Source organism: Equus przewalskii, chromosome 14 (assembly GCF_037783145.1).
Source record: "Equus przewalskii isolate Varuska chromosome 14, EquPr2, whole genome shotgun sequence".
Classification (NCBI taxonomy): domain Eukaryota; kingdom Metazoa; phylum Chordata; class Mammalia; order Perissodactyla; family Equidae; genus Equus; species Equus przewalskii.
Window position 1 is genome coordinate 59827335 of NC_091844.1, and position 497726 is coordinate 60325060.

General features: G+C 37.6%; 11 protein-coding genes across 46 annotated transcripts; 6 read left to right on the forward strand and 5 right to left on the reverse strand.

The window, feature by feature from the left end:
- Window positions 1–14479: 14479 nt before the first annotated feature.
- QPCT (glutaminyl-peptide cyclotransferase) lies at window positions 14480–41842 on the reverse strand. Its single transcript, XM_008516169.2, has 7 exons — window positions 41537–41842; window positions 32806–32952; window positions 26160–26438; window positions 21090–21266; window positions 18841–18940; window positions 16302–16418; window positions 14480–15057 (listed from the first exon to the last, which is right to left on the reverse strand). The coding sequence occupies exons 1-7, from the start codon at window positions 41654–41656 to the stop codon at window positions 14888–14890; spliced, it is 1110 nt and encodes a 369-aa protein (XP_008514391.2). The 5' UTR covers window positions 41657–41842; the 3' UTR covers window positions 14480–14887.
- A 20604-nt stretch (window positions 41843–62446) lies between these two features.
- Window positions 62447–144984, forward strand: PRKD3 (protein kinase D3). 3 transcript variants are annotated; one of them, XM_070574055.1, is made up of 19 exons: window positions 62447–62651; window positions 69697–70639; window positions 99948–100086; window positions 101640–101771; window positions 102778–102935; window positions 107833–108025; window positions 111097–111174; window positions 114227–114410; window positions 116059–116182; window positions 118678–118755; window positions 119831–120107; window positions 123179–123231; window positions 127190–127262; window positions 128329–128435; window positions 134784–134945; window positions 135182–135280; window positions 138133–138400; window positions 140892–140977; window positions 142090–144984. In XM_070574055.1, exons 2-19 carry the CDS (start codon window positions 70352–70354, stop codon window positions 142261–142263), a joined length of 2673 nt encoding a protein of 890 aa, XP_070430156.1. In that variant the 5' UTR covers window positions 62447–62651; window positions 69697–70351; the 3' UTR covers window positions 142264–144984. The 3 variants fall into 3 exon arrangements, with proteins under 3 accessions (XP_070430156.1, XP_070430157.1, XP_008514388.1); XM_008516166.2 differs by lacking the exon at window positions 62447–62651 and adding an exon at window positions 62844–63344; XM_070574056.1 differs by lacking the exons at window positions 99948–100086; window positions 101640–101771; window positions 102778–102935 and having other exon boundaries at window positions 62478–62651.
- Window positions 140208–161185, reverse strand: NDUFAF7 (NADH:ubiquinone oxidoreductase complex assembly factor 7). 2 transcript variants are annotated; one of them, XR_011526586.1, is made up of 11 exons: window positions 161056–161185; window positions 160631–160794; window positions 157005–157085; window positions 155941–156051; window positions 152625–152838; window positions 151711–151769; window positions 150877–150987; window positions 148604–148747; window positions 147461–147634; window positions 146650–146938; window positions 140208–142351 (listed from the first exon to the last, which is right to left on the reverse strand). XR_011526586.1 is itself a non-coding variant. In XM_070574057.1 (10 exons), exons 1-10 carry the CDS (start codon window positions 161108–161110, stop codon window positions 146723–146725), a joined length of 1329 nt encoding a protein of 442 aa, XP_070430158.1. In that variant the 5' UTR covers window positions 161111–161185; the 3' UTR covers window positions 146098–146722. The 2 variants fall into 2 exon arrangements, 1 of the variants encoding a protein (XP_070430158.1); XM_070574057.1 differs by lacking the exon at window positions 140208–142351 and having other exon boundaries at window positions 146098–146938.
- Window positions 161179–186170, forward strand: CEBPZ (CCAAT enhancer binding protein zeta). Of its 2 annotated transcripts, none has more exons than XM_008516161.2 (16): window positions 161179–161424; window positions 163512–165010; window positions 170197–170428; window positions 171007–171193; window positions 172850–172953; window positions 175133–175186; window positions 175779–175881; window positions 175980–176048; window positions 177353–177419; window positions 178567–178667; window positions 179665–179722; window positions 180062–180255; window positions 180685–180771; window positions 185071–185132; window positions 185215–185296; window positions 185879–186170. In XM_008516161.2, the coding sequence occupies exons 1-16, from the start codon at window positions 161269–161271 to the stop codon at window positions 186016–186018; spliced, it is 3195 nt and encodes a 1064-aa protein (XP_008514383.2). In that variant the 5' UTR covers window positions 161179–161268; the 3' UTR covers window positions 186019–186170. The 2 variants fall into 2 exon arrangements, with proteins under 2 accessions (XP_008514383.2, XP_008514384.2); XM_008516162.2 differs by having other exon boundaries at window positions 172865–172953.
- Window positions 179529–191766, reverse strand: CEBPZOS (CEBPZ opposite strand). 16 transcript variants are annotated; one of them, XM_070574077.1, is made up of 8 exons: window positions 191707–191766; window positions 188156–188271; window positions 186766–186810; window positions 186058–186142; window positions 184657–184814; window positions 184144–184255; window positions 182318–182508; window positions 179529–179832 (listed from the first exon to the last, which is right to left on the reverse strand). In XM_070574077.1, the coding sequence occupies exons 1-4, from the start codon at window positions 191733–191735 to the stop codon at window positions 186060–186062; spliced, it is 273 nt and encodes a 90-aa protein (XP_070430178.1). In that variant the 5' UTR covers window positions 191736–191766; the 3' UTR covers window positions 179529–179832; window positions 182318–182508; window positions 184144–184255; window positions 184657–184814; window positions 186058–186059. The 16 variants fall into 16 exon arrangements, with proteins under 16 accessions (XP_070430178.1, XP_070430176.1, XP_070430170.1 ...); XM_070574075.1 differs by having other exon boundaries at window positions 182318–182564; XM_070574069.1 differs by having other exon boundaries at window positions 191233–191713.
- A 1034-nt stretch (window positions 191767–192800) lies between these two features.
- LOC139075487 (SH3 domain-binding protein 1-like) lies at window positions 192801–230754 on the reverse strand. Its single transcript, XM_070571907.1, has 5 exons — window positions 230682–230754; window positions 224953–225975; window positions 221823–221973; window positions 200459–200502; window positions 192801–194259 (listed from the first exon to the last, which is right to left on the reverse strand). Exons 1-2 carry the CDS (start codon window positions 230752–230754, stop codon window positions 225344–225346), a joined length of 705 nt encoding a protein of 234 aa, XP_070428008.1. The 3' UTR covers window positions 192801–194259; window positions 200459–200502; window positions 221823–221973; window positions 224953–225343.
- Window positions 198400–216887, forward strand: SULT6B1 (sulfotransferase family 6B member 1). The gene is made up of 7 exons (XM_008516176.2): window positions 198400–198598; window positions 200065–200177; window positions 204321–204410; window positions 207582–207708; window positions 211377–211471; window positions 214180–214336; window positions 216672–216887. The coding sequence occupies exons 1-7, from the start codon at window positions 198400–198402 to the stop codon at window positions 216800–216802; spliced, it is 912 nt and encodes a 303-aa protein (XP_008514398.2). The 3' UTR covers window positions 216803–216887.
- On the forward strand, window positions 225573–264645 carry EIF2AK2 (eukaryotic translation initiation factor 2 alpha kinase 2). Its single transcript, XM_008516159.2, has 16 exons — window positions 225573–225793; window positions 233067–233201; window positions 233560–233677; window positions 235994–236139; window positions 238411–238537; window positions 238828–238907; window positions 239076–239172; window positions 240764–240786; window positions 242210–242272; window positions 243774–243896; window positions 246687–246806; window positions 248513–248693; window positions 252166–252294; window positions 255619–255720; window positions 257338–257391; window positions 257470–264645. Exons 2-16 carry the CDS (start codon window positions 233083–233085, stop codon window positions 257608–257610), a joined length of 1623 nt encoding a protein of 540 aa, XP_008514381.2. The 5' UTR covers window positions 225573–225793; window positions 233067–233082; the 3' UTR covers window positions 257611–264645.
- A 2448-nt stretch (window positions 264646–267093) lies between these two features.
- On the reverse strand, window positions 267094–276660 carry GPATCH11 (G-patch domain containing 11). 12 transcript variants are annotated; one of them, XM_070574061.1, is made up of 10 exons: window positions 276143–276618; window positions 274602–274844; window positions 272833–272904; window positions 272051–272277; window positions 271199–271240; window positions 270432–270552; window positions 270237–270327; window positions 268979–269092; window positions 267976–268057; window positions 267094–267263 (listed from the first exon to the last, which is right to left on the reverse strand). In XM_070574061.1, exons 3-10 carry the CDS (start codon window positions 272889–272891, stop codon window positions 267208–267210), a joined length of 792 nt encoding a protein of 263 aa, XP_070430162.1. In that variant the 5' UTR covers window positions 272892–272904; window positions 274602–274844; window positions 276143–276618; the 3' UTR covers window positions 267094–267207. The 12 variants fall into 12 exon arrangements, with proteins under 12 accessions (XP_070430162.1, XP_008514374.1, XP_070430167.1 ...); XM_008516152.2 differs by having other exon boundaries at window positions 274493–274646; window positions 276143–276243; XM_070574066.1 differs by having other exon boundaries at window positions 271610–272277; window positions 276143–276227.
- Window positions 276265–383975, forward strand: HEATR5B (HEAT repeat containing 5B). Of its 5 annotated transcripts, none has more exons than XM_070574053.1 (37): window positions 276270–276382; window positions 277201–277348; window positions 280574–280785; window positions 283437–283545; window positions 285090–285239; window positions 294833–295004; window positions 296393–296550; window positions 297772–298021; window positions 300176–300331; window positions 300839–301089; window positions 302695–302806; window positions 303973–304125; window positions 305180–305279; window positions 305574–305683; window positions 306565–306728; window positions 307448–307623; window positions 310141–310246; window positions 311898–312088; window positions 321633–321792; window positions 327503–327692; window positions 329631–329800; window positions 335621–335765; window positions 338619–338858; window positions 339616–339867; window positions 345617–345798; window positions 348301–348369; window positions 351587–351766; window positions 356397–356634; window positions 357751–358005; window positions 359955–360082; window positions 362195–362339; window positions 363103–363369; window positions 364541–364765; window positions 376830–376981; window positions 378174–378387; window positions 380893–381045; window positions 382830–383583. In XM_070574053.1, the coding sequence occupies exons 2-36, from the start codon at window positions 277223–277225 to the stop codon at window positions 381018–381020; spliced, it is 6036 nt and encodes a 2011-aa protein (XP_070430154.1). In that variant the 5' UTR covers window positions 276270–276382; window positions 277201–277222; the 3' UTR covers window positions 381021–381045; window positions 382830–383583. The 5 variants fall into 5 exon arrangements, with proteins under 5 accessions (XP_070430151.1, XP_070430154.1, XP_070430152.1 ...); XM_070574054.1 differs by having other exon boundaries at window positions 276336–276487; XM_070574050.1 differs by lacking the exon at window positions 380893–381045 and having other exon boundaries at window positions 276265–276382; window positions 382830–383975.
- Window positions 383976–394908: 10933 nt separating this feature from the next.
- On the forward strand, window positions 394909–493271 carry STRN (striatin). Of its 2 annotated transcripts, XM_070574084.1 has the most exons (18): window positions 394909–395345; window positions 436304–436407; window positions 443790–443863; window positions 451812–451890; window positions 454425–454592; window positions 456555–456690; window positions 461314–461449; window positions 465158–465268; window positions 468244–468387; window positions 473614–473750; window positions 479571–479746; window positions 481679–481726; window positions 482507–482628; window positions 485985–486152; window positions 487622–487762; window positions 490355–490462; window positions 491784–491870; window positions 491961–493271. In XM_070574084.1, the coding sequence occupies exons 1-18, from the start codon at window positions 395112–395114 to the stop codon at window positions 492128–492130; spliced, it is 2343 nt and encodes a 780-aa protein (XP_070430185.1). In that variant the 5' UTR covers window positions 394909–395111; the 3' UTR covers window positions 492131–493271. The 2 variants fall into 2 exon arrangements, with proteins under 2 accessions (XP_070430185.1, XP_070430184.1); XM_070574083.1 differs by lacking the exon at window positions 443790–443863 and having other exon boundaries at window positions 394965–395345.
- Window positions 493272–497726: the final 4455 nt, after the last annotated feature.

Below are 497726 nucleotides of genomic sequence, written 5' to 3' on the forward strand. Positions count from 1 at the left end.
AAAAGTATTTTTTAAAAAAAGAAAAAGAATCTCAGTGTCACTTTAAGAGACAACAGAGCCCCAGAATAGATACTGACGGAATAGTGGTGAAGATCAGAGGTGGCTAGTTGAGACTCAGATCTCAGCAACTATGATCAGGGAGGCTGATGAGAGACAGTCTGATCCCCAGATGACGTCAGCAGCATCTGATACTGCAAGGTCTCAGGACAGTGGAACAAGAGAACGAAAGAACGAGGCTACTTCATTGTCTGAGAACTAGAAGGTGTTTTATTCTCCCTGGCCAAATTATCGGACTCTTGCAAGTGGCTCTCCTTTTGTATTATCTCTAGAGAATTTTCTTCTTTAAATGACTACAGTTAAAGGTCTGCCCCGTTGGGGAGGTGAGTACAGCTATCTCTCCTCAATGAATGTCTGACTGTGCACCTCTTGCTTCCCCCACTGTATCTGGCAAGGCCCTGGCTCTATCACACACCAGCTCTGTGAAATCATGTGACTTCTCTGAGCTTCACTCTTCTCATTGGCAAAATAAAGATGATAACAGCCACCCAACTGACTTCCCACAGTTGTGAGATTCAGCGGAGACGTGATGCAAATCACACGCAAGGTCATAGTAGCCAACATCCTTCATTGAGTGATTATATGCTGGACACTTCACAAGGTATTTCTTACATCTTATTTCTTTTAATCATCATAAAAAACCTACGTGTAAGTATAATTTCTGTCTTACCAATGAGAAAACTGAGTTAATAACCTGCTCAAAAATCAAACATCTTTTACATTACAGAGCCAGGATTTCAACTCAGTTCTGTCTCAAAAGGCCAGGCTCTTAAACACTATGCTCCAATACTGCATAGAATCTCATCACTCAAAGGAATCCAACAGATCATTAGGTTGAATTCCTGTAGTTTGTAGATGAGGACACCAAGGCCTAGAGAGGGGACACGATTTGCTCATACAATCAACAAGAAACGCCACAAACTACACTTCACAGGACACTAAGATCCTCTGCACAATCTGTCAGCCAATGTGGTTCCTGGTCACTCAAACCCACAGAGTGGGCTGGGGTTTCTGCTCTCATTTAGCACCACTTCTCTATTGCTGGTAACCAGAAACTTTCAGATCCACCCTGTTATTCAATGGCCAAATTACATACTCTGTGAACTTTGAACTTCTGGGGAAAGTGAACTTCCACACAATCAAGTCTTCACCACAACCAAGGCCAGTGGGAAGGAAGGAGGTTGGGGCAGGAAGGCCACCAGTAGGAGGGCTCCAAGGTCATCAGCCAAGGTGAGCCCTACTTGTAGGAAGCCCCCTAAAATTTATCATCTTAACTAGGACTGTTGAGAGTGAAAGGGGATGCTACTAATGATTATAGTCACCGTATCCATAAGGTAAAGCCATTGTCAGTAGCACCAAGTTGACAGAGAAGCTAGTCAAATGATTTGCTCTTCATCAGTACCTAAGGGTCACTTCCCTGGTGCTGTGCCTTAGCCCATAGGCAGTGATAGAAGTGGCTGGAGTATATGCAGAGATCACAAGAAATTAAAAGTCAGCTTATACACCAAATACGTCTGAGCATAGAAGCCACTGCAAAAAAATTCCCCATTTAACTCACTCCAGCTCCAATTCTATGATTATAGCATTTCCCCCCGAAACTTTCACTTTCCCTTCCATTTTGTATGTCTGCATGAAAGAGGAGAAACATAATCAAGTATCCCTTTCCATATCTTAATCAAGAACCATGTTAGGTTCTTTTGCATCATGAAGTATGATGTAGCCTCCCAAAAACCAAAGTGAAGAAAAAGAGATTGATCCAGAAGTCATGCCTCTACATGGGGTCTAACTAGTAGCATGACTGATTTTTCTTTAATCAGATTCGCTTATTATCAATAATAATCAGCTCCAGAAGGCTACTGAATTAACCATTCTGGTTCACAGTATTGGCTCCTATTGTAACCTCAAATCTCTCTGGTCCTCGATCATACATGGTCACAACTTAGACTCCTGTGCTCTGTGGCTTCTCCTGCCCACCTTTCATTTGGCTGCCTTGTAAGACTGTCCTTGATCCCATTGCTATTCATTCATTCATTCATTCAACAATCTCACCATATGCCGGTCACTGTTTAAATGAACAAAACAAAGATCCCTGCCTAGTCAGAGCTTACATTTTAAAAGAGGAAAGCAGATTAATAAAAAGCAAATATATTAAATAAGTAAATTGTACAGTATGCTAGAGGGTGATGAAAGAAAAAGTAGAACCAAGTAAGAGATCAAGATTAAAATTTTAAATGGGGGGGGGGGAGGTGTCAAGGAAGACTTCTTTGAAAAGTTACATTTTAGCAAGAATTGGAGAAGATAAAGAAATTAATTGGCCATAAAGGTATCTGGGGGAAAGTACTCCAGGCAGAAGGACAGCCTGTCTAAAGGTCCTAAGGTAGGATCCACTCTCCAGCAGCAGCAAGGAGGCCAGTGTTGCTGGAACAGATTGAGTGAAATGGGGGAGATTGGTCAGAGATGAGGTCAGAGTGGTGTTAGGGGACAGATCACAGGCGGTCAAGCAGGTCACCATAAGGGTGTTGGCATTTGCTGAGTGAAATTAAAAAACCATTGTAGGGTTTTGAGCAGAAGAGTGACATGATCTGACCTACTTTCTTAAAGGGTCACTCTTGCTGCTGCATTAAGAGTAGACTGAAGGGGCTAGGACAGAAGCAGGAAGACTTGATAAGAGGATAAGAGGCTCTCACAGTAATCGAGGCAGGGGCTAATAATGGCTTGGACCAGTTTGGTGGCAATGGAAGTGATAAGAAGTGATTGGATTATGGATGTATTGTGAAAACAGACTTGATCTGGCTGTTTTCTGACCAATTGGATGTGGGATGTGAAAGAAGGTGAGGAGTCAAGAGTGACTCCAGTGTTTTCGGCTGAGCTACAGGAAGAATGAAGCAACCATCAACTGAGATGAGGACCTTAGATGAGCAGCTGTGTGAGGAGAAGATCTGAATTTCACCGGGGACATGTTGAGTGTGACCTCCAAGTGGAGCTGTTCAGTAGGCAGTTGGATACACAAGACTGGAGGGCAGTTGAGAGCCCTGAGATTCATCATTATATAGGTGGTATTTAAAGGCTTGAAGCTGGATGGGGTCAACAATGGACTAAGTGAGACAGAGAAGAGAAGAGGACCAACGACTGAGCCCTGGGGCTCTTCAACATTAACCAACCTGAAGACGAAGAGAAATTGGCAAAAAATAACACCTGAGAAAGAGGCACCAGTGAGTTGAAGGAGAACTGGGAAAGTGCAGTAAGATAGACTTGAATTTCAGTGGGCACACCGGCCAGGAATATTCTATTCCCCAATGTTTTTCTTTGGTTTCTTGAATCAATGCAAACAAATTCCACGTGTCTGAGTGCTTTTTCCTTTGGACTTTATGCCCAACCATTTCAAGCCTTCTCCCCATGATTACCGTGTAGTTCTGGTAGCAGCTAGACCAGTAGCCCTTATATCAGGAAAATGGCTCAGACAGTCAGGCTGTCTCCTGCTTAGATCAACTCCGTGCCCAGACAGGAAACTGCCAATCCAAACAGATCCCACACAGATTGTGCCCTACCCAACACTGTCAAAACACAAAAGGAGAGAATGCTCAAGCTAGCTGTCTAGGGCAAACCGACAGGCTGTCATGCAGCTTGTGGGAGCTCAGCAGCATATAGAAGATGATGCACTGAACCCTAAGAAAAAGACAGATAGAGACAGGGGCCCAGAGTATTCTATAACTTGAGACTTGTAGCCTATTGCGCCTGCAAGGGTCCTGCCCTACATCCTTGTAGGCAACTTTCTGAAGTTGCCCTAAGAGGAAACGTCTAAGAATTAATTTCTGCGGTTCTGAGAACAGGGAAATATCTTCAAAGCTTCAACTCTACAATCTGATTTGTATACTGACTTGTATGAAATTCCACTGTTATCAGAGTTTAATCTCTTAATTAAAAAATGTTTTTAATAAGCTCTACTATCCATCACTCTCAGCTCAAAATGGAAATATAGAGTTTGATAGAGAGGAACAAGAAGAGAGAAGGCATGGAAACATGAAGATAGAGAATTCCACCCCACCCCACCTGCAAGGAGCAAAATGGTCCAGAATAGGGAGATAGGAAACGGAACCTCACCACCTGGAGTTTCCCCTGTTGACAGATGTAGGAGGGAGTCATGGGGATGAGTCAGAAACTCTTCAGTTGATGCTTTAGAGCTGCCTATGCAAATTTTCTTGGGTCTTCTTTGCCACCACAAAGGAAACAGCCTAAACCCAAAGGCCCTGCTGGTACACAGAAGCCTAGAGGAGATCCAGTGTGACTCTTCTGAGGGTCTGAGGGCATGTTCTCACAGCCTAAAGAAGCCTCAACTCTCCCTCCCTTCTTCTCCCTCCTTTGTCAACTTCTTCTGGCCTTTTGCTCTCCACCAAAGTCTACATCTCACCCCAAAACTTTACCCAATGCTGAAAAATACTCAGTACTGTGACTCTTCATTCTGCTTTATTTATACCCCATATTGTTACTGAACCCAAATGAGTTCACTTCCTGGCAAGTTTAAATCAGATTTTCCACCAGAAGTAGTTGTCAAGCAAACTAAAATACATAGCAGCAAATCGGAGGCCACGTGGAATCATTTCCAAAGTCATGGCACTCCCCGAACAAAGCGAAGCAAGTCCTTTTATTTCAGATGGGGAACGAATATTTAAAAAAAAGTTTTGTCATCACATGGAGAGGCAGGGATTAGCTGGAGCAGGTGCAGTCTGAAAACATGCTCTCACATACATCACACGTTAGGCTAGTAAGATCTAGGCTCCCTCTAGGGTACAGGTTATAGTATTAACATGAGGAAAAGGACATCTTCTGGTCATCTTCAGGTCATCTGCCAGGTGTTGCCCTTGCAGTGGGGCTTGATCTGGTTCAGGCTGGTCGACACTGGTATCTCTTCCAGACATAGCTCTGAAAAACAACCTTGAGGGAGGGTTAAGCACCTTTAGACTTCCTTTGAGCTTCTTAGGGAATGCACCGGTGAGAATATTTCTCATCTCTCTTCCTTGGGTTTTCCTAAAAATGTCCTTCTTTTAAGGAAGAGAGATGAGAGGAGGCAAGAGGCAGACCTAAGGAGTCCTCTGGACCCATTGAACCTTTTTGCAACTCTGCTTCTAAGTCAGTTCAGGGCAGCACTCTCAGAATCTGCTGGAAACTTATGGCCAGAACCCTAGCCTTGAGTCCAGAGCCTCTCTTTACCTGGCCCTGGGAAATAAGGCCAGACGCAGACAGCTCACAACCCAGCATCAGGCTCCTGGCTCATAAGCTTTGATCTATAGCTGCATCTGCTCCCCAGGTGATTGAGGAATACACTCAGCTTGTTTGGGAAAAACCAGGAGCTCATTGTGTCTGGGATGAAGTGAGTGAGGAAGAGAATGGTAGAGAGAGAGTGATAGTGGGGAAGAGAGTGGTAGTGAGATCAGAAAGATAAAGAGGCCAGATCATGGGGGGCCTGGACAGCCATGGTGAAGGCACTGGATTCTATTTCAAGTGAAATGAGAAGACACTGGAGAGTTTTGAGCAGAGCAGTAATATGACCTGATTGAAATTTAAAAGGATAGGTCTGGCTCCTGTGTGGAGAGGAGACTAAGGAAGGAAGGATGGAACAGGGAGGCCAAGTAAGAGAGAGATGATGGGGCTTGACCCAGAGCGGGAGCAGTGCTTAAACGTGGACAGATTCGAGACATAGTACAAAGGAGAGTTAACAGAATTTGCTATGTCCTGAACTGAGAGAGAGGAGTCAGTAACTGTGTCAAAAAATTTCCGTTAACTAAGATGGGAAGGAGGAGATTTGGCAGAACGCATGGAACCATCAGTTCAGTTTTGCACATCTTCATTTGAGGTGCCTTTGGGACATCCCAGTGGAGATGTCTGGAGTTCAAGGGGAGATTGGGACTGGAGATACAAATTTGAAAGTCTGCACATAATTTTAGAGCTGTGAGGCTGGATGAGATCGTCTTGGAAGTAAGTATAGCTGGAGAAGAGGTCCAAGAACTAAGATCCAGAATATTCTGATTTTTAGGAGTCAGGAAAATGAGGAGGATGCAGCAAAGAAGACACAAGAGACTGGAGAGGTAGGACAACCAAGAAAAAGTGGTGACCTAGAAGCCAATGAGTGAATGTGGTATTGTGATTTATAAGAAATACTTATTTGGTCATTCAGATGACCAAAATATACCTCTTATATATGTAGTCTTCATCCACAGTTCTTGGCTCACAGCTCCCAAAACCCTTGGAATTTCCTGAGCAATAAGAACAATGGGAGCATCTTTTGTCATAATGTTTGGTCTCTTGTCCTCAGTTCCCGAAATAGCTTCAGAGCCAGAAAGGTGAAAGGAGTGTCTTGTTATTCATAACAAACCCCTTTCTACCACAACTGGATTTACGTTAATGTTGTGACTTTTGGAAAGACCTAGCTGACCAAAGGATCGGGGATGGTTGCCAGAGTACTCAACCACGTGATTAGAGGGTTAGAAATTTCAGTCCTATCCATATACCTCCAGAGAGGGAAGAAGGGCTGGAGGTTGAATCAATTGCCAATGCCCAATAATTTAATTAATCATGCCTATGTACTGAAACCTCCATAAAAAAACAAAAGGACAGGGTCCTGAAAGCTTCCGGGTTGGTAAACACGTTGAGGTTGTGAGGACAATGGCGCACCTGGAGAGGGCACGGAAGCTCTGTGTCCCTTCCCACATACCTTGCTCTATGCATCTCTTCCATCTGGCTGTTCTTGAGTTATATCCTTTAATAGTAAACCAGTAACCTAATAAGTGAAATGTTTCTCTGAGTTCTATGAGCCACTTTAGCAAATTGATCAAACCCAAGGAGGGGGTCATGGAAACCATGTGATTTATAACCAGTTGGTCAGAAGTACAGGCAACAATCTGGACTTGTGATTGACATCCTGAGTCGGAGGAGGTTGTTGGAACCTCCCATGTACAGCTGGTGGGTCAGAAGTACAGGCGATAACCTGGGCTTGTGACTGGTGCCTGAAGTGGGGGAAGGAAGACAATCTTGTGAGACTGAACACATTTTCCTGTGGGATCTGACGCTACCTCCAAACAGATAGTGTCAGAATTGAGTTGAGTTGTAGGACACCCAGCTGGTGTCCAAAGCATTGCTTGGATATTTGGGAAAACCTCTGCCACGCTGAAAGTGGGTCCAGAACCCCAAATAGTGAGTGATCGACAATGACTCAACTATAGAGTCTCTACAGTTGAGTCATTGTCTCTGCTGAGAACTGAGTAAAAGGAGACTGAAAATTAAATCAGAGTTCCAGGCTACGTTCTGCAGAGCCCTGGGTTTCCTGGAGTCCTTATGGGGGTGGATAAGGGCAGATAAGGGGATGGGTAGTTTGAATAAGGCTTAGCCGACAAGGTTCCAGGCCTCTCTCCCTGCTTCAACCAGGTCTGTCCTCTTTTAGCTTTGGGGTTCCATGTGAGATTTCCTCCAAAGAAAGGGCTCTACTACTTAAAACACAAAATTTTGAAAACTGTTGGAACACATTCTACCACTGGGAAAGGGGGCAAGAATGCAGAGAGGATCTTTCTCTGCAGCACCACCTCCAGGAAAAATCTAAAGCTGAGGGCAAAAACCACAGAGTAGATGATTTCTAAGGGCTTTTCAGCTCTAAAACACTTGGATTCTAGTCTCTTGGTCTCAGCCCCTTAACAACAATCTCAGTTCAGACTCCACCCATGCTCTGGTCTGATAATGACCTTTTTGGAGACTATGACCTGGCTGGGCTTCATTCATGGGCTTGATAACACTTATGGGCCTTTGAGGAGTGGTAGAAGAAACATCTACTTAATCAATGTGCTGCCTTGAACACTTTGATTTTGAGAGCTGTTGAACTGAAATGTTTTGTGAGTCAACAAACCCTTCCTTCTCCTGCCACCCTATCCTCATCAGCTTCACAGGCTGTCTGGGCTCAGGTGGTGTCTGGACAAGGTCTCATCCATGACTCCCGGCTCCTGTAACGGAGCCATTTACCTTTCCCAGTCAATTTCTAAGTATCTTCAACATTTTTTGGTTCCTCAGATGCTGTAATCTCTCTGCCTTCTGCCAAAAGGAAATGTTAACAAGTGTAGGTATTTGAATGTAATATTCTAAGCTCTATCAACTTGCAATGTAGGTCCAGGGAATCACAATGATCCTGAAGAAAATCTGAGCTTGGGGGAAGCAACTTTGTTTTCCTTTGACAAACTCTCATTTCCAACACCAGGATCCAACTGCAGGGAGTTGAAGCATGAGCAGCTAGATTTAGGAATCTCCTAATCCAAGTTTGTAAAGCCTGAGGCATAATCTACTCTTATAACTCCTGTGCTCCCCTTCCAAGATTTGGACCCTCTATTTTAAGACCTTGACGGAAGATCAAATAGGTCTCCATTCTAAGAGGACATTACAATGCCACATTCTGTGTAAGATAAGAATGAAGGCAGCATGGCACCATGCATTAGGATTGTGCATAAGCCACATAACTCACTTAGTCGCTGTGGTGGACATTTATTGCTCTTGTCTGTATAGCATCCTTTCCCTAGGCCTTCCTCTGGAGAACCACCCCTGCTTCTGTGGTTTGGTGGGGCTAACCCTCCTCCAAGTTATAGGAGTGGGCATGAGCCAGAGGACAAAGTTAATTAATGCATTCCATCCCTAGCCCAGAGACTGAGTCAGGAATGGATCCAGAACTCCACTTGGGTCAATAGCAATCAGGCCTAGGACTTCATGGAACTGTTGGACAGGAAATGGATACCCTCCTTTCACCAAAATCAGAGTTATGGGGATATGAGCCTGGAGTTACTAGCATCCATCCTGCTCCCAAGACGAAAAGCTTACCTAAGTTTGAGACCTACTCAGAGGATGGCAGAGCAGAGGGATTAAGAAGAGACACAGTTCAGGACTCAGCTGTGCCTGAAACCATAAACAGGAAATAAATTTCCTTTTTCGCTTGGGTAAGTTTGAATTGGGTTTTCAGTCACTTGCAACCAAAAGAATCTTAAATGATCCATTCTCTCTGGATCTTGATATCTGAACCTTTAGAATGAGGATGTGGAAAACTAGCCAGAGTTTGTCAGGGAGGCACTAATGGCACTTGGTGGGACAATTCTTTACAGTGCAAGCTGTTCTGAAGATGTGTTTTGGCTCCTGTCCACAAAATGCCAGAAGCACTCCTCAGTTATTATGACAACAAAAAACCCACCACCTATCTCACTAGACACATGTACACACGCGCGCGCGCACACACACACATTTCCAAATGACCCCTGGGGCATGAGGGATACCCAGTTTAAAACAAATAAACTAGAAAATCTCTAAGACCTCTCCTAACCAATCTGAAATTAGCCATGTCATGTACCAGAAGTCAAGCTCCCTAGAGTCTAGTCTTACTATCAACTGTGTTCACTTATTTTTAAAATTAAGACACTAAGACACAGCTATATGGGTAAACCTATCAAAGGATTATCGCAGTAAATTACTCATATGAAATAACTGTAGCATAACCTAAAATCGATCCTTAACATTCTCAAGGGAAATATCCTAAAAACTTCTGAATACCATTATGGTTTATCATTTGTCTCATAAAAAGCAATTTAAAAAACCCTTAAATTTTAAACTGATCTTTTCATTCTTTTAATTCTATTATCAATAAAGATTTAAAACCGTTTCTAAAGCTACTCTGTGTCACCATCATTTTTCTAGACATCTTTAATTACATCTCCAGTAAGAGCAATTGGCTTAGGAGATGGGAAGCAGGGGGGATTCATTTTTTACAAACAAATGGGTTTTATTACTTTCCAAGAGTTACTGCAAGGATGACTGGAGAACAACAGTGAAATTGATGGCTGGCAGTCAGCTAGCTCTTTCACTTCTCCACGCCAATCTCTTCACTCAAATAATTTACTACGTCATTCTTTGTTAGCCAAAACCACAAATGTTAAATCCTTGAATGCCAAAGACCTCTTCTACCCCAGAGTGCTCTGTAAATGTAAGAGAATAAAGTTTTTAGTGCAGTTTATAATTTATCAGTTTTGAAATCTATTTTGTATGTTGCTTTGTGATTTCTTTTTTTTTTTTCCTTTGCTTTAAACCATGCCTTTTTCTCTTCTTGGGAATTTTGTGCTCTTAATATTAATTCTAAAGTAAATGGTCTAAACTCTCCACTGGCAAATTTGGATATGTCAGGAGAGTGGGCTACATTCCATGTGTTGCCTTTGAAATATGAGCACAATAACATGACTTCACATTGCGTGAGCACACCAACCAAATTCAGGCCGAAGGCTACAGCCACGACACAGACAGTCCTTTCATCCTAGCTTTCCTCAAAGCTGCCATAAATTATTGCTGCTGGATGTAGTGCCAGGATACTTAAGCCAATTTTCATGTTCAGGAGGACTTGAGGGGTATCCTATACCAGCATACCAGCTCAACCAGCTAATGACTCCCCTCTCCACCTCAGCCCTTCTGTGAAACATGGTGGTTTCTGCCCCTTTCAACAAAGAAGTAGTTTAGCTATTTGAAGGCTGAGAGAGCTGTATCATAGAAGTCAGAGAAGTGAGATAGAAGGAAGAAGTAAGGGGAGGCAGTTAAACCACTTCAAAACTACTTTTAGAATTTCAGACTGCGTAGAAAGTGGCCTTAAAACTCAGAGTGAAACCTCAATCTTTCGTACATTCATCTTAGAAGCCAAAAGTTGGTAGGAAGGCTGACTGTGAAAGCCCAACCCCATACATTCATGAAGAGCAAATTTAAGTAATTTCCCCAAATTTCCTACGTTCGCTTCACTTTAAATTACTGCAGCTGCCATAAATAGTCTTTCTCATCTTCTCTTAATGTCCTCTATCCTCCTGCACTCTTCATTTCTCAGATTTAGGACTTGCAAAGAAACTGAGATTTCCTTTCCAACAGAATATACCATGCCCAAGCCTCACGTGGGGCTGTCTGTACATTAGAGACATGGAAGTGTCTTGTTCATCCTTCCTTTATAAGAAGTAATCACCTTCAGCTGGGCCAAGTTGATGGAGCAAATGTTCGGTTTTCACGTGATTTTGCTGCAGCGCCATAATGAACGTATCTCTTTGATAGAAGGAAGAAGATCCATGAAGTAAATAATTTAAAGATTTGGAGTCGGAGCTAGAAACCTGGGCTGCTTTGCTCTTACAACAACGGCTTCACCATCTAAAACATTTCTCCATTTTGAAGGATCTGTCTGTTCTCTTCCAGCCACAACCCTCAAGCTACAATAACAGACTCATGAGTTTTTTAGGTGCCAGGGTTATGAGTACACTTTTATGAATATTTTCCTTTGAACTCATTTCTCTTGGAGAAGAAAAATAGCCCTATGCCTTGCAGGGTTGATAGTAATAGACAAAACATACCAATTGTTCTCTTAGGGGCAGTAAAATGCTCCAAAATGCGCAATTCCAAATACAGCATAATGTTTATGGAGCACTGCCTTTGCAGCTATAATTTTTGAAAAGCAATATTTCTGACTGGCATGTATTATATAGAACATATTTCAGAGATTAGTATCAAGATTAATACCTTAAAATGTCTCCCTTTACAGCATTATGATTGCTTTTCTCATATTAGTGCAAACTCTTAGTGAATAGAATTTTAGGATGTGCCATTTGGAAGGAAGGAAAATTTCATTGGATTAAGCTGCTTATGTTTTTATTTTTCCTCTCATCTCATTTTAACATATCCTCCGACTTCTTCCTCTAAAAGTAGTTCAACTAATGCCAACTCAACAGATTATAGCAGCCCTCCTATTAATTTCATTCTGCCTCAAAAGAAATTTATATAGGTTTATAATTATATACTAGTACTGTCAACTAATGTTTAGGATCCTTCTTAAAACTTCTTTCCATTCTCTTTTAATATCATCAGTTAAATGATTTCTTTTCGGATGTTAAAAAAAAAGAATGTATTTTCTCTGAACCCCTTTCAAATGTTTTCTCTCATGCAAAAGTGAATCCAGAAAACTCAACTTCCTTTAATCCTGCTTTGTGGCTTAGATTCTTTAGCCCTGGACCTTCTCGTGTTGATTTATGTTATACCCACGCTGATGCAAAAACAGCCTTTGCTATGCCAAAGAAATAGTTCTGCATGCAAATGCTGTGCCTCTGAAACCTAACATTGTCGGGTGAATCACAGCCATAGTGATTAAAGAATGCTCTCCCAGACTGGGTGAAGGACCTATGAAAGTTTCAAGATTTGCTCTTTGCATTCGGGATTAAGAATATCCTGTGAAGTTCTTTTCTTGTAAAGAAGTAGTACTCTACGGTGGTTCAGAGCATAAGCTTTAGAGCCACAATCCTTGGGTTCAAATCCATCATTGCCATTTACTAGCTGCGTGATCTTGAAGAAGGCACTTAGCCACTCTGAGCATCATAAAATGAGGTTAAGAACACCATCTACCCCTTAAGATTGTCGTGAGCATTAAGTTGATAAAAACATAAAAACACTTGTGACACTGACACAGAGTTAGTACTCAACAATTGTTAGCTCTTATTATTTAACTCACAAAGGCACAACATCTCTTTATATAATTTTAGAAGTGGATTTGTAAAATAAAAAGAAACCCCAGAAAAATTTAATTCTGTAAGATTTACCAACATGAAATTACAGACAATGTATGTCTGTATGTATTTACATGTACATACATATTATATGTAGTTCTGGCTATTCTTTTATATAATCATATATAGTCATACAGACAAAATCATATTTTTTTTACCTGGAAAGCATGTTTTAGTAAGTAAATTCCTTTCCCAATGACTTCCTTTGTCACTGAACTTAAAGCTGTCATTCCTCACTCAGCTTGTGTGTCTCATGCCCTACCCAGCTCACACATTAATTCAGTGATTATTTGTTAGATCTCTGCTCAGAACAGGGAGCACATGAAGTACAGTGGCTTCGACTAATTTCGTCTATATGGCAGGATCTATTTCCTAATTGTTTAATTGATCAAGTTTGTATTTCTAGATAACTGTTCTTATAGCTAAAGAAAAATCCATGGATTCCTATGTATTTCCAGCCCAAACAATTTTGCTCCCATGAATCTTCTGAAAGAAATACACTACAAGTAATTAACTAAACTTGAATACCATATAATTTACCTACACAAAATTATCATAACCACTGTGCTACTACTGTGTTATCTTAATATTAACCCTAGAGGACACACTCAACCGTTTCTTCCTTTCTTCATCTCAACCCAAGATCAAAACAGCTAACAAATGTCTGATAATTATAGACTTTACCAGAAAAAAAAACCCAAAAAATTGTAGATACAGTTTGATTACAACTACACAAAAAAATCTTCATTGAAAATTTGTGAGGAGGGGCCAGCCCTGTGGCACAGTGGTTAAGTTCAGCGCATTCCACTTCAGCGGCCTGGGTTTGCAAGTTCAGATCCCAGGCATGGACCTACATCACTTGTCAGCCACGCTGTGGCAGCAACCCACAGACAAAATAGAGGAAGACTGGCAACAGATGTTAGCTTAGGGCTAATCTTCCCCAAGCAAAAAAAGAGGAAGATTGGCAAGAGATATTAGCTCAGGGAGAATCTTCCTCACCAAAAAAATAAATAAATAATAAAAATAAAGAAAAAAGAAAAAAGATACTAAGTGAGGAAACACTGAAGAGTGAATGGTGATTCTGTTAATATAATGGGATTATAGCTTTCTAATTTTCTGCTTTTTTTTGTTACCGGCTATATTATTTTAACAAGAAAAATGTTAAATTTGCAAAACTACAAAAATTGAACTATCAAGGGCCAGCCCCATGGCCAAGTGGTTAAGTTCACGTGCTCTGCTGCTGCAGCCCAGTGTTTCACGGGTTCAGATCCCAGGTGCGGACATGGCACTACTCCTCAGGCCACATTGAGGTGGCATCCCACATGCCACAACTAGAAGGACCTGCAACTAAGATATACAACTATGTACCAGACGGATTTGGGGAGATAAAGCAGGAAAAAAAAAAAAAGAAAGATTGGCAACGGTTGTTAGCTCAGGTGCCAATCTTTGAAAACAAAAAATTGAACTATCAATTATACAATTTTCTATTTATATAAAAAAGAAATTCACAACATGGCATTTAATTCTGATTTAATTTCCAAGAAATAAACCCTACAAAGATTTCTCAAAGAAATTGGAGAGCCTTCAAACTCCATCTCTATTTCGTATTATATGCAACGATTCCCAAGTGTAAAAAGTCTTGAAACTTGGTCTACATATTGCACACCATCCTCACACTTAAGCACTATTTAGAAGACCATGATACCAGCTAGATGAATCTGATTTAGATTCACAGTTTCTTACCCAAAGGAGTTTTTAAAAGATACTTATTTTCTGTTTTCCTGACATTTCTCTTTCTTTATCTCTAGATGAAAATAATGAGCAATTTAGGACATGATGCAAATCTAGGATTTATTGATCACATATTCAACGACATATACAGAATGAATCTATAGGATAGAAGTTTCCACATAGCATTTGTCTAGAGTCAGATTAGTTTAAATCGTGCCTTGACTTTTGAATGAAATACTAGATGCAATTATCATAAACTAAATCAGAATATTACAAATAAAGATATTCCTTTTTTTGTTTTTTTGAGGAAGATTAGCCCTGAGCTAACTACCTCCAATCCTCCTCTTTTTGCTGAAGAAGACCGGCCCTGAACTAACACACATGCCCATCTTCCTCTACTTTGTACGTGGGATGCCTACCACAGCATGGTGTTTGCCAAGCGGTGCCATGTCCACACCCGGGATCTGAACTGGCGAACCACGGGCCACAGAGAAGCGGAACATGTGAACTTAACCTCTGCGCCACCGGGCTGGCACCAAATGAAGATATTCTAACACAAAGACTTGTATGATCTTGTTTAGATTGTCGATGGTGGTTTCATCCAAATTTTCTTCATTGTCATCCATGGTGTGCCAGACTTCAGGGAAAGGAGACGATATCAGATGCAAAACTGGAACGCCTAACAAGAAAGAATCAACTTGTAATCAAATGCACATTTCTGGTGAGTAAACTAGCAACTGTCATTCTTCAAGTAGAATTCTGGGAGCTCTGTACCTTATAAAAACAGCTGATAATTCATCATATTCTGTGTACCTCTTTGTATCTCACCCTTATACTCCTAAGTCATTCATTCATTAACAAATCTTAATTAATTCAGTAAATAAGTATAAGGCAGCTTCTATGTATCAGTCCCTATTCTAGGAGTTGAGGTTTCATCAGTGAAAAGGCCAAGCCCTGCTCAGATGGGGCTTACATTCCAGTAGAGAAAGAAGCAAGTAAACAAATATAAAAGATAATTTTGGAAAATGATGAGGCTTATGAAGAATAATAAAGCAAGGTAAGGGAATAGAGAATGAGAGGCAGACAGTAGGGCCAAGAAAGGGGTATTTAAAGTCATGGAAGGCCTCTTTGAGAAGCTAACATTTAAATAGAGACATGCAATAAGGAGAAAGCAAGCTGTGTAAGATGTGGAGATGAGCATTCCAGGCAGCACTGGTAGCAAGTACAAAGGTCCTGAGGTAGGAGTATGCTTGGCCTGCTTGAGGAACAGCAAGGAACCAATGTGGCTGCATCAGAGCAATCATTGGAGAAAGAGGTAGGAGGTGACATTTGAGAGGGAGAGCAGAGTCAGAAAATAGAGGTGCTTGTAGGTCATGGTAAAGACTCTGGGTCTTATTCCACATGACGGCAAGCCAACGGAGCTTTAAAGCAGGGAAGTAACATAATTTGATTTACATTTTTAGAAGATAGCTCTTACTCCTATGTAAAGCATAGGGAAGCAAGAACAAAAGCTGGAGACCAATTGAGAGGTTACTGCAAGAGTCCTTGGGTTGATTTAGATTTCCACCAGGAACATCAAGGATATTGCTTCCTTATTAATTAGAAAACACCAGAGTTACACAAAGTGTAAGAATACAATCAAACTCCATGAAAGGGAAGGCACGGACAGTGGAATATGAGCTTTCATAAATATTCTAGGTGTGGGAAAAAATATAAAGGTGTCCTCAAGGATTTGAAATGACTTTCATGAAAAAATGGAAGCCATGAGATGATTAGTGAATGATTTAATTAATTAATTAAATGTAATGGTTCTTCACACTTCTGGATTGCTGCAAATGCACATAAAACATAATAAATACAATAGGTAAAAAATGCACATGTGCATGCACACATACATACACTATACATACACACACACGTTACCTTTGTTTAAAAATGGAATATGGTCGTCCTGGATCACATTTCCATAACCATTGCTGTGGAAATACGGCCTCTCATAAGAGTGATCCTTAAGCAAACCTAATTCATGAAGTTCATGTTCTGTAGATGACAATTAGACAACAGATGTGTATCTATTTTTATCTGATCAATACTCAGAATGCATAAGCAGTTTGAAAGCCTAGCAAACCTGGCAATGGTTCTTAAAACATTATGCAGCAGGGAGCACAGCCACACCTGTGACAAGACATCTGGGCTGAAATGGGGTGTGTACATTTTGGAGCAGTTCTGAAGAGAGCAGAGTCTCACGCGGCTCTAGCTTTGCAGGTGAGAATCTCCTTAGAGGTAGAAACTCAGTAGAACAATGGAGGGATGGAATGAGGAAAATGGGGGAAAAAACACAGGCGTAGATACTTACAGCTCCTAGATCCTGGATGAAGAACGCCTTAAGAGAAGACGTGGGGCTTGAAAGGGGAATAGTCAAACAGAACAGGGCTGAAGTATACTGAGTGGCCACTCTATGGGAAAGGATACCTATCATGACCTGCACTAGTGGGTCTCAAATTGTGGTCTCTGACCAGGGCATCAGCATCACCTGGGAACTTGTTAGAAATACAAATCTGGTCCCACCTCAAATTTACTGAATCACAAATCCTGGGGATGCAGCCCACTGACCTGTGGCGTAACAAGCCCTCCAGGTAATTTTGATGCACACTACAGTTTGAGAACCATGGGCCTGCATTCCATCACTCTTGGTTTTTTTTCCCCCTGCTTTTTTCTCCCCAAATCCCCCCAGTACATAGTTGTATATTATTTTAGTTGTGGGTCCTTCTAGTTGTGGCACATGAGACGCCACCTCAACATGGCCTTATGAGCAGTGCCATGTCCATGCCCAGGATCCAAGCCCTGGGCTGGCGAAGCGGAGCATGCAAACTTAACCACTCGGCCACAGGGCCAGCTCCTCCATCACTCTTGTCATCTTGTAACAGAACCCGTGTGTTACGTATAACATGAGTTCTATGTTATAAGATGATAAGAGATCACAAGAAGAGGATTAAGAAAACGGAATGAAACTTCATAGGATAGCTGTGGGTTTTTTTGATTGCTAAATTTAAAGGGTAAAACTAGACCAAGCGGTAAGCACGCATATGTAATACAATTTGGGGAACATCGAGAAAGCCCTTGCCACCACCATAACAATATTCCTATCTGTTTATTGATATTTATAATTCCTTTACCTTAGGATACAATTTTTCCTTGTATAATTAGAGATATGGTTTGAAGCATAAATACCACTAGGAAGGACGGCACAATGGGTTAAAATTGCATTAAAGTGTAAGTTACTGATATAAGTTCATTCTGGTAGAGAAAATAAGAAAAGTGCACAAAATCCTTGAAAGAAGGCCAAACCCAATTTCTTGAGGCTACCATCAAAGTAAGGAAAATATGACGCGAGAAAGAGGCCCAAAAAGTTTATATTAGTATTAACGCCATGATAGGAATTCTTCCAAACCCGGAATTGAAATTTGCTAAAGATAAGCATCTGAGGTTCAGGTAGAAGCTTCTCTTGTATATTCTAGATCTGGATATTGGCAAATTCTGAACTCATGGCAAAAGCATGTGTTGAGATGGCAGTGCTTTCCCACTGCTTACAAGTAATACAATTCTATCCTGCTCCAAGAAGTTTATGTGGCTAGTAAGGAATTCCTAGCCTGCAAGTTCTTGCCTCAGAAGCAGGCTTCCTGGCCTGAATTCTATAATAAAAGTCTATCTCATTTTCATCTCTCCCAGATGATGCCAATTGGTTTTTTGGGGGGAGGGGGGATGTTTAGGGGGTGGAGAAGTAGAGGTATGAAGGAAAGAAGTTATTCTCCTTTTCTTTCTCCATGCCCCAATCCTCTCTCTTGAGTCACAGATATCCTTGTTTCTTTGCCTGGCCTGGCCTGGCCTGACTCGCTCATTTATCTGACACTAAACCTTCTCTTAAATGACTCTTGAAGGATCTTGGCTTTCTCTTGCATCCCAATCTCTTCCTCCTTCGGAAAATAGGCAGAGTTTATATTAGATTAAAAGGAAAATCATGCCTGGATAATGCAGAAAATAGAAGATGACGAAGACAGAGATGGAAAAGAAAGAAAAATTAAAGAATATCTCTTGGTGTCATTATAAGAACACAGCGTTGATCACTAGCCAACATGCTTGGCTGAGTAAAGGTTTCCCTGGAAATGCATTCCATATGCTTCAAACGGGACTCTGGAAAAATACTTTCAAACCATTTCTTAGGATATGCAAATATTAAATGTAGTGTTTTATGTTTCCATTTCAAAATGCAGTTTCATGTAGGCAAATAAAGTGGGCCTACTAAAAGAGATAAATAAGAATAATAATCAATAAAGCAAGAAAAAAGACAGTAAAGTATATTATATATTCAAATCCTAATTTAAATCAAATTTTGAATTTCAAAGTGTAGTGTTTGTCAGCAGGAAGAAACCAGGTTTGACTTTTTAATGACAATGGTGCTTACCAATTGCTCGAAGTCTATCAAACCATCTGGCAGTATTTGGAAAAAAATTGGGAAATGTTGGGTTTGGAGCTCCAATTAAATCCAGCAAGACCAACAAATCCTAAAGGAGAAAAAAGATTGTTTAATCGCTGTCACCAAAACACATTTTACATTCATCAATAGAAAAAAACAATCAGGGGCCAGCCTGGTGGCACAGCGGTTAAGTGTGCACATTCCGCTTCAGCGGCCCAGGGTTCGCAGGTTCAGATCCCAGGTGCAGACATGGCAGCGCTTGCCAAGCCACGCTGTGGTAGGCATCCCACATATAAAGTAGAGGAAGATGGGCTCAGATGTTAGCTCAGGGCCAATCTTCCTCAGAAAAAAAAGAAAAAAACAATCAGTCCAAACTAACTTCATTTTCATAATTGAGAGTAATACAGGGAGCTGTATAAATGAACAGAAAGTTTAATAACATTGTAAGCTAATGCTTTGAGGAACTTTTTAAATCTTGCTTACGCAATGTGGACAAATGGCAGTGGATGTCCTCTGTGTCTGTAACCTCAGAAGAATAGCCACAGTTAGATAAATATTTTATATATTAAAAAAGAATATATTTACTTTATTTTCGGGTGGGAGTACACGCCTGTCTGATCTTCTATTCCACTCTAATTAGCCATTTTATCCTTAGTCTGTAATGATACAACTGCCTATAGGAGAGCACTGGATAATAACTACTTATTCCTCAAAGCAGCATGTAAGAAAAATTCCCTGACAAGGAGCACTATGACCTTACATCTCTGGCTCTCCATTTCCTTTTCTATCAAACAAGAAGTTCAAACTTGCTAATCTCTAACGGTCCACTCTGGCTATAAGCCTCTATAATTAAACCAGTGTTTCTTAACTTGTTTGAGCCAATAAAACATTAGTAAGCTTGAGGACTCCCTGAAGAATACCCCCCCCCCCAGATTAAGAATTCCTCATTTATATAAGTGAGATAATGTGTGGGTAAATACCTAACAGATCCTGACACACAGTAGATAAATATTTGCAGAGTTTATGATTCTAAAGACATAGTATCTATTAACCCATGAATGATGATTAAATATATTTCCTGGGGAAAAATAGGCTTGTTTGAAAGAGGAGTATTGGATAGGCTACTAAGAGTTTGTTCCTGGGGGAAAAAATGGTCTTAATCATCACTATGGATTCATGTATTTGGATGGACTGATAAATAAATAAATAACATTGTTCCTCCTACTGATCAACAAGATCTCTCCTCTTCTGAACCCTGTTTACCCACTTGGGCACAAGTGACTGGATGAGGTGTCAACCATACTCTCCTGATCCCATAAGACTTCCCAATGGACAATGGGAAGAAGAGAATGTCAATATGAGACGTGTTAGAGTCACAGAGGACATTTAACATGGCCATTTGGACTCACAGGGTAAAGGCTAGTGATAGGACAAAGGACAGGGAAGAGTGGAGGCAGTTAGGAATAGGTTTTCAGGTCACAGAGAGGGTGAAGGCAGATTGGATGAAGGCACAGGGAAGAATGAGGTCTCAAGGGTAGCGTGGGGTTCCAAGCTGGGGTTAGTGAGGATTCAAGTACCGAGTCAAGGTCAAATATGAGAAGACAGTCAGAATAGGGAGAGAATTCAAGGGCAGGGTGAGGAACTAGGGAAGGAGTATGGGCCCAGGAATGAGGATGAAAATGGGGCCATGTGTTGCACCCATTGCTTGGTAATAAGAACAGGGTTTTAAGGCAGCATCAAAATGTCTCCACCTCCATGTCAAAAACACCACATCAAAACCGACACGACAAAATGTCATACACACACTTGGAGGTATGATGATGCTTTGAAGCCATTGAGGAAATTCTTCACGCACATCCCCACACTGTGTCCCACTCTTACTCCATTTCCCAAGACCCCAGCCTCCTCAGGCTTTCTAGAGGCCTCAAAGAAGGGATTTGCTCTCTGTACAGTCCCCGGGGAATGTGCTCCCACTGTACTGAACTGAATTTGATGTTTCCTTTATCTGATTCTTTACACCATTTTAATTAAGCTCCATCAAACATAACTTCTAACCCAGAATCATTCTTTTTAGCTCTGGGATTCCTCAAAAACCCAATGCCTGCCAAGGAATGCTCTATCATAAACACTCTGTTCCAAAGACGCCATGGCATTTTTAGGTCTTTAATTGGCTTTAGCTTTAGCTCCTTTGAGGCAGAGCCTGCAGCTGCAGCACCATGGAAATTACCAGGACTCACCATGCCATGCAACTGGTTGGTGTCTGTTGCTCCAGGTGGGTGTGGGGTCGATGCCATCTTCCGAGCTAAGTGCTGAGACCCGTACAGAGAATCTTGAGGAGACCAGTGAAGAAAAGCCTCTTCCCCATCAAAGAAAATCAGCTGGAGTGAAAGATCTGGCTGGGAGTTTGGAATCCTCTGGTAAAAAGAACAGTAAGAAGATAGCAAAAACGCTGTGAGGATTAAAAAACAGCATGCTTTCCCATTAATGGGGAAAAAAAAGATAAATATGCCATGAAGAAAAGGAAAATACCAAAGCAAATGAAAATATTGCCAAAGCTTATTTCATACCACTTCCTCTCTGAAAATCATCACACCTCCCACAGTCTTCGCCCATATAAAGAGAAGTGTGAAACTGTGGAACTGCTATGACGGACATCGTGACACATCACCTAGTTCCCTTTCAGAAGAATGTGTTGCCCCTGCTGCCGGGACAGCTGTCAGCAGAAGGCCTTCAACTGTTAGCCCCTTTAGGAACTGCCTCAGCCATATGGGTGTTCTTCACCCAATGACTGACCGAAGCTGGTCCCAAGGGCTTTCTAAAGGGCCATTCTACCTCCAGAGCCCCCAGGGGTTGGCTGAGGCTGTTGTGGAACCTGCATGGCAGCTCGATTTCTCCCTCTGCCTAATCCCATTTTTCTTCCCTCCCTGCCACTGGTGTTGAGCCAAGCCCACTCCCTAATAAATGACCCAAATGCTAAACTCCACAACAGTGTACATCCCAGGGAACAACCTGAAAGCACTGCAAATCTTTCTTGCTTCTCACCTTATTTAAGTCTGCAATTTTTTTATTGAGTCTAAGTTCAAAGATCTGTCCTAGGAATGCAACAGGGACACAAGGAATGATAATTATAGCCTCTCCCTTGAAGGAACCTACACCTTAGTTGGGTGAGAGAAAGATAAACTGAATATAGGAGCATGACCAAACATGCCAAGGTCACAAATGTAACACAACATCCCTCTGGGAATTGGATAGAGTGAGAGGTTGAATCCGCCAGACCTCAAGGAAGACTTTATGACGGTGACAGTATTTGAGTGGAACTTAGAAGGGTCAGTAGGATTCTGATCGATTTTATACTTTCCACAGTCAAACTCTCACCTTTCAGATTAGTCCTTCTGGTACTCTGACTCCCACAATCCTTCACTCCTACAGGAATCCCTAATCTATTGAATCATTCATCTTTTCAGTCCTTCATCCCCATGATGTCCTCACTTCACTCCATATTCTGCTTCAATTCCAGAGTCAATCATTCTAAATGCTCCCTTGCATACACACTCAACTCCCTTGCCTCTTCCTGCCCTGCTCAAACTCACATGGCAAAAACATAACCTTACGTCCAACTCTCTGCCTACTTTGTGCCTACACTCATGCAGCTGAACCCGGCTGAGAAAAATATACAACCATTTGCTCTCTCTGCCACAGTACAGTACAGGGAGAACGTGCTCCCATTGGACCAAACTGAATCTGATGTTTCTTTAATCTGTTATGGATATAACTTCTCTATCTTCCCAAGGATGTTAACAATAGTGTCCTTTAAGTTATCTTCTGCTCCTGTACTCTATTTCCTCTGGGTTCATTTTTCAATTTCTATTACTTGTTTTGCTTGCTTGCTTTCATGCTGGAGACTGTCCTCAAATGTCTGGTCGTCCTTTGTGTTCAGTCACATTAAAGAATAAGGTACTGAAACACTGATTAGACACACAGATTGGTTGGCTTCACGGCAGGGCAATCTCGTGCGCAGTTGGTGTTTTCACTGAGGATCCCCAACTGTCACTGTCTATGGGTCTTTTCTCTGAGATGGCTCATGCTCTCTGGAGAAGGATCCTCAAGTTTCCTGGCTACTGGGCATAAGCTGGCTGCTCGCTTTCTCAGGCTGGAACTGGGGAAAAGGCTGGGGAATTTCACTGTTCAATGTGTAGACTTTCACCTATCTTGATTTCCATGAGGCAGCTTATTACTGCCTTTCTCTATATCCAGTGTCCCCATATCCAGAACCTCCCTGATTCAATTTCTCCAGAAAAATGTTCTATCATCTCCTCCAAGAGTACAGGTGAGGTACTCACATATCTGCTAGATGCGGGGTGGGAATCTATTTACCTAAGTGGTCCTTTTACAGATTAATAAACACTCCTTCCCAGCCCCCTGCCTCACTTTTGCCTTCTTCATTCCTCCCTCCAGTTTCTGAGCCATTCCAAGATTTTGCCAGAAAACCACCAGCTTCTTCCATTTCCTCCTCTCCCAGGGGGAATGTGACCTCTCTATTCTGCTATGTCATTTGCCCTATGTCCATTCACCTTCTGTCTTCATATCATGGTTCCCATTAACAGATGTTCCCTAGTTCCTTCAAAGATGGAGTTTTCCTGATTGTTTTAGGGTGATTTCACAAGAAGGAGAAAAATGTTTTTATCATCTAAAAACTAAGTTATTTTGTATGCTGATCATTTCAATTGTCCTAATATTGCTCCTTTATTAGACCACAGGAAAAGGACAGTTTACCATTATACTTTGAATCTCTCATAACTACTGACAGCATTAGGTACAGGAGGTGTTTGTCTGTATAATACATATGCACTCAGGGTTTAATAAGAACTAAGTAATTAAACAGATTTTTCCAATGGCAAAAGGTTCAAGGTGCATACTTCAGTGAGACATTCTGAGTTTCCAGTTGTTTCAAGGGCCTTTACTGGCCCCAAGTTCCAGCTCTAAATCAAACAGCATAATCATGGAACACCAAGGCAGAATGAGACTGCTTGGGACCACAGACTTTCTGCTCATGCCAAGAGCAGAAGCAAAAGGAGGTAGTTTCCACATTCTGCAGGCTTGAAGGTTCATGTGCCTCACTGAAACTTCAGCTGAGGGACTCCATTGATCATGCAATAATTTACCTTCATGCTGTTCTCTTAGCATCAGTTCATTTAGACAGGCGAGACTGTTGTGGACAATGATCCTGAGATCTATGACGCAACTTGCTCTTTTTACTTCTTTTCAGGACTGGCAGGAAAATAAGTGTGGCCCTCAATTTCTAGTAACTCAGCCTAGTACCTTGGAGTGAGGAAAATCTGTGTAGCCTGATTTGTGAAGGTCTTCCGATCCTTCTTCATTGTAATACAATAAATGCCTAGTTACCAGTGTTAACATAGTCAGTGAATTATCTTCAGTCGCTCCTCAGCCAAGGTTGTTATCAGCTAATGCCACAATAATAAGGTGTGTAAAACCACCCCAAACTCAATGGCTTAAAACAACAATCATGTGTCTTCCTGGGTCTGTAGATCAGCTGAGGGACAGGGTTTGGCTAGAGGATCTCTGCGTCACCCTGCAGTTATCAAGGTTGGTTCTGCTCCACACATCTCTTCTCCTTCTCAGACTGACAGGCAAGCCAAGGCATGCCCTTCTCATCATGATGGCAAAGCATGAGAGAGCACGCCCTATTGCATAAGCACATTTCCAGCCTCTGCCTGTGTCACGTCTACTAGCATCCATTAGCCAAGACAAGTCAAACAACAAGTCCAGAGTCAAAGAATGAGAAAGTACAACCTGCTACTGTGGGAGGCCACAGCAAAGTTACAAGGCAAAAGATGTAAACGTATAAGTCTAATCTTATTACTGGAAGGTGAAGGGCCACAAAGAGTTGGAACGATAATCCAGCCTACCATCCAGTGCTTTCCCAGGTCACATTCCACCACCACCTACCTTCCCAATCCATGACAGCTGAAGAACTTGAAATAACTCCTTAATACAAATACAGTTAAAGTACAACTGAAAGAATAAATCCAATACTCTCAAAGTTTGCATTCTAAACCAGTTTTTTTAATATGGATCAACACCCAGAAATGGGATTGCTGGATAATATGGTGGTTCCATTTTAAATTTTGTGAGGAACCTCCATACTATTCTCCATAGTAGCTGCACCAACTTGCATTCCCACCAATAGTGTACGAGGGTCATTTCATTTCATGTCCTTACACTAGAATGCAAATAGGAAAAATTAAACTTTTATATCAGCTTCTGAACTGCATCACCCAATTGCTGGGGAAGGGTGCTAGTTAAAAGCAGGGAAGAGCATGGGACAAAGATATTACAGAAGGTTCAGAAAACAAAACCAAACGAGAAAACAGTGAAAAGGATACCAAGAGGTTATAAATAATTCTTGTTTTCTTCAAGTATACCATATCCGGCAAAAACAGAACCAAATCTCCCTATTGCTTCCATTACAAGATAAACATTTTACTTCTTTACCCTCATTGTATCAAAGGCTAGCCCCTTCATAAAGCTCTGAGGGAAAAAAAAGACATGTGTTGCCTGTGAACAAAGTTTCTTGTCTTTGCTTTGTTATGTCTACTTGGTTATGAGTGATATCCGAACAAAACGTCCTCATCTCGTTTAGCCCTTTTTTCCAATATACCTTTAAGAACACAGAGACTGAAATAACATCTGAGAATCCCAGAAGTATTTTGAGCTGAAACGTAACAAAAGCTCTGTTATGCTACATAAAATTGAGCCGAGATTGACAGATAATAACAATAATGCATTTCTACTTCATGCTTTTCATCTCGCTATATCTGAATTACCCACCCTCTACTTTGGAACCACTTTGCAGCAACTCCCTCCCCTCCACTCAAGAGCTACCACGTCTCAGATTAGAAGGCTGTGATGTTTCATGGCTATATAAACAAGAAGAAATAAACACAGTTCCCATACATATGCCTGCGCCAACCTTCCACCTTCTTTGTTTTTCGCAAAGAAATGTTGTATTTAACTTAATGTGTATTCAAAACTAAGAAATTAGGTGCCAATTAACGAATTCATTGTCGTGTATCTTAGGTTTATTGCCCACGGTTGACATTCCAAATAATGTAATCTTCCAATTAATACTCATTCAACCTCATCTCATTTTGCAACAAATTAGTGCAAAACGTGCTGAAAGTCTACCTTTCTAAACAGCCTTCTCACTCCCCCAAGGATTCTAGACTTCTCTCTGAGTTACTGCTAATGTGTTTTATCCCAGGAATCTACAAGAATGAAACAGATACCTTCAAGGAAAGGAGTTGCTTGTCTAAGGCACGGGCAAGTTCCAACATCATGGCACATGGCACGGCTGAATCAGTAGCTCCCACAAACACCCTGTTGTTCCATTCGGGAAAATATTTGGAGTCATAGTGACAGGCGAGGACCAGGTGACGTTTAGCAGTGGGGTTGAGGGTGCTGATGATATTTGAGAAAGACCGGTATCCATAGGGTGTCCAACTCAAGAAGGTGTCCACTTCCAAGACCCAGTCAGCTTGAAGTCTCTGAATTCTCTGCATGATGTGCTGGTCAAAACAAAAACCGAAAGTCCAGATCTAGACACTTTTCATTTAAGTATATTTTTAAAATTGTATGTGATGCCTTTCAAGTTAAAAATGCAATACACACTTATTGTATTAATAGTAAGGATGTTTAAAGGAAAAACTAATCCTCTCCCTCTCCCCTAACCTTCCCGCTGCCAGTCAATCCCAACCAATTGTGATTATTACCAACGTTAACAGTCTGATGTGTATCTTTCCACACCCTTCTTGTTTATACGAATATATACTAGCACACAAACACATATATTTGGCCACGTATGTTTTTATATAAATAGAATCCTACTTTACACATTACTCTGCCCCCTTGTTCTTCTTACTTAACAATATTTCATGGACATTTCTACATGTCAGGAGATAGAGATCCAGTTCAATACTTACTAAAGTCCGTTCTCAATATCTCTAGGAGGCTAGGAAGGCATGTTTGAGAAATCAGATATACCAAGGTCCTACAGGTCTCAGCTTCCACTCTTAGAGTGGAAGCCCCACTCTTTGAAGGCAAGAGCTGCAAACAGTAGCTCTTTTTGTCCCAAGTTCATAACATGTGCCCCAAGTCCAGCAAATATTTCAGAACGTAACAAACACTAACAAAATATACTGATGCTCACCTGCTAAGGATAATGTAGAGAGAGTCCAATAACAAGGGGGTGGTTGGGGGATATTTGAGGTCCTGTCCACTCTAAAAATCGATAAGGAATTATGAACCATAATGACATATCAAGTAGCTTTCCTTCTGCACCCAAGGCAAGTCTAGAGCCACTGCAAATGCTGGTAAAAAAATAAAAAAGAATTGATTTTTCCATCTCTCCTGGTCACCTTAGCCCATATGAGCAATATGGTGATTGATAGGAGAAAGCAGCAGATGGAAAAGAAACAGATGGAAAAGGGACTGAAAGTGTCTTCTTTAAGAATCTAGAATTTGTGGTGTGAGAAGTTATGAGTAAATTCATTGCTGTTCCATTTATCTTTTATATTTATTTTCCCTTTGCCTCATTTTCTCTCTAGGTTCCATTTATTTTATTTTGAAATATTATAAACGTTTTTGTAAGTTGCCTTGAAGAATTTTTTTTTAATCAAACAATGAACTAACCATCAACATAACCGGCAATTTGTTCCAGAATTAACATCCAGGGGTGATGGACCTTGAGATGATAAACCTGTAACTTATAATAACTGGAAAAAATGGGAGAGTTTTCTCCTTAAGGAAATACAAGACTTACTAGCCCAGCCAAGTCTCATGCAGCTTGCCCTAACTAACATGACATGACACGTAGGCTGGGGCTTTGGGAAAACTGTGGCAGGAAGCTTCCAGGAAGAACAGAACTAAACCAGAGAGGAGGACAGTGATTCCACAGTCAATCCTGCAAAAGCCAAATAAACGCGTGATTCGCCAGCTAGTCACCCCTTGCTTTCTGTAGAGAGGTGGACTTTGGCCTAAATAGCCTATGGCCCAATACCTTGCCTTTCCTATTACAAGTTTACAAGTTGTCTTTTCATATAATAAAAAAAAATGTTTATAAACTTTTTGAAATCATCATCCCTCTCTCACTTACTTTGTTAACCTCCACAATTCTTAGTACTAGGCATTGCTCACAGTAGGCTATCAATAAATATGGGCTGATTGTAACTAAGAAGTTATTCTCAGTGAGAATATATAAAATTACATAATGTAGAACATTAGCAGTTTGAACAGAGAGAAATCACTGTGCATCTAAGATAAGCTTTCCACAGAATATGAAAATAAGTTATCCCCAGACTTTGGGGAATAGAAGTTTTTCCATAAAAGGGGTCATCTAAAAAAAAACAACCATATACTCCAGAACATCTGGTATCCAGATGATGAACAGCTCCATAAAATGTCTTCAGCACCAATAGCCTGCGTGCTTACAAAGTGAATTGGGATTTTAAAAACATATCTGTTAGCTTTACTCGGCTGAAACCTCACACACAAACTCATTTCCCAACTACTAAACAGGTCTTGGCCATAATTTCTGATGTCTATGTTGACACTAAATTCCACAAAAGCATCAATATATGCCCTCAAAAGAGTTCTCCCTGAAGTAACCTTTTTTATTCAGTATAAATGTTTTTTATTTATCTTAGCAACTAATTTCTTTATAAACAATCAAACTGGCTGCATAATCTAATTAGATTGCCAATATCCCTTGTTGATGTGCTTTTGGCTCTCGGGCTTAGTCTGCAAGTTCCCACCACAATTCTCTAGAGTAGGCGTCAAAAACTACTGCCCTTCTCACTAGAACGCCCCTAGGCAGGAAGTGCTTGGCTGTGGGAGGGAGTCTAAAGCAGCTGCACTTCCCTACACCGGTAGCAAAAGCCTGGGTCCACCAGGGATGCTAAAGTGCAATTTAGAAGACAGGCTGCATTTTGGATCACTATACATCTATTTTTTAAAGTGGGGAAGGGAGAAAGAGAGATGGAGACAGAGAGAGATGAAGACAGAGATAGATGGAGATTGAGTACAGAAAAAAAGAAAAGAATACAGAGATAGAGGTGGAGACAAGGAGGGACAGAGAGTGAGCGAGGAAGAGAGAGAAAGATAAAGGTAAATATAACATTCTACTTCCAGAGGGGGAAGGCCCAGGGGATTTTAGGTTAACATTAGTGAATGATCCTGGGTCTAATTTAATTAAACTTAAATTCTCATCTCCAGGTTCTGAGAATCAATGACATTAGTAGACCAGATTTGTTTGAAGGAAGCAGATTCTGCAGTATTTGCACCAATCTGCACAGACCATTGTCAGGATGCTGAATCTCGCCGCTAGAGATGTCAAGGACCTCTTCCTTCTTGGATGTACCACATACTAGTCTCCTGGGCTCCGAGCTGAGGCTCTCCGTCTGGGCCCTCCACTCAGGGATATACACGCCTTTTGCTGAAGTGGGCCAGCTTCAGCTTCTCAGATGCTCTGTGCAGCTATAGGGGATTTTAACCATGAAGTTTCCAGGTTGCTTCTTTTAGACAAAGTTTCTGGCTTGCACCTTAGTGAGACTTTATCATCTTAATTTTTTAATCTATTTTTTATTCCTATATCAGATAGAAGTCACTGAAATACCTCAAAATTTCATGGCTTCAAATTATTTATTTTACAAATAAATTATCTCTTCAAATAAAGATATTCTAAAAATCCAATAGGCACCTCTAGGCTCATTGATCAGAGACAGTAAAAACGCAGACCAATGGATATTGTTCCTATAATATTCTCTGAAAGAGAATCCATAGCAATGCGCATCTTTATTGACAACTGCAAAACTTAATTCAACAATCAACTTTATATCAAGTCCACTTTTTTTAGATTTGAGAGTTTTCTCTAGTTACAACCCTGGAACTCTATAAATTATAAAACATCTGATCTAGTGCTCAAAAAGGGCTCAGGAAAAAGTTTTTCCACCAATCTTTTTTAAACTTAGTTCTGAGTGAAAGGTACTAATCTTACTCACTTAAGGCCGTTAGTCTAGCACCCTCATAAGAACTCAAGTGTCATCCATGTCATCTTCAAGAGCAGAAACTCTTGAAGTTTCTTCCACAGCTCAGGGGACAGCTCTCTAAAAATTCATGGTGATTTTCTTCTCAAAAAATTATAAAGTTGAATCTCTTAAGTGAGATTTCTAACATCCTGTAAGGATTACTGCCACGTCAGGTAGACCATGCATAGGCAACCCAGGAGCAGTTCTCAACACGTCCCAAAATACTGTCAATAAATTTCTCATTTGCCTCCACCCGCCTATGACATGGAAAATGTTTTTATGGGTTCAGTAACACTTTTCAATGAATACGTATTTTTTAATCACAACAGTGTCTATGTATATTATTTATGATATATATTCTGTTAAAGCTAAATAAAGATCAAAATAGCAATACTGTGTTTATGGACTTCTAGAGGCCCATAGGCAAGGAACCTCAGGTCTGAAGTACACATATGTTTCTGGGTATATACGGCCTTCCGATCAAATGGTATGGGGAAATGAAAAAGGTTCAGTTGAGTGAGTATTATACACCTAGATCTTTTTCTAATGAGGAACTGAGGATTTTGGAAAGCCCCAGTAAGTGCCCTACACTTCTATTAAGAACATGCTTAGGATGGGGCCGGCCCCGTGGCCGACCCCGTGACCCAGTAGTTAAGCTCACACGCTCTGCTTCGGCGGCTCAGGATTTCACTGGTTTGGATTCTGGGCGTGGACATGGCACCGCTCGTCAGGCCACGCTGAGGCGGCGTCCCACATACCACAACTAGAAGGACCCACAACTAAAAAACGTACAACTATGTACTGGGGCGTTGGGGGCTTTGGGGAGAAGAATAAAAAAAAAAGAAGAAGATTGGCAACAGTTGTCAGCCCAAGCGCCAATCTTTAGAAAAAAAAAAAAAGGGGAGAAGAAAATGCTTAGGAGATGAGGCCCAGGGAATATCGTTGAACCGAATGGCACGTGTCTCACTCTCCAACTTGGGCACGAGAAGATCCAGAGCTGGAGACTTTTATGAGCATACACTATACAGCTGGTTCCGCCCAGCCACCACTTTCCAATGATGGGATGGAGAGGTCAAGCAGATTTGGGTCCAAGTTCTGGCCTCATCACTACCACATGTACAACCTTGAACAAGATAATTCATACACCTAAATCTCAGGTCTTTTTAAATCTGTAGCACTGGGATAAAAATAGTACCTACATGGTAGCATTGCTGCGAGGTCTGAATGAGATGATCCATGCAAGGAACTCCATAAAGTCCCTGACCTAAAAACAGTGCTCAGTGAAAGCCAGCCATCATCGTTATTATTCAGTACTCTGCCTAAAGGTTGGTAAGAAGTAAGGTGCTCCTTGGATCTCCCCCATTTAATTCCTTAGGAGAAGCAGGAGCTGTTTGGATGGAAGACAAGAGGCTGATGGGGAGACAGACAGTGGCTGTCTGTTAGCCTTGAGGGGCAGAAGCCATATACCTGACAGAAAAGAAGAGCCCAACAGCTGTGCCACTGCGCCTTGCAGGTGTCACTCTGTCACAGCAGTGGAGTGCCAAGGTCTTTGCCTGAAGAGTTAGGCAGATGGAGTACTCTCAGAGTTAGATATGAGGGGCCAGTCTCTCCCCACTCCTTCTCAAGTTGCCCCATGAAATGGGGCTAGTTTTACAAAAAACAGTCATTCAGAGGCAAAGTTTCAGATTGCATAAGAAGACTGACACTAAGGAGGCAGATAGACATTCAAAATCTGACCCAGCTTATGGCCTAATCACCCCTCAATGGCAGTGTCTTTCAAACTGCAGTGGTAAAATCAGTGGGTCTTGAAATCAGTTTAGTGGGTCATGATTAGCATTTTTTTAAACTAGTAGAATAGAATTAATATCAGAGTAATATTAACATATTAATATGATATTAATAACAGTGTCAGAGTAAACTGTAGGTAATAAGAGTATTTTTTCATGAAATTTTTGCGTCAGTTAAATGTTTTTTTACATATCACTCAATCTTTTATTTTTTTACATTTATGTAAATTTAACTAACATAAAATGGACACACTCAAACTTATTCATAACTGAATAAGGAAGAAATACAGCAATCAAATCCATGTTTTTGCAGCTGGTCAGCCTTTTATAGCTGGTCTTTATAACTACATTCTTCCATTATCCATTTCATATTTCTTTTGTTCTCAGCAAACTTATCTGGTTGTGGTTCTTCACCTGGTTGAACAACCCTAACCTCCATTTGTGAAGAGTCAGGACCCTTGGTAGTCATGCCTGGGTTGGTTTCTTGTGATTTTCCATTGATTTTATTATTTTTCTTCATCTTTATGTTTGTGTGGATAAAATTTAAAATGTATTTTTTTACCATGGATCAGAAGTTTGAAAAGCACTGCACTGGAGAAAGTAGCTTATTACTGATCTTGACTCTCCCTCCAGGATGAGTACAATTTCCCAATGGAGAATGAAGGCCTCACAGGACAATACCTCACTCTCGGCCCAGAACCTCCAAGCAAGGACTGTAAAAGGCTGTTAATGTTGGGTGTTTAAGAGTCCAAGAAAACTTGGTTGGGTGCCCCGGGGGTGTGTTATAGAAATGATCAAGAGTTGAGTGCTTAGTACCCTGTCTGCTGTTGTACCCCGGGGAGAGATTTCACACAGAAATTGAGTTAGATTAATACGCATCACTTAATTCAGAACAGATGTTTCCTCCCAGTTGTTTGCTTTTCTGGGTTGCTTATTTTGGTGAATAATAAGATGACATGACATATCTGAATGTTAGACAACTCAGCACTTTGGACATAATATTATCTCTCATGTGAAAGCGAATACTATTTAACAAGCTTTAGGTTTGTGTGCTGTGTTCTCACCTGGCGAGCAGCGTAGCTTCCTCGGGATCCCGGGTAGCGCTCTATCAGCAAGGGTCGTAAGTCATTTTGCCACATTTCAGAAATATTGGTGCCTTCTGCCACGCGCCGAAGAGATGACGAATTCAAAGTGGCTGGTCGGTGATAATTCTGAGGATTGAATCACATTATTGAACTGGCTATCATTTCATAACATGTTTAAGACTCACCCTGAGACATGTGCAATTAAAAAACATTTGCTTTGAATCTCAAAATAAAGGGATAGCTCTTATGTCACGCAAGGTACTTTAAACTACTCAACTTTAAAACTGGTCTCTTAGACCTAGAAAGTTAAACTAATTGTTTTGGTAGTTTATTTTAAAAATAAAATTAACATAATTCTTAGAACTTGAAAATTAATATTTATCACATTTCCTGTGTAACGTTTAATGATTTTTGGTACAATTGCTTTGTAAAACTAAGGTTTAAAGATATCAATTATTGGGGCCGGCCCGGTAGTGCAGTGGTTAAGTGTGCACGTTCCGCTTCGGCAGACCGGGGTTCGCTGGTTTGGATCCCGGGTGGGGACATGGCACCACTTGGCAAGCCATGCTGGGGTAGGCGTCCCACATAGAAAGTAGAGGAGGATGGGCACGGATGTTAGCTCAGGGCCAGTCTTCCTCAAAAACAAAAACAAAAAAACCAACTATTGATCTCTTGTTCTTAAGAAAACCCACTATTTAAAAAAAGAACGGGCAACAAAACAATATATTTTGTTCGCATAACTGTTTTATAAAAGGCAGTGTGGTGTTACAGAATAAGCACTGTCTTGAGGTCGGACAAGGTGGATTCAAAGCTGCTGGCTGCCATTTATAGGTTGCATAAGCGTGGACAGTTCCCTTAACTTCTCATTTCTCTCAAAAAACTAATAAAGGAGTTTGAGCTAGATCTGCACTGTCCGATATGGTAGCCGTTAGCCACATGTGACTATTAAGCTCTTAAAATATAGCTAGCCAAATTGAGATGTGCTTTAAGTGTAATATACACAGCAGATTAATAATTTTTATAGTGATTACATGTCGAAACGATAATTTTTGATATGTTACATAAAATAGATTGTTAAAATTAATTTCACCTATTGCTTTTCACTTTTTTTAACGTGGCTACAGGAAAATTTAAAGTTACATATGTGCTTCTCAATATATATTTCTATTGAACAGCTCTAACCTACACGATTGTTGCAATTCCTTTCACCCAGAGTTTAATGCTTCTATAACCCATTAAATAGTACACTTTTTATCTTCAGTTAAAATTATTTTAATATTCTATTAATGCTCCAACTCTTAGGTACACTTATATAATATTAAGTAAACCTTAACTTAAACAGCTAAGTAAATATAATATTCAAATATACATTTTGGATACTACTTCACACATGCTGTATTTTCTTATGATACTAGTAATGATGAATTATTCACTGATTACAGGTTTATCAGGCACTCAGTGACAAATGCGTTACTCCTCTCCACAAGGAAGTGAGTGGTTGGTGAGATGATTTCTTCCCTAAGGGGAACGATGAAGGTAACTTAAGGGTTTTAAGTTCCTTGGAAGCCAAAACAGAAATTGGAGGAAGCTTGTCTATTTTACAGTTCTTTCAAGAACCAGTGTCTGTTGAGTATGTCTAAGTAATCACATAGGTATTTTCACTCCATAAGAAACACTCCGTGAGGCTGGTGAGAAACTGTGGAATTAGAGAACACTTACCACCTAATTACTTATATTTATCTACACTTTGATATGCCTCATCATTACTCTCCGGTATTACCAAGCAGAGAGCATGAGCTGTGGGTTCAGACAGACCCTCTCAGTTCAGCCCTCATCACTTACTGGCTGTAACTCTGGCAAGGTTACTTAACCTCATTAAGGCTCAATTTCCTCATCTCTAAAATGGAGGTAATAACACCTACTTCCTAGGATAATTGTAAGAAGGGAGGTAATCTATGTAAACTCCCATGGTAAATATTCAATAAGTTTTAGTTCTATTATCTTCTATCAAACACTAAAGAGATATAGAATTGAGAGCTGGAAAGGCCACTTAGAGATGACCTAGTCCACCCTTTTTGATGTATATCAGTGGAAACTGAGGTTCATAGAAATCAGCTGATTTTCCCGAGGGCGTAGGAGAGTTTACGGGTAGGTCCACAAAAAGACGCCGGTTCTGTGCATTCCCAATCCCATGCCAGTCCTGCTCTGCCTCCCTGCTTCCTCTAGACACACTTCCAGTTTACTCCCGAATGTTGATGCCATGCCTGAACATCTTCACATTTGTGTTTATTTACTGGTAATACATTTTTAAATATATTTCCTTAATAAATTTGCCACTGCAGCCTTTAAATTCCTTGGTACCTCCAGGATCTCAGTCCTCACGTTAACTCTCAAACAGCACTTTGAGAAGAAAGCTGAAGCGAAAAGACAAAACAACAGAAATATAGGAAGGGAAAAGAAGAACATGGAGGCAAGAAGTCAGAAGACTTACATGGTTAATTATTATTTAACCCAGCCAACAGGAGCTTGTCTGGTCTCTCCTGCCTCAGGAGCTCCAAGCAGGGCCACTTGTCCCAGCTCACCATGCTTCAGTCACCCTGGTGTCCTTCCAGGCCCTGAAGCAACGTGAGGCTCTGCCTTGTTGGGCCTTTGCATCTGCAATGCCTTCCAGCTTGAAGGCTTTCCTCTTCCTCTTCACCCAGCTAACTCCTATTCATTTCATGTTGCAACTTGGAGGCCACTTCCCGTGTGTTTACTTGTTGAACATCTGATTTCATACAGGATGTCAGCTCCATGAGGGTAGGAACTCTCTTTCTTATTTTCCACTTTCTCCCCAGAGCCACACAGTGTCCAGCTTATATTGAACACTCGAAAAATATTGGGTGAATTAATCAAATAAGGAATCAACAGATGAACTATCCTTCTAAAACTATCTTTACATAATAATAAAGTGAAATGGGTATTTTAGTCATCATAGATATCAAATCAGTTGACTGTACCAGCAATTATAAAGACAGGAGAGAGAGGGAACTACGTGCTGCAAAGGGCCAGGAAGGGCTGCGGCTCGGTGTTGGTGCTCTTTGCTCTTTTTGAATTTCTGACAGTTGATGCTTGTGATGATTTAGAGTTGCACTGGCCCAGGGCAGTCACTGTGACAATCAAGAACTGTTGTGTTGGGGCCGGCCCGGTGGTGCAGTGGTTAAGTGTGCACATTCTGCTTTGGTGGCCCGGGGCCTGCCAGTTCAGATCCCGGGTACAGACATGGCACGGCTTGGCAAACCACGCTGTGGTAGGCGTGCCACATATGAAGTAGAGGAAGATGGGCATGGATGTTAGCTCAGGGCCCGTCTTCCTCAGCAAAAAGAGGAGGGTTGGCGGCAGATGTTGGCTCAGGGCTAATCTTCCTCAAAAAAAAAAAGAACTGTTGTGTCAGGAAGGCTGTTTGACCAGTGACTCCTTTTCTATTTACTGTCCATTCCTCCTTCCCAGAGCCTGGCTGATCACTGTGGATGAGATGCTTCACTTCATGTCCACAGTGAAAGGAAATCAAGCTCACGTTTAAATGTGCGATTTATGGAGGCTTGAAAGAGTTCTTAAGCGATTTAAGAGAAAACAGGGACAAAATAAATAACTTTCCAGTATCTCTAGCTGTAACAGTTATTGTGGATGAAACATAGTTGACAAACAGCACCAAAAAACGTTGAATGGATGGATAAAGGGTAAGCTCAGCAGACAGGCCACTGATGCTCCTGAATACAGAGACTTACACATGTTGCTCCTCAATCTCCTGGGCTCAACCATTTAATTAACTTACTTCAGCAAAGAGCCCTCCCTCTCCTCACCTTCCTGGGAGTAAAGATGCTCCTGTGAAATGGCGGAGAGAAAAGCTTCCCAGTCAGTGAAGAACAGAGAGGGAGAAACGACCACACTCAGTTAATTACTTAAGCCTTTCTATTCATTAAAGCCCTGTATGCAAAAGCATTTGACTTTTCCAATCTAAATGGCATCCGTTCGATTTTTATGGAGACTCACTCTCAGAGATCAATAAACATAAAAATCTATATGAAGGGGGGAGGAAAGAGTAAGAGGAGAAACCTAGAAAGAAGGTGTGGACTGGGATAAGGAAAATAAATGAGGCAAAAATGTGTTGGGCCTGATGTTAGATGCAAACCTCAAATTATTCTAGGTTCATTTCAGTTAAAAGGCACGTAGACAACTTTCCATTGGTACAAGCATTCTCAGAGGAATGAGTCTCTGTTACAGCCCCTGCCTTGTCTTTTCATCCAGGCAGAAAGGACAAAAAGTCTGCTTTGGGTGACAAGAATCTTTCAGCTAAAAAAGTGTGAACCAGATATCCTGAAGCATCTCCTCTAGGTTAAGCACACGGTGCCTGGCCAAAGAGGAGTTTAATTACATAATTTGTAGAGCTGGCTCAGCGTGTGGAGGGGTTTGAGATCCCAAACCACGGAATTAAAGGGGGATCATTACAGAAGTGCAGCCAGTGCAATTCCAGTTTCCATCCTATATGAACATCTCCCAGACAGCATTCAGATTAACACCTGTGTCTATCTACAAATCCAACACAGCCAGCATTTACTGAATTCCTTCTGTGTATCAGATGCCGCTGACATTACAAATGCAGTTATGGAAGAGCTGAGAACTGAATAAGATAAAGTTCTGTCTTCTTTCAAAGCAACCAGCCCTCTATCTAAAAGCAAAACAGTACGGGCTTTGAACACTACATTGTAGGGTCAGGTCCCAGCTCCCTCACTTACTAGTTGGGACTAGGAAAAGCTTCCTTATCTGTAAAATGGATGTCACAGTACTTACCTGCCGATGTAGAAGCTCAAAGACGGCACATTTTTGTCTTTCTTCCCCTGCCAACACCCAGCCTACCACTGACCTCCCTGTCCCTGCCTTGGAGTCTCCATTGCTGCTTCCATAAGAATCATGGTGGGTGGAGGGGTGGATGGCTAAGGACTTTTAGAACCATGGAAGAGGGGAACACTAAGGACTTTTAGAATACCTACGGCTCCGGGGGCAGAAGAATGTGAAATGCTGAAGACAGCAGTAATTGTTTGCCAGAGCTGACCCTGGAGGAGGATTCCCAGGTGAGACCAGCTCTCCTATATGTGGTTCCTCTGTTCAAAAAATCTGCCCCTGTATCCCCAATATGACTTAAATGTTTCTACTTCACCTTTGTTACAATAAACAAAAATTCTACCATTAAAATACATTGGGTCCCAGCTTTATGATAGAGAAAGTTTGGAAATAACCTAAATATCAACAATAAAGGGACAGTTAAATTATGGAATGAAGATGATTTTGCAATCATCAAATGACGCTTTCAATGACTGTTATTGGCTCAAGGAAATACTCATACTGTCAATCAACATAGCAAGATATAAAACTGTATATACAGCACAATCTCTAGTATGAAATAAATATTCATGTGTTTATTTTAAAAATAAACAATTAACCTTTATGGAGCACTTACTATATGCCAGCCACTGTGCCGAGGTCTGTACAGGGACAGCTCATTCAATTCTCACAAAAACCTGTGAGATTGGTATAATTATTATCCATCTCTATTAATGCAAATATACACATACACATATATATGGAGAGAGAGACAGAACTAAAACATCAAATTTATTTATTTATTTTTGCTTGAGGAGGATTGGCCCTGAGCTAACATCTCTTGCCAATCTTCCTCTTTTTGCTTGAGGAAGATCACCCCTGAGCTAACACCTGTGCCAAACTTCCTCTATTTTGTATGTGGGATGCCACCACAGCGTCGCTTGGCGAGCAGTGGGTAGGTCTGTGCCTGGCATCTGAACCCTTGAACTCCGGGCTGACAAAGCAGAGCACGTGAACTTAACTACTATGTCACCGGGCCAGCCCCAACATCAAATTTATTTAGAAATAAAAACAACAAAATGGTTAACAGCAATTATCTCTGAATGTGGAATTATGGGAGAACGATAGTTTTCTTTTTAGTATACTTTTCTGTATTTTCCCAGTTTTCTAAAATGAGCACATGTTAACTTCATAATTGAAGGGCTTCAATAGAAGCCATACTTTAATGTACTGGAGCTAATAGCTTCCTTTTTAAAAACATATGTAGCCCTCTTAACAGCCATCAGTCACTCCACCTAAGGGAGGACTGACTTAATGATATTCCTTTTAACAGCTGGTTGACAATGCTGTACTAAAGGAATGAGTTTGTACTAAAGGAACAGGATTAGGAGTCAAGGAGGCAGGGGGCAGGATTCAGAGAAGTAATTTCGGAATATGGATGAACCCCCAGAATAACAACCTTTAAGCTCTATGAGGGAGATGAGAGAAAGGGGAAATAGGGAGTGAGAGAAGAGAAGTTTCCAAAAACAAACTACCTATTTTGGAATTCCATTTAAGATCCACCCTGACCTAGAAAGGGGAAGCGATCCCTTCCTCTGGCCCTCCAACCCTCCAACCCTCCCCCACAGCCCCACACTCCTTCACTACCTGGACACTGTTCCCTGTGCCATCAGCCAAGACTCATCTATCTACCTTGAAGAAGAGAGTGGAGGAAGAAAGGAAAGATGAGGGCTCTTCAGTTCCCTAGTGTAATCGTGGTTAAGTTTCCTCATCTATAAATTGGGGGAAAACATACCCTCCTCACAGGGGCACTGTGAGATTCCTGTGAGATGGTTATCTGGTACCCAGATGCCAATGCTCCTTAATATACACCTGTGGGCCCACCCACAAATCTAACAATTTATACTGTTGCTTCCATGGAAAAGTTGGTTGCAGGTTTCAAATAACCAACTCACAATCTTCTGAACACAACCATAAATTAAGGTTGAACTGTTTTTACATACTAAATGCCACTAGAAGAGACACACTGTTTTTTCAAAGCAAAGAAAATGGATTTCAAAATCAATGCTTTCTTTACCACACCTCACCTCTCGCCAGACCAGTGCACCAAGGGCACACCTCACATGATTAAAATGTTAAATGCCATATAGAACAGGAAGGCCTTTATTTTAGAGTGGACTTATTCATTTCCCAGGCTGCAAACTTGTACTGGCCACCTGGAAATTTTATGAAGTCCTACAGAATAAGGGAGGAGAGGACCAGAAATCGGGAAGTGTCGTGGCTGATTGTGTCATTTGATTACACCATTTGAAAGCATCATTTCCCAAGACAATAGCGAATAGAAGCCTCTTAAAATAAAAGGGATTTGTGCTTTAAAAGACATTTCTCAAAAGTTAAATTCTCATTAGTTTAAAACATTTTAAGAATCCATTACCTTCTCCAACCCACAAATTCATCTTGCCTACAAATGATCCCTTCAGAGCCGTTCTTTCAAACAGGTCTCATCTCACTCATTCCCATCCATTTAGATGTATCGTAAAGACAGATTTGGCGTGGCTCCCATTCTGGTTCTTAAGGCCCCATTCCCAATTTCTGACCAGGAAGGTACCCACCGCCAAGTGAAGGAGAGGATTTAAGTAGTATGTAACTCAATGTTCCTCAATGAATGTTACTCCTACTGAACCCCCATAAGAAGTTGTTTTCCTTATAATGAAGTTATTCTTGAGTCTACCTCCCTCATCCTCACCAGGTTGCCTGTGGCTGGCGGTCTCCGTGTGTAAGTGGGGGCATGCTGTGGCCCCTGAACGGTGAAGCTAATTAAGCATAACCCAGAGAACTGAAGCTGGCTATTCATAAACGTGTGTGGCTGGGTGAGAGTGGGCTTGTGAGCCAACACAAGGCCCCTGCATTTACTAGCATGCTGTGTATTTGAAACGTGAGTAAATAGAGGCATACTGCAAGCATTCAAAAGATCTGCTCAACATTATCAGAGTTTATATCCGTTTACTGTGCTGCTTTTCTTAGTACCTTTAAAAGCACACCATTTTACTCCAATAACATTAAATTTGCATATGTCCCTAGCAATGTCACGATTTCAAAACTGTTACGCAAGAAAGGGAAATAATCGTGAACCTCTTTCCTTCATACACAGGGAACTTGCAAATCACTTTTATCCTAAGTTCCTTATATGAAATTTTCACCTACAACTAGATACATTGCTCTGACAACTTCATTTTACTCCTTTTTAAGAAAAAAATATATATATTTTAAAGTAAAGCGGGCCTCCAGTTAAGTTCCTTCGTTCTGAGCTGCTCCGCTTAAAAATCTAAAATAGACAAACAATTACATGTCCATCCAGAGACTGCATGGAAACTTCAACGTCTCAAGGGCGTCCTTGGATGCAGCGGTGGGGGAGCCGTGGGCACATCCCCGCCCCCCGCCCCCCCGGTGCGCCCCGCACCCTGGCGGCCGCGGAGCGCTGAGACCGCTGGCCTCGCGGGTCCCGAGTGGGCGGCTGCGCGGCGATGCGCCCTAGCCTCCCTGCTGGGCGGCCGCCAGCAAGGCACACTTCCTGCGCCTATCAGTACCCGCATCAGACCACAGTGAGGGGAGGCCGGTGACATCACCCAGCTCCCGTGGCGTCTCCAAAGCAGCCCCGAGGCCAAGGAGGCACGCTGGCGAGGACGCAGAGCCGAATTCCTCCGGGCTCCTGATGCGGGCACGGCTGCCTGGACCAGGGATCGCGGCTCTGCCCCGCCTCCCATCCTGCCTAGGTGGGGCTCTCCCGGCCCGCCGTCCCCGCACCCGGCAAGAGCCGCCCAGGTACAACCACGCAGCAGCAGCCCCTCACCTTCTCCTGGGTCCAGGCTACGGCGCCTGGACTGACCCCCCAGGCCGCCCGGGGAAGGGCAGCCACCAGCAGCAGCAGGTGTAGGGTGCCCACGACGCACCGGTCCCCGCCGCCTGCCATCTCTCCGAAGCTGTCTGGGAACTGGTTCCCCCGGCCGCTGGCGGTCACGAGCCCGGGAACGCGCGTCCTTCGCCTTCCCCCTTCTCCACCCTTGGGTCGACTGCGCCCGCCTCCCCATCGCCTCCCGGTCGCCTCCCCGCTGCGCTGCGCAGGCAGAAGCCACTGCTCTCCTCCCCTGGGCTGTCCTGGGAGGCACAGCTTCTGAATCCAAGGGAACAGAGACGACCACTTCCTTGTCTTGGAGAGGAAGAAAGGAAAGAAGGAAGAGACATGGAAGAGACATTTTTATGATCTCCAAAGCTGTAACCACGGATAGAGAGGGGCGGGAGGGTTCATCAGACCCAGTGGGGTTATGAAGTGTTTTCCCACAGCTCTGTGAGAAGGGATGGACAGGGAATCGACATTTACTCAATACTTCTGCACCAGCCACTGTCCTAGGTGCTTTTCTGATACTCCTTTATTTAATCTTCATAACCGCTTGAGGTAGACATTAATCCCATTTTACAGATAAGGAAACTGAGACTTTGCTTGCACAAAGCCTGAACTGGAACTCCCAGAATATTTCCTTTCTAACAGCCCATCATATCTTTCCTCTTTTTTCTGACCTTGCCCTATAGGAGACAGACTTTCACACTCCCAAACTGAGAAGTATGGTTGAAGTAATTATCTGAAAGAAATCAATCTAAAATGTTCACAGTGGCTCCTTAGGTGATCATCTTCTCCAGTGCAGGTCCCTAAAATGAAAAGCTAAACACAACTGTATTTACTTTGTACGGCATCAAAGATCGCTGTTAGAGAGATAATCCTAGAAAAAGATAAAAGAATATCTCAATTTTGTCTGTTAGTTTCTAGTCTAAATTGTCAGGACAATTATTTCCACCATCCTCTTCTTCTTCCCCGGTGAGGATCAGGGCGTGGCAGAGAGCAAAGGTCTGAAGGTAATGGAGTCAACCAGAAGGCTCACCCACTCTATCTTCTTAGGCTTGGCTGTAAGAATGAATTTAAAAAGAGAGAGGGCTAGCCTGGGAATACACTGTTCTGCCCTCCTCTGGAGCTACCCAGGAAGACAGGATGGAAATATCTACTTTCCTGATGTTCAAAATCACTAATCCTATTCATGTCTGAGAGTTTTGAATGACAATTTAAATCTTCAGACTTAACCAAAATTAAATAGCTTCTTTATTACGTTCATGGACAGTTCTTCTGATAATTGGACCACTGCAAAACTTTCTATTGGTACAATATTCAGAACAAAACCGCTATCACATCTCCCAATATATTTTCTCTCTTGCTGTTTAGGCCAACCTTAAAATAGTGGGTCTCCTGAGTGGCCAGGTAAGAAACAACCTAATTGTTTTTCTTACCCTATTATCTTTTTTTCTTTCCACAGTATGATTTCTATAAGAAAGGGAAGGTGAAAATAGCAAACCTATATGAAACAAAATGGTAAAGATAATATCATGCTAAGTATAAGCAATTCAAAATAAGAAATAAGGAAACGCTTCAGTTAAAATGTTAACACATCATTTGAGGATGATTTTCTATTCCCTGGGTTTCTCCCATTTGGGTTATATTTAATTCAATAAGATGCCGTTGCAGTTTGGGATCTACAGGAAGCAGACCCTGAGAGAGTTTAGCATGCAGGATGTGTATTAGGGAGTGAGTGCCCTTGGGACCAACCCGGGAGGGGAGGAGATGGAGGAACAGGACCAGGCAGAAGGAAAAGTCAGCAGGGAAGTCCACTCCCCGACAACAGCCTCACCCAACCGCATGGGGAGCCCCGGAGCTGAAATCGCCTGTCAGAGTTGTCCCACAGTGAGCCAAAATGGCTGAGGCCCCCACCTCATGGGGTGACTTCCTGCAAGCAACTCTCTGCAGCCAAAGGAGCTAACAGCTAGAGCTGTCTGCCAACAGCACTCCAACAGCTGGAGCAAAAGTCCTTCCCTGAAGGATCTGATCAGGGCGTCTCTTTATCCACGACAAATGCATCCGTGTGATGTATCTCGTACAAATCTAAAACATTTTACATAGTAAGTGAAGCTGATTTTAGTAAATTGGTTTTTTTACAAGTGTTGGCTTTTCTGACAATTTTCCATAAATCTACAATTCCAACACTACTTTCTATTGATGTATCCCTCCCTTCTTTATTTGTATCTGTTCTCACGCCGCATTCACTAAATATCCTTCTTCCTCTTTCCTCCGCTCATTCTTCTTTTCTCCCCTCCTTCATTCTGGAAACTTTCAGAAATCCCTTATAACTGCTATTTTTTTCCTTAGTGCGACTTTTCCTTTCTTCTGACTATTCCTATGGAAGATAATCTATGACTAAACTCATAAGTAAGCAATTCCAGTCTCTGTTTTTCATCATGGAAAAAAAATTAGTTGCGTATCCACTGATAGTACTAGTTATAAGTGGAGCGGTTTTCATCTTTACTATAGTACACGTACCATACTGCGATTTGAAGCGTGTCAAGGACCCAACTGCTAAAAAAGATCTTCCCCGTGCAGTTGCCATGGCAGGATCTTCATACACCTAGTCCTATCTTTAAAGTGACACCATTGACTGAAGCAATAATAACCAGAAAGTTCTATTAAAACAGTAGTTCTCAAAATGTGATCCATAGACCCCTGGGGATTCCCCAAGACCCTTTTGGAGGTCTGCAAGTTCAAATCAATTTTTATAAGCAAGATTTGCTTTTTTAGTCTATTAACTTTGCGCTGGTGTGGCAAAAGCAGTGGTAAGTAAAACCGCTGACACCTTAGCACTTACTGAGACAGGTCACAAAACCGCACTATCAAAAAACATAAAACTGTACTCGTAGTCATTGAATTCTTCATTGTGTGCACAGTAAAAGAAAAGAAAAAAGACAAAAAGAAAAGAAAAAGAGTCAGTCTCACTTAAGATCACCATTGACGAAGCAATAAAAATTGTGGTTATTATTAAATCTCAACCCCTGAGTACATGTCTTAATCTAACAGCTTTATTGAGATATAATTAAAACATTTTAAATTGAATATATTTAAAGTATACATTTGGATGCCTTTTAACATATGTTCACACCCTTAAAACCATCACCACAATCAAGAGAATGAACATATCCATCTTTCACTCGTGGGTTATTTAGATTGTGCTGGTTTCCAAATGGGTGAGGATTTCCCTGACATCTTTTTGTTACTAATTTCAAATTTAATTCCATCAGGATCAGGAAAGGGACTTGGTATGGATGAATCCTTTAAAAATTTTTGCAAATTGTTTTATAGCCGGGAATATGATCCATCTTGGTAAATATTCCTTCTGCTCTGAAAAGAATGTGTATTCTGCTGTTATTGGGTAGAGTGTTCTATAAATGTCAATTAGGTCAAGGCAGTTCATAGTGTTCCCAAAATCTCCCGTCTAATAACTGATTTTCTACTTGTTCTATTGATTACTAAGAGAATGGTGTTGAAATCTCTGTGTGGATTTTCCTACTTTTGGTTCTATTAATATCATGTATTTCCAAGCTTTCTTATTAAGTACATAAATGTTTAGGATTGCAATATTCTTTTGACAAATTGATCCCTTTATCATTATGAAATGACCCTTTTTATACTTGGTAATATTCTTTGCTCTGAAATCTACTTTTCTCCTAATATTAATATAGCCACTCCAACTTCCTTTTGATTACTCTTAGCATGGTATAGATTTTTCCATCCTTTTTACTTTTAAACTATTTTCTTATTTACATATAAAATGGGTTTCTTATAAGCAACATATAGTTAGGTCTTGCTTTTTTGTCCAATTGGACAATCTCTGGCTTTTAAATAAGGTGTTTCGATTATTTATATTTAATATGATTATCGATATGGTCAAATTTGAATGTACCACTCTGCTATTTGTTTTTTATTTGTTCCATCTGTTCTTTGTTCATTTTTACCACTTTTTCTGATTTATCTTGAATTAATTGATTATTTATTATTATTTCACTTGTCTTCCTTGTTAGCTGTCAGCTATAGCTCTGGTTTATTTTTAGTGGTTGTTTTAGGATTTACAGTATACATCTTTAATGGATCATCATCTCCCATCGAGAATTATTATATTACTTAATGTATAGTTACATTAGAAACTTACGATACTGTACTTCTTCTCCCCCCTTAGTCTTTGTGCTGTTGTTGTCAGATATTTTAATTCTAAATATGTTATTAACCCCACAATACATTGTTATTATCTTTGCATTAAGCAATTATCTTTCAAAGAGATGGTTAAAATAAGATTTTCTAAAATCAGTTTCATTGACCCACGTTTACCATTTCTGATACTCTTCCTTCCTTTGTGTAGATACATACGTCCATCTGGTATCATTTCCCTTCTGCCTGAAGGATGTCTTTTAACTTTTCTTGTAGTGCATGTAGGGTGGCAATTTCTGTATGCTGAAAAAAAATTTCTTTTGTGTTCATTTTTGAAAGATATTTTCTCTGAGTATAGAATTCTATATTGACAGACATTTTTCTTTCAGGACTTTAAAGATGTTTCTCCAATATTTTCTTGCTTCATCTCTGATGAAATTGGCTATCATCTGAATCTTTGTTCCTCTGCAAGTAACTTGTCTCAGTTTGTCTTAAGATTTTCTCTTTATCATAGTTTTTAATAAGCAATTTGATTATCATATGCCTTGGGAATTTCTTTTTTTATTTTTTAAACTAATTGAGAGGAAATTTCTTTATGTTCTTGTGCTAAGTTTTCATAGAGTTTCTTAGATCAGTGGGTTTTAAGTTTTCATCAAATTTGGAAAATTTTTAGCCATTATTTCTTCAAGTATTTTTATCCCTCCTCCTCCTTTGGGGATTCCAATTACACGCATATTAAGTTGTGAAGTTTTCCCACAGTTCATCAATGCTCTGTTTATTTTTATGTTTCTTTCTTTGTCTATTTCATTTGCATATTTTCTATCTCTGTGTCTTCGAGTTCACTGATCTTTTCTTTTGCAGTGCTTAAATCTGTTGTTAGTTCCATCCAGCATACTTTTCATCCTAGACATTGCTTTTTTCCTTCTCTAGAAGTTTTATTTAGATTTTCTTTAAACCATCCATGTCTTTCCTTAACATGCTCAACCTTTCCTCTACCTACTTAAACAGATGTAATATAGTTATGATAACTGTTTTAATATCCTTATCTGCTAATTTATCATCTGTGTCATTTCTGCGTCTGTTTCTATTGGTTGATTTTTCTCCTCATTATGGGTTTTATGTTCCCACTTCTTTGCATATCTGATAATTTTTTTATTAAATAACAAATGTTGGACCAGCCTGGTGGCGTAGTGGTTAAGTTTGTGCACTCCACTTTGGCAGCCTGGGGTTCACCAGTTCGGATCACAGGGGCTGACCTATGCACTGCTTATCTAGCCATTGTGTGGTGGGTGTTCTACATATACAGTAGAGGAAGATGGGCATGGATGTTAGCTCAGGGCCAATCTTACTGAGCAAAAAGAGGAAGATTGGTGGTGGACATTGGCTCAGGGCTAAACTTCCTCACAAAAAGAAAAAAACACCAAATGTTGTGAATTTTACTTTTTTTGGGTGCTGGGCATATTTGCATTCCTTTAAATATTCTTGAACTTTACTCTGAGACACAGGTTGAAAATAGTTTGAGCCTTTGGAGGCTTGCTTTTAAGTTTTGTTAGGCTGGAGCAGAGCAGCCTGTAATCCAAGTGTAATTTGACCTTCTACTGAATCAGTACTCTCTGGGTATTCTACTTTTTTGTCCCTTGTATTTTGAGGTTTTTCCACTCTTACTGGTGGAAACATAAAATATTCCTGATCCTATCTGTTCCCTGGAGCTTGTTATGCCTCCTCCTTTTCGGAAGTTCTCTCCCTCACTTGGGTAGTTTCCTCACATGTAAATGCTGATTGCACTCAGCTGAAGATATCTGGAAAAACCTTTACTGATCTCTGAAGTGCTCTCTCCATGAAGCTCCCTCTCTTTCCTCCCATATTCTGTCCTGCAAATTCAAGCCACCTGACCTTCCCATGTTCTCAACTCTGTTTTTTCATCTCACAGAGACCACCTGGCTCTGTTTGGATTCCTCCTACCTGTTCTGTATCCTGGAAACTCTCTCAAGCTGAGAAAGTGTCTAGCTCATCTCATTTGTTTCCCTTTCATCACTCTCCTGTAATGCTTATTTTCCAATATTTGAACATCATTGTTTGATATATTTTTTCCAAGATGGGATGATAAATCTAGTCCCTATTACTCCACCTTGACTGAAAGCAGAAGTTGAGAGTATGAATCTTTTTATATTCTGCATGACAATATGGGAGATACAAATAAAGTACTTGTGCTGCATACTGAAGGACAATTGTGTCAAGGAAAAGCGCTTGTACAATTGTTTGAGATGCATGGTGAACCATCTGCTTTTTTCATAAAATCCTAGTTTTATTTGAAAGAGTAATTGACTGATAACCTATGATTATTCAGACTTGGATATTTGGCAGACATTTGTTTGAAAACGAATAAAGTGTGCCCATGCCTTCAAAGAAAATAACTGACAGTATTTGTTGCCAGTGATGAAACTGGATCTTTCAAGTGAAAATTGGAATTTTGGAAAACTTGTATCTGTTACCATAAGCTTGAAAGTTTCCTGATATGTAACAACTTTTCTGACAAGGTCAGTTATTTTAACAAATGTGAGTTTTTTATAATATATAATGAAATGGTTAACATTTGGAATATCTGCATAACTCAGTGAACCCATATTTCTAAATGCTCAATGCCCAATGCCCAATCACAGAGAAAAGATTCATTCAAAATATGAGAGACCATTGGATTTTAATGTAATGGAATAAAAAATTTTATTTATATGGTTTCAGATTCTGCATTGCAACTAACTTTTATGACATTACCATTTGTCATGTTTTGGTTTTTTTGAGGAAGATTAGCCCTGAGCTAACATCTGCCACCAATCCTCCTCTTTTTGCTGGGGAAGACTGGCTCTGAGCTAACATCCATACTCATCTTCCTTTCCTCTATATGTGGGATGCCTACCACAGCATGGCTTGCCAAGCAGTGCCATGTCCACACCTGGGATCCGGGCCGGTGAATCCCGGGCCACCAAAGCGGAACGTGTGCACTTAACAGCTGTGCCACCGGGCCAGCACCTGCCATGTTTTGATTTAACAACAAATAGGATTATTCATAATTATCTGAAGAAGCTATTAAAATACTCCTTCTTTTTCCTACTACATGTCAGTGTGAGGCTGAATTTTCTTCATACACTTCAACCAAAATAACACGTCACGTGGGGCCAGCCCCATGGCTGAGTGGTTAAGTTTGTGCCCTCCACTTTGGCAGCCCAGGGTTTCACCGGTTCAGATCCTGGACGCAGACCTAGCATCACTCATCAAGCCGTACTGCGGCAGCATCCCACATAGCAGAACTGGAAGGACCTACAACTAGAATATACAACTACGTACTGGGGGGCTTTGGGGAGAAGAAGAAAATAAATAAATAAAAAATAAAAATAAAAGAAGATTGGCAACGACGTTAGTTCAGGTGCCAATCTAAAAAAAAATAACACATCACAGCAGATTGCATAAACAAATCCAGTTGTTTTCTAATAAGTCAGACATTAAAGAGTTTTTTGTAAATGTTCAAAAATGCTAATCTTTTCACAAAATTCTTTTTGTTTTGGAAAATGTAGCAATTTTTTTCATAAAAATGTATTATTTAACGTGATGCTTTTGTGATTTTTAAATAAATCCATAATTAAATATTTATGAAATACTTGTTTTAATTTTCAATACAATAAATATTAATAGATCTACTCCACATAAACAAAAGCCATTTGTGGTATTCAATAATTGTTACTAACATAAAGGAATCCTGAGACCAAAACATTTGAGAATGGCCGTGTTAAAGCTTGGAAGATTAGCCCTGAGCTAACATCTGCTGCCAATATTCCTCTTTTTGCTGAGGAGGACTGGCCCTGAGCTAACATCTACTTTATATATGAGACACCTACCACAGCACAACTTGCCAGCCAGTGCCATGTCCGCACCAGGGATCCGAACCAGCGAACCCTGGGCCGCTGAAGCAGAACGTGTGAACTTAACTGCTGCACCACCAGGCCAGCCCAGCTTTTTTTTTTTTTTTTTAATAATGATGCCTGGGTACCACCCCTAGAGGTTCTGATATGATTAGTCTGGTATGTGGCCTAGACATCAGTTTTCTTTAAAACTCCCCAGGTGATTCTAGCAGGGCCGAGAGCTACTGCATTAATCACACACCCTCAGAAATACATCAGCCAAAACCATACAATCAGATTAATGATAACATTAGCAACCATGTTGTTATTTTGTAAGGCCCTGTGGGTCGTGGTAAAAAAAAGATTGGTAAAGTAGGCCAGGCCTAGACAAACCATGAAGTAGGCAGCTTGGATTCCAAACTCCCATCTTTCCCGTGACTTTTTGCCCCTGCACAAGCCTCAGACTGAAACACCTTACCCCTTGTTCCTTTAACAGCCACGGAGAACGTCAAGAGGCCCACCTTATATCCCTGCCCAGATCTGCCCGCCACCACTCTCAATAACAAGGAAAAAGTGAAACGTTTGCTTCTGCAGTACAGACTTTCGCTATTCCCTAGACATCGCAGGAATCCAGATTTCCTGTAAATCTTCCCAACTCCTTTCACCAGATCAGAGGTCAAGTCAAGGTGGAGAAGTTAGGAGAAAATCTTTCCTCTGGTTTTCTGGCCCTCTCCCTTCCCAGCTTTGGAATAACAGTTCACTCTCCTCTCAGAGGAGGGGAAGGGAGGAGAACATTCCCCATAAACCCCAATTCCTTTTACCAACCCTAATCTTGCCTCCAAACAAAATTCCTTTCACTCCTTTACTAATTTTGTCCTGCTTTTTTATCAGTTTTTCTCTGCAGGCTCCGAAGACCAAAAGCCTTTAAGATCCAAAGAAATGAATCTGTAGTAAGGAATTTTAATCCTCTCAAGGAGATGAGGGCAGAGAGAATCAAGAGATGAAGACCCAAAGAGAAACTTCTTCTCTCTACAGCTCACAGAACAGACAGCTCTGATCTACACTATACCAAAACGGACTGTAATGTGAAGTTTCAATTAACCCATTGTTACGGAGAGTATATATATATACAGTGGATGTATGTATATTTATAGATATATACATTTTGATTTTTTACTCAACAAATGCTGTCTATATTAATTTTTTTTGCATCTTATAAGATCAGATAAGGTGACAAAGCACCAATTTCTGGACTATATTAATGACAATATGTGAAAGCTGAAAAGCTGTTAGCTCAAGAACTATTTCCATTCAAAGTTACCAGCTAAATTTTTGTGGTGTAAGTTAAAAATATGATCAAGGAGGTTAAGTGTGTCAATAATATGTTTTTTAAGACTCTCTAATTCTATATACTAGTATGATGAGAGCTATTATCATTATCCTTATTGTTAATGATAAGAAAATTGAAGCACAGGGAGGTTAAGTAACCTGTCCAGGGGCATGGAAAACCAAGTCAACTGCAGGCAATGTACTTTGACTCCAACCTACAGGCTTTTCCAGTTTCAAAGGAGAAAATATAAGTAGCTAGTTAAATCTAATTTTTAATATTCTGAGGTAAGCTTTGACTGAAGGTAAAACCAAATACCTTTGAAGTTATTTTATTTTCAAGTTTTAAGCAGAATATTCCTTTTGTGTTGCTTTCTCTCCTTTAATCAGATGTTTAATACCATATCGATTAGAAGGGGAAAAAGTGATTTTTTTTCCAAAAAATTTAAATGCTAAAATGTAAATTAATATACTCCAAAGTCAAGAATGAGGTGCTTGGTTGTCTTTTGTTTTGAGGGTCATTTATGGATTTTCCGAGATATTAGATTCTATTTATCTATGTTTTAATGATATGAACTTGTGATGTTTTCCTACTGATGAGGCTACACAGACTGTAATCAGACGTAACTGTAAAAGCACTCTTTCTTTGGATTTTGTAATCTTGAAGCAGTATTAATCGTGACTGTTAATTAAGCCCTTTCTGACTTTTCATAAAAGAACAATCATTGCAAGAGTAATTTTCAAGTCATACCAAAAAAAATTCTTGTTTTTAAGATTCAGGTTAGGCCCAGCAGTCTCAAATGAAAGAGGAAGAAAGACTCTAATATCTCTTTCCACAGGATTCAAAAATAGAACCTTAAGAAAGCAAACAAAAATGACACAAATTCACAGAAAATAGCAACGGTCATTAAAAAAACAAGTTGACTATGCCACATATAGCTACTAATAATAATAATACAAAGTTGCAACTTAATACCATAACCTGAATTCTGCCTTAAACCACATATGTTCCTATATATACCTCTTTATTTTTGCTTAAATTTAGGTTTAAATTTAGGATGAATTTATGCTGTTTGTTTTATTTATATGCCTAAAAACATTAGCAAAGCATTTCAAATGTTTTAGTAATTCTAAGACAGTGCAGATTGTGGTCATAAAAAATCCTTTCAACCCTATGGTTTATCTATACTCCATTGTTCAGAGCATAATAAAATAGATGAACTAATCCACCTTCAATTTTAGAATTTGAAAAAGCGTTTCAACAGAGCTCATCATTAGCGGCAGGCCAAGAGTATACCCAAATTTCCTTTTGAAAGAAGCTTAAATTACTCGGCATACAATTTTAGTAAGATTAATCCCCTTCTGTCACTGGCCAAAACTTGATCTTCTGTGGTTCTCACTCAGTAAATCACATACCTATTATGGGGAACACTCAAGTTTGAATTTAGAGATCTGTAAGAACGCAAAAGGGATAGAATAATTGCCTTTCCTAATATATTTGTTTAATCCTCCAAGAACATCCTTCTAATAGGCTAGGGTTAGATCCATACTTCAAATTAGGAAGAAGCAAAGCTGAAATTTTAGAATGTGGGGCAGGAGGAAATTTGATGAGCAAAAGGAAGCGACCATAGAAGAAGTGCGCATCATCATTCCACTCTGAGGGAAAATGGTCCCCTTCTTTCAATTCTACTCTCAGATTAGAGAAAATGAACAGCAGTCAGAAAATAAGCTAATGGCTCAGACAGGAACCAAATGACACTCAGGAGTGTGCCATTTATATAGGATAAAAATTGTTACTCAAGGTTTTTAGACAGCAAATATGAGGGAAACATGGTATAGTAGCTAGTTAACAACCTGATTAAACACATCTCTAAGTGCTAGTATTTCATATGTTTATCTTTATTAAATTATGCAGCGCATTACATAATACTATTATTTTATAGTACACACACACCACTTTTAGCATATACTTCACATTTGTAGAAAACTTTGATAACATGATCCTTACAAGAGCAGGGACCTAGCAGTATACTAAGTTCTCAATAAAATATTAAATGTCTGAAAACAAATACCTTATGATTATTCAAAGCAGTGCCTACCAGAAATATGAAGAAATGTTTGACTCATCATAGTCTGTCATAGTGCAGCCTAACCAATAACAACAGGCATGGGCTGGCAGGTGGCATAGTGCTTAAGTTCGCACACTCTGATTCAGCAGCCTGGGATTCGCAGGTGCTGATCTCAGGTGCAAACCTACACCTTGCTCATCAAGCCACGCTGTGGTGGCATCCCACATACAAAAAATAGAGGACGATTGGCATAGATGTTAGTTCAGGGACAATCTTCCATGCCACAAAATAAAAAATAAATAACAACAGGCAGACAATGATGTTCCCTTGTCCCTGCTACTTTCTTTAGTTATTGCCCTCTTTCCCTTTGCTTCCACTTTTTTAATATAATTAACATCATTAGTTTCCAAATGCCAGTTTCATATTAATGCCTATCCATGACTATGCTTATTCAGTTTGTTGCAAATTTTTTCTTAATGAAAAATATTTTTTGTTAAAAAGGTAATTGTATTTAATCAAAAGGCTCATCTTTATTCTTATACCCTTCCTTCATATTTGATGTTACATTTTTCTTTTAATTAACATAATAGTTGATGTAGGTTCCTGAGTTTACTTTTTATTTTCTTGGTCTGTTGTTGTTGTTCACTGTGGTAAAACACACATAACATAAAATTTACCACCTTAACCATTTTTAAGAGTGCAGTTCAGTGGCATTAAGTATATTCACATTGTTGTGCAACCATAACCACCATCTATCTCCAGGACTCTTTCATCTGGTAAAACTGAAACCCTGCACCTATTAAACAGTAACTCCCCATTCTCTCCTCCCTTCATCCCCTGGCAACCACCATTCTACTTCCTGTCTTTATATTGACTACTTTAGGCACCTCATGAGAGTGGAATCATACTGTATTTGTCTTTTTGTGACTGGCTTATTTCGCTTAGCATTATGTCCTCAAGGTTCATCCATGTAGTTGCCTGTGTCAGAATTTCTTTCCTTTTCAAGATTGAATAGTATTCCATTATGCCACATTTTGTTTATCCATTCATCCATTGATGGACATTTGGGTGGCTTATGATGCTACAAACATGGGTGTACAAATATCTCTTCAAGACTCTGTTTTCAATTCTTTTGGATATATACCCAGAAGTGGAATTGCTGGATCATATTCTATTTTCAGTTTTTTTGAGGAACTGCTGTATTCTTTTCCAGAGCCGCTGCACCATTTTACATTCCCATCAACAGTGTATAAGGTTTGCAATTTCTCCACACCTTGGTCGACACTTGTTATTTCCTGTTTTTTGACAGTAACCATCCTGATGGGCGTGAGGTAGTATCTCACTATAGTTTTGATTTGCATTTCCCTAATGATTAGTGATTTTGAGATCTTGCCTTATTTTAATGTTCTTAGTTGGTAAAACAAGAAGTAGGCAACTCAGTTAGTCTCCAGTGTTTTGTCAATTTATTGGTTCTTGAAGCCTGAAATTCTGAGGACAACCAGGGCACTCTCTACGTCCTCTTCTCGTCTTCCATTTACCTCCTCAAGTCATTGCAGTCTGGCTTTGGCCCTCAGTCTTCTCCTGACACCTCTCTCACCAGAGTCAACAAATTATTAACTTATTATTGCCAAATAGAATGGATCTCCTTCAGTCTTTACATGATTAGTGAAAAGTGCAGAGGCTCTGGAGTCAAATGTAGAATTCTGCCTCCTTCAGCACAGTAGGACCTCAATAAATCTAATTCCTGGCCCCAGTCTTCCCTCAGGGTAATGTCTTCCCTTCCCATTGTTTCATTCTCTACCCTATGCAATGATTCCAAAATCTTAGTGGAGCACTAAGAATGTGCAAGGCACTCTGCATGGATATAGGGATGAATTAGATATGGCCCTGCTCTCAAGGAGTTTACAGTTTTGTAAGAGAGAGAGTGGTGCGATAAAGTGTCGTGGGTGCTATGGAAAGAGCATGTCTGGCACACAAAGAAGGGAATGGTTATTTCCATCTGGCCTGAAGAGGACAGGAAAGGCCTCATAGAGGAGAACTTGACTGAACTAGTCTTGAAATTGTTTACCAGGTGGGAAACAGGGAGATGGGTATTATATGAGCAAAAGCACAGTGGGAAACTGCCAGCAGTCCACCACTGCTTGAGGTGTTAGATATGTGAGGAATAAAGGGTAGCAGTAAGAGAAAGTAGGAGGGGGCACATTACACACTATGCTAATAAGTTTGCACAGTGAAGGCACTGGTTTGCTCTTGAAGGATTTTTGGCTCAAGGAATCATTGGATCAATTCTGCATTTTGGAATTATCATTCTGGTGGCAGAGTGGAGAGTGAATCAAAGAGAAGATTCAAGGTAGGGAAATCTCTTAGACCATCTCGTCAGTAGATCAGGTAGAGCTAATGAAGGCCTGAACTAAGACAGTAGTAGTGAAAAAGACGAAAGCACATACAACACAGGAAATATGATGGTATGAAATTGATAAGATTTGATCACCAATTGGATTTGGAGAACAAGGGAAAAGGAGTTTAGGCTGAACAAGAAGTTTCCCTTGGATTACTAAGTAGATGAAGGTACCATGTACAAGATTGGAAACAAAGGAAGAGGAAGAGTTTTCAGGGAAAAGATGAGTTCAGTTAGGAATGCTTTGAATTTGTGATCTTTCTGTGGGACAGAAAGAGATCAAGGCTAGAGATACAGATTTATAAGATGGGAGTTGAAGCCACAGGTAGCAGATGCAGCAGGTGCCCTGACAGTATCCCCGCCACTCACCATTTCCGTGCCTGCCCACCTGAGAGCTTCCAACTGCAAGCACCTATGACTCTGTTGGGAGCCCACTGGGTGGGCCAGCCACCTCTGGGGATACAGGGAGTGACTACTAACTGGTACAGAGTTTCTTTTGGCAGTGATGAAAATATTCTGAAATTAGATAGTTGTGATGTTGTGTAACTATGTGAATATACTAAAACCCAGTAAATTGTACACTTTAAAAAGGTGAATTTGGGGTCAGCCTTGGTGGCCTAGTGGTTAAGTTTGGCACACTCCGCTTTGGCGACCTGGGTTCAGTTTCTGGGCATGGGCCTGCACAGGTCTGTTAGCAGCCAGGATGTGCTAGTGGCCCATATACTAAAAAATAGAGGAAGATTGGCATGGTTATTAGCTCAAGGTGAATCTTCCTCTGCGCACACACAAAAAAAGGTGAATTTTATAGCTTGTGAGTTATATCTCAATTTTTAAAAATCGCGTGAGAAAAAAAAAAAATCCTATGGCTCAACCTAACTGAACTATTTGGTCCGCAAATGCGACCCATGTTTTCACACCTGTATTTCTTTGCTCACTGTTGCTTCTCCTTAAAATTTTCCTTTTTCTCCCATTCCTCTCTCCTATATTTCCAAGTCCTATTCTTTCTTCAAAGCCCAGCTAAAAGCCTCTTTTCCCACACATTTAGCTTTCCCCAGGTCAGGGGTATATCTTGTATTTCTCTGACATTTTCTAACCAGTTGTTTTGCCTCCTACTTATTTTTTCACTCCCTTCTCTGTGCTGTAGATTTCCACATATCTTAGCTAATAAACTTCCCACAGATTCTATCAAATGCCTTGCGCATAGTAGCCTCTCAAAAATGTTTACTGAAACAATACATCAAGGACTCAAGGGAAATCTAGGGAAAAAGACGAATAAGCTAAATTATCATCACTGAGCCTTCAGCTAAACAGCCCACCATCATTTAAAGAACTGCGAGACAGTTTAAAGTCTGGGGTTATATAGTCAGAATTCTTTCTGGAGATACTTGAGATTTTGAAATTTGAGGTGTACGATCAGAGTACAAGTTGTAGTAAAGTGTTCAGGTCATTCTAGTCTGATTAACTATATTAAAAATAAAACCAACAAACATAAAACCATTCAGCGATTTTATCCTGCGCTGCAAGACTTGAAGCTATTAGTCTAGAAAATGTCACAGTGACGACTTCTGGTCAACTGAGGACCTGTGCAGTAGGAGCTTCCTTTGATGAAGTGAAAAAGAATTCATTAAATGGCCATAGGGATTCTTGTTCCTTTTAACTTCTTTGTTATTACTTTAAATTTTCCTCAGTAGAATCAAGCATGGTAACTTTTCTTTCTCTGTGCCGCCAGGATAGGAGGAAATGTGGAGACCTAAAAAGCTCTACATCTTTAACCTGAATAAATAGCTAACATTTATTGAGCACTTACCCATGCATGCCAGGCATTTAAAAAAGCGTTTTCCATATTTTATCTCATTTAGTCCTTATACAACTCATGGGGTAAGGACTGCTATCATCTAAGCTAACTGATGATGAGATGGAAGCACATACAGGTTAACTTGCCCGTGGTCACACAGCTTGTTAAATGGTAGAATCATGATGCATACCCAGGCAGACTACCTTTAATGCCTATTACATGTGCAATGCACTAGGTCCATGTGTTTTTCATCTAATTCTCACAACAACCCTATGGCATAATTATCTCCCTCAGTTTACAGGTAAGGAAATCGATTCTTAGTGAGATGAAGTAGCATGCAGCTATAAAATGGCAGAGTCTAGGTTGGACTCTATCTTCAAAGTTCCATCCCAACCCCTTCCTTCCAGTTGACTCCTGAGGGCTGGGGCTTTTTCCAGACTGGGAGTGAGGGAGCCCCCTTCCGTAACTCCTCCGCTCTGCTCAGTGCTGGTGCAATAACTAATTTTAATAACGGCTCCCTATCCAGGTCTGTAGCACCCTTGTTCTTCTCTCAGTTGGCTTTTTAAATATATTACAATATTACAACCAGTTTACAGTATTTCAAAGGAGAGGTTTTTAACTAATATTCAATTAAAATGAAATCCAGACACACCTTTATGTATTACTTCCTCTTTCCTGAAGAAACATATTTTGCAACCACAAAAACAAACAAGAATTATCAGGGGTGAGCAAGGTAATTGAAGTGTTTTTTTTATTTGCGGTTATGATAGTTTACAACCTTGTCAAATTTCAGTTGCACATTATTATTCGTCAGTCATATTATAGGTGCACCACTTCATTGTTTGTGCCCCTTACCCCCTCTTTCCCCTGGTAACCACTAATCTGTTGTCTTTGCCCACATGTTTGTTTATCTTCCACATATGAGTGGAGCCATACAGAAATCGTCTTTCTCTATCTGGCTTATTTCACTTAACATAATACCCTCAAGGTTCATCCATGTTATTGTGAATGGGATGATTTTTATCCCTTTTTATGGCTGAGTAGTATTCCATTGTATATATATACCATATCTTCTTTATTCAAGCATCAGTTGATGGGCACTTAGGTTGCTTCCACATCTTGGCTATTGTGAAAAATGCTACAATGAACATAGGGGTGCATGGGTCTCTGAATTGCTGATTTCAAGTTCTTTGGATAGATACCCAGTAGTGGGATGGCTGGGTCATATGGTATTCCTATTTTTAATTTTTTGAGAAATCTCCATACTGTTTCCCATATTGGTGGCACCAGTTTGCATTCCCACCAGCAGTGTATGAGGGTTCCTTTTTCTCCACGACTTCTTCAACATTTGTTATTTTTCATTTTGATTATTTTATCCATTCTAATAGGTATAAGGTGATATCTTAGTGTAGTTTTGATTTGCATTTTCCTGATGATCAGTGATGATGAGCATCTTTTCATGTGCCTATTGGCCATCCATATATCTTCTATGTCTGTTCTTAACCCCTGCCCATCTTTTGATCGGGTTATTTGATTTTTTTGTTGTTGAGTTGTGGGAGTTCTTTATATATGATGGAGATTAAGCCTTTGTGGGATAAACAATTTTCAAATATTTTTTTCCAGTTGGTGCATTGCGTTTTTGTTTCAATCCTGTTTTCCCTTGCCTTGTAGAGCTCTTTAGTTTGATGAAGTCCCATTTGTTTATTCTTTCTATTGTTTCCCTTGTTCGAGAAGACATGGTGTCTGAAAAGATCCTTTTAAGACTGATGTCAAAGAGTGTACTGTAGACCTAGTCATTTTGGGGCCAGCCTGGTGGCACAGCAGTTAAGTTCGCTCATTCCAATTCAGCGGCCCGGGGTTCACCAGTTCGGATCCTGGGTGCGGATATGGCACTGCTTGGCAAGCCATGCTGTGGTAGGCATCGCACATAGAAAGTAGAGGAAGATGGTCACAGATGTTAGCTCAGGGCCAGTCTTCCTCAGCAAAAAGAGGAGTATTGGCAGCAGATGTTAGCTCAGGGCTAATCTTCCTCAAATAAAAAAAAAAGAGTGTACTGCCTATATTTTCTTCTAGAAGTCTTATGGTTTCAGGTCTTACCTTTAAGCCTTTGATCATTTTGAGTTTATTTTTGTGAATGACGTAAAAGTATGGTCTATTTTCCTTCTTTTACATGTGGCTGTCTAGTTTTCCCAACACCATTTGTTGAAGAGACTTTCTTTACTCCATGATATGTTCTCAGCTCCTTTGTGGAAGATTAGCTGTCCATAGATGTGGGTAATTGGTTTTTTATTGCCAATTACCTGAATACTAACTTTTAAGGACATCATATTAAATCCTAGGTAGAGCATATGCAGTAACCACTTCCTTTAGTTACCAGATTTTTCTAATCCTCCTATCAGTCGAACCATCCTTACCACACCTCTTTTTGATTATACACTGTTACAAATATAGCTGCATATATATTTTATATATAAATATATCTGCAAATATGTTTATATTTATATCTGCGTATATAATTGTAGCATAGTATATAATCAAATGGTAAATTATATAAAGCTAAATATAAATGCAAATAAGAAAAGGAAACTCTTATGTGGAATAAACAGAGAAAGCTGTATAAAAATAGGTGAATGTGCTTAGCTCAGAGCTGTTGTTCAGTAAATGACAGACATTATCAATGGCCTCTATATTCAAGCTGAAGACCACGGTCTTCTACAAGTTCAGTAGAGGGATGTTCAGTAGGCAGATAGGAGCCCAAGGGCAATTGATATGCACTCAATCCACAATAAAATGTGATAAGTGACATGAGAATTCTATCTATCAAATGCTATCAGAGCAGAGAACAATTGCTGACAGCCTGCAAATCAGAGAAGACATTCCAAGGATGTAACAGTTTGAGCTCGTCTAGACCGAGACCAACTAAAGTTTCTGGCAGTAATCCAGATGTGAGATATGGAGGGTCTGGACTAGGGTAGTGGCAGTGGAAACTGAGGAAGGACATTTTGAAGAATATATCAAGTTCATGTCTGCTGACTAAAAATAATACATCGTAAAGCACTTTTTCCCATAACTATTTTACTAACTCTATGTTGACACTCAAATGCTTTCTGAATTTTTCACTTGTGTTTCAAGGTCGTGGAGAAAGGCACAAAAACAAAATAATTTTCCAGTAATCACAGTCTATAAATTAAACCCAGCTGAAGTTTTAAAATAATGATTATTTCCTCTAATGGGGCCTTAGCAAATCATGGTTTACTGCATCTAGGATTCTGAATTAAGTAACTCTGCTATCTTAAGTCACTACAGTGTTGACTCTCTTTTCTTGTATTAGGTAACACACCTGAATGGTTATGTTGTGTGTCATTAAGTACAAGGAGGGGGGCAGTAAATGTGGGACAAGAAGATGTGCAACTACAGCCACAGAAAAGGAAGATTCTAAACTCCTAGTTTTTATAAAACACCATCAAAAAGAACAATCTTTTCCATCTTGGTCATTCTGATTACGTTTTCACTCAAGGATAAAAATCTCACATGGTAATACATTTACTTATTAGATTTAATCTTTATCCCTGTAATGCTCTTGGAATGAGAATGGAACGTCTTAAGGAAATAGTAGTTCATGTCAAGCAACTAATTACAGGTACAAAGATAGTCTTCCGCTGAAATGTACTGTTGAACTATTCATGTAAAGTAGAGGAGACGTTTTTATTTTTAAAAAGAAGCAGAACAGTGGAAATGAAATGAATATACATACATATTCTCATGCTCACACAAATCCTTAAACCTCTATATAATAGCAGCTTGATTCGTTTAGAAAAGTTACTTCTAGGAAGAGTAACTTCTGTCTCTTTAAGGACCACAAGAGAAAATGGAAGTCACTAGTGAGATGGGACTGGCTGTAAACTGCTCCAATGAGGTCCTGGGAATCACGCTGAGAGAGGATATTTGGGGCTGGACTAAAATGTCTGTTGGGAAGTGGAAGGAAGAAAAAGGCAAAGTTAGGTAAGAGTGTTCTCTATAAAGAACGCAAACTTGAGTGAATTTACTTTCAATTTTAAAGTAAAGGAATGGCAGAGTAAGACCATAAAATAAAATTAGATTGAATTAGATACTACTGCATGTGAGACATTTAGTAGCTTCCAATTCCCAAGAATGTTTCAGAAATGTCTTTTTAAAAAAATAGCTTCGGAGTAGATCAGGGTTATACACAATTTTACTTGCCCCCTCTTTAATATAAATTATTTTACAATTCCCCCTTCTTAACTTTAAATTCAAGGACATCCATTAAGATTGATGACTTGGTATAAAAAGTAGGGACCCACTTAACTTTCTTTTCTTTCTATTCACTCAAAAACTGCCCTCGACCTGTGTATGGGGCTGGATAGATTGTTGACTGTAGCCCATCCCCTTGTTTACATATATTTTACGTAAGTTCATTCGGAATGAAATTTTGACATAAGAGGAACTAGGTCGTTTCTGGGACATTGGCTGCCAGCTGCTCAGGCTTTTCTTTCACATAAAACATCTATAATTTAATACATAGTGTATTTTCCCTCCAGATCCTCATCCCGACTTCCACCCCCTCACTCGGCATTGTCACCCTTGTTTCCGTGCGTGTGGAAGCATGAGCTCGGTGATTCTTGGCTGCATTTCACTTTGCTGATGGGGACACACTGGAGTTTAAAGACAGACAAGTAGGAAACACATTGAAAGTAACCACTTCAGTTTCCTCTGCTTTAGGTAAAGGGCTGTGGATGTGTCTACCTAGCTTCGGAATGCCCGGGGCTGCTGTGCCAGGCGGCCACCTGGAGGGCAGGCACGAGGGAGGGAAATACGGGGAGCAAGGAGAAGATATCTCAGAGAGGAAACTGCTCTCTGCTGTAGACTCCTTACAAGTTCCGCGTGCAACTACCACCTCTTGCCACCATCGCCTCCATCAGAGCGGACGACAAAAGAGAACAAGGCAGTTCAATAGCAATAACGGGGATCAAGTACAGAGTGTAACTGGAATAAACACACAGTCGCGCCCCCCTCCCCCGCCCTCACGGAGACGCCGGGGCCTCGGAGGCGGCAGAGCGAGCCCGAAGGCACCCGGAGCTCCTGTTGCCCCCGCGCGGTGTGAAGACAGCGAGTGACATCCCCGCGCCGCTACCACCGGCTCGGGCCCGCGCGGAGACTACAGCTCCCGGCAGCCCCCGCGCCGGCCGCGCCCCCGCCCCTCGCGCGCCCCCGCCCCGCACGCCCCGGCCCCCCGCCCTCAGGCCTCAGGACGGGACGGGGAGGAGGAGAGAGGAAGGGGCGCCAGCGGCGGGCGGGATTCTGCGAGGCGCGTGAAGCCTCGCTGGCGCCTCGTCCGCGATCCAGACGCTGGCGGGCGCGGAGTTTCTCACGACCGGCCGAGCCCGCCTCTGTAAGTAGTCGCCTCAGGGAGCGCGGAACCGACACCGAAAAAGTTAGCGCCGTCGCGGCCGCCGCTTTGTTCTCCCGGCCGTCGGATGAGGCGGCGGCGCCCCTCCCCCACCCGCACGCGGCGGCGGCGGCGGCGGGACTCGGACCCGCGCCGGGCTGGGCGGTGGCCTCAGGGGCTGGGCGGGAAGTTGGCGGAGCGCGCGGCGGGCGGAGCGGGCGGTGGGCGCCGTGGCGAGCGGGGGCGCCGGCGCGGCCGCCAGGTGGGGCCAAGTTCCGGCGTGGGCGCCGAGGCCAAGTTGGGATGGCGCTCCGCGGGCGACCCCCGCGCCCGGGCCCCGGGTCCCCCGAAAGAGCTCCCGACGCCAGAGCCGCGGTGCTCACTGCCGAATTTCGGATGAGCCTTTTTCTTTTCTCTTCATCCCTTTACGTTGTCCCCATCTTCAAGGGCTGGGTAAATGGCGCTTAGAGAACGTAAGCCCCCGCCCCAATTTCCTGACTGGGTTTAGTTTTGCAAGTTGCAGCCTCGCTCGGAGTTGTTCTCACCCCCACCCCCGGGAGCTCGCTCTTAAGATGAAACACTGAGGAGTGCGACTGTTTCTTTGAGCAATACAAATAACCACATACTACTCGGTTGCCTGTTGGATATTTTATTTGAAGTCATCGCGATCAGAAGCATGGGCCTTGCACTCTGCAGGTACGGATGTAAATCAAGCGACAGGCGTGTGTGAGACCTGCACCCTTTTCCATACACTGATTGATGGCTTGGAAGTAACTGTCTCTTCAACCACACCCATCCCCACAGGAAATAAGACTATCGGTGGCATCTTTGATTAGGAAGGATAAGTTACACCCTGAACTACTATTTGGTACGACACAGCCTTAAATGAGTTGTAGCTGCAGATGAAACAAGAACTTCTAAAATGCGTTAATTTGTACCCTAGAAAATGTTACCGTGTTACTGTTACACTGCTTCTACTTTGTACTTAGTGATGTAGTTCTTTCTCACATTTTTAGCGACTAGATCCAGCTTACGCAGTGAGGGCTGGGAATACTTACGGATTTGCTGCTGAAGACATCCCATCAAGGTCCCCGACCGAGATCTAGGCCAGTTTTACTTTTTCAAGGAACCCTTTCCTCCTCCCCTGCTAGGATCTGGATTGAGAGCAAGCCTGGAAGTTCAGCCAAAAAGAAGTTACAAGTTTTGATAAAAGTGTTTAAAACGTGTTACCGAAGCCTTCATGTTAGGTTTTGCTTTAGTGGGTAATACAGGTCTGGTAGGCTTGATCACATGAGCTCGGGGTATTTGACAAGCCACTTTCCATCCTAGGGTGTATAAATTAGTATATAACATTTAACTTTTTAGGATGACTCAGATTCAAGACCATTCACTGGTTCATATCTTGAAACTAATTTTTTAAGCATTCCAGATAGCAATGAGTGTTTTAAATATACAAATTTCATAAGCTTTTAGTTTCATCAGATGACCTCTTTAAAATAGAAATTTCTCTCAGTGGATTGTTTGTCATTTAAACACTACCACAGGCGAAAAAAAGAGCTTAATCAAGTTTTTAGACATTATATAAGAACTGAAAAAACTTCATAGAGGAGAAAAATGAATGGTTATTTAAATGTATTTTTCTTGGGGACATTTCTCATTTTTAAAAAGACATTCTGACGTTGATGAAAATATTACCATATTGGAGTTAATTGCTCGTTTTTAAAAGAAATTGCTTTTACAGAACTTGATACATGTGGAAAATATTTGCTAGAACAAGTTTTAATTTGATTTAATAATAATCACACTTATGAGTCACAATCTTCTGTACTGATAGTACTTTGAGTTTCTCTGATTCCGTAATTCATATTGAACTTGTATGTCTGCCTCTTTGGAGCAGTTGTCTTGTTAGTGAAGAAACTTGAGATGATGTACTTAGGAGATGTTTTAATTTTTATTTCAGTGTAGAAAAAAGTTTTCCTCCTTGTGTGTGGTTAGTTTATAGTGGCAGTATGTGAGAAATTGCTCACTGCCTGTTGGCCAGTCTGATTTCTCAGATACCACTGGTGCAAAGAGAGGTGATGAAGATACACCCAGCCCAACATAGATTCATACAGCATTGCCAGACTGGCAGTCTGTAATCTTATTACCGGATAAACTTTTCAGTGCCTGAGCAGAGAGTAGACATGCTATGCTCCCCCTGTATTCTCTCTGACACTGGAAAGTCTAAGATTCAAATAACCCTGGTCTAGAGGAGCAGAATTCTAGCAGCAACAATTTAGTTAAATGCTGAGCTCTTAAGAGGAAAGTATTATATTAATCCAAGGTAATAGTTATATTTTTGAAAATATATAAACAGATGTAGGGATTGCTACAAACTGATTTTTAAAAACTAATGACAAAATTATTTGAATCTTTTATGCAATATACAGTATAAAAGCAACATGAGTATTATTAAGCAAAGTCAAGTCTGCATCAAGACAAAACGCGGATATTGACTTCAGGACACTGGTCTGTATTGCATTGAAAAAGGCCACAAGCTTTTTTACATGCTAAAGGAAGGGAATACGTGTACATGTCAACAGGAGAAAAAAAGACCCTTTATCAGCGTTGTTAGCACACAAAACTAAATTGAGCCAGGAAAACCCATTCCTGATAGGGAGTCATGGTAGATGTTGTGCTATTCTGAATAGGAAAAGCATTTTACTTCTTTACTGTAGCCTTTACTGAGTACAGAAAAGACACTGGCTACACTAAATAATGAGCCTCCTTTTGAAGTATTTAATAACTGAATTTGTTTTGTCTTCCTGGGATCCTCTACCCTTCTCTCTCTGCTTCCCTGACTCTAATTTATTCTTTAGGTCTTAGCTTACATACTGCTTCCTTAAAGGCTCCTTACCTGAGACCCCAGTTGAAATTAGATCCTCTTAGTGTACTCTTTCATATCACTTTTCATCATTTGTAATTACCTTGTTATTTATGTGGATATTTGTTTAATGTGTGGTACCCACATCACACCAGAGGCTCCAGAGAGAGCAGTAGCCATGTCTGTTTTGGTGGCTGCTGTATAACCCCAGTGTCTGTCATAATAGTCTGGCAAATAATAAGCACTCAGTAAATATTTGTTGAATGAAAATGCTGCTATTAGAGCTGCTTCTAATTAGAGGCTTTGCTAAGATATGAAATAATGTATGTGTAAGAGACAGCTGAGGGACAGGGAGAGAAAGGTAGAATTACTAGTGATGTTACCCTGAAGTATCTCAGTTAAGTACCCTGACCTCCAGGCCCTTTATTTTACCTTGTCTGTATTAATTGGGCAAGTTAGGTTCAAGATTTCTTTAATGTCCTATCTTTTGATTCCATTCAACAATGGTGATATTATATAAGCTCATTTGAATGGGATATGTGACAGATAACTCCCCCAAAGAATGTTTGAGATGTTCCAAATAAACATATTAGAAATGCTTGCCAACTCATAGCTGTTAGAAACAAACATCTAATTGATACACAGTTTAGAAATTAGTAAGTTGTACTACTGTCTCAGTTTTCTAATTGAAGCATAAAGACAAAATAAATTAGTTATTAGATTTTTTTGATATTTAGTCTTAATATTTTGCACCCTACATCTTGTTGCATGTTACAAAACAAATCAGGGTTCCGTAAAACAAAACAAGAAGAGGGAAAACAGATGGGATGAGTGGGCAGAAGCTAATATGATCACTCACTTAGTTTTTTCTGTTTGTATTCATGCTGAAACTTTAAAAAAAATTGTTTATAGTTTATTAATAGTTACCAGTGGTTCTGATAAATTAGTCAATTGTATTATTAGTTACTGTTATTTGGCTAATATTAACCGATCTAATAAAATGGAAATTTAGTCTGAAGACAGCCGTCAAAAATAAATTGTTGAACACAATAGAATGTTGTATTTTGAATTATTTAACCTGCAAACAATATTTTCATAGATATTTTACTACTTTTTTAGTGACCATTGTTCAGCTTTTGAAACTACTCAAGTCAGATGTTAAGGAGCTCATTACCTCGTGAGAAAACCTATTCCATTGTTAGCTTGTTGGAGGTGGAATGAAACAGTGGAAAGAACGTGGGCTTTGGAATCAGGGAAACTTTTGTTTGAATCCCAAATCACTTAGCCATGTAGTCTAGGCAAGCAGCAACTTCTCTGAAACTCTGGTTCCTTTTTTGTGAAATAGAGTTAAATCTAGAGTTGTTGCAAGGATTTAATGAAGAATAATATCTAAACTGCAGTATTTACCCCAACACAGGAGCTTCAATGTTAATTCCTTCATCTAATTACTGTGAAAATTGCTAAAACTTATGAGCAGTTGCTGTAAGACAGGTACGGTGGTAGGTACTTTACCTGCTGTAGATCAGTCTGCACGATAGCCTGTGGTGTAAGGAAGTAGTGCTCTTATCTCTACAGTGATACTGAATGAAACCAATTATTCTCTTAACACCTTTTCAAATATTTGGGGACCGTTATTGTATTTGGTTTTGTTAAGCCTATATTTGGCACATGACATCGTTTTCACTTTTATCTGGATGCATGCTCTTGTTATTTTTTTACATCAGTATAGCTCTTAAAAATGTGGACTGTAGAAATGAATACAATAATAATGTGTCCTAGGGGTTTTGGTTTGCATTAATTCTTTTAGTCACCCATTATATTAACAGCTTTTATTAAACTGCCGGGTCGATAACTCCTCTTATGAACAGCTTCGAAGTCAGCGTTTCTCCATTTCTGTGTTGCACGTTTAACTTTTTGAACCTAAATGCAAAGCTGTACACTCATCCTTGTTAGATCTCACTTTAATTTTAGCTTATTTCTCCCAGATTGTAAAATCTGAGGATTTTATAAACGTCTTGCATGTCTTTATTATATTAAAAATAATCAAAAACAATATAGAGCCAAGAACAGAGTTCTGAAGCACTCCCCTAAAGACTTCTCTCATCTGAGTCGACAGAAAGCAGCAAACCTACCCAGCGTCACTAACATCCACCTCACACTCAAGCAGCCACTGTACACAAATAGCATAGAAAGCCACCTTGAATACTGTTTTGGCCAGAATCCACTATTTTTGTCTGGCTTTGCTGATTGTGTGAGCTTGGGTGAGTACTTTAATCTCTAAGCCTCTGTTTTCTCAGCCATAAAGTGTGCTCTTATGAGGAATAAATGAGATAATACATATAAAGTGCTTAGAACAGTGTCTGGCAGATAGTTAGAGCTCAATAACTGTGAGCTGCTATTAGTAGTATTTCTTCCATCTAAGAAGTCTAACAATCATTCCTTTCCAAGATGTAAATACAGTTAATTTGGCATTATTCGTTCTGTTTGAATTCATGCTGACATCTCGTGATTATTGTATTCTTTTCTAGGTTCAAAAGCCATTTGCTTTCATAATCTGTTCTCAGATTTGCCTAAGGATTAATAGGTTTGTATGTCTATAGTTCCTGAAAACTGCTTCAGTTCAGCTCACAAGACTTGAAGCAACTCTGACCCATCTCTAGGCCATGATTATTTCTCTCTTTCTGAGCTCTTTATCCAACTGCGTAGGAGTCAGCTTTGTGATTACACTTGCTAATTGTTGAGCAGTATGGAATGGGTTGCATCTGGACCCCAAGACTTGCACTCATAAAGTTGTTTTAGTCTCTCTTATTCATCAGGCTCGAGTTTCAGTTCTCAATGCTCTTCTACAGCTTTAGTTTAAAAACTAAGAGAAGATAAGCAAAACACAAGTTGAGCAATTCTGCCTTCTCTGTGTGCTCTCTCAACCTTAACAACATCCTCTCTAAGCAGTGATTCTCTCAGTTCCTTGTTCTCTCTGAGAAATAGTCTGTTATTGTGGAGACAACTCTTGGTAAGAAAGTATGAAACTTGAGTCCTAATTCCCTCTCTACCTCTTAATAGCCATCTGGTGCTGGACAAGTTGCTTTATCTGCTTGTGCTTCAGTTTTCTCATTTGCACAAATGTTAATATGAATTTCCAAAGAGGCATCATGAGATAAAGTGTGTGAAACATTTCTGAGTGCTATACAATATAAGGTGGGATAATAATCATTTATTTGAATGTAGTTATAAAAGCTTTTATCTTTAAATAATTTTTTCTAAGCCTTAATTTTTCCTCAGCTTTCTCATTCCTGATACTATATCTGTAAGTTTTTGTTGTTTTGTTATGTTCATCCTAATTTACTCAGCCACATTACTCTCCAGAGAGTCATTCTGCAGCCACTCTGGATGCTTCACTCTTTCTCATCTTTGGAATTGTTGATGAGTATATAGATGGAATTTAGAAGGAGCCATCTCCTGTGAGCCATTTCTCTTAGTTGTGGGGGGGGTCATACCTTTTTTTTTTTTTTAACTTTTTTGAACTGTCCTTTCGTTAAACTGTGATACATATGCAACTGTGCCCACTGTTCTCTTTTTTACTTTTAGAAATTCTTTATGATGAAATCATTATCTCCTATGTTCATAAGTATGTCTTTTACACTTCTTTGTTAGCCACATAACTGGGTATAGCATATCCCTCCTGCTTCCTTAGCTTTTTGAAAGAAATCTGTCAACAGAGTAAGTCAGAAATCATATTTTGGCAGAGTTAGACTTTTAATATAAAAAAGAATACTTTTAACTTGTCTGTCTTAGGACAGTATTTTACATCTTTTATATGGCTGAGTGGTACATATTTTATTTCTTTCACTCTGTCAGTTTTATTTTCCTTTTTTGTCCCTTCTATTTTTGCCATAACTCAGTTGTGTATTTGTGGAATAAAAGTGTTTGATCTTCAATTTTCAGGTATTAGAAAGGAGTGCTGGGGGTTTTTTTTGAGCAGGAAGCTCCCCCTGAAATTATACCTATAGTAAAAAAAATGGGTGTAACAACTAGACCAAAAGAAATGGCTGCCCATTAGGATTTACTGGTGAATTGTAGACATAGAAGCAAAAATTTTCATTTAAAAAAGTTGTAGGGATTCTTGCATTTTTAAAATAATGTCAAATGAGTATAAAATAGTAAAAGTTTTTAAAAAATTTCTTCCAGGCTGACTACATTTCAAAAAGCATCAACTTTTCTCGATGGACCCATTCATCAAATGAAATATGCCTGTTCTATTTTCAAAGCTTTGTACTTCATCATGGAAAAATTTATCCCCCCCCCAAAATGAAAATGAGGACATTTGAGAACGTGATTTAAAGTGTAGATGTTTGAGAAAGTGTCCCGTCAAATCAGTGAACCAAAGGATAAATACTGAATAGATTAATCCTAAACATTTACCAGGAGGATTTCATCTTGACAGAAAACTTCTATTCAGTATGTATTTTCTGAAATTAAAAGAGACAAGAATAGACTTAGAAGAAAATAGATGAAGTTGTTTAGTAAATAAGCAATGTCATCTCCTTTCCGATGAGGCTAATCAGTGACGTTAAATTCTTTCCAAATCCCTAGTTGTGGACCTAAAAGACAAGACTCTTTTTTTGGTGGGACTGATGATAAGGGAAGTAGGACCTTTTGTGTATTCAGCTCACAGTTGTGGAACTTCACATCGTCGGCATGAGTGGCTTAAAAGAGGAAATAAAGAAGCTTTCAACTAAATCCAAAAGTACAGTCATTTTTTTACTGCTGTCATTTTAGAAAAGCCTCTTCATAACCATTGAAATAGAATTGACGACTATTTTCAAAGCTTAAAGAAAGGCAGATGTCTGCAAACAGTTCCCCTCCATCAGCCCAGAAGTCTGTATTACCTGTAACTCTTCCTGCTGTGCTTCCAACTCCTTCTCCGTGTTCAAGTCCTAAGACAGGACTCTCTGCCCGACTTTCTAATGGAAGCTTCAGTGCACCGTCACTCACCAACTCCAGAGGCTCAGTGCATACAATTTCATTTCTGCTGCAAATTGGTCTTACACGGGAGAGTGTTACCATTGAAGCCCAGGAACTATCTTTATCTACTGTCAAGGATCTTGTGTGTTCCATTGTCTACCAGAAGGTACTGTGCATGCTGTTTATGTCAATAGTTTTTCTGATTAATATTGTTGCTATAAATTGTACATGCAGCAGTGAGTTAACACATAGGGATCAATTGTTTATATCCTAATTCTGAGCATTTTTGGAAGAGACCTACTAGACTATAAGCCTAAAGTCTGAAATTTCAGAGTCTAACAACTGGAGCCTATATCCCAACTTAAAATACTACTTATTCGATTTGTCTTATTAAGAGCAGGAAGATCAGTATAAAGTTAAGGTGACTTAAGAAATCTCATTTGTTTGCAGAGAAAACAGGAGTTAGAGGGCACAGAGCCTCAAGGTGGATTACCAAAAGAATGGGACACAAGCAGTGGCTGAGTCCCAGGTCCACACCTTGTTCTTCCTAGGTACTTTGTGTTCTGCCCTGCTTTTTGTACTCTCTTCCTTCCCTTTATATCCTGATTTCACCTAAACTGCCATTTAATGTGAGAGGAGCACACTCTGTCTCTTAAAAAATAGGTAAATGAGTTTTGAATATATGACACAATATATGAAGATTTGAAAATTAAGGATGGTTTTATTTTGTTTCCTGTCTACCCAACCCTTGCTCTGTACCATACCGTTTTTTAAGGAACCTTAGCTAAATGTGTTTAATAATCTTGATTTGATGGATGAGCTAGTATGTTCTCTATTTTATTTTATTGTAAAACTATATATATGGGTAGTGTGAATTGGTTAATTTTATGTTTCAAATTTGTTTCAAACAGTATACTTTGTGTTTTAAAAATCATATCAGTGAAATTAATGTATTTAGATTCAGGCTCCTTATTTTTTTAATTTCAATTCCTTATACTTTATATGGTTGTCATTATCTTCTGATGTAGAAGTCATTAACAGTCAAAAAAATGTTATGTGGTTTGTGAAAATGACCTATGCTTCCTGTGTTTTAACAGTGACTTTTCTATTTAAATGTAGCCTAAATTAAATTTCCTTTTGTAGATCTGTAGATCCAGCTACTCTCTTTAAGTATCTTTGCTTTTAATTTCCCTTTCCTTAAATGTTATAGAGGTTTTTCACAAATATTTTTGCAAGTAGGTTATATTTTCTAAGTTAAAGGTAAGAGTTTAACTTAAATACAATTTGTAACTTTAATGTTTCCTTTTTATTTGCGCCTGTGGAAACTCATAACCAGTGTTTTGGTGGAATCTGTATTATTGTTTTCAATCTTTAGAAATTTCATTTAGTTCTTTTTATACAGAGGCATACTGATTTTCTACAGGATTATTTTAGAATTAATGTTACTTCATCATTAATGTAGATGTGAGAAGTGGGTTAGATGGGTTAAATTCTTGGCAACCAGATTAAAAATCATAATCCATGAAAAATTAGACTGATGCCAAGGAAATAAACAGGATAGCTCAAAAGAAGATAGTCCAGGGTAAACTCTACAGAAATATAAAATAGAACTATTGATTATGGATATAGTCAGCATAAAATGAATATCATAGTGAACTGAATTTGATGCAATATTATAGTGATATGGGGATGTATTTGGCAAAAATATATAGCATATATATGACATAAGCACATTACACATTCCTTTTGATGTGTTCTAGAATGCTTTTTGTTTGTTGTTTTTTTGAGGAAGATTAGCCCTGAGCTAACATCTGCTGCCAAGCCTCCTCTTTTTGCTGAGGAAGACTGGCCCTCAGCTAACATCTGTGCCCATCTTCCTCTCCTTTCTATGTGGGATGCCTACCACAGCATGGCTTGCCAAGCAGTGCCATGTCCGCACCTGGGATCCGAACCAGCAAACCCCAGGCACTAAAGCGGAACATGCGAGCTTAACCCCTGCACCACCGGGCCGGCCCCTGGAATGTGTAGTGAAGAAGAGTGTTGAGCTTGGGACTATGTCAGCTCTATTATTTATTTACTGTATAACTTGGGGCAAGTGATTTCACTTCCCTGGATCACAGTTTCCAGATCTGTCAAATGATTGAGTTGGGATGATTTCTAGTGTGTAACTCCAGCTGTGAGCTTCTGAATCCTTTAATCAAAATTTGGGTCCTCATTGCTACAGACAGATAAAGGAGAAGGGAGTTTCAAGGGGTGACCTGCTCCAAGTCCTAACTAGAAAGGAGTCTTAAGGGAACCAGCTCAGATCCTGGGGTTTTGTAGAGAGGTTTCATGGATCCCTAACTCATCTTGAAGATGGAAAAACCGTGTCAGAAGTGCTGTTCTTTTTGCCTTCTCTCTTGTCTTGGACACTTGCTCACCAGCCATCCACTTTCATTACCTGTATGTGTACAGCTGCAGGTTAACTCCCAGGACTCTCTTTTCTTGTTTCTATTTTTAGTCTATTTTATTTTACATAAAATGCATTTATCTAAACCTTCTAAAGATAGGGCACTGGTTAAATTTTAGGTAATAGAAAGATTAACCAGATGTCATCCCTTCCTTCAAGAAGCTTATGGTCTATGAGGGAAAGGTTCACTAGTAGAAACATGAAAAAGTAGAAAGTGGAGTTAAAAACTGCTTTTCTCAGGTTGATAAAGGATGTGGAAGGCTTCATACAGAAAGTAAGATTTAATCTGATACTTAAAGAATGAGCACGATTTCAGTAATTTGGGAGGTGAAGAATACATTCCAGGCAGAAGAATCAGGATGAGCAAAGATATGGAAGGGGGAAAGGGGAAGATTATAATTGGTAACATATATTGAGTGCCTGCTCTATGTCAGGAGCTTTGTACACGCTTTCTGCCTAATCCTCATGACAATTTGTGGTACGTCTCAAACTTTAATGTACATGCCAGTCATTTTATAATTCCACTGAAATGTAGATTTTGAATCAGTAGGTCTGGGGTCTGTTATGTTTTCAGGTGATACTGATGCTCCTCCAAGGACCACACTGAGTTGGAAGTGTGTAGGTGATATAATCCCTGTCAAATAAATAAAGGAGGAAATGGAATTTCAGAGACATTTAAATTACTTGCTAAGTCAGAATTCAAACAGGTTTGTTTTACTCAAAAACCGGTGCACTCTCACTGTGCCACCCTGTCTTCCTCATGCCAATGATAGTTTCATGCTTGCTTCTTCTAAGAGTGGAGATTTAACTAAGGCCTTTGCTCAGCAAAGCAACATGATCAGGTCTGTGTTTTGGAAAACTTAAACATGGCAACTAAGTGTGAGATAAAGTAGGGAGATCAGGTAGGAAGCCACTGTAATGAAGACCTGAACTGAGGCAGTTGGAAAGTGATGATGTATTTGAGGGGTTTGAGGAAAGTACAGTTGGCAAAACTTGATACCCTCTTGAGTATAGGGGAAGAGCAAAGGGTGAAAGACACGCAGCCTGGTTGGGTGATAATGCTGGTAACCAAGATAGAAAATCCAGAAAGAAAAGTAAGGGTTTCTTGGGGGAGATAATGGGACTGATTTTTTAATCAAACTTTATCTAATAAGATAGTATTCCTGTGTTCTGGAAATTTTTAAGAGGGTCAAAGAAGTGTTCTTTCACTTAAAGATTTCGCACAAGGATATACATTGGGGTCCTATTGTTCTGCTGTGACCCTTGAAATGGAATTGTTGCTCCTCAAGAGGAACCTAACTCTTTGTATAGAGAAACTAACAAGACTAAAAGTGATGGAAAAAATCTCTTAGTTTGGAGGACCTGAGGAGAGACCCCTAAAAGTTAATGAAATAAGCCAGAGGGCAACTCTACTTTTAAATTAGAAGAGGAGTGCTAACTGAACTGTAATTTTATTTTAACAATACTTTGGATTTTTAGAATATATATTTTTAATCTACTAGGCATAATGTCAAATGTAGATTTCGTCTGTTTTACATTTTTGCTTTCCAGTATTGCTATAATCACCATTATGTACATTGCATTGCCAGAGCTTATTTATATTATAGCTGAAAGTTTGTACTTTTTGACCACCTACACTCGTTTCCTCCACCTCTGGTAATCACCAGTCTGTTCCATTTCTGTGAGTTCAGTTTTTTTTAGATTCCACATGTAAGTGAGATCATACAATGTTTGTCTTTCTCTGTCTGACTTCTTTCATTGAGCATAATGCCCTCAAGGCCCATCCATGTTGTCGCAAATGTCAGGATTTCCTTCTTCTGGCTGAATGATATTCCATGGTATATATGTACACACCACATTTTCTTAGCCATCTATCTATTGATGGACACTTAAACTGTTTCCATGTCTTGGCTATCGTAAGTAATGCTGCAGTGAATGTGGTGAGATAATGGTTTCGTTTCCTTCAGATATATACGCAGAAGTAGAATTGCTAGATAATATGGTAATTCTATTTTTAATTTTTTGAGGGACCTCCATACTGTTTTCCATACTGCCTGTACCAATTTACATTCCTCCCAACAGTGCACATGGGTTCCCTTTTCTCCATATTCTTGCCAACATTTGTTTTCTCTTGTCTTTTTGATTATAGCCCTCTGACAGGTGTGAAGTGATATCTCATTGTGGTTTCAATTTGCATTTCCCTGATGATTTTGAGCACCTTTTCATGTACTTGTTGGCCATTTGTATATTGCCTTTAGAAAAATGTCTATTCAGTTCCTCTGCACATTTTTTAATCTGGTTGTTTGGGGGTTTTTTGTTATTGAGTTGTATGAGGTCTTTATACATTTTGGATATTAGCCATTTATCAGATAAATCATTTGCAAATATTTTCTACCATTCCGTAGGTTTGACTTTTCATTTTGTTGGTGGTTTCTTTTGCTATATAGAAGCTTTTTAGTTTGATGTAGTTCTGCTTGTTGCTTTTTGCTTTTGTTGTCTTTGCTTTTGGTGTCAAATCCAAAAAATCGTCACCAAGACCGATGTCAAGGAGCATATCTCCTGTGTTTTCTTCTAGGAGTTTTATGGTTTTGAGTCTTACATCCCAGTCTAATCCATTTTGAGTTGATTTTTGTGTGTGGTGTAAAGTAGGGGTCTGGTTTCATTCTTTTGCATGTGGCTGTCCAGTTTTCCCAAAACCATTTATTGAAGAAACTATCCTTTCCCCATGGTATATTCTCCCGCACTCTCTCTCTCTCTTTTTTTTTTTTTTGGTGAGGAAGATTGGCCCTGAGCTAACATCTGTTGCCAGTCTTCCTGTTTTTTGGCTTGAGGAAGATTGTTGCTGACCTAACACCTGTGCTGGCCTTCCTCTACTCTGTATGTGGGATGCTGCCACAGCATGGCTTAATGAGTGCTGTGCAGGTCTGTGCCTGGGATCCAAACTGGTGAACCCTGGGCCGCCGAAGTGGACTGGGTGAACTTAACCACTATGCCACTGGGCTGGCCCCTCCCCATGGTATATTCTTGGCTCCTTTGTTATAAATCAATTGACTGTATGTGCATGGGTTTGTTTCTGGGCTCTCTGTTCTGTTCCATTGGTCTGTATGTTCATTTTTATGCCAAAACCATACTGTTTTGTTTACTATCAAACATTATCAATATTAGTATCAATATCAAATGAAATATTGCTAGTTTTGTAATATAGTTTGAAATCAGGAAGTGTGATGCCTCCAGCTTTGTTCTTCTTTCTCAAGATTTCTTTGACTCTTCAGGATCTTTTGTGGTTCCATACAAAGTTAAGGATTGTTTTTTCTATTTCTGTGAAAACTCCCATTGGAATTTTTATAAGGATTGCATTGAATCTGCAGATCGCTTTGAGTAATATGGACATTTTAACAATATTAATTCTTCTAATCAGTGAACACAAGATATCTTTCCATTTATTTGGGTCGTCTTCACTTTCTTTCATCAGTGTCTTATAATTTTCAGTGTACAGACCTTTCACCTCCTTGGTTAAATTTATTCCTAAGTATTTTATTACAGTGATGCTATTGTAAATGGGATTGTTTTTTTAATTTCTCTTTCCGATATCTTGTTGTTAGTGTATAGAAATGCAACTGACTTTTGTGTGTTAATTTTGCATCCTGAAACTTTACTGTATTTGTTGATTAGTTATAACAGTTTTTTGGTAGCGTCTTTAGGGTTTTCTACCGTATGTCATCTGCAGGTAGAAGACAGTTTTAATTCTTCCTTTCTGAATTGGGTGTTTTTAATTTCTTCTTCTTGTTTTAATTGCTCTGGCTAGGACTTGAAGCACTATGTTGAATATAACTAGAGAGTGGGTATCCTTGTCTTGTTCCTGATCTTTGCAGAAAAGCTTTCAGCTTTTCATTGTGGAGTATGATGTTAGCTGTGGGCTTGTCATACATGGCCATTACTATGTTGAGGTATGTATGCTACCTCTATTTTTTTTTTTTTTTTGAGGAAGGTTAGCCCTGAGCTAACATCTGCTGCAAAGCCTCCTCTTTTTGCAGAGGAAGAGTGGCCCTGAGCTAACATCCATGCCCATCTTCCCCTACTTTATATGTGGGACACCTACCACAGCATGGCTTGCCAAGCAGTGCGATGTCTGCATCTGGGATCCGAACTGGCAAACCCTGGGCCGCTGAAGCAGAACGTGTGAGCTTAACCACTGCATCACCAGGCCGACCCCCATATGCTCCCTCTATACCCACTTTCTTGAGAGTTTTTATCATGAATGGATGTTGAATTTTGTCAAATGCTTTTTCTGCATCTATTGAGATCATATGATTTTTATTCTTCATTTTGTTAATGTGGTGTGTCATATTGATTTGTGGAACTTGAACCATCCTTGTATCTCTGGAATAAATCCCACTTGATCATGGTGTATGATCTTTCCAGTATATTGTTGAATTCAGTTTGCTAATATTTTGTTGAGGATTTTTGCATCTATGTTTATCAGGGATATTGGCCTGTAATTTTCTTTTCTTGTATGTACTTGTCTGGTTTTGATATCAGGGTAGTGCTGGCCTTGTAAAATGAGTTCGTAAGTGTTTCCTCCTCTTCTATTTTTTGGAAAATTTTGAGACAGATTGGTATTAATTCTTTCATAAGCACTTGGTAGAATTTGCCAGTGAAGCTATTTGGTCCTGGACTTTTTGTTTGTTGGGAGGTTTTTGATTACTGATTCATTCTCCTTACTAGTAATTTGTCTGTTCGGATTTTCTGTTTCTTCATGTTTCAGTTTTGATAGGTTGTATGTTTCTAGGAATTTATCCATTTCTTCTCAGTGTCAGTTTTGACATATAGTCATTTATTAGTAGTCTCATAAGACTACTAATCGTTAGTATTTCTGTGTTATCAGTTGTAATGTCTCTTTCATTTGTGATTTTATTTGAGTCTTCTCTCTTTTTCTCTTGATAAGTCTAGCTAAAAGTTTGTCTATTTTATCTTTTTAAAAAACCCAGCTCTTAGTTTTATTGATCTTTTTTATTGTCTTTTTAGTCTCTTATTTCAATTTTTTCTGCTGTAATCTTCATTGTTTCCTTCCTTCTACTAACTTTGGGCTTAGTTTGTTCTTTTTCTAGTTCCTTGAGGTGTAAAGTTAGGTTGTTTATGTGAGATCTTTCTTGTTTCTTAATGTAGGCATTTATTGCTATGGATTTACCTGTTAGAACTGCTTTTTCAGCATCTCATAAGTTTTAGTATTTTATATTTCCATTTTATTTGTCTCAGGATATTTTTTTATTTCTCTTTTGACTAGTTAGTTGTTCAGTAGCGTGTTGTTTAATCTCCACATATTTGTGAATTTTCCAGTGTTTTTTTTGTACTTGATTTCTAGTTTCATACCATTGTGGTCAGACAAGATGTGTGACATGATTTCAATCTTCTTAAATTTATTGTCCTGTCTTGTGGCCTAACATATGGTCTGTCCTGGAGAATGTTCCATGTGCACTTGAGAAGAATGTGTTCTTCTGCTTTTGGATGGAATGTTCTGTAAATGTCTGTTAAGTCTCTGGTCTAATGTGTAGTTTAAGCCCAATGTTTCTGTATTGATTTTCTGTTTGGATGATCTAGCCATTGTTGAAAAGGGCTTTTGAAGTCCCCTGCTATTATTGTATTGCTATCTATTTTTCACTTCAAGTTTTTTAATATTTGCTTTATATATTTAGGTGCCCCATGTTGGATGCATACATATTTACAAATGTTATACTCTCTTGTTGACTCCTTTATCATTATATAATGACTTTTGTCTCTTATTCCAGTCATTGGCTTAAAGTCTATTTTATTTAAGCTAGCTTATAAATTTTTCATTATTCTATTACTATTTTAATTCTCTTAACAGTGTCATTTGGAGAGCCAAAGTTTCTAATTTTGATGAAGTACAATTAATTTTTTCCTTTATGGATAGTGCTTTGTTTCATATCTAAAAAAGTATTTGCCTAAATGAAGAATAACACAGAATTTGTCCCACGTTTTCTTGTGTAAGTTTCATAGTTTTAGCTCTTACCTCTATGTCTGTGATCCATGTGTTAGTTTCGTAGAGCTGCCATAGCAAAGTACCACAGCTGCGTGGCTTAAACACCGGAAATTTACTTTTTGACAGTTCTTAAAGCTAAAAGTCTGTAATCGAGGTATCAGCAAGGTTGCTTTCTTCTGAGGGCTGTGACCAAGAATCTGTTCCATGCTTCTCTTCCAGCTTCTGGTGGCCTCAGGCGTTCCTTGGCTTGTAGATGGTAATCTCCCTGTGTCTTCACAATGTCTGCCTCTGTGTACAAATTTCCCCTTTTTATAAAGACACAGTCATATTGGGTTAGGGAAACCTTAATGACCTCATCCTAACTTGATCATCTATGAAGACCCTACTTCCAAAGATCACATTCACAGATACTGGGAGTTAGGACTTTGACATTTTTGGGGGTAATGCAATTCAACTCATAACAATCCATTTTAAAGATTTTATTTTTCCTTTTTCTCCCCAAAGCCCCCCAGTACATAGTTGTATATTTTTAGTTGTGGGTCCTTCTAGTTGTGGCATGTGGTGTGCTGCCTCAGCATGGCTTGATGAGCGGTGCTATGTCCGCACCCAGGATCCGAACCAGCGAAACCCTGGGCCGCCAAAGTGGAACACGCGAACTTAACCACTTGGCCACTGGGCGGGCACCAACAATTCATTTTAAAATAATATTTGTATATGATGTGGGGTAAGGGTCAATGTTCATTTCGTTACATGTGGACATCAAATTTTTCTCTCATTGAATTAGTTTAGTACTTTTGTTTTAAATCACTTAACCACATATATTTTGGTCTGTTTCTGAACACTGTTCTGCTTTATTGATTTATATGTGTATCCTTAAACTAGTTCCACATTATCTTGAATTCTTTAGTTTTATAAAGACATGAAGTCAGCTGCATAAGTACTCCAGCTTTGTTCTTTTTTTCAAAATTGTTTTGACCAGTCTGCATCCTTTGCATTTCCATGTTAATATTAAAATGAGATTGCCAATTTCTACGAAAAAGCCTGCTGAAATTTAATGAGCTATTCAGGTCATGAATTTCTTTGTGAGTGAACTTTGGTAATTTGTGTCTTTAAAGGAGGATTTTCATTTCATCCAAGTTGGCAAATCCGTTGACAAAAGTTGAGCATTATCTTCTATAATTTTCCTTTAAAATCTGTAGTATGGTATGGCTTTCATCCCTGACACTGACAATTTCTCCCTCTCTGCCCCTCTTGATCTTTCTGGCTACAGGTTTCTCGATTTTATTTTCAATAAACCAGCTCTTGGTTTTATTGATTTTCTGTACTGTTACTGTTTCCTATTTGGTTTGTTTTTTTAATTTCCTTTTCCTACCTCCTTTGGGTTTAACTTGCTTTATTTTGTCAGTTCCTTAAGGTGGAAGCTTAGGTCATTGATTTGTGTCTTTTCTGGTATATGTCTAGTGCCGTAACTTTCCTTCCAAGCACTACTTTCGTTGCATATGACAAATTTTGATGTGTTTTCACTTTCATTCTTTTCAAATTATTTCCTAAATTCTCTTGTGATTTCTTCCTTGATTCATGGATTGTTTGATTACGAAGCATTGGAAGTTTTTCAGCTATTTTCTATTATTGATTTCTACTTTTAATTCAATTTTAGCCCAAGAATATACTTCATGTAATTTTAATCTGTATAACTTTGTGAGATTTGTTTTAGAGTACAGATCTTCCTCAGTTTACAATGGGATTATGTCCTGATAAAACCGCCATAAGTTGAAAATATCCTAAATCAAAAATGCATTTAATACACCTAACCTACCAGACATCATAGCTTACCCTAGTCTACCGTTAACATGCTCGGAACATTTACATTAGCCTATAGTTGGGCAAAATCATCTAACACAAAGCCTATTTTATAATAAAGTGTTGAATGTGTCATGTAATTTATTGAATACTGTACTTGAAAGTGAAAAACAGAATGTTTCTGTATGGGTACATAATGGTTGTAAGCGTATGGTTTACCTTCATGATTGTGTGGCTGACGGGGAGCTGCGGCTTGCTGCCACTGCCCAGCATTACAAGAAAGTATCATACTACGTATTGCTAGCCTGAGAAAAGATCACAATTCAAAGTACAGTTTCTACTACCGAACGCATTTTGCTTTTGCACCATCATGAAGTTAAAAAATCGTAGGTTGAACCATCATAAGCAGGGACTGTGTAGGATTCTGTCCTATACTACATTCTGAATGTTACATATGCAATTATAGAAATGTGTATTTTGCTCTTCTTGAGTGACCTATAAATGTCAGATCAAGTTGGTTGATAGTGTTCAAATTTTCTATATCTTTATGGATTTCCTTTTACTTGTATAATTTATTGAGAAAAGAGTATTGAAATCTCTCAACTATTACTTTAGATTTGTCTGTTTCTCCTTTGAGTTTTAATCAATTTTTGCTTCACGTTTTTTGAAACTTTATTATCTCCAAGCACATTTAGGATTTTTACAGCCTTTAATATATTGGCCGCTTTTTTAATACAGGCATATCTCATTTTGTTGCGTTTTGCTTTATTGTGCTTCGTAGATATTGGATTTTTTACACAATTCTCCACCAGCAAAAATGGTGTCTTGCTGAAGGCTCAGATGATGGTTAGCATTTTTGAGCAATAAAGTATTTTTTAATTAAAGTATCTACATTGTTTTTTTAAAACATAATGCTGTTGCACACTTAATGGACTACAGTAAAGTGTAAACATAACTTTTATATGTACTGGGAAACCACAAAATTTGACTCGCTTTATTGCTATATTAGCTTTATTGAGGTAGTTTGGAACCAAACCTGCAGTATCTTGGAGGTATGCTGAATAACTTTCTTCTTTATGATTGGTAATGTACCTTGTTCTGAAGTCAGCTTTGTTTGATATTAATATAACCATTCCTGCTTTTTTGTTTTTTAACTAGTGTCTGCATTGTGGTATCTTTTTACATGTTTTTACTTATAATCTCTCTATGTCTGCATATGTAAAGTGGGATTCATGTAGACTGCATATAGTTGGGTCATGCTCTTTAAATATAATCTGTCAACTTCTGTTTTTTAAGTGTTTAGACCATTTATGTTTAATACAGTTTTAATATAGATGTATTTAAATATGTTGTTTCACTGTTTGTTTGTCTCTTCTGGTCTTGGGTCATTTTCTCCGTTTTCTGCCTTCTTTTGAATTGAATATGTTATAGAATTCCATTTTATCTCCACTCTCAGTTTATTATGCTCTTTAAAAATTTCTTTAGCAATTGCTTTAGTGCAGGGGTCAGCAAACTACATCTGTAGGCCAAATGTGACCCACCACCTCTTTTTGTAAATAGAGCTTTATTGGAACACAGCGTGCTGATTCATTTATATCTTGCCTATGATTGCTTTCATGCTACCACAGCAGAGTTACATAGCTGTGACAGAGACCATATATATATATGGCCAACGAAGCCTGCAATATTACTGCCTGGCCTTTTAGAGAAAATATTTGCCACCTCTTGCTTTAGTTTATATAATGTGTATCTTTAACTTGTAGACTATCTTCAAACAGTATTATCCTACTCTATGTATAATGTAAAGTATACCTCAGAATAGTATATTTCTATTTTCTTCCTATTGTCATTTATGCTGCTGTTGTCTTACGTTTTCTTTCTACATACAGTCGATTCTCATTATTTGTGATAGTTATGTTCTGTAAAGTCATCTTGATCCCTGAATGAGTGAATACTGAACCATTATTCCTAGGGGAAATAGAGGCTTGGGTTCCTGTGAGCCTTTGGTCATAACGTTTTTGTCAACCAATAAATACATAACCTTCTTTTATATGTGTTTCTGTTTCAAGACACCTTATTTAATATATATTATTGATTCATTAAGATTAATTTTATAGCCAATAGCACTATCACTCATGACTAAATGAGGCTTACGTAAATATTTTCTCCATAAGGCACATTGTAGCCTTCTTGCACTTAGGAACACTAGACAGCACTTCAGCACTATGCTTGGTATCCATTTTAAACAGAGAAATCACCATTAAAAAGTCTCAAAATGCAGAATATAAGGCACTAAATAGACTGTGGAAAGGACATCCATTTTACAGTATGAGAGTTGAAACAGGAAGGCAGGGGGCTGGCCCCACGGCTGAGTGGTTAAGTTTATGTGCTCTGCTTCAGTGGCCCAGGGGTTCACTGGTTTGGATCCTGGGCACAGACATGGCACTGCTCATCAGGCCATGCTGAGGCAGCGTCCCACATAGCACAACCAGAAGAACCTACAACTAGAGTATACAACTATGTACTGGAGGGCTTTGGGGAGAAGAAGAGGGAAAAAAAAAGATTGGAAACAGATGTTAGCTCAGGTGTCCATCTTTTGTTTTTTTTGAGGAAGATTAGCCCTAAGCTAACATCTGCAACCAGTCCTCCTGTTTTTGCTGAGGAAGACTGGCCCTGAGCCAATATCCGTGTCCATCTTCCTCTATTTTATGTGGGACGCTTGCCACAGCATGGCTTGACAAGTGGTGCATAGGTCCGCACACAGGATCCAAACCAGCAAATCCCAGGCCACCGAAGCAGAATGTGCGCCCTTAACTGCTGCACCACCAGGCTGGCCCCCAGATGTCAATCTTTAAAAAAAAAAGAAGGCAGAGCATCACCTTGTTCAACTTCAGCTGGGAACATGCACAGATTTTTCACCTTTTTTGCATATCTGTGAATGACTGCAAAAGCACAGAAAGTATTGATCTGAGGGTTATGGATAAATTTTAGCAAGTAGAGAATCTGCAAATGAGGATCAACTGTTACAGATCTCACAACGCATTATTTTTCTTCTTGCTTTTCTTTTTTCTTATCTTTCTCCCCAAATTCCCCCAGTACATAGTTGTATGTTTTTTTAGTTGTGGGTCCTTCTAGTTCTGGCATGTGGGAAGCCACCTCAGCATGGCCTAACAAGCTGTGCCATGGCCGCACCCTTGATCTGATCCAGCGAAACCATGGGCTGCCAAAGCAGAACGTGCGAACTTAACCACTCAGCCTTGGGGCTGGCCCCTCTTCTTGCTTTCAACAGTAAATTATATTTTAAAGAAATTAAAAACGAGGAAATGATCTTTATGTTTATCTACATATTTAACATTTTCATTACTCTTCGTTACTTTGTGTAAGATCCAAACTGTATGCAGCATGTCCTTTTCTCTGACTTCATTTATGACTTTTCTCTTCTTGGTTTTCAGCAATACGAATATGATATATGCCTTGTTGTGGGTTTTTTTCTGTTTATGTTCCTGGGGTTTGTTGAGTTTGGTCTTGAGATTATAGTTTCCTCAACTTTGGAGACTTTGTATTCATCGAAGCTTCTTTTAGTCTTTTCCTGTGTGCTGTTTTTACCACCCTTACAAAATTCTCCTGAATGTGTTCTTGTTTGCTTTCCTCTTCATCTTCCTTCTATCTAATCTAGACTCTGACTTGAAATACTATGAGAAAGCTGTATTTCAGTTGCCTCCAGGTTGTGCTGTGGCCACATCTGAGCCTAATGCATTATTTTATTATTTATTTATTTATTTTGAGGAAGATTAGCCCTGAGCTAACTCCTGCCAATCCTCCTCTTTTGCTGAGGAAGACTGGCCCTAAGCTAACATTCGTACCTATCTTCCTCTACTTTATATGTGGGACGCCTACAACAGCATGGCTTGTCAAGCGGTGCCATGTCTGCACCCAGGATCCGAACCGGAGAACCCCAGGCTGCCGAACCAGAATGTGTGCACTTAACCACTGTGCCACTGGCCTGGCCTGGCCCCCTAATGCATTATTTTTAAACCTTTTTCGGGGGCCGGCCCGGTGGCTGAGTGGTTAAGTTTGCACACTCCACTTCGGCTGCCCGGGATTTTGCTGGTTCACATCCAAGGCAGGGACATGACACCACTCATCAGGCCACGCTGAGGTGGTGTCCCACATGGCACAACCAGAGGAATTCACAACTAAAATATACAACTATATACCAGCAGCCTGTGGGGAAAAGAATGAAAAAAGAAGAAGAAGATGGGCAACAGGTTGTTAGCTCAGGTGCCAATCTTTAAGAAAAAACAGAAACAAGAACAAACAAACAAAAATAAAACCTTTTTACATCCTAGTCTACTGTTGAAAGTAGGTTGAAGGAGTGTGAACCAAGCTTCTTGTCAGATTTTTTCCCATGATTTAGTAATTTTTTATAAGGTAGTAAATTAGGTTACAAGCAAATGAAGAAGCTAATACGCACACTTTGACAAATGCAGACTTTACTTCAATGTTTGTGTCTGTTTTTTCACCTAGAAAATCTCACACAATCTACTTTTAAACAGCCCACAAGAACATTTTCTGATTATCAGTGAGCATTTCCTGATGACCTGCTTTTTTTTATTAGCAAAATTTTCAAAGTTGTTTTGTCATATTTTAACAAAAATGGCCACATTTTCAAAACTCTGTTGCCACAAGGCCACATGCTGTAAAGGATCAAGATTCTTGAATGTTTATAAACTCCATCTGTATGGTTGTAAGGTAACATGACTTAGTTTGTGACAGTGGTTTCCACCTCTGCACCTAGAATAACCTGGGAGCCTTAGCAGACCCTTTCCCAGGTCGATTAAAGCAGGCTCTTGGGGAGTGGAAATTCTGTTGAAGAGCTCTATCTGTCATTCCAGTGAGGAGACAGAGTTGAGAACCTGTAGTTTAATGGAAATCGACAATCTTAAGGACCAGATAAGTAGTAATCTGAAGATATTTTATTTCCAGATATTTAAATTGTATCTTTTGTTGTATGAGCTTGCCATCATTTTCTACATACTGAAAATATATTTTTTAAAAATCTTGTAATTCAAAAATTCAGTGAAGTCTATATCTGATTATAGGTTAATAGCATAGTTGAACATTTTAGGTAGAAAAACAAGTGCTAATGATTTCATTTCTTCTGCTTGGCAGTTTGCAGAGAGCTAAATAGTGTGATACAATTACCCCTTACCTAGGTGCCATTATCTATTATGGCTTCATGCAATTAAACAAATCTTTTGGTGCACTTACTCTGTTCAGTCACAGTGCTAGATACTGTGGAGTCTACCAAGGTGAAAGACAAATTCCCTGCCTCTGACGATTTATGCTCTAGAAAAAGAGAAGATGAGTGAATGTCAAATTACTGTCGTATTAGGTACATCTTGATAAGTTCTGAAGTAAAGGTACAAAATGGTAAATGACTCAGAGGAGGAACTACCATCTTGTTGGGGAGTTATGAAAGCCTGTTTTAAATCCGACTGTTTACGTTACCAACTGCAGTCCTTCACCTGGGGAAGTAAACTTCAGCTGCTAGCACAATGCCCTGCTACTACATTGATAGGTTATAGCATGGAGAAACTAAGGTGCCTTTGACATCCTCAGTAACAGGAAGAGAGCAGAAACCTGTCTATGCACATAGAGAGTCTTTCTGTGTTTTTTCATGGTCAAACGAGGAAAGGTTTATGAATCTGCTTCCTAGTAGTGCTCTAAATTTTGTGAGCTAGACCTAGTTATTCAAGAAATTCGTGGTGATTTCTGTTCTCCTCAATAGTATGTGTGTGTATATTAAATGATAGGTTTATAAAATGCTTGTTAGCCCAGCACCTAACACACAGTAATCACAGAATAAATGTAAGCTTATCAATAATATTACTTATTACTGATCTTAGTGGTTTCTAAACTAAAAACCAAACACCAAAACATTAACCGCTGTACTTTAGGGTCCCTTCTCTGTGGAGAGTTTACTGGAAATTAGCGTTGATCCAGAAATGACTGAAAGGTCCTAACAGTCAAGTTTATGTTAACTTTTGGTTTTGTGCTTTATGGAATATACACATATGTCATAATCTGTTTTCTACTTTGTGGAAGACAACTGCTTCCTTCCATGATCCCTATGGGTAAATTATTCACAATTTTCTATTAGCTCTACAGTGCACCTTTTATTGGTATGCAAAATCAGAGGTTAAAAGTATGTCACTTCTGTGGTTTATTTAATCTTTTGTTCTTGAGCTGCATGTATCTATTTCATGTATAATATTTAGCTCCTGAAAACTTGTGATTTCTGTATTAGAATATTATAGTATGTTATATTTCTCAGCACATAAGGTAGTCATATGGTTCTTTAGATTAATGGTGATTATAGTTGTGACTTCAGAATCATATAATTTTGAGTTCAACTGATTTAGCTAGTTAGTTAAATAGTATTGTTGAGCAGTAAGGGAATAGACATGCTTTTCTGTATTTGTATACTCTAAGGCTGTTTTACCTAATATAATGGAATTGAGATATTCCTGCATTGTATGCACATTCCTGAGGACTAAACTGCCAGAAAGAGCCTATAGTGCAACTATAAAGGTTTAAGGATTGTTAATTGAAACTACATAAGATCTTTTGATACTGCAAGAGGGACCCAAAAGCTAACGAGTGGACACAAATATCTCTAACAGGAAAAAAATGATTAAAAATATTTATTGATAATTATCTTAAGAAATGGATGCATCCAAGTATAAAGTTAAAAATTTTTGTGAAATATTTTTTAAAAGACTGAAATAAGTGTATGTTCCTGTAAAAGGAAGACTGATAATGTATAATTTTTTATTTCCCAAATGAAGTTATTTTTTCCATTCAAGATTTTATTGGGATTCTTTTTACCCTGACAGTGTTTTTCTAAACTTTATCTGGAAGAAAAAGTAGTCTAAAGCATTAAGTAAAAAATCGGAAAAATAAGCGGAGAGAAAAAAACTACAAGAATTGAAACTATATACTACTGAACAGTAATAGACAGATCCTTGATACATTTTAGATATATGCCAAAGAAGGCATGAGAAATAAAAGGAAGTCATTTTTTCAGAAATGGAGTTTAGAAAACTAGTTAAGCACTTGAAGGGGCATTAACATAGACCTTCACTTAATACCCAACACCAAGATAAATTTCATAGCAATTAAAGGTTAAATATGAGAATTCAAATCAAAGGAAGATTAGTATGAAATGGAATTGAATATTTATCAAACTTAGCGTGAGAGAACTCAGTTTCAGATCAGTAAAAGGAAACACAAGGGAAGAGAACAGTTTACAGGTTAGAATATTCAAAATTGTAATATTTGCTTATGTAAAAATAAAAATAAGATTGGGAAAATATTACAGCACGTATTATAGAAGGTTAATGTCTTTATAAAGAGCTCATGTATTGGTAAGAAAAACATTGATCTCTTTAGATGATACAAAAATATATTTCACACAGATATTAAATTAGTAAACAAGCATGTGGGAAAATGGTCAAAATATGGTAATAAACGCAGATTAGGTATCATGTGTTCAATTAGGGGGAAAATGAAACTGGTATTTTTAGTATAGGTGAAGGTATGGTAAAACCTCATAGAAATGAAGAACAATCAGTGATTCAAGTCTTACAAGTTAAAAACTGGATGAAATTCTAACACAGATAATACACAACATATACGCTGAGTTTTTTTTCCCCAAGAAAATATCTCTGTAACCAACAGATCATTCATAGTTGAGCTTGGCTTAAAACTTGAATGTGACCAGAAGTGGTCACTCTTTGAATTCAGTCCAATTTCATAACACATCCCGAGGGTGGAGTGGGTGGAGTTTTCTTTTGTTGTTGTTGTTGTTGTTAGCATAAGCCAAAAAGTTGAGCTTCCTTTTTTTGAATATTTGAAATGCTTCCAACATTTATGTTGCTTTGAGATTGGTGCTGTCTTATTCATCTTTCCCCAGAAATGCCTTATACTCAGTAGACGTTTGTTACAGGACACATTCTGCTTGGTTTTACTGCTAAAAATATGATACTTACTGCAAATGATCTTTGGTGTAATTACTTCCATTGATGAAATGATTTATAGTTCTCAGAGCTACAAAGAGAAAGAAATGAAGAGAAAAGCACTAGTATTCTTTCTATCCTGTTTCATGTATCAGTGCCTTAGTTGTGCCCAACCCACTCCTACTAGTTTAGATTGTCAGATATTTACTTCGTAGAGCTCTTAATTTCTGGGATTGTGCAAAACACCTGGTTCTTCTAAAATACTCTGAAATTCTCAAAGTTATTCACTCTGTAAGGACACCAGTGAACTTTTTCCTTATTCCTTGTAAGGATGGAAATTAGGTCTTCTGACTGTTTTATTGGCATACATTACAGCTCCGGTATCTGATTTTAATGTATAAGATTAAATTAGACTAGTGGTTCTCAACCGGTGTGATTTTGACCCCGTGGGAATATTTGGCAATGTCTGGAGACGTTTTTGGTTGTCACAGCTGGAGGTGAGGGACTACTACTGGCATCTAGTGGGTAGAGGGCAAGGATGCTGCTACAATGCACAAGGGAGCCCTCCACAGCAAGAATTACCTGGCTCAAAAGTCAGTAGTGCTGAAGTTGAAAAACCCTCAATTAAACTGATGTGGAAATAGAATTTCTGGTTTGGAGAAATCAAAAACTTCCGTTAGTACTGTGGTAGGGTTTTATTAAATTATTGAATATGAATATCTTCTAGCTATGAATTTTAGCTTGAGAGCTTTAAAATAGAATTTCTAGCTTGGCTTGGATGTGTTTGTTTTAAGAATAGTACAGTTTCTCTTATGAATATGGATATAGTTAAACAATGAAGTAGATTTTTAACCTATGTATATTAGATTCCTATATCTTCATATTGGTTTATAAACCAAACTTAACAACAAACAGGATCTCTGCTTTCTAGGAGTTTATAAGCTGAAGGGAGTCCTTTTTTTTCATGATAAAACCCAAAAAACTAGTGGGACTAGCAATCTGGAGAACCAGGGAAGGCAGATTTGATCAGCGGGTAGAGCTGGAATTGAGCCAGGCAGAAACTGGCTGATCAGATCTCTGCTGGGAGGCCAGTACCAGAGAGTCAGATTACAAATGTGCAAATCACAACTCAGGGAATAGGTCAGAAGCCTTGCCTGTTTTACAGTGATTATTCATGCCTGGATTCCTAGTGTCCAAATTATATTAGTGTTTAAGTCTGTACAATTTTTTGTTATTGGTGTATGTTAAAAAAAAAAAAGAGAATCCAAGAAAGAGGTAGCAGTGTTTTCAAATCAGAGACACACCCAGGAGGAGATTTTGATTCTGCCACTTTCTCGTTTTGTAACTATAGACCCTTTTCAAGTCACTTAACTTCTGATCCTCATCTATGAAACTAGGATCCAAATATCTACCTCCATTAAAAAATTATGATTAAATGCAAAGACCTTATATGATAAGTATCTGGCACATAGTTAGTGACCCCAAAATAGTTATGGTTTTTAAATCTCTTTAAATCTGGAAAGATCATTGTTCCTGTAGTGTTCTTAAAATTTTAGTAAATACCAAAGCACTTATAGCATTCTTCCAACACGCTGACATTGCTTTACTCTTGTCTTTTGATTTTAGTATTTAGCGTATGACAAACTATAAAAAATAGTGATCAAGTGTTGATTTTATTAGAGGACTGGGATTACTTGTTTTAGGAGATTTGAGGAAAATAAGTGTCATAGCCTGTGTCAAGTGCTTTACACAATACCTACCTGATGCATAGTAACTACGCTCAGTGAATGTTAGTTCCCCACCTTCTTGCTTTCATATTGCCAGGAGGCTTAGAAAATACCTCTCTGATATAACTGCTACTGCTTAATTTGTTGAATGAACATAGTAGATGTAATTGGAGTGAGAAAAGAAATTGGCAGACAGCAGTTCACTTTAAACTATAATGATGTTTACTGAAAATGAAATGATTCTAACTAAAACTGACTGTCTGCTTTTAACTGATTTAAAACATTTGTTTTTAGTTTTGACCATTTATATGACACTAGACCTGAAGGCTCTTTGCTTATGTATCCTATTAGGAGTGGTTTTGGTCTGTTCTTTGACTGAGTGCATTGTCTCTGCAGACATGGGTTGGGTGTAATTTTCAGGTCCTGCCAAAATAGAGCGAAAACCCCAGCTGTATCTTTTGTTTTCTAAAAGCCAGTTCATTCTGTGTTGTTTTTTCCTGCCCCATTCTTTCTACTACAGCTGTGTTGCAGCAACTAGGTGACATCCTACTCTTTACTCTATACCCTGTCCCTACATTTTTTTGCCTTGGCAAAACAGTGTTAGGGAACCATTACTAATCTGGAGGCTCGAACTGAAAGAATTTTTTTTTTTAATTTTGCTGCATATTCAGATTAAGACCTTGGCTAGAATAGGAAGTTCCAGAAAGTTTGAATTAAAGATAATCAGAATAACAAAACAAAGAAAAAGGAAAATGAAAAAAGATCGCTCTGATTTGTGTCAAAGAGAAATGACAAGTGTTAAATGAAGTGGCTCCTCTGGTATACCATATCCGGAAAATTCTGAGTTGGAGATTAATGATGGAAGTTCAGAATAAATTGAGAGTCCACACTGAATAATTTTTTCATTGACTCATTTAGACTCTACTGCCTTCCCTCTATATGTAGAAACAGTCATTGAAATTCTTCTGTTCAGTTAAGTACTTTGCTAAAAAAATTATGTGAATGTTATATTCGTTTCTGGGATAGTGTTAAGTTAGTTACCTTTGCTCAATAGTCAACATTTTTTTAAGTAGGTACCTTTTAAATACTAAGTTCTAGGTGTTGGGGATTTAGTTTGTTAGTGCTCTCAAGTCGATTCCAACTCCTAGTGGCCCTGTGCACAGCAGAGCAGAACCCTCCCTGGTCTTTTTGCACCATCCTCTCACCGGGTGCTGTATCAGCCGGTGCTCCACGGCCCTTCATAGGATTTTCATGGCCAGTTGTTTTTTCCAGAAGTTGGTGGCCAGGTCCTTCTTCATAGTCTGTCTTAGTCTGGAAGGTCTGCTGAAATCTGTCCACCCTGGGTGACCCTTCTGGTATTTGAAATACTGGTGACATAGCTTTCAGCATCATGACAACATGCAGCCACTGCAGTATGACAACTGGCAGTTGGATGGTGTGGTTGCCTGACTGGGAAACAAGCCCTGGTTGTGGTGGTGACATTGCCACGTCTTAACTATTAGACCACCAGGGTGGCTTGGGGATTCAGTAGGGAACATGAAAAGAGAATGTCCTTGCCCTTCTGGAGCTTATTTACTATCATCTGGTTTATTATTAGAAAGATGTACTGTGAAGATTTATTTGGCATCAAATTTAAAAATGACTTTAGTATTCAACTTAAAAAATTAAGTGAATATAAAGAAACCTGTGGTGCTGAGAATGTTCTGTATTTTGACCTGGGTAGTGATTACACGGGCTGGGGTGTGTGTGGGTGTGTGTGTGTGTGGTTATCCATCTTGTAATTAAGATTAGTGCACTTTACTCATTATACTTCATTTAGAAACATTTTTTGAAAACTAAACTAAATGTACCTTAAAATTCTTCAAAGTTTTCCCATTGCCCTTAGAATAAAACCTATGTTCCTTTTAAAAACGTGTATCGTGATAAATTATTTGTTCAGGTAATGTTAAATTCTGAAGCTATTTTGTTAACATGTAAAAATTGTTTGACCAAGTAGAATCAAAAACTTGAAAACTTCTTACCTCATCTAACATTTTACTCGCCATTTCAATGACATGAACTTTAAACTGTTACGTTAAAGAACTCTCAAAATATAGTGTTTCTTGAAAGAATTTTATTTGCAAGTATTGGAACCTTTTACTTACAACGAGTCTAAGTTAATACCATAAAAAGTAACTTCTATAAAATAGTTCCAGAAAGATAAGCTGATGTGGTTTTTATTCTTGAAGCCATCAATAGTGCAAAAGCAAAGAAAGAATCTAGAGTGGGCAAAGAGAGCATGTAAAGGGTAAGAATTTGATAGCTTTATGATGAAATTCTGTTACTTTCCCATATGGACTGGGAAAAGACTTCATTTTGCACAGTCAAGAGGAGTCATTGGCACAGTCTATAGAAAGCAAATCCAGAAAAGCCTGGGGGAATTTGGAAAGAGGCCAAATTAAAGGCCTATTTTTCTTCTTCCCTGCTAGTTCTTTTGCTGTTACTTTCATTTCCTCTTTCTTCTTTTAATCAAGGCTGAGGTAGGCTAGGGAAGGAAATATGGGCATGTCCAGTTTTCAGAAGGTTGTTAACTTCCTTCCACATTTTCCAGTCTCTCTATACTCTTGACTCCTTTATTCCCTAGAGCAGAGTGTTCTTAACTTCAGCATTGTTGACATTTTGGGACAGATGATTCTTTGTTCTGGGGGCTGTGCTGTGCATTGTAGGATGTTCAGCAGTATCCCTGCTCTCTACCTACTAGATGCCAGTACCTCAAGTTGTAACAACCAAAAGTGTCTCAAGACATCACCATTTATCTTCTGGGGCCAAAATCACCCGATTGAGAACCACTGCCTTAGCAGAATAAACTAAATAAATAGCCAGTGACAATTATTTGCAGTTACTGAGCACATTACCACCTCTGCAGCTCTTTTAATCTTGTTCCCTATCACAAAAGTAGTGCTTTTTTTCCCCCCAAGAGAATAAAATGCTTGGAAGACATACCATTGTTAGGTAAGATTTCTGGAACGATAAATAGAAAAGAGCCCAGTGAAAATAGCAGACTCAGAAAAGTAATCAAGAATTGATTTTCATTAGTTTACTAGAATATTTCTTCTTAAAATTCTACAACTGAAAGGGGGGAAAAAGTTCTCCCTTGTTCTTTATTCTACTGAAGTCTGGCTTAGGAAAATAAGCCATTATCTTGGAAAAGCTCCCTTTTTCTGTACAGGATGTGTTACTGGCATCACATCATTTTGAGAAACATATCAAGTATTAAATATATAGGGTTTTTGTTTGTTTTTTGGTATGTTGTTCAGGACTTATTAAAGATCTCTCACATAATGAAAAACATTCTAAGAAATGATTGGATTTGGAATTTTAAAGATCACCAATCCATTAAAAGTGGGAAAAGAATGTGAATAATTTACAGAAGAGGAAATACAGGTATCTCTTAAGCATGTGAAAAAAATGTTCAACTTCACTTCTTATAAAACTATTCTGAAATACCATTCTTTGTGTAAGATCAGTGTTTGCTAATACACTTGCTATGAACTGAATTGTGTTTTTCCTCCCCCCCAGTTCATATGTTGAATTCCTAACCCCTAGTGTGACTGTATTTAGAGATAGGACTTTTAGGAGATAATTAAGGTTAAATGAGATCATAAGGGTGGGGTCCTAATTCGATAGGATTAGTGGCTTTATAAGAAGAGGAAGAGAGAAGGAAATCCCCCCCACTACGTGGATACTTGGAGGAAAGGTCATCTAAGCACACAGCAAGAAGGCTGCTGTCTGTGAGCCAGGAAGAGGGCTCTCACTAGAACTTGACCATGCTGGTACCCTTATCTCGGACTGTAGCCTCCAGCAGTGTGAGAAAGTAAATTTCTGTTGTTTAGGCTATTCAGTCTATGGTATTTTGTTATGCAGCCTGAGCTGACTAATACAACACTATAAAATAGAGTGTGGGAAAAACAAGCACTCTTATTAATACATTACTGTGGAAGTATAAATTAGTATAGCCTCTATAAAGAGCATTTTGGCAATATCTAAAAATGTCAAATGTGCATGTTCTTTGACCTAGCAAATATACTTCTAGGAAGTTATCCTATTCATATACTCAGAAAATGGAAAAAGATGTAAGTTTATACACTGGGTATTGTTTGTAGTAAAGGTCTCGAAACAGTAGCTAAGATTCATATAGCACTCCAAACATACCAGGAGTTCTAAGCTCTTTACATATATTTACTTAAGTGTCATGACGACCTTGTGAAGCAGGTACTATTTTACAGTTGGAGAAACTGAGGTTAAGTAATTTAGCCATGGTTATACAGTTAGTAAGTGAAGTGGATCAGGATTTGAACTTGAGTCAGTTTGGATTTGTTTTACTCCTTAACCCGTATCCCATCAGTAGGGAACTGGTAAAAATAAAACTATACAGCTGTAAAAAAAGGAGAATGTTCTTTGTACACTGTTATGGAATGATCTCTAAAAGATATTGCTAAGTGAAAAAGAACAAGATGCAGAACACTGTTTATAGTGTGCCACCGTTTGTATAAAATAGGGGAAAGATATCCATGTGTACTTGGTGATGTTTAAATATATTCAGAACAGTACTGAGAAAACTGGCATTGACTATGGTGGGGAAACTGGGCAACTAGAGCATAGATTTTGCACTCACCTCTTTTGTACTTTAAAAATTTTGAACCATGTGAATAAATTGCCTATTCAAAAATAAATTACATTTTAAAAGAGTATATATTCTATTCCAATGTGTAAATTAAATATCCATGCATTCATACTGATATATGTGATTGGATGAATAAATAAATGAATGGGGGAAATAGATAAATTGCCAGTGCAGAAGAATTCCAAATAATTTATGTAGGTACTCTGTCTTCAAGGAGCGGGAACATAACTTGCTATTACTTAAATGTGGGCTAAGCATAGTGACTTGCTTCCAAAGAGTGTGGTATTGCGGGGAGAGGAGGGTAGCTTTGCAGTGAAGAAACTTGACAAACACTCCCTCGGCCAGATGATCAAGGTCTACATCAACAGTGATAAATCATGTTGATGGTAGGTACATTTGATAATGATGTGATGAGAATGGCACTTTAGCTCTGTGGTCTTCTTCCCCAAAATCCATAACTCCAGTCTGATCATGAGAAAAATACCAGACAGATTTCAGTAGTGGGACATCCTACAAAATACCTGAACAGTATTCCTCAAAACAGTCAAGGTTATGAAAACCCAGCAAAGTCTCAGAAACTCACAGCCAAAAGGGACCCAAGGAAACATGACAGTTAAAGGCAATGTGGTATCCTGGATGGGATCCTGGGACAGAAAAAGGACATTGGGAAAAACTAAGGAAATCTGAGTAAAATGTGGACTCTAGTTAATAATAATGTACCAATATTAGTTCATTAATTGCAATAAATGTACCATAGTAATGTAAGATGTTAATAATAGGGGAAACTGGGTATGGGGTGTATGAGAACTCTGTACTATTGTCTCAGTTTTTCTGTAACTCTAAAACTATTCTTAAAACTTTTTTTTTTTTTTTTTTGAGGAAGATTAGCTCTGAGCTAACTACTGCCAGTCCTCCTCTTTTTTGCTGAGGAAGCTTGGCCCTGAGCTAACATCCGTGCCCGTCTTCCTCTACTTTATATGTGGGACGCCTACAACAGCATGGCTTGCCAAGCGGTGCCATGTCTGCACCCAGGATCCTAACCGGCGAATCCCGGGTTGCCAAGAAGCAGAACGTGTGCACTTAACCACTGCACCACCGGGCTGGCCCTAAAGTCTATTTGTTAAGAAGAGCATATATAATGAATACATTGAATAATATAAAAGTAAATTTGAAATTCAGGTGTTCATGTCCTATTCCCCACAGCTTAACCATAAATTTGGGAAGAGAGCCTTAGCATCTTTTGTTCTAAGCTCCACAGGTGATTCTAGTTTGTGGCCAGAGTTGAAACATTAACTTAGAATTCATTCCTGCTTGAAAATCTAATTTCTGAATTTTAAAAATCATAAACAATCAATCCCTGTGTATTCAAATCATTATTAACAGGATTTTGTTTTGTGTTTCTTTTTGGATTTTTTTTCTCAGTAATTGTTTAGATCTTTTAAAGTATGTGCTCATGATTTGTTTCCTTGTTTGTTCTTTTTAGATGTTTAATATACCCATGCCCCAAGACTTCATAATGTCTTAAGGCTCGGTCACAGTGTTTCCCTGATGTTCAGTGGCAATGTTTAATACTCTCTCTTGCTTTTTTTAGGCCGTATTGTCTGTTACTTCGTTTTGTGCTGAATCTCGCTTTCAGATAGTTCCTACATATTCTACCAAACACACCTATAAATCATAATCATGAAGAGCAGAAATCTTTTTTTCACAGCCTAGTTATTACATTTATCCCTCCCTTGGAGCTCTGTAATTCCTCAACCATATAGGTAAATCTAGTCTGTAAACCTTTGTTAGTCAAGAAAATTACTTTGTCATCATCACTGAAGGCTTTCCAGCCTGGTACACAAATGCTTATTTTAAATAAATATTCTTGATACTCCCTATAATTCTTTTTACTAGCTCTTTAGTCTCTTAATAATGTCAGTATGAATTCATTAGGTCATGTGTTTATCAAGAAGATTATTTTATATGTATTTTTTCTAAGCCATAATTATTTTAATGTTTTTCTTTTCTCATTGATGTGTTCATTTAGTTCTTTAGTTATTGGGACTTCTTGTTTGGTCAAAACAGTATTAATGATCCATATAATTCATCAAAGATAGTTCCTTGTTGTCTTGCTTCCATCTTACTGCGTAATCCAGACCCTCATACCTCTTTCCTGATGAATTCCTTCAGCCTCCCTCAGGAGGTTGCTCTGGTGTCTTCCAGTCCTTGCTACACAGTGCCATTAGCATTAGCTTTTTAAAATACAGATTTGTTCGTGTTACTGCCTTGCTCTGGGACCCTTTATCTCTCCCCTTTGGATGCAGAATAATATAAACCACTAGTATTTATCAATCACAGTGTAGAGTGTTTTATAGCCATCAAGTAATTTAATTTTCACAAGAACCCTCTAAAGCCAATGTTCCTATTATTCCTAATTTGTAGACAAGAAAGTGAGTGCAGAGGTTAAGGAGCCTCTCTAAGGTGTTATGGTTAGTAGGTGGCAAAGCTTGAACCCAGCTCAACTGATGTCAAGTTTGTCTGTTTTTGTCTCTTTCTACCCAGCCCTCCTCCACTTCCTTCTTCAGTCACCGGGGTCTACTTACCTTCTCCCGTTTACTTTGTATTTTCTCAACGATGCCCTTTACACTTTCTCTTTCACTTTCTGCCTATGAAAACCTTGCTTCTCTTTTTAGGATTCTGCTTGAATATCACTTTATTCAGGAATATAACAGGAAACTGCCTTCCCAGTTAAAGTTTTTTATTCTCTCTTCTAAAATTTTATTTTTTATTTTTGGCATTTCCCTTATCATGTTCAATAATATTTGTTTTATTTCCATCTTCCTGCTAGATTTAAGCTCCTGGAAGGCAAGGACCGTTTTACCTTTACAAACCTTGGGGCCAATGCTCTGCAGTTAGAAGACATGCAAAAAATGCAAATTTTTAAAATGAATTTTGTTCATAAAAATATTTTGTTAGAGATTTTATTTTTATAAGGATGGAATGTGGAATCCATTTTTATTAATCATTAAGAATTGTTGCAGCTAAGTTATGGGGATGTTTTACTCCTCATTTGATGTATTTGAATTCAGTAATAACTTAATAAAATTTAATAAAATTTAAAAATTCAAATTAAAATTTGATAAAAATAATTTTTCGATTATGTTTTTACTTGTCTTTTCGATTGAAAATTCTGTTACCGTTGGATATATTTTTAAAGCATATTGTGAAGTTTTAGAAACATTATTGGTAACTCAAGTAATTGAAAGGAGAATGAGTATTATAAAAATTCTAAATATTTCTACTTTCCCATCATTTACTCAGGTTAAAAAAAATACAAATAAACTCTTAAATTTCTAAGTCGTTTACCATTTTAAAAAATTTAACCTTTTCAAAAAACATTTGAGACCTTTTAGAGATTTACAGTATATACAAGAATTTTTAATGGGAAAATTAAGGTCAGAAAATAAGATAAAGCTAGGTTGGTATCTGCGCCTAAAACACCTGCCTTAAGACCCTAGACTTATGCTAGAAGTGGGTTACATATTTGGCTTTGGTTTTTCCAGTGGGCAGAGTAAACAAGAAAACATGATTAGTTACATGATCAAATCATTCGTATTATAAAAACCAACCAGAGAAATCTCTTTTATGAGTCCTCACAAAGAAGTGCTACCCTATGAAATGGGTGCACCCTGTCCTCAGCAACATGCCGGTAACAAATGCCATTACAGTTTAGTTTTACTGGTACATATCAGGCCATTCAGTGCAGGTCAGTGACATGCTATATAGTTCATTACAGGATATTCTATAATGAGCCAAAATAAGTCAGTGAAAGTATACAATTATGAGATTACCTAAACAAATTTGAAATTTCTAGAGCGGCATTTCCCAAGGCACTGGTAGTTTAGAAGATGGTCTTATTTTTTGATTGATTTTAAAATTAAATAGTTATTTTGTAAGGCAAGTCCTTAAAATTTTCTCTTAAATAACTTTATTATAACTATAAAAAATTTTAGAACTCATACCTTTCATATTTTAGTCCTTGGTGTACTAATCCCCAAAGTGTCTCAGCACTGTAATCACAAAATGTGGAAGCCCTGAAATAATGTGCATGGGGTATATGTGAACAGATCTCCAAGTCTCCTACTCTGGTCAAAGGGTTTTTAAAAAGAAAGGTACCGTAAAGAATCATCTGTTTGTAATTACAGTGAGTAGGTTAAAGAAAATATTAGATAGATGCTAGAGGCTGTAGGTGCATTGGGCAAAAATGTTGAAATTGGTACTCTTGTGACTGTAGCTTAGGAATTGATCTTCTACCAGCACTAGTCAATAGAATTTACTGTGATGATGGAAGTGTTCTATATCTGCACTGTCCAGAATGGTAGCCAGAAGCTGAGTTGGCGATTGAGCACATGTAATGTGGTTAGTGTGACTGAGGAACTAAGCTTTTAATTTCATTTAAATTAACTTAAATTTAAATAACTGCATGTGGCTAGTAGCTAACCATATAGGAAGCTCTGTTCTAGAGGACAGGAAAGACTGCTTCCCTCTCAGGCTATATGTAAGATAGAGTAACGTGAGTTCAAGATTATTTTCTCCGTCAATAACTGAATAAAGAAATCTTATATTTCCAAGAGACGTGTTTTAAGATAATCAGTGATTATTTATATTTGTTTACTTCTCTATTTTTGAACTTGAAAGTTAACCAGAATGCTTGAGTATGTGGTAGATCTTTTAGATTATTACTACACTTACATTTTTTTCATAAGATTTAGCATTTACTTATAAAAATAGAAAGCTAAGGGTATACTGATAAAGGACTGTTTTCCTGCAGTTTCCAGAGTGTGGATTCTTTGGCATGTATGACAAAATTCTTCTCTTTCGCCATGATATGAGCTCAGAAAATATTTTGCAGCTGATTACCTCAGCAGATGAAATACATGAAGGAGACCTAGTAGAAGTTGTTCTTTCAGGTAAGTAAATAGCTTTTTAAAATTTTGTTGCCTTTTTTTTCACCGAGACTTAGTTTTTGTACTAAATGCCAAGTTCACTTATGCTTAGGTTTTGTATTATAGTTGCTCACTTCTTTCATCTATAATATTGGTTACTATGTGATTTTTACTTTCAGGCAGGTTATATCACAGATGAGAAAGTAGGAAAATAAGCCCTGCATTCCTTGTTTGAATATTACTAAGCTAAGGGAATTATCAGTTGAACTGGAAGAGGAATATACTCTTCTTTGAGTCAAGAGATAAAACAGTTACACTGAAATTCTGCTCCCTTTTCCCTGTTTCTGTGAAGAGCATAGAAGAGAATTGGGGTTCAGAAAAGAAAATCAGAGAAGAAGAAGTAATGAAGATGTGGAAGAGGAAACTGCAGTACTGTTTATTTCCATGACCTCAATAATGCTCCCTCCCTTTCTGTACTCAGTGGGCATTTTCTTACCTCTCGCCTTTCCCCTCCTCACCCAGTCTTGCCATTCATTGTTCCTTAGCTCCTGCTGTTTCTGATCTCATCCAGCAGCAGGTGGGCAGGATTGTTAGTGAGGAGTATAAAGGAACAAAGAATGCATATAGTAGGCCTGCAAAACTTCTTGTTTGGCAGGAAGTAAAGGAGGAGGAGAGGGTAAGGGGGAGAGGGTAGGAAGAGAAGGAAAGCTAGCCAAGAGTCCAGTTCTGCCATCATTTTTTCCCCTTCCAGATTCTTCTTTGGAGCGTATTGATATCCTCTCTGACCATCACCTTTTCTTGTTAGTCCCTGATCTTTCTCATTCATCTAGCCCTTACACTGATCACTCATCTTCTACACCACAACCCCAAACGTCTATACACGTCCCAATCCTTAACTTCCTCTTCACTCAGAGGCTTCACTCCCTGTCCTCCCTGGAGATCATGCTCATATCCATTCCTTCTTTGATACGGACCCTTTGTCAGCCACAGGAATATCCACTAATGACTTGCAGGTTAGGTGAGAGGATGTCTGCTGATGGATGTGTCTTCTGTTCAGTTTCTCACAGAGGGAGGGGTCTCTTTTTCCTAACCACTAGGACTATAGAGAACAGACAGAGTGCATATGCTGGGATCTTAAGTTAGAACTCAGTGCATTTACCACAGAAACATTGCTATAAATTGAGGGTAAGTTCCAAGTTTTATGGGGTGTTTTTTGTTTTTGTCTTTAGTGTTCTGTTTTCCAGTGTATTGTAAGTTAAATAGTTTTTAATTTAAAACAGACCCAACAACTGTATGCAATCTTATCACTTTGAGAAAATGCTTTTGGAGGTTGAAATATGTACCTACAGACCTACTTTTGTAGCTCAAATTATTTGAAGCTGATGAACTTCCTAAAATAGAGTTTAAAAACCATAGTATTAAATGCTGAAAATAATTTATTTTTATGGTCAGATGAAACTTTCAGAGAAAAAACGATACTCTGTATTTTGACATAAGCAAACATGGTCACCGTTCTTAATCTCATCACAATTACAAATATAAGGGTTTTTTTAAAAAAAACTTTTCTTTTTTAAAAGCTTTGGCCACAGTAGAAGACTTCCAGATTCGTCCACATACTCTCTATGTACATTCTTACAAAGCTCCTACCTTTTGTGATTATTGTGGTGAGATGCTCTGGGGATTGGTACGTCAGGGACTGAAATGTGAAGGTATGTGTTCTAAATTTTTGTATCATTTGAAATAGAATTTCATATTTCCATTCTCTAATCATCAATGAAAGAATAAGGTCAACTTAAACTAGGCCTCTCTGAGGATCATTTTCTCTGTCTGTAAAATGTACTCTACCTCACTGGTTTCATGAAGAGTAAATAGTTAAATGAAGTTATATGGGTAAAATACCTGGCACAAAGTAGTGGCTCAATAAATATTAACTTTTTATCTTATTATCTTTTTAAATTATCTTTTTAAAACGTTAGTCTTTTACATGCCGCAGTAAAGTTGTCCTGAATTAGAATTACTGGGGGTAGAATGCAGGTGCATGTTTCTGATGAAGAAACCATCCTTTAAGGTGGAGGGTTAATAAATTTTTTCCTTAAAGGGCCAGAGAGTAAATTTTTTTAAGTTTTGCTGGTCATATTATAGTCTCTGTCCCAACTAAACTCTGCTGTTGTGGTGTGAAAGTAGCCGTAGAAAAGATGTAAACAAGTGAGCATGCTGTCTTCCAATAAAATTATTTATGAACACTAAAATTTGAATTCCATATAGTTTTCACATCATGGGAGGGATTTGGTACATAGTCCACAGTTTGCTGAAGTGCCTCAAAGCCAGTGTTTTTCACACTTTACCATGTATCAGAATTACCTTGAGGACCTGTTAAAACATACTTTGCTTGCCTTCATCCCCAGAGTTTCTGATTCAGTAGGTCTAGGGTGAAGCCCGATACTTTACATTTCTAACAAATTCTCTGATGATGCCTTTGGGACCACACTTCAAGAACCACCACTCTAGCTAACTTTAAACCTTTCTATATATTTCCTCTTTTTCTTGAATTTGTTAGTTTGCACTTAGCCTGTCATCTGGGTTCTCAATTAGGGTATCAGTTGCTGCTAGAGAAAATAGATTAAATAAAAGAAGCTCCTGTTTTTTATGTAACACACTTATATAGTAAAGTTTTTTTAAATCTACTTATTGTTTTATGTTTTAAAATATATTTAGGCTGTGGATTAAATTATCATAAACGATGTGCCTTCAAGATTCCCAATAACTGTAGTGGAGTAAGAAAGAGACGTCTGTCAAATGTATCTCTGCCAGGACCTGGCCTTTCAGTTCCAAGACCCCTACAGACTGAATATGTACCCCTTCCCAATGAAGAGGTATGTGTTCTAAGGTAATAGAAGGGCATTTTACTTCGTATTCCCTGTGTTTCTACAGGATATATGATATCATCCTAGAACATAAGTTATATACTAAAGAATGGTAACACTCCTACGCTTAAGTAAGTTAGAATGTATTAGTGGGAACAGGGCTTACCAATAGTAATGAATTGCATTTTGTATACCATGAGGTCACATCATCACTTCCCCACTGCATTAGCCTCCTAACCAGTATCCCAACTCCTGGTCTCCGTACCACATTTTATACACTACAGCCAGATTATCTTATTCCACTACAGCTTAATTAACTCTGATTATATCACTCCCCAGATGGAAACCTTTGTATATTCTATGTTTCTGACAATCTACTATTCAACATTCCTTGAACACACCCTCGTTCCCCAATCTTTGTTCTTGTTGGTGTTCTCCCTACATGCCTTTTCCAGATCTCGCTTAACAACTACCTTTCCTGATTTTTCCCCTTACCTGGAAGTTATTTTATCTTTTGAATGCCATAGTGCTTTTCAGTCCTCCCTAGTGGTGTGTATAGCATCCTACCTAATATCACAGTGTTTGTCTGCTAGGTTGTCCTCCAGGAGTTTATGATCTGTTTAGTGAAGAGAGTGCTCTTGTCTTTGTGTGCCCCACCCTGCCCAGCACAATACCTGGTGAGATCTATCAGTAGATCTGTATACAGTGAGACAGTTGAGACTCAGAATGCTCTAGTGACTTGACTCAAGTCACAAAGAAAATCAGTAAGCGATATTAGAATGAAATCCAGATCTGATTATTTTTAGATCATTGACTTTTCCTAATATATTGTACCCTTCAAGGGTAAAGGTAATAGATCAAGGAAGAAATAACTCCCTTGTTCATGTAATAGTATTTAAGATTGCAGTCTGTGGATGGAAGTCGTTTTGCCAGTTAATTGTTTCTGTAACCTCTCTGGTCTTCTGTAAATTAATGGCAAAATCAAGCCTTTGGGCTGTTGTCTTGACACTCTAGTCACAAGATTTTGCTAATCTGATGCAGCAGAGTAAAAACTTCTGAAATTCTTTCACAGAAATCCCGTATTTCCATATTGCTTAGCCCTAGTGTGAGATTTTTGAAGTAGGAGAAGAGTGCTATGGTATAAGGAATTGAGTGCTAAGAGTTATTAGAAACATATACAAGAGTTTGAGGAAAGACTGGTAATAGAAAAATTAGTGCATTTTATACACTGAACTGCACAGGGAACTTAGCTGGGCATGGAGACTATAGGATAGAGATATATTGCTGTAGGAGCTGCACAAATGATGTTCGTATGCCAGCTATCCCCAACTGAGTAATACTAGATTAGGAAGTAGCAGGACAGAGCAGATGACTGAGGCGTTATGTTTTAATTCCTAAGTTTATATTTAATCCTGAAGATGAAAGTTCCTTAGGGAAGTATAAGACGTAGAGTGACATGTTTGAATTGGTTAGACTGTGCAGTGTTTTAGAACAAGTAGAAATTGTGGAGTGGAATGTCTCTCAAGAAGGTTACTTTTGTCAGTCCAAGCATGCAGTTTCAGAAAGGAAGGAAGTACAGTAAGAGGTGAGCTCATGGAAGAAAATCAGAGGGAAAGAAGAGTGGGAAAAGAGGACACTCTAAAAGCATGGAGGAGATAGCAATTAGGAGATGAGAGCAACCTCTAATCTGAGCCAAGGTTAGAGGACAACTAACTTCAAGTGGCTGCACAGTAAGAACCTCTTAGGTTCTCATGTACCAGGCTTCATGCTGGGGGCTTTACTTGCCTTTTCCCATGGAATCCTCACCTCAGTCCTGGAAGGTATAGATATTATCCTGATTTCATAGATAAGGAATGAGGAAGCAAAGTTTCTAAGGAGTCAAGATATTAAACTTCAATGATAACTGAGATAAGCTGGAAAAAAGGCCAGTTGGGAATAGAAACCTTTGAATCTGACTCTGAGATTGTCGTCATTTACAGGTGACAGTAAGAAGGCAGTTTCTGTTACAGTGTATGAAGTCAATAAAGGGAATCAAGTAAAGAGATGGAGGGGCAGAAGAAAATAGACTGCTCATTGAATTTTGTTTTAAATGGGACCACTGAGATTAGTGAAACCAGAATTGAATGATGGCTATTTGGAGATGAGAGAGAAAAATGATCCTTGCAGTACATTTCCGGAGGGGCCAAGACAGGACAGAATCAAGGTAGAAAGAAATTGTTGGGTCTAAGTTTACATTTAGAAAAAGTGGAGCTATTTCTTTCACCGAATGATATTCCAAAGTCAGATATGTATGTATAATTAGGGAATTGCCCCCTTTAAATGCCTTTATTATTATATATAATTGAGAGTTGGCAATGTTGTTACAAAGTTTTTGTGAGCAATTACTTCAACAAATGTTAGTTTAACCATGCTGTAGAAATAATCAGATTACTTTTAGAAAAGTTTTGGTTACGGGTTAATAAGAAAGAAATAAGAACTTAAGCTAAGCAGTAATTTGTAAATAGGGGTCATTAAAGCAAGGTAAGAGAAGCACTTTGACTCAGTTCTAGTTACTCTAATCTCAGTGGTCCCATTTTAACCAAATGCTCTAGGTAATTCTACCAACAGCCTCCTTCCTCCAAATTCTGATTGAGTCTGCTGCACCTTTCTTGCCTTCCTCACTCCATGTAGTGGCAAACCACTGTCACTGGTGAGATGGAAGCGTCTGCCCAGGTGTGTTGAGATGGGAAAAAGGTTAAGAATCTCTGGACTGCCGTGTAGAAGACCTAGGTCTAAGTCTTGATTTAATACTAGCTCTTGGTAATATTAATCCCTTTGAGCTTGCTGTTTCATATTCAAAAATAGGAATAATAACATAAATAACTACTTGTACTGGACATAAAAAATTAGGTGGCTCCTACAACCACAGTCCTGAGTATTTCCTTGCACACATGCTCTGTACCATGTTCCTAATACCCCAGTCTCATCAGGACCTCACAAAAGGCAGTCACTGACTGGCCATTGACATATGGAGAGATCTGTTAGGAAAGTTCTTCCTTACAGGGATATCCTATGTATTTGACGATGACTGACTAAATCAGTCTTAGTCCATTTTGTATGTGTTGAACTTGAGACAAACCAAAAGTGGTAGAAGTAGAAGCAGGAGAAGCAGTGCGTTGAGTCACCACTAAAATAGGGAGCCAGGGATGAACAAAGGCCTAAAACATCTGTTTCTAGTTCCCACTGGCTTCTTTATTAGCTTTGCAGAAGCACTGTGTTGTTCCTTTTGCTGAAGGTGCCCTGTACATGGCAGCATGGAGGAAGGGTGCGCCAGACTAGGACACCTTGCATAGCTGAAGCATGCAAGTTTGGTTTGGGTTTTAACATTCTTTTTGTACTTTTCTTAAATGACTGCTTCATAATTTGTTTTAGAAAATTTCAGGCTAGACATTAGTGAAAAACTGTTCTTTTTATAGTGCTCTCCTCCATTCGTCTGTTCTTCTCTTTTTTCTTCTTTTCCTTCTTTCTACTTTCTTCAAAAAAAGTCTTTTTTTCCCCTCCTCCCCTCACAACTCCGTTACAGTTCTCTGTCTCCTGGTTTCTTCTGGCTTCTTTTGCTTCTATTGGTTGAACATGTCAATGTAGAATGACAGCTTCTCTGAGTTACAGACATTACTAATTATAGAAGGCACGTGAAAGGTCTCAGGACCTCAGTTCTGGCAGTGAAGATGCAAGCAGCTACAACAAGATCTGTAATACATCTAGATGGTAGTTATGTATTTGAATTTTGTGCTGGAGAACATGGACTATACTTTATTAATTTTTGTATCTTCAATACGTAGTATAAGTCTGGCCTATAATAATCAGTGAATGTTAAATGAATGGGATGGGCCACATTGAACTGGCTTATAATTTGATATGTTTATTTCCCTCATATATATGGAAAGGGCCATAGTTAGAAAAATCCAGGGGCTGGCCTGGTGGAGTAGTCGTTGCGTTTGCATGCCTCACTTCGGCGGCCTGGCATTCACATATCCGTATCCTGGGCGCAGACCTGCGCACCACTCATCAAACCAAGCTCTGGCTGCGTCCCACATACAAAATAGAGGAGGATTGGTACAGATGTTGGCTCAGGGACATTCTTCCTCAAGCAAAAAGAGGAAGATTGGCAACAGATGTTGGTTCAGGGCCAATCTTCCTCATCAAAAGAAAAGAAAAGAAAAATCCACTCATCCATCAGGTTACGCAAAATTTTTTAATTAAGGCTATCTTTAATTTTTCTTTTTGTTCACTTGTGGGGAAAAGCCCAAATAAGTAGCAATTACTTAAAATATCAGGGAACTTCTTAAAGCATAATTACTGGGGCTGAAGTTGTTTTAGTTAGTTTTCTATCTGCCATTATTTTATATTATCATCATTAATTAGATTTAAATTTTTACATACATATTTTAGTATTAAAATAAATTTGAAAAACTAATGAGACTTGTTTCGAAATATATTCAGACATTGTGTTCAGTAATTCAACCTGAGCAGCAATAACACTTTCTGATTTATTTACTTTTCCTGTGATTAATTCCTTGGTAAAGTTTTTGAAGGGATTTGGACATCTGTTATGAATTCCTTTTAAGGCTTCTGTTTTTTATTTGTAAAATGCCTTATGTGCCTGGCGAATAATAGTTAATCAGTGAATACGTATGTGAGGATGAAACTATCTTCTGCCTTTTTAAAGCATAAATAATAGCAAAAAATTCTGCACTTTTCTCATTCAAGAGTTGGTAAGTTAATCTTCCAGAGGAAACTGCTGAGATCCACATTTTTAAATTTTTGGCTTTAGTGTTTGAAGTAAGTGACTTTTGTGGTCAAGCCTTGCTTTTAATACTTTGTTTTTAATATTGACTTCTACTTATGGAAATTACTTCTGTTTTAGTCACATGTTCACCAAGAACCAAGTAAGAGAATTCCTTCTTGGAGTGGTCGCCCAATCTGGATGGAAAAGATGGTAATGTGCAGAGTAAAAGTTCCACACACGTTTGCTGTTCACTCTTACACTCGTCCCACAATATGTCAGTACTGCAAGCGGTTACTGAAAGGCCTCTTTCGCCAAGGAATGCAGTGTAAAGGTAGGATTCCAGTAGGGTGTTTTCTTATGTAAAATTCATTTCTGTCTTTGTTAGCAAATATAAGTTTAAAATATTTATGTTTTGGAAGTGTTAAGCAAAGAAATTGATCTCTTAGGTGTTCATTTAAAAAAGAAAGAAAATATACATGGGTATTTATTAACAACTTCTGCTACTGTCTGCAATATGTGTACTAGGTACTAGGAACTATGCTACAGAAAAATTAGAATATAAACATGTGAAAACTTAGAATTTAGATCTGTGAGGTATGGCTGCCTAACACTTGCCAATATGGAATAGTTAGTAGGCAGGTAAGCTGATATTTGAGCTCAACTATTTCTGATTCCAGGGCCAGATACTATCAAAATAGAAAATAATGCTTTTCTCTTTCTATTAAATATTCATTCACACACACGTAAACATATTATGATAGTTTTGATGTTTTTATTTTTAATTATGTAGCTAAGAGAGCTGTACAGTAACTGTCATTCTGGAGAATAATCACACTGAAATAGGTAGTCTATAGTAGAAGCCACTGGAATTATAATGGGGACCACTCATATTTGGATACTAACTCAGAACACTATCATGGTGTTCCAAAAACATCTCTTAATGAACCAGGTTTTTAATAGAGTGATGAAATATTTTTTTTCTTACAGTCATATAATGTTATTATGCTTTTATCGTTTTGTCTCTTATCTTCTCATCTTCTCTACATCACAATGCTATACAACAGAGTAAAAACCAAAATAAAGAGTTTAAATGTTATTAGTCATTGAGCCAGGATAAGGTATAAGTAGTCTGTCGGTAATCTTATGTACTTATTTTTCATGTAATTTTTTTAACAGTTCTTGGTACCATACTTTTTTATATAGTAGAAGTATTTATGGAGTTGAGTTATCCAGTTTTATCTAAATAAAACATTAGAGTTGAGGTCTTTGCAACAATAAATGCTGTTTACAATACAGAGTCAAATAATTGTGTATAAATTTAACTTGAATATGTTAGAAGAAAAAGCTTTCCTTTGCAATATATGGCAACATGGGAGAACATCAAATAGAAGACAGGTTGTTGTCAGGTATTGAATAACCATCAGACAAGCATAATTAAATGTCGAAATTTTATTTCAACAGCTTACTTTTGAATATGAGTTAATATATAAATTAATACTTTAAAATATCAACACTAAAATGTATTGGCAAGAAGCCAGTAAGGAATGTTTGGGGAAAGAACATTAATAACAGATGTACAAATTCTAGCCAACATGTAATCTTAGTAAAGATAGTAAATAATGCTCCTCTGCTGAACAGAACGGAACGTTCCAAAACCATATGCATACAATATTTTGTAGAGGAACTAAAATAAATATGTAGATTAATGAATTTTGAAATAAAACCACTTAACTCTGCCACTGGGTTATTAGTTTAACTTCTTAGAACTCTAAAAGAATAATGTTTTGTGCTTATATTGGTTCAGAGAGTAGCAGGTTATATTTCTTTATAGCTAAGCTATTTTAGTTATCAGTCAAAAAGTCATAATTTACTTCAGTGAGTCCTGTATTTTTGTCATATGAATTAACATACTTAAAAAGTAAAGTAGCCATGATTCTCATTCTTTTGTCAAGCTAAGGAAGAAAGAAAAAAATAATTAGTTAAGGTGAAACAGTTATGCTGGATCATTTGAGAAAACATACAATTCCAAAAAGAGCTATTCATCCATTCATTCATCTGTTTATTTTCTACTTTGTTATATTAAAAGCTCAACGCAGCTTGAAAGCAAATATAAAATATAAGAAGCCATAAACAAATTAATAAAAACGTGGGTAGGAATAAAACGAAATAAAAATGCCTGCCATTAGAATCTACATACCTGCTGCAGGTGGGCCACAAATTTGGCTCTACATTTTCAAAGGGAAAATGGAAACCTTGTTATTTTCACAGTTCGCAAACCTCATGAGATAAAAAACCAAATCAGTTTTTTAAGATATATGCAAGATAGTAATATCATATATGAATTTTTCTAGGGCCTATCATTTAAAAAAACAGTGTTAATATAATGTAAGTTTTATCATGCACCAAATTATTAATGTCATGGGGCTTTTTCTTATAAGGACCGTTTCCCTATTCTATTGGCATAATACCCAGAATTTTCTTGAATCACAAGGGTTACAAAATCATTCTGAATCAGGACTTGAAATGATTTTTACCCAGTTATTGCCAGTAGATGTATTTCAGACTGCTGTTAGACAGTAGTTATGGCAGTGGGTCTCAATTTTACTGTCACCTAAAGAAGTTACTAAAACACACATTTCACAGCCCCCCTCTCAGAGCTGCTGATGTAGTAGGTCTGGGGTGGGACTCAAGAATTTGCATTTCCAACTGGTTCTCAAATGATGCTGATGCTGCTGGTCTGGAAACCACAGTTCGAGAACCACTGAGTTACTTAGTAGTAGTGAACAGCTTGTAACTGACACTGATCAGCTTTACTATCAACTCTGAGGTTCTCGTAAGCTGCAGAGAACCATTATGTGCAAGTGGGAGACCTTGTGCATGAGAAGCTCAGTCCTTCCTCACAAGGTTGTATGGGAAAGCCCTTACTAATTTCTAATAAATGGTTGTGGAATCTCAGTCTCTTTTCTGCATATGCCACCAGGTCCTAATAATTAGGAATTGAAAGTAAGTGCTTGACATATATTGGAAGGGAATTTAATCAGCCTGAGAAACTCTTAAGGGGGATGAGAAAGATGAATGTGAGGTAAGGAAAGGAAACCGAGCTGCCAGCAACATTTTGGCAAAATATTATACAAATAGTATTAAGTTTTCTTTACAGATAAAGAAACTGAGCCCTGAGGGGTTAAACAACTATTAAGAGGTGGCATCAGAATTTGAAACCAGAACTTTAGTGCAAGACCTGAGTTCTTAGTAGAGGAAAACTTTATTATTTTATCATCATCATCATTGGTATCCTCATTACTAATAATACTCTATTTGTGGGTGATTTAAAGAAAGTCTTTAACCAGGTCTGTTACTGCCTGACTTTTTACATAAATTAATAATCTGAATGTTTTATTTTAGATTGTAAATTTAACTGCCATAAGCGCTGTGCATCAAAAGTACCAAGAGACTGCCTTGGAGAGGTGACATTCAATGGAGGTAAAATTCTTTTTCTTAATTTCCATAAAAGATCAGAAAAGGTCACAATTCTTTTGTGTATTATCTTTGTATGAGGTTACATTTGCATACTTTATTTTGTTTACTTTGTTTCTTTGACTTTTTTGTCTGATTTAATAATCAAGCAAAATACAGAAATAAGTAATGGTACACTTTTGTTAGTAATTATGCCTTCTCATCTTTCCTTTATCCACCTATCACCTGGTAGTCTAAAACAGCTGGTAGTGCTGCTTATCCTCTTTCATCTTTAGACATAAAAGGAGTTATATTAAAACCCTGCTGTTGTCTCTAGAACTATTTCATAGTTCAAATATTTATTGACTGCTTACTGTATAGTAGGCACGTTCTAAACTCTTTACATTTATTGGCATTTAAGCCTAAGAACAACCCTTTGAAATAAGTACTTACAGATGAATAAACTTAGGAACAAAGACAATAAATAACTTGCCCAAGAAATAGAGCCGGTAAGTGGTAGAGCTGGGATTTGAACCCGTGTTGTCTGGCTTCGTAGTCCATAGTCGTCAGAACACATTGTACTGCCTCACTGTCTCTTTCTCCGTCAAATAATCATTAAACATTTTCCCTTTTTTGCCATTTTTTTTTCTCTTTTCAAGATTATATTAATAGAAGTCATTACCTTTTTTGGAAGAAAGGAGTAATGACTAAACTTTTCAGCATTATTTTTTTTTTAATAGGGTCTTTTTTTTTTAAAGATTGGCACCTGAGCTAACAACTGTTGCCAATCTTTTTTTTTCTGCTTTATCTCCCCAAACCCCCCCGTACATGGTTGTATATCTTAGTTGTGGATCCTTCTAGTTGTGGCATGTGGGACGCCGCCTCAGCGTGACCTGATGAGCAGTGCCATGTCTGTGCCCAGGATCCAAACCCTGGGCTGCCGCAGCGGAGCGCGCGAACTTAACCACTCAGCCACGGGGCTGGCCCCCCTCAGCATAATTTTTCTTTAACATTTACATAACTGATAAAAATTGAATGTAAGTAGTTCCGTAGGAAGAAAAGCACAGGAATGGAAATTAAACTCTTTAACAGTTTAACATTTTATTTTCTGTAGTTGCTGTTTAACACCATTGACAGAGCATGATTGCTTTTCTCGTTTCAGTTAATCTGAATTAATGCAGTGTTTCTCTGTGATTGAAGTCTTTTGTAGATTTATAGTTCGTGTATTGTGCTTTTCTACCTTTTGATAAATGGGTATGAAGTACTATTTATTTTAATATGCACGGATCTGTATACTAATGAGTTTGATGAGCATCTTTCACATGTTTATTGGTTATTTAGGTTTTTTGCCCCTGTAAATTGCTTATGCACATGTCTGTCCATTTTTCTGTTTATTTGTTGTTACTGATTAGCAGGAGTTGTAGATAAATCTACCTACTAATTCTTTGTCAGTTACTTGTGATACAAATACCTTCTCTCAGTTGGTGGCTTATCATTTTTTAAGCAGCTTTACTGAGATGTAATTTGCATACCTTACAATTCACCCATTAATTTATTCAAAGTTATGCAGCCATCACTACAATCTAATGTTGGAACATTTTCATTACCCTGAAAAGAAACTCCATACCCATTAGTAGTCACTCCCCACCCATTCTTGCCCACTAGCCCCTGGCAACTACTAAGCAACTTTCTATCTCTATGGGTTTCTCTATTCTAGACATTTCATATAAATGGGATCTTATAATATGTAGTCTTTCGTGACTGGTTTCTTTCACATAGCATAATATTTCTTTCACATAGCATCATATTTTCAGGGTTCATCCATGTTGTAACATGTATCAATACTTTATTCTTTATTATTGACAAATAATATTCCATTACCTGACTATATCACATTTTATTTATCCAATCACTCAATGGACATTTGAGTTCTATCCACTTTGGAGCTGTTATGAATAACGCTGCTCTGAACACTTGAGTACAGCTTCTGTGGATGTGTGTTTTCATTTCACTTGGTAGATACCTGGTAGTGGAATTGTTGAGTCATATAGTAACCTTGTGTTTAACATTTTGAAGACTGCCAAACTGTTTTCCAAAGCAGCTGTACCATTTTACATTCCCACCAGCAGTGTGTGAGGATTCTAATTTCTCTACATCGTCGCCACCACTTGTTAGTGTCTGTCTTTGGATTGTTGCCATTCTAGTGAGTATGAAGTGATACCTCATTGTGGTTTTGATTTGCATTTCCCTGATGGCTAATTGATATTGCACATCTTTTCATGTACTTATTAGCCGTTTTTACATCTGCTTTGGAGAAATATCTATTCTGGTTCTTCACCCATTTAACTGAGTTATCTTTTTATTATTGAATTGTAAGAGTTCTTTAAATATTCTGGACACAAGTCCTTTATTTGATATATGATTTGCAGAATACTTTCTCCCATTTTGTGGGTTGTCTTTTCACTTTCTTGAGTTATTGTTTGCAGCACAGAAGTATTTAATTTTGATGAAGTCCAAATTATTTATTTTTTCTTTTGTCACTTACTTTTTTGGTGGTGTATCTCAGAAGGGTTTGCCTAATCCAAGGTCACAAAGGTTTACTCCTATGTTTTCTTCTAAGAGTTTTATAGGTTTAGCCCTTACATTTAGGTTTGTGATCCACTTTAAGTTAATTTTTGTATTTGATTTAAGAAGGGGTCCAATTTCACTTTTTTTGGATGTAGATATCCAGTTGTCCAGCACCATTTGTTGAAAAGACTATTCTTTCCCCATTGAATTTTCTTGTGGAAAATCGGTCAAAGTATAATAGTGGTGGCTAATCTTTTACTTTGCTTCTAGTATGTTTTGCCATATAGAAACTTAAAATTCTAATGTAATAAACTTAATTATGCCTTATGGTTTTTGCATTTTTTTATCTTCCTTAAGAAATTTCTTTATCCTGAATCATAAGGATATTTTCCTGTATTTTCGTTTTAAGAGTTTTAGAACTTTTTTTCACATTTAATATACTGTCTCTAAGTTTAGATGTATTGGTATCCCAGTAATATAAAACTCTGAAATTCATTTAAAACTTTGCCAGAACCTTCCAGTCTGGGAACAGATACAGATATACCAATGGATATTGACAGTAGTGACATGAACAGTGATGGTAGTCGGGGCTTGGATGACATAGAAGAACCATCTCCCCCAGAAGATAAAATGTTCTTCCTGGATCCGTCTGATCTTGATGTGGAAAGAGATGAAGAAGCTGTTAAAACAATCAGGTAACACACGTGTATGTATTGCAAGCTACTTCCAAATGCAGGGTTAGTCCAGGGGCTCCATTAGGAAAGAAAAAGCCACATCTCTCTAAGTGCAACCTAAAGTTCAATTTAAACTCTAAATTGTGGCTAACTCTTTTACATGCACCACAGTATTTATACCTGAAATAAATTATATCACTCTTGCCATCCATTCAAGATGGGAAATATGAGAATCTTTGTTTTCTTAAAGAGAAAAATGCTTTATTTAAAGTAATTTAGATATAATATCTAGCAGTGGAGCAGCCACCACAAGGTGCCAGAATTGAACTATCAGTTAAAACAACCACTTTCTTTACACAGGCAGATTACTTGGTGTTAGAAATACCAGTAGGAATATATGACTGAAGTTGTTGCACAAAGATAATGGTAACGAATTTAGGGCAATTTTCATATTACCACAATTAATCTATTAGTACTTTGTAAAAATGCTATTGGATTATAGAACTGAAATATCCCTCTGTGTTTATAGAAATTCAGTTTTTGTATATACAGTCCTATGGTATGTACTACCTTGTAATAAAATGTTAATGTATTGGCAGGTTTTGTTTTTCACAAGAGGCATTTAGAGAAAATGGATCATTTATCAATCTCACATGGCTAAATCATCATTTATTCAGTTTGACTTATCATTAAATTACAGCTATTATTACTATTGTCATTATTAATTAAAACTTAATGTTTACCCTAGTTGGAGAATAACAAAACTTAGCTAGTTTCCTAATCATAAATGCTTCATAATTTAAGGGAAAGTATTTAACTCATTGTAAAACAATGTATTTTTTGCAACTCCCACCCCAAATTGCTCTTCTTTTCCAGCTGCACTGTTACTGACCCATGTTTCAATATTATCTGATTTGAATAATTACATTATTTTTTGTATCTTCTTAATATCTGTAAATCATTTTTCTTTCAACATTTTATTCTAGAAGTACTTTTTGCTAACACTACGAACAATGGAATTTGACATTTGAGCATGTGAATTTGGGTATGGGTGTACAGTCATACATCACATCTTAATGACACATCTTAATGACAGGGATGCATTCTGGGAAATGCATTATTAAGCAGCTTCAACATTGTGCGAACATCATAGAGTGTGGTATATAGCCTACTACACACCTAGGCTATACAGCACTAATCTTATGGGACCACTTTCATATACGCTGTCTATTATTGATTGAAACGTCACTTTGCAGCACATGACTGTTCTTGCCTTTTGCTTTGATATGAATTTACTAATTTATCATGCTGCCTAGGGCGGGAAGATTCTCAACAACAATTCCAAATGAGACCCTCTCCCAGCCTCCAGATCTTCCAGTTGGGGAGGATGCTTTCTGCTCTGTTGCTTGCTTATGTTTTGTGACCCTCCAGAAAATATTCATGACAAATAATGTGGACTTAGAGTATTATCCTGATCTTTCATAAATCAACTTGTGTCATCATAACCAGAATAATTTATTTTCTTCTTGAGCCATTGTTTGTGTTCCTAAGATATTTTAAAGATTTTAGCTCAGTTGTGTTAAAAATGGCTTGAAGAGCTTACAGTATTTGTATGATTTTTAAAAATTGAAACTACCAATATTTATCATAAATTTTAAATATCTTTTAGTCCATCAACAAGCAATAATATTCCGCTAATGAGGGTCGTACAGTCCATCAAGCACACAAAGAGGAAGAGCAGTACGATGGTGAAGGAAGGGTGGATGGTCCATTACACCAGCAGAGACACCCTGGTCAGTAATTACAGACATTTTAATGTGATAGTGAAACTCTCTTTCTTTGTTTTGTGCATTTTTTAAATCAAAATGAGATATGTACTAAGACTAACAATTATAGTACACTGAAACTGTAGTCACATTTGTAAGAATTTTTAAAAGGCAGAATATTTAATGTATTGTCTTTACAAACTGGTAGAGCAGTATAGATTCAAAAAGGATCTGGGGATATAACACCAAATGCACTATCCATGAAAGAAATAATTGATAAGCTGGACTTGATTACAATTAAAAACTTATGCTCTACAAAAGACAGTGTCAAGAGAATGAGAAGAAAAGCCACAGACTGTGAGAAAATATTTGCAAAAGAGACATCTGATAAAAGACTATTATTCACTATATACAAAGAACTCTTAAAACTGAACAGTAAGAAAACAAACAACCGAATTAAAAAATGGACCGAAGATCTTAATACATACCTCACCAAAGAAGATACACAGAGGGCAAATAAGCATTTGAAAAGATGCTCCATATTATATTTCATCAGGGAAATGCAAATTAAAACAAGAATAAGATACCACCACAGACCTATTAAAATGGCCAAAATTCAGAATGCTGACAACATCAAATGCTGATGAGGATGTAGAGCAATAGGAATTTTCATTCATTGCTGGTAGGAATGCAAAATGGTACAGCCACTTTGGAAGACAGTTTGGTGGTTTCTTAAAAAACTAAACCTGATCTTACAGTAATATGATCCAGCACTTACACTCCTTGATATTTACCCAAAGGAGATGAAAACTTACATCCACACAAACCTGCATATGGAGGTTTGTAGCATCTTTATTCATAATTGCCAAAACTTGGAAGCAACCAAGATGTCCTTCAGTAGGCGAATGGATAAATAAACTATGGCACGTCCAGATAATGACATATTACTTTGCGCTAAAAAGCAGTGAGCTATCAAGCCATGAAAAAACATAGAGGCATTTTAAAATTACTAAGTGAAAGAAGCTAATCTGAAAAGACTACATGCTGTGTGATTCCAACTATATGATATTCTGGAAAATGCAAAACTTATGGAGACAGTAAAAAGATCAGTGGTTAGGGGACGGGGACAGGTAGGGATGAATAGATGGAATACAGGATTTTTAGGGCAGTGAAAATACTCTATATGATACCATAATGATGGAAAGATGTCACTGTGCATTTGTGCAAATATGTAGAATGTACAGCACAAGAGTGAACCGTAATGTAAACTGCAGACTTTTGTGATTATGATGTGTCAATATAGGTTCATCAGTTGTACCAAATGTACCACTCTGATGGAGGATATTGATAATGGGATAGGCTATGCATGTACAGGGTCAGGGGGTATGTAGGAAATCTGTACCTTCTCCTCAGTTTTGCTGTGAACCTAAAACTGCTCTAAAAAAGTAAAGTCTTAATTTTAAAAAATAATTTAAAGACATGAAAAAAAATTCTACATGGCAAAAAACAAAAGCAAAGACAAATGATAAACTGGATCAACTCATTCTAAACAAGGATTAATTCAATTGTGTGTAAAGAGTGTCAATAAATTGATAAGAAAATGACAACATAATAGAAAAATGGGCAAAAAAAGAGTGAAGACTGTTCACAGACTAGGAAATACAAATGACTCTTAAACATGCGAGCTTGATCTTGTTTTTAATAAAAAGTACAATTTAGGGGGCTGGCCCCATGGCTGAATGGTTAAAGTTCTGTGCACTCTGCTTTGGTGGCTGGGTTGGCGAGTTTGGATCCTGGACGTGGAACTACTCCACTCATCTGCCATGCTGTGGAGGCATCCCACATACAGAATGGAGGAAGATGGGCACAGATGTTAGCTCAGGGCTAATCATCTTCAAGCCAAAAAGGAGGAGGATTGGCATTGGATGCTAGCTCAGGGTGAATCTCCTCACCAAAAAAAAATAAATAAAAAATAATTTAAAATTTCACTGAAATACCAGTTTTTATTTATTAGTGTAGCAAAGGTCAAAAAGTTTAACAACATACTGCATTAGTAAAGGTGTGAGTGAATAGGCATTCTCGTGTTGCTGATAAGACTATAGATTGGCTCAAATCTTGTGTAGGATAATTTAACACAGTCAAGCAAAATTACTTGTGCACATATCTTTTGACCTAGCGAGCCAACCTTTAGAAATTTAGTCCAAAGGTAAATCATATATCGATGTGTGTGTGTGAGATGCATATGTATTTTGCATGTGCATGCATTAAATTCTCTAAAATGATTCCCCAAAATCTAATAACATTGCTTGCCTAGCATAAGAGTAGGAGTAGGATGAGTGATGATGGGAGTCTACTTTTCATTATATATCCTTTTTATATTTTCAGAGTTTTGAACCTCATGAATTTTAAGCTTATTCAAAAGTACAGATTTATGAATAAAAATGATAGGAAAACGAAAGTACAGATACTTTAAAGGAGTCATTATTTTTGAAACTTACAGTTTTATGCTCTTTGTTTTATAGAGAAAAAGGCATTATTGGAGACTTGACAGCAAATGTCTAACATTGTTTCAAAACGAATCTGGATCAAAGTATTATAAGGTACAGATTTCACATTTTAAAAAACATGTATATTAAAATATTGTATGTTTTCTGAATGTATCTAAATAATATCCATTGGTTGTTATATTGGAATATACCTACTACAACTCTGCCTGATATGGTTTATAGAAGTACTAAGTTCTTTGTTGAAGCAACTGTCCCCCACCCCTCCTTTTCACCCTCTGTAACAGCCCTCCCACCAAAGGTAGTTTTTCATTGTATGTTTCTTTGTTTTTAACCGGCCTGTCTGGTTGCTGCTGCATTCTTTCTGGGCACTGTGATTTAGATTAGACCGTTAAGAAAGTCCCATAATTATTGCCTGTCCAGAAGAGGCCAACGTGGTATTTGCTGTTTCTCTCACCTTCCATTGTAACTCAGGCCCCAGTTCCCAAATGCTTCTTTTGGCTCTGTCTCCTTTGTATAGCATTCTTTGCTTGGCATTGCTCTACATCTCACCACGTCATAGACTGATACCAAATAAGATTGTAAATGTAGCAATTGTATGAGTAAGAAAGAGAAAAGAAACTAATGACTTGCTTTGAGCTTTGAGTTGGGTTTTTTAAAATAGGTTTTTGCCTTAGAAAGTGGACTAAACATAAATGACTGTTACAGTTTACCCCAATGGACGGAACCAGAATAGAGTGCTTAAACAACCTATACTGCCATTCTACTTTTGTTGCTGTTATTTCTGCTTCATACTTTTGGGGTTCTATCTTGCAGACAGCAGCCGGTAGAGAAGTAGCTGTTGAGTTGATTTAATGACAGTTGGAAAGTGACAAGTGTTGGATATAGTGGCAGTTGCCCTCCTAAATCCTCTCCTTCTTTGCATTCTAATAACCTGCTTCAGACTTTAATCACTGGCTTAGTTATTAGACTCTATGCTCTGCCTCTGGCATTGCTGGACATGCACATCATTCAAGGCGGATACTATCATAAGACTTGACTGTGTGTTCCCTGTGCCACATACTTGTGTTCATCTTAATGGCATTGATTAGAAATGCATGTATTTGATTTAGTGAATTTGAAAATAACAAAGATGTATTCATATTTTCCAATGCTTAATTTTTTACTTCAGGAAATTCCACTTTCAGAAATTCTCCGCATATCTTCGCCACAAGATTTCACAAACATTTCACAAGGCAGCAACCCACACTGTTTTGAAATCATCACTGATACTATGGTATACTTTGTTGGTGAGAACAATGGGGACAGCTCTCACAATCCTGTTCTTGCTGCCTCTGGAGTTGGACTCGATGTAGCACAGAGCTGGGAAAAAGCAATTCGCCAAGCTCTCATGCCTGTGACCCCTCAAGCAAGTGTTTGCACTTCTCCCGGGCAAGGGAAAGATCACAGTAAGCAATGAGCTTGGTGGTGGTTTCTTTTCCCCGTTGGTTCTTAGGCATTTTGTGGGTGTGATTGTGATTCTGTATGTATTTTTAATGCTCATTTTAAGCTTCATCTTTAGTAAGCAGTAACATTAGTTAATTCCTTTATGAAATTATGTTGGTTATAGTGTATCTATACAATCCCTAGAGCCAGGCTCCAGAGTCAGTCTCTCTATATTTAAATCCTGCTTCTGCCAACCTGCTATGTGACGTTACGTAAGTACTTTACTTCTCTGTAATAATACCTACTTTATAGGGTTGTATCTCTCTGTAATAGTACCTACTTTAAGGGTTGTCACCATTAAATGAAAGAGAACCGATAAAGTGTAGAACAGTGTTTGGCATCCATGAACTCTCATCGGATTACATAAACTATCAGTATTAATATTTTGCTTCATGGTGGGATATAAATAGGCTGTAAAGTGCTGTGGTTCACATCATACTCATAAAATCTGTGAAGTCAGAAATGCTGTATTTCTTTTAATTGAATTTAAGCATTCAGAAATACTAAAAATTTATTGAAAAACATGGTCTTTGCACCAAGAAAATTTATAAAATAAAACCTAAATTTGATAAAGGTTCAAGTGAACACTTAATCAGAAAGCTGTAGTAAAATGTTACTTTCCCCCTATTGGCATTGTGTTATTTATTGGGAAACATAATTCATTCATTAGACAGACATATTTAAATTGAAATAGGTATCAGCCAGTTTCTAAATGTATTTTATTTCAGTTCAGATATATTATTTTGTGCAGCTCTTCTTGGCATTATGCATAGGCTCTGAGCTAGAATACAAAAGAAATACAGAAAATTTAAAAGCTATTAAGAGAGATAGGAATACATACATAGGAAGTGTTACATGGTATCATAAAGCAGTAGCGTGCAAAAATCAGTAATGCATTACGCAGGAACTCAGATATGGATAGGAGGAGTAAGCAGAGACTTCGTGATTGAAAAACCTGATTTGGACCCTGACCTTGGCTCTCAAGTATGTCAGGACAGGCAGAGCTGAATGGGAGTGGGGGAGGCGTAGTGTTACTCTAGTGGAGGAGACTGGTGTGATCAAAGGGACAAAGATAATGACCATGAACATGTTTGGTGTTTAATATTGATTCTTAGAGGGAGAATGTTCTTAGAGGATATTCACAGTGCTTCTTAAGTTTTGGAGGATTTTATACAGAACTCTTGATATTCTAATTAAAACCACTGACCGTTTCCTCCATAAAATAGTCTAAGCACATACACAAATTTTATGTATAATTAGGGACCCTTCCCAAGCACATCCATGGACCTCCTCCCGATTGTTGAGAGTCCCTAAAGGCTGAATTGCAGAAGGGTGAAGAGTGAGGATTCTGGAGAATGAAAGCCCAGCTCTGCTGCTTACTGGCTCTGTGATCTAGGTCTCTACAGTTCTCTAGTCTAAAGCAGGAATAATAATAAATGGGCGTAATGCACTTAGCACACTTCCTAACATGTAAGTGATACTGTTGTGTTGTTGCTGCTGCTGTTGTGGTTCGCTGTTCACGTAACAGCCTATCTGGAGCAGAGTTCTAGGAAGCAATAGAAATTAAAACTGGATGGAGCTAGATAGTTGCAGCCTTTGAAACCAAATATTGACTTAAATTAGGAAACTGGAACTACCAAAAAGCAGAGTTTTAGACACATTAATTTTGTTGATGCTGTGCCTTTTTTGTTTCATTAATTTTTAATATTTGGATTATTTAAGATATTTTAAAATTGACTTAATATTTTTAAATGGAATTTTTCACTGTCATTTTACTTATTTTTGATGCATAGTTTTCTTACATTTCATTGTTAATGAAGTTTTATATTTTTACATTTGGGATTATAAAGGAAATTTCGTATCTTGTTTCTCTGCGTTGTCTCTGAGATTCTACCTGATTGATACCTAGTCTCTTGCTCACTTTCCGTGTTTCCCTTTTCTTTTTCTTGTCAGTTATTTCTTTTTTTTGATTTTTTTGAGGAAGATTAGCCCAGAGCTAACTACTGCCAGTCCTCCTCTTTTTGCTGAGGAAGCCTGGCCCTGAGCTAACATCTGTGCCCATCTTCCTCTACTTTATATGTGGGACGCCTGCCACAGCATGGCGTGCCAAGCGGTGCCATGTCCGCACCCAGAATCCGAACCTCCGAACCCCAGGCCGCCGAGAAGCAGAATGTGCGAACTTAACCGCTGTGCCACCGGGCCGGCCCCTCTTGTCAGTTATTTCTTTTGCTTACCAAAATAACACAGACATTTAAACATTATAGAAATAAGTAATCTAAAATGAGAAAGCCCTCCCTATACACGCATAATACCCGCCCCCCTTCCCAGTCCTTTATCACTCCCCTCAGAAAACCATTATTAACATTTGCTTTATATTTCTGGATTTGGGAAGGGCTTGAGGGAAGAGAGGGAGCCTATACTATCTGTACTGTATTGTTATTTTTATTTTCACCAAAAACATGGTCATACTCTGTGTGTTCCTTTTTGCAACTCTGTGCTATTTTATAAATATATCAGATATATTTCAATGTCAGTATATAGATTTTACCTAGTTTTAAATTTTTTTATCATGAAAGTAATGTATGCTTTTTATTTTTTAAAAAAATGCAAGTAGTATAGAAGTATATAAAGACTAAAATCTTTGTTCTCCAACCCCACCTCTCTCACTCACCAGAAGTAATCATATTTTTTGTTTGTTTTTAATTCAAATGCCGCTAATCTGCAATTTCCTTTTTGACTTAATATTATGTCATGTGCAGCTTTCTGACTCAGTACTTAAAGTTCTACACCATTAAATGTTTAAATAGTGTTCCTTTGTATGGATGTATCATATTTTATTTAACCAGTTTCTTGTTGATGGATTAATAATTGTGTATGGATGAATTTTTTTATGAATGCAATTATATTAACTACGTTAGCCAGTTTTTAAAATTTAATATGCTGTGGGCATTCACATGTCAGTAAACCTTAATATTATTAAGTCATATACTAACAATTTTGTTCTTTTCTCATGCATCATTCTTGTATTTTACAGAAGATTTGTCTACGAGTATTTCTGTATCTAACTGTCAGATCCAGGAGAATGTGGTAAGTAAAAACTACAGCTAAAATATGACAACTGGGTGATCAAAATAAGGAAAATAAGATGTGACAATCTTACTAGAGAAATAGGTTCATTGCCAAAGTATTGATCAGTTTGCCTAAAGACACTAGGCGAGATTGTGTGAGTGATAACTTCCCTGAGGAGTTCTGCTTTATGAAGGAAACTGAGATTTCTTAAATTAGGAAAGGAAAGTTAACCTTTCATAAGGGTATTAGAATATTGCAAAGTGACAGTGTAGTTCAAAGAGAATACGTCTTGTTGGGTCAGCAGGGAAAGCTTGCCAGAGGAAGTGGAACTTGAGCTATGCCCAAAAAGATGCAAAGGAGTTCTGACAGGAGTACTGAGAGGGTGAGGGTGGGGGAGCAACATTTCATGCAAACACAGGGAACAAGAGGAGCGAACAGAGGGGAGCAGGAAATGTAGGACTTGAAAGGAATTGTGACTAGATTCAGTTTAGCTGGTGCGTGTTAGGTACATGTAAGGGATTCTAACAGGGGTACTTTCTATAAAGGGCTAGATAGTATTTTAGGCTTTGCAAACCATATACAACTACTTAACTCTGCCATTGTAGTGAGAAAGCAGTCGTAGGCAGTACATAAAGGAATGAGCGTGACTGTGTTCCAATTAAAACTATTTGTGGACACTTAAATTTGAATTTCATATAATTTTCGTGTCACAAAATATTATCTTGATTATTTTCAATCATTTAAAATTTTAAAGTCTCTTCTTAGATTAGGGGCCATACAAAAAGAGGCAGCAAGCTGGATTTGGCCCACAAGCCATATTTTGCCAACCCCTGCAGTAGAAAGACATAGAAGTTAGAAAATTGTTCATTCGCCATGCATAAATTTCTCTGATAAAAATCTCTCTTCCTTTTCCACCTGGGGCATCCAGCTGTTACAGCTCTGTAATATATAACAGTCATTGGGTTTTCTAAGATTGCAGTGAAGACTAGATATCCAGTAGTGTTGTAAGAGATAGAGAATTTCAAGGACGTAGAATCTGTGTGTCTGTTGTCCTAGTGGTAGGTAGAATAGATACCAGATCCTTGGGAGAGAAAGGGGGATAACAAAAATATAAGATCACAAAGTTTGAAGAATCCTTCAGGAACTTGACATATCCATTCATAGCCGAGGAGGGAGAAGGTTCAAAATTAGTCTTTGTGAAAGAACCTTTTCTAGCATTTTTTATTTAAATAATGGATGTTCCCTTATCTAACTTAATTACAATCAGAATTTGGTTGATTAAACAAAAAATTGATTAAAGTTGGGAAGCATATAAAAATGATTCTCACAGACCTTAAAAATTTTTTATTGTAACTTAAAAACATATATATGCACATTCATTTGCTTTTGTCACAGGGCTAAGATTTTTTCTGTAAGTATGGGTCTGCTAAGTACAGTTCCAGTTTGTCTTTCTTGCATCAGCCACACCTGTAACATAGTAATGTAGTTCTGATGCTAACCACCCTGATTTTTTGCAGGCTCCATAGGTTAAGGGTGCAGTTCCCAAGAAGACTGCCTTCACTTGAGACACCAAACACAAGTTCAGGGGTCCCCAGGTTACCCACACTTCTGACCAACTGGCTACAAATTCAGAGGATTCCCATGATCCCACACTGAGGTTCAATAATTTGCTAGAATGACTCAGAACTCAGGAAAGTGCTGTCCTTACAGTTATAGCTTTATTGTAGAGGATACAAATCAGGACCAGCCAACTAAAGACACATAGGGTATAGTCTGGGAGGGTTCTCATTGTAGAGCTTCTGGGTCCTCTCCCTGGAATCAGGACATGCCACCCTCCTAGCACATTGATGTGTTCACCAGCCAGGAAGGTTTCCTGAGCCTCAGTGTCCAAAGTTTTTATTAGGGCTTCGTTATATAGGTGTGATTGATTGAATCATTGGCCCCATGATTAAACTCAATCTCCTACCCCCTTTTCCTCCCCTGAGTTTGGACTGGCTCAAAAATAATCACATGGTTGGTCTTTCTGGTGACCCTCTGCCATCCTGAGTCATCTCATTAGCATAAGCTCAGGTGTAATCCAAAGGTTTCCTGAATAACAGAGATACTCCTGTTACTTGGGAAATTCCAGGGCTTTAGAGTCTCCCTTTCAGGAACTAGGGACAAATTCTTCATTATGCAACTCCACCCATAATGCATTGTCTGTAATTTCCAATTTTCATTTCTTTAAAGTGCAACCAAGGATACTTGTAAAACATTCTGAGAACAGAATCCTCACTCCCGCAATCTGTGGTGTTTATTTTGCTCACAAGTAAATTGACAGCAATTGTTTTAGTACCTCATCTTTACAGACTTGCCAAAACTACTTAGTATTCCTAGAAATCTCTCATGTTTTGTTGACTTATATATTTATTTATATTTAATTTTTTGTAATACTTACTTAAACCATGTAATCTTTATAATAAGTATCTTTGGCATAATGTTTGGGAACAAATTCACTTTTAAGAGTTACTCATGTGGGGACTAGCCACAGCATTTGTTACAATCCTGTAGACATCAGGACATGTATGCTTTTCAGAGAGCATGGAGGGTAGAGGTTATTCTGGTGAGTGAGTAAGAAAAGGTGTTAGGATAGCCTCTGCTATAGAACTTATTTGACCCTGATATGATGCCCTGAATTATTTATCTTTTAAATGTATTTTTCTGTTTCCCCTGCCATATCATAAGCCCCTTAAGTACTAAGTCTCTTTTACAAATTAGCTACCTATCACAGAGCCCTAGTTAGAGCTCAGTAAATGTTGGTGATAATCATAAAATCAGGCATTTTTTAAATTAGAAGGGACTTAAGAGAGATAGATCAATGCCTTTTTACAGGTGAGAAAACCAAGTCCCGGGGAATTCGGTAGCTTACTTAAGATTACCTAACTTAAACAGAAATTAGGATTTGTGGAATTGCTGATTTTTATATGCCAGGCATTGGACTTGACACTTTGTATGTATTCTCATTTAATTCACTTAAAGATCCAGTGAGATAGATATTAGTATATCTACTTTGCCAGTGAGCAAATTGAGGTCTAGGAGACTCAGTTTATTCAACTGAGTGACTACCATGAGACAGACACTGGCTGGGAATGTAACACTGAATAAGACAGACATAGTCCCTGGCTTCATGGAGACTGTAGTACATATCCAAACAGAAGGGAGACCTTGACTGAAGAGCTGTGGAGGGGGTTGGAGAATGCCCTCCAAGAATATTCTGACAGCAACAACCACTACCCCCCCTCCCCAAAAAAAACAGAAGAGGTGGGAGGAAAGAAGATGGAGGAGTAGATTTGAGCTACAGACTTTCTCACACATACCCTTTTCATCAGTCTTTCAAAATTAGTCCAATCTCAGTAATATGAATCTTTGAGTTTTTCTTTCAAATCAAAGATAGCAAATCTCTTTAATAGTAAAATAGATAATACTTTATTCTCTTCTTCTTCTTCTTCTTCTTTTTTTTGGTGAGGAAGATGGGCCCTGAGCTAACATCTGTGCCAGTCTTCCTCTATTTTGTATGTGGGATGCTGCCACAGCATGGCTTGGTGAAAGGTGTGTAGGTCCACACCCCGGATCTGAATCCAAAGCGGAGTGCATGAACTTAACCACTATGCAGCCAGGCCAGCCCCTATTCTCAATTTTTTTATATTACTTTATTTTTTATAGAACACTACTTAATAAATGTTATTTTTTATTCAAAGCATTTTTTCCCCCGAAGGTCTTCTTAGAGAGTATATTATACTTGCACATTGAGAGTCATAGTATTAAAATTGGGCTTTTCTAGGACATAGAAAGCCTATGTTTCATAAAATATTTTGTTATGAAAATTACTTGCCTCTATCATAAAAATGTATTTAAGTATTTGAATGAAAAGAATCAGAGATATTGACATGTTTTTGCAGAGGTAAATAACACTTACTGCTCACTCTTTCCTAAATAGGACATCAGTACTGTTTACCAGATCTTTGCAGATGAGGTGCTTGGTTCAGGCCAATTTGGTATCGTTTATGGAGGTAAGTGACTACAGCCTTTTGCATATTATGCATACTATAGAAGATTTATGAAATTTAAAAACATCTGCCAGCTTTATGTCTTGTCACAATTTTGTCAGGTGGCTTTTTTCTCAAAGGTTGAGTTGCATCCTTTTAGCTAAGCCCTTTTCAGTATAACTGAGTATTCATTCCTTAATTTCAACTGCAAACTTCAAAAAGAGAGAAAGAATCAGAAAATGAGTTTCACAGTAGTCTTTATCTGTTGTAGCTCACACACAAAGATGTGTGTGTGGGAAAAATAAGTGGTTTGAAGTTTATGTTGGGTTGTGTGGGCTTATTTATTGAAGTGTACGCCCTACTGTTTTCCAACACAAATGGCACCATTTGTCTACTCTTGGTGTGAATGTTGTATCGTGTCTGAACACCTGAAATCTTTTCCACCTCTGTGACTTACGATACTGGCAAAGTCATTTAACTTCACTGTGCCTTAGTATCTTCATCAGTTTAATGGAGCTAATAAAACTTGACCTGCATAGCTCACAGGGTTAATATTAATTAAACCTAATATACATAAAAGTACTTTATAAGCTATGATCTAAGGTACAAAAGAAAAGTAATGTTAAACCCTTGTCCTCCCTTGATAGGACTGTTGAGTAATCTCCTAGTTGGCCTTTCTGCCTCAAGGCTTGTGGTAATATGTGGTTAAATCACTGTGCTGACTGAGTGCACCTCGAATAAAATGAATTCATTTGTACAATGCTTCTGTCCTGAAAGTGTGAAGACTAGGTCAGGGTGGTTAACTATTATTTATTTAATAAGGTAGATTATTTTTCAGCAAACAAGTTCAAATTTCCTGCCATTTCAGATAATGAAACAATCTTTATTAGGGGCAACTACTATAAAGGAAAACAATTTATTTCTTACAGGTGAGTGAAAGAGAAAGAACAAAATAAGCCAAAGAAAAGAAATGAGAGTAAATACATACCAATTTCAGTCTGTGGATAACTTAACCTCCTGGTAAAGCTTTTGTGTTGTATTGAGCTGTCAGTTGCTTCTTCTTTCTTTTCTATTCTTTTTTGAAAAATAGGAAAACATAGAAAGACTGGACGGGATGTGGCTATTAAAGTAATTGATAAGATGAGATTCCCCACAAAACAGGAAAGTCAACTCCGTAATGAAGTGGCTATTTTACAGGTAAGAAAAAGAAAAGTTGCTTTGTATTGGTTTTAATTTTTGATTTATGAATTTTTAAATTTAAGTCTATTTAGTGTGCTCATAAGAATAAAATTTGGTTCTTCTTTTGTTTTGTTTTTATCCTATGACCATTTGGCTCAGTGAGAGGCTGGTGAGCTTCTGAATTAACTCATCTTTTTTTAGAAAAGGCAAAATTAGGTTACAGTAATCTAGGAGTTACAAGGACTGCCATTATAGTAGTAGTTTGCTTAGGACACGTTTTCATAAGTAAAATCTTAACCAAAAAAACGTAAAATTTCATTCTCAATTCATCACTCTAGGAGCTCAAAATACTTTGATACTTCTCTTACCATATTTCATTAGGAGGTCATTGTACCCATCCAATTCCCACAACTGATGCGCTTGATTATTATAGCAATTACTATAAAAGTAAAGACTGCTTAAAAACGGTGTGCTTCCTAACAGTAGCATTTGTTATTTTATTAATTCAAAACTAAAGATTTAATTTTATAATGATTTAGTCCATTAAGGTATATTTTTAAAGATATATTGGTAATGACTTATAAAATAAATTACTGTGTTTTTATTTTCATCTGACATTTTTATCTCTTTAGTTTTTGGGGCATGTTATCTAGAAGATTAAAATTTAGCTTTTCTGAATATCATGAGTAATTTATAATATGAAAGTGTCTATTAATTCACTGTGTAGCTTTTGTGTAATATTTAAGAAATCATGATGATGTAATAGTTAATGCTGTCAGAGCCCCATATGCTTGTGGGTGAAGTTCAAGAAGACACAATCTAATGAACTTATGCTTCCTGGAAGAAGAAGGTAAGAAACTTACACACACATAATTCATTTTATATTTATTACATTACTGATTACGTGTAGTAACATTTGCCTCACTTTTTCAGGAGAGTGATAATCAAAAGATTGTGGTCTACAAGCTACCTGTGGTCACTTCAAGGCTGCCCTCTCCTATAAAGCTGCCTTTAAAGAGAATATTAATAGCATTCAGACTCTGTATTAGGGTTTGAATATATTGTTGAAGATCTTTTTTCATATGTAATTTTGGAATCTTTCTCATTGTCCAACTAATATGCAAAAAATAAATATTAAGGATATATTCCTAAGGCTTGATTTCTCCTTGTCACTTTGATCACAAAAACAGCTGTGAACTAAACACTGAAGCTTTTTTCATGTTATCAACTGTGGGTCATAATAACTAAATTTAGGAATTTCCAGATAATGCATAATGTAAAAACTTTATTATTATATCCTTCTGGTTATTTTCATTGATATTGCTCAACTAGAAATAGAATTAAGTGATTGTAGTATGTCTCCAAATATACTGTTTTCATCTTAAGTATAATACAATACTTTGTTGTAAATTCTCTTCAAATTGTTTATATACAATATTTACATTTTTATATTTAGTGAATAGCTTACTTTGTGTCAGAAACTATACTTAAGTACTTTTTCTCAACATTACCCAACAGGAAGATGACAGGTTCAGAGTCTGAATCTAAGTCTGTCTCCAAACCACATGCTCTTTCTACTCTATCACATTGGACCTACTGTGTGTGTGTACATGTGTACACATATATGTAAAATTTTGACTTCAGTTCCTTTGCAGTGTGTAAACTCAACAAATTTTTCTATTTATGTAAAGATCAACTTTAGCCTACTTTGTATATGAATTACAATTCTGTTTTTTCTGTTTTGCTTTAGCTTTTATTACAGTAACATTGGTTTAAAACAATATTAATTTCAGATGTACATCATTGTATTTCCAATTCTTGAATTACAGTTCTGTTAGTACAATCTGAATTAATGAATTAATGTTGGTAAATACATTTTTTAAAAGGAAACTTTCAAATAGTAACTCTTTTACTAAAATTAGTGCCACAAGATTTAGTTATATGAGTATTTCAGCTAGACTCTTTCAGATTGGTTGCAAGGAACTTACTATGCCCATACGCTCAATCACAGCACCCTTGTTCCCCTCTTCTCCCTCCACCTCTATCACCTTTATTTTCCCATCTTTGCCCTGGATTCTTCTTGTATGTAGTCCTCATCAAACAAACCTACAAACCACAAAGGCTGGCTGAACTCAGCCTAGTATTTGATGCTGGTACTGGAATCTTCATCTGCAGCTCCACTGACGTCCCTGGTTTTACTTCGCTACGTCTGCATCTTTATAAAGAAAGGACAGGGTAGAGACTAAGCATATTATTGAGACCACAGCTTTAGCCTTTCTGGTGGCAAGAAGGAAAAATTATAGAATCAATGATTTAGAAGTGGCCTCACAGTTTACCCAGGAAAGTCCAGCCTCTCTCTTGAGCACTTGGTGATAGGCTCTGTATTTCTGTCAGTTTAATAGAAATGAGGACATGACACTTTTGGACATCTGTGACTATTCTTTATTAGGCTAAACCAAAATCTCTTGAAAAAGGTTCCACTGCAGACACCACACTCAACAAATTGGATCTCTTTCCCAAATGATGGCCACAATAACTTTCTTGCTGTTCCTCAGACACACCAGACATGGTCTGAAGGATTTAGCATTGGCTCTTACCTCTGCCTAGAATGCTTTCCCCCTCCAGTATCTTCATGGCGCACTCCCCTGTCTCCTTCAAGATTTTGCCCAAATGTCGTTTCCTCAGTGAGACCTTCACATTCTATTCAGCATTAAGCCCACCTGCCCCCACTGCATCCCTTACCCTAACTTTATTTTTCCTTTCTTCATAGCACTGATCACCTCCATACTTACGTAACTGACTCATTTATTACCTATTGTCTATCTCACGTTGCTAGAATTAATAAGCTCCGTGAGATGAGAGAGATTCGTCAGTTTTGCTTACTGATGAATCCAGACTACCTATACATAGTACTAGGCACACAGCAAATACTCATTTAATATTTATTCAATAAATATACTTACGTGGGGAATTATCTATGACATATTGCTAAATCTTTAAAAAGGAAGTATGGAGTGATTCCATTTGTGTAATTTCTTAAGGTAATGTGTACTTTACATATGTTTACATACAGTTATTTATAGAGAGGATTCATACCTACCTAAACGGTCAACATGGCCACATCTGGGGAGTGCCTTGTGGGGCAGGGAAGAAATGGGGATTTTTACCATCGTTTCTTAGAGATAGAGTAATGTAAAATGTTTCTTTTGCTATTGCCTGAAGAGGGTAGTAGAGTAATGGAAGAAAAGGTGTGGCACCCTCATGGCTACCTGTCTAAGTGGAAAAACATCAGAAACTTAAGAGGGAAATTTCTAGTTTGAACATTGTGGTATAAATTCAGTATTTTCCCTTTCTCTTCTTGGAAATCACCCAAAAGCTGCAAGAAAAATGATAAACAGAAAAGCATACTATATCTTTAATAAAAATAGAAGAGAGTTCAGACCTACAAAATAGGTAGCAGTTTTTCCAAAAACAGGAGATGGAGCAGGGGCACATGCAGGAAGAGGTACCACAATAAGAACTGTTTTTCCTGGCTCTTTCTGAGATCTGCAAGTGTGCTTTCCTCTCTAGGCGCCTTCTCAGATAGAAGAAAGCCAAGGGGTCATAATCTGATAAGATTTAATTCAAGGGAAATAGATTAAATGAATTGAAGAAAGGCATTTTAACAGTGGAAGAGTGTAAACCATGCTACACAAAATAACAGCATCAACAATTTATAAAGGAAAACTAGAGACAATACAAGGAGAAACAGACACGCACATTGGTAGTCTATGACAGATGAAGTGGGCAAAAATAAGCAAAAGCATAGAAGGCCTAAACAGTATAAAGTAGATCTAACCACTTTATATTGAACTCTGTACCCTAAAAAAAAAAAAAAAAAATTGCATTAATTTAGAAAAAGCAGTAGTATGAACAGTATTTTTTGATCTTAATGCAATAAAGCTAGAAATAAATTACAGAAATCAAAAAACAAAAAGCTCCCACCACTTGAAAAATTTTAATATCTTAATTCTTGAATCAAAGAGCAAAATCAAGATTTCAGAGTATTTAGAAAATAATTATGAAAGTACCACATATCAGAGCTTTTGGACTACAGCTCAGAGAACACTTTATAACCTCAATATTAAGAGAGAATGAAAATAAATGAATTAAGAATCCACCTCAAGAAATTAAAGAATGAATGATAAACCTAAGGAAAGCAGAAGGGATTAACATAGATAAAAATGGAAATTAATAAATCCAAAAGCTGGTTCTCTGGAGTGTAGGATAACAATAAAGTAGCCAAGCTAATCAAAAAAATAAGAAAATATTAAAAAATCTTGGGGAGATGACTACAAATACTGAAAAAAATTAAGAAAGGGAATCTTAAGATACTCCCTTGTGCAAGTCTCTCAGATAAATTTGAAAACCTAGAGAAAATGATTAATTCTCTATGAAAGTATAACTTACCAAAACAGATTCCAGAGGAAATAGGACATTTAAACAAATTGAAGTTAAGAGTTTTATAGCATACTTCTGTTTTTGTGTGTGTATGAGTGTGTTTTTAAAGATGAGTGGGGAAAAAAGAAACTTGAGAGATAAGACAACTACATAGGGGACTGCAGCCACACTTCCAATCCTAAATTGATAAAAGTTATGAAATGCTGAATCTCACTGCTCACTGCCATTATTACACTCTACCACTGGGGGGTATTTCAGTCTTTTTATCTGCTATAAAATTGTGTCACTTGTTTTGCTACTTGGAACACTATGCCATAAAATTGTTTTAAATTGGTTGGTAAACAATATTTATTTTGCCCTTACTGTTCATTTTGTAAACATTTTTTAAAACACCAACCATGATTCAGACATTGAGCTAAAATGACCAAGACCTTACAGTCTGTGCCGTCAGGTAATTTTTTAGGCTAAAAAGTAAGATACGTACACACATAATACAGTACCATGGAATAAGTACTGCTGCATATATAGTGTAGTGACTGCAGTAGTCCGAAAGAGAGAATGGGGGCTAAAATTGAGGCAGTTATAGTGGGAATTGAGAGAGGATGGTGGATTCAGAAAACCTTTTAGAGATGGAATTCAACCTCACATAGGCCAAAAATACGTTTGCCCTCTTAGTATAATTAGGTACCCATAATAAGGGAAAAACCCTAAGAAAAATTTTTTTATTAATAAGGAATAAAAGGTTTAAACCACTTGGGCCAATAGAGCATATTTAAGATTGAATAGGGAGGGCCGGCCCCGTGGCAGAATGGTTAAGTTTACGCTCCACTTCGGCGGCCTGGGGTTTCGCCAGTTTGCATCCTGGGCACAGACATGGCACCGCTCATCAAGCCGTGTTGAGGTAGCATCCCACATGCAACAACTGGAGGAACCAACAACTAAAAATACACAACTATGTACCACGGGTCTTTGGGGAGAAAAAAAACATTAAAAAGATTGAATAGGGAGATTATTGAAATTACTAAAATCCAAACAGAAGAATTTAGATATATATCCAGAAATAAAGAGCCATTGAATGTTTTTGCACATGGTTGACTTCTCAAATTTGGTTTTGAGGAAGGTTTTCTTACCAGTAAAATAGATTGTTTTTTATTAGCAGAAATAGTATCACATTCATCTTCCTATTTCTCCAACCCTGGTAACACAGTAGTGCTCAGGAAATATGGGATGGTGGAGGTAAAGAGATGTGGAGGCTAAAAGAGGGAAGACCAAATTGAGATATAATGTAACGAGAATCAAGACTAGATAAGTAACTACCTTCAAAACGAAACCATCTTGAGGCCGGCCCAGTGGCGCAGCGATTAAGTTCGCATGTTCCACTTTGGTGGCCTGGGGTTCAGCGGTTCGGATCCCAGGTGTGGACCTACACACCACTTGTCAAGCCATAGCTTTGGTGGGCATCCCACATATAAAGTAGAGAAAGATGGGCACCGATGTTAGCTCAGGGATAGTCTTCCTCAAAAAAAGAAAACCATCTCTTGAGTAAAGACCTTCACACATACAGCCCCAAAGAGCTCTGTGAAATGAGCTAAAATTTGATCAACCGTTGTTGCCTATTCACAGACAGCATAAAATTAGAGTAATGTCAGAAGATTAAAAAGATGAGAAAGAAGAAAAAGTAGCAATGGATGAGGGCAATGATATAATCAAATTGCGAAGACATTCTTTCCCCCCAGTGCATCTACTCTCCAGTACAGAACTTGGAAAATCAGGATCTATGATCCTTTTATTTTATTTGCTTTTATTGTTTATTTTTCTGAGCTGTTTTTCCTTCTATGTCATGTATTCCATACAATTGCAGCACGTTGTTAGATACTTGCATAGTAAAACGATTTCTCTGGTCATATATATCCTGCAACTCTTCAGAATTTGCACCATCCTGGGATTGTAAACCTGGAATGTATGTTTGAAACCCCAGAACGAGTTTTTGTGGTAATGGAAAAGCTGCATGGAGATATGTTGGAAATGATTCTGTCCAGTGAGAAAAGTCGACTCCCAGAACGAATTACTAAATTCATGGTCACACAGGTATTTTAACTCTTTTTTGAAACTAGAGAATAATTAAAAACTAAGAGAATTAAAGAGCAGTGCTTATACATATCAGGATATTGTGGGAATTGTTAACCTTGAAGAACAGAATAACACTTTTAGTTAAATCTTACTCAAATATAGTGGACTTTTCAAATTACACATTCAAGGGGGTCAGAAAGGGGTTACCTATGATTTTTCCAGGCTTTGAAAAAAGTCTATTTCTTCAATAACAGATACTTGTTGCTTTGAGGAATCTACATTTTAAGAATATCGTGCACTGTGATTTAAAGCCAGAAAACGTGCTCCTCGCATCAGCCGAGCCATTTCCTCAGGTGAGATCCTCTCTAGAACCTTTTTAAGGGTCGTTTTAAGTGTCTGGACAATATTACAAAGTACCCACATAATGAAAGGCAGTGCTGTAAGGTCACACATAACCATCTTACAGAAATGAACTTTTAGCCTGTAACTGCCAGTGAAGATTAATATCTGAATAAGTTGAATTCAGATTTCACTAATTATATTATTTTCATTAAGGCTTTGTAGACTTAACTAGATCTCAAGGAATAACTTCTTGCACATAAATTGCTTACAGTTCACTTCTCCCTGAGGGTTGCGAATGAAATGGGGAGAATCAATCAGTTGGTGCTTGGTGCCCAGGACAAATTCCCTATAAAACAAAACAAATTACGGGGTTTCTCCCTGAAATGGGAGGTACTAGATTTTGGTTGAGGCAGGCAGCCAACTCCTCTTCCTTTTTAGAATACTCTATTTCAAACATTTTCACCAAAGCCTACATAAGAATTACATTTCCCATCACCACCAGTGCTCAGACATTTATGACAATATCATGTATGTAATGTGTCTTATGTGTAATGCACTGATTCTGTCTTTTACTTGGTTAAATATCATTTCATTTAAAAGTGTTGATCGTGATCCAAAACTTAAAAATGGATCATAACCCAAAGTTTGAAACAGTTGTCCTGAGAAATATATGTTAGTGGTACCTATGAATGTGTTTCATGATTGTCATTGATGATTGCTCCAATCAGCTAGAATATCTTTTGCCAAACTATTCTTTATGTACATTTAACACATGCACAACTAGACAAATGGCTAAAATAAGGACCACAGATGGCTATTTCACTTGGTAAATACAACTCAAATTATCCTTCAAAGAAAGCTACAATCGTGCGCCACATAATGATGTTTCTGTCAATGGTGGACCTTAGTAGTCCTGTAAGATTAGTACCATATAGCCTAGGTGTGTACTAGGCTATACCATCTAGATTTGTGTAAGAACACTATGATGTTCGCACAATGAGGAAATTGCCTAACAACGCATTTCTCAGAATGTATCCCTGTTGTTAAGTGATGTGTAGTTGTATTTTTTAAAATATTCAACCTTTAAAAAAGTAATCAAATTCTTTCTTTTATAATGCTTGTGTGGTTAAAAGTGAATCGCTATCATTGTGAGATCAAAAAGGGTTCCCTAATAGTTGGTGCAATGTTCTAAATAAAGTGCTTCCATGTATTATCTCATTTGTTCTTCCAAATAGTATGGGCAAAGGATGCACACCCCTACACCTAAGGCTACGACTCCAACTTTCTGACCTCTGTGTTAGTGATCCACCTTGTTCCCGTTAGGAGCAAAGGGAAAATAACATCATTTACTTGATACTCTTTTTTGCTCAAGTGCTGGCCACAGCCACACTTCTTCATTCAGTTGCCAAACTGCCAAGTCATCTTTACTTTATCAAGACGTTAGCTGAAGTAGGGCATTTAACAAAAAAAGAGAGTTCATCTTTCTTCAAGGCAAATAATGTTATTCTTCAAAGGCTCAAATAGAGAAACAGCCAAATTCAATGCCACAGAATAAATATTATCATAAAAACGTGTGAGGATCCATATCCCAGAAACAGCAGGCAGCATTAGAATACACCTTCATCTGCTTTCAAGTCACTATCTGTACCACTTGTTTGTAGAGGCGAAATATCCTTTTCTCTCAATTTATCTTAATGCTGCTTCTGAAGACATTTTGTGAGTTGGCATTTCCTCTGCAAAGTACTTGTCATTTGCTTGTTCAGCATGGACGCATCATTAGATATCGCCCAAATCTGAAACTCTACTAGAAGACAGGCAGCAAGATAGTGTTCTGCCAAGCTCACACAGTTCCAGAACTCTCTTCCCAAAAGGACATGGTAGTGACTGTGGCTACTTCAGATATAACTTTTTTCAAATCTAAACATCTAACTAGCAATTTGTTCCATAGTCATAGAAAAGTCTGTTACTCTTATTCTTTTAGGCAATCTCTAGCATTACTCTTCTACTGGCCACATTAATAGTTACCTTTAATATACTTCAATTTTATTTACTTGCCAATTTATAGTATCCTTGGGAAGAGAGATTCTAGGATTAAGCAAAATAAAGGGTAAGTTTCTAAATATCGTGTCTTACTTTTCATTCAGCAAATGTTTATTGGGTACGTTTATGTCCAAGCACTATGAGGCCACTGAGTACTCAAAAGTGAAACACACAGTTCCTGCTCACAGATAACAGAAAGTGATCTTAAAAGCCAAATGAGGGGCCGGCCTGGTGGCGCAGTGGTGATGTTCTCGTGTTCTGCTTTGGCAGCCCGGGGTTCGCCGGTTCAGATCCCAGGTGTGGACATGGCACCGCTTGGCAAGCCATGCATGCTGTGGTAGGCGTCCCACGTATAAAGTAGAGGAAGATGGGCATGGATGTTAGCTCAGGGCCAGTCTTCCTCAGCAAAAAGAGGAGGATTTGTGGCAGATGTTAGCTCAGGGCTAATCTTCCTCAAAAAAAAAAAAAAGCCAAATGATAAAAAATCAGCACCCTCCATTTCATTAAAAAACTGAACACTTACAACATCAGTCTGGTATCTGGCATTCTGCAAGCTAGATTTCAAAAGTGGCTTTTTGAAATAAGCAATAGGAAAGCTTTTCACACTATGTTAGTAATGGATCACAGGATTATAAATGTATTTGCCTTTCGGGAAAAGGGTATTTTATAATTTCCCTATCTGCAATCATTTATTTGACATTCATAATCAATATAGTTGGCAAGTGTGTTGAAATAATACAGTATCATATTTAGGGACAGGTATGTATATAGAAATTGATATATATATATATATATAAAATTAACATCATCCTTTGATTTCTAGGTGAAGCTGTGTGACTTTGGTTTTGCTCGCATCATTGGTGAAAAGTCATTCAGGAGATCGGTGGTAGGAACTCCAGCGTACTTAGCTCCTGAAGTTCTCAGGAGCAAAGGTTACAACCGTTCTCTAGATATGTGGTCAGTGGGAGTTATCGTCTATGTGAGCCTCAGTGGCACGTTTCCTTTCAATGAAGATGAAGATATAAATGACCAAATCCAAAATGCTGCATTTATGTACCCACCAAATCCATGGAGAGAAATTTCTGGTGAAGGTAAAAAAAAGTTTCAGCTTTGTGCCCTTTAGTCTCAAAATCTTTGTGATCCCAAATCAGCCTGTCTCTTCTGACTTGTCTTTTTAATATCTCCTGTTCAATCTTCCAAATTCAACTGGGTACCAATTTTTGAGTACTCTTGCTTTTACATTGTCTACAGTTCCCAGGCATAGCACTAATCCAGGCCCCGATCACCTCACTCTGAAACTACTAAAATATCTTTTTCACCGTCCTACCCGTTAGACTCTCTTTTCCGGTAGTTCCCAGTCACCACTGCCAAGTCCATCTTCAGGAAACACGACTTTCATCTTATTCTGCTCCCAAACACTCTGGCCTCCCTTTAACCACATTGCAGACAGTAAGCTGGTGCTGCGGCCCGAGCTTACCCTCTTGCCTCGTCTCCCACTATTTCCCTACAGAAACCTAATTGCGTACTTGCTTCTAACTTTTCTGTGTTTTACTTAAGCCTTTCCCCTGCCTACAGTCCCTCCTCCTTGCTATTGAAATCCTTCCAGTCCTTCAAGGACCCCTTAGCTTGTGGCTCATCTGTGAATTCTTCCCCGAACCCCTGCTTTAAACTCTAAGATCTTCTTAGGCTACTAGCTGGGCGTATTCTTCCTTAAGTAATCTATCTTTTCAGTTACTTTCCTTATCCTCAGAACCAGATTGTAAGCACTTTGAATGGAGACTTGTAGCTCAGGTTCTTTATACCTAGAAGGAGCTTTATATTCACTAGACACTCACCAGTTTGTTTTCAGCTCTCCTATGGACTAATGCTGGGAAGCTTTGTAGATATTTTTTTCCTGCCTGGTGAAGGCTTTTGAGTGTGCAACCCCTGGTTCTGTACCCATCAAGAATGACTTGCTTGGCCCTCTTTAGTGTACTGATACTGACAGGAAGAGCACACCACTTAAAACCTTATCTAACAGTCCCAGAGAACTTAATAGAACCACTTCTGGGCAATACCCCCACCTGGATTTAGTCAGCCATTGGGACAGGGGAGTTCTTCTTGTTTTTCCAAAAAGCAAATCATAGGGATTAATAATCCATTTAACTAGGAAAAATTTGAAGAACAACATGTACATTAGCAGGCTCACATGGTAATGAATGCAGCCACCTGAAGAAGTACATATGAAGGTTTCTGGATGTTACCAAAGTCATCTTAGCATTTCTGGAGCAGCGTGCTCTGCAGACCTCTTAAATCAGAATCACTTGGTGAGTTTATTAACAGGAAAACCCTTGGTTATACCCTACAGATTCAGATTCACCAGTTGGAATGATACGCAGGAATACATTTTAATAAATACCCCAAATGATTCTGATGCACATGGTGGACCACCATTTAGGGAAGAATGGATGAAGGTTTGAAGTATTTGGAACACAGATAATTAAAATACTTAGGGAAAATCTTTGCTAGTTTTGTAGTATATAGAAGAGAAATACAACTAGTATAAGTCTTTCATCTGTGTCATCCTTGGGTCCAGGCCTTAGTCTCAGTATTTCAAACATATCATTCCTTGGGGCTATAAGCAGTATGTAGTTAGGTGGTTGCTTTGGTTTTGCAGTTGGTCTGTTTCTCCAAATAATTGGATAAAATATGTATACCAAGGTCTCACCACAAACACCACAACACCATGAACTTATTTGTTAAAGCCTGCTGAGCAGGAACTTCTGGTAATGAGGGATCACCCCAGTCTAACCATGTCTGTAGAGAAAAGGCAGTAGCTTTGGCTGCTTTTCCAGACCAAGCCAGGGACTGGAGAGCAACATGGTGTCATGGGAGGGGGGAAAAAAAAGAAAAATCAGCTTTTGTAATCAGAGTCTGTTTTATTCATCTTGAAATAATTTTTTTTCCTTCTCCCCAAAACCCCCCAGTACATATTGTATATTCTAGTTGTGAGTGCCTCTGGTTATGCTGTGTGGGATGCTGCCTCAGCACGGCCTGACAAGCGGTGTCATGTCCATGCCTGGGATCCGAACCGGTGAACCCTGGGCCGCTGCAGTGGAACATATGAACTTAAAACCACTCGGCTATGGGGCCGGCCCCGAAATAACAATATTTAATACTTAGCATTTATGTGCTAAGCAGTGTTCTAAACCTTTACATATATTAAAAGAATTTCACCTCAAAACCTCGTTTTACAGATGAGGAGCTGAGGCACAGGTTAGTAACTGTTTAGTTTAACATAGTTTAGTAACTGACCCCATATCGTCACATAATAAGTGGCAGAACAACTTCAGCCCAGGCAGGTTGGCTCCAGAGTCTGTCCTTTTTAACCTGTCCTCTACTGCCTACTTAATAAACAAGGGCACTGTAAGTTCAGTAAACATTTGTGGATCTCTAACATGTTAGCTTAAAGCCCATGTCCTTGAGAAGCAAGAATCCTCAACCCTGTATTTGTGTGGATTGAACTGCCTTCCAGGGAGAGTCACAAGTTTGGGGTGCTCTGTGGACCCAAATTCATGTATCTAATTTTGTCTTTTCCCTTAGCAATTGATCTGATAAACAACCTGCTTCAAGTGAAGATGAGAAAACGTTACAGTGTGGACAAATCTCTTAGTCATCCCTGGCTACAGGTAAAAAAAAAGTCTCTCTCTCTTTGTTGATCCTCAGTTGAGCAGTTCATTGTGATTTGTCCTATCCCATGAAACCACTCTAAGATCAACAGCTTCTCCACGTCTTAGGATAATGTAAGTGTTCTTCAGTGCTTAGTCTGTCCTGCGGCTGAATCTCTGGAGGTTTTGCAGTATACCATTCCTGTGCAGAAGTGACAGGCAATTAAACTTCCATGATCTAAAAGCAATGGTTTTAGCCTTTTATAGGGCCTTATGTGTTCATTTCACATTTTTGTAAGGTAAACATGAGATATTTTGTCAAATATATTTTACTTTTAAAATGTCTGTGAGGGCCCAGCCCGGTGGCGCAGCAGTTAAGTGCGCACGTTCCGCTTCGGTGGCCGGGGGTTCACCAGTTCGGATCTCGGGTGTGGACATGGCACCACTTGGCAAGCCATGCTGTGGTAGGCGTCCCACATATAAAGTAGAGGAAGATGGGCATGGATGTCAGCTCAGGGCTGGTCTTCCTCAGCAAAAAGAGGAGGATTTGTGGCAGATGTTAGCTCAGGGCTAATCTTCCTTAAAAAAATAAAATAAATAAAATGTCTCTGAAGGGTTTATATTTGAATTGAAGAGATTAGAAATGCCATTTAAAATGTTTGGCTTAATTCCCCCAAAAGCCATTGCATAGACTTGTCAAAAGATACCTCCCAAACTTCAGAGTAAAGCTTTAGAACTATTTTAAAGGAAATGAGGGGTAGAATTAACTGCAAAATGAGTGCAGTCATAGTAGTCTCCATGATTAGCTTCTAAGCACTTTCCCCTAGTTTGAGGAGTAAGGTATAGGCCTCTCATAGCATAGAACAAAATGTTCTAATGATTGCTATTACCCACCTCAGAACCCTGAGGCAATTTTTTTTTTTCAAAAACTAGTTCCTTTCTTAATTAGAGATTCTGAATTTGAAAAAGTATTATCTTTAACGTTGTTAATTTAAAATACTACAAATGGAATTATGGAATAACAAGTACTAATGAGCAGGAGTTATCAATTATATGACTAGGGTGCTAAGCAAAAAAACGGTTGACAGTATTTTCTTTCTTTTATAGTTCATAATTACTTCTTTTTTTTCTAGGACTATCAGACGTGGCTTGACCTTAGAGAATTTGAAACTCGCATTGGAGAACGTTACATTACACACGAAAGTGATGATGCCCGCTGGGAAATACATGCATACACACACAACCTTGTATACCCCAAACACTTCATTATGGCTCCCAATCCAGATGATATGGAAGAAGATCCTTAATTATCAATGAGCTAACTTCAGTAAGGAAGGATTTCACATTATGGACTGATATTTTGCTGCACAACTGTTGTTCTTTGTCAGTTGTCATCTGCAAGGATGCAAAGATATAAGGAAATATAAGGAATCGGTGACACCAATACTATAGTTCATAATGAGTAGGTACAGGAGGGGAAACTGAGTAATAAAAACACATAATGGAACCAAGATGAAGCTTTTCACAAATTTTTATAGCATAAGCAATAACTGGTTTTTGTATCTTTTCCTAATCCTTCACTTTAGTACAATAGTGGCACTTAATTTATCTTCCCTTATGTGTTCTTACATTATTTTTAAAACGGGAGAAAAAGGCAGGCTAGAGTCCAGTTAGTACATAGCTTGACCAAATCATACAGGAGTTCTAAGGTTGATGACTCAACAGGTTTGTATTTGAGAGAGAACTGAGAGGCCGCCAGCACGCAATTTCCTGTAAGGACTTGGAAACACTGTGTAACTGACCATTGAGGGCTTTTTCCTAGACCCTAGAGCAGGAGTGCTGGACTGTTTTACTTTTCTTTTTTGAGGTCAGTCAAGACTCCAAAACAGTGCTCTCTAATCTTTTTGGAGTTGAAACTCTGAATTAAGTTGTCACCTTTTCTGAGTGTGCTGCAACAGCCTCTAAGAGAATTTGGGGCAGCTGATGTTACAAAACCAGTAGTAGGAACTACTGATCTAAGTGCTGAGTTGCTATGTATGTCTCCTCATAACTCACCTCTGCTCCCCTTCCCACTGATGCCACTGTGCTGCCACAACTGAATTCCAGCATTCGAGGAGGATAGATCTCAACTTTACACAATTTATCTTTACACAGGGTTGAATAATTTGAGGAAGAAAATTAAATATATACTAAAACTAGGCCAGTGCACAGTCAGTTAATGCTAAGGAAAGAAGAGCAACAGTATCCATTTTTTCTTCCCTTACTTTATTGGAAGGCTTTACAGATAGCTGGAATATTTTAAAATCTATTATTTTAAGCAGTTTGGGGTGTGGGGGTGGGGTGGAGCATAAAACACTTAGTTTATAAGGGTAGGGCTATATTATTAGCAGAGCAAATGGAAAAATGAAATAACTTTTTTTTTTAACGTTTCAGCTCCAGCAGCTAGCTAAAGACATTTTTTTCCGCTCAAACATAGTATTTAAGAGGTTAGATTTTTTTTCATAGCTTTTAAAAAGTTACAAATAGTTTTCCCCCAAAAAATTTTAACATCTTAGACCATCCACTTATAAAAAAATCTAGTGGCTTTTTGTTTCTTGATTCCTCAGTAATCAGTTTAAACTTTTTTTTTCTCTCCAAAAAGAGCAAAAGATTTGGAGTCAGAAAATCTGGGTTTAAGTCTTGGCTCCATTCTTTATGGAGATATGCTGGCCTGGGCAGGTGACAATCTGTCTGAGCTTCGAGTTCCTCAGTGTATAAAATGAAGATCAGAATTCTTGCTTCTACCTTCCTCATAGTGTTGCTGTTAAGATCAGATATGTATGAACCTATTCAATAAACTGAAAACTGTAAAAGTGTTACCTGTCACACTGCCCGCTGAATTTGAGGTAGCAAAGGAAAAGAATGTTCTTGTATATGAACAGACTAAGACTGAGAGGGCCTTTAGAGATCCCTGACACTACTCCTTAACTAGGACTAGAAATATCCTCGAGAGAGTGGCAGCAGACATGCGGTGCTCCTACATCCTGAGCTCTTTACATATTGTAACCTAGCCTCGCAACAGTCATGAGGTAAAAGCATTATGAACTCTGTCTCATGGATAAGGAAATTGAGGCACAGGGAGATTAAGTAACTAGCTGCCAAAGACCACACAGTATGTGGATAGGAACCCAGGCATTGTGGCTCAAGTCCCTCTAAACTCTGCCCAGTGATTCTGCTGTACTGCCCAGCCATAAAGATCTCCAGAAGACGTTTCCACAACATCTCTCTCTACTTCATTCTCATATAGGAGTTCTAAAAGTTCATTTTACAAAACCTTTTAGAAATGTATTTTCCCTGTGATTGATAGAGGATCACTGCTCCAAATATCTCCAAAGTAAGTCTGTTTATATCAACGCGCAAAACAGAGTAATTCTGAGTCACTAGGCACCCTATTATGGTTTTACTGCATAAGGTGAAAATTAACTGGAATGATGTTTCTTTGCTATACTTAAATAATCAAACTTTACAAGCCATGAAATTAATTGCACTCTTTTTGTTTTTATTGTTGAATGCCTAAGAAGTTTTCTAAAAAAATTTGCAGAGGCACTGTCAGATAATTTGGAGTTGAGTAACTACTCCAGATACTGTATAACTCGCATAACCTTTTTTTGTCTTGAAGTCAAGTTGTATTTGTATAAGAAATAATTGTTAGAAACATTTGATAATGTACAAAGTAGTCTATAATGACACTGTTCAGTACATTTTTATATTTTTTGTTACATCCCACTTTTTGTAAATATCCTCAGAGAAGCTTGATAATAAAATGTATTTCCATATTACCGTACTTTTCCATGTGAAAACCTGAGCCTATCTCTAGTAGAGGTATCCAAAGAAAATTTTATTTGGTTGTGTTATTTTCCCAGGCCTTGGAAAGAGAACTATTTTGGAAATACTATTTGTAAATGGAACAATGCTATATTTAAGAACACTGATTCTTTTTTTAACTGCCTAAAATAAAAAACAACTCATTCTTATAATTTTATATGAAATTTGAGATAATTATCTGGAGGTCTCATTTCTTGGAATCAAAGTTCTGAATAATTGTGACTAAATTTTTCAGGAACTGCCTTCAAATTTTCAACTATTTCAACTGCCAGAAGACTTAAATAAATTAAATACCTAATATCAAAGTGAATTTTCCAGGTTTTAAGATAGAAGGCATTGCCTAATTCCTCCCCTTTAATTATAAAAGTGATTAAAAATTAGAAGGGGCCAACTATGGGCATTTTCATTCAAAAATTCTCCCAGCCAACTTTTGGAAAGAAGAAAATAAATATCGAAATAAAATAAGGGTGACTAGGAATGGCCCAAGGCTGGGCTGCATCTGAAAAATAATGCCTCCATCTTCCTTTACTTTAGAGTGAGCTACAGAAGGTAGTCCTGTTCTCAGTTATGCCAAAGAAGTAATAAAAAGCAACAGTTCGTCACTCTGCCAGTGAACTTCCAATATAGTTGTCATAAATTCAAGACATGACTAGTATTCTTTTCTCTTAATCTCACTTGTAAATTTGTGTTGCTAATATAATTCTTCAGAAAGTCCAGGTGTCTGGTTTTAATATAAAAGTTCTGTGAACCAAAAAATGAGAACTTATAAAATTAAAACCTGACATTTATCTGAAAATAAAGGAGAATTACTCAATTTAGGAAATTACTCCTTCTATGTAGTCTACATTTACTCTCATATTTCAAATATATGTCAGATTTACTGGTTTTACTGTGACTTTAAAAAATTTTTTGAGGGGCTGGCCCAGTGGGTAGAGGTTAAGTTCATATGCTCTGCTTTGATGGCCTGGGGTTCGCAGGTTCGGATCCCGGGCATGGACCTACACACCGCTCATCAAGCCATGCTGTGGTGGGGTCCCACATACAAAATAGAGGAAGACTGGCATAGATGTTAGCTCAGTGACAATCTTCCTCAAGCAAAAAGAGGAGGATTGGCAATGGATGTTAGCTTGGGGCCAATCCTCCTCACCAAAAAAAAAAAAAACAAAGAAAGAAAAAGGATCTAATTTTGAATTTAATTATAAAATTCACAGAAGCAAATGGTAAAAAATTCAAATACCACAAAAGAGAACAAATAAGCTCATACGCCTCAAACGCACTTCCAGATTGGGAAATTTAATAGTGATTAATGGGCATCTTTTCCATACTTTTTATATACAAGCAAATATCACAAAATAGAAAACAGCTAGTCTGCACTAATATATTAATTTCCATGAAATTACTTATAAGCATTTCTTTAAATTTAGCTTTTCTCCAACAAAAATGGAATCATAACTACAAAACATTTTGCACTCTACTTTTTTCACTTAGTAAATCTTAGAGATCTTTCTATGTCAGAACATTGCTCTACTTCACTACATGAAGTTCTATTTAATCAATCTCCTGTGAATGGCCAGTTTGGTTTAATAAAAACTGGAAACAACCTATTGGTGTTCATGTTTACTTTTTAAAATAAAATGAAAATACAGCAACTAGCCTTATTAATTAAAAGAAACTCAGTTTTACAAATACCATGTTTCATTAAGTTGAGAACACACAATTGTACCAAGAATCAGAGATAACCTTAAAATTCAAAGTTTAGTTGTACTGTATATAAGATGGGCCATTTTCATTGGCAGTGAAAACAGAAAATATTTCAATACTTATTTTACCTGTGATATATGAAGTGTGTTCCCTTTGCTTTGGTTTCTTAGGCAGACTTGGTAAAAAGCCCAAACTGAAATATCACCGCCAAACAAGTTCACCAAACCCAGCTACAGGTGATGGAGAGGGTTTTGACTGACGTGCATTCATCTGATGACTTCCACCATGAAGTCTTTGATGAGGTAGCAAGGCAAAAAAGTTAAATCTTTCTCCCATCTTCTTAGGATTCATTAACATATCATAACCCTGGAGTAACTGCTGCCTCATGGATGGGTCATCTGATTTATCTAAAAGAACCTGAAAAGAAAAAATTTCTTAGTAAAAATAATCAGAAGAAAGGATTCCTAGTTATGTGCAGCAATACTAATGATTATTAGCTATTCAATAAAGCAGTGCTTAAAATGTGATTTCTGATCACCTGCCTCGGAATCATGGGGAGCTTATGAAAAACAGATTGCTGTGACCTAAACCTATGGATTTATATGTTTAACAAATATTCAGGTGCTTTGATCTACACTGAAGGGTTAAGATGTCCTCAGCACAATTAGAAAATTCATAAACAGGGTCAAGTTTTCTTAATGAACATGAACATTATTTGGAAGTCCTAATTCTACCTCACATGGAGATGCATGAAAACTCACGAAGCTACTCTGCCCCAGGCTGTATGATTACTACACTAAATCCTACATTGCTGAAAACACTGGAACACCAAACATCTGGCTAACTACAATAGGATTAATACCAGGTGAACTGACTTAAAATATGTTTTTGAAATACTGTGAAATTAAAATATTTAATGATAGTGAAATAAATGATTACCTTCAGCCGGACATCAATGCCCATATTTTTTAAAAACGTCTGTTGTTGTACTGGACCCAGAGAAGCAACTTTTCCCTGTGCCATTCTGCGCAAATAACTGAAGTCCACGTCAGCTGTTAGGTCTGCTGTTCCCGGGGCAATTAAGACATCATGAAGCTTGTGGCCACAAAACCCCTTGAACATAATTTTAAAAATGATGAATTTCTGTCCTTTTATGGTTTAGTTATCAAAATTAAATGTTATCATCGTAGTACATTTTACATAACTGTTAAAAAGGAAAATATATTCTGAATCCAAGGTTTACAAACTTAATGGAGTAGCACCCTTTCTTCGAATGAGATGCTATGTGGAAAACTGAATATAAAGCGCAATGTCCTGAAGATGCTGCCCTTGACAGTTATTTAACATTTTTGTAATGGCTGTGATGACGGAATAGAGATCTCATTAATTCTCCAGATGAATTCGGCTTATAAGAACTTAGATGGTATTTTACAAAGTGTATCCATCAACCATGTGCATCACAATGACCTGAGAATATGTTAGTGGCTCTACCCAGACCTAATAAATCAGAATCCTGGAGGTAACGCCAGAGAATCGACATTCTGAGCAAACTCCAGATTTTTCTTAGATACAATAAAGTTAGAAATTGAGAAGCACAGATCTAGGAAATGACTGATAGCATCTAAAGTATATTGAACAGAATTGATCATATTCAAAACATAAGAAAGGATGTTGAGAAAACATCTGGAGAGAAAAATATTGAAAATATGACAGAAAAAGTTTTGAATATTACAGTAGCTAGATCAAATCTGCAAAGTAGCAAATTTTTTTTTAAATGGAGAAGGAGAAAATTGTAAGAACTTTAAGAAAATCTTTCCATTTGTATTAATTTAGATGCTTAGTAGGATCTATGCAAACCTAGGTTCTGCAACATAAGGAAGAACGTAGCTAATTCAGACCTTGTTCAAAGGAGAGGTGGACAGTGGGCTTACGCTCAGCTGAGTAAGATAATGTAATACAACAATGCTAGGCACTGTAGAAACCAAAGATAAAGATCTTCAATGAGCTTCAAACCTAACAAATGATAATTAAGTAAATCTACCAACTGGATTCTGATAAATCATGTTACTGAATCATACATACTCTGAAGGTATCTGTCTTAGTTCCATCGTGACCGTAATCAGCAATCAGTGCAGCACCTCCAGTTAGTGCAATGCGCTGAGAAAGTTCCTGAATAATAACACCAGCATCAGGACACACTTCCACGTGATCCCTTGTTTCATCACACTAGAAGGGAACAGTTGGATCAAAATACATCATTCAAAAAACTGTTTCCTTAGAGTTTTTCTACAACAAGTATTTCTTAGTTACAATAAAAATACATTCCCTCCCAATATGAATATGTTGTCTACACTCAACTTTTCATATGACATCCTTTTTATTACACAGAACTCCTTGGTTGATGCTGTCCACTTAGTTTACAAAGACAATTTTAATCACTTCTATAAAAAGTGATATGCCCTCCCAATCCCCTGCTCCACTGGCCAAGATTATCATTTTATTTATGGTGATAATACTTTCATATCACAATTCACATAAATATATTCTCTCTGGGTTGAAAGCATGGGAAAGGAATTTTCGTCTGCCTAGAACAGTGCCTGGCACACAATAGATGCTACAAAAGAAAGAACAAGAAAGAAAGAATAAAAAGAAAGAACAAATGATACAAATTCAGTATAACAAAACAGACACTATTAAGCAAATATACTATGATGCCTTCTGTCAGGGCAAAAGGTATCCCAGTGATACGCCCCATAGCTAGAAACATCAGCTTGTGAACTAGTGCCAATATACCTGAGGCCCTTATTTCCTAAGAAGTCCAGCTATTAATTAAGGGTTCTCAATAAGTGCATATTAGCTTAAAAGTGAAATGACAATAAATATTAATACTTGTCAATGTGACTAGTAAATATGAAATTTCACTAATTCCTGAGATAATGAAAATTTTTTTTTCTTCATTATGAAAACATACATTAACTTTTGCTTCCTCCTAACACCCTATTAAAAATGAAGGATAACCTGCCCTGATGTCTCTGCCTATAATGGCACAGGTCTAACAGGTATAGAGTTAGACAAACTCAGCTCTTAAGTCTCAGCTCTTCTACTGCTGCTTACTAGAGACAAGTCACTTAACCTTTCCAAGTCTGCTTCCTCATTACGTAAATACTAGGCTTGTGAGGATGAAATGAAACAAACCATTTAGCCCCCAGTGCTATTAAATAAATTACTGAGGTTTAACTATAAAAACCATGAGGTCAGCCACTTCAGGCGTAAGCTGACCCACCTCAGCCTACCATGCTCACATTCTTACCATCTTAGACTGTTCTTCAAGATGACGGATTCCCTTACCATTCACCCCATTCAAATGAGACGGAACACCATCACTCCCTCTCTCAGAAGTGAATACCACTCAAGGCAAGAACTAAAAAGAAGCACAACTTTCAGGCCCGGAGGGTTGGCTTTTGGTAGCTTTATGAATCTGCTTCTCTCTCACGTACAGTCAGGTAGCCAGAATTTGAAAAAAAGTGCTTAGGCTGATGTTTTAACTTGCTATGCTTTGCAAAGAAAATTCACAGGTTTATATTTAAAAGCTCTTTTGTTTTCAAAACTGATAACTCCTAAGGTAGAAGTTTTTAGCATGGTCCAGAAAGGAGAAATCTTTTTTTATGAGCTGGAAAAAAAGGAATAAAACAGGCAATCTAAAGTCCAAACATTCCTGAGAAGTACAGGTTTTTTTGAACCTTTAAACACAACCCTAAGATAGATGGGCTCCTGTGACTATTCCTTCAGGTCAATAAAACACAGTAGTAAACCTACCATTTTGGCAGTTTAGAATCAAATTTAGATCTGGATGGAAGCATGAGAAAAGAAAACATGCTCTAGCAGCAGCCCAAAGAGAGTGACAGTAAAACTTACCTAGTAACAGAGTTGTTTTGAGAATTAAATGAGAAAATACGGAGTAATTCACACAAAGTACTCAATAAATAGTTATTATTCTTACTTTACTATATGCTGTACCACACTGTTTTCACACACATCAAACTCTTACTTCCTGTTAAGTCGACAATATTGTCACCATTTGATAGAGAACTGACGTAAATGGAGAAGATAAGGAACTTGCTGGCTAAGCGCTTACTTTCTTATTACATTGCATTAAGGTCTCACAGCTAAGAACTGATGTGAACCCGTTCTCCTGAGTCTAGATCCTCTGCACTTTTCACCAGTAATAAAAAGTACCCCACATATTGCTAGCAACACTCCTCCTGTAAAGGAACTCTAAAATAGTAACTCAGAAAATAGGACTTTGAAGACTTGGTTGGCAATAAACTTAAGAAGAAGAAAAAACTTATTCCTACTTGTATGAAAGCTTCTGCTGGAGTGGCACAAGGCGCCAAAACAAACCTCAGTTTATCAGAAACTTGTGGATCAATATCAATGAATACTTCTCGCCATCCTTGTGGTGTTTTCTAAACACAAAACAATGCATGAAAACAAACTTTGCAAGTTCTCAAAATTGCCTCTACCAAAATAACTATTTTTTCTCCTCTTACCATACAAAAGATAACTAACATTTACAGAGCACTTTACCCACTTAAAATTACTTAAAGGCATTACTTCATTTTCTTTGAACAATTTGAGTAGACTGATAAATGCAAACTATTAATGTTGTTTAGATAAGAGAGGGCGCTGTGGAAGATAAAATAAGCAGCATAGAGGGAAATTGCCTAGAAAATGGCAAAGAGACTCAGAAGGACTAATCAGAAGCTTTTGCTAACAAATTACTAGGAAATACATACTCTTAACCTTAGAGGTTACCAGTACACGTACATTACCACCAAATCCTAAGTTTCCTCACAGAAAGAATGAAGAAAAATTTTAATCTTTGGAATTTAAGAATATTCGTTAAAAAATAATCCTTCATTGTACTATAGTCATTTACCATCTTACACTGTCCTATATCCTTATCCCAGGATAATTAAGAATTCTTAATAACTATCCCAAGAGAATTAAGAATTCTATGTCATATTTCATTTTTGCTTTTCAATTATTTATATTCATCAAGATTCCAAATATTGTTCACTTCAACAAGTAATGTTCATATACTGAATAATTAAATTATTGTAATGTTAATTCTTACAACATAAGACCCCTGTTATTCAACTATAAATGTGACTTTTTTCCCATCATACCTGAAACTTATGCACAGGAAGAACATCAAAAAATTCATGTGCAAGATAAAAGCTGTACTCTATTTTAAAAAAGAAGAAAAAAATTGTTTCAGCATTTTTAAGGCAATGAATTTGTTTTCTGAACATAAACAAAAAGAAAATGCCTACTTCTTCATATTGGAACCTGTAATGCTTCCATAATCATCACTACCACAGAATCATCCACCTCTTCAAGGCAAACCTACTCTGCAGAACATACAAAGAACATTATTACTATTCTCATTTTCCACATAACGGGGTTGGAGAGCCAACATGTCTCAATTATCAGCTTAATCTTTTATTCATCACTAGACCTGAGAGAAATCAGAACTCAAATTTGTTAGCTAGAAGAGGATCTGAATTTCCTAAAATCATCCCAGACGGCTGAGACTAGGAACAGCTGAGGTGCCTTGCCCCAAGTCAGGCCACCACTGTAGGTCTGAGCTGGAGCCCATCAATACAAGATTCCTGATGAGTGCAGGGATTTTCCCACCAACCCTTGCTTGCCTTAGGCAAATAAAATTGTTCAAAATATGAGATAATTAAACTGAACCCATCTACTAACACTGCTTCCTTCAGACCCTGCTGCCCTGGGCTGCTTCATCGTCAGTCCTCTCTTAGGGGTAGCAAAAAACTACAAAGCACAACAGAGATCTACACTTTGGTCTTTGTTTTGTTTGATTTTGCAAAACCTTGTGAAATTGATTTCTCCTTAAAGTTAGGCAGTTTTTTATTTTCTAATACAATGCTCTTTGGTAGAAAGAAGTTCGCTAGCCTCTATGGGAGGGGTCTTGGCAGCACTAAGGATTATATTGCTCTTCAAGGTCGTGGTCACCTATCAGTTCTCTGAGGGATTGTGATCAAAATTCTTTCATTAATCACTGTAAAACAATTACCTTTTGGAACATCTTGCAGATCTCGATACCAGGAAATTGGAATTCCAGACTTAGTAACACCTTTCATATATGCTGGAGATCCAGCATTTCGCTCCAATGGGATCTTCTCTTCAGCCAGTGTTAATGCTTGAATCTCACTTAATTTTTGGCTCACTTCTACCAGATGTATTGAAATGTCACAGTTTTTCAGTACAGACCCAAGCTGACTGAATACCTACATACGAAAAGAAAAAAAAATTTAGGTTTTCTAAACATTTACCTCAATAATTTGTTCAGGTCACAGAAGTAATATTTGGTTTCAAAGAGATCTACTTCTCAGACAAGCCACTCTCCAGCCGTCTGTGACAATCATAACATATTAGAGTTACTGAGCAAAATCTATATAAGAAATGGACAGTAAACAATTTGGTTTCCTAATGATAAACGTTAGAATTATGATTAACAAATAAAAATAACAGTTTTAGTATCCAAAAAAAATATTCAGATTAGAGAGTCTAAAAAAAGACCAAGGAAATAAAATACTTATAGCCTTGATTTTATAAAGCCATTATGTCTATGAAATAACCTCATCTTTGAGAAGATTAAACACTGTCTTCAGGGAGTCAAATTTGAATGGCACTAAAAGGTGACAGTTTAATTCTGGGATTCTTCCACATTTTCAATTTTTTCTTAGCTATGCATTTTTTTTACTGTTGTAAGCATGAGGGGAAAAAAGGAATATACTAATATTTTACTAATACTTTAATGCTAAAAATTCAAAAGCATAAAATACATCAATATTATTTTTCACTTTAATTTAATTTTCACTGGTGATTTGCCTCCTGCTTTTAAGACCTGAATACATAGGTACAGACTGATAACACAGACAAGATGATTTTTCCCAATGTAGTTTTGAGATAAAACTATAATTGGAAAAACTTCTTCCTGAGAGAAAAATCCTTAGAAAGTTAAGATGAAAAATGAAAACAGGTCTGTAATACCTTTAGCTATTTTCTGTAATTCCTTTAAATTCTTTGGCTTTTTAAGAATTCTGAGAACTCGACCTAGGAAAGCATCCTTTATACATTTTAAGAGCTGTGGGCTTGATTTTTTTTTTTTTTTTTAAAGATTGGCACCTGGGCTAACAACTGTTGCCAATCCTCTTTTTTTTTTTTTTTTAAGGATTGGCACCTGGGCTAACAACTGCTGCCAATCTTTTTTTTCTTCCTGCTTTATCTCCCCAAACCCGCCCCCCCCCCCCCCCCCCCGCCGTACACAGTTGTATATCTTAGTTGCCGGTCCTTCTGGTTGTGGGATGTGGGACGCCACCTCAACGTGGCCTGATGAGCCGTGCCATGTCCACGCTCAGGATCCGAACCCTGGGCCGCCGCAGTGGAACACACGAACTTAACCACTAGGCCACAGAGCCGGCCCCTGGGCTTGATTTTTAAAATACTTGAAACAAGAAAATATTATTTAAGAATCTTATTAAATATTTTAGATTCAATGATTTTGCCAATTTAAAAAGATATAAAATAGAGCCTTGAAAACGTAAATCAGTGGTTTTCTTTCTTTTTCCCCCCTCAAATATAACCAGGATTCTTATTTGTCAGATGTTTATATATTTTCTTTTAAAAAATCCTTCAATTCCTAATTTCAAGCAAAAACCATAGAGCATCAAGAAATTTAAATTTATATTGAAGTATGTGTTTTATTTTCTACACTGAATTGCCAGGTACACATGAAATAAACTCAAAAAGACTAATGGGGGGCTGGCCCCATGGCTGAGTGGTTGAGTTCAAGCGCTCTGCTTCGGCGGCCTGCGGTTTCGCTGGTTTGGATCCTGGGCCTGGCCGTGGTGCCGCTCGTCGGGCCATGCTGGGGCAGTGTCCCACGTGCCACGGCTGGAAGAGCCCACAACTAAAAATACACAACTATGTACCGGGGAGCTTTGGGGAGAAAAAGGAAAAATAAAATCTTAAAAAAAAAAAGACTAATGGGTTCCAAAACAGTAAAAGCTACAAAAGTTTACTAAATACTATTACTTATCATGTACTGTAAACAATCTTCTTCCTTTTAAATATTTTTATAAATATCAGGTAGAACAATAGAAAGAATGATACACAAGATAATATTCACTATCTGGCTAAAGACATGGGACATGACCATTACCTTTAAGACCCCATTTCCTCCCTCCCCCTCAGATGTCACCACCACTCTGAATCTCGAGTTTATCATTTCCTGGCTTTTCTTTATAAATGTTAGTAAATATATTTGTATCACTAAACATATTGTTTACTGTTGACTACTTTGGGATTTTATATAAATAGAATAATATGAATTCTTTTACAAATTGCTATTTTCACTCAACATTTTGTTCCATATTGATTTTTGTTGCATTCTGTCATGATTTCATGCATTTTCACAGCACTTAGTATTCTACTGTATGCCTATACTACAATCTACTGATCTATTTTTCCATTGATAGGCATTTGGGTTGTTTCCAGTTCTTGCTAAAGATGCTGTCCTGGTACACATATGCCCTGGTTCTTGCAGGGTATATGTCTAGCAGTAAAATTGCTGGGTCATACAGTATAAGTAATTTTGACATTAGTAGATAGTGCCCAATAGTGGTTGTACCAAATTATACTCTTACCAGCAGTACCTGGATGAGAGTTCCCATTGCTCCATATCTCCCCATCCTCACCAACACCTGATGTTGTCAGATTTTCTAATTTTGAGGATACAGTGGTATCTCACTGTGATTTTAATTTTCCGTGACTACCAATAAGTCTGAGCATATTTTTGCTTTTATTGGCCATTTGGATTTCCTGTTTTATGACCAGTTTATTCACCTCCTTGGTCTGACTTTCCTACTGAGTTATCTGTCAACTTCTCAGTGATTTAAAGGAATTCTTTATGTATTCTAACTGCCAGTTCTTTGTTGTCTCATCACTCTATGGAGTCTTTGAAGAACAAAAAGTTCTTAATTTTAATGTAGTTGAAATTATTCATCTTTTCCTTTAGGGCTTCTGCTTTTTATATAATTAAAAAGCTCTTTCCCCACTCAGAAGACAAATATATTTTCCCATAATGTCTTCTAAATGTTTTATACTTTAAGCTTTCACAATCTTCTTCTTGCCCCCATTTTTAAGCTTACAAACAGATAAGAAGTAATGATTCATTACATTATTCTGACATGTTTTAGTTGAGAAATATGAGATTAAGATTAAGGAGGTAGGACTGAAAGCCAAGGAAATCAATGAAGTTTGCAAACTCAGTCAAAAGTAATAAGATTGACATACATGAGACTATGAGACATTTTTTTATTACTTACCCTCAAAATATCTCCTGCAAGGGTACCCCTACCCGGGCCCAGTTCCACCAGTTGGAAAGCTGCACTTTTTCCAGTGGCCATCCATTCACTAATGAACCATATCCCTAGCAGCTGCGACAAGGAAAAAACTATATTAAAGTATTATATAGTATAAAAGTATATCACAATGTAAAACTCCACATAATACACACTTTACACCAGAAAGCAAAATGTTTGCAAACAACCATATGCATGTTATTTCATATGTACATAAAGCATACACACACAGGAACTTCACAGGGACTATGTTACTACAGAAACCATTCAGGAAGCCTAATAACAGGAGAAAATAGTTAAAAGGCAACCTCCACTATAGAAGGTCCCGTGACACAGATAAGAGGGTACCACTTACAGAAAGATACTAGTATTTGAAAGCAAAGAGACACATGAAATGATCGTGCCATTTTTTCATATCCATATAATTTCAATAATTACATGGCTTTTAGGCATAAGTAATATTTTTTAATACCTACATTCTATTTCTTCTTGTGTATTATTTCCTATTTCTACATTGATCAAAGGTTCTTATATGGAAATAAATGAACTAGTATTCCTGAAGAGAATTAAAAGTTTCTTAAAGGGAGACTTCTATCGTATCTATGGCTAAATCATGGGTGGGTGCTCTGGAGTGCATCTTGATTCCACTAATTCCTCAATGGTTTTTATCTTTTCTCTCTTCCTTCTTTGGTACTCTCTGCCTCTTTCCTCACCTTTCCTTTCATCTCTCTTCCACCTTCCATTCTCATATTTCATCTGGTTCACCTCTTTACTTCCATCTCTTTTCTTTCTGTCCCACTTCTCTCTACATTTCCTTTTCTACAGGAAAGTATAAACTTCTCAAATGTCATCTATACCATTATCTTTCCTCTATTGCTCCCTATTCCTTCCATATATAAACTACAAAAAAATTAAAATTTCTGAATCACAAATCAAAGCTGTAAAACACTATTATAGAATAATACAACTTAATCTGCTCTCAAATGTTTGTGATATTAGTTTCTTCTATAGTTTACATTGCATATTACCTCCCCAAAGATCTGACTTATTTCAGGCGAAGTAATGAAATCTCCTTTTTCTCCCAGCATGTCACGGTACACATAATATCCCTAAGTAAAAAGGGAAAATGGAGAAACAAATTAATTTTCGAATAAGGCTTTTTAAAACACCCCTCCAAAATCTTACATAATGTATACAATGAAATAAACAATTATTTAGTAAGAAAGGTCTTCTTCTAAATAAGATAAACACAATGTCTTTACCTAAATTTGAAAAAGTAACAATCATTTTGCAGAACTGGTAGAAAAACAATTACTCCTTGACTATAAAGGCAGAAGCCATGCAATCCTCATCTCTACAGTATTCCAGACCCTCCTCATGCTCTGTGCTCCGTGCTCCGTGCTCCCACAACCCAACAGGAAGACCCTGCCTACCCCTCCAGCCTCCTCCCCCAAATTCATACACTTTCTATTCCAAATTGGCCCTGCCTGCTGGCGAGCTTGTTTCCTGACCTGAGTGCTGGTTACATGGGAGTGTTCACTTTGTGAAAATTCATCAAGCTGTATCCTTGTGATTCATGCATTTTTCTACATGAATCTCTCAATAAAAAGTTAGTTTTTTTTTTAATTAGCCCTGCTTGTCCACACATCCATGCCATTGCAAATGCTCTCCCTTCTCCTTTTCCATTTCTCCTGGCAAGCCTATACTCAGTAAGACGTCATCTGCTCAAATGGCACCTTCCTTGACCTCCTCTTCCAGCCCTCTAACCTCACACTAAATCCAGTGCTTCCTTTTCTGAGCTTTTTTATGTATGTCTATGTTCTTCACCTCAAGGCAGTTATTTGGGGGAGAGGACTATGTCTTATTTACCTTCACATCCCAAGTTTTAGCATAATGCTTCACCTTCAAGAAAGACTCAAGAATGGTTTATTAAAAAACTCTCCGTGCTCCTCAAGCCCCTTCTCCTATCACCTGACTCTTAGCAGATGACGTGGGCTCCTGCCCACACAGGAATTAAACAGCGTTCCTCAGCTTCCTGACCCCACCTGGCCTCCACCTGCTCCCCTTCTTTCCTGGGGACTCAAAGGATGAAACAGCCTCCCCTTCTGCTCTTATCCAAACCTAATTCCTGGATAATCACCACTCCTGACACAACTCTCACAGGCTGGGGTTGTTTTCATCTCCTTTCTCTCACAGCTGTAACTTTTCCCTCTCAGCATTAGCAATATAATTGTCACTCCCATCTTCAAAAAAAATTTTTTTTTCACTCCACACAAGAGCACAACATCCTCCCTCTAGCCTTTCTCTTTCCCCTTCACAAGTAAGCATTTTGGGGGTGTTTTCTGTGTTATGAATCACTCTAGTAGTCAAGTGAAGACTACGGACCCATTCATAGAATGCTTTTTAAATGCACAGGAGTTAAAACATATAGGATTACAAAAGAAATCAACTGAAAAATACTTATTAAATATTTAAATAAGTTTGTGATAGTAATATATATGGGTCTTTGTAAGTGATTTAAAAACAAAATTGAGGGGGCCAACCGAGTGGCATAGTGGTTAAGTTCACATGCTCTGCTTCAGAGGCCCGGGGTTCACAGGTTCGGATCCCGGGTGCGGACCTAGGCACCACTCGTCAAGCCATACTGTGGCAGCATCCCACGTAAAACAGAGGAAGACTGGCACAGATGTTAGCTCAGGGCGAGTCTTCCTCACACACACACACAAAAGTCGAGCCACAGGTCTAATAGTAAGGAAGTTTCAAAGTACAGTTGAGCCCCATGGTATTTTGAGATACCTGTGATCAGTCTGTTGTGATGATAATACCAGTGATTTCCACTTATGCTAAAGTCACAGGTATTGCTGATGCTACTGGTTGTTGCCTATGTTCATAATTAGAGAAATGTTAAATTTAGGTTGGAAGTTAATGAAAATAAAGGTATAATTTTTTCCCATCCAAGTTCACAAACCCCTGCATATTATTCAAGGATCCCTAGGTTCAGAACCTCTACTCTAAATTTGAGAGTTACCTCAAGGCTTAATCCTGGGAAAGCTTCTCTTCTCTAAGTATGTTCTCCCTGGTTCCTTGGGCTTTAATGCCATCCATATAATGATAACGACCAAATTTACATATACATATCCAATCTTTCTCATGACCTCCAGACTCTTCAAGCCAACTGCTCACTATCTCCACCTGGATGTCACCGCCAACACAATATGCATAAAATGCACCTCCTGATGGTTTCCCATTGCACCAACACAAAAATCTAAATTCCATGAAAGCCTTGTATGGACCGGCTCCTCTCCAAACTCATCTCATACTACTCTGCTCACCATCAACCCCCTAGCCCCCGTCACCACCTTCCAGCCACAACAGTTGGTGTCTCTCTCTTCTCTGTGCCAAGGCATTCCCCAGCTCAAAAACTCTGTATTTCCCGTTCCTCTGCTAGGAACTCACTTCTCCCAGTTCTTTGCCAGCTGGCCCATCCCCATCCTTCAAGTTTCAGTCAAACGTGCTGGCCTTCACTGGCCACCTACCTAAGGAACTTCTACACAGCCTCATTCCCACCGTACTACTTACTTTCAGTCTACCAACCTGGTTTTTTTCCTTTAGAAGCACTTACGACAACCTATAACTATCTTATTTAACTATTTGTTTTCTTGTTTATAGTTCATTTTCTCACTAGAACAGAAGTGCCACACTCCGCTGTCCACTGCAGTATTCTCAGTGCCTAAGATAGTGCCTGGCACATTTGGAGTCTCAATAAATGAATAAATGACAAGTGGACCTCCACTCGAACCCAGGGATGTTGGTTCTAAAGTTTCTTCTTATACCAAGTTCTGGTACACTGTAGCACTGCATACAGGCATTAACGGATCCCTGCGTTTACTAAACCTCTGGACACTGGGTCACTCCACCACATCCAACAGCAGCAATAGGCCAAACCAACCCCAGAATTCCACAGATCCCATATTTCAACCCAGCATAAGGTGAAACATTCTAAAAAAAACGGACTCCAGGCTTTCCCCAAGTGGCTTTGGAGAGCAGACAAGGAAACGCAGGGCAGAAAGCTGTGACAGTGCTTAATCCCAGGAGAGTAAAGACCCAGACCTTCCACTCTCAAGAAGAAACCCCAGAATATGCTCCCAATGCCTGCTGCAGCCATCCCTACGCAGACAACTTTCCAGGCACTCCATTCATATTTCCAGTTGCGTACAGAAGGTATCCCCGAGTCTCGCATACACTTCAAATTCATATATCGGACTGGACCCTGACCTTCCCCGCCCTCCTAAATCGGCTGCTGCTCTTCCTCCTCCTGCATTCCCTTCTCCCAGAGAAATGATTCCACTCTCTACCGTCCGCCCAGGTACGGAAGTCATCCCTCCCTCATCTCATAAATCCAGTCGGTTACACTGTCTCCTCAACACCTCTGGAATTTGTCCTTTCCTCTCTAATGGCACTGCCGCTGACTTGACCCAGCCTGACCAACAGACAGGTTCATTATGTGTCCCCAGCTCTTCGGGGCTGGCTCTTCCCTGGAAGGTACCCGACTGCCTGGGCGGAGGACCCTCGGGCCCCTCTCTGCGTAGCCCCCTGCTGGCTCACATCTCGCAAGGCTGCTACAGCGGGCTAGCCCTTGGCCCGGGACCCCTACCTTGGCTGGGTTGGTCAGGACCTCCCTCATGTACTCGGCCACAGTGATGGGGCCAGTGGACTTGATTTTGTACATAAGATGCCGCAGCATTGGAGTCACCAGGCTGTTTTCTGCCGGCTCCTTCCCAGAGCTGAAGTATTTCCCTCTCCAAAGCCAGGGAACGACTGCGAAAAACACACGTGAAACGGGACCGGTTAAACATCTGAGTATTTGCAAGTGCACAGCAGCCTCGTTAACTCAGCCTCGCCCGAAGCCAGGAAAGCGGACTCCCGGCCGCAGCACGCCCGCTGCCCGCGACCGCACAGCTATTTCGCGTCTGAGGCCAGACTCCTGCCTCCAGCCCAGAGCGCCCCAGGAGCCCCCAGCTGAGGATGGCGCGTCGGCGGTTTCCACGGCAACCGGGCCCGGGCTGAGCGAACGCCTACCCGCGCGCGCGGCGGCACTCAGCGGCCCAGCGCCGGCCCTAGCGAGAACGCTCATGCCGAACTCCGAACACAGCCGCGCGCCGCCCGGGGGTGGGGATTACAGCCACTTCCGGTAGGGGACCGGGACCCGCCCCCCCCCCTCCCCCGTGCAGGAAGTACGTCACCCGCCAAGCGGAAGGAACGTGGGGACTATTCGCGCGTGCTGTGCAAGCTATGGCGGCCCCCAAGAAACCTTTGGAGTTCCATGCCAAGAGGCCGTGGGGTCCAGAGGAGGGGGGCGAAGATCCGGACGAGGACGACGAGGATGATAACGAGGGAGCCGAGAATGGGTTCTCCCTGGAGGAAGTGTTACGACTCGGAGGCACCAAGGTAATGGCCTTGGACTCCCCGGAGAAGGGGGACAGAGGCGCGCGGAGTGGTCCCTCTCGTGGCTGGGCAAATGGCCCAGACGCCCCCGAGCTGCGGCGTGGATGGCATCCTGGACCCAGAACCCGGCTTCGAAATGTGTTTTGTGCGCTTCCCGCGCTTTTTGTTTTCCACTACTCTTTACAAGAGAAAAGTAGTTTAGAATTGAACCGTTTTATGCCGTGGCCTCTCTTAGGATGTAGATGATCATCTCATTTTGTTGACGTCGTATAACTGGGATTCCATCAGGTTAGAGAGGACTGACTTTTTTTGGTCCTGTCCTCGTGGCAGTGTTCTGAACTCCAGCAGTGTTGGAATTTTAAACTTCTGTTTTTACAGAGTACGTGCGTGTGCGCACTGTACGCTCAAGAAGCCCTCTGCTCTCTTGGGTTTTACATTCTAGTGAAGGGAAAGAAGCAGTAACTAAACTTTTGAATACATAGTATGTCAGACGCTGAGTAGTGGGATGGAGAAAAATTAAACGAGGATAAGGAGTGGGAGAGGGCGTCAGTTTTAAATGAGATGATCGGGGAACCCTTCAGTGAGATGGTTGAGCAGAAATCTGAAGGAAAGAAAGGAGTGAGCCATGTTGTTGCATGAACAACAAAAATGTCAGTGTAGCTGAAGTAAGGGGAGATTAGTAAGAAATGAGGTCAGAGAGGTAAGAGAGTGGGCTTTTGTTCTGAGTTTGATGTGAAACCATTAGAAGGTTTGGAGCAAATACGTGACACAATTTGTCTTATTTTTTATTAAATATTGTTTTCGTTTGAGACTAGACTTTCAAGGGGGGTAATAGAAGCAGGAGAAATGCAACTTCCAGGGGCAGGTTCGGAGTTTGCTCTGTGTTTGGATTGTATTTAATTTTCGAATATGTAATACGTACACATTCTGCAAAAAGGTTTCTTAAAAAACGAAGGGGTACATGGTGATAAGTCTCTTTCTCACTTTTATCTCCAACCATGCAATTACCCTTCCAGGAAGCAATCGTTTTTATAAGTGTCTTTTGTATCTTCCAAGTAAACACACATATGTGTGTGTGTTATTTTTTACAAAGAAGGTACCATACTATATATATAATATTTTGCATCTTTTCCCCCCTTACTATCTTAGAGATCCATCCATATCAGTACATGTCACTCGTTTTATGCCTGCCTAAATCATCGTGTCTCCCTTAATTTATCTAACCAGCCATTTATTGTGGGTATTTAAATTGTCAGTCTTTTGCTATTTTAAATAATGCTTCAGTAAATAGCCTTGAATATATATTTCCCCGCCACGTTTGTAAGTGTATGTGTAATCTAAATTTGTGGAAATGGAACTGCTGGGTCAAAGAATGTGTGTCTTGTATTTTGGTTGAAGTTGACAGATTGCCCTCCATAGATGTCACGCCTCTTGACACTCCTATCAGCCAAGTAGGAAAGTGCCTTCCCCGACACCACCTGTCATAGCTTTATCTTTGCTTATCTGACAGATTAAAAATTGGATGTATCATTGTGGTTTTAATTTGGATTTCTCTAAATGTCAGTGAGGTTGAGCATCTTTTCATATTTTCAAAGAACCACTTTTTTTCCTGTATGAACCAATTGTTTATATCCTTTGCATATCTTTCTGTTGGGTCATTTGTTACTTCTTCAACTGATGTGTAGGAACTGTTACATTAAGCATTAAGCCCACTTACTTTGATATGAGTTGCCAGTATTTTTTTTCCAGTTTATTTGTCTTTTGATTGTTGTGTATGTTTTGTATGTGAGAGAACAGTTACCCGTCCTTTCCTTTATGGGCCCTGAGTTTTATGTCAAATTTGGAAGGATTTTCCCTATTCTGAAATTATTTTTTAATTATGTTATACCTTCTATTATTTTATGGTTCTATTTTTTCACATTTTAATCTTTGATCTATCAAGTTTTTATTTTGGTGTATGGTGGGAGTCCAGGCAATACCCTGATGACTCACTTTAATTGATTGCAAAGATACAGATTTCATATTAACTTTTGAAGTTTTAACTAAACTCTTGGATTTGTAATTTACTTTTATCTGATATTTTTATACAGCAAGATTACATTATGCTGGCTACTTTGGATGAGAATGAGGAACTGGTGGATGGAGGCAAAAAAGGAGCCATTGATGACCTTCGGCAAGGTGAATTGGAAGCGTTCATTAAAAATCTTAGTTTGGCCAAGTATGCAAAAGCTTTCTTAATTGAAGAAGATGAACCAGCTAAAAAAGATCCTAGCAAAAAAGAAGCAGGAGTATCTAAAGTAGATAATAAAAAGCAAAATGTGGCAGAAAATGGAAGGACATCGATGAGTAGTAAGGTGAAAAATAAGAAGTCAGAACAACATTCTGCTGAGAACAGCAATGCCACACCAAAAGCAAAGAAAGAAAAACAGCAGGACATCTTTGAATTCTTTGAGAGACAGACGTTGTTACTCAAGCCTGGAGGCAAATGGTATGATCTAGAATATAGCAATGAATATTCTTTGGAACCCCAGCCTCGAGAGGTTGTGTCTAAATACAAAACCTTGGCTCAGAAGTTGTATGAGCATGAAATCAATTTATTCAAAAATAAAACGAATAATCAAAAGGGAGCCTCTTCTACCTGGATGAAGGCAATTGTGTCATCGGGTACACTGGGAGACAGGATGGCAGCCATGATTCTTCTTATTCAGGATGATGCTATTCACACACTCCAGTTTGTAGAAACTCTCGTGAACCTTGTTAAAAAGAAGGGCAGCAAACAGCAGTGCCTCATGGCTTTGGATACCTTCAAAGAGTTACTCATTACAGACCTTTTGCCAGACAGTCGGAAGCTACGGATTTTCAACCAGCATCCTTTCAACAAACTAGAACAGTTGTCCAGTGGGAACAAGGACTCAAGAGACAGAAGGCTGATATTATGGTATTTTGAACACCAGCTGAAACACCTAGTGGCTGAATTTGTGCAGGTCTTAGAAACTCTAAGTCATGATTCATTAGTAACCACCAAAACTCGAGCCCTTACAGTGGCTCATGAGCTTCTTTGTAACAAACCTGAGGAAGAAAAGGCTCTTCTTGTGCAGGTGGTAAATAAACTGGGAGACCCTCAGAACAGGATAGCTACAAAAGCCTCCCATCTCTTAGAGACACTACTTTGTAAACATCCCAATATGAAAGGCGTCGTGTGTGGTGAAGTGGAAAGGCTGCTCTTTCGCTCAAATATCAGCTCCAAAGCACAGTATTATGCAATTTGTTTTTTAAATCAAATGGCCCTCTCCCATGAAGAAAGTGAATTGGCTAACAAATTAATAACTCTTTATTTTTGTTTTTTTCGCACTTGTATCAAGAAAAAAGATATTGAATCAAAAATGCTTAGTGCCCTTTTAACAGGAGTGAATAGGGCATACCCTTATGCCCAGACTGGTGATGACAAAGTGAAGGAGCAGGTTGACACGCTGTTTAAAGTGTTGCATGTTGTGAATTTTAATACCAGTGTGCAGGCTTTAATGTTGCTTTTCCAAGTAATGAATTCTCAGCAGACAATATCAGATCGATATTATGCAGCATTGTACAGGTAGGTACAAAGCCTTCTGATGTGTGAATGTGAGGAATGAAGTGCCATGCTGTGGGGCAAGAGAAAGACTTAGAAAATTGGATTTGGGGCCCCCTCCTCAGCTACTTGCTACTCACCAACTTTGAGTATGTCACTTAATCTTTGTTTCTCTGTTGGACAACTATGTTATATGCTTTGAGTTCATTGTTTATTTTTTATTTTGAGAAGTTGTTAAAATACAGGGAAATAACACCCTAAGAAAGCATCCATATCCCACCACCCTAATATTTCAACATTAACATTTTTGTCTATTTGTTATAAATCTTTTTGGATATTAAAGAAATAGAACTGCAGATATAGTTGAAGTTGCCTTCTCCCCCTCCTCCATCCTCAGTCTTATGTTTCTTCCCCATGTTCTTCTCACAGCTCATTCAACTAGAAGTTTTTGAGTGCCAGCTGTATGCTGGGCCCTGTTCCAGGTGCTCAGGATATAGCACAGTGAATAAAATTCCTCATTGTAACACACTCATTGAGGGATGATGTTTGGAACAGTGTGTAAACATTTGGAACTGTTCAGGTGTACCAACAAGCTATGTATTTCCTTCTAATTCATTTTTGTAATTTTACATGCGTATATCTTGTGAGAAATATAACATAGTGGCTAATATCTTGGACTTAAGCCACACTGCCTGGATTTGAGTTCCAGCCATTAGTTTGCTGTGTGACTTTGGACAAATTACTTAGTCCTCATTAAAACGCTATTGGTAAACATGATTGATCCCATTTTACTGTGTCTTGTTTTGTTCATCTGTGAGATGGAGAGGAACGCACCTATCTCATAGGGTTATTATGAAGATTATAAAACTACCCCAAGGTTACACAGCTAGAAAATGACACAACTGAGACTTCCCTAAAATTAACAAGTTAATGTATATGCTAACCCATGTAATCTTCATAGGTGTTCAGTGCTTAACAGTGCTTGCACATAGTGCTCTGTAAGTCTTGGCTGCTATTATTACTAATAATATTCACATGCATTTTTGAGTTTAATCCTCTTAAAAGCTCTCCAGTCTTTGAGGTACAGTAATTTGTGCAAGGTCACACAGACATTATGACGCCAAGTTAGGTGGCAAATCCAGGGCTGTTGGCTCTGGAGTTCATGACGTTTCATGGCGCTCATTGCACTGGTACCCTGAAAAGAATCTCAGAGATCTTTTCTTACTCTTAGGAGTCTACAGTTTTTTAAAGTAATAAATTCTTAACTTTTTCAGTTTGGAAAGAGCTCCAACGCTGAAAATGTAAAGGTTTTGGGGCCTTAGATTTTTTGGTAAACTTTGAGGGTCTTAAAAACTTTAATTTTTAGAAAATGTTTGGAATCTATTGGAAGCGTATTTTTCTAATATCTGTTTAACATCTGAGTTTAACAGTCTGACATCTCTGAGGAGTACATTCGTACATTCTTTAAGTTACTACTTGTGAACAGCTCTCTCAGATGGATTTCCTCCAAGGGTTTTTAAGCCTTCTTAAAGTGTATATTTCTGGAAGCCGGCCTCATGGCTGAGTGGTTTAAGTTTAAGTTCATGTGCTCCGCTTCACCGGCCCGGGGTTTGCTGGTTCAGATCTTGGGCGCAGACCTGTGTACCACTCATCAGGCCATGCTGTGAAGGCATCCCACATAGAAGAACTAGAATAACCTACAACTAGGATATGCAACTATGTACTGGGGCTTTGGGGAGGAAAAAATAAACAAGAGGAAGCCTCGGCAACAGATATTAGCTCATGACCAATCTTCCTCACCCAAAAGCCTACTAAAAAAAAAAAGATATATATTTCCTCTTGGTTTAAGAATCCTTTAAATAAAACTTCTCTAATATTAATTGAGGGATAAAGGAAATGAAGATATTATTTGGTTTACAAAAGTGATTTATTAAAAACTTCAGGAACATTTTCTCTGTCAAATGGTGAAGACACACCCATCTAAATTGTTCTCAGATGTTTCTGTTGATGTGTAATGGAACTGATGATTAAAAATGAATTGCAAAATGGATGGAAATGTTGAAAAATTTAAATGTGAAGAGAGAAAATTGAATATCAAAGATTGAATAATATAAAATATCACCAGTAGGTACTAGGATTATAGAACTGATGAGTGGGGAAAACTGGGTATGCAGAGCAATATGAAAATGCCTTATAAAGTTAAATATTTTCATTTTTAGAATTAGTGGGAAAAAGTTAGTAGATGTGCTTAGAACAAGAAGTAACGATTTCACATGAGCATATCTGAAGGATTGTGTTAATTCTGTGTGTCCTAATGTCTGGTCGTCCACACCAGTTATAGTGTCTCTAGGATTCAGCAACTAGGATGAAGAAAGAATTTAAAAATTATCATATGAGATAATAGTTCAGCAGCCTGCAAGAAGAGAGACTTTGGGGCGGGAAGGACACGTAATAGCTATATGGGGTCAGGTATCTGAAAGGCTGTCATATAAAAGTATAATTAGGTTATTTTGTTGTGGGGTTTTGTTTTTACCAACTGTATTGAGATAATTGACACATTTTATGTATTGAGAGTGTACAACATGTATATGTGATTTGATATACGTATATATTGTAATGATTACTATAATCAAGTTAATTAACACATCTATCACCTCACCTCACATAGTTACTCCCTTTTTTTTGGTGGTGAGAACGCTTAATAATTACCGTCAGCAAATTTCAAGTTCATGATACAGTGTTAGTAACGGTAACCGCAGTCAGTGGGCTGCACAGCAGACCCTCAGGACTCGCGCATCCTAGACTGAAAGTGCGCACCCTTTGACCACCGTCTCCCCATTTCCTCCCAGCCCCTGCCACCACAATCTGTTCTCTGTTTCTATGAGTTTTGCTGATTTTTTAAAGATTTTTTTTAAGTTTTTTTTAGATTTAGAGGGTTTTTTTTTCAGATTCCACATATAAGTGAAATCATACAGTATTTGTCTCTTGCTCACTTCACTTAGCATGATGTCCTCCAGCTTAATACATGTTGCAAATAGGATTTCCTGTTTTCTCATGGCTGAATAATGTTCCGTTGTATGTGTATATGTATACATACACACACATCTTTGTTATCCATTCATCTGTTGACAGACAGGTTGCTTCCATCCTTTGGCTACTGTGAATAATGAAACGCACTTGGGAGTGCAGATATCACTTCAAGACCCTGATGTCATTTCCTTCAGGTGTATACCCAGAAGTACAATTGCTGGATCATATGGTAGTTCTAGTTTTAGCTTTTTGAGGAACCTCCATACTGTTTTCCATAATGGCTGTACCAATTTATATTCCTACCAACAGTGTACAAGAATTCTGGTTGTTTTTTTTTTTCAAGATTTTTTTTTTTTTCCTTTTTCTTCCCAAAGCCCCCTGGTACATAGTTGTACATTCTCTGTTGTGGGTCCTTCTAGTTGCGGCATGTGGGACGCTGCCTCAGCGTGGTTCGATGAGCAGTGCCACGTCCGCGCCCAGGATTCGAACCAACGAAACACTGGGCTGCCTGCAGCGGAGCGCGCGAACCCAACCACTCAGCCACGGGGCCAGCCCCAAGAATTCTGTTTTCTTCACATCCTCACCAACATTTGTTCTCGTCTTTTTGATGATAGCCACCCTAACAGATATAAGTTGATAGTTCATTGTGGTTTTAATTTGCATTTCCCTGATGGTTAGTGATGTTCAGCACCTTTTCATATACCTGTTGGCCATTCGTATATCTTCTTTGGAAAAATGTCTCTTCAGTTCCTCTGCACATTTTTTAATCTGGTTGTTTGGATTTTTTGCTGTTGAATTATATAAAGTTCCTTATATATTTTTGTATTAACCCTTTATCAGGTACATGGTTTGCAAATATTTTTTCCCATTCCACAGGTTGCCTTTTCATTTTGTTGATTGTTTTCTTTGCTGTGCAGAAGCTTTTTAGTTTGTAGTCCCACTTATTTTTGTTTGTTGCTTGTGTTTAGTTATTTTGCTTCAGAAGGCAGTAGTGGAATTAATGGTTGGAAATTATACAAGCAGATTTCAGCTGTGGGTAAAGAAAGTATTTTCTGATAAAATGAGTTATCTAAAATTGGATTGGGTTCCTAGTGAGAGAGTGAGCAATCCACAATCACTAGAGATGTTGTACAACCACTTACCATGGAATGAACCACTTATTCATTCAATAGACATGGAGCACTTAGTTATTCAGTGCCAGGCACTGGGGTTACAACGATGAATAACACAGGCATGGTCCCTGTTCCACTGGACTTTGGGAGGAAAGAGAGGAAGGAACTGATGGAACAATGGAAGAACCTATTTTTTAATTTATTAATTATTTTATTTGTTTGTTTATTTTTTGTGAGGAGGATTGGCCCTGAGCTGACATCTGTTGCCAGTCTTCCTCTTTTTGCTTCAGGAAGATTGTCCCTAAGCTGACATCGGTGCCAGTCTTCCTCTATTTTGTATGTGGCATGCTGCCACGGCATGCCTTAATGAGTAGCTCATAGGTCTGTGCCCAGGATCCAAACCTTCGAACCCCAGGCCACTGAAGCGGAGCACATGAACTTAACCACTATGCCACCGGGCTGGCCCCTTGAGGAACCTATTTTAGATACTGTGGCCAAGGAGACAGTTACTGGGCAGAGAGGATAGCACGTATGGAAGGATGTTAGACAATTAGTTTATTGGACTAGAGATTCTCTGAAGTCCTCACAATTCATATAATGTATGGTCGTCACTAGGACTGTGGGGAGGCTGCCTCTGGTCACCCACCTGGTAGGCAGTGATAGAAGGATAAGAGCCCTGGTCTAGTCCACTGCTTTCCTAGGTCAGTTTTCATTATTTGGTTTCAGATTAGCCTTTCATGCACGGTTCTGTATGTATATAAAAATCATACTGTTAGGGCTCTATCCTTTTTGTCTAGAGAATGGAAAACCACTTGGAAAAGAGAAAAGAAACCACAAAAAGAAGTCTCTTGGTCCTGTGGTTTTTTGTTTGTTTTTTGATTTTTTCCATCATTCTTTCTGTTGTGGTCATCGACTTCCGTTTTACATCTTAGGGCAGAAATGGTCCATTGTTCTGAAACAGGACGTTTATCCCTAACTAAGATGAGGTTGGTGGTTGCCTCTAATACGTAACTGCTGGTTGTGGAGATATTTTATGAAGAAACATTTGATCTTGTTTTTGTTTTACAGGAAGATGTTGGATCCGGGGTTGATGTTGTGTTCTAAACAAGGCATGTTTCTGAACCTTGTCTACAAGTCCCTGAAAGCTGACATCGTGTTGCGCAGGGTGAAGGCTTTTGTGAAGAGGTTGCTTCAGGTTACTTGTGAACAGATGCCGCCATTCATATGTGGAGCTTTGTATCTTGTGTCTGAGATCCTTAAAGCAAAACCAGGTTTAAGAAGTCAACTAGATGATCATCCGGTATATTTACAACTGCTTTTTAAATCGAGTGGGTTCTGAAATGTATTGGTGTTTTTCTCTTTGCTTCATTGATAATAACTTACGTAGTTTCTCTGGAGCATGTGAGAGCATGAGTCCTGGAGTCGGACAGACCTGGATGTTAGTCCCAGGTGTACAGCTTACGAGGTGGGCATGTTGTTTGCCCCTTTTACTCATAAACTGCGCTTCACTAAACTGCCATTATGTGAGATAGTTACAGACGGTTCTGGAGCTAGTAGCTCTCTGAAGTCTGTTCCCTCAGTTGTAAAATAGACGTAGTAACACCTGCCTTGTCGGGTTATTTATAACACATAGAAATTCATTTGAAGACCGAATGTTTTCATGTAGTAAAGTTGCAAAATCTCAAGGATTCTTGGCTCAAAACTCAACTCTATTACATTTAGAAAGAAGAATATGGTCCCCTCTTGTTCTGAATTTTTGCTGATGGAACTTTAATCTTTTGCCAGAATCGCAACAAGCGAATCTTCTTCAAAACTGCCTCACATAGTTGAATACAGACTTCAGTTGATTAACCCAGATTCATTAAACCATTTTTTTAGGAGTCTGATGATGAGGAAAACTTTATTGACATAGGAGATGATGAAGACATAGAAAAATTCACTGATGCAGATAAAGACACTGAAACAGAAGCAGTGAAAAAAGTTGAGACAGAAGAAACTGTGTCTGAAAGTCATATGGAAACCAAAAAAGAGTCTGCTTCTTGGGTGCACTTTGATAATTTGAAAGGTGAGTTTCTTAAATGTTTAAATTAGTCTCTTAAATTTTTAAACCAGGGAGTTGGATCCCCCTCTAATCTTAATAGAAATTAATATTATACCATGATGTGTTTGTGTGTGTGTGTGTGTGTGTGTGTGTGTGAGTGAGTGAGAGGAACATTAGCTCTGAGCTAACATCCACTGCCAGCCTTTTTGCTGAGGAAGACTGGCCCTGAGCTAACATCCATGCCCATCTTCCTCTACTTTATATGTGGGACACCTGTCACGGTATGGCTTGACAAGCGGTACGTAGGTCCACACCCAGGATCCAAACCGGTGAACCCCAGGCCGCTGAAGCCCCAATATACCATTTTAGAAGTCCTCAATATTGCTTTTTTTAAAAATGGGAGCTCTCAAAACCAGATATATTCAGGACCTTAGAAGTAAATTTTTAATATATTGAATCATTGATTTATTTATTAACAATACTACAGATAATAAATCCACATTTTAAAATAACTTAAATCTTAGAGATTAAAGCAAGTACCTTTTGGAGCTGTGAAGATTTAGGGAGAAAACTGTGGACATGTTAGATGCGCGATGAATCTCTTCCTTCACCTATCAGTGTAATAAGTTTATACCTTTGAACAAGTTTTAGTTTCTTGGCCTTTACCTGTACATGTAAAGGCCTCGAACATGGAACGTATATGAAGACAACAAATGATTATACGCGAAAGTTTGATTTATAAACAAAGGTATTTGGTTATATGTTGTGAATTGTGTGGAACTTTTGGTTATTTTGTTTGAACATCATATTCACCCTCTACAGTTTCTAAAAGTAATGTTTGGGGACTAAAAACTTTCTGTGAGATAGAAACTTTAGATTTTCCATACATGCGCACAAACTGAAGTAAGTCTATTAATAGAATATTACAGCCAAAAGAAATCTTAGAAACGCAGCCTCTTCATTTGAGTCTGTAAAGAAAAGCGCACTAGTCTTGAGGATCAGGCAGTGTGCCAGACCCATCTCTTCACACTTCTTTGGGACTCTTGGTCAGATTCTTTCATCTCTCCAAATTTCGGTTTACCTGTGGAGTGTGAAAGCGGTATGTAACCACCAGGAAAGTGTTGTAAAGACTCCATCTCCTCGTGCCCTGAGGGCTGAACTGAGGATGGTGCTTTGAAGGGTGCTCTGTGCGGTGTGCAGCGGACGGTTCAGAGTGTGTTCTGAAAGTCCTTGGTTTTAAATTTTTAATCTGGAGTTTCTGAAAACATAAGAAGATAATGTAAAACCTGTTCCAAGTGAGAATTATTTCTGGGTATAACTTAATGACAAATATTCAGTGCACTCTAAAATTCCAAGAGAATTTAGACCTATTTCATCTTCAAGTTATTTGCATCTGAACGCTTAAGACCTAATTGAACCAGATATGGGCACTTTTTGTTACTGTTTGGAAAAGGGAGTTTTGAAGGGAGCTTTTAGTCATTAGGCTAAACATGCTGCCTGGTTTATTCAATTGCAGATGCTAGCTTGGGTATCAAGATCAATCCTTGATGGAGTTTGGAGTTTTTAATCCAGGTAGACTGCCTGGCTAACTGAGAATGCTGAAAATTATAGGTGTTGGTGACAACATTAATGGTGGTTTTAGGGACCTCTTGGGCTAGGAATAAAGCATTTGAGAAATAGTTTTTTTGTTCTCAGGTGGGAAACAGTTAAAAACATATGATCCATTCAGTAGAAACCCTTTGTTCTGTGGAGCTGAAAATACAAGTCTTTGGGAACTCAAAAAGGTAAAATAATTTAAAATTGTCTTTTAATTCATTGTGTGCTATATATTTGCCCTCATGGATTTAACACCTTGAAGTTTCCATTTTTCTTGTAAATGATAAATGAAGGAGTTTAGTTATTTAGACATTAGTTAATTGGCATAAGGAAGCAATTTAAAGTATGTCATCTGGCTGTAATACTTTATAACCCATTATTTCTATTGCTTCTGATAAACATTAAATTTACACATTTCTGCATTCACATGTAGAAAATTTTAAATAGTGTGCATGTAAAGTAAGGATGTTGTACATGGCTATAAATAAATTTTGCTTTTTGTAAGTAAAATATTGCATATAATGGCTTTATAAAATGGGTAAGTTTTGCTTTATGCATTAGATATCCCTGGAAAGTTTTGTGATCACAGAACTTCTTGTAAATAAAATTACTTTTTAACTGCATAAGAGGAACTCGTGTTTCTAATAAACTTTCTGTGATTTCTTTGGTAAAGCAAATAAGTGTCCTCCCATGCAGACCCCTATAGGTCCCTGACACCTTTTCAGCAAGTCTGCAAGGTCACCGCTATTTTCATCATGATGCAAAGATGTTATTTGCCCTTGTCACTGTGTTGACAGTGGCACTGACGTTATTTAAGAAATGATCGATAAAACTGCTGGTGCCTTAACAAGAAAAAAAGACAGTAGCACCCACCTGCACTTGTAGCCTTTTATATTCTTCACTGCCACATACTTGCAGGGGAAGAAAAACCCAGTATCATGTAAGAAGGATGGAGCAGGAAAAATTGTTGATTTTATCACCTTGAACCTGAAGTACATGTCTTTCTAATATTCTGTGTACATATATAGCAAGAATGCATAATGCATCTCTGCTGTATACCTAAGTATGAAGCTTGTCTCCTTTCTCAAGGAAAAGTGCCTGTGAAGTTGTTGGAAACTCAGCTTGCTCTTTTTTTTGTGAAAGACTGGCTGACAGTCATACTGGTTATTCAGACTTGGAGATTTGGGAGACATCTTCTTAGAAATGAATGAAGCAGACCTGTTAACTTCAAGCAAAACAGCTGAGAGTATTTGTTGTCAATGATAAAATTCAAGCTTTTAAGCAAAGATTAAAATTTTAGAAATCTTGTAACCACCACCTTGAGCTTGACAGTTTATCAATATGTAAAAGCTTTTCTGATGAGATCAGTGGTGATACTAACAATGTGACTTTTGTGATAATGTTGAATGAAATGTGGCCAGCATTTGGAAGAATTACGTAACTCCCTGAATAAGTGTTTTCCAAATGACCAATACACAATGTTACAAAGTCCTATGTAAATAAAAGATCCATTCAAAGTGGACCAGTTAATTTTAAGTAGCAAGTACCAAAAGCTGCTTGATAGGGTTTTGGAGTCTATATTGCAACTAATCTTTGGTTACGGTATAGTATGAAAGAAGAAAATATGTGGAAGCCTATTAATTAATCCTCCTTTTCCAACTATATATCCGTGTGAGGCCAGATTTTCTTCATCTACTTCAGTTTAAATAGGATGGAATACACAAGCACATATGAGAATCCACTGTCTTCTTTTAAGCCAGACATCAAATAGATTTGCAAAACTGTAAAATAAGGCTACTCTTTTCACTAATATTTGTTATGAAAAACAGTTATTTTTCATAAAACATTTATATTAATATGTCATGGGTTTATTGTTATTTTAAATGAACTATAAATGTTTAAAGTTTTTCTGTTGCAATTTCTAATAAGGTAAATATCAATAGACATATGCCACTTAAGGAAGCTCTTGAGAGCCTTGTTTTTTTTTTTTTTTTAAGATTAGCACCTGAGCTAACAACCGTTGCCAATGTTTTTTTTTGTAATTGTTTTTTCTCCCCAAATCCCCCCAGTAGGTCCTTCTAGTTGTGGCATGTGGGACGCCGCCTCAGCATGGCCTGATGAGCGGTGCCATGTCCACACCCAGGATCCAAACCAGCGAAACCCTGGGCCGCCGAAGCGTGTGAACTTAACCACTCGGCCACGGTGTCGGCCCCCAGGGGCACCTTGATTTTTAAGTGTGTAAAGCGCTCCGGAGGCCAAAATTTTGAGAATCACTCTTCTAATGTATTGGTTTAAGTTTCAGTTCTTTGGATTTTCTTAAATATACCATTGTGTAAGAGTTGACCTTATTCACATTTTTCTTTTTAGCTATCTGAGCATTTTCATCCCTCTGTGGCCCTTTTTGCAAAGACTATCCTTCAGGTAAGTCTAAAATATTCAGAAGACAAGAAATAAGGAAAAATAAGTAATCTAGTTTTAAATAATCAATCATTGGTCTTACAGTCTTTTCTCAACCAGATAGAATCATATACATTTTTCTGCTGTTGTAAAGGAGCAGTGGCTTGTTTAATACAGAGCAGCAGATAATTCTTCCTACTCTGAGATGAATGGAGATACAGGATACTAGAAAACCACACCAGTTGTTTATTACATTCTGGCTTTTCTCCTGGAGAAAGATTGCCCTTTCCCGTTTGCTGTCTTTGCCGCTTCAGGGTTTGTGTCCTGGTTAATGGTGCAGTGACTTACAGTCTTAGTATCATTTATCTATTCATGAAGTCAGCAGTGCATCGTAAATATATATGTGTATGTATGAGTTTGTGTTTAATTTCTTCAAGTAAAGAATAATGTGCATGAGAGGGATATTTCAAGGGTCATTTATTGCATATTTGTGCCTTTGATGCAGTGTAATAGATGCTTACGTTTTTCCTCTTTTTTCTTATCTGGCTGCATAGATATAATTTAAGTTCTTGATTCCCACCCTACCCGACCCCCCCTCACCCCCGCACCTTTTCAGGGAAATTATATTCAGTATTCAGGGGACCCACTGCAGGATTTCACACTAATGAGATTCTTGGATAGATTTGTATACCGAAATCCAAAGCCACATAAAGGCAAAGGTATGCTTCCATTTCGGTTTTCACTGTTGATATTCAGTAAACAGTGTGAGCATATATAACTGGGTCTTACGTTACATTGTCTTCATTTTACATTTCAGAAAACACAGACAGTGTTGTGATGCAGCCAAAAAGAAAACATTTTATGAATGATATTCGTAGTCTTGCTGGTAAGTATAAAGCCTGGACAGTTGAAACTGGCAAGATAGTGCAAGTGAGTAACACACAAATTGTGTTATTCTCTGCTCCATCTTATCAGAATAAAACCTAAGCACCAGAGATGTTATCCATCTTTTGTCCCCAAGAATGTGAATGCATTCTCAAGTTTACTGTGTCTGACTGGGCCTTTTGTTTGTTTACTTTATTGCAGGAAATTTCAAACATATCCAAAGTGAATACCCAGATAGTATGATGAACTCCCCTGTAACCATGACCCAGCTTCCACAGTTATCAGCATTTTGCCATTCTTGTATCTATAGCTTTATCAGTGACCCCCTACATGTATAATTATCTTCTACCAGATGGTTCAGACCATCTTAAGCTCTCTCCTATGGGCTTAGCATAAACCCACAGCTGGTTTTGTCACAGAGCATCATTGTAAATTTAGTTGATAACCTTCTACTTCTGTGGGTATCTAGAACTCACCTCGTGGATCTGATTCTCTGCTTTTCTATTCAGGGCAGACATGTCTTTGCGTACCAGAGCCCAACTCCTTTTTGTTCTGAGACTAAACCTACACTTTATAAATCATTTAATTTCCAACTGACATTTGGCAGAGGTCCAGAGATGTAAAAGGACTTGTCCAAAGTTAATAGAGTTAGAAGCTAAATCCCATTCTGATCAAAATGAGTCAGAAATTTTTATTCTGAAGAGGGAAAACTAATATTCTTATAGTTTCTTATTGTTTCTTAGTTTTCCTCAGTGTTAAGTAAAATTGTGGATAATTCTGTTTACCTTTAACTTCCTATTCCCAGAATGGCAGGCGTTATGGTCATTTTTCTGAGATGAAAATGACAAGTTTAAAATGATTATGTATTAAGAGAACTCTCTGAATTTTTATTTCTCTTGAAATTTGGATTCTGGATGCAATTAGAGGACAGTGAGAGGACCCTGTTCTTTCACTCTGATGCCCTGTTGGCTACGTACTTTATTGCAGCCAACAAACAGTTTCAAATGTTGGGTCTCCTCCACACAGACTCTTTCTCTACTTTATATGTGTGACGCCTGCCACAGCATGGCTTGATGAGCAGTGCCATGTCTGCACCCAGGATCCGAACCAGTGGGCCCCAGGCCACCAAAGTGGAATGTGCGCACTTAACCACTGCGCCACTGGGCCGGCCCCAATATACAGGATCTCTTCTGTCCACCTTCCTTACGTTTTGAGACTTTAGAATTGTAGGTATGCTGTATTTAGTCTTAAGAACCTGAGTAACATACAAAGGATTACTTTAATAAAAAATTTTAATTTTCCTAGTGAACAGTAAGGAGTTCCTTGCAAAAGAAGAAAGCCAAATACCAGTGGATGAAGTGTTTTTCTACAGGTAATATACTTAATATACTTTCATTTGGGGAACTGTTTAAATTTTTAGATTCCTTAAAATGCTTTGTTAACATAGGCCCATCTTGAACAGATTGAGGAATATGTCAGTATGCATTTTTGTGAAGATTGATATCTACATGAAACCAATACAAGTAAATTTAGGGCTTTTGTTTTTAAGAATTTAGCTCAAATTTTGTTTTATGAATCTTGATTTTACAGATTTTTTTTTTTTTTTTTTTTTTTCTGGTGAGGAAGATTCACCCTGAGCTAACATCTGTGGCAAACTTCCTCTGCTTTGTTTGTGAGATGCCTCCACACCATGGCTCATGAGTGGAGTAGGTCCACACCCAGGCTCTGAACCTGCAAACCTGGGCCACCAAAGTGAAGTGTGCAGAACTTTAACAACTCAGCCATGGGGCCTGCCCCCTTGATTTTGTAGAATTTAATCTTGAATTTCTTTTTTTAATATATTAATTTTCTTACAGGCTTTAAATCTGTATCAGTCCAACATAATTATAAACAACTCATGAGTATTTGTCCAAAGCATGGCTCTAAGCAGAATTAGCAAAATTCATTGTGCTACTATAGAGATAAGTCCTAAACCTACTAGCATTATTACTAACGCCTTACAGTGGTAAAGGAATCTTATCTCATCTGATTGGTTAATGTGGTTTGATTTAGTTTGCTTTTTTTGAAACAATTTGTGTGAAGAATTTTGAGGGTTTGATCCTATCTGCAGAATGCTAGGCGTCACTGTACCCGGGTATAACAATAGGTCTAAGTGATGAAATGTTGTGATTAGACATCATTTAGAGCCACATTTTATACCATTGGAATACTTGTATCATTAGTGTTGACGCTGAAACCAGCTTTTACTATGTCATTTAATTTACGATGAGGTGAGGTGTTTTTTATGAAGAACTAAACCCAATCTTTGAAATTTATTGTACTTCACATTTCAAAAGTTTCCAACTATTTTTTGAATTCAAAACTATTTTTTCTATAATAAATACAAATTTGAGTCATTTATATCCAACTGAGTTAACAGCTTTTACACTTGTTTGTGTCACTGGTCACAGGTGTTTTGATTATAGTAAATTGGGCCCTTTAATAAAATTATCAAATATATAATATGCATTTTGTTTTAGGTATTATAAAAAAGTTGCTGTTTTTAAAGAGAAACAGAAACGGAATGCAGATGAAGAAAGTATAGAAGATGTGGATGATGAAGAATTTGAAAAGATGATTGGTAATTTGTTTTTGTTGACTCTTCAATTTATAAAATAGTCTATTACTATTTATTTTAGAACCATAGAATATTAGTGGTAGAAGTGGCTTTAGTTTAAAAAATCATTTAGCTAAGAATACCGTGCAAATCACAATGGAGGATTAAAAACTGATGGCTGGGGCTGGCCCCGTGGCCTGGTGGTTAAGTTCTGCGTGCTCTGCTTTGGTGGCCGGCATTATGTTCCCAGGTGCAGAGCTACACCACTCGTCAGCAGCCATGTTGTGGCAACAACCCACATACAAAATAGAGGAAGGTTGGCCACAGATGTTAGCTTAGGGCAAATCTTCCTCAACAGAGAAATTTTGATGGCATACGGCAGTTCACCCACATTTGCTCCAGAAAAATATATGATTGTGCTTGGACAGTTCATGGGGAAAAAAATTTGTATTTACATGAGTATTTTCATTCTTAAGGCCAAATCTCTTCTGAAAGAGAAAGCATTCTTAACTGTTTCTAATCTCCTTGCACTACTGGTGGCAATAGTCTGCTGTTCCATGTATTTTATCTTTATAATTCACAGAGCTAGAAAAACTTTAATTGAAATTTAGACTGAAACAAAAAACATGGGAAATTAGAAAAGCTTACATTGAGTTCACTTTTATTGCATATTGTAATATATCTACTAAAAATAAGCACTTAAATAGCTCTAATGTAGTAAAAAAGGCTGCAGTTGCTAAATATTTTATTTGATTTTTACCTTCTTTCCATAAAAGAACTGTAGAAAGAAGCTGAAATTAACTGGGACTGATTTTACTTTAGAGATTTAATTAAGGTCAGTGTATTCACAGGTTAATGTACATTAATAAAACACACCAGCAATAGTCAGATTTGTATCATTTTGGTGTTTACTTGTCATAAACAGCAGAATCATGACCATGTGTTAATTGATTCAGATATGAGACATATATCAACTTTGTTATTCTTTGCTGTATCTCACAATTTGTATATTCTCTGGCAGACACATTTGAAGATGATAATTGTTTCACCTCTGGAAAGGATGACCTTGATTTTGCTGGGTAAAATACTTCAATCTTTTTTGTTGTTGTTGTTGTTGTTGTTGTTGTTTTACTGTTTTCCCAGCGTTTCCCAAATTGTTGTCCCTCAGAACAGCAGAGCACAGACAGCACTGTGTGAATGTACAGGAGAAGGGTAGTGAAGTTAGTTTGGGAAATGGATACAGTACTTTCATTTTGGACGTTTATAATGCACATTAGTATATTAATTAAAGGTTCTGAGCCATTTTAACTCTCTTTTTAAATCTGTTAACAGAGTAATACCCTTCTAGTCACCAAAACACACTTTAGAAAACAGTGTCCTCTTTTACTTTACAAGTTGCTATTGTTATTTTTCTTCAGCAACATGAAAAAGAAAACAAAAGGAGCTAAGGCTGACCCAGAAGATGAAGATTCAGAAGGCAGTGATGATGACCTTGATAACTTGGACGATGATGAAGTTTCTTTAGGAAGTATGAATGAAGAATTTACTGAAATTGATGAAGATGGAGGAACATTCATGGATGTGTTTGACGATGAAAATGAGGGCATTCCAGGTAAGCGTTTTCAAAATATAAAATGCTTTTATATTTTTGTTTCAAAATATGAAACAAAGTATGTCTTCCTTTCTTCCTCACTGTAGGCTAGTTTTCCTGTTGAAGGTTTTTTAATATTACTCTGTATTCAGATTAATACTCAGATCAGCCAGAAATGTAAAGAGGACCCTTACCCCTCTCATTGAAACTGAAGGGTTTTCTTTAAAGCAGTTGAGTTTTGAGTTTTGGACTTTTATTTTAATCAACAATTAGGCTGTTTGGGCAATACCTATTGAGATGTTACATTCCCTTTTTAAAATGTTAGAATACTACTTAGCAGTTTCTAAAAGTTAATCAATATTCATCATAGCCCTAGAGCAGTCTTACTGTTTTTAAATTGCTTAATACCACATCTTGTTTTTGTTTTTGTTTTTGTTTTTTTGGTAACAGAACTTGACGAAGTCAGCTCCAAAGGCAATAGTAAGAGAAGCAAGAGAAAAGGTGCCAATGATTTTGACTTCGCTGGATCCTTTCAAGGTAAGAAAATGCATTTAGTCTTTTTCAAACTCACACAATGTGCATGTGAAAGTTGCTGTTATCATTTTGGGGAATTAACTTTTCTAAATTGGTTAGTACAATTTAGTTTATGTTTTTATAATGGATAATAACATTTTTCTGTATTTTTAATATGTGAAAATTGTTTCCCACATACACCTTCAGTAATTTTCTCTTCCTAAATTCCCTCCTCTCACATTTAAATGCCTCTAGATCATCTTTTCACTCGTGTTTAAACCATTCAGTTATATATGTAAGCCCTGGATTTTTCCATAGACAGCTATGGCGTTTTTCCTTTTCTCAACCCATTATTACTCTTGGCCATTTGACCCTTCTAAAAGTCCATGCTCTTTTTAAACTTCATTTTCCTTTTTTGTGAGATCTGCCATTTTGCTGCCATGACAAAATGATTTTAACTTCAAAAATATCTTACTAAAAAAAGATTTCTTCTTTATGCTAATTTGTTCTCTAGCATTTTTTAAAGTATACCATAACAGATTATGCTTTTTAATGTAACACTTATAAGATGCTAATAAGAGAAAAAAGTTTTATATTAGGTGATAATTTTAAATTTCTGATAAAAATGAAAAAAGCATTGTAATAAATATTTGATTCCTTAATTCTGTGGATAAATTCACAGGCTTGCTCCTTTTTCATGCTTTGCTTCTGTGCTTCTCTAGCTTCTACTTGCTATAAAGACTGATGAAGAATTTAAAAAACTGGCAAAGTTAAAAATAAAGTGTTTGACAATACTTTATTAAAATTAAACAGTAAATATTAAAAATATTTTTGAGGGGCTGGCCCAGTGACGCAGTGCTTAAGTTCATGCGTTCCGCTTTGGCAGCCCGGGGTTCACAGCTTCGGATCCCAGGTGTGGACCTGCACATCGCTCGTCAAGCCATCGTGTGGTGGCATCCCATATACGAAATAAAGGAAGACGGGCACAGATGTTTACTCACGGCCAATCTTCCTCACACACAAAAAAAATTGACAATAAATATCAAAAGTAATAAAATAACTATATATATTGGTAGTAGTCTTTCAGAGTTTTATGCCTACAAAATTTTTATCATCTCTTTCAAATATTGCTAACAATTGTAGTTCTCTTAATTAGATTAGATTTATCTCATGCATGTTTAAATTATAACATGTTATCTCCCAGATTTTATCTTCCATTGAGTGATGTAAGGTCACACTTTAATAGTAGCATATGCTCAAATATAAGGTAAAGTTTTCCTCCAGATCATCTCAGAAAAAAAATGTTGCTTTATCTTAAGTCCTCCTGAGACTGTCATACTGAAAGATTCTCTCTTGGGACCTTATTTTGAATAGTAAAGTACTATTTCAGAAGATACTAGGATCTCAAATCTCAATGAATAATAGTTTGGATGCTGACTGAAGGATACCTGACAGGATTTATTAAAACGAAAGAAGGAGGCAAAGAAATTTCAAACAGATGTCTTAATTGATCCTGGGGGAGTTTCACCCTACATTTGCAAATGTTGCATATCCTTAAGGAAAAACAAACCTTAAGAAGGCACTACTTGGGCCGGCCTGGTAGCACAGCAGTTAAAGTCCACATGTTCCGCTTTGGTGGCCCGGGGTTCGCCAGTTCGGATGCCAGGTGCAGACATGGCACCGCTTGGCAAGCCATGCTGTGGTAGATGTCCCACATATAAAGTACAGGAAGATGGGCAGGGATGTTAGCTCAGGGCCAGTCTTTCTTAGCAAAAAGAGGAGGATTGGCAGCAGATGTTAGCTCAGGGCTAATCATCCTCAAAAAAAAAAAAGGCAGTACAGAGTGCTTACTGATTGAAGTTATACACCTATTATAGGATGAATGAAAACCAAAAACATCTTTCCTAATGCTATACAAATGGGATTTTAGCTTAAGATAAAATATTCAATAATAGCATCATACACAGTTCTTAAATAACATAACCTACATTTCACCTTTATAAAACTTAACATGAAATTTTCTAGAAACTATTTTATCAAAAGTGGCTCTAGCAGCTAGCCCGGTGGCATAGTGGTTAAGTTTGTATGCTCTGCTTCCATGGCCTGGGGCTCACAGGTTCGGATCCCAGGCATGGACCTAGCATTGCTTGTCAAGCCATGCTATGGTGGCATCCCACATAAAATAGAGGAAGATTGGCACATGTGTTAGTTCAGCAATAATCTTCCTCACCAAAAAAAAAAAACCAAAGAAAAAAGTGGCTCTGGTAGATCCACGCAAAGACTTTACACAATTATTCATAGCAGCATTATTCATAATAGCCAAAAAGTGGGAACAACCCAGATGTCTTTCGACTGATGAATGGATAAGCAAAATATGGTACAGTAGTCCCCCCTTATCTTCGGGGGATACGTTCCAAGACCCCCAGTGGATGCGTGAAACCATGGATAGTACCAAACCCTAATATACTATGTTTTTTCCTATGTATACATACCTATGATAAAGTTTAATGTATAAATTAGGCACAGTAAGAGATTAACGACAATAATAAAAAAATAGAACAATTACAACTATAATAAAGTTTCTGTAGACCTTAGCAACCTCACCATAAGATTTTTTTTTCTTTCCTTATGAAATCAAGAACTTTCATCTTTTCACTTAAAGGAAGCACTTTTCGACTTCTCTTTGGCATATCCAAATTGCCAGCATCACTACTCTTGCGTTTTGGGGCCTTTTTTTTTTTTTGAGGAAGATTAGCCCTGAACTAACATCTGCCAATCCTCCTCTTTTTGCTGAGGAAGGCTGGCTCTGAGCTAACCTTCATGCCCATCTTCCTCCACTTTATATGTGGGATGCCTACCACAGCATGGCTTGCCAAGCAAGCAGTGCCATGTCCACACCTGGGATCTGAACTGGCAAACCCCGGGCCACTGAAGCAGAACAGGCAAACTTAACTGCTGTGCCACCAGGCCGGCCCCTGGGGCCATTATTAATAAAATAAGGGTCATTTGAACACAAGCACAGCAATCCCAAGAGAGTCGATCTAATAACCAAGATGACTACTAAGCGACTCACAGGCAGGTAGCGTATACAGCGAGGATAGGCTGACACAGGAATGATTCACATCCCAAGTGGGACAGCGTGAGATTTCATCAGGCTACTCAGAATGGCTCGCAATTTAAAACTTAGGAATTGTTTATTTCTGGAATTTTCCATTTTTTCAGACCGTGGTTGACCTCGGGTAACTGAAACCGAGGATAACGGGACTACTGTATACCCAAATAATGGGATATTATTCAGCAGTAAAATGGAGTGAAGTACTGATACATGCTATCATATGGATGAGCCTCAGAAATATTATGCGAAGTGAAAGCAGCCAGATACAGAAAACCACATACCGTATGAGCCTGTTTAAAGGCAACAGCCGGAAAAAGCAAAGCCTTCTTGGCAGGGGCGGGGTGGGGGTGCACCGGGACCCTTTGGAGCCGATGGAAATGTTCTGAAATTGCGCTGTGATGACAGTTGGACAACTTTAAGTTTACTAAAACATATTGAACTATACACTTGAAACAGCTGAATTTTATGACAAATTTTGTTCCTTAGTAAAGCAGTTTTTTAAAAGTGGCTCTAGCAGTATCAGAGACATTGATGTCAAAGATATGAAGAGTTGGAATAATAGTGTTTCAGGGAAAGTGACAATGAAAAAAATATTTCTAGTTAATATACTTTTAGATAATGTGATTTTAAATGTATGAATTAAAATTTAATAAATACTAAAAATAGACATTTTACTGTTTTATTTATGTTGAAAAGTTTATATATTCAGAATTATAGGTGAGTTTTTTTTTAAAGAGAACCACTTTATTTTGAGTATTATAAAGGAAACTTTATTTATAACACAATAAACATACCTTCCATCAATTTCACAGTCAGTCCAAAGTATAAAACCTCTGACATAATTAGAATTTACATTTTGTCTTAAATATTTCAAAATCCATCCATGTCAACTTTGGAATTTTAATCTTGCCTGATAGTATGAAATAGGGTAAACCTTGATCAGTGGCCAAATCTGAAAGACAAGAAGACACTAATGTCATCTGAACAGTTCTGTTGAGATATTAACTTTTTAAAAATAACTGTATACTAACTCTTAAATAAATCATATTTGTCTTTAAATACCAGCTACTTAATGGTGCTAGAAGATAACTGCAGTTGTGTATTTTAACTCAAATATAATTTTTTTAACAAAATTACGTTTCAAGATTTATGTTGCTCCAAATCTTTGGATTTACAATTTAATAATCTAGGTTTACACTTTTTTTTAGGACCAGGTAAAAAAAAGAAAAGAAATCTCAGTGACTCCAACCTATTTGTATCTGCTGAAGAGGTAAGGCTAATGTACTACTTTAAGAAATTAGCTATTCTACATTGTTTGAAGTTTTCTAATAAATTTATCCCTATTTTTTAAGTTTGGCCACCTACTGGATGAAAATATGGGTTCCAAGTTTGATAACATTGGCATGAATGCCATGGCTAACAAAGATAATGCAAGTAAGTAACTTGAATTTTTTATTGAGGTTTTAAAATAGCCTTAACTTAGAACTTCTGAAGATATAAATATTTTTGGAGGCCCTTCATACAGTAAGAGCAGGTAAAACAGTTCCTTACAACTCAGAAGGAATGGCTTTTTCATCTCTCTGTCTAGGAAGCTTATAGGATTAAAAACTAGGCTACAGCAAAAAGGACTACAGCTTACAAAAGTCACTCCAGTTGTTTGAGAGAGGCAGGCTGTGTTTCTGTAGTAGGGGGTTGCTGAGTAACTTTATAAGCGCTTCATAGGCCTTTTCATTATTTCTGATATTGATAGTTACTGGCTTCTGTTCTTTAAACAATAAAAGTAAATAAAACCCTTAGACCATTTGTTCCTTTCCTGTTCTAGTCCTTTTTATTTGTAAAACAGTAATCTTTGACAGTAAATACAGAAGGAAAGCAACACACAAGCAGGGGATTTGCATGTGGATGGTAAAGGACTGTAGGCCGTGGCAGACCAGAAGTTCCTGTTTCTCAGTAGATGTTCTGTGGTGGCACCAACAGTCTATAAGTGCTGTGCTCATCTTTCTTTCCCCCTCAAAGGTCTCAAACAGCTTAGATGGGAGGCTGAACGCGATGACTGGCTACACAACAGAGATGTGAGAAGTATCATCAAGAAAAAGAAAAATTTCAAAAAGAGGAGGCCAAAAACCACTCAAAAAATTAAAAAGCAAAGGAAATGAGTGTTTTCTAAATAAATTACAAATTAAAGTTCTACTTACTCCTAACTCTTGCTGTTGAACCATTTTTCTTGATCTTGCTCTCTGATTCCATACATTCCAGACTGTTCAATGGATTTGTAATAAACTATAAATAAAAATAGTCATTTATAAAATCGTGTGAAAGTGTTAAACTACACTGAGAAAAATCAAACTTTTCTCCCTTATTTTGTACACAGTAAAATGCAAAAGCTGATAACTGGATACGTATCTCACGTACAAGCTCTAGGATCGCTACTAGCATTGTAATGAGCACTATTTACTAAGCATTACTAGATACCAGATACTGTGCTGAGCAATTACACAATGTCATCTTGTTTAATCCTTGTAACAGTTCATGAGGTGGGCATTATCATCTCTACTTGACAGAAAGAAACAGCTCCAAGAAGTTAGCAAACCAGACATCACGTTAGCTTCTAAGGTTTGATCCCATCACCACCTCAGATATATCTCATTCCACAGTCTACATTCTGAACCACTGAAAGAATTAAGGACCCAGCCCATTAGCTGACTGCCCTCACCTCCAGATGAGAATTTTCTTCATGTTCTGCTCTCAGAAGGAGCTAAAATAGGGATGAATAGTATTTTTTGGAAATTGACATCACAAAATAAGTCATTTAGCCCTTAATAGGTCATAAAGAAATTACTTAATTTATAGGTTACCTGAAAAAGTTATTTTGTACTCTTATTTTTACTTAGCGAAAAACATACCTTCCAAGATGAAAGGGAATTTCTTGCTCATCGTTTGCCTGAAATCTGATGAAAAAAGAAGTCTTAAAATCAGATGTGATTAAAACATGGAGCCATAATTTAGTGCTAGCTTCAGGGTCTATAGATAGGAATCCTGTAGATTAGAAATTCGTGTTAAGGTGAAATATCTCCTTTTGGATAGGATCTAAGTTGCACTTGCCTTACATGTAGCCTTCCGTAGTTACTTTGGAGTTTTTAAAATTTGGCCTGTATATATGATATAATTTATTTAGAAATGGTATTTAAAAGCAAATTTTCACTGTTAGTGTGTAATTCCCTTATGTAACTTTATGAATTGTTTTTGTGGATGCCATTTTACCTTGTTATGGAATTAGAAATGACTTTTGTACCCAGTTTCTGAAGTTGATCCTAAACTTTAATTTGCTTTTAAATACTGTTTGGGTGTTTTCTTTTATACTCTTATAGTTTAAAAGTATAGAGATTTTGGGGCTGCCCTGTGGCTGAGTGGTTAAGTTCGTGCACTCCTCTTCGGCAGCCCAGGGCTTCGCTGGTTCGGATCCTGGGCGCAGACATGGCACTGCTCATCAGGCCATGCTGAGGTGGTGTCCCACATAGCACAACCAGAGGCATCACAACTAGAATACACAACTATGTACTGGGGGGCTTTAGGGGGAAGAAGGGGGAAAAAAACAGCAACAGATGTTAGCTCAGAGCCAATCTTAAAAAATATATGAGTATGGAGATTTTGTGAATATCCAACAGCATCCTGGAACTGTTCGAGTGAAGTACTTTAAAAAGACAAGTGACAAGTTTCGAAGATGGCCACCACCCTGGGCTGCTATTCCCTGCTTTAGGGAAAGAGAAAGCAGCACTTCTTAAGTTTAAAAGTTGAGGGTTCTAATATAAAATGTCCCCCTACAAAAACGTCAGAGCACCATCAGTGATAGCCAGTGGCAAGGGGAAGGTTTTAGCTCCCAGTACTAACGCAGAGGAAGAACTCTGCTAGCCTGCGAAACCAGTCGCTTGACAATTCAGCTCTGCTGCCTCTTGCTTGCTCAGTCTATCAAACAACAAGGTATAACGGGCAGGCTGAAGTCTTCCATCTGTGCGCCCAAGCTAAGCCAGCTCAGAGACACTTGCTCTGTGCCCCCTGCTAGTAAATCCATGGAAGTGTGAAACATTTTCCCTGGTTTACAAACAACAGTTTTCTTAGGGAGAAGTAAGAGCCATTTAGTCTACAATAATTAATACCTAGTTTCCCCTTGTACCCATAAAAATGCCTAATACAGTGAATCTGAAGAAGCAATTTCTGTAAAAATGCCATTTAGCACCTAAAGTGCATTAGCAAACTGTACACCCCTCTAGAAAACATGAACTTCTGAATTATTACCTTGGCTTGTATTCATCTTAGTAAACAAAAAATATGCTCCAAAAATGCCGAAAAGTTCAGCTACTAAAACTCCTTTAAAGATCTTCTTTGCCAGTGGTTCCATAGTGCGGGCCATCCTAAGTTTAACAAAAACAATTACATGTAAACCTGAATGAGCATGTTCACACTTCTTACCACTTCTATAAAAATAACTCCAATTCCTTCCCACAGTTTGACATTATCTATATAGGAATAAAACCCCAAAGTTACTATATACTTATTTGTATTAGGCATGGCCCACGGTCCCACTTTTCAGTCTCCATGTCTATGGGGCACAAGGTACCAAAAACATGATTGAATAAAGCACAGAGAGTTGATAAAATTGAAGGCATTGTAAAAAGAACAGTTTATGGAACTAAGATTTTAAAGTTGTCTAAGAATACAGAATGGTGGAAGATCATGTAGATCATTTTTTCACCTGAACTAGGAATTAAGATATAACGTAAGGGACAGAATATGTGAAAGCTCTTTGTAAAGTACCCTACAAGAAACAGGTCATTCTATAAGTGGCGGTACATATTTTATAGCTGGAGGTTTTCATTTATTTATATAACATACATTGAACTATGTGCCATAGTCCAGGCACATTATACAAATTCGAGCAATAAACTCACTGGTTCTTCTTCCTGAGGGGCTGCTAGTCTAACAGTATTTTCAAACTAATAGCATCACTCAAAAGGCTCGTTAAACATGCGCATGCCTCGGCCTCAGCCTGCAATTCCGCACCGCCAGATTCTGACTCAGCAAGTCTAGGGTTGGCAGCCAGTAATCTGCCCCTTAACAAGAAACTCCAAATGACTTTTACACAGGAGGTGCCTGGACCACACGAGGAAGAAAAGTGACCACCATCACCCAGTAAGTGGCAAAAGTAGACTTTAGATCTTGATTCTCTTCCCGTAATTAAAATAAAAGCTAATCAAAAGAAAGGTTTGTCTTTATTCTCTTTCTCTACAATAAAAGCTAAACAAGGAAAAGGGCTACATAAGTTGAGAAGATAGCATATATGACTCTTACTGAATACATGAAACGTAAACCCAAGTTTTTACTCTGCTGCCCTATAACCCCAAAGTCAAGAACGACAGGAGAACCAGTCGTTTTTCATCTCCGGATTTGGATATTGTCCTCTGTCTGCTCTTCCTCACACTGTTCTCTGTCCTCTGGCAGAGATGGCATGTTCTGATACTCCACGGTCCCAGCTCTGCTCACTGTCCTGCCTTCGTTCGCTTTTGACTCCTCTTCATAGTGCCTGAGGGTGGGGGTAATTAATACCCTACTTTTGTAGGATTATCCTACTAATAGTGTTACCAGGTGTCCCTTCCCCCCAAAATTCCCTTCTCTCATTTTGATAATGTGATCACCCTGGGGACGAAAAGATTAAAACTTTATTATTCTTACCTAAAAGAAATGAAGCAGAAGTTAAAAAAGAACTTACATATAAAACCAAGAGGCGGGTGAATGGGTGGGAAAGGAGAATTGTTTTGCACTGTTTACTACAATGCTGTACACTACAGACAGGAAATAAGTCAGGATCACTACAGAGAGTCTGCTTGGGGTTCTTTTTCTTTTTTTTTATTATATAAGTTCCAGGTGTACAGCATTAAAATTGAACATCTGCGTACACTACAAAGTGATCACTGCCACCAGTCTAGTCACCATCCGTCACCATACAGTTGACCTCCTGCACTCTTTGCCCACACCTCCTTCCCCTCTGGTAACCACTAATCTGTTCTCTGCATCTATGAGTTTTTTATTTTGTTTGTTTTATTTTTTATCTTCTAAATATGAGTGAAATCATACAGTATTTATCCTTCTCTGTCTGACTTATTTCACTTAGCATAATACCCTCAAGGTCCATCCATGTTGTCACAAATGGCAGGATTTCATTCTTTTTTATGGCTGAGTAGTATTCCATTGTACATATATAACAGCTTCTTTATCCATTCATGCATAGTTGGACACTTAGGTAGTTTCCATATCTCAGCTATTGTAAATAATGCTGCAATGAACATAGGGGTACATGTGTCTTTTCAAATTAATTTATCCACTTTGAATAAATACCTACAAGTGGAATAGCTGGGTTATATGGTAGTTCTATTCTTAATTTTTTGAGGAATCTTCATACAGTTTTCCATAGCGGTTGCACCAATTTACATTCCCACCAACAATGTACAAGAGGGTTCCCTTTTCCCCACATCCTCTCCAACACTTATGTCTCGTCTTTTTTATAATAGCCATTCTAACACGTGTGAGGTGATACGTCATTGTGGTTTTGATTTGCATTTCCCTAATAATTAGTGATACTGAGCATCTTGTCATGTGCTAGTTGGCCATCTGTATATTTTCTTTGGAAAAATGTCTATTCAGATCTTTTGCCCATTTTTTAATTGGGTTCTTTTTTTGTTACTGAGTTGTATGAGGTCTTCATATAGTTTGGATATTAACCCTTTATCTCCTGGGGTTATTTAATATTCAAGGAGTAAAAAAACCAAAGCAAATACAGCCTACCTGCAGCCAAATCCAGTGTAAGGAATCCAAGTAAAATTTTGTTTTGTTTTGTTGGGAGAGGACAAGGCCAAGAGTTCAAAATATAAAATCCAAATAACACTGTATAATAAAACATTCACCTTTCTTAAAAATATATGTACACATTTTACATTCCAAGTCCCTCATCTTAGGAGAGGTGTACAATTATAACGACTGATAAAACCCATTTGATAAAGACCACCAAAGGCATACCTGCCTCGACAAAATTAGGTTCCTAACTGGCAGAGGAGGAACAAGATTAGACAAGTTTTCGGAGAAGGGTGGAACTTAGGTGAAGTTTAAAGTAAAACAGTCCTCTGATGGGCTCAAAGAAAAGGAGGGCTGTGTGTCATGAGGTTACCGTCACACTGGACTGAGGAGCTGACTCAGGGTGCACAAGCTTAAGACAAAGGTGCAATGTTGCGTCCAAAAACCCCTCATCTGTGCACCAAAGCTGGAAATCGACAGGCCCAGCATCTCCAGCCAACATGATTTCAAACAGCAAGGTCTCTCACACTCTAGATGTTGGAGAACAAGATTTCTCAGCTATCTCCCTGGGTGTGATCAGCAAAAGCAGTTTTTCCAGGTTCCCACGGGCAAGAGCCAAGCAACCAGCGAGGCCTCCGAGAGCTGCCTCAGGCTGGCTGCCCACGATCGTCACCGCCGCACGACCCCCCGCATCAGGGGACCCTCTCCCCGGTCCTCTGGCGGTCCCCCGCCCGCCCGGGCTCCCTGGACGCTCCGACCCGGCCAGCAGCTGACACGAGCGGGCAGCGCAAGCGGCACCGTCCCCGCCTCGGGGCCAAGGTCGCCGAGCAACCCGGAAACAGTCGGGAGGGCCTGTCCCGCGCTCCTCCGGCGGAATAGATAGAGTGAAGCCAAGCGTTCCCCGCATGACCCCAGAGCTCTGGAGAGGCCCTCAGAACGCCTGCCTGCTGTGGGGAGCCCAAGTCAGGCCGCCGGGCTAGAGCCACGCAGCCGGGTCCTACCTGAGCTGCCGACACGCGGGGCTGCGCATGCGCAGGGGTTGGCAGAGCCCCGCCCCTCCTGGCGCTGGCCCCACCCCCACACCGTGATTACCATTTATCAGGCTCTTACTGAGTTGATCCTGACTGAGGGCTACATTATTTTATTTAATCCTCACGACAACCCTGTGTCATAAGAGGTGCTATGAGTATCATTTTATAGAGAAGGCAAGAGGTTTACCCTGCCCAGGCTCACACAGCTAATTAGAGACAAAACTTGGGTTTGAACTAAAGACACTGACTTGAAAGCCTGCGCTCCGTCATTTTTCTACACCCTGCAACCCAAAGTGTGATAGTCTCCGAGAGTCAGCATTATCGGCATCGACTGGGAGCTTGTCAGAAATGCAGACCTACTGACTCAGAATCTGCATTTTAGTCAGAGCCCGAGACAATTCTTTTGCAAATTAAAATGTGAGAAGCACTGCGTGTATTGCCTTCTGGGTAGCAGAAGGCAGAGGAGGAGGAGAAAAGGAATATAAAGGTCTGTTAAAGTACCATGTGCAAGACAAAGCCTGAAATACCCAAAATAGTTAGACACAGATCTGCCTTCACGGAAGTTATAGTCTAGGAGGGGGTAAAATATACCCACAACTAACCAATGAAAAGTACACCAGGATGAGCGCCCGGCGGCTTCTGATCTGAGGGATCCATGAAGGTTTTAGAGAATGGGCGCTGGATGGAGCTGCCTGTCAGTGCCAGGTAAAGGAAGTGTCTCTGAGGGCTCTCTGAGACCGCCCCAGTTTTCCTATGTGACTCCCACAGTCCGGCCCACACGGTTCATTTGCACAACTAAACTATCATAAATCGCGAGAAATGTGTATGCGTAAACTATATTCATTTAAAGCATGTCAATAGTCAAAATCACTCAGGTCTACACAGATCCAGAGTTTCAAACTGTTGCTTCCACTTCATCAACATTACTCGTATCCTCTTAACGTTTGGGCTTCACACTGGCTCTTGATCTCTTCTATCTGCTCTTTAGAAACTGCCTCTGGCTTGAATCTTCATTCTATTAATATTATGTGTCTAACGTTCTCTCAAGCTTTTCTCATAAGATCTCTTTTTGCACCGTGTTTTTTATTTTCTGTTATTGTTTTTGCTGTCATAACAAATTTGTCTCAAACTTTTCAGAACTCTAGCGCCAGGCATCACCTACTTTGTTGAGGTTCCCTTTTCCCCTTCGACCATTACATCCAGAATCTTTAGAGATTCATCCCCATTCAAAGATTCAGCCGCAATAAATGTTTCTCATTTTAAAAGCAACCCCTATGACTTCCAACAAACAATTTGTTTAAAAATATATACAGATATCACTTAAGACACTACTCTATGCCTTGAGCTGCCAGGTCGTCCATTGGTTTGAAATATCAGAGCATCTGTGTTAAAGGTACCAGGATGACAAAACAAGATGAAAAAGTAATTGAAACGGTTCAGATTGAAAAAAGAAAAGAAAAAAATCCCAAAAGACCTTGATAACAAAGGCTGAAACAATTGCACAGAAACTCAATCACTTCCACTGGGGAGTGTATATAAGCCAATTAAGGGAGGTTGTTAACTGGAGTGGGAGTTTCCCAGTATCACACAAAACTTAACACCCTCACATCCACTTCTTACACATTGTGGACCCCACCATAGATTTCATAAACATGCTTTGAGATAAGGAACACTTGGCCGCGAGGGTTAGGGCGGGAAAAGTGGAGACTCCAGTGGAGACTTTTTGATCAATAATAGGGGTAGAGGGCAGGGGGAGTTGGGGAAGGTGGAAGAGACTCTAGTGGCAGATTTTCAAAATGTCACTGATTGTCACAAGTAGCAGGTATAAGGGCTGCACCTCGGCGTAATTGGGGCGAGGGGGTAACTAACTTGCCCCAGTCCCAACCCCAGAATGCAAATGCTCAAGCTCCTCTGTTCAGAAGTCCAGTCGATCCTCCTTCAAGTCTCCAGCACCTTTCCAAAGGGTCCTTTGCGGGCTGTGCATTCCCAGTGCGAGCTTGATTTGCTAACTCTGGCCAAGGGATGCAAGTGGCCAGGAGGAAGTTCTCCTTTTGGCATCATGCCCGAGGCACAGAATCTGGCTAGAAGAAGAAGACTGGAAGAAGTCCCAGTCTTCTGTAGCAGCCACAGTTCAAGGGCAACAGGGATCTCCACACTAACAAGGACCTAGGAGTTTACTGTCCATTCTCCCATGGTTGCCTCAGGGTAGGAGCAGCTAGCCAATCTGACCAGGATTCTGAGACAGCAGAGATTAGTCTAGATGAGTCATTGCTGCTGGGTGCCAAAGGACACCTTACTGGACAAGAGGGGCCCAGGAGCTTGGTGATGGCCCAGCCTTCCGTTCAGATGGCCAAAAGACACAGCGAGGTGGAGGGTAGACTGCCAGGGGCCAGAGTGGAATGGTTCTCTGTCACCTTTGGTCCTGGAGGCCAAAGCATTACCAGATAAATGGTCCTGGATCCCGAATATTTCCAGCATCCACCATCTCCTGGACTCCATCTCTGCCTTCCTGGTGTTCAACTTCTGAAGAAGGGAGCCAGTTTTTAGTAAATTCCCCAAATACAAAGAGGTTACAACCCTCTCCCACATGCAGGATTTCACAGTAAATTTCAATCCTGAACTACATCGGGAAGTAGCACTTCTCTTGTTAAGAGAAAAAAGCATGACTTAATCCTGAGTGGCACCCCACTACATAGAGAGGAAGATAGCACAGGAAGGCCAATTTAGTTCCCCCTAAAAATCAGCTTTGGGCCAATCAGGGTACAGGAGCCCAATGCTACTTGGCCCCTGCTGTACTAATCAGACTTAATTTCAATCACCCTAGACATTTTGTCACTCGTTTTCTCTCTCTCTCTTTTTTTTTTTTTTTGGTAGAAAAAAAATTAAAAGAAAAGAAGGTAAGAGGGAAGGATCTCTTTAATCTCAAGGAAAGGAGCTTTAAATACACCTCCCATGCTGCTGCCACCAAAAGCATGAGCCAGGCCAGGATGGGTGGGATGCAAGGAGCTGAAAGGGGAACTGGTATTTCACAGAACATGAGGCCCACCTGCACTCAAAGGCAGGCCAGTGCAGATGCATTACACAGTCTAGGTTATTTTGGAACCATTCATGCTACTGTTCCCCGCAACACGCATGCCAGCAATGAAGAGGGGAGTAAGTAGAATTGTTGGGGTTGACAGGCTGCCCCGGGCCTAGGAAGACTAACAAGAATCAGAGCTCACATACCAATTCCAAACAGCCCCAAATCCTCCCATAATGACAGGCATTAGTGTCAGAACAGGATCCAGCCATATTGTCTTTTTTAATGTTTTACCCACTAAGAAGCAAACAAAGGACAACAACAACATTTGAATTAATGTCTTAAATTCTTCCTTCCCAGGGAAACAAAGATTCTTTACAATGTAAGGGACAATGCCACTAAGCAGCTTGGCCGGGGGCCAGTCCTACCCCTTTTCTTTTTTGGGAGGGAGATTCTGAAATACACAACCTTCCCACCAACAGTGGACAGCATCCCATTATTATGTAAGGTAATAAGACCTTCAAAGGGGAGCGCTGTCTGGAAATGCAAAAATAGTAAGATACTCAAATATTCTAATTTTACCTTTTTACATACTTTTAAAAAAATAATCACATATATAACAAAACCCACATACCTCTTCCTAACTAGGAACCCTTTTTGATCAGTTCTTTCCCCTCTGTAAATGGAGATTAAATGTTGCTCTCCTGAGCTGGCCCAGTGGCACAGCAGTTAAGTTCACAGGTTCCCACACTTCAGTGGCCCGGGATTCACCAGTTTGCAGCCGGGTTGCGAACGTGGCACCACTTGGCAAGCCATACTGTGGCAGGCATCCCACATATAAAAAGTAGAGGAAGATGGGCACAGATGTTAGCTCAGGACCAGTCTTCCTCAGCAAAAAGAGGAGAATTGGCAGCAGATGTTAGCTCAGGGCTAATCTTCCTCAAAACAAACAAACAAAAAGTTGCTCTCCCACTGCCTGCTTCAGTAAGATACTTTCTGCTGACATAAAATTTCTTCAGTTCTATGATGCACATGTTTCCATATGCTTACTTTTTTGAATTGGAAAGCATCTTTGAAATTGGAGGTGGGAATGTAGCCCAACTTATCCAAAGGAAAAACCATTGTATACATTTGATATAGTGTTTGTCTCAAACGCTGTTATTAAATAAAATGTTCAAAAATCCAGGGAATTTATTTCCCTTGTGGTCACAAAAATCTCCCTCCTCAGAAGGAGCCTTTTTTTCAGTGAAAATTCCCGTGGTCTTGTTTCTCATAGCAGATAAAGAAGCACCAAGAACACAGTGGCACTAACAACCAAACCCAGGACCTCTAAGAGAGATCTTGGTGTGACTGTCTTTTTGCCAGAGGACTGGGCTGCACTGCCCGCATTCCAACCCCAGCTCCTTGAACCATCGACTCTCCTCACCCCTGTAAAGCTCCAATTAACCTACCTGTAAAATGGTAGTGTAGGGGAGGAAGGCATTTCCTCTACCCTCTAGGTTCTTCCGGCTGGTCTAAGAATTAAATCGACATGAGACAGAATAACAGGGGAAAATCAAAGTTTAATAACATGTCTACATGGGAGAGACTCAGGAAAACTGAGTAACTCACCAAAATGGCCAAAGCCACCACCTTAAATACCATCTCCATTTAAAGACAAGGGGGATGTTGGGGGTAGTAGTTTTGCATTTCAAAGGGGAGGAAGGCAATTCACATGGAGATGGAAAAGCAAATGTTTGATAAACAAATGTTTGCCATGCCTTGCAAAGACAATGGCACATGGAGAGGATTGGATCAAATGGGCCTTGCTAGATTGCTCCCTGTTTACCACACCTGGTTCATGTTATACTATAGTTACCTATGGTGATAGCTCCTTGCTAGAACAGGCCTTCTATCTTAAACTATTTTAGGCAGTCAGGGGGAAGGTCAAAGTTTCTTCCTGAGTCTTTTGTTCTTAAAAATAAGCCAAAGAGACACATTTTGTGGTGGCAAATCTGATCCCCCACAGTGATTTCATAGGACTGTTGTGAAGTTACATTAAATCATCCATGTAATCTTTCCAGCCTGGCAGGATGTGTGGTACATACAAGTGATCAATAATGTTAGCTATTATTTAACCCATATACGAATGCCTGCAGCAGCTAGGTAACTATGCATAACTAGGAGTTAACTTATTAAGTGTTAGCATTAGTCTAGAGAAAGGTAAATATAGTTTTAAAAAAAAACTATGTTCCTAGAGTTAGAGGAAAAAAATCGAAGAAGATTAAGGAGAATAACATGGAGAAGAGAATGGGAGACAAAGAAGAAGAAAAGCTCAGTATATGTTTAGGGAAACTTGACTTAAGAAGAAGTCGAAGAGAGCAAATTTTGACTCAGAAAGAATCCTAGATAGGATACAGGCTAAATTACTGTAACAAAGAGACTGCGAAAATCTAGTAGCTACAACAACGTAGATAATTGCACCATTTCACACACAGCTCAGAAGGAGGTTTGTTATATGCAGGGTGGGTCAGGGGAGGGGGGTGACTCTATTTCACCAGGTGGTCAAGCAGGCCCGGTTGTCTCTATCTTATTGGTCTACCATCCCCTAGAGTGCTGTTTTTCTTGGAAGTACCAAGCCTGGCTGGCCAGCATCATGTCTGTCCTCCAGGTGTGGGAAAGAGGATAGAGAAGAATTAGAGAGGAAACAACTTCCTGTGTTGAGGACATAACTCTGAAGTTGCAGGCATTACTTCTGCTCACCTCCCCCCAGCCCCAGGGCCCCAGCAAGCTGCAAAGGAGGTGGGAATGTAGCCCGATTTATCCAAAGGAAAAAGAAGAGAGTGGCTACGGGGAAAGACTGTGCCGCAGAGAGTGAGCATCTCACTCTAGAGACAGTGACCAGCAGAGAATGAACTCAGGACAGGAGACACCATCACATTGTGAGTTTCCCTTGACAAAGCAGCTCCCTTCTATGAACCATACAACTGTTGTTAAATGGGTCAGGAAGAGCAGCTGTCATTATCCCCATTCTACACGGACTTTTGAAGGTGTATTATGAGCTCAGAATCACACAACCAGTAAGTAGTAGAGCCAAGACTCAAACTCAGGTCTTCAGACTTCTAAGTCCATGAGCCAGTAACTGACGGAGCCGAGCCTGGTGCCTAGGGTTGCCTCCAAACGCCAGGCTCCTTCCCGCCCCACTGAATCGCCTCGCACTCCCATTGTTCCCTTGTCACCTCATGGAGGATGTGTGTGTAAAGCTATCAACCAAGGAGAGAGGCTTCATTCTGTGAACTGCTTTTTGCTAATAGGAAAATTGTATGCCTGATTCAACTAAATAACTATTTATTAGCTATTTAATATCTATTTTCATCTAATAAGAGATTCTATTCTTGCCTTCTTTAGGAAGGTTGCCCACAATGGTAACATAATCAACCTTGGGGTAATAGTCTCTGATCCTCAGACTGTTTTGCACCTGCGGGTTGCCTTTTGTCAGACGAGGGGATGTAAAAGGACAGGGAGGGTGGGGCGGGGGGATGAGAATTAAATTTCTTTCTCATGTGAATGGGAGGAGCCCTTAATTCCACCTCCTGAAAAACTCCATTCAAAGCTATCGCTGCCCCTGGACAACCACAGAGCAGGTCCGTTAGCAGGGAGCCAGCATGGCCAACAAGTCCAAGTTTATTGACTACATCGATGAAGCTCTGGAAAAATCCAAAGAAACTGCACTTTCTCGCTTGTTTTTCACCTATCAGGGGATTCCTTACCCGATCACCATGTGTACCTCAGAAACTTTCCAAGCCTTGGACACCTTTGAAGCCAGAAGCGATGACATAGTGCTAGCATCTTATCCCAAGTGTGGTAAATACCCAATCATTTTCTACCAGGGCACTTTTTCATAGTGAGTGGGTGGGGCAGGGCTCCAGGCAAAGGTGGGAGCAGGGCAGCTCATCTCCTCATGAAGCTCGCCAGGAACCAGTGGGGAGGGTGGCCAAGATGGTTAAGAACACAGCTTGTAAAATCAGTAACTAGAACTACTAGATTTAGAAACCCCAGTGTCTGAGGGAGGAGGTCTGTGTGAATAGAACACGATGGATGAGGGATGGAGGAGATGCATTGTGGGGCTGGCAGACAGAAACGTGAAGGCGGGAAAGTCCAGTGGCCACTGAGCACTGAGTGTAGTAGAGATTTTCGTCTTGATTTTTTCTTTCTGCTTTTTCTCCTCAAGTCCCCCCAGTACATAGTTGTATATATTTTAGTTGTGGGTCCTTCTAGTTGTGGCATGTGGGACACTGCCTCAGCATGGCCTGATGAGTGGTGCCAAGTCCGCACCCAGGATCCAAACCAGTGAAACCCTGGGCCACCGAAGCGGAGCCCACAAACTTAACCACTTGGCCACGGGGCCGGCCCCTTATCTTGATTTTTGACTGAAGACAAAAGCATGGCCACATCTATAATTTACATGATGATTTCCATGTAATAGATTATTTTTCAGGATCAAACATCAATCCTCCAGTTTCTCAAACAGTTTTACAATGTTTGTTCACTAGTGGAGGATAAGACATTAAGAATTTAAATTCTCCTATTTTACACTATTTTTGATGTTTTTATTTATTTATTTATTCATTTTTTGAGGAAGATTAGCCCTGAGCTAACATCTGCCACCAACCCCCTTTTTGCTGAGGAAGACTGGCCCTGAGCCACCATCCATGCCCATCTTCCTCTACTTTATATGTGGGACACCGGCCACAGCATGGCTTGCCAAGCAGTGCCGTTTATGCGCCCATGATCAGAACCTGCAAACCCCAGGCCCATGGAGCAGAAAGTGCAAACTTAACGGCTGCGCCACCGGGCGGGCCCCTGATGTTTTTAACTATTTCATCTCTAAGTGTTTATTAAAGCAAACATTTAATATTTTTCCTTCTCTTAATTGAGGCTGGGTTTTTATAAAATCAAAATTATCCTCCCCTTAAAAAAATTCATTAATTTAAGGTAAAATAATACATGATAAATAAGAAACAATAATTCCTATAGCATAATCTTGTTATATAAGGAACATATTCTACGTTCAAAAAGAAGTATTGTCTCTTGTTAAAGAAGAGATCTGAGAAATAAGTTAACTTGAGTTTTATACCAACGTAAGTAAAGGCTGTTTTGCACAAAACTGTTTCCTTCCATAGCCCAGGTTATTCTGAATGCAGAAGAACCAATTGTGCACATGAGAGAATGGTCTAGATTTTAATTTTTGTGATGTGTATGCTGAAGTAACATGCCTTTGTTATATCAAGGCTCTGTAATGAGCTTTGATTCTCTAATTTTTCTTATAGGTTCCAATTGGATCCTCCACATCATTAGTGAATCAATATTTGCTGATTCTAAAAAAAAGTATGAATATCCAGAATTCCCAGTTCTTGAATGTGGGGACCCAGAAAAATATCAGGTTAGTACAAAGAAGCCTTTAAACCCATAGCAAATTATCACAGAAAGATTTCTTCCATTCTGGGGATTTTTTAGTTTTGAGTTCAGAAAATACAACATTAATAATTATCACAATTTACTGTTGTGCTTACTGTATAATCTCAGCACTTTTCAGAGATTATCTCATTTTATCACAAAATAAACCATTTACAGCACTTATCACCATTTTACAGAAGATAAAACTGTTAGAGACCTGCCCAGGGTCAAGGAGTAATAAATGGCAGGGCCAAAACTTGAACCCACCTTTTCTGATTTGAGCTTCTCAACCTCTACGCTGTATAGCCGGCCTATTTAAAAAAAAAAAAAAAATAGGAGGCTGAGAAAGTAAGCTGAGAAACCTGAGGAAACGAACTAAAACCAAAAAATCTTTACCTCTGAAGACACAGACACAGGCAAGATTCTCGAGGAGGGTTACTCTAAGGCCTAGATCATGTTGGCCTGAGTCTGTGTCAGCAGTCCCCAGGCTTTTCCCAATGAGACACGACGTTTGCTTTCCCTGTCTCAGGGATGGGAAGGGATCAAGGAGTAGCGGAGAGAGTAAGTCACCGATGTGTGTGAAGGCTGTAAAAGGTCATCCTACCTGTTACTACTCACCTTATCAATATAACTAGCTGGGTTTGGGGGTGAGACAGGATGTTCTGCTCCCTGCCCTGGGAAGGCAAGAAAAGCGCGGGAGGGAGATCCGCCTCAGGACCTTAGTGCTTGGAGAGAACAGATGAGAGGAGCACCACGGCCACTCCACCCCGCAAATGCATGCGGGAAAGGAAGACTGCAACCCAGGGTAAGCACCGCCTCAGCGAACTGTCAGGAGTGTTCACCACCAAGACTCCCGCCAGGCAGACAGAAGAACTCAGTGACTAAGATCAAAGTCACTGAATTGGGACTCAGGAAACAGTTTCTGGAAAGCAAGTGAGACTCTTGGCATGATAACAAATACAAACTTAGAAGTTGGATCCTGGTGGAAGGAAACCTGGTGCCATGGATTGGACCAACGTAACAGAAAAACACCCTGTGAATGAGGTGCTCAGGGACTCAGGGGAGGGAACAGTGGGGAGGCAAGTGCTGAATCCTGGATCTGGGTGGCTGCAACCTCAGCAGGCATCAGAGGGGCTGGCAGTCCCATCAGGGCCTGGAGTGTCATAAGCACACCAGATGCAGTCTGCATCAGGACAGGCCCAGGACGAGCGGACAGGAGTTTTAAGAAGCTTTTTCCTAGGTAAGAAATGAGTGGGCTAATGAAAAGCCCTATTGATTTCTGCTATGCAGCCTGTTGTGTAACTTTTTCTCTAAAGACAGTGTTTAGCATCACCTTTAAAAATGATGCTAACATTTGTCCAGCTTTCCAGCTTCTCATTTGAAAATGTATGACATTTATATTATCACTCACCTAACCAATATAACCACTACTATTGTATTTGCCGGTGGTGTTACTTAGCACTGAGATAAAAGGGTTTCTCTTTTGATTGAAATAGGGTTGGCATGCTGGCTTATAAATGTTTACATTATTTATACGTTTGTTTCCCCAGGAAAGCCTATTTTAATTTCCAAACAAATGACCTCAAACAAAACTTTGTAACACAAACCATTTATGAGTAGGCAACTTCCCATGATATTGCTTACCGACAGCAGGAAGAAGTTTTACTCCTGATCATGATTTTGACCTGCCAGGACTTGACGCTGAGCTACGCACCCAGTGCTCCAGGAAACTGTCTCTTACCTCACGGAAAACCTGGTCCTCCTGTTCCTCATCCAGGTTTCTTTCTGTTTCACCAAGTACTTTGTGTGGATGTCAAGCAAAGCATCCCTCTGTCTTCAGGTCCTTGCATTCTAAATCTGAGCTCTAATTACGAAATCGAAAGCTAAGCTTCCTGCTAAGGGAATTTCGAGATTTAATAAAGAGATCTAGATGATTTGTAAGTCAGGGAAGTCTTCTAGAAGCATCTAAACTTGAAAATGTTCTACAAGGTGAGACATACGATGCTAGCTCTGGGGTTTCTGGAAAACGTTTTAACTCAGTATGGTATTTTGGGTTTTGAAGTATTTTCATATCTATAATTTATCAGAAACACATATTTTTTCTTCAGGCATTTAAAAAAAACATCTTCTGTATTTTCATTGTAGTTTCATCATACCTAGGAACAAAGATACTTTTCTATGTAATGTGCCTTTTGTTTTAAAATAGAAATCAGTGAGAAGATGAGCTGATATAATAGTTATTCACTTTACAGAAAACTTTGCTAAAATACACAGATTTTCTTAACATCTATCTATCTCTAGTCTTCACGTTGCTTACAGTTTGGCTATATCCCACATTTCCAGGAACATATTATATGCTTATCTAGTTTTGTTACCATTGACTCCCATTTTCCTCCTGGATGTGTTTCTAATCCTTTTAGGAACTGCACCACTTCTCCTATGTCCTTATGTGATTTCTGGCCCTGCCGTTGAGTGGAAACGGCACTCCATAACTTAATCTGAAAATTACCATTTGTGAGATTTTGCACAAAGCACTTAAAACCTCAAAGCCTGTTATTAAGCTCTAAAATGGGGATTACAATATTTCCCTGAAAAGATTGTTGTGAATGAATGTAAAAGTACCGCCAAAGCTAAAAAGCGCAATTTGACTAAATCACGTATTATGACTGCTAATCACCACTTGGACCCATATCATTGATTTAAATTGTTTTTATTTTTAAAACCTCACTTTTTTGCCCCTTTGCTTGAGTTGGGATCTCCACTAAGTTTTTACAGAACAATTGGCTAAAAAGTCTAAATATCATTTTATCAGTGAGTGACCTCTGAAAGCACAGAAAGGAATATTTGGACCTTAGCGCCCCACATAACATATACTAAAGGTCTGATTTTAAGATAAAACCCTGTATCCTCAGAAAATTAAGAATAGATCTACCATATGACCCAGCCATCCCACTGCTGGGTATTTATCCAAAGAACTTGAAAACACAAAGGCATAAAGATACCTGCACCCCTATGTTCACTGCAGCATTATTCACAATAGCCAAGACATGGAAGCAACCTAGGTGCCCATCAAGGGACGAATGGATAAAGAAGATGTGGTATTTATGCACGATGGAATACTACTCAGCCATCAGAAATTATGAAATCCGACCATTTATGACAACATGGATGGACCTTGAGGGTATTATGCTGAGTGAAATTAGTCAGAGGGAGAAAGTCAAATACCGTATGATCTCACTCATAAGTAGAAGATAAAAACAATGACAAACAAACACATAGCAACGGAGACTGGATTGGTGGTTACCATGGGGGAAGGGAGGGAGAGCAAAAGGGGTGATTAGGCTCACAGGTGAGGGGATGGACTATAATTAGTTTTTGGGTGGTGAACATGATGTAATCTACACAGAATTCGAAATATATTATGATGTACATCTGAAAGCTATATAATGTTATAATCCAATGTTACTGCAATGAAAACAAATGAAATTATAAAAAAAAAAAGATGAAACCCTTAACCCTGGCAGATTACACAGGTAACTTTATTTTTAAAATTATCAGTAGAAGTAGATTACAAAAAAAGAATAGTCACCAACTCCTTATACCGACAAGAATCTCTTCTGTAAACTATTTCTCAGATACTTAAGTGGCCCTGAGCACTTTCAGGCTCGGTTGCAATAGTCGATTACATGGAGTTGGTAAAAACAAACCAAACCAAACAAAACCTAGGTGTTAAAAATGGACTTGGAGGAGCTATGGAAAGACTTAAATATTCCTGTCAAAGACTTTGAATATAGAAGAGATCACAATTACGTGCAGGAGTGGACTGCAGACTATGAGCTGTCTTGAATAAAATGAACTTGGTATGATTGTGGGAAAAGGTAAATTTTTCAAGAAACGGTATGCGGGATCCAACAAGGACGTTCAAAGGGAAGATTTTAATTGTTTATTTATTTAGGATTCTCCATTCCTGATCCCCACAAAGTAAGAAAGTAGAAATAAAGAAAAATAGGAGGAGGAAGAGGAGAAACAGCACTCATAATGCTTGAAATTACCATTCAGATACTAAACTTAGGAGTGATTCATCACACACACACACACATGGTTTCACCTTATTGTGTATATTTTTAAGAGAATGAAACTGCTTCCATCACCAAGGATTTTGGCAACTCACCTCCATTATGATAAATTACCTGGCTCCATCTTCAAGAATAAAGCCAAGGTGAGTGTCCCTTCCTACTGGTATTTCAGTGTGAAGTTTTTAATGTATAGATAATTGGCTTTCTGAGCTTTATGATGAGCTTGCTACTCATCACGGAATTTTAATACACGAAGTGTGAGATTTAGTATTTCTTTTGTTGTCGTTTCTTTCTTCAGATATATTTGCTATAGTTGCATTCAAATCAAATGCATTTTCAGCCAGGATACAAAACATATACATAAAGTAGAACATATTTTAAAATCAGTTTTATAGTGAATAGATTTCAAAATCCTACTTGTATATTTAGAGTGTTTAACAAAAAAATACAAACTAAGAAAATGAGCAAAAAAATGGTTCTTTCTGGTAAGCCCCCCCCCTTTTTTTTTTTTGCTGAGGAAGATTTGCCCTGAGCTAACATCTGTTGCCAATCTTCCTCTATTTTGTATGTGGGTTGCCACCACAGCACAGCTGGTGATGAGTGGTATAGGTCCATGCCCAGGAACTGAATCTGAGCCACCAAAGCAGAATGCGCCAAACTTAACCACTAGGTCACAGGGCTGGCCCCTCTAGTGAGTGCTATTTATCTGAGGTCTCAGAAAATTTTTTTTCTGAATTTCACATGTAATAGTAAACTTCACGTCAAGAATATTTAACTATAGGTGCTTTGGGTACTCTTATTTGTTTAAAAATTTTGTTTCATTAATCAGAATTGATCTATTCTCATAATTATTAGTTTTTACCCAATGCTTTTTGTTTTCACCTGGTCTCCCCTTCATTCCTTATTTCTTCATGCCTCTTTTCTCTGTCTCAGGAGAAAAAGATAAGAATTAATTAAATGAAGATTTATACTCTTGAATACCACAAAAAAGAAGGGGAGGATAATACAGTAATAGCAAAGAAAGACGAAGGAAGAAAACAGTTAAGTTACAAGAGGTAGGAGGGAAAATAATGGAGGAGGAAAGGAAGAGTTGGAGAGAAATCACTAGGGAAGTGGAGGCTTAGAATTATTGGCCTTGTGGCCACAGCACAAGAATCCTAGGAGCTTAGAATTGGAAAATACTTCGAGATTGTCTACTCTAATCCACATTAGGTGTTTGAATTCCACCACGTGGCTGTCTGGACTATGACTGAGCACCTCCAGTCATAAGGAACTCCTCTACCCGCAAGGAGCTTTAGACAGCTCTGTTAAACAGTCTTGATGTTGCAAATCTCCCAAATCAGAGACGTCACTTTAACATATAATTTCTCCAGTTTAATGCAGTTAAATATAATCACAAATCTAGGTGACCCTCTTTTTCCCCTTAATTATTCCATAAGAAACAGAGCTAAGGTACTTTATAAAGCATTTGGATTTGAAGCATGCAGGCTCTTGAACAGAGTTTCACTTTCACAAGAATACAAGGGCAAGAGAAGAGTGACAGAGCCGAGGAAAGAGGTTGATGCTGGGGACCTGTCCACACTCCAGCCAGCTGGCCCTCCCCCTTCAAACACGTGTCTTTGTAATATAAATTTCTATGAGCCAGGGCGACTAATGAGTGGTAATCAGAGCCCCGAATACAACCCCCTCAAGTGACGGGAATCTGCTCTATTCAGATGGGGGCAGAGGTGAGTTTTAGCCTGAACAAAAGACACAGACCCAGGGCATTTCTCTCTATTCAATTTTATCCTGTTAGCATTAGTTCCTATCTTTAGACTGATAAGTGATTTGAAATCCTGATTCCCTCTCAGTTTCATGTCGTCTACAAATTTGATAAATACAGTTTCCATATCTTTTCCTAAATCACTCATTAAAATGTTGATGATGGCCCAGTCAGGAGTGTGGAAATGCCATTAAAAATCTCCAGGTAGGTTTATGTTGATTATTTGGCCTCCTTTGCACATGAGCACTGCATCAGTGTTATAAGCCTAATTGCTCCTGCTTCTGGCATACATTTTGCAGAAGAAATCGTCAGCAGCAAATCTACTAATACAGAAACCACAGCCAAGAAAAACCTGGTGCGAGCCGGAAGCAACTTGTTCTTAGAAGACTCATGTTGCCCCCTGGTGGTTACTGCTTCCTCTTTTATCAAATCATATATTTAGTCAATTCTAGAAACCTCTCCCAAATGGAGGTCAACGTCACAAATCTGTACTCAGCAAAACGCATGTCTTCCTCCTTTCCAAAAGTGAAATGATGGCTGCGTGTTTCTAATCCTCTGAACTTCTTGTGCGTTATCTCAGCTTCCTCAGAGGTCACTAACAGTCCTCAGTGACGTATTCTCCAATTTCCTCGGTTCTTGAAATAGAAACCAGAAGGCCTAAACTCACTTGGAGCAGCCAGGTGGTCTCCCGCAATCTTTTAGTTCTCTTGGGTTTCAATTTGCTCTTCCTAATGTTTATTTCACACTTCTCATTTGGAAGAATGAATTCATTCCTCATCAGAGAAGACAGACATAACGTGGGAATTCAGAGGTTCTGCTTCCTCTGCGTCACCCATTGCACCTCGGCCCCAGAGAGCAGGCCGGCCACTCTTTGATCTTCTCCCACCAAACTCTGAACATTATCTTCCTTGTCCTTAACATTATTTTGCCGTTTTACTTTATTTGGTGGTTTACCCTTTCAGATCACACTCTTGTCACTACTCTAAGGAGCTCGCTCTTTTTTCTTTTTTTACATCTTCTCCACATGCCTTTTTACTGTTTAAATGCATTAGCAAAAGTTTTCTGCTACCACATCAATCTTTTTCTTTTTTTTTTGAGGAAGATTAGCCCTGAGCTAACTACTGTCAATCTTCCTCTTTTTGCTGAGGAGGACCGGCCCTGAGCTAACATCCATGCCCATCTTCCTCTGCTGTATATGTGGGATGCCTACCACAGCATGGCTTGCCAAGTGATGTCATGTCCGCACCCGGGACCCGAACCGGCAAACCCCTGGCCGCCGAGAAGTGGAACGTGCAAACTTAACCGAACTTAACCACTGTACCACTGGGCCAGCTCCCTACACATCAGTCTTTTTAAATTCTTTTTTCCTCCTCTCTCTCCAGCCTTCCCCCTTTGCCGTCTCCTGTTCCTCAATTTCTTACTGTCATTCTTTCTCTACACATTAACAAAATTAGGTAGTACACAAGAGGACACAATGCTATTGCTCAGCCTTTCACTTTTCCAAAGTTCAAAACACACACCTAAATAAATTAACTTGATTTTCTCTCCCTAGATATTGGTGATATTTCGAAATCCTAAAGATACGGCAGCATCTTTTTTCCATTTCCACAATGATGTCCCTGATATTCCAAGCTATAGCTCTTGGGATGAATTCTTCAGACAATTCATGAAAGGACAAGGTATGGCTGTTGGTAAAAAAATTCTTCTTACTTCAACAGATGACCACATAAATATGAAATTCAAATGTGTTTTAGGAGAAAGAACGAAAGAAGATTAAGGTGGATCCAGGAACCAAAAAGTTGCTTTTAAATGAAGTTTTATAGCACCACTACTTCTCTGCATCAAAAAATGTATTACTGTGTTTAAAAATAACTTGGACAATTCATATGTTGACAATGAATACGGAGTGGCCATAGAACAGACATGGGACAAAGACGCCATATAGAGTGATGTAGAAAAGCATTTCTAGTTTATTTCCACTAAGTCTCTGTATAACACAGTGATAAAAACCAAAAAAAGATAAAATCATGACACTGAGCAACCTGACCTAAGATATTTGTTTACCAGAAAGGAAATAAGCTTTCTTAGATCACATTTACCTCTGCCTTTTGATAACTACAATTTTAGAAGTGCCTACAAATGCTCCAGGTACTAAACCAGGTGTTGTATACGCATGATTTCATTTAATACCACAGCAAACTATGAGTAAGGCAGCATCAACCCCACTGCACAGATGAGGAAACTAACCAAAAAACTTCAATCACTTGCCAACAGTCCCACGGCTTGTAAGCAGCAGTGACTCCACTTCCATGGGTGCAGTGGCCTGAGATTAATAAACGCCCCCTTTACTCATGGCCCTCTTGAGTCTCCACAGGGTAGTAAAAGGAAGAATTAATGCCAGATGAGCCCAGAGGAGAAATTGTTGCCAGGTCCCTCTAACAGGACCACTTTTAAAGGTGATCAGCACAGCAATGCCACACCATCCCACATGCACGGACACTGGGTACAGCACTGGCTCCTCAGCAAAGACTGAAAATTGAGATTGGGCTGTAGAGAGAAAAACAGTGCACAGAAGGTGCTTATGAAGCACCATTAAGAAAGCTTTGGTTTGTCTGGTAGCCACTCACTAAGACTGGATGGAAGCAGTTAAGGCAAGTCTGGAACATTCCCCAACTGAAAACACAAGAGCACATTCAATAATGAGAAAGCTGTCATCAACGGGATGATTTATTTTTGGGAAATCCTTTTTGCCCTAGCCATCCTTTTAGCCTAATTATTTGATTGATAAGATGTGGCAGTGATAACTTAGATGGCGTTTCTGCCTTGCAAACTTGTTCAATTCACCTTATGAAGGCAGCTGAATGTACCAGAACACCTATAGCGTCTGGAATGAGAAGGCCTGGATTGGGGTTCATCACTTCTTATTTTATATTAGTAATTAATATTAGATGGAATGAAATAGCTACCACTTCTTGAGCAGTTACTTGATGCTAGATGCTACTTGCTATGTCCAGCACACATTATTTAATTTTGATTCTCCTAAGAACCCTAGGAGGATAATACTATCATTATCCCGATTTTATGAAGAGGAAATAGAGATATAAAAGTCACACAGCCATTAAGTAGCAGAGCTAGAAATTAAACTCAGGTTCAAATCACTCACTGCCTGGGCGATTCTGAGCAAGACGTTTGACCTCTCTGAACTCTGGCTTCCTTCCTTGTAAAGTGAAGATAAGAATACCTGACCTACAGGAGGTAAGACAACAACATTTTGTTTGGCAAAACTAGCTCTGGTGTCAGACTGACTTTGAAAAACGGCAATATCCATAACTTTCTAACTGTGTGGCCTTAAAGTGGCTACTGAGCCTCTCTGAGAGATTTCTATTTCTGCATCAACAAAATGGGCATAAAAATTCTACCTATCACATTGGGTTGCTTTAAAGATTGAAGGATAAAATGTGTATGTACCAATTAATAGTACATTTGGAAGAGGAGAAAACCAGACCACAGTGGCCTAAACAGATTGGGTTTTATTTTTATCACCTAACAAGAAGTCCGAAGGTAGGCAACTGGTTCAGCAGCCCGGGATGTCAGGCCAGCCCCTGGGCCTCTCCCTCATGCTTTTGGCAAGATACTCTCAAGCTGGCTACCGTTTTGCCAAGGATTGCCTTCAGATCGTGAAGAAGGCTTATCAGAACAGCGACAGTTTTGCTAGAAACCTCCTAGCAGACCCCTGCTTGTGTCTCACTGGCCAGAACCACATTATGTGACCAATCACAGCTGTAAGGGAGGCAGCAAAGTGGGAAACAGAATTCTCATGATTGCCTTAGACCCAAATAATCAGGTTTGGTTAGCAACAAAGAAGGGGGGTGTATTGGATACTGGGTAGGAAACTTACAGTATTTACCACAACAAATAAAACATATAGAAACTGCCAGGCTCAAAGCAAGGACTTCATGATAAGGATAATAATAATAATAAATATGAGAAAATTATTATTATTAATGATATAATAATAATAGCTAAAATTTATGGAGTGGGTGCTATTGATCAGACACTGTTTTAAGCATTTGATATGTGTTAATTCATTTAAACCTCATAGCAACCCGATTTTACAGATGAAGAAACTAAGGTGCAAACATGTTTAGGGAGTTGCTCCAAGTTACACAGCTAGTGGGCAGCCCAGCTGATCAATGTCTAGACCTGCACTGTCCAGTATGGTAGCCACTAGCCACATGTGGCAATTGAGCGCTTGAAATGGACTAGAGCCATTGAAGAGCTTATTTAATTTAATTTAATTTAATTTAAATTTAAACTTAAAACAGATACTCAATTCACTGACTGGAAACTTTTCAGTAAGTTTGGTACGAGTTGAGTGTATGAATCTACTTTTTCTTTTTCTTTTTTTTTTTTGAGGAAGATTAGCCCTGGGCTAACTACTACCAGTCCTCCTCTTTTTGCTGAGGAAGACTGGCCCTGAGTTAACATCCATACCCATCTTCCTCTACTTTCTATGTGGGACGCCTACCACAGCATGGTGTGCCAAGCGGTGCCATGTCCGCACCCGGGATCTGAACCAGCGAACCCGGGGCCGCCGAAGTGGAATGTGCGCACTTAACCACTGCGCCACCGGGCCAGGCCCTGAATCTACTTTTTCAACCATAAGTTTTATGCAGTCTAGATACACATCTAGTATTTCTGATAAAAACTTAGCATTCAAATTGAGATTCTCTATAAGTGCAAAATACCCATTGGCTTTTGAACACTGAGAATATAAAAATAATAGGTAATGTTTTGTTAATAACTTTTTATCTTGATTACATGCCTAAATGATAATATTTTTTGATATGTTAAGTAGAATAAAATATTAAAATTAATTCCACTAGTTTCTCCTTGCTTTTCTTAATGTGGCTATTAGAAAACTTAAAATTACAGATGTGGTGTGCACTCTTTTCTATTGGACAATGTTGGTCTAGATCACATTTGTCTCATCATTTCTTTCTTTTTGGCATATCTTTGTCAGTTTTCATGTACCGTTCACTATTTCTGAATTATTTTATTCACCTAAATAATCATGAATGTCTGTTAGTTTTTATCAAGCCACTTTTACAACTTGCCTAGTTGTGTTATTATTTATGAAGACTTGAAAATGAATATAAATTTGACAGTAGGGCTGGCTTATGCCTGTACTTTTCAAGCAGGGATCTGCAGTAACTTATAAACATCTTGTTTGGGCATATACACATATGTGCAGTTTATATTTTAGAGCATAAATTAACCATCTATCATTTTAATCTCAATTACTTAAAATTCTTTAAGAAGTTTTTTTTTTTCCTTGTGTTTTTAGTTTCCTGGGGAAGCTATTTTGATTTTGCAATTAATTGGAACAAACATCTGGATGATGAAAACGTTAAATTCATATTATATGAAGACCTGAAAGAGGTGAGATTATGGTTACTGATATTCTATAGCAAGATTATCATAAACTACAACATAGAGCACTTATTCATAACGTCTGATTGTATGAAAAAATATTGTATTCAATTTAAAAAAAAGAACATTCCAGATACGTGGTATAGTGCTAGGGGAAAAAATCCAAACAATGCGTAAGTGCTTAGGTTGTTTATTTAACAGAAATAAAATAATGCTTAGCAAAATTATTACTAACAGTGGCTGCTTTATTTTCCCTTTCTAATAGATAGTCCAAATTAGGAATGGAAAAGACATTAGGTAGGTCTCAATTGAGATTTACTGGAACATCCATTTGATTGTGAATTAATTTTTCCATATAATGGTTTTTTAATTGTTTGTTCACCAACATTTAGTGAGTGATTGCTCAGCATTGTTCAAGGACCTTGTGAGACATCAGTGAACAGACCAGACAAAGCTCCCTGCCCTGGAGAAGCTTACGTTCTAGCTGGAGAAGGCAGGGAGACAGAACAATAAATAACAAACACAATAAAAATTTAAAGGTACATAATATGCATGAAAAAAGAAACAGCATAGCTGATTAAGGAAAACTGGAAATGCCAGGGAGCGGGGGATGGTGATGCTGGACAAATCCCAGTAGAAATCAGGATGCTTGGGGAAAGCCTCATGGAGAGGATGTGGTTTGAGCAAAGATCTGAAGGAGATGAGGGAGTGAACCGACTGGTAACTGGGGTAAGAGCTTTCCAGGCAGAGGGAGTCAACTGGAGCAAAGGTAGGAGGTAGGAGCTCCTGGTATGATTAGGGGACAGGAAGGAGGCAGATGTGGCTGGGTCAAGAGAGATGAACCAGAGGAGACTAACCAATGAAGACAGAGGTAAGAGAGTGGGGTAGGCTGGAGTACAAGGAATGGTGGGGCAGGCCATGGAAATTACTTTAGCTTTCACTCTGACTGAAATGGGAAGCCACTGTAGGATTCAAGCAGAAGAGCTCAAGATAAGAGTGGATGTGTTCTTAATAGGATCATTCTGGCTGGTATGTAAGAAAGAATTGGAGGAGCAAGGATAGTGCAGGGAAACCTGGGGGATGCTACTGCAGGGGTCCAGGCAAGAGAAGACGGTGGCTCAGACCAAAAGAGGCAGTGGACGTGATGAGAAGTGGTTGAATTCTGGATATACATTGAAGGAAGAACCAATAGGATTTGCAGCTGCTTGGATGGGAGAAAGAGTAGTGGGAGAAAAAGAGAAGTCAAATAATCCTCCAATATTATTGGCCTGACCAACTGGAAGGATTGAGTTGTTATTTGAGTAGGAGATGGCAGCAGGTGAAGCAGGATTGTGGGAGAGATCAGGCATCTGGTTTTGGACATGCTAAGTTTGAGATGTTTGTTAGTCATCCAAATGGAGAGGTCAAGTAGGCAGTTGGGTATAAAAGTCTTGAATGCCGAGAGTGTTCTGGGCTATAGATATAAAATTGCCACAAAAATGGCATTTAAAGTCATGAGATTATATACCTATGTATCTAAGTATATGGATAAAGAAAAGAAGACCAAGAACTGAGCCCTGGAGCCTTCCAATATAAAGAGTTTGGGGGAAAGAGGAGGAATCTGCAAAGGAGACTAAGGAGTGGCTTATGAGCTAGGAGGAAAACCAGAGCAATGGAAGCCCAGTGAAGAAAGTATATTAAAGAAAGGGAGTGTGTCAAATGGTCTCGAATTTAGTTGAGTTTTTAATACGCGTCTCCCCTGACATTCTTATCAAAGGAAAGTGTAATTGAATCCATCCCTTCTGTTTATAGGGTGCATTTATACAACAGGAAAGAACAGACTAATTTAGTCTTTTCTCCTTCTAGTCTAGAATAATGTTTCTAAAACTTGTGCTCGACGGAATGCCAGTGCTGCCCCAGATGTTAATAATTCTTTCTTGGGGGTTGGAAGGAGGCTGCCTGTTCAAATCGATTTGAGGGACTGCTGGATTACCTACTCTGCTCCTTTGGGAGATTCACATTGCACATTGACATTAAAGATTGAGAGATCTTTAGGAGGAAAAAAAAAAAGCTTTCCTTTATTTAACTCAAAGGATTCCAAACTTATCTGACCTCAACTCTTCACTCTTCCTTTTTTCTTCCCCCATGAAACATCTATAACCACCCTCAAGTATATAAGTGTTTTGTAGAATACAGTTTAAGAAATTGTTGTAGAAGATTCATGGATCTCCATTGGTCAGGGATGCTGGTGAAGGGGCTCATGATTTAGATAAAATGAATTTCAAGATTTCTTCTAGTTTTTCTGATTCTAAAAATTAGACTTTCTTGATGGAATTAAACTATTAGCTACAAATAGGATTCAGAAGAAAAGAGAATTCGAATGAACATGTACAAATACATTAATTTCCTCAGCTGGTTTAGACTGGTGCTTTTTTAATAAAATGAATATCATCTTAGGTAACATTCTAACTTACTAATTAAGGCTTACTGTCATTATTGATATCCTGGATGGTTCAACAAGAGTCACAAATTGAAACTACAAAGTAAAATCAGTACAGAATATCTTATAGGGATATCTCAAATATTTATACAGAAGTACCAAAGTCAGTCCAAAGAGACAGACAAACAGATGAATTAGAGAGTTAGGCTTAATAAATCCATTCTGTCTAAGAAGCCTGTCTTTCCTTGGGGTATAATTCCCATAGAAAGAAGATTATCATTTAAAATTATATTTTCAGAATCTGGCCGCTGGAATAAAACAAATTACTGAGTTCTTTGGATTCTCTCTAACTGGGGAGCAGATTCAAACTATCTCAGCCCAGAGCACCTTCCAGGCAATGAGAGCAAAGTCCCGGGAAACACACGGGGCGGTGGGCCCATTCCTCTTCCGCAAAGGTAAAGTTGCCTGGGTCGGGGGGACGTCCACCAATGCGCATGTAACAGGCAGTCCAAATAACTTTGTCTTAAATAAGACAGGGTTTTCTTTTTCTCTCCCTCAACAAGAAGTCTGGACACAGGCAGTTCAGAGCTGGAAGTGGCAGCTCCACAGTATTGTTTAGAACACTCAGTGCCGTCTACCTTCCTGCCTGTCACCTTGTGAGGATAAAAGAGCAGCAAGAGCTCCACCATTACATTAAAATTAAAGGGTTATTTTTGTTAAAATAAAAAGGGAAGGGCAAGAGACAGAGTCATGTGTATTTGCTGAGTGAGCCCCCTTTAAAGAACTCTGTGGGAAGCCTCACTCAGTGACTTCTCACATCAAGGTCACCTCGCACTGCACCATTAGCTGGGAAATGCGGTTTACGTGAGCATATTATTACCCACTTCAAATCAGGGGACGAAGGAGAAAATGAGTATTGGATAGGCAACTAGGTGTCTCTGCCAATGATGATTTTATTAAATTTCATTAAAGCAATGTATTTTTATTTTTATTTTTTGAGGAAGATTAGCCCTGAGCTAACATCTGCTGCCAATCCTCCTCTTTTTGCTGAGGAAGACTGGCCCTGAGCTAACATCTGTGCTCATCTTCCTTTACTTTATATGTGGGACGCCTACCTCAGCATGGCGTGCCAAGCGGTGCCATGTCCGCACCCAGGATCCAAACCGGTGAACCCCAGGCCGCCAAAGCAGAACATATGAACTTCACTACTGTGCCACCGGGCCAGCCCTGCAATGCACTTTCTTATGGAAATTATCACAATATAGATTAGGGATTGCCAAGTTTACTTTTTATTGCCTATATAATGAAATATAACATGATTTAGAGGCAGGACATATAACAGCAACAGCTATCATTTATTGGGCAGCTATTATGTGTTCGATACTTTGCTGGGTTTAAATTTTACTGCAAAAGGATATTAAATCCCTAACTTTACAAATGTGGGCACCAAAGCTCAGGGATATTAGTTAGTCCATTGTCGCAAAGTTAATAAACAATGGAGCCAGGATTTGAACATAGTTCTACTTGACGCTACTACACTTTTTCAGATGAAGATCCATTTCAAAAATGCACTGTGAATGGAACATTGAATGTAAGTCTGGCTTTGCTGTGATTCCTGACTTGAACCTTGATTTTTATGCTTTCTTTTATTAGCTTTAAGGAGGAGGAGAATAGACCCATCTATACATGTTAATGAAGTACTATTCAGAATAGAAAAATTCTAAAATAAAGTATTAATTTCAAAAATAATTTCAAAAATCTTCCTTGTAGAAAATTCAGAAAGCACAGAAAAATGTGAAAGTGCAAAATTATCCACATTTCTCCTGCCAGAGGCAGGTTTAACCTTTTGGCATATTTCTCTCAGCTTATTCTGTGATGTTTTACATAGTTGATGACATTTGTAAACACATTTGTGTTTTATTTTCTTCCCTTCGTATACCTAAGCATTTCCTCATGTAAGGAAACCCTCTTTATAAACATACATTTCAATGGATATGCAATAAGGAACTTACAACCTGAACCCCAAAATGAAAAGATTCTATAGAAAGAAGTAATTTTCTTTTTAAAAACAAGTAAGAAAAACACATCCTAATCTCAGGTAAAATAATAACGTTTTGCAAACTTTTCAGTATCTGAGGTCTTAATCAAACCCTGCTGTAAAATGTTAACTTTTCAAGGGGTATTTAAAGTATTTAAAAGACTTCAGGGGCTGGCCCCATGGCCGAGTGGTTGGGTTCCCATGCTCCACTTTGGTGGCCTGGGGTTTCACCAGTTTGGATCCTGGGTACAGACATGGCACCACTCATCAGGCCATGCTGAGGTGGCATCCCACATGCCACAGCTGGAGAGACACACAACTGAAAATACACAACTGTGTACAGGGGGGCTTTGGGGAGAAAAATGGAAAATAGAATCTTTAGGTCTTTATAGAGGAAAGGAAAATGACTCTGTTGGGTAATAATGTGCCCACCTTAAAAAAAATGCTTTAAGTTCCTAAAAGTGGAATTTTAGGTCCCAGGTATTGGAAGAGGGGTTAGGGATGGGAGATCATTGAGGCCAAGGGCCCCCTCAGTGATGTACAGAAAAATGTCACCCAGCACACCACAGATGGGGAAGCCCCAAAGGATATTGTTAATTTTACAAGAGAAATTACATTAGTTTTTAAGGCTGTCTAATTTTTTTCGTGTCCATTTTCACACTTCAAAGTGAAACACTGCACCAAAAAATGGTAAAATCAAGAAGAAATATTCTAACAGATGTCTGGGTCTACTGTTTTTTTGTGTGTTGTAGGTGAAGTTGGTGACTGGAAAAATCTGTTCACTGAAACTCAGAACCAGGAAATGGATGAAAAATTCAAAGAGCGCTTAGCAGGCACTTCCCTAGGAGCAAAGCTGAAGTATGAATCATATTGCCAGGCTTGATTCTGGTCAGTTCAGCAGGCCTGGATATTTTATTTTCCTTAATAATTATTGCATTTAAATAATTAAATAATAACGATCAAATAATGATAAGTAAATAACATTTAGATATAAATATTACAAATTTAGTAATAATGGTAACACCTGAAGTTTTGGGGCACAAACTTAAATTTGTTCACTTTTTGAGGAAAGGGCAGTTTACCTGTCCGAAAGGAATACTACTGTTAATGTGGTTTACTGGGTTTTTAACTTCTTTCATGCTCTGGGTTCTCACAGGAGCATTCGAGGATGCTATCAGAGACACATCTAAATTTGTGTTTGATTACAGATGAGACAGGCCTCTAAATGGTGCACAAGTTTTTTGTCCTCTCACAATAATTCCTCTCTTTCTCGCTATGGATCAAAGCACTTGTGATGGCTATCTCAAACTTGCTGCTGGGGGAAATTTAATTCCAACTCTGCACTGAGGGGAAATGAATAAACTCTATTCTAACTTGACTCAAGAAAAATATATTGCTCATCAACTCTGTATATGTCATTGCAATAGGCTCCATGGAAGCCCACTGTCAAGGGATTTTATATTTCTGTTTAACACAAGCTTTAATTCAAAGTGAAAGATTAGAGATTGTATTATTCTGGCATAAAGGCTTTTCCACCAGAGAGCCCCAAGTAGTCATGTAGAACTTAGAAGAGAAGCCAGAGAATATTCCGGAAAAAATCTCCTGTCGATCTGACAGCTCTCAACCTCTTAATAATCTTTCATATTTGCACTACTACTAGTTCCACTCTAAAACTAAGTTCTGTACAGTTAAGAACAGAACGATTCATAGAAAAGTTAAATAAAATTGCTTTGAGAAAGAGTATAGAACTACTATTCCTGGTAGTATGGTCGATTAGATAAACTGCAAACCCTTCCCTTAGCATGAGAGGCTGGATAAAAATTCTTAAAAATTATTTTAGTTGCATTGCTCAGCTCCCAATTAAGTAAGCAGACTCATTATGACAAAAACCAAAGAAGGAACAGAGAACTAGACCAAGTAAGAATCAGAGATGACAATGAGCTCCCATTCAGGGATCTGCAGTAACAAAAAAGTCATATGCCCAAGCCCATATGATTGGTTCAGGAGCAGACAAGAAGACCACACAAAATAGACAAATAGAACAAAATAGAGCTGCCAAAATGACCCATGAATGTAAAGAAAGTTCAACTATGACAGAAGTGGTATTGCATATCATGGGAAGAAATTAAACTCTTCAAAATTTCGTGCTGAGACAAGTGACTATGCTATAGAAGAAACAAAATCCGATCCTTACCTTACATCACTCACAATAGATTCCTTGTAAATCAAAAAACTATATGTCCAAAATGATTTGAAACCTTTAAGTTCTTAGAAACAAATACAAGATAATATTTTTATGATCATAGAGTAGGATTTATTAAACAAGAAACAAAAAAGCACAAAAAGGACACAATTTATATTTTTGGGTACATTCAAATTTAAAATCTTTGTAAAACACTTTTGTTAAGAATGTGAAACCAGGAAAAGCAAAGTGGCACGTCAGAGTCTTGGAGAGGATACTCAGTAAATAAAAGACTGATATCTAGCGTATATAAAGAACAATTAAAAGCACTAGGTGAAAGAAAATACAACCCAATAGAACAAAAGTGTAAAGGATATAGACAGGCAATTTACAGAAGAGGAAACCCAAATGGCAAATAAATATGTAATGAAGATAATGCAGCAATCAGGAAAATATAGATTAAAATAAAGGTGAGAGACTTCCCCACCTGGCCAGGTAGGATTAGCTATTATGAGAACTACCCTCCCACCACAACCATCGGAAAACTAGATGAAATATATGAAATAATTGTTTTCAGACACTGGACAACAGGCAAGCCAACACTGGGATTCTTGAGAGAATGTAAACAATTCAAGTGTGCCCCATAACTGCCCCAGCTTGCTACCTGTAGGAAGTTCCAAGCTGCAGCACAGAGAAAGAGAGCCCAAACAGAGTACAAATGTCTCATTGGGTTGGTGTTTGAGATTGGAGGTCAGCAGGCTGAGGATTCTAGGATTTTCAGAGCAGAGTACTGGAGAAAATGAAGCTGCACAGAGAGAGAGAAACTCAAAGATCTGCAGAGGGAATCCCTTGACTCTTTGAGTGCACATGTGTGCATGCATGGAACAAAGCTCCACAAGGACAGTATAAATCTCCATCGAGACAGGGAAAGGACCCCTGGAAAGCCGTAAACCCAACAATTTTCCTGGACCTCATTCAGAGATTGGAATAGTTTGTGTTCCCACCAGCCAATGTGAAGAGACCTTAATACTCAGGGCACTGATAGATTCCTCAGAATGGTCATATCTTACTAGTGATACTACTAAGCTGTCCCTAGAGTAAATTAGCCCTACACCCACATAACAAAAGTTAAAAGCAAGTCTGGAATCGAACTCAAGTAACTTAGCTGTTTGCCACTTGGGAAAAAAAAAACCTGTTGAGGACCAGCCCAGTCGCACAGCGGTTAAGCACACACATTCCGCTTTGGTGGCCCAGGGTTCACTGGTTCAGATCCCGGGTGCAGACATGGCACCACTTGGCAAGTCATGCTGTGGTAGGCGTCCTACATATAAAGTAGAGGAAGATGGGCATGGATGTTAGCTCAGGACCAGTCTTCCTCAGCAAAAAGAGGAGGATTGGCAGCAGTTAGCTCAGGGCTAATCTTCCTCAAAAAAAAAAAAGGAAGATAAAGACCTTTTAGAGCCAGCCCTGGTGGTCTAGTGGTTAAGATTCAGCGCTCTCACCGCCACGGCCTGGGTTCATTTCCTTGTCGTGGAACCACACCACCCATCTGTCAGTTGTCACACTGTGGCGGCAGCTCACATAAAAAACTAATAACTAACAACTAGGATACACAACCATGTACTGAAGCTTTTTAAAAAAAATAAAGACATTTTATATGAAAAAAAAAAACTGGGAGAAATAGTCCCTAACATTATGTATACTATAAGAAATATTAGAAGTGCTATAGGCAAAAGGAAAATTACACCAGATGAAAAATTTAATCTACACAAAGGAATAAAGAGTACCAGAAATGGTGAATGTGTGGGTATATATAAGAAATACTTTCCTCATTGTTTTTCCTATTGGCCAAGGAAATTTTATTGAATTTTGTTTTCTGTGGTTTGTCTCAAAAACAAGCCTTTTTTAAAATGTAAAAATATTATATTAAAATAGGCATCTCAGATACAATAGTCATCTATTCCCTTAGCGATTTTTATATTAACTTCCCTCCGCCTCCCCCAGGTATCTAAGTGTTAGAGTAACCAGACGGACTATACAAAGTATCCTGTAGACAGTTCTCCACAAACATTGTTTTATACGGAGCTTTTCCTAGGTATTGGGCAGCAGTGAATTTGAGATTATGTTTCCCGGCAACTATCTGAAATATAGATCCTCTGTGTTACTGATTAAATCTGAACCATTATTCAGTGAAGCTGTGTTAAGGTTCACATTCTTTTGTGAAAACCAGAATGCCAACAAGAATAGGGCAGTTCCTCTAATTTGAGATGAGCCAAGGGAGTACTCATAGGTAAATACAAGATTTTCCAGAAAATAATTTTAATTACAGGATTAGTTTTCTATTGCCGTCTAACAAATTGCCACCGTCAGCAGCTTTAAATAGCAGAGTTATTACCTCACAGTTCCCACGGGTCAGGAGTCCGGGTACAGTTTAAGCTGACTCCTCAACTCAGGGTCTCACTAGGCTGCAAATCAAAACGCTGGCCAGGGCTGAGGGGTCAGTGAGCTCATTTTTAAATCTCTGTAAATGATAATTGTGTATTCAAAGCAAAAGTAATAACAATGTATTTTGGGGTTTATAATATACGTAGAAGTAAATGTATGACAACAACGGCACAAAGGATGGGAGAGGAGGAAAAGACATGTACTCTTTTATATTTTGGAAAGAAATTTGGTAAAATTACATGTCTATAAAACCTTACAATCCAGCAATCACGCACCTAGGCATATACCCTGGAGAAATTCTCCCTTGTTTGCATAACGATACATGAAGGAAAATCTTTATTGCCATATGGTTTGTAAATAGTGAGAAATTTACAAACTGAATTGAAAGGACTCAAATAAAATTACAAACCAAAGAGGAGACATTACAAGTGATAACAGAGAAATACTAATAATTGTTAGAGACTTACTACGAACAATTATATGCCAACAAATTAGATAACCTAGAAGAAACAGATAAATTCCTAGAAACATACAACCTACCAAGACTAAATCATGAAGAAACAGGAAATCTGAACAGACCAATTACTAGCAAAGAGATTGAATCAGTAATCAAAAACCTCCCAACAATGAAAAGTCCAGGATCAGATGGTTTCACTGATGAATTCTACCAAACATTTAAAGGATTAATACCAATCCTTCTCAAAATATTCCCAAAAATTGAAGAGGAAGAAACACTTCTAAACTCATTTTATGAGGCCAGCATCACCCTGATATCAAACCCAGACAAGGACACTGCAAGAAAAGAAAATTACAGGCCAATATCCCTGTTGAACATAGATGCAAATATCCTCAACAAAATATTAGCAAACCAAATTCTACAATACATTAAAAGGATCATACACCATGATCAAGTGGGATTTATTCCAGGGATGTAATGATGGTTGAACAGATGCAAATCAATAAATGTGATACACCACATTAACAAAATGAAGGATAAAAATCATATAATATTCTCAACAGAGGCAGAAAAAGCAAAATTCAACATCCTTTCATGATAAAAACTCTAAACAAAGCACATCACTGTATTTCCAGTATAGTGCTGCACATAATAAGCACTCAATAAATATTTATTGAATAAGTTAATGAGAGGATTTTTTCCAAGAAGTGTTTTAGAATATCGGATCAGTGAGGATGCTGCAGATGCAGCAAATGGAAAATCAAACACAAACTGGTTTATAGTAGAAAGACAAGGAGGTAGAGGGTTCTTATAACTGACCAGTCTAGGATGAGTTTGGCTTCAGGTGAGGCTTGATCCAGAGCTCAAACAAGGACTTGATTCTTAATCTTCACTTCTAAACTCTATTCCTTCGGTGTAGGCTCCATTTTCAGGAAGGTTTCTCCTTGTTCAGTACTGGAAACAGGAACCACTGTAAGTATGTCAGGCAGAAAGATTTAGCAGGAAATGAACACATAATTGTCAGAAGAGATGGCAGAATGGAAATCAGGAAACTTCCACTGTAGCTGCCATACAAAGTTCAGAACCCTCCCACTGCCACTGCTGCCACCACAGCTGCCCCATACCCTTGTAGAACTGACAAGGGAAACTGGAGTCCTGCTCCTGCAAACACCCCTGAGCCTGGGAGCTTGTTTGTCAGCCTGTTCTGTCACAGAAAGATGGCCTTATCTTCCTTTCCATCTTCCAAATCTTGCAACACTGCTCATCAGTCATTGGAGGAATTCAAATTATATCTGGAATTTTAACTCCATAGAAATCTGGAAAATGCTATTTTAACCTTCCATACATTATAATCCAGGAGATGAGGAGACACAGAAGGGAGTGAGAATGGAAACTAAATAAAAATTAACAATATCTAGTATAGTCCACTCCTTTTACCAACAATCTTTAAAGCCAACAACAAAACTATTCTCCCACCTAATGCAGCTGTTCCCTCCTTCAAACGAAAACATGCTTATCCTTTCCCCTATATCTCCACACCCATTTCTATGTGATGTTCCTTCCTCTTCTGTTTTAGTCACAATCCCACCTTAACACACTCTTACCTAAAGACTATCTTACAAAATTCACCACCACTGGCAAATCTCATATAAAAGGAAAGGGAAAAGCAATTAAAAGAAGTTCACCAATACATACAAAAACAAAGCAGCAAGAAACAATGCATAGGTTCTACGGTCCTTTCTTATTCAGCAGGTCATGAGATCACAGTGGGTTTATAACTTCCTTATTCATTGTTCACTTTGCTCTTGGAAGTCTCCCCAGCTGGCAGGGTGACACAAACCTTCAATCCTGAAGGACCTGAGCCCTTAACAGTCCTGCCTGTGTAGCTGTAGATTTCCATTAACATTTATCGTTGAACATGGAATTACTAAAAAGAACCTCAGAGAAACCCCTGGGTTGAAGACACACTTGTCCCTGACTCCACTGTGTGGCTGCACCACTGTTTTCCCTTGGGAATTTGTATCGATCAGCCCAGCCAGTTCCGTGACCCCCTTATTTTCTTGATGCCTTGACGGCACGATGAACCTGCAACATCCAGAAGTGGTTTCACCCACATTATTTTCCCCAGACCTCTGTATCCCTCACCCTCTGATCTTGTTCCTTCCAAATCTCTGAATATCCAGCTAAACTGCTAGCCACTGGTTCTGTCCAAGATGCTGGCTTTCTCTCCTTCCAAGTGACAGCTAAACGTACCATTCAAACTTCCGCCCGCTGGGAGGATTTCCTTTCTCCCACTATCTTTTAGGGCCACCTCCTGGAGGGGCTATAGTAATACATCAGTCCACTTCTGATTAATGCCAGTGTTGTGCTTCATTCAAATTTTTCTTTCTCAGTCATCTGGTCATAGGGAACTCCCCATGAGTTCAGAGATGCGGGTTGATAGAGCAGGAGTGAGTGCCACGGGGGTCTCAGATATCTGCCATAATCCCCATTGAAATCTGGGAGGTTTTTCAATGGCAGCATCTCCCATCGACACTCCCCTCCTGCAGTGGCTGACCGCGGATGCTGATGCTCCCCACTCCAATATATTTCTCAATGCCTGGTGAAGGAGGGCCCTCTGGATCTTCTTGGGAGATATGGTTAGGGAGTGAATGAATAGGCTGCATCTAATTAATCTACTCCAACATTCCTGACTCCCTAAGTATTTTTGATTTCTTCATCTGTATTACTTGGCATCACAATTTTATTTAAGGTGGGCCACCACTGAGCCCAGACTGGAATAAACCAACTGAACCAACTGTTAGAGCCATTCCCAGTTGCTAACCAGCACACTGAGTGCATAATCTAAATTATGTTTATTTTTTCCTGTCACATTTAGAATCATTTCCAGGCATATTTCCTGGGTTTAATTTCCACTAAAAGATAGTAAAATCTTGCAATTCTTTTACTGTGTAAGCTATCTCCTCTTGATCAAATCTTGTCCATATCCTCTTGGAGCATCCTAGCATCTGATTCTAGTTGTAGGAGTGAAGGCATGAGGTAGGGATGGGGCATCTGGAGAGTTAGCACCTCTTTGCAAGGTGACTACTTCAGGCTCTTCAAGCTAGGCTGTACCAGCCTTCTCAAACACAGCTGGGGGACTGTGGAGACCCAGCAGAATTTGGCAGGGTAGTCTCACTTGGATTCATTCAAATCCACCCAAAGTTCCAGGGCCTCATTCTTTCCCAGTAAACGCCCTCAGTATTCATGGAGAGCCGGTGAGCCTGCAAATTAAATTTATATAGTAATTCTGCTACCTGCAGCATTGACTCTACACCTGATCTTTGCAACCTTACCCTGAGGCTCCAGGAAATAAGAGGTTCTTCTGGGGCACCTATTAAACCACGTGTCCTCTGATGGTCCTTGAGTTTGTCGTTTTTCTTTAAGCTCTCTTGGGCAGCCCAGGGGCTTCAAAAAGTCAGAAAACTTGTAACTGCTACTGCCATTGCTGCTGCCGCAGCCATCCCACACCCACAAAACTGGCAAATGGAATCCCGCAAATATTCACCACTGGAGGAGCTCTCGTCACCTGGAAATGCCACAGAAATATGGCTCTGCCTCCCGCCTGCCTTCCAAACCTCCCACCAGTACTTCACCTTTGGGTAACTTAAATCCTGCCCAGGACCTGAGTGAGCTTCAAGGAAAATACAGTTTTTAGCCATTGATACGGTGCAGTACCGAAGAACATAGCAGAGAAGTGGGAAAGGATGCCCACAGCCAATCAATGCCCAACATTTCATCTACACTTGAGGTCCATCCTGGGACCACCTCTCTCCCTCACCCCAGGCAAGATACTGAGATTCCTGTTTCTAAGTGTAGCTCTCCTACTTACTAGCTGTGTTACTTAACTTCTCTGTGCCTCAGGCCTCAATTTTTTCATCTGTCAAACGGGCATAGTAACGGCACCTACGTTGTAGCGTTGTTGTAAGTCCTAGGCTCCTCCATCGCGGTGTCAGTGAGCCAGTACTTCTCTGGGAGTGTGTCATAGTCCATCAGGTGAGTAGGATTTCCTATAAACCGCCGACGGCTGGTAAAGGCTCTGGTCATGAACTCCATGAGGTCCCGCGCGGGCAGGTGGTTGTCCTAACTGCGGACTGGCCGGTGCTCGCTCCAGCGGCTGGCAAGGATCTGGACGGATGGGGGGAAACAGACTGAAGAAAGATTATGCTCCCAGGCCTCCCTATCCAGCCTTGTAAAGGTGACGACAGGGAGGGGTGCGTCGGTAGGTAGTTTAGGGGCCTGACCTCGAATTGAACCCTGGCTTTGCCACTTTCCAGAGTGAGGACCCTAGGCGAGTTAATTTACTCAGTTTCTGCTGCTGTAAAATGGAGCCGATGATACCGACTGCCCCATCCCACCTCTAAGGCTTGCGGCGAAGAGGAAAGGGGATCGGGGATCCCAGAGCCTGGCTCGGCGAGCGCCTCGGGGGTCCTCCGCACCCTGCCCGGCTCAGGGCCTGGGCACCGTCCCAGACGCCGGCCCGGGGAGGCGCGCGCTGCCCGAGGCCCCGCGCGGGAGGGGCGGGCGGCCGCGGCGGGAGGCGGAGTCCGCCGGGAAGACGAAACCGAGAGCAGTGCCCGAGCCGGCCGGGCTTCCGCGGGCAGCAGCGGCGCGCCGAGAAGCCCCTGTCCCGACCCGGCGCGCGGCCCGGGCCTGCGCGGAGCTGCGGGGCCGTCCCGACCTGGGGACACGATCGTGTAGCGCGGGGGCAACTGAAAGCCATTTTCTCCCCGCGAAGAATTTCTAGCAGAGTAAGTAACGAACCGCTCAGGCCGGGGTTGGGGGCAGGGGAGCCGGGGGAAAGCAGATACGCCCTCCACCTCGACAAACAGACGGGGAGCGCGGAGGCCTGCACTGCCCCCCACTTGGCTGAATAATACCCAGCCCAAAATCTCTCGCCTGGACGGTACCAATTGTTTCCCGATTGCCCGGCCTTAGCCCCCGCCCCTTTCTGTGCCCCGAGCCCCAAACCGTAGCAGCGGGAGGGTTCCTTTAGGTCAGAACAGGCCACTCCCCTGCTCAGACCTCCCCAATAGCTTCCCATCTCATCAGAATCCTGTAAACGGTTATCGGTCCCCAGGCAAGGCCCCTGCTCCCTCCACTCTCACCACAGAGGCCTCATTGCTGTTCTTGGGGCACAGCCAAGCACACTCCTGCCTCTGGGCCTTTGCATTGGCTGTTTCTTCTTCCTGGAAAGCTCTTCCCCCAGATAGCTGCACGGGCCAGTCCCTCGCTTTACCCTGCACTTCTTCCAGTGTCACTTTAGCAGAACAGCCTTCCCTAAACAACTTGAATATAAAAGAACCCTGTCCTTCCCTCACTGTTCCCCTTGCTCTGCTTTGATTTTCAACATGGTACTCAGCACCCTGGGGCATTTTTATGGGTTTGTCCATGTTCCTCCGCTAGTGAGTTCACAAGAGCAGGGTTTTGTCCACTGGTATAACCCTAGCACCCAGTACAGAATAGGTGTTCATTAAATATTTGTTTGATGAATGGCAATTCATAAATTATCCTTTGAACTCCAGATTAATGAGACTTCCTATTGCCTGTGATTTCTTTAGTATAAAAATGAGTTGCCACATGGAAGCTAAAGGTACACTCTCTGCTGTCACTTAGGAGCTTAGAATCTTGGGCAGATTATACTCTTGTTCTTCAGTTTGCTCATTTGAACCTGAAGATCCATAACACTCGACCTGTAGTTTATTCATTTCATTAATCAGATACTAGTTGACTGCATGTTGTATGCCAAGCATTGTGCAGGCCCTGGAGAGGCTGGCGGTCTGCTGGAAGGGAGCAGAGGCACAGCCACAGTAACTTCTGGGCATGAGTAAGATGGACACATAACATTTGTTAGTGATTGTGGTGATTTCTTTTAGGAAAATGGTAACATGGAATTAAAACAAGATTTATTTAAAATAGTTGAAAAGAAACCTGCTGTTTCTTTTCTTCCAAACTGGTAAGTACTTTTTCACACATACCAATTCAACACCTTATTAGTTTACCCATTTATGTCACTTAAATTCAAACTGGCTTGTCATTCTGATGATCAGCAGTTACTTAGAGTTAAAAGTGCTGAGGATCTAGAGCATTTGATAGGTCTTCAGGTGAAATAATTGCTGAGGACTCTTCCAGAACTGCTGTTCTCAGATCTATGACCCACTCCAATTGGGTGTGTGGTCTCGTGATTGTGACTAAACCAAATGACACTTTGGTTCCTGAAAATAATGGTAGTCTGCGGATCCTTCTCTGAAACTATTGGGCCAGGTGTGTTCCTGTATTGAGAGATTTTTGGATTTTAGAAAGGCAGGGCAGCATAATTCCTGTCTATTATATGATGTTCTCAACAGGATTTGGGGGCGACACTCTGATAAAACACATTTCTGCAGGGAAATGTGTCAATAGACAACAGTGTCCTAAAGACTCTAAATAACTCATGTCAGTTCAGGTCTAGACAGCGGGCTACAAACCCACCAGAAACAAAATAAAACTCCGTATTTAGTATGTTTTGGATGTTGGAATTGTAGACCCGAGCACCATTGATGGAGGACCAGTGGTGTGGGGGACTCTGCTGGATATTTTTCATCTGATTTACTCCTCACAACAACCAGTGGATCGGGTTTTCAGGTTATGAATCAAAGGCTCAGAGAGGGTCTAGCCCAGATCTGTGTGGCCCTAAAGCCGACCCCTGTCCTCACTCAAAGCAGGAATGTGAAGGCATTGCCTTTGCTCAGACTCCGGGCACTTCTAGCTCCTCCTTCTGGCCACCACCATTGCTCACCCAAACCACTGCAGCAGCCTCTGCTTGGTCTGCCTACTTCTGCTCATGCTCTGCTCCCCTTTCCACACCCGGCCCGCAGACTCTGTTCTTTACATGGCATCAGAGTCATCATTTAAAACATAAACCCCCCCACATCACTCCTCTGTTTAGAACCCTCCAATAGCTTCCTATTGCAATTGGAATAACATCCACAGTCCTGACCACGACCTACAAGGTCTCTGTGCTGTGGCACCTGCCCGCCTCTCTGACTCATTTCCTACACTTTTCTCCGTGTTCCCTGTGCAGTGCATCCCTTTGACCTTTTTGGTATCCTTTCAAAGGCTGTGCTGTTTCCTGCCTCAAGGTTTCCTCTGCCTGAGATGCTGTCTCCTATATCTTGGTATGATGGACTTTCTCATCATTCCAGCTTTATTTCACTATTACCTCCTAAGAGAGGTTTTCCCCTGACCACCGTGTCTAAAACTACTTCCCTCATATCTCTCCCGCACCTGCCAATGCACCCTCTATCCTGCACTGCTATTTAATTTCATCATAGCATTTCCAGCCATCTGATCATCCTATTACTCACTCCTTTGTTTGTTTCTGGACATGGTCATTTTCTTTCTTCCCTCAGTGGAATGCAGGTAGGGACTTGTTCTGTCCTGTTCATGTCTGTATACTCAGTATCAGAACAGTACTTGACTCTTGATAAGCATTTACTGAATGAATGAAGAAAGAATGCACAGAAAACAGCAGATGAAGAGAAGGGAGATGGTGAGGAGGTTTAAAGTGGAGTATTTAATTTTAATGAATCATTTTCTCATTTACCTATACACCGTCTAAGTGTTCAGCATTTACCACTTGCCACTGGGTGTTGGTGATACAAAGGTGAGTAAGACATAGAACCTGCTCCCTAAAGAGCTGACTGACTCGTTTAAAAAGCAGTTGGAGCTGTGATGGGAGCTGGGCAAGGTGGAGTGACAGACCCACAGAGGAGTACTAGCTGAGCCCCAGCCTCGAAGAAGGCTGTGTTGATCCTCACAGATGAGTGGGAATTGCATGGTAGATAGAGGATGCAGAGATTGCATTCCAAGCAGAGAGAAAAGCACATGACAAGTCTTGGAGGTGGGGGAGATCTGGAGATATTTGGGTATTCATTTGCTCATTATTGAGCCCCTATTATGAGCCTGGTCTCTTCCCTCTTGTAGCTCATGGTCTCTTCTGGAATACAGTCAGTTAAATAAGCAGTTGCAATAAAGGGGACAAGAGCTGTGGTAGAGCACCAAACTAGGACCTCTTCTAGGGTGTCTGGGAAATGACATTTGATCTGAGATCTGTAGGAAGTAGGAGTTGACCAGGCAAAGGCAGCAGAAGGGGTAGAGTCAGGAGCATTTCAGGAGGGAGTGTATTGGACAGAAGCAATTGTGAGTCAAGAAAGAGTCCATGGCGGAGGCATGCTTTTGAAAACCATCATTGTATATGTGGAATTTAAAGCCACAAGCCTAGAGGTGATCACCAGGAGAGTCAGTGGAAGTAGACTAGGGAAGAGATTTAAGGACTGGGCCCTGGGACAGTACAATATTTAGAAGAAGGGAAGATGAAGGGGGACCAGGAAAGGAGACAGAGAAGTTTGTGAAAAAGGCGGAGAACCAAGAGAGTGTGATGTCTCAGAGATCCAAGCTAAGAAAGAAAGAGGAGGGGGAAGGGAATGAGAAACCACGTCTATTTCTGGTTTAAGGAAAATAGACAAGGACTGAGAACCGACTACTAGTTTTAGAGATGGGTAAGCCATTGGTAACCTTCACAGGAACAGTTTTGATGGCTTCTGGGGGCTGCATCATTGGACTGATCTTTAAAAAAGATCACAATGTGGCTGCTATTAAAAAAATGTACCAAGAAGTGTTGGTGAGGATATGGAAAAATTGGAACCCTTGTGCATTGCTGGTGGAAATATAAAATGGTGCAGCCACTGTGGAAAACAGTTTGATAGTTCCTCAAAATGGTAAACATAGGGGGCTGGCCCCGTGGCCGAGTGGTTAAGTTCGCGCGCTCCGCTGCAGGCGGCCCAGTGTTTCATTGGTTTGAATCCTGGGCGTGGACATGGCACTGCTCGTCAGACCACGCTGAGGCAGCGTCCCACATGCCACAACTAGAAAGACCCACAACGAAATATACAACTATGTACCGGGGGGCTTTGGGGAGAAAAAGGAGAAAAATAAAATCTTGAAAAAAAAAAAAATGGTAAACATAGAATTGCCATATGATTCAGCAGTTCCTCTTCTAGGTACGTACCCAAAAGATTTGAAAGTAGAGGCATGAACAGATATTTGTACATCAATGTTTAAAGCAGCCTTATTTACAATAGCCAAGAAGTTGAAATAATCCAAATATCCATCAACAGATGAATGGATAAACAAAACGTGATACGTACATACAGTAATATATTATTCAGCCTTAAAAAGGAAGGAAATTCTGACACATGCTACAACATGAATGAAACTTGAAGACATTATGTCAAGTGAAATAACCAAACTCAAAAGGACGAATATATGATTCCATTTATATGAGGTACCTAGAAGGCAAATTCATGGAGAGGAAAAGTAATGTTGGTTACCCAGGGCTGAGAGCTTGGGGAAATGGGAAGTTAGCGTTTAATGAGTACAGACTTTCTGTTTGGGAAGATGAAAAGAGTTCTGCAGAAGGATTGGCAGTGATGGCTGCACAACATTGTGAATGTGCTTAATGCTTGTGAATTGTACACTTCAAAATGGTTTAAAGGATAAATTTCATGTTATGCGTATTTTACCACAATGAAAAAAAAAGTGAGAAAAAAATCATGATGGCTGCAGGGGAGAGAAGGCATTGCAGTGGTTGTGACAAACTGGTTCTGAGGTTCTTGCAGCAGTCCAGCAGTAAGATGGTGACAGCTGGAACCAGGATGGTGGCTATAGACATGATTGAGAAGTAGAAGGGTTTGGGGACAGGACTGACTTATGGACTATAAGTTAGGGAAAGGAAATGTCAAGGATGCCTCCTTTTCAGACATGGATGGATGGTCAAGTCGTTTTCTAAGAAAGGAAACTCCAGTCAGCTTAGGGGACAATCATAAATGCAGTTTGGGATCTTTTGAGTTTGAGGTTCTTTCAAGATGTCTCAGTAGAGATGTTGGATAGAGAGATCTGAGACTCAAAGAGAATGATATGTAAGATATGAGATATCATGAGTGATAGGTAAATTTTAGAGTTAATGACCAATAGTTGATCATTGAAATTATGAATGTGAAAGAAATCACCTTGAGGAGAAAGCATAGAGTGAAGAGAATAGGATCTTTGGACCAAGCCTTGGGGGACACCAGCGTTTAGAGCCTAAAAAGATTAAGAAGTGCTAGGAAGAAAGCTTGGCCATGGGAGAAGGAAAATCAAAAGAGCTTTCCAACAAGAAATGAGAGATTAACAGAGTCTGCTTTCTGTCTCTATGGATTTACCTAAACATCTATGGTTGTTTCATAAAAATGGAATCATACAAAATATGGCCTTTTGTGTCTGGCTTCTTTTATTTAGCATAATATTTTCAAGGTTTATCCATGTGGTAGCATGTTTCTTTCTTTTTCTTTTTAAAGATTGGCACCTGAGCTAACAGCTGTTGCCAATCTTCTTTTTTTTCTCTTCTTCTTCTCCCCAAAGGCCCCTAGTACACAGTTGTATATTCTAGTTGTAGGTCCTTCTGGCTTTTCTATGTGGGACGCTGCCTCAGCATCGCCTGATGAGTGGTGCCATGTCTGTGCCCAGGATCCGAACTGGCAAAACCCTAGGCTGCTGAAGCAGAGCGCGTGAACTTAACCATTCAGCCACAGGGCCGGCCTGTGGTAGCATGTTTCAATATTTTATTCCTTTTTATGGCTGAATAAGATTCCATGTGTGGATATACCACATTTACTTTACCATTCATCAGTTGATGGACATTTGGTTCATTTCTGTTTTTTGGTTATTGTAGATAGGGCTGCTATGAACATTTCTGTATAAGTATTTGTTTGAAAACCTGTTTTTCAATTCTTTGCATATAGACCTAGGAATGGAATTGCTGGGTCGTATGGTAATTATGAGTGTAAGTTTTTGAGGAGCCACCAAATTCTTTTCCATAGAGGCTGTACGATTTTCTATTCCTATCAACAATGTATGAGGGTTTCAGTTTCTCCGCATCCTCAACAACACTTATTTTCTTTATTATTATTGTTATTGCCATCGTAGTGGGTGTGAAGTGGTATTTTGTTGTGGTTTTGATTTGCATTTCTCTAATGACTAATGATATTGAGCATCTTTTCATGTACTTGTCGGCCATTTCTGTATCTTCTTTGGAGAAATATCTGTTCAAGTCCCTTGTCTGTTTTCTAATTGGGTTGTCTTTTTGTTGTTGAGTTGTAATAGTTCTTCTATTCTGGATACTAGACTCTTATCAGATATATGATTTATAAATATCCCATTCTGTAGATTTTCTTTTCATTGTTTTCATATTGTCCTTTGATATAGAAATATTTTTAATTTTGATGAAGCCCAATTTATCTATGTTTTCTTTTGTTGCTTGTGCTTTTGCTGTCATAGCAAAGATCCCATTGCCAAATCCAAGGTTATGAAGATTTACCCTCAAGTTGTCTTCGAAGAGTGTTATAGTTGGGTTCTTATATTTAGATTTGTATCCTTTAGATTTTGTTTATAATTTAAATCATTGCTTCTGTCTCAGTCCAGTGAGACTCATAAACTGGGGTCATAGTTACCCAGGTAAATTATCCTACAATTGATCTGAAAATTGCAAAGGGAGGATTTGGGGGGTTTTATAGGAGAATCTATTTCCATGTAGCTAAATCCTTCATGATTTCATCAACTTCACTTTGTATATATACTCTTCACCGTTTTCCTCTCAACATAAAGAATTCTAATTCCACTCCAGCGGCCTTTTTACCTTCTCAAGTAAGTGGACAGACTTGCATTTGATGCTCAGTGGAAGCAGAGAGCAGTTGTAGAGAAGGGCGCCTTCCTTTTTTGAACAATCAAGTTTTGGCAGTTGAAAATTTTGAAAAAATTAGCTTGACTGTGCCGTCCATGAGAGAGAAAGAGATTTTGTAAAAAAATTTTCTCTGGTTTTATATGGACAAGATAAGTCGTATAGAGGAGATTCTTCTTACTCTATTTGGTCTCTTAAATTGGATTGGGAAAATCAGATTAAATATGTTCCATGAGTGTCACTTCTTTCAAACATCTCTTCTATTGTAGGTTACTGGAAGAAGAAATGGCCAGTCATCTTTCACCAGGTGTCTTCATAGAAGAACTTAATAAATATCGTCAGAAGCATAATGTGGTTCTTGATTTTCGGGAACTGTCTAAGACAGGACCTCCACATGATTTAACGTAAGTTGCTATAAAAAAGGGCATATCCCTATAAAATATAAACTGAGAGAATGGCAGTCTGGCACAATTTTGAAGTCAATACTTTATCTCTAGAGTAAAGTTGCTGCAGAATTCTTTGAAAGTCCTCTTGGCATAAAGTGGTAACTTCTGAGTACTCCAGAGAAAAAGAGGGTCTAAGCCTTTGCATCCTTCAAGATGATGTGCAATTTGGCTGTTTAGGGTGACTGTTTAAATTCCATTTTGAACATAGGTTAAAAATCTTCAAAGGTAGTCCTAGGAGTCAGTGGTGATTGGAACACTTGCCCTTAGATAATGCATGAGTTTTATAATACTTTGTGAATATTTTCTTTGTAATCAGGTTTACATTTCGAGTTATAATAAATGGGAGAGAATTTCCGGAAGCTGAAGGTAAATCAAAGAAGGAAGCCAAAAATGCTGCAGCCAAAATGGCTGTTGAAATACTTCGAGAAAACAAGGTGAGTAATTGCCCTTTTTTGCTAGTAAAAGGGAATTCACAAATATAGTTTATATTTTTCTCTGTGAGAAAATACTCACAGACAGAGTAAAGCCATGTGCAAGTTCCTTTACATTCAGAAGTTTAGTTCAGTCTTTTTTCCTGTCTCCATTTCTGTAGAACCCTGCATGAGAGGTACACCTAGGAAATGGTGGGCAAAGCTGGATAATACCTATTCAGTGTGCCAACAGCAGTGACACACTCTGAAGTTGAACAAGAGTGGAAACAGTGAGAAATGAGCTGACAGGTTCTGGCAGGAGTCCCTCCACCTGATTGAGGGAATGCAGTGGAAAAGGATAGAGATGAAAGCGATTATGAGGAGGAGGACGTATAAGAAGGGCAGATAATGAAGAACCAACACACATATAATTGTGTCCCTGAAGATGAGAACAGAGTAAATTGTACATAAAAAGCTATCTGAAGAGATTTCAGTAGAAAATGTTCTTGAAATAAAGACCTGGATACAGATTAAAACAACTCAACAGATACAGAAAAATACAGAACCATCAAGAGCAACATCAAACCTGGGGAAAGTACTGAGCTCCAGGGATGGAGAAAGAATCCAACAAGTGTGTAGGTAGAAGAAGGAAATTATTTTAAATGTAAAAATGAAAAAAAGTATCATGCTGTCCACAGCAACGTTAAAAACCAGCAGACAGTGGAGTAGCAGCTGTAAAATGAGACAAGAATTCATTTCCACATGGGACAAAAGAGGATCATTCTCAGATATTGAAACTTTTGGAAAAATTGAGCTTTCAGGATGCTTTACTGGGGGCCGGCCCCGTGGCCAGGTGGTTAACTTTGCAGGCTCCACTTCAGCGACCCAGGGTTTTGCTGGTTCAGATCCTGGTTGTGGACTGAGTGCTGCTCATCTGGCCATGCTGAGGCAGCATCCCACACAGCACAACCAGAAGGACCGGCAACTAGAATATACAACTACGGACTCAGGGCTTTGGGGAGAAGAAAAAAAAAGATCAGGGACAGATGTTAGCTCAGGGCCAATCTTTAAAAAAAAAAAAAAGTACATTACTCACATTTAAAAAGAAAAAAGATACTTTCCTGAAAAATCTTGCTTGAAGATGTCACCCTTCTAGCCCAAATTGAAAAAAATAAATCAGGCAAAATCACAAGTTCATAAATTGTTAATGGGCCAGAAAACCACGTCAAGAAGTTAGAAAAGGAACAATAGAATACCTTCTCCCTAAAAAGCAGAAGGAAAATAAGAACAATAAGGGCAGAAATTAATGTAAAAGAAAATAAAGAAACAATAAAGAAAATTAATAAAACCAAAGTTCTTTGACAAGATTAATAAAGTAGAAAAACTTTGGAGAAGATTTTGTCAGATTAAGCATAAAGAGGTGTGGATAACAATGAAAGGAATGATGCTATTATATCTATTATATTCATCTTTCCCATTAAGTTGTGATCCAGGATATGGCTTTACATCAATATTTGTTATCTTAGTTTTTGAGATTTACAAAGGGTAAGCAAGCTGGAAAGTGTTATATTTTGTATGGATAAATGAGAAAATTGAGGTTTTTTTTTTTTAATTAATGTTATGATAGATTACAACCTTGTGAGATTTCAGTTGTACATTATTGTTAGTCATGTTGTGGGTACACCTCTTCCCCCTTTGTGCCCTCCCCCCTCCCCCCCTTTTCCCTGGTAACCACCGATCAGATCTCCTTGTCAATATGTTAACTTCCACCTATGAGTGGAGTCATATAGAGTTCGTCTTTCTCTGACTGGCTTATTTCGCTTAACATAATACCCTCGAGGTCCATCCACGTTGCTGCGAATGGGCCAATTTTGTCTTTTTTTATGGCTGAGTAGTATTCCATTGTGTATATATACCATATCTTCTTTATCCAATCATCAGTTTCTGGGCATGTAGGTTGGTTCCAGGTCTTGGCTATTGTAAATAATGCTGCGATGAGTATAGGGGTGCAAGGGACTCTTGGGATTTCTGATTTCAGGTTCTTAGGATAGATACCCAGTAATGGGATGGCTGGGTCATAGAAAAATTGACTTATTTTTTTCCTTACAAAACTATGAAAAGGAAAATGAGTGATTCCTTTCCTATTGTTAAAAATCTATTCTTGTGGATTTTTCTGGTACAGGAAAGTAGATACTTACACTTTTACTCAAGGCAGTATAGTAGGAAAATACATAAAATCTAAGTTGTCTTTCAAATTATTCATTTAGTAATTATATTAGACAAAATAGAGTTAAATCTTTATTATCATCTAACTAAACAAGATTATTTTCTTCTTTGTAGACAGTTAGTTCTTTACCACTGCTGACGAAAGATACTTCAGAAGAACTTTCCAAGAATTACATAGGCCTTATTAATACATATACCCAGAGGAATCAACTCTCTCTAAATTATGAACAATATGAATCAAGGGATGGCGGGCCCAAAAGGTGAGATGTCGTTCGACTTTTCCTTCGGTTTCATTGTATCTAAGTAATAGAGTGGGCTTATTTTCATGTCTAATTTTCTAGACATATTTGTCCTTTTCTATACATTCTTTACTGAAGGTTTTATATGATTTATAGGCAATTGGACATCTTCATAATTAAAATATTAAAATGATTAATTGCTGAAGACTTGGGACCCGTATCCCATAATTGATCAAATCTGGATAATCCTTTTTTTCTGAGGTATATCTTGATGGTTTAGTCTGCAGGAAACCTAAGAGAGTATGGGGTCTCCCTGCTTGAGGGATGTAGAAATTTCCCATCCCGGAGATCACAGTGGCAGTGGCTGTGTGAAAACAGCTCTATCACGCGTGCAGGATGACTCTCTTTCCACCGCTGTCAGATTAGAGAGCTGTTTGTCCTTCAGATTTGATTAAATAATGTCACTTTATGGACAAGTACCATGTATTGAAAGTAGTGAGTTTTCGCCCTAGACTATGAGGGGCCCAGGGTCTGAGGGATCTACTAGAGAGGGACAGACTGGAGCTTCAGGTACCGAGAACGTCACCAGTGAGCTCAGACTTTGGAAGTGAGGATAAAGAATGGATTGGACCTGGAAAAAGCAGAAAGCGAATGAGCATGAGGAAGATTGTTTCTCAGCTACAGTCAGTCAAATGAGAGAGAAGAAGAAAATCTAAGTGGTCGATAGTCCTAAACAGCCACTTTAGGAAAGTGCCCTTTGAATTTGTTCAGCTATTTGTGTTTTACTTTTTACTCTGATGGCTTTTATTTAGGCCAGAGCCAGGAAGAGAATAATGTGCTAGTATTCATTGGAATGAAAGACAGATTTTCCTTAACTTACAGTAGGACTACATCCTGATAAACCCATCATAAAGTGAAAATATCATAAGTCAAAAATGCATTTAATACACCTACCCATCATCATAGCTTAGCCTAGCCTACCTTAAACATGCTCAGAACTGTCACGTTAGCCTACACTTGGGCAAAATCATCTAACACAAAGCCTATTTTATAAGAAAGTGTTGACTGTCTCATGTAACTTATTGAATACTCTACTGAAAGTGAAAAACAGAGTGGTCATCTGGGTACAGAATGGTTGTAAGCGTGTCGGTTGTTTACCCTTGTGATCCCATGGCTGACAGCGTCACGAGAGAGTATCATACTGTGTATTGCTAGGCCAGGGAAAGATCAAAATACAAAATTCCTAGCATGGTTTCTACTGAACGTGTTTTGCTTTTGCACTATTGTAAAGTCAAAAAATCGTAAGTTGAACCATCGTAAATCGGGGACCATCTGTAGTCAAAAGTGAATTCTGTGGGTTAATCTCAATAAATTAAGAGGCTATTTTGTTTTTCTGTAGTGCACCTCTTTGGTTCCTTTGAATTAAACGCTCTAACATTAGATACCTAAAAAAGAGAAGTCTATTTATGGGGTGCCTGGGAAAAATAGAAGCTATAGAAACGAACGGTCACTCAGCCCAGCTTTCTAACTCTCCCTTCAGGGCCTAGCAGAGAAGATTCATCGTGGTTGGATGTGTTTCCCTCAATGGCAAATAATACTTGAATAATTTTGTGATTTTATATATATAAAATTCCATGACATATATTACCATGTCCATTGCTTTGCCAACTTAAATATAGTTTTTATACAGTTATCCAAGTGTCCTTGCCTAATCACAAATGTTCTTACATCTAATATGAGGAGGGTGTGGACTTCAGCATGAGGTCTTCACACTGTGGGGATTTTCTTAGGTGTTTTGTGCACATAAGCAGGGGGCAGAAAATGCTGAAAAGTTGGAGCAAAACCCATGCTTTGCCCATCCCCTCCAAAACTGTACTCTCATTTTTTCTCCTGTAGAAGCCCCACTTTCTTTCTCATCTGGCTTTTTCTTTCATTTGACCATCTCTGAAAAATTCACTGGATCTCTCTCTTCCTCCTCTGCCTCCATATCTTTTAACCTTTGGGGAATTTAAAAAAAATCACCATTTAATGCCTTTGTGCCAGATCTTTCAATGAAGCAAGAGTTAGAAGTTGCCTGGAAGATGCAAGCTGAGATGTCAGCTAATCCTGGTTATTCTGGCAAATTGCTCAGCCATCTTATTGATTAAATTATACAAGATATAAAATATAAATCTACCTTTTAATTTGTGTTATATTAAGGCCTTTTTGTTAATATGTGTTTTTTTTTCAAATCGTAAGTTAGATTCGCTGTTTTTTGGTGTGTGGGTAAATACGCTCCGTCATTTCCCCTAGGTTTCGTTGTAAATACAAAATTGGATGGAAAGAATACCCTATTGCTTCAGGTTCCACAAAACAGGAGGCAAAACAATTAGCTGCTAAACTTGCCTATGATCAGATATCCTCAGAAGGAAGCCCAATGGTATGTACTGCCTTTGGATTTAATTTTTATATTTTAAAATTGCCTCTGAAGTTGATTTGAGGTTTGACTCTGTTCACATGATGCCTTGACAGCCAATCACATAGCGGAAGGATTCCTTGATTCTCTGTCCCACCGATGAGCCGTGTATTAATCTCGTAATTGTGTGTGGCTGTGCATTTGGTAAATGTGGGGAAATAGACGTGGTGATTAGTTGGCACACAGAGACTGAGCCCCTGTCGAGGAGTATCTTAGTTGCGCTCAAACCTGCTACGAGGCACTCTGTCTTTCAGAAAGCTGACCCACTGTCTTCTGGTTCTTGCTCTCCTGCGTCCAGTGACTTCAGAGGAGACCCTTGCAGGACAAGCTCTTCGTAAGTATGGATAAGCAACTGTGATATGGAACAAATTCACATTGCTACCTGAAAGAGAAAAGTTTTATGAAAATGTTTAATGTTTAAGGAGAACTTAGAGAAAGAGATTACTGATCAATGAAAAACAGACAGAATTCATAAACTAATAGTCATCCCCTTTTCTTCTAGTGCTTATGAATCATCACCTGAAAATGGCTTCTCAACAAATTCATGGGAAAGAAATTGTGACAGCAACGGTTTAAACAATTCTTTTCCATCTTATATGGTATAGTATTGATCTCTCAGCTTCCTAGTTTATCTTGTTTTTCTTTGTGTTTTTGCATTTAGAAATGACCCCCAGTCCCCAACCGTAGTTTTTCTATTTTCATCTCAGGCATTCTTACTAAATAGTAGTATTTGGCAGTCTTTTGACTCTCTCCTTTCTTTATTAATCCCCATTCCTCACATGCAAAATTCTTCCACTCTTCAATCTCATCTTTCTCTCCCTACTCACCTTCATATTTTCCTATGTTCTTAGGCGCTTGCTTCTTACCTTCTACCGACTGTACAGTACTTCAAAGGTTGATTGATGTACTTCTGCTTCTGTTTCGAAAAGTCAGAACTAAACTTAAACTAGAACCTAAACTTAAAAATCAGGTAATTTTTGTGGTGATGATTAGTGTTACAAAACTACCCTCTTTATAAAGAACTGCAAAAAATCTATAAAAAAAAATAAGCAACTCAGTAGAAAAATGTGCAAAAGATCTGAACAGACAATTCAGAGAAGAGACACCCAAATGGACAACAGCTATATGAAAAGATGCTTTATTTCATTAGTAATCAAGAAAATGAAAATGAAAACAACAGACACCGTTGCAAACCAGTCAGATTGTCAGAGTTTGAGTCTGGCAAAACTAAGTATTGGCACAGCTGTGTTCCGATTTTAGCTATTGTACACTGCTGGTGGAAGTACAAATCTGTACAACCATCTTGGAGACAATTTGGCAATATCTGGTAAAGTGGAGGGTGTGCATGCTGTACTGCCAATCAATTCCATTTCTGGTGATGTCTACTAGAGAAAGGCTCAGATGTGTGCACAGAGAAACACGTCTAAGCATGTTCTTTGCAACATCATTTGTAATAGGAAGAGATTAGAAAAAATATAGTCCATTAACAGAATGGCTAAATTAATCATAACATAGTCATCATGCTATACTGAGGCTAACAGGGGATATGATCTAAAGAAATCTTAATCTGATGCTCCCCACTCTGTGTCAACATATTTAAATTGGTAAAAAAAAAAAAAAAAAAAAACCCGCAAAGCCTACCAGAATAAAAGTGCATATGAATCAACTAATTTTTGAGAGACGGTGAAGACTTCTCTTTTCGCTAAATATTAAAATGATTAATTTGTGCTAAAAATGAAAAAATCAGCATGGCAGTTATTAACTGGTGATCAGATCAGAAACCTTTGGGGAAGGATTTGAAACTAGATCCCTGGGCTCCATCTGCGTCTCCATTAGCCCTTCGATGCTTGCGATGCACACGTTCTTGTTGAGATCCACTGGCCAGGGGATCGTCAGGGAGGCCGTATTCTATACCCGGAGAATCAGTCCTGCTGCAGAACATGCCTTACAGTTGCGTTTTTTTGTCCTTCCTGCTACTGTCTGGCTGCTGTAACATGAGAACATTAAAAAAGCCAAGTAAACTGAGAAGCAGGACTTGATGAAAGTACACAGACTGATGAGGCTGTTGATCTTACGGACAAAGAAATGTGGCCACAGAGCCATCTAGAAGTACAAGAGGAAGGATAGCAAGAAAAAGCAAAATAATTGATTTAATCATCTGATAGGATTTTCCATTTTCTTTTGTTATAGAGCAGCCGCAAGAAGCCAGCAAGGTGAGTGTCATTATGCGTTGAATGTATTTTGAAATGAAGTTTTATTTTAAACTTAGTTTGGGAGCCTAATTTATTAAGTCTTCAGTATTTGTAGCATTTTGGATGCCTTTTTGAGTGGAGTTTCAGAAGCAGAAAGCATGGTTAAAGATCACAAAAACTTGAAATCTACAAACAAATAATTTTAACTATGTAGAGAAATCTTTGAATGTACGCACGCACTGCACTGTGGACATGAAAGCCTATGGGGATATTGCTAGAGTAATTGGTTAAGGCATTATTTTGGGCAAGGCTGACAGAGGAGGTGGGTTTGGAGGGGAGTTTTTCAGAGAAGTGCATTATTTTGCAGACAAGCAGGCAGGGTAGAGATGGTGTAATAACTTGGATAAGAAAAAAAGAGCAAATGTTATATAAATTATGGCGAATTGATTTCTTTAACTGAAGAGAAAAGCAAGAATGTAAACATAGTGAGATGGCAGCAGGAGCCGTTATGAGCCACCAGTATCTTCTGAACTGTAGATGATGTGTTGAAGAAAGATGATTCCTAATGTGGGTGATTGGATAGAGAGAAGAGAGGTCTGTGTGTGAGATGATCAGCCACCAGCCACGATTATAGTGGCAGTGAGGAGGGATGAGGAGAATGTGTGAGACAGACTGTAAAGGGGTGGACATAACTTGAGGGAAGAGAGTTGCAGTAACGGGGTGAAGGAGAACAAAGGAGAAAGGATTTGAAGATTGTTCCTCGTGGATGAGAGGCAGACAGGAATCACGGCGCTGATGGTGTTAAGGAAGTTGAAGACTCAGAGGCTTAGAGGGAAGATTGGAATTTAGACATATTTAATTTTAGGTAGCGTTTGAACTTCTGGTTGCAGGTGGCTTACCACCAGTAAGGAATAAAGTACAAAGGAAAAGCAACCAGAATGAGAGTGCAAGGAGATCTCTTTCCTGAGGTTTTGAGTCTGGCGGGAGAAAAGGAGAAAAGCACGCCAACCATAAATGTGTCAAGGCAAAGAAAAGGAACCAGGAAAGGAATGAAAAACTATTAGAGGACAGAGGAGAGCCATAAGTATATTGTTTATAAAGAAAAAGGTTAACACTTGCTAACCTATTATTCTAATAGTTGACTCGAAATATAAAAAGCCTAGTGCATGGCATAAAACATACTCTAAACACATTATACTTGATTTCAGTTTTTTATTTTAAAGCTTCAGTACATAGTTGTGTATCCTAGTTGCTAGTTTTAGTTCTTTAGGTGAGGTGCAGTGTGAGCCACAGTGTGACAATGGACAGTTGGGTGGTGTGGTTCCACGACTGGGAAACGAACCTGGGCCATGGCAGTGAGAGCGCTGAATCGTAACCACTAGACTGCCAGAATTGGCTTGATTTCAGTTTTATTTGAATTTTACATTCTTCTCTTTACTTTTAGAAGTTTGGCACCTACTTTCAGTTCTCCTGTGCAAGAAACAAATAAGTATACCGTGGACAAGAGGTAAGAGGGAAAACTATAAAAAAGAATTTGTTTAAAAATATGTTTGCTCATTCCACAAAAATTTCTTAAGCGACTGTTGGACATCAGGCAGGTTAAATTAATATTTCTACCCAAACAGTTTAATTGTTTCAGCACAGTCAAGCCCAGAAAGGATCATGTCTCTTAGAGAAGTAAAGTTTAGATGAATCCAAATGGAATGTGGTAAACATAGATCTTTGTGAGGCTTATGTGGATTTCTCTGACATCTTTGGAAGTTTTTAATATTGAAAGCAAGTATTCCTATGAGCTAGTTATTTTTTTCAAATAAAGTACTCGTGCAGGAATCAGAATAGATCCACTTGGGTCTATTTTCCATTTTCCAGCTCCATACCAGATTTCCCTTTGAAAAAGGCTCCTCTTGTGGTAGATGGTGTGTTCAGGTTTAAATAAAATATCTAAAACAAAGGAGGCTTGTTTACGACAGAGGGACATTGAATACAAGTTTTGAAAAAACAATAAAGAATCAACAACTATTTAAGAGGAACCTAATATATTAGGTACTTGGCACTGTACTGGGCGTTGGATTTATAGCAGGCACAGATAGGAACAGCTCCTGCCCTCCTAGAGTTTTGTAGGGATTACGTGAAAACGTCTATAATTACAAACTATGATCAGAGGTCTGAGAAAAAGCAATGATGTCGTAAGAAATGAAAACAAGACCCTTGGGTTTAGAGTGATGGATGAGACAAGGCTTTCTCTGGGGTCATGTTTGTGGGGAGGCTGGAAGGATGAGTTAGCACAGGGAGGTGGGGAGGCTCTGTGGAAACCGCAAAAGAAGAGCGTGTGGGAAGGTGAAAGTGGGAAGGGCGATGTGAGTGTTCAAGGAGCAGAGAGAAGGCCATGTGCTTGAAGTGCAGTGAGCAGGGACACAGTGCCACGCACAAGCTGGAGAGGGAGGCAGGGCGGAGGGACAGGAAGTGGAGTGTCTAGTTAGCAAGGGACTGCAGGAGCCTCATGGAAGCCTGGACTGGTGTGAAGATGCTGGAGATGGGGAAAGTGGGCACGTACCAGTGATATGTTCTGGAAGAAGAATTGGCAGGGCTTAATGATGGCGTGTGGGCCATAAGGGAGAGGGGAAAACCAGGTGGTTCCAAACATAGGCAGGCTTAGAGCACATGCTCATTTCTCTCATAACAACTTGGTGGTAGCTATGGAACATAATATGGTGCTTTTTGCTAAAGTCTTACGCTTATGATAAGATTCTTTATTATGGCTTTTGTACAGACTGGAGTTGACTGTGACTCCCAGGGGTGATCTGCTATATTGGGAGGAGGAGGCAGAGGAACTATCCTTTCTGATTCAGGAGTTTCTGTGAAGTGGACCCTTCTTATTCAGAAGGGGAGAGTCATGTTTGTTATACAGTCCGTTTCACCAGTGACATTAAGGGAAAGTGGAGGGGTGGCGGGGCAGGGAGGGTGGCGAGCATTGAACCTCAGAATGACACTGGCTTTTATCTTTTAAGGTTTATCAAGGATTTTATAAGTATATCAGAAATTGGCTCAGGTGGATTTGGCCAGGTTTTCAAAGCACAACACAGACTTGATGGGAAGACTTATGTTATTAAACGTGTTAAATATGACCGTGAGTAAGTAGTAAATGTTTTGGTTTTTTTTGAATGGGAAAGTGTGTTGAACCTGCACTATGCTTTTTTATGTACCTCTCTTCCTCATTAGCGTCTTATTTGTTTTTTCTAGTCCTCCTTAAAAATGTCATGCTACCATCAGGAGCTTGGCTTACTCTGAAATGATTTCACTTTACTATAGTTATTTCCTTTAACAAGAGGATACACCATTGGTCATCTTTTTGAGGCTATCTTGATGAAAACCGAAGTTATAGAATCATTTGGCTTAAGATGACCTTTGAGATTTTCTAGTCTCATCTCCTTATTTTACAGATGAGGAAACTGAGATCCAAAGATAGGAACTGATTTGTCTAAGGTAAAAGCTAGTTGGTAATTGTTCTGCTTGTCTATTGTTGCATAAAACATGACTCCAAAATGTAGTGACTTAAAAACAAGTTATCTCTCATGGTCCTATGAATTGATTTTGCTCATCTGGGCCATTCTTACTTAGGATCTCTCATGTATTTGCACTCAGGAGTCATCTGAAAGCTTGGCTAGGCTGGACATCCAAGATGGCTCACTCACATGGCTAGCAGTTGATGCTGGCTGTGGGCTGGAAGTTCATCTGGGACTGTTTAACAAAGTGCATCCACACGGCCTGTCTATGTAGCCTGAGCTTCTCGCAACTTAGTGGCCGGGTTCCAACTTAGCGGCTTGCTCCCCAGAGCAAGTCATCCAAGAGACCAGGAGGAAGCAGCAAAGGCTACTTTTGACCTAGTCTCAGAAATTCCAGAATGTCACTTTCTCTGTATTATGTTGGTTAAATAGGTCACTAAGGCCAGCTGAGATTCAAGGCTGGGGTGGGGTGGAACAAATAAACTCTACCTCTCAATCTGAGGCATGGATGCACGTATGGGAAGGGAAGGAATTGATGGTGACCATCTTTGAATACTATCTACTGTGGTAGCAGGTAGAGATATAGAACTCATCCTCTGGAATGCCAGTCCACTGTGTTCCCATTATAACCCATTGCTTTCCATGTTTGTTTATGTGTTATCTGCCCATCCCCTACCTTACCAGATAATAGATCTCCTTCAGCAAAGAAAACACCTAGGAAGGAGATCTTAAATCACGTGTTCACCAATCTTGCTTGTTGATTTCTGGCAATTTCCATGTGTAACTTGGCCAGACATCCCTCAAGGACTAGAGAAGGAGAAGGAAAATGACATGAGCAAAGGAGAAGCAGGCATGGAGTCCTGGGTGCTCTTGATCCCAATCAAACAAACCCGCTTTCTATCCCATGGACACTACCTTGCACTTGAAATATCCTTATACCTACTTGGCATCAAAACAAGTCTTTTTCCTTCTCCATTGTTTTGCTTGTCAGGAGTGAAGTACTGTTCCTTCCATTCCATAGCATTTTTTATTTAATGGTAATACTTGATGATGATAAGAGTGCAATGTCTTGGACATTTCTAGTGGTTTCATAAATTGGTACAACACAGTTAAAAATACGCTTGTAAATATTAATCTGGATCCATAAAAATGTTTATATACTTTGACCCATGGGTTTCCTGTCTGGGAACCTATTCTAAGGAGATTATCCATATTATGGAAAAAACTATATAAGAAGATATAAATCACAGAGTCATTTATAACAGTGAAAAATTAGAACAAAATGTCCAACAATAAAGAAATGATTAAGAATGTTTTGTTCTTCCTCCTGATCAATGGCTGTTTTGCAGTCATTAAAAATGAAGGTTATGTACTGAAAATATTTACAAATGAAATGATATGATGCTGGAGTTGCTTCAGAATAATCAAGGGGATGTTGAGGAAGTGGATAAAAGAATAGATGAGGCAAGATTGGCCAGGAGTTAATAACTGTTTCATCTGATGAAACAGTGCTGGCTGGGTAGGGTTCATTATACTATCTGCTCTTCTTTTTTATACTTTTGAAATCTTACATTAAAAAGTTTATACGTGATGCTTATACAGATTGAAACAGCAAGGAAAATTGTAAAGATAGCATGTTATGTGAAAAATAATAGGATAAAATTATATACTCTAATTACAAATATATAAAAATGTATATGAAGAAAGACTATAAGAAATAATCTAAAATAATAACTGATTGTTAGGATTGTGGATGTATGAAAAATTTCTTTCTTTTTACAAATCTTATGTCATATAGAACTTTTCAGATGAAAAAATCAAATTGTAGAATGTTTGCTTTTCCTCTCTCGTCCTTGAAATCTCAAATTGATTTCCTCCACTTAGCATAGAATTGTCTTAGCTCTTGACTGCGCATGCATGTAGAGCTCCCACATGTGCTGCGAAGTCTCAGTTGCTTTGCATAGATTATCCCCTTTGTATATTTTTGACACACATTGAAAATTTTGGATTAGGTTCTTCATGCTGCCTGGGCTACCAACCCTTGCTGCCCAAATGGGATTTGCTTATGAAATCCAAAGTGATTTTAACACAAGTTTAAACAAAACGTAATGGATGAATTAGCTACCAAAAATTGTATCCCTGGCATTTCAAGGACTACTACAGATGACTTTTAAGTTGTCTGATGTTTGGAATTAATTAAGTCACTCCTTTTTCTTTTGAGAGTGAGAACAGCCGTATTTTTTCTGTATGGTCACTTTTTCCTTTTGAGTCTCCTTGGCTTTCATTCTAAAACCCTGGGTATGGGAACCATAGCGACTGTCTGCTGAGGGAGTGTGGATAGTTGTCTTCTGTTGAGGTGTTTGTAGTTGTTATCAGGGATGTATACCGACACTTTTATGTTCTCTGTTTTTTTTTAAGAAAGAAGGCAGAGCGTGAAGTGAAAGCTTTGGCAGAGCTTGATCATCCAAATATTGTTCACTACTATAATTGTTGGGTTGGGAATGATTATGATCCTGAGGAAAGCATAAATCTTTCAAGGTAACTAAAAAGAAATTCTCTTAGCCATAATAGGATGATGGAAACTGTTGTTTACTGTGTGGGGGCCAGCAGATAAGGCCACTAATTCTTTAATAATCACAACCACAAACACTGAGACACTGCTACCTCTTCATTCTGCAGGTAAGGAGACAATGAGTAATCTTTTTCTTGCTCCAAACTTGCCTGAAAAAAACTTTTTTGTTGTCCTCAGCTGCTTTCCTGACTCCAGTGTTTCATAGATAGGCTTGCTCAAGTGCCCCGACTGCAGTCTAGGCTATAAATGCAGTCTTGTGAAGAAGGTTTGAGCATATTGTAGATGCTGCAAATGGAAGTTCCCTCCTGAGCTGCCAACACTTCTCTGTCCCCGCTCACAGGCGTCTGATTGGTGGGGTGTCGTGAAGGGATCTCTTTCGAGTGTAATTATAACCACTTATGGTGGGGTTGTGGACAGTGAAATAATTTTAAGACCATCAACTGTGATGGGGGCACCCCACTTTGCATCACGCATGTTTTGTCTCTGGCATGCCACTTCCAAGGGACTGGAGGGTTCTAAAGAGCTGGAATCTCCCTTTGAAAATCACCCAGCGTTTCTTGGGGACGGTCCTGACTGAAATCCTGAGGCCATTGAGGACCAGTTCATTCATCATCTCCTGACTCCAGCCCCATCTCCACCCCGTGTAATTGAGAACTTTATCATCAGTTGGAGGAGTCATTGACCATCAGCATACAGGACTTCTTCAGCTTTCAGCAAATTCTTGGCTACTTCTTTCTGTTTTGCCAACATATGTTCAAAGAACATCAATTAATATTAAGGCCAACTTAGTTCAGAAAAAAAATAAAATATGGTTAGCAAAATCAGTCCTCTCGGTTATATCTCATAGCAGTTTTTTGGCACTTCTCTTAGAGTATCTATTCTTATACTATTGTTTTAGGTGTTTTTTTTTTCCTTTACCTCTCTTCTATTAATTTCCATGATGGCAAGGATAAGGTGTAACTCATTTTCTTATTTCTAGGTGCCTTTTGTGTGCCTTTCACAAAATAGATGCTCAGTAGACCCGTGGTAAATTAAAATGTTTCAAAATTATGTAAAAATGAAATTTAGTTTTCTGCAATTCCATTATATTAATGCTCCTATTCTTATCTATTAGCAAAGATGATCAAGGACCTTCAGCATTAAAGAATGGACAGGCTCATACTTCATAAATTAGCTAAACAAATAAAGCTCTGGACATCAGGGAACTTATGATTTAAATAAAAAATCGTTTGGGGCCAGCCTGGTGGCACAGCAGTTAAGTTCACATGCTCTGCTTTGGCGGCCTGGGGTTCACCAGTTTGGATCCCAAGTGCAGACCTACGCACTGCTTGTCAAGCCATGCTGTGGCAGGTGTCCTACATACAAAATAGAGGAGGATGGGCATGGATGTTAGCTCAGGGCCAGTCTTCCTCAGCAAAAAGAGGAGGATTGGCAGCAGATGTTAGGTCAGGGCTAATCGTCCCCCAAAAAAGTAAATAAATAAAAAATTTTTAAAAAATGGTTTATTTTCTTTTGATTCAAATTTATATATTATATTTAGTTTTCTATTTTGAGACATTTTGGGGATTCTTGAGAAGGTGTAATTTAAAAAAATGTATTTTGTATAAATTTTTTTTTACGAAAATTTTTATTTTTATTGCTACTTCTAACATACTGTGAATTTTATCTCTAGATCAAAGACTGACTGCCTTTTCATCCAAATGGAATTCTGTAATAAGGGGACGTTAGAGCAATGGATCGACAATAGAAGAGGCCAGGAAACAGATAAACAATTGTCTTTGGAATTTTTTGAACAAATAACTACAGGAGTAGATTATATACATTCAAAAGAATTAATTCATAGAGACCTTAAGGTAAGTGGAAAATCTACTTTGTTAGAAATTGATAAATGTGATTTAGTCATTTTAAAATGTCTTCTCAGGGCCGGCCCCGTGGCCAAGTGGTTAAGTGGTTGGGCTCCGCTGCAGGTGGCCCAGTGTTTCGTCGGTTCAAATCCTGGGCGCAGACATGGCACTGCTCATCCAGCCACGCTGAGGCAGCGTCCCACATGCCACAACTAGAAGGACCCACAACTAAGAATATACAACTATGTACCGGGGGGCTTTGGGGAGAAAAAGGAAAAAAAAAAATCTTAAAAAAAATATAAATATGTCTTCTCTAGTTTTACAATTGATTGACAGTCATGAGGAAATAGTATCTCTGATCCTCTAAGGGTAGAATGGACCTAGAACTTGCCCGAAATACCAGTCCATAGCACCACTCAGAAGATCTCCAGGGCAGGTGAACTTATCAAGAGGTGAACTTATCAAGACATGGAGCTCTGTAGGAAGAAGCTCATTCACTTCTGGTCCTGTTTGGCTGATAGTCACACCCTCCTCGCAAACACTTACAGCTTTAGTTATTGACCATTTCTGTGCAAATAACTATTGTGGCTGGTATAGCCAACTGGCTGCTCTCCCCCTGCCTCTCCTGCTACTCAGGCTGGTCTGAGAGGCATAAGGGATGCTGGTGACTATGGCTTTGGGAACATGGTTTTCCTAATCCCTCACTCATCACTCTTAAGGGCAGTCACAGCTATTGGGTCCAGAGTCTAGAATTTTCTTGGCATTTGGTTAGACATCTCTGTCCTATGATTGTAAATTATAGTAATCTAAACCTTGGAACATGTAGCATACCTTCATATTTTCATTTTCTTCTGGTTCCCTAGCTTCTTTCATGGCCTAAATGAGCAGTTTCCCCCTTTTTCCTTGTCATCAGAATGAAAGAAGAGAGACAGAGCAGCTTTTCACAGTCTCTCCTCCATGCTGGAGTCCCTGTGATTTGCCTACTTTCATCACAAACCAGCCATGCTGAATACTTTCCCTGAACCTTTGCTCATGTTCTTGCATGGAACACTCTTCTTCCTGTCCCCTTTGGTCCCAATTCCTTTATCTAGCCTTTCCTGATCACTCTGGATCAGGCAGAAGCACCTTGCCCATACCCCACCTGTTCCAGCTAGGAACGGGGAACGAAGCAAAAAGTTTCTTGAGAAAAATAACTGCCCATGCATATAGTTGTTTGTTGGGCCTAGCTAGGAGTAAGTGGCCCTTAAAAGGTATCCCGTCCTTGGCCTGCCCTGGGCCTGGATGCCTGATGCCTTCATGTTGGAGTTCACGTGGTTCCACTGTCTTTAACAATATCTGAAGATGTTCTTTCAAGTTGGAACGTTTTAAGGACTGTGTTCAAAAGATCATGTTTAGAATGGCTAAACCTTCGCTTTTAAATAAATCATACAGAGAATTAAATAAGAAATTAAACATAATTATCTCTTCATACAATTTGCGAATAAATACAGAAGTTTGGGTCTTAACTCCCAGGCCCTTCTCAGCATGAATTAGTGCAATTCTGACAGGTGCTGACTGGATCCCCCTTTCTCCTATCACCTCATCTGCCAAGTCTCTTCTGTGTCCCACACTGCCTGTGCCTCGTGACATAGAGTGATCTTTTCTTGTGTCTGTTGGCGGAGAATATTCGCTTTCTGGCTACAGTTGCTATGTCTGCAGTCAGACTTAAAACCGGAGAGGCTTTTTCACCTTCTACAACTTCTATAGCTTCCCTGCTATACAAAACAACAGTTGTTGCTTTCTGGCACCTGAGAGAAGATGCAAATGAAGGGGTGCACTTTTTTTGTGATGCTTTGCAAAATACCAGCTGTAGGTGGCTTTGCCAGAAAATAGTCTTTACCCAATGAAGCCCCTATTGTATAAAGTCTACCAGTGTTTACCGCTTCTTGTCAGAATCTTAAGAAGGCCAAAGACATTGGTGAGGGACATAGAGGTTTCTGGAGTGAGGGCTTACTGTCTGAAGAAGTTCAGTCTCCTAATAGGCTCAGGCTCCCTGGTCAGCCCTCGCCTGAGCATCAGACCTTGTTCCTGTACCTCCTATATAAAATTTGCACCTTTTTTTATGCTCTACAACCTAACATTTTGCCTAATTATACCATAACTGATTAGACAAAATGCAGCATTATTATTCTTTTTCTTTTTAATGAGCTATAAACAAGCAATCTGATATTTTGGTTAGTGTCATCTAGCTCATATATTTAGACAGCATCGTAAATGCAGCCTCCTGTTTCTCAGAGTAGGGTTACAGCCTTGTGTGGGACTAGTAGTTACACTTGCAAACCCAACGTCTTCCTACATTATAACTTGAGAATTGCCTAGGCGCATTTTCCCTCCACACTCACCCCACACACATCTACAGCTTTCTATTTGTATTATTGGCATTAGCTTCCAATCTAACTGGTAATTGTTCTAACCTGACTGCTAATTTCTGCATGGGCCTGTTCCCCCGGCCTCTTGGAAGCTCCTCTTTCAGTCTTCCTGGGCTGATGGTCTCTTCTCTCTCACTTCCTTCACTAGGCGGTCTCCTAAGTGTTCTCTCTTAGAGTCTGTGTGTGAATGACTAGCCCAACATTATAGTGAAAGTGTAACCTTTTCAAGAATGGCAAAATGTTAATTTCCTCATCACCAACCTTCCTGTTTACATGGTTTTTAGGATATTGGTCAATACCTTCTAGAAAGCTGTGGAAGAGGGTGAACAGCCCTTATTCTGTTCTTCCTTTTTAAAAAATTTTCAACTTGCTTAAAGAATTACATGGAAAAAATACTTCGGTGCTAGTTATCAGCTTCCAGTTAACTAGGTATGCCTTCAAGGATAGAGGGGGTATGTTTGTGAAGAAGTTGTCAGAGGCCTCGAGAAATTGACATCAAGTAAGCCCCCAGGGGAAATTCTGCACAGGATATTCTGCAACATTATTGAGAAGAGACCCATTCTGACAATCCCAAAATAGGAAGGGATTTTAAGGGTGTCTACTTCAATCCCCATCAAATCCTGGATTCATATTTGCAACATTTCCACCAAGTGTGTGTCCAACCCGGTCTTGAATACACCCTGGGATGGGGAACTCTTGAACTCTCATTCTTTGGGCCACACTATTAGTATATTAGGATATATTAAAGCAAATCTTTTGGCCATTTCCGCCCTCTCTTCCTGGATCCGCCCCCTGGGACCATGCAGAGTGAATCCACTTTCCACTTAACAGCTCTTAAGGTGTTTGCAGGCAGTTCTGCCGCAAGCCTTCTCTGCTCATAACTCAAGTCCTTACTTCCTCAGCTGGCCTTTTAAAGACCAGTGATATTAAATTTGCTGTTTTGGGCTACCTGTGTGAGGGGAAATGCCTTATAGGTAAATATCAAAATAGCTGTTGCTAAATATGATTTGTATATGTGATAATAGTCTGTGAAATTGGTACCTATAAATTAAATATCTGTTTCTTTCCCATAGCCAAGTAACATATTTTTAGTAGATGCAAAACATATAAAGATTGGAGACTTTGGACTCGTAACATCCCTGAAATATGATGACAAGCGGACAAGTAATAGGGGAACTAAGCGATACATGAGCCCAGAACAGGTGAGGTCGCCTTCCTTTCTATGTACTTTTTTACTTCCTTCATTTTTTTAAATTATAAAATTAGTAGATACCTCTTATAAAATTAAAACAGTACAGATGTATATAAAATAAAAATGGAAAGTTTCCCTTAACCTTCATTGCGTCTACTCTCCTCACTAGAGTTTGTTTATCCTTTTAGATCGTTTTCTGTGAGTTATAAAATATGCAAACACAAATATATATTTACACAATTTTTTCAGAAAAATGTTCCTAAATACATTTTTACAAGGTTATTATAATGTTCTTTTGTGATTTGATTTTTTCCACTCGACAGTGTATCATAATTTTTTCATATCAGCACCGATAAATCTGACACATTCTTTTTAACAATTGTATTGTATGCCAAGTATAGATGTATCATAATTTACTTAACTATTTCCTTATTGATGGATATTTATTTAGGTTGTTTCCAACTTTTTACGTTTATAGACATGTTATATGTCTTCCTCCTTATCTTTGAGTCTAAAAACAAATATTTCTGTGATAATCTATGATAGATTCCTTGAAGTGAAATTATTGAATAGAATGACAAGTGCATTTCAAACTTGGTAAATATTGCCAAATTGTGATCCAAAAAAAGTGATTCTGCTGTGCTTTCCTACCAAAGTATAGGAGAGTGCTGCTTTTGCTCTCACATCTCAATTAGACTAGGGTACTGTCAGACTACAGTTTGGGCCAGTGTGATAAATGAGGAGTGTCTTGCTGTTTTAGCTTGCTTTTTCCAGATTTTGAGAAGGTAGGCCATCTTTCCATGTTTACTTACAATTTTTCTGTAAATTCTCTATTCCTATCCTTTCCTTACTTTTCTTAATTAGGTTATCTTTTTCTAATTTATTTGTAAGGAATCTTTATATGTTTTGGATATTGATTCCGTGTCTGGTAACTACATTATAGAAAATTTCTCCTTGATTGTTACTTGTTATTTCTCTGTTTATAATGTGGCATAGAAGCTTTTAAGTTGTCACGTTTATCAATATTTTCCTTGTGGCTACTGGGTTTCTCATTTTTATTTTGGAGGCTGTTCCTATCACAAGATTATAAACGTATTTTGTGTTTTTGCTAATACTTTAGTCTAGCTTGAATTAATTTTCATATTGGTATGTATTTTTAAAGTTTTTTCCTAAATATGTACTATAGTGTTTTGCTACTAAAATGAGACTCTTTGGGGGCTGGCCCAGTGGCATAGTGGTTAAGTTCGCATGCTCTGCTTCAGCATCCTGGGGTTTGCTGGTTTGGATCCCAGGTGTGGACCTACACACCACTCATCAAGCCGTGCTCTGGCAGCATCCCACATACAAACTAGAGGAAGACTGGCACAGATGTTAGCTCAGGGCCAATCTTCCTCAAGACAAAAAGAAAATTAATTAAAAAAATTAATAAAATGGGACTCCTTGTATCCAATTGGTTTTACTGAGGCTGTTGATTTTTAAAATATATTTACAGTCACGTGCCACATAACAACTTTTTGGCCAACAACAGACAGCATATACATAAGATTAGTCCCATAAGATTAGTCCCATCAGATTAGTACCATATAGCCTAGGTGTATAGTAGGCTATACCATCTTGGTTTGCGTAAGTACACTCTGATGTTTGCACAAGGATGAAATTGCCTAACTACACATTTCTCAGAATGTATGCCTGTCATTAAGTGACACATGACTGTATTTATTTATCATTGTGGTAAAATACCCATAACATAAAATTTACCATCTTAACCATTTTTATGTGTCCAGTTTAGTGGCATTAAGTACATTCACATTGTTGTGCTAGTATCACCACCATCCATCCACAGAACCCTTTTCATCTGGTAAAACTGAAACTCTGGATCCAGTGAAAGGCTCCCCATAGCCCTCTCTCCCTGGCCCCTGGCAACCACCATTCTACTTCCTATCTCTATGAATTTGACTGCTTTAAGTTCCTCGTATAAGTGGAATCATACAGTATTTGTCCTTTTGTGACTGGCTTATTTCATTCAGCATAATGTCCTCAAGGTTCATCCATGTTGTAGCATGTGTCAGAATTTCCTTTTTTTAAAGGCTGAGTTATATTCCATTGTATGGATACACCAAATTTGTTCATCTGTTCATCCATTGATGGATGCTTGGGTTGCTTCGCCCTTTTGGCTGTTGCGAATAATGCCGCCACAAGCATGGCTGTACAGCTATTGATTTGTCAATGCTTGTCTTATATATAGACTCATTACTCTAATAGTTTAAATTCTTTTGGTTGATTGCTTATTGTCTATTTTTCATCTTTTTGATGTTTTGAGAGTCTAGAATGGAGAGGAACTGATCTCTTCTTCCCTTTGGGGATCATTTGGCGTAAAAACATAATTTAAGTTTTTTGTGGAGTGTGAAAGTAGAAGACAGTAGGAGGCTAAGGGCTCCCTTTTAACCCACTTTTAAAACTATCTCCTGCATCCTATATTATCCCCCTAAGAATATTTTTGAAAAAATCATTCATCTTGTGCTTTTTATTTTTTTAGTGATTTTTTAATGGAAAAACATTTTATTAGGGGTCAATTTGTATACCATAAGATGCACAGATCTTAAATGTACATTTTTAGTTTTGACAAAGGTATATACCTGTGAAATCCACAAGCCTATGAAAATGGAGAACATTTTCCTCACCCAAGAAAATTCCCTCAGGCCCTTTCCAGTCAATCCTTGCCCCAAAGCAGCCAGTGCTCTGATTTCTATCACCATTGATTGCTTTTCCCTATTGTTGAGCTTCATATGAATGGGATCAAGCAGCATATATTCTTTTGTATTTGATGATTTCACTCAAAGTAGAGTCTGTTGGAGAACCTCTAGTTGTTGTTTATACCAGCAGATTATTCCTTTTTAAGTATTCTTCTGTTTTATGAATATACCACAATTTGTTTATCATTCTCCTGTTGCTAGATATTTGGATTGCTTCCAGTTATGGAATATTATGAATCAATCTTCTATGAACATTTGCATGCAAATCACTGACTGAGAACTGTTTTAACTGCTTCACCTGCTGCCTCTCATTTAACCCCACAAACTCTGAGGTTGAAACTATTGTTATTTTCATTTTATGGTTAAGATTATTCCCACCTTGACGGTTAATTTACACAGGTGTTTCAGATATTTAGTGATGGAGATTTGAACCTGGGCAGTCAGACTCCACAGATCTTGCTAACAAGTACACATTGTTGTATGATGAAAGATATTTTGGTCAAATAACTTCTTTGGCTTCAGAAGGCGTAGATATTTATATCAGGTGAGTAACGGATGTAAATATATCTTGATCTCTTTAGATTTCTTCAGAAGTATATGGAAATGAAGTGGACATCTATGCTTTGGGAGTAATTCTTGCAGAGCTTCTTTACATATGTCCCACTGCTAGAGAAACAGTTGAGGTAAATAATCTCACAGAAAGAGTTAAGCAATTGGGGCCGGCCCAGGGATGTAGTGGTTGGGTTCGCGTACTCCACTTTGGCAGCCTGGGGTTCACCGGTTTGGATCCTGGGTGCAGACCTACACACCATCATCAAGCCATGCTGAGGCAGCATCCCACATAGAGGAACTAGAAGGACTTGCAACTAAGATATACAACTATGTACTGGGGCTTTGGGGAGAAAAAAATAAGAGGAAGATTGACAACAGATGTTAGCTCAGGGCCAATCTTCCTCACCAAAAAAAAAAAAAAAAGAAGCAGCAGCAGCAGCAAAAGACCATTGGCTGTCATCTTCAAAGTGCAGCTGCAGACAGTTATTGCACTCCTTTGAGTGTAGGCTTGGACGTATTAGTGTTGAATGCAAATGAAATGTGGATTTTATCTCTTTCATGTTTGGGCAAGCAAAACTTTGTTAAAGACCGAAAATTTTGGTCTTCTTTGGAAGATGTGTATATGTTATAAAACTGTAGCTATTTCTCCCTATTTGAGTCAGTAAAATTTTATTGATTGCTTTGCATAAGACACTGTGCTAAGTGTTACAAGGGTTATAAAAACTAAGAAGCCTTGTTCTCAAGGAGCTTATATTCTCGAAGGAAAAATAGTATAAGAAAATGCTGGGGCCTGCCCTGTGGCCAAGTGGTTGAGTTCGCACACTCTGCTTCGGCGGCCCAGAGTTTTGCTGGATCGGATCCTGGGTGTGGACATGGCACCGCTCATCAGGCCCTGCTGAGGTGGTGTCCCACATAGCAGAGCCAGAAGGACCTACAACTAGAATATACAATGATGTGCTGGGGGCTTTGGGGAGAAGAAGAAGAAGAAGAAGAAAAAAAAAAAGATTGGCAACAGTGGTTAGCTCAGGTGCCAATCTTTAAAAAAAAAAAAAAAAGGGAAAATGCCCTAATTGTTTTGTGAGAAGGCATGAAGTCTTATGGAGGCAGCTAGGAGGAAGATGTTTCCAGCTGTGGGGATTTAGGTTTCATGAAGGCGTTTAAGCTGGGTCTGAAGGAGTGGTTGGCTTCTAATAGTCCAAAATGGAAAGAAGGTAATTCCAGCATAGAGAAAGGCATGTGCAGAGTGTTTGGGAATAGCAGGCAGTGTCCTTCTTGTTGGAATGTGTAAGTTACAAGGAAGTGGTCGTTGAAGGCACTGGGAAGACATGTTGGGGCTAAATTAAGGCAAGAATACAGACTTTCTTGTGGAGACAGTTGGGAGCCACTAAAGGCATTAGGTAACTAGATATCCTAGTCTGAAGCTCAGTAAAGGGGACTTGCCTGGCATCAACAGGCTTCTGTTCTGTAAAAAAAATGGATAATGGAAATACCTATCACACAGGGTTCCAAAAAGAATGAAGGGAGATAATGCATATGATGCTTTTAAGACTTCCACATGTTGTAATGTTAAGGATGGTTATTAGGATGGGGTGGGGGAGGGGAGTCCTGCTTGCTTCTTGGCTAGTGACTTCCAAAGATCTGGAAATATCCTAGATTTAGGGTATCTCCAACTTTTAGTGCTTCCTAAGTTTGTTTTTCCTCCCAAGTGAATAAATTTCCTGACAAATATATATATGTTTTATTTTCAGATCTTGGAAAAGCTAAAGGCTGGCATCTTCTCAAATGTATTTGATAAGAGAGAAGTAAGCACTTGAAAATAATCAGAATTTTGTTTATTTCAATGTTTTATTTATTAATGTTGACTCTTACTGTTATTACAGAAAATTCTTCTACAGAAATTAGTCTCCAAAGATCCCAAGGAACGACCTAAGACATTTTCAATACTGTGGACGTTGAAGGAATGGAAGAAGGATACAGTGAAAAAGAATGGTACAGGGAAAAAGAAACCAACTTCATGTTAGAGCCCTTCTAAGAAAGTATCCTGCTTCTGATCTTTGATTTTCCTGTAACTGTCTAAAATCTACTAGGGAATGTCGATGGTATTTACCTTCTTCCTCTTTTTTTTAACCCTACATTATGATTTTTTTTAATTGCGGTAACATTCATTTATACCATTATATAAATTTCAGGTGTACACTGTTATATATTTCGATTTCTGTGTAGATTACATCATGTTCACCACCCAAAGACTAATTACCATGCATCACCACACACATGTGCCTAGGTATTTACCTTCTGTTTTCATTTTTCCCTTAATTTTTTTACTACATTTGCAGGAACGTTTGCATTTTTTTACTTCAAAAACATTCTTAGGTTTGACTTTTTCCTGGTGCATCTCCTTATTATGAAGATGAGAAAAAAAAATCCCTCAAATTTTTTTTAGTGTCAATTGATAAACCAATTAATAATATTTATTAAATGTCCATTGTTTCCAGGCCAAAAAATGTAAGGTCTTTTCCTGTCTTAGGTGGCTAACAGGCCAGTTGGAGAAATATGGTACCCATGAAAAGATAAGTGATATACAATCACTTTGGAAAACAATTTGATATTACCAGTAAAGTTGAAGGTGTATGTACCCTCAAAGCCATCAGTTCCATTCCTACAAGAATTTTCATAGAAACCCTGTTTATAATAGCTGAAAGAACAGGAAACAATCCTAATGTCCATCACAAAAAGAATGGACCCATAAATTGTATTATATTCACACATTGGGATACTATATAGCAGTGAAAATGAATGACTTACAGCTAAATGCAATAACATGATACATCTCCCAAGAGCATCATGTTACGCAAACAAAGCAGGTTACAGAAAATATATACAGAATGATTCCATTTACATAAGGTTCATTTCATGCTAAATGAAATAGTCTTCAGGAGTCCAACCAGATGTGGTAAAACAATGAAATGAAGGAAGAGAAGGAGAAATATTAGATTCTGATCATGGTTATCTCTGAGGAGGGATGGCAGTGATGTGACTGGGGACTTCAAAGGTAACAGTTAACTTTTTTTTCTTAAACTGGATATTGATTCCACTAGCGTTTGCTGCATAGTTCTTTTTATCTTAAATACATTTTGTATCTGTTATAACAGACACTTTATAGAGATAATAACTCTGCTGTAAGGTAGTAGCTAAGCACAGAAAGTAGTCCGTCTGGAGGGGTGAGCTCACCTTCTGCGGTATTGCGGCACAGGGCTCAGGGAGACTTCCAAGGATGCGAGCAGTTTAGGTGGGTAGAGAGGAGGCCATTTGGGCAGTCTGGGCAAGGGGCATGGCTTGAGTTCTGGAAAAGCTGCATTTGAGGAACATGGGTATACTAATTTGTTTCCCTGAATTGCTGTAGAGAAGGCCAGAAGATGATTTGGGCTATATCTTAGAAGAACCTGGGGGCTAATTTAAACTTTACAGCAACCAGCTACCACGCTAAAACTGTCATGTAATTTTACAGTTTTTAAAATGAGCCAAATTTAGGCTAAGCAGAAAAATCGCAGTAAGAGAAAATACTTTTATAAAGAGTTATGGCTATTTCTTAAAGGTGTTACTAAGAGCACTTAATACGGTTTGCAGCTCCCAAGACAGTGTTTGATTAAAGCAGGGTTCACCAATGGATGCTAAAACTCTTGGTTGACAAGATGTTGGGAAACGGGGTCTTCACAAGGATTTAAATCTAATCCCACAGATGATACATAAATTACAAAGAGGAAGATGTACCTTCACAGTGCAAAGATCTCTTGGGGACCACAATAACTATGGGATGAAATTGAGCATCACTCAAAGTGGGACAACCTAACTTGATGCCCCTCCTGATGGGGTGTGAAAATTACACACTATCACCTCTTTAGTTTTCTTGCCCCAAGTGTCTAACTGGAATTTAATCATGGTGAAATTATTAGACAAATTCTGAATGAAGTCATTCTATAAGATAATTGACTTTGGCTTCTCGGAAAGTCAATATCACAGAAGGAAAAAGTACGGGAACTATTCTAAATAAAAAAAGAACTAGAGAGATATGATGACCAAATGCAATGCTTGAATCTTGATTGTATCCTGAATATTAAAAAAGGGTAAAACCAAGCAAATAGCTATGAAAGACATTTTTGAGACAATTGAGAGTATTTGAGTATGGACTATATCTTAGGGGACGTTATGGAATAATTGTTAATTTTCTTATGTGTGATAATGATTGTGGTTGTGCAGGAAAATGTCCTGTTCTTAGGCAATGCATGCAGAAATATTTAGGGGTGAAGTGGCATGACATTTGCAACTTTCACATGTTCAGCAAAAATCAGTGTGAATATGAAGAGAGAAAGCAAATATGGCAAAATGTTAACAACTGAACAATTGATAAATCTAGGTGGAGAGAATAGAAGTATTTCTTGTAATATTCTTTAAAGTTTCTGTAGGTTTGAAATTTTTCTGGGTGGAGAGAAGTCATTTTGTAAACAGTATTATCTGGATCTAATGAATAAGGCTATACTCAAAAGAAAAACTAATGAATGTGGCAAATTAGTGACAATGTAGCCTTATTTTTACCTTCTCTCATTTTAATATTTCCACTGTTACAAAATAAATATAGCATCTCTTAGAAGATTTTATTTATTTGTGAGTATATATTTTCTCAGCCTCAAAAGTATAGTAAATAAAAAGTATCCTCTTAATCAGAGGATGAGAGGGGCAAAGGCCAGGGATCTTATTTGCTAATTAGAACACACACACACACAGAGTTGTGTTTTTTTGTTTTTGTTTTTGGTTTTTTTGGTGAGGAAGATTGGCCCTGAGCTAACATCTGTTGCAAATCTTCCGCTTTTTTTTTTCCTCCCCAAAGCCCCAGTACATAGTTGTATATCCTAATTGTAAGTCCTTCTAGTTTTTCTGTGTGGGATGCCGCCACAGCATGACTTGACGAGCAGTGTGTAGGTCCGCACCCAGGATCCGAACCAGCAAATCCTGGGCCACCAGAGTGGAGTGGCAGAACTTAACCCTTATGCCACCAGCCTGGCCCCAACACAGAGATTTTGAAAGAGCTATTTTGACCTAGTTTCACTAGAAACAGACCTTCTAGGAAATTTTTATCACTAATCGCACATATATTCTTTACGCTAAATATACATATATTTAACATAAATACATATATTGTAACACACATATACACTTAGCACATGTTATGTTAGATATATTTAGCATATATACACACTCACATATACATAAGTGCGAGCATGTGTGTGTGTGTGTGTGTGTGTGTGTGTGTGTGTGTGTTGGGCCAGCTATGTAATTTGTGAGACCCCCTTGCAAAATGAAAATGTGAAGCTTTTGTCCAAAAAGTAAGCATGGGGCACTTTTGAACATGAAACCTGTGCAACTGCACAAGATGTATGTCCATGAAGTCAGATGTGTGTTTGTACATACACACATAAATGTATAAACACACATATACACACACATATGTGTGTATGTATCGGAGATGAAATGTTTAAAAGTCTCAATATGATCTTTTCCAAGACTCCATTATCCGGTGCATTCACTAGAGACGTGAACTTACAATGTCCATTCCCCACTTGAGTGTTCACCATAACGAGGTTCCTGGCATATTAACTTTTCATTATGGGATATTGAATAATTTTAACATTATTCATATTTACTTTTAATAAGTTTTAATGTTAAAACATGCAAAAACAAGATAGAATAATGAGACTCTGTACCCATTACCCAACTTCAACAACTATCAACATTCTGCCTTTCTTGTTATATCTACCCTCTTCCTTTTTTTCAATTTCTTTTGCTGGGGTATTTGAAAGCAAATCTCAGGCATTATACCATTTTACTTGTAAATCCTTAAAAATGTATCTCTAGGGGCTGGCCCCGTGGCCAAGTGGTTAAGTTCGCGTGCTCCACTTCGGCAGCCAAGGTTTCACCAGTTCGGATCCTGGGCACAGACATGGCACAGCTCATCAGGCCATGCTGAGGCGGCATCCCACATGCCACAGCTAGAAGGACCCACAACTAAAATATGCAACTGTGCACTGGGGGGATTTGGGGAGAAAAAAAAAGCAGGAAAAAATGTATCTTTAACAGATAAGATCTTTTTAACAAAACCATGGTATCATTGTCACTTGCCAAAATTAATGATTTCCTTAATTAGCATATAATAATCAGTCTGTATTCAGTTTTCCTTTCAAAAATATCTTTCTGCTGGTTGTTTAAATGAGGATCCAACACTGCATTTAGTTGCTGTCTCTTTTACTCTATAACATTGACCCCTGTCTTTAATTTCTTTCCTCTTCCCAGTTATTTGAGAAGGGAACTGGATCATATATCCTGTAGAATTTCCTTCGTTCAGGTTTTGACTGACGGTATCCACATGATGTCTAGTTAGAACTAGAAGGTTGATTTGATTCTGGTTCAAAAATTTTTTCCAAGAATACTCCATAGGTGATGCTATATACTTTCTTTTGCATCACGTCCTGAGGAACACGATGTCTGGTTGTTCCACTGTTGGTGATGTCTGGATTGATCGGTGGTTTCTAGTGGTGTCATCTACTATAAAGCTTCCTATCTATCTTTCACCCAATGGTTTGAGCAACCATTGATGATTGTTACCTGAATCCATTATTTTATTAGGGGTTGCAAAACAGTGACTTTTGGATTCTATCAAACCTCTTGCATTTATCATCTGTGATTCTTGTAGAAAGAAGAACTTTGTCTAAAGCTGATTGGGAAAGATGGAATAAATAATTAATTTATTCATCTTTAGAATGAGTTGGTGCCCTAACAACCTCCAAAGGTGATAAATGAGGTCTTCGTTTTCTAAGTAGGGGTATGACTAAACCAGTACTTTGAAACAGTGTGTTTAGAATGGGCTGGAGCATGAGGAGACTGTATTTGAAAGGCCAGAAGGCCAAGAGCCTAAGAGGGCCTGAGCAATAGGAGGGGACAGAACCAAGAGGACTAACTGAATATGAAGATTAAGGGAAAGGTAAGCGTCAGAGATTACTTCCAGGTGTGTGTGAAGGTGAGTGGCAGGATTAGGATGCCATTAAAGGAAATAGAAGTCTCAGTCAAATTAACCCCCAAAGAGCCAAACGTACGTGAGAGATATTTTGTCTCACACTTTTACCTATTACACAGTTTTTAGTTAGTTAGAATTTAAGCCAATAGTGGGGCCACCATACATCTGTCAACATGGTGAAGTGGAGCACATTTGGATATTGGATCTCATTTGGAGATGCCGAGTTTGAGGTGCTGTCAGGTGAAGATGTAAGCAGACTGTGGGAAATGCAGGAATGCAGGATAGGAACTTGAGAGAGAGGATGGATTGGAATCGTACACAGAAGTGATGTGTATGTATCTCTGGAAGTAACCCTGGATGCTTAACTTTGAATCCAGGGATTTCCAAGGGAGAGATTATATAGAGGTAAGAGGGCTAAGGAACAGAGCATGGCAGACATCTCCATTTTGATATTTACTCTGTGTGTAAATATCAATTCAGTTCTTAATGTCTGTGATTCTATGACGTATCCTAATCTTCCATTTCTTCAGAACGGTCTCAGATGAAGGGACTACTGTTGAGAGATGTAGGGTGACCCCACGATTGGCTTAGACTCTTGACTAACTGAAAACTGTGTCACAGGTGAAACCGTGAGGCAAATAGGCTATTTCTGAAATATGTGTGGCTCTTTAGGGCTTAGTTTGATTGAGACTTGTCTTAGTTTCCTATGACTGCTCTAACAAATGATCACAAACTTGGTGGCTTAAAACAACACACATTTATTCTCTTAGTTCTGGAGGCGAAAAGTCTGAAAGGAGTCTCACCAGGCGAAAGTCAAGGTGTTGGCAGGGCCGTGCTCCTGTGGAGGCTCCCATCCTGCGACCTGCGTTCATGGTTACCTGAGTCACCCCAGCCGCACAGGTCTGCTCAGTGTTACCTGAATAGGCTTTTGCACTCTATGCTCTCTACTACGATTTCTACCTGAAATTCCTTTCAACGTTTTTTTTTTTTTAACAGCTTTATTGAAATATAATTCATATACCATACAATTCACCCATTTAAAGTATACAGTTCAGTGGCATTTAGTATATTCAGAGTAGTGCAACCATCACTACAAGCAACTTTAAAACATTTTTGTCAGCTCACAAAGAAACCCAGTGCCCATTAGTAGTGATTCTCATCCTCCGCCACCTCTAAGCAACCACTAGTCTACTTTCTGTCTCTACAGATATGCCCATTCTGGACATTTTATTTAAATGGAATCACACCATCTGTGATCTTTTTCACTTAATATATTTTCAAGGTTCATCCATGTTGTAATATGGGATCGGTAATTCATTCCTTTTTATTGCAAATAATATTCAATTATATGGATATATCACATTTTTTATTCAACAGTTGATGGACATTTGGGTTGTTTCTACTTTCCTGCTATTATGAACAATGCTACTATGAATATTCGTGTACAAGTGTCACGTGGACATATTTCCATTTCTCTCGTGTGTACACCTAGCAGTGGAAATGCTGAGTCATACTGTAACTCCTTCCTCCTAACTTTGCATATCAAAGTTATGTTCGGAACTCAGATTCAGTGCTACTTCTATAGTGTTCTGCCATCTCACACTCAGAACGAAACTCCCCTCTAGTACTCCCAGTGTTGAGTGCCTCAGTATTGCGCTTACCAGTTTGCCCTGGAGCTGTTATTCCTGCGTGGCTGTTCTCCTCCTACTGTGAATTTCTGGAAAGCAGGGACAGGCTCTCATTTTTGTCTGTCCCAAGACAGCGACTGTACCGCCCTGCATAAAGCAGGAACTCTGTAAGTCCTTTCGAACGGGTGGGTAATACAAGTGTTAAGAATTTCATGTGCTTGATTCTATAAAATGTGTTTAATATTAAATAATAATAATGTTCACTTTCAAATTTCAACAATTAAATGTTTGTCAAATAACATTTAAAGTAAAGGTGTATAAGGTAAACCAGTTTGGTACATTAAAGTCTATTTTATTTTAAATTTTAGAAGCTCCAGTTTTTTTTATTTATAATTAGGAAAATGAAACACTTTAGAAATTTGAGACAGAACTTTGAAAATAAGCATAGCACAATAAAAACAAAAATACATGAGAACATGTTAAAATTTACTGTTTCAAATTTCACATAAATGTTCTAAAGTAAATTTAAAGATTCTTTTCAACATTTTCATTTTCATTATTGTCAAGTTATAAAATTATAAAAGCCCTTTATGAAAAAAATAAGTTTTTACTCATATGGAAAGCCTGTATTTTTAACCGTCAGTGGGTAAGAATGGAGGGACGTCTCTCACTCCCCAAGGCAGGCGTCGTTCTACCGCTTGGCCTGGAAATGCGAACTGCAGCTCTGGTGGAGTCATGGGTTCCATCAATTCCTATGTTCCAGCATAATTGTTCACATATTCAAAATATTGTAGGCCACTGGGGAGGTGGTAGGTTGTCTCCATAGTCAGTAAGAGGAGAAAAAGAAGCCAGTTCCTAATTCTGTTCTCTCTGAAACAGTTCATGTGGCTTTGGGACTGACTGACTGAATGTCAGTATGTTGGCTGAAATGACAGGTAAGGATTTGACTGTAATTCCAAGGGAAAAATGTACTCCTTTGTTTTAGCTATTAATACAATTTTACTATTTTTAAATGAAAAAAGTAAATATTGAGGCTGGCCCCGTGGCCAAGTGGTTAAAGTTCCATGTGCTCTGCTTCGGCAGCCCAGGTTCGTGGGTTCAGATCCCAGGTGCGGACTTCCTCCACCCATCATCCATGTGGAGGCATGCCACATACAAGAGAGAGGAAGTCTGGCATGGATGTTAACTCAGGGCAAATCTTCCTCACCAAAAAAAAGTAAATATTAAACAGTATTATCCAACTATATAAATGCCAATATTTTATATTTCTATTTATATTCATAAAAATAATGATTCATCTTTTGAATGAAGAACAAGCCCAGAAGTTAACGAGGTTAGTGGTTCCAAACTCTGCTGCATCTTACAATCAAAGGTAGTGATGCCCAGGCCACAGTGACCAACTACATCAGAATCTCTGGGGGTGGGAGCTTTGTATTATCATTTTTTATAGCTCCCCAAGTTAAACTTGAGAACAAGTGAATTAGATCTTATTAGGTCAGAGGCTAATACAAGTTGTACTATTGATTATCTTAATTTGTGCACGTGTAGGTTATCTTTTGCTTTGTTCTCGTGTATGCTGCTTCTATTAAAAGGAAGAATGTGATCTCTTGCTCAGTGCTCTGAAAGATGAGCTGTAAAACTGTACAGGTGTGGTTACAACTCCATCTGAGAACAGGACTGCTCTACGTTTAACCTATAGCACTAGCTCTCATCTACAAGTGCTTACCAAAATCACTAGGGAGGCACCTGAGCTTGTGAACTTTGAAAAAAGTTCATGATTTTGATACCTAACCTTGAGTGGAGCTCTTTAGAGCTGTGCCACGTTATGTCCTTAGCTGTAGTTGATTAAATTACAGGAAAGCAGATTTCAGCGTAAGAGAGAAAAATAACTTTAAAAATCACTTAGTGGTACCCAGCAATGGAATGCTCCATTTTAAGGCAGTGAGCTCTCTGGGTAAATATATTCCTGGAGGAATACAGGCAGAGGTTGGATTACCACCTGCTAGGACTGTTGGCAAGGGGCTCCCAAATTCAGTAACTAGTTGGATCACCTGGTATTTAAGGTTACCCCAACTGTTAAGTTTCTTTAGCCACAATGTGCAATAGATCACTTACAATGGATATACACATTGCCATGAAAACTCACTATTTTACCAGAAGTATCATAATTATTTTTGTTTCTAAAACAACTTGATTAGAATTAAGTAGTGTTGATTGCCTTGGACATCAGTCTTACTGAGGGGAATACTTTTCCCCTTCTCCTCATGCTTGCGTGGAACGGAGGGAACTTCCTCTTGCTCCTTAGGAGAGAGAAGTGTGGAAAGCAGCTCTGTGAACCCTCATTCATTCCCTCTCAACAGAGAGGTGTCTTAACGGATGAGTGATTTTGGGAGAAGGAACTGAGCATGGGTGGCCCAGCCCGTGGTGGGTGTCAGAGCTCCCTGGTCTCAGAATGCAAAGCTGGGCTCTGTCCCTGCAAGGCAGAGGTCTGCAGATCCCTCTGCCCAGGGAGATACATTAGGGAGCCTCACTGGAGAACAAGTCAACCTTGGTCTCTAGTTCAGCTTCATCGATAATAAAGCTGATAGCTTGCATCTCTCTAACTCCCATGTCTTATTTCTCACTCTTTTCTGAAGTGAAGAGGGGAATAAGAGAGTTACCTGTTGATGTCCTTAAACCCCATAAGCATCACAATGGAGTCATAAATGGTAATTTCCCATGTCTATGATACTTGTGTTCTGAAATAGCATTCCACTATTTGTTTGAAGTCAGTGAACAAAGTGTTTCCAAAGTACAAAAAGAACAAAACATACAAAGCTCCTCTTTCTTTACTGGCATCAAAAATTGGGGAATTCTAACAGCTCAATTGTCTATCTTTAGGAAACAATAACATTTTCCAAGTTTCTACTTTATTGAGAATAATCTCAGTCGTGATCTGCCGAAGTTGGTCCTGGGCAATTTGAAGACAGGTCTTCTTTATCTGTAATTTATGTGATAAAAATGAAAGATTAATACAAGTTATATAGTAAACTATTCTAGAAAATTATTTCAACATAACATATTTTTTTAGTTGTGTTTGCTGCTTACTCTGCTAAACAAACCAGGAAAAGATAAAAAAAATAACAACCAAAATTCTTCACTCTCAAGTACAAAGTCCTTCAATTCAAGTTTAGCCTAGCCAGCTTCAGCAACTGTGTTAAAAGGGAAAGCCGTGGCTCTACAAGACATCTGGCAAGTTTTAAACCGTTTCTTTCCTTACAATGAAAAAAAAAAAATGGAGTGGATTTCAACATTCTGATTTTTATGGTTCAGGGACAATATTCTAACTACATAAAAATTAGTCCTAAAAACTTAATATTTCCTTCAAGTATCTTTAGGTGAAGAAAGAATCTTTAAAAATCATGAAAAAAAATTCATCATCCTCAAGTGATTAGGAAATTCTTTCTTTTGAAATAGAACTGAAAAACTCCCTTCTACACATTCAGTTTCTGAAAAGTTAAAAACACCTTTAGTAAGGCCTCAATTATTTCTATAACCACTATTTCTTTAAGACATTAATCCTGCTTGACATTTAGATGGAATAAGAAATTTCCATTGTCTACTGGAAATGTGATTTTTACAAAAAGACCAAAGTTAAAAATCAAAAAGCACTTGTGTACAATATTTTTAAAAAGTATACAATATCTTGTTACCTTCATAGGCTGTTCCACACCAAATACAATACAGATGCTCTTCTCTTAAATAACTTGTTAATATTTGTAATTTTTCCAGTACCTAGATAGAGGACACAAGCATATTAATAACTCACACTGAACAGAATCTTGGTTTTCTGATCTCCTGGATCAAACTAAATTAGCCCAGGGCAGTAAATGTTTGCTACACTCTCAACCACTTAGGAGAGAGGCCAAGGGCAGAATATATGAGAACATGTCCCAGTTTACCAGCCACCCTGATGTTTTCACAAGTCTGCCAGAAACAACAGAAACCACTTGCTAACATTTAGAAAATAGGCTTTGGCTGGCTCTTTTATAATCAGCATCCTGCAAAGACCCCTTCTACTTTCAAAGAATCTACCTCCCCTAGATGGGATGAGGTGCTTCTCTTTGCCATTAAAGTTCTCATCAGTGGTCTCCCAGTTTAGTGGAACATAGGTTTTTCAAACTGTAAATGTTTCCCACAACATTCTTATATACATGTAACCACAGAAATGTGTATTCCTTTCTTGAATAATCTCCCTTCCTCTGCATCGTGTTTTTTTGCTTTATTTACGGGTGGAGGAGAGAGGTACTCATTAGAATCATTTCCAGAAGTTTAACAGGAAACAAGGTCAAAACTAAAGTAATTTCCATTTGTAGGTAATCCATCATCCAAACCTAAGCTGAGGTGAGAGGGTAAATTGAAACTAAAGGGAAAAATTATATGAAGCTTTGATTTGGCGTTAATAACATAAACCTATAATGCGGTGGTTTTGAACTAGGGGTGATTTTTCCCTCAGGGGACATTTAACAATGTCTGGAGACATTTCTGGTTGTCACAAGGGGGAAGTGAAACTGGCATCTGGTGGGTGGAGGCCAGGAATGCTCCTAGACATCTTACAGCGCACAGAACAGCACCCCACGACAAGTTACCCAGTTCAAAACGTTAATGGTGCCACGGCTGAGACACCCTGCTCAAGGAGCTCGTGCCAAAACATACACTTAAATCTTCACTCGTATATTCATCTTCATCTTGTTCTTTTTCTTCCTCTTCCTCTTCTTCAGTCTCCTCAAGCCTCAACCAGTACCATGCCTCCCTGGGAACTTGAATATTCTGAAAATGTAGAATTATTCCCAATTAAACATAGCTAAACATAAGACTATCACAAGTATGTTCATGTCAACAAGTATTCAATCTTTCAATTAAATATTTACTGAGTGCTGCTTCAAGAGGAAAGCACTGTACTATGAACTCTGGGGATGCAAAACCCAATTAGAACATTGTGTCTAAGTTGCTGGCAGTCTGGTACAGAAAATAAGCTATGGGTATAAATAGCTTAATGGGTATAAAATAATACATATAAGCTAGAAAATCTTTTTATTTTTAAATTAATTTTTTGAGGAAGATTAGCCCTGAGCTAACATCTGCCGTCAATCCTCCTCTTTTTGCTGAGGAAGACTGGCCCTGAGCTAACATCTGTGCCCATCTTCCTCTACTTTATATTTGAGATGCCTGCCACAGCATGGCTTGACAAGCAGTGTATAGGTCCACACCCGGGATCCGAACCGGCGAACCCCAGGCCACCAAAGCAGAAGATGCTAACTTAACCTCTGCGCCACTGGGCCGGCCCCAAGCTAGGAAATCTTAAGTGTTATGACACACATTCAAAATTAAGTGCTATGAAAATAGAGAAAAGTGAGAGATTGCTTCCAGCAATCTATTTATATATGAGGGAAATTTTACAAACATTTTTGGGACTTTAAATGGAGTCATTTTAATTTGATGGTACTTGAAACATCAAAATAAAAAATAAAAGTAATTTTTAAAAAATGTTTTTAAGAAATGTTCAAATGAAATAGATAGTATTCTACTATGATTTTACTAGTTAGACACACAGGAGATACTAAATATGGACTGAAAATAGGCTATTCTGGCTAATCAAATATTCTGGTGAACAGAATTTCCACACATACTAGCTCTGAGCAATTAATATTCAAATAAGCAGAGAACAATTAAATGTAAAAATATTACTGAACCCTTATTGGATAATTCAGACTATACAGGTTCTTGCAGTAATCAAGTCATTATTGTATCAACTATCATAGATCAGTAGTGCATGTTAAATAAGAGCTTTAATGGGTAGAAGGCTAGATATACCAGATTTGGAGTTCTTTTTTTTTTTTTTTTGATATACACATGGCAAATCACACTGGGTGCCAAAACACTTTACCAAACTGAAAACAGGTGAAAGGCTTGCCTTCTGAGTATCCAACTGTTGACAGGCTCGCTGGCTTCTTCTAAGATCTCCTTCTAGCTTCATTTCATCTTGCTTACTTTTAAGTCTCATTCTAATTGAAAGAAAAAGTCATATACTAAAGGTCTATATCCTCTTTATCCATTTTAGAAGCTGAAGTGCCAGAAAACATACCACAAAAACAGCTCAAAGTTTTACCGAAATTGTTCTGCAGCTTTTTCTTCAGCTTGATTTTTCATGTGAATCTTTCTTCTGTAGCTTTCTAATTTTTCCTCTGCTTTCCGTTTTAATAATGCCTCATGCCCAAGGCCACTTTTCCCTGTTCAAACAGATAACGCTGATGAGAAACTTACTTATACTTCAAAACTTGACAACTTAAATATTTACAAATTGAATGCAATTCTAATTTGAATACAATCCCTCAAAATCAATTGGAAAGAATGACAGGAAAAACACACTAGAGATTTTTTTAAAAGACCCAAACACACAATTTGATGTTTACAAAGATCATCTGTCTGATCTAATAAGATAGTAGTAATACTATACAGATTTTTTTAAATCAGGAAAATAGTATCAACTGTCATACTTTCATATAAATATGATGAACAAATAAAACATATTTTTTCTCTTGCATTCATCTGAAGTATTAAGAAAAACACAATGGATAAATCTGTCTCAGAATACTTTTAGGATATTTTAATGGGAAAAAATAGCTTTTTGTTTTCAATAATTACAATAATTTCTCCCCATATTTATGACTTAAATTTTATTTTATATTCACTAAAACTTACTTTTATTTTTAGTTTATAAGGTTTAGAAGTTTAACTAACAAACATTTTATTGAGGGCTTCCTATGATAAGAACTGTAAGAGTACCACCATAAAAAAAATATTTATTGAGCAAATATATGTGATAGATCTAAGTATAAGTTATTATTACTGGTAAATATGCTAAAAAATACATACCTGTTTTGACGTTGAGAGGAATTGGTTCAACAATACCATCTCCTAAAAAAGAGAACAAAATACAAACTACTTCAGAAATTCTTCCTCAAACGACAGGTAAGCATAGCATGCAACTTTACAATGTTCTATACATATCCCCTCCAGTTTTTATGGTATTCAGAACTGAAAGCTGAACATCAATACTCTATAAGCAGCTACCTCCCTTGCCTTCAAATACCTAGTCCTCAATAAGGCTGACCCATGGCCTCTTATGCCACCCGAAGGCAGAGTTTTAAACACTGATAGACGTCTAAGAGAGCGACAGCCTTGCTAAGTGAAGTTCAAAGCCATCACCATAAAGGAGAGAAGAAAAGAAAAACAGCTGACAGAAACTACTATAAATATACGGCCTTTACATCTTAACAGTCTCACTTCCTAAACAGAGGTGAGAAGTGAGCTTCTCCAACTGGGTGGTCATTCAGGCAGCCGCCACAGGTCCAGAGCAAGCAGGGCAGAGTGCCGACATCATCTTCAATGTTGCTTCTCTATCCTCTGACCATTGTATTTCTCAACCCTTCACTTGTCACCACTCTTAGCTGCTGCCTCCATTGTAAGCCTCGTCCATTCCACTTGTTAAAGCCTTCAAGGCTGAGCTGGGCTGATAAGCAGCTCTTGACGGCACATGGCTGTCTAAAGCGGATGTGGGAAGATGAAAGTTCTCTGTAAAGTTTGTTAGTACGTAAGAGACTAGGAAGCTTAAGTTGTTTTAATTTCTGTGTAGATGGATACAGATTAAAGAGTCGTCACTGGTACACATCAATACATCACCATCTGGTGGTTAGGAACAGCTGTTTATTTCCAGATGTGACTCACCACTCTTGCCAAGGGCCTGACCACTTTTATATCCCATCTTTTGGAGCAAAGCAAACCCTTTGTTTTCACAGCCTAGGGCATTCTTCAACCCAACGTCACGTCTTTCTTGCTCTTCTTCTTTTAAACTCTTCTGCCTGTTTTTCAAATTAGCTTCCTGTTGCTTTTCTTCTTTTCTACGGGCTTCTCGGATTTGCCTCAGCATTGGCAATCCTGGTCTGATATCTTCTCTGAAGAATAAGGGAAAAAGTTATTCTAGATGAGTACATGAAGTTTTCTCATAACTTTGCTACTTACTCACTTGACACAATATTTCAGCACTACCTTTATGATCAACTTTGTTATCCTTGATATTAGAACATAATCAGTGGCCTCTGAGAATGGCTGCTTTAGTAAAAATGATGAAGGCTGGTGTCAGATTGTAGGAAACTACAGAAAGTATAGAGTTGAAGTTAGAAATAGTAAGTCCAAACTAATTTTTCCAGGAAGTTGGCAACAATAAAGAGCCAAGCTGAATGGTAGCTAGAAGAGACAATACGATGAAATAAAGGAAAAGAGTAAATTTCCTTGGAAGAGGGGAATAAAAAAGATGAAGGGCAGAAGTAAAACGCTTAGCATTAAAAGGGAAGAAGAGGCTCCTAGTATCTTTGTATTGACACGCAGGTGGTGTGCATAAAGCAGTAAGACTAACTTTCCAAGCTCACACTTAAAATCAGTATCATTGCTCAAGAGTCTACCTTATTGTCTTACACATGCCCTTACATGAGGTGTACACATTTACTTACTGGACATTAATGAAGACGTCAGACATATAGTCGTCGTCTTCTGCCATGTTCAACTTCATATGGCAACAGTATCTACAAAGCAAATAGGATACAGTAACAAGTATTTTTTTAGTTTACCAAAATGGACATAAACTTTTCTGTATCCCCAGCCATGACCTTTCTCTAGAGTGCTACCACATATTCCAGTGCCCTTTGACATCTTTCTCTGTGGCACTCTCAAACTCAACAATCCAAACAACTCATTCTCTTCTACCCCAAACCTCCTTCATCCCCTATATTTCCAAAGTAATGTCACTACTATCTCCCCAATCTAGACCTCTCATAAACCATGTTAATTCTTACTCCATAATATCCCTCGCAGGCATTTTTTTCTATGCGATCACTGCTTTAGTTCGGGCATTTCTTTCTCACCTGAACTATTACAACAGCTTCCTAATTGCTCTCATTACCTTTGGCCTCTCCTCTTCCAATCCATCCTCTACATCTCCTCCAGAGTGGTTTTTTAAAAACCTAAGTCTGGTCATGTTACTTGCCTGTTTCAAATCCTTCAATAAACTTTACCCTATAGGCAGTGGAGGACCAGTCACTTTAACACTGTAGCAGGAGAGATCCTTCATAATCTGACTCGACTCTCCCTTAGGATTCATTATTCAAGCCACATGGGCTTCTCATTGTCCTCTGAACACACTACCGGCACTTCCTTCCTTCGAGGCCTAGGCTATCCTCCTTCACCAAAACCTGTCCTGACCACTCCAGGCCTCTCCCTACAGCACTTTCTGTTCAACCTGCTCATTTGGAACTTGTATAGTTAACACCTCACTTATATGGGAACATTTTGAGGAGAGTTTCCATCCAAAATAGTTAAAATCACATAATTATTGGCACTTAAAGGGATAAAATAATTATCCAGAAAGGAGCATCTCAAACTTGATGTACATGAATTGTGCCGGGATCTTCTTAAAATGCAGAGTCTGATTCTGAGTGACCCTGAGGTTCTGCGTTTCTAACAGGCTCCCAGGTGATGCCAGTGCTGCTGATCCAGTAGCTGGACACAAAAGGGTAGTCACTTGTTGCAGTCTCCAACCCTAGTTCCCAAGACCCTGATTCCTGTAGCTCTTTCTTTGATGCTGTGACCTAGCACTCTTCCCAGCTATGTCGGCTAATAAATTTCCTCATTACTTAAGCTTGTTTGAGTAGGGATTCTGTCAACTGCAATCCAGAGACTGGACAATTACCCTGGATGAAGAAAGTAGTACTGTACTGGTTTTTAATATTTTTATATGTATATCTTCCAAACTAGGCTGTAAATCACAAAGACAAGTCCCCTATATCCCCACTGCCTAGCACTGTGTCCCAAACATCATAAATTCTTAATGTTTAGCTATGATGCGAATAAGAAGGGGCTTTAATAATAGTTATGATTTTGTAATAACAGAATACTTTTCTCCCTACATCACCATATCTTGTTTCCAAAAAAATATTTTTGTAAACAGATCATCAATACAGAAAATCACATGAAACAAATATATGGCTTAATGAATTTTTATAAGGCAAACACTCTTGTAACCATGTGGTAGCCTCCAAGATGGCCCCCAAGGATTCCTGCCTCTTGGTTGTCAAGGTCCTTGTGTAGTCTCCTTCCACAGTGAAGAGCACTGACCTGTGTAACCAACAGGATAGTCTGGAAATGATGGAGTGTGACTTCTTGGCCATAAAAGACACAACAGCTCCTGGATCATGTTAACTCTGAAGTCAGTTAGATTACTCACTCTGAAGAAAGTCAGCTGTCACGTAGTGAGGACACTTAAGTAGCTCTATGGAGAGATCCACGTGGGAGAAACTCAGGCCTCCTGTCAGCAACCAGCATGAACTTGGGAGCCACACAAGTGAGCCACCTTGGAAATGGATCCTCAAGCCCCCGTCAAGCCTGCAGATGACTCAGCCTGAGCTGGCATCTTCACTATATCTTAAGGAAGTCCGGGCTAAGCTAAATCCCTAACGAATTCCAGAAACTGTGAGATAATAAATGTTTATAGTTAATTCAAGCTGCTAAATGTTGGGATAACTTGTTACACAGCAAAAGATAATACAAACCATCATCAATAGCACATCCTTGTCAGCTACCCAGGAGTCCTCTTTGACCCCTACCCAACTGCACCCTTCCAATCACTTCCTTTTCTTTATAGTTTCATCATCCTGAAACATTAGTTTAGTTTTGCCTATTTTTCTTTTTGTTATAATATTCTAAGTTAAGAATGTGTAAGATTATATACAGCATTTGTGGTAATTCACCCACTGTCTCTAAAGCTCAGAATCTTCATTTCTAATAACAGTATTTTTACACATAATGGTTTAGCACCTACCCAGTATATCACACATTTTTATCCCATTTAATCATCATTAACAACTCTGTCAGGTAGGTAGGTAGTTCCACTTTCTAGTTGGAGAAATTAAGGCTCAGTATGGCTAAATGACTTGCTCAACACAACAAAAAATCCAGGTCTCAGTGCTCTTGCTACTGCCAATAGGATTAGATTATCTTTAAGGGACCCATTTAGCTCTAAAGTGCCAGGGGCTTACAGATTATTTTTAAAGCTCCCTTTTTATGATTACGATATACTGTGGCATCATCCATTCTCATCAAGCACAGGGATAAACTTCACAAGGCGACAATCCAGGCAGAGATGACGGTGGTTTGGACCACAGCGACAGCAGTGGAAGTGGTTGGAGTCTAGGCATATTTTGAAGGTAGAGCTAACAAGATTTGCTGATGATTGGAGGTGGTGTGTGAAAGATGGATGCCAAGGATTACTCCAAGGCTTTTGGTCTGAATATCCGGAAGAATGGAGTTACCAGTTGTTGAGAGTAGTTAGACTGTAGTAGGTTTCGTCCGGGTTTTGGCTGGGGTGTTTTTGTTTTTGTTTTTGTTTTTTTGGCAGAAAGCGGGCGGAGAGGTGGCAACAAGGGTGCTACTTCAGACACACTGAGAGTCCCATCATATATCCAAGCGGACAAATGAGCTAAGTAGTTGAATGTACAGCAGAAAGGTGACAAGAAACGCCTCTCAGTCCCAAACACTCCCTTCAGGCACCACTGAGCCCTTGCCTCTCGCGTCCCTCCCGGGTGCAAGCGTGCCACAGACGCGACCACTCACGAGTGGGAAGGTGGGAGACGATGTGACGGGGTAGTTACAGCCAGCGCACAGATCACCGCCCTTTACCATTCTATCGGGCGCCTCCAACCCCTTACCTGGCATTTGTACTCGCCCCGCGTCAGCTCGCGACAGCGCGCTGCGCAAGCGCCCACTCACCTGCGCAAGACTTCTGGGCCTCGGCTCCCGCCGGTGTTTCCCTGTGCGGAATCAATACAAAATCTACGGCAGGCGGGGCTAGGAGGACGTGGTTAGTGCGCTTGCGCAAGACCAGCCTTCTGCGCACGCGCTGTCCCCTCGTTTCCTGCCGGCTAGAGTGAGAGAGGCGGGGCATCCGGGTCCCTCGGCGGCTGCTTCTGGCTGCGGAGCTCAGCTGGTCGCCTCCTGGCAGACTAGGAGGTGAGGCCGTTCCCGTCCGCCGTCAAAGCATGGCCGTTGACACCCACTCACACCCCTGTCTGCTCGTACATTTTCAGAAGGCTGGGGAGGAAAATCGAGTTCGTAGTGAGCATCTTCCCTTTTCAGGCGCCGGGCTCGGTTCCAGGCTGCCGCCTCCTGGAGTTGACAGCCCGAGTGACCCTGCCGAGGCCTGCGGCGGCCTCCTTCGCTTCCCCCAGACCCGGCGCCGCGCTCCCGTCCGCGGAGTCGCCGGGTTCGCGCAGACCCGCAGCGCGCGCGGCCTCTGCCGGCTGCGTTCCCGGACCGCCCGGGGACCTGGCCGCCCCCAGCGCATCCCCGTGGGAGGACTCCTGGCCTTCCCGTGTGGGATCTGTATGCGAGGATGCCCGGACGTCCCCCTGGGCCCCGTGCTGCAGGAGAGGGGAAGGCTGCAGTGCACGGAGCGGCGGGCGAGGGAGAAAGGTGGCTAGGTGGTCAGGCCCGGCCGGTGGATGACCTCGGTGCTTCAGTTTTCCCATTTACGGAATGGGTTAAGGGCATGTGTTTTGCTAGGCCTGTGTCTTCTGGAGTAATGCCTTATTTGCAGTACATATTTTAAAATATTTTCCTTTCACTCCGTTACTCATTCTTCCTCGCCAAGCATTTGCTTTTGTTTTTGCTTGTACCCCTGTCCTTTAAAATTAGGTTCTCAGGTTTTGCCTCAAAGAAGTTGTAGATTTCCTCCAAATGAGATGAGAAGTAAAGCCTTGCTTTTCATTTCTTAGTGGTTGCATTCATTACAAGGTTGCATCCTTACAGGTATTCTTTCTTTATTTAAGGTCTGAATTTAAAACTTCAGTAATGGAGTTAGCCCACAGTTTATTGCTAAATGAAGAAGCTTTGGCTCAAATCACGGAAGCAAAGAGACCAGTTTTTATCTTTGAATGGTTGCGATTTCTTGATAAAGTCTTGGTTGCTGCCAACAAGGTATGGTATTGCTTTTTGTCCAGCTGGGTTAATGTAATAAAGAGTATTATGTGTTCGTGATTTGTAAAACACATTATGTTTTGGAAAGGTCCTGGGTCGCTTATGGAGCTTGAGAATATTACACTGTAATGGGAATTTCTCGTCTGTCCTTTTTCTATTCTGTGGCAAAACCCAAACCTCGTTTAAATCCCGTTTGTTGCCTCCTTCATGCCTCTACCTGGACAGTTGAATGTGACTGGAGAAAAACATGATTATGTGACTGCTGTCACTTTAAATTTGTTATCTCCAACTTCAAGTGGTCCCTCAGTGCTGTCTAGCAATCCCCGTATCTTCACTTATTTTACTGAGGAGTTATTAATAGGCTTTTTTTTTTCCTATTCTTTCTGCATGGTCTGTTTTATTCAAGTTGCCTTTCATTATCTGTCTGTTTTATTTTCTGTCTTTAAAATGAGATGCTTTCCTGAGACATCTAATCATCTTTGGCTGTCTCCTCAAATTTGAATGAGTAGTAAAAAGTTTCCTGGGCAGGGTGAAGTTTGTTAACTGTACTTCCCAGTAGGCCAGTCGGGTCTTTGAGGAACCCCTGACGTTAGTATCTTAGGTTTCTCTGGGCTAGTCATTCCCCAGAAGAGACTTTTGTACTCTAGTGTCATAGGGTATATGGCTAGCTGCCTAGGTTCTGGGGATTAGGGGAGAAAGCTGGGGACTTCAACATCCAGTATGTAAGCTTTCACTTAATTCACTGTTTGCACTGCAAGTTTCCCCAGCCCGCAGCTATGCCTGAGCTCCCTTAGTGCAGAATGGAGGAGCAAGATATGGAAGTCTTATGACTTGTAAAATAGACTCTCAGTCATTTCCTTCATTTCTAGACACAGCTTCACTCCCTCATTTATAAGCACCTAGGAAAAAACAAAAACAAAAAGCAAACAAGAACTTTTAGAGCATTCTGTGTTATAAGATGGATCTCTTCTCAACTTTCCATAGGGATACCTGGCTTCCATTATTTGTGTTGATTCTTTTCCTATTTTCTTTGCCCTTGTGGATTTGTGCTTTTTTTTTTTTGGTTACCCTGTAGTATAGTTTTGGTAGGGTTTCTAGAGAAACAGAGTTAATGCATGGATTCATTTACAGTATTTAATTAGAAGTTTCTGTTTTCTGTTAACCCCCTTCAACTGGATACTTGTGGCCTCCACTCTGCTGAAACAGCTCTTGTCATCAGTGATCTCACATTGCCCAAACCAGTGGTCATTATTGTGTCCTAATTGACCCATCAGCAGCTTTTGGCATAGTTGATCCTCTAACTTGAAACACTTAAAATATTTTTTATTTTGTTGTGAAATTGAAAAATGCAAAAGAGTATATAAAAAGTTATTTAGGGCCTGGCCCCATGGCCTATTGGTCAAGTTTGCTGTGCTCTGCTTCAGTGGCCCAGGTTTGGTTCCCATGTGTGGGCCTGCACCACTTTTTGGCAGCCATGCTGTGGTGGCGACCCACATACAAAGTAGAGGAAGATTGGTGCAGATGTTAGCTCAGGGTAAATCTTCCTCAGCAAAAAAAAAAGTTATTTACATTATGAAGCCTGATAATATGAACATCTCTATACCCTCCACCCAAATTTAACAGTGGATTGTTATCATTACTGTTGATGCACACTTTGTGTCAAGTTCTTCCTATTTGTGGTTCCCAAGACGTATTTGCTTTTAGTGCTCTTCCTATTTCACTAGTTACTCTTCATCTCTTTCGTTGGCTCCTTCTCAGTCCTGAGCTCTTTTTTTAAAAAAAATTTATCTATACTTACTCCTTCAATGATATTATCTAATCTTAAGAATTTTACTACCATCTATACAATAATAACTGCCAGCTATCCTACAACCTGCTCCACCTCTTTATCTTGGATATCTAAACAGCATCTCAAAGTTAATGTGTTCAGTACCAAATTCTTGAATGCCCTCCCAAACCTGTCCTTTCTCCAGTGCTCTCCAACTCAAGAAATGACCATTTCATCCTTCTAGTTGCTCAGGTCATAAACCTTAGAGGCATTCTTGATTTCTCTCTTTTTCTAAAACTTCAATTCATATTCATCAGCAAATCCTGCTGATTCTATCCACTAAATATATCCAGAATTAAATTATTTTTCGTTAACTCCATTGTTACCACCCTCATCTCTCATCTGGATTACTGCAACAGCTTCCTGAGTGCTCATCTGCTTCCAGCCATGTACCTTGTAGAGTATTCTTAGCTCAGTAGTCAGAATGAGCCTGTTAAAACATTTAGATAACATCCCTCCTCTGCTTCAAACTCTCATTCAGAAAAAAAATACAAAGTTCTTACAATGGTGTCTAGGGCACCACGGAATCTAGTTTCTTCTACCCTTCTGACTTCATCTCCTACTCCTTCCTCTCTCTTACTCTGCTCCAGCCAAACTGGCCTTCTTGCTGTCCTTGAGCATGCTAAGCATGCTCCCACCTCCAGGCCTTTGCACTTGTTCCCTCTGCCTGGAATGTTCTCCTAGGTATCTGTGTAGCTCGCACCTTCACTTCTTTTCAGAGAGGCCTTTTCTTACTAATCTATAGAAAACAGTGAGAACTCACACTATTCATTTATTTGTTAAGTGCTGTCTCTCCCCACTAGAATGTGAACTTCATGAGGGCAGAGACTTTGTTGTGTTCCCTGTTGCTCCCCAGTGCCTAGAATAGTGCATGGCATGTAATAAGTACACAATAAGTTCTTCTTGAATGAATGAATGAATTCTCAGTATTATGGGTAGATGTGAATATTTTTTCTGTTGCCTAGGGCTCCTCAGAGGTCTTCTGGTTTCCTTCACTGACCTGTAATTTTAGGAACTACTCACTTTGCTTTTACAGGGAAGCCTTTCTGGGTTCTAAGATGTCAGTTGTCCATACGCCCAATATTTTGCATCCTTTGACTATTGGTTTATTTCTTAGTAAGTTGACGTGGAAACTTTTTGGATCTAGAATAGTCACTTTTATTGGCAGCTAACTTTGGGATTGGAGGAGAAGGAAGGAGAATATTTAATCTAGGAAACAATGGTTCATTTCTTATTGAACTTTTCCTTATCTTGAAGATTCTCATGGTTGTATGCCTAATGTAATATAAATTTTAATCATTAGAGTGTCTTAACCATTAAGTATTTTTTATTTTGATTAAGAGGTAACGAAAATACGTATAAGAAAAACTGATGATGTTCTTTATTTTTTGTAACAGACTGATGTAAAGGAAAAACAGAAAAAACTTGTTGAACAATTAACCGGATTAATAAGCAGCTCACCTGGACCACCTACACGAAAATTGTTAGCTAAAAATCTTGCAGCCCTTTATAGCATTGGAGATACTTACACTGTGTTTCAAACACTTGATAAGTGTAATGACATTATCAGAAATAAAGATGACACTGCAGGCTACTTACCAACAAAATTGTAAGTACTTACTTTGACATCAACCCTTGAAGTTTATTTTTTAAGAGTAATGCATCTTAATAAGGGACTACTGATCGTGAAGTCCCCCAGGTAGATGGAAGCTGCGGCATTGCTGCTGACAGTACAACCTCTCAGTAGGTCTGGGGAAGGGGTTCTATTTCAGTATATGCTCCATCACCACTGGGACTTTGCAGAGTGTTGGTATGATGTCAGCAATTTGTACGGGAATCTTTTGGTAAATTTGGGTGGAGATAATATTTTTGGTTGGAATGGATAGGAATGTAAAGAATTTCAGAGTTATGGAATTGAGGCAGGAGTGAGCAAACTGTTGCCCACAGGCCAAATCCAGCTTGCTGCCTGTTTTGTAAATAAAGTTTTGCTGGAATACAGACATGTCTGTTCATTTAAGTGGTAGTTGCTTTCGTGCTATAATGGCAGACTTGAGTAGTTGAGACAGAGACCATTTTGCTTGCAAGTTTGCTGACCTCTAGTTTAAGGGCTTACCCAACTCCTAGACCCCAACTCCTAGACCATACTTGTGGTTCAGAGCAAGTGTTGAGGATAATGGCTCTAGGGATGCATCCTGTGAAAGAATCAGATAAGAAAATCAGCAGTTATAGTAAAATGAGGAGTGCTGTGGGAGGGAAAGAACACCTACATAAGCTTATCTGTGGTGTGAGTGGAGAGCAGTATCAAAAAAGGCTTCTCAAAGAACCTTCAGCCAGAGAAAACCAACCATCAAAGATGGACACATGGAAATTAGTCAAGTAAGGGGTTACGCTGGGAAGAGGGGAAGGTGGACGTGATAGGCCGGGGACTGGCAAACTTTATGAAAAGGGCCAGATACGAAATATTTTTGGCTTTGTGGAGTATACATCTCTGTCACAACTATTCATCTCTGCCACAGTACATAAATAAAAGAGTATGATAAAACTTTATTTACAAAAACAAGTGGCAGGCTGGATGATGGGCCAGAATTGGCCGGCAGGTTATAGTTTGCCAGCCTATTTTCTAGGCAAAGAAAACTTCAAATTGGAAACAGAAGTGGCTTATTTATATCTTATTTACAGTGCTTTTCAGAAAGATACAAAGTAGAGGAGGGAGCAAATTGTGAGGGGGAGATGATGAGTTCAATTCTGGGCGTGCTGACTTTGGAGTATAGTGGGAATATGCAAGTGACAGTGTGTAGTAGGCACTTGGAAATCCTGGTCTGGATTTTAGAGATCTGTGTTGGGAGTGCAGTTCCCTGAGTAGAGAATGGAGATTTGGCTGAACGTTTTGTTATGGAGAAAGTTACCCAGGAAGAGAATACTGTTGGAAAGGAGACGAGGGCCAAGAGTAAACTCTAGAACATCAACATTCAAGGGACCAGGGGCCAGTATAATAGCTTAAGGAGGAAATGGGGAAGTTCTTCTGAACTTGGACGCTGATTTTTAGGTTCGTTTTCAACTGCACAGGTACATTGTGATTGGATTTTCTCTTGTTTGGGATAGATGTAGATCTCAAAAGTTTCAGAAAAGATTAGAGAGTGTTACTACTTTCCACTTTATTTTGAAGTTTGAAGCTATGTTAATACTTTGATGATTTAGTTTAGTAAATCCACATATAATTTTGTAGTTCTGGTTAAATAGAATTTATTACATATTACATATTACTGATATGTATTTCCAGTGGATTTATGGGTTTTGTTTAGGAATTCGCTGATATATTCTGGCATGTGACCTCAGTCATTTTTAGCTTTCTTATCAGCCTGTAGAATACTGAGAAAAGCATGGGATTTGGAGTCAAAGAGGTAAAGGTCAACTCCCTGATTCTATTATTTATGACATGTGTTATAGTGAGCTAAATTTATTGAATCTCTCTCAGCCTCGGAGTAACTTGCTCATAACATGTAGCTATTAGGTGGCAGGTTCTAGAATTTAGACGTAACATCTGCCAGACTTCAAAACATAGCTCTTCACCTCCATGCCCTCCTCCTGCCTCTAAGCTAAACTCACAGCTGTTCATTTATTTACTGTTTACATGAGTGATAATGGGATGGTTTCCTTGCTCCTGAAGAGATGGGATGCTGCTACATTTCTTCTTCTGTGTAGCCAAATGTTCCCTTAAAGCCATTTAGATTAAATTTTACAAGTAATTGTCTACTATTATTTGTATATTAAGAGACAGGCACTGTGAGCAATGCAAAAATGTGTAAGATATATTTCCTTTTTCTGAAGTTTACATTTACATTGGCAGGATAAAATATAGACATATAAAATGGTCAAGTCACAACATAGTAAACAATATAATTTTGTCAAAATGAGTAGTTGATGTATATAATGAGAAAAGAGAGGGATCATTGTGGATTGACATAATTTGGGATGTCTTCATAAGGGGAAAGCTTGAGTTTCTTTCTAGAGGATAAGTATGATTTATTATGTAAATATATAATTATTCTCTTGTATTCCTAACAAGAATACAATTTGATTAACCATAGTATTTGTTGCAATCAGAAAGAATAAATAAGATGTTTTTGGAAGGGGAAAATTAAGGATTGTAGCCAAAAGTGTCCTGCACAAATAGAAAATTGATTTCTGAAAATGGGAAAAGTATAGTAAAGTTGTATTATTAGCCTGAACAATTACCAATGAAAATATTACTTCTTACAGGGCTGCAGTGGCTTGTGTTGGAGCATTTTATGAAAAAATGGGGAGAATGTTAGGTAGTGCATTTCCAGAAACAGTAAATAATCTTTTGAAATCTCTGAAAAGTGCAGAGGTAAGTTTTGCAATAAATATTATTTAAATGTGTTGCTTGTGGCAGGAATTAGATGTCAGTTAGTATATGTCTGCTTTTTTTTCTGTCACTGTGGTATTCATATTGCTTAGCATCAGGGTATATTACTTGCAAAAATAAATATCACTTGTCCCTTCTTTTAGCGTACTTACCTTATATTTTAGGGAGAAGGGAAAGAATGCTTTTCCTAGACAAAGAATAGGTTTGCCTATTATTTTTTATTTAGCCCTGTGGATATTTTTGCATTGCATTTTATGTGTTGTGCCATAGCTAATGTGTTAGTTTCCTAGAGCTGCCTAGGGTAATAAATTACACGGACTGGGTGGCTTAAAACAACCGAAATTTATTGTCTCACAATTGTGGAGGCTAGGAGTCCAGCATCAAGGTGTCAGCAGGACCATGCTTCTGAAAGCTCTGGGGAAGAATCCTTCCTTACATTTTTAGCTTATAGTGGTTGCTGGCACTCGTTGGTGTTCCTTGGTATTCCTTGGTTTGTAGATGCATCTCTTCAATCTCCACCTCCATTGTCATAGGGCATTTTGCCTGTGGATTTGTGTTCTGTATCCAAATTCTCTTCTTACAAGGATACGAGTCTTTGGATTAGGGCCCACGTTAATCCAATATGATCTCATCTTTACTTAATTTCATCTGCAAAGACCTTACTTCCAAATAAAGTCACGTTCACAGGTAATGGGGCGTAAGACTTGAAACTTTTTGGGGGACATTATTTAATCCACAGCAGCTAATATCAAGTAAAAATAGTTGTTTTGTCCTGTCAGTTTGGTGTTACTTCTGAAAATTCCTTGTTAATTTGGGTCTAAGCTTTAGACTCTCATAGTCTAATTTCTGTATCTAGGAAAGCTAAAGATTTCTTGGACAACACCTCTTCTGGGTGCTATTTGTCTATTTATTTATTAAACAAGAATTGAGGACATATTATCAGGCATTAGACATATAAAGATGAACAAGATATAGTCCCTGACCTCAAAAAGCTTACAATCTAGTGGAAGAGATGTGTGTTTGAATGAGTATACTGCTAGAAAGATGATTTAGGCACTGTGAGAGTATGAAAACAAGAGTGTGGATTAGTTATAAAAAGATGAGGGTTTGGCATATCTCTGTGACGAGTTTTTTAAATGTGTTGGATGTTTCTTCTTTTAAACTGTTTATATTACTTTTTACTTAATCTTTTACCTTTGAAAGTTTGGACCCTTGAGATGTGATATTGAAGCTTTTGAATTTGTCTTCGTGTTCTCATTATATTGCTCTTCAACTTGTCATGGAAACATTGGACTATGTTTGCTTCTTGTAACCAGATTTCTCAGAAAGATATTATGTAATTGAAATTAATAATTATTCTTACCTTTCAGGTACATTTTAGAATACTTTATTTTATTTTATTTTTCATTACTTTTTATGATTTAGAAGTAAGCCCCAGGGAAATTTTTTGTTTTCGTATGTTCTTATTTAAATGTGGGCTTTGTTTTACAACATATTCTTAAGTTTTGATTTGTGTTCACATCTAGTCTCAAGGGCGAAGTGAAATCTTAATGAGTCTACAGAAAGTTCTAAATGGATTGGGTGGTGCGGCAGCTTCCTGTCATCGTGATATTTACAAGAATGCCAGGTCCCTCTTGACTGACAGGTCGATGGCTGTTCGGTGTGCAGTTGCCAAGGTGAGTGCTCAGCCAATTTATAGTGCTGCTCCTTATCCTGCTTGCTCTTAGACAGGTAATGACTTTTTTTCTTTCAAAGTTTTAAAATATGATGGCATATTTTTCCTTCCCTTGGATTAGTTTCATTTTGTAGAACTATATATAAATGGAGTCATGTGGTGTGTGCTCCTTTTTTGGTCTGGCTTCTTTCACTCAGCGTATTTGTTTTGAGATTCGTCTATGTTGTTACATATATGAATAGTTCATTCCTTTTTGTTACCGAGTAATATTTCATTGTATAGATATACCACAATTGGTTTATTCTTTTCACCTCTTAAAGACATTTGGGTTGCTTTTAGTTTAGGCCATTACGAAAAAAGCTACTGTAAACATCTATGTTTTGTATGGACATAGGTATTCATTTCACTTGGGTAAATACCTAGGAATGGAATGACTGGATCATTTGGTAGATTTATGTGTAACTTTAAAAAAATTGCGGAACTGTTTTCCAAAGTACTTGTACCATTTTACATTTCCACCAGCAGTGTGTGAGATGTCTACTTCCTCTGCATCCTCAGCAACATTTGGTACTGCCAGTCTTTAATTTTAGCTGTTCTAATAGATATGTACAGCTATTGTGGCTTTAATTTGTATTTCTTTAATGACTAATGATGAGCATATTTTCAGGTGCTTTTTGCCATCCATGTCTTCTTTGATGAAGAGTCTGTCTGGATCGTTTGCTCTTCATCTTATTGAGTTATTTGTTTTCTTATTATTGAGCTTTGAGAGTACTTTATAGGTTTTTTATATATTCTTTTATTAGATAAATGATTTTCAAATTTTTTCTCCCAGTCTGTGGCCTGTGTTTTCATTCTGTTAATGTACCTTTCTAAGAAGGAAGGTTTTGAATTTTGTCAAAGTCCAATTTATCAATTTTTCTTATGTAGATTGTGCTTTTGGTGTTGAATCTAAGAAAAGTTTTCCTAATCCAAGGTTTCTCTTGTGTTTCTTTCTAGAAGTTTTATAATTTTACATTTAGATATAGGATCCATTTTGACTTAACTTTTTTAATCTTTTTATTTAATTTTTTTGAGGTCATAAAAGTTTATAACGTGAAATTTCAGTTGTACGTTATTTGTCAGTCACCATATAAATGTGCCCCTTTACCCCTTATGCCCACCCTCTAACCCCTACCCCTCTGGTAACCACTAGTCTGTTCTCTTTGTCCATGTATTCGTTTATCTCCCACAAATGAGTGAAATCATATGGTGTTTGGCTTTCTGTGTCTGGCTTATTTCTCTTAACATAGTCTCAAGTCCCATCTGTGTTGTTGCATATGGGACGATTTTGTCTTTTTTATGGCTGAGTAGTATTTCATTGTATATATATATATACCACATCTTCTTTATCCATTCATCGGTCACTGGGTACATGGGTTGCTTCCACGTCTTAGCTATTGTGAATAATGTTGCAGTGAACATAGGGGTGCAAATGTTTCTTTGAATTGTTGATTTCAAGTTCTTTGGATAAATATCCAGTAGAATAGCTGGGTCGTATGGTATTTCTATTTTAAATTTTTTGAGAAATCTCCATACTGTTTTCCATAGTCGCTGTACCAGTTTGCATGCCCGCCAGCAGTATATGAGGGTTCCATTTTCTCCACATCCTCTCCAACATTTGTTATTTTTTTGTCTTCGTAGTTATAGCCATTCTAACAGGTATAAGGTGATAACTCATTGTGGTTTTGATTTGCATTTCCTTGATGATTAGTGATGCTGAACATCTTGTATATCTTCTTTGGGAAAATGTCTGTTCATATCCTCTGCCCATTTTTTGATTGAGTTGTTTGTTTTTTTATGGTTGAGTTGTATGAGTTCTTTATGTATTTTGGAGACTAACCTCTTGTCGGATATATGGTTTGCAAATATTTTCTCCCAGTTAGTGGGTTGTCTTTTCCTTTTGTTCCTGGTTTCCTTTGCCTTGCAGAAGCTCTTTAGTCTGATAAAGTCCCATTTGTTTATTTTTTCTTTTGTTTCTCTTGCTGGAGTAGACATTGTATTCAAAAAGATCCTTCTAAGACTTATGTCAAAGAGTGTACTGCCTATATTTTCTTCTAGGAGTTTTATGGTTTCAGCTCTTACCTTCAAGTCTTTGATCCATTTTGAGTTAATTTTTGTGTATGGTGCAAGATAATGGTCTACTTTCATTCTTTTGCATGTGGCTGTCTGGTTTTCCCAGAACCGTTTATTGAAGAGACTTTCCTTTCTCCATTGTATGTTCTTAGCTCCTTTGAGAAGATTAGCTGTCTGTAGATTTGTAGTTTTATTTCTGAGCTTTCAATTGTGTTCATTGATCTGTGTGTCTGTTTTGGTACCATTACCATGCTGTTTTGATTACTATGGCTTTGTAATATATTTTGAAGTCAGAGACTGTGATGCCTCCAGCCTTGTTCTTTTTTCTCAGAATTGCTTTAGCTATTCGGGGTCTTTTGTTGCCCCATATGAATTTTAGGATCCTTTGTTCTATTTCCATAAACAACGTCATTGGGATTGTACTGAATCTCTAGATTGCTTTAGGCATATGGACATTTTAACTATCTTTATTCTTCCAATCCATGTGCATGGAATATCTTTCCATTTCTTTATGTCATCATTGATTTCTTTTAATAAAGTCTTATAGTTTTCATTGTATAGATATTTTACCTCCTTGGTTAAATTTATTCCTAGATATTATATTCTTTTGACTTCAATTCTAAATGAGATTGTATTCTTCAGTTCTCTTTCTGTTAGTTCATTATTACAACATAGAAATGCAACTGATTTTTCTAAATTGATTTTGTACCCTGCAACTTTGCTCTAGTTGTTGATTATTTCTAATAGTTTTCCAATGGATTCTTTAGGGTTTTCTATATATAAAATCGTGTTGTCTGCAAACAGTGAGAGTTTCACTTCTTCCTCGCCAATTTGGATACCTTTTATTTCTTTTTCTTGCCTAATTGCTCTGGCCAAAACCTCCAGTACTGTGTTGACTAAGAGTGACAAGAGTGGGCACCCTTGTCTTGTTCCTGTTCTCAGAGGGATGGGTTTCAGATTTTCCCCATTGAGTATGATGTTGGCTGTGGGTTTGTCATATATGGCCTTTATTATGTTGAGGTATTTTCCTCCAATACTCATTGAGAGTTTTTATCATAAATGGATGTTGGATCTTTTCAAATGCTTTCTCTGTATCTATTGAGATGATTGTGTGATTTTTATTCCTCATTTTGTTAATGTAGTGTATCACATTAATTGATTTGCAGATGTTGAACCATCCCTTTGTCCCTGGTAAATCCCACTTGATCATGCTGTATATTCTTTTAGTGTATTGCTTTTTATTCAGTTTGCTAATATTTTTTTGAGGATTTTTGCATCCATGTTCATCAGTGATATTGACCTGTACTTTTCCTTCTTTCTTTTGTCCTTGACTGGCTTTGGGATCAGGGTGATGTTGGCCTTGTAAAACATGTTAAGAAGTGTTGCATCATCTTCAATTTTTTCAAATAGTTTGAGAAGGATAGGTACTAAATCTTCTTTAAATGTTTGGTAGAATTCTCCAGAGAAGCCATCTGGTCCTGGACTTTTATTTTTGGGGAGGTTTTTGATTATTGTTTCAATCCCTTTGCTTGTGATTGGTGTATTCACATTCTCTATTTCTTCTTGATTCAGTTTTGGGAGGTTGTATGAGTCTAAGAATTTATCCATTTCTTCTAGATTGTGCAATTTGTTAGCATATAGTTTTTCTTAGTATTCTGTTACAGTGCTTTATATTTCTGTGGTATCCATTGTAATTTCTCCTCTTTCATTTCTAATTTTATTTATTTGAGCCTTCTCACTTCATTTCTTAGTCTGGCTAAGGCTTTGTCAATTTTTTGTTTATCTTCTTGAAGAACCAGCTCTTACTTTATTGATCCTTTCTATTTTTTTTTTTTTTTGGTTTCAATTTCATTTATTTCTGCTCTTATTTTTATTATTTCCTTCCTTATGCTGACTTTGGGCTTTGTTTGTTCTTCTTTTTCTAGTTATGTTAGGTGTAGTTTAAGGTTGCTTATTTGAGATTTTTTCTTGTTTGTTAAGGTGGGCCTGAATTGCTATGAATTTCCTTCTTATGACTGCTTTTGCTGCATCCCATATGAGTTGGTATGGTGTATTTTCATTTTGATTTGTCTCCAGATATTTTTTGATTTCTCCTTTAATTTCTTCAGTGAGCCATTGGTTGTTCAGTAACTTGTTGTTTAGTCTCCACATGTTTGTCACTTTCCCAGCTTTTTTCTTGTAGTTGATTTTTAGTTTCATAGCATTTTGGTCAGAAAAGATGCTTGATATGATTTCAATCTTCAAATATTTATTGAGGCTTTCCTTGTTTCCCAACATATGGTGTATTTTTGAGAATATTCTGTGTGCACTGGAGAAGATTGTATTTTCTGCTAATATTGGATGGAGTGTTCTATATATGTCTATTAAGTCCATCTGGTCTGGTTTTTCATTTAGTTCCCTTATTTCTTTGTTGACTTTCTGTCTGGTTGATCTATCCATTGATGAAAGTGGTATGTTAAGGTGCTCTGTTTCTATTGTGTTGCTGTTAATATTTCCTTTTAGATCAATTAATAGTTTTTTTGTGTACTTCGGTGCTCCTGTGTTAGGTGTATATATATTTATAAGTGTTATGTTCTCTTAGGGGAGTGTTCGTTTTGTCATTATATAGTGCCCCTCCTTGTCTCTTATTGTGTTTTTTGTCTTGAAGTCTACTTTGTCTTATATAAATATGCAACACAAGCTTTCTTTTGTTTGCCGTTAGCTTGGAGTATCGTCTTCCATCTCTTCACTCTAAGCCTTTGTTTGTCTTTGGAATTGAGATGTGTTTCCTGGAGGCAGCATATTGTTGGTGTTGTTTTTTAATCCATCCCGCCACTCTGTGTCTTTTGATTAGGGAATTCAATCCTTTTATATTTAGAATGACTATTGATATATGAGGACTTAATTCTGCCATTTTATCACTTGTTTTCTGGTTGTTCTTTGTTCCCCTTGTTTCTTGTCACGTGTATTTCAGACTGCCAGTTCAGTTTGGTGGCTCTCTGTGATGGTTTTCTCAGTTTTTCTGTTTATTTATTATTTGTGTCTCTGTTCTGATTTTTTGTTTAGTGGTTACCGTGAGGATTGTATAAAAGATCTCATAGATGAAACAGTCCGTCTTCTGATAGTCTCTTATTCCCTTAGTCTCAGCAGGTTCCATCCTCTCCCTCCTCTCCTTCTAAGTTATTCTGTTGTCACACTTTATTCTGTTTTGTGTTGTGAGTTTGTGGTTAAAATGAAGTGATTATATTTATTCTTAATGCTTTCCTTCCCTTTATCTTTAACATTATAATTAAGTGTTTGCTAATCTCTTCTGAAAGAGTTGCAGTTTTCTGATTTTTTCTGCATATTCATTTCCTTGCACAAGGTTTGGTAAACCCCTTCTTTTTTTTTTTTTTCGAGTATGAGGGCCTTCTTGATTGTATCTTTTGGGGGGTGGGGCATGGTGTGTCTTGTGGCAATGAACTCCTTCAGCTTTTATCTGGGAAAGTTTTTATTTCTCCATCATATCTGAAGGAAATTTTCGCTGGATAGAGTATTCTTGGCTGAAAGTTTTTGTTTTTCAGAATTTTGAATATATCATTCCACTCTCTCCTAGCCTATAAGGTTTCTGTTGAGAAATCTGCTGAAAGCCTGATAGAGGTTTCTTTGTAGGTTATTTTCTTCTGCCTTGCTGCCCTTACTATTTTTTCTTTGTCATTGACTTTTGCCAGTTTTACTGATATATGCCTTGGAGAAGGTCTTTTTACATTGATGTACTTAGAAGTTCTATTAGGTTCTTTTACTTGTATTTCTAGCTCCTTCCCCAGGTTTGGGAAGTTCTCAGCTATTATTTCTTTGAACAAACTCTCTGCTCCTTTCTCCCTCTCTTCTCCCCCTGGAATACCTGTAATCCTTATGTTGCATTTCCTAATTGAGTTGGATGTTTCTCAGAGAATTTCTTCATTTCTTTTTAGTCTTGGTTCTCTCTCCTGCTCTATCTGAACCATTTTTATATTCCTATCCTCTAAGTTACTAATTCTGTCTTCCATAATACCAGCTTTTTTATTTAAGGACTGCAGATTTTTAACTCATTCACTGTGTTTGTCATCTCCAACATTTCTGATTGGTTTTTCTTTATAGTTCCAATCTCTTTTGTGAAGAATTCCCTCTGTTCATTAATTCTGTTCCTGATTTCAGTGAACTGTCTTTCTGAGTTCTCTTGTAACTTGTTGAGTTTTTTTGTGATAGCTGTTTTGAATTCTCAGTCATTTAGACTGTAGATTTTTGTGCCTTCAGGATTGATTTTTGGGTGTTTGTCTTTTCCTTCTGGTCTGGAGTATTAATATACTTCTTCATTCTATTTGATGTGGTAGATTTGTGCCTTCGCATAATGATAGTATCTGGTTGCAGATTCCACCTGTCGCCACTAGGGGAGGGGGCCAAGAGCTGTGTATTCTGAGCCTGCCGCAATCCCTGTCAGCTGTGCCTGTCTGAGCCTGCACCACTCCCTCGGACCACAGCTGCCCTGTGGGCTCTCTCACCAAATCGGAAAGTGATCATGTGGGGACTCAGGGCTGCCACCACCTGCTCCCACAGTCCCACCAAGACATGCTCCCCACTTCAGGGCTGCAGCAGTACTATGGGCATTCATGGCAGCTGGGAACTTGTTACCCTGGGCCTGCAGATCCACTGCTGTCTCCTTCTAGGTTGCACCAGCAGTTATCTTTGGTGGGTGGGACCTCCTCACTGGGTGCAAGCCTGGTCTGCTCCCTGCAGATGCAGTGGCACTGTGGGCTTTCGTGCTAGACAAGAAAGCGATCACACAGGAGCTCAGGGCTGCCATTACCTGTTCCTGCAGTCATGCTGAGGTGCACTCCCACCCTCTGGGCCACGGCAGTGCTATGAGTGCTCCAGCCAGGAAAGCAGTTGCACGTGTGTACAGGGCTGCTGGGAGGCTGGAGAGTGCTCATCTATCTCTGTTACCTGCCCGGGGGTAGTCCATCCCCCTTCAGATGTATGGCTGTGTGGGTCTCTCAGGCATCCTGATATGCTGTGTAGGTATCCTCCACTGATCAATAAATGTACATTTAGTTGTAGTTTGAGGGGAGAGAGACAAAGGGAACAGTTCACTCTGCCACGTTGCTGATGTCACTCTTGAGTTAATATTTTTATATGGTGTAAGGTGTGAATCAAAATTCTTTTTTTTTTTGTATATCGATATCCACCTGTTCCAGCACCATGTTGAAAATACTATCTTTTCTTCACTAAATTGCCTTTACACCTTTGTTGAAAATTGGTTGTCCATTTACATGTCTATTTTTGGACTCTATCGTGTTCCGTTGGTCTATTTTTTGTCTTAATGTCAATAACACTTTCTTGATGACTATACCTTGATAAATAGGTCTTGAAACCAGATAGTGTTAACCTTCCAACTTTGTTCTTTTTCAAAATAGTTTTGGTTATTCTATGTCATTTGCATTACCATATGAATTTTAGAATTACCTTATCAGTTTCTTAAAAATATTAAGTATTCCAGCCAATGAACATGATATATCTCTCCATTCATTTAGGTCTTCTTTGATTTCTGTTAGTAACATTTTGTGGTTTCCAGTGTACAGATCTTGCATATCTTCTGCCAGATTTGTCCTGAATTATTTCATATTTTTAATGCTATTTTAAATGGTATTGATTTTTTCTAATTGTTCATTACTAACATGGAAATGCAATTGATTTTTGTACCTTGATCTTATATCCATCAACCTTGCTAATCTGATTTATTAGTCCTATCAGATATTCTATGTAGACAATCATGTTACCTTCTTGAGAATATGAAGACAGTTTTACTTCTTTTCTAATATGAATACCTTTTCTTTCTTTCTTTCTTTCTTTTTTTTGCTTTATTGCTCTGGCTAGATCCTTCAATACAAAGTTGAGTAGAAAACATGAGAGCAGACATCCTTGTCTTATTCCAGATCCTTACAGGGAAAACATTCAGTCCTTCCCCATTAACTGTGATCAACTGTCGGTTTTTCTTGATGATGTTTATCACGTCGAGGAAGTTCCTTTGTATTCCTAACTTGCTAAGAGGTTTTATCAGGAATGGATGTTGGATTTTGTCAAATGCCTTTTGTTTTAAATTTAATTTATTGTGTTGTTTTTGTTGTTTCTGTTTTCTAATTAAATTTTTTATTTTAAGATATTTGTAGATTTACATGCAATTGTAAGAAATAATACAGAGAGGTCTTTATAAACTTTTACCCACTTCCCCCCAATGGTTCTGTCTTGCAGAAGTGTAGTACAGTATTGAAACAAGTATAATAATACAGTATTGGCATTGACCCAATCCACTGATCTTGTTCAGCTTCCCCAGTTTTACTTATAGTCTGTAAAATGCTTTTTCAGTGTGTATTGAGAGGATTGTATTACTTTTCTTTTTTAGTTTGCTAATCAATATCATTGATTAGTTTTACAATTTTAACCAATCTTTCATTTCTAAGCTAAACCCCACTTCATCATGACATATTATCCTTTTTATATATTGTTGGTTTAGAGTTGCTGAAAGTTTGTTTAGGATTTTTGTACCTCTGTTAATGAGGGATATTGGTGTGTAGTTTTCTTGTCTTGTAGTGTCTTTGTCAGATTTCACTATCAGGGTGAGACTCACCTCATAATATGAGTTGGGAAGTATACTTTCTCTTCAGTTTTCTAGAAGAGTTTGTATAGAATTGGTATTATTTCTTACTTAAACATTTGGTTAATTCACCAATATAGCTCTCTGGGCCTGCAGTTTTCTTTGGGGGAAGATTTTAAACTACAAATTCAATTTTTAAAATAGATATTAGGTTATTTAGGTTATCTGTCTTCTTGAGTTGTCTATTTCATCTAAGTTGTCAAATTTATTGTTATAAAGTTTATTATATTCCCGTTGTCCTTTTAATATATTGAATCTGTAGTAATGTGACCTCTCTCATTTCTAATTTTGGTAATTTGTGTCTTCTCTCTCTCTCTCTCTCTCTCTCTCCCCATCTGTCTGGCTAGAGATGTATCACTTTTGTTGGTCCTCTCAAAAGAAGCAGCTTTTGGTTTCATTTCTTCTCTTTTTTAGTTTTCTAGTTCATTGATTTCCTCTCTTATCTGTATTATTTCCTTTTCTCCCTGCTTTCTTTGTGTTAAATTTGCTGTACGTCATCTAGTTTCTTAAGGTAGAAGCTGAGGTTATTGGTTTGAGATCTTTCTTCTTTCTAATATAGGAGTCTAGTGTTAAACGTTTCTTCACAAGTGCTGGAAACTCTCTCAAGGCTGTAAGCTGGGACAGTTGTAGGGTTCACTTGGTTTGTTTTCCATCTCTTAAGGATCACTATCCTTCATTGCCTCATGTCCAATGTCTTGCACAATAGTGTTTGATTTAGTTTGTCCAATTTTTTAGTTATTTTAGGAGAGTGAGTAAATCTGGTTCTTACTGCTCCATGTCTGGATGTGCAAGTTGTAGGATGGGATTTACTTTTTTCTTTTTTTAAATTCCAGTGTCTACTAGAGCTACAGAATGAAGCTGTGTTCATGTGGACTGCTGAACTGGAAAATATAGCTACTCTCTGCTTTAAGGCTTTGGAAAACTCAAATTATGGGGTACGAGTGGCAGTGTCCAAACTCTTAGGAACAGTCATGGCTACAGCATTGATGCCAAAACAAGCAACAGGTATTGTTTGCCAACTCCTGATGTAGACTGTAAAAGGTTATTTGAAGGTATATGGAACACTTCCTTCTAAATGAGTTATTACTAATACACAAGTCACTTTAAAGGATTTAAATTGTTAGGTATCTTTGTCTACTTTTTCATAAAATGGAGGTACCCAAATGGCATTTTCCTTGATATAGTCAAGACATTTTTTGTGTTGATAATATATAGGATAATATGTAGCAAGTATGTTGGACATGGAACAAGAGTTATGAAATGGTTTTGTATTCTCTTCAAGGGATTGGAATTTCGCACTTTATATGCTTTCTACTTTCAATCTCATGAGTAGATCCCCATTTATAGCATAGTATTATTTTTCAGTTTTTCTTGACTATTATTGTAAGTAGAATCAGAGGCAGCGTTGATTTTTCTTGCGACTCCTGCAGTGCCTCCCAGTTCCATAGAGGTGCTTCCTGGACAGTCGTGAGTAGACACTGTGTAGTCCCCACCCCTGCTCCATCTCTGTATAGTAGAAAGACAATCAGATGTTGTAGATTCAAGTCTTAGCTCTTATGTTTATTAGCTGTGAAACCCTGTCTTTGTCTCTTCATCTTTAATGATAATTGTGTCAATCCATGAATTAGATGATGATAATGATAATAGGTAACATTTATTAAGTGCTAACTATGTGCCAGGCACTGAATTAAGCATATAACAGAATTGTTTTATTTTAATCCTTACAAAAGTAAGTACTCTTGTTATTCCCATTGTGTAAACAAGGAAATTGAGGCTTAGAGAGAGGGTGTAATTTGTGTTCTATTAAGTGTCAGAACTGAAATTGAAACTCAGGCAGTCCAATTCCAAAGCCTACATATTTAATCGTGAGCTTTATGCCTCTCCTACAGAATTTTTTGAGGATTGTTTGCTACTTTATATGAAAGGACTTTTTCTGTACCAGGGATGGCAAGTTGGTTGCAGTCCAGTGACATTTAATACATTGGTTGGTAACTGTTGTGTAGGAAGCATGGTCTTGACAGTTTCTTTGTGTCCATCTCAGTTGAGAATGAGGGCTGTGATCAGTTAGCAGTATGTGCTGTGTGCTTTCTCCTGTGTTACACATGTCAACGTTAACATAATTATTAGACTATTTGTGCGTAGATTTATTGAATTGCTTTTGATTTCTAGCTCCTTCCATTTTTCTTAGTATTTTTTGCTTCAATGTTCGTTTTTACAAGTACATTGTACATTTTAAGTTTATAAGAAAACTAAATGACCTAAATGACCTACTCCTTTATAGTAAAAGTATTTTTTAAAATAATTACTTGAATTTTAAAGCTAGATTATTAGAAAATATTATTTAACTAATAGCAAAATATATTTGCTTATGAATTTACTTTTCTTCCTGAAAGTAATGCGCCAGAATGTGAAGCGAGCGACTTTTGATGAAGTCTTGGAACTCATGGCCACAGGATTTCTACGTGGAGGGTCAGGTTTCTTAAAGAGTGGTGGAGAAATGTTAAAAGTTGGAGGGTCTGTTAATCGTGAAGTGAGAGTTGGAGTTACACAGGTTTGTAATATGTATGTGTAAAAGAATTCTGTTCATATCACTTGTGAAATTTCTTGGAAGGCTCTCGCTAAGTAACAGCACACACAGAGAGATTTTTAATATTGTCTGATTTCTTTTGAAACATTTTTTTTTTACCAAATGAATCAATTACATTCAAATTCTAAATTAGATGCTTAGGGGCCGGCCACATGGCTGAGTGGTTAAGTTCGCGCACTCTGCTTCAATGGGCAAGGGTTTCACTGGTTTGAATCCTGGGCACGGACATGGCACTGCTCATCAAGCCAAGCTGAGGCAGTGTCCCACATGCCACAACCAGAAGGATTCACAACTAAAAAAAGTATGCAAGTATGTACTGGAGGGCTTTGGGGAGAAAAAGGAAAAATAGAAAAAAACTTAAAAACAATAAAAAATAAAAAAATAAATAGATGCTTATATGAAAAGGTGGATACATAACGATGTATAAATAAGCCTATGTCTAATATATGTATTATAAATATCTAAGAAAATTTTCCCAAATTTTACTTGGCAGAAAATTGATGTAAAATAAATCAGTTTTAAATGAAATTGTATTCAGGTAGCTTGAGGCATTTAGATGTTAATGTTCTCCAATGACCTTATAGCTAAAAATATTGATTAATACTTTGATTTATCATCACTGATTAATCACCAATGTAATTATGAAATCAAAGCTGACTTGGAATTACAATTTGCAAATAAGAGGTAACACCAAATAAGATATTATGCTTAATGATCTAGTAATAATTAACACTTAGTAAGTTGAAATGGTTCCTTTGATCTTAGTCAAAATCTTGCTAACTATACCTTGTTCCAGAAACTAGTGTAAAATAGAAGTAAACCATTTTGTCTTGCAGTCTTAAGCAAAGGTTTTGTAGTTCTAGGTTAGTTTTTATTTAGGATGTTAGGATTTTCTTATTCCTATGACCTCTTACCTTCTTCATCACCAGGGTAATTTCAGCTTTTCTTTCCTCACCACTCTCTGTGTCCTTCATGAAGCTATTTTCCTAAGAATTGTTTTTAGTCAAAAGATACGTCTACCAGAAATTCCTATGCTAGAAGTGTTAAAAAGATCTCAAGTTTCTCAATTTTAATCTCAAATATTTGTGTTGCATGCCATCACCAGTTATTTCTGTAGTTGCTTTATCTGTAATTTCAGTTTATTTATGTAAATGTACCTGAGGTTGTATCTTCATCTATTTATAGGCATATGTTGTTTTTGTAACAACATTGGGTGGTCAATGGTTGGAGCGTAGCTTTGCTACATTCTTGTCGCATGTCCTTGATCTGGTTTCCCACCCTCGGGCAACACAAACCCACGTAGAGGCTGTGTATTCAAGACGATGTGTCTCCTTTATCCTAAGAGCTACCGTGGGCAGTTTGCTAGGTGAAAAAGCCCAGATTGCAGCTGCCAAAGAAATATGCCAAGCTATTGGAAAACAAATGAAAGCAGTAGGTAAGAATTGATATCATAATGGGTGTTGTTGATTACCTTAGTTGTTTAGGTCTTTATTGTTATTCTTAGTAAATACTAATAGATCTGTTTAGTTCATATCTCTTTCTGGACTGTGTTTTAATAGTCATTTTTATTCAGTACTCATTTCATTTTAAAACAACAAATAATTACAATGAAATAGAGTTTTTCAAGATTTGGGTAGCATGTTTGTAAGGTTAGGGTTTTTGTTTTATTTCTAGTAACTTCATTGATTTTATAGCTCTCTTGGTGTGCAGCAGCACCTTGGTTTGCTATCTTTAAGAGGTAATCTATTATGATTTTTCTGCCTGAAGCCTGTTGTTTTATAAACACGTTATTGTTTTTTCCCTCCCATAATAGACTTAATATGAAGACCTAGAGAGGAACAGTTACAGGTGGTTATTAGCCCTCTATGGTTATACTGTGAAACCTCAGTAATCCATAATTAAAAGAAATCCTTTTCTAAGAAATGTCAATTTTATAATTTTTTCAGTTTAACAAATAGTTATTGAGCATTTGAGAGTGCAAAGTGGTAATTTGGGGTTTGAATGATGAATGGGATAAAGTTTCTGCCTTCATGGAGCTTACAGTTCAATTAGGGAACTAATGCAAGGTAAAATACAAATTCTGTAAGACTGTTTATTTTTGTCACTGTTGGGAATATGCATTAATTTTAATCAAGCAAATTATATTGCCTAATAGTGGTCTTTAGAAATAAGAATTTAATGAATAGATAATATCAGTACTTTATACTTAGAGAATACATATTAAATATTTTATAAAATTAATAAAAATAAATTCACAAATGGTTTAGTTATAGTTTTTGTGCTTAATAAGCAAACCATTTTTTAAATGCCTGGGGCTAACTGAAAGTTATAATTTGTGAACTAAGGGTGTTTAAATTAATGAGCTGTTGTTCTTTAGATATGTAAAAATAATCTGTTCTAGGTTCACAATGTGAAAAATATTTATACATTGATTCATTGAAGAAGTATTTGAGTGCCAAATGGTGGGAGTAGAATAGTGAGCTACACACAAATAACACCTGTTCAGGGAGCTTATAATTTAGTAATCAAAAGATAGAGTTCATGCATTTCCAAGTCCAGAAATATCTAAGAAGAAAAGAGGTATTTATTTAAGTCCATAATATATTAATCTGTTATATTGTGTTATTCTGTATTGTATAGTTTATAGTCTATTAATTCATAATGAATGCAAAAATGGTAAGAAAGTTTTACTGTCATTTAAGGGTTATTCATCTCAAGGCCATAGATTAGCCATTGGGTTTTAAAAATCCTAAAAGCAGAATTAAATACAATGCTATATATCTGGGATTTATGGGCCAGAATATATTCTCAATTAGTAATTTGACAAAGAATCTTTAGTTGTCTCCTGTTAAATACATTTCAATTCTAGTGGAAGTTAAAAGGTGGGGAAAGGGGACAGCAAAGCTAGTGGGAAGTTTGAGGAACATCCCAATAAGAAATTCTAAAGGCACTTTCCTTATAAATCTGCTTTCTGGTCAGTAATTTGACAATGATGTTACCGATATATTGCAGCACTTAATAGCAATTGCAGCAGTATTAAATAGCAGTATTAGTACAGTAACAATAATAGCTGCTAACATTTACTGAATGTGTATTGGGGGTAGCATTGTCTATATTCTTTATACGAACTGACTTTTTAATCATCACAATACCCTTTGAGATAGGCACTTAACCTTTTCAGAAGATGAGGAACTTGAGACCTAGATAAGTTGAGTATCTTGTCCAATGTCACATTGCTAACATGACTGGTGGAATTGGGATTTGAACGCAAATCTTCTTTCTCCAGAGCCTGTGCTTTTGTTACTGTGTAACAAACTATGGTTTGTTACTGCTTACTAAAGTTAGGTTGTGTTCCTAGAAGCAGACAGAATACCTCAGTATATATAGCATTGTCCTGAGTCATTAAACAGTGTTTTTAAGTCACTTCAGTGTTTATTTGTACAAGTTTTCTGCTGAGAAATAACTACATACAGAGTTCTTAACACTTAGGCATCAACTGGTATGATTTAAAAACATAAATAGTATAGATCAAAGAAATTATATCACAATTTAATTCACCCACATCAAATACCTGATTTTGGGTTTCTAGAAGCAGTAGTGAATGACACTAGTGGTGAAAACAAATCTGGAGCAGCAGACATCGCCGCCAGCCAGCACGTGATGGTCTGTGCCCTACAGGAGCTCGGGAGCCTGGTGCAGAGCCTAAATGCCACGGCATCCCCTCTTATTCAGGAAGCATCCATAGGTATGGTATTCATTTGTATGGTGGAATATTTTTTCACTATTTTCAATGTCATAGATGTGATTGATATTTAACTACTGATTGCTTATCATCAGTTGCTGATCATCATAATTAGCAGTTTAGATTATTTGTTAACAGTTGGCATTTATTTAGGATTTACTGCGATAGTGAATCTTAAGTTAAATATTGAAGTAAAGTTTTGGGCGACAAATCAAAAACAGTCATGGTAGTTTTGTTTCTAATAATTGGCTAAAATTTATCAAACACTTTCATGTAATTTTACATCAACGTTTGTATTTTATTGGATGTAATGGTACTGCGTTCTTTCTAGAAAATGTTTCTTTAAAGTACTCCACTGTTTATGAGCTAATATATTTTTTTGGGGCGAAGTTCTGAAAGTGTCTCTGTAAAACTGTAATAATTATGATTTTGATGATTGTGTTATACATAATCTTCTAAATTCCTGAAATGGACGTCATTAAAGAGTAATTTTTTGCGTATTTCTTTTAGGACTTCTGGAGACTGTGACTTCAGTGCTTCTTCACCCAACTATGGCAGCTCGACTTGCTGCTGCCTGGTGTCTGCGCTGTGTGGCCGTGGCGTTACCTTTCCAGTTGACGCCATTTCTAGACAGATGTGCAGAACGGCTCAACAACTTGAAAACTTCACCAGAAGCTGTTAGTGGGTACAGTTTTGCAATGGCTGCTTTGTTAGGTGGAGTCCATCAGTGCCCTTTGGGCATTCCTCATGCTAAGGGAAAGGTATGGCAGAGATCCTAGAATTGTAAGTGCTGTTGTGTGGGTTTTAGTCTTTATTTATTAAACATCTGTGTTTAATGTTGAACTAGGTGATCAAATGACAGCTGTTTTTTTCTATGATAAGGTAAAATAGAGCATTCTGCTAATGTGGAGTTGATGGACTCTAATTAAAATTTGATATTTAGTTCTGATATAGGAATGATGGGTTTTGTCTGGTTGTAGTATCATTTTATAATTTAGAGAAAAAACCCTTAGAAACCAGAGCTTTTCTTTGAGCTTTTAGAAATAAAAATTCACATTGCTATATTCAAAATGTCAGGAAAAAATACTATTGCCATATTTAGCATTTTGTTAATACTTAATAAAACCTGAATGGTTTTCATGAATCAGTTTCTTCTTTTCGTTTTCTTTCTATGATACCTTATACTTCTATCATGGTTTTCTTCTCAGGAGTTCTAAGAGTTTATATAAATATTATTTGCAATTTTACATAGGCAGATTGGGGCTACATTTTTCAATTCTTATTTTTTCCGGGTCATTGGGCCCATGTCCCTTCGTTCCTGGGAGTTCCATAGCTACCACTTGAATCCAGGCTTCCATCTCCCTTTGTCATACAGTTGCCTCCTCCTTGATTATTCTTCTTGAAGTCTTTTCCGGTCTCTCCCACACCACTTTCATATTCCACATTTGCTCAGAGACCCTTAGGGACTACCCAGTACTCAGAAGATAAAATATAACCACCTGGTAAACTGGTGCTTTCATAATTTGCCTTCGTTTTACCCTTTCATTCTAATTTCTCACTGCTCTAGTCAGACTAGTCATCTTGGTTTCTTCCCATGCTTTTTTCAGCCATCATGCCTTTCTTCATGCTAATCTCTTACATTAGAATTTCATTCCCCTTCTTGTTGACCTGTACCAAGTTTATCTACTTGTTTAGAGGCCCAGTTCAAGTTCCATCTCTCTCATGAAATCTCTTTAAAGCTACTCAGTCTATCATAACTTTTCTCTTTGCTGGCCACTACTACATTTGTATTATTATTTTGTCATTTAATCATTTGCTGTTTGTTACTTCCCATTTTTCCTGTGTCTTATCTCTCTAAGACTATGAGTGCCATAAGATTAGCTTAATAGCAGATGCATAATAGGAGTTCAACAAATCTTTGAATTTAGGATACTACTACTAGTAATAATACTGTTTATTTAGTGATGACATGGACGTGCACTGTTCTGAGTGCCATGTTGTGTTAATTTATTTAATCCTCACAAGAGTGAGGTTGGCACTCCTATTATTCCTGTTTTAGCAGTGAGGGACCTGAGGCAGGGAGATGAAATTGTCCCAAGTCAGAAAGCTGGGAAATGACAATGCTGGCGTATAAACCCAGGCCTTCTGGCTCCCGAGCTCCCTCTAATCTGCTGTGCGGTTCTGGGTCTCCTCCGAGTGAGCAGTGCAATCACAATTGAGTAGATCTTCATGCTGCCTCTTTAAAAACATGGTAACAGCAACAAAAAAGGGACAACTTTTTAAATAATGTATACTAGCTATGTATCTTCTTATTTGATTTCTTTAACTTGCTTAAATTAAAATCCAATTCTGAATTTCTCTTGCAGATGGTAGTTAGTATTGCTGAAGATCTCTTACGAACCGCTGCCCAAAATAGCAGGCTGTCTTTACAGCGCACCCAAGCTGGATGGCTTTTACTTGGAGCACTTATGACTTTAGGTATAATTATATTTGAGTAGAATTTTGTCTTATTTTATAACTGTCAGTAGACTATAAAGAAAATTTAATTTAAAAGTATTAAACTTCACATTCTGGACTTTGAATGAGGTTGTAAAATGCTAACGATGTTTTCCCTGTTATTTTGTAGTAGGTTTTTCTTTTTGGTAATTGCTGCTTAAGTACATTTAATGAGAAAATTGTTGGCAAAGTTTCACGTTTACCATCAGGATAGCCATGGTCTAACTCATTAGCTTGGTTTTCATCAAAAAAGATGAGAGTATGGGGAGCACATTCCATCCCCAAAGTAAGGACCAGTGACGTGATTTTAGTAGGGTGATAAAATCACGTTTAAACAGTATTTTCGGTGCTGCTCTCTTGAGGCTTATTGTTATACGCTTCACTTTCCTCAGTGCTGTGACACATCTGAGATGCAGGCAAAGTTTAGCGTTGTATGTAGAACAGAAATACATGTTATGATTGTGATGAGGTTGGCCTATTTTTGTAGTTCACATGTTTAGCTTCTGCTATAGAAAGTGTGTGTGTGCACTAAAAGTTACCGCCTTAAGCATCTCCCTTTTGGAAATTATACTTGGACCTGGTTTTCTAAAGAAAATAAAAAGGAGTAACTCTTTTCCAGAAATTTATCCTAAGACTGTTGAATGATATGTTAAATGAATTCCTTAGCAATGTAAATATAGGTTCCTAGTTATGCTCCTCCATAAAACTAAGTTAACCATATAAATTGCCCCCAAAAATGACAGAATATATGTATGTATGTGTGTGGGAGTGGGTGTGTTTGTTTATATACATATGTATTTGTAGAAAAGGCATCATAAAATGTGTCCCAGGTGTATTTTATCGTTGATAAGATATAATCCATCATTCTGAATATATCTGGATAATTTCTTTTAGATTACTTTTTGTGAATTTGTTTTATGTTTGGATGCCAGAAATATTGTTACTTTTTAGGTGAATTTTATTATACTTTAATAGATATGTATTTTACTCACTGAATAAGAAACATTTTGAAAATGTCAATATTAGTCATAAAGATAGAGTGAAATGATAGACACTGTTAAAGTTTGTGTGGGGCTCTTTTCTTTGACTTTTGTTTGTAATGTATGTTATAGCTATGTATGGTTTTGCATTCTCATTTTCTCCATTAGGACCATCTGTCGTTCGTTACCATCTGCCCAAAATGTTGTTATTGTGGCGAAATGTTTTCCCTCGTTCTTTAAAGGAATTGGAGGCTGAGAAGGCCCGAGGTGATTCCTTCACCTGGCAGGTTACATTGGAAGGTCGTGCTGGAGCTTTATGTGGTAAGAACCGAAAGGGTTGTATTTTCAGAATATTATTTTATTACTAAAATATTTGTAAAGTGATGGAAAATCACTACTTCAAATTTTTATTTTAATATAAAATGATAAATTTGTAGATTTTTAGATTTAGAAAATTTATAAATAATCTACATCAGTTTGCTAATTTTATAATGAAAATGAAACTGAGACTCTGAAAAGAAGGTTCAAGTTAGTGGTAAACGGGAGCTAGAACCCAGGCCTCTTAATTCCCAATTGTTGTAGTCTTCCAGTATCAAAGAAGCACTGGGTCACCACGTAGAAAACCCAGTGAGTGTTTAAAGGAAAAAGAAACTCAAGATTACCAAGGTACTGAGTTTACAGTTAGTCTTTTTGTAATGGACATACAGCTATTTTCTCCCAACGTTATCAAATCTGCAAATGATACGTTTTTCAGACATCAACATTATAAAAATTATGAGTAAAATTGTTTTTGTTTGGGAGTCAGCAACTTATAGGAAAGGCTCAAGTTTTATTTAGTTTGGGCACTAGAATTACACTGGGTGACCCTGTTCTTTTTTTGGTTTATCTCAGGGTGAAAAGTGCTTCCTTTTCCAAACTGTGAGAGACAGATGTACACTTAGCCATAGGGCAGCTGGGCAAGGTGTCAGTTTTGTTCCCACACATCTAAGAGCATTTTAGTCTTAGCTCTATTGCTAAAGAGCCAATAAAGATACTCCTCCTCACTGGACCATTATGTCCACTCTTGGTTCTGTCTTGAAACTGCTTCCTTTTTGTCATCCAAATTCATGAGGGGGTTATAGACCTCAAAATTCCCGCTCACGGGAATCTCCCTAACAGACGTGTTCCCTCCCTCCATTTGTCTTGCTCACCCTTCTTCTAGCCTTTTCCAATGATTTTTCTCTGTGGTTGCAATTCGTTCTTCTTTTGGTTTGACCTGGTTTTAGAACTTTATATTTTATAATAATTAAGAACTGTAGTACTATCATATAGTTTTATAAATTTATTCATCCTCACAAAAGTTGCTTCAAATCTGTCCTTTTTACATTTTATCTAGCAATGAGGAGTTTTGTTGCACATTGTCCTGAGCTCCTAACTGAAGATGTGATTAGAAAGTTGATGACCCCTATTGAATGTGCCATGACTATGATGTCACAGTAAGTAAGCAATTATGATAAATTAACATCCAATTTTATATATTTATGAACAGTCATGTTTTGTACTTCCCTCTAGTATCATATAGGAAACATATAAAACTTTCTTTTTGAAAGATGACTTTAAAAATTTAAGTAAGGGTGTAGATTGAAATAAAATTGTGTTTCATAGTGTTGCTGTTGATACTTTGGTAGTACATTGTACTTTGATAGTACATTGATATTTTGCTGAAAAAAGTGTTTATAAGTAATACTTATTGTAATAAGCTGATACTAACCATACTTTTGATGTTTTAGCATTCCTTCTGTAATTAAAGCCCATGGAGCTCATCTGAAAGCTAGTGCTGCAATGGTCCGCTTAAGACTTTATGATATCTTGGCTTTGTTACCTCCAAAAACTTATGAAGGTAAATAAAATTTGTGGTATCTAATAAAAATTCTTCAATATACCTTTCCAGTTCTTCACAGTTTTACGGAGTTCTGACCATGGCTCTCTCTCACTGAGTCACTATGTAGAGGAAGGCAACCATTTTCCTTTTCTTCATAAGGAGGAGCTAACGCCTGTGGAGCACTTACTATGCTCCGGGCCCCATCCTAAGGTCTTTACCTGTATTAGCTTCTTTGACTCTTAACCACAACCTTATGAGGCTAGAATACAGCTCTCTTTTATTGATGAAGAATCTTGGGTAGATAAAGTATAATGCATCTTGCTCAAGTGTGACAGCTGGTAAGTGACAGAGCTTGGATTCAAACCCAGCTGTGTCATCTTCAGAGTCTGCACTTTTAATGACTATTCTAAACTGCTTCATATACATTATAGGATAGCCAATAATTTAGGAATCTGGAGGGAGAATAGTAATGTGCTTTTCAGAAGATAAATATTATATAAAATTTTAGTATTAAACTGAAGTCGTTGATTCGTTTCCAGTTAAGCCATGCCCAAGAATTTTGATATGCTCTGGTTTAGTGTTTGCACATCATTGTGTAATTAATAGTAAATAATAATCATGTCATGTTTAATGTATTTAAAATAAAGAATTGTTCCTCTATTTGAGTTTTTGATTACTTTAAATAATTTGGACCAAAAGGCATAATACAATAATAATAAAGGAAGTACCATGTTTGTCTATAAAAATCAGCATTAAAATATTTAATATTGATCTTTTTAAAAAGGAAACAGAGACAGTTATTTTATTCTTGTTGAACATGTTGCTGCTTTTTGTAGGCAATGATTGTAATTTTTGTAAAAATTATTCTTTTTAATCTGATCTGAAGTTCTGTTTTCTAGGCTCTTTCAATGCACTTCTTAGAGAACTGGTAGCAGAATTCACTTTGACTGACAACTCAGCCAACACAACTACTTCCCTCCTCAGATCCCTCTGCCATTATGATGACAGTGTTCTTCTTGGTTCCTGGCTTCAGGAAACTGATCATAAATCAATTGAAGACCAGGTAGTAAATGATACGGGGAAATGAAATCCTAGCACAATCGAAAACTGGTACTACTACACATGTTGTTTAAAAAGAAAATATTGTAGACTAAGGTTTAGTTTTCATTTAGCTTTCTTAGATATTTAAAGATAACTTTCTGGTGGTAGATAAATAGTGAAAAAAAGGTAAACAACAATAGCTAGAATTTGGCATATTGTAATTATTCTGTGTTCTTTGTATTTAGGTACCCTGTGGTGGCTGTGGCAAAGATCAGTTTTAACTGGCTTTTTGGTTATTGGAGTTTTGGGTTTTTCTAATTTGTTTTGTGACAGATTAGAGAGGAATGGGTAGTTATCAGGTTGGAGATTTAGAACCTTTTTTGCCTATTGAATACATTATTATGTACTTTTTTAAAGAGTTACTAAACCCCCCTTTTGAAGTTTTTTTTTTGAGTTTAAGTTATTCCTGATATAGTTTTGCTTACGCAGTTTTAAGGTGGGTACTGTAAAAATGTTTTAGAATGAACAAGTGTTCTTAAAATTGTGTAAAGTGCTACTGGTGACTTTGTAAAAAATGACCAAATTATGTTTTTATCTAATTAAGGATTTTCAGATTCAATCATTCTGTTCTTTTTTGTTACCTTTTCTCCCTGCTCCCCTGTTCTATTCTTCATACCGATTACTTAGTAAGTGAATTTCTCAAAATAGAGTTTGACTGGTTTTTGTGTTATTCTTTTGCAGCTCCAGCCGAACAGTGCATCTGGAAGCGGGGCTCTGGAGCATGATCCATCCTCCATTTATTTACGAATACCTGCTGGGGAGGCTGTGCCTGGTCCTCTCCCTCTTGGAGTTTCAGTCATTGATGCTTCTGTGGCTCTTTTTGGTGTAGTGTTTCCTCATGTTTCTTATAAACACCGGTTAGTATGAAGTCAGTCAGATAATTTTAGTTAAATATAAATGGTTTTCAAACAGTAGATTTTCCCATCCCAGTTAACTATGTAAAAGGTAAATTACAATTTAAATAGTAGGTTCATAAATGTAGTAACATAAGTGACACTCATGATAAAAAAATTGCATGCAAATTCCACATAATTTGAAACTGTTTTTAAGATTTGGCCCTGTGTACTGGCATCTGGTATCCATTGTATTGTGGACTATGTGTTATACAACAGAATTTTCATTGTAAATTTTGTTTGCCAGTTTATAAGTAGCTTTTGACTGTGTCTTTTATTAGGGACATCAGTTTTTTAAGTCTTTTGTTTTTGTTACTGAAGAAGTAAATGGGTGAAAAGTCTGCTTCCTAATTACATTTGTCAGATGATGAAGTCTGGAACTTGGGAAACTAAAGTAACTGGTTCTTTTTCTAATAGGAGCATTTTAGTCTCCTATATTTGTATACACAAACACTATCCCTAACTTTAGTAGGTATTTTGTATATTTATGGTGATTTTTCCAAACGAAAGAGTGAAAATGACTTAATTCAAGACTTTCACAGATAAGTTTTATAAAATATGCCTTAAAGCATTGTTGTATTTGTATATAAAAGATGACATATCTTTAAATTTGTAAGTTACTTACTTAATTGCTTTTTAACTTGATGGGAAGAATTTTAAATATGAAATTTTACCTTACCCAGATATCTTTAAGAACATTTGGTTGCCACATAAATGTTAAAGAACATTAAAAGGTGAGGGGCCGACCCCATGGCCAAGTGGTTAAGTTCATGCGCTCCACTTTGGCAGTCCAAGGTTTTGCCCTTTTGGATCCTGGGCACGGACATGGCACCACTCATCAAGTCATGCTGAGGTGGCAGCATCCCACATGCCACAACTAGAAGGACCCACAATTAAAAAATACACAACTACGTACCAGGGGGCTTTGGGGAGAAAAAGGAAAAATAAAATCTTTAAAAACAACAACAAAAAAGAACATTAAATGTGAAAGAATCTTATAAAGCATCTACTTTAATGTCCCTATTTTAAATCTAAGCAAATCCAGGTCTTTGATTTTATGGCTTGCCTTAAGTTATACAGCTAGTTTTGAAAGCCATAACTAGAATCCAGGATTGTCTTAAAAGCACTTTGTGGAATAAAGTAAAGTATAAATAAATAAATTCTATTAAAAATATAGTATATAACATAAATATCCAATGATGGAGAAATGAGTGAATAAATTATGGAAAGTTGACAGGTAGGAGTACTTTTACAGAGATGATATTTTGATATCAGAAAATGCTTATTATACAGTGTTAAATGAAAAAGGTAAAATAAAAGGCAAGAAGTGATCCCAGTTTGGTATTTTAGAATACATAGACATATACAAAGGTTATTTCTAGGTAGTAACTTTTTGTTACTATTTCCAAATTAAATGAAATATTCTATAATAAGGAAAAAAATTTTTAAGTTATGTATTTGAGGTTAGTTATAGGCAAATGATGTTTAATGGTAGTGTTGGAGACCACGTGGGTGTTCTTATGTGTGTGCTTGAAAGCAGTGTGAATAATGCCCTGCTCTCTCACCCGTAGGAGACGTGGATCTGTATCAGAGCAACCGTAGAAGCATAGTCCACTTTAGCCTCAAGTAACTCTAACTGGAGTCCCTGCTGGAGGGTAGATGATTTCTTCCTATGTGATTTTGAAAAATGCTTTGACCTGAGACTATGACCTGTTATAAATTGAGCTTAAATCCTTATAGTAACTGTAGGGAGATTTTGATTTCTACTTTAGGTTATAGTTATCTTCGTACTGAATCCAACATGTTTGGATTTCTTTGACCCGCCCCATTTCTTTTTAGAGGAATCTGAAATGATCTCATTCTCTTTTGTAAGAATAGTCTCAAATGGCTGTGATGTTTTTCTTGTTGTTAACTGTCTCATTTTAAAAATTTGAAATAATAAGAAAACCAATTCACCTCTGATTTTTTTACATTTGAAAAAACTGACCAAATCTAAATCTTTCTTAAAATCTCTGAATTAGCTTCTAAGGGTAGAACATGAGTTACTATTTTCTTCTATGTGAGAGTACGTTAAAAAAAGAAAACACTTAGGCCACACTTTTTTACTTCCAACTTAAAAATCTTCCACACAGGTTTATAAGGAACGACTGTTGTTCTATTCAAGAAACCTTGAGCGCCTGCTATATGCCAGGCACTTTGTTGGACGCTGGTGTTAATGTTAAAGACCACTAAAATTATGACCTTATTTTGCAAATTGAAACTTAATATTTAGTCTCCAATCTTGTTCTGGTTAATAACCACACGTCCCTATATTAATTCAGGAGCAAGAGATCTGGTTTGGACCAGCTGTGGGAGTGAAATAGAAAAGAGACAGCATGGGGCATTATTTATTAAACATTGAGTTTATATTCTTATCTCTGTTTTCTGAGCCATATTTGAATAGAAAGTATTGCTAATGTGATCTTTATTCTATTATTGTAGATTGCAGATGTTGGATCACTTTGCTGAATGTGTTAAACAAGCCAAAGGTGTCCGCCAGCAGGCTGTGCAGCTTAATATTTTTACAGCTGTTCTTAGTGCGCTAAAGGTATTTACTTTAAAAATATAATAAATATTCTGAACTACGATTTTAATTAATACCTTTAATGAGGCAGGCAGATCTAGACTATTATGTTTATATGTATATTACTTGATAACTCTGTTTTTATATTAATTTAATTAAATTAGTGGAATCTTTATATTAAGTTCATTGTAGTTAAATAAGTATTTCATATTTTAGTAATGTTAAAGTTCATGTTTCAATTTGACCGCTCAGATTTTACAAGTATCAGTAAGTTCTTTCAGAATTTTCAAAGATGTCTTATTAATGAAATCTGATATTCTGCTGAGTTTGTGGTTTAGACCATAAATCAGGAGAGGCTATGTTATTCATTTGAAAGAATGCTGCGTTTAGAGATTGTGGTCTGGTTTAGCTATTTACTAGGTTTATGTCTTGTGTAGTTCCTTTAATCTTTCTTGAACCTTAGTTTCTACACATATGAAGCGAAATAACTATTTTGCCTATCTCTCAGAGTCCACACACTGTACTATGCAGCCTACAGCCTCTCATGATGTATTTGAAAACGTGTTATATTATTCAGCACTAAGCTTATTGTAAGGCAGTACTGTTTTAAAATGTTTTATAAACATCAGGGAAAAGGGATATAGGCATTGGTTATACAATAAAGGTTTGTACCATTTATATAACCATTAGTATATGCCTTGTTTAGAGATGATCAGCTAAGACCAACATCTGAGTTTTTAAAAAATGGAGTGGGGTGGTCATGGTCTTCTTCAGCGGTTGGAAGGCTAGTGAACCAATGGTAATATTGCTATACAGTATACTTTTCTTCATAGATAGGCTCGCTAGTGCCTCTGCTATAGTTAACTTTTTCCCCAGGCACCATGACTTGGATTTTTGGTCTCAAGGAAGTAAATTAAGTTCCAGGATGGTAAGTGCTAGAACAGGGATATTAACATGTAGTGTGATGAACAGACTATAGCAACATTTAGTTACTGATTATTCTTACTTCATTTTGTCTTTAGATATTTCTTGGATATACGCTTTATGACATACAGTCATGCGTCACTTACGACAGGGATACGTTCTGAGAAACACGTCCTTAGGCAATTTCATCATTGTGCAAGCATCATAGAGTGTACTTACACAAACCTAGGTGGTATAGCCTACTACACATCTAGGCTACTTAGTACTAATCTTATAAGACCACCATTGTATATACACTCGATCATTGACCAAACTGTTATTATGTGGCACCTGACTGTAATTAATTATCTTATCTGGAATTTTTATATAAATACATCACGTTTTCTTAATCAAAGTTAAAAGGATAAATTTCATTCAGTTAAATAACAGTTGATTTAATTATACAGTGTCCTTTATGTATAAAAATAACTTCTAAGTGGTAGTCTTTGGATAGAGACACTCCCTGGGATTGTTGCTTTTAGGACCTGTTGGACTATATCTGTGTTAAATATCATGTTCTGAAATCACATTTAGGAAAGTGATTACTGTCAATTTAACAGGTCTTTATTCTAGGCACAGTATATGTGTGTGAAAGTTGGCTGAAGAAAATAATGTGCGGTGATACATGTATATTTACAAAGATTGCCACACATTTTTTTCTTTTATTTAGTGTGAATTATGAATTGCTTTTTTTTTTTTTAAATAACCATAGGGCCTGGCTGAAAATAAAAGTACTTTAGGACCTGAGGAAGTTCGTAAATCTGCTCTGACACTGGTTATGGGTGCTCTTGACAACCCAAACCCCATCTTACGATGTGCAGCAGGGGAAGCTCTTGGAAGAATGGCTCAGGTGGTTGGAGAAGCAACTTTTATTGCTAGAATGGCCCAGTATAGCTTTGACAAGTAAGTGGGTCTCTTTACCAACAAGTAAATTTCTCATATAGACAAAGATATCTTTCAAGTAATCGGTAATTATTAACTGGACTATATGTTTTCCATGTGGTATAGCATGTGACACTATTTTGTATTTTTTCATAATGATCTTAATTTTTAATTCAACAATTGATTAAACTCTAGAATCTGGGAAAGTTGTAATAAGAACTGTAATAAGAATAAGAAAGTTAGATACATTCAATATGGTAAAGGTTTCTGTTTTAGCTCTTGAATGTTACATAGTGGAATCAAGAGGATTGTTAATAAGGATTTCTCCATTATGTATTCTGCTCTGAAGAGGTGCTTTGAAGTCCTTATTTCTGCCCCCACTCCTGTTTTTCTTTATGTTAATTATTCAATTTTTAGAACAAACCATTCTTTTTCTAACTGCTCTCAAGTTTCTCTCTTAAATTATCCCTGAAATTGGATAAAATTAGCATTAGGTTTTAAAGATTTTGTTGCATATTAATTAAAAAGAGAGATTTGATGGGGGCCGGCCCCGTGGCCGAGTGGTTGAGTTTGCGCACTCTGCTTCGGTGGCCCAGGGTTTTGCTGGTTTGAATCCTGGGCGTGGACATGGCACTGCGCATCGGGCCATGTTGGGGTAGTGTCCCACATGCCACAACTAGAAGGACCCACAACTAAAAATGCACAGCTATGTACTGGGGGGCGTTGGGGAGAAAAAGGAAAAATAAAATCTTTAAAAATAAGTAAATAAATAATAAATAAAAAGAGAGATTTGAGAAATCCAAATAAGTATGATTAGGATGATAACATGCAGTTATTAGTGACTGTTGATTGTTAAGTACTTAAGTAGAAAAGTTGCAAGTCAAGAGTGGTCAAGAATTGACAGTTAAATAATGTAAATTAATCATTCTTAACTGTTGTATATTTTGAGTACTAATTATACCAAACTACTCATAATCATTAATGAGAGAGAGAGAGGTGGGGAAAGCAGTGGTTTTGAAGTAGTTGTTCTGAAGAAAAACTGCTTTCTGAACTCTTGCATATCTACGAATGGTTTCTCTTGTCTTCGCACATGAATAGCAATTTGGCTGGTTATAGGATAATACCCCAGTGTATTGTTTGAATCACCAAGGATAATATGAGCAGGCAGGAGAGAGTTAAAATATTCACAGACTCTCCATCTTCTCCAGGATGACTTCTGCTGTTTTCTAGCAATAGATTAGATTTGCCTTTTCTGAGTATTGCCATTGATTCTAAAATCAAACTTTGTTAAAGATTTTTTTAAAAGATAGAACCAATCTTAGCTACCTGTTGAATGGTTTGTGCTCTGTTAATAGTAGGTAAAATAGGATTGTGTTGCTTTGGAAGACTTTTGAATTGTAAATTTTTCTTTGGTTACAAAGGGTTTTAATTTATAGTTGTCTTCAATACCTGTAGGAGAGTTTATTTTGTACTTATTCTCGTGAAACACAAGGACATTTCATTCATATTCATGCCTGTTTGGTTAATGGTTTGCAAATATTTTCAGTGCTTAGTTTCATTAGCTTTTCAAATAACTGGTTATGATCTGAAATTAATTATTACATAGACTTTGTTCCCCATCTTTTCACATTTTAATTTATTTGAATTTTGGGTTTGTCTTAAATTCTTTACAAAATGTCATAATTATTTGGCAGCATTTTTTTCTTTCATATTGCTATGTAAAATAACGGCACATTTAAAAATCTCTATGGTATCTTAGATTTGACAGAATCTAGTTGTATTTTGAAAAAGCTTCAATACCTTGTAGCCTCATTGTAAATTCTCATTATATCAGACTGTTTTCTTCTATATTATCTCTTCTTGATGTAATATCTGACTATGAAAAGCCAAAATCACTTATACATACAGATCTGTCAGCTATATTTGCACATTAAAATCTTATGCCATCTTAGCATTACTACAGAATCGTTTCTATAAACCATTCTCAGTTAATAGGGAGGAGCTTCAGTTCCTTAAGACCCAATTCAGAAAAAAATAAAAATCATTACTGGTTAAATTTGTTTCCATTCAAATTGAAAATCGCTTTGAGACCTCTGGGAAATGTCCATTCTTATATCTTACGTTACTTTTTTTGAATAGATTATAATCACTGAGAAAATTGGCCCAGCTGTGTAGCTCACTGAAATGTTACCTTTTGAAAAGTAACAACGTGAAGACAGCTTTCTAATCTGTATAATGTTTTAGAATTCACAGAGTGCATTCATTCTTATTTCATTCCTCAAATCAACTGCTATATACGAGTAATGATAATGTACATTTTATAGATGGAGAAACTGAGGCATAGAGCAATAACAATCACTTATCCAAAGATATACTATGTTAGAAATACTGCTAAAGATGGATTAGTTCGCTTCCTTCATTACTACATTTCTTAACAAATGTTTGTGACAGCACTTGGAATTTTTCTTTCTTTGCCATAGGCAAACTGACCAACCAGAGTCTTGGTGATGATTTTTCATCTCTTGACTTTATTTTACTTTTATGAGTTTGATAGAAGTTTGGTCATGAATGGCTTATCAAGAGTTATAATACTGTTTTGGAAGTGCAGCCAAAGTTGCTTTCTAGGCTCCTTTGTTATCGTAGGTGCTTTGTTCTTAGTGATGTCCTATTGTGTTTTCTAATAGTAACTGATTATATGGGTGCATGATTATGAGTCATAATATTTTATGGCTTAAAAAGTATTGTTACATCTCTTCTTTTATTTGATCCTATCCATTGTCCAAAATGAGGTTTAGAGCTTAGCTCCCTTTTAAACTCTCTACATTACTACTTAAATATCAATAAAATAATGAAATCTGTTCTTTCATGTAAATATTAAAAAAAATACAGGACTTTCAATGCCAGTCATGGTGGAGTAACAGGGGCTGGACTTATGCTCCTGCCTTAAACAACTAGAAAACCAGGTCATATAAATGAAACAGTTCTTTTCAGACATTGGACAACAGCCAGCACAGAGCAGTGATCTCCAAAAAATGCGAAATGCTCAAGGGGAACAGTATACTTGTTCCAGATTTCTGCCTGGAGAGAGTTTCCAGGCTGATAGGAGAATTTGGAGTTTGGGAAGGCCAATGCAGCTAGAATGTATGGGGCAGAATATGAGAGAGGAGAGAGAGCTATGAGCAGAGGAGTCATCTCAAGTCTTTGGCTGAGTACTGATATGTGATGAGTACAAGGAAACAGCCCAAGACCAGGGAAAACACCACCAGAAAAGAACAGGTGAAACAATCCATAGAGCTCACAGGGCCAAGAATAATGCATGTTCCCATCATCCAGACTGGAAAGACCTCCTAAAGGGGAGTCCTCAGAAGGGTGTTGGCTTAGTAGTGGAGCAGTGTTGACCCACCCTAAAAACACTTAAACTCAAGCCTTGAAAGGATCAAACTGATTTCAAGTAACTTAACTGCATCCCAGAGCAAAGCCCAACAGTATTTAAAGAAATACAACTAATGTAGCACGTGTTATTGTGAAATTCATAGTGTCCAGTATCCAATCAAAACTTATCAGACGTATAAGGAAGCAGGAAAATAAGACCTATTACTAGGAGAAAACATAGTAATTGGAAACAAACCCAGAAATGAAAGAAATAATGGAATTAGCAACCAAGAATATTAAAAGCACTATTATAAATATGCTCCATATTTTTAAGGAAATACAGGGAAATGTGAGCGTGATGAGAAGAAAAATGAAATCCATAAAACAAACCAAAGGAAACTTATAGATATGTAAAATCTCTCAAATGAAAAAATACATTGGATGTGATTAACAAAAGTTTAGATACTGCAGTAGAAAAAATAGTGATATTGAAGACACAGAAATAGAAACCATCCCAAATGAAGCACAGAGAGAAAAAAGACTGTGAAAAAAAAAAATGGACAGAGTCTGACTCCTAGGACAAATATCAACTGTCTATGTATTGAAAAAAAGACATTATGTGGAGGAACAAAGATAACAATAACAGTAGGCTTCTAACCATAAACTATGCAAGCAAAAAGCAGTGAACTGACATCTTTAAAGTACTGGAAGAAAAAAGTCGTCAAACTAAAAGTATATACCCAGCGAAAATTCTTTTTAAAAATGAAGATTTAGTGAAGACTTTTTCAGATTACGAAAAGTTGAGAAATTTCATTGCCAGCAGATTTGTACTTTAAGAAATATTGGAAGTTCTTTGTGCAAATAAAGGGATACCAGATGGAAATTTGGATGTATATATAAGAATGAAGAGTGCTGAAAGTGGTAAGTATGTGGATAATTACAAAGACTTATTCTTAATAGTCCATTTTAAAATGGACCTGTCATTTTTATTTTGTTCTCATGGTCATTTTTTAAATTTCTTGAAAAGAGAAATTGACTCTTTAATGCAAAAATAGTAACAGTGTATTGTAGGATTTTACTATGTATAGAAGTAAAATATATAACAATAGCACAGAGAATGGGAGATGGAAATGGTAGTATACTCTGTTGGATTGTATATGATAATGCATAAAGGGGTATAATATTCTTTGAAGGTAGATCATAATGAGTTAAAAATGTCTATTGTAAACTCCAGAGAATCCACTAAAAAAAAAGTATAACTCATAAGCCAATAGTGGAGATAAAATGGAATCATAAACAATATTAAATCCAAAAGAAGACAGAAAGAGGGAAAAGGAATAAGGAACAGATGTGACAAATAGAGCAGAAAAAGCAATATGGTAGACTTCAACCCAACCATGCTGATAAGTGCATTAAATGCAAAAGGTCTAAGCATTACAAATAAAAGGTAGGGTTTGTCAGATTGGGTAAAAAAAAAGCTCTAACTGTATGCTGTCTACAAGAAACTCCTTTAAATATAAAGAAAGACATAGGTCAACAGTGAAAGGACAGAAATAATATAACATGAAAACATTAATCCAAAGGAAGCTGGAGTGGCTATGCTATGTAATTATCAGAAAAAGTAGACTTTGTAACAAGGATTGTTACCAGAATAAATGAGTGATTTCATAATGATTAGAGGATCAATTACCCAAGAGTACCTAACAATTATAAATGTATATGTATCTAATGATGCAGTTTTTAAAATACGTGGAATAAACCTCAATAGAACTGAAAGTAAAATAGACAAGTCCACAAGTAAAGCTGGAGATTTCAACATTCCTCTCAATAATTGATAGAAACATAATGCCCCCCCCAAATTATTTATAATATAAAAGATTTTAGCAACATAATCAACTAACTTGACCTGATTGACATTTATATAATACTTCACCCAGCAGCAGAATATACATTCTTTTCAAGTGCACACAAAACATTTACCAAGATAGATAAGTAATTGGGCCAATAAATGAAAATAAAACATATCAGAATTTATGGGATGCAGCTAAAGCATATTTCAAGAAGAATTTATGGCATTAAAATCATTACATTAGAAAAGAAGAAAAAATTTAATTAATTATCTAAACTTCTATCTTAAGAACCAAGAAAGAGAAAAGCAAATTGAACTGAAAGTAAGCAAAATGAAGCAGGATTTAAAGGTAAAAGCAGAAATCAGTGAAAGAGAAACCAAAAAAAAAAGTAGAGAAACTCAAACCAAGAGTTGTTTTTTTCAAAAGAGCCGTGAAATTGATAAACCTTTCATCTGACTAAATAAGGAGAGAGAGAGAGAGAGAGAAAGAAAGGCACAAATCAGTATTGCAAATGGAAGAAAGGGTTTTTATCACTGGAGATTCTGGGAACATTAAAAGGATAATAAGGAAGTATTGTAAACAACCTTATGCCAATAAATTTGACAACTTATATGAAATAGGCTGATTCCTTCAAAGACACAAACTAGCAAAGCTCATTCAAGAAGAAATAGGTATATGAATAACTTTGTATCTATGAAAGAAATTAAATTCACAGTTTAAAACTTTCCCTCAAAGAGAACTCCAGGCCGGAATTGTTTCCTTAGTGAATTTAACCAAACATTTAAGGAAAAACAATACCAAGTCTATTCAGACTCTCCCAGAAAAATAGAAGAGGAGGAGGGCTGGCCCCGTGGCCGAGTGGTTAAGTCCGCGCGCTCCGCTGCAGGCGGCCCAGTGTTTCGTTGGTTCGAATCCTGGGCGCGGACATGGCACTGCTCGTCAAACCACGCTGAGGCAGCGTCCCTCATGCCGCAACTAGAAGGCCCCACAACGAAGAATATACACCTATGTACCGGGGGGCTTTGGGGAGAAAAAGGAAAAAATAAAATCTTTAAAAAAAAAAATAGAAGAGGAGGGAGTACCATCCGACTCTTAATGAGGCCACTTTACCCCGTACCAAAACTGGACAAAGACATTACAAGGAAAGGCCAGTCTTCCTCATTAGCATGTACACAAAACCTTTAATAAAAATTTACTCAGATCCAACAACATTTTTAAGGGAAAATCATGACTAGGTGGGGTTTATCTCAGGTATGCAAGGTAGATTTAATGTTGAAAATCAATGTAACTCAACCAAATTAACAGACTAAAACAGATTTCATATGATCATCTTATTAGATATAGCAGAAGCATTTTGACAACACTCAGTAGCCATTCATCATAAAATACTCAACAAGCTAGGAATTTCAGAAGAGAATATCTTGAATCTGATAGCCCATCTACAAAAATCTGCAACAAATATTATACTTGGTGAAGACTGTATGCTCTCCCCCTAGAATCACAAACAGGGCAAGGAGGTTTGTTCTCACTGCTTTTAATCAGCATTGCGCTAGATGTGCAATCAAGTGTTAAAGAAACGAAAGGGATACAGATGGCAAAGGAGGAAGTAAAGCTGTCGTTCTTCTGAATGAAGTTTGAATATATGGAGAAGATCCTAAGAAGCCTGCAAGAAAGTTATTAGAACTAATAAATGAGTTTAGTGTGTTCTTAACATATCCAGTAATCAATTATATTTGTAGATCATGTCAATGAAGAATTAGAAATTGAAAAATTTTTTAATGCCATTTATAAAACATAAAAAATACTAGGGGAACAATTTTGAAAATGTGTGTAAGAGCTATACACTGAAAACTACAACACATTGCTGAGTATAGTTAATGAATACCTACATAAATGGAGAAATATACCATGCTCATGGAACGGAAGCCTCCACATTGTTGCGGATATCAGTTCTCTCCAGTTTGATTTGTGTGTATAACACAAGTCAAAATTCAAGTAACCACTTTTTGTAGAAATTGACAAGCTGATTTCATAGTTTATACAGAGATGCACAAGATCCAGGATAGCCAGAACAACTGAAAAAGAACAGAGCTGAGAAGACTTTTGCTACCTGATTTTAGGCTTTTTATAATGCTGCTATAATCAAGACAGATGGAACTGACATACGAAAAGACATATAAATCAATGGAATTTCAATGGATTGAAATTTTTATTCCAAATTTTTATTCTGAAAGAGTCATATATATATATTAGGTTGATTTTCCAAAAAGGTGCCAAGGCTGGCACTGAGGAAACAGTGGATTTCCCCATTTGTCTTTTCAACAGATGGTGCTGGAAAAATTAGGTATGTTCATGGAACACAAAAAATGAATCTCAGTACTTAACTCACACCATATAAAAAAATGAACTTGATAGCAATATGGATCCAAATGTAAGAGCTAACTATAAAACTTCTAAAAGAAAACTTTGTCATCTTGGATTATGCAAAATTTCTTAGGATACAAAAAGCATGAACCATAAAATATTTAAAATTAATATATTGGATTTCATCAATATTAAAAACTTTTGCTTTTTGCATGATAATGTTAAAATGAAAATACAAATTTCAAGGTAGAAGAAATATTTGAAGAAGATGTGATAATGGCAAAAGAGCAGTTGAGAAGATACTCTCCATCATTATTCAACAGGGAAATGCATGTTAAAACCACGATGAGCTACTTCTACATGCCCGCTAGAGTAGCTTCAGAAAAAAGACTGGAAATACCAAGTGTTGGAAAGGATGTGGAGTAACTAGAACTCTCATACATTGCTGGTGAAAATGTAAAATGGTACAGCCACTTTGGAATATACTTTCGTGATTTCTTATAAACTTACGTATACTCTTACCTTATGACCTAGCAATTCCACTCCTAGGTATTTACTCAAGAGAAGTGAAAATATATGTGCTCACAAACACTCATACTCAAACTTTTATCACAGCTTTATTCTTGGGAGCCAAAAACTGGAAAGAATCTACATGACTATCAATTGGTAAATGAATAAATAAATTGTGGTATAGTCATAAATGAAATACTCAGCTGTATAAAAAGCACAAACTACTTATGCAATAAATGAGATGACTCTCAAAAGCATTCTGCTATGTGAAAGAATCCAGCCACTAAAGACTATGTACCATATCATTTCATTTGGATGAAAATATATAAAAACGTAACACTGTAGGGATAGAAGATGGATCAGTGGTTGCCAGAGTGTTAGGGGGAGGTAGAGGACTTCAAATGGACGTGAGGGAACTTATTGGTCAAGAAAACGTCTTGTATCTGTGCTGTTAATATGGCAGCCACCAGCCACACGTGGCTATTGAGCAGTTGAAATATGTCCTTTTCAGATCGAGATGTGCTGTGGGTGTATAATGCACATCAGGTTTTGAAGACTGTGTTCATAAAAAGAATGAACAAATAATTTGAATTTGAATTTGAAATAATTTGAATAATTTGAATGAAATAATTTGTTACATTGATTACATCTTGATATTTCAATATTTTGGATATATTGGGTTAAATAAAATTTATTAAAATTAACTGCACCAGTTTCTTTTTTCCTTTCTGTAGTATGGTGACTAGAATATTTAGAATTACATAATATGACTTCTATTGTATTATTCCTAGGACATCTCTGTTCTATATTATGATTATGTGGTGGTTACATACTGTACACAATTATTAGGACTCATTAAATTGTACGTTTTACTGTACACTTAAAATTGGTGAATTTTATTGTATATAAATACATCTCAATAAAACTTATTTTAAAAAGTAATATACAAATCTCCATTTTATCTTTTAACTCATGCAGATGTATTTCACAAAGGAAAAAGACTGGCCCATTTTTAAAAGGTTCAAATTATAATTATAGGGAGTTTCTTTTGTGAAACTTAAAAGTAGTAGTTCTGTGAATACAAATACCTTTTTTCATATTTTCCAAACCAATTATAAAAGCTATTCTTTTATTTAAAGCACCAAGAAAAAAGGCTTTTCAAATGACTCTTGGCTTTTTAAGGAATAATTAATATTAAAAACCGAAAAGTTGTGGCTCTTCTTTCAGATTTTCTCTAAAATTAAAGTAGGCTTTATTCACTGAAATGTTTGACTTTAACCAACCATTTTAAATTAAATCTCCAGCTCTTATTTAAATTAAATCCTGACTCTTATTAGAGAGTGGAGAAAGAAGTAATCATATTGTAATCTTTGCTAATTTCCAGAATCCCTTTTATTGTGTGACTCATAAGCTTGTTATTGCTCTAGGGAAATAGAAAAAACAATCCCTGAAGCATAACTTTTTTCCAGATTGAAATCGGCCCGAGATGTTGTATCCAGAACTGGACATTCACTGGCTCTTGGTTGTTTGCATCGTTATGTTGGTGGTATTGGTTCAGGACAACATCTGAAGACCAGTGTCAGCATTTTATTGGCTCTAGCACAAGATGGAACATCCTCTGAAGTCCAGGTATAATACTGATTTTTTTATTATGAAAGTTTTAAATAATATTTTTGGGAAAACTATTTACTATATAAAATAGTAATGATTCTGTTAAGTAGTTAGGAAAAATGTATTAGGGTCTTTCTCTGTCATTTTGTTTTATAAGTCTTCTTTGTAATAGCATATAACAGGATTTTGTATTTTAGCCTAATTTTAAAGTCTGTCTTATTCTGGGAATTTAACCCATTCACATACATTTCATGAAGCATAGTTTTTATTATTATTCTTATTAATTATCCTTTGTACTTGTTTCCCCTTTTTTTGCATTTCCTTACATTTGTTGGATTGATCAAGTTTCTTTTAATAACAGTTTTTCTATCTCTTCTCTAATACCTCAACCCAGGTTCAAGATCTTTGGTTGAATCTTCAAGTGTACTCCTTGAATTTTTGTTTATTACTCCTTAAACATTTTATACACAAATAGATGTAACTACCATGAGAGGCAAGAGCTTCACATGTGTGAAATGTCCTATACTCTTGATTTTCCTCTTCACACTGGTGCACCTAAAAATATTAAAAGGATATGAATCCAACAGCATTCAATTTGCCAGCTTCATATTGGGACTAAGAAGTTGGGAGAAGAGACAAGTTTAATTGCCATTACTGCCTACCGTTAGTTTATTAATAAATGAGTTCTTTCATGATTGGATAAAAGAGATTAAATCCGCCAGAGGCTTCTAGTCTAAAGTTTGATGTCTTGGTAAATCTTTCCAGCTTGTATAAAGTACAAAATTGTCAAGAGAGTGAGAAACAATAATCAAGTAATCTTGTCCCTTAAGAGGCGCTACATTTCTTTTTTTAATGTTATTTTCACACTAGTCTGGAAGAAAAGAAAGTTATAAAATTAGTTTACCCAAGAAGTCACTGCTTGCTTCTTTAATATCAAAGAGTAGGCGTTAGTTTTCTTTTCTTTTGTCTTCACCTGTTTTCTCAGCCCCTTCTTGTTTTAATTTCTTAAAACCAAACTCTTCTAAGTGACCACCTTACATGATTCTTTTTATGTGACAAAACATTTTACTATAATTTGGATCAGTTACATTCCCTTGACTATCCAGAAATAAAACTTCAATGATGAATTCATTTCCTTCTTTTATATATGCATACTTTTCACACTTCCAAAAAACAATTACTTATGTAAAAAACTTCTGAATTAATGGGTGCTTATGGACATCACAGCTCTTTATTCCCCATCTTTTCATTGCTTTTCCAAGAAACATCTGAAATATGTATATAGGTATGTAACCTTGTATTTTGGTTTGGCAGTGTGTAAAAGTTTTTCTCTTTATCCTTGAAGCTTAGAAATTTCACCCAGTTTTGTATAAGTTTATCTTTTCTTTCTCTCTTTCTGAAACTCTTATTATGCATATATTATGTCTCGTCTTTTTCCTCATTATTTTTTTGTATTTTTATGCTATGTTACAGGATAATCTTCCGTTTGGTCTTCGAGATAATGATTCTGGTTTTTAGCAATAACTTCTTTCTTTCCAGTTTTCTACTGAATATTTAATATAAATCATGGGTGGCTTTTTTGAAGACACTTCTAGAATTTCCTTTGTGCTGTAATTATATTGCCTTAAAAATGTTTGTTATAGTTTTATTAAAGTCTTTGTTGTTTCTTCCATTACTTTTTTCCTCCAGAATGTGTGCCCTGGTCTTTCTCCCTCAAGCTGCCATATCCTTATTACTTTTCGCTAGCTCTTGTCAGTAGGTGTGGTTTCTGTACATACCTGTCCAAGTCAGGTTGCTGAGTTCTCTAGGGTTGAGGTAGATTGAAAAGTAGCAGAAGTTAAGGTATGGATTTTTTTCTACTGTGTTGGCAAGTTGGGAAACCTCTCTGTTGAGACCTTTGTCCTCAGCCCAGTAATACAACTCTCCTTTAGAGCTGCCAACAGCAGAAGTAAAAGGCAGGTTCTTCTGCACTTGGATGTGGGCAGCTTAACAGACTTTTTGTTTTCTCAGGCCTGTACTGATTACAGTATATTGCTCTGGAGTTAGTTTTACAAAAACTGTTAGGTTACTTTGTGCTTAGTAAACATTAATAGGGGCCTGAAATGTTCGATCACTTGAAGAGCTCTTTGTGAATATCATTGCTCTGGAAATTTGTCATGATCATTGTTTTATTTCAGGCTAGTTTCTTAGCAAAACTCCAGCAATAAAGGCAATAAAGATATATTTGATGTCCACTAAATGAAACACATTACGTAAGTCATTGTCTTTTGGAAGTGGGAAATATACGTACATTATAACAGAAGAAAGTGAGTTCATCATGGAAATGTTTTTCTGACACTCAAAGCTATGCTGTAGAGAAACTTTAAACATAGCATTTGTACATCAGTTGCTTTGGTTGTTGGCAGTTGGGTAGCTTATGTGCTGCCTTTTATTCCTTAAGGAATATATTTTAATTGATTTCTAGCTTATTGATTAACAGGTAAGATGTTAGTATTTAGTAAAATTTAAGTTAATAAATCAATTTAGTATACTCTAATTATTCCTTACAACTAGAATAATAATATATATTTAAAAAAAATTTTTAATTTGAGTTCATAATAGTTTACATCAATGTGAGATTTCAGTTGTACATTATTTCTTGACTGTTACCACATAAGCACTCCGCTTCACCCCCTGTGCCCACATCCTACCCCCTTTCCCTAGTAACCACTGAACTGTTTTCTTTGTCCATGTGCTTGTTATATTCCGCATATGAGTGAAATCATCTGGCGTTTGTCTTTCTCAGTCTGGCTTATTTCACTTAGCATAATTCCCTCCAGGTCCTTCCATCTTCTTGCAAATGGGATGAATTTGTCTTTTTTTTTTATGACTGAGTAGTATTCCTTTGTATATATATACCACATCTTCTTTATCCAGTCAGTTGATGGGCACTTGGATTGTTTCCATACCTTGGCTATTGTGAATAGCGCTGCAATGAACATAGGGGTGCATATGTTACTTTGGATTGTTGGTTTCAAGTTGTTTGGGTAGATACCCAGTAGTAGGATAGCTGGGTCGTATGGTAGTTCTATTTTTAGTTTTTTGAGGAATCTCCATAGTTTTCCATAGTGGCTGCACCAGTTTGCATGCCCACTGGCAGTATACGAGGGTTCCCTTTTCTCCACACCCTCTCCAACATTTGTTATTTTTTTGCCTTGGTAATTATAGCCATTCCAACAGGTGTAAGGTGATATCTCATTGTAGTTTTGATTTGCATTTCCCTGATGATTAGTGATGTTTAACATCTTTTCAGGTGCCTGTTGGCCATCTGTATATCTTTGGAAAAATGTCTGTTCATATCCTCTCCCCATTTTTTGATTGAGTTGTTTGTTTTTTTATGGTTGAGTTGTGTGAGTTCTTTATGTGTTTTGGAGATTAACCTCTTGTCACGTATATGATTTGCAAATATTTTCTCCCAATTGGTGGGTTGTCTCTTTGTTTTGATTCTAGTTTCTTTTGCCTTGCAGAAGCTCTTTAGTCTGATGAACTCCCACTTGTTTATCTTTTCTTTTGTTTCCCTTGTCTGAGAAGACATGGTATTCGAAAAGATCCTTTTTAGTTTGATGTCAAAGAGTGTACTACCTATGTTATCTTCCAGGAGTTTTGTGGTTTCAGGACTTATCTTCAAGTCTTTGATCCATTTTGAGTTTATTTTTGTGTATGGCATGAGAGAATGGTCTACCTTCATTCTTTTGCATGTGGCCGTCCAGTTTTCCCAACACCATTTATTGAAGAGACTATCTTTTCTCCTTTGTATGTTCTTGGCACCTTTGTCAAAGATTAGCTGTCTGTAGACGTGCAGTTTTATTTCTGGGCTTTCAGTTCTGTTCCATTGATTTGTGTGCCTGTTTTTGTACCGTTTTGATCACTATGGCTTTGTAGTACGTTTTCAAGTCAGAGATTGAGATAGCTCCAGCTTTGTTCTTTTTTTTCAGGGTTGCCTTAGCAATTCCGGGTCTTTGGTTGCCCCAAATGAATTTTAGGATTCTTTGGTCTATTTCCATGAGGAATGTCATTGGAATTCTGATTGGGATTGCATTGAATCTGTAGATTGCTTTGGGTAGTGTGGCCATTTTAACTATGTTTATTCTTCCAATCCATGTGCGTGGAATCTCTTTCCATTTCTTTATGTCACTATCAATTTCTTTCAGTAATGTCTCAAAGTTTTCATTGTACAAGTCCTTCACCTCCTTGGTTAAATTTATTCCAAGTACTTTATTCTTTTAGTTGCAATTGTAAACAGAATTATATCCTTGAGTTCTCTTTCTGTAAATTCATTATTGGAGTATAGAAAAGCAACTGATTTTTGTAAGTTGATTTTGTACCCTGCAACTTTACTGTGGTTGTTAATTATTCCTATTAGTTTTCCGATGGATTCTTTGAGGTTTTCTATATATAAGATCACGTCATCAGCAAACAGTGAAAGTTTCCTTTCTTTCGCTCCCTACTTGGATTCCTTTTATTCCTCTCTCTTGCCTAATTGCTCTGGCCAAAACCTCCAGTACTATGTTGAATAAGAGTGGTGAGAGTGGGCATCCTTGTCTCGTTCCTGTTTTCAGGGGGATGGCGTTCAGTTTTTGCCCATTGATTATGATGTTGGCTGTGGGTTTGTCATATATGGCCTTTATTATGTTGAGTTAATTTCCTTCTATCCCCATTTTGTTAAGAGTTTTTATCATAAATGGCTGTTGGACCTTGTCAAATGCTTTCTCTGCATCTATTGAGATGATCATGTGGTTTTTATTCCTCAATTTGTTGATGTGGTGTATCACGTTGATTGATTTGCGGATGTTGAACCATCCTTGTGTCCCTGGTAGAAATCCCACTTGATCGTGATATATAATCCTTTTGATGTATTCCTGAATTCGGGTTGCCAAAATTTTGTTGAGGATTTTTGCATCTATCTTCATCAGCGATATTGGCCTATGGTTTTCCTTTTTCGTGCTGTCCTTGTCAGGCTTTGGTATCAGAGTGATGTTGGCCTTGTAGAATGTGTCAGGAAGTGTTCCATCTCCCCTAATTTTTTGGAATAGCTTGAGAAGGATAGGTATTAAATCCTCTCTGAAAGTTTCTTAGAATTCCCCGCAGAAGCTATCTGGTCCCGGGGTTTTATTCTTTGGGATGCTTTTGATTACTGTTTCATTCTCTTTCCTTGTGATTAATTTATTCAGATTGTCTGTTTCTTCTTGATTCAGCTTTGGGAGGTTGTAAGAGTCTAAGAATTTATCCATTTCCTCTAGATTATCCTGTGTGCTCTCCGGGCTTTCTTCCTCTTGCTCTGGTCTCCTGGGATGTTGGCTTGATGAGGTCACCCCCTGCAAAAGCTTTCACCCCATTAGAGGGCTTCCCTCTAGGCAACAATCTAGTCCTTGGTGATCCCATGAACAAGCTACCCCTCCCCCGTTCCTTCTCTCATGGAACCTCACGCAGTTGCAAATCACAGTCTTTAGGGGAGGAAGTGAAATTCTCTCTCACCCCATTCCAGCTCCTCCGAGGGGGGCTCCAGCCTCTCTGCCCTCCATCATGTGGCTGCGTGTGTTTCTCCGATGTTTTTTATGTTATGTTACGATGTCTTCTGTTGGAGTATGGATGCCCCTGTTCGTTGTATGTCGGAGGGGAGAGAGTCTTGGGAAAGTTCACTCCACCATGATGCTGATATCACTCAAAATAAAATTATATTTTATTCCAGACTTGGTCTCTTCATTCACTTGCTTTGATAGTGGATTCTAGTGGTCCAATGTATCGTGGATATGTGGAACCAACATTGTCTCTAGTTCTTACCTTGCTGTTGACAGTTCCACCTTCACATACAGAAGTTCATCAGTGTTTGGGTCGATGCTTGGGTGCTATAATAACTACTGTTGGCCCTGAACTACAAGGTAAGTAAATTCATCTTAAGTTAAAGGAACTAGGCAGATAATTACTTTCATTTTCCTGAATGTCACCATCATGTTTCTTAAAGGAATCTTGTAATAATAATATTAATTACTATATATTACTATGTACTATGCTTATGATTTACCAAAGGCCTGGAACTCTGCTTTTTACATATGCTATTTTATTTAATCTCTACAACAAACTGATTACTGACGGTGTTTTTTTGAAGTTTTGCACACAAAAAACATTTCTAAATGAAATTTTACTGGAGCCCCAGGAAAACAAAAATGAAAGTGGAGTTCCTTTGCCTTGGGGTGCCATCCGCTTGTCTTCGTGGACTTTTGCCTCACTTCTTTTTAAACTCTAAGGCTCAGGAACATAGTTTTAAAAAACCACTGCCATAAGGTAGATAATGCTGTCTAATTTAGCAGTCTCAGAGAAGGTAAGCAACTTGCCTAGGGTTAGTCAGCTAATGAGTAGCAGATTTATGATCTTAAGGCCCATATTCTTATCACGCAATTCGACTGAAATAATTCTACCAATGGTTAAAGTAAACACTCAAGTCAGAAAAATACTGTGAATTTATCCTGAATATATGTCACTTCCAGGGTTTTCCCATTTTCTCTTTACCTTTTCTTTAAAATCTTTTAATGAGTTGAGTTTCTTTTAAAAACATTTTTTGATGAGGTAGATTGGCCCTGAGCTAACATCTGTTGCCAATCCTCCTCTTTTTTTGCTTGAGGAAGATTGTCCCTAGCGAACATCTGTGCCAGTCCTCCATCTTGCATGTGGGACACAGCCACAGCGTGGCTTGACGAGTGGTGTGTAGGTCTATGCCTGGCATCCGAACCCCCAAACTGTGGGCCGTTGAAGTGGAGCATGCGAACCTAACCACTACGCTACTGGGCTGGCCCCACAGTTCAGCTCTTTATATACATTATCTCTTTTAATTCTGATAACAGTCCTGAGATAGGTATATCTCTCCATTTTACAGATGAAACGCTGAGGCTGAGAGAAGTTAAGAACTTTTCCAGAGTTTTATCTATATAGCCAATGAGTGATTGGAATCAGAGGTGAAGCCCAGATCAATTTCGTTTGCCTGCATTATTAACCAGTATGCTATGTTGCATCCATTCGGACAGATATCTAAAAAAAAAAGAAGCAAAAAAAGAAAAGATCTTAAGGAAGAATGCTAGGAACTTAAAAATGTTTTATTTAGACATGTCTCTTTCTTAGACTCAGTGTCCTCTTTGCGAAAATTAATAGTTTTCTTCCAGGCTTCCAGTGAATATCATAAAGTTATGGAAAGAATACATATGCACCTTTCACTAAGCCTGGTTGTTTACCAAAAGCTATCTGATGCAATGTTTGATGAGGTAATGCTTATTTTAAACTAGATGTGACTCTTAGTGACTCTGATTTCCTCGTTTGGTCTTTATATGTGTATAAAATTGTTTTATTTTACATTGGTAAAAATTTTAAATCATCTATATTTAGCAATTAAGACATTTTTATATAGACAGTGTACAACACTACAATTTATTTTTCCTGTCTCTGTTAAAGTTGCCATTAATCTTGTTAGGAAAATAGAATTTGAAGTTACTGTATTGTAGAAGTGATAATATTGGTTAAAATAGAGAACCAGAGAACAAAGAATCTTCTGGCTCTTTCAAATAAAACAGTGACAGGTTTAAAAATAATATAGTTTATCCGAGAATAAATATAAACCCAGCTAAATCCAAGAGAGGTATATTATTGTCGTCTATATGCAGTCATGGTTTGAAATCATTTCTATGGACCTTGTATACTTTTGTTTTCAAAACAGTCTGAATAGTAATCAGAACGAGGTGTTACTTATAAGATAATTGATTTCTAGGAATACTTTTGGTGATACTAATAAAATAATTGTATTTTTACATTTTCTTTTATTTTGCTGCTAGGGAATGGAGCAACAATTTCCACAATTCGTTCTTCTTGTTTGGTGGGTTGTGCAATCACCCAGGACCATTCAGATTCTCTCGTGCAGGCAGCTGCCATATCTTGCCTTCAGCAGCTTCACATGTTTGCACCACGACACGTCAATCTCTCTAGTCTCGTTCCTAGCCTTTGTGTGAGTATAAAGCTGTTTCATTCAGTTTATTTAGGGAGCCTCCAGTGTGTTTCCCAAAAGATTAAACTAGACCAAAACAAAAAATATAAGTTTCCTGGATTGTGAATTCTAGGGTTTCAGTTTCACTAGTCATTATGACTATTCGTTTCATTCACTGGTTTTCTTTTTTTTTTTTTTACCTTGTAAGAAATATTTTGATGAACTATTTATTTCTCAGCTAAGAATGCGTATTTTTAGTCTTTTCCAATCAGAATTTTATTTCCTAAAGCTTGATTAATAATTTCTTAGGATCTGTTGCTATCATTGCAATTGTTAATTTATTCACTTAACAAATATTTACTGAGAGCTTGCTGTATGTCAGGCACCATACATAGTACTGGGATTACATGTGTAATGAGACAATATGGAGCCTTTGTCATAATGAAGCTTATGGTTTACAGGGGAACATGGTCAACAATAATTATTTACAAATAAGATAAGTGCGGGGCCGGCCTGGTGGCACAGTGGTTAATTGCACACGTTCCGCTTTGGCAGCCCAGCGTTCGTCAATTTGGATCCCGGCTGCGGACGTCGCACCACTTGGCAAGCCATGCTGTGGTAGACGTCCCACACGTATAAAGTAGAGGAAGATGGGCACAGGTGTTAGCTCAGGGCCAGTCTTCTTCAGCAAAAAGAGCAGGATTGGCAGCAGATGTTAACTCAGGGCTAATCTTCCTCAAGAAAAAGAAAAAGTCAGCAAAAAACATGAAGAAGCAGTCAGAGAGATTAAAGGAAAAAGAGAGGCTTTAAAAGCCCAGTAGAGTAAAGGAGTGGTCAGCTGTATCAAATATTGTCAAGAGATCAAGTAAAATGAGAGCTATAATGTGTCCTTTGACTTTTGTCACATAATGTTCTTAGTAAGAGCTCATCTGGTAGAATGGTACACATGGAAGCCAAATACATTGGGTTAAAGGTAGAATATGAACAGAAACTTCTTTCCAGAGGTTTGACTGTAAAGGAGAGGACAGAGGACAATAGGTCAAGGAGGTGAAGGGGTCAAGAGAGACTCTTTTTCTTGCTGCAGTAGTGAGAAGTAAGCATGTTTAAATGCTGGTGAGATGGAGCCAGTAGGGTAGGAGAGTTCAAGGTGTAGGGCAGAGGGAATAATTGTCATCCAAGGTTTCTAATGGGATAGAGTTTCCAGGGCACACGTAAGGGAGTATCTCTTCCAGTGCAAAGGAGGAAAGGAGTCCAGAGGAAAGGAGGAGAGGATGAGTGTAGATACAGATGTGTTTGTGGATCTGGTGGCTGGAAGTTGAAGGAGTTATTATTTAATGACTTACTTTCTTAATCAAGTAAAAGGGAAAATCAAGTTCCATGAACAAGGAAGCAAAGAAGGGGGCCAGAAGTTTGAGGAGAATGGGAAGTGGGAGATTGAACTAACTGGGTAAATATGAGAATTCGCTGAAAGTGCTGAGAGTTCAGTAGAGGTTAGTGACCCTCTTTGGCTCTATTGTGTAATTTATGATGGTAGCAATTCGCCTAGTTTTGAGATTTTTCTCCAGTACCTGTAAATAACTTGGGTGCAGGTATTGAGCAGCCAGATACTTTGATACATTCATAATTGGACTTTGACCAAGCAGATTCGATTAAGTGACAGCAGGATGAAGGAGATAAGGATATTAAGAAGACAGTGCTGAAATGATGGATTGTGAAATCTCATTTGGATAAAGGAGGAAGGTAAAGACTGCAGGAGGCTGACCTCTAGGGGGAAAGAAAAGCACTACAGATGTAACCATGGGAGGATATTGTTGAGGTAAGAGGAGGAGAAGGTTATCCAGGATGAGGAAAAGGAACTGAACAGCCAAGATATTAGATGTTAGATCTGTGTGGTATATTTAGCTTTCCTCAATAATATTTGCTCCCGTTTCACCGTAGACCAGGGGGAACTGAATCAGTCCCAGACCATCAAGGAGTTTGTGTGTGCCACAGGGCAGAAACCAGATGCACGCGAAATGTTTGCCAAGAACATCCACAAAGAAAATAGCCAACTAATAGTATACACTAGATTGCATTCTGCAAGATATTAGCATCCTGCCAGAAGTCACGGTCTGATGCCCCAGCTCTGAGGACATAGATGGCATCTCTGAGCAAGGCAAACTGGTTACATGATCCAGCTTCAGTAGGCAACTGACAAGTGTGATGAGGATGCAGACGCACACTCCTCAGGTTGTCTGGTTCCTCTCTCCATTTTTTATCCTTTCTTTTTTCCTCCTTTCTATGGAGGTTGACCTTATAAGATGGAACACATTTAAGAGGATATGATAAAATAGTATGAATTTCTTTATCTCAGTGGAGGTTATCAGTAAGCCACACGGAATGCAATGTGTCTCCTCTGTTAACAGATGATAATATTTCCAAACTGATTTCCTTAGCAGAGCATCAAGGGTTTTGTTACAAGGTTTGTTGGAGCACTTTCCTACGCCTTTTCCAAAAGAATAAGCAGTGAGATTACAGACAGCTGCTGGGAAGGAGATGGCATGGCAGGATAAAGATGAGGAAAAGGGCCATTCAAGTGGTTGTCTTGTTTACATTGCCAAGAGCCTCTCGTGCTGTCTCCATTACCAGATCTTTTGACATTCTCTGAAAATCATTCTACACATGGGTTCATCCAAATTAGTGAGATCAGTATGGGTTGTTTGAAATTTCATATTCATTTCTACTCAGTCATTGCCATCAGCAGTAGCCATATTATGTGACACCATGTGTAATACCTAATACAAATGAGATGTGATTTTTTTCAGCAAATGTAATGAAAGGTGAATTTCACCATAGTAATCTTTATTAAATGACACAAAAATATTAAAATTTGTATCATGATAGAACTATTTTAAATGTGTTTTGGGGATATTGGAGCTATTCCAAACCACCTCTCTGAACTACTATTATTTCCCTCCTGGCAAACAACTGCTTTTACACCATGTGACCACAGTTAACTCATTCTCCTGTTCTGACAATTCTGCACACAGGCATTTATGTCCTCTGGGATAAACGTAGGAAATGTCAGTAAGAGAAAGACTTGAGCTGAATGCCCAAGTCATCAGTGGCAGAGCCAGGGGTGTTCAGTTGTCCAGGATGTAGGTACATGGTAGGCATAAGAAGGGATAACACGATGACATAAAGTGTAAAATAATGGGTTTTTATAAGAAGGCAGAGATCTAATGTAGAAGCAAGCAGCACAATGTTCCTGAGGTTTGTGGAATGTAAGAAAAAAAAACTCCTCTGGAAAACAAGTAGGCATAATCTACAAAAGCTGAATAAATGTGTACACTGTGACTCAGCACCTCCACTCTTAGGTAAATCCCTGACAGAAATGCGTGCACACATATGCCAAAAGACGTGTGCCAGGAGTGCTCATTGCTGGGTTATTCAAAATAGCCAAAACTAGAAACAACCGCACTGTCTACCGCTCAGCAGAGAGGATAAATAAAGAGTGATATCATTATTCAGTAGAATACCACATGGCGATAAAAATGAACGAACTGCTGTTACGTGGAGTCACATGGATGAATCTCACAGATGTTTTGCTGAGGAGAAGCCAAACACAGAAGAGAACATACTGCATGGTACCACTCATACAAAATTCAAGAACAGACTAAACCAGACTATAGTGATGGATGTCACTGTCAATTGTGGTTATCTCTGAAAGGGCTAGGAAGGGACATGAAGAAGCAACATATTTTTGTCAAATTTAATGTATTTTATTCCTGGTAATTTCTGGGTTTTACCAGAAAGTGTCAATGGAAAGTTTTCAAACAAATACATCATTACTGTTACCTGGATTACGGTGACTGTAAGATGCCATCACTTGTAATTGGCTTCTTTAATATGAGACATGTTAAAATGGGGGGAAAAGCACTCTTCAGAGTCATTGAAGTGGAATTTTTTAAAGACACTTTGTAAGCTGTAAAAGGTTTTATTTCTTTCACTTTAGCTTTACCAGTCAACATTTGTTGAGTGTATTTTCTTTCTTTTTTTGCTGGGAAAGACTCACCCTGAGCTAACATCTCTTGCCAATCTTCCTCTTATTTTTCCTCCCCAAAGCCCCAGTACATAGTTGTGTATTCCACTTGTAAGTCCTTCTAGTTCTTCTATGAGAGCTGCTGCCACGGCATGGCTACTGATAGACAAGTCATGTGGTTCCATGCCTGGGAACTGAACCCGTCCTGCCGAAGCGGAGCATGCCTAACTAGGCCATCAGGGCTGGCTCGAGCGTATTTTCTTAGCTACAATTCTATTTAATTTTAATTAAGTTAAACTTTTATAGTGTTTTGCTTCATATCTATTTGATCATTTGATTCTTTCCACAATTGTGTAAGATAGGCAGGGTGGACATTGTCCCCATTGTACAGATAAAAAGGCAGAAACTCTGAGAGACTAAGTGACTTGTCCTTCCCATCTCATATGACCATGCTTAAGCTTTCCAATTAGAGGATGTTTGAAAGTTCCCGAATGTCTTTATTTTCATGAACAGAAGCAAATAAAACATAGTGTTGAAAAAAATCTGTCAGATTTTCTCCTTCAGTTATTTTTTACTTTTTTAATACTTGGTGTAAATTTCATAGGCAATGAATTTTATGCAAATATATCTTGAGTTACAAATGCTAGATTAATATTATATTTATAATATAATAATGCTATATTTTTATTATATAAAAATATACTAGCATTGTGAAGAGGCGATGTATTTCACATAATTATTCCCACCTTTCATCATTTCTGGATGGGATTCTTTCTTAATGTATTACTTCCATGCTTAAAAAGCAGCATGTGAAACATAGTATTTTTCTTGATGAATCAGATTTTTAGTAATAATGATAATAGCTAATATTTATTAAGCAATTACCGTGATCAGCTACTGTTCTCAGCAAAGTACGTGTATTGTCTTATTTTATTTTCACTATATTTCTGTGAAGAATTACTGTCCCCATTTTATATGTGGGCAAATAAGGCACAGAGAGGTTAAGTAACTTGTCTAAGGTCACACAGGAGTAAGTGACAGAGCCAGGTTTCAAACCCAGTCTGGCAACTGGAGCCAGAGCTCTTAATGATTATGCTAGGGTGCATCATATACTTTACTTCTTGTAGTAGAATGTACTATATTGATTGTTTTAGGAAGTTTTGAGATAAAAAAAATTCTGTACCAAAAGGCTCCATTTTGTAGTTCTTTTCAGGTGTTTATGTTTGCTTGATTTTGTTTGTTTATTTTAGTAAGTATCCTCCTTTGCTTTCAATTCTTTCTCTGTGCTCTACCCCCTAACTTTTCATTCACTGCATTTAATCTCTTTGTACTTAAAATATTTTACATGGAAGGGGCCAGCCCTGTGGCCAAGTGGTTAAGTTTGCATACTCCTGGGTGTGGACATGGCACCGCTCATCAGGCCATGCTGAGGCGGCATCCCACATGCCACAACTAGAAGGATCCACAACGAAAAATACACAACTATGTACCGGAGTCTTTGGGGAGGAAAAGGAAAAATAAAATCTTTAAAATATTTTACATGGCAAAGTTTAGATGTGCAAAAGATTCTTCTGGATTTTCATCTACGTTGTATGATCTTTAGTGCCTAGGTCTTGGGACAGTTATTTTGGCCACTAAAATATTCTTTATGTATTTTATTAGTAGTAGTATTTTTCCAGAAAGCCATTATTTAGGTGTATTTTTAACAACTGAGGTTATTAAATGAAGAGCCTCTTCCCCAGTGCGGTTTTGATATGAATTCATTAGGCAAGTGAGATTACAGCTTTTTAAAAAAAATCTAAAATTGTTATGGTTTACAGGTTCACTTATGTAGCTCGCATTTGTTGCTTCGACGAGCCGCTGTGGCGTGTCTCCGGCAGCTTGCGCAAAGAGAAGCGGCTGAAGTCTGCGAGTATGCCATGAGCCTCGCCAAGAACGCGGGGGACAAAGAGAGCGGCGGGGCTAGTAAGTCATCTCAGCCTTCGGTATTCTTGTCGTTTGAAGGCTTCAGCATTTCAAAGGAATATTACTCATGAAATAACATTTTGCATTGAAATATAGTCAGTATTCTTATTCTTTTAAATAAAATAAAACCATTATCACTTTAAAAATTCCAGTATAGTTTTCTTGGTAATTTCACATTTTTACTTGGTTAAAAGTTTTGTAGCATAAAAAAAATGAATAGCGTTTAGTCTCAGGATACTTCTGCCATCCCTTGAGGGTGTTTGAGCTGTGAAAGGAGGGACTGACTCTGGGGATATGGCCGTATCTCACTAATAGAGTTTGGAAGAGACATGACCTATTTTGGGGGTACCTGAAGGCTTCCAGTCTTGGACAAGTAGTTAACTTTTTGTCATATAACTTTTCGTAAAAAGGTTTAGGAAAACTAAGCTTTTTCATAAAACTATGAAATACCAGTAGATGTTTGCATAGCAAAAAGTAGATCTTTGCTTTCTTCAGTTCTTTTTGCTTTTTTGAAGGGTTTTAAGTATAGCTTGAATTCATACTGGATCTTCTGGTGCCTCGGGTAGGTGCTTTGGGAAAGTCCAGAGCAAACCAGGCGCAAGCTCCCAGGGATTAACACCCCAAGAGGTCACACAAGATGTGCTTGATTTCCCAGCAGTGAGTTGTGACAGCACATGAAATGTTGTCCAGAGGGAAGCTTCTTAGAGACTCCGTGCCCAGGGTTTTTATTGGGGGCTGGTCACGTAGGCATGGTCTGCCTGGCGTGTACCAAAAGTTCAGACTCTCAGAGGGAAAGCAGATGTTCAGCATAAACCATATTGTTGATACAGTTAAGGCACAGTAAGCCACTCTTCTCAGGAAATGGTGGGAGCCCTCCTGAAACGCAATTCCCAGATGGTGAACAAGGGCTAACCTTCAGATCAGGCCTTGCTAAGTAGTCTCAGGCTGCTATGTGAACTCTTCTGTGCATCTGTAAAATCTCCAGGTGTTTTATAAAAGAAGAAATATTAACATATGAAATATCTTTAACCTCCCTTGATTAAATAGTTGCAAGGTAATACAATCATAAGATAGCATTTTTCTTCTATGAAACTGACTAAGATTAAAAATAATTGTTATAACCAGTGTTGGGAGAAGTAGGAATAAAAGAGAAATTTCTTATATTGCTGGTAGAAACGTAAAGTCTTACCAGTTTTCTGGAGGATTTTTTTTGTCAGTATATCCCCAAAGTTTTCAAAATGTGCTTAACCTTGATCTAGTAATTCCCCTTCAGGAATTTATCCTCAATGGTTTACCAATTAATTCAGTGATTTAATACGTAGTCATGAAAATTCGCATTGTAAAAGTATAATTCTTGATATGGGAAAATATTCACTACATACTGCTGAGTGAAAAATAGGCCTCTGTGCCTCATCTCTCCCTAATGTTCTCTTTCCTTGGAACCTTTTCTTTTGACTTTTCCTACTGTCTTTGAATTCCCCTCGCTGTGGCTATTTTCTTCCAACCTCCCCTCTTTCTGTCTTTGGAGTGACTCAGCTAAAAGAGCCACTTCTCAGCCTGCATCCTCTATCTCACTCCTTTCGAGGTTGAGAGGGCTTTAGACTTCTGAGAGCCCAACAGTATTCATTCTTAAGGCTGCCTGTAGTACTACTGCTGTTTATGAGGATAAGGATTTTTTGGATAAAGCAGGAAATTTAACTACTGTTGCATAACAACATTACTTTTTGATTGTGTGATTTTTTTATTTAAAAGATTTTTTCATTGAAAAAATTGACATATAATAGCATATTAATTTTAGGTGTACAACATAGTGCTTTGATTTTTTTTTTTTTTTTTTTGAGGAAGATTGGCCGTGAGCCAACACCTGTTGCCAGTCTTCCTCTTTTTGTTTGAGGAAGAGTGGCCCTGAGCTAACATCTGTGCCCATCTTCCTCTGTTTTGCATGTGGGATCCCTCCACAGCATGGCTTGATGAGTTGTATAGGTCCATGCCTGGGATCTGAACGCGTGAACCCAGGCTGCTGAAGCAGAGCATGCTGAACTTAACCACTATGCCACCAGGCCATCCCCTGACTTGATATTTTTATATGCTCCAAAATGGTCATCACACATCTGTCACGATACAACCTTATTACAATATTATTAACTGTATTCCCTATGCTATGCGTTACATCCCTGTGACTTATTTATTTTGGAACTAGAAGCTTTTACCTCTCGATCCCCTTTGCTATTTCACCCATTCCCTCACAGCCCCTCTGCTCCCCGACCCCGTGGCAACCATTTGTTTGTTCTCTGCATGTAAGAGTCTGTTTCTGTTTTCTTATGTGTTCTTTGTGTTTTTAAGATTCCATGTATAAGTGAAATCACATTGTGTGTTTCTTGGAAAGGATTTTCCCTGTCTTTAAATGAACTTTTAGGACACAATCTGTTTATAATTTATGTTCTGGCTTTATAGATTTTTAAAAATCTGAACTGTAAGACTGAATGAATTTCCATTTGTTCTTCCGACAAATATAGCAATAATTTTTTTTGTCTATTAAATTAAACCTATTTACAAACATGTCTTGTTCCCACACTTTTTCTTGTTAGAATCAAATATATATTTATATTTCCTGGAGATTTGTTTAAAATACCTCAGAATAATTGATCGTAAAGCTCACAGTTTTATCTTCATCAGATTAAATTCTAATCCTAAAGATATGTAAATTGGAACCATAAATTGTATATATAGCTAGGCTTGTTTTGTTGCAATTGTGAATTTACATGTGAGCCTTAGTCTATAATATAATTGTTACCTATAGTATACAACAAAATCTTAAACAAGTTCCTTTGTGAAAATTGCTTTGCTTTTCAGATGTCAGTCCTTTCGCCCCTGGAGTTAGTGCTCGAAGTGATATCCATTGCCGGCACCAAGGCGTTAACATAACAGAAACTGGCCTCGAGGGGCTTCTGTTTGGAATGCTAGACCGGGAGACAGACAGAAAATTATGTTCTGATATTCATGATACTTTGGGACATATGCTTTCATCTCTGGCTGTAGACAAGCTTTCCCATTGGCTGATGCTTTGTAAAGATGTCCTAGCAGCTTCTAGTGGTATGTATGTAATATAAAAAACGTGTTCTTAAAATAATGAAAATTATTTTACTTCTGATTTATATATCTATATATACATATATATACACAGATATAGATATAGACACATATAGATATAGATACGATATATAAACTTGAGCTTACATTTAAAAATACTAATAATTTTTCATCTATAAATTCCTGTAAAAATGTTCAACATTAGATTACATTACAAACTAATGAACTTTCTTTAGTTTTTCGAAAGACTATGTTCAAACTAAATTTTCATATATAAAAATCCTGGGTTACACTGTAATAGTGTGTAAAACTAGAGAAATATGTACTTTTATGTTATCTTTTCCTTGGTTTTTTTTGAGGAAGATTAGCCCTGAACTAATGTCTGCCGCCAATCCTCCTCTTTTTGCTGAGGAAGACTGGCCCTGAGCTAACAACTGTGCCCATCTTCCTCTACTTTATATGTAGGACTCCTGCCACAGCATGGCTTGCCAAGCAATGCATAGGTCAGTACCCGGGATCTGAACTGGCGAACCCCAGGCCACCAAAGCGGAACATGCAAACTTAACTGCTGCACCACTGGGCCGGCCCCTCTTTTCCTTGATTTTTGATTGATTATTTTCTTTAAAAAGCTTGGCAATTCTACTTTCAAAGGACTGAGAATTTAGTCTTTTTTAAATTGTCTTCTAACATTAATGCTATTTCTGAAGTATCATTTTGCTATATGTGAGGTGGTTATAATTTGTTTCCATTTTTATTATAGATATGAGTACTGCCACTCCTTTAAGTAGTGGGAAAGATGAAGAATCTGAAAAGAAAGATGAGATGGACGATGATACCATGTTCACCACGCTAGGCGAGGAAGACAAATCCAAGCCCTTTGTGGCCCCTCGCTGGGCCACTCGGGTGTTTGCTGCCGATTGCCTGTGCAGAATCATCCATCTGTGTGACAATGCGGACCAGGCTCACTTTGACCTCGCCATGGCACGTTCTGCTAAACTGCGAAACCCTACAAGTAAATCTAAAACCAGTACTTCTTTCCCCAAAGTATTGTTCTAGGTTTGAAGTGTTTTACTGCTAAACATGCTTTCAATTCATTTACTGTCAGTTCCCTTGCCTTTTATCTTTGTTTTCTCTCCCCTACACATAACACCCATCTTCTCATTCATATTTTGAAGATAAAGTAAAGAAGGTGGTCCAAAGATAGATAGATCAGATAGATCAGATAGATAGATCAGATAGATAGATAGATCAGATAGATAGATAGATAGATAGATAGATCAGATAGATAGATCAGATAGATCAGATAGATAGATAGATCAGATAGATAGATCAGATAGATAGATAGATCAGATAGATAGATCAGATAGATCAGATAGATAGATCAGATAGATCAGATAGATAGATAGATCAGATAGATAGATCAGATAGATAGATAGATAGATTAGATAGATAGATAGATCATGATAGATCAGATAGATAGATCAGATAGATTAGATAGATAGATCAGATAGATCAGATAGATAGATAATATATATAGATAGATCAGATAGATAGATCAGATAGATCAGATAGATAGATCAGATAGATAGATCAGATAGATCAGATAGATAGATATATTAGATAGATAGATCATATAGATAGATTAGATAGATCATGATAGATAGATAATGATATATAGATATATTAGATAGATAGATAGATTAGATATATAGATCAGATAGATTATGATAGATATATAATGATAGATATATAGATTAGATATATAGATCAGATAGATCAGATAGATATATTAGATATATTAGATAGATATATAGATCAGATAGATAGATATATTAGATAGATAGATCAGTATATATAGATAGATTAGATAGATATATCAGATAGATTAGATAGATATATAATATAGATAGATAGATTAGATATATAGATCAGATAGATTAGATAGATAGATAGATCAGATAGATAGATCAGATAGATCAGATAGATAGATAGATCAGATAGATAGATCAGATAGATAGATAGATAGATCAGATAGATAGATAGATCAGATAGATCAGATAGATAGATCAGATAGATAAGATAGATAGATAAGATAGATCAGATAGATAGATCAGATAGATCAGATAGATAGATAAGATAGGTAATACATGTATCTTAATCATTTGTCCTGAGGATAATGATGGCAGTAACTTATGTTTTCTTAGTACGTTGTCCTAGTTTTAGTGCTTCAGTGTAGAAGAGATGACAAAGCCTTGAGGTGCATAAATAGAGTTTTGCAGTCATGAATGCTATGGCAGATTTCAAACTCTCAGATTTCAGAAATCCTCTTGAGTAGTTTTAAAAAGGTAAAACTATTTATTACTGAAACCTCTCACTGCTTTTTATCTTTTATGAGCTTTTTATACTACTTATCCCCTGGATCAGATATTATAGGAAATTTACAGAGATCATCAGATCATCAGGTCCAGTATCTTCATTTTATTGATGAAGAGATCCAGAGAAGCTGAGAGAGGTGGTAGAGTAACAGACTCTTTGTTTTGTACTTTGTTGTCTCTTCATCAACCCTGCCATTTTTTAAATATCTAAAGACAAATTGTATGTATTAACAATATTGAAGTCTATCCGTAAAAAATGCCTTTCAGTTTATTTTATTATGTATAAGAAGCATCAGGGCTCACAAATGGATTAAAACACAAACAAACAAAAAGAACGAACAGTGGCACATCATGTATAAAAGGTGAATCTGAATATAGGGTATGAGCAAAGCACATTATGTCCTGAGCACAATATCTTTATTCATCAGATATTTACTAAATCCTATTGTTTGCTATACATTGGGGATACAAAGAAGGAAAAAACACAGTCCATACCCTTGAACAACTTCTAGTCTAGAAGACAGACAGACTTATCACTCAAGTAATTATGCTGTGTCTCAATACTGGTGTGATAGGATACTTGGGGAACATAAAAGAGTAGTATCCATTTCCTGGAGAGTGAAGACCTTACAGAAGAGGTGATTTTGAACCTGGGTTTTAAAGGCAGAAAAAGGATTTTTCAGGTGGAAGAGGCTGGTTGTATTAGTTTCCTATTGCTGCATAATAAATAACCAAAACTTCGTGGCTTACAACACAGATTTATCACCTTTTAGTTCCCTGGGTCAGAAGGTCCAACATGAGTCTCACTGGGCTGAAGTCAAGGTGTCGGCAGGGCAGCGCTCCCTTCTGGAAGCTCTAGGGGAGAATCCGTTTTCATTTCTTTCCAGGCTTCTATGTGCCACCTGCATTCCTTGGCTCGTGACCCCCTCTCTCTGTCTTGGAAGGCAGCAACATTGAATCTCTCTGTGCTCCTTCTTCGGTCATCACCTCTCTCCTTGACTACAGCCGGGAGAAGTGCTTTGCTTTTAAAGTCGTATGTAATTAGATTGGATCCATATAGAAAATTTAGGGTCATCTCCCTATTTCAGGGTCCATAACCTTAATCACTTCTGCAAAGTCCCTTTAGCCATATAAGGTAGCATATTCACAGGGCCTAGGGATGAGGGTGTGGACGTACTTGGGCACCGTTATTCTGCCTGTCACGCTGTTTGTTATAAGCAGAGAGAGTAAGAGAAGTTGTAAAGGTGTGGAAGTGGAAGTGTGCATATTACGTGTAAGGAGTAGTGAAGAGCCTTGGGTTGGCTTTCCTTTCTTTGTATTTCTTGTTTTTTCTCATTATTTGTGTCTTGTCCTTTTGCCTGCATTCTCAGAGATCCTCACAAGTTTTTCCTTTATATCATTTATAATGTTTTACTGTTTTCTGCTTTCATAGTGGATCCTCAGTCTGTTTTTGTGTTTTTAGTTTTCCTTTAATTTTTCTGTAATTCTTCCACCTCCGTTATATCATATCCTTTTCACTCTTTGTGGTTTTCTTTTCTTATTCCATGGCAGCTGTTTTTAATTTTTTTGCATCCTGTTATGACAAATGGTATTCTAAGTTTTTATTTTGGTTTTCATAGAAAATTGTTTTCAGAGGATGGCTCCTTCTCTCACTCCTCCGAATCTTTCTTTTCACTGGGAGTATTTTTTTCATAGGCTTGTTTGTTCATATACCCTTGAAAGAGGAGCGTGCTCTCCGTATTTGGAATTTGTTCACAGTGTGTATGGGTGGATTGCCTGTGTTTTCTTTGTTTACTGGGTACTTCACACTGGTAGCTGGATGGTAAGCTGATAGAACAGTTCCCCAACCAAGATTCCAATATCTGAAGTGCTTTATTCTGCTGGACTGAAACAGGATCCTTTCCAACACCCACTGCCTGCCATTCTGAACAGTCATGGCAGGATGTATAAAAAATTGTAGACCCAGTGAATGTGCTATATCGGCTCTTCCTGTATCATCCTCATCTCCTTTTCTATCTACTCTGCTTTAGTGTTTGGGAACTACTACTCCCAGAATATAGTAAACCTCCAACAGCCCCTAGATTTCTCCCCATTTTTGAGTTTCTACCCAATGCCCTTTCTCACTCCCCGCCTTGGAGGTCTTGATTTGAGGAAGGTTGGAGGTGGAAAGTGTGTGGCAAATGGTTGGTAGACGGAAACTGTGAGTTAGGTGGCAGAGAGTGCACGAAGGATAAATGGGTCTTTCTATTTCGTTTTGGATTGGCATAATATGAATAGGCCCTTTTAATCCAGTTCATTCTGCCTTGGAAATTTCCTCCCAAATTCTGGCGATAGTTGATTATACCTAATTTTTATTGATGATGTGTTTTTGCCTCTCTGAGGTGAGGACACGTGGGCTTCAAGCCAAAAGTTTTCTTCTCTCCCCTTTACTCCCTTCCCTCAAACCAACAAATATCCTTTTTCAAACTTAAGATTCTAAAATTGGTATTTTAGGTAAGCGCATGAAAAAATTGGAAGATTCTTTGTCTTATAACCTTCACAATAGCAATAATAACAAAAACCTGGTTAAATAGAAGCTGTTTAGGGATCAGGCTGAGCCACAGAATTGCCACTGCTTCAAAAAGTCTTTGAGAGTCTTGCAGCCTCCTGAAGAACTTGAGAGTCCTTGAGCTGGATAAATTCTTGAGTTAGTTTCTGTTGCTATAACTTTAAGTTCACTGATCTTTTCTTCTTTGATATCTAATTGCTGTTAATCTCATCCAGTGTGTTTTTCAGTACAGATATTTTATTTTTTATCTTTAGAAGTCTCATTTGTGGTTTCTGTCTTTTATCTCTCTCTTCATCATGTTCATGCTTTCCTTTTCCTTTTTGAATATAGACAACATATTTATAATAGCTGTTTAAGGTCCCTGTCTACTAATTCTGTCATCTCTTTCATTTCTGGACCTGCTTTTATTCAGATTTTTTTTTCTTTCCTTGTTATGAGATATGTTTTCCTACTTCTTTGCATACCTGGTAATTTTTAATTAGATGCTAGGCATTGCAAATTTTATGATATTAGTGCTGGATTTTGTTGTATTCCTTTAAATAGTGTTGGACTTTGTGCTGGGATGTAGTTAAATTACTTGGTGGTCTTTGAATTCTTTCGAGACTTGCTTTTAAGTTTTAATAGGGGAGATCCAGGGCAGCCTTTACTCTAAGGCTAAAAGGAAAAAGAGTTCTCTTTTCTACATCTTATCCTTATAAGTCTTTTCCAGAGTAGAGGTTGACAAACTATAGCCTACAGTCCAAATCTAGTCCACAGCCTGTTTTTGTAAAAAAAGTTTTATTGGCACACAGCATACCCATTTGTATACATACAATCTGAGATTGCTTTCATTCTACAACAGCAGAGTTGAGTAGTTGCACTAGAAATTATATGGCTGGCAAAGCCAAAAATATTTACTCTCTGGTTCTTCACAGAAGTTTGCCAACAGCTGTTCTAACAATTACAAACTCCTTTGAGGAAAGTTATGCTAATTAGTTATTTTGCTTTCAAATGTCATTTTACATCCTATAATGTCACCTATGTTCATGTTGTATAAAGGTTTACCAGTGTTCTTGAGAGACTATGAATGGAAGCTTGCTTGCTTTCTTTTTTAATAGTTATATATTTTATTTTTATATAATTATTTTAATTAAAATGTAGTTGACAATATTGTATTAGTTTCAGGTGTTGGAAGCATCTTGAAAGTCTATCTTTGTTGTTTTTAAACATAGTGAACTATGTGGATAAGTGCATATTTGTTTGTTTTTCTTTTTGCTGAGGAAGATTAGCCCTAAGCTAACATCTGTTGCCGGTTTTCCTTGTTGTTTTGTTTTTCTTTTTCTTTTTTTTAAAGATTTTATTTTTTCTCTTTCTCCCCAAAGCCCCCTGGTACATAGTTGTGTATTTTTAGTTGTGGGTCCTTCTAGTTGTGGCATGTGGGATGCCACCTCAGCATGGCTTGATGAGTAGTGCCATGTCCACGCCCAGGATTCGAACTGGTGAAACCCTGGGCCACCGAAGCAGAGCACATGAGCTTAACCACTCGGCCATGGGGCCGGCTGCTTCCTTGTTTTTTTCTTGAGGAAGATGAACCCCAAGCTAACATCTGTACCAGTCTTCTTCTGCTTTATATGTGAGTCGCTGCCACAGCATGGCTGGTGAGTGGTGTGAGTCTGCACCCAGGATCTGAATCTGTGAACCTGGGCTGCCAAAGTGGAATATGCCAAACTTAACTGTTAAACCACAGGGCCAGCCCCCATAGGTGCTTTTTTAAAGAAATTTTTTTCGTTCCATATTTTTATGTTATTACCCTTATCTTTGGAAAAGTTTTCCTTTTTGCCTTCTATTGTTATTTTTAGATGACCTCTTGGTACTTCATCTCTCTGACCTGATTCGCATGGCATTCATGGCTGCAACTGATCATAGTAACCAGCTGCGGATGGCTGGGCTTCAAGCACTTGAAGACATTATCAAGAAGTTTGCATCTGTGCCTGAGCCAGAATTTCCAGGTCATGTGATTCTGGAGCAGTATCAAGCTAATGTAAGATATTCTATTTATTTAGAAACTTAAAATTGATCTTTTGAGTGATCATTAAAAGAGCGAAGACTCTGGAGAAATGTATTTGGAACTGCAAACTATTTATTCATGTAGAATGCATATCTCTACTCCTATTGTCTCTTACATAGTTTCAGTCAACACACAGTTGAAGAAAAAAATACAGTCATGCACCACATAACATTTCTGTCAACAACAGATTACGTATATGACAGTTGTCCCATAAGGTTAGTACCACATAGCCTAGGTGTGTAGTAGCCTATATCATCTAGGTTTGTGTGAGTACACTCTGTGATGTTCACACAGCTATGAATCGCCTAACACATTTCTCAGAACGTATCCCTGTCATGAAGTGATGCGTGACTGTGATATAAAAAACATGTCAGTATTTTTAAGTTGTGATAGCATATTGGTGATTAAACTAGAATAGAAACTCGAGCCTAGGTTTCCAGTCTTGTGTTTAGATGTTTAGCCATGCCGTTTAAAAGATAAAGAAATATTCAAAGAGTGTCGTGGATTGGCTACCATTATTTTTATATGTCAGTAGTTGATAAACATTTCTAAAAATAAAAAGCAGTTGCCCCTTGTAGGCTGAAGAATAATTTAACTTTTAATAACAGCAGTTACAAATATTACTGAAAGAATTATATACTTTCAAAAGATGTTTTTATTTCATTTGAAACAGAGATATACTTCTCTCCTGAAATTTATACCTTTATTTATGTTCTTCACATGAGGCACAGTAGGTGTAATGCTGGTAATGGTGGGTTCTGTGAAGGCAGAAAAAAACTTAAGTTAGCAAGGAAAGAGTAAACCTTTTTTTACTGTGGTTATTCCAAATCTTGGCTCCAGACACACCACAGCTCTTCTAAAAGCTATGTTCAAATATACGCAAAATAAAAAAGTGTGAATAATGTATAATCCATTTTTTTTCATCATAAGTACAGGTGAAGAAGTTATATTTCTAGCCCAATTTACTATGGAAAACCTGTATACAATTATTTACTTCCAAATACTGAGCCTATCAGAATGAAGGTCTTTTTTTTTTTTTTACTTTTTATTTAGAAATAATTTCAAACTTACAGAAATGTTGGAGGAATAGTACAAAAACTGTCTTATAGCCTTTATTCATATTTGCCAATTGTCAGTTTTGCCTCATTTGCTTTCACATTGATTTTCTCTCTCTTTCTACACACATACACACTTTTTTTTCCCTAAACCATTTAAAAGTAAATTATTTAAATCTTGTACCGTTACTATTGAACACTTTAATCTGTATTTCCAAAGGACAAGCACGTTGTCTTACATAACCGCAGAAAAGTTACCAACTTCAGGAAATTCAACATTGATTTACTACATTTATATAATCTTCAAATTCCACTTTTATCAGTTAACCCAGTAATCTTTTTTGTGATATATTCTTGCTTCTGCAGTGCAGGATCCGATACCAGCAATTAGTTGATTATTGCAATACCAATGCTGCAGTTAGTTGCCATGTGTCTTTAGTCACAGAGAGGGACTGCTTGATCCATTTCCAAATACTGCTGATGTAGCATCCTTAGTGACTGAATCTCCAACGGAGGGGAAGAAGTCTCGTTAGGAATTGACTACATCTAATTCCTTATTCAGCTCATACATATTAAATCTATCTAAGAATTTGTGACTGATACTGGCTTGTTAAAACTACAGCTCATATTCCTTCACTTATCACTATAACTATTATAACAGGGGCTGGCCCCGTGGCCGAGTGGTTAAGTTCGCGCGCTCCACTGCAGGCGGCCCAGTGTTTCATTGGTTCAAATCCTGGGTGCGGACATGGCACTGCTCATCAAACCACGCTGAGCCAGCATCCCACATGCCACAACTAGAAGGACCCACAACAAAGAATATACAACTATGTACTGGGGGGCTTTGGGTAGAAAAAAAAATCTGAAATAAAAAAAAATATAACAACAGTACATGAATTGAATTAATATTTCTTGAGCAACTTTGTTTTAAAGCATCTGTTTTAGAGGTGAAGTGATCTGTAAGGTCTTTTAGTGACTGTGTGAATTTTTAGTACTACTCAGTTATTTAAAGAAATTGATTCGATTACATGAGATTCAACCCATGAGGTAAATACTCTTAGAAATATGTTCAGGAAAATACAGGCAGAAAAAAAAAAAGACAGTGTTCTGTTATCTCTGGGAACATGTGACTTTGTCAGAAAATCCTGTTTACTATTTAATAAAAACAAAAGAAAATGAATCAAGATGAATTGCCTATTTGGTATAACATTTATACAGATTTGATAATGATAACCTCCTGGAAAGGGAAAGAGAAATGGTTTGGTTGAGTTTATTGTAATGGAAAAGAGACCTGAGGGAGATGTGATTAAAAAGGAAAGGAACAGATATGTGTTTTTTGTGTTTTCATCTCCAAAGACACAAGAGGCTTTATACGCACTATTTATCTTTCAAAATAAAATGCTTGTCTTCATTTTTCTAGGTGGGAGCTGCTTTAAGACCCGCCTTTTCACAAGATACCCCGTCGGACATAATAGCAAAAGCTTGCCAGGTAAGAATAGGGTTTTCTATAGTTATCTTCTGTAAATTCATAGATATCTTAGCATTTTGCTTCCAGGAAAGAAGAGAGAAAAATCAAATAATATTAATTTTTACCGTGGAAATACAGCAGTGAAAGTTTCCCTTTTTATTCTGTATCAAATGATGAAGTCGTAACTATTAATCACCTCCCTTTTTTGTCATAGCTGAGACGAAAGTCATAGAGGGACTAAAGTAAAAGTAAGATCGCAAAATCTATAATGATTAAAGAATGCATGGTAATGATAATTAGATATAAAGATTTTTTGACCACAGGTTATGCAAATTCTACAAGTTTCTGCGTATTAAACTATCCTAAAGAGAATTTCACAATATGGACATTTCTTTGCAAAATTAATCCCAGGAGATCGTTCTCACATTATCGTATCTGAAGAGTCACAGAAGCACGTATGTTCTTAACCTTCAGTAACTTGCGCTTTTTCGTGCTTCATTCTGAAAAAGGATCCATCTTTCAGAAAATCAGATTCTTTATCTACTTTCCTAAGATAGAAGGAAGCAACTCTCTCCTTCCCAGTTTCCTGGAGCATGGGGCTGTGGGCCATGATTATTGCTTAGAATCCTAACCAAGCTACATGTGGCCTCTGCAGAGAATGTTCTGCTGTTTGCACTGTTAGGTTTCAAATTCTGACTTTGTTCTCCCTGTGGCTGAATGGGTTTGCCTCTTGCTCCCGTTGTTAAGATTTATTTCTCTGAAGCCTTCTGTCTTAATGGTGACCTTCAGAGAAATGAACTCTTTGCACAAACAGCGGACCAGCGAGACACAAGGGAGCCTTGTTTGAGAGGCGTCGTGGCTCATGGTACAAACCTTGGAGTTAGAGTAGGTCATTTGGTTTGGGATACTGACACAAAAACATCAGAAATCAGTCATATATAAATAAATGTATCATGGTGATGTTCCAGAGGATGGTATTTAAGCAGACAAAACTTCTTACAAAGCTCCTGATCATTAGAAAAGCAAAGGCTATTAGAATTTCGTCTTGTAAATGAGTAGTATGAAAATTTCCTGTTACTGAATTTGCCTTAAACTTACTTTTTCTGTGGCCCTTGCTGCTTTTTCTATATGAAATTTCTTCTTTTCTAGTGGTAGGCTTAAATTCTTGACCTCCTATCCTCTGTTTCTGGAAGGAAGCCTGGTTTTGAAACAGGTAGAGTGGTGGATTGCGAGTTCCTTTCCTTAAGGGACAGGAAGGAGTTGGCTTTGGGCAGATCATGAAACATGGCATCCCAGCTTCTTTACTAGAGTAAATGTCATGTCAAACCTGAAAATCAGGGTAATTCTTAGGTATTATAGGAAGACCCTCAAGTGTAACACAATTGGGGACAGTAATCAATGGGTTAATCAAAAATCATTTAAACCAAGGTTGGAATCATAAAAATAATACATACCCTAAATATTTTACTTCAGCTTAAATTTTAGAAATGTACATTTATTCACCACTCTCCTGATGTATAGCCAAGATACAGATAAGAAAGTGAGGACTTGTAATTGTGGAGTTAAGTTGGCACTTTCAGACCCCCGCTTCTTGACATTCTTCCCCTGGCTCCAGTGTCACCACACTTGCCTGGTTTTCCTTTTGCTTTTCTGACATTTTCTTTTCAATTTCTTTCATTGTTTATTCTTATTCCATTTGTCCCTTAAGTATAACTATTTTCCCTGTGTTCTGTCCTTAAGGCTTTTTTTCATACCTCAGTCCTTGAACAAATTTACCTAATGACATTCCCTTTGAGTAGAGGATTCCCAGGTCTACATAGTTACTGTTGACCTTGCTCCTGAAATCCACACCCAAGTTTCCACTGCCTGCTGAATATTTTTCCACAAGTCTCTTACTGGTTCTTTAAACTCAGCGTGTTAAAATGTTCACAATCAAAATTGTGCTAACTTCTCATCTCCACCAAACTTTCCTGTTGTGTTCTCTCTCCTAAGCAATGGCATCACCGTCCTCCATTCACCTAAGTTAGGAGCTTTAGCAATCAAAATTTGGCAATCGTTGACTCCTCACCCTTTTTCCACATCTCTGCCCCAAACCCCTAAAAATATTTAATTGGTTTCCAAATCCTGTGATTTCTACCTACAAGTCTCTCTCAGATGATACTCCCTTTTCCTACCATTCCCATTTTGATCCATCCTCTGTTGGTTAATACTATAATAGTCACTTAACACCTTGTTTACTGTCTAAACACATTCTTTCCTATACGTGAGTACTTGAGCGGTTTTCCTAAAGCACAATTCTAATCCTAATCCCCCTGCTCAGAAGCCTCAGAAACTCATGATTGGCTACCAAAGTCGGAATTCACTTTGCGTGGAATTTAAATTGTACCATAATCTGATCCCAGTTAATTTTCCTAATCCCATTTCTTCTCCTGTATAACTCCCCTATATCTGTATACACGAACCTTCCTGCTGTCTAGACTTTCCCATTTTCCGTGCTGGAATTAGTCTCTTCTTTCATCCTTGTTAAGTGTAAACAAGTGCAATCATAACACATTCTTAGATGTTCATTCAATCTGTGTTTTCTTGAGGACAGGGACTATTTTTTTCCCTTTTCCTTTTTTTTTTTAATCTCTTCCATAGGAGCCACAGTAATCTTTGGTCTGTAGTAAGCAGAAATGTTGTTGAATTGAAGAACTATTCATGACTGAGCTGATGCGAATTTTTTCTGTTAAAATTTTTATCAAATTAGACAATGGAAACATGATAAGTAATAGTGTTTTGTTTTCCACGTAGGAATACAATGAGTTCCATACTTGCCATGGACTTGTTATTAAAAAAAATAAAGCATAGCATTGGGGGTTTTTTGTTTTATTTTGTTCATTGGTTTTATTTTGTTTCTTCTCTCAAGGAAAAAAATCGTATTTAGTCCATTCTCTTATATGTTAAATGTTTTTCTTTTTGAGGAAGATTAGCCCTGAGCTAACATCTGCTGCCAGTCCTCCTCTTTTTACTAAGGAAGACTGGCCCTGAGCTCACATCTGTGCCCATCTTCCTCTACTTTATATGTGGGATCCCTGCCACAACATGGCTTGACAAGTGGTGCATAGGTCCGCGCCCGCGATCCGAACTGGTGAACCCTAGGTGCCGTAGCAGAATGTGCTAACTTAACTGCTGCGCCACCGGGCCGGCCCAATGTTAATTTTCTTATACAAAATTTTGAAACATTTTCTTTGTCTAGGTATGCAGTACATGGATTGGAAGTGGAGTTGTCAGTGATCTCAATGATCTCCGTCGAGTACACAACCTGCTTGTTTCCTCTTTGGACAAAGTTCAGGCCGGAAAAGGATCTTCCAGCCAGCTGTACCGAGAGAGTGCCACAACCATGGAAAAACTGGCTGTTCTCAAAGCGTGGGCAGAGGTAACCACAGCCTATTGTTTTTGAATCATTTCTACATCCATGAAAAAATGTTCTCTACTCCTGTAGTTAAAAAGGTTTTGTTTGGGGCAGCCCTGTGGCTGAGTGGTTCAGTTTGCGTGCTCTGCTTTGGCGGCCGAGGGTTTCACCAGTTCGAATCCTGGGTGCGGACATGGCACTGCTCATCAAGCCATGCTGAGGTGGCATCCCACATGCCACAACTAGAAGGACCCACAACTAAAAATACACAACTATGTACCAGGGGGCTTTGGGGAGAAAAAGGAAAAAAATTTAAAAATCTTTTAAAGAAAATTAAAAAAAAATTATAAAAAAAAAAGTTCTGTTTGAGCCAGTCCTGATGGTCTATCAGTTAAAGTTGGGTGCACTCTGCTTCAGTGTCCCAGGTTCCATTCCTGGGCACAGAACCACACCACTTGTCTATCATTGGCCATGCTGTGGTGGCAGCTCACATAGAAGAGCCAGAAGAACTCACAGCTTTACACAGCTATGTACTAGGGCTTATAAAAGAAAAAAGATTTTGTTCTATTTTTGTTTTTTTAAAACTGACTTTGGTACGAAATACTTTTTGAAAATCTGTTATTTGCGCTTTCTCACTGAAATACATACACATTTATGTCTCGAACTCTTATCAAACCTTTGAAAATTATTTTTTTTAATCAATTTCTGAAAACTTCTGTATTGAGGAAGGGCTCTCTTTACTTACCATGGGGAAATTAGGCAAGGAAAACCTACAGATATAAATAATAGAAAATATCTTATGACAAGAATCTTTTATTTGATTAAATTTCAGGAGACTTGCCACCCTCACTGATACCAAGGCTGCAGGGGGTTTTTGTTTGTCTGTTTTGATTTTTTTGGTGAGGAAGATTGGTCCTGAGTTAACATCTGTTGCCAGTCTTCCTCTTTTTGCTTAAAGAGATTGTTGCTGAGCCAAGATCTCTGCCAGTCTTCCTCTATTTTGTATGTGGAACACTGCCACAGCATGGCTTCATGAGTGGTGTGTAGATCTGTGCCCAAGATCTGAGCCCGCAAACCCTGGGCCACTGAAGCAGAGCATGTGACCCCAACTACTATGCCACCAGGCTGGCCCCTGTTTTGATTTTGAATATCTAGTTTTACCTCTTTCATTCCCACAGCCACTTTAATGATAATGATATTGTTTTAAATTCACTTTTCTAAATTCCTGCTGCCACTTGCTTTAAATTCTTATCATCTGCCCTCAGGTATTTCTGGTAACTCTTTATTCCTTCCTCTGCCAATCCAGTGTCTCACTTCCCTATTTCCAGGCTGTCAGTAGCCTGTGACCACCCAGTAGGCAATTGCTGGCCAAAGCATGCAGCATCCAGATGGTATAATTTAGAAAAAGGACCTCTGGGGTTTTGTTTTTGGTTTTTTTTTCCACAGAAGAAAAAATGGAAAAATGTAGAGCTCAATAAGATATTGTGGAAGTTGTTTTCTTCTCTGATTTTTAGACTGTAGATCAAGCTGTCTTTCTAATAGAGTATTCCTGAGGTACCCTGCTATCATTTTTACCTTAGACAATTAAAATATTTGTTGTTTACATTGATAACTTATTGATAAAATTTTGGCTTTTTTCAAATTAATGTAAATTTCTAATTTTAGATGGAAAGTAGTGTAAGAAAAAGATACTATAATATGATTGTCTCTGTTTTCTCATTTAGAAATTAATGAAAATTCTTTGTTAATTGTCACATATCTAAATTTTTAACTAAAACTTAGTACTACTTTTTTCTTGTCAGTAGAAATTACTTTGCAGCTGGTTTAGTGATTTTTATTTTTAAAAAACATAGCCTTTGGAATTTTTCTTAATTTTCCAACCCCATTCATTAATTTCCCCAAACAAAGAAACCGTTATGTAGTTTAATTATCATAAGATCATTTGACAGTTAGCTAGTTCTCTGCTGACTTGCATTAATGTGCTTGATTCACCCACCACCCCACCAGGAAATCTGGCATAGTTCAGCATAAAAAGCGTTAAGTGTTGAATCAGAGGCCCTAGAACAAGTTCTTCTCTGTAATTTACCATGTTTGTGACATTGGTCAAGTGATTTGATCTCTCAGAGCCTCAGTTTTTTTCATTCCGACATGGAAATAATATCTTCTAAGACAAGGTGTATCAAAGGACCAAGCATATTGTCTGGCTCTGAATGAAAGATAAATCATTGCTTTTAAGAAATTACAACTTAACATAACTAAATTAATAATGCACGTTTTTATTTGAAACTCCTTTCTCATTTTGGGGTAACTTGGTACTGTAATTTAATGGTTTGCACCTCCAGCCTCAGCCTTTATTATTATCTAGTAATTCTTTTCCCTGCTTAGCTTCATTTTTTGTCATTCTCCTCAAGTGCCCGCCATATTTTAGGTTTCTCTACTCGAGACCTATCTTTGCTGCTTGTTTTTCACTCAGAAAATTGAGGATGTTAGCTTTCCAGCTCTTCAGATTATTACTTTCAAATCTTTAGATTTGTGTGAGTTGATAATTGTCCTTTTACCTATCTGACCTTGGGTGAGTCATTTAACTGCTTGTTTTCTAAGCCTGTTTTCTCAACCTTAACATGTGGATAATAATTAGACGCATTTCATAGGATTACAGTGTGAATTAAATGAGGTAAACAATGACATTTACAATGCCTACCACATTATATGTGCAGAAAATGTACCTGTGTTATTAAGATAATAATTATTTTAGGTTTCCTCTAACCAAGGACTGACTTTTCTCATTCTCTTACCTCCTACTCTCTGATTCATTCCAAAAAAGTGTTATTGAGCATCAGCTCTGTGCCAGGCTAGAAGCTGAGAATACACCTGCTTCACCTCAGCCGCTTCCTGAGATTCAGTCATTCGTTACACAAACCATGCAGTGTTGATTAGGTTCCAGGCACTGTGCCTAGGCACTGGGCATAGTGAGGTAGGGAAGATAGATCCTTAAAAACAAATTTTAAAAGACATTCCTTCTCAGCACTGTTCTCACCCCTTTATCATTATATTAGTCTTGAGTCCGTGGAAAGCAAAAACCATGCATTATTTGTCATTTTGCCTCAGGTCCTAACTAGTAAGGATTTGATGACTGAATGGCTGAATATACTTATAGTACTTATTTCCTTAAAATGTTGGTATAATAATAAATCTAGGGGAAGAAAACAAGCTTAAAACCACTAGAAAATATTAATGTGATATATTTATAACTTGAGATCCAAAATCCCTACTCTAAAAATGAATTGGTTTCTGTTTCTAAATCATCAGGTGTTAGTATTGCTGGTTGACTATAGCTAACTGTTACAGATCATCATGGTGTTAAAGAATGCTCTTCCTCAAAAGTGAAGAGTCATTAAGTTTCCGATAATCATTGTCCAGAACTTAGTCAATTACTGTGCCATAGCTGTCTGCTCATTGTAGGAATAGAGAGAAGACCCTGCCCTCTGGAAGCTTAGGGTGTACCTATACACATATATAGACTTCCTCATTTAGTACAACAGAAACAACACTGTGTAGGGGGAAAACAGTTCTCTCAAGATTTTTATCTGGTCCAATTTTCTTTCTTACTTTCTCCCCTTTTTTTTCCTTTTTCATTGATGTGTAATTCAGCTTAGTGTTGCCAGTTTCCAAAGCCTAAATGTCTGTACACAAACAAAAGAAAACAAAATAACTTCAACAAAGAAGATTCTTTAAAATTATATTTTAGGAAGTTGCTATCGTACATCTTTTTCGTTTACAAAGTGGAGACAGGATACAGATAATATATGTGGTTAGTAAATTATATTCTTGGCTCAGCTATCTGTTGTAAAGGCTAGATTGCTAAATATCACTGAAGGACTATAAAAGAAGGGGTTTAGAAGGATATTTATGGAAATCCTTTCTCTGGCCCCTCACCCGTCTCAGCATTTTTCTCTGAATGCTGTCTGATTGTGCCTAATGAGTCTATGAAAGTGGAGGCAGGAAACAGGAAGTTATACTCTATGGCAAAAAAAAAAAAAGAAAAAAACACACATATAAAAGGGGGCTTTGTAAAATAGAACAAGAGAAGCCAGAAGAAATTCAGAGAACCCTACTCAAGTAATGCTGTGAGAGGAATAGGCAGAAGTCAGTTCAAGGGAAAAAGATTGCCTGCAAAGCAGGTGGAATTATTCTTTTGAGGTTACAGGAAATCATGAAGTTGTATACTTTCTATTACCTATACTCAGTTACTTGTTGTTTGTTTGTTTTGGGTTTTTTTGTTTTTTTGCTTCTTTATTTATTTTTATTTTTCATCTTTTATTTTTATTTTTTTTAAAGATTTTATTTTTTGCTTTTTCTCCCCACAGCCCCCCAGTACATAGTTATATATTCTTCGTTGTGGGTCCTTCTAGTTGTGGCATGTGGGACGCTGCCTCAGCATGGCTTGATGAGCAGTGCCATGTCCTCGCCCAGGATTCGAACCAACGAAACACTGGGCCACCTGCAGAGGAGGGCGTGAACTTAACCACTTGGCCACAGGGCCAGTCCCTACTCAGTTACTTTTGATGATATAACTGTATAATCATAACAACTTAGAATATGTCATTTTTTAATATTATGCCTTGTTATTTTCTCCTCCTGATTATTGTACTAGGTATATGTGGTTGCTATGAATATTAAAAAGGAAGCAGAGTCAAAACCAAAAAGAACAATTAAAAATACTGATGATGATGATGATGATTATGGTACCATAGATGAACTACCACCAGATAGTTTAATAACACTTGTACAACCTGAACTACCAACGCTCAGCCGCCTGTGGTTGGCAGCATTAAAAGACTATGCGCTTTTGACTTTACCAGCTGAATTTGCTAGTCAGCTCCCCCCAGATGGTAAGTACTGCATTTCAGAGTTTTGATTTTTATGGAGTTCAAAGTAGTAATTAAACAAAATTGAATTGGTGGAGTCTAGCAACAACACTATAACATCTTAAATTTCCGTGGACTTAAAGTTGACATTTTCTCTTTTCATGTTCTCCATATTGAATTTGTGGATTCAAATATGGCATTAAACTTATATCTTAACCCAAGCAAAAATGTTTACACTGTTGTAGTAATAACTGTATGAGCTAGGGTACTCTAAATACCTGTGCATAACAAGTCATCATGCATAACCACGATGAAGTATATTGCTGTGCTGGTGGTCAGTGTACGTATGCAAGGGCAGATGAGGAAGTCCTCAGTTTGCTAGTGAAAACAGGAGGTAGGGAAGAATAGCAGAAGAGGAGTGAAAAAGAAAGAAGAGACAGAAGTCCCTGGCTGTGATAGAAAGAGAAGGTGATAAGGGTTTTAGTAGTTGCTGGCAACCATGAAGAGGAAGCCTGTGACCACAGCATGGAGAAAAGTAGGGGATACGCCGACATCAGCAGTTGCAGAGGAAAAGTCTGGAAACCATAGCATTGGTGAGGAAGAGACAGGCTCTCTAGTTCAGCAGCTGCAGGAAAGAATCATTTTGGTAACTTTGTAATGAGGAGAATCTCTTTGGTCAGATTGCTCTTATATGTGCTATGATCTAAATGTCTGTGTCCCTTCAAAATTCGTATATTGAAATCCTAATGCCCAATGTGGTGGTTTTAGGAGCTAGGGCATTTGGGAGGGGCTTAAGTCATGAGGATGGAGCCCTCCTGAATGGGAGCCCTTCAAAAAGAGACTCCGTAGGGCTCCCTAGCCCCTTCCACCGTATAAGGGCACAGCGAGAAGGCAGTAGCTGTGAGTCAGGAAGAGGGCCTTCACTTGACTGTGCTGGCACCCTGATCTCAGACGTCCAGTTTCCAGAACTATGAGAAATAAATTGCTGCTGTTTATAAGCCACTCAGTCTGTAGTATTTTGTTATAGCAGCCCGAATGGACCAAAACAGTATGCAACAAGTATTTTTAAGTTAGTTGTTCATAAATGAGTGAACACTTACAGTGAAAGTAATGTTCTTGATTGATTTGATTATATTATAGGTGGAGCATTTTATACTCCTGAGACTATTGATACAGCTAGACTTCACTACCGGAATTCTTGGGCCCCAGTTCTCCATGCAGTGGCACTTTGGTTGAATAGCACAGGATTTACATGTTCAGAGCCAGCAGAAGCAGCAGCGCTTTCTGGTTTACAAAAACGTTCTACATCTGTCAATTTAAACCAAGCATCAGGAGCAACGCCTAGTGCCAAATCTTTGCCAGAAATTAACAAAGACAGAATGCATCTGATTTTAGGTAAGTGTGCCATATTAATGTATTTCAAGATGAATCACTTCTGAAAATTCATATCTGTAGGGAAGAAAAAACTTCCTTCTGCCCTCTTAGGTTCTGTGGCTGGCCTAAGAATTAAAGTGTCATAAGACAGATTAACAGGAGAAAAGCAAAAGGTTATTAGGTTATTTAATATTTTTAAATGTACACAGGAGTCTTTCGAAGGAAAAGGAAGACTCCAAGAAGCTTTTAGGCCCAAAAGACTATATACCATTAAAGAACAATAAATTGTGGGGATATGACAAGACAGAGGAGTTTGGGCTAGGGGCAGTAAATTGTGGGACAGTGACTAGGAAATATATGGGGGAAACTAATGGAAGATAAGGGTTATTTTAGTAGGTTGGTTTGTACAGGCTAATTCAACGTCCACTCCCAGTCTCTGGTGATGAGCATGTTCTTTTTCCTGATACAGGGCAGACACCTTTCTCATGGGAATTTTACGACCTGCTTTCAGGTAGAAAGGAGGTCAGAGAGCCCTGCTTGCACCTGCAGTTTCTCAAGGGCCTTCAGCTCAATAATCAATATGCCAAAGAAGCATATTTTGGTGTGGCATGTTCTAAACTCTTTCATTTTAATGCTATGGAAAAGTTTTACATAGCACAATGCAGAGAAGAAATAGTAAAAGGATTTTTTTTAGCACATTTTCTAAATTGTTAACTGAATTTTTAATCTAAAAATTTTTTATTAAAAACTAGTCTTCAGTGGCCGGCCCCGTGGCAGAGTGTTTACGTTCGAGTGTTACATTTGGCGGCCCAGGGTTTCGCCAGTTCGAATCCTGGGCATGGACATGGCAACGCTCATCAGGCCATGCTGAGGCGGCGTCCCACATGCCACAGCTAGAAGCACCCACAACTAAAAATACACAACTATGTACCGGGGGGGCTTTGGGGAGAAAAAAGGAAATATCTTTAATAAAAACTAGTCTTCAAAAATGTTAGCTGTCATATTCACTCACAGAGCAATGTAGGATAATTTTCAAGAAAACTTTTTTTTTTTCAGCAATAGATTTTCTTTTGACTTGGTACTTAACAAATTGTCCCATGAGGAAATAATAAAATGCAACGTTAAAGCAAATTTGAATAAATCTTATTTGTAATTGCTTTATAGATGCTCTTTTAACATTTAAAAATTTATATTCCAATGAAGCTCTTAGCGATCTTATGTTTTCTGAGAAGAGGAAGGAATACAACTGGATAAGGGTGAAATTATGTAATTTGTCAGTAGATCTCATAAATAAAATGTGAAAGACTTCCAAAACAATGACCTTACCCTTATGCAAATTAAGAGCAGTTGTTATCCATGATATCCATTGTGCCTTGATAGCTTGCCATTTAAGAAGCTTTCTAGGGGCCACCGGGTGGTGCAACGGTTAAAGCGAATGTTCCCATGTTCTGCTTTGGCGGCCGGGGGTTCACTGGTTTAGATCCTGGGTGCAGACATGGCACCACTTGTCAAGCCGTGCTGTGGTAGGCGTCCCACATATAAAGTAGAGTAGAAGATGGGCACAGATGTTAGCTCCGGGCCAGTCTTCCTCAAAAAAATAAAAAATAAAAAGCTTCGTATGTATGAGAAATTGTTTGGCAACCATGTAATGAGAAAGTAATTTTATAACTTTCCTAAATTTATTCATAATATATTATTTTAAAATGTCCTAGAAATAAAAAATTGAATATCTTCTTAATCAACCTGATGACCTTGGAAATCCTCCCCCACCTCTAATTTGGTTATTAACCTAATGGCAAAGCTACAATCTGTGTTAAGTTTGGCTGCTTATTTTGGGAACTGTTTTGAATTCTAAGGCGTTAATAAATATATGTTAAAGTCATCTGTAAAAACATAGAAAAATAATGTGGGATCAAAGCAACAAAGTATTTTATTTTGAGAAACCCGTGTTTTTATTTTGTGCATTGCAGGTGTGAGTATACAGTTCCTTTGTTCCCCTAGACCTGAGGAGCCTATTGAACATGTTACAGCGTGTCTGCAGGCCTTACATACCTTGCTGGATTCTCCTTATGCCCGAGTCCATATTGCAGAAGACCAGGTACACTGTATTTTTATAATGGATAATTAATTATATGCTTTGTTTTCATCATATTAAGATAATTTTCTCACAGATGAAATAATATTATATAATGAGTATTCAGGATTTTGGCTTTATCTAAAACCCTGTACAATCATGCATTGCTTAATGATGGGGATATGTTCTGGGAGATGCATCGTTAGGTCATTTCATCATTGTACAAACATCATAGGGTGTACTTACACGAACCTAGATGGTATAGCCCACTGCACATCTAGGCTAGATGGTACTAATCTTACGGGACCCCCATCATATATGCAATCCGTTGTTGACCGAAATGTCGTTATGTGGCACATCTACTGTACTGAATGTTGGTTGACCAGGTGCAGCTAGACTAGAGATAGTCACTATACTGTCTTTGATTTGTTCATCAGCAGTCAAGTAAAACTAAAAATTTAAGGGATGCCTTCAGTCCCAATTAATGATTCTACTAATAAGGGCTGAAGTAATTTATTAGACTGTTAAATTATATCACTTTTAAATGTCTCATAAGTTTTATGTCTCATTTAATTAAATTTTTTTAAGTACTTATCTAAACAATTTAATTACTTTTTCTAATTTATGTATGGAATATTTAGAGAACTTTATTCATGTTACAGAGCCAAGCTACGACTAGATTTGTTATTCTTCTTTATAATTAGGAATTCTTTTATTTTCCTAGTAAGAACCACCTCTTTGGACACTATCACTATCACATGGTATCAGTTGGGGTAATTTTTCATAAAAGATAGAGAGATAAAAAACAAAGTTACTATCATTTTAGTATATCAGAATTCGTTTTGCACATGATGCTGACCAAACCAAACCAAACCAAAGCATGTGCTGTGTGATTACAAGATTCACTTGCCGATGAACTCTTCTGGTACCCCGGCCTTGCAGTCTGAAGCTGTGTCTCAGCTAAACTACAGATCACTGCAGGAAACTCCACGGTGGTTTTCAATGAATAAAGAAGAAGAAAAGAGAGCCAAGACGGGAACCTTAGGGATAAATAGCAAATAATGATTGAGATGAGGGGAAATAAGTCAGCAGTGGAGTACTAGAGAGGTAGGAGGAGAACTAAAGGAGACAGAGTCATCAAAGACAAGTGGGGTGTTTCAAGGATAGACAATGGTATCAAAATAAACAGAATCCAGCAAATAAGGACAGAAGAGCCCAGAGGAGGTTATTGGTGACCTCAGGCAGAGCATTTCCTTCGATGGGTAGAAGCCAGATTGAGGAGTGAATGAGAGGGTAAAGGAGGTGGAAGCGTATGGGCTGGGAAAGGAAGAAGCGAGACAGAGATAGAGGAGAACATGGGGGCAGAGAGAACGATCTGAGAGGGGTTTTGCGGGGATGGGGTAGGGAGGGGAAATTAGAAAGGAAAGACTTGAGCATTTTCCTTCTACTGGCGAGAGGAGCCTAACTAGGGAGAGAAGCAAAGACATATGCTTGAGTTCCTTCCAGAGTCCTTGGGAAGTCAAACGGGATGGGATAGGAAGCACATGAGGCAGGGTTAATCAGCCATGGATAAGAGGCTGGACGCTTGATCTGAAGGAGAGAGGGAAAGGCGACTTTGGTTGTAGTTGGGTTTTTTCCTCCCTCTTTGAAGTTTGAGGCAGGTTCATTGGGTGGGTTTGAGGTAGAAGATTGTAAGTAGGAGGCTTAGACAGGAGTGGTGACAGGTTGTGATAGTCGCTCTCTGAGATGAATCGGAGGGATTACCAGAAGTGCCTAGAATCCCTGGTAGACAACTCTTGGGAACTCAGCTTAGGTTGGAAATCATAAATTTTAGTGGCACTGGACTCTCGCAGTACTGTTGAGTCCAAATAGAGGAAAGAAATAGGAGGATGATAATTTTTTAATGTGAAAATTATTTATATATTTAAGGAATAATTTTTTGATTGAAAATATGTTGGGATAAAATAAGACTGTCAAGATTGTTACAGTGTTTGTTGCATAGTCCTCTGATTAAATTTAGCTATTAATTTTGGCTACCAAATTTGTTTTTACGTGTATATTTTCTTAGATTTAATAATATAAATGTATCATTTATAATTACAATTAATTAAATTTCTGTGTATTAATTTATAATAGCTGATTGGTGTTGAGTTGCTGAATGTTTTGCACCGCCTCCTCTTGACCTGGAATCCACCCTCTGTCCAGTTGCTGGTTACTGGAGTTGTACAACAGATAGTAAGAGCTGCTCAGGATTACTTGCAAGAAAAAAGAAACACTCTAAGTAAGCCCTAGAAATTACACTAACTTTGAAGTAGATCTTATTTGTACTCTAATTTTTAAAATATTAATCCAGGAGGTTTTTAATAAAAAATTTTAATCTACATTTAGAAGAATTGCAATTGATTTTGCTTTCATTATAAAGAACCAAATGAAATTCCTTATAGTCAACTATTTTTCACCTTCAAAAGTGTTTCAACTTCGTATGTTTCAACCCAACATATGTGTTACTCCAATTATGAAATGCATTCCTAATAAAAATACCTAATAGGAGCCGGCCCCATAGCCCCGAGTGGTTCAGTTCATGCGCTCTGCTTTGGTGGCCCAGGTTTTCGTGGGTCTGGATCCTGGGCACAGACATGGCACTGCTCATCAAGCCATGCTGAGGCAGCGTCCCATATAGCACAACCAGAGGCACTCACAACTAGAATATACAACTATGTACTGGGAGGCCTTGGGGAGAAGAAGAAGGGAAAAAAAAGAAGAAGAAGAAGATTGGCAACAGATGTTAGCTTAGGTGCCAAACTTTAAAAAAAAAAAAACCTGATAAAAATTTTCCAAGTAAATGAATTGTCCTTTACTTTTAAGGAGAGGTCATTAAACAGAATTTTAGTCAGGTAGAGAATTTTCTGAGAAAGACGGGTGGCATCAGTTAGACATTTTGTTGTAAATTTTTTGGAAAGAATTTCTAAATTACACTTATTGTGTTGTTTTGTTAGTTTGTTATTTTTTTGCTGAAAATTTCACCAAATTTTCTTTTACCCAAGATGAAGATGATATGGAGAAAGAGTCCTGTCCTGCATTAGGAGAAGGAGGTGACAGTGGTGGTCTCATTCCCGGAAAGTCTCTTGTGTTTGCAACCATGGAGCTGCTGATGTTCATTTTAGTGCGGCATATGCCACATCTCAGTACCAAGATGTCGGACTCTCCAAGTCACGTAGCTACCAAAACTCGCCTGTCGGAGGAAAGTGCTCGTTTGGTGGCAGCCACAGTTACCATACTCTCTGATTTACCATCCCTTTGTTCACCTGCTGGTACAGTATTGATCACTATTTGGAAATGCATTATAGTACATTAGACAAAGATGAGCTTGCCTTTGATTTTAAGCACTGTTATGACTTCTTTTCCTCTTAAATATCAAATGTGAGAGAAGTTGATCTTTTCTAAGGGTTTGTTTATCTTTAGGAGCCTATAAAGAGGAAAAATTTAAAAAACCAAAAACTCAAGATGGTCTTTTCAGATATATTTCAAACAAACTTCAGCAAGGAGATCGAACCACAACTTGAGGGAAGACATTGAATGTTAGCAGATATACATAAGGTCGCATTGTGAAACCCTTTAGTTTCTGATCTAGTTATCACTCTTGAACAACACTGACAAGCTAAAGAATCTCAGAGGAGAGTGACAACCAACTCTAAGGAGTAGCTAAAGAAACTACAGCTGAAAAAGATAATAGCTTTCCGTAGACACCTGAAGAACTATCAAATGGAAAAGTAGACTTTCCCTCTGTTTTATCTAGAAGGTATAAATAGTATCAGGAGATGTAAGGGTAAATTTCAGCTCAACACAAGCCTACAGATGTGAAAATAATGAATTCTCCATCATTGGAACTTTGCAGGTAGACTGCAGTGGCTGCGTGTAAGAGTGGTGAAGGGAGTCTTTCATTAACTGGGAGATTGAATTCTATGACCTTAAAGTTCTTTCGGCTACAAATTCAAGGATCCTTTCATTTCTTCTTTGCTTACCCATATAGTCTTCATCATTTTCCTGATTTGATTAGGCTTACTTTAGTACACTGAAGAGTGATTACGTATCTTAGAATTGCTACCTGATTCATGATTTGCCAAGTTACTCAGATACTTCTCAAAGTATATGGTAGTGTTTTCCTTCTGTTTTTTTATCTTCCTTTCTTATTTTCATTATGAAGCTCATGACATATTAAACAGGTGAAATATTGGAAGTAATAAAAGCAGGCTAGTTGGAAAAGGAAAGAAAATATTAATTCCGTCTTCTTGGAAATAACTTGCCACTTTATTTTCTTTTTCAAACATTGAATTGTAGTAATAGTCATCCGGTAAATTTTGTGTAAAAACAAGGAAAAGAAATAATATTAAGCCACAGTCAATTATTTAAAAAAACAATTGAAACAACTGTAATATGGGACCTAAAGTAGTTATGAGGTAATCTGATTTGTTTTTCTTTTAGGATGTATGACAATCCTGCCCACGATTCTATTTTTAATTGCAAGAATATTGAAAGACACAGCAATAAAATCTGCGGATAATCAAGTTCCTCCACCAGTCAGTGCAGCTCTTCAAGGGATTAAAAGTATTGTGACACTTTCAATGGCCAAAACGGAGGAGACTCAGAAACAGTGGACAGCTCTAATTCGTAGCACTCTTGCGTGCATCCTGGAATATTCTCAACCAGGTAACCTAAGCAGAGTTAAAAAGTTTTAATCTATAGGAAATCTGTTTCCCAAAAACTAATTAATTGAGTGAGCTTGTCAGAAAACTGCTGTGTAACACTGAATCCACGCAGGTAGGTGTTTCAGTCACATTTTTCAGATATGAGCTGTAACACCCCTTTCTGGACACTGACTCTAAATGCCCTTATTGTAGCATTTAAATACATGTTGGGAGGTCTTTCTCCCCCGAAAAGGACAGAAAACATTAGAAAATATAACCAGAATTGAATTAACATGTGTTGATATATTTGTTTGCTTGAGTTGTTTTTTTCCAATAAAGATAATAAAATGGGAGAGAAGGTTGAAGTATCTGTCACTGCCTCAGCGCATCCTCCAATGAAACCACAGTCTTGATTTTGATATGTTTCATTCCAGATATATCTGAATATGTAAATAAATATAATTTTATGTTAATATAGATCAGTTATGATAAATACACTATATATTAATAAAGGTATATATGAATTACATATAGAGTGAGATAAACAACCATAAGCAGTATATAGTATTTCTTTTTGTGTTTTTAAATTTACGTAAGTAATGTCATAATATTTCATTCTACCTTCATTCTCTGACTTAAGTATTTTTTGCAGCTATTAATGTATACATATTAAATTCTCATTCATTCTTTTTAACTCCTATATAGTTTTCCATCACATGTATTTATCAATTATTATTCATTCCCTTGTGAACGGATATTTTAGCTGTTTCTGATTTTCCCAGTTATAAAAATTGCTTCAGTGAACATCTTTATAAATTTCTGATGCACATGTGCTGTGAGATTTCCTAGGGTATACCCCTGAGAAGTGGAATTATGGCACATTTTAATTTTAATTTTATCAGACGTGGCCAAATTGCTCTCCAAACTAGCTGTATGAATTTACACTTTCACCAGCAGTATATTATAATAATCTGTTTCTCCACATCCTCACTAATACTTGCTATTTCACACTTTCGAATTTCCTATCTGAGGGGTATAACATACTATCTTATTGTTTTAATTTGCATTTCTCTTTTTCCTAGTGAGAATAGCGTTTTTCATGTTTGTGTTTAATTTTGGGGAAAATGCTTATTCATAATTTGTCCATTTTTCTTCTCTGACTTTTTTCTTTCATTTCTTTTTTGAGGAAGATTAGCCCTGAGCTAACATCTGTTGCCAGTCCTCTGCTTTTTACTGAGGAAGGCTGGCCCTGAGCTAACATCCATGCCCATCTTCCTCTACTTTATATGGGGGATGTCTACCACAGCATGGTTTGCCAAGTGGTGCCAGGTCCTCACCCAGGATTCGAACTGGCGAATCCCAGGCTGCCAAAGTGGAACGTGTCACTTACCCACTGCGCCACCAGGCCCGCCCCATTCATTTTATTTCTGTTGTAAAGAAAATGTCAAAAGTCTGAAAACAAAGAATACAAATTAAAGATTTGCCATATCACCTATTAAGACATTTCCATACTGAAACTGTGGAGTGGGCCCAAGAATCAATAGACAGGGCAACAAAACAGAACAGGTTGCTTTAAAACAGATGTTCATCCGCATGAGAATATAGTACACGATAAAGGCATATTCATTATTCTTCAGATGGTTTGTATCAATTAGCTGTTTGAGAAATGAGTTTCAGTTAGGTCTTCACCATATATCATGACTCAACATAAATACCAGATAAATTAAAATGATAATGTATATTTTAAAAATAAAGAAAATATGGGTAATCTTTTATGTAATAATAGCAAAGGACTATGTAAGTATAAGTCAGTGAAAATTATCAATGTATTGGGCTGTATAGAAATTAACTTCTGGTTGCCAAAACATCTTACATTAAAAGGTAGCTGAAAAAAAAGCTGAAAAACTGACAATAATACTTATGTCAGTTTTAATATCATTAATATACAAAGAAGTCTTATAAGAAAAACATTTAACGTCCCAACAGAAGAAAGAAGAAAGGAAAGAACACGTACATTAGTTAAAAGGAAGTAGAAATGGCCACTGAGAATATAAGAAAATCAGCCATGTATTATATAAGCAAATAAATAGAAACAAAAAAAAGTAACATACATTTTTACCTATAAAGCTGATTTTTTAAAAAATGTGATAATGGAGCCAGCCCTCATGGCCTAGTGGTTAAAGTTCCACACACTCCGCTTGGGCAGCTGGAGTTTGGTTCCTGGACACAGAACCACACAACTCGTGCCACTAGCCATGCTGTGGCAGCAGCTCACATGAAGAACTAGAAGCACTTAAAACTAGAGTAAATAACTATGTCCTTGGGCTTTGAGGAGGGGAAAAAAAAGATAAAAAGTATGACAACGTAACACAGCTGGAATTGGTACCAGGAGAACATTTTCGTATTTTGCTGAAGGGAGTTTAAAATGGTTTAAACTTTCAGGGTGTCATTTCTGCAGAATGTACAAAGAGTGTTTAAGAATTCATACTCTTAGACCTTATAGATCAAAAAATTATATTCAAGGGGCCAGCCCAGTGGCGCAGCAGTTAAGTTCACACATTCCGCTTCGATGGCGCAGGGTTCACTGGTTCGGATCCTGGGTGCGGAAACTATGCAATGCTTGTCACTGATGCTGTGGCAGGCATCCCACATATAAAGTAGAGGAAGATGGGCATAGATGTTAGCTCAGGGCCAGTCTTCCACAGCAAAAAACAGGAGGATTGGCGGCAGATGTTAGCTCAGGGCTAATCTTCCTCCAAAACAAAAAGAAAGAATTAAAATTTGTCTTAAGATGTGTCTTCTAAAAGAAAATTATGTTCAAGGTTATTTATCACAGTCTATTTTACAATAATGAAAATTGTTCTGGCAGTGGGAAAAATTATAAAGTACATGATGGTATACTCATTTGGATTATATATCCATTATATCTATTAAAAATCATGTTTATAAATAATTTTATATAAAAAGACTAACCTAAACCAGAAGAAATTAAGCCAAAACCTAGAAATTAAACTTAAACTATCACTAGATGGTAGAATTACAAGTTTTATTTTCTTTCCCATACCCTTTTTATATTTTAAACAATGACCGTGTATTACTTTTATTATCTGAATTTTTTTAATCTTAATTATTTGGAAGGGAAAACTTTAGTTTTATTAATGTTACTAAAACTATTTTGGCTTTATAATGAGTTAATATTTTGTTTTTTTTGGTTTATTTTATTATATATTTTTTTTAATTGAGTTGATAGGTTACAATCTTTTGTGATTTCAGTTGTACATTAATGTTTGTCATTCGTGTTGTAGGTGCACTCGTTCACCCTTTGTGCCCACCCCCCACCCCACCTTTCCCCTGGTAGCCACTAATCTGTTCTCTTTGTCCACATTTTTAAATTCCTCATATGAGTGGAGTCAGAGAGAGATTATCCTTCTCTAACTGGCTTATTTCACTTAACATAATTCCCTCAAGGTCCATCCATGTTGTTGCAAATGGGATGATTTTGTTCTGTTTTGCAGCTGAGTAGTATTCCATTGTATATACGTACCATATCTTCTTTATCCATTCGTCTGTTGATGGGCACTTAGGTTGCTTCCATGTCTTGGCTATTGTAAATAATGCTGCAATGAACATTGGGGTGCATGGGACTTTTGGAATTGCTGACTTCAAGCTCTTTGGATAGATACCCAGTAGTGGGATAGCTGGATCGTATGGTATTTCTATTTTTAATTTTTTGAGGAATCTCCATACTGTTTTCCATAGTGGCTGCACTAATTTGCATTCCCACCAGCAGTGTATGAGGGTTCCATTCTCTCCACAACCTCTCCAACATTTGTTACTATTAGTTTTAGATATTTTTGTCATTCTAATGGGTGTAAGGTGATATCTTATTGTAGTTTTGATTTGCATTTCCCTGATGATCAGCGATGATGAGCATCTTTTCATGTGCCTATTGGCCATCTGTATATCTTCTTTGGAGAAATGTCTGTTCATGTCTCCAGCCCTTTTTTTGATCGGGTTGTTTGATTTTTTGTTGTTGGGTTGTGAGAGTTCTTTTTATATTATGGATATTAAGCCTTTGTCAGATATATGACTTGCAAATATTTTTTGCCAGTTAGTGGGTTGTTTTTTTGTTTCAATCCTGTTTTCATTTGCCTGAAGAAGCTCTTTAGTCTGATGAAGTCCCATTTGTTTATTCTTTCTATTGTCTCTCTTCTCTGAGAAGACATGGTGTCCAAAAAGGTCCTTTTAATACTGATGTCAAAGAGTGTACTGCCTATGTTTTCTTCTAGAAGCCTTATGGTTTCAGGTCTCACCTTTAGGTCTTTGATCCATTTTGAGTTTATTTTGGTGAATGGTGAAAAAGAATGGTCAATTTTCATTCTTTTACATGTGGCTTTCCAGTTTTCCCAGCACCATTTGTTGAAAAGACTTTCTTTCCTCCATTGTATGCACTCTGCTCCTTTGTCAAAGATAAGCTGTCCATAGATGTGTGGTTTTATTTCTGTGCTTTCAATTCTGTTCCATTGATCTGTGCACCTGTTTTTGTACCAGTACCATGCTATTTTGATTTCTGTAGCTTTGTAGTACGTTTTGAAGTCAGGGATTGTAATGCCTCCGTCTTGTTCTTTTTTCTCAGGATTGCTTGAGCAATTCGGGGTCTTTTTTTGCCCCATATAAATTTTAGGATTCTTTGTTCTAATTCTGTAAAGAATGTCATTGGGATTCTGATTGGGATAGCATTGAATCTATAAATTGCTTTAGGTAGAACAGACATTTTAGCTATGTTTATTCTTCCAATCCATATACATGGAATGTCTTTCCATCTCCTTATGTCGTCATCCAATTCTCTCAGAAAGGCCTTGTAATTTTCATTATATAGGTCCTTCACTTCCTTAGTTAAATTTACCCTGAGGTGTTTTATTCTTTTTGTTGCTATTGTGAATGGTATTGTGTTCTTGAGTTCTTTTTCTGTTAGCTCGTTGTTAGAATATAGAAATGCTACTGATTTATGCAAATTGATTTTATACCCCGCAACTTTGCTGTAGTTGTTGATTACTTCTAAGAGTTTTCCAATGGATTCTTTGGGGTTTTCTATATATAAGATAATGTCGTCTGCAAACAGCGAGAATTTCACTTCTTCCCTCCCTGTTTGGATTCCTTTTATTCCTTTATCTTGCCTGATTGCTCTGGCCAGGACCTCCAGTACTATGTTAAATAAGAGTGGTGATAGAGGGCATCCTTATCTCATTCCTGTTTTCAGGGGGATGGCACTCAGTTTTTACCCATTGAGTATGATGTTGGCTGTGGGCTTGTCATATATGGCCTTTATTATGTTGAGGTAGTTCCCTTCTATGCCCATTTTGTTCAGAGTTTTTATCATAAGTGGCTGTTGGATCTTGTCAAATGCTTTCTCTGCATCTATTGAGATGATCATGTGGTTTTTATTCCTCAATTTGTTGATGTGGTGTATCACATTGATTGATTTGAGGATGTTGAACCATCCCTGTGTCCCTGGTATGAATCCCACTTGATCATGATGTATGATCCTTTTGATGAATTGCTGAATTCTGGTGGCCAAAACTTTGTTTAGAATTTTTGCATCTATGTTCATCAGTGATATTGGCCTGTAGTTCTCTCTTTTCGTGGTGTCCTTGTCTGGCTTTGGTATCAGCGTGATGTTGGCCTCATAGAATGTGTTAAGAAGTGTTCCATCCTCCCTAATTTTTTGGAATAGTTTGAAAAGGATAGGTGTTAAATCCTCTCTGAAAGTTTGGTAGAATTCCCCAGGGAAGCCATCTGGTCCTGGGGTTTTATTCTTTGCAATGTTTTTGATTGCCGTTTCAATCTCTTTCCTTGTGATTGGTGTGTTCAAATTGTCTGCTTCTTCTTGAGTGAGCTTTGGGAGATTGCAAGAGTCCAAGAATTTATCCATTTCCTCTAGGTTATCCATTCTCTTAGCATAGAGTTTTTCGTAGTATTCTCTTACCATCTGTTGTATTTCTGCAGAGTCTGTTGTTATTTCTCCTCGCTCATTTCTGATTTTGTTTATTTGAGCTTTCTCCCTTTTTTTCTTTGTAAGTCTGGCTAGGGGTTTGTCAATTTTATTTATCTTCTCAAAGAACCAGCTCTTTGTTTCATTGATGCTTTCTATCGCCTTTTTCGTTTCAGTAGTATTTATTTCTGCTCTGATTTTTATTATTTCTCTCCTTCTGCTGCCTTTGGGCTTTATTTGTTCTTCTTTCTCTAGTTCAGTTAGGTGTAGTTTAAGATTGCTTATTTGGGATTTTTCTTGTTTGTTAAGATGTGCCTGTATTGCGATGAATTTTCCTCTTAATACAGCTTTTGCTGTATCCCATATGAGTTGGTATGGCGTGTTATCATTTTCATTAGTTTTCAGGTATTTTCTGATTTCTTCTTTAATTTCTTCAGTGATTCATTGCTTGTTCAGTAGTGTATTGTTTAGTCTCCACATCTTTGTGCCTTTCTCAGCTTTTTTCTTGTAATTAATTTCTAGCCTTATAGCAGCATGATCAGAGAAGATGCTTGGTATTATTTCAATTTTTTTAAATTTCTAGAGGCTTGCCTTGTTTCCCAACGTATGGTCTATCCTTGAGAATGCTCCATGTGCACTTGAGAAGAATGTGTCTTCTGCTTTTTTAGGGTGAAGTGATCTATATATGTCTATTAAGTCCAATTGTTTTAGTTTTTCGTTTAGCTCCACTATTTCTTTGTTGGTTTTCTGTCTGGATGATCTGTCCATTGATGTGAGTGGGGTGTTGAGGTCCCCTACTATTATTGTATTGTTTTTAACATCTTCCTTTAGGTCTGTTAATAGTTGCTTTATGAACCTTGGTGCTCCTATGTTGGGTGCATATTTATAAGCGTTATTTCTTCTTGATGAAGTGTCCCTTTGATCATTATATATTGTCCCTGTGTGTCTCTCTTTACCTGTCTTATTTTGAAATCCACTTTGTCTGATAAAAGAATTGCAACACCTGCTTTTTTTCCTTGCTATTAGCTTGAAGTATGGTCTCCACCGCTTCACTCTGATCCTGTGTTTGTCCTTGGGGCTAAGGTGTGTTTCCTGGAGGCAAAAAATTGTTGGATCTTGTTCTTTAATCCATTTTGCCACTCTGTGTCTTTTTATTGGAGAGTTCAGTCCGTTTACATTGAGAGTGATTATTGATACATGTGGACTTAAAGCTGTCAATCTGTTGCTCATTATCTGGCTTTCCTGCTTTTCTCTTCCTGTGTGCTTTATCCTACCCATTTGATACTGCAATTTCTTATGCTGGGTTTCTTAGATTTTTCCTTATTTATGTTTTGTGTCTCTGTTCTGTTGTTTAGTTTAGTGTCTACCCTGAAGTTTGTATTTAGAATCTCATGTATAATATAGTCTATTCTCTGGTGGTCTCTTACTTACTTAACCTAGACTAGTTTAGTCCCTTTGCTCTTCCCCTCCTAAATTATTATTTTCACTTCTTGTTCCAACTTGTGTTATGAGTTTGTAGTTAGGGTGATAAGATCGTCTTTGCTTTGGTAGTTTCCTTACCTTTATCCTAATGCTATAGTTGAATATTTGCTATCCTATTCTGGTTCTATTTATCTGTCTCCCTACTCTGTGGTTTGTGACTCCTTTCTCCCTTTTTTCTTTTTTCAGGTAGGAGCGCCTTCTTGAGGATTTCTTGTAGTGGAGGACTTTTGGTTACAAATTCCTTTAACTTTTGTTTGTCTGGAAAAGATTTAATTTCTCCCTCATATCTGAAGGGTATTCTTGCTGGATAGAGTATTCTTGGCTGAAGATTTTTATCTTTTAAAGCTTTGAATATGTCACTCCATTCTCTCCTAGCTTGTAAGGTTTCTGCAGAGAAATCTGCTGAAAGTCTGATAGGGGCTCCCTTGTAGGTAATTCTCTTATTTCACGCAGCCCTGAGTATTCTTTCTTTGTCATTCCTTTTTGCCAATTTTACTACTATATGCCTTGCAGTAGGTCTTTTTACATTGACAAATCTAGGAGATCTAAAATCTTCCTCTACACACATTTCTCCCTCAATCCCTAGATTTGGGAAGTTCTCTTCTATAATTTCATTAAGCACACTTTCTGCTCCATTTTCCTTTTCTACGTTCTTGGGAATTCCTATGATCCTTGAATTCTTTCTCCTCATTGAATCTGCTATCTCTCTGATACTTTCCTCCTTCCTTTTAATCCTTAGTTCTCTTTCTTCCTCTGTCTGCAGCCATTCAGCCTGTCTATCTTCGATTATGCTAATTTGCTCTTCTATGGAGTCTACCCGGGCATTTAGGGAATCCGTATTCTGTTTTATCTGGTCCATTGTGTTTTTCATCTCTAGTAATTCAGTTTGATTCTTCTTTATAATTTCAATCTCTTTTGTGAAGTAACTCCAGAACTCGGCTTGTTTCTCTATCTTTCTCTCTACCTCATTGAGTTTTTTGATTATAGCTTCTCTGAACTCATTTTCATTTAGTTTACCTAATTCCAAGTCCTCAGGACTTAATTCTATGTTTTTATTGTTTTCCTTCTGGTCTGGGCCTTTTATAAATTGCTGGATGGTAGAGGAGCGGTTTTTTCACATGGTGGTAGAATTCGGTTGCAGTTACCGCCTGTCACCACTAGATGGGGGTCAAGTGCCACGCAGTCTGAGCTCTCCGCCTTCAGGCAAGATGTCCCCGCCCAGTGCACTTTGCGGGGGCGGGGGCGGGGGCCGTTTCTCTCGCGCACCGATCTGGATTCGATCAGTTCTGTTCTCTGGTCTCCCGCCCTGCGTTTATGGGGTCCCGGCACACGGAAGCTTTCCCCCGTCAGTGGGTTTCCACTGTACTGGCGGCAGGAGTCCTAGACGATCCCCTGGTCACGCGGCCCCTCCCCCGCTCCTTCCCGGACTGCGGGCGATCCTGGTTTCTAGGGGATGGAGCGATGTTCTCTCTTACCCCGTTCCAGCTCCTCCGAGGCAGGCAGTAGGGGCTCCGTCTTCTGTCTTTTGATACTGTAGGTCTCTGAGTCCTGGCATTAGGTTCATTAGCTGAAATTCAGGTGTTTTTTTTTTTTCCCCCGGTTCTTTGTTGTACTTCGGAGGGGAGAGAGTCCTGGGCCAGCTCACCCCGCCATTTTGCTCCACCTCCTGCTCTCAATATTTTGTTTTTTAAGGTAAATTTCTAACCAACTAAAAGAAACATTAAATGCCATATTTATATATGTATGTAAATGTTTATATGTGTAGCCACATAGTTATGAATAACAAGTAAAAGAAATAGTGAAGAATTTGTTTAAAAAAATTTTGTTTTAATTTTCATGTGAGAGTTGATAGTCAATATTCATGTATTTTTTAAATTGTCAGTTAAAAGGGAAAGTTTTGATATTTATCAGTCTAGTTCATTCATATTAGATGAATTTAAAGGTATAAGAGAATTAACTTGCCTAAGATATTCTGTCCAGAATTGAATTCTCAGGAGACACAGTCAGTGTGAAGTAGGGATCAAGGCCACAGGTATGTTTGTATAGTATTTGTATGCAAGGCAAGCAGAATCCCCCAATTTCCAAAAAAAGTTTTATAATAGAAAATTTCCATTATGGAAATCATATTTCCTATTCTAAAATCTGAGGCATCTGCTTTAAAATAAAGTGTATATGTATGTACGTGAACACACACACGTACATAAATCTTCTTGGATGTAATGAATCACTCTCAAGATTGCTGCAATTGTTTTTCCATTTTTAAAACTTCAATTTTGAAATAGATTTCAAACTTAAAAACAATTATAAGAATAGTATTGTGAATTCCGGTATACTCTTCTCTTAGAGTTCGCCAGTTGTTGACATTTGCCACGTTTTATTACTCTGTAATCCACATATTATTATTATTGTTACTATTTTCACTATTAATTTTGCTGAAACATTTGAGAATACATTGAAGTCATCATGAGTCTTTGCAACTGAATACTTCACAGATATCCTAAGAACAAGAACATTCTCTTACATAACCAGAGAAGAATTATCAAATTAGGCAACTTAACATTGATACAATGCTATTATTGTTCATATGCAAATTTCACCCATTGTCCTAATAATGACTTTCATAGAACTTTTTTCTTTTTATATGGGATACAGTCCAGAATCATTCATTATATTTAGTTGTCATAGTGCTTTAGTCTTCTTTAATCTAAGTCAGTTCCTCAGCCTGTATCTTTCATGACATTAATATTTTTTAAGAGTACAGGCCGTCTGTTTTATAGAGTGTTCTTCCATTTGGAATTGTCTGGTTTGTTTTCTCATGATTAGAGTCAGGTTACACATTTTTGACAGGAATACTATGTGGGTATTCTTAATGTCTTTCTTAGTGCATCATATAAGAAGGCATATAATGTTGCTTTGTCCCATTTTGGGGAATCTTAACTTCAATAACTTGATTTAAGATGGTGTCTGCCATGTTTCCCCACTATAAAGTTGACATTTTCCCTTTTATAATTAATAAAAAATTTGTGGGGAGATACTTTGAGACTATGTCAATTATCTGTTCCCCATAAAGTTTTCACCTAGTGGTTTTAGCATCCATATTGTCCCTGAATTGATTATTACTATGATGATATCAAAGTGATAATTTTCTAACTTCTACATTTATTTGTTCCTTTCACGTTTCTTAGTTGGCTTTCTGCTGAAAGGAAGGGCTTTTTCTTTGCCCTCCCTTTACTGTTTACTCATTTGTTTATTACTATCAGTACAGACTCATGATTCCTTTTTTAATTCAGTGTGTCCATTACTGTCGTTTGACATCATCATCATCATCATCATTATTATTATTATTATTTCTTGAGCACTCTTTACTTTCTGGCACCAAGATGTAGCAGACTCATCTTGTGTTTTCCCTGTTACTGTTCTGAAATCAGTCACTTCTCGAAAAAGCCCTGGTTCCTTTTAGTAGAGAATGGTATTTTGATGCCAAATCTTCTTGAAGTCACAATTTAAAAATATTATATTAATTTTCTGACAAGAAATTCCTTGCAATGGCACAGACTCTGAGTTGAGAGATTGTTCTCTTTTCACCTAGAATGATGTTCCTTCTAAGGAGTTCTCAGGTTTTTAACATGTGTGACTTAGGCTATTGTAGATTGACTAAATCCTTCAAATTTTACATCTCTTTTGTTTTTCTTTATGTTAATAGACTTCTTCTCCACTGGTGTTTCTAGCCCATTCTGTTTTACGAACAGCTAATACCCTCATTATGAGATAATGTTAGTATTATCAGTTGTATATGTTCATAATCCTGATGAAGTCCTGATTACCATTGGGTATTTGTAGTTGACAAATTAGCTCAAATTCACATAATGTTCCAACTGTGGGAGAAACGGTAATCACAAGAGAGTTTGAGTCTCTTATTTTATATATTCAGTACTATTGTTCTTTAGAATAAATGTACATATTTCCTGTATTTCTAATTACATACTATATTTCCATTAGGTTAAAGTTGTATCTGTTCCTGAATAAATGATTGCAATAGCAAAAAGCCTTGAAAATTATGAGACTGCTGTCTTCAGGAAATTGTGCAAGATTTTTTTATGGTTGTATAGAATTTATAGGTTTCATATTTATTAAATGGAAAGGTAATGTCGCTAAGGAAGTCTGCTCTGGATTTTTAAATTACCTAGAATATTTTATCATAATCATTTAACTTTGTTGAAAGGAGAGTATTTGGAAATTTTTGATCAATCTAAACTCCAAAGAAGTTAAATGACTTTTAATGTTATATCACCATGTTATCTTTCATATATAAATTTGTTTCGAGTTCTTGTTAGGATTTATGCTTGAATTTTTTTCAATTAATATTACACCATCTAGAAAACAAGGAGAAAGGACTTTAATATAGGGACTTTTACTAAAGTATCCCTGTTTCCTCAGTAGGAAAGGAGTTCTAATCATCAAGTTGTTTATGGACTGTATTAGAATGACACTGCTATAAATGTTGGGGGGAGAGAGGGTTATTGTTCAAGACTGAAATTCCGAAACATTTTAGAAACAGCACATTGCTTTCCTTTTTCATATGTTTCAATATTTCATCATTCACATATTTCAGAAGATTCTCTGCCTGCGCCTGATGAAGTCAGCATGCTAACAGCAATTGCGCTCCTCCTGTGGTCTGCCAGTAGTGAAATAATAGGAGTCCAGTCATTACAGAATGGCTGCATGAACAGATTTAAAAATGCATTAAATTCATGTGATCCATGGGTAAGTTACACTTAGAACAGTTAAACATAGAGGTAAACATTCCACTTTACCAGGAAAATTTCAGATTGATTCATTAAAATGTGTTATATATCAAATGAAAACCTAGGTATTTGATAGGTGGCTTTTAAATAGAAAAACTGGGAAAGATCATTGATTTAAGCACTAGGAGAGACACGTGTGTGTTTATTTACATATGCAGAAATTGTCCAGTATCTAAAATACTTGATTAACCCTAGCCTATATTGGTAGAGACTTTACATGACTCGATGATGATATTTTTCACCATTTACTTAATGACACCGAGGGCATTAAAGGATAAATATATATTATTACGTTTTAATGAACGTATTGGAAACTAGTTTTTCTAGAAATTGTTTTATTGTTTTACAATGTCAAAGTCTAAACTAATGATTCTCAAACCTGCTGCACATCAGAAATAAAAGCAATTAAGTAACATCTACCACTATCTTTCTACATCAGAATCTCCCAATTTGTGGCCCAGAGATGTGCGTCTTAAAACACTCCCCAGGTATCATGTCCGGTGATGTTTGGCAGCTTCTCTTTTACCAAGGCACCAAAACAGTTTCTTTTCCACTATTCATTCCATGTGTTGATGGACCTTCCTTTCTCCTCCCTGCTTTTTTTATTTTTTGTTATTAATATGAAATCTTTCTAATCTAAGTGGAGCCACTGAGACTTTACTTTGTAGGCCTAGAACACTTAAATTGGTGTAAGCAGTCATTCCCAGGGAATGCAGATGGATTTGAGGTATCTAAAAGAATGTATTTTTATAGCTTTGACACTATTCTAATATTAGCCTTCCTTACTAGATATGTTAGGTTAAAGTGAGAGGGTAATTGTAACTTAAAGAATTAAAACCAGAAATTAGAATTCTGTTTTCTAGCTTCTTACGCATTATAGAAATATACAAATTATATAAGCATGGTAATTTGGCAGTTAACATATAAAGAATATTTATTTGATTAATTTCTTTTCAGTTAGTTTTATGTAGTTAGCTTACTGGAAGTTTCGTTACTCCATTTCTATAAATGGAAAAAGGCATTAATTCCTCCCACATTTCTATTTTCATCTTGCGGTATCACTTCTTTTCAGTATATATTAAGATGCAATGTGATTGTAGAGCAAATAAGAACTATCACACGTTAATTAATAAAATGATTTTCTCATATAGGTTCAGGCCAAATGCTACCAGCTTCTCCTCTCAGTCTTCCAACATTCCAATCGTGCCCTTTCAACTCCGTATATCCATTCATTAGCTCCAATAGTGGTTGAAAAGCTAAAAGCTGTTGAAAGAAACAGACCAGCCAGTAACACGGAACTTTTAGCTGTTCAAGAAGGAATCAAAGTTCTTGAAACATTGGTTGCTCTTGGGGAAGAACAGAACAGTAAGTATTTCCTTATAAAAAGCCACTAGTCTAAAATGAAGATCTGTATTGTATGTAAATCTTATTGGGTATTAGACATAGGCCACTGCAACAGTAAGTTTACTAAGGAGTAGTTCCTGTCTGAAAGCTTAATGTTTTTGCTTATGCTACTGACATAATGTGTTGAGTTGACATGTTTATTTTTTATGAGCAAGACGTTAATATAAATTACTGATAGCATTTCAACACAGTAATATTTTTATTTTCTAGGAATGTACTCTATGAGAAGTAGGAAAAATATGGGTGTTTAATAGATTTTTTAAAGTAATACATTCTGGTGTTCATAATAGAGGTATAAAAGCTTTATACCAAATAGGACCAGATCAGTATTAATACCAAACATCATTATTAAAATACTTAAAAATTTGAAATTTTAAAATTTTTATTTTTTTATTTAATGAAAAACTGCCACATACATCCATTTAACCAGAGACTTGTGCAACTTAGTACCTACTCTTGTTTATCCTCTGCTTAAGTCTTGATTTCATCACAATCTAAAATTTGTCTTTAAAAACATGATTTTTAATTGTTGCAGATAGAATATCCTTTTTTTTTTTTTTAAGATTCACACCTGAGCTAACAACTGTTGCCAATCTTTTTAAATTTTTTTTCCTGCTTTTTCTCCCCAAATCCCCCCAGTACATAGTTGTATATTTTAGTTGTGGGTCCTTCTAGTTGTGGCATGTGGGACGCCGCCTCAGTGTGGCCTGACGAGCAGTACCATGTCCGCACCGAGGATCCCAACCAGCAAAACCCTGGGCCACCAAAGCAGAGCGAGCAAACTTAACCACTTGGCCACAGGGCCGGCCCTGACTATACTTTTTAAAACAGTACCTTATGATTGAATGTTAAACTCTTTCCAATTTTTCAAGATCATAAATAACTAAGATGAGTATCTTTGTACAGAAATCTTTGCACGCATTTTTTATTATCTCTATCAGGTAAATTTCTAAAAGTGAAATTACCGGATTGAAGGAAATGCACATTTTTAAGGCTTTTAATATATGTTTCCAGATTAATCTCCAGATAAAAATCACATCTATTTTTTCTATCATAAAGTTTTCCTCTTCCCTTGAAAAAATTTCACAGGAAATTGCTAAGGTAGTAGAGATTTTTCAAAAGCTATTGCAGTAGCTTCCTTATAAAATAACACTCCAGAACTATGATAGTGGAAGAGAGGAATGCAGAGGAGATTATGAAAAAAGATTGATCTGACTTTGTGAGTAACTAGTTATAGGGAGCAAGAGAAAGAGAAGAGCCAAATAGCAGTAGTGTTACCTGGAAAGAAGCATGGAAGCAGCGTCAGAATTAGAAAAGTCAGGAAGAAGGACTGTTTGGAGGGAGTTGATACGTTTAGTTGAAATTAGATATTAATAGATTATTTGGGTAGAAATGTTATGACTGACATCATGGCCTATGTTTGGCAACTCAACATAATTTATCTTTATTTTTAGTTTACTCACCGTAAACTCCATAAAGATGATGACTAAATCTTACTCATTTTGTAATCCTAGCATTGGCTTATTGCCTTTTGCATAGTCACTATTTAAAATATGTTTGAGTTGAGTTGACTCTTGGGATCGATTCCTGAACAGATGCCCTAAGTTAGAATAAACTTAACATGAGGACAGGTAGGCAAGAGAGTGTTACACTTTTTTCTTTTTAAGTAATTCTCTATTGTTTGAATTCTTTTAACACCAAGAACATATTTATATATTATCTGTGAAATTAAATATAGCTTAATAGTTAATTAGACTTCAACAATGTCCGTGAAATAAATAACATTTTTATTTTCCAAATGTCAATTAATTTACGGTATGAAATAACCAAAGCACTGTAATTTCAGCTCTTCAACCAGACCAATTTGTAGTATTGTTAGTGAGTTATATGAGCAATAAGCACCATTCATTTTTTAAAGAATTGCTTCGCTCAGATAACAGATGTTTTGTACTACAGCAAGACTTTTAAAAGGTAGAATAAGCAATTGGCATCTTTAAAAAATTAAAACTAGGGCCAGCCCCATGGCTGAGTGGTTAAGTTCACACGCCCCACTTCGGTGGCCCAGGGTTTCGCCAGTTCGAATCCTGGGCGCAGACATGGCACCACTCACCGCGCCATGCTGAGGCGGCCTCCCACATGCCACAACTAGAAGGACCCACAACTAAAAATACACAACTATGTACCGGGGGGCTTTGGGGAGAAAAAGGAAAAAAAATAAAATCTTTAAAAAATTAAAACTAAATCTAATAGTATATCAATAATTATTAAAGCTAATACTTAATAGTATAATATATATTTATATATATTATACAATACAGAGTATTAAGTTATACTTAACACTGTAATATATAGTTATATAAAATATAGTAGTGATTCTAAGAGGGTAAATTTTAGGCTTTTAAATTTGTTTTGTTACTCAACTTTTTCTCATCAGTTAAACGTTAATTTTTCTTTTTAACTTTACAGTATCCATTCTAGGAAGAAAATGGTTTTGTACATGGGAAGCTTTCCTTTACAACTCGTCAACACACACACACACACAAAACTATTTGTGGGAAAAAAATTACAGTATCCATTATAGAAACAGGCAGTGAATATTTCTCACCTGACATGACCAAGGTTAGAAGCTAAAAATGTTGGAATTATATTTGACTCTTAACTCTTGTTCATCGTCTGTATTCAGTCTATTACTCAAAATTTGTCCTATTTCTTTTTGAAACTTCTCTAGGATTCAAGAGAAACTTGCTTTCTATTCTTGTATCTAATCACCTCATAAATACGTAACTATAATAGTTTCCTACCAGATGTTCCCCATAAAATTTACCTAAAACAATTTTCTCTATCCCTTGTTTAAGAATTTCAAGTAGTTTTCTCTTGCATCAAGTCTGAATGTCTTTGCTCAGTTTTCAAAACTTGTTCTCCTCCCCAATGTGTACCTACTAACCTGACCAGACCAATTTTCTTGTTCTACCCATTTTAATCTTTATTCATTGCTCATGCTATTTTCACTTTCCTCAGGTCTTGTCTTCCCCTCCTTTCTTCTTATACAAATCTACTAAACCTACGTCAGATCTCATTTCTTTAAGAAAAGTTGGGGCTGGCCCCGTGGCCGAGTGGTTAAGTTCACGCACTCGGCTTAGGCAGCCCAGGGTTTTCCCTGTTCGGATCCTGGGTGCAGACCTAGCACCGTTCATCAGGCCATGCTGAGGCAGCATCCCACACAGCACAACCAGAAGGACATACAACTAGAATATACAACTACGTACTGGGAGGCTTTGGGGAGAAGAAGAAGAAGAAGAAAAAAGGAAGATTAGTAACAGATGTTAGCTCAGGTGCCAGTCTTTAAAAAGAAATATTGCCTGATTACTCAGCTCACTCTGATGAAAATGGATATAACTATATTAATTTTAGATGTAGATATAATATTGAGATGCAGAAATTGATAGCTGCTATGGAGAAAAAAATACAGCAGGGAAAGAGGGAGTTCAGGGCCAGAGTGGGTTTGGGGTTCTGGAAAGGCTTCACTGTTTATCTTCACTGTCTTTGGTGACATCTCCCAGTTCTGTATCGGAGGCTTCCTGCTCCTTAAGCCCTGCCTTTAATCTCATCCATTGTCATTCTGCACAAATTAACATAAATTAAAGGCAGAGAAAGTATCATTCTCAATGTTGATTATAAGATACACACACATATATATGATTTCTTTTTTTTTAGAAAAATACCAGCTTAAATGAAATGTATATTCCAGGATGGAATTGTTAATATGGGAAGACAGAGACTAGTAAAAGGAGATTAAGCCTCCAAATAAAGTTTTTTTAAGCCCTTGGAATTTATGTCAGCCAGACGTGGGTCCTTGTTTTTTAACCCTAAGTTTATTCCCTTATTTTTGAGGGACTTTTCCCTCAGTTACTGTCAGTTTTGGGGGGTGATGAAATGTGAAAGAGTTGTATTTCTATTTTAAAAAGAAAGAAATACCTATTTTTAGTTAAATGCTAGTAAATGGATGCTGTTCAGGTTTTTGTTCCCTGCTCCAATCTCCCTATTCTGGAATGCCCTTAAAAATTTCATAATCCTGCTCTCAAAATACATTCTGCCAGATGGCAATTGTGAAATGTTTACTCCTCTTTAACCTTTTAGCCAGTATTTTTTTTAATAAAATAAATTAATATAAATGTAAAATGCACAATCTTAATAAACCTGGTTTGCAACCCTAACATGGCTCGAGCATTTAGTAAATATTTAATATTGATTGTGTTATCATTGAGACCTAAAATAGATATGTGCGTTTATCTATAGTTTATTATAATTCAGACTACTGTGGTAATTGCCTAATTTTTAAACTAAAGTTTATTGTAATTTTCAGATTTGTGATCATCTTCAGACTTTATCTTTGTTGTTTGCAGGAGTCCAGTTACTTGCTCTTTTAGTACCCACTTTGATCTCTTACCTGCTGGATGAAAATTCTTTTGCCTCAGCAAGCACAGCTTCCAAAGATCTTCATGAGTTTGCACTCCAGAATTTAATGCATATTGGACCTCTGTATCCACATGCTTTCAAGACAGTAATGGGAGCGGCGCCTGAGTTGAAAGTACGTTTGGAAACTGCTGTTCGAGCAAGTCAAGCCAGCAAAGCTAAAGCAGCCGCCAGGCAGCCGGCCCCTACCGTACATTCTGCACCAACAATTAAGCTAAAAACAAGTTTTTTTTGACTTACCATTCCATTCATTTTTATTTATAGTGTCAATGCACCTAATTAGAGATAGCCACTGCACCATTCCAGGCTATAGGTTCTACTTTATTTGTATATTGGTATTGGTATTATATGTTTCCAAGTGGGTTAGGTTAGAAACAATGCTTACACCTCCTTCTGATTTTGAAGAAATTATTTTTTTTTATCGTGTGGTGAATGTGCTTTCATTTTTGTCCTACTACTATTTCTCTTTTATTAATTGTTTTTAAATACTGAGCCATAGTCTTTTAAATTTAAATGCAAAAACACAACTTTATCATGTAGTTGGGCAGCCTATTGATATTGTCATGAAAACATTTAATTGAAAAACAAGCAGAATTTAAATTTTGAAATAATAATAATGGAAAGTGTCTGTTTCATGGTGTATATAATATGAATAAAGTCACATTTTCTTAGCATTTCTCAAAATGTCCTTAACCTTTCTGATAGTTTTTTTTTTTCTTTTGGTTAGGAAAATTGACCCTGAGTTAACATCTGTTGCCAATCTTCCTCTTTTTACGTGAGGAAGATTGTCACTGAGCTAACATCTGTGCCAATCTTCCTCTATTTTTTTGTATATGGGACACTGCCACAGCATGGCTTGATGGGCAGTGTGTAGGTCCACGACCAGGATGCAAACCCACGAACCCCGGGCCACCAAAGCAGAGCAGGTGAACCCAGCCACAGTGCCACTGGGCTGGCCCCCTGATAGATATTTTTACTTTCATATTGGATAACTAAATTATACTTGTGTATATTTTAGTTGTTAACTGAATTAAAGCTTTCATTTAAAGGTCCATTAAAATGTTTCAAACATGGAATAATGTTCTGCATTTTTAATGGTTAAATTTGACCTGAGTTATATTTTATAATTACAGAGCCTTGAGTTCTGGCTGTGATGGTTAGTTTCATTCATCAAATATTTATTTGAGTGCCTACTGTGTATAAGGCATCAAGCTAAGTGCTTCAGGGCATACAAAAATGAACTAGTCATAATTACCATTATGCCAGTCTCTCATGCAATGGGAATTTTACTACGTCAAATAGATAATTGACAAAATGAATGTTTGCCACAGCGTGTAGGAAATTTTAAACACCGAATTTTACCAGACGATGTTACATAGACTATTATCAAAAGCAAGTCACCTTTCTGACCATTCCAATGTTTATCTGTTTATCATTTGCTACCTCCTATTTATTCTCTCTCATACCTTCGCCAATTGGCAGCTCACATAGCCTTGCCTTTCTTCCTTATTTAGTCTTTTGGATACCTCAGATAGGTGCTTTGTCTTAGCTATTTTCTCACTGATTTTTATTTCTAAATACAACAGAGTTGTTTTTTCATTTCAGGCTTGTTTTTCCAAAGTTATTCTCCTTGTTTTGGGGGCATTTTTGGTAACATTTTAATTGAGGCATAATTTGTATACCATATATTCACTCTTTTCCAGTGTAAATTCAGTCGTTTGTAGTATAGTCACAGAGTGGTACAACCATCACCACCATCAATTTTGAGCATTTTCAGTACCCCAAAAAGAAACCCTGTGCCCCTTAGCTACCACCCCCCAATCTCTCTGTCCACCCCCCAGCCTTACAATACCACTGATCTGCTTTCTGTCTCTGTCACTTCTCCTATTATGAACATGTCATATAAATGAAACCATGTAATATGTGGTCTTTTGTGACTGGCTTCCTAACTTAATGTTGTGTTTAGGGTTCATCCATGTGGTTGCATACATCAGTACTTCATCCCTTTTTATGGCTGAATAATACTCCATTGTATATCTACCACATTTTGTTTATCCATTCATTGGTTGATAGACATTTGGGTTGCTTCCACCTTTTGCCTGTTATCAATAATGGTGCTGTAAACAATCAGGTACAAGTTTTGGGTGGGCATGTGTTTTAATTTTCTTGGATATTTACCTGGGAATAGAATTGCTGGCTCAAATGTAACTCTATGTTCAACCTTAAGGAACTGCCAGACTATTTCCCAATCTGCGTGTTTCTTGCACACGTAACTTCTTTTCATTCATCTGTTTATAAAGTATGTTTATTTCTGCCTTGGCTATTTTCTGCTGTTCTTAGTCCCTCCTAGGCTTTTTCTCTCGTTTCCCGCTTGAGTATAAACTGCATCGTTTCCCCCAGTGAGAGAGTCTGCATCCTGTATTAGCAATGATTCTGTCGTCTTTTTCTCGTTCCCTCCCTCCATCTCTCTCTTCCTCCCCCCTCCACCACCCCAGTACATCTTGATGCTTTCTCTAAACTCGTCTGAGTCATTGACAACTTAATTTCTAATTTTCTGTGATCATATCTATAAAAGATCTGTTTGAAGAATTATATTTATTAATTTATTGCACTGCCAAACCCATGAGATTTTCCTCACTCTGAGTAATCAGTTATTTGATTATGAACATCTGGCATCAAGAAGCTGAAAGGAGAAGCATCATAATAGTCAGTGGATTCTTTCTGAAGCTTAATCTGAACAGTTTTAATGCAAGAAATAAAGTATCTTCTATTTGTTTTCCAAGTTCTTCTTAATCAATAGTACACGTTTGAATTCTGCATTTAATTAGAACTAAGCTCTGAAGTCAGATGTCCCTGTTCCAAGCAGGTTCTGCCATCAACTAGGGATAGAACTTTGAACAACCTAACCCTTTGAGGGTTTCAGTTTCCTCATATGTAAAATGAGGAAGAAATACTAGGTATCCTCTCTCTGATCTTTTGCACATCTAAAAAGTACATACGTCTATGTATCCTGCTTATTTTTTCAAGAGTGAATCTTGCTGATCCTTTAGTATTGGCACATTATATCATTTAGCCTAAGTAGTTTTTACATGTGTATAAAATTGCTGTCAAAATGACAGTATAAAGTACATTAAATGCAAAGAGCAGTTAAAATATCACTAAAAGTTTATTGCTATTGAGAAGAACTGCCAGTTCTGTCGTGTGCCAGGCACTGTGCTAGACACTTTTTATCCATTCATTCTTCTCAAACAATGCTGAATGATGGATATAATTAGCCCAATTTTTAAAACACATTTCATTATATGAGTTACTATGCTTCACATTTTCTTCATTCTTAATTGGAATTTTTAGGTTGATGCCAGAAATGACTAGAGTACAGCTATAAATAAATTTCATGCTTTAATGCTTTCCATCAGATGAATTGTTTTTAAAGCCTGATTTAATCATTACAAACCCATTTCTAGTTCTGAAAGCTTATGAAATTATTTATGGGCTTTACAAAATTTTGCTTAAATACAAATTTCATGTCTTAACCATAATTTAGAAAAATTATCCTGAGCGAAGTTTTTGGTGCTGTCCCTAATGGGAGAACCATGCACGCACAAGTAATTAGTACAACTACTGTTTCTTTTCCTTCAGGAGAATTTCTTCACAGCCTTGGTCCCTATCCACAATTCTCCATCTCTTTTTGCCATTAGAAGTCAGGGGTTGCCATTTCAAGAACTGTTTTTCTGTTACACATAGACTTCTCTTTGCCCTTTTCCAAAACCCTTGACTTTCAACGCAAGTCAAAAGAATTCATGAAAATTTGAGTGAACTTGTTTAGCTTTTCCAACTTTTAACTTTGACTGTTCGTCCGCTCTTTAAATCTCTTCTTTCCAACTTACTTCCAGATTATATAGGAAAATACCTCTAGTTTTATTTGTGAAACAAAAAAGTGCTTTAATCTTGTCTAATGAGCATAAAAGTAGAATCAGAGGAAAAACAAGTGTCAGTTTTATGCTTTATTATAAATTATATCAATTATATACATCAACTTTAGTTAGAAAACTTGCATTTATTAAACTGTGGGGGTAATTACTACAATTCACCACACAGATCAAATTACTGTTTATTGTAGTCTGTTTCCTTCCACATTTATAATTATCCTTCAAATAGGATGTTGTATCCTGCTTTTGCCACTTATTTTATAAGCATTTCCCCATAGAATCACTATAATAATAATAATGTGGATTTAGTAACCATCATTTTTTAATATTGGATATACCATTATTGACTTAGCCATTACCCTATGCTTGGGTACTTGGTTTCTAGTTTTTACATTTTAATAAACAGTGCTGCATTTGACTTTTTAAAAGTGAAGCTTTGTAAATTATTTCCTTGGGATACATTCCCAAAAGGGGTTATAAAAATTTTGAGAGGTTGGGGCCAGCCCCGTGGCTGAGTGGTTAAGTTTATGCACTCCGCATCACCGGCCCAGGGTTTTGCTGGTTCGGATCCTGGGCTTGAACATAGCACCACTCATCAAGCCATGCTGAGGCAGCGTCCCACATGCCACAACTAGAAGGACCCACAACTAAAAATATACAACTATGTACCTGGGGGCTTTGGGAGGAAAAATAAAATCTTTAAAAAGAAAATTTGAGAGGTTTGAATTTCGATATGCATTGCTGAATCTTAGCGATGCTTTTTGAAATAACAGACATGAAAATGAAACTTGGTCATTGTTTTCCAAATTCTGAGAAAATGCCTGGGAGTGCCATTAAATCTCCCCAAATATTTCAATATACCTAAACAATTTTTTAATGGCATTCTAGTTAACTGTAAATCATGAAGCTAGTAGAAAAACTTAATGGAGCTTGGGCTGTTTTTAGTAAAAATGCACATTTTAAAACAAGAAAAGTGACCGTCCTACTCTACACACTATGGGACCCCAGTGTGGGGGCGGGGGTGGCAGGGACTGTGGGGGTTGGAAGATCAGCTTCAGATGCCACATGTCAAGAGCAATTGGGAACTGGTGTGTGTCCAAGCCAAGTGCTGTACAGGAACTGAGGATAAAAAAGGGTAACATGGTCCTTAATGTTCATATAGGAGGACCAGATAGCTGACCACAGCATGAGGTCAATGTTTCAGATAAGTGGTTTGCAATAGAACATAAAAGAATTTTCTACGAAAGTTGTTAAAAAATGATTGCCTTATGATAGTGCATTCCTTGACACTGGATATATTCAAGAAAAACTTGAATTCCTGTTTGTCAAAGGTTTTTGATATGATTCTGTAGTGCTGCCTCATTCATTCATTGGACAGTTATTTATGGAATACCTACTATATGTCATGCGTTGGGAATACAATAGGGAACAGTCAAGCCAGGAAACTGTCGTGATATGTTTACATTCTGCCTGAGGAGAGAGCGAAAACAATCACAGGTTGTGGTAAGTAGTTGGAAGGAACGGTATGAAGTATGTATGACAGAGAATAATAGGCAGGGATTTCTTCAGAGGGTTGTCCGGAGCCCTAGCCTCTCTTCTGCTCTGCACACTTGCATAAGTGACTTCCTACCCATTGGTTGTCTCAGAGACTCCTCAAACTCAATTAATTTAAAATTGAACTCCTGGGGCTGGCCCCGTGGCCGAGTGGTTAAGTTCCTGTGCTCCGCTGCAAGCAGCCCAGTGTTTCGTTGGTTCGAATCCTGGGTGGGGACCTGGCACTGCTTATCAAACCACGCTGAGGCAGCGTCCCACATGCCACAACTAGAAGGACCCACAATGAAGAATATACAACTATGTACTGGGGGGCTTTGGGGAGAAAAAGGAAAAAATAAAAAAAATCTTAAAAATAAAAAAAATAAAATTGAACTCTTCACCTCGTTATCTAAACCCTGATTCTCAACTCAAGATCTCCCAGTAAACACAACTATTTTATCCTGTGGCATAAGCCATAAATCTTGGTATCATCCCTGACATTTCCCACCTGCTCCCTCACTATGCTTAGCTCATCACCACGTTTCCTAAATATCTTGTCAAATCCCCTCATCTGTCTTTATTGCCATTATTAATGGCAGCCAATCCAAATCGCCACATTCGATTGCAATAGAGCAAAGTGGTTGGTGTGGACTATAAGGTCAGTTTGCCTCGGGGGAGGGAATCTGCCTCTGTCACCTACAAACAGTGTAACCTTGGGCAACTCACTTTTCCCCTTTGTCCTCAGTTTCTGCATCTGGAAAATGAGAAGAATAATAATACCTATTTTATAGAGTAGATGTGGATTAAATGAGTTAATACTTGCAAACGACCTTAAAGTAGTGCCTGACCCTTAGGAAACAATTTAGAAATGTTGCCTAATATTTTCTACACGGAAGCTAAAATGATCTTTATAAATTCAAAGCTGATACCTTGCTGAAAACTCTCTAGCTGGTTACCTTAGCACAAAAAACAGTGCCTTAAAGTGACCTTCAAGGGCCTGCATAATCTGGCCCCTGCCTACTTCCCCTCCTCGTTTTATTTCACACTGGGCCTATGGCCGTACAGCAGTGTTCCTATCTGTCAAATGAAGATAATGTTCGTACTTAGCTCTTGGGATGTTGTAAGGATTGCATTAATGCATGTAAAATGCGTTACTTTTTTTGAGTAAATGCTCAGTAAGTAGCTATAAAAATAACAATTGTTAGCACTTTCCTCTAGCTGTTTAGTGTGTCAGCTATATTGGACTTCTTTCAACACATCAAGCGCGCTATGTATTTTTCTTCTCCAGGTGTTTGAATTTTACTTAAAAAACTCCATGCCACCTTCTAGCTAATCTATACTCTTCCTTTATGTTTTAACCTGGTTACATTCCCATAAAAATATTGCAGCATTAATTTGGTTATTACTATATCCTAAAAACTGTATTATTTAAATTATCTTTTTCTCCTACAATGAAAATGTATGTGTTAGCTCCTTAAGCTTGAATATAATCCGCTCATTGGTTGTAATGTTACATCGTATGAGTTCATCTGAAAGTGTACGTGAGCTGGTTCAAACCACTCCTACTCTTGTTACTTTATGTCCTGCAGCTGGGGGGGAAATCTGGGAAAGAAGATAACATAGATAATGGTAGAATTTTCCATTACAGAGAAGAACTGCCAGTGCTAAAATTAACATGCATCGAACAACAGTAGCATGTTGAGGGCCTGCAGAGTAGAGGGGGAGAGACGTAGTACAGGCAAAATAGGTTAAATCTTGTTTGAAAAAAGTTCAGAAAACATAGGTCTTCAAAACTTAAAAGAAAAATGTACTAGACCTCTTTAACCTAATTCATTTTTCTTGTTTTTCTGGCACAATGCCCAGATTTTTTTCCCTCGTCATTTTATAAAAAAAAAAAATGTATCACTTTTGAAATACTGATTTAATTTATGTTCAAGGACTATTCGATGGGAGTTTGGGGAGGCAATGCTGTTCTGAGCAATTCAGGCCTAAATGAAGATTGGGTGTCTTCTGCCGAGAAAGTCTCCACCTGGAAACAAGTACGTCTCTGTTGTATTGTTGGCAGGAATATTCAGTTTATAAAAATGTTCTTCTCGCCCTCTGCCCTTGGTTATTTTTATTTAATGAAGATTACATTAATTGTTTGAAATTCAGTTCCTGCATTAGAAATGGGGGAACCATAGTTATTTTTTTTAAAAAAGAAGAATAAAACAATCATATGTTGAGTAGATCATTCTCTGGGAATTTTAAAAGAGAAAAGGGTATAAAAGCAAAGGATGGAGTTGATGGGGAGAAAGGAACAGAATGTGTTCAACAACCAGTTTATCTTTGCTCAGAGAAACAGAAGCTTAAGTTGGTCACCATTAATATTCCAGGAGAAGTCTTGCTATGGCTTCAGAGCTGTGTTATCATTTCAGTCTCCCCCTGGGTTAGATATTTAGATTTGTTAGAGCAATCTTGATTTTAGTTTTTAAGCATTTATTTCTGTAAATATCAGCCTCTATAAAATTAAAATTAATTTTAATTTCAAAATTAAACTTTATTTAATTAAATAGTTAATTTAATTTTAAAATTAGGCAACTCTAATTTCAACCATATTCTTCCAAAAGAAAATAATAGTAATAATAAATAATAGAGGCTATTTTCCCCTCTTATGACAAGACTGTGATGTAGATTTAATTCTTGGACTCCAAGAAAAATTTCAGATAATAGAAGTCCTTCACTTCCTAACCTTTGATTGGCTGTTGCCCCAACCCAGTCACTACCAGACTTCAGATCTAGGGAGTAAGTTTGGAGGCTGAGGAAATGTAGAAAGAACAGACTAGCTCCATGAAGCAGGGTGGGCAGAAAGGAGAAGTGACAGAAATTAGGGAGTGGGCAGATGGTAGAAGAGGTGACAAACAGTGGGTTATTGCATATTCCCCTTGCCCAAAGTTTTCTCTTCATCCTCGCAGAGGCCTCTCTCCAGTCAAGCAGTCCACACTCTCTCTTCTGGTCAGAATTCTGAAAGAGCCACCACGTTCATCTGAAGCCTTTTCTTTGAGCAGTTAAAGGTTCCGAGACCCAAATAACTTGTCATTTGGAACAGTTTTTAAAAAATAGCCACTCAGGGGCCGGCCCCGTGGCTGAATGGTTAGGTTCGTGTGCTCTGCTTTGGGGGCCCAGGGTTTCATGGGTTCGGATCCTGGTCACTGACATGGCACTGCTCATCAGGCCATGCTGAGGCGGCATCCCATATGCCACAACTAGAAGGACCCACAACTAAAAACAATATACAACTATGTACTGGGGGGCTTTGGAGAGAAAAAGGAAAAATATTTTTTAAAAAAAGTCACTCATTTTAATCGGGGGAAAAAAAAAGAGCAGGTGAATTATTTGTCATCGTGTAGGACCATAATCCCCACCTCACAAAGCATACACATATAAAGCAAAAAATAGCAAACACTCCAATTATCTAAATAACCTTTTAGCATTTCACAATTTTTCACTTTCAACTGGTTACACTGATATATAATCCAACATTTTGACAGCTCCTTTCTGTGCTTGGAAAGGAAACCCTATTTTTTGTGTCACAGCCTTTATTAATTATAAAATGAAACAATCAGGAAATCAGCAGCACCTTGAGGGCTGAGCCTTAATAGGTCTAGGCATTAATTTTTTTTTTAAGATTATTTTAACTCTGCTGAATTAAAGTTCTGAATAGGGGACAAGAAAGTGAAAAGAACAATTTTTGAGCCCCTAGTATTTATGATTTTTACAAGTGTTATTTCAGTTAGTCTCGTGAACCTCTCACAGTAATAGCTATCATTATTCAGTTTATACTATGTATCAGGTGCTATGTTAGGGGATTTGCATTTCTTCTCTCATTTAATCTTCACAGTAACTTTATAAGGTAAATATTATTCTTATATTAAAAATGAGAAAAAGTTAAACCATTTGTCCAAGATTTCCAGACTTGGAAAATTGTAGAGTGAGGAATAAAATTTAGATTTCACTAATTGCCATATCCTTTCTAGTTGTTACCTTTTTTCAGAATAATTTTTTTCAAATTCAAAAACGTTTTTGCTGTAGTGACTGAGAATGCACATCGAGAGGGGGTTCTGGGATTCCTGTAGTGTTCTGTTCCGAGATGTGGGTGCTGGTTACATGGAAGGGGTCAGTTCTTGAAAGTTCATTGAGATATTCACTTACCACTTCTGAGCTTTTCTATATATGTGTTACATGCAATAAAATGTTTACTTAAAAAAAAGTAATTCATGCTGAATACAGAAAATGTGACAGACAGACGAAGCACAAAGGCAAAAAACCCCCACAAAAACTCACCAGTAAGCTCGCTACTCAAAAACTAACAGTTTCAGAAGCTGATTCAGTATAGGAAGAAATGATGGGATTCATGGTCCTTATTCTCTTAAAGCAACTTAGGGCAAAAGAACTCTAAGGGAAACTCTTGAAAGTAACATTTTTTGTTAAATTACAAAAGAAATATTACCACATATGGAATTTTTTTTAAAAAGAGAAAAGTAAATTTCTTCAGAATTCCACCTTAATATAATCACTTAATATTTTGGTATATTGAGTGAAGGTGTCATGACGTTATAGATCATAAATGCTATTTTGTGTGTAAATAAGTTGAAAAGCAAAAAGGTATTATGAATAATAAAGTAGAACTATGAATTAAAGCAGTACTGTTGTGTTTATGTGTGATAGTCCAAGTTATCTATAAATTTAATTGTTTTATAGTCTGTTATGAATTGATTTTAAAGGAACTGTCAGACATGTCATCTATGTGAGAAAAAAAACAGCTCTTAACAGTCAAAACTTGTAAGATTACTTAAATCTTTCAGATGAAAAAACATGCCCTTGTTTCGGTATTGTCCCCTTGGTACTCTGGTAAGCCTAAAAAGTAAGAGAGACAGCGATGTGTTAATGGGAAGATCAATGAACCAGCAGTCAGGAATTCTGGTTTCTAATCTTGGCTGTGCCACTCCTCAAAGCTTCATTGTGGACAAGTTCAAACTTCTTTGGACTTCAGTTTCTTGAGCTGTAGGATGAGGGTTGGGCAGTATCTCAAAGGACACTTACAGCCAAAACAATTTATGACACAGGGAATTTGGCCAGGCCTGGATCAACCTTTTATTATAATAAAAAATGAACTCATAAAGCAGAAACATTCAGTAACTGGGAGAAGAGAGCTTGCCATCTTTATTTGCAACCAGAGCAGATACAACGTGTTTCCTGTCCTTTCCACAAGTAGCCATGGGAAGGGAGGTAGGCAGAGGACAGGGACAGGATGTCCTTCCTTTACATGTCACTCACCAGCCTATATCTTTAAATTTTTTCGGGGCCATCAGGTCTGATATCCCACAAAACAAAAGGATTACAAATAACTTGTTCTCGTGACAAAATAATTACTTAAATTAGTTTTCATTTGTCAAATTTTTTTCAGGTACCTTCCTTTCATTATCGTTGTAGTGTGAATTTATAGTGACGGGATTTCAGGGACTTCGGAGACGGATAACATTTACGGGGAGACGTTTGAAAGGTTTTGGTGTGCCTCTGTAAGCTAATGCTGTTGCCAGTTTGCAGGTGAACCGTGGAAGAAACTGGGAACCGCACAAGTGAAAAGCGAGAAGCGCCTGGTTACCCAAGATAGTTCTAGGGAGCAGAAAGGGACTTTGTTCTTTTAGGTAGTGTAGCTTTAAGGGACTGTGAGAATTGATTATACGCTTGCCAATCTCCCTTTGATGGCTGGAACTGTGTCATTTATCTTTATATCCCCAGCGACAGATATAACCGACAATCAAATATTTGTTTAATTGAATTGAGTAAAAACTGCACGGGAATAAGGTCAGAAAAAAGAGACTGAAATAAGAGAGCCTTGGGTATCTGAAACTTTTACAGGATTTACTGCAAGATTAACTACAAAGGGAAAGGGATTTGAGCGGAGCACTATTTCAGATAAGGCGTCAGCAAACCAGAATTTGGAAGAAGCTAAACGCTGCCAGTCTAGGAGAGAGGTAATCAGAGTTCCTTATAAGTGAAAACTGATCAGGCAACAAGTTTGAACCACCGAGTGAAAAAGAAAGGCAGGAGAGATAGCGATACTCAGATTGGCAGAACTGAGGAGTGTCTAGGATCAGAGAAACACCGAAGTCGGAGCCCAAGGGAGGGCTGAGCCCAGCGGGCTGGAGAGAGCCCCAGTCCAGGGGCCGGAGCGGAGAAGCTCGCTTTGAGCTCGTTTCCGAACAGAACTACCAGGAAGCCCTAAAAGATGTGCAGCTCGGGCTGGTATTTTGGCGTGATAACTTCCGTGTGTGTGCGTGTGTGTGCAACAAAGCGCGCCGCCCTAGGACTTCCGCGTGGGAGGGCGATTGGAGCACAGCCCGCCCGCGCCCGTCCCCACCGTGAGGAAACCCGCGCTCCCCGCCCAGGCCGGCCTCCACCCGGCGGGCCGGGGCGGGCTGGGGGCGGGGCCGCGCTGGAGCTATCGCAGCCCCACAGGCCGCCTCCGCCGCAGAGCCCGCCCCACGCCCCGAGACTACATTTCCCAGCAAGCCCCGGGCCGCCCGCGCGCCGCAGTTGACCCATTTCCCGGCCCGTCCCGGGCTCGGCCGGCCCCCGCGCCTAGGCTGCTCCCTGCTGACTGGGGTGTGGGCGGGGAGCGGCGGAGGGAGGAGGAGGCGCTGCTGGCCGCCGCCGTTGCCGCCGCTGCTGGCTGCCTGGGCAGCTCCCCGGGTTTCTGCGGCCGCCATGGATGAGCAGGCGGGTCCTGGCGTGTTCTTCAGCAACAACCACCCGGGCGCCGGCGGTGCCAAGGGTCTCGGGCCTCTGGCGGAGGCTGCCGCGGCCGGCGACGGGGCGGCTGCAGCGGGGGCGGCCCGAGCCCAGTACAGCCTCCCGGGGATCCTGCACTTCCTGCAGCACGAGTGGGCCCGCTTCGAGGTGGAGAGAGCCCAGTGGGAGGTGGAGCGGGCGGAGCTGCAGGTAAAGACCCTCCCGGCCGGGCCCTCTTCATCCCGCCTCTTCGCTCCCTTCCGCCCCGCCCCAGACCCTTCCCCCTCCCCCCCCCCAGCCCTCGCTGCTTCCCTCCCGGCTTGCTCCCGCCCATCCCACCCAGAACCTCGTCCCCTTCCCCCTTCACCTTTGCCTTTCGCTGACCCCACTTCCTCGACCCGGGTTCTCACTCCCGCCCGTGCTGCGTTGTTTACCCTCCCCGCTCCTTTTCGTCTACACCTTCCCACTCTTAACTCTCAGTCTCATTTCAGCTCTCTTGCCATCCCACGTTTTAGGTCTTCTCTTTCAGTTTACTAATTGGGCTGACAGTTTTGAGAGAAGCCGAGCAGATCATGCACTGTCCTAGTGAGTCCTGTCTTAGGTCTAGAGACGTACCCCGCAAAAGGTATTGGCAGTGGACTCCTCTCTCTGAAAGGAAGGCGATCAAAGAAGACAACAGAAGTTGTGTTCGTGAGGCCTTGACTTCAGGCAAGAAGCTGATGTTGGGCGAAAGTGTTACTAGGAATATCAGCACCCTTTTTATATATGTAAATGTTTCTTCCCTTCCCTCTCCCCCTCCCGCATTTCTTTTAGGTATTTCAGATTCATGGATTTTTGAATGAGGGACCTAGATGAGCACAGTCAGATGATGGTTCAGAGATGGTTTCCTGTTGTCAGAAACTAGAACTTCCCAAGGGTTAATTTTGTGTGCATTGTTTTGTGAGATTGACTTGTACTTTGAAAGGAGCTAAAAAGAGCTTTAAAGTTGGTTACATTTCCCTGCATAATCTACAAGATAAAGTATATCCAGGGAGGAGCTATTGTGGGCTCTTAGGAGAATCAAAGTGAGGCTGATACTTTACAGGCCATTCTGAATTGGTAAGTAGGTTTCAGTGGCTGGTCTTGAAACTTCCAAGGCAGACACCAATTTCACAGGGAATTTAAAGAACTGAGTGGCATTCCTTTTCTGTTTTACTGGCTAATCCTGTGTGTTTAGGAAATCTCAATAAGGTTTTGGTTGGTGAAACACTTGGGAGTTAAAATGCTACCCAATGTATCGCTTTTTTTGGTAACATGTATTTTCTTGGGCACTTAAAAAGAAAAGGAGAAATCTGTTAAATAAAATCATGTGCTGGAACAGGCTGCTTTGGTGTGGTGGAAGGGCCTGTGGAAAGAGCAAGCAGACAGGGTTATGCTACTGGCTGTGTTTGGCTGCTAGCTCTGTGACCTTGAGGAAATTCTTTAACCTCTCTGAACTTCAGTTTTATTTATTTATTCAGCACATCTGTTGAGTGCCAGCTGTGTGCCTCTAGGCCCTGGGATTAACAAAGTTGACAGAACCTCTGCCCTCATAGAGTTTATGTTTTAGTCGGAAGGCAAACCATCAGCAAATGTACCTATGTAATATACTGACCCATAGTGGCAACTGCTATGAGAAAAATAAATCAGGGTACGGGAATAGAGTGTGATAGGGGCAGCTATTTTAGATGTGGTGGTCAGGAAAAACCTGTGGGAGGAGTTGAATGAAGCTGGGGGAGTGACCCATAGTTTCTAAGATTCCTTCTGATTCTTTGTTCTACATTATATGTTTATATTCTTTGGCAACTTTTTCATCCCTATTATTATGTTACTTTAGTATTTAATCTGTTGATATTTGTAATTTTTCTCATAAAGAATCTGACCATGTCTGTATAGTAACCAGCAGACCCAAATGTTTCATTTAAATTTATTAGTAATTCACCTTTTTAATAATGCATTCCATAAATGAATTTCTAGATTTCCAAATTTCAAGGAAGTGTTAAAGACAGGCTTTAACTTTAACATTGTACACTTATGGAGAATGATTTTTGTATGTAGCTGCTTAAATTTTAATTTCTCTTCCAGTTTAGGGGATGTAAGATGCCACACTACTTTGGTCAAAAACAAGCAAGAAAACAATTCTTACCTTCCTACCTGTGGAAGTTTGGGAATTTCCAGCTCATCTCACCCCTGCCCACTCCCATGTTTAAACTTTTCAGTTTACCTGTAACTGTTATCACTCTTCAGTTTTTTATTTATACACACACAGAGCCACATGTCACTGACAGAGACACATTCTGAGAAGTGTGCCATCAGGTAATTCAGTCGTGTGAACATCATGGAGGTACTTACACAAACCTGGATGGTGTAGCCTACTATACACCTAGGCTATATGGTACTAATCTTATAGGACCACTGTCATATATGTGGTCCATCGTTGACAGAAACATCGTTATGGGATACTTGACTGTGTGTATACACAAACACACCCACCCACTCACCCCCCCCTTCTTTGGTTACTTTTGGCAAGTGTTAAACTTCAGGTAGGCTTCCCATTGGTGCTCATCGTGTTAAGGGCACTACATTTTTACAGTATTTTCTGGTTTGTACTCAGATTAAGCATCTATGGAGAAACTTAAAAAATGTATCATTTCCAAACAGAACAATTATTATGTATTTTGGGGGGAGAGAGTTTGCAGGAATCTCCGGTCTTTGAGTCCCTTATTAGCATAATTGAAAATATACTTTTAAAATCATTTCTTTACATCAGCATCATTAAATTTTAACATATCCCATCATTTTTCTTTTCCATTGGAATTTTTATAAAAAACAATAGGAAGTAAGAGTTGAATGAATGATGATGAAATTTGGATCAGTTGGTGTCTTCCTTTTACTGTTTAAATCCGTTCTCAAGTCATTAACACCAAAGTCAACAAAAATTCCTTTAAGATTAACTCTAATTTGTCTCTTCAGGAACCTGTTGGTCCTGCTCTTTCAAGTTGCCAGGGCAGAGTTGTGAAAGACAATCCAAGCTCTCATCTACCTGACCTGCCATTACCACTTCCTCCCTCCTTCAGATCTTGGGAATAAGGACCTGGCCACATTGTGCCAAAAACTTAGTCATTTTTTCCTTCTTGCCCATCTTGGTTAACATAAGACTCTTTTTACTTCTAGTGATCTCCCTCTGCCTCACCACCACCATTCAGGTGAGAATAGGTAGTTCTTGGGCAAGTGAAAAGAATGGTCAAGGTTATTACTGAGCTTTATATTTATGGAAGGAATTGGAGACAGAATACTAGTCATAACATTTGAGAGAAGTTTGTGTATGTGAAACCTTGGGCTAGATGACCTCAAAGAAACATCCAGTCTAGTTGGAATGATAGAACAAACAGAATGCAGAGGAATCAGGGTGTTTATCTTTGAGGGGTTTAAATTTTCTTAGACTAGCATACTAGAAAAGGGCTAGTAGTGAATGGGGAGAATAGCAGGAAGAAACAACTTTATGAGGTAATAAGAACCTGGGGCTCACTATTTGAAAATTACTGACTTATGGGAAAAGAAGCATGTAAATAAAAGGTAAAAATTCTTGTCCCTAGATTTTGGGAGGGGGAGGGTGTGTATGTATGTGTGTGTGTGTGTAGTAGAGGACGCTCCGCTATTTACCTGGAAATGCCAGAATTGTGTGAAAGAGGTGATGTGATGGAGTAGCTCAGGGCATGTTGTGTGGAGGCTGTATACTGGAGATTTATGAATCTAGATTTTGGCATTATTGATCCATGTTTTCATTCAACAATGATACTCAAACACCTACTTCATGTCAGGTCCTGTTCTAGGCACTGGAGAAACAGTGATTGAAACAGATTGTGTCTTCATGAAGGTTAAGTTGTGGAGGAAGACAGACAGTAACAAATAAATACATACATAAAATGGTAGATGGTAATAAGTACCCTGATAAAGTGGGGTAAGTGGAATTTGGAGTGCTTGAGAGGGTGGAGTGGGAAAGAAAGTTTCAACTGATAAGATGCCATTTGAGCAAAGACCTGAAAAGGTGAAATCTGAAGCAGAAGTGTTCTAGGCAGAGGGAACAGTAGGGGAATGAAGCATCCTTGGGAACGTTTGAGAGATAATGAGGCTAGTGTGGTTGGAGTAGAGGAGAATGGAGGAAATGTCAGAGGTACTGGGTCTTGCGCATTGTAAGGACTTTAGATTTTACCTCAGCAGGGTAGGCAGCTATTGAAGTGCTTTGAGCAAAGGAGTGACACCATCTTTAAAAGGAATCCTTTGCAAGGATTCAGAATAGACCTGGAGGGAAGACAAGGGTAGAAGAATGAGGGAGTCTGATTGGGAGGCTGTCTTAATAATCCAGGCTGGAGATGAACTAGGTGGTAGTGATGAGATGAGTGAATGTGTGTTTTGATACTATTCAAAATATAATGGATTCTGAGTACGTTTTTGAAGGTAGAACCAGCAAAATGTGCTGAAGGATAGGATGTGAGGCTTGAGGAAAAGGGGAGTCAAGTATGACAAAATTATTTTGACTGAGCGGCTCCGTAGGATTGTTGAGAAGATTTACTGAGCATTTAAATGGGCACGGTAAGCACTTAAGTGGCAGTGTATTTTTTTGTTATTATTATGACTGTTATTTACAATTACAGTGGAAAGCAACAGGGCATAAACCTGTATTTAAATCTTTGCTCTAAGACTTACTAGTATTTTATTTTATGCCAAAAATACACGTTTGCCGTAATTCTGACCTCTCAGAACCTTGGTTTCTTCATGTGTAAGGTGAGGGTAATAAACTATTTTGTGTGAATTAAGTGAGATACTTTAAAGTACCTAGCAGAGGCCTGGTACATAACACAAAGTAAGTGCTGAATAAATAAATGGTGGCAAGTGCATGATGTTAAATTTGTACTCTTTATTTATCTCCTTGTCCCCAGAGAAAAGCGTAATCTTCAGTCATGAACTCTTCTAAGGCTAGAGCATGTAAGTGCCATTCTGTCACCATGCAGTCTAATATTCTGGGTCTGATGGTGGCACTAAGGAGTGAATTATTGCCTTTTGTGTCAGCCTCAAAACATTGATTATATGCTTCAAATATATTGCTTTCCTTAATAACACATTGTGTGTCTGTTATCTTGGAATTTGTATCTTAGAAAAGTATAAGTTTTTCTGAATGTGTTTATCTTAACCTCACATGACTTCTTGGGTAACAAATTGTATACATTTACTAACCACTGTATAAAACTAATCTTTGGTTTTATGTGTCTCTTTAAACCACTTCCTTTAAACTTGGAGCAGGTGAACCCCATCGTGGTATGATATATTTTTGTAAACAGGTTAATATTTCATTCTATTCATATCCTTGATAATTTTATAATCTTTAATTGTATTTTGGAAAGATTATAGAAGTTTTACTCTTTTAAAACATGTCCTACTGTTTGTCACTTTAGTTCAGTGTTTCTCAGCTTTAGCTACAATCTTAGGATAATCTGGGGGAAATTTTAAAAATATGCATTCCAATTAAATCAGAATCTTAGCAGTTAGGGCCCCTACTATTAGTATTTTTTTGAGCTCCCTAGTAGTGCTAATATTCAGCAAGGATTGAGAACCACTGCTTTAGTTTTTCTTTTCTGTTTTTACGTGTATAGTTTGATGATTTCAACACATATGTTATTATTCCACATAGGGATGGCTTTTTATAGAATTTGGGAATATAATTTCTATGTTTCTGTTGTTCTTTCTGATGACAGCTAGCATTTTATTTTTAGCCAGTAGAATATTATAATTTGAATCACCTCCCTCAGACTGAGAGATATAATGATGAATAATCTTTGAGCTGGAATGAACTTTGGAAATAATCATCTACAACCTTCATTTGCAGGTAAAGTGAGGCCCAAAGAGAGGTTAAATGACCAAGAATGAAATAGGTTTTGTATAAGCTCTGTCACTTAAGTCTCCAGATACTTTCACAGTTTTTTTAAAGCTCTTTTAAATACATTATCTTGCTTAATCGTTACAACCTTCTGAGATAATCACAGTCACACTAATCCTTGCTTATCATTTTTGTTTTTATTTAAAACAACAGATATATAGATTTTACTGTGTTCTACTGTTTTTTAGCTTATTTTATTGGCTACATTTAAGATTTTCTCTTGACTTTGGTGTTCTGAAGTTTCATTATGATGTGTCAGGATAGAGATTTTTAAAATTTTATTTGTCACTTTATTAGGCTTTGAATCTGTGGATTGACATCTCATTAATTCTGTAAAATTCTTGGTCATTCTCTCTTTAGATTTCTCCTCTATCTTGTTCTCTTTTCCTTTTGGGTCTCTGATTATATGTATCTTAGGCCTTCTTTATCTGCTCCATATTTTCCATCTTTTTATCTCTACCTGCTTTACTCTGGATAGTTTATTCTGGATAATTCTGATTTATCTTCTAGTCCATTAATTTTCTCTTCAGTTGAATCTGATCTTTTAAAGCTATCCAATGAGTTTTTAATTTTGGTTATTGTTGGAGTTCAATTTGGTTCTTTTTAAAATCTGCTGGGTCTTTTCTTAATAGTTTCTTGTTCCGTGCAGATATTTTCAGGGATTCTTTTATTCTCTAAACTTTGTAAGTATACAGGTTTCCCCTGCTATCTGAAAGCAGGACATTTCTATGAAACTTTTTGTAAGCTGAAATGGTGTAAAATGAAGTAATTACCATTCATTTATATGGGAAAGATTTTTGAGCATTCCCAGACCCGAAAAATAACCTATCAAAAAAAAATCAAGGTAAAGCACAAATGCTCACAGACACAGTTCAAAGGTAGGGTGGCTTAATGATGAGATGCTCCTGGGAAAGGAGCGTGGCAGCGCCACTCTCGCTGCTCAGGGCTTCTCGCTGCTCAGGGGTACACGCTGCCTTTGGTAAGGACTCACTGCAAAACAAACGCTGAATGCTATTTTCGCTTTTCCTCAAAGCAGAAATCCTCTTGGGATTTGTTTGGGTTTAGGAAAACAGGTACTGATGTAGATCTTTCGTAAAAGCGAAGTGGTGTAAAGCAAACTTTCCGATAGCGGGGAAAACCTCTAGTTATTTTATAGTTGGTGTCTCTGTTCTTCCTATATGTGAGATGTTGGAGGTCCCTGTTTGTGATCTCTTGTTTTTGTTGGTTCATGCTCATGATAACTTATTTCTTTGTTTACATAATTACTGCTCACTGTCCTTGAAAAAGTCTAAGACTAATCTGAGGAGTCAAATAAAGGGATCTTCAGAATGTTTTTCCTTTGGTTGTGGTAGGTTTTTGGAGGCATTACCAGTCCAGAACCACTGTAAGACAAACTCATTGTTTGAGGTTTTGGAGCGCTCAACTGATGCAGATGTGATTGTCAATGTATTTGATGGCCAATATACTTCTGCTTCACGTTTGTCTTAAAGTTATAAGCCCTTTAGGGTTTTAGCTGAATGTGGGCATGTCACCTATTAGTCCTTCCGCTCTGAGTGGTCCTGGTCTTTGATGTTTGCTCTTTGGGTTCTGCAAGGCTGTTTAAACCAAAATTCAGGTTTGTTCTGGGTGGCAGTACCCAAAGGGCAAAAGTGGCTTTTGTTCCCTTACTTCACTGGGTTCCCATTTTCCCTTCAATTTTGAACAAATAATTCCTCCCTTCCTATCAGCTTTGCTTTTTAAGATGAGTGTAAGATTATTTTATCTAGAAGTTTTAGCTGTTTCAGTAGGAGAGTTACTTCAGGGCACTATTACTAGAAACTGAATTCTCTTATCTTACTTTCAAAAACTGACAAATAAGAATGGCTCCAGTTATCTGGGGAGAAATATCACTGGTAGCACATTTTTATTAAGAGTTGTGCATATTTAGCTCTAAACTTTATTTACTATCTAAATCTACTTTTGTTTGAATTCCAGTGGTATGGGGAGACTACAGCTTTTCTCCAAAATCTTGCTAATTCAGGCAGAATTTGAAACGAACCTCTTTACTAATCAGTCTTTGAAAGGTGTTTGAAAGTCCAAATAATCTGGACTGATTTCCCTTTGTCAGCCTACTATCTGCTTGATGTCAGTTATACTTTTTTATTTATGAATATTATTAGTGGCATCCATGTTTCAATTCTGGGCCATTAGAAATAAGCTTGCCCTTGGGACTTTGGAGTTTCTTGCTTTGGTGGTCAATTTGACAAAACAATCTGTTGCCCATCATAATTTGGCAGTGAAAAGTGTGGGCTTTAGTTCTATCACTTCTGATTTATAATTTTTCTGGGCCTCATTTTTATTTGTAAATTGTGGATGATAATATGCCCACCAAGCTGAGTAGTAGTAAGGTTTTGAAAAGATAAGGTATGTGACCCATAATAGGTGTCCAGTAAGTGATTTGCTCTTGTTGCTTAAGATTTCTGTGGACAGAATGCATTTGATTGCATTACTTATTTAAATCAAGTTTTGGAAGCCAAGAATTAGCTTAAGTGATCCATTTGGCATATTAGCTGTCTACATTCTCTTTCCCCGTTAATGATGGTTTAAGGACAATAAACTGATAGTGTTGGAAGTAGAGGGCAGGCCAGAGATGGCAGTAGTAGGTGGTTATCTCTTGTAAGCATTGAAGACTGGAAATAGTAATAGAGGAAAACTTGGAGACTGGAGAGAAACCTGAGGCAAGAGAGAGAATTGAGGAAGTAGGTGGAAGACAAGAGACAGAGAGGGAAGCAGAGGCAGACAGGAGGGAGAAACTGCACACATTAATCTGTTCTTAATTCCGAAAGGATGTATTATCTGTAGTCTTCATTTTAGCACTTGTAATTGTAGAATTCTAGGACTGACAGGGATAGACACACACACATCCTGTCCTCGCCCACCCTCCCCCCAATCTCTACTCTCAATTTTCTCTCCCTTTCATTAGACTAAGAATGTTTTACCTCCTTAGGGACCTTTGAACTTAAGTACTTGTTTCGTTCTGTTTTATCAGTTAGCGCCAGAGAGATGAAGTGATTTGTCTTAGATCACTCTGTGAGTTGGTGTGGATTTAGTTTAGAAGCCAGGAGTCCTAGTACCCAGGCCGGGGCATTGTTCTCCATACCACATCATTTCCTTTTATTGGTCCCTCCCTCTGTGTAGCTTCTGAAGTAGCCAAGTGAATTCTATTTAGATGATTAAGTATGCTTTGAATAGCTGTTATAATTTAAAGTAAATTCTTCTAGCTTCACATTTTTCTTCGTGTAGAATAACTTAGTGAAACAATTATATTGTACGGGGTTCAGGGAAGTCTTTAATAATTTGTGTTCCTCAACAGTGTTGAACAATCTATCACTCTAGTTTCTTTTAATAATTTTATTTATTTTTGTGTAGGGGATACTGAAGTAAAATATTTATCTCTTTTTTTAAAAAATCTGAAAATTTGAATCTTTTTCAGCTTTCTCTGAGGGTAGCCTAATTAAGTTCTGTATATATTTTTAATATAGTTTGTATATTGATCATTTATCAAATTTTGTGTAGTGCTTTGGTTATTAGGTTATTCTTAGCCTGTTTTACATATGCTGTATTTGAACAGAATATGTCAGCAATGTATTTGTTCTCATGCAGTAAGGTATTTGTAAAAGTAAAATCACTTTCTTTGCCACACTTAATGCTGTTTAACCTTTTTTATAAAAGTATGTTATCTCAACACGATGATGGAATATTAGAGAATACTGATATATAAGACCGAAAATTTATTGTAGAGTTGGCTGGAAGCAGTAAGGCACAAGGAAAAATGAGTAGTTTTTTTTTTTTGCGGGTGGGAGAGATAAGATGAGGAGAAAAATAAGGGACTAGAAGCCCTGGAATTAAGGTGAGCTTTGGGAAATAATTGAATAAGCTTGGGTGGAATAGATATTTTGGATGTGGCTAATAGGTTCTTGGCATAACTGCACTATAGAGAGCCAAGGAAAGGGCCAGGGAGAGTGTTTCATTACTGTACACACAGGTTCCATTAGCACTCATTTACATGTGACAGAAATTGGATCCAATACCAGTATATCTAGTTAGGAGAAATAAATATGATGTCACATTCCATAAGGGTGATGCCAATTTCACCTGATGGAAAATTACAGCCTACCCTGTGACTTGCTCTCAATTTTTTCTGTTTGTACTTCCTAAATGAGAAGGTTAAGCAGTGAGCAAAAGAGCCTAAATTATAGGCACAGCCAAAGCCTGCTCCGAGGAATGTGGATTCACATACAGCTACAAGGGAACCAGGAGAAACCTGGGGATTTGGGTCAGCACGCTTAATGAACTTGAGAGAGTAGGGTTAGTTGGGGAAGATGGTACCATGGTCCCAGTACTTGAACCCAGTACTATGTCTGTTATTTTCTTTCTTTCTTTTCTTCTTTACCCTCCAAAATTAACAATAGTTTCATTTGTTGAGCACTTACCATGTGTGAGGTACAGTGCAGAGCACTTTACATATATAATCTATTTTAATCTTTGCAAAACTATATGTAGTAAGTATTAATAATTATTCCCTACTTCATAAATGAGGAGAAGGGTTAAATAATTTCCCATAAGAAGCATTTGAGTGATGGACCTTGACATGGTAAATAGAAGGAAATATTTTGACATTTTTCTTGTTCTCTCATGCATCTGGGTCAGTGTGCAGGGCTGGGATGTTTTCCTCTCCCTTGTCTGTCAGGTAAATTTCTAATCCTCTTCCAAGTTTCAGTTTACTTTCTTTGAGAAACCTCTCTGACCTCCAGACACAAAGAAGCTTCATGTACCCCTAACAAGTTGTATATATGAGACAGAAGCATTGTTGTCCAGCACCATCCATTCTGGTGGTTGGGAAGGTAATCTGAAAAGATGGTTAAAATGATAGTTAAATAATTAAAGTTAAAATATGTAAACGCGTAGTCATTTGCCAGTGTAAGACCAAGCCTATGCACCCTTTACTTTTTTTTTTAGAATGCTGATTGGGGTTCTCTGTTGTCTTTCTTGAATAAGGTACAATTATAATGTATTGTTTGTGATTTCTGGTTTTGGTTTTCCTTGAGTAAAGCACACTGAGTGCACAATTCTAGATTTTTATGACTTTTTCCCAGTCTTGTACAGTTGTTTCTCCCACATCTAATTTATCAACAATATTTTTAGTAGATCTCTTTTATTGTCTTGTCTTTCCAAAGCATTCAATTTAGTCTTTCTTTTCGCACTCATATTTTATTGGCTTATGGATATTTAATTGAGTTGTTTAATTAAAGTAACAAGTGCAACTGACATAAACAGGTTTGGGAGGAAACCCAGCTGACTCTTGATGAGCTTATACAACTCTGCTGTGGTAACTGAAGTGTATGGGTGAACTATAAAGAAGAGCATAGTCTAGGTGTGAATATTCAAAATGCCCTGGGCTTTGGGCAGTGTTTTACAAAGTGACTAGAGACTACTGGTTAATCCATAGGTTTGGATAGGAGATGAGAACTTCTGTATCTCAATTATACCACCTATATCTCATACTTTGTGTTTTCTCACTAGATTCTGAGTCACTTAAGGGTGTTTTTACTTCTCTAATGTCTAGCAATGACTGGCACATAGTAGCTGCTTAATAGATGGTTCTTAAGTGAATGAATCACATATTATGCTACATTGTAACTGAATATGTACTAAATATATGTGTCTATATATGTATATCCCGTCTCCCAGCTACACTATGTCCTTAAGGGCAGGTCCTGTGTCACAACATCTTTTCATATTTACAGTGTATATCATAAATTTAGTGAGTGTACAATGTATGTTGGTATATAAGGAGCCGTGTCTTTGTCTCTCTTGCTGCTAGCTAGTTCTGCCTGATGACTTCTACTGGAAAGAGCCTTTTAGAGCCAGTAGTATCTGCATTCTATTGTGTAGAGCATTTCCTGGGCCCTGCCAAGTCATTCTGACGGAGCTCATTTCAGGGATGCCGCTGGCTTCATAATGGCAGGTTGATGTTAGCTGCAGCAAGCGGTGCTTGGGTTTTGGACGTTGTAACTGTAGGTTTGTTTTCTTTTCCCTTTGTGTGTTAAGCACTGACTGCCAGGAAATGTCTTTGGCATCATGTCCTGAAAAGTCTTTACAATCAGCAGAGTTGTGTAACTTTTTTTTTAAAGCCCATACCTTCAAATTTTATACGCATTTCCTATTCCTTCTAAATAGGTCACATATTAAATATTTTTTCTTTGGAGATAAACCTTATTTTAAATAAAATATCTAATTGTTATTACTTTGCATTCTACTTTTCTGATTTTGTTTATAGTTGCATTACCAATGTATTAATGATTTTAAACCTTTTTGAACTCTGCTTCTTTAAATAGTAAAATAGAAATGCCTCAGTTATCCAGAATTTAGAGTGAAAAATTCTGATTTTCTAATCACTGAGCCTGCTTCTTTTCGTCAAAAATTAAAGTTTAGTTTTCCAGATCTTTATAGCTAGCCAAGTAAATGAGAATAAGCACAAAAAGATGGAAATACCAAAGTTGCCAAAGCCTCATAGAAAATATGTCATGGCTTGAAAAAAGTTCTATGCTTTAGCTTGCAGGGCTTTTGTTTGGGGTGTTAGGCACTTACTGAATACCTGGTATTCTCCTAGGCAATGGAGATGGAGTGGAGAACAGGCAGATATGGTTCCAGTTTAATCAAACAATTATTCTTAATTTTAGATAGACCCATGTCCATTATGCCAATGGTATCCGCTTTGGCAGTGCCATTTTAGTTTTCTCCATTTAAAAACCAACCAGACCAAAAGTAACAACAAAAGAAGCTCTTTTCTCAGGTCTCTTATCCATTAAAACTGTTGCCCTATCCTTTGTTCTCTTTCCTTTCTCTGTAAGGACCACATTTAGTACCTTCAGGTTTTTGCTAGTTTCATCTTTTTCTCTCTTAGTTTCTCTGTTCTGTTTCTCAGGTTATTCGTTTCTCAATCTCTTATAATCTTGCTTCCAATCCTCCATTCAGATACTTGTTTGCTAGATTATACTTTTTTTTTTCCCAGTAGCTACCCTTTGATTTAAATCCTCCCACTCCAATTGACTCCTTTTGTTTAGATGCCTTATAAAATTACATCTCTATCTAGTCCTGATCCTTTTCCATATTAAAATTCGACACGTCTAATTTCTTGCTAATGTCTTCACCTGCATGATGTGCTATCACTTAAAACTCACTCAGCTTTTCTAAAGTCTTTCTCCCAAACCAAGTTGCCCTTCCCCCCATACCCAGCCTTTAGTTTACCCTTTCTACACCTAGATTCAGGTTTCATTCAATATTTCACTCCTTTGTCCTCACTTTCCCAGCCATGAATCTGGTTTTATAAACTCTATGTAATATTTTAAATCCATTTTTAATCATTTAATTCCTAATACTTTTGTTATTCAGACCCTCATCACCTCGTATCTGGGTGACTGCAGTAGGGGCCTTTCTAATTTTTACCTCTGATCTCTCCCTTGACCAAAGTATTCTGTACAATACTAGCTTCTAAAAATACTGATTTGTTCCAGACAGTCTTTTTTTATTTTTTATTTTCGCCTATAGTAGGTTTCAAATCTCTCCATGATTAGAGTGTTTATATTTACTGCCTATTAGGGTACTCTTTCTGAACCAAAATAGTGTAATCTTGCTATTACATCAGCCATGTCTACTTTTTTTTTTTTTTAAATCATTGCTCAAAGAGCAATGTCATTCTGGAATGTCTTTCCCCCACCATGTAGTTTGTATTACTCCCTCAGATTTGTATGTTCTTTGTTCAGATTTAGCTTCAGTCCCATTTCCAACATGAAGAGTTTTTGGATATCTTTAGTTTTTAGTGATTGTTCCTTTTTTAGTACTTGCTTTGTCATTTGGCACTTAGGCACTGTTTACTTGCTTTTTATGAATCTGTTCAATTAATTTAACAAATATTTATTGGGCATCTGCCACAAGTAAGTGACTGTTCTTGCCATTGGGGATATAGCAGTCAATAGCATAGACAGCCTTGTCCTCTTGGAGCTCTAGCAACTTCCTCTGTAGCTTAAAAAAAAAAAAGAAAGATTTCTGGCACCTGTCACAGTAGGTGTTAATAATGATGATGTTAAAATTGAGTTTAAATTTGCAAGAAGGAGCCCCTGACTAATAATGCAAGGAAAAATCCCCACCTTGTTTCTGACCAAAATACACTGATAACTATAGAGAAAAGAATAATTATTCTAGAGGATGAGTATATCTTTTGGAAGGTGGCTGTTGTCTCGGATTCAGTAATGGATTTTTAAAACTTTGTCCAAGTAATACTGCCTTGGAAGGTATTAGTTCAACTATATACCGTTAGTCTCCCATGAAAAAGATGCAAATAAGCAGAATGCAAACAAGTAGAAATCTTAAAAAAAAAGAAACAATTCATTGTCTTGAGATCACTACTCATTCCGTTCTATTTTCCCCCTGTCATCTTTAGTTCCTTCTAATCACAGAATGTTAAACTCTTTCAATGTATAGTTGAGGGAATTTAGGCTCAGAAAAGTCAATTAACTTGAATAAGATCACATAGATCAGTGAGAGAACCAAGAGTAGGAATCTTCCAACTTCCACATCAGAGAACACTGGCTTTTCGTACAATGCAGTTTAGTAATTGATCTGTATCGTTGTGGTCCTGCGTTATCAAGAAAAATTATGTTCACTGTCTTTTTTTTTTTTGAAATGAAAGCAGGAATTTGTTGATCTGTAAACTTCAGTGTACTTCAAAGCATAATGACTTAATTTATCTTGAAAAGTTTTTATATGTGTCTCGTAAATCTTTCCTATTTTCCCCACTCTGTTCTCTTTTGTTTTCTCTTCAGACCATATGAATAAAAATGGTTACTTTGACATTATGACCTAGTTTTTTATATTACTTTTTTTATTGGGAGTTGAGTGCGTTATGATAGTTGAAAATCAGATAGTTATTAACAAAAGCTTGTTTTAGTAAAACTTGACTTCCCTAGTTAAGGAATCTATTTATATTGATTTTTTAAAAAATGTTTTTGTAAGTTTGCTGTAATGCGAATTAGAGAAGAGATTTAGAGCATGAATCAGTGACTAGAAACCGCAAATTTTTCTACAAAAAAGAAACAGTTTTCTTACCTAATTCAGAGTTAGATTTAGATTTTATTTTTAGAAACTGTCTAAATTTTATATTTAGCAAGCAATGTTAAAGAAAACCAGAGCTGGACAGTGGTTAAAGTGGTAAAAGCAGATTTTAATCAGAAACTATTGCAGTGGGGGGAAGAGACCTAAATAGAGAACTGGGCTCAATTCCAAATACAACAAGGAAAAGTGGGAATTTATAGCTTAGGGGGAGCCCAGGGGCCGATGGATGGAGATTACTAAGAGGAAACATTAGGGGTAAGGAAGGATTCTGGCTGAACCAACCTGACAAGATTCTTGCTGAAGGCAGGCAGGATTTCTAGATACTCCCTGGGGGATGGTGGGACATGAGGAATTTCATCAAATAACGAGTGTGATCAGACATTGAAGGCTGAGGATTCTTGCTGAAATTGGGCCATGTAAAGACAGGCATGGAAGTTCAAAGATTGGTCCTAGTCGAGCAGAGGGCTTAGAGGAGCCTGACTAAACTTTGGTCAAGAAGAGAATCTTTGTCAGAAGAAATGATTTATTTAAAATAAGAATAGATGTATATATAAAACACACAATATACAGAAAGATACAAAGTAGAATGCACCTTCCTCTCTGTAGTCCTTCTCACAAACCTATTGCTTGAGATAAATTCCACCAGCAGTTTAGTGTGTATCCTTTCAGAATTTTATGTCTATACACATAAACACACAGTTAGGTTTTTGTTGAACTTGCGTTTATCTTGGCAATAATTTTATCTTTACATTTTAAGTTTTCCCAACTAAGATTTCTCTCTTTCCTTAAGTGGAGACATCTGGACTTAAAATACCTAGGAATAAACGTTAAGAATTTATGGATTTTATTGCTAGTGAGAGTAGGATTTTTTTCCTATTACATTTCTAACCGGTTATTTCCAATGTGTGGGAAAGCTGTGCTTGAGTGTGCAAAGTCATCTAGTTATCTTGCAGAAGTATTTTATTCTTTGTAACATTTGGATGTTTCCAAGCGTAAATATTCCCAACATTTATACCTCTCTTTTTCTAATATTGCAGTCAACCTCAGAACTATATAATATGATGGTGTTGCTAGAGTGTCTTTCTTTTGTTCCTTTAAAAAAACTTTTTAAAAAGTTTAAGTGGAAATTGTGTAACTTAAGTGTGGTATTTGTTGGTTTTTAAAAGTTACCATTCAACATGTTAGACAAATTTCTTTCTTCTAGTTTCCTAAGAGTTGTTAGTAATAGATATTGAATTTTGTTGGTTGATTTTTGCATGAACTAAGGTAATGTGTTGTTTTTCTCATTTAATTTACTAGTGGAATAAACCTGGTTGTGGAATATTTTTCTTTCGATATACTGCTATTTGTACTTTGTTACTATTTTAAAGATTTTATTTTTCCCTTTTCTCCTCAAAGCCCCCCGGTGCATAGTTGCGTATTTTCAGTTATGGGTCCTTCTAGTTGTGGCATGTGGAACACCACCTCAGCATGGCCTGATGAGTGATGCCATGTCCGCACCCAGGATCTGAACTGGGCCACCGAAGTGGAGTGTGCAAACTTAACCACTCAGCCACGGGGCCGGCCCCCTAATTTGTTAATATTTTATTTAGGATTTTTGCTTCTGCGTTCTTAAATAAAGTCATTATTTTTGATAATCCTATAGGTGCAGAGTTAAGTTCTCATACTTTTCAATTCATGGCACATTATCATCATTGGTCTACATATGGTCCCTCTTTTGTTTAATTCACTTATCCATTTTTATCTCCATTCCTCCTATAGTCTCCTTCCATTTTTCTTTATATATCTTTGTAAAATGTTATTGTTTTTCCTGTACATGTATTTTTTTATTTCTAAAAATCAAATTGTATCATTTTCTCTTACTTTTTTTTTTTTTTAAGAATTGGCACCTGGGCTAACAATTGCCAATCTTTTTTTTCTGCTTTATCTCCCCAAACCCCTCCTGTACACAGTTGTATATCTTAGTTGCAGGCCCTTCTAGTTGTGGGATGTGGGACGCTGCCTCAATGTGGCCTGACGAGCGGTGCCATGTCCGCGCCCAGGATCCGAACACCGCAGCGGAATGCTCGAACTTAACCACTCAGCCACAGAGCCGGCCCCTCTTACTTTTTTTAAAGATCCATCTGTGATATTTTGTATATGTTAAGTCCATTGCTTTTACCGTTTGAGAATTTCTTTGACATAGTAATGGACAGTGAAGTTGCTGCTTTGTTGGGTATATGTAAACTTAATTTAACTAAGTTGCCGATTACTTTCCAGAATGGCTGCCCTTGTCTGCATTTCTACTAGCAGTGCAGGATCACATATTGCTCTTAACACTTGGCGTTATGTAGAATTCTACTTCTTGCTAGTCTGATAAGTGTAAAGTTCTATCTCCTATTTGCATTCATTTACATTTTTCTGATTGTCACTGAGATTAAGCATCTCTTTCTAAGTTTGTTAGCCTTTTGAGTTTCCTCTTGTCTAATTGCCTGTTCATATCCTTTGTAAGAGCACAAAATGTCTGTCTCTTCATTTATTGAGATCATTTTCTATCTATATTCACAGTAGGATTAGTTTTCTTTTTTTGTTGTTCTGTAATTTATTTTGGGGAATGTTTCAGATTAGTGTTACAGTTTCAACAGGAAACAGAATAATAGTTTTACTTATTAAAGCTAAATGAATCTAATACTTGTAAGTAGGTTAAGGTGAAGTCATTGGGGTTTGTATTTATATTAGGAACATTACTTAGAATAACAGGCATCGTTTTATGTAATGGATTTAATTTTAAAAGCCATATTTTCTGGATTTTATTGTCTTACATGTTAACAAAAGGAATGCACACACACACATGTAGCTACTTGAATTGTTCTAGGAAATGTTATCGGTTTGTGTGTATATGAAAACCAAGATTACCAAATATGTTTCTATTTAGAAATTCCAGCCTTGTGTTTCCTGCTGCCTACAGGGAGTGCCCAGCTTAATAGTAAAATCAGTAATATGTCAACTTATATTTCAGTCTTACCCTCCTTCCTTATAAGCTCTTTTCATTATATCCTTTTTGCCTTTGTATGTTATTTGTGAATAAGACAAAATATCTTAATAAAAATTTAGCTTCTCTATTTTCTTCAGATCTCTGTTAGTGTACACATTTATGTTTTAAATACGATGGGTTTGTATATAATTGTTTTAACTATTTTGTGTCTTTATGTGATAATGAAATGAGTTAATAAAACACTCAGAACAATATAACAGGAAGAGCTCAATAAAAGTTAGCTTTTGTTAATTTTGTATGTTTTCATATATTTATAATTGTAGTCCCTCTACTTATTTGCAGTAATTATGCAACCAAAACAGATGCTATTTTTTCTTATCTTTCTGTCTGTCTCTGTACACAGGAAAATTTAGAAGGAAATTCAGCAAACTGTTCACATTGGTTATCTCTGTGTAGCGGGATGAAGGTAAAGGAGTGGAGCTGTTGGTTTTTTCGTTATACATTTGTATAAAGTTTGGATTTTTTTCATTTTACAGTATTTCTAATGAGGAAGAAGAATTTTTTTTAAAAAGCAGTCAAAATATAGCTTATTGAACTACCCTATTTATGAGCATTTGGATGATTTTGTTGTAGGACAATTGTCAATAATGGCAAAACAGTCAATAATTATCATAAGAGAAATATACATTAAAGCAATGAGGTACCCTTTTCTCTATGAATTATTAAAAATCAGTGATAACACCCAGTGCAAAAGGAGATGTGTTAAACTTTACTCTCATAGGTTGTTGTTGGTGTTGCCCATTGGTCAGTAGCAGGAAACAGAGTTACCCTTTGACCTAGTAATTCTAATTGTCACAGTCTGTCCAGAGAAATAAACAAAAAATTGCCTTAAAGATCTATATGCATGAATAACATCGTTGGCACTTTATTTTGTAATAGTGAAAAATTAAAATCTAAATGTCAAAGTATAGTGAAATGAATATCAATTAGGAATGCTTTTGGCTGCAAGTAAACTCTGTTAACGGTGATATAACAAAGAAAGATCTTATTTTTCTCACAAGTCTGGTGGTGGGTAGTCTCTTTCTCTGGCATAAGCTGGTTCAGTTGCTCAGCAATAAAGAATTAAGCTTTTTCTATTCTCTTCTGCCATTTTTCACCCCCAGTGTGCTGGCCTATTGTCTTCCTCCTTGTTACCTTATGATTACAAGATTGTTATAGTTACAGACATCAAGACCCCAGTGAAAAGCAGCAGAAAGTTTTATTTGAGGGTTTTTTTGGAGTGAGTCTCCTTTATCAGTGAATGATAAACTTTCAAAGAATTACTTCTCCCCATCCCCGGCAAACACCCTCATATATCTCATTGGTCACATAGCCATGTCTGGCTTTAACAGAATCTGAGAAAGCAAACATTGGCTTTCCAGATTCTGCAGTGCGAAGTTAAAGGTAGAAAGGGGTTGGAAACTTGTATTCTGAGTAGCTGCTCCACAAGACCTGATGTGGTTAAGTAGGTTATGGGAAATTTACTTGAAGATCTATAATAAACCCAATGAAAATGATGGTATAAAAATAGGAATAACACAAAATATTTGCATGACAAAAGTAAGCTATAAAATTTTGCACCATGATTCCATCTATGTAGAGAAATGAATTGAAAGGGAAATTAGAAGGAAATGATTCAAGTGATAAAAATAGAAGGAAAAATAGAGTATGTCCGAACAGCTTTATACATTCCTTTTTTTTGGATGATGTAGAGGAAGGGATTGGTGTTCTCTTGGATTGTATTTCCAAAAGCAGAGTTATCAGACCATAGGGTATGTGTGTAGCTTTGTTAGCCTCCTTTTGCAAGAAAAAAAAAAAAAAAATCAACTAATCTGCATTACCACCAGCCATATAGAGAGATATCTGTAATTCATCTGCTTGTGAACCTTGGGTTTTATCTTTTTAACTTAATTTATAATTTAACATGATACACCTGAGCTGCCTTTTTTAAAATTAAAAAAAAAAAAATCAAATTTACAGGAAAGTTCCAAGAAAAGTATAGAAAAATCTTCACCCAGCTTCACCAATGGTTAATAGTTAAAGCTGTGATAATTTGTATTTTTTATTACTAGTTAGGCTCCGTAGTTTCCCATGTAATGATATATCGTCTGTATAGTCTCATGGCTCTTCATCCATCTCTCATTTGTTTTTGAGTGGAATCTGGTTATTGTGTTGATTAATATTAACCTCTTTTTTTTTAATACCTCTTTTTAAAGGTAAGCTTTTATTATTTCTCTCATTTATATTTTCTATTCTATTACTTTTCTTTTGGAGCGTATCTTATCATAGTTCATTATGTAAAATGTCTTGCATTTGAGTATGTTTACTACATGTATTTAACTCTGTAATCATTTCTTCAGAAATTGAAAGGCTTATGCTATTTCTATAAGATGTAAAAAAAAATAATAATTGCTCCTTTTAAAAAGATAACAGTATTTTATGTAGATTATAAGCTCTATGAAAAAATGGACTGTGTCTCTGGCAAGGCTATCCCACCAGTGCTTAAGCACAGTTTTGTTACATGGTAAGCACTCAATAAATAAATGAATGGATGGATGTTGTTGCAGGATGTTGGTTAGAATATGAATGACTTCAAGTTCTTTTTTTTCTTTTTTTTTTTTTTTTATTAATGTTATGATAGATTACAACCTTGTGAGATTTCAGTTGTACATTTTTGTTAGTCATGTTGTGGGTACACCACTTCCCCCTCCGTACCCTCCCCCCACCCCCCCTTTTCCCTGGTAACCACCGATCAGATCTCCTTCTCAATATACTAATTTCCACCTATGAGTGGAGTCATATAGAGTTCGTCTTTCTCTGACTGACTTATTTCGCTTAACATAATGCCCTCGAGGTCCATCCACATTGTTGTGAATGGGCCAATTTCGTCTTTTTTTATGGCTGAGTAGTATTCCATTGTGTATATATACCACATCTTCTTTATCCAATCATCAGTTTCTGGGCATGTAGGCTGGTTCCACGTCTTGGCTGTTGTAAATAATGCTGCGATGAACATAGGGGTGCAACGGACTCTTGAGATATCTGATTTCAGGTTCTTAGGATAGATACCCAGTAATGGGATGGCTGGGTCATAGGGTATTTCTATTTTTAACTTTTTGAGAAATCTCCATACTGTTTTCCATAGTGGCTGTACCAGTTTGCATTCCCACCAACAGTGTATGAGGGTTCCTCTTTCTCCACAACCTCTCCAACATTTGTCGTTCTTGGTTTTGGATGCTTTTGCCAATCTAACGGGGGTAAGGTGATATCTTAGTGTAGTTTTGATTTGCATTTCCCTGATGATTAGCGATGATGAACATCTTTTCATGTGTCTATTGGCCATATTCATATCTTCTTTTGAGAAATGTCTGTTCATGTCCTCTGCCCATTTTTTGATCGGGTTGTTTGTTTTTTTGTTGTTAAGCAGTGTGAGTTCTTTGTATATTATGGAGATTAACCCTTTGTCGGATAAGTGGCTTGTAAATATTTTTTCCCAATTAGTGAGCTGTTTTTTTGTTTCAATCCTGTTTTCCCTTGCCTTGAAGAAGCTCTTTAGTCTGATGAAGTCCCATTTGTTTATTCTTTCTATTGTTTCCCTCAACTGAGGAGTTACAGTGTCCGAAAAGATTCTTTTGAAACTGATGTCAAAGAGTGTACTGCCTATATTCTCTTCCAAAAGACTTATTGTCTCAGGCTTAATCTTTAGGTCTTTGATCCATTTTGAGTTTATTTTGGTGTGTGGTGAAAAAGAATGGTCAATTTTCAATCTTTTGCATGTGGCTGTCCAGTTTTCCCAGCACCATTTGTTGAAGAGTCTTTCTTTTCTCCATTGTAGGCCCTCTGCTCCTTTGTCGAAGATTAGCTGTCCATAGATGTGTGGTTTTATCTCTGGGCTTTCAATTCTGTTCCATTGATCTGTGGACCTGTTTTTGTACCAGTACCATGCTGTTTTGATCACTGTAGCTTTGTAGTATGTTTTGAAATCGGGGATTGTGATTCCGCCGGCTTTGTTTTTCTTGCTCAGGATTGCTTTAGCAATTCGCGGTCTTTTGTTGCCCCATATGAATTTTAGGATTGTTTGTTCAATTTCTGTGAAGAATGTTCTTGGGATTCTGATTGGGATAGCATTGAATCTGTATATTGCTTTAGGTAGTATGGACATTTTAACTATGTTTATTCTTCCAATCCATGTGCAAGGAATGTTTTTCCATCTCTTTATGTCATTGCCTATTTCTTTCAAGAAAGTCTTGTAGTTTTCATTGTATAGATCCTTCACTTCCTTGGTTAAGTTTATCCCAAGGTATTTTATTCTTTTCGTTGCGATTGTGAATGGGATAGAGTTCTTGAGTTCTTTTTCTGTTAGTTTATTGTTAGTGTATAGAAATGCTACTGATTTATGCACGTTAATTTTATACCCTGCTACTTTGCTGTAGTTGTTGATTATTTCTAATAGTTTTTCTGTGGATTCTTTGGGGTTTTCTATGTATAAGATCATGTCGTCTGCAAACAACGAGAGTTTTACTTCTTCGTTACCTCTTTGGATTCCTTTTATTTCTTTTTCCTGCCGAATTGCTCTGGCCAGCACCTCCAGAACTATGTTGAATAGGAGTGGTGAAAGTGGGCACCCTTGTCTTGTTCCTGTCCTCAGAGGGATGGCTTTCAGCTTTTGTCCATTGAGTATGATGTTGGCTGTGGGTCTATCATATATGGCCTTTATTATGTTGAGGTACTTTCCTTCTATACCCATTTTACTGAGGGTTTTTATCATAAATGGGTGTTGGATCTTGTCGAATGCTTTCTCTGCATCTATTGAGATGATCATGTGGTTTTTGGTTTTCATTTTGTTGATGTAGTGTATCACGTTGATTGACTTGCGGATGTTGAACCATCCCTGTGTCCCTGGTATAAATCCCACTTGATCATGGTGTGTAATCTTTTTGATGTATTGCTGTAATCGGTTTGCCAAAATTTTGTTGAGGATTTTTGCATCTATGTTCATCAGTGATATCGGCCTGTAGTTCTCCTTCTTTGTGTTGTCCTTGTCAGGTTTGGGGATCAGAGTGATGTTGGCTTCATAGAATGTGTTAGGGAGTTCTCCATCTTTCTCAATTTTCTGGAACAGTTTGAGGAGAATAGGTATTAAGTCTTCTTTGAATGTTTGGTAGAATTCTCCAGAGAAGCCGTCTGGTCCTGGACTCTTGTTTTTGGGGAGGTTTTTGATTACCGTTTCTATTTCCTTACTTGTGATTGGTCTATTCAGATTCTCCATTTCTTCCTGATTCAGTTTGGGGAGATTGTAGGAGTCTAGGAATTTGTCCATTTCTTCCAGGTTGTTCAATTTGTTGGCATATAGTTTTTCATAGTATTCTCTTATGATCTCTTGTATTTCATTGGTATCTGTTGTGATTTCTCCTCTGTCATTCCTGATTTTATTAATTTGCGATTTCTCTCTTCTTTTCTTGGTGAGTCTGGCTAGGGGTTTGTCAATTTTGTTAATTCTTTCGAAGAACCAACTCTTTGTTTCATTGATCCTTTCTATTGTCTTTTTTGTTTCAATATCGTTTATTTCTGCTCTTATTTTTATTATTTCCCTCCTTCTACTGACTCTGGGCCTTGTTTGTTCTTCTTTTTCTAGTTCTGTTAGGTGTCGTTTGAGGTTGCTTACGTGAGCTTTTTCTTGTTTAGTGAGGTGAGCCTGTATTGCGATGAATTTCCCTCTTAGGACTGCTTTTGCTGCATCCCAAATGATTTGGTATGTCGTGTTCTCATTTTCATTTGTCTCCAGATAATATTTGATTTCTTCTTTAATTTCTTCAATGATCCATTGTTTGTTGAGAAGCGTGTTGTTTAGTCTCCACATTTTTGCACCTTTCTCTGCTTTTTTCTTGTAGTTGATTTCTAGTTTAATAGCGTTATGATCAGAAAAGATGCTTGATATTATTTCAACTCTCTTGTATTTATTGATGTTTGCTTTGGTTCCCAAAATATGGTCAATCCTTGAGAATGTTCCATGTGCACTTGAGAAGAATGTGTAACCTGCTGTTTTTGGATGAAGTGTTCTATATATATCTATTAAGTCCATCTGGTCTAATTTTTCATTTAATTCTATTATTTCCTTGTTGATTTTCTGTCTGGATGTTCTGTCAAGTTCTTTTTTTTTTTTTTTCAAAATGATTCCTTTTTTGTCCTAACAAGCACTAAGTCATGATCTTTCCCTGATATTGTATTACTTCTGGTTTAGCATATTTTTATTTGTTAAAATACTAGTTTGAATGACTTTCTGAAATCTCTGTCCTGTTCACTTTTATTGTGTTCAGTAAATGCTTACTGAATAGTGATTTTTGTGTCAGAAACTTTGCTAGGCTAGGCACAGTTTATATATATATTTTTTTATATACTTTTTTTTTTAACTTTTATTGAGTTAATGATAGGTTACAATCTTGTGAAATTTCAGTTGTACGTTATTGTCAGTCGTGTTGTAGGTGTACCCCTTCACCCTTTGTGCCCACCCCCCACCCCACCTTTCCCCTGGTAGCCATTAATCTGTCCTCTTTGTCTACATTTTTAAATTCCTCATATGAGTGGAGTCATACAGAGATTGTCCTTCTCTGTCTGGCTTATTTCACTTAACATAATTCTCTGAAGGTCCATCCATGTGGTTGCAAATGGGATGATTTTGTTCTTTTTTACGGCTGAGTAGTATTCCATTATATATACATATACCACATCTTCTTTTCCAATCATCTGGGCACTTAGGTTGCTTCCATGTCTTGGCTGTTGTAAATAATGCTGCAGTGAACATTGGGGTGCATGGGACTTTTGGGATTGCTGACTTCAAGCTCTTTGGATAAATACCCAGTAGTGGGATAGCTGGATCGTATGATAGTTCTATTTTTAATTTTTTGAGGAATCTCCATACTGTTTTCCCTAGTGGCTGCACCAGTTTGCATTCCCACCAGCAGTGTATGAGGGTTCCTTTTTCTCCACAACCTCTCCAACATTTGTTATTATTAGTTTTAGTTATTTTTGTCATTCTAATGGGTGTAAGGTGATATCTTATTGTAGTTTTGATTTGCATTTCCCTGATGATCAGCGATGATGAGCATCTTTTCATGTGCCTATTGGCCATCTGTATATCTTTTTTGGAGAAATATCTGTTCACGTCTCCTGCCCATTTTTTGATCCGGTTGTTTGATTTTTTTGTTGTTAAGTTGTGTGAGTTCTTTATATATTATGGCTATTAAGCCTTTGTCAGATGTATGACTTGCAAATATTTTTTGCCAGTTAGTGGGTTGTTTTTTTGTTTCAATCCTGTTTTCATTTGTCTTGTAGAAGCTCTTCAGTCTGATGAAGTCCCATTTGTTTATTCTTTCTATTGTTTCCCTTGTCTGAGAAGACATGGTGTCCTAAAAGATCCTTTTAATACTGATGTCAAAGAGTGTACTGCCTATGTTTTCTTCTAGAAGCCTTATGGTTTCAGGTCTCACCTTTAGGTCTTTGATCCATTTTGAGTTTATTTTGGTGAATGGTGAAAAAGAATGGTCAATTTTCATTCTTTTACATGCGGCTTTCCAGTTTTCCCAGCACCATTTGTTGAAAAGACTTTCTTTTCTCCATTGTATGCCCTCAGCTCCTTTGTCAAAGATAAGCTGTCCATAGATGTGTGGTTTTATTTCTGGGCTTTCAATTCTGTTCCATTGATCTGTGCACCTGTTTTTGTACCAGCACCATAGTGTTTTGATTACTGTAGCTTTGTAGTATGTTTTGAAGTCAGGGATTGTGATGCCTCCAGCTTTGTTCTTTTTTCTCAGGATTGCTTTAGCGGCACAGTTTATTTTAAAGAAGTTCGTAACCTACTCATTAATTCATGTGGAATCCCTCAGTACCAAGCTGTATTGATAGTTGATACATTGTCAAATATATCTTTTAATTTTTGTGTTTTTTGGTCAAAGTAATACGTGCATACAGTTAAAGGCAAATAGTACTGAAGGACTGATGATGAAAAACAGTTGTTTCCTGACGTGCCGTTCCCTGCCTCCAAGTGTAACTCCTTAGAATCAAATCATTTTTTTAAAATTCTTAACTGCCTTTTCTGTTATTTATTCATATTTAAAGCAGTATTATTATACTACTCCCTGTCAGTTTTAGATATCTACTAACTTCATGTATGACACATGATGATTTAGCTATATCATCCCTTTTCACTTCTCCAGTCTACTTTCTATCCCCCAGTTATATTACAACATTTAAAATTAATGTTTATATTATGTACATATACATAAATAATATCCACTTCTTAGCCAGCCAAATAGTATACTATGATTGTTTCTTTTCCTGTGCAACTTTTTGGTTTTCCTGGAGTTATTGATTAGCTCACTTTTTTTTTCGTGATTTAATTTCCTTTGAACATTGCTCTACTTCTTTTCACATACTTCAGTAGCTTTTTTTTTTCTTTTAAGATTTTATTTTTCCTTTCTCTCCCCAAAGCCCCCTGATACATAGTTGCATATTTTTAGTTGTGGGTCCCTCTAGTTGTGGCATGTGGGGCGCCACCTCAGCATGGCTGGATGAGCGGTGCCATGTCTGTGCTCAGGATCTGAACCAGCGAAACCCTGGGCCGATGAAGTGGAGCATGTGAACTTAACCACTTGGCTATGGGGCCAACTCCTTCACTAGCTTTTAAATACAGATTTGTGTGTGTTCAAACTTATCAAATAATTTCTCAGGCCCACACTCCCCCCTTTTAAACTAGTGATCTTATTCCTAGAGTTTCCTGTCTTGCTCTAATGTGGGCTACTTATTATTTAGGCCTGTGAGCCAGCTATTAGCTTAGAACTTTCTTTTACTTCCCTCCATTGTTAGAAGTCCCATTTCCTGAATCCTATGTCTTCTTTTTAGTTTGTCCTTTATTTTAATGGTCTCATTACTCTCTTGAGAAAGGATATATGGGAAAAAACTATTTTGGAAATATATATTGCTGAAAGTGATTGATTGATAGAATTTTAGGTTGAATATAACCAGAATACATTGTTTCACTTTATTGTAGCTTCAATGTTATTCTGATTCTTGACTGTTTATATTTGCCCTATTTTTCCTCCCTTGAAAGTTTTTTATCCCTGGTGGTCTAAAGTTTCATGATGATTTGTTTTGGTGTAAGTGATGGTGTTGTTTTGTAAATCGTGTTAGTGGAGGACTTGTTTCTGACCTTTAGTTCTGGAAAAATTTTTTGGGTAATTTCTTTGATATCCTCTTCTTAATTTTCCCTGGTCTGTCTTTCAGGAACTCCTATTTATTGGATTTTAGGCCTTTTGATTGATCCTATTGCTTTCTTGTCTTTGCCTGTCTATTTTCTCTTGCTCTATTTTGTGAGAGAATCCTTCACTTTATCTCTTGATATTTTATTTTGTTTTCCTATTTTGACTTTTATTTTTCAATTTCAAAGTTTTGTTTTCTAAACATTTTTATGGCATCCTTCTAGAGTTTTATAATTTTCTCTAAGTATATTTTCTTCTGTCCTTATTTAAATGAATACTACATTACATTAGTATTCATTTATTATTGTTTGTCATTATGAATAAAATCTTTGTGTCTACTGTTAATAGCGTTACGAGAAAGAGAGATGTTATGGAGCAGTGGGAACAAGCCACGCATGGGAGGAAGGGTTACCATTATCTCTGTTCAGTTTTCTGCTTTATAAGGTTCAAAAACCTCATATTATTTCATCTTAAGTGCTTTAGATTCTGGGGAAATTGAACCTTATTAACCAAGCAACAAGAGATTAAATGCTAGTTTAAAATTTAGGGAGTGTTGCCCTTTCAGTGACCAGGATACTTAGAACATCCATCCAGGCAGTGCTATAGAGAACCTGGGAAATTAAGTTAATAATCAAAAAGCTAGTTTTGGTGAGCTTGGCTTGGAGCAAAGGAAGGAAAGGCTTGAGTCCATCTGGAAAACTTCATATGGAAAAGCCTGGTGAGCTATATTGTTGTAATTCTTGAGGGGTAACTATTTGCCCTCTCTTTGTAGAAAAAATAAAGGAGTGCTGCTGGCTTTGTGGATATATTTTATATCTCACTGCTTTGCTAAATTCATGTATGATCTTTTAATTTTTCTAATTTCCTTGGGTATTGTACGTATACAGTCATTTCATTTACAAAAATCAATACTTTCTTCCTTTCCTTTAAGTATTCTTTTTTTCCTCTTGAATGTTCAAATAAACATTTTTACAAGCATTTTTTTATTACCATGTTAATGGAATTGGTGATGGGGCCATCTTGGATCTTTTGCCTCTCCTTTAAGTGTAGTTCTGACTTGGTTTTAGGTAGAAGAGAAACAGGCACTTTTAAAAGGTACCAAAACATACTAGACCCTTTTCTAAACATTTTGTGGTTTAATCTTTACAGTAACATTGTGAGTTTGGGGCTCTTATCCCTATTTTTAATAAAAAGGAAAACTTAGGTCAAATAATTTGCCACTAAGTGGCAAATGAGCTTTAAAAACACTAGATGTAGAATTTTGTTGAATACCTTTTTGGAATCGTTGATTGCTATGTCATATTAAAGCTGTGAAGGAGTAATAAGATACATAATACTTATAAGATAGGTGTATGAAAGTGCTTTTGTAAGGCACAGTGGAAAAGCTATGTATTATCATTGCCTCTAATTAGTTTATCTGGGATGAGGTATGGGATATGATAGATTAGGTATTTGGTCTGCAGAAGCAACAGGAGGTCCCTGAATGGCTATGGAAGAAGAATGACAGTGCAGTGTACTCCTCTGCGATGTTTGTATTATTAAAAAAAAAAGTGGGGGGGGCCCGGCCCTGTGGCCGAGTGGTTAAGTTTGTTTTTTTTTTTTTTTTTAAAGATTTTATTTTTTCCCTTTTTCTCCCCAAAGCCCCCCAGTACATAGTTGTATATTCTTCGTTGTGGGTCCTTCTAGTTGTGGCATGTGGGACGCTGCCTCAGCGTGGCTTGATGAGCAGTGCCATGTCCGCGCCCAGGATTCAAACCAACGAAACACCGGGCCGCTTGCAGCGCAGCGCGCGAACTTAACCACTCGGCCACGGGGCCAGCCCCCCGAGTGGTTAAGTTTGCACGCTCTGCTGCAGCGGCCCAGGGTTTCGCAGGTTCGAATTCTGGGCACGGATATGGCAGCACTCATCAGGCCACGTTGAGGCGGCGTCCCACGTGGCACAGCTAGAAGGACCTGCACCTAAGATATAACTGTACCAGGGGGATTTGGGGAGATGAAGCAGAGGGGGGGAAAAAAGTACCATAAAAAAATTAAAAAAAAAAAACAAAAAAAAAACTCTGACACACTGAGAAAATAAAGATTTGTGCTGTTGCTTTTATTTTATTTTAGAAAAACAAAACATTGCTTTAGTTCAAATGTTTCTTGCAAGAAAAAGCATATTCTTTAAAAGGGTTTATTACCAGTAAATGGTTCTAGAAGGAAAACTAGGGAAAGAAAAAAGCAAAGAAATATGTGTGAGCTAAGTCAATGAAAATAACACAGGCTATGATCATACACCTGAGGGCCATGAGCATGGTAATGAGTATTTGAACAATACTAGAAAGATACTTTGAATTTTAAGATTAATTTTCCAGAAGATAGGAAAAAAACAATGTTACCACCCAAAGGAACATAGTTAGGATAACCAAACACTGGAAGGATTAAGGAAAGCAGACTGTAAGAAACCTTTTCAAAGGCAGTACAGGTACAGCTAGACTGACCTATTTTGAATCTCAGCTTTTCCACTTCCTGGATAATTGGCCTTGAGCCCAGATAGTGTTTGTTATTTGCATTTATTTTCATAAATAAAACTGGTCCATAATATTTTTTCTAGTGATGTCAGATTTTAAAGTTATGAAAACTATTAATATTCTTTTTAAATGTTTTGGAGTATCTTATTATTTGCTGTTGTTAACTATTGTCCTCTCTCGTGGGTTTCTATGGACTCTATTGCCAGTTTTACTATTTTTCATATAATCATCCTTTATCTCTTGCTATCAAGTTCATTAGACTCAGTAGATGTCTGCTGATCCAACTTTAATTCCAGAGGATATCTTTGAACATCTATTAAACTATTTTTTTTTAAGATTGACACCTGAGCTAACAACTGTGGCCAATCTTCTTCTTCTTCTTTTTTTTTCTTCCCAAAGTCCCCTCGTATATAGTTCTATATTTTAGTTGTGGGTCCTTCTAGTTGTGGCGTGTGGGATGCCGCCTCAGCGGGACATGATGAGTGGTGCCATATCCACACCCAGGATCCAAACTGGTGAAACCCTGGGCCGCCGAAGTGGAGCATGGCAACTTAACTGCTCGGCCACGGGGCCGGCCCCCTAAAACTCTTTATATGTCTGAAAATTTGGTAATGAAATGAAAGAAAGGTAGGTTGTGATAGCTGAGAACAAAAAGGAAGAAGAGCGAGCCCATAATCTGAATCAGAAAGGTATTTCTGGGGCTGGTACAGTAATATCAGATAAGAGCAATCAATTGTTAGACAGCTTGCTGACTGACCAAATTTTCCTTGCAATTTAGAACTTGGAAAATATGTGACCATCTGTATCACCACCTTCCATCTTTCTCAAATATATTTTTCATAGTTTTCTGTTTTCTTCTAGCTTCATTATCATTTTGAATAATTGCTTATAATCATTCACTTATGCATAGTTTTCTAAGTCCTATTCAGTATATTGTAAAAACTTTGTGTGTAATATCAATTAATTTATAGGATGATCTCAGTTAAGCCAAATTGCTAGTTCAGTCACTTAGTCATTGTTAATATTTCACCAAATTTGTTTCATGATCACGAATTTCTCCCTTAATCCCACATAATTTTCTTATGATTATGTGCCATTTGTCATTAGAGTAAAAGATTATATGTAATTCATTGCCATGGTGGGGGGGAACCAAAATAAAACCCAATTTACTATGGATTCTTATTCACTTAGTGAATAATTGTTGAACGCATAAATGAAAGCTTCTGCCCTTAAGGGGTTTATAATCTGATTGGAAATGAGATAAACCATAAAGAGCTGGAAAATTTAATGAGACAAGAAAATAATTATGTAATAGTACCAATTAAATAAGATTCATTGCCTACTGGATTTAGCAGAGTGCCTGGTATATATTAAGTACTCCAAAGTGCTTATTTTCTTGCCTTCTGACTGAACGTTAATGTAACTGCCATGAAGTGGTAAAACAGTATTTACGTGTTTTTTTTCTTTAATAGAAAAGTAATAAGTACTCTTGGGCTTCAGAGAAGGGAGGGATTACTGTGAGCTGAGTAGGCTAAAAGTTGGACATTGGTAGAATTTGAAAATGAAGGGCATTTTAGGGGAGGTAATGGGGAGACGAGATGAACAGAAGCCAAGGCGTGGACCTGGAGGAGTTCACGCCCCGTCTCAAGACTAACAGATTGTCCGCCTCAGTTGTAGCACAGGATTTGTGAGAAGGGATTGTGGAAGACAAAGCTGGAAAGACGAGTTGGGAGCAGATTGTGGATAGCCTTAAAACCAACTGGGAAAAGTTTGGGCTTTATCTACATAGCACTTTAGATTTATAGGTTCATAATTTATACATATAGAATAAATGCTTTAAGTATTAAGAGTGTTGCCCCTTGAAGACTGCTTCTTTAGAGATTATATACCTATCAAAAGATAATTTGGTTGGTTTAAAATATGTTTGGAACTCCTTTTGCAGTTTCCTAACCATAAGGAAAATCATACATTGTAGAAGGCTTGTCATTTGTAAGGGATATCTTCTGAGACCTTTGCAAATCCTTAAATTTTTAAATCCAGAGATCTTTGTGTGGGATCCTTTCTTCCTCTGAATTCTATTTCCTTTGAGAAATACATACTGTTTCTTATATATACTGCTATTCTACAAGTTAATATTCTTTTCAACGTTAATGAAAGTTTTATTTCATTTGATAAATAGGTTTTGCTCAGCTTGAGCACTTGCTGAGTCAGTTTAATGATTTTTTTTTTGGTATAGAACATTTTGTGGACTTGTTCACATTTGTACGTTACAGGCTGTTACTAAATTTGCCATTCTCTTCTTTTTCTGGTTAAGAGCTGTCACTTTCTTAGTCCTTTTATTTTTCTTCACTTCCAACACCACTACTAGCAGTTTAGGTTTCTTTGGGTTCAAGGGAGACATTTTTCATAAAGAAACTCAGTTTTTTAAAAATAATGTTTTTAGTGTTATTGCGTTTGAACTTTGAGATGCAAATGCTTGGTTAGGCTGGGCTCACTCATGCATTTACTCTCTGGATCTGGCCTCCAGCCTTGCCATTGTCTTAACAAAATGTCTTCCGGGTGGCTCTCAAACAGTGATAACAATGAATATTAAATCTATGAACATCAAGTCTGTTATACTGCATATCCACAGAAATTCTTTTCTTGATTGATATCTTATTCTCTCACCCCTCTCTGTGTATAAATATATACATACTTTTTCTTTATTTTTTCCAGCTTTATTGAGATATACTTGACATATAACATTGTGCAAGTTTTAGAGTATACAGCATATATATTACATATATAGTTTTTTTAACTTATTTTTTATTTTTTTATTTTTTAAAGATTTTATTTTTTCTTTTTCTCTCCAAAGCTCCGTGGTACATAGTTGTATATTTTTAGTTGTGGGTCCTTCTAGTTGTGGCATGTGGGATGCCGCCTCAGCATGGCTTGATGAGCGGTGCCATATCCACGCCTGGGATTCAAACCGGCAAAACCCTAGGCCACTGAAGTAGAGCACGCGAACTTAACCACTCAGCCATGGGGCTGGCCCCTATATATATAGTTTTAACTGAACTCTTTTTTCCAGCTCTTTGCGCAAACATCAGGAACATTTGTAAAGATTTGATAGGTAGGAGGATGTGCTGTGGGAATTGGCTGGTTGGGGCCAGGGGGAACTTACACGAAGACTCAAGAAACCTATTGACATACACTTGTTTATATGCTGCCGTAAGCTGATAACGTGTTTGTAATTAATTTAGTGCTTTAAATGCGAATATGGGCAGTGGAGGGTTTCTTGTGTAGGACAATCTATACTTGTAATCATACATTTAGGGATGGATGGATTGCTTTGTGAAAGAATACACCACCATCTCTTATAGCATTTCTGACATAATGTGTCATCTAAAAGAAATTCATCTCTTTTGGAAAGGAATGTTAGATAAATAACTAAAAATAATGGCACAGAAAGTTTATGAGAAAAATTTCGGGAAACTCACTCGTTTGTTAAAAGGTAAAGCTAACTATGGAGTTAATACCAGATTAAAATACAGTTTTTGAGTTGAGCATCAGTTCTGTACTTGACTCCAGAGTTAAGTAGGCATCCCACTGTATTTTATGTTTATTTTTATATTCACTGCTTTTGCCTGTAACTGTGTTTCTGGTTCTAGTTCCATATAACATATGCTACTGGTCCACGTATTTTTCTTTTTTTAAGATTTTGTTTTTTTCCTTTTTCTCCCCAAAGCCCCCTGGTACATAGTTGTATATTCTTCGTTGTGGGTCCTTCTAGTTGTGGCATGTGGGACGCTGCCTCAGCGTGGTCTGACGAGCAGTGCCATGTCCGCGCCCAGGATTCGAACCAATGAAACACTGGGCCGCCTGCAGCGGAGCCCGCGAACTTAACCACTCGGCCAAGGGGCCAGCCCCAGTCCACATATGTTTTATTCAGCATACACATATCATCCACTGGACTGTGAGCTCTATTTTATTTGTTTTGTCTCTACTTCAGGCCTAGGGTCAATAACTGTGCTTGGTACAAAGTAGGTGCTCAGTTAATATTGTTAAATGAATAGATGTGAATGTTTGACATTTACAACTCAAATCCTCATTTATAAGGAGGCCTCACTGTCTCCTCTTAGCTTTTTTATATACATATGTGTTCTGGTCTTGTACCCTCACTAAACTGGAAGTGCATTGTGAGAAGGAACTTGGTTTTATTGTCTTTCATATATTCTCCTTTACAGCAGTTTGGACTGTGAGGGGTAGTAGGTATTCCCAAAAGACATGATTGAACTGAATGAAAAGCAGTCGATTTTATTTTCTTCTCAGGAGATTGCTAAAAATACAGTCATAAATAAGGAATTTGGAAGAGATTCAAAAAAAACTAGTGTATACTTGTCTGTCAGCTTGAGGGCCTATATAAGACTTCGTACTTCTGTGGAGTAAAGAGCTGGGGTTCTGGGACAGCTCTGTTCCTTGCTCTTTAGCAGCCTATTTGCTTTATTTTTGGCCTTCTAACTGTGTCACAGATGGTGTAGGTCAGTGATTCTCCAAGTGTTGTCCCAGAATAGTAGCATTAACATCACCTGGGTACTTGTTAGAAATGCAAATTCTCAGGCCCAGTGCCAGACCTATTGACTCAGAAACTGAGGATGGAGCTGGCCCAAGCAATCTGTTTCAACAAGTCCCCTAGGTGATTCTGATGCTAAAGTTTGATGTCACCAAGTGGTGATGCTGTCTTTAGGAGAGAGGGCTAGCTAGAGGCAATGATTGTGTGCCAGAGAAAACCAACTGGCAGCCTAGATTTAAGGGGATAATGTAATCTAAAGCTTTTTAGAGAGAATAGGTGTAGTTTATAAAAGAAGGCAGTAAGCATAAAGCAGATTATTGAAACTTGGTTGTATGATATTCCTTAGCTTAAGTAAACCGTATTATTAACTTTTACTTTTCACGTATTTCTTTTATTTGTGAGTTTGTTTGAAATTGAAATTGAAAGTGAGAACCTTATATTAGTCAAGTTTTTTTGAACTTTAGATTTTTGTAAAACTGAGTGCTCTTTTCCTCCTATAGCAGATGATCAAGAAACAACTGAAAAGTATCCAACCCAAACTAGTATTTTCTGTATTTTTGTTTTTGAATATACTTTTCAGTGATTTCAGTTTTGAATTTTAACCCTGTTTAATTTTAGAGTACAGGATAGTTTAAATGGTTTCAATACGTTAAATGGTACGCTTAAAAGTTTGTTAGATATTCCTGTGTGTGCAGATAAACCTGCTTAGGTACAGCAGATTTATATTCCTTATATAGATATCCTTTTGACAAGTTAGAATTGAAAATAATACAAAATAAATTTCCCGTTTACCATGTAGATCATAAAATATACAGTTACAGTTGTTTTTATCTTTTTTATTTCCAATGGTTAGGAACTGGAAGGCCTGATTTTAGATACATAATGTAAAAAACTTATAAAGCATCATGGAAATTTTAACATTCATTTTCCTTGAAGGTAATTCCAAAGTTTTCCTTTCAAAATTTACTTGTACAGATAAATGAAAGTATGATGACTTATGATTTTTAAAAATATATAATTTGTGACACTTGAAAGCTATTTTCATACCATATCTGCTTGATCAGATTGAATTTCTTTAGTTTTTCCAATTTTTTCCTAAGATTTCAATTGCATGTCTTAATCTCACTTTTGTTCCTAGAATTTTGGAAAGTTTAGGAGAGTACACTCTGAGAACTTTGAGGTGACATTAGTGCAGACAGAGTTAAAAAGTAGTCAAATAGTAACTTAATGGTACATGGAAAAGTATACATTTAAAGGAAGGTTTAACTCGTTTCTCTCCCTCCCAACCACCCAGTTACTTTGTCTGGAGACATTTACACTAATTACATGCTTGTAAATCATTCCAGACATGTTACCTACACATAGAAGCATAATGATATATTTACCTTTTTTTTTTTCTTTTTTTTAAGAAAACCAGTGGTTGCAAACTACATGTATTGTTCTGTGTCTTGCTTTTTTTCATTTAATCTATCTTGGATATCATTCAATATGAATATATTTAGAACTGGCTTCTTTTTAGTATCCCTTCATATAAATGTATCCCACTTTCCTTCTCCTCTTTCTTTTCTCCTTTCTTCTGTCCCTTCTGTCTCTCCTTGTCCCCCTCCTTTTTAATTAAATAACCCAATTCAGACAACAGTATCCTGCCATATTAGGAGAATCTTTACCTGGCATTTAATCTTTATTTTGAAAAGGTAAGGATTTATATACCAGTTGCTATGTTTTAGATTCAGGTTGTTTTTACAAAACAAATTAGATTCCTTCTGTAAGAACGTATGTTCTAAGACCTTTTGTTTCTAACTAAGTAAAGTTTTCCAGAGGGGAAAAAAATTGAGATTGATTCTTTCTTCCTCTGTTCTTATAAGTCTTAGTTCAGGACCTAATTTTCTTCCAATTATGTTCATAATTTATTTAACCAGTTCCCTGTAGATGGACATTTGGATTGTCCATACATTCTTATCTGTATTTTTTCAGTATATCATTTCACACATCTGTAAATACATTTGAAGGATAAGAATCTAGAATTAGAATTGCTGGGTAAAGGGTGTATGTATTTACAAAGTTGATAGATATTGTCCCCCGTAGTGATGAAAATGCTTTATACTACCAAAGCTAGCATACAAATGCCTTTTTCTCAACATATTATATTTTAAATTATTGACCTTTATTATTTATTAGTCTGGCGGAAAAGGGGAAATCTGATTCTAATTTTAATTGGCATTTCTCTCTCCTGTGAGATTGAGCATCTTTTTAATATATTTGAGTCTTTTGTATTTCCTCTCTATCAACGTGTCCTTTGAATGTTTTTCTATTGAGTTCTTGTTTTTTTTCTTGTTAATTTGTAAGTCCTCTTAATATACTGAGAAAAGCAAACTCTCGTGATTTGTGATATGACTGCTTGTCCTGTTTTTGTTTTGACATATGTCAAAAAAGAAATGTCCTATTTCTCATAGTTTTTCAGTAACTTCTTTATTGCTGTATGTAAACATTTTGCTTTTTGAGGTGAAATTTATTAGTCTTTTATGGCTTTGGGTTTTGTCATATTCTCAGAAAGGCATGCCAAACCCTGAGATTATTAAAACAAAATCAAATCCTACCTTTTCTTCTAATATTTTTGTGCTTCCTTTAAAATTTTTTTATCCATTTGGCATTTGTTTTGATGTGAGAAATATTTTCCAGATGGCTGCCCATCAACATTTATTGAATAATCTACATTTTCCCCAATGATGTGCAGTGTCACCTTTAGCTTATACTAAATTCCTCTGTGGATTTGGGTTTGTTTTTGAATTGTATCTACCATAGCTCGGTCTGTTCATGCATCAGTACCACTTTTTAAATGACTATGGAATGATAATGTTTGAAAATTTTTTAGGACTTTTAAATAATTTGTTCTTGCTTATTTTTCCATGTGTACTTTAGAATCATGCATCATGTGTTTAAAAAACACCGTGTTGGTAATTTAGTTGGGCTTGCATAATTTTAAAGATTAATTTAGGGAGAAATAAAATCATTGTAATGTGGAGTCTTTTTTTTTTTTTTTTTTTTTAGATTTTTTAAAATTTTTCCTTTTTCTCCCCAAAGCACCCTGGTACACAGTTGTGTATTTTTAGTTGTGGGTCCTTCTAGTTGTGGCATGTGGGATGCTGCCTCAGCATGACTTGCTGAGCAGTGCCACGTCCACGCCAAGGATCCAAACCGGTGAAACCCTGGGCCACCAAAGCGGAGTGCGGGAACTTAACCACTCAGCCACAGGGCCAGCCCCTGGAGTCTTCTTTTTTAAGAACATGGTTTTACTTCTCATTTGTTCAAGTCATTTTTTTTTGTGCTCCTTAGTAGCATTTAAAATCTTCTTTGCATAGGTCTTATTTTTCTCTTGTAAAGTTTTTTCTAATTGTATTTTCATTTTGTTATTATTATATATGGAATTGTTTTCTTTCATTATATTATCTGATTGTTTTTATAGAAGCCCATGGTTTTCAGTTTAGTTGTTTTTTTTTTTAAGATTGGCACCTGAGCTAACTATTGTTGCCAATCTTTTTTTTTTTTTTCCTGCTTTATCTCCCCAGTCCCTCCAGTACATAGTTATATATCTTAGTTGCAGGTCCTTCTAGTTGTGGCATGTGGGACGCTGCGTCAACGTGGCCTGACGAGTGGTGCCATGTCCACGCCCAGGATCCGAACTGGCAAAACCCTGGACCGCCGCAACAGAGCGTGCAAACTTAACCACTCAGCGACGGGGCCGGTCCCCCAATTTACTATTTTAATATGCAACTACTTTACTAAAATTCCTCTATTGTTTGTAATAGTTTATAGTCTATTTTCTTGGATTTTCCAGGTATCCACTCATATCATTTGCAGATAATAATAATTTTATTTCTCCTTTCCTAGTTTTAAAGTTATTTCTTTCTTGACTGTTGACATTGGCCACCATCTCCAGAACAGTGTTAAATATTTGTGCTGAAAAATGGGCATCCTTGTTTTGTTCCTGATTGTCAGTGTTTCCAGAGTTTCTCCTTTACACATAATGCTGGCTTTGAATTGAATTGTTTGTATCTTACATTAAGGAAGTTGGTATAGTGTTTGTTTCAAAACAAAAAAATATTTTAAAAAAATCTTATATTGGCAGAAAAGCTGCAAGGGCAGTACAGAGAAGTTTTTTCCTGAACCATTTGAGGGCAAGTTGCCAGCCAACCTGATGGCCCATTGCCTCCCACCAAATACTTGAATGTTTATTTCCTATAAACAAGTACTATCCTATATAACTACATATAGCCATCAAAATCAGCAAATTAACACTGATGTTTTACTAACATCTAATCCCCATTCATGTTTCACCAATTGTCCCAGTAATGTCCTTTTATAGCCAAATCCAGTCCAGAATCATGCATTACATTTGGTTTTCATGTCTTTTTACTCTCCTTCAAGAGACTAAAGACTGAAACAGTCTTTCCTTGACTTTTATGAACTGACACTTTTGGAGATTATAAGAAAGTTAATGTACATGTTCCTCAACTTGAATTTGCCTGATGTTTCCTTATCATGGATTTCAGGCTATGCATCTTTGGCAGAAATGTCACAGAGGTATTCTGTGATCACCAAGGAATATCACAGATATTTCTATTACTCCTTTCTGTTTGCCTTTCCCAGGCACCTCCATCTTCTTTGTAATCTTTCTGTTTTATCGGTTCTGGTTCTTTTATTTTTATTAAATATTTAACTAATCCAATTGTGAATTGATAGGAGGATGGGGAAGCAGGTGTACTGGGAACATAATGAGTAGTTGGTGGGTTGGTGAATCAGTAACAGTAAAGACTTTGGAGTATTATAGTCTGAAGGTGCAGAATCATTCAGGATCAATGATGGTGGCAGAAATAAAAAACTAGCCAAAGGTTATAGAGAGGAACCAATTGATAATTGATGATATTATTACTTTGGTTTATATGATTATACTGATTAGATTGTTATTTTTAGTAAAGCCTTTCTGAAGAGTGTATAGAATTCTATGCCAAAGCATTATTTGGCCTAATAAGTTGGGTCGTCATATCCTTTGCACAAGACTTTCGTTTTTGTCGTCTTTAAATGCATGTATTATTATTCTGCTTATATAAAATAACGATCTCATTATAGAATATATAATTTCAAAAGGTTTTATGATCAAGTGTAGATATCATAGATACTTGATGTCTTTTCCTCTGTGAATACAATTGAATTGTTTTTATGTTGTGTTTAATTATTTCAATAAGATAAAAATTATCTTTCTTTTAATTGCAACCTAAGTCTTAAGAGTTCATTGAAATGAAAACAAAAAACGTAACAGTACCTACATCTTGAAAGTCTTAAGAAACTCGGTGAGTTGGATGTTCATCATTGTACTAAAAAAATAGAAATGAGCATCATTCAAACTAAGTAGAAATAAGTTTAAGGGCTCACTCACTAAACCTTACTTAGTTGGACAATCCACAGTTTCTTAGGGATATGATAAGGTCATTAAATGTAAATTCTTGCTTACCTAAGTGGAAAGCACTGTGGAAATATAAATAATGCTGTTATCTAGGTTAGTATAGTAGAAATCGGAGGGGAAAGCGTGTGAGAATAGTGAAAATCGGTATCGTTGCGGGCCCTTGAATAGACCTCCTGCCCTATTCTTAGTGGTGTTATGAGTTACTTTTACCAAATTAGTGTTTGCAACATAGTTTGAATTCTTGGACGATAATGTCTTTCTAATTATTCTAGAGAGCTGTTTTTTCCTAGCCCCTCTGTTTACTAAAGACAAGAATATTACCACTTGTTTCATTAAAAAGTAGGGGTCGTGTTCTTTGTAATTCTTTGGAGAGGGCAGGAAACTAAGAAGGGCCATCGTCTCTGACTTTCCTTTTTCTAGCTTTCGCTTTCTTTTGTTCTGCGTGTCAATCTCCTAATATGGGATGGGGTGAAAGGTGGGAATTCTGAAAAGGCAGCTATTTATTGTTTGTAGAGGAGGTCCAGGTTAAAGTCTTTCAAGACGAGGAATCCGTCATAAAAATAAATAAATGGTGAAGCTCTGAGTACTCTTCTTTTGCGTGGGTATTGTAAGAACTCTTGATTTCACTTCCCTCCCTTCCCCATCTTTGCTTTGTGAAAGAAAAACCCTCTCAATGCCTTCAAAGGCAATCACTTGAGCAAACTTTACTGTACTCTTTGCATATGTCTGCATTTATATTGGTTGTTTTATTTTTTGAGGAAGATTAGCCCTGAGCTAACATCTGCCACCAATCCTCCTCTTTTCGCTGAGGAAGGCTGGCCCTGAGCTAACATCCGTGCCCATCTTCCTCCACTTTACATGTGGGACGCCTACCACAGAATGGCTTGTCAAGCAGCGCCTTGTCCACACCCGGGATCTGAACCTGTGAACCCCAGGCCACCGAAGCGGAACATGTGTGCTTAACCACTGTGCCACCGGGCCAGTCCCTCTATTGGTTGTTTTAGACTGTAGACTGTTAGAGGACATGGACTGCACAGTTTAACATCCCTAGTCTGAAATGCATGTGGATGTCCTTTAAAAAAAAAAAATTGTGAAGCTTTCTTTTTCCCTTGCAGTCAGTGCCTTTCTGTATACTTACATACTTTGTGACAGATATGTGAAGGAAATATTTTTACATCTAATTGTTCTATCTTCCAAAGGTTCTTTCTTAAACTAAGTTTAAAAAAATTTATTTGGTCTAAACTGATTTTCGTCTTTCTTTTGCCTTGTCAGGCCCAGATTGCCTTCCTTCAGGGGGAAAGGAAAGGTCAAGAAAATTTGAAGAAGGATCTTGTGAGGAGGATCAAAATGCTGGAGTATGCTCTTAAACAGGAAAGGTAATTTCAGTAAAATAGGTGATAGTGTTCTCTTGAATGTTGGAATAATTTTTCTGTCATTCCTAAAACAAATCCAAATTTAATGCTGTATACTTTTGAATTTAGGAAATATCTGTAATAAACATTTACAAATCGTTGTCATGTGTTAATTATGTTATGAATGTTTAATAATGATTAGTAAAGTGATTTATGTGATTTAAAAAAATTTAGCAACGTTTGTTTCCCGTGCCTTGTCCTTGCATAAGAAACTTCTGTGCTCCCTGAACTATCAATATCCATTTGTTTATGGAATTGAAATAGTTTTTGGGTTGTAAAAGAAATTTCTCTAATGCTCACTGCCTTTTTTATCATCTAGTGTCAATCAATTCGATGTATTTTCTTTGGGGAAAAACTGCTGTGGCAGGCTATGTTGCAAATCTTTTTGTAGACTGTTTTGGTATTTTGTTACTTTGCTATCAGCTATTCATACCTCTCTAGAAGTAAATCTTACCTTTCTATTTTGCTTCTGTCTAAGATACTCAAGTAACTACACTTGAGTCACAAGTAAAGGACAATAGTTCAGAGATGAGAGTTTTGGAAGTTTTCATATGAATTAGGTTTATTTACTTTAACAGATGGTCTTCAGATTTTTTTTGTCAGGAATGTGAGGCAGTTCTTTGTTTTAGGTAATTGAGTAGTTGATAGGTGATACTAAAATTCTCTGTTTTGCTTCCTTTTTGATCGCATGCTTTTCTCATCTTTTTGAAGTTGATGAATGGGCTGTTTGCAAGACTACTGTAAAATAATATTTAGCAGACGATATTCATGAATATCAGGAAATAGATAAAACTTTATTAAGACTTGTATTCACTTTCATGTGGGATCTTTAAATGACACAAGGGATTGAAAACAAGTTGACCTCTCAGTGAAAAATAGGTGGTTCTTTTCATTCCTTGAGAGATTGATTGAAAGCTGTATTGGGGAGATGGGAGAAAAATCACTTTTAAAGTATGTGACTTGGGAATTACATGAGACTTTGAGCAATCTGTGTTATAGGCATAATCAAACAGAGAGAGTAATAACATTAATAATGGCAACTATGTATTAACTGCTGTGTACTTGGCCCTGAGGCTTAAAAACTAAATAACTTGGGGTAGAGTTGCAGAGTTATAGTAGAGCTGTGGTTCACATCCCTTGGGTCTGTCTGATTCTGAAGCCTGTACTCTTTACCAGTACATCTTATTATCTTGTAAGACAGAAGAATTAAAATATACAAATACTAAAGTAACCAGGGATATTGCGTGTGTGTGTGCGTGCATGTGTGTATGTATGTGTGTATCCCTTCTCATTTAACATATTTATTCTATCCATCCAACTTAAGCACTCTGCTGGAGCTAAGTATAAACATATGTCCTTGTCCTTGAGGGCTCAGAGTAGCAGGAAACAGACTTGTAAACCACAGAAGTGCAGTGCGGTATGATAGGTGCTATGAGAAGTCTTTACAGGGAGCAGTGGGATCACAAAGAAGGGAGTGGTTATTTGGATCTGGAAGGTGGAAGTAGAAAGGAGGGTGTAATTAGAGGAGATGAGACTTGAACAGCATTGTAAAAATAAGGTGTTTGCCAGATAGGCAGGGTTCAGAAAATAGACAGGATATGTTTGACATGGAACAAAGCAGTTTGATGTGTTCAGAAATTTGTAATCACTGTGTATGGAGGGTAGGACGTTAGTTTTGATTTGATAAGTGATAATGGTAGAGGTGGGCAAGAGCCAGATCATGGAGAGCCTAACTAAGGAGTTCAAACTTGTCTTACATATAATAGAGAATATTGAAAGTTTAAAGAAATTTTTTATTCTAAAATAATCTCAGACTAACCAAAGTTGCAAAACTATATATACCCTTTACCCAGATTCACCAGTTGACGTTTTGCTGTATTTACTTTTATCATACTCGTTCTCTATAGCATATTGTTTTCTTCCTGAATCATTTGCCGCTTAGTTGCAGACATTATACCCCTTCACTCCTAAATACCTCAGTGTTTATCTTCTAAGAGCAAGGACATTCCCTTATATAATTAGAGCTCATTATCGAGTTAAAGAAATTTAATGTTGATACAGTTCTATTGTCTAATATAGCCCAATGATGATCTCTATAGCAGTTTTTTCCCAGCAAATCTCCCAATTATGATCTTTATAGTATTTTTTTTCCTGGTCCACTATCTAGTCTAGGAATACATATTGCATTTAATTGTCACACAGTTGAAAGGTTTTACACATGGAGTAGTGTGAAATAGATTTTAGAAAGACCACACTGACTTCAATATGGGGGATGGCTTGAAAAGATCTGTTAATAGAGGCATCAGCTGTGAAACATTTTAAATAGAAAGAATTTATAAAATTTGGATATGATTGGGTATAGGGGATGAAAAAGAAAGATAACTCAAGAACGATTCCCAGGTTTCTGACTTGAGTAAGAGTTTTGGAAGTTAGTAATGAATTAAAGAAGAGTTGAAAAGCAGGTATATGGGACTCATGACTAGAGATGTATGCCTGGGAATCATGAATATTGTGTTTAAAGTTATAGGAGTAATTGAAACAAGCAGAACAAGTATTGTGGGAAGAGGAGAGAGACTAGCAGGAGCCATAGGAAATGGAGACGTTTGAAGAAAAGGCAGAGGAAGAAGAGCCAACAAAGGAATATTGGAGAAGGAAGGAGGGAGCAGTGTCTTGGAAACAAGCTAAAGAAGGTGGGAGTTTGACTATTGCAGGTGCCAAACAGACTCCGAGTAAGTTGTATACTGAAAATAGTCACTTGGATTTGCCAGTTGGGAGCTTGCTGGTATTCTTGCCAGACAGCTTCAGTGAGGTAGCAGGAACATAAACCAGATCACAGGGGATTGAAGAGTGAGAAGGATAGATAAAGTGGAGACAGATATAGTCACTTATTTTTTCAAGTAGTTTGACTTTGGAGAACAGAAGAGATAAAGAATTGGCTGGGTCTAGGGAAGATTTCTTTTTCACTAATAAGATTCTCCTGGAAAACAGTCCCTGATTTTGTATGTTTTGAAGTTCATGAAATGATTTGATTATTCCTGATGTAATGGCACTATTGAAGTGTAATAAATTAAGGAATAAAAAGGCATTTCTTTGTGGATTAGAACTCTTAAACATATCACTCTGGAATTATTTTTCTAATGCCTTAATGCCAGGAATTTTTAAAAAATTTCAGAGCTCTGGAATATTTCAATTCTTTTGATTCTGAAATTCTTTCTTTTTTTTTTTTTAAAATTGGCCCTGAGCTAACGTCTGTTGCCAAACCTTTTTCTTCTTCTTCTTCTCCCCAGAGCGCCCTGGTGCACAATTGTATGTTCTAGTTGTAGATCCTCTAGTTCTGCTGTGCGTGGCTTGATGAGCGGTGCTAGGTCTGTGCCCAGGATCTGAACTGGCGAAACCCTGGCTGCTCAAGCAGAGCATGTGAACTTAACCACTCAGCCACAGGGCCGGCCCCTGAAGTTATTTTTCTAATGCCCTAAGCCAATTTAAGAAAATTTTTTGTTGAGGAAAATTTGAAACATAAACTTAGAGAGACTAATATCTTTTATATCCATCTCCAAGACTTCGTCAGTCTTGCTTCATCTTGACCTATTTTAGAGCGGATTCCAGATGTCTTGTCATTTAACTTGTAAACACCTACGTAAGGATCATGATTTTGAATTGCTGTTACAGATTTTCTAGGTAGTCCCACGTAAGAAGATCCAAAATTAAGTAAAACTGAATCTTTAACATTACAGAAGGATTAATCACCTAGCAATGGATTTATCAAAGCATTCCTTAAAGTGTGATAAAATTTACAAAATGAGCAAATGTACATGTAATTTTTCAAGAATGCACAATGTGTAATCTAAGATTTATTCAGGAGCTTCTATACTCAAGAACCTGAAATACTATATAAAATACAATTCTGAAACATTTATTTTTCCCCATTTCTCTTTTATCTGTACCACTGTAAAACTCCAGCTGTCCTCCTGCCTCTAGTATCTCCATGTTCTAATTCGTCCTGCACCTCCATAGTAGTCCATAGTATTCATTTTCTAAACCACAGGTGTTATGTCCCTGCTTGAAAATATCTAGCTAATTTCAAAGTTCTTCTTATTAAAACCTTTTACATCCAAGAACTTTTCTAGCCTACACACACACACTTAGCTGTTTTTTGACCCACTGTGTATTTTTTTCCCACCTTTAAGATGTTCCTTTTGAGAGAAATACCCTCTTCATCATTCCATGTGTCTGATTGGAAAACTCCTGGTTTTTTGAGGTTTAGCTAAAATCTATTGCTACCTTCTTTTTGCTAGCCCTGTTTGACACCACATTTGACGGAATTAGATAATTCCTTATCTGAATTCCTATAACATTTGATATAACTCATAGCTCTCATCACGGTATGCTGTAGTTATTTACATTTCTCTCTCTCAGGCATCTCCTTGCCTCCACCCTTAACTGACTACAAGCTGCAGGTTATTCTCAGCAGCTGGTGTAGTATTTGGCATGTCATAAGAATTCAATAACAGTTCATTGGATTTAATCATATTTTTAGCATCACCATTTAAAATGTGATTGGTATGCTATGTTATATTCCTAGTGCATTATATATAATAATAGAGTTTGAAACAAGGCTATAATGAGACTTCTTTAATGTATTATAATATTTATATCATTTTTATGCTGTTTTATCCAGTAAAGGCCAACTGGGAGGCCTAGCTATATATTAAACATAGAGTTCTTAGACATGAGATCTTTTATTTAATTTGCAGTCAGATTTAGACAGAAAAAGATTAGGGAATAAGAGGATTGGTAACACAGTGAGATGAAGTGTTAAAACAATGGGAAACAATATGAGTGAGAAGGTATTTTAGCATATTGACTTCAAAAACAGTGTTACCAAGTTGAGAAAGGTTCTGTGAGTAAATTATTTTTCAGAGAATTTGACAATTCAGTAGGGAGCCTGTAGTTTAGAGGAACACAGCTTGTGGTAAACACAGCAGTTCTTCATTTGTTCTGTCTTTGTCTAATTTGTAATGAAATGTTAGTTCATAGAGTGCTGTTATTTTTGTTACATATATTATATAGAATATTTTCTATTCCCTTTTTTGTAAGCTCTGTTGCAGTTTTTCCTAAGACCACTAGAATGCACTGTAGTGCAGTATTTTGTTTGAAAATGTTTTTCTTTGTATATACATATATAATAAATATATATACAACAAAAACATATAAATTAATTTCATAAAATTTTATTGCTACTTTTATTCTGTCCTCAGGCTAGTTACTTTGAATTGTTGTTTTGACTTCTAAGAGGTATTGTTACTTTATCTCATGGTAGATGAAGTATGTTTCTGAAAAATATGAAGATTGACAATTACATTAAGAACCTTGTTTGCTTTCTGGTAACTCTAAGTCAAGTTAATGGCTATAAATCTTAGCTTCTAATAATCAACATTATTATAAATACATTGAAATAGACCAGGAAACGTTTAGTTTGGTGATGAAATCTTTGTGATTAAGAGAAGCATTGGGAGTAGAGAAAAAGATGTTCTAGATAATTTGGAACAAAAATATGTACTAAAAGTTTTTTTTAAAAAATAGAAATATACACATATGGTTAATTAACCAAATAACACAAAATTGTCTCCCTTGTGAATCAGTTCACTGATTTCCCTTCCCAAAGGAAATCTTATTAACTGATGTCGTATGTATCATGTATGCTTCCAGAAATATTCTATGCATATGAAATATATATAACACGTGTGTGTGTGTGTGTGTATATATATATATATATATAAACACATATGTACATTGTATTTTGTACCTTGTTTTTTTACTTAAGCTTAGCAACCAATCCATATTAGCACATAAATATTCTTTTTTCTTTTTAGTGGGTATGTATTATTACAAAACATTTCATATAGGTGCAAAACATATAAAGACTAATACAAAGAATACTCGTGTACCTACCACCTGCCTTAAGGAATAGAATATCAGCTATCTATAATTTTCATATTTTCTTAAGATTCCCCTCTATATAAAATGTTAATTTTTCTGTTGCATCTGCATAATTAATGCCAAATAATGTGAAGAATTCCAGTACTTTATGCATTTGAGCAAATAATTTTCATTTCGTTTATAGTTTTCTTGAAATATAAAAACTTTATGGTAAGTGCTCAGTTTTTTATAAAGAAAAAATAACTTTCAAATTTGGCTGCGTTACTCTTTCATTCCTTTTTTATTACTTTATTACTTTGGTTTTTAAAATTATTATTATTGTTGTTATTATCCCTTATTACATCAAATATTTGTTATAAATGGCCTCAATATTTCAGGGAAGCAAACAAGTCAAAATTAAGTAAGTATCGCCATTTTTAGTTAACCTTTCAAATTTTTACCTTATCTGGATTATTTTTCCGGTCTCAGATGGTTAAATCAGTTTAACCAGAAATAATAACATTCATTTAGCTTTAAAAGAAGATAGACAAGAATTTCTGTTCACACTTCTTCCTGAGTTCTTCCTGAAAAGGCAAAGGATACTTTGACTGTTAAAAAAATTATTCATTCCTACTAGAATGTCTTTGGATGATTTGGGCTGGCTCCCCCTTCCTCCCTTGGATTGTTCACTGTAATGCATACTTGGCAAATTGTAAAGCTTGACAAAGCACAGAGTATTATAGATGACTTTTCTTTATAAAAACTCAATTTTGAGAAAGGTTAGTCTTTTACAAGTTTATTTCACAATCCAAACTTATCTACTGGGGCTGGCCCGGTGGCGCAGCGGTTAAGTTCGCATGTTCTGCTTCTTGGTGGCCCGGGGTTCGCCGGTTTGTGATCCCGGGTGCGGACATGGCACCGCTTGGCAAAAGCCATGTTGTGGTAGGTGTCCCACGTATAAAGTGGAGGAAGATAGGCATGGATGTTAGCTCAGGGCCGGTCTTGCTCAGCAAAAAGAAGAGGATTGGCAGTAGTTAGCTCAGGGCTAATCTTCCTAAAAACAAACAACCAAAACCAAAACAAACAAACAAACAAACTTATCTACTGCTTTTGATAGTAGAATTGTACTCTGATAATCATCAAGAAGATTTGAATACTACATGAACTAGAATGTTTTATGGTTCATTTGTAATTACAGAAAGATTTATGATTCCCAGTGTTACTTCTTTATTTGTTATAATGGCACTTGGTGGTATAACAACAACAAAATAATAATGGCAAGCGCTTTTTGTATTACACTGTGGAAGGCTATGAGCCTTTGAAAGTTAGCCAGGACTACTGCATACTGATGACTACTCCTATTACATATCTTCAAGTTCATTTAAATATGTTTTAAGACTGTTTGTATTTTCTCATTTCTTTGTTAGAGCCAAATACCACAAGTTGAAATATGGGACAGAATTGAATCAGGGAGATATGAAGCCTCCAAGCTATGATTCTGGTAAGCTAATTTTAAAGGAAGTTTAAGTGAATGAAAAGTTAATACTAGTAGGTTGTAGCAACACTATTTATAACTATTAATTTCTAATTATTGGCATATTAATTGTTTTTCTGAGCTACTTGTCTTTTGGCACTAACCGTTTAGTGTCATTTAGATCATTTTCCACCACCTTCCTTCCTTTTCCCTCTTCCCCGTTTAGTTCCCCATTTTCTGCTTATGTTCTTCACTTACTGGAAGGATCAGAATTCATGGGGTAACATGCACCAACATAGCCGTGTCTTGCTGGGTCTCCCCAGTATTAATGGGAACTTTGAGATGTGCAGTACAAAGTACATCCTGCCCTTGAAATCCTGAGAGAGAGAATAGGAACTTGGAGGTAAGAGATTTCTTCTTCAAGTACAGGGGTCTTCCTCATCCCTTGACCCTAACCCCTCAGCTTCAGGTGTAAAATTATTTTGGATTTTCCTACTCACAGGAGGTTCTGTAACCAGAATATCTTTTAACAGCTGAAACATTTATTATCTTTTCGTGTTATTTCTCCTTTTTCCTTCTCCTGCCTTCCTCTTCACCCCACCAAACAATACAAAAATAGTGCTTGTAAAGATATTAAGGAATACAGATATAACTGACTTATTAGGAGGTGTAAGGGAACAGTAAGAAAAGTTGTTCAAAAGTTATTGCCGTGTTTCAGATGACTGTGTTTTTGACATAATTTCAGATTAAATTCCTGGATCAAATATCTGAAAAATAACAACTGTTGTTTATGTCACTTACTGAAATACCTGTCTGTACTGAGGCTCTATGTATATTAACTTTAACTCTTAAAATCGTTCATTCAATAAAGATAATATTATTCTCATTTTATCTGTATGAAATTTAAACTCAAAGAAGTGAAAAAGCTTGCCCAAGGTCACACAACTGTTAAGTGATGGGAATACGAGTCTGAACTCAAGTCTGTCTGACTCCAAAATTCATATTTTTCCCATTTTACCACACTGCTTCTATATTTGACAATGTATGAAAGAACTTTACAAAGTAAATTCTGAATGTGCTACCATTTTTATAGTTCAGTTCAGTATAATAATTTTATTAACACATTTCCACAGCTGAATATTGAATCCTTGAGACTTCGAGCAATAACAGTTGATCACTGGAATATTCTTTTTCCTTTTTGTTTTGTATTATTTTTTATTTTGGTGTCTCTTCTTTTGACTTGAGAGGTACTTAAATTAAAAAAATTGTTTTTTTTTTTTAAATCTAGGCTATTCGTTAAAGACTATCTTAGAAGTATGTTGTCTGAGTCAAAGGAGTGATTTTTTTTTTTATTACTTTTTCTCCCCAAAACCCCCCAGTACATAGTTGCATATTTTAGCTGTGGGTCCTTCTAGTTGTGGCATGTGGGATACCGCCTCAACGTGGCATGATGAGCGGTGCTATGTCTGTGCCCAAGCAGACTGCCGAAGCAGAGCACGCGAACTTAACCACTCGGCTGCGAGGCCGGCCCCCAAAGGAGTGATTTTAATCAGTACTTTTACGTAGAAAAGTTTGTTTCCTAATGTTTGGATATCAATTTAGGAGTTGAAAGGCCTGGTTGGAATATATACAAACTGTTTATAAGTAAACAATGTGGCTCAGTAGAAAAAGTTTGGGCTTTGAAATCAGATGTTTGACTCTGTCCTGACACTTTAAATACCTGTGATAATACTTAATCTCTCTGAAGTTGCTCCGTTCCTTACCTATAAAATGGGAAAAATTCTGGAAATAATTCCTAACTCCAAGGTTTATTTTCTTAGTATACAGTACCTAGTTAGTACCTAACATCATTCTATCGATCATTCAAACTACCCATTCATCTGACAAATATAAAATATGTAGTGCTTGTCATACCCCGCACCAAATTCTGTGAATAAGATAACAGTGCCCTCTTGGATTTTTACAGGGAAGATAAGGAAAAGGTGGATTACGGTAAAATGACCTGTGTAATGGGGAAGTGTAATAGGTGTTATGGAGCATAGTAGCAGGGGAACCAAATCTAATCTTAAGTGGTCAACGAAGGCTTCTTAACTGGAAGTGATGTTTAAAGTTGACATCTGAAGGACAAGTAAAAAGTAGCCAGGGTGAGTGGACTGACTAAATTTTTGTTGCATGAGAGGTGGCAGAGGCAGAGTACTGGTGGTAAAGTCTCTGAGGTAGGAGTATGGTACATTTGAGAAACGAAATAACTGGATAGTAGTGGTAGGGAGGGAAGGAGTGTTTGTAGATACAGCTAGGGAGTTAGTGGGGGGTGGAGGGAGGAGGGAATGGCAAAATATGATATAAGGGTCTTGTAAAATATATTAAGGAGTTCACATTCTATCCTAGTAGTTATGAGAAGGCATTTGAAAGATCTTAATTAGGTCTCTTGTGATTGGATGTGCTCTTAGATCACACTGACTGGTGTGGAAGATGGGTTAGAAAGGAGCAGAGTTGGAGAGGGGGAGACTGGTTAGAGGACTCTTACAGCCACCTGGGCAGAGGAGGAAGGCTACCGTGACAAGGGTGCTGGTAGTGGAGTTGAGGGGAAGCGGGTTTGTTCAGGAATTATGTAGGAAGTAAAATCTGCAGAGATTAGTTCTTGTTTGGGTGTAGGGGATGAAAAAAAAAGGGAGAATCAAAGATGACTCTCATACTTTTAGTAAAAACCCGCACCAGAAGTAAGTTTAAGAAATGGTGGTTTCACTTTTTGGATTTATTTGTTAGACGTTAAAATGAAGATGGCTGGTAGACAGTTGGATGTATGGGTTTGATATGTAGATTTGAGAGACATCAGCATATAGTACTGCTGATGCTTAAAGCCCTTGGAGTGGAACAGCTCACCCAGGGACCTTATGCAGAATGGGAGAGGACCTAAAATGGAACCCTGAGGAATGACAACGTTTAAAAAACTGTTAGAAGAATAGAAACCTGAAAAGAAAACTGATAAGGATTATCTTAATGGTAGGAGGAAACCAAGAGAAGAAGGATTTTCTAGAAGGTAGGACCCTTCAGTCCTATTGATTGATACCCAGAGGGCTGAAGAGTGACTCTAAGATTTAGTGACAAACAGGTCACTGAGAACTTTATCGTGAGCAGTTCTAGGAGAGAGGTGATACATGGACGTGAGTGGAAAATGAAGACTAAGTGCAGTCAACTTTCAGGAAGCTTAGGTTGTGAAGGTGAAGGAGAAGGATTAGAGGGCCGTAGCTGAAAGGACACATGGGTCAAGGAAGTGTGGATGTGTGTGTGTGAGATTGTGTGTGTGATGTGTTCTTAGAGGAGGAGCAAATACAAGGGAGAGAGCAGAGATGCTCAAAATAGGAAGGTATCAGAAGAAGTGATAGGGATTGGCTTCTAAACTTAGCTAGAGAATGGCAGGAGGAGCATGTCTTTTATTGTTACCAATAGAGAATATAGGAAGTTAGGTGATGGGCTTCAGTTTGGTGGTGGGTATTTAATATGAGATCGCTTTATGTATGAGACGGGTTTATCTGCTTAGAGGGCCTCAGGTTTAAGAAAGTAGAGAAGGTTTCAAATAATGAACAGGAGGACTAGGAAATAGTAGGATTGAGAAAAGCTGAGGGTCCAGTTGAGGTGTGTGATCATGAGTTTATATAGAAGACAAGAAAATTGAGAGCGCTAGCAAAGAATGGTTGAAGTGATAGACCATGAACTAAAACTAGACAGAGAAGGAAGTGAACACAAAAAGAGACTAATGGCTAAAAGTAAGGGGATAGGCTATGGTGTAGAGCAGGTGAGCAAACTTTTCCTATAAAGGGCCAGATAGTAATGTTTGGGCTTTGTAGGCCACATGTTGTCTCTTGCAGCTACTCAACTCAGCCCTCATAACATGAAAGCAGCCATAATACATAAATGAATGAGTGTGGCAGGCTGGACTTGACCTGCAGGCTGTAATTTGCCAGCCCCTGATTTAAGGTCCCAGTTAAATCAAAGAACTAGGGAACTGGAAGTATTGAGCTGGAAGGATATGCTCAGAGAGTGAGTTTGCGTCTGTGACAGTTCTTCATAATGACAAGATCTAAGTATGACAGCTACAGAGGGTGGTGGTTGTGGAGAGGCTGAAGTGGATCACCCACATGAATATTAACTTCACTCAAGATGATGTGAAAGTTTGCTTGCAGAGGAAGCATGTGAACCTGATTATCAAGGGATTTCTAGATGACAGTGATAAGGACAGTGACTAGGAGAGGGTAGAAGGTGGTGTATCCAAATAGGGTAAACCTTAAGAAGCAGGGATTTTTCCATTCTTTGTTCTTTTATCTGTTTACTGTATTTTTCCTAAAACTGATAATCCAGACGGTTTCTGGAACATTTTTCACAAAAAACTAGTTTTCCCTTTGACTTTTTTTTCTGTTTTGTTCCACTTCCAAACTTTCACATTTCTGCTTTAAGAGGATATTAATTCGAGTTATGTTAAAATCTGTTTATCTTCCATATTTGAGTTTGTCCTGTTTAATATTAGAAGCCAGATACTTATTAAAAATAGAATATTTTTATGCAAAATGACTTCTGCCTTTTAATTGAGATGTGTAGGCTAGCATTTATTTTTAATGTGATTATTGATATAATTAGAGCTACTTACCTTTGCTATTTGTTTTCTATTTGTTCAATCTGTACTTTTCCTTTTTCAGGTTTCTTTTGGATTACTCTAGTGTTTCTTATGATTCCATTTTTATCTCTTTTGCTGACTTATTAGCTATAACTCTTTGTTATTTTAGTGCTTGCTTTAAGATTTATAGTATACATTTTTAACTTATTATAGTCTGTCTTTAAGTGACAGATACCACTTCATGTATAGTATGAGAACTTTAAACAGTGTACTTCCATCTCTCCTCTCTGTCTTTGTGTAGTTGTTTTCATATATTTTACTTCTATGTATATTACAAACCACGCACTACGTTATTTTTGTTTCAACAGTTAATTCTCTTTTAAAGAGATTTAAATAATATAAAAAGTATATATTTCTGGTGCTCATCATTCCTTTGGCAGTAAGCTGGAACGGTCACAGGGCTCACCTGTTCGCATCTCTCCTCTCAAGGATCACTGTCCTCTGTTGCCTGATGCCCAGTGTCTTAACTTCCATCATCTGTTTTGTTTTTGTTTTTGTTTTGTTATTTTTGTTTTATAGCTGTTTCAAGCAGGAGGATAAATTGGGTCCCTATTATTTCAACTTGACTGGAAGTGCCAGTCAAATACTTTTAATATTACCAAGAAATTCAGCTTTTATCCACTTTAAAATTCTGACTTTTGTATAATGTCACTTTTTGAACTTGATAAGGTAAGAATGAATCTGATAGTTGATAACTACTCACTGTGCCTTTAGCCTGGATAAGGAAGTGTGGGGAAAATCAAGTTCACATGTGCAACAGCTCTTTTTCTTTTTTAACCTCAGGCTTTTTTTAAAGTCAGATGTTACCCAAGGAGTCAGATTTTATCCCTGTATAAGAATACACTTTTTTTTTTTTAAGAGGGTGAGGATGCACTCTTGCTTGATTTGGCTTAACGTTTTTTATTAAGGTATAATTTACATACACTAAAATTCACCTTTTTAGTGTTTTCACAGACGCACAGAGTCTTGTTACTACTACCCTTTGCAGTCAGTCCTTCCCTCCCCAGTCTAATCCCCTGGCAACCACTAATCTCTTTTCTGTTCTGATGGTGTGCCTTTTCCAGAAAGTCATATGAATTCCAGAATTATACAGAATGTAGCCTTTTGATTCTAGCTTCTCTCACTTAACATAATGCATTGAAGATTTACACATGTTGGTGTGTATCAGTAGTTCATTCCTTGTTGAGTAGTATTCCATTGAATGGATGTACTGTACTTTGGTGACATCACTAGCTGCCAAAGTAGGCAAAGGCAGTTGAGTATATCTGAGGATGATATAGAAAGGATTTAGGCATATTTTGATGGGAAATTAGATGGCCTCAAAAGTTCTTTCACATCTAAAATTTTTTGTATTTTGAAATGCCAGTGTAATGTTCTTTCTTGCCAAGTAAAGGTTACTCACTTGACTTGAGAACGGGATATATTGGAACATACTGCGTTATATACACAATTCCTGAATTTGTGGGTCAGTGGAAACAAAATGTATTGTTTTTCCTTAGTATTGGGATACTGTTTTTACCTTGTTTTTTTTTAAGTATATCCTCTTTGAAGTCGTCCCAAAGTAGTCATCCTTTTTGAGTTAACTTAAAAACCCTTCTTTCCCCCCATCAACTCTACTGCTGTTTCTTTGGTATGTCACAGAGCTTGGCCTAGTTATTTTAGGAGAAAAATGAAAATGCAAAATCTAATTCTTATTTTTATTTGTATATTTCTCTGATTTCTCCTCATTGCAGTGATAGCATGTGGAGGAAAATAGATGAGCTGTGAAGTCAAACAGACGTGATTTGAACATTTACAACTGTATTGCTAACTTAGAAACCTTACAATTACCCTGTAAAACTCATCTTTCTCATCTTTAAAATGGGGATGGTAATAACACCTATCTTGGCGCCAGCACCGTGGCCAAATGGTTAAGTTCACGCACTCCAATTCAGCGGCCCAGGGTTTGCCAGTTTGGCTCCTGGGTGCGGACCTATGCACCATTCATCAAGCCATGCTGTGGCAGCCTCCCACATAGAAGAAGTAGAATGACCTACAACTAGGATATACAGCTATGTACTGGGACTTTGGGGGGAAAAAAAAGAGGAAGATTGGCAACAGATTGCCAGATGGCTCAGGCCAATCTTCCTCACCCAAAAAAAAAAAAGTGCATACTTTGGGGGGAAAAAAGCTGTCAGCCCTGTCTAAAAAAAAAATAACACCTATCTTTTGAGGTTGTAAAGATTAACAGGGATAATGTGTATGTTTTTAACACAGCATCTAGAATACAGTAAATGCTTAAATATCATAAAACAAATTTTCCCCAGTCTCTCTCATATCTCCACTTGACACTGTAAACTATAAAGATCGCAGTTTCTTACAGTTTGATAAGGGCTGATGGAAAGTGTGAACTTTTTTGTATTTTTAAAGTTGAGCCATAGTGTAGTGTGGAAATTCTTTAGTCCAGACTTATCATAGAGAAGGCGTTTTTTATTTTACCACCTTCTTGAAAGGTTTCAGCTTCTACCAAATGATGAATTTAAGATTTACAAGGCTTAGAGGTTTTCATTCAAAGAATGTCTTAACAAGGATACATGAGATTTTCATTTAATAACTGATAAAGGAAATAGATTTGAGTTCAGATTATCTTATCTATCTACTCTTTACCAAACTGGCTTTTTTTTTTTCCTTTTTTTTTTTTTTTTTTTATACCGTCATTCTTGGGTATTTTGTTCTAATTCTGATGTGATGCTTCATAGTACTTTGGGCTCTTGGTGTGTGACTTGATTTGGACAGGTCTTTGTCCTGGAGGAAAATTCTCAGACTACCTAAATATTGGGGAAGTGTCTTTATTTTAGTTCTGCTACTGTCAGTGGGATCCAGTAGCAATAAGGAATTTATATTAGAGTTTTGTTATGGAAATTAGACTTAAAAACAGATTTTACCTTGTCCTAAAACAAGGTATACCTTACAGTGCAGTTTTACATTTTCTTTTCTTTTTTTTTAATTTTTAAAATTTTTTCCTTTTTCCCCCCAAAGCCCCCTGTTAACATAGTTGTATATTTTTTAGTTGTGGGTTCTTCTAGTTGTGGCATGTGGGATGCCACCTCAGCCTGGTTTGATGAGCGGTGCCATGTGCATGCCCAGGATCTAAACTGGTGAAACCCTGGGCCACCAAAGCAGATTGTGCGGACTTAACCACTCAGACATGGGGCTGGCCCCTACATTTTCTTAATCTTATAAATTTTTATTGGACATTTTTCATAAATCAAGATGCCCTCTAATGTATGTAACAAGTCAATTTTATGACTTAATGTTTTCCAGATGAAGGTAATGAAACAGAGATGCAGCCACAACAAAATAGTCAGTTAATGTGGAAACAAGGTCGACAACTACTCAGACAGTAAGTATGCCATGGTCAAACTAAAGGGGAGAAGCATATTTTAATGAGATTATTTTTATTTTGTATTTTCAATTCAATAGAATAATTTTATCTCATTATTATACTGCTGCTGTGAAAAAGCTTAATTGAATTACTGTTCCTTTTTCATATTAAATCCTCTTTCGCCTGTGGTGGAATTTATTTTTCATTAAATATTAATAAGAATTATCAAGAATAAATTCTCTTTCCATAATTTTAGCTTCATCAAAAAGGGTACAATTTTAAGCTTCTAAGTTTTATTATACACTTAAATTTATAGTTTAAAGAATTTTACACCCTTAAAGTTACTCTTTTCTTTGCATCTTTTGTACATGAATATACATATGCTTTAATATGTCTAATCAATATTTACATGTAATTTTGTTATGTTTTTAAGCTATTTTAAGTAGATTGAAGAACTAAAATTTCCCAAATGTACAAATATTGCGCTAACCTAGACTTCCTCCTCTAAGTGCATTTGAGACTGTAAAGAGGGAGCAAAGCTGGGTTGAGGTTTCCATGTCAGGCGGTGGGTGATACCCACTCACCAGCTCAGTGCCTGCTCCGTGCGCATCACGTTTGAAACTTGTATTCAGATAAGTGCCTCAGTAAAATGAAATTTACTACCTATTTTGGACTTTTGGGTTTGCTTGTGAATAGTCTAAACCTATGGTTTCCAGAGTGGCTGCTTACCTGCCATTCCTTTTGACAACGGGAAGAAAATATTTAAATATCTCCTCATATCTATTTTTTATCTCCTCAAAGTTAGAAGAAAATGAGACTTCACTAACGTTTAATAAGTGAGTTTTCATTAGTGCCCTCACTTTGGTCTTAAATATAATTTATGCATTTTTCTTTTATAAATAAATAAGTGTTCTGAAAATGCTGATTTTTTTTTATGAGAAGTGGTTATCATAGCAATCCAAGAGATATTTTCAGAAACATTAGAAGACTCATAATCTGCCCCTCAAAGTAAAGATGACATTTCATCAATGAATGAGGGAGTAACTATTTAGTGAAGGCAGTTTTTGAAGCAGTTGTCATGTGATTTTGTTGCCAAAGTGAGGTATGTATCAAATATTATTTGTTAAAAGTAGAAAAACATAACACCTTTGTATTAGTTTGCAAGAACAGCTGATTAAAGAAAGTTATAAATTTATTATCCAAATTCTAATCAAAACTTAAAATATTGGATAGAATTGAAAATGAGTATCTTGGGGCCGGCCTGGTGGCGCAGCAGTGAAGTGCACATGTTCCGCTTCTCGGCGGCCTGGGGTTCGCCCTTTCAGATCCCGGGTGTGGACATGGCACCACTTGGCCTGCCATGCTGTGGTCGGCGCCCCTCATATAAAGTAGAGGAAGATGGGCACAGATGTTAGCTCAGGGCCAGGCTTCCTCAGCAAAAAGAGGAGGACTGGCAGTAGTTAGCTCAGGGCTAATTTTCCTCAAAAAAAGAAAATGAGTATCTTGATTTGATAGGATGCAGTTTTTCCATTTTGGTCTCTATCTTTGTGAGATATTGCTGAGCTATAATAGCTATTAATACGAGATCTTGAAATAAACTGACCTTAGACTCGTCATCTTGTCCATCTTTGTTTTTTCTTTCATCTCATAGTCCTGATGCTTACTTTTAAGTTAATGCCTAACATTTGTCTATCATGTTTATTAATGATATTATTAATGACATTTGGCTTTTTTCATGTTCCTGCCACTACTTTTGGTCTTTTTTGGTCATCTTTGTTGTTAATAGATATTGAGTACCTTCCATATGCCAGGCACTGTACTAGGTGTGTCTCTTTTAGGGGAAAGAAAACTGAAGTTTGAGAGAATTAAAGTTAGGAAGAAAATGGCAGAAATGGGCTTTAGAACCAGGTCCAACTCTCAATACGAAGGCTCTCCTCTGTTTTCTGTGCTGCTGACTCTCTACAACCCCCGCACCCTGTGCACCCATCCCCCCCACATCCCACAGTTGAATTGTGGTCTATTTTTAGAGTTGTCTCAAGATACAAGCTTTTCTTCTGTAAACATGACCCTTTGGAACATACATCTTCTTGTACGTCATGGAGGAAACTATATATATGCTAGAAACATTCTAAGTCTCAAACAGTTGATCAATGACACTTTACATCAGATATGTAAAAAGACTATTAGTTATAATAATTACTATTATAAAGTAGTAATTCAGTAGAATCTAAGAGTGAGTTTACTCCAACTCTGCCTAGAAGAAAGAATGTGCTATTAGGTATATTAACGAACAGCTTCTTCTTATGATAAATTTAGTGAATGGTGTATTGTATAGTTCTTTGATTTTTCTCCGTGACCGTAGAGGCTGGTACTGCAAGAGACAGCTCCATCTGCAGCTGGAAGAGTATTTATTAGCAAGTCTTAGTAGCATAGTACTGTGGTGTGAAGTCTTATGCAGGCAGTGAATTTAAAGAAATACTTTGATTTACATATTAAGTTATAGAATACTGATTTCAGTGTGACTGAATTGTAAAGATCCTCTTCACACACAGGTATCTGCAGGAGGTGGGTTACACAGATACTATTCTAGATGTGAAGTCTAAACGAGTGCGAGCTTTGTTGGGCTTTCCAAGTGATGTCACTGACAGGGAAGATGACAAAAATCAGGACTCAGTTATAAATGGCACAGAGGCTGAAGTTAAAGAGACAGCAATGATTGGGTAAGTATTTTGTCTGGAAAGTGCTGTAGCTATAACTTTAGTTCTTATTAAATGTTTTTGGTTTTTAGGTGATACTTGTGATACTTACACTTTTAGATATTGCTACGGAAATAATTTAATTATAATAAAGTTTAGTAAAATTTAAAATTTCATTTGGTAGAAGATAACACATAGGAGTTAGAGTTATCATTTATGATTATTTTAAGAATATTTTTATTTAAGATATTTTTATTTGCTTGGAATTTATGGATTTAATGTAGATTTTAATATCTTGAAGCTCAGGCACTTACTATTAGAACTTCATAAAAGATCGTATTTGGAAATTCAGTTCAAATCTGTAAGAATGAAATTTCATTCCTGGTGACCGAGAAATCATATGAATACTTCAAATTCTTTAGAAGTAAACCTTTTTTAGCCTCTTTTGTTATCTAATAATGGTTTACTCATCTTTCCTGTGGATAATAACTATTTTAAGCATGTATTTTTAATTGATAGATCAAGTGAAAAATTCAGTAGCTGTTTGAAATACTTTGTTTTGCTTTTGGATAATGTATCATACAATTATATGTAATTCTGCTTTAAATGAACATGAACAGTTAAATGAGGAGATTCTTTATTGAAAAAAAATTTGGCATGATTCTTAAATAAAAAGCCAAAGAGTCAATGAAAGTCTAAATAGGATGTTGCTTTCTTTTAATGCATATTTAGGCTAAAAGAGTGGTTTTAATTGAACTCTATACATTTTCTAGTGAGAACATAGTTTCTATTATTTAGAACATAAGCTAAAATTATGGGATTTAGGTAAAGGTTCAAAAATATGACTTTATAAACAAATATCATTGGAGCCTTCTTAAATGTATTCATTAATAATTAAGACTACATTAACTTGTTTTTATAAATATAAGATGTAGATTGTTTCTGTGTGTAGACATACGCAATGGAGGCATTATTCCTGGTTATATTTTTACCTAAAGGGTTAACTTAAGTCGTAATAAGACATTTAGAAAAGACCACTCTAGTTGTCTTGTGTTTGGGCCTTGGCCTGTCTTTTGAAACTGACAAGGGTATTATTCTGAATCTCTGATCTATGTAGAGATGGAGAATAGGGTGGAAAAAAACAAAAACATAGCTCGCAGCAGATTTGAAATTTAAGATTTATCTGTTTTGGAAATTTTGTCCATAGTTGTGGTTAATTTTTTTCAGGAAAATACCTTCTTATCTAAAACATTTTCTAGTGAACCAGAGAGAAATCATCCTATTCTGGCCATTAGGAAATTCTTTACTAAATTTATTTTGAGGGAACTACATTCACATCTTATACATTTGAAAAGTCAGTCATTTCCAAAAGGTTAATGGTTTACTCACCAATAGGATCAAGTTTTGTGCTAATATTAATTTGACTAATATATTGTTTTTGGTAACTTCATTTGCTTTTTTCAGTTCTTTAGCTGTTCAGAAATATAAGATTGCATCAGAGAAAAATGAATATTTACTAGTTATTTTCTTAGTTACGGAAACTTAGATGTCAGAGGAAGAGTTGCAGAGAGGGAAAGAATAGAGAAAAATAGAGGCACAGATAATGAGAAAAATATTTTTAAAAAGAAACTAAAATAAGATATAAAAATAATAAAATAAAAATATTTAAAAATAAAAATAAAGACTAAAAAAGAAATTAAGGTTGTCTTAAGGATCAAAATAATACTGAATCAGGAAGGGGAGTTCTTTACGTTAGATTATCGTTAATCTAAATATACATGATTGCAAAGTACTTTTAAAAGACTAACCTAACTTCCTATATTGCTTTTCCATGGACAAGTAATGGATAAGAGTCAATGTAGATCATAATATGGTTTGGGAGATCATAATTACAATATCAACAGAAGTTAGTGCAACATATCATGGCTTAATTCTTATATTGAGTTTAAAAAATTAACTGAGCAATATGTAAATGTTTTAAACCAGAAAATCCGAGTTAACAGATTCTGCCTCAGTGCTGGATAATTTCAAATTTCTTGAAAGTGCAGCTGCAGATTTCAGTGATGAAGATGAAGATGATGACATTGATGGAAGAGAGAAAAGCATCATTGATACTTCAACAGTGAGTTGGATGACTCAGATATAAACATTTTTAGGGACCATTATTCGTACTTTAAAAATAATCTATATCCGTCAACCTAAAACCATAACTTTTTTTCTCATTACTTTTGGGAAATTTAATCTAAAAGAGTTGTTAGTATTGATTTCAGATTCAAGAATATTTTTAGTATATCAGCTTTCTCTTAAAGGTCCTCACTCTTTGGCTTTTGGTTAATTCATTAGACATTTCAACATTTCTGTAGAGCTGGCGAATATGGTAAATGTCGTGGGTTGTAACAGCACAGTGTCATTGGTTGCTGTAAGACAATAGAACTGACATACCCGTTATGGTGCCTGATGGCGACTGGCATCAACTCTACTTGATGCAGTTTTTGTTTCTCTTGTCACATTGCTTTGGTAGACAGGTTTTCCAACCTTTCAGCACTCTTCCATTTCTTCTGACTTGGTTAGGGTTCTTCTGTAGTTTTGTTTAGATCTTCTTAAGTTTATTGACTTTCCCATGGTAGTTTCCTGAAATAAGAGTTATGTCTAAATTGCTTCTTTTCCCTTCTCTTCCCTTCTTCCCTCTCCTTTTTGTCCCCTCTCCTCTCTTTCCTTTTTCCCTACTTTTTCCCCTCTTATCCTCTCTCTCTTTTCCTTCTTCCTCCTCCTCCTCCTTTTTTAAAGTAAGAGATGAGGGCATACTTTGCTTTGTCTAGGAAAAGCTAGAAAACAAAGTTCAGGTTTCTTCTTTCATGTTTACTTAGGAAGAGGAAGGAGGAAAGTAGGTAATATAAAGCAGATTGGACCCAGAGTCAAAAGCCTTGGGTTTGAGTCCCAGTTCTGCCCCTAACAAGCTGTGCTTCTGAATCCTTCAGGCTTAGTTTTTTAGATGGTAATAAATACCCATCTTATTCCCAGAGGATTTTATGAGGAATAAATGAGACACTATATACGAAAATGATGTTTAATTATAAAGTACTCTCTAAGAGTAACTTCTCTGTTCTTTATGCCATCTGCTTCCAGCAGAGACTCTCAAATTATTACTTCCAGATTATTGTTTCCCTCAGCCACCGTTCAGTAGTATTCTGCTGATAACAGCCCTGCCATGGATGTTATTTGAACTTCAAGTAGTTAGCCCCATTTTTTTAATCCAAACAAATAGTAATAGTGTGTGTTTTAATTTACTGTAGTGAAAGAAAATGGCTAAACTTGTGTGATACCGTTTCTCTGTCCTAATCATTTGGAAATTTTGTGCTATCTTGTGATTTCTATGGGATGATTGCATCGAGATATTATTTTCCCATCAAAATACTTTATTCATAGGTCAGTGGTAAATAATAATTAATTATGATGCTTTAAGATTCTTTATTAGTCATTATATCAATTTAAATATTAAAAAATCGATAAGCTGATTATTGTAACTGTTAAGTATGGTTTTACTAGAAATTCCTAACCATACACTAGTTTCTTTTTACGTAATCAAATTCACAAATATTCTGTCTTCCATTTAGTGACGATCATAGCAATTCTGTGACCAAGCAATGAAGGCACAGCTAATGTAAACTTACTTAACCCTCCTCAAACACTTGGACTCAAAAACTTTTAGTTTTTCAGGAAAAAATATTTCTAAACAAATAATTGGTTTCTTTGTTACAGTTTTGCTAATTTTTATGGTATATTACATTAGTTTTCACAGCTGCAATCTAATAGCTATCTGCCAAAAGGACTTTAAAAATCTAACTGTACTTAACAGTGAATAAGCATTACTTAGAAGATTTATTGCAATGCTATATATAGAGAGAGAGTGGCCAGAAATTATTCTATTAAAATGTTTAGTAGAATGAACAGATTTTTTAAAATGTTATTTATTTATTCAAAATAGTTTAATAGATTCAACTAAGAAAGTACAGAAACATAAGGCTCTTTAGTAGCTGTTGGTTGTGTTTAGGCTATTATATAGTGTGATGTCTTCAAAAGCCACATGTGTTTGTTCTCCTTTCTTGCTCTTTGCCCTCTACTGGAGTTTGATGGTTCTTTGGATTACATTCTGGATCATCTTCCTCCTTCCCATCTCCTTCTCTTTCCTCATGATCCCTTATACATCTATATACCCTATATAAGGTCAACCTCTTCACTGTATTTTTCTTTACCATCACTATCAGCATTCTCATCTTTGTATTATTCAAGTGTAATAATGATCTTAAAATTATAATGCATATAAAAAAGTGATCATTTTCAAACTGTGTAAAGAATAACTTCAGCAGCAACATTTACTGTCCACATTCAGACACTTTAAGAGGAAAAAGTAATGGGATTAAGAATCATTAACTATTGTTTTAGTCACAGTATGAAAAATCCCATCCCTGTTTGTGTTATGCTTCTTCTAATGATTTTTGAAATGACATTTTATCTTTATTTCTAATCTTCTTGCCACCCTGTGCAACCCATAACTATTTTGTATTTGCCTTAATTTCTTAAGTTGATTCATAAGCTCATTGAAGGTAGGAGTGTAGTGGAACCTTAGATGTAAGGAAGAAAAATAATAAGTGATTATTACAACAAACTCCACTCCTTTCCCTTTACTAATCCTACTCTCCCTTGGTAACCACAGTTTACTTTTCTTCTATTTACTTACATGTGGTAAGTTTATTTACTTACATGTGGTATTTGATAGACAGTGATCTGCAACTTGCCATTCATCTTCATTCTTTGCAAGGTTGTAGAGAGGAGATGGGACTTAGAAACATGTTTTTTCCATGAAGTTAGTTTTGTGACTTGATACCATATTCAATAATAACTAATGTTGACAATACATTCTGGCTTTCAGTTTAAGATCCTAGATGCTTCTTCAGTATTTTCCCTGCCCTTTTTGTCAGGCATTGATAACAGGGATTTCTATCTACAAAATGTTGGTGATGGCCCCTTTGAATTATATCTGCTTGTCCCATCAGGGTCAGGGAGGGATTAAGCCACTAGGGTAAAAGCAGGTGGATTAGGCAGTGCATTTGTATGTGGAACTATGAAGGTCTGTGTCTTCTGTTGGTATAACTCCTCAGAGACTCTTTTCTACCTTAGTCTGGCTGTCCATGGAAAATTAGAGCTATTAGCATGTAGTTTGTGAATACTTGCAAAAGAATACACCTTTAGCATGGATTTTCTCTTCACAATCTGTCAAACTGATCTTGCTTTTTTTGTTTGTTTAATAGATTTGCTAGATGATAGATTGCGAAATGCTGTAAACAGAAAAGTATTCCTTGATTTTAGGGAAATATTCTAAATAGTTAAACCAATTATTCTAGCATAATTAAAGAATCCGTGATTTCTCCTATTCAGTTTTTATATATACTAGGACAGTTAAGGCAGATTAGGTTTCATCTACTGTGCTAGTTTCCTTCTATTTGATAGTGTCTTCCTGGAGTGCTGCATTGAGAAGGATTTCTGAGGCTGTATCTAGCCTTAGATGAAGAGTGCTGTGATTGATAAGTGTTATCAGTCATGAGCATGAGAACAGGGCTACACAAGTCAGGTATTTGTTACCTCTGAGTCTACTTTTAGACTCTCTAGTCCATTCCATTGGTCTGTCTGTTAAACCTTTACAATTTTAAACCACTCACAATAGTCCAGTGATAAAGTTTGAGCAGATTATGCTGTTTCCACTTTGCATGAAGTGAAGAAGCTAAGGTCTGGAGAAATTGAGATATTGAGTCCATTTTATCAAGAGAAGCTGCAAACCAGTCATCCTAATTTCATTGGGCTCCTGGTGACCAAAAAGGAGATAATTCATAAAGAGTATTGGCACATAGATCTTAAAAATCATCTCTGCATGCATTAATCCTAAATTTTAATCCTCCTCTGAATTTGTGATTCCAGAGATATTCCTAAATATATAAAAATGAGACATAACAGCCTTTATCAGATTTGCTATTAAATCCAAGTCGTCTCACTCTGAAAGTATTGAATAAAATATTGAAAAAATCTGTATTTTAGGAAAAATTGGAATATATTAGAGAAAACTGATGCAAGCTTGGGACAGTAGAAATAATAATGGGAACCTTTTTCTACTCCTGTAACAGAATACCTTCTAAGTCTTGAGGCATGCATTTCTGAGTTTGTAGTTTTGTGATTTTACGTTTTGTATGGGAATGATCTGTTAGAGTTAAAAATTTCTTATGGTTATGTTCTGAAACACTCTGGCAACTTTTTATGAAGAGTTTCTTTCTATGGTTAGATTAGAATGTCTGCACACTGCTCAGACTGCATCCAAGAAATGGAAGATTTGGTTGTGGTTCTCATAATACAGTATGTCAGGGACTTTTTTCATCTATCTGTGATTTAAATATGCCTTATATTTCAGTGGTTTCAATATATGATTCTATTTGTTTATTTAAAACAAGTAAACAGGCCATGATGGAACAAAATTTAAATTACTACTTTAAAATGTATAATGTATATATTTTAAAAATATCTGTGTTTTCCACTCAATTGGATAGGTATTACAGTTATTTAACAGAACAAAGATACACTTTCTGAAGAAAACAATAATTGGGTTTTCTCATTCAATGGTAAAGGGATACTGTTTCCTTTATTTAAATTAATCCCATAATATATCCTAATATTTTAACTTAGCATGTTTTTTCATTAGATTGTTAGGAAAAAAGCATTGCCTGATAGCAGTGAAGATCGAGATACAAAAGAAGCTCTAAAGGAGTTTGACTTCTTGGTTACATCAGAGGAAGGAGAAAATGAGTCTAGAAGTGCAGGCGATGGAACAGACTGGGGTAAGGAAGCATGTTGGATCCAACCAGAGATGTTACGTAAATAAAAGAAACTAATGTCTTACCAGAATTGAATCTCTTATACTGTGGAAATGTTGAACATCTTATGAACTTTTTACTACTGTCACCTTTTATCTACGGTGTGTGTGTGATTAAAGAAGGTTGTACAACTAATTACTTTATCTTCTTTTTAATGTACGCAATTTATCATGAAAAAAATTTGAATTCATATACAAAATATTCTCTGTTTTCTGGCTAGACAGTAGAACTTGTGAATCTAGATTTTGTGGAAATTGAGTATAAGAATGTAATAGAGGATTTTAGAGATCTTATCTCTGGCATCTTCTGTGCAGAAAGTATAAGTTGAAAAATTGTACTTATTCATTCTAGTCGGGTTTCATCTGTTTGTACAAAGCATAGAATTTTTTTGTACAAATTGTTCTAAACACATTTAATATTTTAAACATCTAGTAGGAGTTAAAGCAAGTATTTTGGGGAAAACTTCTACAGCATAGATCGTTCTGGGAGTTTGGAAATGAATTGTCACTATCAGTAAGGTAGGGTTGTGATAAATTCTTCAGAAGTGATCAATTCTGTCAGGTTGTGTGTCTCTGTGTGTGAATGAGTAAGAGAGAAAGAGGGACAGATAATTGAGAATGAGAAAAAATTTTCTCTTGAGGCGGAAGAGTTCCAGGACTCTCTTAGCTTACAGTCTGTGTACTTTAAAGACATAAAGTTAGAGAATCAGTAAGTTTCCTCAATTTTCCTTGGGGCTTTACTTTCAGGGACTCTGATGGTGCTGATGCCACTTCTTTTCCTTTTTTGTGGCAAATATTTGAAGAATTATTTGTGGTAATTATTTAGTCATTGAAGGATATAATGGCTACTTAGTGATTGACTTTTTTCAACAGAACAAATTTTGGAAACCAGAGGAAGTCACTTCTGTCTTATTCTCTGCTGATCTTATATATCAGGTTATTCAGATATTTTAAGGAACACTTGTGCCAATATAGCTAGATCCACTGTGCTACACTGAGGTCTTTCTCTGAGGAGTCACACATCTGCATATAATAGTTGGACCTTTTCATAACCAATCTCCCATCCAAGTACTAACCAGGCCCGACCCTGCTTTGCTTCCGAGATCAGACGAGATTGGGTGCGTTCAGAGTGCTATGGCCATAGACCCATAACCAATCTTATTGCAAGGGTAATTAGGATCCATTTTTCTCCAAAGACAGCTGCGTTGTTCTTTGTGTAACTTCCTTTGCTTTAAGGTGTGAGTCATGGCCTAGAGTATTATATGATACATGTGTGTACATTTCAACCTAACCTGCTGTGAAGTTTCTGTTGAAAACATGAGTCACCGTTCCCACATCTGAGCTGGCTCACTGTTTAGAAGTGTACTGGGTATTTCTGTTTATGAGTAAAAGGAATCTTTCAGTCGCCTGGAGCTTTCTTTACCAGGAGTTTGGCCTTATGTGTTTTAAGGATTTTATAATTAAAATTCAAAGCATTAAACTTTTAAGCAAATTCACAAGACTAGATTGCAAATCTTGTTTAGTTAAATGAACATTTGAACCATTATAGGTGCTTCCTTTATCTCTCCCCCACCTCCTTAAAAAAGAGTGAGTATCCTTAGGTTAAGAATCTCATTAGTTTCTGGTAAGTAGCTAGATTTTACCACACGTCTTGTTATCCATTAAGATGATAATAAGGCTAAATTTTTACTTCTGAAAACCTGAAGGCATTCTAGGATCCAACAGCCACTTGGTTTAATTTATTATGAAGACCTGATTGATGAAAATTAACATTTTTGATTGTTAGATCTTTCTGGAAAAATAGACTATTTCTACTATTGATACATTATAGTTAGGTCTATAAAAATGTTGAGTTTTTAAAAGAATTGTGTATAGTATATTCAGAGGCCCAATAAGTAGTTTTTTAAACTGTGGGTTGAACCTTGTTAAAAGTAGATTCTTGTTTAGTCTGGTTCATTTCAGGTTATTCCAGTCATTCAACAAATGCTGATCAAGTGCCTTCTATGTGCCAAGTCTTCAAAGTGAAGATCCCTACCCCTGTAGTCCCTACGTCTGCTGAGAGGATCTAGGCAATAAGCAATAAATGTGATAAGTGATAATAGTGTGTCAGAAGGTGATAAATGCTATGGAAATATAGAAGAAGTAGAACTGAGTAAGGTGGCTAGAGAGTGCTTGGTTCGGGGTGGGTGGAGGGGACAGGTTACAATTTAAAATAGGGTGATCGTGGTAGGCCCCATTGAAAGGGTAACATTTGAGCAAAAGACTTGGAGAATTGATGAGAGAGTTAGCCATATGGTTTCTGAGGAAGGAGTGCTCAGGAAGAAGAAAGCCAAAGCAAAGGCCCTGAGATAGCAGCGGCCCTGGTATGCTTGAGGAATTGAAGGAAGCTAGAGTGGCTGGAGCAGAGTGATTCTAAGGGGAATGTAGTAAGAAATGACCAAATCATATAGGGCTGTTACACTGGTGAGATGGGGAATGATGGGAAGGATTTGAACAGAAGGGTGACATGATCTAACTTTAATTTTAAAGCATCATTCTGGCTGCTGTGTTGAGAATAGACTACCCTGGGCAACTACTGTTGATAATTGACTTGGAGGGAAGAAGGGTCAACTATTGCAGTAATTCTAGCGAAAGACAGAATGGTTAGAGAAGTAGTGGGTGTGCTGAGAAGTAGTTAGATTCTGGATGTGTTTTGAGGGTAGAGAAAACAGTATTTCCTGAAATATTTGATGTGGTGTGTGAAAGAAAGGAAAGTTTTTGTTCTGAGAAAATGGAAGTATGGAACTGTCGTCAAATAAGATGGGGAACTCTGTGGGTGGGACAAATTGGATGGGGGAGATTGGGAGTTTGGTTTTTTGTGTTGCGTTTGAGATAGTTATTAGACTTCCCAATGGAAATGTAGAGTGAGCAGTTGAATGTATGAGTCTTGAGTTCAAGCGAGAGTTCTGAGCTCATATGTGACATTATATAGTATGTAAATTATTTTATAGTGAGAATAAAATATATAACATATTTACTTTTTAAATTTTCTTCTCCTGAAATAGTACAAATTAATGATTTAATCTCTTTTTCTACTAGAGGCCCAGTTTCCTGTTTTAAGAATTTTTAAAATAACATCACTTAAATTGTTTTAAATTTTGAATTCAGGTTGATTGATAAGTTTGCAAGTGCTATTTATAAGGCCTGAAAAATAAAAATGATTATTTGTTGATGAACACATGCCAAAAATATAAAGTTTTTGAAGTGAAAAGATCATTGAAGACTATTTTGTACGATCTCTTAATAATAACCTTCTCTCGTTACATAGATTAATAAGAAATTTTTTTTGTGAGTCAATCCTAATCGAATTCAGAAACTGGGATGAAAATGAGGGGTTCTTGATTATAGAGTTTTGAGGCTTCATTTACTAAAAGTCACTCAAATCTTCCAGGGTTTTTTTTTTCTATGTCTCTTTCAAGAGAAATTTAATATTACCTAGGAAATTGAATTGATCGCCGTTTCTTAGATGGTATATTTTTTGTGATGTATATCTAATGAATAAGCAAAAACTTTTTAAAATTAGTGATACTATACAGAAAATGGTTGTGTGGTTCATTGACATAGTAGTGAATTGATTTAAGAGAGTTCAATTTTTTATTGAAAAAGGCTGTTTCATTTGTTTCACTCTGTTTAGAAAAGGAAGACCAGTGTCTCATGCCTGAAGCTTGGAATGTGGACCAGGGAGTAATTACCAAACTCAAGGAACAATACAAAAAGGAGAGAAAGGGGAAAAAGGGGGTGAAGAGTAAGTGGAAAACATTGTATCTGTAAATCATGAATCTTGCCTTTCATATCCCTCCAATTTTTTTTTCAATGTTTTCCTAAAACTACTTACTCTTTTTCTTTTCTGCTCCTGACCTCTTTCCTTTTCATCTGCTCTCAGGGGTTGAAATTAAATGGTTAGCTATTTGATTATGAACTTAAAAAAACAAAAAAATGCACGTATGACTATGGAATCATAATATATCCCAGTAGTAAATCCAGAGCCTCCTGAGAGTGTGGGACTATGTATGGAACATAGTGATGATTTGATTTTTTTAAAGTATATGTACTTAATTACAACAACGATTTTTCACTGTTGACAGTTTTAAATCTCGTCTAGTGTAACCCTCTGGCAATCTGCCAAAATTACTGCTTATAATTCTACATCTTGGAGACAGAAAGAAAGTTAATTTCTACCCCTGAATATTCTGTGTGTTCATAATACACAGTTCATGTGTTCTCACCACTATATGTTGAACAAGGCACAGAGTCAAATACACAACTTTTAAAAGCATTTATTTTCTAATTTAAAATTTTGGGCCAATTTCATTTATAATAATATTACTAGTTAGCTTTTTTATTTTCAGTAAAATGTGTGCCACATCAGAAATGGAAGCTAAAATGAAATTTCTAGCCCTGTGAATCATCTATGTAACTCATTGTGCAAGTTATTAATAAAATTTAGCAATGAATCCAGTTAAGTAGGTAAAATGGAAATACAGAAGCTTTCAAACATCACTGAAAACTGTCTTCAACACCTTTTTAGGAGAGCAAGGCTAAACTACCTCCTTTTGCTTCCACTCTCACTGACAATATGGACATGAGTCTCCCTTTTACGGCAATAGGAATTTCATCCTTTGGGATATTAAAGTAGTGTAAAGTGAGATTAAAATCCAGCTTAGTGAGATGTATTTAAAAGTTGCAAAAGACTGGAAGGATATGCTTTTTCTTTTTCTTTTTCTTTTCTTATAGTGATGCTAAGGCTTATAAAGACCAGTCATTCCTGTTAGGCCATTCTTTTACTACTTGGTAGTTACTGATAAACATGTAAATCTTTATTAAAAATATCTTAGAATTTACAAGTATTTAACTTGAATGGATAAAAAGTCAGTGGCCATTGTTGTTGTCAGAGAAGCAACCATTACATAACTGAGAAATGATGTCATTTAATGCCTTCTCAATATAAATTAAATCACAATGAGAAAGATTAATAATAAAACATAAGGACATTTTGTATCTTTTATCCAAAAATACTGATAAAAAATTTAATCTTAAACAATGATATGTGATTTGCTACAGCTTTTCAGAGCCATGACAAAACCAGTTAAACTGAAATTTTGAGGAAAGTTTGTGTATCATACATGAGAAACAAGGAGAATATTTTAGTTTTCAGATTGTCTTAAAGTTGATAAATTTCTTTAAGTCATTATGCTACAATAAAGATCTTTTGATTGGAAAGGTATCCAGGACTTATGTAGTATCCATCTATCTACTGTATTGATTATTCAATTTTTGTCAAATATCAAGGCATCACTATAGTTTGAATTTGGCACTTAACATCTAGAACCGCACTGTTTGACTGGAACAGTATTCCTACTAATGGAAGCTACAAGATTTCCTGAATCTGAGAATTATGATCAGTATTCAGGCACAAAGCACATAGTTTTTTAGTATGGTGAAGAAAAATGACTAAGAGCAGAAGTTTTAATGTTGTTCATTGAAGACAGAGGGACTGTAGACTGAGGATCAGCACATGTTGTTTATCATCATCAGTTCATGTTAGCTTGACAAAATAGTAGTCTGGGAAGAAGTGAAGACATGATAAAACAGAACTGAAAGACTTACAATAAAAACAAACCTAGGGGGACCGGCCCCGTGGCCAAGTGGTTAAGTTCACATGCTCCGCTTCGGCAGCCCAGGGTTTCACTGGTTCGGATCCTGTGTGCGGACATGGGCACCGCTCATCAAGCCGTGCTGAGGCGGCGTCCCACATAGCAGAACTAGAACTAGAATATACAACGATGTACTGGGGGCCTTGGAGAGAAGAAGGAAAAAAGAAAAAGAAGATTGGCACAGATGTTACCTCAGGTGCTGATCTTTTAAGAAAAAACAAACAAAACTGAAGCAAAGCTTTGAATTGGTATATGAAGCATCATGTATCATATATTTATGGTGGTTTATAAAACACCATAAATATTCTTTTAATTGTATTTTTACTCATTGGAAAAGTTTGAGTCTCTTTAATATGATCTAGTAGAAATAATTCCAGTCAAATTGTGTACTCCAATCATACTATCTTGAAATATATTTCTAGATATTAGTTAAAATTGCTTAAAAATAGTTGTATTTTTTACTGGTATAGGAAAAAAAACCATAACGGACTATGGGTAAGATTTTCCCATTCTTAATTAAACTTATAACAGGAAAAACTACCGAAGATCTGTTTCAGCCTCTATCCTATATAAAACAGTCAAAACAGGGATGTGGGAGAATGAAGAATCAAAGATTAGGTAAGTAATCAGCAGGGCATGAGACTTCACCTCGGGAACCCTAGCTTTAGGGTGTAAGGCAATGAATGCAACTCAATTTAAACAAGCAAAAAGGGATATTGTCTAGTTCAGTACCTAATAGCTTCACTGTCTGTGTTTAGAGCAATATACAAGGATTATAAAATAATATTATTTTCAATGGTCCAGATTGCACATGAGCATTCTTTTCCATGTGAATAGTGATGTTATTCCATTAGCTTATTTTTTAAAATATATGTAAAACAATTTTCAAGAAATAATAAACTTTTAAAATAATTTGAAAACTTGGAAAATCATTACTCTTTAATATAGTAGGGTAGTTTTAAAGGTGAATGTTGGCAGATGTGACTAAGTTTAATGGCACCATTTTGATGCAATTGGATAACTCTGTTTCCTCTTTTTTGTTCCCTCCCTCCCTTTTTTGGGCTAGGACCCAATAGGTCAAAACTACAAGATATGCTTGCTAATTTGAGAGATGTTGATGAACTTCCCTCATTGCAACCATCTGTGGGTTCACCTTCCAGACCCAGCAGCTCCAGGCTTCCTGAGCATGAAATAAATAGGGCAGATGAAGGCAAGTATTTAAGACACTCTAGAGCACAAAAAGCACTTGGATATACATAGCTAAATTCAGTGACTCGAAAGGTCTCTCTAAGGGAAGAATTGTACTCTACATATGTTTGATCTACATAGTATTCCTCAGATGGAGGCTTTCTTGCATTCAAGGGGGTTTGAGTCCAGCTTCAATCTTGAGGACTTGAAATAGGGTGCATAAACTTAAAAACCAACTCTAAATTCTATTTTACAACATCCCGTAGCTCAGCAGAAGCCATGTATTTAGTGTATGTAGGTAGTCCTGTATATACCCTTGCAACAATGAGAAAATCAAGTCTATAAATGGGTAGTAAATATTTACTTTGAGACTCACATAAATATTTTCAAATATTTAAGCAATTTATCATTGATAAATGAAAAAGGGAAAAAAGAACCTAAAATTCTAGTCACGTTTTCTGCTTTCTGTTTTTCTTGTTTCCTTTTAGTCCTTATCTATATGCATATACTTTTTACAAAGTTAGGGTCACAGTGTAAAATAATTCTGTTTTGTTTTATTTACTTAACACAAAATCATAAAAATAATTTTCATAGTTAAGATTTTAAGATGACATATTATGTTTTAAACTGAATACTTAACCACCCCCATTTTAGATATTTAGGTCGTTCCCAGTTTTTTACAGTACAATCTTGTGGTATATGAAAACAGTTCTTTCTGTCTTTTAGACGGAAGTTCTGATTTATCTCTTTATAAATGTATAAAATGCGTATATGTGGAAATTGATTTTAAAATGCATATTTAAATTAGCTGAAAATCCAGTATGACATAAAAGTAATCTTAATGATTGAGTATTTTTCAAACTATACTTTTAAAAATTGCCTTGAATTTAAATACTGTAATTATTTGCAATGGATATGCCTCTTCAGATTATTGTTTGGTGAACAAAACAACCTGGAAAAGAGCAACAGAAAAATCATATGTTCTTGGTTTTTAAATTCAGTTACATTTTAGAGAGACATAAACTGGTAGGATCTTGATGGATAGATTTTTATGACTGGAGTACTTTTTCTTTTCTTTTTTTGGTGAGGAAGATTGTCCCTGAGCTAACATCTGTGCCAATCCTCCTCCATTTTTGTATGTGGGACACCACCACAGCATGGCTTGACAAGTGGTATGCAGGTCCACGCCTGGGATCCGAACCCGTAAACCCTGGGCTTCTAAAGAGGAGTGTGTGAATTTAACCACCATGCCACTGAGCCAGCCCCTGGACTACTTCTTCAGTGAAATTTTCGGCTGTTACATGATTAGTTATTAGTTAGAGTTAATTATAGTATACTTGGAGTTTATTACACACTCCTTTACATGCTAGATGTTTTTGAATTAAAAATGTAAAGTCATGGGCCTCAATAGGTATGTTTGTTGTTCACTAGGAGATTCATTCAGATGACACTATAGGTATGAGAATTTTAATCAGTTTCATTTATTCTAAGATGAGGTCTAGATAAGAAGAGTTAGTTTTTCTTTTACTCTAATAACTCCAAAAGAGTTTTATCAGAAATTTCATCTTGCAGAATTCTAATAATAGAGGCAGAATATGTACTATTTACTAAATGACAAATGTAGAAAAGCATTATATAAGCCACAGGAAGTGGCCTTGATAGAAGAAAAATATGTAAGAACCTAAAATGGAAGCATTGAATGTCTAACTTACACTGTCTGTAACATTAGTCCTAAGCCTTCCCCCTCAGTTCAGGGTTTTCAGAAATAGAAAAAGCACTTTGGAAATATATTGTGTATTTAATTGCCTGTGACTCCTGGTTCTTGGTCTCTAATCTAGTTTCATAGAAAGCTTCCGTAGCCTGTGCGTGCTATATACATTTATTACCTTATTTTTATTTTAATAATTTATAAGATAGTGCCACACTTAAGAGGCACAGTTAAGTAATTTTGTAAAAGCTGATTAGAGCTAGTAACGTTTAGTTACTGGATAGAAATGTGACCTGGAGTCTTAAATTCTGAGGATTCTTAGCAATCAAATGACAGTTGTGCCCATTGTTGTTCTCTGTCTTTGACCCTCAAGGGCTGGCTTAGCCGCTGGTGTGTTGATTTGTGTAAGTAGTTGTTGCTTTCCTTTGTTTTCACGTTTAATTTTGCCATTTCTAGAGCGTTAGTTAAATTAGCACAAACATGTATATGGGCAAAATCCCGTGAATCTTAGTCTGTTTTCCAAGAGTCATTTTTATTTCACACCTGAGCAAAGTTATCTGGAAATACTAGAAATGAAAGCGAAATAAACACCTGGCTGAAGACCTAGCCTCCTAGTCTCATGTGAATCATTTGGTTGAAATTTTGGTATGAAAATTGTTGTTCTAACTGAAACAATCCCCACTCTTCCTTAGTAAATGTTTAGAGTTGCTCCACCCCTTAGAGGATCTGTGGTTTGGTGGGGTAAAACCCGTTTTCATTCTCGCTGCTTTATTGTATGGTGGTTTGAAAATGTCTTACTTCATTTATACTCGCCTTTGTTCTTAGAAGGATTTTAAGTAGAGTTTCTGTCGCTACTATTTTTAAAGGCACAAAACTATTTCATTTCTTCAACATATTTGTGATTGACTCAAATTATGATTGAATCTAAAGTGGAAAAACCTTACAAATCTGGTTCTACATATACTAATTAATACAACTGACTTGTTTCTTTTAAGAAAAAGTTAATTTACTTCTTTAGCAGCCAAAGTTTAAACTATTAAATTTGTCTAATTAACTCATAAACATTTGCCATCAGTAAAGTAACCACCTCTAGAAAACTACTCAAAGACCATCTCTCATGGTTTATCAGAATAATTTGCATTTACAAAAGGTGACATTTTATTGACCAAATTAAGTAAAATCTCCATTTTATTTTGGCATTTTGCTTCTAACTGGTTCCTCTATGATGGTAACTGAAGGAATTGGATTGGCATGTTCAGTGTTATAAAATAAGGATATTTAAATTTATCACAAAGTAAATCTGACATCTTGAAGCACGGTTGGCAGCTATTGAAAGTGTTCAAATGGACACTTTAAAAAAGTTTACTTGAAATAAACATTTTATTTTTTTATTAAGGTTATGATAGTTTACAACTGAAATTTCACAATGTTGTACATTATTATCTGTCATTCATCTTATAGGTGCGCCCCTTCACACTTTGTGCTCACCCTCCAACTCCCGTTCCCCCCATAACCGCTAGAGTGTTCTCTTTGTCCATGTGCTCATCTTCTACATATGAGTGGAATCATACAGTGTTTGTCTTTCTCTATCTGGGTTATTTCGCTTAACATAATACCCTCAAGGTGCATCCATGTTGTAAATGGGACGATTTTGTCATTTTTTATCATTAAGTAGTATTCCATTGTATATATATATATCATGTCTTTATCCACTCATCAGTTAATGGGCACTTAGGTTGCTTCCACGTCTTGGCTATTGTGAATAATGCTGCAGTGAACATAGCAGTGCATAAGTCTCTTGAATTGCTGATTTCAAGTTCTTTGGTTAGATACCCGGTAGTGGGATGGCTGGGTCATATGATATTTCTATTTTTAGTTTTCTGAGAAATCTCCATACTGTTTTCCATAGTGGCTGAACCACTTTGCATTCCCATCAGCAGTGTATGAGAGTTCCTTTTTCTCCACAACCTCTCTAACATTTATTATTTTTTGTCTTAGTTATTATAGCCATTCTAACAAGTATAAGGTGATATCTTAGTGTAGTTTTGATTTGCATTTCTCTGATGATCAGTGATGTTGAGCATCTTTTCATGTGCCCTATTGGCCATCTGTATTTCATCTTTGGAGAAATGTCTGTTCATATCCTCTGCCCGTTTTTTGATTGTGTTGTTTGATTTTTTTTTTGTTGAGTTGTGTGAGTTTATATATTACGGAGATTAACCCTTTGTCAGATATATGATTTGCAAATATTTTTTCCAGTTTTTGGGTTGTCTTTCCGTTTCAATCCTGTTTTCCCTTGTCTCATAGAAGCTCTTTAGTCTGAGGAAGTCCCACTTGTTTATTCTTTCTTTTGTTTTCCTTGTCTGAGAAGACATGGTGTCTGAACAGATCCTTTTAAGATCAATGTCAAAGAGTGTACTGCCTATGTTTTCTTCTAGAATTTTTATGGTTTCAGGTCTTACCTTCAAGTCTTTGATCCATTTTGAGTTTATTTTTGTGAATGGCGTTAAGAGAATGGTCTACTTTCATTCTTTTACATGTGACTGTCCAGTTTACCCAACACCATTTATTGAAGAGACTTTCCTTTCTCCATTGTATGTTCTCAGCAAATTGTCGAAGATTAACTCTGTGTAGATGTGTGCTTTTATTTCTGGGCTTTCAATTCTGTTCCATTGATCGGTGTGCCTGTTTTTGTACCAGTACCATGCTGTTTTGATTACGATAGCTTTTTAAGATATTTTGAAGTCAGGGATTGTGATGCCTCCAGCTTTGTTCTTTTTTCTCAGGATTGCTTTAGCAATTCAGGGTCTTTTGTTGCCCCATATGAATTTTAGAATTCTTTGTTCTATGAAATAAACATTTTTAAATGAAATATAACATACCTACAGAAAACTGCTTAAGTCATGAGGTTGCAGCGCAGCAAATTATCACAAACTGAACCCAAATCTGTCACCACTGCCTTGGTCAAGAAGCCGAATGTTACCAAGGCCCTAGCTGTCCTGCTCATGCTGTCTTCTAGTCACTGTCCCTTCCTCCTCTCCAGAGATAATCCTGACTTCTAACACCACATAGTAATTTGCCTCATATAGGTCCATTTTACAATTGTAACCACTTTCATTTGAAATTTTCCCTATTCCTCCATGTTCTAGAATTAACGAATTGTATTTTGAATGAGACCAGCAGTGTTCAGAATCGCTTTTTATATATGTTTAATAATTGATAGAAATAATTTGGGTAATTAGCATGAAATATGAAATGAGGAGAACCTGCTTTCCTTTAAATACACATTATTTTTCTGTATAGTGAAAAAGAAAGGACAATGGACTATGGATTTGTGTCATGTTTTACTTTTCTAATTAGATGATACCTTTAGCTGTGGTTAAGATATGGGAAAAGCAACTAATTCTTCAGGATTTTTTGCTCACTCAATTTTATTGTATTTAGAGCATTTAAAAATAATCCAGTGTAGACATGCTCTTATGAGACTAATTGTTGACTGTTTAGAGGTTTTTTTATGTTTCTCTTGTCTTCCTCCTTCAGTGGAAGCATTGACGTTTCCTCCTTCTTCTGGGAAGTCGTTCATTATGGGAGCAGATGAAGCCCTTGAAAGTGAACTAGGACTTGGAGAATTGGCAGGCCTTACAGTGGCCAATGAAGCAGATTCACTAACTTATGATGTGAGTAGTTTTATTTTTGTTGTTTCACTGATGTTTTGAAAATAAAAAGTTAATTTTATAGAAAAATATGGCAGTGGTAAGACTTCTTCACAAGTATAGAATTCGGTTCAATTTTAATCACAAACTTTGAAGGTATGAATATATTATAAAGATAAAAAGAATTTTTCAAATCATGTAGAGATTAAAATTATATGCTTTACCTAAATCCGTAAGTCAGTATAGCTTATTCATTGGTTTTTGATAGGGGAAAAAATTCCCTTTTCCACTACCAAGTTTGGGTTTTGTTTTATGTTTTAAGGCATCAGTGATTAGTTGAAATTCATGCCTGCTGAAGGGCAGTGTTTGTTTGGCTTCCTTAGTACATCATAAATACCCTTCCAAGAAGTGATTTTAGCTCTTGTTAGGCGGGGATGTGTACAGGGTTCTTTCCACATGTTAAGGCTGACCTGCCAGTGATTTGGACCAAAATTGAAATCTTTATACCTTTATGCATGCATAACTTTACTTAAGCCCAAATAGGGTTGTTTTATAAATGTATTTATAATTGTTCATCATAAATTGTCAAAACAACAGTTGCTTATTTTATAAAGTATTTACAACTTGTCTTATCTCTTCATTAAAATCCTCTGACTTTGATACTTCATTACGTTTGTGGGAGAATACAGTGTAGCTCCTGCCACGTGGCGCTGTAGGATAAATGCCTGAGCAAACTGTGGATCTGATAAAGAGGTCCTCCAAAGAGGAATTCTCACCACCTAGTCCTCTTTCTGCAAATCAGAAACTCTCACTCCCTACGCTAAGGCCCTTAGTAAGTCTTTTGGATTCTACCTCCAAAAACAACCAAAATCCATATACTTCTTTTGACTTCTCATCCTAGTCCATTTTTTCTTCACCTGGAGCTACTTCAGTAACCTAATATAAATGAGCTCTTTGCACTGCATTCTCTACATATGTGATACAGATTTTTTAAAAAATCATTTGTATTTTTAACTGTTTTATGTCCTTATATTTTGCATGTCTTTTTAAAACACTATATAGTTGACTTTTTTTTTTTTTTTTGCTGAGGATGACTCACCCCGAGCCAACATCCATTGCCAATCCTCCTCTTTTTATTCCTTGAGGAAAACTAGCCCTGTGCTAACATCTGTGCCAGTCTTCCTCTATTTTTTTGTATGTGGGACACCTCCACAGCATGGCTGGTGAGTGGAGTAGGTCCGCACCTAGGATCCAAACCCACAAATCTGAGCAACCAAAGTGGAACGTGCAGAACTACTTGGCCATGGGGCTGGGCCCTGTTTAGTTGACTTTTGTTTTTTTCATCTAATCTTTAACAACCTTTTTAATTGAAGTATTTAATCCATTTCTTTTTAAAGTAATTACTGATATGTTTGGATTTAAGCCCACTATTTGTTTGTGCCTCCTGTTCTGTGTTCCTTTTGTCTCCTATTTTTCCCTGTATTGGGATTGATTTTTTTTTTTTTGTATTCATCCTTCCCTCACCCCGTTATTTGGAGTGTATACACTTTTTCCTTACTCTTTTAATCATTACCCTAGAGATTACCATACACATCCTTATCAAAATTTTACATGCAAATATCTTTAAAATACCTTTAACTCTAGTTAAAAAACTCCCACCCTATGTATAAGTTATTCTTGTTATATATTTTATTTCTCTATACATTTATCTCCTATAACATATTCAGTTAGGATTATCCGTTTTACTTTCTTCCATTCTCCTGTGCATGTGTGACTGTCCATTTGGGATCACTTCGCTTTTACTCTAAGAACACTTAATATTTCTCTCAAAGGGAGATCTCCTGGCACTCAGTTCTCTCAGTTTCTGGTTTTCTTAAATTGTATTTATTTCATTTCAACTGAGTGAGTTAACTATTATCTCTGATGTTGAATTCTAGTTGGCAAGGGTTTTTTTTTTTTTTAAGCACTCTAAATATATTATTTCATTATCCTTTTTTGGGTTTTTTTTTGCTAGTCAACTGTGAATGAAGTCAGATGAAGTCAACTGTCACTTCTATTGTTGGTCATTCAATGGTAGTCTGATTTTTTCCTCTGGTATTTCCCTGTGTCTTGATTGTCAGCCAAGGTTTAGTTTTCTTTTTATTTAACCTTCTTGAAGTTCTTAGACCTCCTTGGTTTAATATGTATGTTTTCATCAGTTTTGTAAAGTTCTCAGCCGTCTTTCTTCAAATGCTGTTTTTGCACCTCTCTCTCTGTTTTCTTCTGGAAGTCTAGTTAGATCTTCTTTCTATATCCTGTCTCCTACTCCCTTTCTTCTGTATTTTCCATCTTTTGTTTTTTCCGTACTTCACTCTAGATTTTTTTATATGACCTATATCCCACTTTGCTAATTCTCTCTTCAGTTATATGTAATCTGTAATTTAACCTGTCTATTGAGGCCTTATATTTTTTGCTTCTAGAATTCATTGTTTTGGTTTTTATTTACAGATTTCTTCCAAAATTTTCAATCTTCTGTCTTTTTGAACATAGTAAAAGCATGATTATTTTAAAGTTTGAATCAGAGACTCTGTAATTCTATTACTATTATGTGTTGTTTCTACTTGTTTTTATTTGTGTTGTGTTATCCCATATGGACATGGTTATTTTTCATTATGTCCAAATAACTATATTTGAAAAATTGTCTGTAGAAATAACTTCAGGCTTAGGATGGTATCTTCCCCCAGAAAGCCTATTTTAATTTACTCTCTCAAATGTCTGCAGCCACTAGAAATCTGGATCACCTTACTCCATTTTCAAATTTTGAGATCATCTAAAGCTGATCTATAATCCCTGCAAGGGCTTGTGTTCTTCCAGTTCACTCTTTTCTTTTTCCCAGATTGGCACCTCTGCTAACAACTATTGCCAGTCTTTTTTTCTTTTTTTTCTTTTTTCTGCTTTTTCTCCTCAAATCCTCCCAGTTCAAAGTTGTATATTTTAATTGTGGGTCCTTCTAGTTGTGGCATGTGGGACGCTGCCTCAGTGTGGCCTGATGAGTGGTGCCATGTTGGCACCCAGTATCTGAACCAGCGAAACCCTGGGCCACCGAGGCGGAGCACACAAACTTAACCACTTGTCCACGGGGCTGGCCCCTCTTCCAGTTCACTTTTTTTTTTTTTTTTTAAAGATTTTATTTTTTCCTTTTTCTCCCCAAAGCCCCCCAGTACATAGTTGTGTATTCTTCGTTGTGGGTTCTTCTAGTTGTGGCATGTGGGATGCTGCCTCAATGTGGTCTGATGAGCTGTGCCACGTCCGCGCCCAGGATTCGAACTAACGAAACACTGGGCCGCCTGCAGCGGAGCGCGCGAACTTAACCACTCGTCCACGGGGCTAGCCCCCCCAGTTCACTTTTTAAGAAACATTTTTTTTAATTGAAGTATAGTATACATACCATATGATATTAGTTTCAGGTGTACAACATAGGCATTCAACATTTATATAAGTTATGAAATCCAGTTCACTCTTATGTCTAGGATGCAGCCCTTTTAAATCAAAACCCAAAGCAGATGGTTCAGCAAGCCCCATTTTCTTGCCAGGTTTGGACACCAATTTGTGTCCCATTGCACTGCAAAGTTGTCAGAAGCACAGGTTGACCTCTCAGTCATTCCCTCTGGAATCAGTAAACACTCTCTGGGGAAAAACAACTCCAATTTCGTGCTCACCTCCTTAGGCCTCTGTCTTCTTCTGGATCCTGACCTGGTTTTTCTTTGCTATTTTGTTGGTTCTCCATTTTTTATGTTTGGCTCTGCTTTTCTACTTGTCCTCAGTATAGAGTTGGTCCTAATAATCTAGTCCATCATGGCTAGAAGCAGAAGTTCCCATTAGATACTTTTGTTCCCTCTATACTAACCCCACAAAGAATGTGTCCAATATGTAGTGGTACTCAGTCCTCTCTCTAGAGAAAGCTCATTCTATTTTCATAGCTCTGAATTGTGTTATGTCTCTCTCTCTCTCTGCTTCTAAAAGTAGTTCCTAGTTTTATTTAACATATTATTAATCTATTGCTGTGTAACAAATTGCACCAAACTTAACAGCTGAAAACAACAAACATTATCTCATAGTTTCTATAGGTCAGCGGTCTTGGGACAGCTTAACTGTGTGGTTCTGGTCTCTCGTGTAGTTGAACTCAAAACATTGGCAAGTGCTGCAGTCTTACATGAAGACCTGACTTGGGGATGATCTGCCTCTAAGCTCGCTCGTGGTTTTTGGAAGGCCTTGGTTTCTTGCTGGCTGTTAGCTGGAGACTAGTTCCTCACTACACGGGCTTCTCTGTGGCCTCCTCAGCAGAGCAGATAGCTTCCCTCAGTGTGAGTGAACTTGAAAAGAGAGAGTGCAAGAACACCCAAGATGGAATTTATAACCTAATTTTGGAAATAATTTGTTACCACTTCGGCTGTATGCCATTGGTCACACAGAGCAACCCCATAATGTGGAAAGGACTACACAAGGTGTAAATCTGAGGTGGGGCTGATTGGGAACCATCTTAGTGGTTGCCTGCCACATTAAGACATTCAGAAGGAATGTAATTACTCTTACATATGAAAGCCTTTCAGGTTTAACCAGAGCAGACAGGAGTCTTGTTAACCTTTAACAAGAACAGGCAGGAGTCAACACACCCTCCACCCCCCCCCTTACCCCCCCCCCCCCAAGGATGACCAGCCCCAGTTCTTACAGTAGTTCCTTGAATATTCCGTTTTGTCTTCTCTTATTGTCCTAATTCTGACATGTCCTCTCCAAATTTTTCTGCAGATTTTTAAGTTACTGGATTCTAAATTACAGTTCGTATTAAGATTGTAGCCTCTGTGAAGCCAGACTGCTTGGGTTTGAATCCTGACTCCTCCACTTACTAGAGGACAAGTCACTTAACTACTCTTTTCCTTCTATGTCTAGTCTTGTAAAGTGAGGATAATGTTAATTCCTACTTCTAGAGTTGCTGTGAGGATTAAGTGAGTTAATGCATATTAAGTCTTTTGAATAATGTTCAAAATAATGAATAATGCTCAAAATAGCAGCTATTCTTGGTAGCATTGTTGGTTTTTGTCATTGTAGCTATAGTAGTAGTTCTCCAGTATGTTACCAGTACTCGTCCCCCTCTTTCTGAAACCTAGCATGACTGTTAGCCTTGGAGTGTGGAGAGGTCATACGAGGTGCTAATGGAAAGTCAAACACCAGCCTCTTTAGCTTTCCTCTTAATTGGAATGAAAAAAGAGTGCATTGTTTCCAGTTGTTGAGATGGAGTTTCTTTGGAGAAAAGCAGCATAATGATATGTTTATTTTACCAATGGAGTCTGTTTTTTTGGTAACATGTGATTGTATTTTCCAATTTTAACATTTTGTTTCTAGTTTATAGACTTTGTTACCAATTTGATGAAGAAAATTTAGCTTTTGTTAGAGTGTATTGAAAATCTCAAAAGTATGACCATGTTCTACAGTTAATAGGTTTAAAAATAAGTTAGTTTTTCAACTATTACCCAAAATTAGTTTCTGTACTGTAATTTAGGTTGAAATTATTTGGTTTTTTTTAAATCATTCACGTGAAGATCCATTTTAGTATTATTTGATCCTCTTTCTATATTGAAGTATTACCTTTTTATTATAGCATTAATATTTCTTCAAAAGAACCCACTATTGACATAGTGCTAGTTTTGCCTATTGATTTGGTTATTTACACTTAAAAATTTTATTGTTTTGAAAGTTGCAAAATGTGATGGTTTAATGACAAATCAACAAGGATTAATGTTGAAATGTAGGTTTTTTTCCCTATCCTAAACTAAATGTACAGGTATGTTTTTTTTGTTTCTTTAATAGATAGCAAACAATAAAGATGCACTGAGGAAGACGTGGAACCCTAAGTTTACACTAAGAAGTCACTTTGACGGCATTCGAGCCCTTGCTTTCCACCCCACTGAGCCTGTTTTGATAACAGCATCGGAGGATCACACTTTAAAAATGTGGAATTTACAGAAAACAGCCCCAGCCAAAAAGTGAGAATATTCTACTTTGATTTTATTTGAATGTTTTTATGAAGTTTTTCAGCAGAAAAATACTTTATTATTTGCTATTAAATTCCCTAAATATCACTTCTAGTTCTTTTTTCTTCACCATGTCACATGATTTAGAGTATTTTTTCCTTCACATACTCACAATCTAATATTAGGTTGGAAAATTGACACTTAGGAAGAAATGGTATTATCTGGTGGTTTCCAAGGGCTTGTGAATGCTGATTACAATCTTTATACAATGTTTGAAATGGCTGTCATATTTGGGGAGCCTTTTTTCTGTACTGAAGAAGTAACTGTACTGTTAGTTGTAATTCTGTACTGTGGCTGTAAACAGGTATAGGCATGTTTAACTTCATCAGTTCCCCCCCACCCCGCTCCATTGTTTACTAGGTTTGGACTTACAGAGTAGAAGGAAGGGAAGGCTGATTGGGAGGCGTGAGGGACCCCTGTTTGGTCTTGTCTTCTGGTCTTGACTCCTTAGGTACTTTCCATACCCACCAAAATGTCTAGACTGAAAGGCACTATTGTTGCCGTCACTAAACTGCTAGTGCTTGCCTTGGCCCCGTGGTTCCTCTCCAAGCATGGACAGACATGAATTAGTATAAACCCTTTTATCAGTCACCAAACTAGTCCTGATCCCACTTGGTGGGGTCCTTGTTGGAGCTCCTTCCCTTCTTCCTTGGGTCACATGGTCCAGAACCCAGCATCTGCCAACAAGGGCCATTCTACAGTGTTAGGCACTTCTGTTATTAGAAGAGTAGAAAGGAATATCAAATGGAGGAGATTACCGAAGCTTTGCTACTGGTAGAGGATATCTATTGCCCAGTTTAAAAGAGATCAGTGACATTCCTGCTGTGAGTACATAGACTAGATAAAATACTTCATTTATCAGTCTTCATCAGATAGCTCAACCAGATGTTGCTGAAACCAGGTGACTCCTCATATGGATCAGATATATTCAGCAGAGAAAAATTATCCCTGGTTATAAATTGTGCCTTTTGTCTTTCTAGTTCTTTCGTCACCATGGGCATCACATTAGACTAGAGAATGTGAATGTCTCATCGTATATTCTTGACTAGAATTTAGAAAAATAGTGAAACAAGTGTCTTGCTGGCGATAGCTTAGTAATAATACCTTCACATGTAAATAACAGTGGCCTGTTTACCTTTGAACATAAAATGTTGGAAATGAGAGATATCATATGCCTATAAAAAACTGGAATACAATGTAGAAAATGGTAAGTACTTAACTTTAAATATAGTTTCCATTAACAATCATGGCCAGTATTAGGCTCTGTAGAGTACCCATATACTCAGTGTTCTAAGTAATAAATAAACTGATGACTTGACAGTTTCTGGAAGTATCAAGGACAGACATATTAACCTTCCTGGAAATGCAATGAAATTAAAGTGCCGTGTATTGAAATCCTACTATGTGCACGGTTCTGTTCTAGGCTGTTTTACTTATAGAATCTCATTCAATCCTGTGAATATTTGGTGTTATCCCTGTTTTTCTGTGTTGTTTTAAACATAGAGGAATCCAAAGTTCTGAAAGATTAAATAATTTGCCTAAAGTTTGATAGTTAATGATAGAACTGGAAATTGAATCCAGAAATTTATCTCTTCAGAGCCTATGATGTTGTTTCCCCTGAGTGAGGCTCTCTCTGTTTAGTCAACTAGATTATGACAGTGCTAAAAGCACTGTAATAAGGTGATAGTACTGAACAAGGATTTTGTTTCTTGAAGCCACAAAATCTGTGCTTGGTGTTAGGTAAGCTTTTTTATGTGTCCTGCGGTTGGGAATGGGGTATTACATAATGTTGGTATTTCTAAAGGCAGTTTTATGACATATTCAGTACTACTGTTTCCTACTGAAATTTAGAGTGGTAAGAGCCCTCTTCTCTCTCTGATGTAGGAGTACTTCTCTTGATGTGGAGCCTATCTATACATTCAGGGCTCATAAGTAAGTATGCGTTTTTTTCTTTGTTTTAAATTAGCATCACTGTGAATCAGCCTGATTAGAATATTTTATTGTCTTTCACTTATGTATTTGTGTTATGTGTTATTTGTATTTAGTAGTATTTTTTGTAAATGTAAAAGAAACTGGCAGATAATATAATGTTAAAAACAAGTTTATCATTACCAGGCAAGGATCCTTGCTGAAATTAGATTTTATTTGCATGATGTTTAAATGATGTATATGTCTCTTTTAAAATAATGTTGAGGCAATTACATTTAAATATTAGAAATCCTGACCTTTTCTTCCCTAAAGATAATCTAGATAAAAATACTTGAGAATTATTTTATTGTGATCACATATTGAATGCTTTTTTTTTTCCCATTTAAGCTTAAAGAACATACCTTATTTACCTGATTTAACGTAGAGATTGGCATACTTTTGATATAAAGGATCAGATAGTAAATATTTTTTAGGCTTTACAGGCCACATATTTTCTGTTGTACATTTTTGTTTTTAGTTTAGTTTTGTTTTACAACTCTTTAAAAAATGTAAAAACCATTCTTAGCTTGAGGACCATACAAAAATGAGCATCGGCCTATAGGCCATAGTGTACCGACCTCTGATTTTGCACAGGAGGAAAAATGAACAAGGCTTTGACATATTTTTATTCATTGAACAAAGCAGAAAAATAGAAAACCATTGGAATAATTAAGCTTTCTTACTTTTTACAAGTCCTACTATCAGATTGATTTTAGAGAATAGAAATTGATTTTTATCTCCCAGAGGTCCAGTGCTCTGTGTGGTAATGAGCAGCAATGGTGAGCAGTGTTATAGTGGTGGCACTGATGGACTGATCCAGGGCTGGAACACCACCAACCCCAACATCGATCCCTATGATTCTTATGGTATGTGATTCCCTAAAGATGTGAAAGAATAATATGTTTTCTTTTTACCTATTTTACGTAGCACGTATAAAGGTAAAATGAAATATCTTTGAAAGTAAATTGGTAAAAAGAACCATGTCTTTATTTTTTTAAAAAGAACTTCTGTATTTAGGAATCAATTTGATATGTCATGCTAAAAGAAAAAAGAAAAACATATATTCTTCCTAAGAAAACAGTTTCCACCCCCCAAAGTCTTATTGATTGGAAATGCTGGCTTGATTGACAGTTGCTTTTGTCATGTTAGGCATCTGTACAGTACTTGATACGTTATAACTTATCTGTAATCATATTTTATTACTATTCTTGGCAAACAACTTTGAAGGCAAATGAATATTGGCATCATCTTTTTGATCAATTATTGGAGGATATAGAAGCTAATGAATTTTAAACTCCATGGCAGCAAAATATTTAAAAGGCCTTAAAAATTAAGAAGTGCCCTTTAGATTTGAGAACAGTACCATGAAACATAAATCCATATTATAATCTATCACTAGGTATTACCATAAAGTCCCTTGCAAAAACTCTTTTGGAATTGACTATTTTTGTTTCCTCCTAAATTCTGGAATGGTATGAAATGACATACTTTCATAAAACCATATTTTATTATCATTATCACTTAAGATTAATTTTACCACCAAACCTGAGTGAAGATAAGACATTCAGTAAACAATTTCTCCCAACATTTACTTAATAAGCATTTAACATATTTTGTGACAGATAAGCCCCTTCTCCCTCCCCAATTCTTTTACAAATTTATCTGTTCCATGCTTTTGCTTCCTTTATCTTTCTGTCATAGGATCAGTTGTCCTCGTTCTGTTCCAACTCAACCCTTCTCCTTTTGCTCTTGACCTCATTCTCTCTCATTTCCTTTCAGTCTGCACTCTAATCTGTCAATCTCTCTCTCTCTCTCTCCCTCTCTCTCTCTCTGTGTCTCTCTTGTGCTCTCATCTTAAGGCTTACCCTCTTTACTGTTTTTCCATCCCCTCAGAATATAAGTAAATTCGGGTATCTCCCATCCTGGGCAAGGGAAAGCCTTTTCTTGACTCCATTTTCCTCTCTGGCTTCTGTTTAGTCTATCTTTCCTTCATCATCTGTGTCTCTTTGGTCATATTATCTAGAAAACACAATTTCTGGTTACTAATTCCATGTCCTTTCCCTGTGCATCGTCCCTCTTCATTCTGTCTTCTATCTATACCACTTAAATATAACAGGATTGTCAGTGACAATTGGTTGATCCAATGGACATTTTTACAGTTGTTACTTTTTTTAGATGTATTGGCTGTCTATCCTTTTTTAAATTTGTCCACTATTGCCTTTTTTAATTCTTGACTCTATGACAATTTCTGTTCCTTATCCTTCATAATCTCCTTTTATTTTTCTCACCTTAAATATTGGTGTTTCTCAAGGCCCAGACCTAACTTGTTCTGTACATGGTGCACGCATTCTGTGGTAGACTGAATCCACTTCTATGGTTTTATGTGCTGTTGACTCATATAAATCTCTTCTTCAAGCCTCAGACTACCTACAGAACATTTGAAAGTGTTTGTCTCATTTTCCATAAATCCTCACGTGTCCTATGTCTCTTCTTCCATATATTCTTTATTAGTTGGCGGTACTACCAGAATTACACTAACTAGGAACCTAAGAGTTATTCTTGATTCTTTGTTCTATTTTACTATCCACACCTTATTAATTACTAGTCTTTGATATCACCCCCTAAATATTTTTTGAATTTATTCCTTCTCTGCCCCTTTTTTTGCTGCCCTCGGATGGGTCTTCATCATCACCCTCCCAGTCTACTGAAACAGTCTCCTTGCCCTCATTTTGATTCTGTCCAATCTCTCTTCTACGCTACAGTTGAAGTTACCCTTATTAAATACCTACTACACCCTACTGCTCCTGGGAAACCCTTCAGTGTCTTAATGTGTTGTAGAAATCCCACCATAAACTAGCCACTCTTATCTCATCCACTTCCTGCCTCAAACTTCACACTCCAGTAATCCTGAATCGCTTATAAATTTCCTCACGTATCATGCTATTTTTCCTGTGATTTTGTAGGTGCTGCCTCCTTTGTCAGGAATGCCTTTCCTTTTTGACTAGCCAGCATCTGTACACTTTAGGTGTCATTCTCTCCAAGAAGCCTTCACTCATCCCAGTTACTCTCCATGGTAACTGGTGTCTGTCACTATTTTTTTTTTTTTTGGAGGAAGATGAGCCCTGAGCTAACTACTGCCAATCCTCCTCTTTTTGCTGAGGAAGACTGGCCCTGAGCTAACATCCATGCCCATCTTCCTCTACTTTATATGTGGGAAGCCTACCACAGCATGGCTTTTGCCGACCGGTGCCATGTCCGCACCCGGGATCTGAACTGGTGAACCCCTGGCCACCGAGAAGCGGAATGTGCACACTTAACTGCTGTGCCACCAGGCTGGCCCTGTCACTATTAGTGTACTTACCACATTGTCTTTTGAAGACAAGGATAGTATTGTGCCTCAATCATCTGTGTGGCCCCAGCATCTGGCATAGTGCCTAACACACAGTGTGTCTTCAATGAATGTTTTATGGTATGACCAAGAGAGGATATAGGACAGATATCACCATTGACATTTTAAACTTAACATCTGTGAGCCATCTTGAAAGTACCCCTTCATAGAGTCATTGTAAGGATTAATAAAGTTCCTAGTTTGACCTTTTTCATGAAACAGTGCTAAGTAATCTTCCTTCTGCCTTCTTCTTCCCTCCCCCACATGCACATCATTCACATTAGTTATTGCTGTTTGAGAATTTGGGGATCCCTCCACGTCTCAGTTCATGTCCATTATGAGTGTCAGAGGCCTGTTGCTCCCAGAAATAACTGCCATTCGTAGTACAGTAGGGTTAGTGGCCTACAGGGGTATTATATCCAGAGTGCTGAGGAAGTCAGCAGAAGGAAGCGTCTCTGTTCACTTCCTCAGGGAATCGGAGTTGCGGTTTCTCTGCAGGGAGATTAAATTCAAATGATTTGTGTTAACATGCTTTTTAAAAAATCTAGACAAATGGAAGGAAAAAAGGGAGGGAGAAGGAAGCACCTAATTTTTTTAAGGAGAAAAATACATACTTTTTAATTTTAATTTATAATTTTTGAACTCTGCATTTGCAAATTTCCAAGTCTGTTTTTAATTATTGCAGCATTTCAGAAGAATATTAGAAACTAGGAAGGATATTTTATATTGTTATCAGGTGCCTTCGTTTTTATATTTTACTTTCTCTGGAATCTAAGTACCTTTGTGATTTGTTTTTTTTTCTTCCTAATTTTGTATTCTTGCTATTTTGTGTAGATCCTTCTGTTTTAAGAGGCCCTCTGCTAGGCCACACTGATGCCGTCTGGGGTCTGGCTTACAGTGCAGCACACCAGCGTTTGTTGTCCTGTTCAGCAGATGGCACTCTCCGTTTGTGGAATACAACTGAGGTTGCTCCAGCCCTAAGTGTATTTAATGATAATCAAGGTACATACTTTTTAAAAACTATTTTACTGTATCTTTTATTTTATTTTATTGTTTTATTCTAAAAACAAACAAGCAAATAAATAAGTGATTCCACAAACTCTTACTGTTTAAATTTAATTGAAGGGTTTTTTAAGCAATGAAAGTGTATTTGTTTGAATTTCCAACTTGTGTATAATTTTTAAAAACAGTATTTGGTGAAAGAGTACACATTTAAAAACTTTTTTTTAACTGAGATGTAATTTATATACAGTAGAAAGAGATTTTAAGGATACATTTTAATGAGTTTGACAAATGCATAGCTCTCGCATCTGTCACGATACAGGACATTTCCTTCCCCCTTCCCAGCATTTCTGCGTGTCCTTTCCAGTCAACCCCCTTCCCCTTTCCCAGCCAGAGGCACCCAGTGTTGTTATTTCTTTCATCATAGATTAGTTTTATCTATTTTAAAACTTAATGTAAATGAAATCAAACAATGTACACTCTTTTTGTATCTGGCTTTTTACTCCCACTATAATTTTTTTGTGATTCATCTATGTTGTAATTATCAATAATTTATTTTTATTGTTTAATAGTATTTCATTAAACCACAATGTGTTTATTCATTTACCTCTTGATTGGCAATTTGAGTTGTTTCCAGTTTTTGATTATTATGAACAAATCTGCTATGAATGTTCATGTTTTTATTATAGGTAGGTAAAGACCTAGAAGTAAAATTGCTGGGCTTTAGAAGTACAATTTTGTGTTTAACTTTATGTGAAGTTGCCAAACTTTTTTCTGAAGCTATTGTACCATGTTACACTACTGACAGCAATATATGAGAATTCCAGTTGCTCTGCATCCTTAATTACTAACAATTGGTGTGGTCAGTCTGTTTAGTTTTAGCCATTCTGGTGGATGTGTAGCAGTCTTTCACTGTGGTTTTAATTTCATTTTATTGGTGGCTTATTATTTTGAGCACTTTTTTGTGTGCTTATTGGTCATTAATATATCTTTGATGAGTTGCCTATATTTGATATTTACTTGACTCTGTGAATAACTAACAATTTTGATTTTACGTTTTAAAGTCCTTATTTTTGAGGAGTTAGCATTCTTAATAAGAGATGGGCTTTTAAAATGAAGAATTTCCATGATGCCACTCTAAATTCCAGGTATAGGTGGAAGCAGCAAAACTTGTAGTCCATACATGTTTTCTATATATTTTCTGAAAAAGACTTGCATTCCATGAATGTATTAGCTGAGTAACAGGTAGAAGATGTGCTGAACAGGTAAGGATGGGAAAATAGGCTAGGGCTAGAAGTAACAAAAGAAATAATCTGTGTTGAATGTCTGTGAGCTAGTTCTTATTTTACAGTCAAGCCTTATTTACTTTTTAAGGAAATCACACCATTGTTTGTTTTGCTATCTTTTAAGCACAATTGTCAAGTAAACTCTAATGGCCATTCTCTTTGAATATGTTCTGCCTCTTTTAGAATTGGGAATCCCTGCCTCTGTGGATCTAGTGAGCAGTGACCCAAGCCATATGGTAGCATCATTCAGCAAAGGATATACAAGCATCTTTAACATGGAGACACAACAACGCATTCTCACTTTAGAATCCAATCCAGATACGAGTATGTATACCAGTTTAAATAGTCTGCGTTTGGATCATGTTTTTAAACTTGATCGAAATTATAACTAGAGTCAACCATAATAAATGCTTGTCATTATAAAGGGGTCTGCCTCCTAAATCACAGAACACAGTTACTTAAAAGGATATAATAATTTACAGTTGATTTTAAGACTTTGGGTTAAGTTTATGCACATTTATAACTATACTGTTTGAAATAACATTTGAGCTATTCCAAAGAGGAGTCAAATTTAATTTTATACCAAACAATTAGTTTTCAATTCTGTTTGAAGAAAATATTTATTCTGAATATAAATCTGTTTTTCATTTCTCATAATTTAATTTTTTAGTCAACTTAATTTTGTATTAATAATGTAATTTGACACATCTCAGTGGTGATTAGAATATAAATTAAGTTCTTCCTCTTAGAATCCCAAATCTGAAAGTGATTATTGGATGCAGGAAGTCAGGAAATATATAACTTCTCAGACTGTGAAGAAGATACTACAGAATCTTTTTGATTTTGGCTTTTTTAATCATTGCTTTTTGTCTTTATGCTTAATCCAGACAATCATAGATTAGTTTGCAGTTGATAAAGAAAACTACATACACATATACTGTTGTTTTAATCAGAGAACTAGCTTTAAAAATAATTACCATGATGTGTGTGCACACGAGCATATGCATGAGTGTGTGTGTCTTTCTCTCTTCTCTCTTTTTCTCTCAAAAATTTCCTTTATTCCATTTTGGCTTTCTTCATTTTCTCTTCCCAGTCTGTTGTCCTTTGTTTTCTTCTGGTGTCCTATGAGAAATGTTTGGAAAAATAGGTATGAATAGAGCTTTGAACTATTTGAATGTAAAAGAGAGACAAAAAAATCAAAATTGAGATTATAGAATAGGAAAAAGAGAATTTTTTTTTTTTTGCCAAGAAATATCAGTTTTAGACTCTCAGTAAATTTAAAATTATATTTAAATAGGGGCCGGCCCAGTGGTGCAGCAGTTAAGTTTGCATGTTCCAATTCGGTGGCCTGGGGTTTGCCGGTTTGGATCCCGGGTGCGGACATGGCACCACTTGGCATGCCATGCTGTGCTAGACGTCTCACATAGAAAATAGAGGAAGATAGGCACGGATGTTAGCTCAGGGCCAGTCTTCCTCAGCAAAAAGAGGAGGATTGGCAGCAGTTAGCTCAGGGCTAATCTTCCTCAAAAAAAAAAAAAAAAAAAAAAATTAGATTTAAATACATGACCTAAAGCTAAGTAGTAAAATTAAAAAAAAATATGAAATTTTTTAAGATGTCATATTTCTAGGAACCGCATGAAAATTCAATAAGTAGACTGTTCTTTACAGCTATTTTTAGCTATATTTTCTATTACGTGATTCACAAATTTTTAACATTTTGCCTCATTTGTCACATTTGCTTTCTCATTCTCTATACAAGTGTGTAATTTTAAATTCTTAAGAGACACTTAAGAGACATCATACCTCTATACCCCTAGATCCTCTAGCATGTAATTAATTCTTAAGAACAAGGACATTCTCTGGCATAGCACATTATATTATCAAAACCAGGAAATTTAGCATGGACACAATGTCTGAGTTACTGTTTACATTCAGATTTGCCGGTTGTCCCAATAAGGTATTTTATAGGAACATTCCTTTCTCTCCCTAGACGGTGATATAATGATTTTTTTTTAAACTTTTGACATATCTTAGTGTTATCTTTATGTAGTTTTTCCTTTTTTTTTTGCAAAAATTTTCTTAACAAAAATCAATTAAACCTAAGTTGTTCTTAATTATTAATTTCCTTTTGATAAAAGGCTTTCAGGAGGAACTTGTGATATTTTAGGTACCAGGTTTGGCAGTTTTCTGATTTGCGTGAACTATCTGGTTGGGATAGAGGTAGAAGTTAGAATAGGTACTGGCTTTGTCACATGATTTTGGGGGAGTCACAGCTTTTTCTGGACCTTGGCTCGTTCACTGTAATATGGGCCTAATGACATGGCCTGCCTGTCTCATTGTGCATATAATTAAAATCTCTTTGAAAACTATTAAATGATGCACGAAAAATACTTAGGATGCTGACTATTTTAAGATTCCAAACATGATAGATGTCAATGATGAACGTTTCTATTATGATGAGAAAGAAGATTAAAGAGTTAAGAAGCTCTCTTTGTCATGTTTATCTTTCGGCAATAACCATGTGATAAAGAGCTCTGTATCCAGAAAGAGCTGAGATTTAAATTTAAAAGTTACCTACATGTAAGTAATAATGAAACTTTATTAAAGCAGCACAAATATCACAGAACATTGTAGAATGAGAAATGTCAGTGGCTCTAGGCTAAGCCCTGAGTGGCACCATAGAAAGCAGGTGGTGGAAAGGAAATTCTAGGGCTTAGGTACCTCTGGATTTGTCAGCATAGTATTGCTCAGGTGGTTCTCATTTCCTAACGTTGAAATTATGAACACAATCGCAGAATAAATGAATGAAAGGCAAAGTTACATTATTTACTTTTTCAGTCTCAAGTATTCATTTTTCTTTTGAAGAAATTGTAGCTTTGACTAATTTGTCTTGCTCTTTAATTTTTTCTTTTTTAGTAGCCAGCTCTTCCTGCCAAATAAATAGAGTCATCAGTCATCCCACTCTTCCCATCAGCATCACTGCACATGAAGACAGGCACATCAAATTCTATGATAACAATACAGGTAAGAATTTATTAAAAATTGATTATTGTTGGGCCAGCCCTGGGGGCCTAGTGGTTAAGTTCAGCACACTCTGCTTCAGTGGCCTGGGTTCTGTTCCTGGGCCTGGACCTACACTGCCAGTCAGTGGCCATGCTGTGGCATTGACCCACATACAAAATAGAGGAAGATTTGCAAGAGATGTTAGCTCAAGGTGAATCTTCCTCAGCCAAAAAAAAAAAAAAATGATTATTGTTAAAGCAAAAAAAATCTCCACGGTAAGTTGGCTAATTTTGGTGTCAGTCAGTGGCTTTATAGTCAGGCAATAGGTAGTGAAACACAGATATTCTCTTACCTCAGTTTCTGTTCATTCCATCCAAATCTGCTAAGAACTAGTCTTGATAGCATATAGAATCATCTAGGTTTGTTTAATAGTAAGTAGATTCTGTATTTTGGCCCTAGAGCCAAGGTTATCACTAGGAACACAATAAAAATTCATTCAAATACCAATCAAAATGATCTCTAGCTGTGAATACATTGGGCAAAAGTAGAAACATGTTGGAAGTAGAGGCATATGATCATTATATTTGTGTAAGATTGTTCAGTTTTTGAATAGCCTTCATATTGCAGGTGGAAAATCCCTGAGTCATTTGGTTTTGGTTTTCCATGGACTAATCTTTTCTGTATTATATACTGACTGACTGGTCTTGATTAATTTGAATTGGCCATGGGGGCTTTCCCAGTGTTTATTGGATTACAATTCACTAGTCTAAAGGAAATTCAAAAGAGAGCTGTATTGGGAGAAAAACACTGTATTAGCAGCCATATTTACCTGAGTATCTGCTATTGACTTTGTAAATATGTTGGCTTTTGTTAACTTTGTTTAGCTGTGAGTGATAAGTAATTTAATATTTTTAATCCCTTTCTTTACATTGTTTCCACCAAAATTATGGCCAGGTTTTCTCTCTGTTCTTTTGTCTTTGTCTTCTCTTCCCCCAACCCATATAATTTGCCTGTAGCTAAAGGATGCAAAGTAAATGATTAATAATGTCTGAGTTCTAGTTAATAAACATGGCTTAAAGGAATATTTGTGTACAAATTACTGACTTCCATACTGTGATTTGAAAGACAAAAACATAATCTGAAATTTGAGCTTTTGTTTCTCATCATCATTACTGTGGCTAGAGTGGGGAAGACACATGTTGCTTTAGCTGATGGAAAAAGCTATTGATGCAGTAAGTACACAGAGAGGGGTGACTTGAGAAACCAGTGTAACACAGTAGCTGGCATATATTCAGGATGAGGAAAAGCTGTTAATAAAGAGTAACAATCTCTTTTTCCAAAGGCAAACTGATCCACTCGATGGTAGCCCACCTAGAAGCTGTTACAAGTTTAGCGGTTGATCCTAATGGCCTGTACTTGATGTCTGGCAGTAAGTACATCAACTATGGATTATTTAGTTATCCTTATTATTTTCGAGTTAATATAATTTTTCCTTTCAATTTCTTTTCTTTTGGTATAGGTCATGACTGTTCAATACGTTTATGGAACCTAGAAAGTAAGACGTGTATCCAGGAGTTCACAGCTCATCGGAAAAAATTTGAAGAATCAATTCATGATGTAGCTTTCCACCCATCCAAATGCTATATAGCCAGTGCTGGGGCTGATGCACTGGCTAAAGTCTTTGTATGACACATTGCATCATCTTCACCTTCTAGCTCTTTATAAATAATCAACTGCACAAAAGAGATACCAGAAGACCAGGGCAAGAACCAACCCGTCCTGCCCTTTTGTTCTGCTGAAGGAGCACAGAGAACATTTGTTAAAGTATAGTTTTGCAATTCGTATACTGTTTTCTAAAACTAAGGTTTGTTCAGGTTGCTGCAAGTTCAGCTGAATCTGTGAACCTGAAAACTGTTTCAAATTTTCCCCAAATAAGAACGTTTATTTCTGAAGTTGTTCTAATTCGCTAGGCAGGCCTAAGCGAACATAGGTGTTTAGCTTGTCCCTGTTTAAATAGGGCACACTATAAGGGATCATTAAAAAGCTTGATAGCTGGGAATGAGCAGAGGAAGAATGGAAATTCAGACCTAGTTCTCCCCTGAGAAATCTTGTCACGCACATTAGGTAGGCAAAAGAGTAATCTTCACCATATCTGTTGTACTCACCCCTGTGTGCATAATGACCAGGCAGTGTTAAAATGAGTTTTTAATTTAGCTCTCCTTTCAACTGTTCACATAAAGCACCTGGCAAAGCATTTTACCTATTGGGGGAAAAAAAAGAAATGCAATAGTATGTTAAATATATTATTCAGAAATGCTAAATGAATAGTTTGTAAGCAGATTTCTATATTGTATTACATTTTTGAAATAGATTTGGTACCATTCTAAAGTTTAGCTTTCACAAACACTCACCATTATGAAGAATAGTTGATAGAGTCTGCTTTTACTAAAGGATTTAACTTATTCAGGTTTAAGATTATGTTTATTTTTAAGTTCAAGCAGGGCATATCTTTATAATAATCTCTATTAATTTTAAAATTCACTTTATTCCTGTGATATTTATAGTACCAGAGTGATTATTTCATATCAATGAAGTCTTACCTTTCAGTGGTTGAAAAAATGGAAGTGATTTGCAAGTACTTGTCAAAACCTACATAACTGTGCTTCAGATGATCTCTGTTCTTTCTTCTTTGTCTCTCGTATTTGAATTTCTGGCACCTGCCAAAAATAGTTCAAAATTATTATGTTTTAACAGTCCAAAGGGTATGGTTAACCTCAGGCATCTGCTTTTGCAGAAGTACTAAATAAAGCAAATGTTTTATCCCCCAAAAGTCCTTCATTAATATCTCCCAAAAAGGAGAAACTCCCAAGAAGGAGAAACTCCTAGAAATCTAGATGGAAGAGTTCAGTGCATAGTATTGGCTGAAGAGTTGTCTCTCTCTTTCCCTCTCCCAACCCCTTTTCCATTGTTTAATTGGAATACACGGCATGATTTAATGGGCAGCGAATCAACATTGTGTCTGGGAAAAACCATCTCTTAAAGGACCAGGGTTTCCTGAGCTCCCCTTGCCTGTGACCTGCATAGGGCCAGCTCTTGGGATTCCTGTGGCCTCACTCTCTGGACCTGGTGTATAGACCTCATCCCTACAACTGTCTTGCCTCTCCTCACACTCTCTGTCTTGTTTGCCCAAAATGTCAGAGGCCAATCTAGAAATTAGAAATAAATTACTAATGTCCAACTTTTCAGTGAAATGTATATGTAATAGGCTCTCAGACTTAAAAAAATTCATATCCGTAAATATTTTAACCTTTTAATATAATCCCCACATTTCTATCTCCCCACATATTCCATTGTCATAACAATGGCACTTCTGATGATACGTTTATCTGCTCCTTGAAGAAATATTCTCGTGGTGATGTGGATAATAATTGACAATTTTTGTGTAAAGTTTCTGCTTGTCTGTCTCTAGAATTCTGCAGTCTGCAGGCAAATTTTCTTTAAAGTTAAAGGCCTGTGCTAGATTTGCCTGATTGATAAACAGATTTACTTTAATTAATTTGACACAGGTGTGTTATTTCATCTGTGCTTTGGTTAAGAGTGGACTCAAGTGATTCCTTCATGTAATCAAATGGATTGACCTGGACATGAGCTACTGGGTGAATGTTTATATTCCCATACAGATACAGAATTCCACATTGTGTTTGATGAATTCCTCTTTTGGTTCTTCACAGAGTAAAGAAATGGTGTTGCTAACCTAACATTTATAGAACAATACTGGAAAATTCCAGTTAGGTCCCTTGCTTGGCGTATTTATGATGGACGACTATAAAGTTATTCTACCAGTTATTGTTTTAATTACCTTCCAAGGTCTTCAGTGCCTGGTTTACTTACGTCACGGAAATTCTCAAAACCAAGACATTCCCTTCACCTGCATTTTATCCCTCATGGTTAAAATTTTCCTGTTAGTGAGTAGAAAATAACTATGAGAGATGTAGTGCAAATGATGGAACTGTTGAAAGTTTCTTAGAGAGTCAGTGCTATGCCATTGGAGACTGTACACAGAAGCTCTTCTCCACTAGCACTGTATGGTCTCAGCCTAGAGATGAGCCAGAGCTGTCTTCCAACCAGATAGAAGCATGTATTTGTGTCTGATTTTTCCCTCAGCCTACTGAAAATTCAACGAAAACTCACAAAATGAGCAAAATCAAGATTCAGAGTCATTGAAATGCTTTCATAGTGCTTGATTTGTAAATATTTTGGATGAAATGTATTGGAATAGTATGAAAATCAGCAGGAGATGGGGATCCCTGCTTTATTTTCATGCGCTGTGGAGACATCTCTGGGAGCTTGCAGCACCCTTCTCAAAACTCACCTGTCATATGGAGCTCATTTGCTAATTGAACCATAGACAGATATTTAACATAAGTGATATAATGACCTTCAGTATTTTTCTATTGAACAAGTTTAGCAGTTTTTGCCATAAACAAATAATTAGTTATGCAAAGTATTTAGCTTTTATAATCATTTTAGTTATGACTAAAAGGGGGGAAATTGAGCTGCATCACTGATAATGTACTTTGTGAGAAATTTTTTGTTTATCTGACTTTCATTCCTTCAGTATTCTTGCTATAAATTTCTTTTGGAGATAATGATAAAGATTTATTTGAAAATGTCTAAAATGTATGTATATTTTATAAATATATATTATATATATTGTAGGAATATATATAATATATAGACTATATATATATATATATAAAACCATAGGTGCATTTTACTGTTTTGTATTTTCATTTTTGGAGGTAGTGTACACAGCAGGTAATGATGAGTATGACGAGTGTTGTGCTGTTTGCTTTTGCAGTATAATATATAGTTCTAAATGTTTAAATTACTGTATATACTATATTCATTCTAGGCTAGCATGCTTGTTTTAAAAACTGTCATTCTAGTTTATTAAAATCTGAATGTAAGAAAACCTGGCTATTCAAATGTGAATTGAAAAATATTCCATTCTCAGTACTGAACTGTTTCCATTGAACTTTGAGGATTTTTAAGAAAACAGATATCATCAAGAAGGCAATAGCTAGAGAATGAGAGGTGCCTTTAAAAAAAATACAAATGCAGCCTTACAGTGAGGATGGGGATTGAGTTTGGGGTGCAGGGGTGAAAGAGAGAGAGAGAGAGAGTGTGTGTGTGTGTGTGTGTGTGTGTGTGTGTGCGTGCGCACGTGCATGTGCACGCCTATCTGTGAAGGTCCTAATTTGTGACCATTAGTGTCTTTTTAATGTATCTGCTCAACTTCTTGGACTTCAGGGGACATTTCATGCGCTGTCTGTGCTCTTCTGAGCACCATATATCCTTTCCAAGGATTTTGAATGTGAATTCCTAGAAATTTCAGTAGAGAATAAGATAACTATTCTTTCATTATAATCAGTTTCAGGTAAAAGGAGAAATTATTGGTTCACCAAAATTATGGGATCTAAATAATACTGGCTAAGTAAATGTAATTTTTAAAGGCTGACTTTTTTAGTACTTCATAAGTTTCCCCCTTACACAAGAGCATGTCATGATGATTCAACTAGTATAAATTATTTTTAGATTAAACACCTGAACTAGTTAAAATTCCACCTAAGAATAGTATTTAAATGGCATCTTTCATATCTACCTCTTTGTCATTGCTGCCATTTGAACTAAAGCAAGTCCTATGAGATCTGAAATGATGGTTGGATGCAATTTAAAAATCTATGTTGGTGCTTTTCTCAGGCTTTGTCATTTAAGTTGTATTGAACTAAGATGTCGCAAATCAGATCAAAAGACTTAGAATTAATTTTGGTTTTCTTTTGAAAGAACTGCTTAAAATTTCTCATCAGCGTTGATGGTGAGTGGAGGTAGTTAATCTCTGGTTAGTATTATGTCTGTGTGATGTTTTCAACCAAGAGCCAAACTGTTCTTGAATTTACATGGAAAAAGAGCTCTAAGTATGATTTTCTTCATCCTACTTTATTCTTTGAAAACTATTTGAAGGCTGTTAAGTACATAATCATTAGTTTTACTTAATCAGAAGTTGCCTCTGTTACTATGTTACTTGTTTAGTTATTTATATTATTGCAGTACTTTAAGTGTTCAACACTGGGATTCAGGTTGTACAAAATTAGCTGACAAATTATATGTATTTTTTTGTGAAATGTATCAATTCCTAAAGTTCATTTTAGGGGAAGGTCTGGAAAACTAACATATCTGTGTTTGAAAACAAAGGACAGGTCATTGTAAATTATTTGAATCATTTTTACTTTTGCCACTGAAAGCTTTTTAATTGGCCATATCCATCATCCAACTGGATCTTCAGGTTCTTGTAAGGGAAGCCAGGTTGACAAAATATTTAACAGATTGCATCAGTTTTTATTTTTAATCTAAAAAAAGTGAATGTTAGGCCAAACAGAGATCCCTAGGTCCCACTTACTTATTCTAGTAGTATTCCTGAAGTGGTGCTCAGGGGTCAGAATTTTCTGGATCTTTGCTAGTCAAACTTTTGATTTCATTTAACTGGGACCACTTTCTTGTCATCCCTCTGATGCAAAGTAGAAAGTTTATCTTAACTTAGATTAACTCTAATGTCTGCCTGAGTTTTTAACAGGCTGTGAACCTTTGAGTGCCTTGTTAATGTAGGATGATTCTCCGCTGGTTGTATTGTTAGCTCCTCTCTGAAAATGTCTCAGAGAATGATATTTTAGTTGACTTGTAGAGAGCTACTAAATTTGGTATTGTCAGCAACCAGAAAGTCTTCGGTCTACCACATACCTCCCTCTCTGTTTTCTTCTCATTGTTTGGCTGAAGTTTGCCTCTTGTGAGAAACAAATACAAGCCCCCCTCTCCACACAGGTTTTTCCAATCCAGACTGAGGCATCCCCTATACCCATCCCAACCAATTGATCTAATACCTATTTTTAGGAGGAACCACTTCTTTGTAATCCTGACATCTACTGGTTATTTTATGTCTTCTCAACTTCAGTTTACTACAGCTGACCTCAGGGCATTGTCAGTTCAGATTCCTGAATAACTCCTTTTCTCCAGCCCACCCCAACCCCCAACTGGTGAGCCCTGGGCCAGATTGTTTGATCTTCAGGTCTTTTAAAATTTAGTTATAAAATCAATTAATGTAAATTAATCCAAATGCTAATTTTTGTGGTGCAAGAAGTTTCTTTTGTAAATTCAGGGTATGGATAAGCTAATTAAGATATCCTTTTTTGGTGGCTCTAAGTGTATTGTTTGTTTTTAAATAAAGTGT

Excerpts from the sequence above, each read along its gene's own strand:
- QPCT (XM_008516169.2), bottom strand. The coding sequence starts at position 41,656 with ATGGCAGGCGGCGGGGACCGGTGCGTCGTGGGCACCCTACACCTGCTG. Across the intron at positions 26,439-32,805 it reads GAAGCTACGCTGCTCGCCAG|CACATCATGCAGAGAATTCA; the intron begins GTGAGAACACAG and ends TGTTTTGACCAG. Across the intron at positions 18,941-21,089 it reads CCAACCAGTTGCATGGCATG|GATTTGTTGGTCTTGCTGGA; the intron begins GTGAGTCCTGGT and ends TTTCTCCTTTAG.
- PRKD3 (XM_070574055.1), top strand. The coding sequence starts at position 70,352 with ATGTCTGCAAACAGTTCCCCTCCATCAGCCCAGAAGTCTGTATTACCT. Across the intron at positions 108,026-111,096 it reads CCAAGGAATGCAGTGTAAAG|ATTGTAAATTTAACTGCCAT; the intron begins GTAGGATTCCAG and ends GTTTTATTTTAG. Across the intron at positions 134,946-135,181 it reads CTAAATTCATGGTCACACAG|ATACTTGTTGCTTTGAGGAA; the intron begins GTATTTTAACTC and ends CTTCAATAACAG.
- NDUFAF7 (XM_070574057.1), bottom strand. The coding sequence starts at position 161,110 with ATGAGCGTTCTCGCTAGGGCCGGCGCTGGGCCGCTGAGTGCCGCCGCG. Across the intron at positions 160,795-161,055 it reads GAGTGCCGCCGCGCGCGCGG|TCGTTCCCTGGCTTTGGAGA; the intron begins GTAGGCGTTCGC and ends TGTTTTTCGCAG. Across the intron at positions 147,635-148,603 it reads CTAAGACAGATACCTTCAGA|GGGTTTTGTGGCCACAAGCT; the intron begins GTATGTATGATT and ends ATTATGTTCAAG.
- CEBPZ (XM_008516161.2), top strand. The coding sequence starts at position 161,269 with ATGGCGGCCCCCAAGAAACCTTTGGAGTTCCATGCCAAGAGGCCGTGG. Across the intron at positions 171,194-172,849 it reads GCACTTTGATAATTTGAAAG|TTTTTTTGTTCTCAGGTGGG; the intron begins GTGAGTTTCTTA and ends TTTGAGAAATAG. Across the intron at positions 180,256-180,684 it reads TGAAAATGAGGGCATTCCAG|AACTTGACGAAGTCAGCTCC; the intron begins GTAAGCGTTTTC and ends TTTTGGTAACAG.
- CEBPZOS (XM_070574072.1), bottom strand. The coding sequence starts at position 191,612 with ATGCGGGGAACGCTTGGCTTCACTCTATCTATTCCGCCGGAGGAGCGC. Across the intron at positions 188,272-191,232 it reads TGTTCTCCAACATCTAGAGT|GATGGCCCGCACTATGGAAC; the intron begins GTGAGAGACCTT and ends TGTTAAACTTAG. Across the intron at positions 186,143-186,765 it reads ATTCCCTTTCATCTTGGAAG|TTTATTACAAATCCATTGAA; the intron begins GTATGTTTTTCG and ends TTTTATTTATAG.
- SULT6B1 (XM_008516176.2), top strand. The coding sequence starts at position 198,400 with ATGGCCAACAAGTCCAAGTTTATTGACTACATCGATGAAGCTCTGGAA. Across the intron at positions 204,411-207,581 it reads TCTTCAAGAATAAAGCCAAG|ATATTGGTGATATTTCGAAA; the intron begins GTGAGTGTCCCT and ends TTCTCTCCCTAG. Across the intron at positions 211,472-214,179 it reads TATATGAAGACCTGAAAGAG|AATCTGGCCGCTGGAATAAA; the intron begins GTGAGATTATGG and ends TTATATTTTCAG.
- LOC139075487 (XM_070571907.1), bottom strand. The coding sequence starts at position 230,754 with ATGTCTATAGCCACCATCCTGGTTCCAGCTGTCACCATCTTACTGCTG. Across the intron at positions 225,976-230,681 it reads CTGCAAGAACCTCAGAACCA|GCCGGGCAATCGGGAAACAA; the intron begins GTTTGTCACAAC and ends GCGGGGGCTAAG.
- EIF2AK2 (XM_008516159.2), top strand. The coding sequence starts at position 233,083 with ATGGCCAGTCATCTTTCACCAGGTGTCTTCATAGAAGAACTTAATAAA. Across the intron at positions 236,140-238,410 it reads AGGGATGGCGGGCCCAAAAG|GTTTCGTTGTAAATACAAAA; the intron begins GTGAGATGTCGT and ends CATTTCCCCTAG. Across the intron at positions 243,897-246,686 it reads CGTGTTAAATATGACCGTGA|AAAGAAGGCAGAGCGTGAAG; the intron begins GTAAGTAGTAAA and ends TTTTTTTTTAAG.
- GPATCH11 (XM_008516152.2), bottom strand. The coding sequence starts at position 274,545 with ATGGCCAAGAAGTCACACTCCATCATTTCCAGACTATCCTGTTGGTTA. Across the intron at positions 272,905-274,492 it reads CTATCCTGTTGGTTACACAG|ATACTGTTGCCATATGAAGT; the intron begins GTCAGTGCTCTT and ends TTTGCTTTGTAG. Across the intron at positions 269,093-270,236 it reads AACAGTTGGATACTCAGAAG|AATATTCAAGTTCCCAGGGA; the intron begins GCAAGCCTTTCA and ends CTACATTTTCAG.
- HEATR5B (XM_070574050.1), top strand. The coding sequence starts at position 277,223 with ATGGAGTTAGCCCACAGTTTATTGCTAAATGAAGAAGCTTTGGCTCAA. Across the intron at positions 298,022-300,175 it reads AAAACAAATGAAAGCAGTAG|AAGCAGTAGTGAATGACACT; the intron begins GTAAGAATTGAT and ends TTGGGTTTCTAG. Across the intron at positions 378,388-382,829 it reads TCTTGGGGAAGAACAGAACA|GAGTCCAGTTACTTGCTCTT; the intron begins GTAAGTATTTCC and ends TGTTGTTTGCAG.
- STRN (XM_070574084.1), top strand. The coding sequence starts at position 395,112 with ATGGATGAGCAGGCGGGTCCTGGCGTGTTCTTCAGCAACAACCACCCG. Across the intron at positions 395,346-436,303 it reads TGGAGCGGGCGGAGCTGCAG|GCCCAGATTGCCTTCCTTCA; the intron begins GTAAAGACCCTC and ends TTGCCTTGTCAG. Across the intron at positions 487,763-490,354 it reads AGAATCCAATCCAGATACGA|TAGCCAGCTCTTCCTGCCAA; the intron begins GTATGTATACCA and ends TTTCTTTTTTAG.